Source organism: Aedes albopictus, chromosome 3 (assembly GCF_035046485.1).
Source record: "Aedes albopictus strain Foshan chromosome 3, AalbF5, whole genome shotgun sequence".
NCBI lineage: Eukaryota > Metazoa > Arthropoda > Insecta > Diptera > Culicidae > Aedes > Aedes albopictus.
This window is the reverse complement of record NC_085138.1, coordinates 422666908-423243623: the sequence shown is the minus strand read 5'-3', so window position 1 is coordinate 423243623 and position 576716 is coordinate 422666908. Positions and strand designations below refer to the sequence as shown.

At 39.8% G+C, this 576716-nt stretch overlaps 11 protein-coding genes and 1 long non-coding RNA gene across 18 annotated transcripts in view; 6 read left to right on the top strand and 6 right to left on the bottom strand.

Moving 5' to 3' along the window:
- The window catches only part of LOC109410656 (fatty-acid amide hydrolase 2-B), a 45295-nt gene extending 22777 nt beyond the window's left edge, over window positions 1-22518 (top strand). The window contains exons 2-6 of the mRNA XM_062856386.1: window positions 2063-2572; window positions 10093-10312; window positions 10382-10514; window positions 21189-21448; window positions 21508-22518. Of these exons, the coding sequence (XP_062712370.1) occupies window positions 2267-2572; window positions 10093-10312; window positions 10382-10514; window positions 21189-21448; window positions 21508-22295 (1707 nt within the window). The 5' untranslated portion in view covers window positions 2063-2266 and the 3' untranslated portion in view covers window positions 22296-22518. The remainder of the gene's footprint in view (window positions 1-2062; window positions 2573-10092; window positions 10313-10381; window positions 10515-21188; window positions 21449-21507) is intronic.
- The window catches only part of LOC109433485 (cytochrome b5 reductase 4), a 364704-nt gene extending 339358 nt beyond the window's left edge, over window positions 1-25346 (bottom strand). Inside the window, exon 1 of the mRNA XM_062856390.1 lies at window positions 25326-25346. The gene's annotated coding sequence lies outside the window, so the exon portion shown is untranslated. The remainder of the gene's footprint in view (window positions 1-25325) is intronic.
- LOC109410655 (sentrin-specific protease 8) lies at window positions 23895-25034 on the bottom strand. Its single transcript, XM_019684188.3, has one exon. It carries the CDS (start codon window positions 24852-24854, stop codon window positions 24204-24206), a length of 651 nt encoding a protein of 216 aa, XP_019539733.2. The 5' UTR covers window positions 24855-25034; the 3' UTR covers window positions 23895-24203.
- A 32691-nt stretch (window positions 25347-58037) lies between the features above and the next one.
- Window positions 58038-70917, top strand: LOC109410654 (uncharacterized). The gene is made up of 4 exons (XM_019684187.3): window positions 58038-58638; window positions 65660-65794; window positions 70331-70463; window positions 70548-70917. The coding sequence occupies exons 1-4, from the start codon at window positions 58488-58490 to the stop codon at window positions 70615-70617; spliced, it is 489 nt and encodes a 162-aa protein (XP_019539732.2). The 5' UTR covers window positions 58038-58487; the 3' UTR covers window positions 70618-70917.
- Window positions 70918-82436: 11519 nt separating this feature from the next.
- LOC109410652 (synaptogyrin) lies at window positions 82437-115090 on the top strand. The gene is made up of 4 exons (XM_019684186.3): window positions 82437-83119; window positions 105602-105833; window positions 105895-106227; window positions 106292-115090. The coding sequence occupies exons 1-4, from the start codon at window positions 83012-83014 to the stop codon at window positions 106312-106314; spliced, it is 696 nt and encodes a 231-aa protein (XP_019539731.1). The 5' UTR covers window positions 82437-83011; the 3' UTR covers window positions 106315-115090.
- A 22378-nt stretch (window positions 115091-137468) lies between these two features.
- On the bottom strand, window positions 137469-405944 carry LOC109433516 (calbindin-32). 5 transcript variants are annotated; one of them, XM_062856383.1, is made up of 15 exons: window positions 405664-405944; window positions 393065-393125; window positions 392410-392678; window positions 278531-278776; window positions 254627-254712; window positions 249895-249984; window positions 237345-237431; window positions 236978-237034; window positions 207575-207658; window positions 207424-207479; window positions 199820-199865; window positions 182288-182308; window positions 158363-158419; window positions 148741-148812; window positions 137469-148675 (listed from the first exon to the last, which is right to left on the bottom strand). In XM_062856383.1, the coding sequence occupies exons 4-15, from the start codon at window positions 278667-278669 to the stop codon at window positions 148532-148534; spliced, it is 939 nt and encodes a 312-aa protein (XP_062712367.1). In that variant the 5' UTR covers window positions 278670-278776; window positions 392410-392678; window positions 393065-393125; window positions 405664-405944; the 3' UTR covers window positions 137469-148531. The 5 variants fall into 5 exon arrangements, with proteins under 5 accessions (XP_062712367.1, XP_062712366.1, XP_062712365.1 ...); XM_062856382.1 differs by having other exon boundaries at window positions 392410-392567; XM_062856381.1 differs by having other exon boundaries at window positions 392410-392506.
- LOC134292045 (uncharacterized) lies at window positions 240395-242252 on the bottom strand. Of its 2 annotated transcripts, XM_062860710.1 has the most exons (3): window positions 240736-242252; window positions 240596-240679; window positions 240395-240516 (listed from the first exon to the last, which is right to left on the bottom strand). In XM_062860710.1, exon 1 carries the CDS (start codon window positions 242162-242164, stop codon window positions 240848-240850), a length of 1317 nt encoding a protein of 438 aa, XP_062716694.1. In that variant the 5' UTR covers window positions 242165-242252; the 3' UTR covers window positions 240395-240516; window positions 240596-240679; window positions 240736-240847. The 2 variants fall into 2 exon arrangements, with proteins under 2 accessions (XP_062716694.1, XP_062716693.1); XM_062860709.1 differs by having other exon boundaries at window positions 240596-242252.
- On the top strand, window positions 242326-242816 carry LOC134292044 (uncharacterized). The gene is made up of 3 exons (XR_009999423.1): window positions 242326-242500; window positions 242557-242640; window positions 242716-242816. It is a non-coding gene; the product is annotated as an uncharacterized LOC134292044 (long non-coding RNA).
- LOC134291048 (uncharacterized) lies at window positions 284591-293603 on the top strand. The gene is made up of 2 exons (XM_062858312.1): window positions 284591-286218; window positions 293579-293603. The coding sequence occupies exons 1-2, from the start codon at window positions 284591-284593 to the stop codon at window positions 293601-293603; spliced, it is 1653 nt and encodes a 550-aa protein (XP_062714296.1).
- A 24955-nt stretch (window positions 405945-430899) lies between the features above and the next one.
- Window positions 430900-432112, bottom strand: LOC109410708 (transmembrane protein 234 homolog). The gene is made up of 3 exons (XM_062860707.1): window positions 431870-432112; window positions 431086-431584; window positions 430900-431027 (listed from the first exon to the last, which is right to left on the bottom strand). The coding sequence occupies exons 2-3, from the start codon at window positions 431489-431491 to the stop codon at window positions 430960-430962; spliced, it is 474 nt and encodes a 157-aa protein (XP_062716691.1). The 5' UTR covers window positions 431492-431584; window positions 431870-432112; the 3' UTR covers window positions 430900-430959.
- Window positions 432113-433550: 1438 nt separating this feature from the next.
- LOC109410650 (uncharacterized) lies at window positions 433551-573086 on the bottom strand. 2 transcript variants are annotated; one of them, XM_062856379.1, is made up of 12 exons: window positions 572147-573086; window positions 531256-531276; window positions 463404-463519; window positions 454273-454622; window positions 435949-437716; window positions 435645-435885; window positions 435457-435585; window positions 435090-435394; window positions 434884-435025; window positions 434530-434822; window positions 434377-434468; window positions 433551-434312 (listed from the first exon to the last, which is right to left on the bottom strand). In XM_062856379.1, the coding sequence occupies exons 4-12, from the start codon at window positions 454430-454432 to the stop codon at window positions 433831-433833; spliced, it is 3612 nt and encodes a 1203-aa protein (XP_062712363.1). In that variant the 5' UTR covers window positions 454433-454622; window positions 463404-463519; window positions 531256-531276; window positions 572147-573086; the 3' UTR covers window positions 433551-433830. The 2 variants fall into 2 exon arrangements, with proteins under 2 accessions (XP_062712363.1, XP_062712364.1); XM_062856380.1 differs by lacking the exon at window positions 531256-531276.
- On the top strand, window positions 516088-531249 carry LOC134289816 (uncharacterized). The gene is made up of 2 exons (XM_062856378.1): window positions 516088-517727; window positions 517881-531249. The coding sequence occupies exon 2, from the start codon at window positions 521896-521898 to the stop codon at window positions 528625-528627; it is 6732 nt and encodes a 2243-aa protein (XP_062712362.1). The 5' UTR covers window positions 516088-517727; window positions 517881-521895; the 3' UTR covers window positions 528628-531249.
- Window positions 573087-576716: the final 3630 nt, after the last annotated feature.

The following is a 576716-nucleotide window of genomic DNA, read 5'->3' as shown; positions in this document are numbered from 1 at the left end:
AAGAGACCGTTACACGCGTAGACTTTAGGATCTGAACTCAAGAACAGTTTGTATGACCTAGGATATCCCGACTGATTTGATACTGCCTTTTGAACTTTTAGAAGACTTTATCGATATGATAGATTACAAATCGTAGCTTTGTGTAACGAAAGAAGTTACCGTTACACCCGTTGACATTAGGATTCAAACTCAAGAACAGTTTGGATGATCTAGGATATCTCGATTGATCTGATACTGTTTTTTAAAATTTTAGAAGACTAACTGGACATGATAGAATACAAATCCTAGCTTTGTATAATGAAAGAAGTTACCGTTACACCTTAAAACTTCAGGATCTAAACTCACGAACTGTTTGGATGACCTAGGATATCTCTACTGATCCGACACTGTCTTTTGAACTTACAGAAGACTTAATGGACGTGCTAGAATATAAATCGTAGCTTTGTATAATAAAAGAAGTTACTGTTACACGCGTAGACTTTAGGATCTAAACTCAAGAATAGTTTGGAAGACCTAGGATATCCCGACTGAACTGATACTGTCTTTTGAACTTTTAGAAGACTTACTAAACATGATAGAATACAAATCGTGGCTTTGTAGAATGAAAGAAGTTACCTTTACACCCTAAAACTTCAGGATCTTAACTCAAGAACAGTTTGGATGAGGATATCTCGACTGATCTGATACTGTCTTTTGAACTTTCTGAAGACTTTCTCGACATGATAGAATACAAATCGTAGCTTTGTATAATGAAAGAAGTTACCGTTTCACCCGAATACTTCAGGATCAAAACTCAAGAACAGTTTGGATGACCTAGAATATTTCGATTGATCTGATACTGTCATCTGAACTTACAGAAGACTTACTGGATGTGATAGAAAAGAAATCGTAGCTTTGTATAATGAAAGAAGTACACCCGTAGACTTTGGGATCTCAACTCAGTTTGGAAGCCAACAACAGTTTGGATGACCTAGGGGTATCCCGACTGATCTGATACTGTATTTTGAACTTTCAGAAGACTTTCTCGACATGAAAGATTACAAATCGTAGCTTTGTATAATGAAAGAAGTTACCGTTACATGCGTAGACTTTAGGATCTATACTCAAGAACAGTTTGGATGATCTAAGATATCTCGACTGATCTGATACTGTTATTTGAACTTTCAGAAGACGTACTGGACATGATAGAATACAAATCCTAGTTTTGTATAATGAAAGAAGTTACCGTTACACCCCAAGACTGTAGGGTCTGAACTCTAGAACAGTTTGAATGACCTTGGATATCCCGACTGATCTGATACTGTCTATTGAATTTTCAGAAGACTTTATGGATATGATAAATTACAAATCGTAGCATTGTATATGAAAGAAGTTACCGTTACACCCGTAGACGTTAGGATCTCTACTTAGTTTGGAAGTCAACAACAGTTTGGATGACCTAGGATATCCCGACTAATCTGATACTGTTTTTTGAACTTTGAGAAGATTTTTTCGACATGGTAGATTACAAATCATTGCTTTGTATAACGAAAGAAGTTATCGTTACACGCGTAGACTTTAGGATCTAAACTCAAGAACAGTTCGGATGACCAGAAAAAGTATTCTGCATCATTTTCAATCATTTCTTTGTTGTTGAGCATCAAAACTACAGAAACACGTAGAAAAAACTCTATAATAACGCTTGGAAAAATTCTGGCTTCAAAGGGTGAAACCTGTGATTAGCATTTATGATCACAACCAGATAAGGCTTGAAACAGAGAACTTTGATATTTGTAATAAAATAAATAAATTCCATCGTCCGTTAAGTTCAGTGATATAACCTGTTACAGTTGTCAACAGGTTGACAAAGCAGGTCAACGACCAAAACATCTACCAACCATGTAATAATCACTCCAGGTTCAGACCAAATTGCGAAGACGACAACTTGCGAAAACATAAAGCAGAAATGTAGACCATTCACGGTACGGTCAAAGTCCGTACATCCAACAGTTTGCGTTTATTACTCACTCATATCTCATTGTTTTATGGCATTTTTTCTGCCTTTCTTCTTTCCGATACACAGGAGGGCCACAGCACTAGTCATCATCCGTACATTGCAATCCCCGGCGCGCCAACGGTGAGAGTGCGAGCAAAAGTGAGCAAACGCGCGCGTCTTCCGCAGTAAGCGAGCGCGTGAGCGCGCCGTCGCCGTAAACTTCCCCTGGTCAACCGGTTTGCGCGTTAGCTAGTAGTTAGTCGCTGTTCGACCGGCACTGAGTCCAACTCGATGAAACTGCGCGAACGGCTGCGACACAAGGCGAAATCCGTGCTCCGAAGCTTGAATGCGTGCAGTACCAGAATGGACGAAGATCAGCAAGGCAAACAGTCCAGCGGCAGCAGCTTCGTGGACAAGCGTAAACGGCACGGTCTGGTCAAAACGATTCTGAACGTGGGTCACAAGTTCCTGGTACTGTTGGTGCGATGGTTCCTGAAGACGGTCTATGGCGAACATGGGCAGAAGATGCCCCCCATCCGGAACCTGATCCTGATGGAGTCGGCTTCGTCGCTGGCGTTGAAGATCCGTACGCGAAAGGTGAGTACCTCCACAGTTAGTGAACCTATAGACGACTTGTGATTGACGGGTTGACCAGTATCTACACTCTGGGCGGTGAGATAAGCGGAACGCTCAAGTGGTATTGGTTGATTTCATTAGAACAACGAGGCGACGCGATGCGACGCGAGCGGTAATCTAGGGAATGTAAATATTTGCGAGTGTGGTTGCGATTGCGAGCAAGTGCGATATCGACGAAACGGTGATTTCACGCCGCCGCGGCGTTGCTGCTGATGCCCTTTGGCCGCGTATATCGTAGGCCGCCGATACGGGCTAATTTATCAGTTTATTGTAGCTCAGATGGCAGGTGAGCTAATCTGCGCGTTAATTCAGTCATGAGTTGCTAAGGGGCTACCTATTTGCTAATTTATTTCGCAGAAGTGTAGGAGCGACAATTAATTGGAGAGGTTTCTATGTAAGGGAAATCGTGGAACCCAGGAATGCTACCGATAGACCTCGTGATCAATAAGTAATATACAGCTCATTGAACATGAGCATAGATTACCGTACAATTCGAACTTTATGCATTGTGATTTTGAAGAACAATCTATATTATCCTTCATCCAGCCAACGTACATTTTCCACCTTCGGAAGAGCACAAAAATGATCATAACTTGTATGTTTTTCGATGGATTTTGATGAAATTTTCACAACTTCTCGAAAAACTCTTCTAGTTTATGATGCCGGGGACATGGATGTCTGGTCCACATGGTTCCGGAGCAACTTAAAAACTAACTGGCAACGGCGACTTTAGTTCGCGATTCGGCCGCTAGGCGGACCCAGTGTCAAAAATGTTCAAACTCTTATATCTCAGAAACCTGATAAGATAGAATGATGCTGCCTTCGGCAAAATTCTTCAGCAAGCTCAGAACTATCTGATAGTAAAGTCTTTGGTATGGGATTTATTCGCTAGATGGCGCATTGTGTCTGAAAAATTCAATCACATATATCTCGATACCTTAATGAGGTACAAGCATGCCGTTTTCAGCAAAGTTGTTCAGCAGGCTAAGAACTATCTGGCAATGGCGTCTTTGGTTAGATAATCGTCTGCTAGGTAGCGCCAGGGTAAAAAATCTTCAAGCTTCTATATCTCAGAATCCTGATAAGATAGAATGATGCCGTCTTCAACAAAGTTCTTCAGCAAGCTAAAAACTGTCTGATAGTTGAGTTTTTGATTCGTGATATATTCGCTAGGTTGTTCTCTACACCGTCTTTGACCCCCTGCAGACAAATGTTGTCACCCCTCAATATTGCTCCGTTTTTTCTTCCGGGAATGTCTCCGGGAATTTATACAGGAACTCTTCCAGGATTTTTTTCAGGAATTACTCCGGGAATTTCTCTAGGGATTCCTCTGGAAATATCCCCGGGAATTCTTCCGGAAAATTTTCCACGATTTCCTCTAGAACCCACATCAGGAACTCCTGTGGAGATTCCTTCAGGAATTCCTTCGGTTATTTCCCCAGGAATTCTTCTGGGAATATCTCTGGGAGTTCTCCAGGAATTCCTCTGGATTTCCTCAGAGAATTTTCCTAGGAATTCCTCTGAGTTCCTCCGGCAAATGAATTGCTCCGGGATTTTTCTCATGAATTCTTTCAAGAATTTCTCCAGGCTGGATTTCTCCGAGAATTTTTCTAGGAGTTCCTCCAGGAATATCTCCGAGAATTTCTTCGGGAATTTCTTCAGGAAATCCGCCAGGAATTGCTTCGGAAATTTATTCAAAAAATTGTCCGGGAAAACCTTCTGAAATTCTTCCAGGAATTCCTCCGGGAATTCCCTCAGAAATTCTTCCGGGAATTTCTTCAGGAAAACTTCCTTTAAAAAAAAATCTACTGAGAATTTCTCCAGGAAGTCTTCCTTCAGGAAGTCTTCCATGACTTTTTTTTGCAGAAAACTCTCTGAGAATTTCTCCAGGAATTGCTCTGGGAATTTCTCCAGGAATTACTGTGGGAATTTCTCTAGGAATTCCTCCTTTGTTTTCTTCAGAAATTCCACCGGGAATTTCTCCGGGAGTTCTTCGGGAATGTCTCTGGAAATTCTCCCTGGAATTTCTCCAGAAATTCCACTAGGTATTTCTTTAAGAAATCCATCCAATTTTTTTCTGGAATTCCACTAGGAATTTCTTTACGACTCCCTCCAGGAATTTCTCCGGGAATTCTTCTAAGACTCCCATTATCAATTCCTCCAGTGATTCCTTCAGTAATTTCTCCAGGACTTTTTTTCGGGATTATTTCCAGGAATTCTTTCTGGTATTTCTCCAGGAATTCTCCCGGGGATTCCTCCAGGAATTCTCTCAGGGGATTCCTTCAGAGATTTTTCCAAGAATTTCCCTCGTGGAATCCCCGAGGAAGGAGGATTCCCTGAAGAATTTCTCAGAGGAAGTGCTGGAGAAATTACCGGAGGAATTTCTAGAGAAATTTCTTGTGGAATTCCTGGAGGAAATCCTAGAGAGATTCTCAGAAAAATACTTGGTGAAATACCCAGAGGATTTCCTGAAAAAACCTCAAAGGTTTGCTTTAAAAATTCCCGGAGGAATTTTAGAAGAGCCCCCGGAATAATTCCTGAAAGAGTTCCTGGAGGATTTTCTGGAAGATTTCCAGAAGAAATTCCCAAAACAATTCCTGGAGGATTTCCTGGAGAAATTCCCGGAGACATTCGTAAATGAAGTCTTAGAGATTCCGGGAGAAATTCTCGAGGGTTTTGTGAGAAAAAAAAATCACGGAAGACTTCCTGAAGAGATTCCTGGAGAAATTCCCAGAGGATTCCCAAATGGAGGATAACGTGCCTCTGGAGCCGGCCTTCTGATAGAACATCCCGGAGGAATTCCTGAAGAAATTCCCGGAGGAGTTCATGCAGGAATTCTCGGAGGAGTTCATGCAGGAATTCCCGGAGGCACTCATGGACGAATTCCTGGGGAAATTCTCAGTGAAATTTCCGGAGAAAATCTTAGAAAATAAAATCCGGAGGAATTCCTGAAAAAAATCCCAGAAGAATTCCTGCAGAAATTTCCGAAGGAATTCCTGAAGGAGTTCCTGATGGGAGTCCTAGATGAATTCCTGGGGCAATTTGCGGAGGAATACTCGGAGGATTTCCTAGAAGAATACCCGGAAGATTTCCTGAGGAAATACATGGAGGAAGTTCCTGAGGAAGTCCCAGTGGAATTCTTGGATGAATACCCGGAGAAATTCCTAAAAAAAAACCAGAAGAATTCCTGTAGAAGTTCCCGGAAGAAAAAACGGAGCACAAGAAGCAATATTGTAGGGCGACAAAATTTGCGGGGGGGTCAAAGACGGTGTTAAAGTATTGCCTCTTGTACCACCATACTCGACCGTCTACTATCCTGCCAAATGGCTCTTAGCTTGCTGAACAACTACACTGAAAATGGAATACATCTTGTTCATTAGCGATTACAGTGGCGGACTGTTCTTCCGGCTTCGATAATATCCAGGATGGGTTCGAGTGAGATACTCGAACCATTGGCGTCCTGTAAGACAAACCGTTGAGCACTAACCTTGATGAATGCATTTAGATCCAGGCTGTAGTATCTTTCATCGTCTCTAGTAACTCTCACGTCGAGAAATTGGTTCACTTCGAAATCTTCACTTGCTATTGTTCTTCGATATTACTTATCGTCGCTTATTCGTATTCGCCACAACGTAAATTAGGAGGTAGATGACACGCCCCCCTTCCCGGGTACTCAAGCCTCAACACCTCGTCGTATATGACATTGCATAACACCGGACCAAGGATGGAACGATTGCGGGACTCCTGAGGTTATGTGAAAGCACTTCCGACCCACCTCTGTGTCGTAAACTAGTACTTGATTCTGTCAGTAACTTCTGAGAATCACAGGTACAGATACTCGGGTATCCCCAGATGCAAGAGCGCATCGGCAATAGCCGGCCAACTGGCGCTATTGAACGCGTTCCTACATCCAGGGTCACTATTGCACAGTAGCGAATCCCCTTTCTCCTACGCTGGAGCGCTTTCTCGGCGATTTGTGTAGCCGACAGGAAGCCGAACTAGCTGCTCGAGAGACCATTTTCACCCTCGGTGAACCTCAACATTCTATTGAGGATGATCTTTTCGAGCACCTTTTCCCACCGCCTCGATCAAGCATATTGGTCTATATGCCGACTGCTATAGCACCTTACAACTGAATTACCTTGGTGCTAGAGAGAAATGTCATTGTTACCAACATTGTTTTTTATTATTGATTTTCGTCAAGTCAAGAGCTTGTAGAAAAACGATTTGCCTCGTGCAAGTGAACTATTCTTTTGAAACGCAAATAAAAAGTAATTATAGTTGTTCCTGTAATCCGCCGTGTTTTATTTACGGGACACAACACCGACGGATCTCCGGATGGTTTCCCCGCCTTAGGCAACAGAATCAGGCTCTGCCTCTTCCAAAACTCCCTCATCCAGGCATTTTTGCATAGCAAACCTGAACTTCTCTGCAATAGCTACTTTTAAGGCCAGGTTTGGAACTCCGTCCTATGCTATGCTTAGGGACTTTGTTATCCCTGCAAGTTCCACATCGGTGACCCTCTCGTCATTGCCAGCCCCAGTCCCCGGCTATCCTGCGAAAGGAGGCCAATAACTAGGATTGCGACGCAGAAAAAACCTCTCGATGGTCCCATTCCCATACAACATCTATGAAGATAGCTCTGTAGGAGCCGTTACACCTCTCGTCACGACCGTAACGATCCTGTTGGCATCACCCCACGGATTCGCATTGGTACTCTGACAGAGACCCTTAAAGCAGGCCTTTGAGATTTCGTTTCCACCCATGCGTAGAGTGTGGCCGACCCTCCTCCACTTTCGCTCCCGAATTTCTGTCGCTATCGGCTTTTGATGACATCGACGATAGAGCTTCACGTTGGAGATCCTATTGTGAGGCCAGCATGATAAAGCCTTGCAGCCGTTGAGTGTTCTCCACTGATACACACCAAGATTCACTGGCGTACAGCAGCACAGATGTCACGTTCGAGTTGAAAATGTTTAATTAATTTACAAAACTGCGGATAGCTTTTGATGGAAAAAAGGCATCTCTTATTTTTTGATATGTTATGTATAAATGCCTCAGCTTTCAATTGATGCAAAAATTTTGAAAATCGGTGGTTGCCCTCATGGTGAAAAAAAAGTTTTGGTATAAAAATCCAGGATGGCGGCCACAATCAATATGGCCGACCCAACTTTTTATTATTGTAAATGTAGCTCTATCTTTCCTCTTTACAACAACAATTCGTTTTGAGGTAGTTTTTAGAGAAACTTTCGAGTTATAATAGTTTGAATGAGCCACCATTTGACCAAAATCGAGGGGTCTGCAAAAATTGTTGTGGCTCTAACTAACGGGGGGTCCATCAATTTGAGTAACCAAATGCATTTTTCTTACTTTTTTAGCGAGGGCTTTCAGAAAATCGGCACCTTAAACATTTTTGAAGACAAGGTGTAAATAGTGGGCCGGTCTCAGCGAGAATTACCCAACTTGCGTGGTAGTTGATCTGCTCCAGCGGCTTTGTTGGTTTTTAACCAGCTAACCTCCTCTTCAATCTCTTGGAGCTTAGGGGCTGGAAATATTTCATCCTGCGCACGTACTCCTAGATCTGTTACCACACCACCTTCGGTGCTTGCAACGTCGCCATTGAGGTGCTCATCGTAATGCAGCCACCACCTCAAGCTCGCTCGTGAGAATATTCCCGTGATTATCTCGGCACATGTCGGCTTGTGGCACAAAGCCTTTGCGCGAGCGGTTCAGCTTCTCGCAGAACTTTTGTGTGTCCTTAGCACGGTACAGCTCTTCCATCGCTTCGCGATCTCGTTCTTCCTGCTTCATTCTTCATCCGGAAGACTGAGTTCTGCCTGTGCCGCGCCTGTCTGTAACGTGCCTCATTCGCTCTCGTACGGTGTTGCAGCATTCTCGCCCATGCTGCATTCTTCTCGTTTTTCAACTGTTCACATTCGCCATCGTACCAGTCGTTTCTGTGATTCGGAGTCGCGAAGCCTAGTGCTGTAGCTGAGGTACTACCTATGGCGGATCGGATGTACCTTCAGCCATCTTCAAGTGTGGCTGCGCCAAGCTGCTCTTCCGTTGGTAGGGCCACTGCTAACTGCTGCGCGTAGTCTTGAGACACTTCTACGTTACGCAGCTGCTCGATGTTGAGCCGCGGCGTTCGACTTCGACGCGTGGTGATAACTGTCGCATGCATACAGCGACTAAGTAGTGATCCGAATCTATATTCGCACTGCGGTATGTGCGGACGTTGGTTATATCTGAGAAGAATTTACCGTCGATTAGAACGTGGTCGATTTGGTTTTCTGTTTGATGGTCGGGTGATCTCCAGGTGGCTTTGTGGATATCTTTGCGGGGGAAGAAGGTGCTTCGGACTACCATACCACGGGAGGCTGCAAAGTTTACGCATCGCTGGCCGTTATCATTCGATCATTCGATACGGCGTGCAGGCGTGTTTCGCCCGATTACCGGTCTGTACATTTCCTCCCTTCCTACCTGCGCGTTCATGTCGCCGACAACGATTTTCACGTCACGCGGCGAACAACCATCGTATGTTTGCTCTAACTGCGCGTAGCACGCTTCTTTCTCGTCATCGGGTCTCCCTTCGTGTGGGCAGTGGACGTTGATGATGCTGTAGTTGAAGAAACGGCCCTTAACTCTCAACAGGCACATCCTTGCGTTGATCGGCTGCCACCCGATCACACGTTGTCGCATCTTGCCCAACACTATAAATCCTGTTCCCAGTTCGTTGGTGGTGTCACAGCTTTGGTAGAAGGTAGCCGCTTGATGCCCGCTTTTCCACACTTTCTGTCCAGTCCAACAAAGTTCCTGCAACGCCACGATGTCGAAGTTGCGGGGATGTAGTTCGTCGTAAATTATCCTGTCACATCCTGCGAAACCTAGTGACTTGCAATTCTATGTTCCAAGTTTCCAATCGTAGTCCTTATTTCGTCGCGTGGGTCTTTGCCGATTGTATCGAGTCGTATTTTCTCCTATGTTATTCGCAATGGGGATTTTTACGGGTGGCTTATTGGGCCTACGCCAACACTCCTGTCTCGCCGGAGGGCCATCGTGCCAGTTCTGTTTAACGTCCCAACCTACACTGCAACGACCACGCTGATGGGGCTACCATCTTGGATCTAGCTGGGCGTGGTGCAGCGTTTCTTACTCAGTCGCTGGATGCCAGGACAGACGCTGTTTGAGCCGCATCTCCTCAATCTTGCTGAAGTCAGAACCGTCAATAGGAGAACAGTTCCCAGTCTGCACTACCAGCTATGCAACTCTAAACTGGCGGTTTTTGTCATAAACTAACGTGAAAACATAGGATTGCGACCAGTATTTTTTTTTAATGAACGCGTGGGAAATAACATAAGTTGGGCTTCCACCACAAACAATAATTAGCAATTTATTTCACAGGACAACTGCAAATTGATGAACAGTTTTATGTTGCTTTCTTACTACAAACAATCGATCTTTTCCCCGTCTCCCACCAGCTCACCAGCGTCGAAGTCACGCAAGCCTTCATCGAGCGCTGCAAGGAAATCAACCCACTCCTGAACTGTGTCGTTGACCAGTGCTACGAGGCGGCCCTAAAGGAAGCCGCCATGGCGGACAAGCTGATCGCCTCCCGGACGCTCACCGAAGAGCAACTGGCCAGCGAGAAGCCCTTCCTCGGCGTTCCGATCTCGACCAAAGACTGCATTCGGGTGAAGGGTTAGAACTCGCCGCTTGTAATTAGAGGGAGTTGATTGAATTTATTATCGACAATGTTTTTTTTTCTAGACCTGCTCCACACAGCCGGTATCTGGAAGCGACGTAACATTCGCGGCGAGAAGGATGCCCGCGCCATGGAACTGATGAGGAAAGCCGGTGCCATACCGTTTGCGCTCACGAATGTTTCCGAGTGCTGCATGTGGTGAGTCGAATGGGTGGGTTAGGGGGAACATCTGTTTACAGTAAAAGATAAGTTGGTAAACAACTCGTCGTAGTAAAATAGATATGAGATGCGATGGATGATGCTTAATCGTTGAATTTGTTTGGCTATTTAACTTGGAAATGGGCAAAATTTATCTTCTTTATAAAGGGCCCCCACAACGCTGTGGCCCCGGGCCCCCACATTTGTAAATCCGGCCCTGCCCGTGATAAAACTGTACCAGGGGATAATTCTACCACATGTTTATCCTAGGAGGGCCTTTTAACAAGTGTTTAACTGCATAAAACTTGCAAAATAACATAAGCGAACAGAACTAGCTTCGTTTACAATGAAGCCAACCTGCAAGAGGTAAAATATTACGCCAAAATCCTCGATTTCAGACTTTTTGATATTTTTATTGGTTTTCTATACCAATCAACTAACGGACCAGCTTGATGGCAATTAATTATCAATATTTAGGATTTCCAATCGATCCCGCATGCAAATAGCTCTTGAATCGCTAGAAAATGAAGGGGGGCGTTTTGCCCCGGTGGGGCGTATTATACCCTTTTACCCTAGTAATGTCACGAAAGACAGGATGGTGGGGGAACTCGTCTACCTCGGATCTCTACTGACGGCTGACAACAATATCAGTCGTAAAATTCGAAGGCGTATCATCAGTAGAATTCGTGCCTACTACGGACTCCAGAAGAAGTCGCGGTCTAAAAAGAGTCACCCACGCACCAAATGCACCATGTACAAAACGCTAATAAGACCGGTGGTCCTCTATGGACACACGAGACATGAACCATGCTCGAAGAGGACACACGAGACATGGACCATGCAAGCATTCGGAGTTTTCGAGCGAGGACGAGTTTTTGCGTGCTAAGGACGATCTTTGGCGGTGAAGTATGAACCATCAGCATGCTAGACTCTACGGTGAGCCAAGTATCCAGAAGGTGGCTAAAGCCGGAAGAATACAGTGGGCAGGGCATGTTGCAAGAATGTCGGGCAACGACCCGTTAAACCTGTTGAAAACCCATGAACCTAAATCTTGTGGTATTTCAAACAATTGAATAGACACGCATTTGTAATAAAACCTCCACTTGATTAAACTCGGTGATACAGCCGAGAGGTATAGTACATGCCTCTCAATCAGCGGACCGGAGTTCGAATCCAGTTCATTATTTTACTTACATATGTTTTATCTCTCGCTTCGGATCTAGAGATTGCTAGCTCGACTTTATTTGTGATAGAAGACGTAAATTTGTGTCAAACGGACCGCACCTTTTATGTGCATCCAAGTGAACTTAAATTTACATGTTTTTTTCTAAGAGTGTACAACATGGAAAAAAAAATTAAAAAACCTAGATTAATCCACCTAGTGGTGGTAGTGCCTTTCTCGTCGAATATGTACTCAACATTTTTTCCGGCCATAAGCCGAAGTGTTCCTGAATCCTGAGAATACTCTAGAACGGAATTAATCTCATTTTCTTCTTTTGTCATTGTGCTCGTTGACTCGTCAATGTGGGGTCGAGAGTTGATAAATAATAAATGTATTTGATGAAAAAATTCTTAAAAAAAATAAGCAAAACCGCTTAAGGCGAAACTGGAAGCATTTCCTCATATTTTTAATTTTTGATTTTTTTTATAAAATAACGAAGCAATATTTTAAAAATCGGTTTCTGTGCACATGTAGAGTATGGATCAGGGTATCTTCTGATATTTTACGCGGCATAAAATGTTTTTCGATTTTGCAGAAATCATTTTTTAGTGAAATTTTGTTCAAATATGGTTTCTGCAAAAACGAAAAACATTTTATGCCGCGTAAAAAAATCAGAAGATACCCTGAGACACACTCTACATGTGCACGAAACCCGATTTTGAATATATTGCTTCGTTATTTAATAAAAAATCAAAAACCAAAAAATGAGGAAATGCTTCCAGTTTCGCCTTAACTCTTCGGTTTTGATAAAAAAAAACTTCTGGAAGACTCTAACTTAACTTTAAAATTGAAAAAAAAATATTGGTTTATTTATTTGTGCACTTCTTCAAAATGTTGAATTCCGCCAAAATTTCCAAGGGGGACTCCTCTGCACTTAAGAGAAAATCGAAATTTGTGTCAGTCTTATTCAGAAAAGCAAGAATTTTATCAAAGCCATATTTAAATTTCGAAACTTATTGATGGCTCATATTCCGACGCTATGTTAAACGTATTGGCCGAGCTGAAAAATATCAAACCTCTTGGTTGACTGCTTGACCACCTTCACTAGCACTGGATGCCGATCATTATCAAGACATTTCGGCAATTTTTTTTCTGCGCACTTTAGCCTATATTTTATTATCATTAGTTATAATATGCATGTAAAATTTGACAAAAAAAAAGTGCAAGCAAGCGAAATTTCCCATAATAAAGCCCATTCAAATTTCAACCGTGTTACAGAGCGCGAGGGCTCAACCAGTTGCATCAAAATTGTTCGCAGTAACTTTAGACGCAAAAGGGGATTGGTGCTATAAAATTTAAATTTTTCCATACAACGTTGATCAATCCTACTGCATAATGACGCCTCAAGAATCTAAAATGATGTAATTTGACAAGATCGCTTAAATTTTTATCAAGATTTTGTTCTTTAATTAATATGTCTAATTCACTTGCATCGATTTTGTTCACCTGCGTAATTCCAGCAATGGATCCAATCCTGATTCTGCAACACTGCCGGTAATCTTAAGTGTGATCAGAGACTATTTTCTTTTCTTGATGATTCGATGTTTCGCATGCATGGGTTTGGTTTAGTTTTTTAATTGGTCATTTCCGACGGGACACCTGGAACCGGTTCCGGAATCGTTGATTATCGAAAAAGCCGCTCTTTGATGTGTCGCATGCCTAGGTTTGGTACACTTTTTCCGGCAGGACATCCGGAACCGGTTCCGGAACACAACCGGTTTCGATACGGTTTGAAACTATTTTCCTGCTTACCGTTCATCTGGTTATCGAAAAAGCCGCTCTTCGATGTGTCACATGCCTGGGTTTGGTTCACCTTTTTGATTGCGGCCACTTCCGGCAGGACATCCGGAACCAGTTCCGGAATACATTTAGTTCAGATATGGTCTGAAACTATTTTCTTGCTTACCGTTCATCTGGTTAACGAAAAAGCCGCTCTTTGATATGTCGCATGTCTGGATTTGGTTCACTTTTTTAATTGGCCACTTCCGGCAGGACATCCTGAACCAGTTCCGGAACCCAACCGGTTCAAATATGGTTTGAAACTATTTTCCTGCTTACTGTTCATCTATTTATCGAAAAAGCCGCTCTTTGATGTGTCGCATGCCTAGGTTTGGTACACTTTTTTAATTCCGGCAGGACATCTGGAACCGGTTCCAGAACACTACCGGTTCAAACATGGTCTTAAACTATTTTCCTGCTTACCGTTCATCTGGTTATCGGAAAAGCCGCTCTTTGATGTGTCGCATGCCTGGGTTTGGTTCACTTTTTTAATTGGCCACTTCCGACAGGACATCCGGGACCGGTTCCGGAACACTACCGGTTCAAACATGGTCTGAAACTATTTTCCTGCTTACCATTCAACTGGTTATCGAATAAGCCGCTATTTGACGTGTCGCATGCATGGGTTATGTTCACTTTCTTATTTGGCCACTTCCGGCGGGACACCCGGAAGCGGTTCCGGAACACTACCGGTTCAGATATAGTCAGAGACTATTTTCCTACTTCCCGTTTATCAGATAATCGAAAATGCCGTAGTTTGATGGGTAGCATGCATGGGTTTGTTGCATTTTCATATCTGGCCCCTTCCTGGGGTACCTGTCCGGAACACCTAAATGGCCATAACTCCGGAACGGCTGGACCGATCTGAACCATTTTCAATAGGAAACAATGGGACAATGTACCCCGTCGAATGAACCATCGGTCGTTGAAATCGGTTCATATTTACTATCTAAAAATGAGGTGACCTTTTTGTACACATACACACACACACACATACATACACACAGACATCACCTGAATTCGTCGAGCTGAGTCGATTGGTATATAACACTTGACCCCTCCGGGGGCTCTATCAAATTTTCGTTTTTGGAGTGAACATATAGCCTTTCGGTACACCTTGGTGTACGAGAAAGGCAAAAATATAGTAACCAAATATGTTAATGGAGGTATTAATGTAGTAATGGAAGGAGAATCTACAACAATGAGCAGAACTAGGAAAAATGTCAATATCCACTGAATTATTTGTAACAGACTGGAAATTCTAGTGTGAAAGCAATGGTAAAAGAATATTATAAAAAAGGAAAAAAAACCTTTTCAAGAGTGCATTCGCCGCAGTGAACCCCAGATTTAGTCGAAATTCAAGCCAGAGTTCATAGAGAAACTGCAAGAAGAATTAATAGTCCAAATGTTCAAGAAATTTCTAGTAAAATTTGTAGTGCAATCGGTGGTGTCGTTTTTACGATATCCAAAGAAAATTTATATTGGATCTATGCTGAAATCTCTGGAGAAGTTGCTGATCGATCATCATAAAGAATGAACACTAAAAATACATGTTCAAACGCGACTTTAGGGAAGGTTTTGGCGAGCTTTCAGAAGAATTTTCCACATTACTCTGGTATTGAAGAGAATATTCTAATAAATATTCCAAGGAAGTTTTAGAGGAAATTTATGATAAGATCCTGATGGAGTTTTTGACTCAATTTCCAATAAAATTTTGAGCGGAGAACCCGAACAAGTTTTTAGCCATTTTTTTCATAAAATTGTACTGAAATTTCCTCAATCCATTTCGACAGGAATTCGCGAAGGATTCAACTTCATTTTAGTGAGCAAATCTCTCTACTCAAAAAATTCGGACTAAAACTCTTCACAATAGTCTGCCTTAAATTCATGCTAGATTTCCTCTAAAAAATGATTCAACAGATTTGGTGTTCTTCAATCAAAGTAAGTCGTAAGCTGTAAGTAAAATCAAACTAAGAATTCTAAAAATACTTCTAAATTTCGATTCTTTCAAGAGCTATGTAGGAAATTCTTAAAAATGTTTTCAGAAAAAAACCCAACAAATTTAGGAATTTATTACTGTGTTATTTATAGAGGTTTGGAGTTCCTCTAGAATTAAGTCAAATTTTTTTTTTTCAGAATGTCCGATAATTTTTCAAATGTACAACAAAAATAAATGTTGATAAATTTTGGATGCAAAATTTAAAATTTCATAAACAGATGAATAAATATTTGCATACTTACTCAATCGTATACATCGTGATAGTAGTCAGTAAATCGCATTAGGGGTAATTTCTAGCTCCATTTTTTTGCTTCACATTTTTTTTCCTGAAGTGAAATTTGTGGGGGCCCTGGCAGCATTAAAAATGGTGATCGCTCTGAAGTTCTCACATTCCAAATGCTCGCCTTTCTTGTGAATAGAGCAGATTACCCCTTCCTTCCACTCTTCTGATAGCTGTTCGGTTACTCAGACCCTAACTACCAACCGGTGCAGACAGGTGGCCAACTTTTCTGGGCCAATCTTGATGAGTTTAGCTGCGATACAATCCCTACCAGCTGCTTTGTTGTGGGAAAATAGTGTCTTTAACTTCCCTCAGCGAGTATTCCAGCATTCCTCTAAAGAGGACACATCAAGCTTGCATCGTCTGGCAAAGCTACCTCGAGATTCTGTGCGAATGCCGATGCGATAGATTGCTCAAGAAATTCCTCCAGGGAATTCTTTAAAAAAGTTCCTTCAGGACAGCTTTCAGATTGATTCTTAGAGATTTGTTCATAAATTAGTCGAAGGATTCCTCCAGAAAGATCCCTAAATAGTAAACCTTCCAGGTTTTTCGCAAGAATTTCAACAATGATACCTACCTTGATACCTTGTTGGCTACAAAGTAACTTTATTCCAATGCCGAGCGTATAGTAGAGCACCATCTTCGTCGATCTTGGGCGATGTTCCTCCAGTTTCCCCGAACGTGTAGGGATCGTAGATCTTCTTCAACCGCGTGCAGCCAGCGAGTTCGCGCCGCCCACGAAGTCGCCTACCTCTACCGGGTTCTCTGCTGAATATTGTTTTCGCTATTCTTTCTTCCGACATTCGCACTACGTGTCCAGCCCACTGAAGTCTGCCGTATTTTATACGTTTCACAATATTCGCATCTTCGTACACTTGGTACAACTCGTGATTCATGCGTCTGCGCCACACTGAACTATTTCTAAAAATGTACCAGACAATCCTTCACAAATTCCACAGAAAATCTTATGTAAATTCCTTCAATTTTCTTCCATGGGTTTCTCTGAATATTTTTCCATAGGTTTCTCTGAAAATTTTTCCATGGATACCTTTATAAATTCCTCCAAATCTTCCTTCATAAATTCTTCCGGGGATTCTTTACGAAACTAAAATAAAAATCCTCCAAGATTTCTTTCAGAAAATTTACTAGAAATTTCTGTAGAAATTCCTGCATGGATTCCTTCACACATTCCAATAATTCGTTTAGAAAATCTCCCATTTATTTCCGAAATTGCTGGATATATGCATTTGGGTTTTAGAAAATCTTTCAGGATTCCACATGCAGAATGTCCACGAATTTCTGCAGTTTTGTTTTTGAAATTCTTCCATAGTTTGCTTAAGAAACGCCACCATGAATTTCTTCGAAATTCCTCCGGATTCTTTCAGAAATCCTCTGGGGATTCTTTCGGGATATCTTCAAGATTTTTTTTAGTAAATGAGGAAATTTTTCTAAGTTTCTTTCAGAAGTTTTTTTTATGAATGTTTTTCCAGAGATTCACTAAGAATATCTTCATAAGTTTTCTCTATGAATACTTCCAAAGATTCTTCAAGAAAATCCACCAGGGTTTGATTAGGAAATTTTTTTCAAAAGTTTCTCCGAAGATTTTTTCAGAAAAAACTTTCTTGGATTCCTTTCAACATTATTTCCTGGATTCCTTTGGACATTCTTTAAGGAGTTCCGAGGGTTCTGTGAAAAATTCATCCAGTGCCAGCGGTTCTATCAGAAAATTGATCCAGGAAGTTTTTATAGGGGGATTTATCTAGAAATTTTAGAAAATTATTTCAAGGATTCTTTTAGTAATTCTTCCAACAGTTTCTACAGAAAATCTACCAGTAATTTTTCAAGAATTTATACAGGCCTTTCTTAACGAAGCTTTTTAAGGAATCAATCTCTAATGATTTCATTAGAAATGCATTCTGAAACTTTTTCGCAGATGGTCCTACAGAGATTACGTCGGCAATTCCTCCGGGTATTCCTTTATACATTTTCTCAGAAATTCCTCCTGGATTTGCCTCAAGGATACCTCTAGAAATGTCTCCTAGAGGTATTCTGAAAACTTATGAGATTCTAATGAAAGGCTGGGACGTTCCAAAGGGAATTCTGGCTGACATTTTGGTTTTCGGGAGGCTTTCAAAGGAATTTTATTAACAGTAACTATGGTAGAATCAAAGGCTGATCGAATTTACGGTTAAATCGACGGTAGAAGTACTTTTGCTGGGGTTACCACGAAAATCCTGTGGAAACCTTGAGAAATTCCAAAAGATATACTAAGGACGAACGTTGATGTAACTTTGAGGAAAATTTGGTAGAAATTTAATGGAAATTTTGATGAGCTGGAAAATTTATGGTGGGATTCTTAAGCAGATTCTGCAGTTAGGGCCTTGGATTTGATGGAATTGGGGTTTGTTTGGAGAAACTTCTTTAATAATTCGGTTATAATTATTGCAGGAGACAGTTAAATGGAGTTCATTTGAAATACTGCAATGGATATGTTGAGATATTTTGGTGTGTTTTTTTGGAATAATCTTAGAAGGATTTTTTCTTCCAAATACCTCCGAAAACCCCATCAAAATCATTATTATTATTATTTCTTTATTATACAGATTTTCAGCCCTAGGAGACCCATCAAAATCGTTTCAGAAAATTCCCCAGAGCATCCCAGTAATTGTGATTCCGGAATAACTCAAGATTATTCCAGATTTTATTCTAGAGCTCCAACAGAAGCTCTGGTATTTCTACAAGAGTTCTCTCTGGAATTCCTCCAGTTAATCCTTTCGGCATTCCTTCAGAGATTCCCAGGACTTCCTTCTGAGATTTCTCTAATAGTTCCTGCAGAAATCCCATTAGGATGTTCTTCAAAAATTCTTCTATTTGGAATACCCTCAAAATGATGATGAACCTGGGCTTGTTAGGGAAATATCTGTAAGTAAAAAGAAAATCGTGTTAAGTACCCTGTTCCTTTGAATTTCACTAATCATTTGCATCCATTGATAGATCCGTATTTCGACCTCAACTGTAAGGTCGTCTTCAGTGTCTTGTACTTGACTCAAGTCAAGTTGAGTCAAGTACAAGACACTGAATACGACCTTACAGTTGAGGTCGAAATACGTATTTGTCAAAGGATGCAAATGCTTAGTGGAATTCAAAGGAACAGTACTTAACACGATTTTTTTTACTTACCCTCAAAAGTTTTTCTGGGATTCCGAGCTTGATTCCGAGATGGAATTCGCAGATGGAACTTATGGCAGAATAGTGCGCTGGAAGCCCAGAGAGATCTTCTGGGCGATTCCTTACGAAGCTTATGGAGAAATTCCTTGAGAATTTGTCGGAGGAATTTTCCAAGAAAGTCCTGTAGATTATTATAAGAAACGATGAATTAAGATGAATTCCATACGAAACTCTTGGAATAATTCTATTTAATAATATCCAGGGCACATGTGAGAGAATTCCAGGGTGAACTTCCAGAGAAACTCAAAAATCCTGGAGGAGTTCCAGGAATATTCTCGGAAAAAGTTCCTGAAGGGATACCGGAATGAATTCCCGAAGGAACCCTTGAAAAAATTCCTGAAGGAGTCCTGAAAAGAATTCGTGAAGAAACCCTAAAGTACTTTAGGATGGATTTCAGAAAGAATTTCAAAAAAAAAAACTAGGAGTATACACAGAAGGGCTCCTGCATAAATCTTAGAAGAAACTCCTCTAGAAATCACTGAAGAAACTCCTTTACGAATCTTAGAAAGAATTTCAGAAAAAAAAATCTGGTAGAAGCCCACGAAGAATTCCTGATAAATCCCAGTAGTAGCAACACCTGGAATTTTGAAAATAATTCCCGGGGGAATCCTGGAAGGAGTTTCTGGATGAATCTGGAAGCAAATATCAGAAGAAACTCATAGAGAAAACTTTGAAAAAAATCATGCAGAAATTACAGTAGTAACTCCTGGAAGAATTACAGAATGAGTTCTTGCTGGATGAATCTAAGAAAAAACTCTTGTAGGAATTTCAGATGGCACTCCTAGAGGAGTTCTCAAGTTGATTAATTTTAAAATAAACTCCTTAACCTTCCGTAACTCGCGCGGTTGACTACCTGCGTCAGCACCACGCTAATGCTGAGTACAAAAAGCGAGATTTTTTCAACGTGTTGTACAAAATATAACAGCGCGATCGCTCAAGGGTTAAGAATTCCTAGAATAGTTTCTTTTTTGAAGAATACCAGATTTCCGACAGGTTTTTTTTTCTGAGATTCTTTTAGAAGTACCGTCTGAAATACCAAATACCTTTCGAGATCCCTTCAGGAATTCCTTTCTGGATTTTTTCAAGTATTTCATCCAAAATTTGTCCGGTTTTTTTTTCTGTAATGTTTTCCGGAATTTCGTCTTTTGAGTATTTTTTCTTTTAGGATTACTCCGGAAGTTTTTCCTGAGATTCTTTCACAAGTTGTCTACCAAATTTCTCTAGAAGCTCATTGGCCGGTTCTTCTCGCAGTTCCTTCCGGGATTAACTCCAGGACTTTCTTCTAGAATTGTTCCAGGACTTCTTTCTGGGATTTCTCCAGGAATCCTATCTACGTTTTATCTCAGAGTTCTCTCAGTAATTCCTCCAGGATTTACATCTTTGGTTCATCCTGAAGTTTCTTCTGGGATTCCTCCAGGAGTCCTTTTTGGGATTCCTTCTTTAATTTCTCTTTCCAAAGATTCTCCAGGACCTCTTTCTCTTCGCAAATTATTTCTGGAATCCCTAACTATTGAACCATTGTTTTTTTTCCGGAATTCCTTCAGACGTTCTTTTATAGATTACTTTAAGAAATGATTCCGGAACTCCTTTAGGAATTTCTTTCCAGATTTCCTTCACGATCTCTTCATGAATTTCTTGCAAGAGAACTTCTTCAGGATTTGCCCAAGAATGCTATCTGAAATTTCTCGAGCAGTTCCTTGTGATATTTCTCCAGGAGTTCATCCTAGAAATTCTTACGGGATTTCTCCAAGAACTTCTTCTGAGATTCCTCCAGAAACACCTTCCGAGATTCTTGCAGGAGTTGCTTCTGTAATTTCCACAGGAAGTAAGAAAATCCTCCAGGAGTTACTAATGTGAACTCTGGTCATCTCGGATGACTTTATACTTTGTATTTCACTTTTCTTTGTTGAACTTCACATCGGTTGTAACTTGTCCAAGTACTTTTCATCTTTGATCATGATTTATTTTATTTCGAGATATTTAGTGAAGCGATCTCGCAACTATATTTTAGAATTTTGAATTAGAATTTCCTGCAGGGGTTTCCGTGTGTTGAACTACATAGTTCTTATGATTGTTTGAAAATGAAGGTACATTTATTTGCTGTCAACCACTATTTACACATTATAAATAACCCACAATCATTCTATTTTTTTTCTATCTCCCTAGGTGGGAAAGTACCAACACCATCCATGGCCGCTCCTGCAATCCGTACGACACGAATCGCATTGTTGGTGGATCAAGTGGCGGCGAAGGTGCCATCCAAGCTGCAGCAGGTTCACCCTTTGGATTGGGCTCAGACATCGGTGGTTCCATCCGGATGCCGGCGTTCTTCAATGGTATATTTGGCCACAAACCGTCCCGGAATGTGGTGTCCAACGATGGGCAGTACCCGCAGGCGATCAGCGACGAGCAGGATATGTTCCTTGGTTGGTTGAAGCGGTGAGATTTGCTTCTGGTTACATTCTAACTAGATTCTTTTCCTCAGGAATTGGACCGATGTGTCGCTACGCCACGGATCTCAAACCTATGCTGCGGATAATCGCCGACCAGAATGCCGCCAAGCTACGGCTGGATGAACCCGTCGACTTGAAGCAGATCCGATTCTTCTACCAGCAGAACGATGGAGGCGGTTTGCTAGTGTCCCCAGTGGATCTGGATATCCGGGACGCCATGGAGAAGGTGATGGCTCACTTCCGAAGCACGGTGAAGGCCGATGTCCGGAAGGTGTACTTGGACAAGCTCCGGAAGTCGGCTCCCATCTGGTTCGGGAACATGAAGCACAAGGAGAACGTTTCGTTCGACGCACAGTTGGACAATCTGGAAGGGAAGATCAATCCGTATGCGGAGGCCTTGAAGTGGCTCATCGGGCAGTCGAATCACACGTTCGTGGGTATCATGACGGCGATCACCGAGCGGAAGGGAATCCAGTACGGAACGGACCAGTACCATTACATGGTGCGGCAGCGGGATGAACTGCTGCAGGAGATGAAGACCATGCTCGGCGAGAACGGAGTGTTCATCTATCCGACCCATCCGACAGTGGCACCGTATCACAACGAACCGATCGTGAGGGCGTTGAACTTCAGCTATACGGGGATCATCAACGTGTTGGGTTTCCCGGCGACGTCGATTCCGCTGGGATTGGGTCGAGAAGGACTGCCCGTTGGGCTGCAGGTCGTGGCCAACGTGAACCAAGACAGGCTATGTCTGGCTGTGGCGTGCGAGTTGGAACGTGCCTTCGGCGGATGGGTTGCCCCGGAAGTGTTGGCTTAGGGCCGTTTCTGGGGATACGAAGGGACCAGTGATTAACGAAACGTAACTGAACGAAAACTTATGTGAACTTACTGTATGTGTTCGTTACGGACATACAGAGAGAGCTTTAGAGGTATTTGTGTGCGTTTGTGAACGCAGTCGAGCATTTCGGCACCGGCCTTTTACTATTTAGCATAAAAGATATATTTTGATGGAGAAAATATACATGGTTTAAAATGGTTGATATGTTCGCTGCATTGAATCTGATGACCGAGTTTCCCCAATAAACTTTTCTTGAAATGCCAGCAAAGGTTTCCCTATGAGTTTCTCCCCGCATTTATCCTTGAAGTTCTTCTGAAATTTCTCCTGGGAATCATTTTCTAACTACTCTGGGGTTTCTTCAGATATTTTTCATTCTTTCATTCATTCATTCAACAGCTTTTAATGAAATTTACACAGGGATTCTACAACAAATTATTTCTGCGATCATTTTAGGAATTTCTTCTTGGGTTTCTTCTGAAATTACTTCAGAGATACCATCAAAACTATCCTTAGAGCCTCTATAAATTATAAGGTTTTTTAAAGAATTTAAGCAAGGGATTACTTTAAATGGTTGATATATTCGCTGCATTTAATTTGATGACAAAGTTTCCTCAATAAACCAAGGGTATTCTTATGAGTTTCTCCAGGAATTTCTTCAGAAAGTTCTTCAGAAATCCTTCTTGGGATACCTTCACGAATTTCCGTGACATTTCTTTAGATATTCCTCTAAGGATTCATTTAAGGACAGACTTGTTAGAATCCCAAAATGGCCGACTTTGACACGTACTCACGATTTCCAGCGCACAAATATCTTCGTTAACAAAACCAGCGCACCTTATACTCTTATTTCAAGCTTTTTACAAGTGAGCAAAAACGAAATAATGTTGTTCGTAGCTTGCTTCTTGAGATTTGTGCGTCTGAAGTTCTGATGCAATGTTGAAGCGGGATTTCAAGACGTTTGTTGTGAAGTAGTCTGACTAAAATTTCCACAGGGATTCTACCAGAAATTTCTTCAGCGTTAATTTTAGAAATTTCTTCTTGAATTCCTTCCGAAATTCTTCCAGAGATACCCTCAAAAATATCTCAAGAGCCTCTTTAAAGTTTAGGTGTTCTTTCTTAGGAATTTAAACATGGGTCTATCTCTAATAATTTCTTCAGAATCATACATTGATTTCTTCTGAAATTCTTCCAAGGGTTTCTCCATGGAGAAAATCCTTCAGGATTTAGATATTTCTTCATGGTTTTTTTTTTTCAGAAGTTCTTTCAGAAATTGCATGAAAAATGACATTCAGAATTCTTGAAAGATTTCCTGAATTTTGTACAGAAATCTCTAGAGGATTTCTAGAGAAATCCCTTAAAACCTCCTATAAAGCCACATTCAGTAGTGTTTGATAAACATCGCAACATATATTAGACTGGTCCAAATATTTCAACATAATCGCTACAGAAGTCGCTGCAGAAATATAATTATGAAATGATTATTTTATATGTTATGAAAATAATGATTAGGAAACACTGTAACAAATATTCTTAAAGATGTTTACGAAGATGCGTGTGATATCTAAAAATAATCCTCTCTTTTCAAGTTTGTGCCATTGCATTAAATATAATCTACATTTTCGTTCGCATGTTCGAGGATTGATAAATTACTACAATCTAAAATCACATAACATAAATCATGAATTTGAGTGCATAGTTAATAAATTTCTAAAAAATAAATTGCAGCTACACATATCAGGAAGTTCTTCGCTACAGTACAATCTAACATCAGATTTGTTATTCTAAATCCGCGGGTATTGGAAATCCCTCCAGAGCTGGTACCAACTGGACACTGATCACTAAAAAAGCACTTCCGGTGGAGAAAATTCGTGGCTAACCAGTCTTCTTCTAGTTGATTCTCCCGCCAAGGTCTATGATGATGTTGAGGATTTCCTCCCGTTTGGCTCGAATCACGTCGTACCGTGCACTTTTAACGCCTTCGATTTTCCCGGTCTTCCGAATCTGTTGCGTCACCTTGTCCACGGTGCACAGAACGTGAACCCCACAGTCATATCCGTTGCTCTGCTGCAGACAATCCCCGGTCCGTAGTTGCGCCTTCGGACACTTCAGTGCCCGCTTCAACGCCGTCACAAACTGCCGACAGATGTCCGAATTGCTGTTGTGCGACGAATCAAAGTGGTAAAACACCATTTCCGGTCGGGAGAACACCAGCAAACTCCAGTGCGAGCCTCCGGCCTGATCCGCTATCTGGTTGTCGTTCAAGGCGAAAAAGATGAACGACCGCTCGGAAGCTCGCAGCGGTTCCAGAAAAATGCCCACCTCCTCCTCGGAAACCATCCGGATGCACTGGGTCACCTCCGGACTAACAAACAGCAGATCCTCCTCGTCCCTGAAGATCATCTTCTCCAGGTACTCGAAGTAAAAGGAAATTATCTGATCATTCAGCCAGAACGGTCCTTTCAGCAGCTCCACGTCCGACAACCGTAGACACGACTCGTGGAAGCTCAAAGCCACCTGATCCCCACGGAACGAGGACATCCTGAATCAGTTTACGCCGGAAGTTCACAAACACCGAAACAGCTGGTTTTGTCGTCCAGCAAAACCACAACAAATCGGAACTCAATCAAACCCGATGATCAACGAAAGCAAAACAAAGTTTGACAGACAGCTGTACGTACAGCTGCGTTGTTGCACGACTTCCACGTGCAACAAACATATGTACATCAAGAGAGCATTCCAACGCATTTTATGACTTTAGGAGTGAGATTCGCGACTACGAAGTTGCAGAATGTGCGTGAAGGTTTACGTGAGAAAAAACGAGAGGGAAATATTTTTTGCTTTTTTTTCACGCACATTCTGACAGTTCCTTACGAGGTTTTTCATTAGAGCGACAAAGAGTTGGAATCTCTTTTACCTTCGTAGTCGCGAATTGCTTTGATTTTCTTTCGAGGAGAGAGACCGCGTGGACCGCGGACGGAAAATGCATCTTTCGAGCGACGTGGTACTCACCACTTCACGCAAATCCCTCGTTGAGTCGTGTGGAAGCAATGAGAGTATATTACAGGTGGGGAAGAAGAAGAGATGGCTATGTATTAGTAAGCAAAGAAAAATGTAAACACAAATAGTGACGTCACTATTTGACACGCGTTCTTATGGGAGCTCGCTTTGCTTGTAGTAGTGACATGGTTTGCACCAAACACGGATCTCACGCACACGAAGTGTCTCTTCCACACCTTCATTAGACTCTCATTGGTGTGGAAGTACACGACTGGCACCGTGTCAACGATTGGATGTTTTACCAACACTGCACAAACGAAAGCTTTATAAGTAATAACACATCGATAATAGAGCTTGCTGACGTTTATTCGCATCTCTCTTTCAAGCATGCAGGCGGGATAGGATTTGTTTTCATCGAGAAACCTTTCCTGATGACAACAAATCCTATTTCGCCTGCATGTTTGAAAGAGAAAGGTGAATAAACGTCAGCAAGCTCTATGGCTATCAGGTATCAGGTATCAGAAGGCCGGCTCCAGAGGCACGTTATCCTCCATTTGGGACATTTGTGCCATCGCCAAAATAACAGCCTATTTCATCATCTACCTGAGGGAAGAGGAAGGAAAAAGGATTTGGATGGGGATAGGGACAGGTAGGGAAATAGGAAAAATACCCTGGAAGAGGGTACTAACGCACAAGCGTACCACAATGGGTTCAAACAGCGCCCTGAAAAGGGCACTGTAATAACGCATAAAGCGAAAGAGAGCCTATAGCTCTTTACCACAGCGGGTTAAGAACAACAGAATATCCTGAAGATTCAGGTTTCTGAAGTCAGTTTCACTTAATAAGTGTTTACCGAATACTCGGAAACGCAGTTGCGCGAAAACTGGACAGTTACATATCAAATGATACGAAGTTCCATAATCGGATTCACAGCTATCACAGGCAAATGAATCAGCTTGCTGAATATTCGCCATGTGATAGCTGAGTCGGCAGTGGCCAGTCAATGCTTTGACCAGCATGCTGCAATTCTGCTTAGACAGATTAGTTAGATACTTCGCCACCCGTAGAGATGGCTCAGCACTATACAATTTGGTTTGACGACATGACTCCAAACTATTCCAATATTGTCTGTGTTGAGTGACAGCCCAGGTGTGAATCTGAAGCTTAATCCAACACTTCGATATCGGAATAGCTGGCTCAGGGCCAATGAAGTCATGTGATGCTCCAGAGCGAGCTAGCTCATCAGCCAATTCATTTCCAGCGATGGAAGAATGACCAGGTACCCATAGAAGGTGAACAGCGTTTGCTGAATTCAGCTCCTCGATTTGAGTTCGACAAGCGATAACTATCTTCGACCTGGAGTTGGCCGAAGCAAGTGCTTTAATAGCAGCCTGGCTATCTGAACAGAAGTATATTACTTTGCCCATTACGTGCTGCTGAAGTGCTGATTGCACTCCGCACATAAGAGCAAAGATTTCGGCCTGAAAAACGGTGCAGTGTCTACCAAGTGAGTAAGACTGATACAGCCTTAGCTCACGAGAATAAACACCAGCACCTGCTCGACCTTCGAGAAGGGAGCCATCAGTGTAACATACGAAGCCGTCTGAAATAAGTCTTTCCAGATAACCAGATGTCCACTCTTCCCGGGAAGGGAATTTCGTGGAAAATGTCCTATATGGAAAATTACAAGCAATTGTAAGATCACTTGGAGCAAGGACAATTTTGTCCCAATTCACCAAAAGTGGAAACAACGAGGTGTGTGTTGATGTGCGGTTCACAGGAGTTTCCTCTAGTAGACCGAGTACCCGTAACCGGTAAGTGCAAGAAAGGGCTTCTTGTTTGAGATGAATGTGTAGTGGGGCAACGTCAAAGAGAACTTCGAGCGCTGCCGTAGGAGTTGAAGAGAACGCTCCAGACATCGCCATTAAGCACATCCTTTGAAGATGGCCTAATTTTGATTGGACCGTTCTCACTTCACCCTTTTGCCACCACACAAGACATCCATAAGCCAATATTGGCCGAACCACAGTTGTGTAGATCCATTTGATATACTTGGGTTTTAGACCCCAAGTTGTACCAAAAGTACGCCGGCATTGCCCGAAGGCCATACAAGCTTTCTTGATTCTGAACTCAATATGAGGTGTCCAGGAAAGCTTGGAATCAAGAATGACTCCAACGTACTTTACCTGTTCAGTCACATCGATTTCAGAATCAAAGAGACGCAAAGGTCGAACGCCATTACGGTTTCGCCTTTCCGTGAAAAGAACAATAGATGTTTTACTCGGATTAACCGAAAGGCCATATTGGCGACACCAACCCTCAACTACCTGAAGGGCGTTTTGCATCAGATCGAAAAGGGTGCTGATGCACATACCAACTAACAATGTTAGGTAGTCGTCGGCAAAACCATAAGTAGGAAAACCGCTATTATTGAGTTGCCTCAATAGCGTATCTGCTACGAGATTCCACAAAAGTGGTGATAAGACTCCCCCTTGGGGGCATCCACAAACACTCAATTTCCTAATCCCTGCTAGACGCAATGTCGAGAAGAGATATCGGTTTTTGAGCATTTGATGAATCCAATTGGAAATCATTGGAGATATACCATGACTCCGTGCGGCTTCCAATATGGCATCGAAAGGCACGTTGTCAAAGGCACCCTCGATATCTAAGAAAACACCCAAACAAGATTGCTTTTGAGCGAATGCTTTCTCGATATCGTAAACAACCTTGTGTAAAAGAGTCACAGTGGACTTACCAGATTGGTAGGCATGTTGGTTCACATGAAGAGGCACGTTGGCCAGATGAACATCACGGATGTGATGATCCACAATGCGTTCTAAGCATTTCAGAAGAAAAGAGGTCAAACTGATAGGTCTGAAACTCTTTGCTTCTTCATACGACGCACGACCCACTTTCGGAATAAACTTTACAGTAATATCCCTCCAGGATTTGGGAATATACCCTGTAGCAAAACTGCAAACAAGTAGTTTTTTCAAAACATGTTTGAAATAATAAAATCCCTTCTGAAGCAAAATAGGATAAATCCCATCTGCCCCAGGAGATTTGAAAGGAGCAAAGCTATTAAGAGCCCACTCAATCGATTCTATAGTTACAATACTCCGAGCCGAAGCTAAAGAATCATAACTACAAGAAAAGACATCAGGTTCATCCGAAGATGTAATATCCACACATCCAGGGAAGTGTGTGCTGAATAAGCATTCCAGAACTTCCTCATCAGAGGAAGTCAGATCGCCATTTGGTAAACGAAGTTCGTTCACCCGGAAATCCTTAGATTTCGCAAGGATTTTGTTTAACCGACTGACTTCACTCAAGCTGGAAACATTTGAACAAAGGTTTTTCCAGCCGGATCGTTCAGCAGACCGGAGAGCTTTCCTGTAGGCCTTGCGAGCCGACCTGAAAGCCTCCGAACCAGCCGAACGTCGTCTGTTCCAACTCTTTCTACATTGTTTCCTGAGTTTCGCCAGATCAGAGTTCCACCAAGGGGTTCCTCTTGTGATCTTCACAGATCGTAGAGGGCATGCTTCTTCAAAAGCTTCCATAATGAAGGTCGTTGTAGTATCAACGGCATCATCTAAATCACTTGGAGTGTCAATGGATGGTGAGTATCCATGAAATTTGGCTGCAACCAAATCAGTATAAAGATCCCAGTTTGTTGACCGTGGATTCCTGAAACGCAATGTTTGCGAAGTAACATTTAAATGTTCAAAAAAGATGTAGCGATGGTCAGATAAAGATTCTTCATCTGACACATGCCAATTGGTCAGCTCGTGACTAATTCTGCTAGAGCAAAGCGTTATGTCTAACACTTCCTCTCTAGCAGATACCATGAAGGTTGGGCGGTTGCCTATGTTAAGTAATGCAAGATCTGTACTACTTAAGTGCTCCATCAAACTGGAGCCTCTCAAGTTAATGTCTGAGCTGCCCCAGATGATATGGTGAGCATTAGCATCACTGCCAACAATTAGCGGAAGGCCTTTTGAAGTGCAGTATGCGATGACTTGTTTGAAAGCATCCGTAGGGGATGGTTCATCATGCGGTAAATACACAGAACAATAGACGTATTTCCTATTGAGGTTTCCAACAGATACATCAATTGTGATAGCACATACATCTCTGGTGGTTAGTTCAGAGATGAGTGTAGCAACTATTGCGTTGTTGACAAGCACACAGGCTCGAGGCATGACACGCGAGTTTGCCATTTCATGTTTACTGAAAGTGGCAAACACCGGGTTCACAAGGTTTCCTAGATAGAAATTTCCCTTACGAAAGTAAGGTTCTTGTACCAAGGCCACTTGGGCTGTACCATTTTGCATAAGTCTGCAAAGATTGATCGTTGCTGTTCTTTTATGCTGAAGATTGATCTGAGCTATCTTAACCGTAGCCACTACCCAAACTAGGTAAGATTAAACTCTTCGCAACAACAGCACAACAAAGAACAGCAACAATAAAACCAAATCGGTATCGATTGGAAAACGCCAAAGGCGAGGATACACAGAATACACTGTGTAAATCGCATAATGCGAAACCATATAGGTGAAAATTTAAACTAATTAACAACATCTTCATAATCCCGCCCTTATTTAGCCTCAAGTGAGACTAAAGAAGGGCAGCTGATTGTCTCGGAGAAACACAAGGTCCACTGCACCATTGCTCCGGTTAGCGCAGTAAGGGCTACATACTGTGGAGGGCGCCCTGGTACTCCACAGGCTCCGTTAGCGGTTAGGTTTTTATTAGACCCCCCTAGCCATTCATTCCTAGGCACGGTAAGCATAAAGCCGCATCACACCATGAATTAGGGGTCACCTGTTGGTGGATTCTTACCACCGGAACAGGTGGTCCGTAGTGTTATTCTTAGCCAATTGAGACAATCGCTACCGACACTACACAGCTATCTAGGCTGATCGAGAAAAGAAGTTAATATTGATGATCAACTTCATACGGACTCGAACAGCCGACATGTTTGAAAGAGAAAGGTGAATAAACGTCAGCAAGCTCTATGGCTAGGTATATCGGAAACTGCAGCCCTACGGGAGAAGTAAGAGATGCAAGAGAATACCGCGATTGTTTTGCACACAAGAAAAGCCGGAGCACGCAAACTGGACTGCACTGCACTGACGTGAGAGAGAAATAAGGTGAGCTCCGTCGCAGAACCTGTTTTAAAGCATACATGCAACACTGTTTAGTAATGGGTGATGCTCATTTAGGAGATACTTTTGATTTCTTATGATTTTTTTTTTCATTTTTAGCACAAACTTGAAAATTTAGGTCCTTCACCTAAACCAGGATGTTGATTGGAATTGATCCAAGTAACGTATAAAATCGTGAACATCGTCGGATATCTTATGTGTAGATGGCAAAAATATGTGCTTAGCGGTCCTTTACTTTCTTAGACATTTCCGTTTTGATATGTTGCCTGCTAATTAAAACCAATTTTACAGCATCTCTTTTTCGATTTTAGATAGTCTTAATGCAAAGAAAAAATGAGAGAGATACCAATTGTTGCGTGATGTAGCAGTGTATCTAATAATCATTACACAATGAGAGTCTAATGAAGGTGTGGAAGAGACACTTCGTGTGCGTGAGATCCGTGTTTGGTGCAAACCATGTCACTACTACAAGCAAAGCGAGCTCCCATAAGAACGCGTGTCAAATAGTGACGTCACTATTTGTGTTTACATTTTTCTTTGCTTACTAATACATAGCCATCTCTTCTTCTTCCCCACCTGTAATATACTCTCATTGATCATTACATATTTCAGCCATGCTTGCAACATTTTTCAAGTTGCATGTAGAAGACGAGTGATGAAAATAGGTTCGAACAACGAGAAACGAACCACACAATTTCCAAACGATTTTTTAACAGTAGAATTCTGCCGTGAATCGCAAGTCAGTCCCATATGTAAAAAGTAGGCATTGAGAAAATGGACTTTAAATTTTCAAAATCGATTTCTATCTAAAACTTCAAAAAATCACCATGAAACGAAAACATCTGCGATCATTATGAAACATTCACAAACTTTTTGAAATGTGAGAACATAACTGTAAAAAATAAAAAACTGACTAAAACCTTGTTTGGTTTTGTACTGGAGGGTACAAAAGTTCGTGATGGGAGTGCCTTGCGATTACTTTTCATTATGGGACAATCTAACTTGGTGTTGTTTTTCAATTTTACTGAACCAACAATATATTTTTATTCACGTAGCTGAAAGATCATCCGAAGAAAGGTCGAAAACAATCATTAACTCAATTTTGACCAAATTGCATATGGGACTGACTTGCGATTCACGGCAGAATTCTACTTATAAAAATTAGTTTGGTTCGTTTCTCGTTGTTCGAACCTATTTTCATCACTCGTCTTCTATGCAACTTAAAAAGTGTTGCAAGCATGGCTGAACTATGTTATAACAATGTAATTTTAACGTGTTTTTGACTCATAAACCTCCCTTTGGTAAAAAACCAACAGAACAAAACATTGCCAACTCAAATCGGATGATCCATTCGCGAGTTATGCGCGGTTTATATATGTATTACGGTCGTATATGCCACTGCATTTATATATTTATTTGGATTATCCCTATAATAATGATAATTTCGAATAATACCTTTTTCGGGACATTTTTACAACCATAATCACTTTTTGTCCTATTTTCAAATTTGTTTTAAATCGAAAAGTAAACGGAGGCGCACACAGCATAATCGTGGTGCTGACAGTGGTGACCAACCGCACGACAAGCGGAAGGATAAAATTTTGACATTTTCTTGACTCTTATTTTCCCACACTTGATACATGCCTTGTTACACTATCAAAAAACCCCTTCACCACACCATCACCATCCCCTTCCCACCGAAAAAGTCCTCGCAGGAATCCCTGGGAGTACCCAAGCAACCAAAAGTTCGGATAAAGTTGCATGTTTAGGATTATCAGCTATTCGAAGGAAGCTGAATAATATTCTAAACAGCTCACTTTTTAAGTAATTAACCGAACTTTAGTTCATAAAAAGTACACTTGTGCCGCTGAAAGGAACGCTTTTCAGCTTAAAAATAAGTTTAGACAACTTGAAAAAAGCCGCTTAGTCCTCAAAAGTAATTTATTATAAAATGTGGAATCCAAGTTAACTAATACCTTGAAATAATTTTTGATGTTCTTTACTTACTGACACTTGAACTCGAGTTCTCCTCGTTGATGGCCGGCCGGTTGAAGGCCCAACCACTACTCCATGTACAGGGGATACTCAAAATAACTGGGACAGGTAAAATTTTCACTTTACAAAAAAATGTTCAACTCGCTGTAACTTTTCGAAAAGGGCATCAAATATTCTCAAATTTTTACTGTAAGTTTACCAACTAGTTATGTATCAGTGGTCAAAATTTGGAAAATGTCGGGCCATTCTACAAGAAGTTATAAAGGTTCTAGAAAAAGGTATAATTATTCGATAGCCAACTTTGAGCTGTTATATCTCCGGATTCAATGAACCGAATGCAAAGAAATTTTAATTATTTACGACTTATATAATGAGCTATTAAAAACTTTTGACTTAACTTAAAATTCTTTACACGAAAGAAAATTATAACGATTATATTATTTTTCTAATATATCATCAAATTATCCAAAACTTCATCATCGTTTCACAATTCGAGATAGTAATTATAGTTCATTTAAATTCCCTCTAATTGTCTTGAATTTATTTATGTTTCAAAGGAAAGCTACCCAATAGCCGGTAATAAATTTAAAAAGTAATGGCATGCATTCGAGAAATAGATAAATTTACTAAAAAAACATAGAATAAATGAAATCGCTATAACTTTTATTCTTATTAATAATTTCAAATTAAGTCAACTTTTTTTCAAAGTTCATTATATAAGTCATAAATGATCAAAATTTCATTGAATTCGGTTCATTGTATCCGAAGATATAACAGCTAAAAGCTGGCTATCGGTTAATTATACCTTTTTCTAGAATATTTATAACTTCGTGTAGAATAGCCCGAACTTTCCCAAATTTGAACCACACATACACAACTAGTTGATGAACTTATAATAAAAATTTGAGAAAAAAAACCTTTTCGAAAAGTTACAGCGAGTTGAACATTTTTTGAAAAGTGAAAATTTTACCTGTCCCAGTTATTTTGAGTATCCTCTCTATAAGTTGTTAAGCACTGCGTGATTATACTCAATGTGATGATATCATTTATTAGAGCTCAATCAGGCTCGCGTGTGAACTTTCTCTGAAGTTAAAATACTCTGTGAGGCAAACTTTTTGAAGCCGAAGGTTCAAAAGAAGTTTACGTACAAACCTATACAGTTTGTAAACCTACACAGTTTGGCATTTTCAGTTTGTTATGGTTCGTAAATTAAACAAGTGGAATCCGAACTTTTGGTTGCTTGGGTATTATCTGGAAGAATCTGCACTGAGAATAAATTCCGGGAGAAATCCCTGTAGAAATTTCAGGAGGAATCCCGGAATGAATCCAGGCTGGAATCTCGGGACTATTCTCGGAAAGCAACCCCGGAGAAATCTTCAAAAAACCCAGGAAAAATTGCAGCAGTAACCCCTGAAGCAATCTGAAGCGGAGTCTCCTAGAGACTCCTGGGGGAACTCTTACTGAATTCCGGAATAAATGCCAGGATAATCCTAGAAAGAAATCCATGAATGAAACACGAAAGCATTCCTGAAGAAACCATCACAAAAATCTCAGAAGAATTCCCTGAAAGAAGCCCGAGAGAAATAATTGAAACAAATCCATGCAGAATGATTAGAGAAACCGTGGGTAAAAACTCTGAAGAAATCCCTGAATAAATATCGGGAGCAATATCTGAGGGAATGGTAGAAGGGACTCTGTGAAAAATTCCCAAAAGAATCTCGGGAAGATTCCTTTAACTTTTTGGAGCCGTTTTTTTTCGCCGCTGTCGACGCAACCTCGCTGGTGTCGAACACGTTTGTTATGCTCGGTTTCATCGCCGGGGTCATATATGACTCCTCCGGCTCCAAAGGGTTAAAGAACGTCAGAAAGTATCTCGAGAGGAACCTATATACCTGAGAAAAATAAACGAAAAAATCCCGGGATGATTCAATGAAAGAAGCTTGAGAGAAATTCGGCAAAATGTTCGGAAAGAATCCTTAAAAGCTAGAAGTAATTATTGAAAGAAACACAAAGGAATCCTTTTTTCAATATCCTAGAGCAATGTTTCCCAAACTTTTAGGAGGTATCGCCCCCTTAGAGCTTCAAAAAAATATTTTCGCCCCCCTAGGTGAGGTTTAATATTTCTGCAGTAGAAGGCTGAAACTGTGCTTAGCTAAACCCTTTAAAATCAATACTGTGGTAAAGCTAGTATGTAGTGCCATTGAGTGTATCTAAATCTGTGTCATTTTCCCCAAATTGTTTTGAAAATGTGTAGATTTTCAGAATTAAAAAAAAAATATTCTGCATTTTAATCGTGCCTACATAAATATGGAAATCGTGTTTGTGCCTATTTCTCAAATCGTTGTTGATTGAGCATTAATTAATTGAAATAAAACAGACTGCGAACAGAACGCCTATGAACACTCGATATTCCTAACCAATCATTGTTCGTAAAGGGAGTTTTTCAACAACAGAGTCAATGTTTGGTCATAAGTAGTCAAATAAGACTAGTGGGGAATTTTGAAACAATTACAAAAATAAGTTATGTGGAAAAAGCGATACTCAGAAAAATATCGGTGTATTTTCAAATGTAGTTACTTTTCTCCAAATCCACATCCGGATCCACATCACCAACTTCGTATAAATTTGAATGCGTCCTGTGTTTTAAATAAATTATCAAATAAGTAAAAATGTAGCATTCATGACTAGAATTGAAACGAACTTTACGCAGAATTTTTGGAATGTTTGAAATTAACTTTCAATAAAGTTTTTAATTCCTCCGAGAAGCTTCTTTAAAATATTTTCAAACACTGTGTGTGAAGTTGCTCGTAAACACTGTGTTACAAATTTCATCAGAAATGTGTTCTGAATTTCGTCTAAACGTCATATTTTTGCTTGAAAATGTTTAGATTTCCAGAATCACACAAATCCTTCAAAAATACGTGAAGCAGTCTTTTTTTTCTAGAAATATTGACAAAGAGTGCACATAAATACCGATAGTTCTGTAAAATTAGGTCGATGTTTAAGTTTAATAGAAACAGCATTTTAATAATAATCCTAGAAAAAAACTTGAACTGTAAGCTTGAATGTCAAGGAGTTTTTATGATTCAGTTGACATTCTCGACTTGTAATTCAACACTATTGATGTTTTCCAATCATTGAAAAAATCGCCCCCTTTTTAGTATTTTCGCCCCGCAGTTTTGATTTCTCAAATTTTCGCCCTCCTGGGCCTGATTTTCGCCCCCAGGGGGGCGATTTCGCCCACTTTGGGAATCACTGTCCTAGAGGAATCCTTGAACGAATACTGGAGAAGATATCTTTTTAATACTGGAGGAACCCTAAATGATTAGAGAAAATCAAAAAAAAAAAAAATAATGCCGAAATCCAGGGAGAAATCCCGGCAGGAGTCTCTGAAGAAATCTCTGAAAGAATCCTGGTAGAAATTTATTAAAGAAACTCTGAAGAAATAATTTAAAGCATCTGAGGAGAAATCCCGAAAGAATACTAAAATAAATTACTAAAGGAAACTCAGGTAGAAATAATGAAGTCGAATCATTGTAGAACTTTCTGAATGAATTTCAGAAGGGATTCCGGAAGACATTCCGAAAAGAATCCTTGTAGGAAACTCTAAATGAATCGTGGGAGAAAGTCACATATACCAATCAACTCAGCTCGACGAGTTGAGGTGATGTCTGTGTGTGTGTGTGTGTGTGTGTGTGTGTGTGTGTGTGTGTGTGTGTGTGTGTGTGTGTGTGTGTGTGTGTGTGTGTGTGTGTGTGTGTGTGTGTGTGTGTGTGTGTGTGTATGTGTGTGTACAAAAAAACTCACATCACTTTTAGGCAGTAAACCTCAACCGATTTTTAATGACTGACGGTTCATTCGACGCGGAATCTGGTCCCATTGTTTCCTATTGAAAATGGTTCGGATCGGTCCAGCCGTTCCGGAGTTATGGCCATTTAGGTGTTCCGGAACGGTACCCCAGGAAGGGACCAGATATGAAAATGCATCAAACCTATGCATGCGACACATCAAACCACGGCATTTTCGATAACCTGATGAGCGGTAAGCAGGAAAATCATCTCAGTTTGATTGCTTGTGTTGCGAATGTCGGAGTCGAAGGAGGCCGAATATTGACGAAAAGGTTCAAATGACTGTGATCTCTAACAAGACTGATCACGACTTATCGACAACCTAATGGAAAAATAGGGTCAGACGACAATAGATTTCCGGTAGTGATGCGGGTTCAGCTGTGGCTTCGAAAGTAGTTAGAAGTAAAAGTAATGCAAACCCATTCATGCGATATATCAAATCGCGGTGATTAGGTAAAGGAGAATAAATAGCAATAAAATATTCTCAGACCATAATTGGGACAACCGGTAGTGTCATGGTCCATGACTCATGGAATCAGATCCGGCTATCCCACCGGAAATTACCAAATATAAAAATGAACCAAACCCATACATACGACATATCAGATCGCAGATTTTTTGATAATCTAATGAACGGTTAGCAAGAAAATAGCCTTTGATCACATTAGAGACTAGCTGTTGTGTAGCAGAACCAACGTTTATGTGAAAAATTAAATCGTGGCTTTGTTTAATGGCCTGATAAACATTAGGTATGAACAACAGTGACGAATAGGTCTAAGTTCTCATATATAAGAACAAAATATAGACAAGGCGATCTCATCAAATCGTACCATTTCAGATTCCTAAGGTGTAAATTTATAGCAGGATGGGTCAACGTTGAATGGAAAAATAAGAATTTGATCGCGTCAACAGAAGATGGTGGCTGTTTTAAGGAATTTTGAGCTCTAAAACAATGTAAAATAAGTGTATTTGGTATGGGAAATATGTTCGGAGTCCACCAGAGTATCCAAGATAGCGGTCCAAAGTCCAAGATAATGGCCCAGTATTCAAGTTAGTGCCTATTTTATAGGATTTTTAATTCTTGCATTATGGGCATACACCAAAACCTCCATTTAGGTAATGGGTCGGGACTGCCTAAATAGAATTTTTACCTAAATGGATTCATTACCTAAATGGATTCAGTTTATTACCTAAATGGATTACAAGGTTGGAAAGAAGTTAAACTAGGGAGAGTGACTCGAATAGGAGATTTAAAAAGGGTCATGAAGAGTTTCAGAGAACTTTCAAGAGAGTTTCAGGAGGGGAGGGACTTCAGGGGCGTTTTCGGGGTTTTTGGAGGGTCTCAGGTGAGAATTGTCATGCAAATGACTAACTGGGCACGGAACACCAAAAAACCCTGCAAAATTCCGCCAGACTGAAAAAAATATTGAATGTCGGGTTAATTTTTATCGTATGTTGGACCACTGTTGGACCAACATCGAACAACTGTTGGGTCTATGTTGGGTTTGGTGGCCAAAATAAAAACAGGTGAATGATAGGTATGACGTCATCAATCTTAAGTACTCCAACTGTTCCGAACACAACCAAATTCTAATTAGGTAACGTTACCTAAATGGAGGGACCTAAATAGATTTTACCTAAATGGATCCTACCTAAATGGAGGTTTGAGTGTATTTTGTATGAAAATATGTCCAGAATTCAAAATTTGTAATCAAAAAACCCAAGCTGTGAGCTGTTTCACAAGGTCTGCAATATGACTATAGTTTGAATGGGGAAGAATGCCGGTCTTCGTCCAAAACTGGTAACCAGAAAATCATAAACACCATGCCAAAATTCAATACGGCGACTATTTTATGTAATTTTAGTCTCTATATTCAAGATGGTGCTTAGTTTAGTTGGGGTAGATAGCCAGAGTCAAAAAATGATGACCGGAAAATCTATAATGACGTTTCGAAATTTTGCGGCTTCACAACACTTGTTTGGTTTGAATTTTGGATCGTTGTCTTTGGATGTTATGCTTATATAAAAAGTATCCATATTGAGTAGATTTAGCAAGCAGTTTTCATTTTGTATTTATGTCAATGTCATCAACACGTCGCTTGAGTTTTGTTGAAAGGATATTTTAAAGCACGAGAAAGGTACCATCACCGCTAGCCTAGCGGCGCTAGGTGGATTAATCAGGGTTTTTACTATTCAATAAGCTAACATGCATAGGGTAGGTAATCAAAATTTGAACCAAATTGCAGCTTTCTGAAGCAGTGCGAATTTTAAATGATTTTTTCTCTCACATGGAAATAATTTACTACGGCAAAATCGTTTGTACATGAAAGCCACGGGTATAAGCTTTCTGTTAAAAGGTAATAAGTTTGTATTTGCACCGAATTTCATTGAAATATTCGATTTTCATCAACAATAATTTTAATCTTAATTTGAACCATCGTAATCATAATTTGAACCAATTTTATTCCTAATTTGAACTACTGGCGGCAGCAGCTCGAGCAACTCACAAAACAGCCAATTACATGCTAAACAATGAAAAATCACATGAATCAGCTGATTCTCATACCTATTTTTCATTAGGCAGTGGAATCTCAACTCAGAATGTTCGAAATTCTTTAGGAAATTGGAAACTAAATTTGGATTTTTCCATCCCCCAAGAGTAAACAAAGCAACCACTAGCGCAATCTACAGGCCAACATTAGAAGCTCACCCCCGTTTACTAGTTCAAATTTAGATTACAAATGGTTCAACTTAAGATAACATTGTCCAAGTAAGAAACACTTAAATTTGATAATTTTATGAGAAATAATGCGGAATATTATTCGGTTGGTCGATTCTACGATAAATAAGCTTGCATTTGACGTGTTCACATATTGCGTGTGATACAATGCATGAGCTGTACGAGTGCACCGAAAATGTGCTTTCTCTTGGGGGAAATGGGTGAAATCACAGTGATTTTTCAATTGCCTGTTTTCCATGACAAAAACGCTTTTTCAATGCTTTTAAAGTCCATGTTATCAGGTTATATTACGGAAAGCTGTTTAACATCTTTTTCGGGACAATATTTGCCTGAAAATTACGTCGTTTTAATGAATTTTGAAATGGTTCAAATTAAGATTACAATTTGACTAGTTCAAAGTTTGATTTCTTACCCTATTCACTTTTCTCCGTGTGCGACTCAAAACTCTTTGCGTGCCGCACACACTGCTACGAGACAGCACAACAAACTAGAAGGAGACGAGTACGCGCAATCGGTTGTGTGTTGCTCGCTTGCTTTGCCGCGTGCTGGAGCTCTCCTGTCTCTCACGCTTTGTCGTATGCACTCTCTCGGTGCTTGTCTCCGTGCTTTGCACTTGGCTTGATACTACGCATGATTGGAAAAATTTCGAATCAAACGACCCATCCCTTGTCAACCCTTGACAAGCTTAACAACTTTGCCGAAAACACAAACTCTATAATTAATTTATTAAGCGATTTTTTCTGTTTGGAGACAAGCAGAGTCCCAAGCACCGTGCATTACTCCCTGCGCCGTAGAGCTGGTGCTGCGATTGTCTCTCGCACAATTACGAAAGCTCTCTCACTCATACACGTCTCTGTCTCTCGGCAAAACGGGAAACAAGCACTTGAGATTATGTGAAGCACACGCTTTTTTTCGCACCGCACGGTGCATGCCGCCAATCCTTGGCCAGAACAGACGCTGTTTGAACCGCACCTCCTTGGTGAACAGACGCACGGGTCGTATCTCCTCAATCTAACTGTGCCCAAGTTGCACTGTCAACTTAGCACTCAACTCTTAGCTGACGGTCTTTGCCATCGATTTCTTTTTGGATTCGACTGTGATGGATTTTAGCTTGAAAATGGTTGACAAAATTCAAATACAGCTATTTAATCTTGTCCGACGTTTCGGTCTCATTTAGGACCTTCTTCAGGGAATCAATTATTGCCGATTTTTCGTCCAGTGTTGTTTTATCGAACAATGATTGTCGGACGGATCGACGGATGGAGTTCTCCCGCACAGCAGTTTGCCATCGATTGACCCGTGGAAGCATGTGGTAGGAAACTGTGAGGACCAGAGTTATATTGAACGCTCACCATTTTGCAGACCCAAAATAATTCTTAATTAGGCACAACATTGAAGTCATTTCCATGAGGTGTACCTTGCGTACGTAAGAAAATTTATTAAGAAACTATCATCACGAGATCGACAGCACCCTGTTTGTAACTTATTGTTCAGATTACAACGAACCTTGGACCCACTAACGCCCGACACATGTCACGATCATTATCATGCGTTGTCCCTAATCACACGGACGCTGTTTGTAATCAAAATCCAAGCCATATAGGTCAAAACACTACTATGCTACAGTTCTAAATCTTACTGCTAGTTTTCTTACCCCGACTGCCATTCATCTATTTCCCCAGTCATTGTCCACTATCAATGCTAGATGATTAGCCTTTGCCATTTTATTCTATTATCAACTGTATACAATGTAAATAATTGGACGGCTAAGCAAAAATCCGATGCCTTTGCTAAAGTTAGTCGCCTGAATAAGTACCGCACACGCGTAATCTCAATTTTAATGTTTCGCATGAACCGCTTTCTTTGGGCGAAAAGTGGCGTACGTGCAAAATTTGAACCAGAAAAATGGCAAAAAATCCGTTCTGCTGGTTATCAACCTTGTCCATGTGCAACGGTGTCCGATAACCCCTCGGTTCGGTTGAAACGCCAAATCGTATTGAGCTGTATTGCGGTACACAACATTTTGTATATATGACATTATCGGTGCTCGTTGACATTCGTAAATAATATATGTATGTACATTAACTGCCTGGAACCGACAAAAGGTGCTGTATGGAATTCTGGGATGCATCAAAAACATATTTTCGTTTGCGACTGATTAAGGATTTGAAAAGGGTGAAAACAAAGTTTAAAAAAATACATAAGAAGATCATAACAACTTCAAATTCATATAGCCCATAATAACACAGCGGTAAACAAACGGGTATTCAGCACAACCATTCAGAGGGTGATGGGTTCGATTCTTGGTCCGTCCATGATCTTTTCTTAATGGAAAATTCCTGGACTTCCTTGGGCATAGGGTATCTTCGTGCTTCTCACACGGTGTCCACATGCATAATAGTCATGGGTAGACGAAGCTGTCAATTGGAAACTGTAGATTTGAAGCAGGCTTGTCCCAGTTGGGACGTGATACCAACAGGAAGAACAATTAAAATTCAAATAATAAGCATTTGATAGATACGTCCTGTTGGAAAATTGCCAGTAAATACAATCTGTGTCAGCTAGTGAAAGCGTGCAGAATTTATTGCTTTGCTGATTGCTGTTCGTTATTGAAACACGTTCTCAAAAAAAAAAAAAATGTAAATCAAATTTTCAAATAATCTTATTAACCTATTCAAGAGGCCTTAAGATGTTGTCATTGAAACATTGAAGATTATTTGTACAGAGCAAGTTCCATAGACATCCTTCCGATTATTTCGTTTGAAATTTACATCATGGTTTATCTAATGCTCCTCTTGCGTTTGGATCAACTGTTTCTATAGTGGTTCCCATTCAGAATTTATCGAAATCATTTTGGGAAAATATCTAAAAGTTAACTCTTGGCCTCTTCGAGAGTTTTTTCGTACTTGGGACACAAGTCTGTAACAAATCTGCCAGAAAAAATTGCACCTCCGTTAAAAAAAAAGAAATATGAGTCAGTTACGCCACAATTGGTAATATTCTCCCGTCATCTCTACCTTTTACCCGGTTCACCCCCCTTCCACGATGATCCCACTTTCTGATCCAGCCTTCGAAATACATAACCGAAAAAAGCATCACACAGATGCCGTCCATCCAAGGCCAACCCCGAGATGATAACCTTCACCGATTCGTGAAGGATGTTGTTTTTGCAAAAACAAAAACGTTATCAACGCTGGAAGCTTGCAAAACAAACCAGGGCCAATGAAACGCGCGAAAAAATAATCCACAAGAAGCAAGAACAAAAAAAAAACAAAAAAAATGATCTATTTCAGTGGAAAATTACAAACGCGATGATCGTTCCATTGCGCTCCGACGATAATCGATGGTTCTAAAAATAATGCAGGAGCGAACCAAAGGTTACAAAGTCGCTGTATTTGATAGCTCGGTTTCGGAAAACCGGAGCAGAACTTACGCACGGTGCGCCCGCCGCGTTGACCCGCAGGCACGGGTTGAACTTCAACGCACTGCCGGGCAGTGTAGACTGTAGACGAAAGCTAAGAACAAATGTAATCATCTGTAAGAAAAATGATAACATTGGACATGTGTTCAGTGAGTTTCTTTGAACCCTTTTTATGGTTCTAATAGCTGCCGCAGCAAACGTCGCGTCGTACTGCCTGCCTACTGAGTTTTTGTCATACTGCTCCCAAGAGAAGTCCCCCGCAACTTCATCCCTATGGGAGCCACTACTTTCCTGAGATCGGAGGAGTTTCATACTATGCTAAGTATCTTCCTCGGCCCCAAAAGTACCCACATACAAAGTTTCACGCCGATCGGTACAGTAGTTTCCGAATCCATAAGGGTCAGACAGTTAGGGGTCGCCAACAGCTATGGATCGCAGATCCGGAGACGACGGGTTCGATTCCTGTTCCAGTCGGGAAAATTTTCTCGGTTCCCTTGGCATAGAATATCAATATACAAATTCATGCAATGACAGGCAAAGAAAGTACTTCAATTAATAACTGTGGAAGTGCTCAAAGAACACTAAGTTGAAACGAGGCAGGCCAAGTTCCAGTGGGGACGTAGAGCCATAAAGAAGAAGGAGAAGAAGGAATCTCTGTGGAAAGTCCTGAAGGGATTGGAAAATTTAAGAAACATTCTCTAAAAGAACCATTTGAAGAATTTCTTAAGTAATCCCTCATGAAGTTTCAGAAGGAAAACATAGAAAGCTACATACTTCAAAGAATTTTTGGAGAAATTTCTGTAGACATTCAACTGGGGATATCTGAAGAAAGCTCCGAACAAATTTCTTAAGGAATTCTTTGAGTTTCTGAAGGTAGCTTTGGAAGAATTTCTGAAGCAGTAAGCGGAAGATTTTTTTGTTTTTAAATCATTGAAAACATTTTTGGCGAAATCATAAATTTTTGATTTTCTACTATTTCAACTATTTAAAATATTTATAGAGCAATTTTTAAAGAAGCTTTACTATAGGAATTCCTAGAAAAAATACTTGAGGGTCATCTAAATAAATTTCTGAACCAATCCATGAAAGATGTTCTATACGAACTGTCAAAAGAAATTCATGGAAGAATTTCTGAAAAGGAGTTCTTAGAGGGTTTCCTTAAGGAGCTCATGGAGCAATTTTGTAAAGGAATCCAGAAAAGATTTTGTAAAGGGGTTCTTAAATTAACTCCAAGGTAAACTCTTGGAATATTTGAAGAAAATACTAAAGGAAACTATAGACTGTTTCAGGAATTATTGATACAATAACGATTGACTGTCATTTCAATTTTAGAGCGATATCCAGTAAAGTTCCTTCTTGGACATGCAGTTTACATTCTAACGATTTAATTAATACTAAACTTTGTTGCTGGCTCGTGCAAAAATAGAAAATCGGGTTCTATGAACCAAAGCTTAAGAAGTGGAAGTCTCACAAAACGGTCATGAAATATATGACAGTTGGATATAAAAAAAATCTCATAAATAAAATATTTCGATACAAATAATTATGAAAACTACTGTATCGATAAGTAAGAAAAGTTGTTTTCTAATAGGTGTAAGTGTTGTATAATTCGTGTCGTAAGTACTACCGAGAATTTTGTGAAAACCGTGAATGTTTAAAAAAAGCAGGTAGTATTCGTCATTAATGTAGGTTTTCCCAGCTTAACTCCCGACAGCGATAGGCTTAGTCAGGTTCAGGCTCCACCACCCTACGAAAAAATCGTCATCATCCACCCCCCGAAGTACCAAAACCCACCGCCAGATGGATAGTTACCATTCTTGGGCGGCCATGAGGGGTGGCGTAATGGGGCCATTAATAGATCACAACACGGGATGTGGGGGCAATGACCGAGGTACGAGGTCATGGACCTCCAAGCGAACTCCATATTACAGACTCACTTGCATATAGTTCGTCAATTAAGACAGTCGACAACTACAGAAAGTTTAAGAAGTGAATACAATAGAAGCAGTGAGAAATTATAGAGAGATTTTGAATAGGTGGAAAGGAGGTGAGGAGGACATCAGGTAACCTTGAGATTCTTCGGCTTAGGCCTGAGAAGTAATACATTCCTCCCTTCCCAGAACATCGCCGTTTTTTGGTTCAAGAACGCCGTGAACGCCCTACGAAATCCGAGTGTCCAAAGTCCTTCCGGCAAAAACCGAAGACCGATCCCCTACGACATCGGTAAGGACCCGGACAAGTAGCCTGCCGGAATACGGAGCAGCGCGAGTCCCAAGCCACCCCCGGGAACCGTGGAGAGCGAGTCGAGGATTCACGCCCGCCCGTGAGTCGCCGTTGGTGACGAGGAAGGAGAGGTGGTGGAGCAGAAGAAGAAGGGGCCCCGCAACAGAAAAGGTCAGATAGTTTGTAAGAAAGTGGAACTGTGTTCGTACACAGGGCTAATTACAGGACATTGCCCTGTTAGATATCATATGAAATTAATGGGCAAAGCTGAAAACGATATTTGTCGCTTTTGTAAGGAGGATAGTTAAACCTCCTAGCATTTATTATGCAGTTGTCCTGCTCTTTTCAACAGAAGAGCGATTTTCTTTGATAAGGGACTTTTACAGCCCTTTGAAGTATGGTTTTTAAATCCAAGTAAGGTAGTGCGTTTCATACGGCACATTATACCTAGCTGGGATGATACCTAGGTCTTGCGTTGATGATTTCTGACATATAGAAATTAATCACCTTGACAAGGTACAATTAGTAAAATGGGTTGTGTATCACAAAAGATCAAATATAGTCGCAGTGATAATATACCCGACAAAAAAAAAAAAAAAAAGTGGGAGTGAGAGGGCCAGGAATAAGCCAAGAAAGTTGTAGTACGAATAAACTGTTGTAACGTGTAAATCAAGCCTAGCTTTACCAAATACCGTATCTAACAAAATCCACTAACGGAGAAAATCGAAGGGGAAGTTCGCTGTTCCCATAGCAACTAATACATTGAGCATTTCGGAAACGTGACTGTGGTACGACTGACCTATCCAATAGGTCAAAGTTATTTTAGCCTGAGAAAAATGTTCAGAACCTTCTTGACATTGGCCTTTACCTTCATAATGCAAACATTTCAATTCCACTACTATTTGAACAACACTAGTTGCAACAAATTCAAAATATACGAAGATCTTAACGAAACTGTGATGAACTTCTTACATTGCATATATAAGACTCAACGTGCTCCAGGTAACTCCCATTGCTTCTTGCGCTCGTCGATGTCGCTCATCAGCGTCCGTGCGTTTTAATTATTTCAGCTGCCCGCGGGCCGGTTTGAATGCGCCGTTACAGTTGAACTAATTTACAATAATTTTCCCTACCGTCTCGCACCCATTATTTCGCAAGATGTTACCTGTCGGTAACACATAGCAGAACCTCTTCAAAATGAAATGGAGAATGTCTTATGAATTTTTTCTAGGATTTAATGAAGGCATATCATAGACGAGTTATTGGGACAGCGAATTAGTAAAGAATTACATATTTTTTTGGGATTTAGTAAGAAATTATGTTGTGCAAATGAAAATTTTGAGCATGAAGTAACTTATTGAAGAACTTGACTGTTTCCTAAAGTATCATGGTAGCACATAGCATAAGTGGAACTCTGACTCAAAAAGTTGATGCCTTTTCGATTTCGTACGCTAGTATAAAGGGCATCGAAATGTCAAATACGTTATAACATTATTGCCATACCAGTTTTCAGCATGTATACCATTTTTCATTGTTGTGAAGTAGAACAAACACCACAGATCTAGACTGGCTGCTAAGCTGACCCACACTTCTATGAAAAACAAAGAATTTGAAAAATGTCAAGTCTTACCTCCTGAATAGGTTGTTTTGGACTCCCAGAAGCTACGTTCAAAATTTGAGCAAAAACCATTAAGTCTAAGGGGACGCTCAAAGTGCTTGAAGTTTGTATGCGAAAACGTGGCCAAATCTTCTTCTTCTTCTTCTTTATGGCTCGACATCCCCACTGGGACTTGGCCTGCTTCGCTTCAACTTAGTGTTCTTTGAGCACTTCCACAGTTATTAATTGAAGGGCTTTCTTTGCCTGCCATCGCATGAATTTGTATATTGTGAGGCAAGTACAATGATACACTATGCCCAGGGAGTCGAGAAAATTTTCCCGACCGGAACGGGAATCGAACCCGCCATCTCCGGATTGGCGATCCATAGCCTTAACCACTAGGCTAAATGGAGACGTGGCCAAATGTATGCAGAAATTTTAGGTTTTCGATTTTTGCCGCTAGGTGGCGCTGTAAGTATTCAATGACAAAACCCTTTGATATTATTGTAGGTGATTATATTCCAAACAACTTTGTCGAAGACCGCAAGGTAAAACGCTTGGTAATACCTAGGTTAAAGTGAGGCTAAACTGTATTGTTGTTTATCCAGCACATGTAAAGGGAATATCAACATGTAATGAAATCTCAATAGTTCGCCTTACTTTGCCTAGGATATAACTTTTCTCACAGGCGTTGGATCACTTCCCGGCCTTCGACAAAGTTGTTTGGAATATAGTCGCCTACCATAACACCAAAGGTTTTTATCACATACAAACAGACGTAACACTCTTCAAAACGGCTTGGCACATGCATTTAACGATCGATTCAAATTTTATTTGATTTGCGCGATCGTTTCACCAGATGCGCTAGTGTTGGATCGCTTTGGCGTTTGCCTGTGTACACGTTGCTGTATGATGCAAACGAAAATTACAGGCAATTTGTGTAGTAGTGTGCATGTCAGCAAAACGTCAAATCAAAATCCATCATGGTCAACTGTGTCACGCGCGGTTCTACCAACAGCTCATGAAAATGACACAGGGCAAACGTTTTTTAAGAATTTCCTCTAAGAGTTACGTCTGTTTGTCTGTGGTTTTATCATTACAAGCTTACAGCCCCACCTAGCGGCAGAAATCGAAAACTTTAAATTTCTGCATACATTTTGCCACGTTTTCCCATACAAACTTCAAGCACTTTGAGCGCCCCCTTAGACTTAATGGATTTTGATCAAATTTTGAACGTTGCTTCTGGGAGTCCAGAACAACCGATCCAGGAAGTAAGACTTGACATTTTTCAAAATTTTTGTTTTTTATATAAGTGTGGGCCACCCTACTGGCAGCACGTGGAGATCTAAAATAGGACATACATAGGTCAAAAAACGTTTTCTAACCTTAAATACAAAGGGAGATCGATATGTGAAACGTGGATGTGTTATTTCAATGATTTTAATGAATTTATGACAAAATGAATTCCAGCAGCTAGTGTTGCACATATCTGAGATGTCAATCTTCGTTCTTGTATTCTTTGCCAAAACTGGATCAGATGTTTTTTGTTTACCAAAATAAACGATAGTTCGACGCCTTTTATAAAAGATATAACAGTTTCGCGTCCTAGAGAAAAGGATACAACTTTTTTCTTCACTCTGACTATGGAGTTCCACTTATGTTATGTGATGGTGGTTTACATAAAATGTGAAAATATGGAGTACAATAGACCGTAATTCGAAAAAAATGGTTAAAATTATCAAAATATTTTCTTTAGTTAAAACAAAACAAAGTGTATTTATAATTTCTGAAACAGTCTATATGTTCAAAAAATCGGGTTTTCTCCACACCGCTTATTCGATTCGTAACCAGATTCTAAGCCTTCTCTCAAAAATTGAGCTGATTCGGTTAAAAATTGAGAGTGCACAAGCCCTTCAAAGTTTGTATGGGAATTACTAGGGAAAAACGACGTTTTTCTTTCAATTGACCATAGCATTTTCCCAAGAACTCAAGAGTGTTAGTTGACCTTTGATACTCCTAGGCTGCTTTATCAGCTACAACTTTTCCGGAAACCATATTCAAATCGGACGCCTCATGAATTAGTTATCGATTTCTATCCAACTGGAGAAACTTCTACAGTGATCGTTCAGCTTCCCAGCAGGCAACATTACCGCACATGGCGCTAAAGATAGCACACAGAAATCATGGCTACTATGTTTCAAGGCAAATTGCAGTGATGCCCGTTGAATAGTGGAACCATCATGATCAAAGATTTTCATTCTGGATATAAATCGATAACTAATTTATGAGGTAAAGTTGTAACTGATATAGTAGCCTAGAAATACCAAAGGTGAACTTTCACTCTACGGCACTTGGGAAAATGCTACGGTCAATTGAATGAAAACCGTCTATTTCCCATAGTAATTCCCATACAAACTTTGAAGGGCTAGTGCACTCTCAAATTCCAACTAGCTCAGCTGAAATTTTGGGAGAAGGCATAGAATCTGGTTATGAATTGAATAAGCGATGTGGAGCAAAAACGATTTTTTTGAATCACGCTTCTGTATGTATATATTCCACAGAAATCCCTGAAAGTATTCCTGAAAAAGAAACATCCGAATGCATTTTTGGCAAATTGGTTTAAAAATCCCTGGAAGATTTTCTGAAGGAATCGTTGGAGGAATTTCTGAAGAAACACTTTGAGGATTCCATAGGATGGTTTTCTTAATTAATCCTACGATGAGTTTCTGAATGAATCTTCTTCTTCTTCTTTTTGGCGTGACGTCCTCACTGGGACAAAGCCTGCTTCTCAGCTTAGTGTTCTATGAGCACTTCCACAGTTATTAACTGAGAGCTTCCTCTGCCAATGACCATTTTGCATGTGTATATCGTGTGGCAGGCACGAATATACTCTATGCCCAAGGAAGTCAAGGAAATTTCCTTTACGAAAAGATCCTGGACCGACCGGGAATCGAACCCGTTACCCTCAGCTCAGGTCATGCTGAATACCCGTGCGTTTACCGCCTCGGCTATATGGGCCCGAGTTTCTGAATAAATATTTCTTCAAAAAAAAAAAAAAATTAAAAAAATTAAAAAAAAAATTCTGAATGAATCCTTCTCTCAACGAATTTCTGAGGGAATCACTCAAGGGTTTCTGAAGAAATTCAAGAAAGAATTTCAGAAGCAATCTATTCAAAATTTTCTTAAATAATGTTTTGAATAATTTCGTTTCAATAGCTAGTGAAACATCAGAACTAACTAGTTTCTTACAACTAAAGTAATCTCTTGAGACAATTTCTGAATGAATATTTGATAAATTTTGTTTTGTTTAAAGAGCCCGTAGAGGAATTTTAGGGGAAATTTGTGAACAGATTTCTAAAAATTACCCAGGATGTATTCCTTAAAGAATCTCAGGAGCGCGCGCGCATGCTTAAAATTTTCTGGCTGTCATGTTTTTGCTCCTTCAATTTTTGATTCGGCCAATCGTTTTCAAAGAAATTTTATAGTGATTTAGTGAATTTAGTTATTTTAGCACGTGACCACAGGTTTGATCCGGAGTTCCCATACAACTAACAAAAGTTCGGTCTCGCGCATTAAAAAAAATCGTTCCGTCGAGCACCAAAGTTATCGTCACCCGCGCAGTGGGAAATTGTGTGTGAATGTGTTTTTTTTTCTAACCCGAAAAGATACCGTTTGACGGTAACAAGTGACCACAAATTTATTTTCGCTTTTCATGTTTTGTCGTGCGTTTTGCGAAAAAGGAGTAGAAGTTGTAGTTACATTTCTGTTATTGGAAAATATGAGATAGCGGCAGTACGATTGCGAGTTTTCGAATGTAGGATGACCAAGCAACATAGATGGTCGATCGGTCGGTTTTACCGTCAAGCTACTAAAGTCTGCGAAGTGCGAAAGGGTCTACGACAAAATACAACGAAGAGTGAAAAAATGAAAGCGGAAACTCAAGGACAATGAATCGGATAATCGACGTTGGACTACGAAAACAGGCTAAAATTTGGTGAGATCTTTCCAATATTACCTACTTGTTTATACATAACTCTATTATATACATTGTCATATTTTTCAAACATATTCATCAACATCTGGAGCGTTTGGTACGGTATGTCCACGCATCCTTCCTCCCCTGTAGATTCGAAAAGTACCTTGACGAAAGAAAAAATGTTCTGAACTCCAGGTACTTTGAAGAATCATCTTTGCGGTAAATACAACGCAGTAGGCCTGGCCGCTTTGACGCTTGTGTCATATCTCTGATATGCTGCAATCATCAATATTGACAAGAAAAGTAATTGGGCCTAATCTAGCCCGATTACTTTCCAGGATGCTTTCTCGTACTGGCTGCGTCTGTATTAGATTAGATTAGATTAGATTAGGATGTATTCCTTAAAGAATCTCACAAATTTCATTTTTTCGGAGGCATTTGCTAGAAGTCAGTATGAAAAGAGAGAATAAACGATAGATTTTGATAAAAATATAGGATTCTCTACAATAATGACGATAACTATGGCAACGGCGGCCACAGGGCGTTTATAGTGGAGAGCAAAGGATGGTTGCAGCAGCCTTTCCGGGGGGTTGGTGGGTTCAAGCGCGCATAAAGCGGTCTCATACGGTTCGAGGGAAGTCCCAGAGGATCTGAAGGGGTTCCAGGGAGTGCACAGGAGATCTCCGGGGCGTTTTAAGGGAGTATCAGGAGGTCACATGTGGTTACAGGATGCTTTGGGGGATTTCAGGATTCTCTAAAGTACTTCAAGATTATCTCAGGAGCGTTCTAAAGGATTTCAGGAGCTTTTCAGACGAATTCAGGGCCGTTTCATGGGGTCTCAGATTCAGGTGGCTTCAGGGGGTTTCAGGGGCCTTCAGAAGTGTATTTCGCCCTTAAAGGCATGAAACCCCCTGAAATACCCTTTGAAGCTCCTTAGAGCTCCCTCTGAGGATCTCTAGAAGCTTGTTAACAACCGGGAGCCTAGTGACTCGATGAGAGCAAAAGGACGCGTATGGAAATTGGAACAGAACCAAGAGAACCATCTTCCATTTTCCACACACTGGAGAGGAGTCTGAGATGATCAGTAATGAATCTACGTAGTTTATGGACAGCGCCTACTGCAAGTTTAGTGCGTATTCAGGAATGAGGAGGGCGAAAGGTTGTTATTATTTATGGTTCTCTTAAAATTTTCGTGAGCATAAGTCAACGGATCTACATGCTTAACTTGTATGTTTGAATGAAATTCATGTTTATATGGCTTATGCACTTATGTGTTGGCAAGTGGTGAGTTCAATGTTTCTGTAAATTCTCGAAACTCCATGACGCCCCGTCGAACCCCCTGCAACGGACGTGATACCCTTAAAAACCTCCTGAAAACACCCCTGTAACGTTTTCGTATCAGGAAAGAAATCATCTAAAACTACCTAAAATGCCTCCAAAACCCCCTGAAACCCCTTTAATCCCTCTGAAACGGCCCTGAAACCTGCATACACCTCAAGAACGCTCATGTAATGCTTCCAAAACCACCTCGAATGCCTCCGAAAATTCATTGAAGCCCCCTCAGACCATCTACAAGGGATGGCCAAAATGTTTGGGATAGGCAACTTGTTTTCTCTCACAAAAAAGTTCAACATGCTATAACTTTGCATAGAGCTCATCAAAAAATCTCAAATTTTGACTATTTGTCAACCTATTATATGTGCATCATTGGTACAAATTTGGGCTTGATTGATTAATTTTTCGCAAAGTTTTCAACGTTTAAAAAGTACCTATGTTTTAATAGTTTGTGAAGCATTTACATATTGTTAGTGTACGTTCAAAATTTCATTCAATTCGGTTCACTGGTTTCCGAGATATGACAGTTCAAAAATGAGTTGTCTAAAAAATAGTGTTTTACCTGAACGGTTCTAACTTCGCGAAATAATAATCAATCGAGCCCAAATTTGTACCAATGATGCACATATAATAGGTTGATAAACAGTCAAAATTTGAGATTTTTTGATGCACACTGTGAAAAGTTACAGCATGTTGATTTTTTTTGTAGGAGAAAAAATTTGCCTATCCCAAACATTTTGGCCATCCATAATGCCATCCATAATGCACTTTAAGCCTTTCGAAACTCCAAAAAAAAGAAACGGTAATTCCACAGAAACCCGTAGAAAAACCTCTAAATCTTCTTTAAATGCTTTCGTAAACCCCCTGAAACTCCCTTTAACTCCCTGTAACGCACCTGAGACCTCCCAAAGCCGTTGAAACGCTGCTGTAACGCCTCAGAAAATCCTCTAAAACTTCGAATGGGGGAAGTCCGACGGGGTTATAGGAGACTGGGACAAATTACCCAACTAACAATTGCAAGTCACAAACAAGAAAGCTTGCTGAATTGTTGCTTAATAATGGTTATGATAGCTGAACTAATATTATGCTCTACACATTACTGTTTAAATGATTTTCCAAATGAGAAAATAGTCAATGTTTGACTTTCCTCAACGGTATCAACAATAATAAATTAAAACACTTTTCAAAAGTTCAACAAGAAATTTATTCGATAAGCATTGATTCCTTAACAAAAGAGTTCAACAAAACATTTGTCTGCATCTTATTAAGCTGATGTACCGATAAGCATATGCTCCTGAACAATGTGCTTTTCACTTGTCAAATAAACGTCTTCAGCCCGTCATAATTTGACTCGGAACTTTGTTCGGATTATGAGATAAATCATGGCCAAAAGTGTTTAGACAACCAAGTTATTAAAGAATCAAAATTTTATACGAATCGCATAAAATAGAACAGAATAGAATTATGTAGTTTAACATTGAGTGCCAAGAGACGTAATCAACGTAAAAATGAGGCATTTATTTATTATTATTAGTCTGTAACAAGATATCTTGTACCTTGATTATTATATTTTTTTATCTTACGCAGCAGTTAGATTGTACGAGTCGCTTAGATCGATGCATTTGACATTGCAGTGCTGTCGTGTATACTGAATATTGTTCCCACAGTCACCTAGACAACCAAACAGCATTCAGAAATCGACACATTTCAAGTATCCTCAAACATCCTTGCGCATAATATCAGGATTCCATGACAAAAGCATAAATAAAAAAAATCCTTTACGGATCTTCGACTGAGCATGAGTAGATTACCTGAACATATGTTGTGAATGCACCATGTCCAAGACCATACCGCACCACATATTGTCATACATTTTCAAAGATCGATATTTAATAATAAAAATAAAAACATATTCATATCGCAATTAGTTCGTCTGGATACAATATCTTCAATAAGGACCAACACTTTTTGGCCGCATTCGATAAAAGTTTTCTCACCGTGCGATAAAAATACTGACAGCGAAATCAGAATGGAAAACACGTGCTTTGAGCTGAACAGCTGTTGAAGTATAAGGTGTTGTTCAGTTGATTACCACGTGCTGTGCTAATTCACCACTGCTGGACACAATTTCAGGAGTGATCATTATTGAGTCATGGGAAGATTATGTTTTGCTTTGGGTGCTGCATCTCACCATCTCTAGGATGGTGCAGATAGGAAGGCATGCGGCTGGCAATCGACAGGTCTCGAGTTCTAATCCGGATTTAGGTAATTTTATATATATAATTATTGTTTCATAAAAGGTGTTCTCAGCATGAGAGCAAATAATTACTCTCGTGAGAGTTCAACTTTTTTGCATTTTATTTATTTTCAGTCATGTTTGCCAAAGCTTAATAACAACTTTCTTGTACATTTGTAAAACGCTTTGAACAAAAAATAAGGTTGGTGCACAACATGAAGCAAATTTGCGTGAACAAACCCCGAACATAGGTTGTACGTGAAAATAACTCAAATGTTATTCAACATTATGCTGAATTAATTCGTCATAATGGTGCCTGTGAAATGAGTGCTTGTTAGTTGGGTACTCCATTCTTCCGCTTCGTCGCACACTGGAGTAACAGGGTCCAATTCATGGCCAAAAAGTTTTAACACGTTTTTATGGTGTATTATGTATGTACTAGCGATAAAATTGTGAATTTAGATATTGAGGAAGCATTTTGGATTATAAATAGCCATATTAATCCACTTAAAGGCTAGAAATGATTTCTTATAACCTTTCCAAGAACCACGTTTATCCCAAGTAACAATCAGCATGCCTTGAAGGTTTATTCATGTTTTATCCTGGTTTTATACGAGCATGTCAAAAAGCTAGTTGTTCTAAATTAGTTTTATGTTTTTTTTTTTTTTTTTTTTACTTTGAACCTTTGACGTTCCATAAAACCATCATATAACTTCTGCTATAAACATCTTCAGTTAAAGATTTGCAAGTAGACATGAACTGGTTTTATCACTTATTATATAACATTTCAATAAAACTTGCATTTGCGGTTGTTGTCGGAGAGATTTTTTTTTGTAAACAAATACACAAAACTGTGAGGCAATGCATAAAACCAACAAAAGATTTCGTGGCCGTAACATAAACCAAAAAAGTGCTGTGATAAAACTGCTAGTTCTATCATGAGCTCAGTTATGACTACCTTAGGAGGGTTAGCCCTATTGGAGGAATCATCAGGAACACAGAGTTTTTATCAGAAAAATATGTCGCCTAGCCGGGATAATTTATGTAAATACAGACAAATTATCACTCATTTTTATGATTTCACGTACAGCTTAAGATCAAATTAAACCATACAACACGTTCCCATCATTTTATTTTGTCAGAAAAATTACATAATGCCTTTTAAACTCCGCTGTGTTGAAAAAACCTTTTCTGCACCCAATTCCACCGAGTAAATTAAATGCATTTAACATCCAAATTATGCATAGTTTGTGTGGCGCACTTAGTTTTTGTCATTATCACTGTCACATTTACCACAAATTTTCCGTGGCATGTCTCCTGACACGTATGAAATAGGAAAACAAATCTTAATTCCATATCTGCATCTTTCCAATTGATGGGTGGATAAACAACCAAGCATAACTTATTCTGACGATCGAACATTGAGAGTGAAAAATAATCAAAACAATTATTTGACAAGTCAGAAGGTGATTTTATTTAGAAGATTGATAAAACTATGATACAACCCGAAATCCTAAGCCGGTTTGCATACGAAGTCCTGTAGACCCTAATAAGACTGGGCCAACTAGCCAGAACGTGGGCTTATTGAGGCATACAAGAACTCGAGAGCATTTTCAAGTCGGCATCAATGGTTTTATGTTTAGGATTTTTGAATCACTAAAAATCTTTGATAAAATTAAAATTGTTACTTGGGATTTTCACCCCCAAAAATCGCTTGAAGCGTCGAACATTTTTTTTTGACAACAGAGAACTGAAAAATAATTATATTTCCATGAAAAATATTGTTTGGAAACAAGGGCCATCTTGTTTCATAGAAATTCTCCTAGAAGTGTGAGAGAATTCTTTTATAAGTTTTAGATAACGTGTTTATGTCTTCAGCAAAGTTGTAAGGAGTGTCATAATTGGGAAACTTGTTGAACAATTGTTCTATCTTCACAATTTTTGGGAATATGGGCCGTTATTTTTGAACGGTCCCTTAAACTCAGTTTAAATGTTGTACCTTTTTCTAGATATTTTGGGAATCACATTTTCATTTTGGGGTAACTTTTATAGTGCCCTGGAAAACACATCAAAACTCAATCATGGATTGAAATTTTAGGAGTTTGAACATGATGATAGAAGCCGTGTGGAATATATCAGTTTGAATTTTTCTATTAAAACATGGCATTTTAACACAACTTTATACATAAAAGTAAGTTCGTGGAGTACTGAGTGAAAAACTCAATGAGAAAAAAAAAAAAAAAAACAATATTTAACTGAAAATATTTTCTTAACGGTGCATCAACATATGATTACATGCTACAAATAGTGAGCTCTTTATTTGAGTTGTTTTTGATTCTTTTTTATAACAAATTTTGAACACAACAGTTCTAGCTACATTAGATTACAACTGCATTGCATACATTTAGGCGTTTATCGGTGTATGGAGATTTCTGCCCAAATTTACTAAATTAATTCCATTTGAAACATTTTGTTAAGAGATAGAAGACCAGATTTGTATTCTTCTATGGGAATAAGTGGCCGTTCATTGAAATAGTAGTCGAAGCGAAGTTGTTATATCAAAATTAAACATAAATTGTAACTAAAAACTAGTCAAAAAGGTATAAATTTCAAAATGATTTATTTTTTCGTCGGGTACTTTCTGGTACCCGTTCTCTTGCGATTCACAAAGGATATGCCTTATATTTTATTGTAATTTTATCCAGATCGCGGAATGCTGCAGAATCTGAAAACTTTTTGAATGCTGAAAATGGTTCAAAATTGACAAAAAACATGATTTTGAAAACTCTTCTGTAAGAGAGCAAAATAAATTAAACCAGGTGAAGTTTTTTTTTGTTTAAATGATACACTCTTATCAGGAAAACTGTGTTACATACTCAGTTATTTTTTTTTTTTTTTTTTTTTCAAATTGTCAATATTTCGATAATTGAAGTTCTTTCGATGAGTTATGATGCAAATGAAAAAAACAGTAGAGAAAATCGTCAAATTTCGGCATTTATTCTTAAAAAAAATATGCATCCCAAAATATTTTATTGATTGCCACATGATGAAGCATTACTTCATTTATCTTTAAAAAATATTAGACACTGGAAAACCCTAAAAAAAATTTCGACTTATGGCCAGGAATTTGGCCCATTTACGCCTGTGTGCGTCGGTAGCTGTTTGCCAGATCCTGATTGCCAATCGGCTAACTTTTCTTTGATGAGTTCAGCTGCAATGCTGTCCTTTCTAGCTGCTTTGTTGGTTTTGAGCTGGTGAATGGCATCCTTACCTTTTCTCCGCGTGGGAGTTGGCTCATATCCGTCCTTTTCTACATTGGCTTAGTCGTTAGGAAATGGTTGGAGTCGATTTCTATGAGGAAGGCACTCCATTTCATTTCAAGATATTCAGGTGCCATAACTCATTGCTGATTACAGTTCAACAGAATATATTTTTCAACTTACATCAACCACAACATTCCCGTAGACTACGTCACGTTTCACGAAGCGTAGATTGAAGATCCCGATTTGTCCCGTACATGTAAACACCGTTTACAGTTCTAGATTGAGTTTAAATAAGGGCGAAAGTAACATGAGAGAGTTCTCTTCATCGACTCTCTCTTCTTCAAATTACAGTGACAAGATGCAAGTATGGTTGCACTTTTTGTTCATAAATCGCTAGGTTGCAATGCAATCTAGCGTCAAAGTGTAAAAAAGTTCGATTGAATTAGCATCTTGTCACTTTAATTTGCAGAAGAGAGAGTCGATGAAGAGAACTCTCTCATGTTACTTTCGCCCTTATTTAAACTCAATCTAGAGTTCCACACTGTTGTGGGTGACCCCATCGTATGGATCCAGCGTTAGTTCAACAAACAACCAATAAAAAGATATTTTCCAACGACCACTGGCCGCCGGGGCTATCGCCACTGTCATCGGAAACTATGTGTGAAACCGTTCCGTCTGGTGTCTGGTGTGCTGCATGTTCACTGATAATTGCACTGATAAGCGGCGCCAATCGCAGAGCTTCTACACTCTAACCACGACATGATGCAATTCGCAGCATCCATCCGTCCGACGAATTGATAACCGCTTGAACTTCGGGATGCGATCGGTTAACTAACACAACTGAAGAAGAACGATCGGAGGATCGCGATCGGCGATCGGCTCGCCGGGATCGGAGGCATAAAAGCCGGCCCCGATCGCGGCTAGCCTTTCAGTTTATTCCGAACCACCAGAAGCAGTTGCGGTGAGTGCTCAGCTGAGTTGAAAGCGCGATCGTCGTCCTCGTCTACGCCAAGAAGAAGAAGACCGGTAGTGGTCTGTACGACAGGGAGCCAAAAGCAGGACAGTAAGCTACGTATATGTTGTACAGTGTGATTCGCGGGAGATAAGGAAGTCCCCCGTCCTACGTTCGAGTGTATTCGTGTGTGTGATAAGAAGCCATCTTGGGATTGTTTGGACTGATTATTTGAACTGTGATCAACATTCTCGATCTGTGAGGATCAAGTTGACTGAGTGGACAGGAGAGTGATAACGAACAGCTGTGATTAGATATTGGTTGTGATCGACATTCCGAGTATTTGGCAGTGTTTTTTTTCAAGTAAAGTATCGATTTGTGTTGAGAGAGCAAGCAGATCGGCATTCGGTGAATTGGATGGTGAAATTGGAACGGTACCAGAGGAGCGGTATCTGCAGAGACGTGCCACAGGAAGGACATTCACTGGTAGCGGAGCTGCGGAAAAGGCAGCTTGTTAGCCGGCAAGATTCGTGCAAACTAGCGAACTTACTATTCGATCAGTGTGGAGGTAATTGACGGAAGAAGTTGGAATGTTCATTTAGCGTATAGTAAAATTGAAATCGAATGGGAAGTGATCTATTGGTGAGAGATAACGGCAACGTAGTAACCTAATTATGGCTGACGTAAACATTGTACTGTATTGACCCTTTTTGAGGCTGATAGCGATTAGAAGAAGCTTCTAGACGTACTTTTCTTGATATGGAAACAGCTGATTTTTTTTAGATCGTCTGGGAATGAGTAAACACAGATTCGTGTACCATCATGAATCATTCTTTAGAAATATGGAGTTGTTGAAAAATTAGATGTGTATGTTAGATGGTAGATCCATTTTGCTAAGCAGAAGTTAATGCAAATAAAAAACTTCTCCCGAAAAAAAGGTAGCAGACGCGAAGCGTAAAACGACCATACTGTTCTTTACCAAATGTTTCATGCTGTAGAATCCTATTTTATGATTTTTGATTTTATCTTGATGTAAGATATGTACTGAAGGACTGTAAAGATCAATCAGTTTTTTTTATTTATATATATTTTTATTTTCAAATTTCTTACAGTTTACCGTAAAAAAGTATGATTTTTCAGCACTTTGTTTTGAAAATGTTTTACCATAAATGCCCAACTTATTGTCATACATACATACGTGACCCATGGTACTCCGTGGTACTAAATTATATTTTATGGAGATTTATGGTATTTCTTAAGGTATTCGACCACAGTGCATCATTGTTTCTCGTAGTACATACTCCATGGTATTCTGTTGTCGTACATGACATTTCGTGGTAGTTCCCGAAGGCGTTTACATCGGAGAGCAAAAGAAGGCCTCAGGAAGATCTAAGGAAAGGAGATGCAAACAGAAGTACAACTACGAGGTTTAAAGAGCAAAAACGAGCTCCAGGGAGAATTTAAAATTGGTTTCGAGCTTGTTTCAAGGGGATTTCAGTGCGTTTCACAGGGTTCCAAGGTATTCCAAGAAAGGCATTTTATCAACATCTCTTTTGCTATAAAGGCGTGAAGTTTTAAAAGACTTACAGAGGTGTTTCAAGGAGTTTTAGAGGTCTAAGGGAGTTTCTACAAGGTAGAGGATTCCAAGCTGGATTTAAAGAGTTTTAGAGAGTTTATTAGTAGTTGAAGGGTCCTTACAGGAGGTTCCAGCAGGGTTTTAGTCACATTTTAGCATTTCAGGGGATTCAAATAGTTTCAGATAGACTCAGAGATTCAGAGGTATTCCGATGGTATAATTCAAGGGAGTTTTACATGGTCTCAGATGCCGTCAGAAGGTCTTAGGTTGTGGCGTTGAAGTTACCTAAAGCCCGCTGAAATATCTGCTTCTTCTTCTTCTTTTTCTTCTTCTTCTTTTTTTTTCTTCTTCTTCTTCTTCTTCTTCTTGATTGAGCGATGATGAGCTCTTAAGGGCCAGTATCAAAGACTATAAGCCTTAAATGTCCTCTTGAAATACCTCCGAAACCTCATGAAGCCCTCTGAAGTCCTCTAAGATGCACCTGGAATTTGTCTCTCCCTCCCTTGGACTCCCCTGGAGCTCCCACAGTAGTCTTGGGTTCACCAAAAATCTCCCAGACCCTATAAATTTCCCTAAGTCCGCTGGAAACGTTCTTGAATACTCCCTGAATCACTTTGAAATCCAGCGCTTTGGCCTTGTTACGTCACAAGATGAAACTAGCATTCGCGAGCTTCATCATGTTATGTCGCAATGACCAAACGTCATGATGGAAACTTCCATATTTTCATGATTTAAAGGATTAAAACAATGACAAAGTTCATCAGTTTGTTAGTAATTACCTTGTTTACTACCATGTCACGTTCCGTCATGATTGAAAAATGAGCGAGTATTTCTAAACTGTCTCTGTCATACTCTCCCGATCCGATGACATTGAGAGAAGCGCTTCTGTGAAAATCCACGGCATGCAAGAAGACAAGGCTGGCCATTTACCCACGTGGACATCAATTTTGGACGTAATTTGATCATCCTCCACGTTGGTCTAATAGATGTTGAGCACTAGATCATTTCGTTCGATTTGATTAACGTCATCAAAAAATAGTCAGTTTCTCGGAATATATCACCTTCTAAATGTTGTACACCGTGGTGAAAATCGCGTGACAACTTGTGTTGAAACGGACGCATTCCAAGCCTGCACAACTCATCAAGATACCCCCTTAAGGACAGACTTGTTAGAATCCCAAAATGGCCGCCACATTGGCCGAATTTGTCACCTATTCACGATTTCGAGCGCACAAATCTCTTCGTAAACAAAACCAGTATACCAGATCTTCTTATTTTAAACTTATTACAAGTGAGCAAAAACAGAATTATGAAATGTACTGTTGTTTGATGCTTGCTTCTTGAGATTTGTGCGTCTGAAGTTTTGATGCATTGTTGAAGCGGGATTTCAAGACGTTTGTCCTTAAAGCAGATGGAGCACCCCTAAAAATCCCCTCAAACGCACTGCAACGTCGCTGAAATCCTCATGGAACTCCCTCGAATCTCCCGAGACTCCCTGAGACCCTCTGAAATGCCACCAAAAGCCCCCAGAATCCCCTTTATCCTCCTGCCCTCATTGAGTCACCTTGAAATGCTTCTAAAGATCCCTTGAAACTGCTTTAGGACCTACCGCCCTCATAACCTTCACAAATACTTTGGAATTCTCTGAAAGGATCTAAAACCTATCTGAAACATCCCTGACCGACGCACCGTTCCTGAAGCCCATTGAAACGTCCTTTTTTCCGAACGGACATGGTGGCAATCGGAGTCAACCAAATCCGCCGGCCAAAATACAGTGAGCTCAGAGGGGATTTGAAGGGATTTTAAAGGGCTTTAGCGGTTTACAGAGGCGTTTTAGAGGGTTTCCAGAAGCTTTTCAGGGGCTCCCAGGCAGTTTCAGGGGGATCCAATGGCGTTTCAGGGGATGTCAGAAGCATTTCAGAGGGTTTCAAAAAATTGCAGAGGTGTTCCATGGGGTCCCAGGGAATGTTCGGGAGGTCTCAGGGATGTTTTAGCGGTCTTAGATGAATTTCGGGTGGTCCCAGAGGATTTAAGGAGATCTTAGGGGCTCTTATGGGGTTTCAGAAGCGTTTCGAGAAGCCTCAGGGAATTATTTGGGTTACAGGGGCATTGAAGGAATTTCCAGAGGCGTTTAGTTTCATGGACGTTTAGGAGGTTCTCAGGTGGTTGCAGGGGCGTTTCAGAGAGCTTCGGTAGCTCAGAAGCGTAGTTTTGTGCCCATTGGGCTAGTGGCGCGGCTCCAGCCGTTTTTTAAGCCACGGAGTGTGGGCTCGATGCTAACTCCAGTCGGAGAAAACTGTTCGTTGAGCGAAAAATATTTCATTGAGCCAATGGGTGAATCCCGTGGATCTCTGGGGGCTTCAGGGGTGTTTCGTGGGATTTAAGGAGTGTTCCAGTGTACTATTGGGGGTTGCAGATGGGTTTTTAGAGGTATTCGAGTTCGTTTAGGAGATTATCAGGTGTGGCCCGGAGCTCTGAATCCTTCTAAAACAGTCCTTAAACTCCTTGAAACTCCCCTGAAAGGAGACTATGCGCCTCCTAAAATAAATCCGAAACCCTTTTGAGCCCCCTTGGAAACCCTGAAACCTGCCCTTAACCTTATCAAACGCCCCTGATATTTGCCTTTCTGATACCACCTTAAACCGCTGTGAAAAACTAGCATAACGCTAAAATTCACCAAAAGATTAAAGATAAAAAACCTAGATCGTCTTAAATCCGATGTCTAGTGTCGTGCTTCCTTCAAAGAGCGAAGAGTTCACTGGAAGCATTGGAAGTGTACGTGTCTTTAAAAAAAACTCTCCCTGAAACCCCACATAAACACGGCTTGAAACATACTTGAACCTTTCTTTTTGGAAAACCTGTTCTCACGAACGAAGTACTTTCATTAAGGTGAATATATAACGAAGCCACACCTTAGACACTATTCTAATTTATGCATCCCCAGTCCATGACATTAAAAGAGGTTCTAATGTTCCTAATTTAGTCTTAACTCCAGAATATTTTGCATGGCCTAGAGTATCGTTGAAGACCTTAAATATGAATTAATAACTTTCTGTAATCTTTTCCTGGTGTAGGCTATACAATCAGGACTTCAGAGTGTTCTAGGAAGTCTAGAACATCACCGCAATAAGTTCTTCAACTCAATAAGTCTCATAATAGGTTTTTAAGAGTTTTAAATTGAACTCTAGTCATAAATCTTAATGATCAAACCAAATAAATCCCTGAGGGTTAAGCTCAAATCTTAAGGACGTTCAGGATGATCTTGGCATGTTTGAAACAATCGGCACGGTACTAAAATCATTGTCATTGATAATAAAAATGATCTAAATATAAAATTCTGAGTATCTTCCATTCAGAAATATCAATCTTTTTATTTCCGTATCCAAACACAACTAATCCTTTTGATAATACTGATTTAAATTGAACATCTGCGCACTGGTTCCAAAGGTATACACTATGACCTCTTTTAATGCAGGTAATTTTTATGCATTTTTAATTTATGCACCTTTTATATGACCTGTCCGAGGGCGTTTTTGGGGAGTTCCAACAAGTCTAAGGGGCGTTTCAGAAGCATTTTAAGGGATACCAGGAGGTCTAAAGAACGTTTAAGGGGGCTCTCATGGCATTCCAGAAGGCTTCAGGAAGTTCAGGGGCATTTTAGATTATCTTAGGAGCGTTTCGGCGGCCTTCCTGGAATACCTCCGAAACTCCTGTGAAAAGCCTCTGAATTTCACAGGAGTTTCGGAGGTATTCCAGGAAGTTTCAGGGCATTTTCGGCGGATTTCAGGGGCGTAACGATGGCGTTGTCGTGGGGTTCGGAGAGTTTCAGGTGTGTTACATGGGGTCCGTGGAGGTTTTTGAGGGGAATTTCGGAAGCATTTTAGGAAGTTTCATAGAATTTTCTATAAGTTTCAGAGGCGTTACGCCGGCCTTTTTCTGGGGTTTTGGAGGATCTCAGTTGCGTAACATGGGCTTTGTGGAGGTTTTATGGAGATTTCGGAGGTTTCAGAAGTTTCAGAGAATTTTCAGAGATTCAGATTTTCACAAAAACTATTAAATGCATCTGAAACCTCCATAATCACATTGAAACACTCTTGAAATCTCAATAATGCATTTGAAACGCTTTTGAAACCCCTTGGTACGACCCTGACCTGAGGTACCTCGAAACTTCCCGCAAACCTCCGTATTCCAATTCAAATGCCCTTGAAATCATCAAAATCAATTTGAAATGTCCATGAAACCCTTAGGAATGTTTTTTAAAGGCTCCATAAACCCCTTGATACGTATATGAAAACCCCTTGAAACACCCCTGATACGCTCTTCAAACCTTTTGTAACGCCCTTGAAACGTTCCTGAATGTCTCTGAAAGTCTCTGAAATGCCTTGAAACACCTCTGGTACTTCTTCTAACGCCCATTAAAAGCTCCTGAGACACCGCACCCCTGATCTAGCATAAAGTTCACCAAAATAAAAAAAACCTTAATTGCCCTAAACTGCTTGCAACGTCCCTAAAACTCTTCTTCTTTATGGCTCTACGTCCCCACTGAGACTTGGCCTGCCTCGCTAAAACTTAGTGTTCTTTGAGCACTTCCACAGTTATTAATTGAAGGGCTTTCTTTGCCTGCATTGCATGAATTTGTATTTTGTGAGGCAAGTACAATGATACGCTATGCCCAGGGAGTCGAGAAAGTTGTCCCGACCGGAACGGGAATCGAACTTGCCGTCTCCGGATTGGCGATCCATAGCCCTAACCACTAGGCTAAATGGAGACCCTGGAGGTCCCTGAAACCCCTTGAATACTATTGATGTTCTGGAGCAAGACCTATTCTTGCGAGCTAGAATACCTCATCACACTCTGACTTAATTCATGCACAAAATTTCCTCTTTCTATGCCCTTTTTAATTTATGTACCCCCAGTCAGTGGCATAAAAAGAGGTTCTAGTGCACACTGGATGATGAGTTTGGGCTGCCTAAATGGATTAACTATATTATCAACAATAATTTCAGGGTTGCTAAGAAGTATAAAAAGGGCGGATGGCTAGGAGATTTGAAGGGGGTGAGTCATGCGGGGTTTCAGAAGACTTTTAAGGAAGTTTCCGGAACGGAGAGGGTAGATGCGTTCCAAGGCGTTTCAGGGCATTCAAATGGCGTCACAGTTACAGGGGCATTTTGGAGGGTCTTAGGTGTATTACAGGGAGTCTGAAGGAGCTTCATACGGTCTTCAGAGGTGTTTCCGGTTAATTCGGAGGAATTTCAGCGGGTTTCAGAGGCGGTTTTTTTTATGGAAATTTAAGAAGATATCAGGTGCGTTACAGGACGTCCGAGAAGATTTCAGGGGGCTTTTGGAGGTATTTTAAGTGAATTTTACGCTTGATTTAGAGGCATTACAGGGGTGTTTTTTATGGTTTCGGAGGGGCTCAAGTTATCGGGGGTGCCAGAGAGTTTTAGGTGATTTTCATAGGCATTGCAGCAGAATTCAGAGGCTTTTTAACGAGCTCCGTAGGTGTTTCAGGGGCGTTTTCGGAGTTTTGGAGTACCTCGGAATTCCGAAGGAGTTTCAGGGGTGTTCGAAGCATTCGATTCACAGGACATTCTGATGGATTCAGAGGTGTTACAGGAGCATTTATGGATGTTCAGGAGGATTTCAGGTGCATTACAGGCAGTCCAAGGATGTTTCAGGGGGTTTTCCCAGGATTTTCAGCGGATTCCGGATGCGTTACAGGGACGTTTTCGGAGATTTCTAAGGGTCTCATATGCGTTAAAGGGGGTTGGAGTTTTTGTAGGCATCTCAGGAAGTTTCTTAGTATTTTCAGTAGATTTTAGAGGTGTTTTGGGATCATTTGAAGGATCTCAAGAGTTTTTGGGGTTTCGAGAGGCTTCAGCAAGCCCGTTCTCTCTCGCCATGAAATCTACAGAAATCACCACATTCATACATATCCCTTTATCTTGACAGTTGACGAAGCCGATTTCATTATTCTAAAATTTTGCATTTTCATTATCTAACCATTTTTCAGAGTGCAACAGAATGGCTTGCCTTCCACAGTCCGCCTTCGCAGTGCACAAACTGCGCAAACCCCAGAACGAGAAGGACCTCGCTGTGGCACGCCTCAGCACCGACAAGCAGGACGCACCACGCTACACGAACAACAGTAAGTACATACCTATGTATTACTGATCACCTGACTTCTTATCATCTCCCTGACTGAGAGGAAATGCGTCAAAAGCCCCGAAATTGCCCTATCATCGGCGCGTTTCTGCGCTCAGCAACAAACGTTCATTTTCTTGCTGGTGGAACAATTTCTGTACAATCGACACATTGTTGTTCTGATCATTTTTTTTTTGTTTCAATCATCCAAGTTGATTATGAGATGGAAAAAAGTTTTTGCAATAATTGTTTGTTTTTTTTTTTTGAGAAATGATCTACCAACATAAATGCAAGAATTCTTTTCGTATACGCGACCTTTTTCAATTCCAATGAAACTTTGCTCAAGTATCAACCTCTATCTGAAAATGTTTTCCATAATATATGTTTTGCAATATTTTTCGTCTAACTTTTGAAGAGGATGTATGAAAAAAAAATAGTTATCTTCTTCAAAAAATAATAACACAAAAAATGTTTGTTGGATTAAAATTATGGCTTCCAAGATGTTTCAGGATGTTTGAATGGCTTTTAGAAGAAAAAAAAACAAAAACACACTGAGAGTAATATTTATCGTAGATCTATGTTAGATGTCATTAAATTTTAGTTTTCCAAAAATCTTACCCTTACATTTTTTTCTGTAAAAAGCTGACTTTCAACCTCAATTTTTTTCCAAGTAGCAGGATGCTCGAATGCTTGTGCAGTATCCAATAAAAGAAAACCAACTATTTTTTTATTTCTACACGAAACCATTCTTAAATACCGACGAATTCAAAACAAAAAAGAAATTAGTGAAATTTATATATAAATTTATACATTCATATATTTCAGAAATAATTTGTCCTTCTTTGATAAAACGGCAAAATAGTAAAAAAAACACGAATAACATTTTATAATGTTCCATACATTTTTCTTTTTTTTTTCTTTTCGACTTTCGGAATTTTATGTAGGTAATTTAACCCTAAAAGGGATACCTTCATTGCCTCAGTTTCGTCACCTCGCTGAGTGTGTTCCATCAAAGACGAGCTCTGAAAGGCGCCTGGGGTCCAATGGACCCCAGGTATCCCTTTTAGGGTTAAGTATGGTTGGATGTAGAAATAAATTATGTTTTTGCCTTTCTCGTACACTAAGTGTACTGGAAAGGCTATATGTTCACTCCAAAAACGACTTTTTAATGGAAGGCCCGGAGGGTCAAGTCACATATACCAATCAACTCAGCTCGACGAATTGAGGTGATGTCTGTGTGTGTGTATGTGTGTGTGTGTGTATGTGTGTATGTGTACAAAAAAAACTCACATCACTTTTTGGCAGTAAACCTCAACCGATTTTAATGACCGACGGATCATTCGACGCGGAATCTGGTCCCATTGTTTCCTATTGAAAATGGTTCGGATCGGTCCAGCCGTTCCGGAGTTATGGCCATTTACGTGTTCCGGACCAGTACCCTTGGAAGGGGCCATACATAAAAATGTAACAAAAACATACATGCGACACATCAAACTGCGGCATTTTGGATAACCTGATGAACAAATAGCAAGAAAACAGTCTCGGACCATTTTTTTTTTTTCCTCCCTTGTTGGGGAAATTAAGCCACTGCGTCCAATAGGCTGAACTATTGTGGCATCGGACCATATCTGAACCGGTTGTGTTCCGGAACCGGTTCCGGATGTCCCGCCGGAAGTGGCCAAATATAAAAGTGAACCAAATCCATGCATGCGACACATCAAATTGCGGCAATTTCGATAACCTGATGGACAGTAAGCAAGAAAACAGTCTCAGACCATATCTGCACCGGTAGTGCTTCGGAACCGGTTCCGGGTGTTCCGCCGGAAGTGGCCGTATATAAAAGTTGACAAAACTTTTGAATACGGCACATCAAATCACGGCTTTTTCGACAACTTGGTGACCGGTTATTGAGGAAGTAGGCTAAGGCCACATTATGGACTGTCAGTAGTGCTGAAACTAGTTCCGGGTTTCCCTCCGAAAGCAGCTAAATATAAAATTGAACCAAACCCATAGCTTTTTTGATAACCTAATGAACTTTAGCAAGCAAATAGGCTCAGACTATTTAAGAGACTATCGGTAGTGTTCCGCAACCTGTTCCGGGCCGGAAGTGACACCAAACCCATGCATGCGATAGCTCAAATCACGGCTTTTTAGGTAACATATTGAACAGTTGCCAGAAAATAGACGCAAGCCATATCAGTGTGTTACGGAACCGATTACGGGTGTCCCACCAGAAATGGTCAAATGTAAAAGAGAACCAATACATGCGATATATTAATGACTTATTCAATAACAAGATAAACGGTTAATCAACAAATAATCTCAGACCATATTTGGGAGAACCGGTAGTGTTCCAGATCTGGTGACAAGACGAGTAACGCGTCGGAAGTGGTAAAATATAGAAGGAAACTAAACCATAGCGGCGTTTTTGATAATCTGATGAACGGTCAACAAGAAAATAGTCTCAGGCCACATGTAGAGCTTGTAATAATATTCCGGAATCGGTTGCGGGTGTTCCATCGGAAGTGATTTAATAGAAGTGAACCAAAATCACGCATGCGATACATAAAATCGTGGCTTTTTCAAAAATTTGCCGAACGGTTAGCAAGAAAATAGCCTCAGAACACATTGAATTTCGGCTTTTCAGGTAACCCGATAAACAGTTGACAAAAACATAGTCTCAGACCATATTTGAGACAACCGGAATTGGTTGCAGGTGTCCCGCCGGAAGTGGTCAAACGCAAAATTTAACAAAACCCATGCAAGCTGCACATCAAATAGCGGAATTATAAAGGTGAACAAAATAAAAGTCAAAGCGATAAATCAAATTGAGGCTTTTTTGATAGCATGTAAACGTTGGGTAAGATTATATATGCAAAAGAACAAAATCGTGACCAAAGCGATCTCTTCAAATCACATCATTTCAGTTTCCTGTGGTGTAAATGTATAGTAGGATGGATCAACGTTTTATGGAAAAAATATAATTTAATCGCATCAACACCTTATACAGTTTTTCAATCTCTAATGCTGCAATCTCCATATGCTTCTAAAATTACTGCTCACAATTTGGATGCGACTGGTTGAGCCCTCACTTTTCTTATTGCGATATAAATTTGAATGGCAATGTAGTTCAAGAATTTGAATGCATTTTTCTCGAAGGAAGGTCAAATTTTACATGAATCATGTTACCAATGATAATAAAATATAGCCTAAAGTGTGCTGAAATAAACATTGGCGAAGATCACAAAGTGATCTGTGATTGTAAATAAAGTTAACCTTCTTCGTGCATTAGCTGACGCTCACCCCGTTACCGTAGTGGATAGAATGGGGTCATAATGACCCCAATACACGACTAGGGTTAAGGTGGTCAAGCAGTCAACTGAGAGTTCTGATATTTTTCAGCTCTGTTTTGCTGTTGAACATAACATCGGAATATGTATCATCAATAAGTTTCGAAAATCGATGATGGCTTTGTTAAAATTGTCGATTTTCTATATGAAGTGTTTTCAGGATTCAGGAACATTTTGCCTAACGTTCATGAGTACATATTCGACGAGAAAGGCACTATCACCACTAGGTGGATTAATCTGGGTTTTTTTTCATTGCAATTTGTGTTTTAAATACAAAATATCTAAAAGGATGATTCCTTTTGCTTGATATAATAATCGATGAAAAATTAAATTTGGAGTAAAAAAAGTTTAAAGCATATGACCATCCTATGCCACTTAGCAAATTTTGAGGCTAGAGGTCAACTTTATACAGAAAAATAATAAAAAAATTGGAAGGGTAAGGTTTTTGAAAAATTACAATAAGGGTGCCTGTACCAGTTATCGCACTTCCTAAGAAGAACTATTTCTACAAAAATAAGAAGAAGACTGTCGAATGCCATCGATATGTCAAATGATTGATTAGTTTTTATACTTTGGGTTCCACTTTGCACTATTTACATGCATTCCTTATGGGATTAGCCATAACTGGTACACTATGGCGAAATAGGGTGCAAGGAAGCCGAAAAATTAGGGAAAATGATTTATTTCTGTCGTATTTTGAGCAAATTGCGAAGTTTAAATGATTGCAATCATCTTTTGTGAACGTGATCTGTTGTTCACAATTTTTTTCTTGTTGATTTGCATCATTAAAGGTTAAAAATCGACTATGGTGAATTTGAGTTACTATAGCCATAACTGGTACACTGAGCCTATATGACATCTAACATAGATCTGCGATGGATGATACTTTCGGTATTTTTTTTTCTCGAAAAGTCCTTCAAATATCCTCTCAAACATCTTCGAAGACACCATTACAATCCAACAAACCGTTTCTATGTTATATTTTTTTGCAGAAGAAAATCAAGTTTTTTTTTCATATGCCCTTATTAAAAGATAGGTGATGAAAAATGGTTATGTGATGATACACAAGTAAACGATTCACGAAATTCAACTCTATTTAAACTAATTTAGTCTGTAATGTATTCTATGCGTGCTTCCCCGAAAGCTTCTAACAGACACAACCAACTCTCCCTCTCGCATTCTACTTGCAGCGCTTGACCTCACACCGGTCAAGTACAGCGATAAGCTGATGAACAGCATCTGGGGCCTGTACAATCGCTACTCGCCGCACAACTTCAAGAAGAACAACGGCTCCAACGAGCAGTACTTTGGCATGCAGCAGCCGTAAGTCACAGGGCGTCTTCCGCTCCCCACGCGCAAAATTTGTTCACCGAAATAATCATAATCTTTTCTTTTTTTATAATTCAGATTCGCTGTTGCATGCGCCGCTTCGGAGATAGCCAACTCCGAGGCCAAGTACCGCCCGAACAAGAAGTGAAGTGTGATCGATCTCCATACCGCGGTTGGGTGGAGCTACGTCAGGGAGATCCATGAACTGGTTGTGGAGTAGTAGTCACACTGGACGAGCTGTTTCGGGCCGTTAGTTCTAGCTGTGTAGATTGTAGTGATATACTTAGCATGTGGTACGATGATATTAGATTTTCGGCAAATAGGGATTCAAAATTTATTAATTTACAAATTATTATTAATTGGGATTAATAGGCATCTACTTTGACTGAATAAAATTGTTCGAATTTATGATTATATTCAATTAGGATAACAATTGGAAAACTTTAAACTGTGCGTATTTTATTTCTATTGAATTTGATTGAAGATATTAGTTGATTAAAAGATTTCTTCCTATTTTCATAAACGAATTCTGTCATTTTAGTTCCATATACTAGCATGTGCTATGTCGTCCACAAAGCACACAAATTGACCGGATTTTGTGAAAATTGTGCCCCGACTGTTGAGCCCGGCTCGTCGCGCATTACAACTTTTAGAGCGATGTTGAAGAGTAGGCATGAGAGCCCATCACCATGTCGCAGTCCCCGGCGAGATTCGAATGAACTGGATAGTTCACCCGAAACCCTTACGCAGTTTTGCACACCGTCCATCGTTGCTTTAATCAGTCTAGTTAGCTTCCCAGGAAAGCCGTTTTCGTCCATGATTCTCCATAGCTCTGCGCGGTCGATACTGTCGTATGCCGCTTTGAAGTCGATGAACAGGTGATGCGTTTGGACTTGGTATTCACGGCATTTCTGGAGGATTTGCCGTACGGTAAAGATCTGGTCCGTTGTCGACCGGCCGTCGATGAAGCCGGCTTGATAACTTCCCACGAACTCATTCGTTTTAGGTGACAGACAACGGAAGATGATCTGGGATAGCATTTTGTAGGCAGCATTCAAAATAGTGATCGCCCTGAAGTTCTCACATTGGAAATGGTCGCCTTTCTTGTGAATGGGGCAGATTACCCCTTCCTTCCACTCCTTCGGTAGTTGGATCCCCAGATCCTCAGGTAGTTGGTAGTTCCCAGATCCTGACTATCATCCGATGCAGACAGGTAGCCAACTTTTTGGGCCCATCTTGATGAGTTCAGCTGCGATACCATCCTTACCAGCTGCTTTGTTGGTTTTGAGCTGGTGAATGGCATTGGCAATGTGCTGCTTCCACCTTTCGATCATCTCACGTCCATCCGTCCAGAGGCCTCCGTACCTGCATATTTCGGCTCGCGGCACGAAGCCGTTGCGGGATGCGTTGAGCTTCAGATAGAACTTCCGTGTTTCTTGGGAACGGCACAGCAGTTCCATTTCTTCACACTTCGGTTCTTCCAGGCGGCACTTTTTCTCCCAAAAGAAGCGGGTCTGCTGTTTCCGCTTCTGTTTGTAACGTTCCACGTTCTGCCGAGTCCTTTGCTGCAGCATTACCGCCCTCGCTGCATTCTTCTCCTCCAAAACCGTTCTGCACTCTTCGTTGAACCATTCGTTTCATCGATTCCGTTCCACGTAGGGTAACCTGGGGTAATACGCACCCCCGGGGCAAAACGCCCTCACTCTATTTCATTATATAAGTTAAGTTCCATTCGATGCAAGCAAACTAGATGTAAAACTGAGCGGGACAAGCCCACGAATGCAAAGAATATTTGAATGAAAAGCGTGGAAAACGATGATTTTCCACATTTGGAAAGATTGCCTAATTTGTAGCGCACGCAATTTAAGCAATTGCGCGCTGATTATATGGAATCAACCTATTAATTACCATCCGCCTCCTACTCCTTCCATTTGCTGCCTTAAATAGTAAGATGGAGACGCCTGGTATCTCATTAGAATTCAAAGCGGATATTGCCAGAGGTCGTATTGCCCCACCTCAAGGTGCGTTTTGCCCCCAACAGTTTTTCAGCACCCGAAACGTAACACTTTTTTAAATTGTTAATTTGATTCGGTAAAATTGATATCACGCGGACCAAACGTTGGCGTCTCTTAGTCAAATAAGTAAACTAACTTTCAAAACGCGAGACACCCATAAAGTCATCTTAATCTTTGCTATGGGGCCACGTTTGCTTAAGGGGTGCATATTACCCCAGTTTCCCCTACCAGATGGTGCTCTCGGCTGTGTCGTTGATGGCTGCTCTCACTGTACTCCAGCAGTCCTCTCTCCTCATCGAGCTCGCCCTCGTCTGGCAACGCGGTCTTCAGATTCTGCGCGTATGCTGAGGCGACATCCGGTTGCTTCAGTCGCTCTAGGTTGTACCGTGGCGGTCGCCGGTACCGTACATTGTTAATAACGGAAAGTTTTGAGTCGATAATGTCGGAGAAGTGCCGTCCGTCAATCAGAACGTGGTCGATTTGAGATTCCGTCTGCTGTGGTGATCTCCAGGTGTAACGATAAGGGAGGCTGTGTTGGGAAAAGGTGCTACGTATGGCCATATTTTTGGAGGCGGCGAAATCAATGAGTCGTAGGCCGTTCGTTCGTCTGCTGGTGGGCGCTGAACTTACCAATCGTCGGTCTGAATTCCTCCTCCTAGCTTACCTGAGCGTTTAAATCTCCTATGATGATCTTGACGTCGTGGCTTGGGTAGCGATCGTACTCGCGTTCGAGCTGCGCGTAAAATGCGTCCTTGTCATCATGATTACTTCCGGAGTGTGGGCTGTGCACGTTTATTATGCTGAAGTTGAAGATTCGGCCCTTGATCCTCAACCTGCACATTCTTTCGTTGATCGGCCACCAACCGATCACGCGCACGATCACGATCTGCATATCACCCATCACGATGAAAGTCCCCCAGATATTCCTGCTGAAAATGCTTGAGAAATCTTAGCCAATATTCCTAAAGAAATTAAAGGGAATTCGGAAAGAGTTCTTGCAGTAGGGAATCGCGCTAGTTGGGCGGTGGCTTCTATATTCGTCTGTTTTCCACTATAACTCAGTCAAATTTTAACCAATTGACACAACTTTTGGAATGTGGTGAGATAGGTATAGTATCTACCCGTGTACAACATTTCAAGTCAATTGGTTCAAAATTGACTGAGTTATAGTGGAAAATAGACGAATATAGAAGCCACCCCCAAGTGGCGCGATACCCTGACTACACGTTGAAGTAGTCAGAACCTACGCTCGATCTTCATATCTTCGGTCGGTCGATGACACTATACCGGGTTCAGTAACCCTGCGCGTGTGATAAACATTCTCGGTTGTACGAAATCGGCAAAGTCCCGAGGGACTGAGAAAATTTCTGTGCTTGGGTGCGTTGATCGCGGACTTAGTGCGTTTCGGTGCTAGCTAATTGCTAGCGAAGAAAGTCCTTCGAGATACGGCAAGGCGAGTATCGCCAACATTTGTCTGTCTGTCTGTCTGTCTGTCTGTCTGTCTGTCTGTCTGTCTGTCTGTCTGTCTGTCTGTCTGTCTGTCTGTCTGTCTGTCTGTCTGTCTGTCTGTCTGTCTGTCTGTCTGTCTGTCTGTCTGTCTGTCTGTCTGTCTGTCTGTCTGTCTGTCTGTCTGTCTGTCTGTCTGTCTGTCTGTCTGTCTGTCTGTCTGTCTGTCTGTCTGTCTGTCTGTCTGTCTGTCTGTCTGTCTGTCTGTCTGTCTGTCTGTCTGTCTGTCTGTCTGTCTGTCTGTCTGTCTGTCTGTCTGTCTGTCTGTCTGTCTGTCTGTCTGTCTGTCTGTCTGTCTGTCTGTCTGTCTGTCTGTCTGTCTGTCTGTCTGTCTGTCTGTCTGTCTGTCTGTCTGTCTGTCTGTCTGTCTGTCTGTCTGTCTGTCTGTCTGTCTGTCTGTCTGTCTGTCTGTCTGTCTGTCTGTCTGTCTGTCTGTCTGTCTGTCTGTCTGTCTGTCTGTCTGTCTGTCTGTCTGTCTGTCTGTCTGTCTGTCTGTCTGTCTGTCTGTCTGTCTGTCTGTCTGTCTGTCTGTCTGTCTGTCTGTCTGTCTGTCTGTCTGTCTGTCTGTCTGTCTGTCTGTCTGTCTGTCTGTCTGTCTGTCTGTCTGTCTGTCTGTCTGTCTGTCTGTCTGTCTGTCTGTCTGTCTGTCTGTCTGTCTGTCTGTCTGTCTGTCTGTCTGTCTGTCTGTCTGTCTGTCTGTCTGTCTGTCTGTCTGTCTGTCTGTCTGTCTGTCTGTCTGTCTGTCTGTCTGTCTGTCTGTCTGTCTGTCTGTCTGTCTGTCTGTCTGTCTGTCTGTCTGTCTGTCTGTCTGTCTGGTTTTGATGTCAATTAAAATTATTTCTTTCGAGTTTCAAGGTTGTTCGAAACCTTTTAAAATGAAAGTCCTTCACTCCAAGATAGGGTAAATGTACCATTCCTTGGCCTAATTTGCAAGCCGCCTTGACAATTTTGACCATAACTCATGAATTAATAGCACCAGAAATAAATTGTTGACCCTATTACACACTAGAGGCATTGCATGTTTCACCAATTGGAAGTAAACTAACGTAAATATTCAAGAATTTACTTAACTAAGTTAAAAAGATTCGATGCGATGTTATGCAACGTTGGTCTATGGTACAAAAATTGGCCTATTAGTGTATACAACGTTGGCCTATTGCTTTCCATGCACTAGAACCACTAATATCTCATTTTTTCAATATTTCTGATGAAGTATTATCTCTGTTTGTTCACCAATCTTACTTTTAAATTACTTTTTCGGAGCCAAATTTTCTAAAAACTCTAAATAAATCATTTAAACTAAAGTTCTTCCTTAATTTAGTAACGAAAACAACGCAACCCTATTATTGTGTTATATTTTTACAGTCACCGCACACAATCTTTTTTCCTATTCGTTCTTTCTGGTTCTTACGCAAGAAATGTTGTTGACGTATTTTTATCGGTGTTTTGACGTCACTTTACTGATGGCCCAAGATTTGGGTACATAGTAAAAAAAATGTCCTCAATATTCGGCCCACATTCAATTTGTAAAATAGTTATTAGGCGGTTACAAATATTTATTTCACTTTTTGTCCCACCACTCTTTGACGGGTCGAGGGGGGGGGGATAAAAATAATAAAGCATTTAATTTGAAAAATATTTTAAACTCATCGGATTTGTTAAAGAATTTTCAGCAAAGTCCGATATTTTGATAAATATTTTTTCATCTGCCCCCTCAAAATGCAAAATCCAGCCAAAAAATTTTGAAGGGGGGGGGGAGACAAAAAGTCAAAATTAAATTTGTATCAGCCTTATTCGTTGAAAACAAATACACAAGTTCAAAATAGCGTCTTTGACCGTCGCATTAAATGTTCAGTTATTGAAAAGTCAATTCGAAATGTTCCAGAATCATGCCATTTATTATCATGTGTATAGACTACCCACTAAGCCGAAGAATCATGGCGTCTACAAAAGCTAAACAAAGTGACATTTTCATTCAATTTTAATGCTCCAAATGGCTAAAATTGAAACGAAATGTTACTGTTGTTTGGCGCATAGCTTTTCCGATATCCAGTTATGCGTGTTTGTTTGAGTTTTTGGTTTATTTTGAGATAGGCCGAACGAGAGGACTAAGGAGTGTATCGAAAATTAACTATATATGTTCAAAACATCCAAAAAAATAATTTATTCGAGTTATAAATAATTTTTTTTGGAGGTACTATATAAATCCTCAGAAAATGGAATGGCACTTTTGCTTTTGTAAAAATAATTATTTTACATGGACATCAATCTCAAAGTTTAAACGCATGATCTTGAAATTTTAGACACCTCTTAAAAATTTAAAATTGCGGAAAAAATCGAAATTTTTTTGATTTTTTTAAATATTTTAGCACAAATATATTCTTTCCCAGATTGCTCATAATATAGATAAAAAAATATTTTCAAGAAAAAATTTGACTCCATTTTAGCGCAATTTATAAAAATGAAAAAAGGTCATTTTTCAGGGACCCCATTTTTTTATGCTGATTCAAAGCACGATTACGCAAATAAAAAATACATCAAATTGATAATTCAATTTTTTTTAATTGGAAATGTTTTTAAACTTAATGACGAGGTAGCTTTAGTAGAGAACGGAATTGTATAACCTTTGAAGATATTTAAAACAGACTTTCAAAGTTCTACAAAAAATTATTGTTTTTTTAGGATAGGCCATTTTTTAAATGCTGAGGGTTTTTCGATCATAAATATTTTTTTTTAGGTTGGTGTTCGGTGATATGTTATGTGTACATAACTGCTAACAATATTTAATATATTTTGGATTTTTCGCTGTACAAGTTTTATTCGCTACAGGTTATTGAAACGCTGAAAAATCTTTAAAAAACAGCAATTTGTCCAAAACTTTAATTTGTGAGATGTATTCATTCTACAATATTTTCAATAATGCTAAACATTTTTCAAATTTTTCCAGGCTAATCTAAACTTGGCTGTATTGTGAAGATTTGATAGAAGAACTGAAATGATAAGACCAAACATGCTTCGAGATAGAGCATCCTGAATGTTTATAGTTAATTTCCGATACACTCCTTATGCCAACGAAGCATCCCGATACCCTATATAAAAATTGAATAATACTCCGAAAACTTATGACTAAATGTTGTTTTTGTTAAAAAAAATGTAATTTGCAATGGTACTTCGACGCATGGAATGGAATAGTGATGAAGTCGAATTCGGTCTTTTATTTTGGGGTGTAATTAGATATAATTTGAAGATGCTTTGGCATGTATAACATATTTTACATAGGGTAAAAGCACTAGACTTCGCCACTGCTCCAGTCTTCGTGCTCTCCATACAAATCCCATTCTTGGCGAAGATTAGTACATAATTTTACGGGGGGGGGGGGGGGGGGGGCGAAGTCTAGTGTTTATACACTACAGTGGGGCAAAAGTTCGATTGGTTTGGTTGGTTTGTCTTTATTTAAGAAACTTTCAGCCCTTGGCTGGTTCGTCTCTATTACCAAAAGTTTGATCCATGTGGCAATAGGGTGCGGCTTATTTAAAAAAAATCTCTCCGGGATATGATTTCCCGAGTGAAAAGTGATCTACTAGTCGAAATAAGTGAGAAAAATGAGCGATTTCGGTTGATATTTAGGCGCAAAGGGTTTAAGTTAAATTTTTAATAGAACAAACCTTCAAAAACATTTCAAATTTAATTTTCAAACCTATTTTTTTAGAATGAATCGGTGTTTCAAAAATCCAACTGGGCCAAATTTGGGCTCAAAATTGCGGTACTCCACTGGTTTTCGAGATATTTGAAAAAAAATGTAAAATTTTGGTAAAAAACTCAAAAAATGCTAAAATATGACATTTTTTCGAATATCTCAGAAACCAGTAGAGGTATCGCAATTTTGAGCCCAAAGGGTTCTAGAATCACCGATTTGGTCTAGAAAAAATATGCTTGAAAATTAAATTTGAAATGTTTTTTGAAGGTTTGTTCTAGCAAAAAATTAACTTAAAACCCTTGCGCCACCCCTTAAAATCAACCGAAATCGCTCATTTTTGTACAATTCACTTATTTCGACTAGTAGATCTTTTTCTACTTGAGAAGTCATATCCCGGAGAGATTTTGTAAAATTAGCCCCACCCTAATGTACAGTTACCCCACAATTTATGAATCGGCAAAAATGACCACAGTTTATGGATCACTCCATTTGATCAACATGGTGATTCATAAATAGTGTACAAAAATTAAAGTGATTCATCGGTGTGGGGTCACTGTATAGCAACTTCAGGTAAAAACTTTAAGTTCTTCAAAATGTACATATTATCGCTGAAAATAAAGAAACTAGTGAAATAATTCGATCGAAGTTATAGAAAAATACCGTTTTATCTGAGTTTGGCAAGAAAAAACTATAAAGTTTTGATGTTATAAATTTAACCCCAATTGGGTAAAACCCAGATTAAACTTTAGAGTATATTGCACAACAAACATCAAGTGTTAATAAGTTTCAGGTATTCCTATTGCTAAAGTGTCGAAATATTTTGTAATGGTTAGTTAAACTTAACAAACACTAGATTCGAACTTTTGCCCCAGCTGTAGGGCAAGAGATCGAGTTGAACACATAGTTACAAAACGTGTTGTAACTTATAATTAAAAAGACATTTGACGTAACTTTGTTCAGCAAAGTTTGAGCTCATGGCAATAATTTATTTTTATCTGCTTTGGTTTTTTTTGAAAAATATTGAATTTCCAACTAAGATCGAACTTTTGCTCCACCTTACTCTAACAAATTTTTTCTAGGATACCATGCCGCTAAAACCAAATACTAGAGGTCTCAAAAATAGAATATAAATGTTCACGTTCTTCCGGAGATTATGTTCAGTGGCCACACCGGGCAGTTTCTAAACGGTCCAGTACTGTTTTATAAACAAAGTTCGATGGAAGAGGCGTATGTTTTGATAGAAATAGTGTGAATTGAATTACGAATCATAAATGAAAACACGCTATGTACCGAAAAACATCCCTTTTCATAAGAAACAGAACCAGTGACCCACCGAAATATATATAGTCATATGGAGCATTACGTCGTTCTCTATTCACTTTTACAAACTAGACATGGGCCCATATAGCCGAGGCGGTAAACGCACGGGTATTCAGCATGACCATGCTGAGGGTGACGGGTTCGATTCCCGGTCGGTCCAGGATCTTTTCGTAAAGGAAATTTCCTTGACTTCCTTGGGCATAGAGTATCTTCGTGCCTGCCACACGATATACACATGCAAAATGGTCATTGGCAGAGGAAGCTCTCAGTTAATAACTGTGGAAGTGCTCATAGAACACTAAGCTGAGAAGCAGGCTTTGTCCCAGTGAGGACGTTACGCCAAGAAGAGAGAGAGAGAGAGAGACATGTTCACAAGTATACTGTTAGTACTGTAAGAAAAAAAAATGAATCCGCTTAGTACCTATTTGCTGAACGGATGATTTGTAGTTAGTTTGCGCTGACTGAGGTTGATACGGGTTAATTGATAGAATGAACAAAATGGATTAGAATGATAAAGAACAAAAGAAATGTTATTACCTTAGATTTGTAATAATAAAGGGGTGGCCAAAATGTTTGGTATAGGCAACTTTTTTTTTCTCACAAAAAAGTTCAACATGCTGTAACTTTTCATAGAGCGCATCAAACATTTTCAAATTTTAACTGTTTAACCTATTATATGTGCATCATTGGTACAAATTTGGGCTCGATTGGTTTATTTTTCGCGAATCTAGAACTGTTCTCGTAAAACACTATTTTTTAGACAACTAATTTTTGAGCTGTCATATCTCGAAGACCAGTGAAACCTGAAGGAATTCCTGGACGAATAGATGGAATGTATGTAAAACCCTGGGAGAATTCCGAAATAGTCTGCTCTGGGTGAATTTCTGAAGGATTTCCTGGAGAATTGTCCTAATGTGATTCCAGCGTTACTTATATGTTTAAAGTATGACACAGTGCTTGTGAAAGAATCACAGGATATGTTCCCGAAATAATCGCAGGATGAATTTCTGAAGAAACTTCTTTGCAGGAGCTGCAGGGGTATTTTTGAAGGAATCTGATGGAAAAACAAAATCTTTCAGGTAGGAAACAAGATTCCGTTCATAAATCTGACGAAATTTCCTTCAGAAATATCACGAGCTCTACTTCAGGAATCCGATGAGATTTTTCTTTAATTGCTAACTTTTCTAGAAATTCTGTAGTTCTACTCAGAAGTAGACTTCATAATTACGCCTTAGAACCGCCAAATATTTATTGCTGAGTCCCAACAATTTTATTATCAGATGATATTCTGGGCCCATATAGCCGAGGCGGTAAACGCACGGGTATTCAGCATGACCATGCTGAGGGTGACGGGTTCGATTCCCGGTCGGTCCAGGATCTTTTCGTAAAGGAAATTTCCTTGACTTCCTTGGGCATAGAGTATCTTCGTGCCTGCCACACGATATACGCATGCAAAATGGTCATTGGCAGAGGAAGCTCTCAGTTAATAACTGTGGAAGTGCTCATAGAACACTAAGCTGAGAAGCAGGCTTTGTCCCAATGAGGACGTTACGCCAAGAAGAGAGAGAGAGAGAGAGAGAGATTCTGGGCACAAATTTGTACAGAAACCCAAACACAGGGTCTATCGTAGGGGTAGGACCGACCAGAAATTACGACAGATATTGATCGTTATACTGACTTTTCTGATGATTTTTGCTCAGCCAGGTGTGGTCCCGTAACGTGGGTAGATCACCTTATAATGGTGCGTTACGGCGTAAGATCTACCATAACAAATTTTGATCTTGTATTTTTTTTAGCTTTGTTAATTTAAATGCAGAAAAAAATCCAAGATCACAATTTGCTTTACTTTTTTTTTTCTTTTACATGTTATGTTTTTCATTGTTAATAAACCATCTCTTTCAGAAGGATTCAGATTTGGAATCGAACAAGGAATTAGGAAAGGAACCAGACATCAACCAAAAATATTGCGTGCACCTGAACGTTGACCAAACGTTTCCTTTGAACTTTACCCTTCCACTAACATCCAAATTCCCGTGACGCCTAGGCCTGAAAGAATGTAGAGGTATCTATGTACTTTCATAGGTGTCCAACTAATCTTCCTTTCCCATCCCTCAGCTGTCGCAAGGACGTGGCCAGGACAGCACTCGACCGTTGGAGGATTGCGTCAATCTTGTCTAAGAGTCAGAGATTAGTCCCAAATCTTTGTGCTTTGATAACGGACAGGAAAGATGCAACTCTCATAACAGCGATCCAGGGCTATACCACCTACGAATTTGTGCGACTTGCTTAATGCTAATGCTAATGCTAATGTCATATCTCGAAGACCAGTGAACTGAATTGAATGAAATTATGAACGTTTATCAACAACATATTATGGCTTGAAAATTCTTCAAAGCATAGATACTTTTCAAACGTTGAAAAAAGGTATGATGGATTGACACTTTTAGGATCTTTCTCGGAAAAATGTAATTTTTTCACATTTATGTCATTAAATTTTAGTTTTAATATCCAAAGATTTCCTACTTCTGTTCTTAAGATATCTATAATGAGATATATTAGAGCCCAATTAGATTAAAGGAAGAACACATTTAATATTTTTTGTGCGGTATTGTAAATTCGACTCATTTTCCTCTATATGGGTGAAAATGTCAATTCATCATAACTTCTTCCAACGTTTAAAAAGTACCAATGTTTTGAGTAATTTTCAAGCAGTAATATATTGTTGATAATCGCTCAAAATTTCATTCCATTCGGTTCACTGGTCTCCGAGATATGACAGCTCAAAAATTAGTTGTCTATTATATAGTGTTATAAACGGTTCTAGCTTCGCGAAAGATTAACCAATCGAGCTCAAATTTGTACCAATGATGCACATATAATAGGTTGACAAACAGTCAAAATTTTAGATTTTTAAACACTTTTTGAAAAATTACCGCATGTTGAACATTTTTGTGAGAGAAAAAAAGTTGCCTATCCCAAACATTTTGGTCATCCCCTGTAGTTAGGTTCTATTTCGCCCTGCCATCCAATTTGTGGGATCCGTAATTTCTATCTTTCTAATATCGTCGGAATTTATTGGTGACTTTGGATTTAACCGATCAATCAAACATTATTGTCATGGAACAAATTTTGTTCTTAACGATGTTTTATCCCGGATGTCATTCTCGTGCAAAACATCATTCATCTATACTTCAATCCACCCCTGCAAAAAGGAGCAACGAGTTCCCATGAAAACGATTTGTTTGGATTCCCGTAAGTTTCTCCCAAGAATTTCCTAGCAGCCCCAACAAACACAAACCTTGACTCAATGTCACCCGCGTAGTGCACTCGTACTCGTGGGAGCGCGCGCGAATTTGCTCTCTTGCATTCTCATCACCCAGTAAACCACCCTCACTCAAAGCAAAGGGTCAGCACGCGTCATGGATGATGGAGGTGGCGAGGGAGTTCTCACTATCCCCCCATGGTGGAGGCAGGTATCGATTCTGATCCATCCAGGATGGGAGAGCCCAGAGAACACTGACTTGGGCTGGATCTCGCGTGGGATAACTCTCCCGACGACGACAAGTGGACTTCCTAGTAGTCACTGTGTCATCAGCAGTCAGTTCCCTTTTGCAAACCGTGGTGCGTGGAAAAACATTCCGAAGGCCAGCCATCTACAACAGACAGTACTTATCATATCTGCAAGTGGGTCCAAGTTAGTCCAGTCAATCGAGTGTCGTCGGGTCGTGTCAAAAGTGCGTTCGCGAACGTCTTTTCTGGATTGTGTGATTGGGTGCAAATCAGTCATATTCAACAGAAGTGTGAAGTGTCGAATCGCAATTTACAAGTGTGGTCATAAGTGTGAACTGGGGCGAATACCGTTTGCCTCTTTCGGACAAACCCAAGTCCGCTCGGAATAACCTGCGGTGGTCGACCGTGTGTGGAAGTGAACACTTCTGAGGTTCTTTTTTCTTCGCGTGGACCAGGGTTCAGCAAACGGCCTCAAAACGGAGCACATAACGAAAATGATGGATTTCAGCGGCGGCGCCTACGGAGGTGGCAAAGCTGGCGGTGCGTTCGACCCGATCGGGTTCGTGATGCGGCCAACGGTGATCCTGCGAGCAGTCTGTTGGGTGATTATCCAAGAAAAAAAAATTGATTTTTCTTTCCAGCATGTCGTCATGGTTTTATAACCACACAGGTCGTTCCTGTTACGGATTCGATTTTTCCTCGTCACACACCCCCACCACCACCTTCGCTCGTTCGCTCGTTTGCTCGCTTGCGTTTAGGGGAAAAATCGATTTTCTGATAGTTCAGCTTTTGGGATATGGCATGCACGATGGTACGGCGGAGATCCTGAGGTTCTCTTTCTCCGCCAGCAGTGTGTTTGCGTCGGAATGTTTGGGTGTGGGTGTTTGAGAGTGTTGCTCTGTTGTTGGTATCCCACCCAAGCAAAAGGCGTTCTCGTTCTCAGTCGGTGTGTTTGATAATACGGAGTAGAGCTGTTGTTGTTTTCATCGTTCGTCGTTGCTTTTGTGGATATATGAAGAGAGAGTGGTTCTCTTGCGTTTTTCTTTTTGTCACTATGTCACCTTTTGCTATTGATAGTGATAGATGAGTTTAGCACTTGCATTGTCATGGTGTGAAAAAAAAGAGATTGATCTCGGGTTGTAATTGAAGTTGAAACACATTCCGATGGTACTTTGCACGTTGATTGTGGTTTTGCACACTTCAGAGACTTTTGACAGTCACAATATTTTGGGAATATACACGTAATGTCTATGGAATTCAGTATTATCGATTGAGAAAAAATGGTGCCACTAAGAATTGGAATCGTCAATCATTTGCTTATTTTCATACAACAAACTTTACTTATAGTACTTATAGTTAAATTTCTCTTTCCTCATAACCATTTGGGGCTTAAAATTTTCTAAGCATTATTATACAGTTTTGTAAACGTACGTATTTCTATAATTATGATGAAAGAGAGATATTTTTTCCGGATGTGCTACGTTATCCAAACTGCCCTTGAGTTTACATCATAAAGTCTACGGGTGTAATAGTATCTTTTTACCTCATACTGAGCTGCGATATGTAATCTACTATGTCCAGGAAATCTTATGGCAGTTTAGCAAACATTAAAATATCAGTTGCGATGTTCTAGGTCATCCAAACTATTATTAATTTCTACATCAGCGTTTCTCAAACTAGCAACCTTAGCTAATTTGTAGAGTAAGATGGGGCAAAAGTTAGACCCTAGTTGAAATATTTTTCAAAAAACCAGAGCAGATAAAAATAAATGTATTCCGTTTGGTGATTCTACCATCCACAAGCTAAAACTTTGCTGAACAAAATTACGCCAAAAGTCTTTTCGATTTTTAGTTATTATACGTTTTATTAGTGCGTCCACCGCTGGAGCAAAAGTTCGAATCTTGTGTTTGTCGACTTTAGCTAACCATAACACAATATTTTGACACTTTAGTTATACACAAATAAAAATAATGAGATTTACACGTCATGTTAACTTCATTTCAGTCGTGTAAACTTAATGTTATGATGGTTTACATGATATATCATGTAAATATGTGTTATATGTCATGTAAACACTCAGAGTCATGCTGAATTACATTACATATAATGGAAGTTTACATGATATTTTATGACTTTTACATGATATGTCATGTAAAGTTCTGTGATTTCCCACGCTCCAATTATGTGCATCATATTTCACAGAACTTTACACTCTTCTTTCGATCTGTGTAGGAATATCTGAAACCAATTGACATTTGATGTGGAATACACTATAACAGCCATTCCATAGAAAAACGATTAGTGCGACTCCGATTATCGTGGAAATTGGTGAGTTTGTAGTTCATCGAAAATAATTAGACTAGTATTTTCTTACTTCGTCATTAGGGTGACCAATTTTCAGATAGGATGGTCTTAAAAATCAGGGTTTTTAAAAACCAAAAATTTTCAAAAAATCATAACTTTTGAACCAATTATATCCTTAAAACTAAAAAACATACATCTCTGATTTTTTTACATGTTACGCCAAATTTCCTGATTTTTTTGATAAAAATATAAATCCAGGGAACCTTTTTGGTCCCGAGACCTTAAAAACGTGAAAAAACAAATATGTTTGCATATTTTTGCATAAAAACACAATTTGGCCCATTCAACTAATTTTTCCTAAAAACTAGAATTCAATAGCTTTCAAACGAAAAAAGAAGAAGTTTAAAATCGGTGATTTATTGAACATTTTTAGTTTTTATAAACCTTGACTTTTAGTACCACCCTATCTGAAAATTGGTCACCCCACCCTAATGACGAAATAATAAAATGCGGGTCTAATTATTTTCGATGAACAACAAACCCATCAAGTTTTTTCTATGGAATGGCTGATAAAGTTTGATCGGGATTTTACCATAATTAGGGTTTAACGTCTTTGGTTTAATTAATCATACCATAAATTAGTAGTTTTTTGTCACATCCAGATAAAACGGCAAATTTACTTGATGTTTTACCTGAAGTTGCCACATGACTCGAACTTTTGCCCCGCTATGTGTGATATGTGATTTTTAAACCTTTTAAGCAACAAATTCAACTTGCTAAAGCATCTTCAAAGTACACCTAGTTATGCCCCAAAATAAAATACCGAATTCAAATTCATTACAATTCCAATCCACGTGATGGAAATATCATTGCCAATTGCAAATTTTTGATCAAAAATGAACATTTAGTCATAATAATTTGAAATATTAATCAATGTTCATAATTTTTGGAGTGAAAGACTCTAATTCTGAAAGGTTTCGCACAACCTTCACACCCGAAAAATAAAACAAGTTGGATTGAGCTCAAAAATTTCAAAAGAAATTCTTGCCCCGCTCGAACTTTTGCCCCAACATGATAACATTGTAAATGATAGCACTACCTTCTGAAAGTATTATTTAAACCTTCAGTAGCCACGTTATTGTAACTCTGAAATAATGGAATCCTTGGAAACATCCTAGAATTCACCTGAAGGAATTCTTGAATGAGTGGCTGGAAATATTTTCTAAAAGAAATTCCTGATGGAATTCATGGAGGAATTCCAAGAGCAAATGCTGGTGCATTTCCTAGAGAAATTTTGGGAGGAATTCTAAGGAGAATCTCGGAAGAGTCTTGACTGGGTGAATTTCTGAAGGATCCCCTGCTGGAATATCTGAAAGAATTATTGAAAAAAAAATCTTGATGGAATCCCCTAAAGGAACCTTGGATAATTGTCGGACTTCAATGGCAAATATTTGTCATAATGACAAACAGTCTAATGGCCCCTTAAGGAATCTCTCGAAAATTTTTAGGCAATTTCTTGGAGAAATTTCATATGATTTTTTTTGGAGAAATGGCAACAAAAATTTCGGAATGAAATCCCTAGGATAAGTCCCAAAACAATCGTTGGGGGAAACCCTCGAGACATATCCGGGAGAAATTTTGAAGGAATCTGCTGACATTTATTATTATTTTTTTTATATCTGTATTAACGAGATTTTTAGCCCTGGGCTAGTTCATCTCGGGACCCACGCTTTACTTCCCTTCCGAAGGAAGAACTCACATTTTATGAGTTTGTCGGGAGTGGGATTCAATCCCAGGTCCTCTGCGTGATAGTCACGTGTTCTAACCATCCAACCAGGTCCTCTCCACTTGACATTTATTTTGGAAGAATCCCTGAAGGAATTTGTATCGGGTCACTGTCAAAACATCACTGGAAAAAAAAACTCCTAGAAGAAACCGTGGAGAAGTTCCTGACGAAATCCATGAATAACATCTAGAAGCATTGTTTTGGAGAAAAATAGCAAGAATTTTTCCTGAAAGAATCACAGGACGAATTTCTAAAGGAATTCCTTGCCAGAAATATTGTAGAAGAAATTCATGGATGAACTTCTGAACCAATCCGTGGATGAACTCCTAAAAGATTTCTTGAAGAAACTTGTGAAATGTCTACTTGGAGAATTGCCTGGCTCATGTGTACCTGTAATATTATTTTAAAGAATTGCAATACAAATCGCTGGAAGAATTTCTCTAGAAATCCTTGAATAATTTCTAGAAAATCTGCAGGTATTCCTGGAGGCATCCCTAAATGGATTCAGTTCATTACCTATATGGAGTACAAGGTTGCAAAGAAGTTAAAGAAGGTAAAGTGAATAGCAGATTTAAAGGGGTCATGCGGAGATTCAGAGGACTTTCACTCCCCTCAGGAGGGGAGGGATTTTTCCGGGGGTTTTGGAGGGTGTCAACTCAGAATTGTCATTCAAACGACTAGCTGGACACGAAACACGAAAAACCCCTGCAAAGTTCAGCCAGACTGAACAATTATTGAATGTTGGGTCAAAGTCAGGTATATTTTTATCGTATGTTGGGCTATTGTTGGACCAACATCGAGCAACTGTTGGGTTTTGTGGCCAAAATAATAACAGATGTATGATAGGTTGATGTCGGGTTTAACGTCAGAAGTGATGCTGAACTCAATCAAATTCTAATTAGGTAACGTTACCTAAATGGAGGGACCTAAATAGATTTTACCTAAATGAAGCCTACCTAAATGAAAAATTGAGAGTAGTAATTTTTGGACGCATCCCTGAAAAGATGGTGGGTTTCGTGGCCGTGCGGTTAGGGACGTCAATCGTCTGGTCGTTTCGTAAGCCTCGGAGTGTGGGTTCGATTACCGCTTCAGTCGGTGAAAGCTTTTCATCAAACGGAAAATTCTCCATCGAATCACTGCGTGTTTCGTGTGCTGTCCGTTGTCTCATGTTTGTGATTGTTCAGTCTGTGGAATTTCTGAAGGAACCACTGATTAAATTTTTGAAGTGATTCCGAGAGGATTTTTTTAAAAGAAATTACAACAGGAATTCCTGGAGCAATGCATGGAAATATTCTCGAATCAATCGCTGGTAGGAGTCCTGAAAAACCCGTGAAGGAGTTCTTGGATTAATCCCTGGAGGAATTCCTGGAAGAATTCCTAGAAGAATACCTTGAGGAATTTCTGAAAGAATGCATGAAGGATTTCCTGAAAAATATCTGTGGTAATTCTTAAAGGAATCCCCGAAGAAATATTTGGAGGAACGCCTAAAGGAATAAATTATTGGATAAATTACTGGATGAATTCCTGAAGGAATCCTTGGAAGAATTCCTGGAGGGAACCCTGGAGGGTTTCTGGGAGAAATTCCTGGATGGATTCTTGGAGGAATCCCTAGAGGCATTCTGAGAGGAATCTCTAGAGGAATCCCTCGAGAAATTTCTGCAGAAACCTCTTGAGAAATCCTTGAAGGGTTCCTTAAGGGAATTTCTGGAGCAATTCCTAGACAAATCCATGAAGCAATTCCTGGAGAAATCTCTGGAAGAATTCCTGGAGGAACCCTTGGAGGAATTCCTAAAGGAATTCCTGTAAGAATTCCTGAAGGAATTTCTGGTGGTACCCCCGAAAGAATCCCTGGACACATCACTGATAAATCCCTGAATGAAAGTCTAGAGGAATCGCTTGAGGAATTCCGGGAGAAGTCCCAGAAGAAATTTCAGAAGAAATCCCTTGATGAAGAATTCCTGCAGCAATTCCGGGTGAAATCCCTGAAGCAGTGTAGGGAGGCCTTAAGGAATGTCTGGAGGAACTCCTGGAGGAATGCCTGGAGTTAGTCCAGAAAAATGCCTTGAGGGACTCCGGCAGGAATGCCTGATTGAATCTTAAGAAGAATGCCTGGAAAAAATCTTGAAGAATTCCCGGGGAAAATCCTGGAGAAATTCTAGGAGAAATTCGTGGAAAATTTTCAGGAGAAATTCCTGGAGGAATTCCAGGAGAAATTCCTGAAAAAATTCCCGGAAGAATTTCTGGTAAAACTCCTGGAGGAATTCCAGGAGCAATTTCTGGATGCCATAATGTAGAACAACTCCTGGAGGAATGCCTGGAGCAATGCCAGTAGGAATTCCTAGTGGAATTTCAAGGGGAATGCCTGGAAGATTACTGGGAAGAATTCCTAGAGAAATCCCAGGAGGAATGCCTGGATGAAAATTGTAGAGGAATCTCTGGAGGGGAAATCCCTGGAAAAGTTCCTGGAAGAATTCATAGAGGAACTTATTAAGGAATTCCTAGAGGGTTTCTTGGAGAAAGTCCTGGAGGATTTCTGGAGAAATTTAATGAAGAGTTTTTTTTTTTAATTCTCTGAAACTTCCTAAAATGCCTTCGAAATCCCCCTAAAACTTCCTTGGAGCCCATGCTACGCACCAGAGACCCTCCAAAACCCCTGAGAACAAGCCTGAGAACGCCCTCTACTTAGCGCATCTGAAACCCGTTAAAACGCGTTTGAAACCCGCCAAAAATCTTCTGAATCTTCCAGAAATGCCTCCAAATTTCCTCTTAAGTCCCCACGGACTCCATGTCACGCATCTAAGACCCTCGAAAATGACCGAAAACTCCTGCGTAACGCTTCTGGAACCCGCACTCGGAGTCAGTTTGACTTTCTATTGCGCAGAATCGTTACTTGTTCTGTGGCTTAGTTGGTTTAAGCATCGGTCTAACGAATACGGAGTCATGGGTTCGAATCTTACTAAAACGTGTTATTTTTTTCACAAATTTTATCTCTCAATTCCCCAAGAACATCACTAGCTGAATAACAGTTTCTTAAGAAATTCAAATAACTCAACGTACATATGTACAGATGGGTAAATTATTGGTTAAATTGGGAAAAAATCCACAGCTCAGGTGAGATTTGAACTCACGACCCTTATTCGCTAGACAAGTGCTTTACCAACTAAGCTACCGAGCCAATTAATGACCCGGCAACTTAGTTGTCATAAGGTTCAATTCTAATCTCATCGATCTATATCATCTTCCCCTAAACCGCAAATATAACCATCTCTATTGTACATATGTACGAAGAGCGAAAGCGATTTGTTTATTGTTTGAAACTGTTTGCCTATCGTACAGGCAACGCTTCCTCAACCACTTGTAGAGGAAGAACAATGCTACCTGGAAGGCGATCAAACGCGTCGTTCGCATTCTATTTGATACGACGGGTAACTACGTAGAGGTAGATGCTCGAAAACGACTCACTTGAAGTGCAAATTTTCGGTAATACCAATCCGTGTGGTCAAATTATGAAATTCAAATAACTCAACGTACATATGTACAGATGGGTTTCTTAAGCTAAAGTTTGTTTAAGAGTAGTAGTAGTAGTATAGAAGCAAAAATGTCTGTTGGGCTGTCAGTTAGCAACATTCTGTGCCATCTTATTAATTATAAGTTTTTCCTGTACATCTCTGGAGTTGCAAAAAACGGGTGTTGCCAGGTCAAACAGTAAGAAACTGTGAATGTAAAAATGTGTGTGTCAAACGGCGAAGTTTTACTCGCAAGAGATCAACAATACTTCATAATCATCAAATCAAAGTGATCAAATAATTGATTATAAAATGATTCCGTACTTTAGAAAATGAAGTTTTCCGTGCTTTAGAAATAGAAGTTATACTGAGAATCACTCCAAAAGCTTCACCAGGAATTTCTCCAGAAGATGCACTGGAAATTTCTGTAGGAGTCAAACCGGGTATCTCTCCTTGAGGGATTCACCGATAAATCATTTAAAATTTCCGCGGAAAACTTATCTAAGAGTTTCCCGGAGAATCTATTGAAGGAATTGTCAGGTCGATCTCCTTCGGAACTTATGAAAATTTCTGGCAAAAATTCCGAAGGAACTCTTGAAGGAATTTTCGGACGACCACCCGAAGAAATATCCTGAGAGAATACTGAACGAAATTCTAGAGATCTACTGAAGAACTTTCTGCTAGAAAGATTCTTAGTAGAAACCCTAGAAGAATTAGAGATGGAAGACAATTCCTGTGGAAGTCCTTGAGGAATTCCCAACTAACATTTTTGCTGTATAAGAGCTTAAAGAGCATTCGTCCAAAGTCGTTTGTTCTATAAACTGCTATGCAGCTACGTTTGTTAGTGTTTTTTTTTTCAAATTAATAAAATAATAAAATTCTCTTCTGGTAGAATTACTGGTGTAACGCCTGGTAATTTTTTTCACAGAATTTCCCGGTAAAGCTCATTGATGATTTTCAATAGGAAATCTTAGAGGGATTCCCGATGAAAATCCCAAAAAAAAAAATTCGAATAAAAGTCTTTGAAGAATTCCATGTAGAGCATCCATAGAAACTATAAACCAGAAACATTGAGCATTTAGTGGCACTCCTAGAGGATTTCTCGGTGAAACTCCTCTGAGTGTGCCTACTATAAATTATAGAGGAATATCCGGTGTAACTATTGAAAATTCAAGTGGAATTTCAGGAGGAGCTAGAGGAATTCACGAAGCATATGTGTTGCAAAGCTCCTACAGTTATTCACAGCAAAACTCTTGGAAGCTGATGGATCTCTCAGATCTCTCAGAAAAACACATAGAGAATGGGAAATTCTCTTTGGAACGTTAAGAACGATTTCTGAAGAGATTTTCGGTGGAACTTCGAGAAAAAATATCAGAAGAATTCCCGATAAAACTCTTGCCAGACTTCCCGATGGAGCTTCGAGAAATAAATCGATGCAACTCCTAGAGAAATTCTCTTTGGAACTCCTTGACGAATCCCTAGTGGATTTCCTAGAGGGATTCTTGTTGTAACTCCCAGAAGAATTTCTGCTCGAAGTCTTAGAGGAGTTCCAGTGAATGCACTGAAGGAATTCACAGTGTATTTGCTGGATAGATTCAAGGTGGATTAACTACTACTAATTCATAAAATTGGCGGGGTTCCCACAAGTATTCACAGAGGATCTTCGAGTGAAACTTCCTCTGTAACTGGAAGTACTTCCGTTGAAACTTTGAGCAGAATTGCCAGTGAAATTCCGACAGGAACTCCTAGAGGAATTCTCAGTGGATTTACTAAAGAAATAATTAATGGAAGTAGAAAAAAAAAACAATCAGTGGAACTTCTACAGAAAATCTATTTGGAACTCCTAAGAGAATTCGTAACGGAACTCCTAGAGGATTTTCCTGAGAAACTCCTAGAGGCATTTCCGTTGTAACTTCGGAAACAGTTCTTAGTTCAAAAAATTACTACTGGCGAGAGAATTTGCGTGGCAGCCTCTAGACGTTGTGAAGAAAATCCTTAGTTATATTTTCAATCTTTGGAGATATCCTCGATTGAGTAAAACAATAGCACTCATATTTGCCAAAGTTCGTCAAATTACGAAAAGTTACAAAACTAAGTGTAGTAACCTTGTACAGTGGTTTTTCGATTTTGTCACGGTTCTATTTAATCACGCTCCATTATATCACGCTCGATTCAAGCACGGTATTTTTTTCGATTTTATCACGCTATGATATTTGATAGAAATATTTTCGAGTACATATTTCAAACTAAGTAGGACATATAAATTGTCATAAGTATGCTACTTTTGCACATTAGTAGCGTTCGTTCACCAGTTTTGATCAGTCTAAGGGAAACCACTCCTAAAAAAATACAAATTACCCATTTAAAACTACCAATATGCCAATTGATTATCTAGAATCGCATTCTAAAACATCTCAAATATTTACCTAACAAACGGAAAGCTATATAAAACTGCAATTTTTACTCATTTCAATCAAAGTTGGTTTGTCAAAATTCAAGCTTTAGAATGCCGTTCGCAACTTCATATAAGCTTAGAAAGATTCCTAGCATAAGAGAATTTAAAGATGTTCGTCAGAATAGACCATTAAAATCACTTAAACGGCTGTTATGAAATGATCAATTGCTACCATGCATGGATGTCATAACTTAAATAATACTCAAGACTGAAAATGCTACTTATTGCTTGCTTACTCGAGGAAACTATTAAGTGCCATTTCAGACTTAATGCATTCCATTTCATGTGGCTCCATTTCGTCTTCACTAGTTAGTTGAGGCGTTGAAGGGATATCTTCATATTGCTCTACAATGCAGCATAAATACAGTCTAGGATGACTCCTTGATATTTATTGACGGTCGGTTAATTTTTTTTTTCAAAATGCTGCTTGAAATTTTCAATTTCTATTGCGTGGTTTGATGTTTCGTTCGGTTTTTATTTGCTTTTTTGTATTTAGGTGTATTTAAAGTAATAAAAACACTCGCAAAATATATGTTTTAATTTTATCACGCTCCAGTATATCACGCGATTATTTTTTTTTATTCGTGATATAATCGAAAAAGTACTATACTACAAAATAACTTCGATACTTAGCTTCAGTTTGAATACAAATTTGCTTGTTATTGAAATGGTTTTCGATAAGTACTAAGCAATTTTGTTGATGAAATGCGTAAAGTGTTGAGCACCATTGATCTAGAGGAATTCCTGCAGGAGCTCCTGCGGGCACTTCTAGACGAATAATAGGTGGGACTTCGTGAGAGATTCTTGTTTGAACTCTGTGAGAGAAATTCTGCCGCAATGCCAAGTGAAACTCCTATAGCAATAATCGTGGGAGCTTCCGATGGATTTTTTCAATTTTCACCAGAGATGAAAAAGGCCGCTGGAATAGAGCAATTTTCAACAATCCTTCCTCCAACAGGTATGAAACCTCCTCATTTCTTCATCTTTGTATTTTATAATTTGCAATAACTATTTTTGAGTTCATTTCCAGTGAGAGTGCACTCATTGATAGTAAGATTGCTGCATCTACAATAATTGTTGTTGTGAGAATACTAACAAAAAATTACAAATCTATACATTTGTTGGTAAAGAAACGTGATCATACTTGCAACACCATAAGTAATTCCTAGAGGAAGTCCTGGAAAAATTCTAGGTGGAACTGCCTCATGAATTTCCGGTATTTTTATTTTGGAATCTCCATTTTTTATGGAATCTCTCGAATACTATCATACACCCGGAACTGTAATGTTATGCTATGTTGTTGTTATTCTGCAGAATGACGTAAGTGACTATACAATTTTGGCTCCTTTTTAGTTATTCACCTAACAATCTATCGGTCATTATTTTACTTTTCTTTCGTAGATGCAACCGAATGCGTGATAATGTTAGCACCATCGTGCAAATTAGGTTCCCGTATCCCGTATCACACACAATAATGTCTTGGATTTCTTTGCATGCACGTAAGCTCTAACTCACATCATAGTCAGTGCTGAGATGTCATTTCGACATATCTAAATTCAACCACCTACAGCACATTTTAGATGATGATCCCGAGAATATCGTATATTCTAACATGTGTGGCTAGACCAGTCCAGTGTGTTTGCAGATGATACGGGAAACCTATTTGTACGATGGTGCAAACATTATCACGCATCGGTAGATAATGACAAAATCTTGCATCATAATCTGGCAGAAATATTACAGTTTTATTATTTCACGAGACATACACAAGAAAGTCAGAATTAAAAAAAAACGCTCACAACAGTATGGTGAGCTTCCGAATGCCTACTTTTGTTGCAGAAAATTGAAGTAACACAATTGGGGTTACTCCGGTGGTCACTCTAGTGGCCTAAAAAGATCGAGATCTTCATTTGTTCATTTATATATTAGAACATTACAGTTACGATAAATAATAAAAATTGAGCCGTCAAAAGCCTACATTTATTGTAATAATCTGAGAGTAATACAATATGGATTGCTCCGGTGGCCACTCCGGTGACCACGTGGAACCAATATGACTATTCATTTGGGCCCCCTATAACCATAGCTGGCCCCAAAGGCATTTAGCATGACCATGCAGAGGATGACGGGCTCGATTTATGGTTTGCCTAGGAACGTTTCGTAAGGGAAATTACTCTTACTCCCATGCGCATATAGTATCTTCGTGCCTGCCACACGATATACATATGTAAACTAATGATTGGCAGAGAAAAATTTCAGTATATACTAGTAGAAGTGCACATAAAACACTTATGCTGAGAAGCAGGATTTTTTCCAGTAGGGATGTTACGCCAAGAAGAAGAAGAAGATGACTATCGATCTCTTTGTGTATCACAAGAACAACAGATATGAATATCCACGAAGGTTGCACCATGAGGCGCCGGGTTTTGGAGCGAAAACTATACGAAGTTTATTGTCGTTACCCAATTGACCACCTTCCGGAGTCCCTGTAACCCGTTCCGCATTGACCAGACCTGCCCAGAACCCTTCAAAATTGGTCTTAAACAATATGTGTCTCATTTCAGTGAAGCGTGTAGAGAAGTAATGCAATAAAATGTATAAAGGGAATACATTTGTGGATTTTCATGCACATAGCAATGATGAAAACTAATATTTCGGATGTTCCGGATTTTCGGAACCGGTTCTCAATAATTAGTGAATATTAATGTCTATAATCAAAGTCCACGTAAATACCTTTCCAACGACCCTTGGACGGTCCGGATTACTTGTTTGGTTGCAAAGTTATAGCTTGCCAAAGTTAGGGTCTCAAAAGCGGCATTTTTCAGTTGAAGCAGGTTCCCGGTGGCCACAGTGGCCGAATCCGGATTTCTCCGGTGGTTTTGAAAACTAGACTTGTGCCCCTTTCATTTGGGCCAAAGAGATCCAAAATCGGTCAAGCCACTGATTTTTGCGAGCTGTCCAAAGTTTGGGGTCAAAAATGACCCCAGGGTCTTATTTGTACCTTTTTTTATGGACTAAGGAAGGTTAATTTAACCTTCACGTACCCGACCCCTAGCATCTCATTTTCAAAATGCTGGCATTTCGTCAATTTTCATCCAACTTTTTTGAAATCGCCCTCAATTGATCATAAATTGGGGCTAGTTTATTACACCCAAGTGGCCATGCAATATCCGGAACCATTTAGGAGATATTCCGGATTGCACAGGGGTCAGGGAGGGTGTCGAAGTGGCAAAAAATGATTATTTCGTGTATTATTGTGTTTGAACCATCGATTTTCAGTGGAATTTTCATTGCAAACAATAAAACACATCTGCGATAATCAGATTTGAATAAGTTGACACATCCGGATAACCGTAACAGGTTCCGCGAAGGCCTCATTGGGGACACTTCTGGTATTCATCCAAAACATGTCGTGCGACATATCAAGCTTCATGATTTCGAATGACTGAGTCAGAAATGATACCCTGAAGTTCGCATTAACTAATATGACCACCCCGGAGCATCTAGCATAGGTTCCACGGGGGTGACATCGGGGACATTTTTGGTTTGCAACCTAAACATGCCGTGCGACTTATCAAACTTCATGAATCCTGAAGTATGAAGCAACTGATATAGTCTCTCCTGAACACCTGGAACAGGTTCCGCGGGGGCCTCTCAAACACAATAACACACGAAATAACCACTTTAGATCATTTGGCTAAACAGAGACCTTCCCCACCCCCTGACCCCAGTACAATCCGGAATATATCCGGAATGGTTCCGGATGTTACATGACCACTTGAGTATAATAAACTAGCATCAATTTATGATCGATTAAGGGCGACTTCAAAAAAATCGGATGAAAATTGACGAAATGCCACCATTTTCAAAATGAGTTGTCGGGTGTCGGGTATGTGAAGGTTAATTTAATAAGAAATGTGACTACAGCGCCATTGGTGTTCTAGTGTATTTCTATTAGTGTACTCGATGGTGCTTTCGGCTACGTCATTGATGGCTGCTTTTACTGTACTCCAGCTGTCCTCTAGTGGGGCCACATCGAGCTCGCCCTCGTCTGGCAACGCAACCTCGAGATTCTGTACGTATGCTGAAACAACATCCGGTTCCTTCAGTCGCTCTTGGGTGTACCGTGGCGGTCGCCGGTACCGTATATTGTTGATGACGTTAAATTTTGGACGCAGCTTGACCTAACAAAATTTAAAATTTTCCTCTAGAATGTCTGTAGCAGTAAATTCCTCCTTCTGAAGAAGGGCAGCATAATTTGTAAGATGCGACGTATACCACAACACAAGTGCTTCTCACGTACGTCGTCCATACGCTACGAGAGCAAGTTGGCAGCCACCGTCTGGCCAACTTCCTTGGCAAAATCGATGATCCCACGCAATTCATACCTCTTCAAGTGGAATTGAATGCATGCCAGCGGTCTGACAACCTAATCCAGAATCAGCTAGTGCTATTTATCATATCGATTTTCTTGCTCGTTCTCGGATGCCTACTATTCCATCTCATATTGAGTGGCAATGGAATGGACCGGACAGGTATAGCAGGATTAATGCCTACAAACGCCACGAAATGAGGAATGTATTAAGGGAACTGCAAGAAGTTAGGACCAACTACCGCCAGAACTCGCAGAAGCACGTTGTCAAAGTCGTGAAAAGTGGTGGTTCCGTAAATGTTCCGCGCTCTGCAATCAACCGAGAAACCGACCGTTTCGGACGGCGGAGACGACCGGGTGAAAGAGCTCTTCAGAAATCAACGATCCGTTTCATCCGGGGCAGGAATTATTCGGCGCACGTATGTGGAAGTGTGTATGTGTGTTCGTTCACGTTTGTGTGCTACCAGCTACTACATATCACATGACGACGATGTTCAATAAAACGTTCCACCTGATAACAACCACGACGACGCCGTCGTTGCCTCTCGTCGTCGCAGATCAACGATGAAGACAGAATTGATAATAAAAGTTGGAGGACTTACTTGCCTGCCATCGGCATCAGAAGAGCACCGATAGGATAAAGGAAAATGCAAAATGCATCCCACCAGCAGCAGCAGTGTTTAACCTTGTTGAGCTGCTTAGGTATCATTCTAGGTTCTCTGGAAAATGCAAAAAATACTAGGCACGCGTGAGTAAATGTGGTTAGGTCACACATCGCCAGTTGCAGGGAAGTGGCGACATTCTTTCTATCATCCACCCACTCACTTGAGATCAGTAGTTCTCAATCTAATTAACTGAACAAATGCGTGTCAAATAAGAGGCTGTATAGATTCAACATGTAAAAATGACTAAAAACTAATGTTTTCTATCAACTTGGAATAGATAGGAGAGGTTATTTGCAGCTGCAACTCTCCAACGGCGATCACGCAATAAGATATCCAAATCTCGTCCACCTGGTCTAGCCATCGTGCTCTCTACGCTCCACGCCTTCTTGTGCCAACCGGACGATTAGTAAACACAAACTTTGCAGAGTTGTTATCCGGCATTCTCGCAACATGCCCTGCCCACCTTAACCATTTAGTTTTAACCACTTTCAGAAAGTTGGGATGATCGTAGAGTGCAACGAGCTCGTGGTTCACCACCCTTCGCCAAAGATTGTCCTTAGCACGCGTCGTCGCTCGAACGCTCCTAGTGCTTGCAGGTCCTCCTCAAGCATGGTCCAAGTCTCATGTTCATACTACATACAGCACCATCAGTCTTATTTATTAGCATGGTTGTGGTACATATGGTGCATTCTGTCGGTATATCTTCTGTGAATTCAGCAATTATTTTGCTAAAGATTCCTTCAAAAACTTTTTTTGAATTCAGTACAGCTTCTAGAATTTTCTTCATGATTACCTGTAGGGATTTCTTTAGGGATTTCTTTAAGATTATATTTTTTTCCGGAATCTTGCAGGTTTTCCTAGAATAATTCAAGCAAGGCTCGTTAAGAAATTATTCCTGCGGTTCTGTTAGCAATTCTTTCGGAAATTCCTTCAATGATTGCTAGGGAAGTTCGTTGCATGTATTCTTTCATATATTTCTTCAAACATTTCTGTAAGAATTTCCCATCAGAATTTGTATGGAAATTTCTCCAATGTTTCTCAAGGAGTTCCTCCAAAGAGTTCTTCAAAATATGCAATTCCAGGAAAAAAAAACTGACAGAGATTCGGAGATTATTACAGAGAGCCATTCAAAAATACCTCTAGAGAGTTTCTTAAGAAATGCTAATTTTTATCCTGGACCTTTTAAGTAATTCTTGTTGAAATTTCTCCAGAGTTTCCTTAAGTCTTACTTCATATATTCAGAGATTCCCTCAGTTATTTTTAGAATTGTCACTAAATGCTAAAGAAGTTCCTCCAAATATTCCTCCTTGATTAGGGTTCATTCAGACCTTACTTCAGGTATTCTTTCATATTTTTTTCCGTTGTTAGATATTTCTCTGAAAATTCTCTCAGCAGAAATTGCTTCAGAAACTATTCCTAGGGATTTTTCAAAGAATATTTCAAAAAAGTTTTCTATGATTACTAACGGGGGGTTCTCCTGTTTTTCCAGAAGTTCTTTCAAAGATTAAAAAAAAACATTTTTTTTCTCAAAAAACCATTCTGAAGTTCTCAATTTTTTTACAGGATGTTTTTTGTTTCTACAGGGTTTTCTACAGCAATTTTTCTTTAGAGATGTTTTTGTAATCATCTCTGAAGAAATTGTATAAGAAATTTTTCAATGAGTTCCACCTGAGATATTTCCAGGAGTTCTTCTAAGGTTTCCTTCAGAAATACCCCCAGGAATCCTTCTGAAATTTATTATGGATATTTGCAAGAATTTTGCAATTTGTGTATGAATTTTAGCAGACATTTATAATTGATTCCTTTGAAAATTTCTCTACGGATATCTGCTGTACTTCTCTTGGAAATTTCTTTTGCAATTTTTTCTTGAAATGACTTTTTGAGTTCCTCAAGTTTCTCATGATTTTTTTTTCTAAGAATTTCGGAGGTTTCATCGGGGACCGTAATCCGGGGTCAAATTGATCAGTTTTAAACAACTTTAGTGGATAATATTAGTGGCAATTGAAATATTGTCCAACGGCCATTCCATAGAAAAACGATAAAGTGCATCTCCGATTGTCGTAAAACTTGGTGGGCTTGTAGTTCTTCGGAAATAATTAGACGTATTTTTTATATTTCGTCATTAGGGTGGCCAATTTTCATATAGGGTGGTCCAAAAAATCAAGGTTTTTCAAAACTAAAAATTTTCAAAAAAAAATCGTAACTTTTGAACCATTTGACCGATTTTAAACTTCTTTTTTTGTTTGAAAGCTATTGAATTGTAGTTTTCAGGAAAAATACGTTAAAGGGGCTAAAATGTAAAGAGCACTATAAAATATGCCAATATTTAGTTTTTTTCACGTTTTCATGGTCTCGGGACCAAAGAGATACCCTGGTTTTATATTTTTATCGGAAAATTCAGCAATGCATGTTGTTTTGTTTTTGAGATATGATTTTTTTGAATATAGAGAGTCATATATTTTAGAACTAGCTACTCTAAAATTGCTTGAAATTGCAAATTCTCATAAAACTATGCGTAGTATTGCTTTTTAAAGTGATTCCTGGTGGTTTTGGTATCCATAATATTATAAGGAATCAAAATATAATCAAATTTAAAAAAGTGTCTTGTATGGGAAAATTTCCCCTTTTATTTCCAAAAAATCATATCTCAAAAATTAAAAATGCAAAAATGCTAAATTAAATTTCAGTCAGGTCCATACATAAAAAAATTCCATCGTCTTATTTGTGCATGATTCGTCGAGATATGATGAGACCTTTTTAACGCGGTTTTTTAAATTTTTAACTGAGATTTTTTACGCGGTACGTATCCCCTACGGTAAGTCCTAGTGGCAATTGATTGTTGAGTAGCAATGATTTCAGCTAATTGAGAAATATATTTCAAATTCCTAAAAAAAAGGCAAAACTAACTTCTTTCTAAAAAAAAAAGTCTACACTCATCTCTAGACATCTTTGAATTACAGGGGATGGCCAAAATGTTTGGGATAGGCAACTTTTTTTCTTTCACAAAAAAGTTCAACATGCTGTAACTTTTCATAGAGCGCATCAAATATTCTCAAATTTTGAACATTTGTCAACGTATTATATGTGCATCAGTGGTACAATTTTGAGCTCGATTGGTTAATCTTTCGCAAAGTTATAACCGTTCTGATAAAACACTATGTTTAAGACTATCAATTTTTGAACTTTCATATCTCGGAGACCAGTGAACCGAATTGAATGAAATTTTGAGCGATTATCAACAATATAATAATGCTTAAAAATGCATCAAAACATGGGTACTTATTAAACGTTAAAAAAAGTTATGATGGTTTGACATTTTCACCCATATAGAGGAAAATGAGTAAAATTTACAATACTGCACAAAAATTACTAAACATGTTCTTCCTTTAATCCAAATAGGCTCTAATATATCTTATTATGAATATCTTCTGAACAGAAGTAGAAAATCTTTGGATATCAAAAATAAAATTTAATGACATTGATGTAAAAAAATACGTTTTTTTCGAAAAAGATTCAAAATTGTCAATCCATCATAACTTTTTTCAACGTTTAAAAAGTACCCATGTTTTGATGAATTTTTAAGCATTATTATATTGTTGATAATCGCTCAAAATTTCATTCAATTCGGTTTACTGGTCTCCGAGATATGAGAGTTCAAAAATTGATAGTCTCAAAAATAGTGTTTTACTAGAACGATTATAACTTTGCGAAAGATTAACCAATCGAGCTCAAATTTGTACCACTGATGCACATATAGTAGGTTGACAAATGTTCAAAATTTGAAAATATTTGATGCGCTCTATGAAAAGTTACAGCATGTTGAACTTTTTTGTGAAAGAAAAAAAGTTGCCTATCCCAAACATTTTGGCCATCCCCTGTAGATGAGGTAAGAAGTTAAATATCATTACGACGCTTAGAAGTTCCTAATATGGCATTAGAATGTAGTACCCGAATGATCAATTTGACCCCGGTTTACGATGCTTTCCCAGAAATTTTAGTCCAAGAATCGCTACAGAAAATTTTCAAAAATTTCTTCTAGGAATCACCAAAACTATAACAATTTCATTCAGAGATTTAAGAATTCTTCCAGGCATATTGTGTAATTTCTGGAAAAAATTTTGAAAAAAAAAGAGAGACGAACCAGCCAAGGGCTGAAAGTCTCTCTAATAAAGACAAATCAATCAATCAATGAAAAAAAAAAAATCCCTGGAGGAATATTTGGAACAATCCCTACATAAATTTCGGACGGAGGGAGCCTCAGGAGGAATTTCCAAAATAAAATCGTTTAGGAATTTCTGCAGGAATCCCAGAAGGAATTTCTCATGGAATTCTTGGAGGAACCCATACATAAATTTTCAAAAGAATTTCAGAAGGATTTATTTAAAGAATTGTTTCAATGAATTTCTGTAAAACTTCATCGAATTGAAATTCTTGAAGAAATCCCAGAAGGAGTCTCTGAAGATATTTTTGGATGATTCTCTGACAAAATATCCGAAGAAATACAAGCGGGAATTTCTAAAGGAATTTTTGAAGAAATCCACAGTAAAATTTCTGTAAACATCTCCAGAAGAACGCTCAACAGAATCTCCATAGGAATAAAAAAAACCTGAGAAATTCTTGAAGAAATTCCAACAGGAAGTTTTTGGAAAACTTCTTAGGGAGATACCTGCAGAAGTTCTCTGAAAAAGCCTTTGATAAAATTTCTTAACGAGTCTGTGGAAGATTTTCTAAGAAATCTATGGCGAAATTTCCGGCGTTATTTTGAACTTCATAAAGGAATCGCTGAAAGCATTTCTGAAAATATTCCTGAAGCAATTTGTGGACATATTTTTGAAGAAATTCTTGTAGAAATGCTTGAAAAAATGCCTTGATAAGCTTCTGTAAAGATCACTTGAAAAGAAATCGAGATATTTCTAAAGGAAATCCTGTAGAAATTCTTGGGAAGCATTTCTGAATAAATGTCTCAAAGATCTCAGGATGAATCGCTGTAGCAGTTTCTGGACACATTCTGGCGAGATTTTTTTATGGAATTCTTAGAGAAATTCCTGAATTAATATCCGTTGGGCTTCCTGAAGTATCTGAACGAATTTCCAAATGAATCTCTGGAATATTTTTCGAAGAAACCAACGGAAGAATTTACGAAAGAATTATTGAAAGAATTTCTGAAATAATCCCTGTAGAAATTCGTAAAGCAATCCCTGGAAGGGTTTCCTAAACAAATCCCTTGTAAAATTTCTGAAGCAGTCCATGGCAGAGTTTCAGGAGGAATGCCTGGGAACCTACACAAAAGAATTCCTGAATAAATTTCCGGAGAAATTCTCAAGGGAATTTCTGAAGTAAGCCTTCTGAAAAAAAAAAAATCCTTGCAACATTTTTGAATGCAATCCATAGAAGATTACTTGGTGGAATCTATGGACAAGTTTATGGAGGTAAAGAATTTCTGAAGTTATCTTGAGTAAAATATCTGAAGGAATCTTTGGAAGAATTTCTGACGAAAACTTTAAAAAAAAATTAAAGGAGTCTCTAAAAGATTTTGAAAATCCGTGAGGCAATTTCTGGAGGAATACTGAACTTTCAATTTCCTGAAGGAATTGCTGAAACCATTTTTAAAACTGCTCCTGAGGCAATTAGTGGGCATATCCCTTAAAAAGTCACTGTACAAATACTTGAAAAAACACCTAGATAAGCATTTATAAAGATATTTTGGAAATAAAACTCGAGATATCCTTTGTTGTGAAATTGTTAGGAGACATTTTTGAATAAATTCCTCAATGATCTCTGGATGAATCGCTGTAGAAGTTCTTGGACACATTCTGGAGGAAATTTTCAATACAATTCTTAGAGAAATACCTGAACAAATATTTAGTGGACTTCTTGAAATACCTGAACAAATTTCTGAATGAATCTGTTGAAGATTTTTTCCAAGAATTCACTGGCAGAAATTACGAAAGAATTTTCGAAAGAGTTTCTGAAGTAAACCTGTAGAACTTTGTAAAGGAATTCCAGAAACGGTTTGCTCCTAAACGAATCCCTAGAAGAATTTCTGTAGTAATCCATGGCAGAGTTTCGGGAAAAATTCGTGGGAATCTACATAAAAGATTTCCTGAATATATTTCTGGAGACATTTTCAAGGGAATTTCTGGAGTGAACATTCTAAAAAAATCCATTTCTTGATGGAATCCTTGGACAAATTTATGGAGGTATCTCATAAAGAGCATCTGAAGAAATCTCCAGGGGAATGTCTTGAAGAACCCCTGCAAGAATTTCTGACGAAAACGTTGGAAAAAAATCCTAAGGGAGTCTGTGAAAGATTTTGAAAATCCATAAAGAAATTTCTGGAGGAATACTGATCTTTCGATTTTCTGAAGAAATCCGAGGATGATTTCCTGAAATAAGTCTGGTACGGAATTTTGAATGTATTGATGTTGAAATTTCTTAGGAAATTTTTGAAAGGTTTTTTCTTGGGTTTTCTAGAGGAGTTCTTGCAGAAATTTTTAGAGGATTTTCAAGAGATAATTCTGAAGGATTTTACCACAGGAATCTTTCAAAGAATTTCTGAATGTATCACTAATGAATTTCTGAAGAAATTCATGGTTAAATTCCTGAAGCAATTCTAGAAAAAATTTCTAAAATATTCTTTTGAGAAATTTCAAAGAAATAGTTAATGAAACGTCTGAATATATTCCTGTAAGAAACTCTATCAATCACCCATGGAACACTCTGATATTCCCAGAGGCCTTCCGAAAACATCTCTGAAATCACCTGATACTGGCTCTGAGTCTGCTTGACCTTCTGAAATTGCTTTTGAAATACCCGTGAGATTCCCAGAAACCCTGAAACACTCTAAAACATTCCTAAAAACTCATCTGAAACCTTCTGAAATCTCCAGAATTGTACCTGAAACCCTCTTGAAATGTACTTGAACGCCTTGAAAATCCACGTAGCCCTTTGAAACTCCTTGTACCCCAAAGCCCCTAAAATACCCTCGGTACCCGCATAAAGTCCTCCATGGGACCCCCTTTTTGCCCCCACTTTAAGACAACTAACCATGGGCATGGTGAAACCTATTGTTACTTGGGTTTGTTACCCTCTGCACCATACAGTTTGCCTTAGTAAGAACGAAGGCGCCTCTGTGCTTCGCACATGACAGCACCAGCTACGAAAAAACGGCGCGTGGTATAATGTGCGGGGTCGGTCGGTCAGACGAGTCATGTGAGTAAGAAAAGGACTCGGTTATGGTGGGTGCCATCATCATCGCGAGCCACCATTACCACCAGCCACATATGATGCCCTAACGCTGTGTTATGTAAACATCCATTCCGCAAGTGTGCCAGAAGTAGGTACGAAATGACATGACAGGCATCGAAGCTCTTTACTGGCTGGAACAAGGGGAAGTACGTGTGCTCCAGTCCGTCGAGGAGTGTGGAGTGGGTGGTGTTCAGAATCAATTCCAGATATTTATAGGAAGGGGTTGACAAAGTTGATATGAATAATAATTTTACTGCATTTGAGTTCATGAGTTGAACTTATTCACGGTTTTTGGGAAAATGAGAATCAAGTGTGCTAAAATGTATGCTGGGAATGACGGAAACAGTACGTACGGAAACGGATGGACATGGGATTCAATATGACGGAACCTTCAAGTGTGTTTCGGTCGCTCTTTGGGTGCTGTTTTGCATGAAAACAGAGAACCAGAGAGTCACGGAGAGAGTGCCAGTATGGGAGTATGGGAGAGTCGGGAGAACAATACGTATTGAGATTGAGAAAAGAAAGGGAGAACAGGAAAGGGAGGTGAAAACATTGAGCGAAATGAGACAAAAATACAAACAGATAAGGCGCTGTACCGTGCGCCCCCCGTTGGTTTGAACGACACCTCGGGCAAACCGACGAGGGTTATTTTCAATTTGGAGACTAAGTGATCCTCAATAAGATCCTCGTTTACAACAAACACGAAATCTCACAATCTTTGTTTTCCTGTCTCGATTTTCCCATCTAGCTGTTCGCCATCATCGTGTTCGGGTGCGTGTCGTCCGAGGGCTGGCGGGAGGAGAACGGCAAAGAGTACTGCATCATCAACCGGGACGCCAATGCGTGCAACTACGCCGTCGGAATCGGCGTGATTGCCTTCCTGGCCTCGATGGGTTTCATCGCCGGCGAGTACCTATTCGAGCAGATGTCCTCGGTCAAAACCCGGAAACACTACGTCCTGGGAGATTTGGGATTTTCCGGTAAGTTTGAGGTCTGCGGGATGCGTTCGTGAAGGTCGCTAATCACTAACTGTATTTGCAGCCCTGTGGACGTTCCTGTACTTTGTCGGGTTCTGCTATCTGACCAACGCGTGGGGTAAGGCGGAAGATCCGCCAAACGGCGAAGGGGTGAACAACGTGCAGGCTTCCATCGTGTTCTCGTTCTTCTCGATCTTCACCTGGGCCGGTTGCGCTTACTTTGCGTATCTCCGCTTCAAGGCCGGCGTGGATCCGTCGTTCCAGTCGACGTACGAATCGGACCCGAACGCCACCACCCAGTACTCGGCGTACCCGGTGGGTGGCGCTGGAGGAGAAAGCGATCAGTTCCAGCAGCAGCCGTTTGGCGGCGGTCAGCAGCAACAACAGCAGCCTGGCGGTAAGTTGGTGGGGATGCTGAAGGTCATGAACAGTTGATGATGAGATTTTTGTTTTGCTTTCAGGTGACTTCAATCCAGCTTACTAAATTTTTGTGAACCCTTGGATGATCCGTTAGTTGTAAAACGGAGCAGTTGGACATTGGAGACGCGTACTAAGCAGAGCGTACGGTGGGCTCTGGTATTGACCAACGCCTAATCAAAGTAGGTATCCCCTTTCAGCGTGGTTACCCAGCAACCCAAAGAAAGCGTGCTCAGCGAGAGACTCAAAATATTAGTAGAACCCACACTCATTCAGAATGAACACGTCTAGCGCGTTGGAAGACGTATTTTGAAACATTGCCATCACATTGTTTAGGCGACAGCAGCAGAAACAGGCACGGCAGTAGTAACTCAGCAGTGACAGAAGAAACAAAAACAAATAACACAACAAAAAAGCAGTGAATAATTCTCCCAGATCCTATTTAGTACGTACATTGCTATATTATACTACACTCACATATACAAGAGAAAAGAAAAACGCGAGGGCGCGAACACTCAGCGAAACACACTCACATACACACAAACATACAAACATAACCGGAACAATGAAGCAAATAGCAAAACCAAAAAAATAAGAAACACGTCTAAATCGAAAACGACAAAATACCAAAAACAATACAAATACCCGCAGATATAAACAAACAAAAAACATCACAAACAACACAGAAACAAAACATAAGATATTGTTAGTTTATGACAAAAGAAAAAGAAGAGAAGTAATCCTATAAGAGAACAAAATCACAGAAGAATATCTTACCGTATAAGTAACATTGGTATATTATTTATTGATGATAATAAAATTGAAAAAAAACGGGAAGAGCAAGAACGAGACAAGCAAGCATCAAACGTGTAGATGTAAGTCAGGAACCGAGAAATGAAAGACGCGTAGGACGAGGTACTATCTGGAATAAGTGGAAACATCGTCGTCATATATGAGTGTATTGACAACATTCAGCAGTAGCGAGAAACTTGAGTTATTCGGAAAAGGTATCGCAATGGTCGGGAAGATGTTCGATGGAGAATGTTCGAGTTGAGAAGAGTTGAACAAGCACTCACGATTTGTCTGAGCGAAAATCTGAATAATGTAGCCACGAGGTATCAAGAGAGAAGTATCTGGAAGCTCACTGAACAGGTCAATCAAATTGATGTGAAAACATACATCAGCAAGGCTTTTTAGTGTCAGCAATGTTGGCCGAATTCCATGAACTTGCCGTGAACCAGGAATTTTACCTAGATACCTTCGATCCTTCGATATTCGTATTGCATATGATACCTAAGGTAGTAAAGTGAATGTCAACTAAGAAATATATCTGGGCCGATCGGAAATCCAACGCAGTCAACCTCAGCATGATCTTAACGGGTTTTGGTCAATACCGGCGCGATATACGCTTCAGCTGTATGCCACCTCCCAAGAGTGATTTATAATACATACTTGGGATGTTCATGAATTCTATTAATGGACCACCAGGCATACTAAGGCATACTAAGCAATAAACTAAATAAAGTATGTAGCTAACAAGATCCCTGAAGGACGGGCTACTGGACAAGATTCCTGGTATAGAAGAAGCAAAAAAAGACTGGTCATGATATGCTAAGTAGATTCCTCGGTCTTCTGAGCCTTCTGATAATGTTTACGGTCCCATGCTGTCAAGATCAAGAGGCTAAAGTATGCTCACAAGCAACATCAGGCTACATAATGCAGTGATGAGTATTTATAGCTTTTAAGCACTTTAAGCTATTAGACAAACTAACAGGGAACTAGATCAAAAACTTGCAGGTCAGGAACTTGCACTGAAGGAGATTGAGGAAGATTCTGAAGACCTCGAAAGTCTACCTCTAGGACATTTTACAAACTTCACAATGTCTGACAACCATAAAAAAGACTTCTTCCAGAATACCCTGACTAAGAGCAGTTGTAAACGACAAGCGCAAATTGAATGGCAATTTTGATAGATTCTGTAGACCTTGATAGTCCTGAACATTTTGCATACCACACAAAGTCGTACAACCTTCAAAAGGATTTTCTCGTAGCATTACGGAGTATTTGGTGGAATTGATTATGTTTGGCTACGCAGTCATTTATTGAACAAACGACGTTCTTTATTTGCCCGACGTTTCGACACCCTGAGGAAGACACAAACCCCGTGTCGAAACATCGGGCAAATAAATAACATCGTTTGTTCAATAAATGACTGCGTAGCCAAACATAATCAACTACGGAGTATTATGGACAGCGATGACCTTAAATCGCAAGCGTAGATTTAATGGTGATTCTGGAAGACTTTGTAGAACTTGAGTCTTGAACTTCAGGAAATTGAGCGAATTTTACTATATACAACAATCGTAAAAAGGTCTTCTCTTTGGATTGTGGAGCATCATGGATCAGAGGACAATAATTGCAAACGAAGATTGAATGACGTTTGAGGTAGATTCTGTAGAACTTGAGAGTCCTGAACTCTAGATCGTTATGCATTCCTTACAATGTCGTACAACCTTCAAAAAGATTTTCTAGGACTCGAAAGTCCTGAGCTTTAGGACATTTTGAAAACTTAACAATGTCCGGAAACCGTGAAAAGATCTTTCCGTGCAATTACAAAGCAACTCGGATAATAACGGGCAAAAATCGCAAAGTTATATTGAATTGCGGCTGTGGTAGATCTTGTTGACCATGTAAGTCTTAACTGCAGGATAGTTTGGATATACTAGAACATCCAAACAGCTATCCGCTTATTTCTGAGAGTATTCTGACATAACTGTGCCATAAATTTATTACATTGATTACACTCAGGCGCTTAAAGTGCATATGACTTGAATTCCATAGCGTATTGGAGGCCTTAAGGTGATTTAGTTGTTCACCGAAGTAAGTCAGACATCAAGGATCTCCGAAACCTAGTGCTGTCATGGTAAAAGCAGAGCTGGTTACTCAAGGTTTCAGACTTTCAAACGCCTCTTATACTGGTACGCCCTCATGGAAATGACTTCAATATTGCGCCTCATTAAAAATTGTTCCGGGAAAATCCCCTTCATGAATTATTTCTTTACTACTATTTTTTTTATTCCTTGCCGGGTATATAAGTCACTGCGACCAGTTGATAGATCTATTGTGACTTTAGGGATTCCTTCAGGATTTAGCAAATCTTTTCCAGAATGTTTATACTAAGATGATTTTCGCAGAATTTCCTAAAATTATTTCAGCAAGAATTCCTCGAAAGATTACTCCGGGTATCCCTTTGAAATCCATTCCTGTCGTTCATGAATTTCTTTGAAATATTTCTCCAGGAGTTTCTTCAGAGATTGTTTCAGAAATTCATTAAGAAATTTTGCTTCGGTTTTCTGAGGGAGTTTCTCAAAAAAGTTCTCAAATGATTAATCTAGAAACTAGTCCATGGGTTTCTTCAAAAGTTTCTCCTGAGGTTTTCTTCAGGGATTCTTTAGAAAACTTGTTCATGAATTGCTGCAGAAGTTCATTCATGTATCTCTTCAAACATGTGTGAAGGTATTCTTCTAAGAATATTAACATAATTTCTCCAGATTTTTTTTTCGGAATTTCCTTAAAGGTTTTTTTTGGAAGATGTAATTCCAGGATTTTTTTTCACAAACATACGTAGATCCTTTTAGAAATTCTTTTTAAAAACAATTGTCAGAATTTCTCAATTGGTTACTTCAGGTATTACGTTATATAATCTCTCAGGCTTTTATTTGGAATTGCATCTAGAAGATTCTCGAGAGATTCTTCTGGAAATTTCTTTGGGGGTTTCTTCAGAAGTAGCTCCATGAATTGCTTAGGATTCATTGTCACCTTTTTTAGGGATTCTATCGTTCAATTTTGCGGTGACAGTTCAGGAATTTTTCAAAGATATCCTTGTCCTTCTAGTCCTTATTTCGTTTTCTTTTTGCTACAGGATTTACTTCAAAAAATTTCTCAAGACAGTACTTCGTTCATTGTTTTGTACGCATTTCTTCAGAGTTTCTTAAACTTTCTTTTAAGAATGAATTTCTACAGAAGTATCTCCCGGAGTTCTTCCAGGGATTCCTTCAGAAAACCCTCCTGTGATCCCTGAGGAATTCATTGAGTGGTTTCTTCAAGAAAACTCTCCAGTTCCTTGGTCTGCAGGTTGGTTCCTTGGACTACAGGCATTTTAAAGATATTTCTTCAGAAATTCTTTCCTGGATTTTTTACAGGAATCCATCCAGAAATTTCTCAAGCTAGTTTTATCTGGAATTACTTTCAGAGTCCCTAGAGAACTTCCTCATGTTTTTTTTCTAGAAATTTAGGAATTAAATGGTACGTAACTGACTACATTCATTCAAAAAAGGTATTTTGCTTAGAGGGTTTCGAAAAGTCAGTACAATCCAAAGATAACTACAGAAATTGCTTCAAGGTTTTTTTCGTCCTGGAAACCTTCTAGAATTTTTTTTGGAAAACCATTCTAGGAATCTTCAAAGGTATCTCCAGGAGTTTTTAAGGGAATATTATAGACAATCTCTTAGGTATTTCTTTAGAAATTCCTCCAGTCATCAGTTCTTTCAGTTATTTCTGAGGAAAAAACTTGTGAAATCCCTAGAGAAATATCTGAATTCTGAAGGAATTTTTCAAGGAATTTTTGGAGGAATCCTTCAAAGACTTTCTATTCTCTGTAGGGTTTTTGAATAAATTTCAAGGAAAATTTCTGAAAAACTCCACGGAAGAACTTTTGCAGTTATTCCTTGCTGAAATTCCTGAAGAAATCTCTCGAGTTCTTAGGAATTCTCTAGAGATATATTTGAAGTTATCCTTAAAAAATAATCAGAAGTAGTACAAGAAGGAATTTCTGAGAGAAGCTTTAAAGAAATTTAGAAGAAATTTCCTGTACAATCCCTGTAGAAATTTCAGGAAGTTATCTTCAATGGATCTCCAGATAAACATCTGAAGAAATACCAAGGAAATTCATTAAAGAATTCCAGGAGAAATGTTTAAATAAGTTTCTGAAGAAATATCTTCTGAGACTATTAGGGAAAGTCTTAGTGGAGTTTACAGAAAAGTTTATTTAAGAATTTTTACGAAAAAACTGGCGAAATATTTTTTTCTAAAATTCTTGAAGTATTTTCTCTGAAAGTAATCCTGGAGCAATCTGTGGACGTATTTTTTTTCAAAAAATTCCTATAGAAATACTTGAATAAACGTTCTTTCTGAACGTTCTTCCTAATTTCTGCAAAAATGCATCTAAGAATGTCTGGGGGAAAGACGGAAGAAACTTCTGCAGAAATCTCTGGAGGAATTCTCGCCTGAACCAATGAGAGTAAAAATGTAAGAATCTCTGGAGAATTTTCGTATGATATTCTGGATGAATTCCTGAAGAAATTTTTTACCATATTCCTGTGGGAATTTTCAATGGAATACCTAGAACAATTATTGCACAAATTTCTGGTGGGCTTCTTGAAGAAATACCTGTTCAAATTTCTGAAGATATTTCTGGAAAGCTTTCTGATGCGTTATTTGGAATTTATTAATATATCTTCAGAAGAATTTCTGAAGAAAGCCCTGCTCTCAAAGGAATTTTGAAGGATTCGGTGTTTCAAAAGGAACCCATGAAAATCTTCCTCAAAGAATTCTTGAATACATTTCTGGGGAAACTCTTGAGGGAATATCTGGAGGAAGCCCTAGATTGAGCTGCTGTACAGTTAGTTTGATTCATCAATATATCAGCTGAACAAAATGATACAATTTAGCAGGATTCAGCTTGGTTTTTTTAAATGAAATTTACCAGGAATTTTCTCGGAATACCTCGAGCAATCCTCCCAGGATTTCTTCCGAAATTTATTCCCGGATATCTCTTGGAATTTCAGGAGAGTTTTTGAGGAATTTGTTGGAAGATGTTGAATACGATGTTAAAGTGGAGGCGATATACGTACATTTTACATGCGCCTAAATGAAGGCATGCACGCATACGGCCTCCACTTTATCATCTAATGCAACATCTTTTACGATTACTGGTTGTCTGGGTACAGGCATACATACTATTTTTGTTATATGATGAGCGCAATTTTCCCATCTAGTATGTATTAACACTTTTTTTTGTGGCGTCACCTAGCGGTGAAATCACAAACTAATTCTTGAATCACCAGATAGATCTTGACTTCCTGAAGAACTTTGCCGAAGACGGCCCTCTTCTATATGATTTGGATCCCGAGCTAGAGAAGTTTAAAATTTTACTGCACAACTAGCGCCACCTAGCGGCGAAATTACCAACTAATTGTTGAATCGTTAGATAGCTCTTGACTTCCTGAAGAATTTTGCCGAAGACGAAACGTTTCTATCTGCTCTGAATCTCCAGATAGAGAAGTTTGAAACTTTACTTGACGACTAGCGCCACCTAGCGGCGAAATCACCAACTAGTTGTTGAAAACCAGATGGCTCTGGACTTCCTGAAGAACTTTGCCGAAGACGGCACTTTTCTATCTGCTCTGGATCCCGAGATAGCGGAGTTTGAAGCTTTACTTGACAACTAGCGCCACCTAGCGGCGAAATCACAAACTAATGGTTGAATCACCAGATTGTTTTTGACCTACTGAACAACTTTGCCGAAGACAGCATTGTTCCAAATAAAGTAGATCTCGAGATATCTGCATGTAATAACTTATGAGTGCTTCTGCTGGCAAGTGTACGTAGCAACTACTTCTACATAGCGTCTCTATCGGCCAAATTGCCAACTAATTGGATGATAGCTGGTATTGTGTCGTAGATCTATTCTAGTATTTTGCCAAAGAAAGTGTGGTGCTATCTTGTAATTGGGCGAAATCCCATAAGCTCTGTGATTCCCACAACACGGATTCCTCCTGTACCCCCGAACCAACCGTGTAGTAGGAGTCTAGACTGTGTTTACACCGTTTACCTCAAGGTTTACCTTCTCATTTTATCTCTCTCCCCTCACATACTCACGACAGCTATGCTCAGCTGACGGTTCATCCATCAACCGAGGTTGTCTCGTCCTGTGTGGACCGCATATTGCGCTCTGGTTGCGCTGTCGCAGGGTGGAACGGAGCTGTGCTAACAGTAGAGGTGATAGGAAAAAAGAGTTAGTGAGTGGTTTCCACAATCAGAAAGATAGAACATGGTATTCCACCCAAAATTTCTGTCGGGGTTTCTTCAGGGCTTTCTTCCAAGATCTCTTCAGGCATTTCTAATGGGATGCACATTCCTCTTTGGATTGTCCCATTGATATTTTTAAACTCCCTGTTATAGAAATGTGTCTCTGGATTGCTTCAAGGATTTCTGCAGAGAAAATTCCCGGGATTTCCCTTGGAATTCCTTCCAGGATTATTTCAGGATCTTTGCAATAAAACCGGTTCTTATTTTCATAGGAGTCTCCTTCGAATTCCTGGAGAGCGTAGTAGAGATGATAGGGTAAGGGTGAATATAGAGTTGAAGTCATACGCTTTCTGATGTCAGTCATAGGTTAGCCAATGTATGTTTGGATGAAGGTGTGTTCATCGCCACTGAACATTGTGGACATAACCGCTCGTGAAATGCTGCACAGATCGAATCGTGAGTGCGTTACGAAGAAATATCGATTCAGAAACGGAGTTTCCAACGCAGTTTGGGTGCAGGAAAAGGCAGTGTATTGCAGAAAAAGAAAATCAATAAAAGTGAACCGTATTTATACCACCTAGTAAAAAAACAGTTTCCATTCAGTTCCATCGCACTGGTTGAAGCTAACTTTGTTGAATTCTATTCATATACATATTTAAGAAAAAAAGGAAACGCTAAATAAACGGATATTCTCGTAAAACAAAAAAAAAATGAAAGAATAATCAGAAAACAAAAGCATTATCGTTAAGTGAAATTAGTGAAAGTATTATCTAGCAGTTTTTGGCAAAGCAAAGTGTTGTTAAGTACATCCTCGTGCTAATGGAAGTATAAATACAAAAAAAAAACCTAGATGTTGTAAATAGTGACCTGATCTTAGTTTAAACCCAGCGTAGCCAGTTTGTTCAGTCAACCCAAAATCGAGTTAGTTTAAGGCATTTCAGTTACACACCGGTTGCAATGAACTAAATGTTAAGCGACAGTATTCATCTTCGTTAGTGATGATTTCGTTCCGATTTAGAACAATTAAAAAAAAAGAGATAATCAGTTGAAGCTTGGTCAATCCCCATCTCACAATTTCGTAGGCGATAATAAATGTGATTTTTGGAACAAAAAACAAAGCAGAACTAACCAACTACACTTATCCGAAGAATACAAAAAAATAAATCCTCTTCTTAGGAGAAGTTACATCCTCAAACAACCATACCCACATTAAAATTTGTGCAAACAAAAGTAAAACAAAAGAAAAAAAAAACATTAAAATGTATATTTATATAGCGACAGAGACAAAAGCCCAACGCTGTTGAATCGATTTAACGCCCCCTCAATAGTTTGAAACCTCCCTCGAAGCGGATTTCTGGACCGAAAGTAGCCGGCTTCACCATTACGGAACACTCAGTAGAAGCATAATCCTAAAGGAAAGATGACGATCCGATGCTGTTGTGGAAGGAAGCTTCGATGAAGAAATCCAGCAAATAAAATTGAACAAAAGAAGGCTGGAACACGACATAAAGTTTTATCTCAGTTGTTAGCCAGCAGCCAGCAAAACTAGTTAAGTTCGAATTCGAAAGCTCTGGTATTGGTCGACGTAAGGGTATTTCATGAAATACTAAATAAAAACACAGAATAAATATATATCGGGGAAATACGACGGGACACGCTGCGCGAATAAGAAGACAGAAAACAAAAGACAGAGACGGAAACCAAAAACCAAATAAATTATGTTAATAATAAAAGTACTTTAGGAAAAATGTAAATGATGTTCTTTTTTCTGTGGTTAAGCAGTCCTTGTCCATATCTCGTGATTCTATTACTTTTGATTACATATTGCTGACAAATGAGTGACGGGGTTTTGTCTAGTGGCTATCGCTTCTGATTCGTATGCATATGGTTCTGGATTCAATCCCTGGACCGTCCCTGACCTTCTACTCTGTATCTTTCTATCTACTTTCTCTAATTTTCTTCTCTACATATGGTATTGATGAATATTCATAAGTTCATTGCCATTGCTAGAACAGAAACGGGTTGAAAAAGCTATTTTCCTTCCTTCCAATTTTCACAGCACAGTGTCAATCTATCATGTAATGCCTACAAGTTATGCAACCAAGTGAACTGTGCCGCTTCTACTTCACACTTGTTAGTACAGTGTATCAAACAATTGTCCGTACAGCAATTTTTTTGTCAAAATATTTTTCCCATCAAATGTTTATAACTTTTTTATACGTCAATCAAAACTGCTGAAATTTTGACCAATCATGAATCATATATTACTGCTCTATTGGTAAAATTTTGAGCGAGATCGAATAAGTTTTCTGAAAGTTATAGAACTTTTAGTAAAACTTATAAGATTTTTGAACACATTTTTAAAACATTATATCTCAATATGTAGTAGATGAAACTTTTTCAATCTTTTTTGTGTTACAGCTTATACCTAAGGCTTTCATATGCAGCTTCATTTGAGGTTTTATATTCACTACAAAAAATATGAAAAATTTGCTTATGCAGTTGACGATATTTAAAAAATCACCATATTTTGAACATATAATTTGCCAAACGTTTTCTACCAATAAAAGTGCATTAACTGAACGAAAAATGCAAAGGACCTACTCTTCATATGTTGTTTAGTAGGTCCTGTATAAACATATTACATTAAGAGAGTTTAAAAATGTTGAAAACACTTGGCACTTTTATTGATCAAAATATGATAAATTTCCAAATAATACTCTGAATATATACAGATTTTTCATATTTTTTGTAGTGAATATGAATCCTCAAACGAAGCTGCATATGAAAGCCTTAGGTATGAGCTGTAACACAAAAAATATTGAAAAAGTTTCATCGACTACATATTGAGATATAATGTTTTAAAAATGTGTTCAAAAATCCTAAAAGTTTTACTAAAAGTTCTATAACTTTCTGAAAATTTATTCGATCTCGCTCAAAATTTTACCAATGGAGCTGCAATATATGGTTTATGATTGGTCAAAATTTCAGCGTTTTTGATTGACGTATAAAAAAGTTATAAACATTTGAATGAAAAATTATTATGACCAAAAAATTTCTGTACGGACAATTGTTTGATACACTGTAGGAGCGGCCATAACGCAAAATGGGGGGCAAAATGCGCCACCCTTGTTTTAGGCAAACCACGTTATTTTCATTGTCTTTTTCAACTGGAATCGTTTAAATAATAATAAATATGCTTCTTGGTTACTTTTATCTCGACTGGACTTCCCAGCTTCTCACACGCCTCAAGCGTCAATCTTTGGCATATCAAGTGTTCATTATAACCCTAATTTAGCTTAAACGGATTCATTTTCAGTGCTTCAATCACAGTCCTTCTTCTTGTGATCAGGTTCACCGCACTTGTGACATCTTCCGGTAAACCTCTGAAACTTGTGGATCTGGTGATCATTCCTTTTTGACTCCTCCGCAAGTAGTCTCTGCTTCCCCAGTTCCAACGTAAGATCCACTTCTCCAACATTTTCCAGCGCAGTCCAGCGAGTGGGTCAAAGGAATCAGGCACGTTTAGGGACATTTAAAGGTATTGCAGAGTCATTTCAGATAGTTTCAGGGTGTTTCAGGAAGATTTAAAGGACATTCCTAGAGGTTTTGAGGGCGTAGGAAAGCATTTTGGGCATAGAGATCAGACATCCAGGCTAGAACAAATTTCATTCAGAATGTTGTGTAAGGATTTGAATCTTCACTTGAGTAAGATTGCAAACCAATACATGATGAAAACCCTAACGCCACCAAACACCATATTGCCACAGTCAGTCAGAATTAAAACATTTCAAGTGATGAATTGGGTTTTTAAATTTTTTGATGTCATACGGAAGAGCACCTTTTTCTGAACCACTATGATTTTATTCAGATTTTTAGAACTTCATGTTGGTACCTGAAATCAATTTCAAAAAGATTTTTTGAAATCACCTTTTGACAGCTGGGCAACTGTTTGATAGCTCCGCCCAGTGCAAACTGCGACGAGGGGTGTTTCAACAAATTGCTCCCATACAAACGTCAAATTCAACCTATTTAAAGTTCCCGGGCACCAAAATTCATGAAAATTTAGATTTCGGCTCAGTTTGACATGAAGATTCTGTAGTATGAAGTACTTAGTGTTTGTGCATGTACTAAAGTCGGATACTAATGTCGAATTCGTTTTTGATTCAGTTCCAACCTGGGTTGGAACTGGATGAGATCACAGTTTCAACCCCAACCCGACTTCGGTTTCGTTTGTACTAAAGTTTGTTTGAGTTTGTTTGACGTTTGTTTGTTTACACATTTTCCGCCAATCCAGTTCCAACCCAGGTTCAAAAACGAATTCGACATAAGCTACTCCCAATCAGTAGGCCTTGACTTAGATAGACTGACATCTAACACTTACACTGATCATTCTCAAATAAACGTTGATACTGAAAGCACGTATTTCACTAAAGATTCAGAATTTCGAATTATCTCAACACCGTTAAGGACAGACTTGTTAGAATCCCAAAATGGCCGCCACAATGCACAATGGTCCACGAAACAGATTTACCAGGAAAGATGCATTCAGCGCCTTCAAATGATTTTCTAGATTAATATGGTCTTCTACAAAGTTGTTCCTAAAAATAAGGCCCTCTTTTCAATGTGCAAGACAATTAGGGTGGTCCATATTTTCAAAGAAATTGGAAACCAAACTTTTTTAGTGGGAAGAATAACTATATACATTCTTGGGGAAAGTTGTAGATCTATCAATTTTGAGCAAGTTTGCTGAAGACACTTTTTATGTAGCTTTAAAATTGACCGACCTAGGGGTATTTTTCTGAATAAGCTTAGGGTGGTTCAAGAAAAACCGGTTTTCTGGCGTTAACTTTTTCAGTTTCGATTTTTCATTAAAGTCGCCCAAGAAACACTTGTAGAGCATTTCAAGATGCGTCATTTCGTGCGCTGTGATGGTCGTTATCTTTTTTGGTTCAAAAGTTACAGGAATTTTTCTTAAAAAATCAATTTCTTTTGAACGGGAAGATGCAGCATGCAGCAACATTCTCAGCGCACGAAAATGTGCGTTTTTTAAAGCTCAAAAAATGGTTCTCAGACAACTTTGATGAGAAATTTGAAACAAAAATGATAAAGCGTATAAACTATTTGACCAAATTTCCAACATTTTCCCATAGTTCTCATAAGGTGACGCTAGAACAAATCGTTTTATTGCTTTATTTTTTTTGTTTCAAATTTCTCGTAAAAGTCGCCTTAGAACCACTTTTAGAGCTTCCAAAAAAGCGCATTTTTGTGCGCTGAGAATGTTGCTACGTCATTCCGTTCAAAAAATATTGCTGATTTTCTAGAAAAAAATAGGCACTTTTCAAGTATTTTTCACTTGAGTTACAAAAATAACACCCCTCTAATTTTTTTACATGTTTTATAACAACATTTCTTCTTTTGAATGCGGGCAAAAGATGTTTTTTATGTTTGCACCTTTTTAAAAACCAATGATTTTTTAAGAAAAACGCCAGTAACTTTTGAACCAAAAGAGATAACGACCATCTCAGCGCACGAAACAACGCGTCTTCAAATGCTCTACAAGTGTTTCTTGAGCAATTTTGATAAAAAAAAACCGAAACTGGAAAAGTTAACGCCAGAAAACCGGTTTTTCTTGAGCCACCCTAAGCTTATTCAGAAAATACCTTAGATAGGTCAATTTTAAAGCAACATAAAAAGTGTCTTCAGCAAACTTGCTCAAAATTGATAGATCTACAACTTTCCCGAAGAATGCATATAGTTATTTTTGCAAATAAAAAAGTTTGATTACCAATTACTTTGAAATTATGGACCACCCTAATTGTCTTGCACATTGGAAACAGGGCCTTATTATAAGGGACAACTTTGTAGAAGACCATATTTGCCTAAAAAGTCAATTGAAGGCGTTGAATGCATCTGGTTCGTGGACCACTGTGCAATGGCCGACTTTGGGACCTACTCACGATTTCAAGGTCACAAATCTCTTCATTAACAAAACCAGTGCACCTGATCTTTCTATTTCAGGCTTATTACAAGTGAGCAAGAACAGAATAGTGAAATTCACTGTTGTTTGAAGCTTGCTTCTTGAGGTTTGTGCGTCTGAAGTTCTTATGCACTTTTGAAACGGGATCTCAAGACGTTTGTCCTTAAAGAAGCCAATTAACTTAGTATGGGGAAATTATCCGATTGCAGCGCCACTTGTGTTGCCGCTTTCAAATAGCCGTTAACCTTCTTCGTGCATTAGCCTTGTGCGCACCTCGCTGACCTAGTGCACGTTTAGGGGTCATTATGACCCTAATGCACGAAGAGGGTTAAATTCCTTACACAGCTCCGGAACTGGACTTGGATGTCAGTTCTCTGCGTTTTGGGGGCGTTTCAAGGGATTCTTCATTACACCAACAAAGCTAGCCATGACAATGTTTGATATAGGGCACTGCACGAAATTATCTCCTTCTCTTTCACTCTTACAGAAATTTTGTAAACAACAAGGCCAAGAAGCGTCAAAATCCCATACAAAATCAAAACAGTGCAGCGCCCTATTTCACAGGTCATTTTGACACACCACACACATGCACGAAAAGGACGGACCATATAGTCTACTTTATCGACCTTATTGCCGTCCTTTTCATGCTCATGTTACATCTGTCAAAATGACCTGAGAGTTGTGAGTCATTTTGAGGTTAGGTTCGTTGGTGAAATGAAGAATGGCTGTCAGCATGAATAATGTGTGGATAGGGTGGCCCACACTTATGAAAAACAAATATTTCGAAAAATAGTCAGTTTTACCTTCAGCTGTTTTTGACTCCCAAAAGCTACGTTCAAAATTTCAGTAAAATCGGTCAAGCTTAAGGGGGCGCTCAACAGGCTTGATGTTTGTATGGGATGACGTGGTCACATGCATGCAGAAATCTTAAGTTTTTGATTTTTGCGTGGCGAAGGTGGCGCTTAATAATCAAACCCTTTAGTATTCTTGTAGATTATTTTATGCTAAATTACTTTGTCGAAGACCGCATAATGATCCGACGGCTTTGAAAAAAGTTATACTCTAGACAAAATCAGGTGGAGTATTGAGATTTCATTATTGATATTATTCCTTGCATTGGAAAAACAACAATAAAGTTTCGCCTCACTTTACCTAGGGTATAACTTTATTACCAGGCGTCGGACCACTTTGTGGTTTTTGGCAGAGTTATTTGGCATACAGTCACCTACCAAAGGGTTTAATTTTTGAACGCTTACAGTGCCACCTAGCGGCAAAAATCGAAATCTTAATATTTCTGCATACATTTGGCCACGTTTTCCCCTATAATCTTCAAGCTTGTTGAGGGCCCCTTAAGCTTGACCGATTTTGCTGAAATTTTGAACATAACTTCTGGAAGTCCAAAATAACTGATTTGTTAGAGGCAGTTATCTCAAGTTCGGCGAAACCCATATTGAAAGCAGCGTTTACTTCACGTCAGCTCCAATGCTGCAATATATTTATATTTTTATACAAAATGTGCTTATAACATACAGTAAAGATCTTACATGATAGTTTCACTGCCGATACTCTTAAAGACACAAACACTCCAACCGATTGTAATTAACCAACTGCCTACTGCCTATCACAATGGGGATGAAATCTAATACAAAACAATCACTACCAAATATGTGTAGCCAGTTTCACTAAAATATTTCACGAGCCGCCGCAACATTCTCCCACCCGTGAAACTTGTAAAACACATAATTTAACATTCTGTACCACTGTGCACCTACAACCTTACCGAAACTATAGATAGTAGAGTAAACATAGATCTGCGGACATCACTGAGTGAAATGTTTCAAGCGTGCGAATAGTATTTTTCAGGAGTGCGATTGTTGAATATGACGTCATGCGCTCCATTGTTGTTTTTGGAATCGTGACGTCATGCTCGTTTGGATACAAATTTTGACAGTTCGTTTGGATACAACGGATTCATCATCGACGGATCTATGTTTACTCTACTATCTATAACCGAAACCATCACCGAAAACAATGAATCAGCCAGTATTCTCTCTCTACGATCGATGTTTATCTTTCTAGATTAGCTCACAGCGGCATTCTAAACGCTATCCGTATGTATATCCACCGGGATCGAATACAAATAGTTTTATTCAGCAACGTTCTGGCCATTGTTTGGTATCAGCTGCTTCATCGTTGCCGTTGTATTTTGGAACGTCGTCGCATTCACCTTGATATTGAAGCACGTAGATGAGAACCTTTTTCTGCTTGTAAATGTTCGGGTTCGTACCAACGAAGGTACGATGCTGCCATCTTCGTAGTCGCGTATTATTCACTGTTACTTTTTGAATAACTTCACGAGTTACATGCTTCCTAGCTGCTACATGATCTCGTGAGTCAGTTGAAATTCCCGGCAGTTTTTTTTATTTGATGAGCTACTATATACTTCGTGGAAACCGATGTATTGAAACCTGGTCCATTAGTACATGCGACTTGTTGAGCACTTCCATTACACGAAACGGGAGGTGCAACTGCAACCGTTTTACCGTGTCCATCTTTTGCACTATGTAGATTGAGAAGTGCCTTTTTCTTTTCGCTAAATTCAAGTTCTAGGCGTTCCACAGCTACCGCGAAATCTTCCTCAATTTGAGCTATTTGGCGTTCGAAATCCTCCTTTGCACGCCTTTCTTTATCCCGCTGCTGCTCTCGCCAAATCTGCTCCCGCTTCTCAAGTTCCTCGAGCCTTTTTTTAAGGCTTTCAACTTGACTATCCATGACGAGTTCCTTGTATCGATGAATATCATCATCGACGAGCAGAACGCACGATGGCTACGTGCATTCGCATGACGTGGAAGAGAGTAGGAGTTTGAGTCCACCTAGGAGGGAGAGGAAGCCCTGCCGGATTTGTGGCAGAGTGGATCACCGCATCCGGAACTGCGAGAAGTTTCGGAGACTCCAGCTCGGAGAGCGATGGGAAGCGGTACGCAGATGGAAGCTATGCCAACTGTGCCTAAATGAGCACGGCACCACCGGCTGCAAGCTAGGCTTCCGCTGTAACATCGAAGGCTGCGAGGAGCGTCACAACCCGTTGCTTCATTTCGTCAGGTCAGCCGCAGGACTGAACTGCACCGTTCACGCTGCGCAGCCAGAGCCCTTGCCAAAGCCAACCGTGATTTTCCGGATGATGCCCGTCACTCTTCACTGCGGCAGATATTCCGTGAACACTATCGCGTTTCTGGATGAAGGATCGTCGTATACGCTGGTCGAAAAGGCGCTGGTGAATCGACTAGGAGTTCGAGGCGTAACACAGCCGCTGCGCGTGACTTGGACTGCCGGAGTGTCCAGAACGGAGAAAGATTCACAGTGCGTGAGTCTGTTCATCTCGGCGAGAGGATCCACGCAACGCTTCCAGATCCAGAGCGCTCACACAGTGGAGAGCTTGAAACTGCCGCAGCACACGGTAGCTATTTCGGGAGTGGTAAGAAAGTACGCACATCTCCAAGGCCTACCGATCATCGACGTCCAGCATACCGCTCCGCAAATTCTGATCGGGTTGAAGGACATTCACCTTTACGCGCCGTTGGAGTCGCGAATTGGCCAACCGGAGGAGCCGATAGCAGTGAGGTCGAATCTAGGTTGGACCGTATACGGACCAACGGGACCTGGAAACGTGATCAACGGAATGGTCGCTCATCATTCGTGCAGCCTGGTGTCTCATCAGGAGCTGCATGATCTCCCGAAGAGCCACTACATGCCGGAGGAGTCTGGCATTTCCACCGCCTTGCTTCCGGAGATGGAAGAAGACAGAAGAGCGATGGAGATGTTGAAGAAGTCGACGAGGAGCATCAGCGATCGTTTCGTGGCAGGTCTGCCTGGGAAGAACGATAACACCGAAGCTACCTATAGCGGTGAAGAGGTCGACGCTGGAAAAGCGACAGAGGAAGGATCCCGAGATCGATGCCAAAGTCAACTGCGTGATCGCTGACAACCTCGGCGAAGACTACGTGTACGAAGCGACGGTGTTGGAGCGGCTAGCGTTAGAGTGCAGCAAGGTGTTGCACGTTCCGCTGAACATCGTCAGCAGTCCGTGCGAGAAGAAGAGCAACTGTATCCAAAAGCTTCCGGAAGAGGAATGTGTCCGCGTTCCCCGCTACTGTTCCCGTAGCACACAACTGAAAGTTTTCGTCGACGCAAGCCGTGGCGCATACGATTCCGTGGCGTACTTCCGCTTCGAGACAGCCACCGGACCGGTGAAGGCGAGGTCGAAACTTTCACCGTTGCAGTACGTGCCCATAGTACGACTGGAGCCGCAAGCTACAGTGCTAGGAGCGAGGTTGGCGAACTCCGTCGGCGAGAAGATTTCGTTGGAAGTGGAGAAGCATTTTATGTGGTCCGTCTTGAAGACCGTGGCGTGGATCCACACCGACCACCGTCGGTATAATCAGTTCGTGGCTTTCCGGATCGGCAAGATCCGCAGCATAACGAGGCTTGCAGAAAGGATATTGGTGCCGTCGAAGTGCAACGTGACCGACGCGTTGACGAAGTGGGAGAAAGTGCATAGCCTGCGTTCAGGTTTCGTGGTTTAGGGTTCCAGTACCAGCCGGAGGAATGTTGGCCGAAGCACGAAAGAGAAGTACCAAACAATATCAAGGAGATCCGTGCGCATTTGCAGCTTCACGAGATTTCAATCACCGAGTCGATGGTGGACCCACTGCGGTATTCGAAGGGGTATGCTGCAGTTCGGGCGGTAGCGTGCGTCTACCGGCTTGCATCGAATGGTAGAAGGAAGCTAGATGGGGTGAAGATCGAGGTCATGCCAGCAGCTGCAAATGTACGAAGCGTAGTGAGGAAGATTGGGCAAACGAAGCTAGTGCTACTGAAGCGGGACGAGTATCGGGAAGCGGATGCGTATATCTGCAGGTCGGTCCAAACCGAATGCTCCGGACACCAGCAGCTGTCGTTCCAGCAGCAACAGTCAACGAAATTGCCGATAACTGTCACGGTCGGCTGCAGGTCGAAGAAGGTAGCACCGACGGTGCTGAACGACGGGTGGACGTTTACCGACGAAGTACGGAAGAAGCTAACGTACGTTGACCTGGAATCAGAAGCGGAGGTAGCGTTGACGCCGAACCGTTTTGTTCGCGGCGTTGGCGCGATCAGCGAAGAGCGTTCCGTTCCACCACCGAGCGAGGCCGAAGCACTGCGGGACCGCTACAAGCGGTCACAGCGACTGGCGGAGAAGCTGTGGACTCGGTGGGTGTCCGAGTATCTGCCATCCATCAACCAGCAGACGAAGTGGCTTTCCGAGTCGCCGCCACTAGCGTGTGGCGACCTAAACAATATCATTGATGACGGAGTGCAGAAGAACTGGGTGCGGGGCATCGTAACGGACGTCTACCCGGGTGCGAACGGCAGAATCCGACCGGACATGGTGAAGGGTAAGTTTAGCAGGTTGGTGACCAGACTGGCTGTGCTAGAGGTGCAGGGAGGTAGATCCGGTGCAGCCGAGGAGCCCCACCAGAGTTACGGGAGGGGGTGTGTTAGCACAGCTGCGTACTATAGATAGTAGAGTAAACATAGATCTGCGGACATCACTGAGTGAAATGTTTCAAGCGTGCGAATAGTATATTTCAGGAGTGCGATTGTTGAATATGACGTCATGCGCTCCATTGTTGTTTTTGGAATCGTGACGTCATGCTCGTTTGGATACAAATTTTGACAGTTCGTTTGGATACAACGGATTCATCATCGACGGATCTATGTTTACTCTACTATCTATACTGCGTACCACCCTTCGACAGCGCAACCAGAGCGCAGCATGCGATCCACACAGGACAACCCCGGTTGATGGACGAACCGTGCGCTCAGCATATCTGTGAGTGAGTATGTTGGGCCAGAGAGAGTGGGAAGGTAAATAAAAACATAAGCAAGATAACAGTGAAGAGCAACAAAATGGATTTGTAGAAAACAGAAAAGCGTAAGGAAGAAAGTTAGAGTTCAAGCTAGGGAAAAGTTGAAATTGATTTTCTAGTTGAAGTTAGTGCGATTTTAGATCGTGAAAATAGTGAGAATAGTTGTTGCTGTGCTGAATTGTTTGTGGTACTTTTTGTGATTTCTCGAGGTGAGAAAAACTAAGCAAATTCGTTTGTATGTCCTGGAGTTTATAAAAGTATTTTTTGAATCAATCTATAATCTTCCAAGATTTTTTTTTAGAAATTTCTCCAGGAAGACAATATTGGAGAAAATTTGTGTAGAATATCCGACGCAATCCCTGAAGGGTTTGTAAAGTAATTTTCAGAAAAATGTCTGATAAATTTAATAGAAGAACTTTTTGAAACAAAACCCAATATAGTGAAAAGTTCTTTGATGATAGAAATATCTCATCAAAGGTATTTCAGAAACAATTCTAGCATGTATTTTTGAAAGTAACTCTGTAAAGTTTCATAGAGGTTCTTTCAGGGTTTATCATTTTCAGAAATTTTGTAGATTTTTTTTGGATTTTATAGAATGATTACAGTAAGAATTCCTCCAAAACTTCCTCCAAGTATCCATATAGAATGCATTCCTGCCCACTTTTTTTTTAATTTCTTCAGGGATTTCTCCAGAGATTCTTGCAGCAATTTCCCCAGACACGTTCCTTATTAAGCCATGAGACGGGCTTATATATTTATCATCGCAGTCCGACATTTATCCAAGGTTGCAATGATTCACGTTGTGTTGGTTTTTTGTTGGGCTTGTTTGGCCAAATATTTATCAGCAAACAGTATAATTGCACCTTTAAACCTTCTTCAATTTTTTTCAAGAAATTTCTCGAAACATTCATCTTGAATCTTTTTGGGATTCTTTTAGAGATTCTTAAGAAAATTGCTTCAAGGATTGCCACTTAAGTTTGTGTATGAATTCTTTCATATGTTTCTTCAAATATGTTTTTAAGGAATTGCTGCAGGATTATTTTTTTTGGAATTTCTCTGGAAATTTCTCAAGAAATTCTTCAGTGAATAATTTCAGAAATTCTCCAGGACTTTTCTCTAAAATTCAAACATTTTCCCAGCAGCTCATTCATAAATTGTTGTTATATTTTCTCCAAAGGTTCCTTCAGGTTCCTTTCAAAGGCATCCATTACGAAACGCCTCTTAAGAGATTCTTCTTAAACTTTTTTCATGGGTTTCTCTAGAAGACCCTCCTAGTATTCCTCCAGGGTTTGTTTACACAGATATAAGGAGGATTACACGTCATGCAAATTTCATTGTAGTCATGTAAAAATTATGTCATGATGGTTTACATCAGTGATTCCCAAAGTGGGCGAAATCGTCCCCTGGGGGACGAAAATGACATCAAAGGGGACGAAAATTTTAAAATTTAAAATTGGGGGGCGAAAAATTAATCAAGAGGGCGATTTTACAAAAACAATGTTTGACATTAGAATTGTCTGAAACTTGGTCGAATAATTCAGCTTGATTGGAAAAGTTTTGACGTCAATTTGGGATTCAACAAGCTTAGAATAGAACACAGTTACAAAAAATAGAATAAGTTCTCCTTCAAGGGGTTTTATTTATTTTCAGAAAGATTCATTTAGAAAACCAAATCTCAACTCAACTGTAACTGTTTCGGAAAAATATTTATTATTTGATCATGTGATTTTTCTGAGACATCAGCCATTAAGGCGAAACTGGAAGCATTTCCTCACTTTTTGGTTTTTGATTTTTTTATTAAATAACGAAGCAATATTTTCAAAATCGGGATTCGTGCACATGTAGAGTATGGATCAAGGTATCTTCAGAATTTTTTTCGTAGTGGAAAATCTTTTTCGTTTTAGCAGAAACCACTTTTGAACAAAATTTCACAAAAAAATGGTTTCTGCAAAAATGGAAAACATTTTCCACCTCAAAAAATTCAGAAGATAAGTAAAAGCTCTTCAGTCTCTTCTAAAATAAAAATTCGAAATGGTTATGGTTGAAAATTGCTGAACTATCAACATGTGATTTAAAATAATATATCTACTTAATGCACTTAATACTCAAATACATGTTTGAAATTTTAACATTTTTGTACTGAGAAAACATTTTACACTTTTTGTTATCTTATTAAAATATTTTACAATTACTTTATAGAAAGTATACTTGTTATGATGTTATGATTGCTCCAACAAGTTTGGGAACCATTGGTTTACATGATGTATCATGTAAATTTAGGCTATATGTTACAGAATTTTACACTCTTTTTTCGATCGAATGGATTCGTGGAGCCCATATAGCCGAGGCGGTAAACGCACGGGTATTCAGCATGACCATGCTGAGGGTGACGGGTTCGATTCCCGGTCGGTCCACGATCTTTTCGTAAAGGAAATTTCCTTGACTTCCTTGGGCATAGAGTATCTTCGTGCCTGCCACACGATATACACATGCAAAATGGTCATTGGCAGAGGAAGCTCTCAGTTAATAACTGTGGAAGTGCTCATAGAACACTAAGCTGAGAAGCAGGCTTTGTCCCAGTGAGGACGTTACGCCAAGAAGAGGAGAGGAGGAGGATTCGTAAAAACCTTTTTTCAGGGTTTCTATCAGATGTCCGGTGATGCCTCAGGAACTTCTCTAAATATTCTCCCAGTAATTTCTGCAAAAAGTTACTCTTTTCATCCTTGAATACCTTCACAAATTGTATGCGAAATTCTTCTATGAATTCCTCCAAAGATATTTATCTCCTGTAGTTTTTCCTTCAGATTCCTTCAGAAATTACTCATGGGATCCCTCAGAACTACAGGGGATACTCAAAATAACTGGGACAGGTAAAATTTTCACTTTTCAAAAAATGTTCAACTCGCTGTAACTTTTTGAAAAGGGCATCAAATATTCTCAAATTTTTACTGTAAGTTCACCAACTAGTTGTGTATCAGTGTTTCAATTTTGAAAAAGATCGGGCCATTCTAGACGAAGTTAAAAATATTCTAGAAAAAGGTATAATTATCCGATAGCCAACTTTGAGCTGTTATATCTCCGGATTCAATGAACCGAATGCAATGAAATTTTATTCATTTATGACTTATATAATGAACTTTGAAAAACAGTTGACTTAATTTGAAATTATTAATAAGAATAAAAGTTATAGCGATTTTATTTATTCTATGTTTTTTTTTTTTTGGTAAATTTATCTATTTTTCATATGCATCCCATTACTTTTTCAATTTATTGCCGGCTATTTGGTTGCTTTCCTTTGAAACATAAATATATTCAAGTCAATTAGAGGGAATTTAAATGAACTATAATTATTATCTCGAATTTTGAAACGATGATGAAGTTTTGGATAAATTGGTGTTATATTAGAAAAATTATCTAATCGTTATAATTTTCTTTCGTGTAAAGAATTTTAAGTTTAGTCAAATGTTTTCAATAGCTCATTATATAAGTCATAAATGATCAAAATTCCATTGCATTCGGTTCATTGAATCCAAAGATATAACAGCTCAAAGTTGGCTATCGAATAATTATACCTTTTTCTAGAACCTTTATATCTTCGTGTAGAATAGCCTGATCTTTTCCAAATTTTGACCACTGATACACAACTAGTTGATGAACTTACAGCAAAAATTTGAGAATATTTGAAGCCCTCTTCGAAAAGTTACAGCGAGTTGAACATTTTTTCAAAAGTGAAAATTTTACCTGTCCCAGTTATTTTGAGTATCCCCTATACATCAGTATCTTTATCTTTAATTTCTGCAGAGATTTGTGCATACATTTTTCACAGATTGCTTCAGAACACCATTAAAAATTTCTCCAGGAATCTCTGCTGAAATTTCTAAAGCTATATTTACATAAAACTATTTTTTCTAGGAATTAAAGAGGTATGAGATTTTTCTTGTTGGCATTCTTTGCAGGCATTCTAGGCATTCATGCAGAAACTTCCTAAAGATAACTTCAGAAATTTTGTCCATGCACTCCCCAGAAAGTGCTAAAGAATTTCTTCGTAGAATCTCCAAAGGTATCCTCAGAAGCATTTTTAAGATATTCCTCCAGATGTTCTTCCAGAGATTTCGTTAGAAATTACTACAGAGATTTTTTCAAGAATACCTCCAATTATTTTATGCAATTTCTGAAAGAACTTCTGAAAAATCCTGGAGGATTATCTGAAACAATTCCAGCAGGAATCTCTGAAGATACCCCAGGATATATTTATGACGGAACCACAAATTCTAGAACGGAATTTCTGAAAGATTTTTTGAAGATACCATTGGAAGAATTTCCGAAGGAATCTTTACGATTTTTAATGAAGGAGCTTCTGAAAAACTCCATAAAAGAACTTTCAAAGGAATTCCTTGCAGAAATTCTTGTAGAAATCCCCAAAACTCTGAAGAAGTCTGTAGATTTTTTTTGAAGGAATACCTGAAGGAATTTCTGAGGAAACCTTCGGTAGAATCCCTGTGGAATCTTAGGAAGTACTCTTGCACACTCTAGAGATTCAGAAGATGATCTGTAGAAATTCTTAAAAGAATCTCAGGAGGAATTTCTTTAGAACTTGTTGAATAAATAGCTGTTAAAACTCGTAGGGAACACCTTTGTGTAATTCCAAGAAAAAATCATTTTGGAATTTAAAAAAATCTTGGAGAAATACTCCAATAATTTTTTTGAGGATTTTTGAAAGTATTCCTGATGCAATCTGTGGACGTATTTTCGATGAAATAACTGATTAAATATCGTCTAATACACGGAAACTGGTTTTCTGCCAGAGGCTGTTCAGACTGAACGAAATTGAACACTAGACAACGGATACACAGATCATGCATGCACTAATGGATACGGAGAAGAAACTACTAACGCAAAAAAGTTTAAACGCCCGGAACGGGAATCGAACCCTCAACCCCATAGCATGGTGCGATTAGCAGCTTAGTAACCCTAACCGCACGACTACGACGCTGCATTTGATGCTTTTGGGATGATCTACAGGACGTTCGGATCAGTCAAAACCAGGAAAAAGTGCATCGCGTCATATATATTTCATCTGTCTTCACCAGTTAACATTTTGTTATTTTCCTCACATTCACATCCATATGTTTTTACAGAAACAAAGTGCATTGACAATACTTATTGTAGGGGGATTGAAAATAGTTGAAAAATATGTGTTGTACTATAGTCCTGAAAAAAGTGTCGAAGTTAATGGTTGAATTTAGATTTGTGTGTTGAAAATTAGTTACCACCAACCCACATATCAGCTCTAATGTAGTTCTATGCCATCATTTGATTGCGATATATGACTTGTTTCTTAGCAGATGTGTTTAAATGTGCAAACTGATTATTTATGAAATATAAACATCAATTAGACTTATATTTCAGTTAATTTTCTTGTTCAAAATGGCCGGATTTGTTTTAAAAATAACTTCATCAACATTTCTTTTGATGATTCTTTCGTTCACCTTTTTGTTTGGAGTCATAGTTGATAAAGTGAAATAATGTACTCAGAGAACAGACTGTAAAGAAGTTGAATTCAAGTTTTCCTGTGATTTTCCATAGTACTCACTATCCTAGTCTTAATAGAGGTGAAATTGCATCAAGAACGTTATTTCTACTTATTTATTTGTAATATTGTAAAAAGAACGCTCTTAAATGGCAATGAAATTCGCACCCCGCGTTCACGCATGTACTGATCGGAGCAAGTGAAAAGGTACAAAAACTCTCTGTAATAACCACTCTTCTTAATCCATTCATCATCCTAGCCTAAACGGTTCCTTTTGTTGTTCAATCTTAAACGTTATAGGGAGATATAGAAAAGTGTTAGTGGATAGTAGTAGCTAGAGCAACGGTACATATATCATCGGTTCGCTTTGGAGAACGAGTAACAGTTAATACAGTTTCGGTAAATGTGTGTTTGTGTTATGCTTCTTTTATAGAGAGAGATAGAATTTCAGAATTGATCAACAGTTTCTTTTTAAGTTTATGTTACAAATAGAGAAAGAGTTTTGTAGTTTCCTTAGACACGAGTTAACATCAACATTATCATATGTTTGTGGGTTTTGTAGGAAAATGGGATTTTTTTTATATTCTCTTTTCGCTTTTAAAAATATTTCAGTTTTATGCAGTTTTGACATTACTTCTCACCCGTGGGAAGATTAAAACGGGCTTTTTTATATAATGTGTTTCTTTTTTTGGCACGGGGCTCTCACGAGAGCTTGAGTTTCGTAAGTTTTGAATTGAATTTCCTAGTTATTGTTTCGTCAAGTTGTCAGCTGAACTAAGGTGAACATGAAACGCCTCTGTTTGTTTTTTTTTTTCCTGAAGATGTAGCCATAATGTAGTTTTTTTTTTGCGTAGGCCATCTCAAACATATAAGGTTGCTTTTGATAACTTATTTTATTACTTTATTGGTCTAATCTAACATTTGTTCTTTTATCAATTTTGTTTTCATTACTTATCTGGTTTCAATGTGTGAAGCACATTTTTATCTGTTTTTTTTTTCTAGTTTTGTTTTGCTCTATCGTTCGACTCTGTGTTCGCTAGCTGATGGGCCTGAGAATGTGTTTATTGTATCATTGAGTTCTGACGCTTTTTTGTTTGTTTGAATTGATAGATTCATGATTCGAAGATTAGAGAAGAAATTTGAAAAGAGTCTATCTACAGAAGAGGAGTTTAAAGGGGAAGGTAAGCGCCCTTGACAGAAACTGCAACACACAATAATAAAAACTAATCGTTTTCAACGCGGCAAAATCAGTGAAATTGATACTAAGGAAAATTGAAACCATTTGATCACATTGAAGCTATCAAAACAATCACAAAAACTGTGTTTCTGGAGAAATGTTAGGAAATATTTCAACAGGAATTCCCTTTATAACTTCCGTAGAAATTTGGAAAATGTTTGAGTTTGAGTTTTTTTTTTGAAGATGTCCTGGAAAAGTTTATCATAAAATTTCTGAAGAAATTTTTAAGAATTCAAGGGAAAATGACTGGTCTATTTTAGAAGAATTTTGAAGGAGAGTTTTTAGCAGAATTCCTGGATAAACTCAAGACCAAAACCAATAAGGAATTCATGATACAATTTTGTTCAGAATTCAACGAAACATTTATGGAAAAACTCTTGGTACAATGTGTGTGACAATTTTCAAAGAAACTCTCAGGAAAAGACTTCCTGGAAAAAAATCCTGAAGGAATTCTTGGAATTTCCAGGTGGAATTCCAAGTACTAGTCTCGCTGGATCTCCGGGAAAAGTTCTGAATGAACTTTCGGAAGTAGTTACGGAATGGTACTTTTAAAATATTCTGGAGAGAATTACTGGAGAAATATTGTTACATTTTTGTAGGAATTCCAGCATCGACATTAAAAAATCTTTTTGGGGAAGATCTTGGAAGACTTCATTGAAGAATTTGCTGCAATGAATTGCTAGAGAAATTCTTGTAAGAATTCCCTTACGAGTTCCTGAAAGAATCCTTTCTCCTGGAGTTTATTGGAACGAAATGTATGAGGACCGACGTAAATCAGTTCAGAATTCAAGAAAACTTTTCCGGAAAAGCTCGTTTTATCAATTTTTAAACGAATGCCTGATATGATTTAATTAGGTTTTTTCTTAAGAGAATTTCTGTAAAAATCTACAACTCATGGATGAATTTTGAAGAAATTCACGGAAGAACTGCTGGAGGCATTTCTGTAAGAACTATTGTAAAGCGCATTTGAATTCTTAGAAAATATCCTGTTGGAGATCCTAGAAGAATTTCTGGGTCGTCTCTGTTTTAGTTTTTATAAGAATTTAATTTCTGGAAAAAATCTGAAAGGGGATTCCGAAAGAGTCATTGGAGGAAATAAGAGTTCTCGGGGAATCTCCGGGAAAAATGGTTGATGATCTTTTGGAAGTAATTTTGGAAGGATCATTTAAAGTATTCCTGTGAAATTCACTGGAGAAATACTGTAGAAATTTAAGGTAGAGATTCTGTAGGTATTTCAGAAGCGATTTTAATCATATTTTTTTCGGAAGCCCTTGGAAGGCTTCGTGGATGAGTTCCTGGGAAAATTCCTTGAGAAATTCTTGAAAGAATTCCTAGAAGCATCTAAGGATTCTTAGAAAAAATACTGGTAAACTTGCTATTGGAATTTCCAGAACAGTGGAGCAGGAATTATTGAAAAGGTTTCTGATGACAGTATTGGCAGAATTTCTGGAGGTTTTAAGAATAAAAAGAATTCTAAAGGGTTTACATAAACAAGTTCCTGGATGTATTCCCAAAAGAATATGTGAGGAAACTCCTAAAACAGTTTCTGGAGTTGTCTTATCCTCCGGGGCACGTCAGTTAGAAAGTGGAAATGTGTTGAGGGTTAGCATCACTCATCTCACTTAGCAGTTTTATGGCAATTAAGTAGCAGATATGCTGCTTATTGACCAAAACACACACTGCATCTGAAATGCTTCATAACTGCTGTTAGATTTTAAGTAGCATTTCAATTGCTAATATAGGGTAGTATAGCAGTCACACAAAATTATTGGCAGTGATATAATTAGATTCACAAACACATCCTCCTACATACTCTTTGTTTATCTCTTAGAAGTTTTTCATGGCAATTTACGAATTACATTCTTGAAGGGATATATTCTATGCAATCTTCAGAAATTCCTATAGGGGACCCTTCAGAAATTTCACCATGAATCCTTCTAAAAAAACTGCATGCCTTAGATTATTTCAAGTTTCTCCGGGGATTCTTTCAGAAATCCATCTATGGATTCTTGACATTCTAACAGAGTTTTATTTTAGAAAATGAAAAGTCCAGAATTCTTTCAGAAATTTCTCCAAGGAATCTTCAAAATAAATTCGAATGTTCCTTCAGAAATATTTTTTAGAGGTGTTTTAGGGTCCTTCATAAATATACCAAGAAATTTCTATGGAGAACCTCCTGAAATGACTCCATTGGTTTATTGGAAGTTTCCCTAAATAAGGTCACGCAAAAATAACCATTTTCAAACCCCTCCGTCCCTTCTTTGGCACACTTTTTATGTAGGACTCTTCCGAAGTTATCACTTTCTTCGGAATCCCTCGCTCCTCAAAATGTGGCGTAACTTATGGACATCCTTCGGAAATAGCTCCAGGAGTTATAATTACAGAGTTATCCCAGGGCTCTTTCAGAAATTCCTCTATTGGATACTCCGAAAATTCTTTTAAAGCTTCTTCAATAAATTTCTTCATGGAGTGTCTCTAGGACATTCTTCAGAAATTCTTCTATGATTGTGTTTTGTAATTCCAAATGATATTCTTTCAGTGATTTCTGAAAAAAAAATCATATAGTTCATGAGTTCCTCCGGGTATTCCTTCACGTATTTCACCAGTAGTTCCTCCTGAAGTTCTTCCAAAGATACCCTTAAGAATTTTTCTTCAGATTCTAGGGCTGAAAGTCTCTCAAATAAAGATAAATCAATCAATCAATTCTTCAGATTCTTTAAGAAATTTAGAAGCGTATTTCTTCAGACATTCTTGCAGGAATTTTTTCAAAACTATGTCCATGAATTCCTTCTGGAACTCTTTCCGAGCATCCTCCATGAATTTTGTTAAAAGATTTGTTTTGATTTTTTTTCCAAATGTTTGATAATAAATTCTTGTGGGAATTCCACCAAAGGTTTCTGAGGAAGTGTTTCTAGACATTTCTTTAGCAACTCTTTCTAGAATTATTTTAGAAAATTTCTTGCGATTCTTTCACATAATCATCAGGAATTAGATAAACAATTTATAAAAAAAAATTCTCCAAGGATTTTTTCAGATATTTCTCTATGGATTCCATCTGAAGCCTACTAAACAATTTCATCTGAAATGTCACTAAAGACTCCTTCACTAGTTAAAGGATTATGCGTTCAAATCTCACCTGAGCTGTGGATTTTCCCAATTTAAACAATAATTTACCCATCTGTACATATGTACGTTGAGTTATTTGAATATGAATATGATTGACCACACGGATTAGTGTTTTTGCACTTTGAGTGAGTCGTTCTGATAAGATTTAATTTCATTGAGACAATTTCAGAAATAATCGTTGGAGGAGCTCCTGAGATTCACTACAAAAGTTCAGTTAATTGGACGCAGAGGTTAAATTTCCGCAACAGGGTAAGGGTGGATTTGAAGGAGTTTCTAGAAGAATTTTATGAGAAATTTTTGGAAAAATTTAACGAAAAAAAATCTGGATTAGTTTCTGATAAAATCGCTGAAGGCATTTTCAAAGAACATCCTTGAGGAATTTCTGAATTCAATCATGAAGAAGTTGCTGAAGGAATCCTCGAAAACAATTCATCGGGAATCGTGCAGAAATTGTAGACAAAGATACTAAATGAATTCTTGAATAAATCTCCTAATGAATTGTTGAAGGATGATTTGGAACAAACCCTCGAAGAACTCCAGGACATACTTCTAGATTCTTGAAAGAATTTCTTGCACAATGTCTGCATGTATTAGTGGATAAAACTCCCTGATACAGTTTCTTTAGAATAACCTGTGAAGTATTCATAAAGGAATCGCAAAAAGAAATATCCTGTAAAACTGGAAAATGCTGTGCAGTAATTCCAAGAAGAGATATTCTTGAAATATATCTGCAGACATGTCAAGAAAAAAGCCCTTAACTCATGGATGAATCTTTGGAGAGATTTTTTAAGGATTGCCGGAAAAAAATCTGAAAGAATATTCTGAGAAGAGACGTGCGACATTGTGAATTTCTCTCGAGAGGAATCCTTTATAAATTTCCTGGTAAACGTCCTCAACAATAAATGACTGCGTAGCCAAACATAATCAAGTCCTCAAGAATTCTATCTTGAATTTATAGCACAATTCTTGCAAGGAGAGTTTTTATTGAAATCTTTGATTCGAATTCTTTAATACCTTACACACAAAATAGATGAAAATTGTATTTAAATACAGGGAACAAATAATTCTGTATTAACGTTTTCTAGCATTTCACAAAAAAAAATAAGGTCACGCCGATTACTATAAACGTCGCCGTCGGTGAAAACTATTTAAAGTATTTTTCGTAGGCATGTATTTATTTTAGCTGTAATTTTATGTACTGATGAAAGTAAGTTGGTAATTCTGCCGCATCGGTGACAGCGCGATACAGTAGACGTTCGGTCGGTGCAAACGGTTTAACTGCAATGCTTTTTAACTGCAAGTCCGGTAAGTGCAACAAATTTGCAGTTATCGCACCGCCAAACTTCAAAATCGTGCGCCATGAATGAACAGTCGAATGCATTTTTCGTTCATTTTACGTCAATTGATGGGTTGTTGACACTGTCAGGCGTTGCAGTTATCGGATTTTCGTTCGCTAAGTGAAACGTAAACATGTTGCAGTTATTGAACGTCTACTGTACCAACTTTTTTTGAATTACGTCCTAGAGGACTCCCGTATTCTGCAAAATTGTAGAGCATGCAAAAATTAGTAAAGTCGCCAAAGACACTAAAGTTGTGTGTCTTCATATAACAAAGTTATACTAAAAATAGTAAAAAATAGCTGAAATTCACGTTTTTATTACTATTTTGAAGATTTTTTGCAAATTTATCAATTTTTACACCTCACACGTGTTAATCAAAGTAACATGCGTCTGACGATTCCAACTTTACAATTTTTGGGTACATATAATATGATATTCTGGGCAAAATAGTAAAAATTACTATGATTTTTACCAGCAGTTTTTTTTCAAAAATTTGCAAATTTCGGCAAAATTTGATGCTTGCTTTTAAAAATACCATTCAAGATGTATTGGATCTGAAAATTTGCCGGAGGTTTAATTTGGTGTTTTTAAGATATCTTGTTTTAAAAAAATGATGTTTTCATACCTTAATTACTTTGAAAGAGAAGCAATTCTTTATTCCGGTGTTGTGTTATCATGTCAATAGCTCCTCACGGATCACTTTTTAATTAAGAGTTTTATGTTCAATCAACGTCCCGATTACTTAAAATGGACGTTTTGCGTCTAACATCCTCATGTGGCAAACCTTTTTTTTTCTTCTTTCGAACCCTCCGTGCTTTTTGATTGTTAGGTGCGTTCAATGTGTATAACCCTGAAACGCATTTAAAACGCCTCGAAATGCCTCTGAAATAAAATGAAATAAAATACATCAGAACGTAAAGGTTAATAATGTGTTAAAACTAAGGAAAGAAATCTTAATTTTGATGCTTTCGTGATCGACAGGACGTTCGGATTAGGTAAAGCAGAGAAAGTGCATCGCGTCATATATATTTCATCTGTCTTCACCAGTTAACAATTTGTTATTTTCTTCACATTCACACCCATATATTTTTACAGAAACAAAGTGCATTGACAATACTTATTGTTATGGGATTGAAAATATATGAAACATTAGTTATGTACTATAGTCCTGAAATATAGTGACGAAGTTAATGATTGAATTTAGATTTGTTCGTTGAAAATTAGTTAACACTTAGCCACATATCAGCGCTAATGCAGAGCTTTTGAAATGTGCAAACTGATTATTTATGAAATATAAACATCTACTTAGACTTATACCGAATGCAGTTAATTTTCTTAATCAATATGGCCGGATTTCTTGTTAAAACAGTTTCAACAACATTCCTTCGTTCAGTTTTTCTTTTGGAGTCATAGTTTTTAAAAAAATGAAATAGTTGGATTCAAATTTTTCAGTGGTTTTCCATAGTACTCACTTGTAGTAATCTAACTACTAGTTGAGGTGGAATTTCAAACTGCATCAAGAACGCCAATAGGTGGAAACCTGTTTGAAATTCGCTGTTCGATCGCAATGAAATTCTCACCCTGCGTTCGCGCATGACCTGATCGGAAGAAGTGAAAAGGTACAAAAACTCTCTGTAATAACCACTCTTCTTAATCCATTCATCATCCTAGCCTAAACGGTTCCTTTTGTTGTTGTTTTTCGACCTTAAACGTTATAGGGAGATATAGAAAAGTGTTAGTGGATAGTAGTAGCTAGAGCAACGGTACATATATTATCGGTTCGCTTTGGAGAACGAGTAACAGTTAATACAGTTTCGGTAAATGTGTGTTTGTGTTTTGCTTCTTTTATAGAGAGAGATAGAATTTGAAAATTGATCAACAGTTTCTTTTTAAGTTTATGTTACAAATAGAGAAAGAGTTTTGTAGTTTCCTTAGACACGAGTTAACATCAACATTATCATATGTTTGTGGGTTTTGTAGGAAAATGGGATTTTATTTATATTCTCTTTTCGCTTTTAAAAATATTTCAGGTTTATGCAGTTTTGACATTACTTCTCACCCGTGGGAAGATTAAAACAGGCTCTTTTTATAATGTGTTTCTTTTTTTGGCACGGGGTTCTCACGAGAGCTTGAGTTTCGTAAGTTTTGAATTGAATTTCCTAGTTATTGTTTCACCGAGTTGTATTCAGCTGAACTAAGGTTAACATGAAACGCCTCTGTTTGTTTTTTTTTTTCCTGAAGATGTAGCCATAATTCAGTATTTTTTTGCGTAGGCCACCTCAAACATATAAGGTTGCATTTGGTAATTTATTTTATTACTTTATTGGTCTAATCTAACATTTGTTCTTTTATCAATTTTGTTTTTATGACTTATCATAACTTCATCAACGTTTCAACTTATCTGGTAATTGCAACATCGTTCCTATCTGGTTTCAATGTGTGAAGCACATTTTTATCTAGTTTTGTTTTGCTCTATCGTTCGACTCTGTGTTCGCTAGCTGATGGGCCTGAGAATGTGTTTATTGTATCATTGAGTTCTGACGTTTTTTTTTTGTTTGTTTGAATTGATAGATTCATGATTCGAAGATTAGAGAACAAATTTGAAAAGAGTCTATCTACAGAAGAGGAGTTTTAAGGGGAAGGTAAGCGCCCTTGACAGAAACTGCAATATATACAATAATAAAAACGAATCGTTTTCAACTTTTTAAAACACGGCAAAATCAGTGAAATTGGTACTAAGGAAAATTGAAACCATTTGATCATATTGAAGTCATCAAAACAATTACAAAAACTTTGTTTCTGGAGAAATGTTGGAAAATATTTCAACAGGAATTCACTTTATAACTTCCGTAGAAATTTGGAGAATGTTTGCGTTTGAGTTTTTTTTTTTTGAGCATGTCCTGGAAAAGTTTATCATAGCATTTCTGAATTTTTTTTAAGGATTAAAAAAAAAGAAATGGTCTATTTTAGAAGAATGTTGAAGGAGAGTTTTAGAAGAATTTCTGGATAAACTCACGACCAAAACAAATAAGAAATTCATGATACAATTCTGTTCAGAATTCAACGAAACATTCATGGAAAAACTCTTGGTAGAATGTGTGTGACAATTTTCAAAGAAACTCTCAGGAAAATTCCTTGAGAAATGCCTGAGATACAGTTCTTTTTCTAGAGTTTTTATTTTAGGAAAATTCTTAAAAAAAAACGATAATTCTTGGATGCGTTTTTGAAGGAATTCATGGAATAACTCCTGGATGAATTTCTGCAATAACTATCCTCGAACGCCTGAGAATTATTGTGGAATTTCTGGAGAATTCCGGAAAGACTTCCTGGAACAATTTCTGAAAGAATTCTTGGAATTTCCAGGTGGAATCACAAGTATTATTCTCGCAGGCTCTCCGGGGAAAAATCTGAATAACCTTTCGGAAGTAGTTTTGGGATGGTACCTTTAAAATATTCTTGAGAGAATCACTGGAGAAATAAAGTTAAAATTTTGTAGGAATTCCAGCATCGATATTAAAAAATTTGTTGGATTGAATTGCTAGATAATTTTTTGAAAGAATTCCCTTAGGAATTCCTGAAACAATCCTTAGAGGAATTTCTGGAATTTGTTGGAACGAAATGTGTATGGGGAGCGACGTAATTCCGTTCAGAATTCAAGAAAACTTTTTCGGAAAAGCTTCTTTTAGAAATCCTGTTACAATTTTTAAAGAAATTCGAAGGAAAATTTCTAAATGAATACCTGATATTAGGTTTTTTTCTTAGGAGAATTTTTGTAAAAAATCTACAACTCCTGGATGAATTTTGAAAAAAAAATCACGGAAGAACTGCTGGAAGCATTTCATTTAGAACTATTGTAAACCGCATCTGAATTCTTTTAAAATATCCTGTTGGAGATCCTTGAAGAATTTCTGGAGCGTCCCTGAATGAGTTTTTGTAAGAATTTAATTTACCTGGAAAAAATCTGAAAGGGGATTCCGAAAGAATTATTAGAGGAAATCGTGTAAGATTTCTCGGGGAACTTCCGGAAAAAAATGGTTGATGATCTTTTGGAAGTGATTTTGGAAGGAACATTTAAAGTATTTCTGTGAAATTCACTGGAGAAGTACTGTAGAAATTTAAGGTAGAGACTCTGTAGGTATTTCAGAATCGATTTTAATCATATTTTTTTCGGAAGCCCTTGGAAGGCTTCGTGGATGAATTCCTGGAAAAAATCCTTGAGAAATTCTGAAAAGAATTCCTAGAAGCATCTAAGGATTCTTAGAGAAATAACTCGTAAACTTTCTATTGGAATATTCAGAACAATTAAGCGGGAATTATTGAAAAGGTTTCTGATGGCAGAATTTCTGGAGATTTTAAGAATAAAAAGAATTCTAAAGGGTTTACATAAACAAGCTCCTGGATGTATTTCCAAAAGAATTTATGAAGAAACTCCCAAAACAGTTTCTGGAAGAATTCCTGAAGAAATGTTTGAGGAGTTTTCGGAAGAAGTTCGGTTCGGTAGAAATCAATGGAAGAAGTCCTGATGGAAGTATGCCTAGAAAAATGATTTAAGGATTTCCTGAAGAATTTTAACATTTTTGTTGGAATTTAAAAAAAAATGTTATAGAAATTCGTTGTTAATTTTGGAAGAACTCCTGGCGGAATTTATACAATATTTCCTGAAAAAAATCTGAAAGAAATCCGGAAAACCTACTTGATGAAGTTGGAAGAGGTTTTAGAAATGATCTTCAAAATAATCCTGGAAGCATCACTGGAGAAATATTGTGGAAATTAAAGGTAAAAGTTTTGGAGGATTTTTTTTAAAGAACCCTTAGAAGGTTTTTTTTTGGAAACCTGGTACAGAAAATTTCAGGAAACTTCGCAGGATATTTTGGAAAGATTCTTGGTGGAAGTGTTTGCAGAATTTCTGGAGAATTTGATAGAAAAATTCATGGAAGAATTCTTGAAAGTATGCATGAAAAAGTTCTCGGAGATGCCTAGAAAAGTCCTGAAGAAGTTATTGAAAAATTTAACTGAAGAAAACTTTGAAAGAATTTCGGGTTACATACTGGATGAATTTTTGGAAGAAGTTTTGGGAGGAACCTTCAAAATATATTGGATAAACATTGAAGAAATTTCAGGTAAAAATTCTGTGATTATTTCAAAAGCGATTTGAAAATATGTTTTATTGAGGTTCTTGGAAGACTTCGTGGAGCAACTCCTGGAATTATTGAAATCATTTCTAGAAAAAAAACTTAAAAGAACCTTTGAGGAATTTTTAGAAAAAAAAAACGATGAAGAAATTTCCGGGAAATTTAGGCAGGAATTATTGGAGAGATTCCTGGTAGAAGTCATGGCAGATTTCTTGGAGAAATTTTCGGAAGAACGCTTGAGGGTATGACTAAAAAAGCTCCTGAAGGAATTTGTGGAAACACTTTAGAAGAAATTCTAAGAAGAGTTTTCTACAGGAATTCCTGGTGAAAATTTGGTGGAATTTTCGGAAGAAGTCCTGCAGAAATAAATGGAAAAAGTCCTGCAAGCAATCTTGAAAGTATTTCTTGAGAAATTGCAGTAGTAGTTTGAGTTGAAATTTCTGTTGGAATTCCAAAAGTAATTCTTGGAAAAAATGCTGGAGGAATTCATAGAACATTTCTAGATGAAGATCGTGAAAGAATTCCTGAAAGAAACCATAAGGGAGTTTCTTCTTAGATATTTTGAGCAATTCTCGGAAGAATTCATGGAATTGTGTACTCCAGGAAGATTTTAAATATGAAATCCTGCAAGATATTAAGCCTTATTTCTGTAGAATTTCCTGAAGCAATTTCTGTAATAAATTCGTGGAATTCCACGATTACTTCCTTAATAAATTCTTGGAACAATTCCTGTATAATTTCCCAGAAAGATTTGTGGTTAAATTTTTTAATCAACTAGAGGAATTACTCGAAAAATGCTTGTAAAATTTCTAGGAAAATTATTGGACAAATTCGTAGAATCATTCCAGGTAAAACAAGTGATAAAATCTAAGAATTGCTGGGTGAATATTTGGAATAGTTTCAGCAGTAACTCCATAGAGAAATGTTTTTAGGATGCGAAATTTCTTGAAGAATTGTAAGGTGGAGTTTTGGAAAAAGAGTAAGATTGTAGAGATTTAAGGTAAGAACAGTACTGTAAGAATTACAAAAGCGATTTTAAAAATATTTTTTCTGTAATTTCTGGGAAAAAAATTAGCGAAATTCTTTAAAGAATTCCAGGAAGTATGACTGCAAAAAACTCTGGAGGAACTCAAGCAAAAATTGCTAAAGAAATTTCTAGGAATTTAAAAAGATTTCTTTTGAAAGTATAAGTGAAGTCTTTGCAAAAAAAAAATCTTAGCAAAATTCATGGAGGAATTTTTAGGAGTATGCCTTAAAAACATGTAAGATTTTCTTGAAAAAAAATATTGGAAAAAATCCTGAAAGAGCTTCTGGGAGGAATTTCTGGAGAAATTTTCAAAGAATTCTCCGAAGGGTCCTGTAGAAATTAATGGAGGATGTCCTGGAGGAAATCTTGAAAGTATTCTTAGAGAAATGATAAAGATTTATTGCAGGAGAATGGAGTGAATTTTTGAAGAAATTCCAGTGGTAGTTTTTGCAAACATTTCTTGAGAAATTGCCGGAAGAAGCCCTGAGAATTCTTGAATGATTTCTTTGATACATTTTTGGAAGAATTCCTTGAACGATATTTGATGAAATTCTCAAAACAACTCGAAAACTGTCTGCTAAAATTTTGGGAAAAAATTAAGAAATTTCCAGAGAACTGACGTCTGAATTATTGGAAAGATTCTTGGCAAAATTACTTGAGAAATTCTTACGAAAATTTAGGAAAGAAATCTTGGGAGTGCTTAAAGAAGTTGCTATAGGTGTTTCTGAAAAACAAAACCTGGAAGAGTTTGAGAAGGAATTCTTGAAGGAATTTTAGTGGAATTCATGGAAGAAGTTCAGTAATGTTCAATCGAAGAAAGCCTGAAGAAAATTTTGGGGTATTCCTAGAAGTATAACCAGAAAATTTTCTCTCGGAGTTCAAGGTGAATTTTTAGTAAGAAATTCAGAAGAAATTCTTGGAAAGAATCTATGACATTTGGTCGAAAGACATTTAGTCGAATGACGTTTGGTCGAATGACATTTGGTCGAAAGTACATTTGGTCGAACGGACATTTGGTCGAATGGACATTTGGTCGAAAGCCATTTTTTCGGAAAAGAAGCATATGACATTTAGTCGAATGAACGATTCGTCGAATGGACATTTGGTCGAAAAGCACTAACTGATGAAAAGAGATGTGAGTGGAAAATAATATTATGGATTTCGGTATCATAACTATTTATATGTTATTGAACAAGCAAGCCTCGTTGAATAAATGTACGACTCGTGCTGAAAAAAAAATTATCATTTTGCAACTTGTTGCATAAATACCATTTTGGCTCGCGTTCAGTTCATATGCAACACTGCGTCAAAGAATAGCCTATGTTTAAGGACAAACGTCTTGAAATCCCACTTCAACAGTGCATCAGAACTTCAGACGCACAATTCTCAAGAAGCAAACTGTAGTTTGGCAGTGCATTTTATAATGCTGTTTTCGCTCACTTATAATAAGCTTGAAACAAGAAGATCAGGTGCACTGGTTTTGTTTACGAAGAGATGTGTACGCTCGAAGTCGCGAGTTTTGGATTCTAACCAATCTGTCCTTAAAAGAAGGAAAAATATCCGATGAAAAAGTCTGCAGCTATAACATCCAAATATCAAACGGAAGAACAGCTTGTATTCAAAAGGAGAAATTGCTTCTGAAACATTCAGTAGTTGGTACAAAAAAACGCAATGAAATAAATAAACGTGAAAGAATAGTCTATGTTTCAAAGAAGGAAAAATTCATGATAAAATGACAGCAGCCATAACATTCAAACATAGTACAAATACGAATTTTGAAAGAATAGCCTATGTTCAAAAGAAGGAAAAATCATAGATGAAAAAATCACAACCATAATGTCCACTCTTCACTCTCAGCACAAATAATACACTTGAAAGAACAGCGTATGTTGAAAAGAAGGAAAAATATTTGATGGAAAAGCCAGTATGTTATACACAAAAACGCAATGAAATGGTGAAACTGGAAAGAAGAGCCGAAACCTACACTGCACTACAATGTTTGCTTTTTATGTTTGATATAATTAAATACGATCAAATTGCTATACGACTTAGCGTCCATTCGACCAAACGTACTTTCAACCGAATAAGTTCAGTAACATATAAATTATTATACCGAAATCTATAAAATTATTTTCCATTCAAAACTCTTCATCAGTTAGTGCCTTTCGACCAAATGTCCATTCGACGAATTGTCCATTCGACTAAATGTCACATGCTTCTTCTTCCAAAAAATGGGTTTCGACCAAATGTCCATTCGACCAAATGTCCGTTCGACCAAATGTACTTTCGACCAAATGTCATTCGACCAAACGTCATTCGACCAAATGTCATTCGACCAAATGTCCTAAAGCCATTATAACAGTCCAAGAATCTGGACGCAGTGATCTTCAACCGATAAATGAAAGAAACCCGAAACATGTCTGTAAATATTCTAGGAAAATTCGTGATCGATTCCATGGTGGAATTTTTCGAAAAAAATAAGAAAGTATTGTTGGAGAACCTCCACGAAGAAATATTTTGTAGAAGATGCATTTCTGATCAAATCGCAAAATCCAAGAAATTCCTTTAAAAAAGTTGGAAAAACTCGCGGAGTTTTCTATCTCGTAAGATATTACTCAAGCAGTTCATGATTGAAAACGAAAATTTGTTATTATTTCTAGTGAAATTTTATGAAATTCATGAAGCAGTTTCTGAAGTATCCTTCTGTGGAGTACCATCAGAATTTCTGGGAGAATCTTTGTAAAAGCTCAGGAATTAGTCTGCCTATAGAAGCTATTGGATTTATTTTCGATACCTTTAGAGATTTCCAAAAAAAAAAAAAGAAAGAAATAATGAGCCTAATCTTTTTACTATTTTTGATATCGTTTTAAGAATTATTTCATAACTCTTATTCAAACTAGAAGCATTTTATCATTTTTTGGTTTTCCGAAAAAAAAATATTTATAGAAGGTCTTATGTTGCATTTTTAGAGCATTTCTAGGATCAGTGCTGAAAAATTCATTTCGTCATATCTAAATTCAATCACCCACAGCTCATTTTAGAAGCTGAACCTGAGAATATGGTATATGAAAAACTTGTGCGGCTAGACCAGTTCTACAAGAAAGTTACGGAAAAACTGCTATTTTTCGAATATTCAAGGTAAATGTTATGAACTACCTTCGAAAAATGCCAATGATATTCACGATGAATATCATTTGGCATTTTTCAAAGGTAGTCCGTGACATTTACCTTAAATATTCTAAAAATGGCGGTTTTTTCGTGACTTTTTTGCAGAACTGGTCTAGCCGCACAAGTTTTTCATATACCATATTCTCAGGTTCAGCTTCTAAAATGAGCTGTAGGTATTTGAATTTGGATATGACGAAATGAAATTTTCAGCACTGTCTAGGATAATCCATGGAAAAGTTTATGAAAGAATCTTTGGAATAATACTAGGACAATCTTAGTAGAATCCTTGGACAAGTATTCGGCAAGCTTTCACAAGGATTCTTTTAAAAATCTGGAGAAATTTTATCAGATTTTGTGAAACAAACGTTGAAAAAGCAAAAGATACAGTTAAGAAATTTTCTGGCAAATCATTTGGAAATATCTGCTGCTATTTTCTAATTAGTATTCAGATGATTCTACGGATGTTTTTTTTTTTTTAAATACGTGTTAACATTTGCGAAGAATTCTTAAAATTAATCCAACAATTCAAGAGACATCCTCTGTGCATTTTCTTGAGCAAACCTTAGAAAACTTTGTAATGATTTGCTTAAAGGAATTTTAGGAAATAAATAAGGATGAGTCCTTAGAAGAATTCTCAAAGAATTGAAAAAAGAAGTTCGAGTAAATTTTTAAAGTAAAATTGTTATCAAAGCTTTTTAGAAAGAATTTCCTGAAGTAATTAGTGGAAAATGTGAAGAAGCCCTTTTAAGAATTTCCAAAGAAAAGCTTCGTTGAAATTTTTTAAACAGATTCCATATTTTTTCAGAAAAATTTCAGAAAACTAATATTGATCAATTAGTTTAGAATTAGACAAATTCCCAGGAAAAAAAACCTCTGCTGAAACTTGAGAATTCCTCATTCTGGCATTCCGCTAGAAGTTCCTACTGGTATTCCTGGTCCGGCCATAATCACATTACAGTATTATAGCAACACTATGATAACTGTTAGCAATAACCGAAGTTGATATTTTTTTGTGGTAAGGATTTTTCATCGAGAAATATGATAACAAAAAAAAGTTTTGTTATTTCAATAACAAAATTATAACAAAACTTGTTACATTATGCATGTTGATATATCATAATTTAGTTACACGTTTTAGTAATGCATGTTTGCTATTTTTCTGTAGCAAAGCGATATTGAAATTTGTTAGATAATAATATTTGTTAATTCGATCAATCGAGTCAAGAGATTTATAAAAAAGCTTATAACAATTTTGTTCTGTAATAGGTAGCTGAACTCAATGATGTCATATGTGCAGATTAATCTGTATAAAAAAACTTTTGTACATTCATACAGATTATGTTTTGAATTGTTGTTATTTGCTATCTGTTTTATAACAACCGTTGTTACTGAAAAATATTGTAGCAAAATAACAAAATCTGTAATAGTTTTGTTATTTGCATCTGGTCCGAAATTCATTTTGAGATTCTTCAAGAAATTGCTTCTAAGATTCTCCAAGGATGTCTTTTTGCGATACTCTTTCAAGAATTTCCCATTCTGAGCTTCTTCCTGAAGCTCTTTCCGGGAGTACTTTATGAATTCCTTCCGGTATTCGAAACTATTTATACATCTGTCGTAACAGCGTCGAGAACGATTTGTGTATAAGAAAATAAATGAAGGTATTTCTAATGCAGATATACACCATTAATAACAAAGTATTACAGATCAACAGTATAGACAAGCAGGGCTACAGTTCCATCTAAAAGCATAAGAAAGGTTATGATATGAGGACTAGTTCCTTCGAGTCTTCTAGTTTAGAGGATTGTTAGTTTAGTTTCATAAATTGATCGAAGTTAGAAATTGAGAAGTGTGACTTAGTAGCTCCTTTCGCCTTATTCCATCGACTACACCATTTGGATCCCCGAAAAGAAGACCATTTTCATAAGACGGATTAAAATTGTGCTTATTTTTTGCATATAAGAACCGGGTTGCTGTGATCTCAAACCGGTCTACCTTCTTCTTCGTTTTCATAACTGTCACAGTAGGCGCGCTAGAATTCGTTCTTTTTTCGTTTGTTTGTCTTAAACCCTAGAATTTTGTTACCCTTCTCGATCGTTTCGCCAATGTTTTCAAACCCCGCTGGTTTTGGTCTGCACAACGCAAGTTCGCTTCTTCAATTTCCGCTGCTTCCGGATGGCTTTGAGTAGTAGTCAATTTCAAACTTGAAACTTTTCTTAGCTATTACATTTGAATGCGCGTGCTTGGTGTTGGCTGTGTGTGTGTGTGTGTGCAGTGCATTTGCTCTAGGAATGCTTGTGTTTGTTCGATGGATCTACTCCTTCTTGCCGCCGCGACGCATGATCCGTCGATAGAAATCTCGGACCCTATCGTGCACTACGACTACCGGGAGCAGTTGCTGCGGATGCTCCTGCTGTTGTGGATGTTCTGAACTACTTGCGGTTTCTTCTGCGACCTCTTCTACGGGTGGTTCTTCTACATTGGAAAGTGGTGACGCCGCCGTTGACGTCGATGGTTGCGACGCCGGATGACCGTTACCTTGGACACCACCGTTGCCATGCTGATGCTGATGGCCCAAACCGAGCATCGTTCGCAGCTTGGCGATTGGGTGCACTGCCAGGGCCGATGTTAGCGAGCCGGCTCTGGACAAGCGCCGATGGTGGTGACCACTGGATGACGATCGACGCAGCGAAGACGACGACGAGGACGGTGGCGGCGGGTGCGAAACGAGAGAAGTGCATTCCCCATATTACTGTTCGTCCTCTGGGGGCTGTTTGGCGAGGGCTAACAGGATCATGGTCAGCTCTTTGCGGGAGATCTTGCCTTCCTTGTCGTAGCCGACCCCTCGCAGGATGGTTTCTTCGAACTCGATCAGGTCCTGTGCGTCGTAGTCCTGGATGTGGAGGAATAAGTTAAGATCCTCCATCAATTTTGCGGGAAAACGTGGTGAAGTCTTACCTTTTTGACTAGTTCCAGCAGGTCTTTTAGGAAGCCTCGAAGTTCTTCGTTCTCGATTGATCCATTATTGTCCTGCAGAATGAAAAATATTTACAATCAGTAGCAAGTTTTTGGAAAATCTAGCAGAATTAAATATCGTCCCGTTTCCAGTTCCACAACTTCTGAAATGCAATTCGTCCTGATGACCATTTGGCCTAATCACCATGGCCAAATTAAGATCCTGCAATAGTTTCAAAAACGTGTCGTTGGAATTTTGTTGAAGGAATACTCAACAGTTGAATCTTTGTCGTTTTTGCTTGATTCCTTAGTATGAGTGTCCGGCCATTTGGCCGAACGCCAGTTGGCCGAATGCTGGTTCTTGCCGAATGGGTCGTTTAACCGAATCAAGATCAAAATAATTCAGAGGAAGTTTTTGACATTCTAACTGTCAATATGATCATCGTAAATATTTCCTTCATTTAAGCGCTGTTTGCAGATCAGAAGTAATTTCTTAGCTTATCTTGATGCATGGGAAATTCCTTGCCTGAATTGCTCAAGAAACCGGTTTTTCTTTGATCGCAGTACGCAGTTGCGAAGAAATGACAGTTCAAATGGCAGTCACCGAACAAAGTTTCTGTCAGGAATCACTCAAGATGTTTCTTGAGCGATTCCTTTCGAACTCAAAACTGCGCTTTAAGGTGAAACATCAAGAAATCCCATTGCAATTTTGTATGCAAACTTTAATGAAACAAATCTGACGAACGAACACTGAAATAAATTTTGGTAAAATTAAGAACTGCACCAACAATTTTCAACCGAATGCAAAATTCTGTTAATTGTACTGAAACATTGTCAATATTGCCATGCGTGCGGTACCATTGACTGCAAACATTATTGATGCTACTATTTTGACGTTGTATTTTTAACCATATTTATCCAAGACGCGCAACATTCAAATCGACATGGTCGAAATTACAACGGATTCGGTAGAGCGCATTTGTTCACGAATTATCAATATTTGTGCTCTTGAAATCGTAAGTAGGGGTCTAAGTCGGCCATTGTGGCAGTCATATTTGTATGCTCTGATGTTTCTCCTTAATCATAAACGGCATCATCCAGGAGATGCAGAAGGATTAAAATTCAACTCAAAAGTATTGGAAGGCATACAACGGAATGTAACGGAAACATTGTTCGGCCGGTCGCAAATTGCAGCACATGCAACATCCGTCGTTTTAGATAGGATGGCTTTGGGTACACGCTAAAAAATCCGTTCCTATATACGTGCACTCCCAATCACGGCAACGGGAACAAACGGGAACTATGCATAGCAACGATAACAACAATAAGAAATGTACACCGTGAACTAGTTCCAGTTCACGGTGTATATTTGCTTGTTCTCATATTTGCGTTTGTTTGTTCACGTTTATCAGAACGGTTTTCTGAGCATGTATTATCGACAGGATTGTTCTATTCGTCTTGAGGGTTTTATCTGCCAAATTGCCTGAAACATCCCGGTTAACCAGTGAGATATTTTCGATATCGATGGATATCGATTTGTATTGAAGCGATGGCGAACACTATCGTCAGATAAGGCAGTATAAAGGAAATCCGAATCTGGTTGATAAGGATGCTCACGCAGAAATGACGCTTGAACGCATGATTGATTTACAAATTGAGAATTCACTTATTCCAAAGTTGTATTTCTTCGTTCTTACTTAAAGTTTATCGATAAAAACAACCCATTATCATCATTTCACGTTAGAAATTTCAATCGTTTCTACAAAATAAAGTTCACAATCTTCCAACAACTTTCGAACTGTTCGTCCAATCAAGAGAGTGATTGTTTTGGGGATATACAAATGTGTTGGAAATAACATAATGTTGTTGAGGAAGCATCGAATAACTTATGAAAATAGCGCATCTTCTTACATATTGAGAGACTCATGAAGTTAAATTCCGAATATCTCGGAAACGGTTACTTTCAGAAAGGTTATTACAGTAGACGTTCGGTCAGTGCAAGCGGTTTAACTGCAATGCTTTTTAACTGCAAACACCTCCAAATGTCAAAATGGTGCGCCATGTTAGCCCAAATGAACAGACGGATGAAGTTCACGTTCATTTAACGTCAGTTGATGGTTTGTTGATACTGTCAGGCGTTCCAGTTATCGGATTTTTGTTCGCTAAGTGAAACGTAAACATGTTGCAGTTATCGAACGTGTACTGTATCTTTAATATTCTACTTAAATTTGAAAACGGTCTGATAAAAAGTTCCAAACCTTTTTTCACGTTGTTTACCCGACTACCTATCGCGTAAGGATACAAAACTAAGGTTAACAGAGAAGAAAGAAAAGCCAATGATCTGATGAAGGGGAAGATTGTCAATATATTCTTGATTTGTTTCACACCGGACAAGACTTAACAATTGTACCGCAAAACTAACCCAACATCATCTAGATTCTAGAAAATGCTGTGCTGTTATCCCATGCAACACACATGGTTACAAAACAGTGACGGCAGCGTATGTAAGGGTTACACAGAAGGCATTACGACTTATTACGCAACCCTTGCATACGCTGCCGTCACTGTTTTGTAACCATGTGTGTTGCTTGGGATGTCAACAGGTTCTTCCCCACCGCTTTCAGCAGAAAGTATGTTCTTTAAAACGCTACAAAGCACTGGTGGTTTGTGAAGAATTTGGCAGATTATAACTAAATGATAACGCTGTTGCATTTTTTTTTAACAAATATGACGCCGTCCCCAAATTACGCGTCGCTCAAGGGAGAGGGAAAAGTACAACCGAACGTTACGGTCCATACAAAAATTGTAGGACTTTCATACAAAAACGAGTAACGGAAAAGGGGGGGGGGTCTTAAAACATGACGATTTTAGCGTTGCGTTCTAAATGAATGCTATAAGTTTTGTTTTATGGCTTTTGACTCGAGTGGTCAGTATTACAAAAATGATCAAACTATTTCGCGTCAATATAAAAAACCAAACACATTTTGAAATTATTTTGTTACAAAAAATGTAGCAAATACTACAATAAATGTGTTACGATATTTTGTTATCGGCAATTATTTTGATATGCATAATGTAACAAATGCTGTTATTTATCTGTTTGAATATATATTACAAGTTTTGTTATAGTTTTGTTTTTAAAATAATAACAAATTTTGTTACAATGTTGTTATGGTTATTCACATATACGAATCCTTCCAACAATATTATATCAACTTGTGTTATTTCTAACAACGGTTGTAATAATTTTGTTATGATCTTGTTAGCAGCTTCTGGTCGGGTAATCACCGAACAAAATAACATTATTAATGTATTAATACATTAATGTATTATACGTGTTAGGCGCAATCGATTGTTTCCAAGTAGGATGCCTCTGAGAACGTTGTGTCCTCGCCTAAAATACTGATTTCCCGTATTGTGCGTATTTTTGTGATGAAATTGTAGTTCTAATTAGTCAACGTTCTCACAACCATTTTGGGAAACAATTCTCATGTACACTTGATCGCCTCCAAGCAATAAAACACAGGGGTTGCCGCGATGAATGTGAAGTTCAAACAGAAACTGAAAATTCCCACTACACTGCAACCTCCATTTAGGTAGAATCCCCTGAAACGAAACCACTCTGAAACGCCCTGAAACGCATTGAAACGCTTTGAAACGCCTTCAAAAAACCCATGAGCCTCTGACGCCCCCTTAACCTTTTTAAACGTTTTCAAACGCCTCTAAAACCCCTACAAAACCTCCATGAAATTCACCGGAGAGCCTCTGAAGCCCCCTTAAACCCCTGTGAAACGCCTCTGAAATCCTCATGAAACCTCTGAAGCCTCTGAAGCCCACTTAAGCCCATCCTAAACCTCCTGAAAAGCCCTGAAATGCATTGAAACGCGTTGAAATGTCATGAAACGCTTTGAAACGTCTCTAAAACCCCTATTAAACCTTCGTCAAATTCACCTGCGACCCTCTGAAGGCACCCTTAAACCTCCTGAAACCTCCTGAAAGGTCATGCAACGCTCAGAAACGCATTGAAACACCTTGAAACGCTTTGAAATTACCTGAGAGTTTCTGAAGCCCCACAAAAACTCTCTGAAACCTCCTGAAACGCCTTGAAACACATCTGAAACACAAACGAAATCCATGTAAAACGCACCTGAAAGTCTCTTTACCCCCCGAAAATACCTCTGAAACCTCTTGAAACACCCTGAAACGCCTTGAAACGCTTTGGAACACCTCTAAAACTCCCGTGAACCTTACCCAACTAACAATCGCCAGCCGCAAACAATCATGCATGCTGAATTGTTGCTTTATAACAGTAATTATAGCTGAACTAAAATTATGCTGTACACATTACTGTATAAATGCTATTTCAATTGAAAAAGTAGCCAATGCACACTGGGCCACGAGCGGGATCTAGCAAGTATTTAAAAACCTCTAGCGTTTTGGGAGTACATTTTTTAGAGTTGGTGTCTTCGGAAACTTGTATTTATTTTAACTGTTCTTTTATGTGGTGATGAAAGTTAGTTGGTAATTTTGCCGCATAGGTGGCGCTGCGATACTAACTTTTTTGCTTTACGTCCTAGAGGTTTCTCGTTTTCTGCAAAGTTGTAGAGCGTGCAAAAATAAGGAAAGTCGCGGAAGACACCAAAGCTGTGTGACTTCAAATAACAAAGTTATACTAAAAATAGTAAAATTGACGTGAAAATCACGTTTTCGATACTATTTTGAATGTTATTTGCAATATTATCAATTTTAACACTTCACAAGTGTAGATCAAAGTAGCCTGCGTCTAATGATAACAACTTTACAATTTTTCGGGACATTTCGGCACCAATATTTCAAAAGGGCGTAACTGCATTTTGAAACAAACCCCTCTTTCACATCTGTAGATCGTATTTCAATACCGCCATGCAAATCACCGCCAGTATAGGAAAGAAGAGCAATTTCTCTGTCTAGTAATGTTTGTGAATTTCGTGGGAAACTTAAAATATGACCCACAGATGTGAAAGAGTGGTTTGTTTCAAAATGCAATTACGCCCTTTTGAAATGTTGGTGCCGATTTAAAATGGGTTTTTTGGTCAAAATAGTAAAAACTACTAGGATTTTTACTAGCAGTCATTTTCAAAAAGTTGCAAATTTCGGCATAATTTGATGCTGGCTTCAAAATATACTACTCATGATCTATCAAATCTGAAAATTTGCCGGAGGTATAATTTGGTGTATTTGAGATATCTTGTTTTTAAATATTGATGTTTTTATACCTTAATTATTTTGAAAGAGAAGCAGCCCCGTAATGTGGGTAGATCACCTTAGAATGGTGCGTTGCGGCGTAAGATCTACCAACCACATTACATTTCGATCTTGTTCATGTTTTTTATGCCTTAAGTGGCCGATCAGTGGTGAGCAGACATTCCAGGATCGAGATTTGATGTGATTTTTTAATGTTTTGTTGCTAATCCACATTTTTTTCTGGAGTAATCAGGTAAATGTTTTGTTTATAAATGCTTATTAATCATGTTTATGATTGTTTTTTCAAACAAATGTATAACAAAATATATACAACACACACTGACATACATTACATATACATATCTCATCATATATTGGGAAAGGGAGGGACCATCAGGGCACCCGATTGAAATGATTTGGACAGGAGCTTGGAACTGCCTCCTCCTTGTTGTTAACATTTCGTGGATTGAGGGCGGGCTCTTCGACCCCATCTATTGGGAGTATTCTGTCATTCGAGGGCTTGATTTTGCAGTCGTTCATGAGAACTTTCTTCTGGAAGGAGATTCTTTTCTCCTGACGCGGGTTTCGCGCAAGTGTCTGCTTGCGGGTCCGCACAACCCTTTTTGGCCCTTCATACAGGAGAATGACTGACCACTAACAACAGCACAATCTTGATCAAATCGCTTTTCAGATTATTCCAGTGCTATAGGCAGCTTAATTATTTTGAAAGAGAAGCAATTCTTTATTCCGGAGTTGTCCTGTCATTAGATCCTCACGGATCACTTTTGCATTAAGAGTTTTATGTTTACCCAACGCCTTAATTACTTAAAATTCACGTTTTGTGTTCAATTGTCTTGCGTATTGACGTATTGAATCAACAGTGCACATATATTTATTGGCCTATTGAAAGAAAAAAAATATAATGGTTTTTTACCCTGTCTGAGCGAATTACGTTAGTGCAAAGCTCCGATATACCAACACGTGGAATCAATAATGATTTTTAGTTAACTCAACGTACATATGTTTCGATTGATATTGATTAAATTATGAAAAAAAAACCTAGCTCATCAATGCCGTGTCAATATTTGTCACAGTGACCTTATTAGTAGAGCACTTGCCTATTGTATAAGAGTCGTGAATTCAAATCTCATCTTGAGCTGAGGGTTTTTTATAATTTAATCAATAACTTATTCACTTTTACGTTTGTACGTTGAGTTAACTGAAAATCATAATTGACCAAACGGATTGGTATAACGAAGATTTGCACTTGCGTGAGTCGCTCACACAGGGCGAAAAACCATTTTAATTTCTTTCTTTCAATAGACCAATGAATATATGAGCACTGTTGATTCAATAAATTAATGCACAAAACAATTGTAAGTAAACAGGGCGTTGGGTAAACATAAAACTCTTAATTGAAAAGTGATCCATTAGTATCTACTGGCAGGACAACTTTGGAATAAAGAATTGCTTCTCTTTCAAAATAATTTAGGTACAGTGACCCCACACCGATGAATCACATTATTTTTTTACACTATTTATTAATCACGATGTTGATCAAATGAGTGATCCATAAACTGTGGTCATTTTTTCCGATTCATAAATTGTGGGGTCACTGTATAAAAACATCAATATTTAAAAAGAAGATATCTCAAAAACACCAAATTATACCTCCGGCAAACTTTCAGATTTAATAGATCATGAGTAGTATATTTTGAAGCAAGCATCAAATGTTGCCGAAATTTGCAACTCTTTGAAAAAAAACTGGTAGTAAAAATCATAGTAGTTTTTTACTATTTTGACTAAAAACCCATTTTCAAATGACCCAAAAAATTGTAAAGTTGTTATTATTAGACGCAGGCTACTTTGATCTACACTTGTGAAGTGTTAAAATTGATAAATTTGCAAATAACATTCAAAATAGTAATGAAAACGTGATTTTCACGTAAATTTTACTATTTTTAGTATAACTTTGTTATTTGAAGCTTTGGTGTCTTCGGCGACTTTTCTTATTTTTTCTGCTCTACAACTTTGCAGAAGACGGGAAACCTCTAGGACGTAAAACAAAAAAGTTAGTATCGCAGCGCCACCTATGCGGTAAAATTATCAACTAAATTTCTTCACCACATAAAAGTACAGGTAAAATAAATACAAGTCTCCGAAGACACCAACTCAAAAAAATGCACTCCCAAAACGCTAGAGGTTTTTACTTGCTAGATCCCGCTCGTGGCCCAGTGTGCAATGTTCAACTTTTCGTATTGGTATTAACAATGGTAATTTAAAACACTTTTCAAGCGTTTAATAAGATTTTTATTCAACTCGCTGTAATTCCTTTACAACATAGTTTGACAAAACTTTTTTCTGCTTCTTGTTAAGTTCATGTAAAAATTAGGACATGTATTTGTATAATGTGTTTTTCACAAGTCAAATAAGCGCTTTCGTTTCATCATACTTCGACACAGAGTACATGATGAAAAACACGTGTTTTTTCACTGAGCAACAGCTGAATTAATCTGTTGTTCAGTCGTTAACCAGAATGTTGTGATAATTCACCACTGCTGAATAGGAATCGAAGTCTGATCATTGTTGAATTACGGGAAGTTTATGTTTTGATTTTAGCGCTACAATTCATCATCTCTAGGATGGCGCAGATAGGAAGGCATGCGGCTGGCAATCAACGGGCCTCGAGTTCGAATCTGGATTTAGGTAAATTTATGTGTAGTTATTATTTCACAATATTTGTTCACGGCATCATTAACTCTCGTGGAAATGGAAAAAAGTGCATTTTTTCAATCATTTTTGCTAAAGCTGAATAACAGCTTTACTATATTGTTGTAAAACGATTTTACAACAAATCGTTCAGTTTGTACACAACACTATGCTTTATAATTTCTCCAAATTTGTGTGAACAAAACCCGAACCTTTGACCCCCTCCCTAAAAACTCCCTTGAAATCTCTCTGACCATCCCGCCTTTACATCTGAAGCCTTGACTCCCTCCCCTTTGCATCTGCGAGCCACTTGCTCTTCTCAAACTTCTTTGTAACCTAGAAATAAATTTAGGTAATGAACTGAATCCATATAGGTGAAAATTCTATTTAGGTAGTCCCGACTCGTTACCTAAATGGAGGTTCGGGTGTGCTCCATAAGAACTCTTATGTGCGCGTGATTGATTAGCAATTAATCACAGAGGTTGTCGCGATGTAAATTAATTTCAAACTAAAATGCTGAGCAAATTTATTGGTTCTAAAATTTTTCAAATCGGATGAAAAATTGCCGAGTTATAGCAAGTTGAAATTATCGTTCCCAGCCTTTGGAAGGCATGGCAGTGGGAGTGCTAAGAAAGAAATGGGGGCGCTTGGTTGTTCATTCCCACGCCACGCCACATGACATCATGCATCATAATCAGAACATCAATTCTTTGACATCCAGGCACGCACAGAAAACGTGTTTGATGAACAAATTCAAATCTCAATTTGTTGTCAAAACTGCGAAAAAAAATCCTCGTGCTCTGGTGGGAATCGAACCTACGACTCCCAATTCGCTAGACGGGCGCTTCATGCCTCCAAGCTACGGAGCCATTTGACCATTATCGTCCCCTGATAGCTTAGAGCAGGGGTTCCCAACCTTTTTGAGCTGGCTACCCCCTTTAAGAATTTTCATAACATCGGGGCCCAATGAAATTTTTAAGAAAAAAATATGAATTCAATGAACGAAACGAGTTTTTTGGGTACAGTGACGTAGCCTGGGAGGGATTTTCGACGATCAATGATACATTTTGTTTATTCGATATTCACATTTCGTAAACAAACAATGATGTCATGTTCATTCAATTTGAGTCGTAGCTAAAAAATAGCGGCGCAGCCGAAATTTTTTTCTTCTGAAGGCGTTTTATACTGAAGATTTGTTCCTCAAGTTGCGGCTTTTGGGGGTGGCGGTATACAAAATTAAAAATTGGTATAATTTACATAAAATAGAATGAAAATTTAACAATTTTTTGGTAACATCGCGGCCCCCCTGGACTAGCTTTACGGCCCCCCAGGGGGCCGCGGACCACTGGTTGGGAATCCGTGGCTTAGAGGAACGAATTGTCCGTTAGTGAATTTGGAGTTGTGAGTTCGATTTCCACCAGCGCAGTTTAAATCTCAATTTGTTCATCAAACACGTTTTCAGTGGCGTGCATGGATGTCAAAGAATTTAACGTTGTTATTTTAACTTAAAAATTTAGTTGCCTTTTTTGACTGTTTCTCGTTGAAAACTAGCCAATTCAGTCATATTACTTAACGTAGCCCTCAGAGCATAATTTTCTGGGTTATCTCGAAAGGAATTAGTTCCTGCCTACTCAGCTAAAGGATTTATTTTTTGCTAAATTGAAAGCCGTTCATTCATTCTTGCTATACATACCCTATCGTACAGCGAAAACACCTTCTCGATGTCGTCCTTCGTCAGTCTGGCAGCTCCCTGCAATCCATCCAGATAGAGAAGAAGGCATGAAAATAAAATAAACAGGATTAGCTCAATCTCACAATATACATCCTCTTCCCGTTCCGCATTTTTCTGCCAAGAAAAAAAAAAGAATCAACAATAAAACAAAGAAATAGAACGGCAATAACTCCAGCAATGTAAAACAGTTTGCCCCAGTAAAGCGAACACTTTGAGAAGAGAGATTACCCAACAATACTCATTACCGGAAACAGCATCTATAATCGACTGCAGCAGCAGTCAGCTGTTTAACTCGCCATCAACCTACCGAAAAAAAAGTTGAACTTGATCCAACAATAATCGAACGAACGCAATTCTGAACAAACGCCAACAAATGTGAATACCTAAACATATGTACACAAATATACACAGAAAAGATCTGCAAAGAGTGGAAATTGAAGTGAGAGCAGGAAGAACATATAAACAACATCAAGACAGCATATAGCGCAGATAGCATCATCATAGCACAAGCAAACATAACACAGAACACGGAAATGAGATTGGAGATAGCAAACCAACGACGACGACCCAAACCCAACGGAAAGCGGAGCGGCGTGCGGAGGGAAAACAATTTTCCCTCGGTTTCGGAAAATGATGACAATCAGGCGACGAGTTTAGCATTGGCGCGCGCGCGCGAGCAGTTTGTTTGGAAAGCTTTCCCAATTAGGAGGAGTGCAGCAGGACAACGCGCTTACAGTCAAAAGCAAACGACGATGTCGACGACGACGACGGAGATGAAATGATACGGCAAATGAAATCACAATAAATGCAAACTGCTGGCAGCAGGCTAGGGACTATGGAATTTGCGATACAAATGGTTATGTGAGGGGAAACATTGAAGCAAGTTCCGGTGCAAGCTTTTGTTTTAACGAAACAAGAAGCGGAAGCTGCTGGACTGTTGAAATGTGGGAAGAAATTGGGAAAATAGGGTGTACTAAATGGAGTAAAAAAATCAAACATGCTGTATTTGGTAAACATACACTACCCGTCTTAACCCTTTGAAGCCGGATTTTTTTTCAAGCGTTATTATGGAGTTTTTTCTACGCATTTCTGTAGTTTTGGTGCTCAACAGCATGAAAAAGGTAGAATATTCCGCAGAATATTTTTACCGGACATCCCAGGTCATCCAAACTGTTCTTGAGTTTAGATCCTAAAGTTTACAGGTGAAACGATAACTTCTCTCACAATTACAATGCTACGATTTGTAATCTGTCATGCCCAGTAAGTTTTCTGAAAGTTCAATAGAAAGTATAAGATCAGTCGGAATATCGTAGGCCATCCAGAATGTTCCTGAGTTCAGATCCTAAAGTCTACGGGTGTAACGGTAACTTCTATCATTAAAAAAAAGCTTCAATTTGTAATCAATCAAGATCAGTCGGGTTATCCTAGGTCATCCAAGCTGTTCTTGAGTTTAGATCCTAAAGTCTACGGGTGTAACGGTAACTTCTTTCAGTATACAAAGCTACGATTTGTAATCTATCATGTCCAGTAAGTCTTCTGAAAGTTCAATAGGCAGTATCAGATCAGTCGGGACGGGATATCCTAGGTCATCCAAACTGCTCTTGAGTTTGGATCCTAAAGTCTATGGTGTAACGATAACTTCTTCCAGTATACAAAGCTACGATTTGTAATCTATCATGCCTAGTAAGTGTTCTGAAAGTTCAATGGACATCACAAGATCAGCTGGGGTCATTCAAATTTTTCTTGTGCTTAATATCTAAGTGTGTTCCAGAAGTTATGGTCTCCGGAGTAGTGTTGTTGATCTGGAATATCTCAAAACTATTTTGGAATTACTTATGATATGGCAGGGGGATTGCAGAGTATAGTTTAATGTTCATTGTGAGAATAAGGAGTAGGAGTCAATAGTGTCAAGAGCTTAAGTTCAGGATGTTTGAATGATTTTCAATGTCCCAGAGGTACATAATAATGTATAGTGTACCTCAGGTTGGTCCAGTCAGAGCAATTGCCTAAAGATCTGAACTGCAATGTAGGTTGGCTAACCTGGAATATTGCCATAGTATAAAGAGACGAATCAGCCAAGGGCTGAAAGTCTCTTAAATAAAGACAAATCAATCAATCAATCCCATAGTATCTCTAAATAAGTTTTGAGATTTCAAGAGCTTCACGGATCTCAGCAGAATATGTCATGCTATTATTTGTGGCGAAAACACAAGGTTTTTCTTGTAGATTTGAAAGACTTTATTTTAGAACAGTTTGCACGACCCTGAATGTCCCAAAGGTTAATAATAATCAAGTAGCCTTCTGATTGGTCCAGTAATCACAGATAAATATACAACGTTACTCAGTATTGTAGATATGGCAGTTGATACGAATGTAGACCTGATGTTCTGAACTACAAGGCGGTTTGGCTGACCTGAAATATCCCTATATTGTCTCTAAATGACATTTGAGATTTCCAGAGCTTCAGGGATCCCATCAGATCATGCTATATCATTATTTATGGCGAAAACACATAAAGTTATTCTTGTAGGTATGAAGGACTGCATTATAGAACAGTTTGGACGACACTGAATGTCCCAAAGGGTTTTTATAAACTGGTAGACTTCTTATTGCTCCAGTAACCGCGGTAGATTATGCAGCGTTACTGAGCTTAACAGATATAGCTACTGTTACGAGTGTAGACCTGAAGTTCTGAACTCCAAGATAGTTTGGCTGACCTAGAACATCCCTATAGTGTCTCTAAGTGACATTTGAGGTGTCAAGAGCTTCACGGATCCCAGCAGATTATGCAATACTATTATTTATAATGAAAACACATGAAGTTATTCTTGTAGATTTAAAGGATTTCATCATAAAACAGTTTGGGCGACCCTGAATGTCCCAAAGAGTTATAAACAAGCTAGTAGACTTCAGGTTGCTCCAGTAACCACGGTTGATTATGCAGCGTTACTCAGTATAACAGATATGGCTACTGTTACGAGTGTAGACCTGAAGTTCTGAACTCCAAGGTAGTTTGGCTGACCTAGAACATCCCTATAGTGTCTTCAAATGTCATTGTAAATGTCAAGAGCTTCACGGATCCCAGACGGTTATGCAATGCTATTTTTTGTGGCGAAAATACATAAAATTATTCTTGTAGATTCGAAGGACTTCACTATAGGACAGTTTGGAACACCTTGAACATCCCAAAATATAAAACACATTTTGATATTCTTGACAAAGGCGAAATGAATGCATATAAACGTAACCCCCATCCAAATTCAGCTTATAGAACAACTGGTACGTCAATTATTTCGTTTTTCCAAATTTCATGGTATTCAGGATGTTCTAGGTTATCAATGAAGGCCTAAAAACACATATTCCGATTTTTCCCAAATAGAGGATTCAATTTGCAACAACTTTGCCGAAGACAGTATTCTTTTTTATCGAATGGATGAATTTATACAGCCATTTCTATGTTAGAGTCATATATGACACCTCCGGCTCCAAAGGGTTAAGGCGAAACTGGAAGCATTTCCTCATTTTTTTTGGTTTTTGATTTTTTATAAAATAACGAAGTAACATTTTCAAAATCGGTTTTCGTACACATGTAGAGTATGGATCAAGGTGTATCCTGATTTTTTTCCAGGTGGAAAATGTTTTTCGTTTTTGCAAAAACCATTTTTTTGTGAAATTTTGTTTGAAAATGCTTTCCTGCAAAAACGAAAAACATTTTCCACCTGGAAAAAAAAATGGGAGATACCTTGATCCATTCTCTACATGTGTACGAAAACCGATTTTAAAAATGTTGCTTCGTTATTGTATAAAAAATCAAAAACCAAAAAGTGAGGAAATGGATCCAGTTTCGCCTTAAGTACGGACTTACTTGAAAAAGTATTGCAAAACTCAGTTGAATATTGCATCACCTAGAAAAGTTTAGCATAACCTCAAATCAACTTTCGCGCCATATATAACATTTCAGTGTAGGAATTAATTTGTTTTTTTCTGGATATTTTTCTAAAAAACTTCATGGAATTTCACGATAGTCCGCCATACAACACTTTTTTGTAGGTCTTGTCATTTTTGAGTTACATCGATTTGAAAAAAATTAGGCCCTCTTCAAATGTTACTCTTGAAAAATTTCGAAAAACAAAATATGCAAAGTTGCTTAGAAAGACCTATTATTTATGCCCACAAAGTTTCGTTCGATTCTGAGAGGGTGCTGATATCCGTTGGTCGAGTTGGCGCGAAATTCGTCATATGTGCTGCTATATTTCAAAATGCTGAAAATATACAGAGGTACAGTGGCAAGCAGTTTGATTCGCAATTCTACCGCTAGAGCATGGAAAAATAAGCATGTTCAATAAGTTCTATCTCGTGATCCTGAAGAGATAGAAAACACAAGTCTTCGGTAAAGTTGTTTGGAAGGTCATGGGCATCATAATAACAAGCAGTTTGGTTCGCAATTTTGCCGCTAGGTGACGCTAGTGAGTATGGAAAATGAGCATTGTAAACTAGTTCTAGCTCGTGATCCTGATGAGATAGAAAGTTCAAGTAATTCAGGTCTAAGCCATTTTAATCCGAGTGATACAGGTCTGATTCACTTCATATTTAAGTGATTCTGGTTTGATTCACTTCATATTCAAGAGATTCAGGTCTGATTAACTTCATGTGAGTCAGGTCTGATTCACTTGATTTTCAAGTGATTCAGATTCCATTCACTTCATAATCAAGTCATTCAGGTCTGATTCACTTCATATTCAATAGATTCAGGTTTGATTCACTTGATATTCAAGTGATTCAGGTACGATTCACTTCATGTTCAAGTGCCTCAGGGCTCATTCACTTCATAATCAAGTAATTCATGTCTGAGTCTTTTTAATCCAACTAATTCAGGACTGATTCGCTTCGTATTCAAGTGATTCAGGTCTGATTCACCTCATAATTAAGTGATTCAGATCTGATTCAAGTGATTAAGATTTCATTTACTTGATATCTAAGTGATTCAGGTCAAATTCACTTGATATTAAAGTGCTTCAGGTCAGGTTCACTTTATAATCAAGGGATTCATGTCTGATTGACTTGATATTCAAGTGTTTCACGTCTGTTTCACTTCATGTTCAAGTGATTCAGGGCTCATTCATTCCACATTCATTTCATCAAGGTCTTAGTGATAGCGGTTTAGGTCTGATTTACTTGATATTCAAATGATTCAGGTCCGATTCATTTTAAAATCAAGTGATTCAGGTCTGATTGACTTAAACCTTCTTTGGCATTTGGGTCATTTCTGACCCAAACCGTACACTACGTCAGCGAGCTACTGTCAACGTAATGCAAAAGGAAGGTTAATGTTCAAGTGATTCAAGGCTCATTCACTTCACATTCATTTCATTGAGATTTGAATCATTTCAATCCGAGTGATTCAGATTTGATTCACTTCATATTCGAAAGTGAATTAAGGTCTGATTCACTTAATACACAAGTGATTCAGGTCTGATTGACTTCATGTTCAAGTGATTCAAGGATCGTTCACTTCATATTCAAGTGATTCATGCCTGAGTCATTTCAATCCAAGTGATTCAGGTCTGATTCACTTCATAAACTACTTGTCATTATGATGTTCATGACCTTCCGAAAAACTTTGTCGAAGACTTGAGCTTTCTATCTACCCAAGCAACACACATGTTATAATAGAGTTACGACAGCGCAAGTTTTGGTTGTATAGAAGTTTATTTTCCGTAATTCTAGCATTGTGTTGAAATAACGTAAAATAAACTTCTATACAACCAAAACTTGCGCTGGCGTAACTTTTATATAACATGTCTGTTACTTGGGTAATCAGGATAACGAAATAGAACTAGTTAAATATATTCTAAGTTTTCACTGTCAAGTGGTGAGTTTTTAGTCAGCTTGAGGATCTCCAAGAATAGGTCATCGGATTTACTAACGTAATTGGTTGTCTCTAAAAGATTAATGCAATACAGAAAATGTTTAAGGGGCTTCTATATTCCCCTGAACAGCTCTGAAGACCATTTAGATGCCTTGAAACACTCACTAGCGTCCCCTAGCAGCAAAATTACGAACCAAACCGCTTGTCATTATGATGTCCAAGACCTTCTTTAAAACTTTGCCAAAGGCTTGAACTTTCTATCTCATCACTAGGGATGCCAGGTGAAATTTCCAAATGTCTTCTCAAGGCACGCTAAAATGGCTTCACATGTCTTCACATCGGGTGTTTAGTATAAAATTAATGTTAAAAGTGAAAAGTTTATAGGGGAAATTGCCTATTCTCGGCCGTTTTGTTCTCTTCGTCTTTGGGGGTTTTTTGAAACCTTTTGAACTCAGATTTGGTCTCTAATCCTTCCCCACTAAGCTGAATTATGTGGCCAACTTTCAGGCAATTTGGCTGACAAAAACCTCCCATGACGAAGAGAACAAACCTGCCGAAAATACCCATTGTCACCCTGTTATGTTCTCACTAAGCTTTCTTACATCCTCGGAGATCCTCCAGGAAGCCTTCGGCAATTCTTACAGAAGTTCCTTGAGATTTTTTCCGGAAGTTTATTGGGAGTTCCTCCAGAATCTCATCGGGAATCCCTTCATGAATTCCTTGAAAAGTTTGTCGGGAAATCCTCCTGTAGATCCTCGGTAATTCCTCCAAGAGTTCCTCGGGATTTCCTCTATAAGTTTGACAAAAAATCCTTCAGAAGTTTCCCGAGCTTCCGAGAGTTTCTTTCAGGAGCTCCTCGGCATTTTTTCCAGAAGCTCCTCGGAAAACCCTCCAAGAATTCCTTGGGAATTCTTCCACGGATTCCTTGGAAATTCCTACAGGAGTTTCTCGCAAATTCCTCCAGGACTTCATCGGGAATTCCTTTGGGAGATCGTCAGGAATTCCTGCAGGAATTCCTCAGAAATTCTTCCAGAAGTTTCGGGAATTCCTGCAGCAGAACCTCGGGAGTTCCTCCAGGAAATTCTCGTAAATTCCTCCACGACTTGCTCGAGAATTACTCCAGGAGAGCACTCCTTCAGTTGATCATCGAAAAACTCTACAGGAGTTTCTCGGAAATTCCCTCAGGAGATCCATGGGGATCCTTCAGGAAATCGATGAGAATTTCTTAAAAGATCCTTAAAAATTCCTCCAGGAGTACTTTAAGAATTCATCCAAGGATCCTCAGGATTTTTTTCAAGAGATCTTCCGGAATTTCTACAGGTGATCATCGGTAAATTTCTTCCAGAAGTTCTCCGGGAATCCTTGCAGGAGTTTCGGGAATTCCTGCAGGAGAACCTCGTCATTTATTCCAGGAAATACTCGTAAATTCCTTCAGGAGTTGCTCGAGAATTACTGCAGGAGTTCCTCGGGAAATCATTCCGGAGCTCCCCAGTAATTCTTCCGGGTGTTTCACGAGAATTACTTCAGTTGATCATCGAGAACCCCTACTGGAGTTTCTCAGAAATCCCCTCATGAGATTTCCCCCGACGAGATTTAATTAAAAGACCCTCAACAATTCCTCCAGGAGTTCTTTAAGAATTCCAGGAATCCCCGGGAATTCCTCCATAAGTTCATCGAGAATTATTTCAGGCATTCCTTAAAAAGTGTCTCGGGAAAATCTCCATGAATTCCTTGGGAATTCCTCGGGAATTACATGTTTCTCAAGAATCCCTCCAAGAATTCCACGAGAAGTTTTTCATAGTTTCTCGATGTTCTTTTCGGGTTTCCTGGGAATTCTCAACGATTTCCTGGAGCTATTAATAGGTATATCCAAATAAATTTCTGATAAACTCCTGAAGCATTTCCCGAGAATCTTCTGGAAGAATTCCCAAGAAAATGCTAGAAGGATTCTCGAAGAGAAATTCCCGAGGAACTCTGGAAGAGTTCCCGAGTAACTCTAAAAAACTCCTGGAAAAAATCCGATGAACTTCAGAAGGAATTCCCGAGGAACTCCTAGAAGAATTCCGAGTAATACGAGGCACAATTTTCCAAGAAATTTTCTAGCAACTCCTATGGGAATTCTAGAGGATCTCACAGAGGAATACTCAAGGAATTCCTGAGTAACTCCTGAAAAAAAATGTTGGTAAACTCCTGGAGGAATTTCCAAGGAACTTCCGGGGAAAATTCCGACGAAATCATGTAGAATTTCCCGAGAAACTTCTGGAAGAATTTTCGAGGAACTTCTAAAGTAATTTCCGAGGAACTCCCGGAGAAATTACGTTGGAACTCCAGAATGAATTCCCGAGGAACTCCTAGCGGAATTCGTGAAGAATTTCTGGTGGAATTCCTGAGGAACTTCTGGGAGAATTTCCGAGGAACTCTTAGAGGAGAGGAATTCCCGAGGAACTCCTTGAAGGAATGCTCGAGGAACTTCTGGAGGAATTCCCGAGGAACTCTAGAATGGACTCCCGAGAAACTCCTGGAGGAAATTCCGAGGAACTCCTAAATGAATTCCCGAGACACTCCTGGTGGAATTCCTGAGAAACTTCTGGGAGAATTTCTGAGGAACTCTTGGAGGATTAACTGAGGAACCCTTAAAGACATTCCTGGGGAACTTGTAGAGGAATTTTCAAGAAGCTCCAGAGAAATTCCCGAGGAACTCCTTTAGAAAATTCTCGAGGTATTTTTAAAGGTACATATATATTCTCTGGGAGCTACTGGAGGGATTCACGAGGATCGCCTGGAAGAATTTTCGAGGGACTGTCGAGGAACTCTTGGAGGAATTTCAATGGGAATTTCCGGCGAACTCCTAAAACTCCTAAATAAATTCACGAGGGAATTCTGAAGGAATTCCCGAGAAACTACCGGAGAAATTCCCTTGGATCTCATGGATGAATTCCCGAGGAACTACGGCAGGAATTTCCGAGAAAAGATTTCTCGAGGAAATCATGGAAGAATTCCCGAACAACTCCTGGAGGAATTCCCGAGGAACTACTCGTGGAATTCCCGAGGAAATCCTAAAGGAATTCTCGAGGAACACCTAATTCTCGAGGAACTCCAGGATGAATTCCCGAGGAACTCCGGTAGGACTTTCCAAGGCTCTCCTGAAAGAAAAAATCTGCAAACTTCTGGAGGAATTCCCGAGGAACTGGAAGAATTCCTGAGGTACTCCAGGGGGATTATCCGAGGAACACCTGGAAGAATTCCTGGGAGTTCTTCTGAGAAACTTTTGAAGGAATTCCTGATGAAATCCTGAAGAAATTCCCGTGGAACTGAGATTCTCGAGGGACTACTGGAGAATTCTTAACAGGCTTGTACAAATTTTCGGACAAGTCTGCGGAAAATTCTGGATGAAGCTCTGTTTAAAATTCAAACGAAGTTCTGGGGAGAATTTCCGAAAAAAAACCTTGGTAAAATTCTAGAAACAACCTCTGGAGATTTTTGAAAAATTAGAGACTTCCAAGTTGAATTCCCGGAGGAATTTTGTTGATGGAAATTTTATTTTCTATAAACAATTGCAGATGAAAAATTAATTCAATAGCTCAGCGGTTCATATTTCGTGAAAGGAGACTGGGCAAAAATGTATGGAGTCTGGGCCCGGAATGTACACCAATGACCCATATCTCTTTCGAAAGGTCTAATTGAGACAAGAAAATGTAGCTATAGGGTCAAAAATATTCATCATGGGAGAAAAAAGTTATTTGGCATTTTTTGGGACGGATTTCAGTTGTTTTTGTTGTAATTTTTTGCATTTTTTTTCACAAGCAACCAATCTCAAATAACCCAAATGTCTCATCTGTCAGCGTTATACTCAATAATAAGTCATTCTATTACAAAAAGATGATAATAATGATTTCAGGGACAGGCCAATGCACATAAAAGGTTGGGGTTTCTGCAAGTTTTTAAGAAAAAATGGAGGGTCGCGTAGTGTATAAATCTAGGTATTAATATAATATTAATATAGTATAATGAAGCTTATGACCGTGTTATGCGTACTTTTATGCAGGTAAGTTACACTGCATACAATGCAGCAAAAGTGCCTTGTGCGTGCAAAAGTGGAGGCAATTCACGTGCATTGGCGGGACAACAATAACGCCATAAGACTTGAAGCTACATCTTATGTGATGTACGGTGTACCTTATTGCGACGTAACATAGCACCTTATGCTACCTAATAATTCGAAAAAAAAAACAATTATTGTCATCTCAGTGTCGAACTAATTACCTTTGGATTATCGAGCCCCACTTTACGTGCGTGTTCACCAGACTATCTGGAGATAAATCCGACTAAGCGTGATTTCCCGCACTGTTTCCACTACCTCTCTCTGGCTAGCGTCATCCATTGTTGATTATCAGAGCCACAACACAAAACTAATGAGTTTATAACCATAACGATGACTATTCACTGTTTTGTAGTTATCTGGCACTGCATGGACAGTCCAACAGCACCTCTTCCAATATTTTCACATATTAAATCGCATTATGTCAACGTAGCTTATGCGAGTTTTTATGCACCCTTTAACGAGTTTATTTTTTCATTCATGCGATTTCATTCGTACACCAATGCGAGTTAAACTGGCATAATATGACAAGTTCCAAGAGAAGTCGTATAATCATCGTGGTATGCAATTAAACGAATTCATTTGATACGTTGCGAGTTCGTTCGCACACTTTTGCGAATAATAAAAAATATAAAAGTTGATTTGTTTTCTTATGCGACTTTTCCCGATAAATCACAATAAGTACAAAAATAACATCACGCGATGAAATTATTCCTCCGTCGTACATTTATGCGATAGAAGTTAAAAATAGTACTCTTTTCGATGTACTACATGCATCCTTATGAGACTCCTGGTTGTCTGGGGTTCATTCTCTTCGCAAGAAGCGGGTAAGCTAGGTAATTCTTTAACCCTTTAGGACGCGTGCTGTTGTAATAAGTACAACACTGCCAAAAAACCTCGCTTGTCATAATATACAGAGCGGGTGCGATGCAGTTTTAAGCTCGAACAGGCGCGCGTCCTGAAAAGTTAGGCAGAGTAGTATGAGGTAGCTGTGCGCGAAGTGCCAGTATAGAGAACCCCATTTTCTTCCTGACTAGCATGGCGGGAGAGGATGTATCATGATTGATGAAGGCCATACAAAATAGGGATGAGTAGATTGCAGAAAAATGGAGGTGGCTGCGCAGCCGACAGGAGAGGTGCTACCAGGCGGCGTTCGTATGGCCGGTTGTTATCCCGGATAGTGAAGGGCAGTAATACCTGCCAGCTTGGAAGAGCAGGTATCGAAGATAGAAGGGAGCAGAGGCTTGCGACCATGTGTAGGCCCTCAGCGACCACAGATTGGAGCGGGTAAGGGAGAGAACGCTTTCTGGACCTCGTGGACAGGCATAAGAAGAAAAGAATGAAGAATGAGGAACATGAGCTAAGCCAAGAAGCAGTATAAAAGCAAATACCAAGGGCAAGAAAGAAGACACCCTCGTCAACCAGATAGACGAGTCTAAGCACTCAAAGATTTTGAAGGCGATGATAAGCAATGCCAAGCTCACGGATTCTGAAGCCGCCGTACTCGAAAAAAAAAATATCCTCGAGCTAAAGCACGACAAAACCTGCAAAGGCGCCGCCTACAACTGCTCATCAACACGGATGAATCTTTATCTATCTATATATATAAAAATGAGTTTGAAGATTCTTTGAGGCAACAAAACTCACGAACGGCTGAACCGATCGGGATGACTCTTGCATGGTTTGTTTCGTATTCGTGGTGGCTGTGTTTATATGTACAAAAAGTTACGTAAATCAACTAGAAAAGTAAGAAAATTGTTAAAGTACTGATTTTTCATGAGCTGGGAAGGAAAGCAACACGATCGAAATAAAACCAATCTAGACTGCTTTGATGTTATGAGCTCAATAGTTGTCAAACCACCACAGCTTGGCAAGACAACGTTTGCCGGGACAGCTAGTAGTAAATAATCGACTCCTTTCCGGCTAAAGGCATTTCAGTATCGACATTAACCAGTGCGAAACCTAGCATGTTCAGAGCCTTTAGCAGAGTCTGACCAAGCAGGTTCGTGAAACGGCGTCCTCTTTCCACGGTTCAGACATTGAAGTCACCCGGTATTTGCCCTATCAGCTCAGGAGTCATACAGTCCAGTATCTGAGTTAACTGTTCCAACACCTACTCCTGGACGGGATATTTTCCCGTTGTTCATATCGCCGACCCAGTTGCAGTTATCGGTAGCTATTCGGTATGGGTGGCCCGTTATGATGGCGATATCCATCTCCCACTCAGAGACTGTCAGAATCAACGGTCTGCGACTGGCAATGGTCTGCGTCACAGTAGTTCAGGTTTGTACTGTGACTTAAGTGGCTTAAGCTGGGTTATCAACAAAGGCTCTTTTGAAGGCCTGGACCGCTGTACATGCTGTTCGCGTATTTCCCTTCCTTTAACAAATGAAGCACTTGGGATGATTTGTCTTGCCTTGCACCTAATGGCATTCGTCTCCACATCGCCTACAGAGCTTGATATTGTGCTTCTCGATATCACAAATAATCGCCAGTTTATTCAAACACACAGCTATCTCTGAAGCCCCAGCTTCTTGTTCTCTCCAGTCTTAGCCAATCCTAGCTAGAATCGAAAGCTTCTATCTTTAAACTCCATTATTTTTTCTAGTTCCCTTGAAATCACCACTTCCTCCTCAGAACCACCAGCATGTTTCTAGAGCCCTCGGTAGTTTTCCAGTTTTTTTTAAGTTCCTGGAGGTTTTTCTCGACTTCTCTAGGATTCATCTGCTTCTTCCCAGAATCTTCAACTTCCTACTCTACTATGAGGTTTTTGCTCAATTCGTCAGCTTATTTCACTAACTCTTTGCTTTTTACTAGCATCTTGCCCCATGAATCGCCAGCTTTTACTTGAATCCCGTTTTATTTTTTGAAATAGCTCTAGGTGTTCCTCTCGATATCCGAATATTCTTTAATCTATTATATGTTTATTGAATTCACTTACTATTTCCAAGGTTACAATGTTTTTGTTGAGATCAAACATTCCAAGTAACCGAGCTTCTTATTGAAAGCATTGTCGTCTACCTAGAGTCACAATATTTCTGGTATCCTCACGGTACAGCAATGAATATTATTCATAGAACCTTGTGCATCACATACATTATTAAAACACCTTGATTTTTAAGTTTCACTTGACTCAAAGTGTTTTTTTTATTCTTCCCTTATATGTTGATGTTTCACTGTGCTTCAACATTGCAATCTTCACATTGCATAAGTACATGCTCAAGAGAAGGTTTTTTAGGTATAATACTTTGGGTTATACTTCTCCCACTAATAATATTAATACCTAGATTAATACACTACACGCCCTTCATTTTTTCCTAAAAAACCACAACTTTTTCTTAGAAACCATAGCTTTTTCTATGCATTGGTCTGTCCCTGAAATGATTATCATCTTCTTATAATAGAATGACTTATCATTGAGTATAACACTGACAGATGAGACATTTGGTTTATTTGAGATTGGTTGCTTGTGAAAAATAATGCAAATAATTACAACAAAAACAACTAAAATCCGTCCCAAAAAATGTTAAATAACTTTTTTCTCCCATGATGAATATTTTTGACCCCATAGCAACTTTTTCTTGTCCCAATTAGACCTTTCGAAAGAGATATGGGTCATTGGTGTACATTCCGGGCCCAGATTCGCCCAATCTCCTTTAACTGTTTTGAGGAGATGCTAAATTTTTTGGGGGGTATAATTCAATATTCATCTGAGTGTTGCAATACTTTTTGAAGTGAGTCCGTACTTATGACGGGTAGTGTAAATTTAGAGTACTTCCAGCTCAACACACGAATCGCGTAGACGAGACCATTTTTAATTCTTTTATCTGAATTTTTTTTCCATGATATTTATTTTACAGTGTTCTCCACCTTTTTTTTTCAAAATAGCGTATGAAATCCTAACTTAAACGCTTTACAAGTTCTTTCCGAAACTTCTCTGAAAATTTCATTCGGAAATTATTTTTAAGATTTTACTAAATTTGTTTCAATCCTGAAGTTTTTCAAACCCTATCTGGGTCACCCTGCCGCCATATCACATGCGAATGAGTTCTACAAAAGTTGCACGCGTACGTGGCAGGATACTCGTGCATGCTGGTAAGACGGTAGCTACGGTTTCTGCGGAAACTATCGTAAAGTAAGTCAAACTTTCGCAAAAAAAAGTACGGATTGTTACCATAAGCAGCAACGTACCTACATACATATGTGCTGGTTGTTGAAACTGCTTGCAATGGGGTGGAAAATTGATACCAAGTACTAGAGCTAGAGCTGCTTGGAAAGTAAGTTTTTCGCAAGTGGAGGCAAACGATGCTGGTAGGATTCTTGAACTGAAGAGCACTAGTGCAATTTTGTTCGGAGTAAGATCACGACATGGAGTTAGTAATTTCCATCTGGTATACCATTCTAGGAAGTAATTTTGAGGTATCACTCGGTTAAATTGAGTTGAATTTGTCGTTCGAAGTGAATCTCAGTCTTGATCCAAGTCCGAGAATGACTTGATCCAATACTTTTAAGAATGAATTCATTTAAAAATAATAAACTATGTTTAAAACCGATGAGTATGAAGATTGTATCATATCAAAGATTGTAATAGTAAACTCCAAACAAAACTCTGAGACACATCAGCATATATACAAAAACTGCCATCTCTCAATGCCACTGCAACAATATTGTATGCTAAATAAATACCTTCTGAATAAGTTCAAGCACAAAAGATACACACTGGTATTGTTCCTGGCAAGACCCTGTACAGCGGTACCTATGCCACAGCGGAAGAGCACATCCTCCAGATTCAGGTCAAACGATAACCGACATTCACTGTCAACTAGAATGTCGTTCTACGTTTACAGTCTTCAGTTCTTTGGATACGTGGTGAAATACTCCGGTTGGTACGGAACTCCGGTAGGTACGGTCACACTGAGGAGGAGATACTTACATATTAAAGTACTTAGTGTATGGTTGCTATCCCGATTACATTTGCTGGGTTGGTTGGTTGATCAGGATTTGGAAATTATTGTTATTTGGTAACAGACACAGCAAAACAGGAAAAAATATCAGACCACCGGCTTTAGTGAGCAAACTTTGTGAGTTACCAATGTCTTAAATTGAAGCTGTAACCCTGTACTAAGTAGGAAAAATTAAGGAAGCGGACCAATAGACAGTTTTTTGAAACTGGCAAAAATAGAAGCACATCGATAGTTTTGGCCGCGACGTGTAGAATTAGCATAAGCTAAAATACACAATAATTAAAATTTAAAAAAAAACTGACAGAATTGACAATTTTTTATCACTTCAAAAACGCGAGGCAAACAATCATTGAAAAACAAAAGGTCAATGATTCGTTTGAACACTTAGTGATGCAGCAAGACACCTTAATATTGAATTTTATTTTCGCCAACCGCGTGTCTTTCTTATGGGGGTGGGTAAATTAGAATCACTCTGTCCAAAAAAGATGGAGGGGAAAAATCTACTTCGTCGTATGGGCTAATTATCGTCATATCAGACGGAAACTTATCAATAATCACTGATGTTTTACTTATCTTCGCCAATGATAAAAAAGATGAAAGCATGAAGATGTAGACTGTCAAAAACCAGGCACTATAGCACTGGAAATCTAATGAATCTCTCAAATTTTACTTTAAAATTTCACTCCACTTACGAGTTGTCGTTTCCCTCCCGATTTGCATAAGCCAAAGAAAACCGCACCAAACCAGCAGTTAGCGAAATGGTTTTTCATCACCGTTCTATTTTCAGTCCGCATGATTCACTGATTTATCTGATCATCAATTCACTCCCCACAAAAGGACTGTGGTACTCCCAACGCTGCAGAGAGCTGCAAAAGCTGCTCAATTGATAAAAAAAATAACATTTTATCATCGGTGAAATGTAAACACACTTTTTTTTCTTCGTCGTGCAAGCAAATGTGTGCGTGATTTTTATGCGTTTGCATGAATATTATTTCACAACTACAGATGAAGAATTCTACGGTGCCCAATGATGGCACGCTATCATCTGGTGGGTAAAATTATTGCATGTTTAAATTTGTAATAATATAGGTACAATTATTATAACTTCGAAAATTATTGCTTCTTAGTAGTAACAAAAGTTTAATTTACTTGGATTGCAAAGGGTTGGTTTGGCCGTTTTGAATACATAAGGGTTGTTTATAATAGTTGACCATCCTATGCACCATAGGGTTGTTGGACAAAAGGTCGAAGGTCAAAAGGTCGAAATTAAAAAGTAGGACAAAAGGTCGAAAAATAGAATGGAAAAAACGGTTCTATGACAAATGGTCGAAGGTCAAAAGGTCGAAGGCCAAAAGGTCGACGTTCAAAACGTCTAAGGGTCAAAAGGCCGAAATAAAAAAACAATAAGTAGGTCGCAATTATAATTATTATATTTTATTAAAGACACTTTACCAAATAAGTAGGCAATCGTGTCCAAGGTCGAAATGATCACGTTCCTACTTTACGTTAATAATCCAAAATCCTTTTTAACGCCTTTTTTCTTACTTTACGTTACCATTGCAACCTACTTATTTTTTTTTACCTTTTGACCCTTCGACCTTTTGTTGTACAACCAGAACAACGACAGTTCTTTGTGGTTACAATTCATGATTATATGCGTAATTCCCATTACTGTTTCCAAAATAATTTTGCCTTCTTTTTAACATATGATGTTCTTCCTAGCAATGCTAAATGAAAATTTGTGGCGTACTAACTAATGATAGAAATGTTAATACTATTTTACGTTCCTTAAAAAAGGTCGTTCATCACAGCAATTATTTTTAATTTTACTCTAGATATTTTCAAAGAGATCTACTTCAAAGATCTACTAAAATATCAAAAGATTTAGATACCAACATTCCGTTTTGTTTTTTTTTTTGGTTCAGTTTACTTATTATGTACACTGCGGTTTTGATACTTTATACGCAATGTTTCTATTTGTTTTGCTATTTATTTTTATTCCATCCAAACCATATTGATTATGAGTGACGGAATACGGAAAAAATATGGCGTACATCATCGCGCTGCTGCCACTTCAATGAATTTGAAATCCGCTTCTCGAAACTAACGATTCCTAGTTCTTTCAGTTGTATTACTAACTACAGCCTCCGAGTGTTAAATCTTTCAATCTACTTCTTTAATACATTTTTTCTTGTCATTTTTTTATTTCGACTTTTCGACCACGAACATACAGACCTTTTGTCCTAGTTATTTTTTTTCAATTTTGACCTTTCGACTTTTTGACCACTCGTATTTTAGGGTTCTACGACAAAAGGTTGAAGGTCAAAAGTCGAAGGTCATAAGGTCGACGACCAAAAGGTCGACGACCAAAAGGTCGAAAGGACAAATGGTCGAAGGGTCAAAAGGTCGAAGGGTCAAAAAGTCGAAAGGTCCGAAGGTCGAAATAAAAAAATACTTGAACAAATTGTCGAAAACACAAGTGGTCAAAAGGTCGTAATGAAAATATAACTAGGACAAAAGTTCAAAAAATCGATGGTTCAAAAGGTCGAAAGTTTGTAATTAAAAATAACTGGGACTAAATGTCGAAAGAAGAAGATTGAAAGGTCAGAAGCTGGAAGGCTGTAGTTAGTAATACAACTGAAAGAAGGATTCGTTAGGATCGAGAAGCGGGTTCAAAATTTATTCAAGTACATGCAGCGCGATGATGTATGCCATAATATACTTTGCACAACGTCACTCATAATCTGTTTGAATATTTGGATGGAATAAAAAAAAAGGTCAAAATGAATTGCAACATTACGTATAAAGTATCAAAAATGCAATGTCTATATAAATACATTGAACAAGAGGTCAAATTCAAAATAACCGTTGTGATAGTATAACTCAAAAGAACGACCTATTTTAAAAAAGGTTTCATTAGTTAAAATTAAAATTGTATCAGCCTTATTAGTAGGTATACTAAAAATAGTCAAAAACCATTAATAGTCGATAAAAAGACATTAAGATTCTTTTCGGTTGTTTTTTTTTCTATTCGACCATTCGACCTTTTGACCACTTGTCATTTCAACCTTTCGTCTTACTTATTTTAGGATTTCGACCTTTTGACCTTTCGACCTTTCGAGCCTTCGACCTTTTGACCGTCGACCTTTTGACTTTTGATCCTTTGTCTTTCGACCTTTTGTCCTACACCGTATTTTATACTTTTTGTCCTAGTTGATCTTTCGACCTTTTGACTCTTCGATGTTTTGACCCTTGGACCTTTTGACCTTCAACCTTTTGTCATAGAACCGCACCATAGTGTCCTCTTGAAGGTTTGACGGAAATTGAATTCATGTAGTACCGAGAACAGAGTTGGAGTAGACGGATAAAAAACTTCGAGGAATAAATATTTAATCTTATTATTTCAACAAAATTCTTATGTTTTTAAAACAAACTATTGCATTAGATGGAAGTTATTCTATGAATATGTGTTTTGATATTAAATAATACATCATTTAAGCACGGTGCAAGAAATCCCTCGACTATTATTCGTCGGTGCTTCGAATGAAGGGAATTGAATCAAAACCCTATTTGAACTATTTTTTAACGAAATTTTTTTCCGTCATTTTTGAATAATATTACAAGCGGAGGTGAACCAGCTACCGGCTGGAAGTCTCGATACACACAGCTAACGATTCTTGTATTATGAATATGCGTCGGGACCGATTAATATATTTGTGATGGACGTTGGAAGTTACGGAGCCACGTGTTCTACCTATCTTGAATGCGAAGGAACAGGAAGCGGAATTTCAATAGGTAGCGCATGCGATTACCAGGAGACATTACGTGGATGACTCAATAGCTCGACACGGAAGCAGAGCCGATGAAGGTTGTGCTGGAAGTTCAAGAGGTCCACGCTCGTAATGGATTTAAAATCTATAATTGTCTTTCAAACTGGGTTGGAGAAGCAACGCAGCAGCAACCAACGGTGATCAACCACAATGGAGAGAAGGAGGCAGATAGAGTTTTTGGTCTTCTCTGGCTGCCTGAGGAAGACCTTCTTGCACTTACCGCTGGCCTACGATTGGACGGAGTTACTCATACAAGGTGTATTACCCTACGGTGTGATATGAGCCTTCTTGACTCTTAGTGGTTTTTATTGCACATAACGGTGCAGGGGCGAATGATTATCCAGCATCAGTTGTCAAATACAACATGATCCCTAGTACTCGTTGAGTTGTATGGACAGATTCTTCGGCCACATTGGCGTGGTCACTGCACAGCATATATCATCAGTTTTTAGCATTTCGAGTAGGAGAGATCCTGGCCAAAACGGAAGCAATAGAATGGAGATGAGTCCCTACGCCACAACACCGATGAGGCCACCAAGTAGGGAATAAGTTCATTCACTGACGTCGAATCCCATTGGTTTCGAGGACCATGTTTCCTATATCTACCGGAAGCGGAATGGCTGAACAAATCGTCATTCGTAACGGACGAAGTGCTTCGGCAATGTTTGATTTTTAAAGAAAGTGTTGGTGGCTCCACAGAGGAAGCAGTTTATTTGAAAAAAATCTCCAAGTTAGAACGCCTTTTGATGGCGATTGCCTACGTACACCGCTTCATCACAAACTGTGGTCATCGGATTTAAGGCCAGGAAAAAATATTAAGTACCTACAGACGGCAGAGTTGCAAAAGGCGGAAAATAGTTTCTGGCGTATTGTACAGTTTGCAGCTTACCACGAAGAAATGGCGATTCTGTCACGGAGTAACGGAAAATCCAATAAACTCAATATCTCCTTCCATCGACGACCGGATATAAATGCGCATGGACAGACGTATAGGATCGGTTCCGTACTTAACCTCCGACTTAAAGTTCCCAATTATGTTACCTCAACGTCATCCACTGACTTTGCTACTTATTAACTGGTACCATCGTCGTTACCTGCACGCCACGCCAATCACGAGACGGTTCACAACGAAGTTCATCAACGCTTCCATGTGCTAAATCTTCGCAGCGTGGTTCGGCAAGTCTAAAAAAAACTGTCAAGTTTGCAAGCTAACTAAGGCAGTGTCCTTCAGTACCAAGGTAGATTATAAATATGAGTTAGAAGTCACTTTGAGGCCCCAAGCTCATGAACGGGTGAACCAATCAGCATGATTCTTTCACGGTTTGATTCGTATTCATGGTGGCTGTGTTTTGTGGGGGCTGTGGGAATAGTAACCAAAATCAAATAAAAAAGTAAAAAAGTACTGATTTTTATGAGCTGGGAAGAAAATCAAAACGATTGAAATGGAATCAATCTAGAGTGCGGGGCAGTAATGACCTCGAAAAATTGTGTTTTACGAGAACTTTTAGCTTTGTGAAAGACTAATCAAACGAGCACAAACGAGTACCAATGATGAACATATAATAGGTTGATAAATAGTCAAAATTTGAGAATTTGTGATGCACTCTATGAAAAGGTACAGCTTGTCGAACTTTCTTGTGAGAGAAAAAAAAGTTGCCTATTTCAGAGAGGTTGGCCACCTTTATGTCAATGTCGAACAATAACTTTCGGACCGAAGGTGGTGGCATATTAACAATACAAATCCAAGGAAAAAAAATAAAAAAAAAACCGAAAAAAAAGTGCAATTATCAAATTATAATATCCTACAAAGCGCAAAAAATAGCAACCAGAAATTTTCAGCAAATGCGCATGGATACAAAGGCAAACATTATGTCAATAATTTGGAGAGATAGCGGAACTTACGCATTCTCGGCAGTTTTGTTCTCTTCGTCATGAGGGGTTTTTTGAAACCTGTAGGCCTCAGAGTTGGCTTCAAATCCTTCCCAACCAAGCTAAGTTATATGCCCAAAGTGCAGGAAATTCGGCCCACAAAAACCCCCCACGACGAAGAGAATAAACCTGCCGATAATACCCATCGTCACCCTATGTAGTATAAGTAAGATAGTAAAGAAAATCACTAGAGGAATTCCTGAATAAATTCATGGAAGATTTTCCGAAAGCTTCTCTTGATAGATTTCTAAAGCAATCCATGAAATATTACCAAAAAAATAAAAAGAAATAAGAAATTCCCGAAAAATCTGTGGAAGGGTTTCAAATTTTCTGTTTGAAATCTCTAGTGGGGGAATTCTGAGGGAATGTCTGGAGAAATTCAGGGGGCAACACAATCCATGCAAAACTTCCGAAAAAAAATATCCCTGAAAGGTGTTTTGGGAAAATCCCCTGAAGGAATTTGTGAAGCAATCCCTGAGAATTTATGAAATAATATGTGCAGAATTCTACAGCAATTCTTTGTTTCGGGAGGAATTTCTAGTGGAATCTCCGAAGGAATTTCAGGCAAAATTGTTAAAAAAAATCCCTAAAAGGAATTTTTGCAGGGTTTTTTCGAAAATTTTCTGTGAACCTCTTTGATGAATTTAAGAAGGAATCTATTTTGGATCTTGCCAAGGAAACCTTGGAGAAATTTCCGAAGGAATATTCTTGAAAGCTTTCAGAAAAACCCTCGGTAGAATTTCTAAAGTATGCTTTATGTATTTCCAAGTAGGTATAATTTATGCACGTATTTTTGGAAATTTTTCTGTGAAAACCCCGGAAGAATTTAAGAAGGAATCTCTGAGGTACTTTGTTTAAAAACTTAACTTTGTAAAAAAAAATCTTAGGCGACAATGGCAATTGTTCCTACACATATTGAGGCACAAATACGGTTAAAATTACAATGGTTATTTTTTTATATTTTGAAGTGCACAAATACTTAACCCTAAAAGGGATACCTTCATGGCCTCAGTTTCGTCACCTCGCTGAGTGCGTTTCATCAAAGACGAGCTCTAAAAGGCGCCTGGGGTTCAATGGACCCCAGGTATCCCTTTTAGGGTAAATATCATATAGGTGATCCAATTATTTTCACGAAGACGCAATAAAAAATTACCAGTTTCTTAAAAAAGTTTCGAATAGAACACTCAGATCTTGTAGGTTTTGTTGTCTGGTGGATAGAGGAATGAATATTCAATGGTGAGCTCGTTCCATATTATTAAAAATTGTAAAGTATGATGTATTAAAATTAAAACAATATTTTTAAGTGTTGACTCAACAACTATTGAAAGATTTGTCAAGTCAAACGTCGGTACATGTTCTCAAATCAATTTTTGTTTTACATTTTCATTTATTCTGCCTATGTTAAAATGCAAAGATCCAAATAAAGATGCATTCTATCAAGCTTGTGACAGCAATGGAGATGATGAGGTGACTTTTGTTTCTAGTAGCAACAAAAATCCCTTTTATATTCATTCCTTTCACCGATGATCGCAAAAGTTTGCATTCTGAAAAACCATAACCATAAGTCTGATAAGATTCGACCCCGGTTTACGGTACCCAAGTTTATACCCAAGTTTAGCAGAGTGAAAATCACTTGTCTGGCCTCCCTCGATGAAATCTGCCTCGTCTGACCTTGATCTAAATTCGCAGCAGCAGTACAATCGATAAATCTCATTGGGCAGTTGTTCCAGCCGTTCTCGATATGAACGATGTCATCATCACAATGTTTGATTTCATATACCAACCCAGCGGACGTACCGCGAATAATGTACCTACTTAAGTAATTGCATCGATAATGTTGTTAATCAAGTGAACATAATCTCTAAATAAACATATCCTACGACAATAATTATGGCATGCACTGGGAAATTCTATTTCTACGTAAAACGGATGAACATGAACATTGAACAGTGGCTGCAGATATTAACATCGAATGGTGAAACACTACTGATTGCTAGGAAACTAATGGAGCATCATTAAATGCCCATTTATCGACACCGATTTGATGCATTTGATTTAATTTAGTTCAACGGAATTTATATGAGTGGGTGTGTCGGTGTAGTGGTGTTTGAATATGATGTGCTGGACGACGACAAATCAATCAATGCCTACTTTGATCATAGTATTACAATTCAATCAATAATCTCGCCAAAATAGAACTAACAGAGCCTACTATTGTGATAAAGCCCCACTCTGCTTAACATTTATTCAACGATTAGCATAAAATAAAAGCAATTCTCCAAAAGCACCTTCAACTGGTTGAAGGTGCAACTGAAGCACAAATAATACTCTGCTCGTGGGTAAAACTCAGCGCAACCATCATAATCGCCAACGGGAAGCGCGAAAAATGCAAATTTAAACGAAGGACGCAACTTTCGACGGAACAATTATACTGTTTAGTTTTTTCATGAACGAGAGAACTACAGGAACAGGGATGTTTACTCTTTTTCGCAAAATATATTGATCGGAAAAGGAAAAGGTTTCAATTGGGTTCTATGACCGGTATTACTTTACATTTATGTATGAAGCGCATATTACAAAACTAAACAAAATTGTGAGCTTACTCAAAAAAATATAAGCCAGAAAACAAAATAAGCAACACATTAGATCGCTAGCAATATTAAAAAAAAAATTGTGAATAAACCATTGAGTGATCTATTTTTTTTTTTTACAAACATTGATCGTGTGTAAAAATTTCATATTTCAAAAAAATTTTAAATTCAAAAATTTTTAAATTTCAAAAATTTTTAAATTTCAAAAATTTTTAAATTTCAGAAATTTTTAAATTTTAAATTTCAGAAATTTTTAAATTTCAAATTTCAGAAATTTGTAAATTTTAGAATTTTTTAATTTGAAGGAATTTTTAAATTTTAGAAAATTTTTAAATTTCAAAAATTTTTAAATTTCAGAATTTTCTGAATTTCAAAAATTTTTAAATTTCAGAAAAAGAGCAAACCATCCCTGCTATTCAAACGTTGTAACATGAAACAATTACAACCAGATGGCAGCGGGCAGAGGTACCGCCACTCTACGAGAGAACGATTATAATCAACGAGAACAAAACAGCGACAGCAAAAAACCAAACTAAAGCACTATTTCAAGGAGAAAGTACCGTTCGGTGAATTTGCCCTCCTTTCGGACAGGAGAAATACTCACTTCCTCGTCGATTCTGCCCTCCTGTGGCGGGTGGTGTCGTTTCAAAAGGCAGTTGTGTGGTGGGTGCAGTTTCACAGGTGCAGAATAGTTTGTTGATTTGTGGGATTGGTGTGTGTTTTTTTAAGGAACCATTGTTTATTCAAAACGCACAGTCAGATGCGTGGTGACGTTCATTCGGTATTGGAAACGGTGAGATGTGTTGGAAAATGGTGAGTTTACAGAGGAGTGCATTGGTGGAGGGATGCGAAGGGAAAAGCATAGATTTAGCTGTTTATTCAAGTGAAGGTTGTTGATTTATAATTTGTTGGTTAAATATAATACAGTTTCTTTTTAGCTGGAGGATTTTAAAGCAGCATTTTCGTCATCAGAACCATATTTCAAGCAACATATACTTAGGGAGGTCCGCAAAACCATCATAAAGCCAAAATAAATCTTAATTGGTTTTATGGTGGTTGTCAGAACCTCTCCAATGCTTATTGGATTTATAATTATTGCTTGAGTAGCCCCTTTTAAAATACGAGTTTCACGTTTATTTATCTAAATAGTCACATAATTCTACATTGAGTTCCCAGTTTGATAATTATGTGGGCGTAACTGCAGTGATCGATTTCTCATCGTCGATTTTCTCGATCTTGAATTAGCTCTGACCAATTTTTTTTTTCTGTTGTTGAATTATGCTTTCATCATTTTTCATTAGACTGCATTGATACCGTAATGTTAACAGAGATAACTGATATACGAACTCAATCACTACAGTTACGAGCATATGGTACTAAATGCGAGAGATACTATGACTCGCCTTCCAAATACCCAGACAGCTTTTAATTCCTTCATTCATGTGACGAAAGTGCGTATCCATAAAAATTAAATCTAAAGATTAAATTGATCTCACGAGAAGACTTGAGCTGTTTCACGCTTCACACAACACACAAGAGAACCCTCGCAAACGACACGACACTCAGCAGGCGTTGATCCGCCACACATACACGAAGTGCAGTGAGATAAAAGCAGAAGGCCCAGAAAAAGTAGCCCGGTTGGATATAGCGAAAGCCCACACTGAAAAAAAATTAAATCACAGAAAAAAGGAGTTTGATCGACAGAGTTGCCATGGAAAAAAGTAGGGAGGTAGGCAAATACTCGCTCGGAAAGTAAAAAATGTGGAAAAGAGTAAGAGAGTTCACAAGAGAAGGCACATACATGGATACTTCAAAAGAAAAATCCGGTACACATCAAGAGAGTATCACAGCCAGTAGTAGTAGAGTACAGTAAGTGCAGGCAGACAGTGGTGAAAAGTAGAACGCTGGATGCTGAGCCAGCCGACCGGAAGCCGGATGAGGAAGGGGGAAGAAGGCGGCCGGAACTTGTTAAGTATCAGCAAAGTGTGTGCGGTAACGGCGGTGATAGCGATAGGAAGAAGATACGTTCAAAGAGTGTGTGGATTTGAAATATGATGGTATGTTCGGTGGTTGGCGGGATTTTTGCTTTTCTTTGAGAGAGAATTGTACACATAGATATGTAGTAATCTTTATAGGATCAGTATGTTTGGGCAAGAATCAATGAGATTCCATAAAATGCTGGTGCCAAACGTTTAATCGTTTGTTCAATTACGTTAATTGAATGCTATTGGGATGGTTGAGCAGGCTTAACTTTTTCTATCAGAACTAGTTCTCGATTTATTTTCTTACACACAGTAGAATACTCCCTCCCGTAATTAAACGAAACCAGACGGAGAGCTTATTTTTCGTTAGATTTGGTATTGCTGTTCTGATTTCGCTCTTTACCGATATTCGGCGAAATGGGTTAAAAATATTAGCATACGTTGTTGGGCATGGAGAGTAGGCAGTCCCTTATTTTACAAAAATTGGAAATGTTATAAGTTCGTTAGTGGAAAATGATCGTTTTAGCTAAGAAATGATCGTGTCAAAATTTGAAGTCTATATCTCAAGGCTAAGTGGTCCCTCATGGGGCCTAAAGTTGTCAAAAATGGTATGGGACCAAAAAAACATTTTGTCTTTTTGTCAATAACTCAGAAACGACTAGAGATATCGCAAATCTAAGCACATTTTCGGCCCACTAGGGTCCTAAAATCACCGGTTTTAGTAGAATAATGTATTTTTTGTCGAAACAAATTTCATGTTTTTTTATTCCATACCATTTTTGACAACTTTAGGCCCCATGAGGGACCACTTAGCCTTGAGATATGGACTTCAAATTTTGACACGATCATTTCTTAGCTAAAACGATCATTTTCCACTAACGAACTTATAACATTTCTATTTTTTTCAAAATAAGGGACGGCCTAATGGAGAGTTCCAAAGAGCTCGAGTTTTACGTCCTTCTCGGTGGTAGAAATGATGTACTATCATGGTTCGTTGTGAAGGCTTGGGATGTATTGTAGGCAGTTTTTTTTTTTGATTCCCTACAAACTTTATAGGTTATCATGTTTGGTCCTTCAATTTGATCAAGTTATGAATGAAAATATGATCAAGTTATTCGTAAGTAACAATGAACGGTATCACCGGCGACCTTGTTTTCGTGTGTTTAAGGTAAAACATCAAGAAATCCCATTGCAATTTTGCATAAAAACTTTAGAGGCGCAAATCTGACAAACGAAGCATCGAACCAAGCCGCACTTGTTCATCCTGGTTTTGCTCACTTGCAAAAAGAGACAGCTTTTCCAAATCGAGAACATTTATTTACGAATTTTCAAGATTGGTGCTTTTGAAAACGTGAGTAGGGGGCCAAGTTGGCCATTGTGGCAGCCATATTTGTATTCTCTGATATTTTTCCTTTATAGTATCGCTGCTGCTTGAGAAATTGCTCGATGAGGCACACATAATTCTAAATCTCTGGAGGAATGCCTGAAGTACTTTTTGGCGGAAGGAGGAATTCTTGGAGGATTTTACAGAGGCATTTCTTGAGAAATTCTCAGAGGAAGAAATTCGCAGAAGAATTCCCAGAGGAATTTCTGGATGAATTCCTGAAGAAATTACTGAAGTTTTTCCCAGAAGAATTCATGGAGGAATTCCCAGAGGTATTCCTGGAAAAATTCCCAGTGAAATTCCTTGAGGAATCTCTGGAGGAATTCCAGAAGCAATTCCTGGAGGAATTCCTGGATAAATTCCCAGAGAAAATCTCGGAGAAATACATGCAAGAATCCATGGAGTAATTACTGGACAAATCCTTAGAATAATCCTTGTAGGAATCAATGGCGGAATCCGTGTAAGAATCCTTGGAAGAATTCCCGGAAAAAACCCCTGAAAAAATTTCTCAAGGAATTTTTGGAGGAATTCCTGGAATAATCCCTAGAGGAATCCCTGGAAGAATTCCTGGAAAAATTCCAAAAGGATTTTCTGGAGGAATTCCTGGATGAATTCCTGGATGAATTCCTGGATGAATTCCTGGAAGAATTCCTGGATGAATTCCTGGATGAATTCCTGGAGGAATCCTTGAAAGAATCCGTCGAAGAATTTGTGGAGGAATTTCTAGACAAATCCTTGGAGGAATCCCTAGGCGAATCATTGGCAGAATCCCTGGAGGAATCCGTGCAAGAATTAAATCCGTGCAGGAATTTCTAGAGGAGTTTTTGGAGGAATCCTTTGGAAAATTTTTAGAGGAATTCCTGAAAGAATTCCCAGAGCACTTCCTGGAGGAATTCACAGGGAAATTCCTGAAAAAGTAGCTAGAGGAATTCCTATAGGAATACCTGGTGGAATTCCCAGAGGAATTCCAAAAAAAAAAGCCAGATGAATTCCTGGAAGAATTCCCAGAGTAATTCCTAGAAGAATTCTCAGAAGAATCCCTGGAGGAATCCCTGGCTGAATTATGAGAGGAATCTCTGGAGAAATTCCTGGAGCAATTCTTGGGTCAATTCCTGGAGGAATTCTTGGGTCAATTCCTGGAGGAATGCCCGGAGGAATTCCTGGAGGAATTCCTGGAGGAAATCCCTGGAGGGATTTCTGGAAGAATACCCAGAGAAATTCCTGGAGGACTACCTGGAGGAATTTCTAGAGGAATTCCTGGAAAATTTTCCAGAGGAATTCCAAGAAGAATTTCCAGAGGAGTTCCAGGAGGAATTCCCGGAGAAATTCTCAGAGAAATTCCTGAAGGAATTCCCAGAGAAATTCCTGAAGGAATTCACAGAGCAATCCTTGAAGGAATTCACAGAGCAATTCTTGAAGGAATTCCCAGAGGTATTCCTGGAGGAATCCTGGAAGAATTCCCGTAAAAATTCCTGAAGGAATTCCCAGAGGAAGAAGGAGCAGGAATTCCTGGAGGAATTCCCAGAGGAATTCATAGAAGAATTGTTGAAGAAATTCCTGGAATAATTTCAGGAGGATTACCCAGAAAAATTTCTGGAGAAATACCTTCAGGAATTTCCAGAAGAATTGCTAGAAGAATTTCCAAAGGAATTCCTGGAAAAATTCCCAGATGAATTGTAGGAGAAATTCCCAGAGGAATCCCTGTAGGAATACCTAGAGGAATCCCTGGAGGATTTCCTGGTGAAATTTCTGGAGGAATCCTTGGAAGAATTCCTGGAGGAATCCCCGGAGGAAATCCCGAAGGAATCCCTGGAGGAATTTCTGGAGGAATTCCCTGAGGATTTTCTAGAGTGATTCCCGGAAGAATTCCCGGAGAAATTTCCAGAGAAATTAATGAAGGAAATCCCAGAGAAGTTCTGATGGAATTCTTGATGGAATTCTCAGAGGAGAAATCCTGGAAGAGTTCCCGGAGAGATTCCTGGAGGAATTCCCAGAGGAGGATGGAGCAGGAATTCCTGGAAGAGTTCTCAGAGGAATTCCTGGAGAAATCCTGGAAGAATTCCCGGAGAAATTCCAGGAGAAACTCACAGACGAATTCCTGGAAGAATTATCAGAGAAATTGCTGGACGCATTCCCAGAGGAATTTCTGGAGGAGTACCCAGAGAAATTGCAGGAGAAATACCTGCAAAAATTTCCAGATAAATTCCCAGAGCAATTACTAGAAGAATTACCAGAGGAATTCCAGGAAAAAATCCCAGATGAATTGTAGGAGGAATTCCCCGAGGAATCCCTGTAGGAATACCTGGAGGAATCCCTGAAGGGCTTCCTGGAGAAATATCTGCAGGAATCCCTGGAGGAATTCCTGGAGAAATTCTTGGAGAAATTCCAGGAGGAATCCCTGGAGGAATTCCTGGAGAATTTCTTGGAAGAATCCTTGGAGGAATTCCTGGAGGAATCCCTGAAGGAATTCCTGGAGGAAATCCCTCAAGTAAACTTCTGGTGGAATTCCTGGAGGAGTACCCAGAGTACTTCCTGGAGGAATACCTGGAGGAATACCTGGAGAAATTCCTGGATGACCCGGATATGTCCTGGTGGCATGCATGGAAAAATTCCTGAAAAAAATAGTTGAAAAAATTCCTGGAGAAATGTCAGAAACAATTACTGGAGGAATTCTTGGAGGAATGCCTTAAAAAAACTTTGGAGGAATCTCTGAAGGAATGCCTGGACGAGTTCTTAGGGGAATTCGAGGAGCAAGCCATGGAGCAGTTGCTAGAAGGCCACCTGAAGGAATGCATCGAAGGATCACTAGAGCAATTCCTCGTTTTTTATTCTTTTTTTGTCGAGATTTTAACCTGGGGCTAGGTCATCTCGGGACCGCCGTTTTACTTCCCTTTCGAAGGAAGAACTCATTTGGGATTCGATCCCAGGTCTTCGGCGTGATAGTCAAGCTAGAACATTACGTCCACTCCACACCTGAAGTATTTATGACCAAATTGTAAATTGTTTCAAAATTTCTACAAAAAGCCTTTTGAAGCTTTGATAATTTATTTGACAGCTGTTATCTTGGAAAATTCTTCATCAATTCTATCGAAAATTCTTTCGACAATTGTGAGGCAGTTTATTTGGGTAAACCCCCGAGAATTTACTCAGTAATGCAATTTGGCATTTTCTTAATTGATTTGTTTAGAATTTTCTTCAGTAATTGCTTTCTACTTTTTCATCTATACCATTAGGATTTCATCAGACATTCCTTAGAAAAATCTTTCATAATTTTTTTTTGTTAATTCAATTTATAATTTCTATGAGAACTATTTGAATAATTTCGTTATGAATTTTTCAGTATTACTTTCCCAGGTAAGTTTTCCTGCAATTCTGAGAAAAGTTTTAGAAAGCTCTTTGGAAAATTGCGATTTTCAATTTTTTTTAAAAAATTTCTTTGGTAATGCAATTGAGAATTACTTCATTAATTTCTGTATTAACAAGCCTTAAAGGTGTTAATGTTTTTTTTTATAAACAAACATATTTCTGTCGTTGTTGGTATATCTGGTTGGGTATATGGCACAAATGTTTTAAATAGAGGATAATGTGCCTCTGGAGCCGGCCTTCTTGGTATATCTCGATCCACCAACGTATATGCATACCCTTAACTGAAAACGTGAAGATAGATATTTCTTATATTTATAACTCTCACGTATCTTTCTATTATTTTGATATTGATACGCTTTAATGGGTAGAGACAGACTATACAGCGAAAGATACCTGTTTGATTATCAAAAAGACCCTTTCGACATATTACTATAGATTTCCTTGGAATTTCATTATACAAATTTCTACGAGATTTTTTTCGGAAATGTCTTTGGATAAAAATGAAGGAATGAACTTCTAGAGGTATTCCAGAAGGAACTGCTGTAGAATTTCAGAAGAAAGTTCCTTGAAAAACCCTGGATGGAATTCTTGAATAAAATTCGGAAATAGTTTCTGGGAGAATTCAGAAAAAGGGTTGAGAAATTCTAGAATGAATTCCCGAAAGTATCCTAGAAGAAGTTCCTAAAGGAATTCCGGGAGAGGTTCTTAGAAAAATTTCAGAGCAAGCAATGGCGATTGTGACTGGAACAGTATATAATACTTGTCTTGACTTAATGACTGAGAAAGCCAATCCCAAAATAGTTCTCAGAATAAGTTCCCGGAGCTACTTCGGAATGAAATCCCGGAAGGAGTCTAGAAGCAATCCCGAAAGTAGTTCCTAAAAGAATTCCAAAAGGAGTTCCTGAAGGATTTCTGGAAAGATTTCCTGGACGAACCTCAGAATACCTAGAGAAATTTCTGAGAAAATTTCAGAGAAACTCCTGGAGAAATCTGGCATAGAAATCATGGAGGATTTCTGAAGGAATCGCTGCAGAAATTATGGCAGAAGTTCTTGAGGGAATCCCGGAATGAATTCCCGAATCTTTTAATTTTCAAGAAACCTCAGAAGAAATCTCTGATGAAATTCTTGGAAGGATCCCCAAAGACTGCTGGTGTAATCTCAGAAGAAAACCCTTGAAAAATCCCAGGAAAAATAAACAATAGTAGGAAGGGAATCTTGAACGGAACATCTGAAGGAATCCCAGAAGGAATTCCTTAAGAAAACCGGTAGAAATCTCTGGAGAATCCCGGGACGACATCGTGGGGAAATTCGAAATTGAGAAGAGTTCCAGAGGAAACTTCTGACGGAATGTAAAGTAAATTGCCAGAAGAATCTTACAAGAAACTCTTGCAGGAGTCCTAAGAAAAGTTCGTTCAGCAACGACAGAAGTCATTCCTAGGAAAAATTCCGGATGGAATACTCAGCACATTTTCCCACGCACGCGAACCCCTCATTTTGAACTCAATCTAACCACCCATGGGGAGAGGGGGATCTGGTGTGCTGGATAAGGCACATGACTATTACGCCGAGGACCTGGGATTGAATTCTAATCCCGGGGCTACAAATCTCGTTAATACAAATTAAAAAAAAAACACCCATGGAAATCTCACTTACTATGTTTTTCTATGTCCGACAAACAACAAAGCCACGAAACGTAACTTAACAACGGTGGCGTAGTGCTCTTCTGGGATTCTTCCAGAACATCTAGATTCCTTTAGAAAATGCTTTAGAAATGCATTCCGAGAGTCTTCCAAGAATGCTTCCTGGGACTATTCCAGTATTTTATTTTCTGGTGTTAAATGCAGGATTCTTCCAGGAATTTCTTCTGTAATTCCTCAGGGAGCTTATCTGAAATTATTCTTAGGGTTCCTTCAGAAATTTCTTCTGAGATTTCTTGAAAGGCTCAATTTAGTATTCCTGCAGGAACAGCATGAATTATTTTGAGATTTCAAGGGATTGCTTCCAGGATATCTCCAGAAGTTCTAGGAATTCACTAGGAATTTCCATCAAGATTTTCCTAAAAGTATCTTTTAAAATATAAAGGAGAAACCAGAAAGAACTCCAGCAAGAATTTATTGCAAAGCTTTTGTAGGAGTTTTTTTTAAGAAATTGATCGAGGTATTATTCAAGTAACTCCAGTAGTACGGAATTATTAGAACAATTCCATAAACAAAATAAAACGGAAGTCTATTAAAAAATACTAAAGAAATTTTTTTAAAAACTCCTGAAAGAATTCCGCAAAAAACTCTTGAAGGATTTCCATTTGGAACATCTGGGAGAGCATGAAAATGGACATTCGGAGGAATACCAGAATGATCTTCAGGACAGGACTTCCTGGATACCTCCAGACGCAGTTTCCGGAGGAATTGCGGGATCCTAGAGAAAAAAAAAACATTCGAAGAAATCCTGGACGATGTTTCTGGAAGAATCCCCGAAGGAAATTCCTAAAAAAAAAAATCCCGGAAATGGTTCCCAATAAAACTCCGAAAGAAATTCCTAGATGAGCCACGAAAGAAGCTCCTGAAGAAATCGTGGAAGAAATTTCTGATAGAATCCCGCAAAATCATCCCGCATGCAGTTTCTGGAGGAATCTCGGAAGAGGTTTTTGGAGGATTCCTGAAAGGCTCGCCTAGATGAATTTGAAAAAGCATTCCAAGAAAGATCTACTAAATGAATTCCTCGCATGGGATTCCCGGTCCCTGAGTCCCTGAAGGAAAATTTGGAAGTAGTTTCTGAAGGAATCCCAGAAGAAATATCAAAGAGGAACTATGGAAGGAATCCATAAAAGAACACCTGGAGGAATCCTAGAAATCCTTTGGAAGGATGTTCATGAAAATACAATTTCCCTGTTATTTGGCAAATCAGATGGAAAAATGGCCGAGTTATAGCAAGCAAATTAAGATTTCTATTTCTTGTGTTTGGGTCTGACAATGGGGGTGTTAAAATGGTCTTTGGTCAGTTTACTCTATTAGATGGTGATAGAGATCTTGCAGCAAAGCCATCAACTAACTTCAAGTTGTAAGATTTACAATTGCGTGACTTCAAAACGAGTAGCCGATGGGGATTTCGCCAGCGTTGCGTCTGTTTGTTTGAGTCGGTGAGTCATGAATTTAAAACTGATACGATTTAATAAAATGGAAGCTTTTACATACGGAATCTTTTTCAGCCTGCCTGCCATCAGTAAACAATACATTCACTAAGCCCTATTAGCTCGGACCCGGATCGATGGCAAAGAATTCAATTACACCGACACACAGCATAAGATATATCGCCCGACACACTGCGAGTTCAGTGGCTGACTAAGTGGGGCGGGGATAGCCGATGACAATAACAAAAGACCATTCCTTGCGTCCCCTTGGCCAGCACGCTCCACCTTCTTGAAACAACGATCGAAAAGCTATCAATTCACTCGGGGGGTATTGACTGCGACCCGGGTGCTACTTCCCGTCACTCTGAAGCGTTCAACAGCACCCAGCTAACAAAAGGAGCGCCCGCCTGTGTATTGTTCAATCCTTTCACAAGCCGTCCCCGCCCTCCACAGAGAGGGGGCGCGAAAGTGGAGCCGGTAAGCTGACTCACAGCAAGGGGTCTCATAAACAAAAGAGCTCTAGAGCTGTAAATTTCAAATTTCGTCGTCCGGTTTGGACGGTCGCGTCCGAAGCAGCGGGAATGGAGAATGCGCGAGGGGTGTTGTTGGTTCCGGAAACAAATTGCACACTTTGTGCAATCAATTCATTTTGGAAACGCGTCAGCTGGGAGCCCCCATTTCCGTTTCGACGGTTTTGGCAATAACTAGCCAGCGGTAGGAGCGGCCCAGGTCGATTGTTGGCGGAGCGGTGGTGATTGAATGAAACAATTGGTGCGAGTTGGTTTGCCAATGCAATTGCAATAAACATTCGAGAGGGTTTGACTGAATGGAATCGAAATTAATTGTTTTCAATAATGTTGAAGCTGGACTTTCTGCAAATAATGTATTTTTATATGTTTGGAATATATTGTTCATTATTGGTCATTATTGCACAATATTTTGCCCTTACTGCGCTAACCGGAGCAATAGCGCGGTGGACCTTGTGTTTCTCCGAGACAATCAGCTGCCCTTCTTTAGTCTCAAATTTACGGTTGAGTAAGAGCGGGATCATGAAGATGTCATTGATTAGTTTAAATTTTCACCTGTATGTTTTCGCATTTAGCGATTTACACTGTGTATTCTGTGCATCCTCAACTTTGGCGTTTTCCAATCGATTTGACAAAATTCTTGAGAATTGCCAAGAGTACATACATACATTTATTTGCTCAACATGACATTTAAGATAAGACATAATCAACAATAGTACGCCACAACACTCGGTTTCTGGCTGCCGCTCTCCATCCTCGGTCACGCCCAACGCTCGCCCGATCACGCTCAACCTGATCCTCCCACCGTGGTCTCTGCGCCCCACGCCTTCTTGTACCAACCGGATTTGTCACAAACACCAACTTTGCAGAGTTGTGGTCCGGCATTCTTGCAACATACCCTGCCCACCGTATCCTTCCGGCTTTGGCCACCTTCTGGATGCTGGGTTCGCCGTAAAGTGCAGCGAGCTCGTGGTTCATCCTTCTCCGCCACACACCGTTCTCCTGCACACCGCCGAAGATCGTCCTTATCACGCGTCGCTCGAAAACTCCGAGTGCTTGCAGGTCCTCCTCGAGCATGGTCCATGTCTCGTGCCCGTAGAGGATCACCGGTCTTATTAGCGTTTTGTACATGGTGCATTTGGTGCGTGGGTGAATCTTTTTCGACCGCAGTTTCTTCTGGAGCCCGTAGTAAGCCCGACTTCCACTGATGATGCGCCTCCGAGTTTCACGGCTCACGTTGTTGTCAGCCGTCAGTAAGGATCCGAGGTAGACGAATTCCTCCATCACCTCGAAAGTATCCCCGTCTATCGTAACATTACTACCCAGACGGATCCGGTCGTGTTCGGTTCCGCCTACCAGCATGTACTTTGTTTTTGAGGCATGCACCAACAGTCCGACCTTTGCTGCTTCGCGTTTCAGGCGGGTGTACAGCTCTGCCACCGTTGCAAACCCGGATAAAAACTAACCATAGGGTGTATGGTGAAAACCATTCCTGCACCATACAGTGTACCAGCTACAATAAAGTGTATTGTAATGAAATGGTTCGCTATACTATACATTTACATTGGATTTTTATGTAACAATATATTATTCTGTTTTTCTTACGTTTGAACCATTCACATTTCCGAAACATTATTTTTCCGTGAATTTTTAATTATTTCTGGTGTTCGATTTGAATAGATCGTATGTTTGCTGTGATTCCTATGCAGATTCGACCTATTTAAATCGAACACCAGATTTATTCAGTTTAAGGTTTTTTCCGTGCTTTGTTTTGTTGATGTTTGTGACTTTTTTGATGCAAAGGAAAGGAAAGAAAAAAAAAGTGAATAAGTTGAAACATCAATTTACCCTTTTGGAATCGATTTTTTTCGCCGCTGTTGACGCAACCTCGCTTATGTTATGCTCGGTTTCATCGCCGGGGTCATATATGACCCCTCCGGCTCCAAAGGGTTAATGCCAATAACATGTTTAAATCAGTGGTAAACCAGATGTCCTAAGAACTGCAGGTCCAAGCAGGGGTCCAAGAGATATGGCGGGCTCGAGGGCGGGCTAGGTGTGTAGAGTGCGATGAGAGAAATACTAATGCAATGTAGGCCAACCCGGAAAGATGCAGGTCAGATTACCGTAAATCAGTAGATGAGTTCAACACTTCAACACTATTCTTTCTGTATTTGCATTTAGGGGAGTTTTCTCCTCTTCTCTCATGTGAACTTGCCTTCGACCACAATCGAATCAAATGCGGTTGACAAACTTTATCTTTGACGTAGAGCCATCTTTAACATATGGACAGGACTGAACACTGAAATGACTTAATATAGGTTCGTCTGTGGGTTCGCTTTTTAACCTAACTTATATTTGAATCGAACTTGACAGTTATCTCATGAGTTGTTATGTATTTCAAACATAAGTCAAACTGGTGCCTCAATATTGCAATAACGGTTAAGCACGCTGTAATGATGCTTATGTACCTCGTCACCCACTTCATGCAACTACATTAGTGGTCTAATAACACTTAGCGCGCTCGGCATAGTTCCATCATGCCGCTCAAAGTGTTGCCACAAATAATGCTTAGTTTGCGAAACCCGGTTATCTGGCTGGTGGGGAATGGGAGCCTAAGCTTCAACTGTTAATGCAATCAGAGACTACTCAGACTTAGACGTGGGCGATCCTATATATGAAGGGTTATCCAAAACGCTCTGGGAATTCCCAAAGCGCATTCTAATAAATCTAATAAGCCTAAGATGCCATTAACAGGAGGAAAATGGCAAGATAATATAACAATATATGGTTTATGTAATGTAAAACAATTCAACATAACAAAAGAGAACCATTCCAAAACCATTTGATTAAATGTATAACCAGTAGTGAAATTACAATTAAACACAATTTATTTACGGTACATTTTATTGTTTGAAACCATTCATGTACCATACAATGTACGGTATATTTAAACCCACGTATCAGTATTTTGAACAATTCATTAACAATAAAATGTATGGTTTTGCAAAAAAATATATATGGAGAAAAATATTTTTTTATATTGTTACGATACTTAACAACCTGTATAATATATTGTAAAAATCTTATTTACAATTCACGGTATGGTATCCAACATTACATCTTATTGTTTTTGTATTTTTATTTTCACAGTGGTGTCTATTGTAAAAATATGGTTCTAAATAGTACTGTTACAATATAACGTTCGGTTTTTCTACTGTATTTTTTATTCGGGAATGTTCTGGCGATAATGTCCATGTCGTCCGCAAAGCACACAAATTGACCGGATTTTGTGGAAATCGTTCCCCGGTTGTTGAGCCCGGCTTGTCGCATCACACCTTCCAGAGCGATGTTGAAGAGTAGGCATGAGAGTCCATCACCTTGTCGCAGTCCCCGACGAAATTTGAATGAACTGGATAGTTCACCCAAAACTCTTATGCAGTTTTGCACACCGTTCATCGTTGCTTTAATCAGTCTAGTCAGCTTCCCAGGAAAGCCATTTTCGTCGATGATATTCCATAGCTCTGCGCGGTCGATAGGTGATGCGTTGGGATCTGGTATTCACGTCATTTTTGGAGGATTTGCCGTACGGTGAAGATCTGGTCCGTTGTAGACCGTTCGTCGATGAAGCCGGCTTGATAACTTCCCACGAACTCATTCGTTTTAGGTGACAGACGGCGGAAGATGATCTGGGATAGCATTTTGTAGGCAGCATTCAAAATAGTGATCGCTCTGAAGTTCTCACATTCCAAATGGTCGCCTTTCTTGTGAATGGGGCAGATTACCCCTTCCTTAAACTCCTCCGGTAGCTATTCGGTTTCGCAGATCCTGACTATCAGCCGATGCAGACAAGTGGCCAACTTTTCTGCGCCCATCTTGATGAGTTCAGCTGCGATATCATCCTTACCAGCTGCTTTGTTGGTTTTAAGCTGGTGAATGGCATCCTTAACTTCCCTCAGCGTGGGAGTTGGTTCATTTCCGTCCTCCGCTGCACTGGCGTCGTCGTTTCCTCCGTTGCCGTGGGCTCCCGTGCCTACGTTCTCCATGCCGATCAGGTGCTGATCAAAGTGCTGTTTCCACCTTTCGATCACCTCACGTACGTCCGTCAAGAAGCCTCCGTCCTTATCCCTGCACATTTCGGCTCGCGGCACGAAGCCGTTGCGGAATGCGTTGAGCATCTGGTAGACCTTCCGTGTTTCTTGGAAACGGCACAGCAGTTCCATTTCTTCGCATTCCGCTTCTTCCAGGCGGCGCCTTTTCTCCCGAAAGAGGCGGGTTTGCTGTTTTTGCTTCTGTTTGTAGCGTTCCACGTTCTGCCGGGTCCCTTACTGCAGCATTACCGCCCTCGCTGCATTCTTCTCCTCCAAAACCGTTCTGCACTCTTCGTCGAACCATTCGTTCCGTCGATTCCGTTCCACGTACCCGATGGTGCTCTCGGCTGCATCGTTGATGGCTGCTTTCACTGTACTCCAGCAGTCCTCTAGAGGGGCCTCATCGAGCTCGCCCTCGTCTGGCGCCGCTGCCTCGAGATTCTGCGCGTATGCTGAGGCGATATCCGGTTGTTTTAGTCGCTTTAGGTTGTACCATGGCGGTCGCCGGTTCCGTTCATTGTTGATGACGGAGAGTTTTGGGCGCAGTTTGACCATCACCAGATAGTGGTCGGAGTCGATGTTGGCGCCACGATAGGTCCTGACGTCGATAATGTCGGAGAAGTGCCGTCCGTCAATCAGAACGTGGTCGATTTGAGATTCCGTCTGCTGTGGTGATCTCCAGGTGTAACGATAAGGGAGGCTGTGTTGGAAAAAGGTGCTACGTATGGCCATATTTTTGGAGGCGACGAAATCAATGAGTCGTAGGCCGTTTTCGTTCGTTTGCTGGTGGGCGCTGAATTTACCAATCGTCGGTCTGAATTCCTCCTCCTGGCCTACCTGGGCGTTCAAATCTCCTATGATGATCTTGACGTCGTGGCTTGGGCAGCGATCGTACTCGCGTTCGAGCTGCGCGTAAAATGCGTCCTTGTCATCATCAGTACTTCCGGAGTGTGGGCTGTGCACGTTTATTATGCTGAAGTTGAAGAATCGGCCCTTGATCCCCAACCTGCACATTCTCTCGTCGATCGGCCACCAACCGATCACGCGCCTCTGCATATCACCCATCACGATGAAAGCTGTTCCCAGCTCGCGTGTGTTGCCGCAGCTCTGGTAGATGGTATGATTACCTCTAAACGTTCGCACCATGGATCCTGTCCAACACACCTCCTGCAGCGCTACGATGCCGAACCCGCGGTCCTTCAGTATATCGGCGAGTATGCGGGTGCTCCCAATGAAGTTGAGAGATCGTCAGTTCCACGTACCGAGTTTCCAATCGCAAGTCCTTTTTGTTCGCTATGGTCGTTGCCGTTGGTCTCTCTCTCTCTTTTTGGCGTAACGTCCTTATTGGGACAAAGCCTGCTTCTCAGCTTAGTGTTCTATGAGCACTTCCACAGTTATTAACTGAGAGCTTCCTCTGCCAATGACCATTTTGCATGCGTATATCGTGTGGCTGGCACGATGATACTCTATGCCCAAGGAAGTCAAGGAAATTTCCTTTACGAAAAGATCCTGGACCGACCGGGAATCGAACCCGTCACCCTCAGCATGGTCATGCTGAATACCCGTGCGTTTACCGCCTCGGCTATATGGGCCCCTGCCGTTGGTCTCGGTTCGTATTATTCTGTTGCTTATTTTCCGCTACAATGGTTTTTTACGGCTGGCTCGTAGGGCCTGACACCAACCCCCTACTTTCCGGAGGACCATAGTGCACAGTTGAGCTTAGAGTCCTTCCCTGGCACTCGGACGTAGATCAGCCGCCAGTGATGGAAAACAGTGAGGAATGCAGCTGAGTAGACACAAACGCAATGCTATCCTACTCGTGAACAACAGAAGCCAGAATATATTCGCACTTCCTTCACTCGCGAGCTAACGAAGCTGGTCGCACTCGTGATTGATTCGCGAAGCAGCTCTGAACATTTTTCAATTTTGTGAAAAAATGAATTTACACGGCCGACAGATTAACTTTTCAGGAACAATAAAGCACAAAACACTACTATCTGATGGATAATTACTTGTTTTGCTATTAAAATCGCACTAAAATGCAATTCCCGCATCTCCACTTGTTCTTTGCGAATAAAAATTCATGAGTGTTTTTGTTTTTGTTTTGCTTCATACTCGTGAAGTAAGCGGGTGCGAATAAACTCACACACGGCTTACTTTCGGCACCGTGAGTAAACCGTTTGTTGCTTTTACACTCGCGAGTTGATTCACGATGAGAGTGTTTCCATCTCTGTCAGCCGCCCCTAACATGGGGACGCTGTTGTGAGCCGCTCCTCCTGAAGAACAGACGCTCAGGTTTGCCGAAGCAACCCCCCCCCCCCCCCTTCCCTGTCAGCCAACGACCAAAGCTTCCACCGGGGTTAGTTACCCGATCTTCAATAAGGTTGCTCATAGTTTCCGGCCGGTACCGCGTGGAGGTAGGGATAGGAGCTTCTGGGCAGAGGCTAGTGGATCACAATGGGATCTGAATTGCGCAGCATACCCAGCCTTTACTGTGCCGTGCGCCACTCTTGCGTTCAATGAAAATAGGCAGATATATGAATTTCAGTTTTAAAAAGTAGTCATGAAACGAGAGTTGAATATACAATTTATAAAATGATGTATGCGATAAATTATATATAGGTCTGACGATAGTAGGTTAAGAACTAACTGAGACCTTCATTTCATAGCATAGAAATCTCAGTAGTTTAAAAACATTCCAGACGTCGTGGTTTACAAATAAGATACAATCGCCTTTTATAATTTTCCTGTCTGCAGCTAATGTGCTACAAACCAACCCACCCGTCACTAATTGACGTTCGTCAATCAAACAAACTCCATTATTTGTACTAGAGTAAAAGAGAGCGAGATGCATCGCGTGTTCAGTAACCAGGAGATCGTTATCGAGTTGGAAATTTAATTTTAAATCCCGTCGACATGCCATCCATTCTGCTGGGTGACCGACTTTCCGACCACTATTGGTAGATACTACATGCTGCGCAGGAAGTCTACGGACGTAATTGGAGAGTGGTTACAACAGGTGGGAAACCGGAGCCGGAGCAGGAGGAATCACCGCCACACGCGACATGATGGTGGCTGGACTGGGGACAGGAATTCGAACGATGTACCTTCGAAATGTCGAGTGGATTATGGTCAGTCGCTTTTACGCATTGACTGTACGTACGACGACGGGATGGATTGTTGAAGGATTAAGTTTTCCGGATCATGGTTTGGGGCCGGCTGCCTGCCTGCCAGTGTGCGAATTGATCCCATTGCCCATTGAGTGAGATGGTTAATGGTAATGAAATAATTGGATGGGCAAACACGGATTCGCAGTTAGTGGGGGAAAAGTTGAGTGTGCTTAATTTAAATGAATTGATTTAAATCGGAAGCTTGGGTAACAGTGAGATGAAGAATGGGAATACAATAAACTTATAGTTAGTAGGATGGAATCATCATTTTCATTGCCACAGCCGTTTTGGCAAAACGGAACCCACATACGATTATCCAATGTTACGGTGGTCAATGTGCAAATATGATGACTTGGATAAGAAATGAGATAAATAAGATGGTCTTGCTGTGTCAATATTGGGATATCAGCACCATGTTCTGTGTGAGCTCTATATAGATGTGTGTTTAAATAAAAACATCAAAGTGCAAACAATCAAGCAAATGCTCTTACCTTAAACACTTGTCGACAGAGGAAATTTTCCTTAACTGGTAGCAACCTGCAAAAAGAGGGAGAAATTATGTTTTAGAATGTATCTTCTGTGAGACCAGTGCAGTGTATCTTAAGCAGTGATTTTTTTTCTGTTCGGATGAGCCACTGCGGCCAGTATTTAGATATTTTGTGACAACACCCGTATCCTTAGTATTGAGTGCATGAGTACTACTCTATTGTAACTGGGAGCCAATGAAGCATCGATTCGGTTCGTAGGGATATAAATCCCAGCGAAAGAGCGCCATCAATCACACACAATCAATTTTATGTCTAAGAAAAAACAAAACGGTAGTACTGATAATTATCCATGCATCGGAACTCTAGCCCCATCCAAGACTTGCTTATAGTTTAGTTCCGGGACAACATACAAAAACCCGGGCCATCAGGCTAATTGCAAAACTTGTTCGGTAGTTTTTGAATTTGAGGGCGTTCAAGGGTATTTCAAAGAAACTACTGAAACTTAAGGACACTTTCAGTTGTTTGAAGCGCCCCAGAGACCCCTTGAAACCAGTGGTGTCATCGAGGTTACTCCAAGTTACTTACTGAGTAACCAGCTTCTTCTTCTTCTTCTTGGCGTAACGTCCTCACTGGGACAAAGCCTGCTTCTCAGCTTAGTGTTCTATGAGCACTTCCACAGTTATTAACTGAGAGCTTCCTCTGCCAATGACCATTTTGCATGTGTATATTGTGTGGCAGGCACGAAAATACTCTATGCCCAAGGAAGTCAAGGAAATATCCTTTACGAAAAGATCCTGGACCGACCGGGAATCGAACCCATCACCCTCAGCATGGTCATGCTGAATACCCGTGCGTTTACTGCCTCGGCTATATGGGCCCGAGTCAAGTACAAGACACTGAAGACGACCTTACAGTTGAGGTCGAAATACGTATCTGTCAAAGGATGCAAATTCTTAGTGGAATTCAAAGGAACAGTACTTAACGCGATTTTCTTTTTATTTACAGATATTCCCCTAACAAGCCCAGGTTAATCATCATCACGCAAAACTGTTAATGCTCAACAGCACAACTGTGCTGCTTCGTCACAAAAGGGATATAAACATGAAACATGGTATGACATATAAACAAGTGATATGGAACTGGTTCTGGATGTCCCACCGGAAATGGTCAAATGTCAGACAATGCATGCGCCACACAAATTCGCGGCTTTTCAGGTAACATGATGAACAATTAACAAAAAAATATTCTCAGGCCATATTTAGTACAATTGGTAGTGTCATGGAATCGGTTCCAGGTGTCCCACCGGAAGTGTTCACACGTAAAAGTGACCAAACCCTTGCATGCAGTACATCAAATAGCGGCTTTTTTAACAACCTAATGAATGATTAATAAAAGAAAATTGTCTCAGTCCAAATTTAGGACTACCGGTAGTGATTTAGAATCGGTTCCAGGTGTTCCGCCAATAAATGCGACACAAATTATCAGAAATATGCTCAGAATTCAGGAATACTTCGGTAAACATCGACGGAAAGATCATTAGTACATATTCGACGAGAAAGGCACTATCCCCGCAAGGTGGATTAATCTGTTTTATTATTTTTATTTTTTTTTGTGCTCCCTCAATTTGTAAGAACAATCACATTTTCCATATGAGGGAATATTTATGCCGACATTCTGACTATAATTAAATCACCTTTAACATTTTTCTCAACCTTTCTGCGATCTAACAAATAAAGAGTAATAATTCATGTGAATATTGTAATTTGTATGCCTACATGCGTAATGGAAATTTCTTTTCCAGAGTATAAGAAATCGTATATGTTTTTGATGTGGCCTCATATATGAAGAAAAAGTATATTATCTTTGTGAGTACTCCAATTGATTGTGCCTTACACTGACAATAAAAAAAAATGTGATATTGTGACTCTTAAGGTATTCCTTCAGAAATTCCTACAAATAAAAGAAGTATTTTGAAGAAAACTTTCAGAAACTCATCCAGGGTTCGTCCCAGAAATTTCTGTTGAAATTCCCGTACGGGCTTTAAAAACAAGCTTTCAAAGATTTATTCGTGGGTTTTGCCAAGCAATTTCTTTATTTTTCCAATATTTTTTTTAGAAATTCGTGCAAAAATTCTTTAGGTGTTTCGTCAGAAATTTTTCAGCGACTCATTTCGAAAATTTTCGAAGGAATTTTTGAGAAATTCTGCCTTATTGCTTTCGGGGATTTCTCTGAGAAATCTTCAGGAATACTTCTATTGATTGCTTTAGAAAACTTCAGTTTTTTTTTATTTTCCCCGATGTTTTTTTGAGACTCTAGAAATTAAACTACCTACGAACTTTAATATAAAACTTTCGTTGAATTTTTGATATTTCTTCATGGAATGCATTAGAGAAACCTCCACAAATTCCCTTCAGAATGTATATCTCGGATTCCTTTCAAAAATAGTTAGGATCTCTCAAGAATTTGCTCTAGAATTTCATTCGTAATTTTCTTTTGAGAATCCTCCAGAAATTTCTTCAAAAACTTCTCTAGCTTAAATGGGTTTCCTTAAAAAATATCACGGTTTTAAGTATCTGTACAAGAATTCTTTCCGGCCTTGCTTCCAGAAATTGCTTAAGAAAATCAAAGGTTTCTCCCAATACTCCACCAAGGATTTCTTTAGAAAATTTCCACAGACTTTTTCAGAAATTCCTACAAAAATTTCTTTAGAAATCCTTCCAGGGATACTTTTAACAAAATTTTCCAAAAATTCTTTCAAAAATTCCTTGTGAGCAGGAATTTGGTCCTCAAATCTATTAAGGTTTGTTTTAGAAACTTCTCAGACGATTTTTTTTAAAGATATTCTTTTCTTCAGGAACTTCTCTAGGAATTCTTTTAGGTAGATTTCTACGGGATCATTGTGAAGCTTTACGAATATATTATTTAATTCACCCATGGATTCGTTTAAAATAAATAATCGAAAATATCTCTAGAATTTTCTACTGATTTTTTCACAGGCATTTCTTTTAAAGAATCTTTCATTATTTTTTCCAGTGGATTCTACAGACAATTTTCTAGGTACGTCATCAGAAACTCGTTCAGGTATTTTTTTTTTTCAGATCACTACAGATATGTCCAAGAATTGCTTTCAATGGGTTCCATTGAAAATTTCCACATGAACGTGTCCAGAAATTTTTCAGACTTTTTTCCGGAAAATCCCTTAAGTGTTTCTCCAGAGATCGTTGCATTACAATTTTTAGTGATTTTAGGCAAGAATTCCTGTATAGATTCCTTCAGAAATTCCTCTAGACATTGCTCCATGTATTACTCCAGATATTTATTCAGCATTTCCTCAAAGAAATTTATTATAAACATTTACAAGATATTGTTACGAAATATCCTTTCTTTAGAAATATCTCGAAAGTTTTTTTTAGGGATCTTTGTAGACGTCAATGTTTGCGTTGTCCAGGTGCATACAGGATTTTCTTCTAAAATTCATCCATTGATTTCTCCAGGAATACTTTCAAAAAATCTCACAAACATATTACTACCCCGTTGGGTCCGGAGGGATCGAAAGAACCACTTGAAAATTAAAAAAAAATTAGAATTTTCAAAGCAATTTATGAAGAAATATTGCAGCATTTGTTGAAAGAATGTTTGAAAAAAATCTGGAAAATCCCTGAAGGAAGGTCTGAATAAATTCAAAACAGTTCATGGAGGAATACCTATTGAAGAAAACTCTGAAGGAACTTCCGGAAGAATTATTTCAAAATGTCTAGAGGTATTTCCAAATACTGAGAAAATAATTGAAGAAGTGGAATTACCTAAAAGAATATCTGGAGAAGTAAGGCTATAATTTCTGATTTTTTTTTGTTGGTAACTTCTGAATGAATCTCCGAAGCTTTGTGAAGAAGTTCTCTTGGAATTACATCTTTAGAAGAAACGTTTGGACAAACCCCTTGTAAATTCGTGTAAGAAATTTCGGGGAAATCCCATGGAAAAATTTCTTGAAAAAATCTGACCGTATTTCTGGATGAATTCCTTCAGAATTTCATGCAATGGCAGGCAAACGAAGCCCTTCAATTGATAACTGTGGAAATGCTCAAAGAACACTAAGTGGAAGCAACGCAGCCCATTAAAATATTCCTGAAGGAATTGCTGTAGAACTTCCTAGGAAATATTTTTGAATGATTTTCTTAGAGAATCTGAATCACTGAAGAAATATCTGGACACATTCATTCGGATCTTTTCAATGGATTGCCTAGAGCAATTCTTGAACAAATCTCTGGTGGACGTCCAGCAAAAAAAAAAATACCCAGAACGAGTTTCTGAATGAATCCCTAAATAATTTTCTGAAGTAATCACTGGAAGAATTTGTGAAAAAATGGAAACTGTAGAAAATTCTGAAGGAATTCCTGGGAAAATTTCCGTTTTTTTGGCGAACCCCTAGAAGAATGGCCAAAGCAACTACTGGTGGAGTTTCAGAAGCAACCCATGGAAACGCATCTAAAAGAATTCTTGGATGAAGTCATGAGGAAGTATCTGAAGGATCCCCGGCAGAATTTTTGAAATCAAACCACTGAAGGAGTTTCTGAAAGATACCTTGGTTCTAAGATCGAGTTCCTGGAATAATTTCTGCAGGAATCCATGGATGAAATTTGGAAGAAATCCATTGTAATTGGTATCCTTGGACAAATTTATGGAAGAATACGATTAGGGGTTTTAAAGGAAATCTCCAGGAAATTTTTAAAAGAATCAATGGAAGAATTTCTGAATGAATCTTTGTGATAATTTTCGGAGACATCTACCATTTTCTTAAACAATCTCAAAAAGCATTTCTGGAAGAAGCCGTGGATGAGTATCTGAAATAATGCTCGTACATAGAAGCTGTCTAGAGGGTTTTTTTGGAAAATGTTCTGGCCAATTTAGAGGGAATTCTGAAGCAATCCATGGAAGATGAGAACTTAAAAAAGGAATCCATGCATGATTTTAGAAAAGAATTCATGCTCTAAAACTGGATGAACATCGGAAGAAAATCCAGGGAAGATTTTATAAAATGGTCCTAAAATAATTTCTGGAAAAATTTCGAAAAACATTAAAAGAATCTAAGAATTTTCTAAAAAAATCAGTGGAAGAATTTCTGGAAGGATTTCACAGAGAAACCTGCGAAGGAGAAATTTCTTAAAAGTCCATGGAGGATCTTAGAATGAATTTGGAAGGAAAGATATTTGAACTAGAGGATTTATGAAGAAATAAATGGAATAATTTCTGAAATAATCCATGGGAGATTTTCTTAAATAGTTCTATGAGTCATTTCGGAGGAACAGCGCAAGTTTTGTTGCGTAGTCGGCCTCCTACTCGCAGAACGCTTTGGTCGTCGATGAACGGTAAGAGGGAGATTAGCTTATGCTTCGTGTCGATCATCTTTCCTTGCTGCAGCTGGCGAACTAGTTCAGGGTAGGCCTCCCCTTGCACTAGCTTCACTAACTGTTGAACGGCTGATGTCTTCTCGTTGAGGCTCATGAAGGAAGTTTTCGGGACGTCCACCTCCTTCTTAAAGATGCTGATGAATCTCTGCACCCACACCATAACTCGAACCATTCGGCGGTAGGAGCTGATGTTATCAAAATGGGGAATGTTTCGGTTGGTTGCTCGACACACACGCTGACTGCTCCTTGGACTTCCTCGGATTCTAGGTACCCAGTACCTAGTACCAAGAACCTTGGTTCTTCAGCTTGTAGAAACTCGGGACCATTCCACCACAAATTTGCGTTTTGGAGCTCGTTCGGCATCAAGGCCCTTGATATTTATGCAGTCCGCTGGGTTGTCGTTGATACCTACGTGACGCCACTCCATCCGAATACAAACAAGCTGGTATGTCATTGAAAGAATCTATATATATAAAAATGCAGAGGCATACGTGGGACCGCGCATAACTTGCGAACGGAAGGTCCGATTTTTGTCGTGTTAGTTTTGTTCTGTTAGTTTTCACCCAAGGAAGGTTTATGAGGTAAAAAACATGCGAAAAATGAAAGTTTTTGAAAATCGATCTTCCATACAATTTGACCGGGGACTTGGTCTTGGCTAGAACCTTGAAACGTCAAAAAACGCAGTAGGCAAGACAAAGTTTGCCGGGTACAGCTAGTTTACTATAGAATCGCTTCTGAGCCCCCCCCCCCCCATTCTGAAACGCCTGGAGACCCTTTAAACCCCACTAACGATCCTAAAACCTCTGGAATGCCCACGAAACCCCTTGAAACACCTCTGAGAGCCCATGAATCACCCTGATGTGCCCCTAAGATCTTCTTTTACACTCTGAAACTCCTGAAACACCCCTGAGATCTATTGGTACTGCCTACTCTCTTGATTACCGGTTACACTGTCTTGGGATTAAAAAAAAACGAATTGTTTTATTTACTCGACGTTTCGACACGGGTATAGTGTGGTCCTCAGGGGGGAATCAGAGTCAAACATACAGTCGTATTTCAACAGCAACGGTCCTGCCTACTTGAAGTCCATAGAAACTCCCTGAAACGCCCTGAGACGTCTCTGCCTGAGTACCTCTGAGACCCCTTGAAGCGCCCTGATGCCCCCTGGTACCCCCTTGAAATCCTCTGAGTCCCCCATAAACGCCTCTTTCTCCGAGAACTGAAACCTTCTGAGACTTCCTCAACTGTTCCTGAGACCTCCATCCAACTTCTGAGGACCCCTGAAAAGCTCCTATTGTGAACATTGCTTATTATTATCAAAGCACTTCTTTTTACTAACTAACCTAGATTTATATATGCAAATCAAAAGAATTACATTAAACTGAATGTATGGCCAAGTTTCGGAAAAATCGACGCAGAAAACCTTATGACGCATAATACAAAACTGCCGAAAATATCCAGTTATCCATCCAAGGTAAAGATTAGCTGTTCTTTTCAATAATTATGGAAACCCTGACCTATGACCCTATAGTCTCCTCCCATGGAAATCCCCGGAGCAAGACTATCCGCCAGCCCATGCCACGAAGTGTCAACATCTGCTAAAATCTCGACTAATGCTGCCAATTTAGCGAACGTTAATTTAATGGACATCAATCCTGTCTGTTCTGCGTCCGGAAATCTCGTTACCCCCGACCGGAAGCTGCTTCGCATTGCAAAGGACAAAGTGCCGTAATAAAGTTTTCATAACTCACTGACTGGGGAGTCCCTTGTCGCGCGCAATGGCTGTCGGTATTTTACACTTCCTATCCAAGTGTGGGAGATGCCTTCGGCATGGGGTGTGCTGTGAGGAAGGAGGGTGTTGAAATATTTCTGGTGGTTTCGCATGAATGCTCTTCAGCGCCAAAGAGCCATATAAATTTAATCACATGTCAAATTGGGTCATATCAGTCGTCACGTCACCCACAGACGTTGGGGACTATGCACAAGTTCTATAACGGAAATCTTGTGAATGAATAAAACCCTTGTGGTAAGGACACGCTAATTGGTCATTTCGATCCAAAATGTTTGTATGGGGCGACTTCAACTCCCAGTGTTATGAATTTTGTGAATGAGCCATTGAAATTGATTACCGTTATTAAACGATAGTATGGAAAATAATCCTATTTCATTTGACATTTCAGTCAGTTTCCGGGTACTTACTTGGCCATCTCGGAAAGCTGCAACCGTCCGTCCTTGTTGGCGTCAAAAACTCGCAGCTGTGGGAGAATCCGTTAAAAATATAATGAATCAGAACTAAGTGGTTGTAAAACGAGTGAACGAGAGAAGAGGTTTCAGAACTCTTGCTAATTACCATTGTGTCGGTGTACTCGATTAATTTATCCTCTGACACGTCGTTTATCTTCTTGGCTTCCTTGAGCAGGTCGCGGAGGAAGTTCTGTTTGACGGGGGTAGAAGAAGAGGAAACAAATGAATTTAATGGGGGTGAGTATTTTCGCGATGGCTCACAAATCGCGTTGTTCTTTCATCGGAGTGAATCATCTGGATGGCAGGAGGTGATAGATGGGAAAAAGATTTCCTGTCTTGTGGTCTAGTCTCAACAAGTTATCTAAGCATTGGGTGATGATTTAATTAGCTGTAAAATATTTTGTTCACTAATATGGTTGAACTGAAGAGTGATATAAAATGTAAAGCAAATTCGTGAAAAATGTCATAACAATTCTCGGCTCGGCATAAACGTCAAAAATGGAGAAGAACGTGCCTCTGCAGCCGGATTTCTGATGCCAGGTTAGTTATGGAAAATTAATTATGTTGTAGATGAACACTACTTACTAGGGACAGTGGATTTTTTTAAATAATGACTTAAAAAAGCCAATAACATAATAGTATTCCATGACGTTTCTCATGCAATTGTTGTAAAGGAAGGGGCCCTGTATTTTCGTGGGTTTTGACCGAATCTGTTAGATATCGCTGAAAACATGAATCGATCTCCGATATTTTCCTTAAAATTGTTTGTACGCACTCAGTAACTGCGATCCCGTTTTTTGGCATTTTGGACAAGCGGTCAATGTTGATGTGCATTCTAAGAATCTAGCAATTTTTTGAATGGCGCGACTTTTAGCTTTAAAATGATGAGTTGAGATTTGATATCACCCAGACAACCAATTTACACGTATAATGAAGTTTATGTTCATGTTATACGTACTTTTATGCGGTAAAGTTACATCGCATAAGATGCAGTAAAAATGCCTTATGCATACAAAAGTGGAGGCGCTATACGTGCATTGACGGAAAAATAATAACGATATATGACTTCAGGCGATATCTTATGCGATGCACGGTGTGCACTATTGCGACGTATTATATCATCTTCTGCGACTTAATAATATTCGAAAAAAAAACAATTCTTGTCACCTCAGCATCGAACTAAGAACCTTTGGATTTTCGAGCCACGCTTCACACTGAACACCAAACACTACTTATGAATCACACTGATTAAATGTCATGACCTTCTAACTCACCTCAGTGTTGGAATGCACTTAGTTTCCGTGCGCTATCTAGAGCTCAAAATGACGAAACGTGATTTCCCGCACAGTTATCACTACCTCTCTCTTGCTAGCACCACCCGTTATAAATTATCAGGTCTTTAAAACAAAAATGATGACTTTATAACTTATTTTGTAACCATAATTATGACTGTTAATTTTCTTGTAGCTTTTTGGCATACCAACAGCACCTCTTTCATTGTTATCACATATCACATCGCAATATACCAACGTTAACTATTCTAGCTTATGCGAGTTTGCATGCACATTTTAACGAGTTTATTTTTACTTTTATGCGATTTAGTTTGTACACCAATGCGAGTTTCACCGACATAATAATAAAAGAACCAAGCAAAGTCGTATAATCATCGCAGTGCACAATTATGCGAATTCAATTGACATTTTGCGAGTCCGCTCGAACGCTTTGGCGAATGAGCAAAGTTCATCGCATTAAAACATCAGAAAATCGTCTACTACGATGTAGTCATCTATCTATCTATATCTATATATATATATAAAAATAAGTTTGAATTTCCTTTGAGGCAACAAAACTCAAGAACGGATGAACCGATCAGCATGATTCTTGCACGGTTTGGTTCGTATTCATGGTGCCTGTGTTTATATGTACAAAAAGTTACGAAAATTAATTAGAAAAGTATGAAAATAGTGAAGTTACTGTGTTTTTATGAGGTGGGAAGAAACTCAACATGATCGAATTAAAACCAATCTAGAGTGCCGTGCTGCAATGAACCCAACAGTTGTCAAACCATCACAACCACAAATGGCAACACAACGTTTGCCGGGAAAGCTAGTATATATATATATAGCTAGTATATATATATATAGCTAGTATATATATATATGTATATATATATATATATATAAATGAGTTTGAAGTTCCTTTGAAGCAACAAAACTCAAGAACGGGTGGACCGATCAGCATGACTCTTGCATGGAACGATTCGTATTCGTGGTGTCTGTGTTTATATGTACAAAAAATTACGAAAATCAACTAGAAAAGTAAGAATACTGATAAAGTACTTTTTATGAGCTGAGAAGGAAATCAACACGATCAAAAATGAAACAAATCTAGAGTGCGGTGCTTTTTTGAGCTTAACAGTTGTCAAACCACCACAAGACGGCAAGACAAAGTTTGCCGGGACAGCTAGTACATGATAAAAGTTAATTTGCACTTTTATATGATTTTACCAGATACATAGCAATAAGTTTAAAAAATAACATCACATGCGATGAAAATTGTCCCTCAGTCGTACATATATGCGATAGTGACTTGCAATAATACTTTATACGATAAACAGCGTGCATCCTTTTGCGATTCCTGGTTGTCTGGGCGGTAGTTACGAACCTAGGGAAAAAGTTTGTTTTTTTCTTCTGATAAAACCCAAGATGGCTGCCTATTAATTTTCATATAAAAAGAAGACCCATTTTCTTGGTTCTATTTCCATCTTTTATTAATTTCTAGAACAAATTTCCGAGATATACCCATTTTTGGCATTTTTCACTAGTGGTGTCATGGAGGTTACTCCAAGTTACTCACATAATGACTAGCTAATGAGATGAAACAATAATAATTCTCAATATGAACGCCCTTGCAAATACCCTACCAAAACTAGATATATAACCTACTACCTTTTTTTCTTCAATTTTGGCATTTCCGTAAAAAAATCCGTGATAAAAAAAGTTTCTCAGTAAATTCAGGAATGGTTTCCGTCCTAGCAGATATAAGAAAATCGCCTTTAAGACTTCGACATTTTTGAGTCCTCATAAACTTGAAAAATAACTAAATGTTTTTGTTCAAACTTGTATGGAAAATTACTTCTGGGATATTAAAAGTTTTTCTTATGCGTTGTCAATTATAAGGAAATCGGCTATATATTAAAATGCCCTATACTCCAACTTTTTGCGCTTATAGACGTGTCTCATTAATGATATTGCAAATTACTCTCTCGTTTCCTTAATATAAATATTTAAATCACCTATGGAAATTTTCAAGTTTTTGCTCCCTCAAATGTGTTGAAACTACTGTGATATTGCACATTTTCTTCCGCTCTCCCAATATGAAAAAAAATCTCGTTTGTAATTAATTATATTTTAACGCACTCACGAATTCAAGAAAACTGCCTTTGTGAATATTCCGATGTTTTGCGCCTCCAAAAGCGCTCTGTGATTTGGGAAGGGCTGAGCTTCTTATATTATATGTATTAACTGCTCAGTGCTCATGTGTTTTTTCACGAAATTATTTGCGCCTCATAAACATAAGAAAAGTTACCTCTATCACTATTGTACTGGGAACATGGGAAATCTTCATTTCGCCCTCATTAATATAATAAAATCATCTACATATATAATTTCTCTAATGTTTCTGCACTCCAACAAGCATTCTCAAGTAACATTTTGATGTCCTGTAGAGCTTTTGATAACCGTCATAAAACCTTGTACCTTTCATTTTAGTTTTATGGTGATTTCGAAAACTCCTTCTAGATTATTTGGCACGTTGGGATTACTTCAATTATTGCTTTAACTGGCTATAACATGAAAATGGTCAAACTTATCGCAGTTTTTATACCCTTATTCGAAAGATTATTGAATTTTCTATCTAATTTCATCATCAATTATCATCAATAATCAAAAAAAAAATAAAAAAAACTATCTAACTAATGACGTTGAAGTATAGCCAAGAATATTCCGATAAACTTTGCCGAAGACCGCAAAGTGATCCGATAGTTGTGAAAAAAGTCATAACGTACAGATTGCCCGATGGTGCTTAACATTTAACATGTAAAGGAATAACATCAATAATGAAATCTTATTTTTGGCCTAAGTTACCAGGCGAACAACTTTTTTCACAAGCGTCGGATCACTTTGCGGTCTTCGGTAAAGTTTTTCGGCATATCCTAGGCTATACTTTAACGTCATTAGTTAGTATTAGACAAGAGAATTCAACTTATGAGCAAAATGCAAAAAAGTACGTTTTCCCATACTAACTTCCATACAAATTTCAATCGCAATGCGGAATACGGGGACGCAAACAATCGCTCCCAAATTTTGCACAGTTGTTTTGGACGCTAACATAGATTGAAAAAGCTTTGTTCCGGGTTGATACGATCAAATTTAAAGTTTCTCCATACAACGTTGACCCACTCTAATAACCATGGACAGAGTCGAATGGAGACGACTCCTACGTACAGCAAAGGACACTTAGGCCTTAGTTTGACCGGTAAGGTAAGGAAAGTATTAAGACGTTTCTCCAGGTGTTCTTACAGGAATTCCTCAAGAAGTAAGTCTACAGATTTCAGCAGGAATACTTTCAGAAAATCATACAAGAATAGTACCAACACATTTCTCCAGGAGTTATCCCAAATATTTATCAGAAACTCCTCATGGAACTCATTGAGACATTTCCTTGCGGTTTCTTCCGATATTCCTCTAGAGATTCACCCAAAAGTACTTCCTGAGATTCCTACGGGGATTCTACTGGATATTTGTTCAGAAATTCCTTCAGAAATTCTTGCTTGGATTCCATAAAATTTCGTCAGGGCATTCTTAAACAAAACCCATCATCAGATTTTTAAGGATTTCTTTAGAAGTTTCAGTAATAGACACCTGAGTGGTTGTTTTTCGGCTCAACGGATCGTGTTTTCGCGTGTTTTGAAGGGAAAAGTCAGTTCCACTAGCATTTTCAGAGAAGTAAATGCAGAAATTCGCTGTTGCTATATCCGAGTAATTGTGTTTCGATTGTTCGGGTTGTGTATTTGCATATTTGTACGGTGTATCCGTCGTTGGACGACCGGAGACGCAACGAGTAGTGTGAACGAGTAAACATTCAATATGATTTGGAGGGCATTCTAAACTACTTGGATATTGACACCGAAGGCAAACACAGACCACCAGCTGAATTGGATTATCTGGTGAGTTCATTCCCTGCTATTCCCTTTTATATTTGAACATGACTAATACAGGGTGTTAGATTCCTGAGTGCAAACTCTTTAAAGGGTGATAGAGGACCATAAATGGTGAAAAAATTGTTCTACGCATATGGTCAAGTCTCAACCGTTACGTAGTTATTGAACTCCCCATGTTTTTGACTCTTATCGGTTAAACTTATCGCAGTTTCTTTACCCTAATTCGAAAGATTCTTGAGTATTCCATCAAATGGCATCTTTGAATCGATTGTTTAGTTAAAAAAACTAAGTTTTCTAGAGCAAATAGTTCAAAAGTAGTGCGTTTTAAATTGTTTTTGTCAATTATCTTTGAAAAATGCGTAGTGCTGTAAAATTTTTTCTTTGGCAAAATTGTGGCACAGCAAACTTCTATCTCTTATCGTTTTCTTGCAATTTTGATTTAAACGTCGCATTTCAGATCATAAATTTGCAATCGTCATGGTAAGCACTTTTTTGCGCACTGTGCCGCACATTTAAATCAAAATTGCAAGAAAACGATAAGAGTTTGAAGTTTGGCGTCAAAGAACGAATTGTAGAGTAGAACAGGGGCCACAACTTTGCCATAGAAAGAATTTTAATACATTACGCATGTTTCAAAGACAACAAATTTTGATGCCGATCGGATCACCCCTCGGCCCGTGGCAGCACCCCTCGTCTTTGCCAATACAAGAAAAATCCAAGTTTTCCCGTCCGTTTCTTAATTTATAGCTTTTTTTATTATAGAGGTTTTAAACCATCTGGTTCATTCGCCTCTCTCTTCAAATGTCGAATAAATCATTCGCCTATTTATAGCTTTAAAACTATAACATATACCCATTTTTGACCTTTGGCTTTTTTAAAGAAAATTGTCAGGGGAATCCAGGAAAAAAATATTACTTTTTCGATACAGGGTTTCCAAACATGTTATTTTTCAATTTTAAAATTTAAAATCGATTTTTCCTCGAATGAGTATATTTTGATTTCAAAAACTTTGATTCCAGCATGTTTATCAGACATTTTCCAGTTGAAAAAACGAGGTATTTTTGGCCGTTCTAGAGATACAGCGTTTTTAAACTTGAAAAAAAAAATTTCTCTAATATATCAAATTTCAAATCAAAAGCAAAATCAAATTCGTTAAGAAAACATTATTCGGTGCAATTGAAATGTGATTTGGGCTGATTTAGACCAAGGAGAATAGAAAACTTTGTAAAAATAATAATATGACAGTGTTGCCAGTTTATCAATTATGGATTTATTAGAATGGATAACAATAAATTGCTAAAGTTTAAAATTTATGTATCACTAGCTGTCCCGGCAAACTTTTTCTTGCCAAGCTGTGGTGGTTTGACAACTGGTGAGGTCATCGCAGCAACGCACTCTAGATTGATTTTATTTAGATCACGCTGAATTTCTTCCCGACTCATGAGAAAACCGTGATTTTTACTTTTCTAGTGGATTTTCGTAACTTTTTGTACATATAAACACAGCCACCACGAATACGAATCGAACCATGCAAGAGTCATGCCGATCGGTCCACCCGTTCTTGAGTTTTGTTGCCTCAAAGGAACTTCAAACTCATTTTATATATATACTAGCTGTCCCGGCAAACTTTGTCTTGCCGTCTTGTGGTGGTTTGACAACTCAAAATAGCACCGCACTCTAGATTGATTTCATTTTGGTCTTTTTGATTTCCTTCCCAGCTCATGGAAAATAAGAACTTTTTCAATTTTGTTACTTTTCTAGCTGATTTTCGTAACTTTTTGTACATATAAACACAGCCACAACGAATACGAACCGAACCGTGCAAGAGTCATCCTAATCAGTTCAGCCGTTCTGGAGTTTTGTTGCCTCAAAGGGACTTCGAACTCATTTTTATATATATAGATAGATAATCCTTATTCCAATTGACATTCTACCTATGTAAACATTAAAGTTGACGAAAGTGTTGCCAAACATTTTTATTTTATTGTAAAAATCTGAATTACAAAAAAACTTTTGTATCAAATCAAATTATCAAACAAGAATCATAAATTCCTTTTTTACAATTCTATTACTATTGGCAACACTGAACCTTGCCAATTTTCGTATGGTGTGCAACTTTTTATTCTTCAGATTAACCTTTAATAAGGGCAGTGGTAAACTTAAATGTTTACTGAAATTTATTCATGGTTCAGAATTACGAAAAAGCATTCTGGATGACATGTCATACCTTAGCGTGCAAGTTGCTATTCAATTTTTTTTTCTGTTTATCCATTGTTTTTAACTTGCACGGAGAAAAGAAAGTTCCCAAAAGTGAGTTCAATCCACCCAACCTTGAAGTGGGCAATTTCCATTAACCCGCATACAGACAGTACTTTGAGTAGAAGTTCTTTTTATCCAACCGCCAATTGGCTTCTTTAGCGGTGTTGAGATAATTCCATATTCTGAATCTGCATGCAAAACTGAGCCGAAATCCTAATTTTCATGAATTTTGGTTCCCGGGAACCTATTAAAAAATCAATTTGAAGTTTGTATGGGAGCGATTTGTCGAATCACCCCTCGTCGCATTTTGTACTGGGTGGAGCTGTCAAACAGTTACCCAGCTGTCAAAAGGCGATTTCAAAAAATCTCATTGAAATTGATTTTAGGTACCAAAATTAAGCTCTAAAAATCTGAAAAAAATCATAGTGGCTAAGAAAAAGGTGCTCTTTCGTATAAAATCAAAAAATCGATACATTTTTATTAATTTAAAAACCCAATTCAAATTACTCAACTATCGGTACTTTGTCACTTACTCATTTTTGGCTTCCCACATCAAACTATAAAGTTGAGTAGTTTTGTTCGTCTTTTTTTTTTTGACAACAATAAAAAAGCGAATCAGGGAGGATGCAAAAAGAGCTCAAAAGTTAGTTCAAAAGTATAATTTCACGAAAAGGATTTTGAAGTTCTCGTAGAGTTGCATTGTTTCGCATGAACCAAGCGATGGATTAGATGGCACATTTAAAAGACTAGCAACCGGGTGTGCGTACAAGGTGTAACTATTCAGGCACCCAAACAACATTAATATAGGGCATTGGACAATTGCTTGCTAAATTTAGTTTTTCTTACTGTTATGGAATCCAAGAAAGAAATGGAGATTTTGAAGGACCGTTCTGAAGCGATAATACTGCTATTCCTGGCATAAAAGATATACATGCCACAGCTCCTTCTGGTGCCGATTCAATCATAAGGAAAACATTTTCCAGGCGAACTTCGGAGTCGCTGTTCACGTACGCAAAAGGTGAAGCGGACGAAGTCTGTACACTGAAAGACGGCTTGCGGTTGAAATTGCTGTTCTGCAGGCTCAATTTAAATACACAACGCCAAACTTGTGCAGGGTGAGTTTCGTTTCAATTTAACAGATTATTGTCTCATTTGGCCACCGGATTTGAACCAAGAACCTTGAGATCACCATGCTACCACTCGGCTATCGAACTGGTTGATATGGAAGAACACAAAACACACACAAGAAGCGTTTGTGGATCGATGATCACGTTTAACCATGGTAAATTTTAAAACATCTTTATGCTGATCATTATTGCAAGCCGTCTTTCAATGTAGCAAAGTACAGAAATAAAAGAAAAATGTGTGAATATCTCAAACAATCATTTTTTCGATTAAATAAAATGAGCGACACATTCGTTTTGAATATATGCTTCAAGTGTTCATTTTATTTTATCAGAATAATTTCACGCCAATCGATTCAGTAGTTTCCGAAGCTATAGGGGTCAGACAGACTGACAGACAGACAGAAATTCATTTTTTGTATAAAAATATTGATATACCCATATTTGATGAACTGGTAACACTGTCAAATTTTCTTTTTCGTGTTTTTCATTGACTTATTCTTAATCAGTCCAAAGTAAATTGCACCTGATTTCATATGAAAAATATTTTTTTATGATTGGATTTGATACAAAAGTATCAAAAGTATGAAAATCAGTTTTTCACAAGAAGGATTGTTATATTTGGCAACACTTCCGTAAAAATAATGTTTCTTATTTTTATTCTTATTCATTACATATAATGGAAAAGCTGGCGACATTTTTCACACTATTTTCTGCTTACCTTGGCCTAAATCAGCCCAAATCACATATAAAGCGAACTTGTAAAATGGACTAATTTGATATATTAAAGAAAAACGTTGTCCAAGCTTAAAAGCGCTGTATTTCTGGAACATCCAAAAACACCTCGGGGAGTTAAACTTTTTCAATTGGAAAATGTCTTGTAAACACGATTTTTGTAATCAAGATAAACTCATTCGAGGAAAAATCGATTTTAAATTTTAAAATTGAAAAATAACATGTTTGGCAACACTGTATCGGAAAAATAATATTTTACCTGGGTTGCTCAAACAATTTTCTTCAAAAAAGCTGAAGGTGAAAAATGTGTATATGTGCAACGCCTAAATATTCCCACGCCTTCCGATATTCTAAGTCAATTCAACTGTGAAAGAAAAAGATGCATTTCCCCCCCCACACACTCCCGTTGGAGTAGCTGCTTGGGTATGTTTTTATTTCAATTTTTCACCAACAGCTACGCTCTAGGTAGGTTCTACCCACTTCACGCGCTGTAAATTGGAAGCAACGGGAAACATACCATTCGTTACTGACTTTGTTTTTATGACCCATCATCGCACCCGGTGATGGCCGGGTGCGATCGTGTTCAAACACGGGAGTCGAGCCGGTAAATCCACAATATGCTTGGTGGGTCAATGGTCGCTGGGTTTGATTGTCGGCGACCGATTCCAAGGCTCAATTGTAAACCTGTAAAGGTTTTGTTTTTGATCTAAAATGTCGTACTGGACGTTGACTAAAACAACATCCGTACGGTGTCCTGGTTTCGCGGGGCAGCGACCGCGCAGCGATGCGTTTGTTTTGTTTTCCATGATCGTATATGTTGGGTCCGGTTGGTTTGGTGCAGCTCTGATTACGCTCGGTGGGCCGTCGATAGGAATGCCATGGAACGGATACCCTATCGATCGCGCTAGAATGTTGCGAAAATCAAGGCGCCGTATTGGCCGCATATGGCTTTAGGTAGCCAAAATTGTTTTTGTTTTGAAATCAAGGCGCGGTTTCAGGTAGCCTAGATTGTTTTCACTTGGTTCGTTTTTTGAACCCAGGTGAACCATAAAAGGAATGTTGAAAATCGAAATCGTACTGGCGGCATAGGGGCGCCGGAATTGTTTTGTACTCGATTTTGTTTTGACTTCGAGTAAAAGAATGTGGGGTATAATTTCAACGAACATCCGCGGCCGAGCCCGGCTAGGGGTCATTGTGCACAAGCAAGGGTACATTTGAATAACAAGGCGGTTGCTTTGTTTTGAAGAATTGGGTGCCAAGTCCGAAAGATGATGGCGCTAAGAATGATGATGATGATGATGATGATGATGATGATGATGATGATGATGATGATGACGATGATGACGATGAGGATGATGGTGAAGATGACGATATGACACGCCCAAGTATTGAAGATGCCCAAGTGAGGCGGGGCTAGACGATGTAGGCCTTCGGGTAAAGATTCTTAGAAGGGGTTTTTGCGAACACGCCCAAGTCAGGCGTGGTTAGGAAATTAGGTTTTTTTTTATCAGAACTAGGATTTTTGGTAGGGCTTGGGATACGCCCAAGACACGGCTAGGCTTGGGATACGCCCAAGAGAAAAGAGATTTTTCAAGAAGAGAAAGATGTAAAACACGATGTGGACAAGTAGGAAAGGTAGAAGGTTTTGGGACGTTTTAGTATTTACATTTTTTTAGGTTTTTGGACACGCCCAAGATGGGTTGGGCAACGTTAGGAATTTTCGTGACTTCTTCGGGTATTGCTAGGAAATTTAGGCTATAAATACGGAGGTTTTGGCTTCAGTCGGGGGCAGTTGTTGAAGAACAGAGTAATCGAGGAGAGTTCGACGTTAGAGTTGTTGAAGAACGAAGTTGTTGAGTTCAAAGATAGTCAGTGAGACAGAGGGTCAGTTTCAACGCTAGAGTGTTCAATCTTGGTCCAGAAAAGACAGTATTTGTAAAAGTTCAGTTTTTCAACGTAAGAGTAAAAATCCAGTTCGGTTCAGTTTTTTTCAACTTCGGTGTAGAAATACAGAAAGGTGATATAAGAAAAAGTGAATCGTTGTAATTTAAGTTAAGTGATGGTTTGTTATAATTCAATATAGTTTATTAAAAAGATATCGTCGGACTGTTATGAAATAAAAGATATCACATCCCGTGTAGTGTTTAGTTGAGCCCCTGGACGGTACAGGGCGCTTCATATGGTGACAGCGAAAACTGTTCGCTAATCAGAACATTGGAACGCCAAATTTCTGACGGGAAGAAGAAATCAGTGCCGCGACTAAGTGCCACGTTGAACACTAAAAAGTTTGAACAATTGTGAAGAGATCGTGTGAACAGAGACTAATCAGTTAAGTGGAAAGCAGTGACAACATCGCAGAGAGCGGACGAAAGGGGAAATCTGACGGAATTTTCCTATCAGCAATGCTGCTACAATCGATATCAGTTATAATTGGGTGAGTAAACAATGAAAAAATTTATGTAAATGTCAATTTTGGGCGAACCGACGTCGACGACTAGAATCGATTTTGAAACACTGGAGGAAATCAAGGACTACATTTTTAAAGAATTTGAAAATTTAAATAAAAACAAAAATAGGCCAAGATCACGGCAAGGAATTTTTCTTAAAACAGAATTACTAAATGATGCATTTTTGAAATATGAAACAATCGTACAAAAATACGAAAATTTGAACGATACCAACACTTGGAATACCTTAACTGATAATTTGGAAATCGTCAGAAGAAAGTACGAAGAGTGTTTAAAAATTTTAAGCAAAACCAAACATACGGGAAAAACTACAAATAATCAACACTTGGAATCAGGAAAAGTTATTAATTTACGAAGCAGACGAGTCACAGTCTGTGAAGATTCATTTACTGAAAATTTTGATATTTCTACACTTAACGTTTCCATTTCTGAAACCGATTTATATTTTGGACCAATCAGAGATCCTAATATTTTGTCATCAACTTTATATAACGCTGACTATAGCGACGAAGAATCTAAAGTCGAATTAATTAAAAGTTTACACGAGTTTAGTACTAAATTTGATTCAACCTACAAATCCTTTTTTAACAAAATGGCATACGTTTTTCCAACCGAAAAAGCAATTCAGGTAATCCCTGAATTTCGCGGTGCAGCAGCAGAATTAGATGCTTTCATTTACCAAATTAAGCATTTTGCAGAAATAATTGAAAAGTTAGGTGAAAATGATGCAGCTAAAGAGGCAGAAACGGAACTTATCCATGTTGTACTGTCAAAATTGAAAGGTCCAGCAGCAATAAAATTCAAAAATATTCTTGCTGACACTTGGGAGGATGTCAGAGATAATCTTCGGAAGGAATTTGGAAGTAGCTTCAAATTAGAGGAATTATTTCAAAAAATCGAAACACTTGAACAAGGTCAACAGGAAACATTTCAGAGTTACAAAGATCGAGTTCTTCAATTTAAAAAGCATATTGAAGAATACGAAAAAGAGAACTTTAAAGATCAAACATTTGAATCTTATGCTCAAAGAAGTCTTAGAATTCACTTTTTAGCAGGTTTGAAAAACAGGAGTCTGAAGAATTTGGCAAAAACTAAAAAAGACGAATCATTAGAAGATTTAATCGAGTATTTGGAAGAAGAATGCATCGATGTAGAACAAATTGAACAAATCGAACGAAGGTTGCAGGATTCACATATCGCAGAATCCCAAAGATTACGAAATAAAGATCAAAATTTCCGACCTCCCCGAAGAAACTTTGATAATAGGAATAAGGATTATGATCCAAGTCCAAGGAATTATCAAAGAAGGTTCGAAAATAACAGAAATCAAGGATTTCAAGAAGATTTTAATAATGACTATCGGAGGAATTTTAATAGAGGAACACAGGGACCACAAGGCGGTTTCCGCAATGAGTATCGAAGGAACGACTACAGCAGAGGACAGAACGACTATAGAAACTTCAACAGAAATAATGACAACTATCCAAGAAATGACAGGAATCGATACGAAGATTCATACAGAGACGATAGAAATCGATTGAACAATAACACTCAATACAGATATGAGAGAGACCATTATGACAACTATCAACACAATCGAAATGACAATCAAAATACTCGAAATGAATATCAAAACACTCGTAGAGATTTCAACAGAAACGAACCCCCACGACAAGAGAACAGAGGCAGAAATGACTATTATCAAAATTCAAACCAGAACGTTGGAAGATTCGACCACCCTCGCGAAAACAACTGGAACAACCGGAACTTTGGTAACAACCAGGAACGAAAAAACTAGAGCATGGGGGTTTGGATAGGAAAAAGATAGACGAATCCCATTGTTTTTACATAAATACACATGCTGACGATAGCAATGAAAATCCACGAAAGTTTTCCAATAGCCCAATGTATGGAGGGTTTTCCACAGGATTTTATTGGAAATTATCAACATGGGAAAATGTTGATTATATTGGAAAATATTACCTTGATACTAGCATTAACGAAAACTTGATTCATAAAAGCGTAGCGTTAAAAGTTGGGGCAACAAAGATTGTTCCACAAGACAAACAAGGAAATGATAGAATAAGTATGGGTTTTCAGTCGTTAGGAACTATATGGATACACTTAGCAATAGGAGAATTAAGCTTACCAATAAAGTTTTATGTAGTGGATACATTGGAAGTTCCCGCCAAAGTTGGGTACAAATTTGTAAAGGAACATGTTGACTCGATACATAAAAACTTTGAAGAGACAGCGTTTAAATTGGAAAGAACGAGAAAATACAATGTTGCATACGATTTAGTTAGCAGAGATCTACTGGAATATTGCAACAAACACAAGTACGAAAAAGACATTGAAGTAATTTTAGATCAAATGAACGATGATTATGAGTTTGAAAGCGATACTGATTCAAACTCATCTGTTATAACAGAATCTGAGCAATCTGCAGGTTTAATATATTTGTCAAAAGACAACGAAAGGGTTACAGATGAATCTGGTAGACTTGAAATATTTGAAACACCACAAATACCTCTTTGGAACCCACATATGGATGGTCTAGAAAATATTGATTTTAGCCGAGATGAGAACGACGAATACCTAAAAGTCTACTCATTTGAAGATTTTTCTAGAAACTTTGCAAAATATGATCCAGAAAAAGTAAAATTCAGCGATAAAATACTTCAGAAACATGAGGTAGATGGGACATTCGTGATAGCTAACAGCCGGTCTGTCTATAAAGAATTGAACGATTTGGTAGATCTTCCATACGGATTGAAACAGCACTTGAATGGCAGAATATTTTCTATTCCACAAGAAAAACTGTGGGGACTGATAATGAACGGTACGAGAAAATCAGAGCACGATTCAGAAGTACTCAGAGAAGGATTAATCGATGGATTTCACAATTGCCCAGAGTTTGTTCTCTCGGCCAAAACTATTCAAATTGTCTCATACAGAAAATTAATGGATATATTGGGATTGAATATACTGAGATACATAGCTTATAAATTCAACAAAACTCTCATACTGTATGCTCCAGATGAAGAAAATAATGGTGGCTATTTTTATGATGAAAAATTAGACAAATATAACAAGGAATTAGGTATGGTATTTCTTGCACAGCCAAATTCAGAACCACCTGCAAAAGGGGATAATAGTACCGCCGATAAAGTATCAAGTCCACAAACGTTTTCAGAACAGATGATTTTTACCAATGACAAATTTTTCGTTGAACTACCAACAGCAAATAGCTGTAAGAACAAAATAAAGTTTTTGATTGACACAGGTTCGTCGATAAATTTGCTAAACTATGATCTACTAGATTATGCGGGGATAAAATCCTATGATGCATCAGAAACTATAACCCTGGTTGGAATTGAAAATGGTAGTAAAGCAACACTGGGAGCTGCGAAACTAGAATTACTAATTCAAGATGGGAAATTCCCAGCTACATTTCACTTAGTAAAGGACCTAATAGTTCCTGGAATTATTGGGATTGAATTCCTGTGTCAACATGTTGCGACAATAAATGAAGGTTTTAAGTCCATAACTTTTAACCGAAATAAAAATGACAGTTTTGCGTTAACACACAAAACATCAACGAATAAATATGTTCACACGATTAATACAGTGCGACATCGAGAAGACTCATTTAGTCGATGTGAAGAAATTTACTATGATTATGACGAAGGAAATTCGGTCAAGTCAGAAGATCTGGGAAAAGAAGATGAAAAACGAATGCTCAATTTAGATGCTGATACCGACTGTGATGTAGTCGAATATAAACAATATAAAACGTTGATGGGTTATGAACGAGAAGAAAAGCTTTTAAAAATAGTAAAGCTTGATCACTTGGAAAAAGATAATTATGATGAAATTAAAAATATCATATGCGATTTTAATGATGTATTTTTCATAGAGGGCGATAATTTGACCTATACACATGCGGCAGTCCACGAAATTGAAACTTCAACAAATGTGCCAATTTACAAACGGCAATATAGATTTCCCGAAGCTACTAAACAACATATAAATGAACAAATTGATGAAATGCTTACTCAAGGAATCATCAAACCAAGCAAAAGTCCTTGGAATGCTCCAGTATTATGTGTACCGAAGAAACCAGATGCTAACGGAAATAAGAAATATCGGATAGTGGTGGATTTCAGAGAACTCAACCTTATCACAAAACCTTTTGTTTATCCGATTCCATTAATAAACGATTTATTGGACAGTCTTGGAAACAGTAAATACTTTTCTACCTTGGATCTGAAATCTGGATTTTACCAAGTACCAATACATCCAAAGGATGCCGTAAAAACCGCATTTTCTACCCCAAAAGGACATTTTGAATTCACGCGAATGCCTATGGGACTTAAAAATAGCCCATCGACTTTTCAAAAATTGATGAACACGGTTCTTTACGAGCTTGGAGACGTGAAAATTGTAGTTTACCTCGATGACGCTATTATTTTCGGGGACACTATTGAGGAGCATAATGAAAATCTATGCAAAATACTCAGTGTGTTGAGAAAACACAATTTAAAATTGGAACCAGGAAAGTGTCACATTCTCAAAGAAAAGTTAAAATACTTAGGCCATCTTGTGGATGAACACGGAGTCAGGCCAACAGAAGAAAACGTCGAAGCGATCAAAAATATGCCACAACCAAAAACAGTAAAAGATGTTCGTTCATTTTTAGGGTCTGTAAATTTCTATGGGAAATTTATTCCAAATGTAGCAAACATCAGGAAACCTCTGAATGACTTATTGAAAAAAGATCATAAGTTTATTTGGACGAAGGAATGCGAAGATTCATTCAACAAACTGAGACTTTGTCTCACATCTGAACCACTTCTGGTCAGGCCGAATTACGCCGACACTTTTGTGATCACGACAGATGCCAGCAACTACGCTATTGGGGCGGTTTTATCGAATGAAAAAACGACAGAACATCCAATTGCATATGCAAGCAGAGCCCTCATTGGAGCTGAAATACGGTATCATACAATCGAAAAAGAATTACTGGCCATTGTATGGGCAGTAGACTATTTCAAACATTATATTTTTAATCAAAAGTTTATAGTGTACAGTGATCATAGACCACTAGTTTCACTATGGCGATTAAAGGAAACGTCATCAACCCTTACTCGATTAAGACTCAAACTGCAGGGTCTAGATTTCGAAGTTCGTTACAAAAGCGGGAAAGAAAATGTAGTCGCAGATTTCTTATCCAGACTCCCTAAACCTGAAAATCATCCAGCAGATGAAAGTAATACCGCAAGGTCGCAATTAATTGCTGTGGTCACCCGACAGCAAAAGAAAAAAGCAGAACAAGAAAACATATTCATTCATCCAAACAAACAGCTGATGGAAAAAGACACCGTTCCGTGCCGCAGTAACGGGGGCGCGATCGCTGACCGTGACCTAGAAAGCGAAGGAATCAAAACAAAAACGCAAACCATGGGCCGTATGAATGATAGCGTAAATAATAATTGCACGGTTTCCGACCTACACGGCATAAACAAGGTGTCAAATTCACCTCCAGCAAGTACGAGCGCAGTATCGGACGAGGCTGAAATTGAGGAATCCATTATGGCCGACGTTTTCGATTTATGCAATAACACGCACACTAATGACACATTTGCGGCAAGCGCATATGATGAATTTTTAGAGATGTTCAAGAATAATCCAATTGATGTAAATCGTTTAAAAATTTCTAGGAATTTGAAAAATGCAGATGCTGATTGTAACATTGTAATTTTGAATAGCAGATCAGCATTTAATGAAATTTCAAAAATTATTAATTTACCCCATGGACTGAAAGATTTTTGCGAAGATGGAGTTGTTTCTATTCCAGATAGTAATTTATTCGGAATTATTGTGGAAGGCAAAAGTAATTCAATGATTAATACCAAAACATTCTTTTACAAACTTAGCAACTGCTTCAATCAAAATAGAGCGCCGATAACAGCGTCCAAAAATATTCATTTGATTTCGTTCAGAAAGATTAAACAATTTGAAATACTTGAGATGATTCAATTTTTAGCTTTGAAAAATCAAATTACGTTAAGCCTTTATAACGCAGATTCGGAACGCACTGAAGTACGTAATGAAGATATCGAAACAATTCTTCGAGAATTTCATGATGCTCCCTTAGGCGGACATGTTGGAGCAAGGCGAATGCGGAAACGCATTGGTCTCATTTTTAATTGGAAAAACATGAGAAGGGATATCGAAAATTACGTAAAACAATGTGATTCATGCCAGAAAAATAAAATTTGTAAATCCAATAGAATTCCGTTAAAAGTAACCACAACGTCATCCGAGCCATTTGAAAAATTATATATGGATATTGTAGTTCTCCCAGAATCCGAATGGGGCAACAAATATGCGCTGGTCATGCAGGATGATCTTACAAGATTTTTGGTAGTAGCTCCAATGGACAATCAAGAAGCGGAGACTGTATCCAAAACTTTTGTCGAAAAATTCATTTGTAAATTCGGTACTCCGTTGGAACTGGTGACAGACCAAGGAGCAAATTTCATGAGCAAGTTTTTTAAACACGCATGCAAAATTTTGAAAATCAAAAAAATCAATACAAGTGCTTATCACCCACAAGCAAATCTAGTAGAACGATCAAACAGAGAATTGAAAACATATTTGCGGCAATTTGTCGGAGAAAACCCGCAACAATGGGACCAACATCTTGATTATTTTACCTTTGAATATAATACTACAAATAATAGCTCAACAAGCTATAGTCCGTTCGAACTTTTATATGGAAGAAAGGCAAGGATTCCTACCTCCATATACACTCCAACAGATTCAGATTTAACATATAATGACTATTTTTGCGAAATGAAACAAATTCTTAAAAATTTGCATGAAAACGCCAAAAGAAATTTGATTATTTCCAAAGAGAAACGTAAAATTATTTATGACAAGAAAACCGAAGAATGGCAACCTATGTGGGGCGAATTGGTTTTAGTACAAGCAATCCCAACAGGAACAGGTCAAAAACTTCAAAGTAAATGGAGAGGCCCATACGCAGTAGTTGACCTACCCAGCGAACAAACTACAATTATTAAAAATGGAAATAAATTGGAAAAAGTCCATAACAATAGATTAAAAAAATATAATGATTGATCAGCTATACGCATCAAAAAATGTATAAAATTTTGTAAATATAATATTTTCCATACTTTAGTTACTACATGTTTTGTTTGAACACAAAACAGTAAAAAAAAAATATGTAAGTCTAACGGTTAGCGTACGTCAAGCGCAGGTGTCGATTAAAATAAACTATAATTAATTAATAAACACATTCAAGTAGGCAAGGAGTACAAATGAAATCTGAACAAAGTGACAAATCTACAACAAAGTGACTGATTATCAAAGAATATATGAGGAATATGTTGAATGATTGAAAACATGAAACAAATCAATAATGACATATTGAGAAAATGGAAATACATCATAAAGGGTTAAAAAAATGCGAGGAATAAAATTTTTGATTTTTGGGGATATTTTATACAGCTAAATTATAACAAAATGCGTCCATCATTTCGGCGTTGATTTAACGCAAAAACGACTTGGATGTACCGAAGAGCTGAAAGGGTAAATTGGGATGTAACTAAGTAAAGATGGAATAATATGAAATATGTCGAATATAATGGAAGATCTATAACAAGACAAAAAAAAAACACAGAAAAAGGGAAACTCAAAGGAAAGATAATTAAACTGAAAACTAAATGACATTTTACTGAACGAATTTACATGACCTTAGGCATGACCAACGTACGAAGAATTGACGTCACAATGCACAACAATTTTGAATGGACATCCATCAAAACCTTAGCATAAGACGAATAGGTATCCTACGACGGTTAAGAAAAGGTAAATGTGAAAATTAAACGAAAGAAAAGGACTTGTGACAAAAACGCGAATTAACAAAACGGCAAACTAACAAAGAGAAACAATATGGAGTATAAGGGAAATATTATACAAACGAGAATGGCGAAAAGTGTATGAAAATGCTTGAATTAAGGTACAAATATAATACAATCTTTTAATAATTATATATATTTTTTTCTTTTTATATCATCTCGTTTTAGTTTTTTTTTAGAATAACCATAATACATAGTATTTTATTACAGAAGTAGATCCCTCATCAACCAACCGTAGCAAAGCCTTCAAAAGGGGGAAAGGAGGAGTGATTTTGTAGCAAAATCTCAACCGCAAGCTTTACCCACGGAACCGGAAGGTGCAGACAGGAGATGCGTAAAGGAAAAGCAATAATTTTTTTATAATAAAAAAGTTTATGTGTATTTGTCAATTTGTTCTATAGCTATTTACAATTTCAAAAATCCAGATCTAAATGAAAGCTTAAGGCATTAATATCAATCCTATCGTTATTTTCATTAACATGGCAGATATATTTCACCAACAACTTCAAAATCTTCACTCGGTTCACTTTTTGTATTCCTCCCAAAGATGGTTTTATGAGGTCATCGAATGTCAGCCGTCTCCATCCATTCGTTATGCCAGTCAATCTTCGCTGCAGGACCGTCCACGCCGGGCCTACACGAGCGCATTCGCAAAACTTGTGCTGGAGTGTTTCGATGTGGGTTCCGCAGTGTGAACAATTTTCGTCTGCCACTCGCTGCATTACGAAGAGCAATTTTCGGTGCTCGACCTTCTCATTGATGAGTAGATAGAGTTGTGTTCGTTCCGCCGAGGAAAGTTGTCTGTTGTGAATGTTCAGCCATGCACGTGGCCAGTCGGTCGCCGGACTGTTTCGTTCCACCTTGGGTACCTCGGTTTGCTCCACAAAAAACTGGTGAATTCGATCGGCGGAGGGGTTTTCTTGGAATTGGAGGGGAATGTGGGATAATTTAGAAAGGATTAGTTTAATATCAGGATGATCTATTGGAGTTGCCGGACGGGGATTTGCATGGAAAAGAAGGGATCTATAAAAAGGAAGGGAATCGATCTCACGAATGTGCCTGTTGATCGCCAGGGATGGGCACTTCAACGCAGGCAGGTGCAGGTTTAAACCTCCATGTTCCCTCTTGCGCGCCAGCTGCATCATCGGAACGCGAGCAGCTATTCCTCTCCAGAGAAATTTGCCCATCGTCGCTGTGATTTTTGCCGTGTGTATACCGAGGGGTGGTATCACCGACGAAAGGTACCATAGTTTGGCAGTGCCGAAAGTATTCAACATGATTACCTTCTGATGAAGTGTCAAGGAACGCATAGATTGAAGCCACATTTGTTGGGCAAACTTTCCCACCAACGCATTCCAGTTCAAAGTCGTCATGAGCCGTATCGAGTTTGCAAAGACGACGCCCAAAATTTTGACTGTATCGGCAGTCTGCAGCCACGGGGCGATGATTGCATTGCCTTCGCAAAAACCAACGTTGATCGCAACCGTTTTCTGCAAATTCAATTTTGCACCGGCGGCTGTACCGAAACGGGTGAACACGTCATTAATCTCCTCGATTTGCGCTGTCGACGTTACGATGACGCTGATGTCGTCCGCATACGCAACCAGAAGATCGTTTCCACATGCTTGCTCGAGCCGACGCACCAGGGGGTGGAGGTAGAGCACAAAGAGGTGCATGGACAACGGGTCCCCTTGTCGGACGGAGCGTTTGATTTCAAACGACCGAGAGAGGTGCCCATTGATGAGCAGTCGAGAGGTGGACCGGCTGGCGATACGAGATAGCAGAGCGACGAGTTCGTGGTTGAAGCCGAGCGAGCACATGGTCCCGAAGAGGAAAGAGTGCCGAACCCGATCGAACGCGTTTTCCAGATCGAAGCTGATCAGCTTACCAGCGCGCCGGTGATGACGGAGACTTGCGATACGATCTTTCAGAGCGAGAGTGGCCTGGAAGATATTGCGCTCTGAGTTTGAACATTTCTGTCCTTCGCTCAAAACACCGTGGGCTCTCATCACACACTCCAGTCTGGTTTTCAGAATGCGCGAGAACAGCTTGTAGTCGCTGTTGAGCAGCGAAATGGGTCGATACGATCGTGCGGTGTTATCACCACCTTTCTTCCTCACCAGCACAATAATCCCCTCCACAAACGCTGGGGGGAGGTTGCCGGCGAGTGCTTCGTTCAGCAAGAGATTCAGCTCTCGATGGATAACGTCGAACATGCGAAGGTAGAATTCTCGTGGGATACCATCACAGCCGGGGGATCGTTTTGGGGCGCTTGCTCTGATAGCAGCCAGAATTTCTGCCGTGGTGATCTCATTGGTACACGCTTCATTTACGGGGTCGTTCGGTGGTATGACGCGATCGCAGGCAAAATCGTCTCCGTTGTTTTCTGCCGCTTCTTCCGTGTATAGACTCGAAAAAAAATTCAGCAGATTAGCCTCTATCGCTTGCGGTTCGTTGATGGTTTCGTCATCTCCAGTCCTCAGCTGTGTTATGATGGTCTTTTTTCGTCGCCTTTCCCCTAGGTGGAAGATTGACATCGGCTCGCCCGCGACATGGGTTTCATTGGCGCGCATGAACGTGTACGAGAAGCGTCTCTGTAATGCCAACATCTCTCCTTTTAGCCGGTTAATTGTAGGCAGCATCTCTGGATGTTGATAATACCCATCGTATGCCATCCGTAGCTCAGCATAGAGTCGCTGGTGCTGATCGTGAAATTCATCGAAAACGGCGAGATTTCCACTTAAAAAAACTTTTAATTCTGGGTTTGGCATATGTGAGCCACCACTCGATCCAGGAGGGGTAGTACCTACGTTGGCGGGTCCAATATTGCCATTTATACTGGAACTCCGCAACGTTCTCGTCTGTTAAAAGATGAGGCCGCAGAGACCAGAAGCCGCGCCCAGGCTCGTGTCCAAGTTGGGGGAGGCAGAGACGAACGGTTAGCGCTTTGTGGTCCGTGAATGAACACACGTGAGTGTTTGCCACACGTAGATTTTGTCGCAATCCGCTGCTCACGTAAATGCGGTCCAAGCGTGATTGGGCATTGCGGCATATATACGTGAAACCGGCATCTCGAGGACACAGCTTTTCCCACACATCATGTAGCTGTAGTTGCTGCACAGCTCTTTTTAGAGCCGGGCTCGTGTTCGGGCTAGATGAATCGCATGCTCGTAGCACGCAATTAAAATCGCCAGCGAGAATGACGTGTGCCGTACGGTGACGTAGGTAGTATGGAAGAGTTCCATTGAAGAACTCTTCTCGGACTGCTCGCTGTGCAGAACCGGAGGGAGCGTAGACGTTACAGATTGTCGTGTCCTGCACTCTCAGCGCAAGTAGTCGGCTGTCCAGGCTCTTCTCAACGTGAGAGACCTGTATGTGATCTTTCACTGCAACGGCCGTTCCTCTTTTCGTGTGGTCTACATTGGTGTATACGACGAAGCCAGGCAAGGAGAGCTGGTCGTTTTCCACTTCTTGCAAACACACAATATCGAGGCTTTGGCTGCTGATGAAGTTGCGAAGCGCGTTAAGTTTCGTGGGGCTGGAGATGGTGCCGATGTTGATCGACGAGATATTATAGGACGAGAGAGCCATTGGAAAAGATGTCTTCATCCTGTTCGTCGTCTTCATCTTCCCGGCGGGGCTTTTTGCCGGGCGGTCGACCGCGCGTGCTACGTTTGCTACTCGTGGATGTAGATGACTCGTCGGTTTCGTTTCCATTGCCGCTCTTACTTTGCGATCGGGTAACGTAAGTCGGCTTTTTAAAGTGGTCAACCAGAACAACGGTGGGTTTGGGTGACTCTACACTTTGTGGTGCTCGGAGTAATGTCGTCGAAACATTCGTGCGTGTGGCTTGCGGTCGGGGAGATGCCGTTAAATCAATCCTTGTCGAAAGGCTGTCGGATTGAGAAGCCGATGTAGACGGTTCGGTCTGACTCGATGGCTTCGGCAATTCGGGAAAGGCGTCGAGCGTTGCTCGTGGTGGACCGGAGGGCTTTGAGCCATTCGGTTTTGAGATCGGTGGTTTACCAGCTGATTTTTTCGGTGGTGGTCGTGGCCCCCCTTGTTTCGCTACGTTTGCGTAGCTCTTCTGCACCAGCAGTTTCTTGTTTTGCACACAAGATATGCCAGTGTGTGCCTGTTCTTTGCAGTGTTTGCACGACTGCAGCTGCCCCTTATAGACGATGAACGCCTGCTGTCCATCGATGTTGACCCACGAGTCGATGTTTCGCTGCACCAGCATGCGGGCCGACCATATGCCGAGTGGAACACCGGCGAACTCGTAGCCCTCTCCCCACGTTAGCTCACGAATCGAAATCACGTCACCGAACGCGCACAGAAAATCGACGATCTTCTCCTCGGACACATTTTCAGGCAGGTCGTGGACCTTCACTTCTACACTACCATCTTCCATGGTTATCCGAAGCTTGTGCTTCTTCCCATTCAACTCCACTTCATGGCGTTCGTCATGTTCGTCCACTATTTTTTGTGCGAGCGCCAGGTCGCTGACCTTGACGAACGCACATTGTTCGCCTTTGTGGCACTGTAGTCGCACTACGTCTTCTTTCTTCAGCCCAAGCACTGATCGGCAGAAGCCGTGCACCTTCTCGAAAGATGGCTTCAACGGGAAGCACGAATAATCTATTCGAAAGGTGTTTTCACGCCTCATCGCGAAACACTCCAGCGTGTAACGCGGCACGGCGAGAGAAAAAAATAAACCACCGAAGCTAGACGCTTGACTTGTGATGAGCGCAAATCGAGAAAAATATACGTCCGCGCGTCTCAGAAGCTGAGCGATAACTAAGACACTTTTTATTCCGCACAGGTAAACAACAGTAAACAGAAAACAATGAATTTATTCAATTTAAGCCAGCCCCAACTTTTATTCAAAAATCTGAAGTTTGCAATTGAATTATTCGGTAATTGCATCTCAGTAAAATTCCAGAGGATCTACCTCACAATATTATAAATGCAATAAAAAAATCTATTACAAGAGTCATCATCAAATGGGTTAATTTTGTGGTCCTATGAGAAATTGAAAAAAAAAATGTAATTAAATGAGTATATTGAGCAAGAAACAAAAGAAAACAACGATGTTATTAACGATCTTTTTCGATGGAATTTAATGTCATGTTTGAATAAATTATTTTGATAAAATCTAAACATAACTTCCTCGAGAGATGACGCGGGAGGACAAGACGAGAAGGCAACATCCGGCGAGAGCAACCAGAGGAGCAGTTCAACGGTACCTCTATGAAAACGTACCACAGTCAAATTGGTACGAAGACGAGAAATAACAGATCGGATGGAAAGTTGAAGGTCAAAGGTGCTGGTATGGCGGAGGAGAGGATTCAGCGAACATAATTTTTCACCGGAGACGATTCAAGGTCAACTCGGGTGGCACATCGAGACAAATATTATTGTACATCTGCGAATCTGCTAATATGAACCAACACAATGCAGAGCATCGGGAAAAACTACAACAACAACAAAACAACAACAACAAAAACAACAACAACAACAACAATTCATACAGACATATGATGAGAGAAGGACGTCTTCAAAGTTTCCCAAATTAACCGACATAATGTAATGTTCACCAACCGCATTACATTCACCATTGAGAAAGCACTTACTCCGTGCTTCTTACAACAACAATTAACAGTAACCATAACCCGGAAAGCAACATTTCGACATCATCAAAAGGTTTGGAATTTAAGCCAACTAATTACAAACTCTTTAAAGAATGTGCAACAGTTCCACAATTTGCACCAGGTCAAAGACAACAATATTCGCATCACTATTGAGATTGATCCAATACCAACAAAATTCAGAAGGCGGGCGATAAGTAATCAACCATAACACCGTAAATGACAATGATAAACAATCCAGTTCGGAAGGCAACTTATGACACTATTTCGAGAAACAACAGAAAGCAACAGTAAAACTAATTCTTCTGTCTGCAAACGACAGCGCGGGAATTCCAAGCAGGGAAATACGATTCAACCGAGGTAATATCCGGATACCAAAGCTTCATGGTCACGTTCCCACAGGAGACGACATCAACTGAATCAACTACATCATCTTCAAGACAAACCAGTACAACAGAGAAGCAACGATACCATTCATCTGAGACCTGAAACTAACCAATTGATCTGGACATTTAACAAGAAGAGGTAGAAATCAATGGTAGACGAACAACCCCTACGACGAATCAAGAGGAGCAGCAGCAAGTACCAATGAAGTCAATCTCTTGAGGAAGAATGTAAGAAGGCTAATACAAAATTTAAAGTTTCTTTGGGATATTCAGATCAATCAACTGTAGTGGAAAAATATTGTAAGACACTTACTGGGAAGATAAAGATTAGTTTAGCAGTTTCAGTTTAGAAAATTAACGATCATCGTTAACGTCATCATCTAAATGAAGTTTTGGGGATACATTTTACCCACATCCTTACATTTGAACGTGATTTTATACACGTTCAAACTCCGCTAAGTGGGAGGGCATGCAACGCCTAAATATTCCCACGCCTTCCGATATTCTAAGTCAATTCAACTGTGAAAGAAAAAGATGCATTTCCCCCCCCACACACTCCCGTTGGAGTAGCTGCTTGGGTATGTTTTTATTTCAATTTTTCACCAACAGCTACGCTCTAGGTAGGTTCTACCCACTTCACGCGCTGTAAATTGGAAGCAACGGGAAACATACCATTCGTTACTGACTTTGTTTTTATGACCCATCATCGCACCCGGTGATGGCCGGGTGCGATCGTGTTCAAACACGGGAGTCGAGCCGGTAAATCCACAATATGCTTGGTGGGTCAATGGTCGCTGGGTTTGATTGTCGGCGACCGATTCCAAGGCTCAATTGTAAACCTGTAAAGGTTTTGTTTTTGATCTAAAATGTCGTACTGGACGTTGACTAAAACAACATCCGTACGGTGTCCTGGTTTCGCGGGGCAGCGACCGCGCAGCGATGCGTTTGTTTTGTTTTCCATGATCGTATATGTTGGGTCCGGTTGGTTTGGTGCAGCTCTGATTACGCTCGGTGGGCCGTCGATAGGAATGCCATGGAACGGATACCCTATCGATCGCGCTAGAATGTTGCGAAAATCAAGGCGCCGTATTGGCCGCATATGGCTTTAGGTAGCCAAAATTGTTTTTGTTTTGAAATCAAGGCGCGGTTTCAGGTAGCCTAGATTGTTTTCACTTGGTTCGTTTTTTGAACCCAGGTGAACCATAAAAGGAATGTTGAAAATCGAAATCGTACTGGCGGCATAGGGGCGCCGGAATTGTTTTGTACTCGATTTTGTTTTGACTTCGAGTAAAAGAATGTGGGGTATAATTTCAACGAACATCCGCGGCCGAGCCCGGCTAGGGGTCATTGTGCACAAGCAAGGGTACATTTGAATAACAAGGCGGTTGCTTTGTTTTGAAGAATTGGGTGCCAAGTCCGAAAGATGATGGCGCTAAGAATGATGATGATGATGATGATGATGATGATGATGATGATGATGATGATGATGACGATGATGACGATGAGGATGATGGTGAAGATGACGATATGACACGCCCAAGTATTGAAGATGCCCAAGTGAGGCGGGGCTAGACGATGTAGGCCTTCGGGTAAAGATTCTTAGAAGGGGTTTTTGCGAACACGCCCAAGTCAGGCGTGGTTAGGAAATTAGGTTTTTTTTTATCAGAACTAGGATTTTTGGTAGGGCTTGGGATACGCCCAAGACACGGCTAGGCTTGGGATACGCCCAAGAGAAAAGAGATTTTTCAAGAAGAGAAAGATGTAAAACACGATGTGGACAAGTAGGAAAGGTAGAAGGTTTTGGGACGTTTTAGTATTTACATTTTTTTAGGTTTTTGGACACGCCCAAGATGGGTTGGGCAACGTTAGGAATTTTCGTGACTTCTTCGGGTATTGCTAGGAAATTTAGGCTATAAATACGGAGGTTTTGGCTTCAGTCGGGGGCAGTTGTTGAAGAACAGAGTAATCGAGGAGAGTTCGACGTTAGAGTTGTTGAAGAACGAAGTTGTTGAGTTCAAAGATAGTCAGTGAGACAGAGGGTCAGTTTCAACGCTAGAGTGTTCAATCTTGGTCCAGAAAAGACAGTATTTGTAAAAGTTCAGTTTTTCAACGTAAGAGTAAAAATCCAGTTCGGTTCAGTTTTTTTCAACTTCGGTGTAGAGATACAGAAAGGTGATATAAGAAAAAGTGAATCGTTGTAATTTAAGTTAAGTGATGGTTTGTTATAATTCAATATAGTTTATTAAAAAGATATCGTCGGACTGTTATGAAATAAAAGATATCACATCCCGTGTAGTGTTTAGTTGAGCCCCTGGACGGTACAGGGCGCTTCATATGTTATACAGGGTATGACCAAAATGTTTGAGATAGGCAACTTTTTTTCTCCCACAAAAAAATTCAACATGCTGTAACTTTTCATAGAATGCATCAAAAAATCTCAAATTTTGACTGTTTGTTAACCTATTATGTGTGCATCATTGGTACAAATTTGGGCTCGATTGATTAATTTTTCGCGAAGATAGAACCGTTCGCGTAAAACACTATTTTTTAGACAACTATTTTTTGAACTGTCATATCTCGGAAACCAATAAACCGAATTGAATGATTGTTTTTTAACGTTTATCAACAATATATTGATACTTAATACGACGTTATAAAATGTAATATTTTCTCACGGCGAATTAAGTTATATCGGGTTGAATTTTTTACCCATATAGAGGAAAATAAGTAAAGTTTACAATACCACACAAAAATTATTAAATGTGTTCTTCCTTCAATCTAAATAGGCTCTAATATATCTGATTAGAGATAATTTGAGAACAGAAGTAGAAAATCTTTGGATATCAACACTTACATTTATTGACACTGATGTAAAAAAAATATTTTTTTTCGAGAAAAGTCCAAAAAGTGTCAATCCATGATAACCTTTTTCAACGTTTAAAAAGTACCTATGTTTTAAAAGCATTTACATATTGTTAGTGTACGTTCAAAATTTCACTCAATTCGGTTTACTGGTTTCCGAGATATGACAGCTCAAAAATGAGTTGTCTAAAAAAAAGGTGTTTTACCACCAGAACGGTTCTAACTTTGCGAAATATTAATCAATCGAGCACAAATTTGTACCAATGATGCACATATAATAGGTTGACAAACAGTCAAAATTTGAGATTTTTTGATTCTCTCTTTGAAAAGTTATAAGATGTTGAACTTTTTTGTGAGAGGAAAAAAAGTTGCCTATCCCAAACATTTTGGCCATCCCCTATAGTTTCAAAGCAATAAATTTAGGAAGGGACGGAAAAACTTGGATTTTTCTTGTATTTGAAAAGACGAGGGGTGCTGCCACGGGCCGAGGGGTGATCCGATCGGTATCGAACCTTGGATTTTTTCTTCCTCCATTTAAACAAACATTCCAACAAAATTTGGTCAAAATCCGTGAAGGTCGATAACACGCGATGTGTACACTTGGTGTGGAATGACCCATACCTTAATCAATAAATTAATCTAATTGGCTTTAAACTGTTGATTGAGTTGTGACTCACTTTGCCTGCTTTTATGTAATGATTTCACCTAACCCAACGATTTACGAAGTCATTGACTAGATAACTTTATCACAATCCACAAAGAAAAACTTTCGAAACGTTATCTTTTTTCCCATATCATCATCCACCATCCACCTGAAGCGAGACCCCAACCGATATTCATCGTTTTCGATCAATTACCTTCAGTTCGTCTGCCTCGATGTAGCCACTGTTGTCCGAGTCGTATTCCCTCCAGATCTAGTTTGATAGCAGAGAAGATAAATAGAAGAAAAAAAAACCCCGTAAAGTCAAGAGTCAAAGTTTTCCCACCACGGACCACGGCTTCAATCTGATATGATTGCAAGTTCGGGTTTCCATCATCCTACCCTGGAGCGGAGGTACCCAATTGGTAATCGGATGCCTTTGTGTGGAGCGCGCTCCACAGGGGGGGAGCAGGGAAATCCGAAATTGATGGCAATCGCTTTTGAGCTCGATAAAATGTCGAGAAGATGATTTCAATTCAGGCGGCGGCACTGGAACGTAGTTTCCAATCTGTGTAATTACTTACCTTCATGAATTCCACGCTCGATTCCAGCGGGTTATCGAATCGGAACAGCAGCAGGAAGTTTTCCTCCATGGGTAGAAGTTGGGCGAGCTGTATGGGTAAAGGATGTAGAGAGCAGAATGAAAACGGAAGTTAAAACAAACGATTAGTCATGGAAGAGCAAAGAGAGGAGTAAGCAGAACAATGGTTTTAATTACAGTTGCCATTGTAATTGGATTTTGGAGACACACTGGAGCAAGGGTACTTTAGTATGAAAAGATGCCTGGGATAATGTCATTTCATAACTGATTGGACATTTCATGGCTATAAGACAAATACTGGCGATCAAAACGTGGTGTTGGTATGGTTTATATTTAACCCTCTAATAGCTGTGGAAGTGCTAATAGAACACTAAGCTCCCAAGTAACAAATTGATGACTAATAAGTATTGTAGAGGCATTGAGAACAGTTAAAAAGCATTAAAACTTTTATTTGAGGTTAAAGATGGTTTTGAAAGCCTCGTGTAGCCGTTTTGAATATAAGTATTACTTGAGCTAGGAAGAAGACTGTTTCCTAGTGGGGAAGTAGTCAGAAAGCCGAAACATTAATTAGAAATTAAAACAAGAATACCAATAACGATATAAATGCAAATCACCTAACAATCATAAACCAGAACCCTAAATTGATGGGCGATTCCATTGCAAAAATTTGGATTTCAGTTCCAGGATCTGTCACTCCGTAATCGATTGCACTGAGCCCATGAATTATGTTTCCGCTCTACAACTCAAATCTACAACTAACAAAAAATGCTTCTCAAACGAATCTAAACTTTCGTGATGTGCATCCCCGATGACGGTAGTGGTGGGATTTCCGTTTTGCAAATGTTTCATTTTCGACACTTTGTTCTGCTCCGACCGAGCAACCTATCGAATCGAAGTCGAATAGCGCTATAGAGCCAAGAAAATCGGGTATCCCCATTATTCTTTGGATTATGGCTCATGCCACCAAATGGGTGAGATGCATCAGCAGCAGGCACCATTCCGGTCACGTTTCAGATGGAAATTTTCGTCTTTTTTGCACTGTGTGGAACGGCACGAGTGACGAAAATTGGAGCCCAAAATTTTCGGTACGAAAATTTGTGTGGGATTTATCGACTTTGTCTGTGCAGTGGAATTTCGCCAGAGTGCCTTGCAGGAATTCTTCCAGGACTTCCTCTTGGAATTCCTCCAAGAATTCCCCCTGAAATTACTCCTGGAATTCCTCCAGGAATTTCTCCAGAAACTTCTACAGGAACTCCTTAAGGAGTTCCTCCCAGAACTCCTCCAAGAATTCTTCCAGGACTTCTCCTGAAATCACTCCAGCAATTCTTTCAGGAATTTCTTCAAAAATTCCTTCAGAAGTTTCTCCAGGAATTCCTCGAGAAATTCATTAAGAATTTCCTCCAGCAATTCCTTTAGGAATCCCATCAGACATTCTTCCAGGAATTCCTATAGAAATTCCTCCAGAGAACTCATTCACAAATTTCACCAGGAGTTAATTCAGAAATTCATTCAGAAGTTCTCCAGGAATTTCTCCACTAATTCTTTCAGAAATTTTTCCAGGAACTCATCCAGGAATTTCACCCGGCATTCCACCAGAAATATCTCCAGGAATTCCTTACAGTATTTCTCAAGCAATTCTTCCAGGAATTCCTCAAGACATTCTTCCCGACAATTCTCCAGGTATTCCTTCAGGATTTTTTTCCAGGAATTCCTCCGGAAATTAATCCTGGAACTCCTCCGGAAATTCCTCCTGGAACTCCTCCGGAAATTCCTCCTAGAATTCCTCCGGAAATTCCTCCTGGGATTCTTCCGGAAATTCCTCCTGGAATTCCTCCAGGAATTCCTACTGGAATTCCTCCAGGAATTCCTACTGCAATTCACCAAGGAATTGCTACTGGAATTCACCAAGGAATTTCTCCAAGAATTCCTAGTGGAATTCCTCCAGGAATTCCTACTGGAATTCCTCCAGGAATTCCCATTGGAATTCCTCCAGGAAGTCCTACTGGAATTTATCCAGGAATTCCTATTGGAATTCCTCCAGGAATTTCCTTCAGAATACCTTCAGGAATTTCATCCAGAAATTTCTTCAGAAATTCCTCCAGAATTTCTACAGAAATTTTCCCAGGAGTTCATACAGAAATTCTTCTTGGATTTCATTCAGAAATTCATCCAGGAATTCCATCAGAAATTCCTCGAGGATTTTTTTTTCAGAAATTCCTACAGAAATTCATTCAAAAACTATGACGGAATTCCTGGAGATATTCCTGGAAGAACTCATGAAATGATTCCTGGAGAAATTCCTGAAAGTATTACTGGAGAAATTCCTGAAAGAATTCCTAGAGAAATTCCTGAACGGATTCCGGGAGAAATTACTGGAGCACTTTCTGGAGAAATTCCTGTAAGAATTCCTGGAGCAATTCCTGAAGAAATTCGTGGAAAAATTCCTGAAGGAATTCCTGGAGTAATTCTTACTGGTGTTCCTCCAAGAATACTAATTTATGTGGGTTGGCTCTTTTCGGTGACATAAGAAAAAAGCAGCATAATTCGCGTTACGCGTTTCGGCTTACTACTCTTCAGCCCTCTTCAGACGCAACATGCTGAATGTGACCATCAGCTCGGTCTGTCACAGATAAACAGTTTATCTGTGACAGACCGAGCTGATGGTCACATTCAGCATGTTGCGTCTGAAGAGGGCTGAAGAGTAGTAAGCCGAAACGCGTAACGCGAATTATGCTGCTTTTTTCTTATGTCACCGAAAAGAGCCAACCCACATAAATTAGTAAAATTCCACGGTGATCAATCCCGATCAGTTCCTCCAAGAATTCCTATTGGAATCCCTCCAGGAATTCCAACTGGAATTCCTCCAGGAATTTCCTTCAGAATACCTTCAATAATTCTTTCAGAAATTCCAACAGGAATTCTTTCCTGAAATTACTTCAGGAATTTCTCCAGGAATTCCTTCAGGAATTTCTCCAGAAATTCATTCGGGAGTTACTAAAGGAATTTTCCGAAGAACTCTATAAAGAATTTCTTACGGGGACTGACTGGATCTATGGAAACTTGGTAGGTTTTCGGCTTTCAGTCACAGAAAAAGCGTTGATTATTCTAAATCATTGCCTACGTTTCGATCCTATGGTTGGGATCTTCATCAGGGCCTGTTTATTGTGTAAAATAGGGGAGGGGGGGGGGGCTCTTAATTTTTATAGTTCGTTTTTGATTAGTTTAATTACTCACTCGATATGAATCAACTTGTGAAGATCGTGTTGATCACACGGTGGAATGCCGTTTGCATTGGGTTCGGGCACCGCACTTGTAACACTGTGATTAGGAAATTATTGATTAAAGGAGATTTGAGAAGCAAATTTCGATCATACTTAGACCAACCAGCACCCTGGTTGAGATGGTGGGTGGGTGGTACGTTTAACCGTTCGAGTCGCAACACTTGGCACTTTGGGAACACTTCTGTTCTTGTTCGCCAGATTGGGGTTACTGTGGGGTGTTTATAGTTGGTGGTGTTTGGTTGGTCGGATTTGTTTGTGTTAGTGGGGTGGTTAGAATTCTTGTATTTTGTCGATTTTGGTTAGTAGTTGACGACGCATTTCTCGCTCCTCTTTGGGTTTTGATCGTTGAGAGCAGATTTGCGTACGCACAGCTTAAATTATCGGTGTCTGTCCGATGGTTGACCGTGTTGGAAGTCGTCGCAATATGGCACATTTCCAACACTTGCAGAGCTTGTCTCTTGTAGGTTGAATCGACGAGGGATGGTTGTTGGATGTTGAAACGGTGTTGGTGATTGATGCAGTGGCTCATCAGTGCCGATTTCTCTTGTAACAGCTGTATTTCGGGATCGGTGTATTGGTAACCTTCTGCCAGTTTGTTTTCAAGAGTGTTGATGTGGGTTTGATGGCCATACATGCGGGTCCGCAACTTGTTGGTAGTCATTCCGATGTATGCGCTGGGACAGTCTCTACAGTCAATTCTGTATATCACGTTGTTTTTGTTAAGCACAGGTATGGGATCCTTAGCGCTTTTGTACAGGTTTCCGACTGTGTTCCTGTTGCTGTGAGATATTCCCAACTGCAGTCCGCTGTTAGTGATTATCTTTTTGATAGAAGGTGTGAGGCCATCGATATACGGGATCGACCGATAGACAGTGGGCCTGTCTGTATTTTCGATCCGTCGAGGTTGGCGCAATAGTCGGTTGATGAGAGTGTGAGGGTAATCGTTGTTGCGGAGGTGTTGGTGAATCAGCTGATCTTGCTGCTCTCTAGTTCGGATGGTGCTCAAACTGCGTACTCGGTCAATGAAGTTGTTTACCACTGCGAGCTTTTGGTCAGTCGGGTGGAACGAGAAGTAGTTCAACATTCTGCCCGATGAAATTGGTTTCGCATACCAGTCCGTTTTTATGCTATTGTCCTCTTGCCTAATCACAAGCAGATCGAGGAAGGGAAGTTGGTTGTTTACTTCCACTTCAGCTGTGAATACTATCTTTGGGTTTAGCGAGTTGAAAATCGCCAGAACCGCATCTATTTGGTCCTTGTGCAACACTAGGAACAAGTCATCCACGTATTTTCGAATGAATTGTGGAGAAAGGTTCGCCCTCCCAATTGCTTTTGATAGCAAGTTTTCCATGACAATGTCTGCTAATATTGGGGATAGTGGGCTTCCCATTGCCGTACCAGAGGTTTGGAGGTAATACTTTTGCCGGAAACTGAAGAAGCTAGCACCGATGCAAAAGTCTACTATTTCCAGGAACAGGTCCAGGTTGATAGTGGTATTGTCTCGGATCTGATCCCACATCATGATAATGTCGTGTATGACAACTTCCTTAGTGACGTTTGTGAATAGCGAAACTGCATCAAACGACACCAGTACATGGTCTGTTGGTATCGTCAATTGATTGACATACGTACAGAACGTTTTGGAATCCACGGTATTGAACTCACTCGTGAATGATTCTAACCACCCCACTAACACAAACAAATCCGACCAACCAAACACCACCAACTATAAACACCCCACAGTAACCCCAATCTGGCGAACAAGAACAGAAGTGTTCCCAAAGTGCCAAGTGTTGCGACTCGAACGGTTAAACGTACCACCCACCCACCATCTCAACCAGGGTGCTGGTTGGTCTAAGTATGATCGAAATTTGCTTCTCAAATCTCCTTTAATCAATAATTTCCTAATCACAGTGTTACAAGTGCGGTGCCCGAACCCAATGCAAACGACATTCCACCGTGTGATCAACACGATCTTCACAAGTTGATTCATATCGAGTGAGTAATTAAACTAATCAAAAACGAACTATAAAAATTAAGAGCACCCCCCCCCCTATTTTACACAATAAACAGGCCCTGATGAAGATCCCAACCATAGGATCGAAACGTAGGCAATGATTTAGAATAATCAACGCTTTTTCTGTGACTGAAAGCCGAAAACCTACCAAGTTTCTATAAAGAATTTCTCCAGGAATTCTTACAGAAATTACTCTACCAATTCATCCAGGAATTTCACCCGGCATTCCTCCAGAAATATCTCCAGGAATTCCTTACAGTGTTTCTCAAGCAATTCTTCCAGGAATTCTTCGAGACTTTCTTCCCGAAATTTTTCCAGAAATTTCTTCAGGAATTTCTCCAGGAACTTTTTCAGGAATTTCTCCAGGATTTTTTTCAGGAATTTCTCCAGGAGGTTTTTTTTTTCAAGGATTCCTCCGGAAATTCCTCCTGGAACTCCTCCGGAAATTCCTCCTGGAATTCCTCCGGAAATTCCCCCCCGAATTCCTTCAGAAATTCCTCCAGGAATTCCTCTTGGAACTCCTCCAGGAACTCGTTCTGGATTTCCTTCAGGAATTCCTTCTGGAATTTCTACTGGAATTTCTCCAGGAATTTCTTCAGAAATTCCTGCAGGAATTTCTTCAGTAATTCCACCAGAATTCCAACAAAAATTTCACCCGGAGTTCATTCAGAAGTTCCTCCAGGAATTCCATCGGAAATTTTTTTCAGAATTAATTCGGAAAATCCTTTAGAATTCCTCAAGAAATTCCATCAAAATTTCCTCTGGGAATTCTTTCAGAAATTCCTTCAGAAGTTCCTTCAAAAACTCCTACAGAATTTCCATCAGAAATTTCTCCAAGAATTTATTCAGAATCTCTTCCAGGAATTCCGTAAGAAATTCCTACAGGAATTCTTCCAGAAAATTCTACAGGAATTAATTCAGAAATTCCTACAGGAATGCTTTCAGAAATTCCTACAGAAATTCTTTCAGAAAATCCTACAGGAATTCTTTCAGAAATTCCTACAGGAATTCTTTAGAAATTCCTACAGGAATTCTTTCAGAAATTCTTTCAGCGATTCTTTTAGAAATTCCTCCAAGAATTCTTTTAGAAATTCCTACAGGAATTCTTTAGAAATTCCTACAGGAATTCTTTCAGAAATTCTTTCAGCGGTTCTTTCAGAAATTCCTCCAGGAATTCTTTCAGAAATTCCTACAGGAATCCATTCAGAAGTTTCTACAAAAAATCTTTCAGAAATTTCTACTAAATTCTTTCAGAATATTATACAGGAATTCTCTCAGAAACTTCTACAGGATTTCTCTAAGAAATTCCAACAGGAATTCTTCCAGAAATTTCTAAAGGAATTCTTTCAGTAATCCATACAGAAATTCTTTTAGAAATTCCTTCAATAATTCTTTTAGAAATTCCTAGGAATTCCTTCAGAACCCCCTCCAGAAATTCCTTTAAAAATTTCTCCAACAGTTACTTCAGAAATTTCTCCAGGAATTCCTTCAGAAATTCCACCACGACTTCCTTAAAAAATTCCTACAGGATTTCCTTTAATAATTCCTTCAGCGATGTCCTCGGAAAATCCACTAGAAATTCCCTCAGAAATTCCTACAGGAATTCCTTAAGGAATTTCTGCAGGAATTCTCTCAAGAATTTCTTTAGGGATTTCTTCAGGAGTTTCTTCAGAGGTTCGTTCATCAATTTCTACAGGAATTCTTCTAGGAATTTTCCCAGGAATTCCTTCAGGAATTTCTCCAGAAATTCCTTCAAGAATGTTTTAAGGAAGTTGCTCAGGGAATACTCCCAAGAATGCCTCCAGGATATTTTCCGGGAATTCCTTCAGGAATTTCTTAAGAAATGTCTCCAGGAACTCCTTCAGAAATGCCTCCAGAAATTCGTTCTGAAATTTCTCTAAAAATTTCTTCAAAAATTCCTCCAGGAACTCCTTCAGGAACTTCTCCAGGAATTCCTTCAGGAATTTCTCCAGGAATCAATCCATGAGTTCTTTCAGAAATTTCTCCAGGAATTCCTTCTGAAATTTCTCCAGGAATTCCTTCAGAAATTTCTCCAGGAATTCCTTCAGGAATTTCTCCAGGAATTCCTTCAGGAATTTCGCCAGGAATTCCTTCAGGAATTTCTCCAGGAATTTCTTCAGGAATTTCTCCAGGAATTCCTTCAGGAGTTTCTCCAGGAATTTCTTCAGGAATTTCTCAAGGAATTCCTTCAGGAATTTCTCCAGGAATTCCTTCAGGAATTTCTCCAGGAATTCCTTCAGAAAGATCTCCAGGATTTCTTCAGGAGTTCCTCCAGGAATTTCTCCAGGAATTCCGTCAGGAATTTCTTCAGGAATTCCTTCAGGAATTTCACCAGGAATTTCTTCAGCAATTTCATCAGGAATTTCTCCAGAAATTTTTCCAGGTGTTCCTTCAGGAATTTCTCCAGGAATTCCTTCAGAAATTTCACTAGGAATTCTTTCAGGAATTTCTTCAGGAATTCCTTCAGGAATTTCTCAAGCAATCCCTTCAGGATTTTTTCCAGGAATTCATTCAGAAATTTCTCCAGGAATCCTTTCATGAATTATTCCAGGAATTTCTCCATGAAAACCTTCACGAATTTCTCCAGGAATTCCTTCAAGAATTTCTTTAGGAATTCGTTCAGGAATTTCTCCAGGAATTCGTTCAGGAATTTCTCCAGGAATTCCTTCAGGAATTTCTCCAGGAATTCCTTCAGGAATTTCTCCACGAATTCCTTCAGGAATTTCTCCAGGAAATTCTTCAGGAATTTCTCCAGGAATTCCTTCAGGAATTTCTCCGGGAATTCCTTCAGGAATTTCTCCAGGAATTCCTTCAGGAATTTTTCCAGGAATTCCTTCAGGAATTTCTCCTGGAAGTTCTTCAGGAATTTCTTCAGCAATTCCTTCAGAAATTGCTCCAAGAAATCCTCCAGGTATTTCTCCAGGAATCCCTACAGGAATTCCGCCAAGAATTCATTCAGGAATTGCAACAGGAATCCCTTCATTAGTTCTTCCAGGAATTTCTCCAGGAATTCCTCAAATAATTTCGTCAAGAATTCCTTCAGAAATTTCGTCAGGAATTTCTTCAGAATTTCTTCAGGAATTCCTTCAGAAATTTCTTCAGAAATTCCTTCAGAAATTTCTTCAGAAATTCCTTCAGAAATTTTTTCAGGAATTCCTTCAGAAATTTCTTCAAGAATTACTTAAGGAAATTCTCCAGGAATTCTTTCAGAAATATATCCAGGAATTCCTTCAGGAATTTCTCTAGAAATTCCTTCATGAATTTCTTCAGGAATTTCTCCAGAAATTCCTTCAGAAATTTGTCCAGGATTTTTTTCAGGAAATTCTCCAGAAAATTCTCCAGGAATTACTTCAGTAATTTCACCAGAAATTTTTTCAGGAGTTCCTTCAGGAATTTCTCCAGGAGCTTCTTCAGAAATTTCTCCAGGATTTTCTTTAAGAATATCTCCAGGATTTTCTTCAGGAATTTCTCCAGGAATTCCTTAAGAAATTTCTCCAGGAATTCCTTCAGGAATTTCTCCAGGAATTCCTTCAGGAATTTCTTCAGGAATTCCTTCAGGAATTTTTCCAGGAATTCCTTCAGGAATTTCTCCAGGAATTCCTTCAGGAATTTCTCCAGGAATTCCTTCAGGAATTTCTCCAGGAATTCGTTCAGGAATTTCTCCAGGAATTCGTTCAGGAATTTCTCCAGGAATTCATTCAGGAATTTCTCCAGGAATTCCTTCAGGAATTTCTCCAGGAATTCCTTCAGGGATTTCTCCAGGAATACTTTCAGGAATTTCTCCAGGAATTCCTTCAGAAATTTCTTCAGGAATCCCTTCAATATTTTTTCCAGGATTTCATTCAGGAATTTCTCCAGGAATTCCTTCAGGAATTTCTTCAGGAATTACTCCAGGAATTCTTTCAGGAATTCCTCCAGGAATTCCTTCAGGAATTTCTCCAGGAATTCCTTCAGGAATTTCTCCAGGAATTTGTTCAGGAATTTCTCCAGGAATTCCTTCAGGTATTTCTTCAGGAATTCCTTCAGGAATTCCATCAGAAATTTCTTTAGGAATTCGTTTAGGAATTTCTCCAGGAATTATTTCAGGAATTCTTTCAGGAATTACTCCAGGAATTCCTCCAGAATTACTCCAGGAATTCCTCCAGGAATTCCTCCACGAATTTCTCCAGGAATTTCTCCAGGAATTCCTTCAGGAATTTCTCCAGGAATTCCTTCAGGAATTTCTCCAGGAATTCCTTCAGGAATTTCTCCAGGAATTCCTTCAGGAATTTCTCCAGGAATTCCTTCAGGAATTTCTCCAGGAATTCCTTCAGGAATTTCTCCAGGAATTCGTTCAGGAATTTCTCCAGGAATTCCTTCAGGAGTTTCTCCAGGAATTCCTTCAGGAATTTCTCCAGGAATTCTTTCAGGAATTTCTCCAGGAATTTCTTCAGGAATTACTCCAGGAATTCCTTCAGGAATTTCTCCAGGAATTCCTTCAGGAATTTCTCCAGGAATTCCTTCAGGAATTTCTCCAGTAATTCCTTCAGGAATTTCTCCAGGAATTCCTTCAGGAATTTCTCGAGGAATTCCTTCAGGAATTTCTCGAGGAATTCCTTCAGGAATTTCTCCTGGAATTCCTTCAGGAATTTCTCCAGGAATACTTTCAGGAATTTCTTCTGGAATTCCTTCAGAAATTTCTCCAGGAATTCCTTCAAGAATTTCTCTAGGAATTCCTTCAGGAATTTCTCCAGGAATCCCTTCAGGAATTTCTCCAGGAATTCATTTAGGATTTTCTCCAGGAATCCCTCCATGAGTTCTTCCAGGAGTTTCTCCAGGAATTCCTTCAGGAATTTCTTCAGGAATTCTCTCAGAAATTTCTTCAGGAATTCCTTCAGGAATTTCTTCCAGAACTCCTTCAGAAATTTCTCTAGGAATTGCTTTAGGAATTTCTCCAGGAGTTCCTTCAGGAATTTCTCCAGGCATTCCTTCAGGAATTTCTCCAGGAATACTTTCAGGAATTTTTTCTGGAATTCATTCAAAAATTTTTCCAAGAATTCCTTCAGGAATTTCTCTAGGATTTCCTTCAGGAATTTCTCTAGGAATTCCTTCAGAAATTTCTCCAGGAATCCCTTCAGGAATTTCTCCAAGAATCCCTTCAGGAATTTCTCCAGGAATTCATTTAGGATTTTCTCCAGGAATTTCTCCATGAGTTCTTCCAGGAATTTCTCCAGGAATTCCTTCAGGAATTTCTTCAGGAATTCTCTCAAAAAATTCTTCAGGAATTCCTTCAGGAATTTCTCCAGGAATTCCTTCAGGAATTTCTCCAGGAATTGCTTCAGGAATTTCTCCAAGAATCCCTTCAGGAATTTCTTCAGGAATTCCTTCAGGAATTTTTCCAGGAAGTCATTCAGGAATTTCTCCAGGAATTGCTGCAGGAATTTCTCCAGGAATCCCTTCCGGAATTTTTCCAGGAATTCCTCTTAAAACTTCGCCGAGAATTTCTTCTGGTATTCCCCCTATAATTCCTCCAAAGATTTCTATAGTATTTCTTCACGGATTTTCCCCCTGAAATTCTTCAACGGTTCTTTCAGGATATTTGAGATGGAGTTTATTTTTTATTTTTCGGGAGTTGCACCAGGAAATATACCTGGAATGGATTTCTGAACCTGGAATTATTCTGAGAATCAGAATAACAACATCCGGCAGGTCAACCGACTGCACTATAAACCGTTTGCAATAAACTTCACCAAAAATAGCTTTCACCGTAAAATTCCTCCAGACATAAGCTCATATATTACACCAACGTCCCTCACAGTAATACCCACACTGACTGACATATGTTCCGTAGCTGACAGCTAGCGTAGGAGGAAACTCTAAATTTAGTTTCGGTCACAATGAATGAAAGGATCACATACTGGTGCCCGTTGCATTGAATTCGTTTCCGGTGCGACACGGGAAATATCCGATTTTGCCGGATGGAAAACACGATGACGAACAAGTAGCTCTGATTTGAAAAGCACATTTTTAACGCATGCTTGAATAATATCACTCTGGAGCTTATATGATGGCATGAGTTTTTTTTTTTCACAACTGCAAAACAATTTATCTTATTGCCAGAAAAAACTAATATTTTCCAAAAAATAAAAAGTTCAAGGCTATCCCAAATGGTTTACGAGTTTAGAAAATTGGCTCACGATGCCACGGTCAAAATCTGTTGATACAAAACCGATTGATTTAGCTGGCGCCTTCGCAACGGATACCACTCGCAGCAGACTCAAAACTTACGTACGATTTCCGACATTTGTCTGCATTAGCCTCACCGCGCTGGCTAGTGCTTGTGCTCGGAAGACGAGAGAAACTTTCTCCACCCAAAAGTTTCCCAAACTCTGTCAAGATTAGAGGATATCTCCCCGCCCTCTGTTCGTTCCCTTCTCCCTGGATCATGAACAAGTGCTAAAAAGTGTTCCGTTCAAGTCAAACTGCCTGCCAAAATGGCTATTTTGATATTCATTGCCAATTTCGACTGCAATTCACAACGAACCGGAAGAAGTGGCTTAAAGTTTTGAGTGATCTCGTGATTGCGTGGGCTCAGGAAGGTTATCTTTTAACAATAGACTTTAAACAGCCCTGACCTATCCTTTTTTATATATAAAAATTTCGAAAAAATAAAAATTTAAGAAAATTTAAAAATTTTATATTTTTAAAAATTTGAAAATTTAGGAGTTCCAAAATTTTGAAATTTCAAAATATATGTATAGGCTTGAAGCAGCCTTGACCTGACTAATTCATATTTAAAAATTAAAAAATAAAAATGAAAAAAAATTAAAAAAAAAATTAAAATTTTTAAAAAAATTCAAAAATTTAAAAAAAAATTTAAAAAAATTAAAAAATTTGAAAAAAATGAAAAATTTAAAAAATTTGAAAAATTTAAAAATTTTAAAGTTTTAAAATTTATAAATTTTGATATTTTTAAATGTCTTAATTTTAGTATTTTGAAATTTAAGTATAGCTGTCCAACACAACAAGCGTAAAGTGTTTCGAAGCGACGTGACAATGGATGACTTCCACGAAACTTTTGAAAGCTTCACTTTAACAGCAGATCTTTTTCACATTTTCTCCAACCGATTAAGGGAACTGCTGCTAATTCATACATCACGAAGCAGAAGAACACCACATTGTGTAAATAAAAATCACGTCTCGCTCACGGAACCATCCCGCCATCCGGCACTTACCTCTCGGATGTCGATCTTTCCGTCCTGATTGTCGTCGTATGCCTCCATGAAGCAGGATTTGAGCTCGACCAGCATCTCGTCCGTCAGTGACTGCGATGGTTGGTTGGTTGATTGGCAAGCGAAAGAGAAACCGCGGGATGAAAAGTTGAAAAAAACGATGAGTCGATTGGAATATACGTTAAACATGAGAGGCAGGAAGGCTTCCTGCAGTCTCGGAGACTGGCGATACAGACGCGGAAGTGCCGAAAATATGGGGGGATGTTTGAAATGTGAAATTATGTTTGCAGAGGGTAAAGTCAAGCTAACGGGTGGAATGAAGCTGTAATTGGTTTGAAATTTACATAAATTTCGATAATAAACATAACCTTAACGCTAGCCGTAGCTTTTGATAAGAGGATTTCTTTTAATTATCTTACAAATTATGTCGAAGGGTCTCTGATCTTCATGAAACTTTTTCCACAGGCAGGGCTCATGGATATATGAACAAAAAAATCGAGAAAAATTCGGGGTCGCCTATTTTTCCGGAAAACTCAGGTGGATTTTTTTTTTGTTTTCCCCTGACACTACTTACTTTAAAAAATCATAACTCAAGAACGAAGCATCGTAGAAACAAAGTTTTTTTAGAAAATAAAAGAAAATTTTCTCAGAAACCCAAAAAAATATGAACTGGAAAAAGTTTTAAACAAAATTTTCTACAGTTGAGAAAATTCGCTAAGAAAAACCGGAAAAACTATGCCCGAACTCGCGGAAAGTTTTCAAAAATATATTTTTGAGAAGGTTATTTCATGAGCTTTAATCGTTGAAATTTTTGGAATGCACTTTTTTTCGTTTTTGAGTTATGGCCAATTTTGTAGAAAAATGTCCAAATGTGCCATATAAACCTTTTTTGAAAAATCATTACTCAAGAACAAAGCATCGTCGAAACAAATTATTTTTGAAAAAAAAATTTCACGAGTTCGGGCATAGCTTTTCCGGCTTTTCTATACGAATTTTCTCAACTGTGGAAAAGTTTGTGGAAAACTGTTTTCAGTTTTTTTTTATTTCTGAGAAAATTTCCTTTTTTTTGTAAAAGAAACTTTGTTTCTACGATGCTTCGTTCTTGAGTTATGATTTTTCAAAGTAAGTACATAGTATCAGGGGAAAACGGGATTGTAGCATAAGGCTGAATTTCAAAAGGCTCAATGCACAAAAGGCTGAATACGAAAGGCTTGAATCAAGAAAGTATAACATAAAGCTGAAATTACAAAAGGCTGAAAATTGTAAAGGCCTGAAATTTTAAAATGCATGTATAATAAGTTATAACACTTCTTCCTTCTCTTGGAGTAACGCCCGAATTGAGATCGAGCCTGCTTTTCAGCTGTGTCATATCGTGTAACAGGCACGAAGGTCCTCAATGCCAAAGGGAATCAAAAAAATTGTCATAATGAATAGTTCTTGGCCCGAACGCGAATCGTACGCGTAACCCTCAGCATGGGTCCAAGTTTCGAATCTGAGCTTATAGTGAAAAGGCTAATGGTGCATACCAACGAAAACAAAAAGGAACTGATAACATTCATATCGTTAATTTATCCTTCTTTAAACATGGGCTATTCTTTTGAATCTTATTGTTTTGGAGATGGTTGTCATTATGGCTACTAAACAATATCATCAGAGATGTTTTCTTCTTTGAAATATATACTATTATTTTGAAAAATACTGTCTTAGTTATGTAGGCGTTCAATAATCCATAGCATTATGGCCAGTCGTAAAAATTTCCGATTCAGAGCATAGTAACTGAATCATGTTCCCCCAAAATAGCTTAGTTTGGCCAACCATGAACTAGGGGCGCTAGGACGGTCAATCGTCAAGCTCTAGCAAAACCAATGCGAGTGTCACGGCTGGGTAATCGACCAACGAGCAAATTTTCAAATAGATCGTAAAATCAATGAATGTATGTAATCATTCCCAATTGGCGTGATCTATTTGTCTGAGTTGTTAGTGTTGAGGTTAGCCTTTTAGGCTGATGCGTTTGAAAACTAGTCGAATCACAATTTCAGCCTTATGTTTTTTCAGCATTTTAATGCATTTAGCTTTCTGCAATTTCAGCCTTCCGTGTTTCAGCCTTTTGTTATTTCAGTCTTTTGCAATTCAGCCTTTCGTACGTAACCCGGCGTACCTTATGAAATTTTGTATGGGAAAACGTACGTTTTTGGGATGGTCACATAAGGCTGAATGCACAAAAGGCTGAATACGAAAGGCTGAAATTGAAAAACTGTAACATAAGGCTGAAATAACAAAAGGCTGAAAATTGAAAAGGCTGAAAATACGAAAATGCATATATAAGTTAAAGCTCTTCTTCCATTTCTTGGAGCTACGCCCCAACTGAGATAAAGCCTGCTTCTCAGCTTGTATAACAGGCACGAAGATACTCAATGCCAAAGGCAGTCAAGAGAATTTTCATAATAAAACGTTCTTTTCCCGAACGCGTATCCCTCAGCATGGTCATTAGTTTTGAAACTAAGCTTAGTGAAGATGCTAATGATGCATACCAATGAACACAAAAAGGAACTGATAATATTTATACCTTTATTTTTCCCTTCTTTAAACTTGAAGTATTCTTTCGAGTCCTGTTGTTTTGGAGATTTTTGTGGTTATGGCTATTAACAATAACATCAGAGATTTCCCCTTCTTTGAAATATTTCGAAAAATAATGTCTTGGTAATAGGCCCCAAAATGGCTTAATTTGGCCAACCATAAACAAGAGGACAGTAGGATGGTCAAACGTCGAGCTCAAGCAAAACCAATGCGAGTGCCACGGCTGGGTAATCATCCTTTAAGCATTTTTTTTTAATTAGACCATAAGATCAGTGTATGTATGTAATTTTTCTCAATTAGTGTGGTATGTCGGTTTGTCTGACTTGTTAATGTTGATGTTAGCCTTTAGGCTGTTACGTTTGGAAACTAGTCAAATAACTATTTCAGCCTTTTGAAATTCAGCCTTTTGTACGTTACCCGGGGAAAACAAACAATTCCCACCTGAGTTTTCCGGGAAAACAGGCGACCCTGATTTTTTTTTTAATTTTTATTGTTCATATATCCATGTCGTTGGTGTGTTCGACTGTTTAACGAAACTGTTTTCGTGGTGGCTTGTCAGTCTTGATAAAAATAAAACACTATTTATGTTATTTTGTCCGACGTTTCGGTCCGTTTGGGACCTTCTTCAGGGGCTCTGGAAATTAACACTGGACGAGAACACTGTAACTATTGGTAAAAATTGAAAGTTTTCTCGAATATTAAAAATGTTACAACTGATAAATAAACATTTCCAGAGTCCCTGAAGAAGGTCCCAAACGGACCGAAACGTCGGACAAAATAACATAAATAGTGTTTTATTTTTGCCAAGATTGACAAGCCACCACGAAACATATATCCATGAGCACTGCCTGTGGAAAAAGTTTCATGAAAATCTGAGACCCTTCGGCCAAAACCCGTACGATAATAAAAAATCCCCTTGACTTATTAAGAACATCTTATTCAACTTGCATGAGCGAATCAATAATCTAATGAACAATAGTTATCATTAGCTTTAAGCTTAAAACACATAAATTGATTCCACTGCGTAACATAAATTTACTTTTGGTCTGTCTCAAGAGCAAACTTATGTGCCTCTGACAGATTTTGGGCCGCTGAATCCGAATCCGGGCTCAGATTTGCACGTCACAATTTTGAGCTATACCCCAATTTATAGGGCAAATCATTCGGTTTTGGGCTTCTTTGACTGCCGGCCATTAAGTATGGATTTTTTTAAAGCAATCGAAAGGTTAATTGGTCAAATAACCTCTAAATTAACGACTCATGCAAAATATTTTGTTTTACCAAATAAAACTTGATAGATTTAAGCATTTTATGTTAGTAAGTAAACTTGCATGCAACTTTTGGAGGGTGACATGTATGGCAAACATCGTACCCATCATAAATCGCTTAAAACTATCAAATTCGATTTGGTAAAACGAAATATTTTGCATGAGTCGTTAATTTAGATGTTAATTGATCAATTTAACTTTTGATTGGTTAAAAAAATATTTCCATGCTTAATGGCTGGCAGTCAAAAAACCCAAAATCGCATATTATTCCGTATAAATTGAAGTATAGCTCAAAATTCTGACGTGCAGGAGCAAATTTGAGCCCGGATTCTAATTCAGCGGCCTAAAATCTGTCAGAGACACATAAGTTCGCTCTTGAGATAAAAAAAAATGTTGCACTGTGTTCTTTGAATATAAATTATGGAATTTGACTACCAGAAGCTGGTTTCATACTAACCGATTTCTAAACGATGTAAAAAAATGTGATAAATAAAACCTCGGGAACAATGTGGTGATAAAACGGAATCAAACGCCCAAAACCATGGAACCAAGGAACCGAGAAGTAAAAGAAGAAAAAGTTTCAATAAAAAGAAAAGATCAAAACAAAATGATTAATAAAATCCCTCACGTCCCATCGAGAGCAAATGAAATTCGAGTATATTGGTCGTCTGTAACCTAAGCTCCCTCACTGCTCCTACTAGGTACTGTTTGCCTTCCGATCCGAGATGGATTTGGAGCTTTCTGTGTGTGGTTGAGCAAACGACCAAGCTCCGGACGATTGGACGATTGTTGTTCGTTTGCCCTGCCTGCGGGAGCATCTCTTCCTAATCCCGATCGGATATCCTTTCAATCCACTACAGCTATGCTGCACTGCAATAATGCCTTCTTACCTCGGGGCCCAGATCGGTCGCATTCGCACTGGAGACGAATTCTTTGAGGAATCCATCCAGCTCGGTGCCTTCGATGTAGCCGTTGCCTGGTGGGTGCATGGGTGGCGGAAATAGGAGAAAATAAAGAAAAGAAGGTGCGTTGTAGCAAGATGATATCAATTTGAATGAATGTGGTTTACGTTTCATGATTGTATGAACCCGACCGAAGAAAGTAGCAAAGTACTAAGTCAAGATGCTAGGTGAGGGACTAGATTTTTTAAGTGTTATTTATTATGCAGCGGATTTGACATATCCCAAAATGTTTGTGCTCAAAGATATAGGAATAGCAGATGTGACAGATCACTTAAACTGTAAAGTCTTCAGCTGTGATGTGTTGTGTACACGAAAACCTCTTTTTAAGAGCTTTTGATTCATGCTTTTCAAACCAATATTGTGCAGAAGAAAATGAAATAATGACGATAATTATGGGAACGCCTAGCAGGGGAGTGGAATGATAAGGGAGAGCAAAGAGAAGTATCAGGGGGTACTGGGAGATCTCGGGGCATTTCAAGCGGGGCTCTTGGGGTATCAGGACATGTCAGGGCTTCAGGATAGTTCCAGGGAGCCTAAGGGGCGCATCAAGCGGACTCTCGGTGGTTCAGAGACCCTTGAGGGTCCCAAGGGCACTTTAAGGTTGTTTTTCGAGGGGTTCCAGGGGAATTCTAGGGGGATTTTAGAGGCATTTCAGAAGGTTCCATGTGGCGTCTGGAGGGTTTTTAGGGAAAATCTAGAGTACCATGAGGTCTCAAGGGCGCTGGATGCGGTACCAGGGGAGTTTCAGGGGGACGCAGGAGGGTTTCAGATGTGTTTTAGGGGGTCCCATGGGGTATCCAGGAGGCAAGGATGGGAACACTCACTTGGAAAGAGTAGCACTCCCTTACTATTTTCTCATCTCAGAAGCGTGCTATCAAAAAACAGTGTATGGAGGACTTTTTCTAGCAGTTTTATCTAAAAGTTTGTCGAAAGAAATAAAGGATGCACACTAGTATGGGACACGCTTGTATGGAAAAAATAAATCCTCGCTCCAGTCGACTTTTTAGATCCCATTTAGGTCCCATATGAACTGTACAAAATTTCAGCGCAATCGGAGAAACTATAATTTAGCGCAAGCGGTTCAAAGTTTACATAGGATTTACTATGGGAAAAGTTGCACTTTCAAACAAAAAATCGTAGAGGTCGCCCCTTGTCTCCTTAATTCAAATCGATCAACGCTTCTTGTAGGAAATTCATTTATGAAACTTTCCTTCGAAGACCGCAAAACGATTGGATGCTTGTGGAAAAAGTTATTGATTTTTTACTGATTAGTGATCCAACGAACGGCTTTTTGTTTTGTTTTATCAGCAGTCACTGCTGCTGCCGTTGTTGCATGGGGTGGCGGGAGGCATCACCACCCCCAGAAACAGCAGCAGCCAAGGCAGCAGTTACAGTGCTGCTAATAAAACAAACGAAAAAGTCGTTCGTTGGATCACTAATCGGTAATAAATCAATAACTTTTTCCACAAGCATCCAATCGTTTTGCGGTCTTCGAAGGAAAGTTTCATAAATGATTTTTCTTCAAGAAGCGTTGATCGATTTGAATTAAGGAGACAAAGGGTGACCTCTGGGATTTTTTGATTGAAAGTGTAACTTTTCCCATAGTAAGTCCCATGCAAACTTTGAACCGCTTGCGCTAAATTATAGTTTAACCGATTGCGCTGAAATTTTGTACAGTTCATATGTGACCAAAATGGGTTCTAAAAAGTCGACTGGAGCGAGGATTTGATGTTTGTCCCATACTAATGCACACGCATACCAATGTCATGAGAGGGCTATGGAGCCGCCCCTCGACGACGTGAATGTAAATTACACGCACCTTGTGAAGTGTCACTTTCATAGCTCTGTCACAGCATTGGTATGCGTGTGCGTCCCTTACTTTTCTCGGCAAACTTTTAGATAAAACAACAAGGCAAAACAAGGGACTACAAGAGGAGCCTATGGAGATTCTAGGGTAGGTAATAGGGGGTCTAGGCGCTCCAACGAAAATGTCGGGGAATTGTTTATTAGGAGGTGGCAAAAGTGGATTAAGGAAGGTTCCAGGGGATTTCAGAAAGATTACAGGTGCTGGGGGGGGAGGGTTGTTGGGAGCGACTATGATAACACTATGAAAAACGAAAATTATGAACTTCTATCAACGACCACAATTGTTAATGCATTATGGTCTGATATCATGATCGTGCTTCAAAAATTTTTAAGTAGAACAGTTTTTGTGTTTTTCCTGAAAATCGAGCTCTACCGCTGAATTATGTTTCGATCATCTTTGGGATTTTTTCCACGAATCTTCTACTTCTTCTTCTGTTCTTCTGGCTCTACGTCTCAACTGAGACTTGGGCTGCCTCGCTTCAACTTAGTGTTCTTTGAGCACTTCCACAGTTATTAATTGAAGGGCTTTCTTTGCCTGCCATTGCATGCATTTGTATATTGTGATGCAAATACAATGATACACTTTGCCCAGGGAGTCTAGAAAATTTCAGAAGAAATCAATCAATAAATGCTCTTGTAATTTCTCCAAAGATTCGTTCAGAATTTATTCAAGTATTCTCTTGGAATTTCTATAATTGATTACATTCATTCATTCTTAAACTGATTTGCCCAGGTATTATACAAATAATTTTGAATATCAAATCTTTTTGGATTTTTTTCATGCAAGGATTTCTTCATTTATTTATATGATTACTCCTGCAAGATTTTTCGAAGTTTCCTACACAAATTACTCCAAGAGGTTCTATTGTAATTTCTCTAGAGGATGCTTTGAGTGTTTTTGCTAAAAAGGTTTAGGAATAAGCCTTCCATGGATTCAGGAATTTCTCCTAAGAATTACTTAAGAAAGTCAAATATATATTTAAAAATTCTTTCAATAGTTCTCACAGAAATTCCTTCAAAAAAATTCTATTGGAATTTCTTTAAACATTTTTAGGACTTTCTTTGTGAGCTTCACAATCACATCATTTTTTTGGAAATTCCTAAGGTAATTTTTTAGAGATTTTCTTCGGTCGTTCCGTTGTAACTTCTTAGAGTTTTTTTTTTTAATTCGCAAGAGTGTATGTATCTAATAGAATTTGAAAAGTAATAACTGACGAAATTCCGTCCGGATTTATCAAAAGAAATTTCCAGAGGAATTTCCAAAAGAATTTTCTGAGGAATTACCGAAGAAGTTTTCTAAAATTGTCACTCAAATTTACGAACAAATTGACAAAACCATTTTTAAAGTACCTGTCGAATGAATTTCGTAAGAAAACATTTGAAGAATTACAAAAGTAATTGTTAGATTGATTAGCAAAGGGACTGTCGGTTAAAGTTTCAAAGAGATTGCTGAAATTTTGTAGGAGTTGCCTGATAAATTTCCAAAGCAATTGCCCAAAGAATTCTAAAAGCTAATGTTGTAAATATTTTCAACAATAATAACCAAAAATGATCCAATGAAAACTTCTAAAAGAATTTCTAAAGAATTTGCCTAAAAACTCCACCAAAGGTAATACGAAAGATTTTCCCAGTAACTCACAGGAAACTCGCAAAATGAATTTCAAATGAATGAATGAATTCAGGCCAAACATTTCAATAGGTCCTATCTGCTTTTTAGAGGCTCTCTTTGTTCACTTTCTTTTTCAATTATTGCAATGTAATGGTACACTTTTCAACTATTTCTGCAGAATAAAAATCAAAAGGCGATAGTCTTGACCATCGTTCAATGGCAGGAGACAATCATAATACAAATAAACAGCTTAAATATTAACAAAAGAGAGGAAAACCAAAGAGAGCCTCTCTTCTGCAGATAGGACCTTTAGACATGTTTGGCCTGAATTGTCAAAAAAGTTTTCAAAAGGAAGAGTGTTGAAGTTATTCACAAAGTAATTACCAGTGGATTTTCCAAACAAATTTTCAAAAAAAAAAAACGGATTAAAGTTCCAAACGGAATTTTCAAACGAATTTCCGTAGTTATAAAAATCTAAAAAAAGTTCGAAAAGCCAGAAGCATTGCCGAGAATTGATTAAAGTAGTTTTCAAAGGAATTGCCTTACAGTTTGTCAAAAGAATTGCCGCAGAAATTTTTAGTGAGACCTCAAACGGAGTTCCTAAAAATCTCTCGAAAGTTTTTGACCAAAATAATCGTGGAGTCAACTTCTGATACAATAGCTGAAACAGTTTCCAAAAGAATTGCCAAAGATTTTTTCTAAGACAATGCAGAATGAATTCAGAAGAAAATTGCTTAAGGAAATCCCAAAGGAATTTTCGAAAGAAATTTTCAAAGTAATTGCCGAAGGGATTATCAAATAAACTATTAAGGATATTTCCAAACCAATTGCTGTACGGATTTCCAAAACAATCAGTGAAAAAGATCCAAATAAAAATTCCAAAGAAATACTTCGAAAATTCTTGTAAAAATTTAAATATTCTTTCATGAAATCTCACAGAAGTTCAACCAAGAAATCCTACTGGCATTTTTTCAATGACTCCTTTGGGTATTCTTCCAAGGTTTCCTCCAGGAATTTTTCTATGGATACCTTTAAAGATTTCTTTAGCGATAACACCAGTTTCGTCCGGACTACCTTCATGAAACTTCTCAGAAATATTTCTAACGACTTCATCAAGCATTTGTTCCAAGTGGGAAACTCCAAGAACTCTTTCTTGGATATTTTCTACGATTCATCTAGGAATTTCTTCAAGGACTTATTTACAAAACCCTCCAAGATTTTCTTCGAAAGTTGTTACAGTGATTCCTTCGGAAACTCCTCCAAGCGTTTCTGAAAGAATTATGTTCAGCATTGGCGTATCTAGGATTTTTTTCCTAGGGGGTGCCTAGGAGTGCCAGTTTCAGTGGCTTCCATGTTGTTTTGCTACCATTCCGTTGTGTATGAGGCTAAAATTTTGGATCACGTAAAACCAACATTGTAGTAATCAGTCAAAATTTCAGCTTCGTACATTTCGGATAATCGAGTCTGGTTTGTACGAATAATACACAAAAAAATGTGTTTTCGGCAAAACATTCTTTCGGAAATTCCTCAGGAAATATTCCCAGCAAGCTATTTGGAAATTGTTTTGCAATTCATTTCAATTAATTCGGCAATTCCATAGGTGGCCTTTTTATTTCATTGGCAAATACCTTCGGCAATTCCGATGTTGCTTGCATTGAACATTTATTTGATAATTTCATCAGCAATCCGTTTCGAAGTTTTGGAAACTTGAATTACACGGTCCGACAAATTTTTTGCCCAGCTCTAAATTTCACCTTTTCTGATTGCTCCCGACTAGAAACTCATAAATCCGAAGTTTTGACCCTCCCCCTCCTGGGAGAGGGGAGGGGCATTGATTTGAAATTTTGAAAAATCGAAAAATTTCGAGGTTTTTCGATCGCCATTTCGGCTAAATGCACGATGTCAAAAAAGGAAAAGGTTGACCACGGAGCTTTAGGGGTTGTGCAACTATCAACAAAATTTCACGAAGATCCATCAAGTCATTCTCGAGAAACGGTGTTTTTACGAAATGATGTTTTAAAGATTTCTTATATTGCACGCAAAGAATCCAACTACTATATGGCACAATTGTTGATTTAACCATGTCGTTTAGCATCATAGTGTCTTCGAGGAATTTTTTCACTACAATAACGTGCTTCTTTTGACCTGTTGGTAAAAATGATCAATCCCCCTAAAAGTGAGATAGAAAATTTACTTTTTTAATTTTTCAAGATACATGTTTGATGTCTTCACAAGAGTTGTAGAAAATGCTGTTCTGAATAACCTTGTCGAAGACGCCAAATTCGTAACTCCGTTAGTTTTCAAGATACGTTACGTTTTCATTACCGGCGGTCTCTTGAAAGTGTTTTTTCCTCAATAACTTTTTTCACTTTTGATTCCACAATTCTATTCTCACAGTCTCCAATAGGTCAATCATTTTGACTTTCTAAAGGAGACAATTACTTGTACTTTCGTATTTGTACTTGCATTAAAAGTTTTTTTACTAGAGCTACAGAAAGATCTCGATAAAATGTAGTGCTATTTTTTGAAGGTTACATGATAGGTATCAGGTATCAGAAGGCCGGCTCCAGAGGCACGTTATCCTCCATTTGGGACATTTGAGCCATCGCCAAAATAACAGCCTATTTCATCATCTACCTGAGGGAAAAGGAAGGAAAAAGGATTTGGATGGGGATAGGGACAGGTAGGGAAATAGAAAAAATACCCTGGAAGAGGGTACTAACGCACAAGCGTACGACAATGGGTTCAAACAGCGCCCTGAAAAGGGCACTGTAATAACGCATAAAGCGAAAGAGAGCCTATAGCTCTTTACCACAGCGGGTTAAGAACAACAGAATATCCTGAAGATTCAGGTTTCTGAAGTCAGTTTCACTTAATAAGTGTTTACCGAATACTCGGAAACGCAGTTGCGCGAAAACTGGACAGTTACATATCAAATGATACGAAGTTCCATAATCGGATTCACAGCTATCACAGGCAAATGAATCAGCTTGCTGAATATTCGCCATGTGATAGCTGAGTCGGCAGTGGCCAGTCAATGCTTTGACCAGCATGCTGCAATTCTGCTTAGACAGATTAGTTAGATACTTCGCCACCCGTAGAGATGGCTCAGCACTATACAATTTGGTTTGACGACATGACTCCAAACTATTCCAATATTGTCTGTGTTGAGTGACAGCCCAGGTGTGAATCTGAAGCTTAATCCAACACTTCGATATCGGAATAGCTGGCTCAGGGCCAATGAAGTCATGTGATGCTCCAGAGCGAGCTAACTCATCAGCCAATTCATTTCCAGCGATGGAAGAATGACCAGGTACCCATAGAAGGTGAACAGCGTTTGCTGAATTCAGCCCCTCGATTTGAGTTCGACAAGCGATAACTATCTTCGACCTGGAGTTGGCCGAAGCAAGTGCTTTAATAGCAGCCTGGCTATCTGAACAGAAGTATATTACTTTGCCCATTACGTGCTGCTGAAGTGCTGATTGCACTCCGCACATAAGAGCAAAGATTTCGGCCTGAAAAACGGTGCAGTGTCTACCAAGTGAGTAAAACTGATACAGCCTTAGCTCACGAGAATAAACACCAGCACCTGCTCGACCTTCGAGAAGGGAGCCATCAGTGTAACATACGATGCCGTCTGAAATACTTCTTTCCAGATAACCAGATGTCCACTCCTCCCGGGAAGGGAATTTCGTGGAAAATGTCCTATATGGAAAATTACAAGCCATTGTAAGATCACTTGGAGCAAGAACAATTTTGTCCCAATTCACCAAAAGTGAAAACAACGAGGTGTGTGTTGATGTGCGTTTCACAGGAGTTTCCTCTAGTAGACCGAGTACCCGTAACCGGTAAGTGCAAGAAAGTGCTTCTTGTTTGAGATGAATGTGTAGTGGGGCAACGTCAAAGAGAACTTCGAGCGCCGCCGTGGGTGTTGAAGAGAACGCTCCGGACATCGCCATTAAGCACATCCTTTGGAGATGGCCTAATTTTGATTGGACCGTTCTCACTTCACCCTTTTGCCACCACACAAGACATCCATAAGCCAATATTGGCCGAACCACAGTTGTGTAAATCCATTTGATATACTTGGGTTTTAGACCCCAAGTTGTACCAAAAGTACGCCGGCATTGCCCGAAGGCTATACAAGCTTTCTTGATTCTGACCTCAATGTGAGGTGTCCAGGAAAGCTTGGAATCAAGAATGACTCCAACGTACTTTACCTGTTCAGTCACATCGATTTCAGAATCAAAGAGACGTAAAGGTCGAACGCCATTACGGTTTCGCCTTTCCGTGAAAAGAACAATAGATGTTTTACTCGGATTAACCGAAAGGCCATATTGGCGACACCAACCCTCAACTACCTGAAGGGCGTTTTGCATCAGGTCGAAAAGGGTGCTGATGCACATACCAACTAACAATGTTAGGTAATCGTCGGCAAAACCATAAGTAGGAAAACCGCTATTATTGAGTTGCCTCAATAGCGTATCTGCTACGAGATTCCACAAAAGCGGTGATAAGACTCCCCCTTGGGGGCATCCACAAACACTCAATTTCCTAATCCCTGCTAAACGCAATGTCGAGAAGAGATATCGGTTTTTGAGCATTTGGTGAATCCAATTGGAAATCATCGGAGATATACCATGACTCCGTGCGGCTACCAATATGGCATCGAAAGGCACGTTGTCAAAGGGACCCTCGATATCTAAGAAAACACCCAAACAAGATTGCTTTTGAGCGAATGCTTTCTCGATATCGTAAACAACCTTGTGTAAAAGAGTCACAGTGGACTTACCAGATTGCTAGGCATGTTGGTTCACATGAAGAGGCACGTTGGCCAGATGAACATCACGGATGTGATGATCCACAATGCGTTCTAAGCATTTCAGAAGAAAAGAGGTCAAACTGATAGGTCTGAAACTCTTCGCTTCTTCATACGATGCACGACCCACTTTTGGAATAAACTTTACAGTAATATCCCGCCAGGATTTGGGAATATACCCTGTAGCAAAACTGCAAACAAGTAGTTTTTTTTTCAAATCATGTTTGAAATAATCAAATCCCTTCTGAAGCAAAATAGGATAAATCCCATCTGCCCCAGGAGATTTGAAAGGAGCAAAGCTATTAAGAGCCCACTCAATCGATTCTATAGTTACAATACTCCGAGCCGAAGCTAAAGAATCATAACTACAAGAAAAGACATCAGGATCATCCGAAGATGTAATATCCACACATCCAGGGAAGTGTGTGCTGAATAAGCATTCCAGAACTTCCTCATCAGAGCAAGTCAGATCGCCATTTGGCAAACGAAGTTCGTTCACCCGGAAATCCTTAGATTTCGCAAGGATTTTGTTTAACAGACTGACTTCACTCAAGCTGGAAACATTTGTACAAAGGTTTTTCCAGCCGGATCGTTCAGCAGACCGGAGAGCTTTCCTGTAGGCCTTGCGAGCCGACCTGAAAGCCTCCGAACCAGCCGAACGTCGTTTGTTCCAACTCTTTCTACATTGTTTCCTGAGCTTCGCCAGATCGGAGTTCCACCAAGGGGTTCCTCTTGTGGTCTTCACAGACCGCAGAGGGCAAGCTTCTTCAAAAGCTTCCATGATGAAGGCCGTTGTAGTACCAACGGCACCATCTAAATCACTTGGAGTGTCAATGGATGGTGAATATCCATGAAATTTGGCTAACTCCGTTAGTTTTCAAGATACGTTACGTTTCCATTACCGGCGGTCTCTTGAAAGTGTTTTTTCCTCAATAACTTTTTTCACTTTTGATTCCACAATTCTATTCTCACAGTCTCCAATAGGTCAATCATTTTGACTTTCTAAAGGAGACAATTACTTGTACTTTCGCATTTGTACTTGCATTAAAAGTTTTATTACTAGAGCTACGGAAAGATCTCGATAAAATGTAGTGCTATTTTTTGAAGGTTACATGATAGGGAATCGTAAAGCAATGAAATGCGAAATTATTGTCTTTCCGCTCAATAGTTATTTTGTGGAGACTGTTAGGTGCGAACTTTTGCCCCGCACTACTTTATAAGCAAATGTAAGCAAATTACCTCATACAAATGCGAAAGTACAAGTAATTGTCTCCTTTAGAAAGTCAAAATGATTGACCTATTGGAGACTGTGAGAATAGAATTGTGGAATCAAAAGTGAAAAAAGTTATTGAGGAAAAAACACTTTCAAGAGACCGCCGGTAATGAAAACGTAACGTATCTTGAAAACTAACGGAGTTACGAATTTGGCGTCTTCGACAAGGTTATTCAGAACAGCATTTTCTACAACTCTTGTGAAGACATCAACCTTGTATCTTGAAAAATTAAAAAAGTAAATTTTCTATCTCACTTTTAGGGGGATTGATCATTTTTACCAACAGGTCAAAAGAAGCACGTTATTGTAGTGAAAAAATTCCTCGAAGACACTATGATGCTAAACGACATGGTTAAATCAACAATTGTGCCATATAGTAGTTGGATTCTTTGCGTGCAATATAAGAAATCTTTAAAACATCATTTCGTAAAAACACCGTTTCTCGAGAATGACTTGATGGATCTTCGTGAAATTTTGTTGATAGTTGCACAACCCCTAAAGCTCCGTGGTCAACCTTTTCCTTTTTTGACATCGTGCATTTAGCCGAAATGGCGATCGAAAAACCTCGAAATTTTTCGATTTTTCAAAATTTCAAATCAATGCCCCTCCCCTCTCCCAGGAGGGGGAGGGTCAAAACTTCGGATTTATGAGTTTCTAGTCGGGAGCAATCAGAAAAAGTGAAATTTAAAGCTGGGCAGAACAAAAGTTGATTTTTTGTCGGACCGTGTTATTAATCTGGGAACTACTTCGGTAATTCTTTGGAAATTGATTTGTCAAATTTCTTCAAGATTTCCTTTGGGAATTTATTTAAAAAAATCTGTCACGGTGATTCTACGGCAATTACTTTTGGAATTCTTTCTATATTTTCTTCGGAAATTCCTTTGATGATTTCAGAAAATTCTTTGAGAATTTCTTTAAAAATTGTTTTGTACATGTTTGTGGAAATTTTGATAGAATATATCTCGGGAATTTATTTTCAGATTGGATTTGGCCAATTTCGTTAAAAAGTCTCAATGTTTTCTTCAGGTAATTTTGATGGAATTTTTTCCGGAAATTTCTTTGGGAATTTGTCAGGAAGTTTTTCGAGGATTTCATAGGATTTTCTTTGAGCAAGGCCAGTTTAGAATTTCTGATTTCCCAATTCAGCAATTTCTGGAAGAAATAAATATAAATAAAATTTAGTCATAAAGAACTACAAAAGTAATCATGATGAAATTGCCTGAGAAATTTGCAAAGTAATTGAAAAAGAAATTGCTGAAATAATTTCACAGGAATAGGCATTGAAATTATAGAAAAAAAAAATACAAAGAAATTGCCGATTCAATTTCAATGAAACTACCACAAGAATTTTCAAAAGAATAAAAACAACAATGCCAAAGGAACCCTAAAAAATGGCCAAACTGCGGTCTAGTGAATACGAAGACGTGTGTTCAAATCCCATCAGCACGCGATTTTTTTTTCTAAAATTCATCTCTCAATTTATCAATTAGTAACATTTTATGCCTTCTAATCAATTACAAGTTTTTCCCATACATTCCGATGCGATTTCACTAGAAATTTCTTCAATAATTACTCCTAGGAATCCTGTGGAAATTCCAACTATTCCCGAAATTTGTTTAGGGATTCACCTAGAGATTTCTGTTGGGATTCCTTGAAAAAGGGCAAGAGGAGTTCCAGGAATAATACAACGATTAATTTCTAGAGTAATCCATGAGAAAAATCTGAAGAGCAATTCCTGGAAAAGTCTTTAGAAAAATTCCAAGAATAATCAAAGGCATTTCTGGAAGTATCGTAGGAAAACTGCCTAGCAAAATCCCAGCAAAAATGCCAGAAGAAATCTCTGAAGGGATTCCTGCAGGTATTACAGTAAGAATTTCAGGAGGAGACCTAGGAGCTTTTCTGAACATTAGAAGCAGCAGGAATCGATTATGGAATTCCAAGAGGAGTTCCTGGAGGAATCCAATGAAAAATAATTGAAGAAATCCCAGGAAAAAATCTTTTAGGATTTCCAGGAGGAAACACTAGAGGTCTCCTAGAAAGATTGCCTTGAATAATCCCAGAAAGTTTTTGAAGGAATCCCTGGAGAAATTCTTTAAAGAATCCCTAGAAGAATTCCGAGAGGTATTACAGTAAGAATATCTGGAGGTATTCAATGAGGAATTGTTGGAATAACCACAGCAGGAATAGCTTAAGAAATCCAGCTAGAATTCATGGAGGAAGGCAAAGAGGAGTTTCTGGAGGAATCCCATGAGAAATTTATGAGAGAAACCTTGGATAAAAATTCTAGGAGCAATCACCGGAGAGCTTCTGAAAAAATCACAGGAAAAACCTCAGGAAGAATTCTTAGAAGGATTCTGGGATGTATCATTGTAGAAATCTCAACCGAAATCCTAGGAGGAATTGCTGGAGGAAACTATACTGGAATTTCTATTGAAACCTTATCAGGAATGCCTGGGGGAATCCAAAGAAAAAATCTTTGGAATACCTAGAGAAGTCCCTGCAAGAACCGTTAGAGGTATTCTGGATAAATGTATAGAGAAGGCCCTGAAGGAATCGCAAGAGGAATTTCTGAAGATTTCCCTGATGAATTCCAGCTATAATGCTAGGATAAATTCATTTGGAATCACCAGAAGAATTTCTGGACGTATCATAGTAAGAATTTCTGAATTAATTGATGGAAGAACTGCAGGAGAACTTGTTTGAGGTATTCTTGGAAAAAGACCAAAAGGAGTTTATGCAGGAATTCCATGAGGAATTTCTGTAGGAATCTTTGGATAAAATCTCTGGAGGAATACCTAGATGAGTCCTTGGAGACATCCCTGGAACAACAACCAAGTAGAATTCCTGAAAGTACCACAGTGAGAATTTTGGGGGAATCCCAACAGAAATTTTTAGGGGAATCTTTAGAGGAATCCCGAGAAGTATCATAGTAAGGATTTCCAAAGAAATCCTTGGAGAAATTGCTGGATCAATCTCTGCAGAAATTTCTAGTATGTAGGAGGAATCCATTACCAATATCCAAAACGCCAAAACGTACAACAAGTATTATGTAAGTAATTCCGGGTGTGCTTAAGTTTCGTTCAAAAGTGCCATTAATATATATTGGAATAATTTTGTGAAGCTTTAAAGTTTAGGTGACTGTCAATGAAACATTCTAGGGGGTGCCAAATTTGTTCTAGCGGTTGCCACGCACCCCTGGAAACCCCCAAGGTACGCCAACCCAAGCAACACACATGTTATATAAAAGTTACGACAGCGCAAGTTAATTTTACGTAATTCTAACATTGTGTTGGAATAACGTCAAATAAACTTGCATACAACCAAAACTTGCGCTGTCGTAACTAATATATAACATATGTGTTGCTTGGGCAATGATGTTCAGTATTACGTAATCCTAAGAATTCCATAAAGAGTTTCATAAAGATGTCTACTAATGATTCCTTTGGAGCTACCCCACATGATCACTTCAGCAATTTTCCAGAGGAATCTTTTATAAATTCATTCAAGATCTTTTTTAATATACATTTTTTTTGGATTCCTCGGACAATTTTATTCAAAAAAAAAAAAGTCGAAAGTCAAAAATGTGAATATGTTATAGTTTCGAAGATATAAATTAAGAAAAGGAAGGGAATAATTGTTTTTTTCTTGTATTGGCAAAGACGAGGGGTGTGAAAGTGATCCAATCGGCACCAAAATTTGAATTAAACAAACATTCCAACAAATAGTCCAAATCCACGATGATCGATAACACGTTTCCACTTTTTCTGTCCTGCTAACGTTGAGTATTTCATACAGCCCACAAGACTTTCACAAACGTAAGAATGTCAGATGTTTTTCAAATCCATGCAATATGGGTACATTTGATATAAACATGATGCTCGGTATTCATAAAACCCAAGACCACGATCCAAAATTTATTTGTTGTTCTCTGTTATCAATCTTCTCCATATACACCAATGCCAAGTTCAAGAGCTCTGGAATTTCGTTCCGCCATCTTGAATTTTAGGCAGTAGGGTAAACAGGTATAATATGCCCCCCTTAAGCAGAAATGGAAATATATCTCAGATTGGCGCCTTATTCCATCTATTGTCCACTGGAAATCGTTGTTCCTAAAGTCAGTGAAGTGTTGCATGAGAACTTTGCCTTTGGAGGCACGGCTATGGAAGCTTTGAAACGTTTTTCGAAAACGTTCCAAAATGTACCTTATCAAAACAAACGGGGCAATACGCCCCATCAAAAGAAAAACGTCTAGCCCCGTGATAAAACTGTAGGTACCAAGGATTAATTCCACCACATGCTTTTCCTTGGAGGGTCTTTCAACAAGTGTTCAACTGCATGAAAGTTGCAAAATAACACAAGCGAGCAGAACTAGCTTCGTTTACAATGAAGTCAGTTTACAAGAGGTAAAATATTACGCAAAAAGCCTCGATTTCAGACTTTTTGATATTTTTATTGCTTTTCTGTACCAATCAACTAACGGACCAGCTTGATGGCAATTATTCTTCAATATTTAAGATCTCTAATCGATCACGCATGCGAAAAGCGTTTAAATCGCTAGAAAATGAAGGGGGGCGTTTTGCCCCGGTGGGGCGTATTATACCCTTTTACCCTATGTATATTGTATGGTTTTAGAGCCTAGAACTTCCGCCACACACTTAAAAAAATCACCCACTTCGGTAATATTTTACCGAAATCTCAATCGTTAAGTTTTTAACCGGAAAACTTCGGTGACGTTTGCCGAGCTTCGTTAAAATTTAACAGATAAACGATAACATTTACCGAAATTTGGTAATTTTTACAGGATTTTGGTAAAAAACCATTACCAAACGCTCAGCAGTTGAGATTTCGGTAAAAATCGCCATGTAATAAAATAATTCCACGGTATGCAATAGTTCCATAGATATTAATTAAAGAAAGGTCCCATTGTTATCTTTGTTCATGCTCATGTCCAAGATTTTGTTAATCAGTGATATGAACTTTTAAAAAGCAAAGCCTTTCGTCTCATAAAAATTTCAAACGATTCAAAGCCTTTATGGAAATCTGCAGTGACCTTGCTATTCACTTATTTCAAATATTTGAGGTTGGGTACCTACAGGTTATGTACCAACTAGCCCTTTCATGTCCCGATTCCGAAAGCAGGGATTATTGAAAGCTCTCTCTCAGTCTTTTCATTGGTCGTCACTGAGGCAAATGTAACTTTCTACTTTACTTTTGTCCACCGCTTAGCTTAGGCGGAACATGCAATCACGATGTACGGAAGAAAGGTTTGTGCAGTGATTCCCTGGAAAGACTGATTCAGCGTTCTGTCATCCGGTTCAGATGGCCATTTCCTCATACTGAGGTCCTCAATTTACCGCACTATTTGTGGTTTCCACTGTCGGAACTTTTCTCAATTTGTTATGTTTGCAGCATGTCGTGTGCCGTGTGCTCCGTTTTCAAAGTCTTCGCTCCGGAACGATGTAACAAACCTAATATGGAATGTCGTTTGTCCGTTTACAGTCCACCAGTCCACTTGTTTATGGGTGACCTTTTTGTCGGTCTTAAACGTCCGTCCCACAACCATATACTACCATTCGTGCAGTTTCCAGTCTACTTCCTTGAGTGCACCAGATCTGATCCCGTTGCGTTGTTGGTCGGACTTTGTGTGCAACTTTTTCCATCCTCACTCGGAATTCCGCTGGGAGTTATTTTCTTTTGGCTCAACCATCAAAACCCTGGCACGATGATGACGACGATGTTGATGCTGGGGATATGAGTGAATAACCGCTGCCGTTGCAGTTCTTCGTGAGTAAGTAGAAGTAGCTGAATGAAGTTCATACGTGATTGCCGCCCACTTGGCGATTTTGCACTGCTGCTGAAGATATTCTGCGCTGCTGCTCAGATATGCCATCTACTAGTCTGAGGCTGTTCGCCGCCCGTTAAGAACGAAGCGCTTATCCGCCTCTTGGCCACCGGATCGTGACAATGAATTGAGTAGATTGACGGTTTTATGCTATGCAAGAGCAAAACCCCCACTTGGAACGTGATTGTGGTAGGGTATTTGAGTTTTACAGTGGTGCTATCGTTTCAAACGGATAACCATAAATGGAACGTTATTGCCAGTGATTTCCGCGCTAGAAGTGCTCCGGGTGACAATATCTTCGACAAACATGTCAAAAGTTCTTCTGAATGACTTTCTGATAAGATCGTTTGTAGCTGGAACATCATGTGAACAATAGAAATGATTCCGTTTCAGTTTAAAAGTATCCATTCATCATTAATCAAATATGTATGTTGCAACTAACTTTAGTTCTGTGAATGTTTGATAAGAACGCTTTTAAGGTGAATATAAACGAAGCCACACTTCATATTTTCAAGAGCACAAATCTGAGGAACCAAAAACGGATTGCGCTGAAAAGTTGATCGATTGGTGATCCGCTGGTAGTGACCAATCGATCAACTTTTCAGTGCAAACCAACTATTGGTTCTTCAGATTTGTGCTTTGGAAAATTGTAAGAGTGACTCTGATATCTATTCACCTTAAGGGCCCAAGTTGCCGTGTAGTTTCGAATAGCACTACGGACCATCTGTTCCGGGGGTAAAAGTCCCCCAAACAGGGAATTCCAATCCAAAATGTCAGTTGACCCATGCAGATTTATGATTGAGGGGGTTTAAATGATGCTCAATCTTTATGATTTTCATGGAATCACAGAAGGAACTCCAGGAGGAATCTCTGATGAGATCCTAGAGAAACCACAAAAGAAATTTCAGGTGGAATGGCTCCTAAGTAACACGCATGTCAAATAAGAGTTACGGCATCGCAGATTTTGGATGCTCTCTCTCTCTTCTTGGCATAACGTCCTCTCTGGGACAAAGCCTGCTTCTTAGCTTAGTGGTCTATGAGCACTTCCACAGTTTTTAACTGAGAGCTTCCTCTGCCAATGACCATTTTGCATGTGTATATCGTGTGGCAGGCACGCAGATACTCTATGCCCATGGAAGTCAAGGAAATTTCCTTTACGGAAAGATCCTGGACCGACCGGGAATCGAACCCGTCACCCTCAGCATGGTCATGCTGAATACCCGTGCGTTTACCGCCTCGGCTATATGGATGCATTGATGTTAATTTGACGTTATTCTAACACAATGCTAGAATTACGTTAGGTCAACTTCTACACAACCAGAATTTCTGCTGCAGTAACTCTTATATGACATGTGTGTTGCTTGAGCTGGATGAACTTCATGAGTAACCCGTGAAGAAACTCCTGGAAGAATTCTTGAAGCAATTCCTGTAATAAGTTCTTTAAGGAACTCATAAAGGAGTTCCTTGAGTATTGCTAAAGCAAATTCCAAGAGATATTTCTCGGAAGGTATTTACGTAAGAATCTCTGAAGAAACATCTAGACCTAGACTCTAGACCTAGACTTCAAATCCCTGATGGGATTCCTGAAGAAAATTCCTGGATGAACAATGAGGAAACTCTTGGAGAAATCCCTCATGAAATCGTTCAATGAACTTCAAAAGGAATCCCTCGAAAAATTCCAGCTGGCATCCATGAAGGTGTTTTTGGATGAATACTTCAACAAATTTTTCAACGAATTCCTGAAGGTGTACCTTGAGGAATTTTTGAAGAGCTCTTATAGGAGTTCCTGAAGGAATTCCTAGTGAAATCTTCCTCCGGGGTCCTGGGTAAATTCCTGGAGAAATATCTGGATTTGATTAGGCAAATTTCTGGATTAGGAAATCACTGCAATAGTTTCTGGATTTCTGGAAAAAAAACCTGAAGCAATTCCAAAAGATATCACAGAAAAAGTTCCTGGAGGAATCTCTGAAGAAATTCCTGGGAGAAACTCTTTAGTACCCAGGTAACCAATGAGCATTTAAATAAGCTGTATTTTAGCTATAAAACTGCATTATATCTGCTTGCTGCTGTATCATAGCAGTTCGACTGCTGAATTGCCCTGTATTAGCAATTCAAATGCTGCCTAAAATCTGACAGCTGTTGTGTAGCATTTCAAATGCACGATATTTTTTGGATAACAAGCATCCTAACTGCTACTTTATTGCCATAAAACTGCTAATAGAGATGAGCGATGTTAAAACTGTTACACATTTCAACATTGCCACGACTATAGGATCCATTACCTGTCCATTGGATGTCCTATCATTTACTGGTAGCAACGAAGCAAATCAATAAGAGGACAAATGTTTTTCAAATAAATCCTATGGAATAAGAAACCAATTATGCCATCGTGTATTATGTGAATGTTAGCACTTGTCCGAGTCGTTGTCCGGGCACAGCCTTTAATATATCAAAAAATCAACGCACATTATCTGATCATTTATAGCTCATCCTGTAGCGCGGTTCAGCATCATCATCAGCCAGAGGATTGTGGGATCGAATCCCAATTTCAGCGGGAACAGCAGAAAACAACTCCAAAAAACAACTGCAAAAATAAACAACAGTCCTAAAGTTGCACAGGAGAGTGTGAGTAAAAATAGAAAGGGAAGAATATAAAGCGACTGAAATGCGCAGGGGAAAATATTTTTGTTTATGTTCGATTTTTTGGGGATAGAAAAGATAAGCCTTTAATCAGCCGTATATTGGGCCAAAACCTGCTTTTAATTAGCAGTTATGGCGCATATACGGCATATTAGCATTTATTGATCTGCAGTAAAGGCGCATATAGTGCTAAATAAAAGCAATTTTAACTGCTTATTGGTTACCTGGGTAATTTCAGGAGAAAAACCTCCAGCAACTTCAGGAGAAATCTCTCAAAGAATACCAGTAACAATGTCTGAAGTTTCCAAGAGAAAGTTCTTGATAGAATCCCTGAAAAAAAAAACTGGAGGAATCACTGAAGTATTTTCTGGTGAATCCTTGAATTCCTGGAGAAATCTCCTAAAAAAATCTTGGAGGAGCCCTCAAGAAATTAAAAAAAAATCCATAAGGAGCTCAAGGCGAAATCCCTCAAAGAACTGAATGAATGGAATAAATGAAGGAATCCCAGGAGAAGCCCTGATGGAGTGTCTGCAGTCCTTAGAGAAATCTGTGACGAAAAAATTTCCAGAAAAAAATCCCTCCAGAAACTCTCAGAACTCAGAAGAAATTTCTGAAGGAAATCCTGTATAAATTTCGGGAGAAATACCAGAAGGTTGTGTTAGAGGGCGATTCTGACGAAATTCTTAGAGGAATCGCTGATAGAATTTTTGAAGAAATTTTTGGAGAAGTTTGAAAAGAAATTTCTGGAGGAAACCTTGAAAAAAAAACTCAATGGTATTCCTGCTGAATTTGCTGGAGAAACTCAAGATGAACTTTCTGGATGAATATCTTCAGCAAATGCTGGAGAAATCTCTTGAATGTACTTTAAGTAAATCCCAGATGTAACTGCTAGAGGAATATCTGAAAGAATTTCTGAAATAAAGACTGTATTCGATGGAATTTGGACACAGAAAACAATGTGTAACTTTTAATTGCGTTCACAAAAATAGCTAATTTTGCGACCATAAATAGTATGTTATGTCTGGCTTACATCATAAAAATTTCATCAAAATCAGATTTGTATCGATGCAGATATTGTCGATATCATAGAATAAGATATAAGAAAATTTGGGCAGCCATTTAAAAAAAAAGTTTAGTAGGCTACAACGTTGTTGTTAGCTTGTTAAAACGTTTAAACATTTGACTCGAAGTTCTCAGCCAAATTTAAAGCCATTTTGCTTGAAAACTTATAAAGTTATTACCGTTTGAATATCACAATTCACAAAACATGTTTTCTTATTACGACTTTATGCCACATAAAATGCTTTAACCTTTTAACGACTAGATCAAATTGAATGAATTTTTATACATTTTTACTTGTATATTTTACACTCAGAACAATTTTCATTTAAATCAGTTCTGTATTTTTGGCTCTAGAGTTGAAACGGTCTTCAACGATATCTCGCCAATGCTCAACCCATTTTAATGAAATTTTTATGGTATTATTTTTTTTATCTGTATTAACGAGATTTCTAGCCCTAGGCTAGTTCATCTCGGGACCCACGCTTTACTTCCCTTCCGAAGGAAGAACTCACATTTTTGCGAGTTTGTCGGGAGTGGGGTTCGATCCCAGGTCCTCGGCGTGATAGTCAAGTGTTCTAACCATCACACCAGGTCCGCTCCACAATATGGTATTATTTATTTATTATTATTTATTTATCATATTATAAAACAATATATTTGTCCGAGATATAAGTCAAATTTGTGAACGCGATCAGAAGATATACTGGAACCTGTCATAAAGCCAGAGCCGTAGCATGCGGTTGGCCAGGTTGGCCCCCGCCCAAGGCGTTAATCTCAGAGGGGCACCGAAAGGGCCAAAGGCTAGAAAAAATATAATGCTGCTATTATTTGCTTGACTGTTATCAAGATTTACTACTTACAGTACTTGATCAAACGTTTTCAGTATTTTCAAAAAATCAGATTTCTCTAACTTATTCCCAACAAGCATTTCTGCAAAAGTGGAACAAACAACTCTTAAGAAAACTCCAGCTTAAGAAACTGCAGATCAGCTAGTTCTGTTAATGGGGTTTTGAGTATTTCTTCGTAATTTCTTGTTGGGTTTCTTTCAGAAATTCCAAGGAAAATAATCAGAGAATTCCCGAGAAATTCACAGAATTTCCTTCAGGGATTCTTAAATAAATTCAAATCAGAGAGAGATTCCTCCAAAAATATCTTCAAAGATTACTTAGACACCCTTCGATAGAGTTCCTCAGAAATTCCTAGAGAAAATCATTCTACCAGGGATTTTTTTAGAAGGTCTTCTACTTTCTTTAGAAAATTTGATTAAAAATTCTTCTTTTAGGAAGTCCTTGACAGATGTCTCTAGAAACAAAAATTCTCTCACATTTTTTAGAAAATCTTTCATTGATTCCTTCCGAAATTGTTTCATGTCCACTAGAGACTACTTCATATATTTCTGCTGGAATTCCTCAATAAATCATGAGTTTCTTTAAAAATTCCTTCAAGATTTCTTCGTAAAACCTTACAGGGATTATTTCAAAAAAATCATCCGAGCATTCTATGAGAAATTCTTCCAGTGGCTCTTCACAAATTCTCACAGGCATTCTTTCACGAACTGTTTCAGGAATTCCTGCAAGAATTACTTCATGAATCCCGTTGGAAATTCTTGCTGAAATGTCTCCCGAATTTTCATCAGGTATTCTTGCGGATATTTCTGCAGGAACCTCGCCAGAGATTCCATTATTACTTCATTCATTGATTCCAGCAGGAATTTTTCTAGAGATTCCAAAAAAAACTCATATAGAGAATTCTTTAGGCTCGTCCAATGATTACAGAAAGTTTTCTCCAGTTTTCTGTAAAATTATTTGGCAAAGAAACTATGATGAAACCAATTGAACAATTCGTCGAAAATTGATAAAAAAAAATGGTCATTTGAGGATTCCTGAAAACACCAGAAACTTAATTAAGTATTTAAAAAACAAAATATAGCTCATCTAAAAATCCAGAAAGAAACCTATACTGTAAGATTTCTTGAAAAATTTTTTTTGCATAATTTATATGAGGAATCTGAAATGTCATTTCTAATTATTGTGATGTAATTATTGTCAATGAGATTATTGAAATGCAAAATTTGTTCGTGCTTATGCTTGTATAAAAGAAATGAATTTTGGAAAATGTTTGGGCGACTCTCATTGAAATTCCTAAAGAAATACACGGATGAAAAACACTGTAAGAAAAACACTGTAAGGAACACCAAAATCAAACTTTCAATGAAACTTTGTAAATAAAAAATTAATAATTACAAATATTGAAAATTATCAATATTTAATTGTTGGGGAGCGCCAATCTCGATGCTTGCCAAGGGCACCATGGGACCACGCTACGGCTCTGCGTACAGCACATGACTGAGGTGCATAAATTAGAAATGTGCATAAATTAAGAACTGCATATAAATAAAGAAGGAAATTTGTGCATTAATTATTTTTGGGATTTGATGATGGAATGTAGTTTGCGAGAGTAGGTCCTGCTCTTGCGCATTGGAGGTGGGGCTAAGGGGGCTTCCAGAAAGTTCCCAGAGAGCCCAAATAAAGGGGTTCCAAGGGGCATCAGGGGGTTATTTCAGGGATATCAGGAGCCTTTTGAGGGCGTCCAAAGGGGTTTCAGGGACATTTAAAATTGATAATGTTGACTTCAAGGGCGTTTCAATGTCATAAGTGGCCACTCCGTAGGTTTCAGTGGCATTTGAAGGCATTTCAGGTCAGGAGTTTCAAGAATCAAAGAGCATCTCAGGGACGTTTCAAAACGTAGTGTGATGCGGTCTCTAAAAATCCTCTGAAACTTCCTGGAATGCCTACGAAATCCCCCCTGAAACCCACATGAGCCCCATGTAACGCATCTAAAACTTTCCGAAGGCCTCGAAAACGTCTGAGTAGCGCCACAAAATCCCACTAGACATGTCTCCAAAATCCCCTTGGCCTTATGTAACCCACCTGAAACCTTCCGAAGCCTCTTCAAAACGCCTCCGTAACGTCTTCAAAACCAGCTCTGAGATTTCCTCAAATGCCTCCGAAACCCACGTACAGTATGACCCATAAAAAAAATGCGACAATCCATTTTTTTGCGGTATTTGATGATTTGTAATGAAATAATCCTAATAAATTAAACTTTTTTGGATTAGGATACAAAAAGGAGGTCATTGTCATACAGGATCTCTAAAATTTTTGTCAAAATATTCATTGGTTACGTATATGGGATACCTTATAATTGTTAACAATTTCTAATCAATCAAGTTTTCCTCTAATTTTCAGAGCAAAATGAACTAAGATTAAAACTTTTAAACATATGGAAACCATGAAGAAATATGTACTCTTTAATACGCCCATGTTTGAAAAATATTTTAAAAATAATTTCAAATGTTTAGGAAGTAAAAACTAAAAAAAGGTGCTACATATTAAAAATCGTATTTAAGATAAATTAATAAAAAACTTAACACTGTTTGAACATTTTTCAAAACAATTTTTTGTCGATGAAGGTATATAAACCTACCTTTATGATAAGTACAAATACTAAGTACTTAAAAACAATTTCATGCTTAAAACATAATATTTTCTAAAAATTATCATTTGTCAAATAATTCAATTTTCAGAAAATGTCTCTTAATTTATAAGGTAATATTTTTTTCGTTCTTGTCCGACGAACAAACGAACTCCTGAAGACTTTATCCAGCTATAAAAGTACTATTATGAAAATAAAATTTGATTGAATGTGATTGAAAGCAATTGAAAGAAAATTATATCCTTAAAAAACGGCCTCTGGCGCGTTGACGATTTCAACATCCATATGTTCAACGTTATATTTCCAAAGGTATGTGCATGAAATCAGTCTATGTTCCTTTGCCATTATCAGATTAGTGGCCCTACTATACTATCCAATAGATACATGCAAGGTTAATCAGTTCGAAGTAGTTGCAATAGTTTCCGTCATTATTAAATTTTTTTTATGCAAAATATTGGCTCTGAGTAGCTTTCCATCTTTTTATGCAGGGCATAAAAAGGTAGGGAAGTGGAACCATCTCGGCAGGGGTCCTATTTTGGGCACTTTTCTGCTATAACTCAGCCAATTTTGAATCAATTGACACAATTTTTGGAACGCGATAAGATACGTATAATATTTAGCCGTGTACAAAATTTCAAGTCAATTGGTTTGGAATTGACTGAGTTCTAGCGAAGAGTGCCCAAAATACCGGCCGCTGCCCAAGTGGTTCGCTACCCTACATAAATTATAAGTGCATAAAAATAACATACATAAAAACAGCTTTTAGTGTATGCAATATTTTCTGAGTCCGAATTCAAACCAACTTGGTCTTTAATCCCTTAATTAATTCATAGAGAAATTTCCCTGAGAGAGCTTCTGGAAGAATCCTTCAAGAAATTTCAGAAAATAAAACCATCAACGAACTCTAGTCTAAATACTTCTAAGAATTCCAAGAGAACTTCCTGAAATAATTCCTGAGAAATCCTGCAAAAAATGTTTGAAGGAATTGCTGAAGGAGTTCAAAGAGGAGTCCCTCAAGAAGTTCATGTTGAAATCCATGAAAGAGTTCCTGGTGGAATCAAGGAGTTCCGGCTTTGACACCATCATTGTCTCGGACAACCGAATGGGACAAACGCAGGTCGGAATAATGTACGACCAAATATGTAAAAATCTAAATTTTGCAACTCGTTACATAAACAACTTATAATGTCTTCCACCTCCATCATCTTCCAAGAATAAATACTCACCATCCCGATCGTAGTGGCTCCAAACGTCCATAAACTGGTTGGCGGACAATTTTTTCAGCTCCCGTGACTCCGGATCCCGGTACTGGCGCATGAAGTTCTGTGCCTTTTCGATGTGCACTTTTTGCTGCTGAAGATCCATGGCTGGCTGGCTGGCTGGTGGTGCGGTGTAAGGGTTGGGCGGGGTTGGTCGCTACTTTGTCGCGGTTAGGCCTTCGGCTGGACAGGGTTGGCCTGGGGGAGACGGGGCTGAAAGGAAGAAAAAAGAGAGTCGGTTGTTAGATTGGTGGAAGCTGATTAGGAATTATTTATGCGAAAGATTCTAAATGGCGGATGAGGGATATGGGTTTCCAGGAACGTGGGGTTTTGGAGTAATGGGTATTCTTCAGAAGAGATAAAATGGTCGGTATTATTTCTAGAATCTAGATTTCGTCTTCAAATTATCAATCGTGAATTTTAAGCAACAATCATGGCAGAGGTAAAGAAGTATTTTACAAACGGAACAATCAAGGAACACTCTCCAGAATTGTTTGATAAACAATACCTTTTTAATCTAGCTCTATATCAGAAAGGGAAATTCAATTGCACCTTGGCGTCATAGAATGTTAATCAGTGTCATTGAGAATTGGCTATAGATTGGATTAACAATCCCTTTTTTCTAGTTCCAAAGAAATTTCAGGCTGGATATATTATAAATATTTCATCGCTCTGCCCTTCAACGCTACAAGTTCAAACTCCGGCCGTCTCCACCCTCAAAGGTATAATACATCTCTGGTGACGTCTTCGCCGTCTTCCTCGAACCGATTTCAAGGCTATCGATTTCCGCTCGCTCGATGTGACCAGTTAGCACAGTAAATTACCGTGTGCGACAGCCAACATCGTCGCCATCGTCGTCGTCGCCGTCCATCACCACCGTTGGTTGTCCTCTGAGGGATCGATTTCGCGTGGTCTATTTTTATGCAAACGTCCTACAATTGTCCATTTCCGGAACGTACCGGGAATGCCGGATACAAAAATAACGCTCCGCTCGTCAAAGTGAAAGTTCGGACAAGTCGCGTGGGTAAGACACAGGCGCAGACGACCGGTGAGACTCATCAGGTCTCATTGGGTGAAGAAGGGGAATGAGTACTGGGTAGGCAAGGCTCATCAATCATTGATGACCGCCCCGAGGAGGGCGGTTTTACTACTTGGAAGCCTAAAAGAAAGATACCCTTTTAATGCGATTCTTTTTTTTTTATTCCGCTCACAGGTGGCTGGGTTTTTGGTCTCCACCACCGGCAGTGGCAGCTCGTAAAAACCACCTAACGATATGACAGCCCAATTAATAACTGGACCGGCAATTTTCGAACAGCGCTGACAAAGGAATTTATTGATCAGCAATTATGGGGCACGGGTTCGTTTCCGTTTGGGCGGCCGGTGCGGTAGTGGTGCGATGAAAACAGCGCAACGGTGCCATCCGGGTCCGGGCCTTTCTGTTGTGTGGGTGCTGGAATCCTTACTGTCTGTGGTTGGATTCGGTCCAAGTTTTACGCAGGCTGCATTCACATTCGGGAAATATTGCCGGGGGCTGTTGGCAATGGCTTTTGAATTGGCTTGCGCTGCTGCTGGCTGATGCCCCAGGGCTTTGGGAACAAAGTGTGTGCTGCTGGATGGAAGCAAATACTTTGGGAGGAAATTCTTGTTGGTCTTGTTTGTTGGAACATCACTACATAAAGAAGAGTTATTGCTGCAGTGTGTTGAGGATGTTGCATAACGTTTGTATAACTAAATGCATGAAATTTTTGTGAAATGTATGAAGCAAAATAGATGTTTGGCCTTTTTTATTGAAGCCATAACAGAAGCGTTTGCCATCACATTCTTAAATATGTGAGCAAATGGTAGAAGCTTCATATATTGCGAATATGTCAATTCTTCAAAAAATCTCCTTAATACAAATAAAGACATCACTGTTGCAACGATCTTTCCTGTTCTGCCACCGAAACCTAATATGAAATACGCTCCGTCGAGTTATAGTCTGCTTCCATGCAACCGGACGGACAACAGCTGTGTAGAGCGCAGTTAAGCAATTTATTGCCTTCGTTACCGCGTTGATGGATGGTTCGTGCTTAAGGAAATCTATCCCTACTTGCAGCTCTACACTATTCCCCAGTGAGCGTTTCTAGGCTATGATTTAAATTGACATTACGACGAATAGCAGCTTTATTTTGACAAATGTGGCAAATACCAGATTATGAGACATTTTGCGCGCAATCTTTTTCAGGAAAAAAAATCATGAAAAATATAGTGGGTCGCCAATTGTGTGACACAGAATGATGCCGAAAACTATCGTGGACTGAGTACCACAAACCGTTCAAGGATAAGAAAATAAATTGTATTCTTTTATGGAACCATTTTTCTATGGTATGGGCGGGTCTTAACATCACTCAACACTAATGGTTGCAATCATAATCTTGGAAGTATTTGCTGGATTGAATAATGGACACACATTAGTGAAATGTTGTGGGTGAGTATAAGTTTTGTGTTCTCTTCTGATTTGCGTATTTGACATATTTTGCGTGGTGCATATTTCTACAATAAACAGCCTTACTTACTGAAAGACATTATCATGAGTGCAAAAAGTAATCTGATGGTACCTCCAAGGGATGGATGATGGTTAAAGAGGGGCACCACCTTCAAGAGACACAAGGGCGTCTGAGAGGGATTTACGAGGAGCAGGGTTCGTCATTTTCATTTCAATGATACGGAAATGCACCATTTTCACGCCGGCGGAAGAATTTCCGCTTTCACATCCTTTCCGATATGAACAATAAGTGATAACTGAAAATCGTTTCAACCTACGAATAAATCTTTTTCGTTTCATTAAAATTTGTAGTCAACCAATTCTCACGGAAGTGTTTTCAACCTTCCTAATGCATCACGTTGGGAACAGCTCGCTGGCGTAGTGCACGTTTTAGTCTAGTCTAGTCTTCACTAACACTGCCATCACATGGAAGAATCCTGGAAAATGATAGAAAAGACTACTTCTAGAATTTTTCTTGTCATTATCAGGCATAAAATTTTTCATTCACGAGATCAAAATCCACGGATTTATCCACCTCCGCGATATTGATTTTTAACTGCATGGGATGAAAAATGAAAGTCTCTCACTCCAGCACTCACGATAGTCCTCTTTCTTTCCATCCATAACTCACGAATAAACAACAAAGCATCACATTTTTCACTCCGTCTGCGAGTCATACGTCTCCACCGAAGCACGAGATCAATTATTTTACGTTCTGTGATACCGTGAATACATAAAATGTAGGCTCAGTGTACCAGTTATGGCTATAGTACCTCAAATTGGCTATAGTTGATTTTCAACCTTTAACGATGAAAAACAACACGAAACATTGTGTGAATATAAGATTACACTCACAAAAGATGATTGCAATCATTCAAACTTCACAACTTGCTAAAATTATTATAAAAATAAATCATTTTCCTTATAATTTCGGCTTCCTTGCACCCTATTTCGCCATAGTGTACCAGTTATGGCTAATCCCATAAGGAATGCATGTAAATAGTGCGAAGTGGAACCGAAATAAGAAAATGTGTCCATAACTGGTACAGGGTTCCTATCATTGGCACACGCCGTGATAAATACTAAAAGTAGTTTTGGCTCGGTTTGTTTATTTTTCCTGTAAAGTATAGATACTACACTATCATTTGACATATTGGAAACATTCATCGGTCTACTTCTTATTTTTGTAGAAAAAGTTTTCCTTAGGTAGTGCGATAACTGGTACAGGCACCCTACTTGTTTCCATGGCCATCTCAAAAACAACGTGGATTGGTGCCAGTGATGCCAGATGTACAGATTATTCTGTGTTTTACAGATTTTTGACCTGCTATACAGACAAGATACAGCATACAGAAAAATACCGGTTTTTAAAATGTGATACAGATTTCGCCAGAAAAGCCCAGTTTCGAGTTTAAAAGGAATCGCTCAAGAAATTCTTTGACCGCTTCCTGGCAGAAACTTTCTGCAGTGACTGCCATTTGAATTGTCATTTCTTCGCAACTGCGTACTGCGATCGAAGAAAAATAATTTCTTGAAGGATTCATGAAGGAATTTCCCATGCATCAAGATAGACCGAGAAATTCCTTCCGATCTGCGAACAGCCCTAAAGCATAAAATTCAAAGTTGATTTAATAAATTCAATGAAAAATTAATAGGGTATTCGTTCCCTTATTAAGCATGTGGTTCCAATTTTCATCCTGCAAAAAAAACCCAAATTAATCCACCTAGTGGTGATAGTGCCTTTCTCATCGAATGTGTTCTCACGATCGTTCCGTCGACGTAAGCCAAAGTGTTCTGAATCCTGATACTTTATAAGAAAAGCAAGCATTTTATCAAAGCCATCATTGAATTGACTCAAACATTATTGATGGCACATAGTCCGACGTTATGATCAACGTATGAGCAGAGCTAAAATAATCAGACTTCTAAGTTGACTGCTTGAGCACCTTCACTAACACTGGAGGCTGATTAATATCAAGACGATATTTACAAGCTAAGATATAACTTTTTACAAAATCACAGATCGCTTTGCGGTCTTCGACACTTTTCTGCACACTTTAGGCTATATTTTATTATCATATCATAAGTTACAACATTCATGTAAAATTTGACAAAAAAAATACAAGCATGTGAAATTTCCCATACAAACTTTAACCACATGCAATAATTTTATTCATTAATTTTATTAATTCATTTATTATTTCGTAGTTCTGGCGAAGCACCAAACGCTGGTTCTGCAACCCTACCGGTAGTCTAAAATATGATATGAGCCTATTTTATAGCTAACCATTCCTCCGGTTATTGAAAAAGCCGTGGTTTGATTTGTCACATGGTACATTTGGTCACTTTCGGTGGGGTACCCGGAACTGGTTCCAGAGCACTACCGGGTCTCCCAAATATAGTCTAAGACTATTTCATTGCTAATGTTCATTAGGTTACCTAAAAAACACGATTTGATGTATCGCATGCATGGGTATGGATCACTTTTACATTTTATCACTTCTCTGCCGTAATTCTGCAAAGTGACGTAAGCGCCATTCAAAATGTCGATATTTTTTGGTATATTATATATAATATCTGGTGTAAAAATAACACTGTCGTATGCCTGCTGTATTAGAATGCAAGATCAAGTCGTAATCTATCAACTTTGGAAAGAAACTAAGAGGATAAGCAAGAGTGTTATGCATAATAACCAAAAAATGGGCCAAAACTATCAATGTCGCTTACGTCACTTTGCAGAATTACGGCAGTTCTAGTGGGACACCCAGAACCATTTCCGGGATTGTACCGATTGTTCCTGATGTGGTCTTAGACTAGCTCCATGCAAATTGTTAATCAGTTTTCCTCAAAAGTCGTGAATTGATGTACCGCATGCATGGGTGTGATTCATTTTTTGCATTTCGCCAGTTCCGGCGAGGCACTCGAAACTTGTTCCAGAACACTACCGGTAGTCTTAAATGTGGCCCGAGACTATTTTCTTGCTGACCGTTCTTCGCGTTATCGAAGAAGACCTTATTGAATATGTTGCGTTTGGTTCCGTTCTACATTTGACCACTTATGTTGAGGGTTTGTTCATCGACTTTTTTCGGTGAAAATGATTAAAATTCAGCATTTCCCGAACGTTTCGACCTACTACTGTTTTCGGTCATCCTCAGCGGTTCCTTAAATGTTTATTTAATCAGTAATTTATATAAAATATTATCAAAAACTTACATGCTATGGGGCAGAACTATAACCATTGCCCATTTGTTTACTTCTGTTCATTCGTTCGGTGTTGTATTGGTGCTAGTGTTTTGTGTTTTTAGTTTTTCGATCAGGCCGTTGTATGCGGACCTGAACTTAATAGAGTCTCTTTGCAAATTTACAGTGTTGTCGTCCCCTTTGATTTTTATATAAAATGTTTCAGCTATTAGACGAGTGTCTGTTCTAGATAATTCATCTAAGATATTAGTTTTATCAAAGTTAAAACAATGACCTTCATTAATTGTATGTTGTACTAACGGATGAAGGCAGCACGTCTACGGAACAGACGCCTGTTTCTGCTAAATTGTCGTAGGACTAAGATCGTTCCGAACTGTTTGAATTTCGACCTAACGTTGGATGTGGAGAACGGTGAATCGAGTGTAAAACTGGAGAAGGTCGTAAAAAAGTTCAAACTGAAGGTGGTTAGTGTGCTGATTGCCGATTGCCAACGAAGCCTACAGAAAATCAAAACATCGTCAGCTTCGCTCCGTAGGCAAATCGATCACGCTCTAGTACAGGAGGACAGTACGTTTTTTGATGCCTGTGTAAAACGAAAAGAGGAATCATTGTATCGGCAATGCAACGCAAGGGAAACGGCAAAAATGGATCGCCTAAAAACAGCGAAAGTTTGTCAGATGCACAAACAGGACTCGTGGGTTGCTAACTATTCCGGATCAGAGTTACCAGACTTTTTGGTCCGTACTCTACAGCTGGGAGGCAACTTCAACATCCCGGACAGAAAAAACGCACCGTACGTTCGGATGTTATCGGAGATCGAGAACTGCATTCAGTGGGACCCACACGCTGAAACGATACGGAACGACCTGTGCAATGCTTTCATAAACCATATAAACTTCATCAAACAACCGTTTCATGATGAAAGCGAATGGATTAGAAAAGAGATGGAGAAAAGCAGAAAGTTTCTACGAGAACGCACAGATCTGGTAATAACGAGAGCTGATAAAGGGAAGCAAGTCGTCGTTATCACTAGAGAGGAATATGATCGAAAAATGAATGAGCTAGTCAACGATGAAGAAACGTACGAGAAGGTTAGTAGGGATCCAACAATGAAGACGCTGAGGAAAATCAACTCAATGTTGGACCTATGGGGTAGAGAGGAATGGATTGATCAAGCAACTAAACATCGTCTTAAAATCTACCACTGCAACCCCCCTCGCATCTACGGTCTTCCAAAAACCCATAAAGAGGATAGGCCACTACGAATCATCTGCTCGACGATTGGCACGGTTACGTATAAGTGTGCGAAATACGTATCGTCCATACTAAACAATATAGTTGGGAAAACTGCGTGTCATATCGTAAATAGCTTCGACTTTGTAAAAGAGATGCGAAACGTTACAATAAGAAACGACACAATTTTGGTATCGCTGGATGTCGTGTCTCTTTTTACAAATGTTCCTGTCGATTTTGCCGTAGAAAGTGTCATGCTAAGGTGGGAGGAAATCCAAGAGTTTACGAGTATTCCAAAGGAAAACTTCGAAGAGATGTTGAGTCTGTTACTGTCGTCTACGTTCTTCCAACATCAAAATCAGTTCTTCAAACAAAAATTTGGAGTACCAATGGGATCACCCCTCTCACCAGTAGTAGCCAACATCACACTAGAACGAATTGAATCAAACGCCTTGGAATTGCTTAAGCAGGAGGACATCATACCGATATTCTTCAAACGATACGTAGATGACTGTTTAATGGCCATACGACGTCAGGATATCAGCAGAATTGTAGAAGTCTTCAACAGCTACCATCCGAGACTCCAATTCACGGTGGAAATTGAGGAAAATGGCCGCCTGAAATTCCTGGACACAATTATGAGACGAACCGAGAAAGGAATAACGTTAGAATGGACCCCCAAGGACGTAAATGGAAGGTATCTTGACTATCTATCTGTGAGCCCCTTCACTCACAAAAAGAATACCATTACTGCATTAGTCGATAGAGCCATTAAATTAAGTGACGCAAATGTTAGACCTAATTCACTTGACACAGTTAGACAAATTTTAAACAATAATAACTACCCAAAACTATTAGTAGAACGGACGATTAAAGAAAGAACACATTACATGTACAACTCGCTGCAAAAAGAGGAAACACTACAAGAACACAAATATATATCGACACCATATGTACCAGGACTAGGAGAAAAAATAGCTAAATATTTAAAACAATACAATATAAAACTAGCTTTCAAACCAATAGGTAAAATTAAGGATAAAGTATTTACAAAACTAAAGGATAAGGTCGAAAAATTAAAACGAACAAATGTAGTGTACGAAATACCATGTGGTGTCTGTGAAAGCAAAACATACATTGGTCAAACCAGTCAATTTTTAAGCAAAAGATTAGAACAACACAAAAATGATGTAAAAACTAAAAAAATAGGTAGCACTGGGTTAGTACAACATACAATTAATGAAGGTCATTGTTTTAACTTTGATAAAACTAATATCTTAGATGAATTATCTAGAACAGACACTCGTCTAATAGCTGAAACATTTTATATAAAAATCAAAGGGGACGACAACACTGTAAATTTGCAAAGAGACTCTATTAAGTTCAGGTCCGCATACAACGGCCTGATCGAAAAACTAAAAACACAAAACACTAGCACCAATACAACACCGAACGAATGAACAGAAGTAAACAAATGGGCAATGGTTATAGTTCTGCCCCATAGCATGTAAGTTTTTGATAATATTTTATATAAATTACTGATTAAATAAACATTTAAGGAACCGCTGAGGATGACCGAAAACAGTAGTAGGTCGAAACGTTCGGGAAATGCTGAATTTTAATCATTTTCACCGAAAAAAGTCGATGAACAAACCCTCAACATAATCAACAACGGTGATGATCCATATAGAACAATTTGACCACTTCCGGAGGTACAACTGGAACTGGTTTCGGCACACTTTTAAAGACAATTCACACCGTCTTCAGCCGGAGGCTGCACAGACTGAACACATTTCGAAATTTTTGTTTTTCATATAAGTGTGGGCCACCCTATTCACCAGGTTACGTAAAAAGTAATTTAATGTGTCGCATTCATGGGTTGGTTCTCGTTTACATTAGACCACTTGCGGTGGAACACCCGTAATCGGTTGCGGAACACTACCAGTACTCCCAAATATGGTCGGAAACTGCTAAATCAAGATACCAAAAAAACCGCGATTTGATGTGCATGAGTTTGGTTCACTTTTATATATGCTTTCTTTTGGCGAGACACCCGGAATCGATTCCGGAACAGTACCGGTAGTTTCTGATGTTGTTCGATCCTATTTTCTTGCTAACCGTTCATCAGGTTATCGAAAAAGCCGCGATTTGATGTGCCGCATGGGTTTAGTTCACTTTTATATTTGGCCACTTCCGGCGGGATACCTGGAACCGGTTCCAGATCACTACCGGTTCTGATATGTTCTGAGAATATTTCCTTGCTTACCGTTCATCATGATATAAAAAAGCCACTATTTGCTGTGTCGCATGCATGGGTTGGGTTCACTTTTATACTTGGCCTCCTCCGGCGGGACATCTGGAACCGGTTCCGGAACACTACCGGTTTCGATATAAACTGAGATTGTTTTCCTGCTTACTATTCATCAGGTTATCGATAAAGCCACGTTTTGATATGTCGCATGCATGGGTTTAGTTCATGTTTATATTTGGCCACTTCCAGCGGGACACCCGGAACCGGTTCTGCAACACAACCGGTTCAGATATAGTCTGAGACTATTTTCATGGTCATCATTCATCAAGTTATCGAAAATGCCGTGGTTTGATGTGTCGCAAGCATGGGTTTGATACATTTTCATATCTGGCCCCTTCCTGGGGTACTGGCCCGGAACTCCTAAATGGCCATAGCTCCGGAACGGCTGGACCGATCCGAACCATTTTCAATAGGAAACAATGGGACCAGATTCCGCATCGAATGAACCGCCGGTCATTAAAATCAGTTGAGGTTTACTGCCAAAAAGTGATGTGAGTTTATTTTGTACACACACATACACACATACGCACACACATACATACACACACATACACACACACAGACATCACCTCAATTCGTCGAGCTGAGTCGATTGGTATATGTGACTCGACCCTCCGGGACTTCTATCAAAAAGTCATTTTTGGAGTGAACATATAGCCTTTCCACACTTGGTGTACGAGAAAGGCAAAAACAAAGGATTGAAGCGGTGTTTGATTTGTTTCTTATGTTTGTATTTTTTGTTAGAAGTGAGCACCCATGAAAACAAAAAGAACGAAATCAATCGGTGCCGTAATAGCTTGTTTTCGAATAGGATGAATATGGGAGCGTGAGATTTCTGATGGCACACATGACTGCTTAATTTTTAAAGAATTTATGAAAGTTTGTACATTTTTTACATTTTCAGAAAAATAAATACCAGTAAATATTAAAAATCATATAAAAGTTGTTCATTTTTCAAGTTTCTGTTTAAATCTGGGACTTGATACAGATTTTTAATAAAATAGTCTGGCATCTCTGATTGGTGCAAACTAAGCAACCATTTTCTCCTGCGAGAGCAATCAATTTGTGAGTGAGCGCTAGCTGGAGAGTGCATATTTTCATCATAAAGGAATTGGAGTTAGAGCCTTTTCAATCGTTTATGGGTGCGAGGAAAATATCACAGGCTACTTTATCCGAATAACACCGCGGTGTGATAGAGCGTTACTTGCATGAGTTAGCAAAAAAAAATGATGCCTGGTCAATATAATTCATTGTCAATATTTGCAATGCATCGAAGATCTTTTACAAGTATTAGAGCGACCAGGCCTACTGCGCAGCGTTATTGAATATAATTAAACAAAACCATAGCACGGCGACATCTCGTCAGCCGATCCATAGGAATTTCCATCTAATGTCCTGGCCTTAAACACCATTACTCGCCCTCTAAAATGTTTAGAGAAAAATATGGCGATCCCTTCCCCGGCAGCAGTTTCCCAAATTATAAATAAAAACTTTTGGAGCGCAATGTCATGTTAAATAGTTTATGGACAGCACCATATAAATTTCTGTCCAAAGATGTTGTGACATGTCATGGCTTAAACCGGTTCTGACCACTGTGACCCCTAGTAAGATGTTGACCCAGACAGGTACGCTGGACGTGCACTACACCAAATGTCCCTGTAGATATTTCTGAAAGGAATCCCTGAAGAAATTCATGAAGAATTTCTAAAAGGACTTCCCGGAGAACTCTCAAATAATGCAATCCTTGGAAAATCCTTGAATTCACCTAAAGGAATTCCTGAACGAATCGCTGGAAAGAATCAAAACAAACTTTTGGAGGAATTTAAGTAGGAATTCCTAGTAGAATTAATGGTGCATCCCTAGACAAAATCCGGGATGAATCCCTGATTAAACTCCTGAAGAAACTGTTGAAGATATTCCCGAAGGAATCCCTAAAAAGTTTTAAGGCAACTTCTTGGAGAAATTCCAAGAGTAATTTCTGGAGAAATCCGTGCACACATTTCGGTCCATCCCTGGTGGAATTCCTGAAGGGATCCTAGTATAAGTTCTATTTTAAACAATCTTTAGGAGAAACCCTTGAGTCATTTCTGGCATTTCTGAAGGTAACTCTTGATTTTTTTTTTCGAGAATCTTTGATATACTGATTGAACAATGTCATAACAGAAAAACTCCTAAAGGAGTCTCTGGTGAAGTTCTTGTAGAAATCCATATGTTAATTGTTGAAGGATTTCTTGGAGTGTGAATAATTACTAAGCATGTTAAAATTCTCAAATGAAAACAATTAACAAAAAACTTGGGAAAAAAAGAATCACAGGACATTTTTCTGAAAAAAATCCTTTGCACGAGCTACAGGGTGAATTCATGAACAAAACCGTGGGTAAACTCCTAAAGGATTTCTCGGAGGAAATTTTGAGAGAATACCAGGACGCCCTCTTGGAAAATTTCCTGGCTCCTGTATGCATCCCTGTAGAATTATTTTGGAGAAATCCAATTAAAATCACTGTCGAAATTCTTTAAGAAACCCAAGTGATTCAAAAAAAAAAATCTGCGGGTATACTTGAAGGCATTCTCGGAGAAATTCTGGGTGCATCCCTGGGAAAGATGATGGAATGATTTCTGAAATTTCTGAAAGAAACCCTAAATAAATTTTTGAAAAGACCCCGAAAGGAATCCCTGATTTGCAATAGGAATATCTGGAGCAATCTTTATGGAATTTTCCGGAGCACTCTATGGAGGAATTCTTAGAAAAAGATAAGCAGGAATTTCTCTGAATCCTTTGATGAATTCCTGGCGAAATTCCTGGAAGAATCCCTGGATGAATGCCTAAAAGAATTCTTGAAGATATTTTTGGAAGAATTCCTCGGGGAATTATTGGAGGAATGCCTGAAGGAATAAATAAATAGGAATCCCTGAGGAAATTCCTGCATAAATTAGTGGGCCTCGTGGCCGTCCGGTAAGCGGCGCCAGCCTTATTGTAAGTAACGGAGTGTGGGTTCGAATCCCACTCCAGGCGCGGAAAACTTTTTGTCAAACCTAAAATTCAACACTACTAGGTGTCGTAAACGTTGTCTGTTGTCTAGTGTTAGTTATGCCCAGTCTATACAGCCTTTGGCTAAAGACGATGTGTTGTGTCATTTTTATAAATTCCTAGAGGAATCCATACTGGCATTCCTGGAAGAATGCTGGATGAATTCCTGGAGGAATTCCTAGAGGACTTCTGGAAGGAATTCCTGAAGAAATGTCTGAAGAAAGCCCTTGAGGAATTCCCAGAGAAATTTCTAGAGGAAACCTGAGAAGAATCCTTGGAGGACTTCCTCAAATAATTTCTGGAGTAATCTCTGGAGGAATAGCTACAGTAATTTTAGAAGGAATTCTTGGAAGAATTTCTGGAGGAATCCTTGGAGGAATTTCAGGAGGAAATAACTGCAGGAATGCTGGAGGAATGCCTGGAGGAATCCATAAAGAAATCCATGGAGGAAATTCTGGAGAAAAGCCCGGAGGAATCCCAGCAGGAATTTATGAAGAAATCTCAGGAGGAGATCCCATAGAAGTTCCAAGAGAAAGTACTGAAGAATGCAGAAAAAAATCTGGAAAAACTCTTGAAGGAAACCCAAAAACGGTTCGTAGAGTAACTTGTGGAGAAATCCCTGTAGCAGTTCCTAAAGGAATCCCTGGAGAAATTCCAGAAGATATTCCAGGAGAAATCCCGGAAGCAATCCCAAGAGGAATTCCATAAGAAAGCCCCAGAGAGATTTCCAAACAAATGCCTGAAAAATAAACGTAAGAATCCCTTGAAAAATTCTGAAAAGAAGCATGTCTGCAATAGCTGGTTGAATTTTTGAAAGAGTCTTTGATAAACTACTAAACGATTTTTTGAAAATTCACACCGGCAATCAAAACAAAGCTAGTAAATTTAGCTCTAGCAGAATAATGGCATTCCCTTTATGTGCATTATTAGTAATTGGCAGACATTTATATAGATTTTTAATACTGTGCACACACCTAAAAAACGTTTTAATTACTACCAAACGTTCCGGCATGACAAAATGCATTTTCAAGTTCCACGAAGTTCAGATAGAGTTCCGAATGGAACTTTCTGGCTGCTTAAGAGGCTAACAATGAGCCTTGCAGGAACTTCGCATATAAGTTCCAGCAAGGCTCATTGTTAGCCTCTTAAACAGATTGAAAGCTGCTTAAGATGCAACTCCGATCTTTATTGTAACTTTCAAGTTCTTAGAAGATCATTTCAGTAACTACATGTGCTAAGATGTGCGATGGAGTATTCAGCAGATGAAAACTGACTTGAATCAATGCTCTGCCAACAGCTAAGTTTGCACACCTGTACAGTTGCCCAGTTGACCTCATCATGTCGAGAGTGTATAGCAGCGCAGCGGTACGACAGCAGGTTAACACGCATGAGGACCCGGTTCAAATCTTCATAGGAGTGTATCATGTAAAGCAAGTTTGTCATGTTTCACGCAATAGAAGCTAACAAAAAAGGCTGTGATGAATCGGAAAAGTGCATTTTTAGTTTTAATTAATTTTGGGAAAGTTCCATCAAAAGCTGCTTAGAAGGCTATTCAACTTCCTTATGTAACCGTTCAAGTTCCGAAATTATTCCGAAAAATGAAGCTGCTTAGAAGGCCTCTAGGAAGTTGCTAGATCACTCATATCCGGTTTTTTTGGTATATGGTTTCCTGAACCTGACATATCAGGTGAAAACGCGTTACTTAACGTCCGGGGCGACTTAATTACACATAAGTTGCCAACATTTTTAGTCCTTCAAGTCTTATTTTAACAAAAAGATGTAGTTTTCAGCGTAATGCTTGTAAATTTGAATTGTCTAATGTTTATGTCTGACTAATGAAATTTACGTCTCATATAAAATTCATTTTTCATGTCTTTGTCCCAATTCTTGTCCATTATTTCGTGATAAGAGCGGCAAGAAATGAATGCCATTCCTACTTTTCGCACGTATGATACTATCAGAGAGCTAAAAAAAAATCTTGAAATGCTCAGCTTTTTTATGAGAATAGCACAATCGTCGCGTAAGTGATAGTTTTTATGTTACTAATGCTTGAACAGTTTGCCGAGTTCATGCAAGCAAACACGTTCCAAATTATTTGAATAGCTGCTGAATATAAAAGCAGAAAGAGTATATTCCCCGACATGGAAATGTAAAACAGTTCCTCGCTTCTCATTGCCAAGAGATTCAACATTTCCCACTGCAAGGCATGCATGACTGTTCCTGCACTGCACCAGCACCATGCAGTCGAAGCCCGCCCACTTCAAACGAAAATGCTTTATTTTTCTACAAAATTAAACCATTTGTTCTCACATTGCATTCGGTGATTCTCCAGTGCAGCAGTTACCATTCACATTCGCCTTCCGGAGATGATCCAGGCAGGAGGAAAGAAGACCTTGACACCGGGCGCCGGAAGCCGTAAATTAAGATTAAAAGGTGGAGCTGGATTTCGGGGAGAGCTCAACGAAGTGTGACTTGGTCGGTTTACATTATCCTTTGAAATGGCTTTTATCGCCAGCGCCATCCATCCAACACACGGTTCTGTTCATTCAAAGGCTAGCGACGACGTAAATTTAATCACATTAGGGCGTGGATTTTATCAAGATGTTCCACTCTGTTCAAGATGGTCGACTCGATTGTGTGAATCAGAGTCCATCTGATCGGAAAACATCCAAAGGAAAAGGTAATGAATTGAAACTAATTCAATCTTCTATCTTCTAGGTTCGAGGATGTGGAACAGGAATGATGTCAGCAAAAGAAGAATTCAAAGTCAGTGACAATTATCAGTCCTTTCCGAATAATAGGATTGCGGAAGAAAACATATTCCTTTCCGGAACCACTTTGGATTCTCATACTTATATCCTCTTCAATCTTCATTCCGCAATCAAACGTGATTAAATCGAAAGACAGCAGATTGGCAATGCGGTTGCGATGAAGTTGCAAGATCTGCAGTGTCTCATTTGAGCTCAAATTCTATCTTAATCCGTTATTTTTGACACAGCAAAAATAGTCCCATCAAATAATTTCAGACCAAATAATTGCTAACAGATAGCCGAGCGGGATTGTATGCAATCCCGCTCGACAGTAGACCAGGTTTCGAATCTTGTTGAAAAACATTTTTTTATTTCAACATAGTGCAAATTTAGGATGGACTTTCTCAATTCATCGAACGAAACAGAATGCAAATAAACATCGCGATTTTTTTTTCCATTATTTATTGTGTACAGGCGGACAAACATTGGCGCCACGCCAAAGATAGTTACTACCGACTGTTTGTGCAATCATTGAATCGGATGAAGGTGGTATAAATCATGCTCGGTATCGACATTCGCACCACATCCTGGAAGGATGCGCTCTTATCCGTTCGGTGCAGGGAAGGGGGAAACCACAAACTCGATGGTGTGGTGAGTGGTGACGACCACCAACAGAGTGTTAGCTGAAATAACTGCAGTCTGCAGTAGGGTACTGACAGAAGCTGTCGTTGCTTGTCAAGTTTCACCAAGTTTGTGGGTTTCAGTTATAATTTGAGATTTGATTTGAACTGACTTTAGAATTGGATTAGCGTTGATATGTTTTAAATTTCAAGTGTAATGTTGGTGGCACGACGGAGGTTGTTGTTTGTAGACATTTTTTTACATTACAGTCAAAGAAACCGTACGATGATTCTTTTAAATATTTGCCAACGTTTCGGCCCTTGCCATGAAGAAGATCCCAACAAGGACCGAAACGTTGGCAAAGGTTCAAAAGAATCATCGCAAGGTTTTTTTTACCGTAATGCCAAAAAATGTCTCCAAAGTTTTAAATATTGATGGTTTCAAAATGTGAGTTTGTTTGAGTCAAAATAGATTTAAGTTTGATTTGGAATGGCATTGAATTCTCTTGACATTTGTACTTAAACTCAACTGCTTTTGGACTTAAAATAAATTGGCATGTTTGCTAAAAACAGACTTTTTATCTGATTAGCTTTTGCTTGGCGTTGGGTACGCTTTAGAATTACTTTGGAATGCAATTTATATGGTTTGCTTTTAATTATAAAAGTATTGGTTTTGAATTGACCTAGGTTTGGCAATAAATTTGCATTGAAATTGTCTAAAGTTCAATTTGGATTACCTTTTATTTATTTATTTTTTTTTTTTTTTGAATAAGATTGACCTAAGATTTCCAATATACAGGGAATGGTCTAAATGTTTGGGATAGGCAAGTTTTTTTTTCTCTCACTAAAAAAATCAACGTGCTGTAACTTTTCATAGAGTTCATCAAAAAATCTCAAATTTTGACCGATTATCAACCTATTATATGTCCATCATTGATATAAATTTGAGCTCGATTGTTTAATCTTTCGCGAATCTAGAACCGTTCTCGTAAAACACAATTTTGAAAACAACTAATTTTTTAACTGTCATATATCGGAAACTAGTAAACCGAATTGAATGAAATTTTGGTTCAATTCGGTTCACTGGTCTACGAGATATGACAGTTCAAAAACTAGTTGTCTAAAAAATAGTGTTTTACGAGAACGCTTCTAGCTGCGCGAAAGATTAACTAATTGAGCTCAAATTTGTACCATTGATGCACATATAATAGGTTGATTTGACAATTTTTGATGCACTCTATAAAAAAATATAGCATGTTGAACTTTTTTGTGGGAGAAAAAAAAGTTGCCCATCCCAAACAGTTTGTCCACCCGCTAGGCTTAGAGAGCCTGGCGATACAATTTGGGAGAGATATTTTCTTGTTAGTAAGCATAGCGGTACTGTCCGGACACATCTTTTATCATCATCATCTCTCATTTCTTTTCTCTAACCTCTCATCATCATCATAGCCATCTCTCATTATCATCATTTATCATTGTTATCTTTTATTTCCCATCTCTTATTTTCATCTACCATCTGTCTCTCATCTTTCACCTTTTATCTCGCATCATCATTACCTCTCATCTCTCATATCTCATCTCTCATCTTTCATCTCTCATATCTCATCTCTCATCATCAGCGTATCTCTATTTCTGATTTCTCCTCTATCATAACTATCACCAAATCTCATCTCTCATCATCATCGTTTCTCATCTCAAATTTAACATCACTCATCTATATTTCTCATATCTCTTTTTTCATATCTCATCATCCTTATCATCATCCTCTTCATCATATCTCACCTCTCATTTTTCTTTTATCTCTTATCTCTTATTTCTCTTCATCATCATCACCATCTGTCATTATCATCATTTCTCATCTCTTATTTCTTATCTCTTATCTCTCATCTTTCATCTCTCATCAATCTTTCCTCATCTCTAATATCTCATTGCTCATCTTTAACTCTCACCACAGGCAGCAATTTGGTTGCTATATTGAAATTGCAAATGGATCAGCTATACATATCTAGCATTGAAAATCGTATTCAGTGCACATAACAGGTATATACATACTAAAGTGGAGGCCATATATAAACATATAACCGACTACAGCGATTTCATGCAACATAATTTACGATCTCTCGATTGTTTTACGATTTTGCCAATTTTCTCCGTTTAAGTATACGATAATGCATTATCTTATTACGATTGTGCGTAGCGATATACAACTCAAGATTTTGAAATAAAAAAAACAATTAGTGTTTAGTGGGAATCGCACCTAGGTCCTCGGATTGAGAGCTGTGCGTTATCTCTATTGGCTACAATGCCAAGTAGAAAGTAGAGAATTTAACGTGAATGGACTGAAACGAATTAAATTTAGCATGATACAGTGCAATACTTATGGTAGGCGCGTTGTGGTTGCGCATTGAGTAGCACCAATAGTGGTGACGTGGAAGAGGCTCGGAATTCACAACATTGTAAAAATCTACAAAAATGTCATCATGAGTATACGAATAGTTTTAAAACCTACATATTTGGTAGAAATTATTGCTACCAAAGTTGGTATATCACAACTAAGTAAAAAAAAACAAATTTGTGATGAATACAAACTTTTCCTATCCTCCATCACACAAAGATGCAAACAAAGTTCTTTACGATTTCAGAGATCAAGATTCTACTGCTAAAAGTGAAGTATCAATCATATGCAACTGTAAAAATGAATATACGATTCCTTCAATTTTGTTGGATTCATATACGACGCAAGTATGACTAACAATCAATATACAACATTGTTATGGTTGTATACGATTTCACCGGTAGCAAGCTCGATTTAGCAGATTCAAATACGATGTGAAGCGACGATTTCCACGATTCAAAGAAATCATATATACAATGCTAGCTACTGCAAGTTCGACACTAAGAATGTATGTTTCTTCACGATTCTTTCCGATTCTGTACGATTCTACCGATTATATTTATCACCTTTTATGGTCTGAGGCGGCTATATGAAACAAAATCCAAATTAAGATTTTATTTGGCATAAAATGTGATTTTACACAATCATTGTCAACAAAAATACATAAAATTATACAATTCTGATTCAATTTATTGAAATATACGATTTTGCCCATACAATGATTTACCATATGTGGTTGGTTGAGAACTCTCATCTTTCATTTCTTGTCTTTTATTTCTCATCTCTCATATTTAATCTCTCATCATTATCATCTTTAATTTTTTATCTCTCATATCTCTTTTCTCATCTTTCACCTCTCATCTCTCATCTGGCATCTCTTATCATAATCGTCTCTCATCTTTTATTTTTTATCTCTCAACTCTCATCATCTCTCATCATCTCTCATCTCTCATCATCTCTCATCGCTTATCTTACATCTCTCATTTATCATCTCTCCTCTCTTACTCTCATCTCTCATCTGTCATCTTTCATTTCTCATATTGTATCTCTCATCATTCATCTTTCATCTCTCTTCTTTCTTCTCTCTTCTCTCATCTCTCTTCTCTTATCTCTCTGCTCTCATATCTTCGCTCATCTTTCATATATCATCTCTTACATCTCATTTCTCATCATTATCATCTCTCATCTTTTATTTCTCATCTCTCAACACTCATTGCTCTACCTCTTGTCATCATCGTCTCTCATTGCTCACCATCATCATGATCATCATCACCATTTCTAATCTCTCATTTTATATCTCATCTCTCATCCTCCATCATTATCATCATCATTCCCGCTCCCAGGTTACTAATCATAGCAGCGTCGCCAGATTGCAAAAAAAAATAAATCCGGTGGCAAGTACACCTATCTCACTGAGCCACTCTTTTGTTGTTCATCACAAAAACATTCAAAAACATCTGTCACATCGCGAAACCACTGCGGCTGTATCTCTTGCGGGGAAAAAAAAGGGGGCTATATTTTTTCAAACTTTTTGCGCTCTCAAGTTACTTTCGCGAACATTGCGTTTTTTCTGCGCCCCACACAAGCAAATGAATCTTTGTGAGTGCAACATGTCTAGAAATCCCCTTTGATGCACATTCTTACCAAGAAGGCTGTTCTTTGTGTTATGCCAAACGGCATTATGCCAAATAGCCATTATGCCAAATGACCATTATGCCAAATGGCATTATGCCAAACGGCGTTATGCCAAATGGCATTATGCCAAATGGGGTAGAGCCGATTTTTTTATATATTCGTTCATAAATTCTTCTAGTGATTTTAAAATAAATCTTCCAAAAATCCTCAAGAAATTCGTTTCAAAATTCTTCAAAAAAAATCTTATTAAATTTTTTTTGAAAAATTTCTTTTTATGTGAACTCAAAAATTTCTTACAGGGATTTCTCTTCAATTTATCTAGTAAATCCTTCGGAAACTTATCAATGGATTCTTTTAGAAAATCTTCTACATATTGCTTCATGATGTTCAAGATTGCTTTAGCAGTTTCACCAAGAATCCTTTTAGCAAAATTTTCGTAGATTAGTTCAGCAAATCTTCCATGGTTTGCTTCACATATTCTTTCAGAAATTCTTTACTAAATTCGTCCAGAGATTACTTTAGAAATTCCTTCAAATATTCGTACAGAATTTTTTTCCAGGATATAATGACACATATTGCCCTTTTACTAGCTTTTACCAGATTTGCTGTTATGTCTGAAACATACTGGGAGAACTTGTAATTAGAAGGCACGAAATGTTGCTAATTGACAAATTGAGAGATGAAATTTGTGAAAAAAACGCGTTCTGGTGGGATTCGAACCCACGAATCCACATTCGCTAGACTGGCGCTCTAACCAACTATGCCACAGAACAAGTAATGATTCTGCGGAATTGAAAGGAAAACTGCCTCCGAAGCCACACCGTGAACACTTCTATTCCACAAACTCATCTTTCTTTCGACTTAGATGCCAATCCACAAAACACTCGCGCTTGTGCCCACTAGCTACTGAGAGCGAATTAATTTTATAAAGCCGAGACTTACTGTGGCACTCCACATACCTAGCCACCAGGCAGTTTCTTTTGCTGGTGTCTAATTAGTAGGCGTCGAGTTTGAGTTTGTGAAATAGGAGAGTTCACGGTTTGGCGTCGGAGTCAGTTAGGCTTTCTTCGGTTTCCAAACGCTGACTTACAAAAAATTCCTTTAAGGATTTTTAAAAGGAATACTTGCGAATGGATCTAGTTTTAATGATTTATTCTTTGTTAACATCAAATATAATCTGGAAAATGATGCTAAATTCTGCAACTATAGGGTGCCTGTACCGATTATAAGCAATCATAAGCATAATAGAAACAAAGTTTTTTGTTTTTGGAAAATGAAAGCAAATTTTCTCAGAAAACCAAAAAAGTGAACTGGAAAAAGTTTTCCTCAAAAATTTTCACAGTTAAGAAAATTCGTAAAAAAAACGCAAAAACAATGCCCAAACTCGTGGAAAATTTTCAAAAAAATAGTTTTGAGAATGTTATTTCATAAGCTTTAATCGCTGAAATTTTTGGAATGCACTTTTTTTTCGTTTTTGAGGTATGGCCAATTTTGTTGAAAAATGTCCAAATGTGACGTAAGAGCCTTTTCTTTGAAAAATCATAACTCAAGATCGAAGCATCGCATAAACAAAGTTTTATGATGAAAATGAAAGCATTTTTTCTCAAAAATCAAAAAAAAAATATGAAGTGGAAAAAGTTTTCCACAAAATTTTTCACCGTTAAGAAAATTTATAAAGAGAAGCCGGAGAAACTATATGCGTACATGGTCAATTTTCAGAAAATTGACCATAACTCAGGAAAGAAAAAAACATGCATTCCAAATATTTCAGCTTAAGTAATTACCTTCTCAAAAATATATTTTTTTGAAAATTTTCCGCGAGTTTGGGCATAGTTTCTCCGGCTTTTCTTTATGAATTTTCTCAACGGTGAAAAATTTTGTGGGAAGCTTTTTCCACTTCATATATTTTGAATTTCTGAGAAAATTTGCTTTCATTTTTATTAGAAAACTTTGTTTCTACGATGCTTTGTTCTTCAGTTATGATTTATCAAAGAAAAGGCTTAAGCTTAAGCTTAATTATATCACACACTTGGACATTTCTGAACAAAATTGTCTATAACTCAAAAACGAAAAAAGAGGATTCCAAAAATTTCAGCGATTAAAACTTATGAAATAACATTTTCAAAAATATTTTTTTGAAAATTTTCCATGAGTTCGGCCACTGTTTTTCCAGATTTTCTTTACAAATTTTCTCAACTGTGGAAATTTTTGCAGGAAAAATTTTCCAATTCATATTTTTTTTTATTTCTGAGAAAATTTGCTTTAATTTTCTAAAAAAAACTTTGTTTTTATGATGCTTCGTTCTTGAGTTATGATTTTTCAAAGTAAGTAGTGTCAGGGGAAAACGAAAAATTTCCACCTGAGTTTTCCGGGAAAATAGACGACCCTGACTTTTTCTCAATTTCATATATCCATGAGCCCTGCCTGTGGAAAAAGTTTCATGAAAATCTGAGACCCTCCGGTACAATTTGAACGATATTAAAAAAAAAACCCTATTGCCATAATAACAATAACTCGTGATAGATGTATGGCGTGTTTTTTTAAGGAATCTTTGTAATAACTTTTAGAGAGGCAACTTCGAAAGAAAATACTGAAGAAATATACTCTGAACAAATTCAAATGATTGGTATTATTGAAACTCTCTAAAGAAGCTCCAAAATGTATCTGCAGAATAAAACAAGCAAAAGCTCCTCTTCGTAAAGCATCCGCATCCCGACCTTCACTCCTTGCACGACACGGCTTTTCCTTCGCTCGTCACCACGCAGCACTTGTCGCACGCTTGTAATTTTCCCTTGTCTGACATGCCGATACTGCCAACAACAACAACAACAACGTCGCAGTTGCCAACTTGTTTCCGAGAAATCGAGGGGTTGGGTTTGAGTCAAAACTCGTTTTGCTAATTGAGAGCAACCGTTACCGCTGGCGCTGGCTGCCTTCCTAGCTCGTGTTGCGGCGACGACAAAAGGGGGTACAAAATCAACAACATTGATTTTCCCAAGCAGAGCAAAGACATTTTCCGAGAGTCAACGATGTAAATAGCTGCCAGCTGTTTCCCAGACTGCTCGTGTGTTTTTTTTTTCTGTTCGGATGAGCCACTGCGACCAGTATTTAGATCTTTTGTGGCAATACCCGTATCCTTAGTATTTAGTGCATGTCGTACTACTCCACTGTCATTGAGAGGCAATGAAGCATCGATTTCTGTACAGATCTTGTTTTGTTTCCTCAGAGGTTCGAGAAATCGAATGTGATGAAAAAGTACCGTTTTCACAGGGAAATAAATCCCAGCGAAAGTGCGCCCTTAATCACACATAATCGATTCTATTTGTGAGAAAAACAAAACGGTAGAACTAATATTTGTCCATGCATCGGAACTCTGGCTTCGTCCGTGTCTTGCTCCTAGTTTAGTCCCAGGACAACATTGAAAAACCCGGGGCTTTAGACTAGTTGCAAAACGCTGTCAAATTAGAGAATGTGTTCGGTAATAAGAATTCACGTGAGTCCTTGTATCACCAGTATTTATCAGTCCTTAGTAGGTTATTACGCAATTAGATACGCAAAGCATGTTTGTTTTCCTTACATCAAATGTAGTCTCGGCGAGGACAAACTGAGTCTTTAACTATCCGTAAGGCAGAATAAATGCAATTTTAGAAACTGACACTAGTAACAAGGGCTTTGTACCATGAATCCTTATTACCAAAACGCATTACCCTAGCTTAACATGCTGAATGTCACCAGGGTTCAGTTTGGTAGATCTTGCTCCGTAACGCAACCCAAAAGGGAGATCTACCCACGTTACGGGCTCCGTTAAAGATCGAGCATGTTTTAAACCCCCTCAACCATTCATCCCTCAGCACGGGTCGCCTGACACCTTGGATTGGGGTTCCCTGTTTGGTGGACTTTTACCCCCGGAACAGGACCCCCTGCTATTCTAAGCTCGTGTGTTTGTAGCCAACCAACACAATACGGACCGGGGGGTCAATTATAACACACCGTGGTAGGTGGGACACAGGCGCCGGGACTGATGCTAGGGCTGAGAGTAGGGTATAGGATCTGTTGCGTGTGATGCTTTTGTGAGGATTGTGGAGCGCCAGGAAGCGAGTAATCGATACAAATCTGGGAAGGACTAACCGTTCAAAACGTGGCGGCAGCAGTTTTCCGAGTCGATTCCATGAATTAGTAACATGCTCACCTGTTATTGAGTTTCGAAATCAGGGGAGACCCGTCGCCATCGTGGCATGGGGAAACCTCAATTAAAATTTAACCTTCCGAAGGTGCTCAAAAAAAGTTACGTTTAAGGTGTTCGGGTCATATTGACCCGGATTTGGTACAATGATTTCACAGTCATTTCTCAATAAAATAATAAAGTTTTTGTACTCAAAAATATCGTTAGAGCTTAAATTTTGTGGATCCGGCTCTAAACTAAGGTTTGGTTGGATGTGGCCACTTGGAACCGACGCCAGAGGGACCATGGTTTGGCCAATTTCGCAGGAGGGTATTTTTCGCAATAAGTTATGCGAAATACAGCTGATTTGAATGTTTGGAGTGCTAAATGCACCGGAAAAAGCAGCATCAAACTGCCCCAACCACTAAGCTAACCAGATGAGTTTTTTCTATCAGGTGGCCACGGGACTAAATCTTGAGGCCTCGGAACGGCTTCCCGGAGACCCCCGATAGGTGACCATTTTACAAATATGGTGAATCAATACCGTGCGACATATCAAAAGTTGCAGAATTTTATGAAGTATACATCAGTGACCATGTCAGAAGCCAGAAGCAAGATTGGCCACTTGGTGGTCCCGGAACTGATTCCCGGGACCCCGGAAATGTGACCAATTCTCGCAGTTTATATGAGCCTGCCGTATGGCACATCGAAATTAGCAGAATTTCATTGATAATCCACCAGTCATCAAACCAGCAACTGAAGACAACATTGTCCGCTTGGTGATCTCGGAACCGGTTCCCAGGGCCGATTCCGAGGCCCCGGAAATGTGGTCAATTCTCGATTTTATTTTACTATGCCGTGCGACATATCTAAATTTGCAGAATTTTGTTGCGAATATATCAGTGGCCACATCAGATACGAAAAGCAGGATTGACCACTTAGTGGTCCTGGAACAGGTTCCCGGTAACCGGTTCCCAGGACTCCGAAAATGTGGCCAATTCTAGTAGTTTGTATGACCTTGCCGTATGGCACATCAAAATTCTCAGAACATCATGTGTAGGTAATTCATCAGTCATCAAACAAGCAACAGGAAACAACATTGTCCACTTGGTGGTACCGGAGCCGGTTCCCAGGACCGGTTCCAAGGACCCCCAAAGTGTGATCAATTCTCGAATTTTTTTACCATGCCGTGCGAATTTTCCAGAATTGTGATGCGAATGTATCAGTGGCCACATCAGGCACGAAAAGCAGGATTGGCAACTTAGTGGTCCCAGAACAGGTTCCCGGGACCGGTTTTCAAAACCCCGGAAATGTGGTCAATTCTTGAATTTTCTATAATCATGTTGTCTGATGCATCGAAATTTGCAGAATTTTGATGCGAATCCATCAGTGCTCACATCAGATATCAGAGGCAGGATTAGCCCCTTGGTGATCCCGGAACCGGTTCCAGGACCCCGGAATTGTGGCCAATTCTCGCAGTTTGTATGACCTTGCCATATGGCACATCGAAATTTGCAGAATTTCATAGATAATTCATTAGTCATCAAACCAGCAACTGAAAACAACATTGTTCGCTAGGCGGTCCCGGAACCGGTTCCCAGGGCCGGTTCCGAGGACCCCGGAAATGAGGTGAATTTTCGTTTTTTTTTACCATGCCGTGCGATGCATCTACATTTGCAGAATTTTGTTGCGAATATATCAGTGGCCACATCAGATACGAAAAGCAGGATTGGCCACTTGGAGGTCGCGGACCTGGTTCCGGAGGCTCCGGAAATGGTGCCAACTCTCACATTTTGTACGACCATCCCATGTGGCACATCAAAATTCGCAGAATTTCATAGATAATTCATCAGTTATCAAACCAGCAACTGAAGATAAAGTTGTCCACCTGGTGGTTCCAGAACAGGTTTCCGGGACCGGTTTTCAAAATTCCGGAAATGTGATCAATTCATGCATTTTCTATGACCAGTTGTCTGATGTATCAAAATTTGCAGAATTTTGATGTTCACATCAGATATCAGAGGCAGGATTAGCCACTTGGTGGTCCCGGAACCGCTTCCCAGTACCGGTTCCCGAGGCCCCGAAAATGTGACCAATTCCCTGATTTTGTATGACCGTGCCATGTGGCGCATCAAAATTTGTTGAATTTCATGGATAATTTTCCAGTTATCAAACCAGCTACTGAAGAGAACATTGTCCCCCAAGTGGACCCTGAACCGGTTCCCTGGCCTCCTAGCATTATGCCAGTTCTCGCATTTTCAATAACCATGCCGTCCGATATACCACAATTTCCAGACTCTTTGGAGAATGCATAAGTTTTCGAGCCAGCTACGGGAAGCAACATTGTTCACTTGGTAGTCCCAGAATATGAGGACCCCGGATATGAAATAAATTATTTTATTGACTATGGTAACACCACAGACAAACAGACGTAACACCTTGAACGATTTTCATGGAAATCCATCGCCCAGTTCACACTACCATCACCTGGTGGAAAAGTTGCACGAATCACTGTGGTGTGCAATATCGTCAACAGAAGGCGCTAATGTGAAACGTCAAACGCATAGAAAAACGATGCACGCGCCTCTGGTTGTGAAAGCCACAACTATGAAAATTTGCCTATGTTCCCCTATGTTGTTTTGCCTATATGTTCCCCTCGTTCTCCACATTGGCACTGAATATCCCGAGCAGCTATCTCATTGGTTCCTTGTGTGAGTGAAGCTGATTTGGCGATACTGGTGTAGTAAATGCTGGCGATTAATCCTGTTTTTTGGCATTCAACTTGGTCACTGATGTATTCGCATCAAAATTCTGCAGCTCTTGATAGATCGGACAGCGTGATCAAAGACATTGCGGGAATTGAGCACTTTTCCGGGGTCCTGGTAATCGCTTCCGCGACTACTAGGTGGACAATATTGTTTCCCGTAGTTGGCTTGAAAACTGATGAATTCATTATAAAATCCTGAGAATTTTGATGTGCCGCACGAGATGGTCATAAAAATGCGAGAATTGGCCACATTCTCGAGGTCCTGGGAACAGGTTCCAGGACCACCAAGTGGCTAATTCTGCCTCTGATACCTGATGTGAGCATCAAAATTCTGCACATTTCGATGCATCGGACAGCATGATCATAGGAAATGCGAGAATTGACCTCATTGCCGAGGTCTTGAGAACCGGTCCCGGGAACCTGTTCCGGAACCACCAGGTAGATAATGTTGCCTTCAGTTGCTGGTTTGATAACTGATGACTTATCTATGAAATTCTGCGAATTTTGATGTGCCACATGAGATGGTCATACCGCAGACAGACGTTCTAGCTCGAACAAATTTATTCAAATTTTCTATATAAATTTTCACTAGCGACACCTAGGCAACCGATTGCCACAGTGCAGTTGACAGTTTGAGAAACCACGTGCTTCCAGCCGCTTAGTTACCACCCAATTCACCACCCACCGAGAAATAAAATCAAAACAAACAAAATTCTGCAAATTTAGATATGTCGCACGGCATAGTAAAAAAATCGAGAATTGACCACATTTCCGGGGGCCTCGAAACCGGCCCTGGGAACCGGTTCCGAGATCACCAAGCGGACAATGTTGTCTGCAGTTGCTGGTTTGATGACTGGTGGATTGTCAATGAAATTCTGCGAATTTCGATGTGCCATACGGCAAGCTCATATAAACTGCGAGAATTGGCCACATTTCCGGGGTCCCGGGAATCGGTTCCGGGACCACCAAGTGGCCAATCTTGCTTCTGGCTTCTGACATGGTCACTGATGTATTCTCCATAAAATTCTGCAACTTTTGATATGTCGCACGGTATTGATTCACCATATTTGTAAAATGGTCACCTATCGGGGGTCTCCGGGAAGCCGTTCCGAGGCCTCAAGATTTAGTCCCGTGGCCACCTGATAGAAAAAACTCATCTGGTCAGTTAGCTTAGTGGTTGGGGCAGTTTGATGCTGCTTTTTCCGGTGCATTTAGCACTCCAAACATTCAAATCAGCTGTATTTCGCATAACTTATTGCGAAAAATACCCTCCTGCGAAATTGGCCAAACCATGGTCCCTCTGGCGTCGATTCCAAGTGGCCACATCCAACCGAACCTTAGTTTTGGGCTGGATCCACAAAATTTTAGCCCTAACGATAATTTTGAGTACAAAAACTTTATTATTTTATTGAGAAATGACTGTAAAATCATTGTATCAAATCCGGGTCAATATGACCCGAACACCTTAAACGTAACTTTTTTTGTCCAGCCCTTCAGAAACGGCCAAAATTATCGGTCAAAATTTTAAAAATAATTTTTTGGCAAAAGATTTAAAGTCACAAAGTTTCAAAGCTATAGCAAATCAGGATCAAAAGATATTGCGCCTGAAAAGTGCGATTCGGGTCATATTGACCCGAACACCGTAGGAAGGTTAATGAGAAATCGAAAATTATTCAAGCCGTGGCAAACGGGGTTGTGGCGTTAAATTCAGTGGAATTGTAAAGAGTTCTTTTGTTTGATATTTAAACTTTAAGCCGTTACCGTGCCTCCATTTATCATTCTGCGATGAATAATAGTGGCGAGCATGTCATCCCTCAGAGGGCACATGTTCTCACTTGGTGGTCTTCTAGAATGTCATAAAATTTGTCGGCGAGATGCAATAAATTTTAATAACAGTAACCGGCTAATGAACGAACATCTCATAACGTATTAGTACTTTATTGCTGGGTGAGTTTTGGTTTTGTCCGAAGTTTTCTTTTCGCCATTCGTCTTCATGAGCGGTGTCTTTGGGGACAAGATGATGCACCATGATGGAGTGAAAGAATCTCAGAGAGGAAGAGAGAACCATTCAGCCACGTGTATCCTTGGAGTAAATCTTGGCACAAGATCACAAATTCTCATCAGTGCCAGAGAACGGTGCGGTAGGGTTTTATTATCTTGATTGATTGCTTCAAGAATTGTGTTGTGACCTTGACTTGTGTGCCTATCAGGATACTCAGCCTTAAAACGAATGTCAGAACCAATGACAAAATTAAACCGAGTTACTTCTTAAAGCTATTCTGATTTTTGTCACGTGCTTAAACCCTCGTCGTGCAATGAGATCATTTTGACCCAGACAGGCAGGCATACTAAGCGTCCGGGCCCGGAGTCTTGTTCACATTAAGGTATTTAATTCGCTATTGCAATGAGTTCGTCGTTCGTTACCGGGGCGACCTCGCTATGATCGGTTTGACCATAGGGGACGGGGCCCATGGTCTTGTAGCGTGGTACGGGAATAGCATTTTCACGATCTTCTGCAGCATCTCGGGGGAGCGTTCTGGGGGTGCTGATGCGCCCTTCATTTTGGGTATGACTACTCTGTAGGCATCACCCCATGGGGTCGTGTTGAATGCCTGGCAAAGATTTTCGAAACACGCCCGCTTACGTGCCTTAATCTCTTTGTCGCCCTATACTTTATTCCATTCTACCCTCATCGGTGCGAGCTCTTTACATACTGCTTCTAGCTCTTAGGCAGGATACGCGGAGTTCTGCGATTTCTGGACATCACCAGTACACCGGTTTGCGTCCATTTCTAGGCAGGGCCGTGGTCATTGGCGTAGCTAGAGGGAATCGTGGAAAGAAAGGTTTTCCATACACCTGCGCTCGATAGCTAATCCAGTATAGACGAGAACTGTTCTATTGGCCACCCTGGGGGAGTATAACAACTGCAGTAGTATATCCCTTTAATCTTCGCCATCGCGAAGCCCTCGTGTACTGTGGAAATAATTTCCTGGGCCGGAAAACGACAGATCGTGCAGATTGCAGCTAGCTTGGCCGTATCCGCCACCCTGTTCCCGTTATCGGGAGCGATATGGTAAGGATTCGTTAGTAGGGCGCTGCTGACTGACTGCCACAGTAACTGTTTGACCTCCTCGCGTGCCTGGACATTTAGGCCCGCCCGTTATGTGACCCACGTTCGCCGTAAAAATCAGGTAATTTTGGTGCCGAGTTGCACTCCCTGGCGATGTGGTCTTCCACTCCACACTTCCTGCAGAGTTTGCTCCTGTCGGAGCCTTCACACCCCCACTAATTGTGTCCTTGCTCAAAGGGAACTTTGATCTTGCCGACTGCAGTCGCCTTGTTCACCTCCCTTACAGGGAGCTTTATTTTTTTTTATAGAAAGAGGAAATCTGCTTCTACAGATACCCGAGAGGTGGGTCCTCAGGTTATGTGGGGTCGACACTAAAACCTCTTTCTCTCTTCTTCCTTACCTTCGCGGGCGTACCGTTAGGGATGACTTCGAGAAGGGGGGATGACTTCGTACAATGAGTACACTCTAATGGTAAGCGTTCCACCTGCTAACGCCTTAAGTTGTTCGCTCTTCCCCGGAGGCTCGGGCCCTGGCTAGTACATAGACTACCCGTTGGGCTTAAGCTCCTGGATGGGGAGGGGGAGCCAACTCAACTAGCTGTTGTTCGGCTCGCCATTTTCTCTGTAGTTCAAGGACGATTCGAAATACCGTGGAAGAAACGGCATCCCACATGTCCTCTTCCGTACACAATACATCCTTTCAACAATGTTGTCAGGAGTGATGTCTCTACCGCATACCTCCTGCATACTCGACCTTTGCTCCACGAAGCGTGGTCATTCAAAGAGCACATGCTCCGCGGTCTCGTCGCAGTCTGCACACTCCGGACATGTAGGAGAACCTGCATGTCCGAATCTGTGCAGATACCACCTAAAGCACCCATGGCCTGACAGAAATTGTGTCAAGTGAAAATTCACCTCGCCATGGGGCCTGCTCGTCCTCTTGGACACGCTCGGTATGAGCCTGTGTGTCCATCTGTCCTTGCTGGAGGATGACCAATCCCTCTGCCATTTCAACATCGACGGTGTTCTGGCAATCCGTCTCGTCCTCTGACACCACAAGTGCTATGGGCATCATACCCGCCAGCACGCATACCGCGTCCTTTGACACCGTACGGTATGCGCTGATGACCCTAAGGCCCATCAACCTGTGTGTACTTTCGAGCCGCTCTACGTTTCGCTTGACCTCTAGCGCGCCCGACCATGCAGCGGCACCATACCGTAGTATGGAGACCGCTACTGTCGCGAGAAGTCTACGCTTACTCGAGACAATTACCGAGCTATTCGACATTATCTTCGATAGTGCCGTAATCGCCATGCTCGCCCTCTTGCAGGCATTTTCCACATGGCTGCCAAAGTTCGCCTTATCGTCGATCATGACTCCGAGTTGCTTCAATGAGCGCTTGGAGTTGATCTCACACCCGCCTGTGGTGACCACCGCATGTTGTTCAGACTTGCGATTGTTCACCACCACCACTTCCGTCTTGTGGTGTGCGAGTGCCAGCTGACGTGACATCATCCAGTCTTCGGTTATGCCAACTGCACGCGTCGCTGTCAGTTCCACTTCCTCTATCGACTCGCCGCATACCGTGAGGGTAATGTCATCAGCAAAGCCGACCAGCTTTACGCCATCGTACGCCGCGTTCCATAGTACCGGGCCCAGGATCGACCCTTGTGGTACTCCCGCGGTGATGTTGTACCTCTTTTCGCCCTCATCCGTGTCATAGAGTAGCACCCTATCCTGGAAATAGCACTGCAGTATCCGGCGTAAACTATCCGGGACTCCTAGGTGTTGAATGGCGCATTCAATGGCCGCCCAACTGACGCTATTGAACGCATTCTTCACATCCAACGTGACTACCGCGCAGTAACGAATTCCTCTACGCTTATGCTGGAGCGCTATCTCGGCCGTTTTCGTTACGGCCTTAATAGCGTCCACCGTCGATCGACCCTTCCGGAAGCCAAACTGGTTATCTGAGAGCCCAAAGTCATTTGGTTTCTCGGTATAGACCAGTAGCCTCGACAGGATGATTCGTTCCAACAGTTTCCCGGAGGTGTCCAGTAGGCAGATAGGTCTGTATGCCGACGGGTCGCCGGGTGGCTTCCCGTGTTTGGGCAACAGAACCGATCTTTGCCTTTCCACCTCTCCGGAAATTCGCCTCTGTCCAAGCACATCTGCATAGCCATTCTGAACATATCAGGGCATGCGTCGATGGCCGACTTGATGGCTACCGTCGGGATACCGTCCGGACCCGGAGCCTTGTTCTACTTGAGCGATTTCGCAATTACGATGAGCTCATCGTTCGTCACTAGGGCTACCTCCTCCTGGTCTATTCGGCCAGGGGGGATGGCAACCCATGGTCTTGTATCGTGGCGTGGGAATAACGTTTCCACGATCCTCTGTAGCATCACGGGTGAACATTCCGGGGGCGCAGACGCTCCTTTCGTTTTGGCCATGACTACCCCGTAGGCATCACCCCAGGGAGCTTGACCGTAGCTATCTGCGTACCTGCCAAACTCTTCCGCAGACGGATCTACCTGGAATCTCGCCTCCGCCATTACGGCTCGTACCTGCACTTTTTCACCCAGTACTCCCTCAGCTAGTGCCTTGTAGGAGGTGCCCATCTTGGCCTCCTCAACGCCTTATTTTTCCTAATTGTAATCCAAGTGTTCTCCTTCCTTTGCTCTGGTTGGCCCCCGTTTTTCTTGGGGTAGGCCTCCTGGGGCGTGGTTACCCTTACTCTTGCGCGTTTCGCAAGCCTGGTTGTTCGCGCTGGCCGTCCCCTTCTTCCGCTTCGATTTAGCACCCGTCTCTGCCGGGCGCTTCTTGCTTCCCGAGGGTCGCATCTCCTCGGCAGGTTTCGGCCATGCACAGCTCGAGTCGTAGGGCGGTTCGATCTCTACGCTACGATTCCAGTGAGCTGCACGGCTTCGTGCGCCATCGTCGCTCTACCAGCAAAGAAGAAGCTGTCCGTTTTGCTGGACCGTTTTTCCCAGCTCACGTCAGCCGCACTCCACTCCGTTCCCTCTGCCTCTTCACTCTAGATCACATTGTTGTTGTTTTTTGCCTTTCTCGTACACTAAGTGTACTGGAAAGGCTATATGTTCATTCCAAAAATGACTTTTTGATAGAAGGCCCGGAGGGTCAAATCACATATACCAATCGACTCAGCTCGACGAATTGAGGTGATGTCTGTGTGTGTGTGTCTGTATGTGTGTGTACAAAAAAACTCACATCACTTTTTGGCAGTAAACCTCATCCGATTTCAATGACCGACGGTTCATTCGACGCGGAATCTGGTCCCATTATTTCCTATTGAAAATGGTTCGGATCGGTTCTGCCGTTCCGGAGATATGGCCATTTAGGTGTTCCGGAACGGTACCCCAGGAAGGGACCAGATATGAAAATGCATCAAACCTATGCATGCGACACAGCAAACCACGGCATTTTCGATAACCTGATGAGCGATAAGCAGAAAAATAGTCTAAGACCATATCTGAACCGGTAGTGTTCCGGGTGTCCCGCCGGAAGTGGCAAATATCAAAATGAACCAAACCCATGTATGAGACACATCAAACCACGGCATTTTAGATGACCTGATGGACAATGAGCAGGAAAATCATCTCAGACCATACGCGCCAACTTGTGACGTAGTTGGGGGGGGGCGAGGCCTCTCAAAACCAACCGAATTCGTAAAATTTCGACGCAGTTCATCTAGTTTTGGCATATTTACGTGAAAACTAGTGCATTGAGCTAAAAAAAGTTGAATTTTGTCCAATTTTGGAGAGCTTCGCCCCCCCAACTACGTCACAAGTTGGCGCCTATGTCTCAGACCATATCTGAACCGGTAGTGTTCCGGAACCGATTCTAGGCGTTTCCACAAAGTACAATTGAACCAAACCAATGCATGCGGCACATCAAACCACGGCATTTTCGATGACCTGATGGATAATCAGCAGGAAAATCATCTCAGACCATATCTGAACCGGTAGTGTTCCGGAACCGGTTCTAGGCGTCCCGCTGGAAGTGGTCAAATATACAATTGAACCAAACCAATGCATGCAACACATCAAACCACGGCATTTTCGATAACCTAATGAGCGGTAAGCAGGAAAATAGTCTCAAATCATATCTGAACCGGTAGTGTTCCGAAACCGGTTCTAGGCGTCCCGCTGGAAGTGGCCAAATATACAATTGAACCAAACCCATGCATGCGGCATATCAAACCACGGCATTTTCGATGACCTGATGGACAATGAGCAGGAAAACCATCTCAGACCACATCTGAACCAGTAGTGTTCCGGAACCCGTTCCGGGGTTCCCGCCGAAGTGGTTAAATCTGAAAGAGAAACAAACCCGTACATTCGTCACATCAAATAGCGGCTTTTTAGATTACCTAATGAACGGCCAGCAAGTGTTTCGGAATCGGTTTTGAGTGGCCGGAAGAGGCCAAATGTAAAAGTAAACCAAATCCAGGCATGTGACACATCAAATCGTGGCTTTTGTGATAACCTGATGAACAGTTAGCTAAAAAATAGCCTTACGTCACACTAAAGACAACTGGTAGTGTTCGGGAATTGGTTCCGAGAGTCCCGTAGAAATTGTCAAACCCTGCATGTGACATTTTCAATTTGCAGCGTTGAGCTGCAGTTAATTTTAATTGAGTTAACAAGACAATAATGTTAGACCATATTTGGTTCAGCCGGTAGTTACCCGGAATCAGATCCGGGTAGTAAAATGTAAAATTTAACCAAACCCATGGATGCGGTACATCAAATCACGACCAGTCTTGTAAACATTCGACACTTTTTACTACCTTCATTTCGTTGCCGCAGTCGGGTGTCAGTCGGTATTTTTTTTCTCTCCCTTATTGGCACAGACCTACTGGTCCATATCGATCAGTCGGCTTTGTTACATTCGTGCGCTATCATTACCTCTGACCTACACACAACACGAGCAGTAGAACGAAGATCAATACACATAAGAAAGGGACAAATCAATGTCATCTGCCACGGTGACATGTTTCTAATTCTAGCTTTACGCATTGATTTTCAGCCAATTCCGATTATGAATGTTAATATTAGTTTATTATTGCATGTTGCATTGAATACGTCACACAGATGGGCAACCCAGCTCTTATTATGGAAGAAGACAGGAATAACAAAAGCTGAACCGTCTCCCGAAGCCGCTATCGTGGTGAAGTGCATTCGTTTGACATTTTTGTTTCGAACGGTAGTTTGATTGCTTTTGTTGCGAATGTCGGAGACAAAGGAAGCCGAATATCGACGTAAAGGTTCAAATGACTGTGATCTCTAACAAGACTGATCACGACTTATCGACAACCTGATGGAAAAATAGGGTCAGACCACATTAGATTCCCGGTAGTGTTGCGGGTTCAGTTGTGGCTTCGAAAGTGATTAGAAGTAAAAGCGAAGCAAACCCATTCACGCGATATATCAAATCGCGGTGATTAGGTAAAGGTGAATAAATAGCAATAAAATATTCTCAGACCATAATTGGGACATTCGGTAGTGTCATGGAATCAGATCCGGGTATCCCACCGGAAATTACCAAATATAAAAATGAACCGGAGTCCACCAGAGCATCCAAGATATCGGTCCAAAGTCCAAGATAATGGCAACTTGAATACTAGTTGCCTATTTTATAGGATTTTTAATTCTTGCATTATGGGCATATTTTGTATGAAAATATGTCCAGAATTCAAAATTTGTAATCAGAAAACCCAAGCTGTGCGCTGTTCCACAAGGTCTGCAATATGACTATAGTTTGAATGGGGAAGAATGCCGGTCTTCGTCCAAAACTGGTAACCAAAAAATCATAAACGACATGCCAAAATTCAATACGGTGACTATTTTATGTAATTTTAGGTGCAGAGTCCAAAAATGAATACCAGAACATCCAAGATGGTGTCTCAATGTTCAAGATGGCGGTTAGTTTGGTTGGAGTAGATATTCGGAGTCATAAAATGATGACACGAAAATCTAAAATGACGTTTCAAAAGTTTGCGGCTTCATGACACTTGTTTGGTTTGAGTTTTGGATCGTTGTCTTATATTTTCTGAATATTGGATGTGTGCTAGGTGGATTAATTAGGGTTTTTTATCTGTATTAACGAGATTTTTAGCCCTGGGCTAGTTCATCTTGGGACCCACGCTTTACTCCCCTTCCGAAGGAACAACTCACATTTTGTGAGTATGTCGGGAGTGGGATTCGGTCCCAGGTCCTCGGCGTGATAGTCTTGTGCTTTAACCATCACAGCAGGTCCGCTCCATTCACATTGTTGTTGTTGTTCATGGCTTTGGTAGTAATTTTTGTAAGGTTCCCCTTAGAGCCGCTATCCCACACTGCAAATGAAGTAGTTGCCAATGATCCTGGTGGTTATCTATGCAAGCAGGGAGGTTACCGAGGGTTGGCCCAGGCCCTTATGGGGACCGGGCTCTGAGCCAGATCAGCGTTAATCAGGAGTGTTCATCTGAACCTAATTCCACCTAGTTAGGTACCTAAGCTAGGCACAGGTCTGGAACGTACTTGAAGGCCACACCACGGTTTTATGGGATGGAAGACAGCACCGCCGTTTCAAATCAGTGTCACCCGACTTTACTAAGAGGATAAAATTCCGTCGCTACTAGCTCATTTGTGCATAGGGTTATTCGCCAGTCAGTGGTCGAATGGTTAGTACTGAGATTTTAGTTTTCACTTGCTTTTCCGTCCATAATTTCACTTTATAAAAATATCCAGTGAACGTCTACACCTACTCATTTCTTATGCTGTTCATTGAATTAACATTCCCATAAATTAAATTTCCTAAGAGAAAGTAGAGCATTTGTATGGAAAGTCTGTAACCCAAATATTGAACGCTTCTTTAGGGTAGCTCATCCTAATGTTGACGTATAACCCGACATAAAGCTATCATTGACCTGTTTTTATTTTGGTCACCAAACCCAACATAGACCCAACAGTTATCTGATGTGGGTCCAACAGTGGAACAACATTCAATAAAATTTGACCCGACTTTGACGCGACATCCGATGATTTTTCTTTCTGGCGGTTTTTTCGGGTTTTTTGCGATTTACGTCGAGCCACTTATTTAAGTGACAATTCATTCAACTGCCAAGTTACCCGACTAGAAGATTCTAACAAAAATATAACATAATTATAACAAACCCTGATGTGTATAACTTATTGTGAAATAATCAATCATGTTTAATATCGTTGGTGTTTCAAAATATTATAACTCAATAGGCTTATTCAGATGACCCCCATTTGTAGAGGCGCTTGGTGGGATAAGGAGAAAATCGTTTGTTTACATAAAAAAAGTCAAAATTTTGTCGTCAAATTTCACTCATTTTTGCTCTAGAAGTTGCTATTTTCCATTTGCAATGGCTTCAATAATCATCATTCGTGATGCCCATGCCGACGGACATCGGATTGGAAGATCGTCCGTCGGAGGCCTAGCATGAGCTCCTCAAATTTATCACATAAATTGTTCGTAAGTACCTGCCGGATCTAAGCGCATCTGAAAAAGAATTAAATTTTCTTTCCAAAAAGTGCTCGTTTGTTTCTCTACGATGCGGAATTCGATATGAAAAAGTGAAAAAAGTGCACTTTGCCTATGCTGCGCCATGGCACTTTTTGGCGCAGTCACGTTTTTCGTAGGGTTCACATTCTCATTCTTGCCAAAAGATGCGGAGGGATCGTTAGCTTCCGTCAGATTCGCCTATTGTATCATATTATGATATAAATGTTGTTCATTAACTCATTGTGAAATAATTAAGTTCTGATTTTTTGACATTCAGAACATCATTTAACGCAATTGTATCAAAATATGATAGAAACTAGTTTTCTTGAAGCTAAAATTTATATCATATTGTGTTATAATTTTGTTCTGATCATAACAAAATAGGTTATTCTTTTGATTGGACCGGTGTACTTTTTGTTACAGTTTTAGTTAATTTAACATCATCCTGCATCTAGTTTATGACATAAAAAGTTATAGAAAAATTTCATATCATCATAACACAATGTGTTATAAACTTTGATATTTTTCTAGTCGGGTTTCGCTTCTCATTTGAAGAGAGCTCTGGTTGACTGAAATCGTTTCAAACATGACTGGAAGCAAAAGTGACTGAAGAAAAGGACGCCTGTGAAATCCCATTGAACGCCTTAATTTACTCCCTCAACTCCCTCGAACACCGCTGGAACGCCTCTTGAACCCTTTGAAATTCCTTGGATCGCTCCTGAACCCCCCAGAAATGCTCTGAATTACTCCTGAGACCCTGTTAACACCCCCTGGAACGCCCTCGAAACCCCTTGAAAACCCCTGGAACCATTCTGAAGCCCTCTGAAACACCCCTGTTCAGTGTTGGTAAAAACTCAAATTCTCAAATCTCATGCTTGAGATGTTTCGCGCGCGATTCTTGACTCGCCAAACTCACCGCCGAAAAAATCATGCATGAGTTGACTCGCGATTTCACTTATTGCTTTATTTCTTGGTATTCTTATTACTTACTTCGATGTTTTTAGGATTATATGATAGAACAAAAGCAAACCTATCGTACTACAACATTGGATGCCGTTCAAATTGATTTGGGTTTGTTTTACAAGCGAATGAGATTTCGGCGCTTGACTCGTGAGAGCGAGATTTTGCACGAAAATCTCGCGCGTGAGAAAATGATTCAGAATCGCGCGCGAGTTTGCTCACGCAGGAGCGGCTCTTGAGTGTACTTTGAGTGTGATTTTACCAACACTGCCCCTGTTCCTGCAGCCATGCAGAGTATTCAAACCCTTCAGTGTGGTTTCATACCTACACCTCGCAGCGTGCTTGCTTTATCGAGAATGTACCACGTTTCAAGTGTATACATGTCTTTTCGGATCTCTGAAGAATCCAATAATTAGTTAAAATTTAATATATTCCACTTTATTGCTGTATAGTCGAGCTAAGAACAGCAATCATCCGTTCTAACGAAAAAAAATGCAATTTTTGAAGTGACAAGTCCACAGGGAGCATGGCCCCAAATTGAGTCCTCGTTAAAAATGTAATTTTTTGTTTGTGTCGGATTCGCACAAAGCCGGTTACGGTTTTATCAATACTTGCGGTTATGGCAAAAGGAAGAAACTCGGTATAGCACATGCAACAGGGTGCAATTTTCTAGTCTCGAAAAGGGAAAGTCATTCTACTGCAGTAGCAGCAGGAGGACGACCCCTTGTGGTTGTGCTTGGCGGTATCCATTTTCCATGCATGGTGGCGAATTCGTAACGTCGATATAAGCTGCATTTTTTGCCAATCATTCGCCACCTGTTGAAGACTTTAAATTGAAAGTGGTCTGCTGCTGGCTGCGGTTTTCAATTTGTATGATTGATTCTTATAAAGATTGGCATTTGGCGATTTGTTTGCAATTCTTGAGTTGTATGTGAGTTTAAGTACAAGAGGTTGAAAGAGAAAAATGAACGTTCAGCTTATATATCTGAATTATTACGACAGAACAGACTTGAGCAATCCGAGATTTCAACTGATTTCAATACTGTGATCTGCTCCTTCTATTGAGATTCATATTTCTATAAGTTAAGGACTTTGGTTTGGGCAGTCAATGGGAAACTATTTTTCCACAAATTGTCAGCACAGCTTACATACAAACCCCTAAATGGAAGCTTTCAATCTCATTTTTTTTTAGAAATATTACAATACATCGGCGAAAATTGGATATATTTTGTATGGGATGAAAAATTGGTGAAAAACTAAAAACCTCATTTACTCGAAAATAGGTTTGTGTCAATAACACCCCTTTGCTTCTAACCCCCTCAATTATCGTCAAATTATGAAGACGTTTAGATTCCCTTCAACACTTTCTGACGGAGAACTTTTTTGAAATTCGAATAACTTTATTGCCACTTCCCCACTAAGTCTGGTCCAGGCAATAGATCTCCATCGCTTTTTTCGCCACATGACGTGGTGTCCACTAGTGGAATGTAAAAAGTTTTCTCACTTTAGTGCGGCTTTCCCGTTTTTTTTTAGTTCGTTCACGCTCAAAGTTCAACCCAGTAACTTCACACTTGCTGCCAGCCACACTCTACGTGACTTCAACGAAACAGTTGAACAGATAGAGGATTCCTCCGTGACAAGCAAACCGAACCACCGAGTGTGAAGATAATGAATTTAGCACAGCAATTTACACATGAAACTGAACTTATGAAGTTGGTTCTCTATGTCCTGCACCACCGCACTGCCACCACTCACTCGTGTGTGTATGTGCGAATGATGGAAGTCGACGCTTTTTTTGCTTCACGACAGGACGTGGTGGAACTAGACGACGAGAACCGGCATGACGATGAGTAGTTTCACACCAGTCAGTCAGTACCGAACGAACGAGCAAAAGGACGACCGACCGACAACGTGACGTAAGTGACAGCGATAAGTGAGTTGAGGGTGCTAAAACATTCACTGTGCTATCATCAATCAAGACCGGTTCCCGTGTGTAGTGAGTTGCCGCACAAAAAAATCCTTTTTTAGAAAGAGGCTCTTAGGCAGAATTTTGTTCTGTTCCAAAAAATCAATGCACATGACAATACTGATAGAAAGATGCCACTATAGAATTTTTCCACTTCCAGTACAATAACCAAAGTCGTCGTTCATCATAGGGCTGATCATAAACCACGTAGACTATATTGTGGCCATCGCAGACCCCTTGCAAACTTTTGTCCATATCATTTTTTTTTAATTTGTGTGGAGCGCAGACTTTGGTCAGACCCCCTCCCCACCCCCAAAAAGTTTAAGAGCCAGTTCGCGAGAACCGCAACCCCTTCTTGTATGGATGTGCTCCGATTGAGCTGAAGTTTTCAGAGTATGCTTTGCCATATAAAAGATAAAATCTGGCCGATTTTCAGATTTTTCCGTTAGGGGGAAGTGGGGTAAAATAGCTCTCAAATATTTCATGTCTAAAAATAGGTAAAATCACTAAAACCGCAATAACTTCCACAAAAGATAACGGATTCAGCTGGAATTTTGCATGGACACTCTATTCCTATGGCACTTCCATTTAAGCCAAGCGTTGGATATTCTTTGATATTTAATTTGAAGAAATAGGTTATTTTCATAATTATTTTGACGATTTTCAGGGCGCCTGGTTTTGTACCAACAGAACTAGGATGAAAAACTGAATACTACGTTTTGAAGGATTACCCAAGAGCTTTCATTTGATATGTGACCCAGATGCGCCAACTTAAAAACTTTCGAAAAAAAAAAAAATTTTCTCTGGGTGTGCATTTTACCCCATATTTTTAACTGTCTAAAAAGAAGTGTTGTCGCAAATTATGACAACGTTATTAAACTTTCAAGGGTTTTTCTTCAATTCAACAGAAAAATGATGACTAAGAAATGCAATTATTGGATTTTTTTCATTTGGGGAAAGTAGGGTACAACGGACTAACTCAACCTCCTTTCAAAATAATGTTGCTACGATGTTCTCTGATCGGACTCGAATTTTCAGAGTTCGTTATTCTATTCAAGAATAGATGCTTTATTACATATTACAAAGCATCTCATCTCATTCGTCTCATCTCTCAACTTATCTCTCATCTCATCTCTCATCTCATCTCTTATCGCATCTCTCAACTTATCTCTTATTTACCCTACCCTCTACCCTAACCCTCTATCATAGTCTCTACCCTACCCTCTATCCTAACCCTCTACCCTAACCCTCTATCCTAACCCTCTATCATAGTCTCTGCCCTACTCTCTACCCTAACCCTCTACCCTAACCTCTAACCTAACCCTCTACCCTAAACCTCTACCCTGACCCTCTACCTTACTTTCAACCCTACCTTCTACTCTACTCTCTACTTGAACTCTCTAGCCAACCCTCTACCTTAACCCTCTACCCAACCCTCTATCCTACCTTCTATCCTAACCCTCTACCCTACTCTCTACTCTACCTTTTACCCTACCCTCTACCCTACCTTCTATCCTACCATCTTACATTACCCTCTACCCTAACCATTTACCCTACCCTCTACCCTAACCCTCTATTATAGCTTCTACCCTACCCTCTACCCTAACCCTCTACTCTATCCTCTACGCTAAACATCTACCCTAACCCTCTATCCTACCCTCAACACTACCTTCTACATACCCTACCTTCTACCCTACTCGTTACCCGAACCCTCTACCCAACCCTCTATCCTACCTTCTACCCTAACCCTCTACCCTACCCTCTACCCATACCATCTAACATTACCCTCTACCCTAACCCTCAATGTATCATATGTATCACATGTTACTTGTTTCCGAATACCTAAAACCCCAATTTACGCCTAAGGAGCGTAAATTGGGGGAGCGCTATTTGGGAATTAGTGCGTAAATCGGGGGGCGCAAATTGAGTTTGGCGCAAAAGAAGTGAGCGTAAATTGGGGTTTTAGTGTACCAGGTTTGAGGAAAAAGTGTTTAAGGCACAAGTTAACGAATAAATGGAATTAATGGCGTATTTTTTATTACTGTTATTCGTGTACAGGCTAATCTGCGTAACTTTTTCAATCGAACTTATATCAATAGCATCATATCGCTTCGCAGTCACATACATCAGCATGTGCTTTGAAATGATCGTAAGCTGGTTGTGGATCAATGGCATATTTTTTTTTAATGGAACTACAGATTCGGAAAATAAAAATAGTTATGGTTTATTCAAATTCAAACGATATTGAGGATACGTTGAAGAATTGTTTTTTTTCTTTGTATGTCTTTACAAATGGTCACTGTTATACAAAACAACTGAACAGAGTAATCGATAGTCGTAGTTTTCTGGTGATTCCTTATAATTGGTTTTGCTTAAGTTAAGCGTTGTTGAATCATGCACTCTTGGGATAATTTGGATTTTCCTGCGCAGCAATATGGACAAGGATGTGAAGACATAATATAATAACGACGCTGGCCACGACCTTACAGGGTGCGGCAGGAAAAAATGCGAAAAGTTCAAGGCGTTATTACACGCTAAATATGGGATATATATGACTTTTTTTTCATGACAGTGTATCAGTCAATGTCTATATTCTAGCACTGCAAAATAAAAATGAACATATTTGATGTTTAAGGTGAAACGGGACACCGTGTTATTTTTCCTATCTTGCCTCTCTTTCTAACGATTTGCCTCGCGATTTTGAAGAAGGTAACCTCGAGTTCTATCGCACTGAAGATGCTGGAAAACAATCAGCATATGCACTGCAAGTGAGCATACACAATGATAGGTTTTTGTTCCAAAATATGAAACAGAATCTGAGATTACCATCTTAGTAGAAACAGAGCAATGGCGGGTATTTCCCCGACCGTCCCGTTCGCCCTTAACATGTGATAATAAAAGCATAATAAGCGGGTATCAATAAACTGCGCGCCCAATAGTCATGAAACAAAATGACTATAACAGTAAAAAAAATTAGCTCAAATTCGACGAACAACCAGACCACACTGATCCAGAGCCATGTAGTTTCACATACTAGATGAAATAAGTACATATATTTGATGATATTGTAGAGAAAATTAATAATATTGTTTTATCAGATACGAAATTTAGCGACCTGTGTACTTTTCTGCGGTTTGAAAATTCTGATAGTCTTCAGCTTCAGGCGCCGCCCTGTAAAGGGAAAATTTTTAATTAACTTTTCAGTAAACTAGCCTATTAGAGATCATGGAACGTTGAAACATAGATTGGTTAACGTCAAATGGACGAAAATGAGGTTTAAAGTTGAAAAACACTTTCGCATTTTTTCCTGCCGCATACTGTACCGTCAACCGGGGAAAAGAAAGGATGTTACTTCGACAAATATATTATTAATTTGATAAACTTACGTTACGTATCACCTAATCTCACAAGTTTTATAGTTTTTTTATGTGCAGTAGTCGTTTTAAAAATAAAGAAAACATAAAACTTATACAAGGTATTTCAAAATAAAATAAAAAATATGGTAGGAAATGAAATCAAGCTTTATGTATCGTGTTTTATGCAAACATTCTTTAATCCATCAGACAGATTGGGCTGGAAATGCTAGTCTGTATTTACTTTAGTAAAAGATTTATAGTACTGCTGGATGGTAGATTTTATTTACTTCTATTTAATTGATCACTTCCAGCTGATCTGATTTCTGTAAGAGTTCAGTTTTCCGAAATTCAGCAGAGTTTTACCGAAGTGAAGCTTTACTGAAGTGTGATAAAAACAAATAAATAATTTGGTGGAGATAACCAAATGTTCTGTGGTTTCTCGTTAAAATTTGGTAATTTTTCGATGATTTTTAATATTTCGGATTTTTTAACGGTTGAACTTGACATGCACATCTCATCATAAATTCAAACTGCAAACAACAACTAGAGCTCATTTTCTTCATAACTCAAGGAAATCTAAAATTTTACTAGAATCCTGAGCGTTCTGTTTGAGATCTCGTAGTTTTAGAACCGATTTCAGAACGCAAACAGTAGTTCCAATATCTTGTGTACTCCAGACTAAGCCTTATGATGCAGAAGTTTTAATAGAATTAAGCAAAAACCTAATTCCTAGAAAAAAAAACTCTTCCGATTCTCCAAGAGAGTATTTGTAAATTATAAAAGACTAACAATATTATTTGACAAGTCAATTAAGGCATATATTACAATATCGCTCAAGGCTTCGCGACCCACCAAAAATCAGCCCGCGAGCCACCAGTGGGTCGCGACCCATAGTTTGAGAAACACTGCTCTAATACCCAATCTCGAAGTATAGTTTGAGCATTTTTGTTATTTTTGTTTCATGGAAAATATTTTTTTTATATATATTTTTGGCTGATATTTAGGACTGTTCTGTATATCTCAAAATGGTTTTGATGTATTTTAAAGCGTATTTACATTTTTTAAAAATCATTGAAAAATTGATGTTTTAGTCACCTTTCGGAAGTTATTGTTTATTTTGTATTGAATCGCTACAATTAACATAATTTAAATTTTTCCAAAAACATTCTCTCCTTGTTTAATAGTTTAAGGGAATCGAATACACTCTTTAATTATTTTCCTTCAAATTACACGGAAAATATTTTTTTCTGTGAAAAAATTTAAAATAATGTTATTGTTATTGTTGAAATATTTCAACAATAATCATAAAATCTCAAAATGTTTTAATCTCAAAAAATCCGTTCCCCAAATTGGCTTCCAGGAAAAATATAAAAGTTTGGGGATGTTCAGAAATAAAAACTAGAAAAATCAAAACCTGAAATTCACGAAATCGAGAATTAAAAAGAATCATCTTCCAAAACATGTTTAAATCGATTTTGAATGACGAAAAATGATATTTAGATCAAAATCAAAAATTTGGGTATTAGAGGGTTAATGACGTTTCAACCGTTGATTTTTGCGATATAGTTTCTACATAAGACAAAGCGCATCTTTTGACATGAAGAGTTGGATGGTCAATCCACCTACAAGTGAGATGAGAAAAATATTTTTTCCAAAAATGCAGATAGACCTTTGATGTCTTCGGCAAAGTTGTCCAAAATGCAATTTTGAACAACTTAGTCAAAGACGCCATAATGCTGAATCTCGTACTTTACGAGATATATTGCATTGTATGTGTATGACCCCTAGAAATCATATATTTCTCCATAACTTTTTAACGGGATTTTTTTACATTTTTTGCGTCTTCAACAAAATTGTTAGGAATGAAAAAATACATGTTTTTGCTAAAAATAAAAAAAAACGCTTGCTGATTTTTATAGGGTAACTTTGAACTCGTCTAACTTTTTTCAGCGTAAAATGGCGCAGAGAACCAATTTGAAAAATGAAACAAATATATTTCTACTATATGAAAATGAGTTCAACTTTTGTATGCAAGTGTATTCTTTATGTGTTATGGTAAACAAACAAACAATTATCAAATATTAAAAATATTTAATAACTTCTTAATTTGATGAGATAGAATGTCGCAATGATCAGCAAAATTGTGTATTTTTATATGCTCATGATTATATGAAGCAGCTACACTCAAACCTCCATTTAAGTCGAATCCATTAAAGTAAATTCCATTAAAGTCCCTCCATTTAAGTAGCGCAACTTAAATGGAATTTGAATGTATTGACAGCAAAGTAAATGTAAATCTGCTACGGTTTCGAAAACATCTGTTCTTCGAAAGGGTCATTAGGCTGAATAGGCCGAATAGGGACCCCAAGTAACACAGAAAACATCTTTTAGAATATACATTTCAAAAGATGTATTATAAACGTCATATATGAGCATTAGAAAACATCTTGTGTTAATATTAGGCTCTATTTGTGTTTGTCAATTACAAACAACAAATACACAATTTGTTGTGCTTATCGACTTCATTATGTATGAAATATAGCAAATATACTTGTAAATAACATTACTAGAGCATCAAACTTGAACAAATTGTGCAAGCTAAACTATTTAGCGTTCTTCCAACATTCAACATAAACAACTCAGTACTCTGCTCTAACTGTAACACCAGAGCAGCAGCAAGAACCCAATCACCGATCCATCAGCATTAGTTAATGTTCTAAGCACCGCCCTGTAATGAAGATCTACGTCTATGTGGATTTTCCAGCTTCCTAATGTGGCACTTTTTCTCACCTTCGCATTTCATCAGTACTGATAATAACTGCCGATTGCCGATTGCTGCATACCGAATTGCATCATCCACCAGTGAGTAGGCAGTGCACTGCGATTCTGTCGCAAAGATCCGATCGCTATTCTGAGCGTCCCTCCGCCGCTAACCAATTTCCTTACCATTATATTCCGTTTCGTTGACATGTAGGAGCACCCGCGGATTATTCTAAACGCGTTGATCAGATTAATCGTAGACGATCAAATTCCACGGAAACTGTAAAAACTGACGAGGTTAGATTGACCATCAACAAATAAAACATTCATGAGAAAAATATTTTGACATTTGGCATTACCATAGCCTGACTAAAGAATAAGTTGTAATTAAGTTATTTTTATGTTTTAATGATTGCCCCAAAACAAACAAAACATATTTTGACATGCGGGTGTTGAATTAACTTTATCGAGACGTATTATAAAAGCTATTGAAAAATTCATCCACAATCCATTATTGTATTGCTGGAATAATGCTATTTTAACGTTGTTTCAACTTATTAATGATAATGAAGGCTTGATGAAATGTATGAGTTTTTAGTAACAGTACCTGTCAAAAACATATCTTCATACACTTTATTTAATTGAAAGCGTAAAATAAATTAGCCTTATTACTTTTCTCGTTTACATATGAAATTGTTATGAGCAGTTCTAATGTAATATGTTCATATTGCAATTTTCATAAATGAAATTTTTATAAACCATTTGAGGCATTGTCAGTGATAATTATTATGATTCGGATTGCATTTTTAATCAAAATTGTGATTGAAATTGTCTATGGCACTTTGAACGGCACTGTAAGTATTTCAGAAAGTCTGCCATATTGATTCTGCGCGTAGATGTAAAATAATCTTTACTAATCAGTTTTAATTGGTTGGGACATGTTTCGTTTTCAATCTAATTTGGTGGCTCTTAATTCATGGGCGACTAAAAACAATGGTTTCACGATAAATCTTGAACCGCAAGAAAAACATCTGTAGTTATGATTAGTTCATTAGTTCATTAGTTATGATCGTTAGTTATATCACTTAGAAATAGCCTAATATCAACGACTGCATATCGTATGTTATATAAGTGTATTCTTTAAGTTATATCATTTACAAGCAGCTCATTTACAACTACCAGCTATAATTGTATTATATTCGTATTTTCCAAGTTATTATTGTTGATAAATAACTAAACTACCACTTATAATTATTCAAGCGTTGATTTGAGCGCACTGTAGACGTCATTTTAGTACCATATGTGTATTTAAATACATATTATATAACCTGTAACATGTTTTATAAGCCGCCATTTTTTGCGCTGTTTTGATTATATAGGTGTTCGGTTTTAAGTCAATATATCAAGAAAAATACTTCCGAATAAGCAGTAAAAGTGAATTTTAAACTATTATATAACTTGTTGTGTTACTTGGGACCTTTTCGGGACAGTCAATAGGCTGAATACGTCATTGGGCCGCAAAAATCGTCAAGCCGCAAAGGGCTTGTTCACAAATGTTATAACGCCGGAGGAGGTAGGTGGGTGTCCTTCATGGTGTTACAGCCCGACCAAAAAAAATTTCTTCCCATACAAACAGTGTTACGAAGGGGTGGGTGGGTGTCAAAATAGGCCAGTTTTTGCGTTATGATATTTGTGAATGAACCCAAAGATCATTAGGCTGCGAAGGCCTTTAGGCCGAAACGGTCTTTATGCTGAAAAGGTTTTTATATCGAAAAGGTCTTTAGGCCGAAAAGGTCTTCAGGCCGAAAAGGTCTTACGGCCGAAAAGGTCTTTAGGCCGAAAAGGTCTTTAGGCCGAAAAGGTTTTTAGGCCTGTTTGATCTCAAAACTGTATCACGCCCACACTGAACGCAACGAGCAAGGTTTTTTGGTAGTATACAGTGATAGACATTCGTTTAGGTTTAGCCGAGGCCGAAAAATTTTCAAAAAAAGTGGCAGGAAATTCATACAAAAGATTTTATGATAAAACTTTTTTATCCTAGTGATAGTATATCTAGAACTGTTTTATAAAAATGTGATACATCACACTTACATGGTCGGCGTTTAGTCAGAGAGGACCATGTGTCTTTTACTTAATTTCTAGAAAAAACGACTTTAAAGTTTGCAACTCTATAAGTTTTGAGTTTTTCAACAAATGTTCTTGAATTTTTGCCACAAATCTTAATAACTATTCATCAAAGCATCGCTCTGTATTGATTGCGAAAAAACGTAAAAAAAGGTTGAAACTGAGAAATTGCTAAGTGATTGATTGTACTTAGTCCACTCTGACTGAACGGTTTTTGGAAAATCTACAACCAACTACAGTTCATACTCAAGTTTTTTCATATTTGAGGAAATATAATGCACAAGTAGTTAAAAGGAACGGTGTATAATGTGAGCAGGAAGTTTGGAATTTGATATTTCTGTTATTACACTGTTGATTACCATTTTCAATTTTTATGTCCAGTCAGAGTGGACCAAGACCAACAGTTCAATATCACATGAAGAGAAGTCAATTAATGAGCTATTTAAGAATTCTTAACTTGAACATTCAATAGCTAACAACTTTTGAATGTATTTTCATAGTTCGGTATGTTTTTGAAATATTGTAGTTACACAGTTCATAATAATTTATTCAGTGGACTGGCATTTTTTTTAAATTCGGTCAGACAGAGTGAACTAAGTACACAATTCTTAAATAATTGGTAAAATCATTTTTTTGATGAAACGGGTATTGGTACGTTTCAATATGATACTCAATAGCTACTAAACAAACATATTTTGATTTGACAAGGATTATGAAGAATAAGGTAATTTCGACTATTTTTCTTAGAGACACATGGTCCACTCTGTCTGCACGCGAAATGCCACAATATGCTTCAACACGATGATCTGTAAAATACGATATTGACCATAATAAAATGGAATTTCACGTGCTATCTTGATCAATAATCTTCAAAATGCGTTAGGGAGTCATATGATTTGGAAACGTATCACATTTTGATGATAAACTATTTTATTTGTTGGGTTTTACCCAATACATATTTTTTCAACTCTCTTGACATCAAGCATATGGTCCACTCTGACTGCACACTATTATCGATTTATGCAGTTCAATCAAAAGAAAATTGTGTTATAACTCTCGTTAATTGTAACATTAAGAAAATTGGATGAATGTTCCAAGTAGCTTAAGTAATTCTTAATCAAATGCCCTAAAAATCTAATTTTCGTCAATTTTGTAACTTGGTCCCCTCTGACTTAACGCCGACCACATGTACACTGAAACAAAAACGATGGTAAAAACCCTTCAAATGTCATTTTTTGCCTAGACATTCGTTTAGCCGAATTGTACATTTTTTAGAATTCCATAATAAAAAACTAACAAATTTTGAAAAATGTCTAACAAAATCATCTTGTATGGTGACCTGTATTATAGAATGACTTGTAAATCATGAATTAGATCGTTTTTGGAAGTGTTGCCATATTAATTTTGCATGCATCTCTTATAAATATGTCATAACATTGTAAATGTTTCCAAATTGAGATTTGATGTACCGTCAAATGGGGTAACTTGCAACACTTTTCGACTTTGAAGGAATAGCATTGAAAATCTAAACATTTGGAACATACTGTAAAGCATCGTGTACACTAATTACCACGAGTAGAATACTATGCAGGACTTCATTCATCAAAATACGTTGCCACCTAAACAGGAGGTGTAAAATACATGCTTGATGCAAGTTACCCCATCTGTGGGGTAACTTGCAACACATGAAATGGAGTTGAGTTAGCTACAATTAAACTGCACTAACATTCTTGTTCTTGGTTGTATTATAAGTTTTTGATGTAATGCATAAAAAAAAGCGTTGGAAAGATGTACACTAACCAACTGGAAAGTAATGTTTCATTAAAAAGTTTGTAGTTTTTATAAGCGAGAGTATATCGTTTCACAGCAGGTCATACGTCCCTCAAATATAAAATATATGTGGATCTCATTACTCAATACTAGTTACAAAATGCCTAAAATGCTCTATGTAGTTTATTTAAAAGGTTCATCTTCAGGTAATTTTCAGTTTGAAGAGGTGTATGGCTACTTCAGCTAAAATAACATGTTGTAAATACTCATTCAACTTTGTATATATCAAAGCCGTCAATTTGTGCATTCTTGTGAAATAATTTACTCCATCTAGGTTTAAAATAGATGTTGATGATTGTTTTAGAACGTTCATGAACTGCATTAAACTTTCATAAAGGTGAAACATGAATAAAATTTAAAAATATGTAAGTCCTTAACAATGTTTGAAAATCACGTGCAAAAAATGGTAAAGTTGAGCAGATATTTAAAAATGAGCACGTTACGTAATTATTATTTGATCCATTTTGATTATTTCTATCCTTAATATCGTAAAATAAAAATAAATTATAGAAAACTTTGTAAGTGTCAATTGTTGCAAGTTACCCCATAGTGGTTGTCCAATATGATTATGATTTTTTACATTACATAATCGATAAGTTTATCAAACTTTTATCGTTCAACTAAGCTTACTATTAGGTACCCTAACTGCAAGCAAAGTCATCAAACATATTGCGCATACCATAGGAGAGAGGTACAGCACGATTTTCATACTTGTTTTTATGGCATAAAATGAGCAAACCGTTTTAACAGTGTAACTAAACAATAAACAAAGAAACAAAACTTATTTTTCCACTTAAACGATCTTTGGTACACCTTATTTTGATAACCGAAATGGTGGGGCATACTAGCTTTCATTATTATGAGAAAAAAGTTCACATTTAATGTATGTCATCGTGTTGCAAGTTACATCGCTGTTGCAAGTAACCCCGTTTGACGGTAGTTATTTTTATTGGAAGTGTTTCAAAAGAATCTAATAAAAGTTTCATGACCAAAGCAGGTTGATAATTTACGAAAAACAATGTTTTAACAGAAATAAAATAACGCAAACCATAAAAAACACGTATTTAGGTATTGTTTTAATAAAGTATTGGTTCAGTATTCAAATTTCTAGCATGAACTACTTGTTTCATAATTTAGACATTCTTTTCAAATAAATCTGTTCTGTTTGGTAGATCTTTCGCCGCAACGCAACCCAAAAAGGTTTTTTTTTAGTTTTTATTTTTGTGTATTTTAACTTAGATGCTAATTCTACACTCAGGAACCCAAAAAGGTGATCTACCCACGCTACGGGCTCCGTTAAAGATCGAGCATTTTGAAGCCGCCTCAATCATTCATCCATCAGCACGAGTCGCCTGAAAGCATGGATTGGGGTTACCTGTTTGATGAACTTTCACCTCCGAAACAGGTGATCCATACCCGAGGAGAAAAGAATAGCAACTGAAAATCAGGGTATTCATCTTGAATACTATTATTCCTCGATATGCCCATCGTTAGGTGGACATAAGAGGCAAAATAACAAAAACAAATACCATAATTTTGTATGCATAACACCTAGAAAATAACAAGTGATGTTATTTCAATAATGAATGCATACCTTAAATTTGGATTGCTATATTTGTCATCCGAAAGGTATTGAATAGCAAAGCAATAACATGTTTTGTTATTAAATTGTGTGATTGTTCGATAACTCAATGATGTGACAGCAAAACCTGTTATTCAGTTATTTCACTGCTAAATCAACAAATACAACATCAATGTCAAACTCTGCTCAAATACCTCCAATTGATATTGTGATGTTCTCATAACGTTTTGTAGAATAATATAATAATAACCATTTTTGCTATTAGATCACAGGTTGTTCTTTGCATGATATTTGTAAGGTATTCCCTTCTGCTCGGGTAGTGCTATTCTAAGCCGGCAGTTACACGGGCAAAAAAACCCTATTTTTGATTTCAATCAATTTCTTATTACTCTTATTTTATTATTCAACTACTTAATCTAATTTACAGCTCTTTTGTCCACAGGGCACTGCTTGAGCGATTTCAATTGGCAGCTGCACTTACACTTTCTACAGCGCCTAAATGTATTCTATTCTAATTCTACTTCATCGAACTGATTGTTCCCGGGTCTGTAAGAGATGCAACATATCATTCCGATTAACTTAGTGCGTATGTATGGAGAAAGACAAAATACACATAATAAACTCGCAAATCCTTTGCGGGAAAAATCACCAATAAAGTGAGTTTTGCTGCCAGTTTTTGCGGGTGTGATTCAAAACCTATCCGTAAGTGACTTCCGACCTGCATAATTATGCGATTTTTGGTTGTCTGGGGTGGGTTCACGGACGTGTAGAAGAGGTTATCTCCGGGGGGAAACGGAAGGGTACGTTAATCACAAGTACGCACAGCATCAGGAGTATTCTGATGACCTGAAGCTAGACTTCGTGGAGAGTGGTGACTCTGTATATCATGATGGTGGCTCCATAGAGGAAAACACTAGAACGTCATACAGGTTCAAGAATGGGGAGATGTTACGATGAGCCTCCGCATCGTACGGATAATTTGGTTGATGAGGCAAACAATCATCGGGTGATACGGGAAAACTATTGCAACGATCCCGAAAACAAATAGGAGATGATTTATTTTTCGTATTTCTTAATTCTAATCACAAATGAACTGAAATTTCTTTATCATCTTACCTTACGTTTTGCTAAACTTTACCTTGGAGCGGACCTGATGTGATGGTTAGAACACTTGACTATCACACCAAGGACCTGGGATCGAATCCCACTCCCGACAAACTCACAAAATGCAAGTTCTTCCTTCGGAAGGGAAGTAAAGTGTGGGTCCCGAGATGAACTAGCTTGGGGCTAAGAATCTCGTTAATACAGATATAAAAAAAAAACTTTACCTTATTAGTAATGCTAGTTGCTAAAATTTCTGCTTAAATTTAATAGTAGTTGTGTCCATATGCAAACATACGGATGTGGATGAAATCTATACAGCCATTCCATAGAAAAAACCACAATAGATCAAATATTGATAGCAGTCCCAAGTAACACACTTGTCACCGAAGAGTCACGGCGGCGCAGGTTTTTGTTGTGCAGAAGTCACTGTGACTTACTTCTAGCAAGTAAGTGTTTATTTGTTAGATGTAAGTCACAGTAACTTCTGCGCAACAAAAACCTGCGCCGCCGTGACTCTTCGGTGACAAGTGTGTTACTTGGGGTGGTTATGTCCCGAACAGAGAAAAAAATGCTTTTAAAGTGTGAGGAAGTATATATTCAGTAAGAAATACATAATACATGCTACTCATTTATTCTAATAAAAATACATAAAATCCATCCCTATCAAAGAATTAAACCACTTTCGTTTTGACTGAAAATATAAAGCAGTGCAGTGTAATATAGTTATTTTTACGTTGCTCTCTCTCTCTATTTACTTCTATCACGGCATACAAATCACAGCGAACGCAAGCCGTTCATCAATCGAATAAGCTTCGTGCCTTCCAGCAATATCTGATTTCAAGTGCAATTTGTGGGTCACGTCCCACATCCATGTCCCAGGGTAATAAAGATCAACAATTGGGAAACTTTTCACTCCATCAATTACAGGCAAGCCCATGCGATTATAGAGGCCAGATGGGGTCTCCAGTTAGTCTAGTGGTTAAGGCTATGGATCGCCAATCCGGAGACGGCGGGTTCGATTCCCGTTCCGGTCGGGAAAATTTTCTCGACTCCCTGGGCATAGTGTATCATTGTACTTGCCTCACAATATACAAATTCGTGCAATGGCAGGCAAAAAACGCTATTCAATTAATAACTGTGGAAGTGCTTAAAGAACACTAAGTTGAAGCGAGGCAGGCCAAGTCCCAGTGGGGACGTAAAGCCATAAAGAAGAAGAAGAAGCTGCAGACGAAAGGGACCCAAAATATGCGGAAAAGCAATCCACCCACGAATTATTTAATTGTGAAGCGAATTAAAGGAATGAATATCAAAATTAATACTTCCGTTTCGGCAACAAAATTGCTGTAGGGGATCCGGATGGAGATGGACACTGGTAGGTTGGTGAGCTGCAACTGTGCAACAATGGTACGATGAAAGAAACTTTTCCCTTGCTAGCAAGCAAGCGCTACAACACAACTCCTCTCCAGTCCCTTTTGGCGAGGTGGCCTGTTGATGAGCATCATAAAAAACCGGAAAGAAATCGAAAGCAAATGTTTTTTTTTTTTTTTGTAAAGGTCTTGTCAAATTTGAAGAGACTTTCTGAATGAAATGCCAAACAATGCAAAGAGAAGGCACATTTCTTTAAAAAAAAAACACTTCTATTTTCCACAGAAAAATTCAGTTGAGTATTTTGGTTCAATCGGACCAAAACTCTATTCCGCCCTTGCAAAAATATTTCTAAGTATTCCTGAAAACAGGTTTTGATCAACTTTTCAACATTGACAAACATCTTGCCAATGTTTACAACATTTAATTTTCGCTTTTTTACTTTTGTTTACACATCAGTTTTTATAGATTATCAAAATCCTTTTATCTCCAAGTACAGAACGTGGGCTGTACGAAACGTGTTTCCAATGAAACCACAGAGGAGCCCAAAAGGAAAGGCGTGTAAGAAAATATGCAAATTTGTTGTTAAATTTTGCGTGAAATTCGCCCTTCATAGTGTATGGATATTATTATTATGTAGGAGGAGGAGGAGGAGGAGGAGAAGGAAGCACCACGCCTCGGCCGTTGTTGCGCTAGTATTTATTATTAAATTTCATTGCCGCATGATGTCCCGTCAGCGTCGTCGTCATCATCATCATCATCGGTGCGATTGTTGTAGGAATTAAGCGAGAAAGAGCTTGCCGATGTGATCTAGAAATGCAATTTTCTTTTATATACCAAGTGATGAATTTATTTGGAAATGCAATCATCTGCGGTGGGAACTGTCGCAGGAACAGAAGATTGCACTGCGACATAAAAGCTTGAGAAAATGATGCACCTGCACAGATTGAGTTTTTGGGATTGGAAAGTTGGAACAGCGCAAAAAAAAATGCAATCATACTTACGAAGACTTCGGGTTGGATATCTTTAGCAAACGTACCTGGAAAAAAAGATAGAGGAAACATATCAAAAGTTGAGTAAGGACAAAAAGAGGAGTATATGCAAGAGGGCATAAGTTCTGGTGGTACTAAAGCACTCTTCACATCTAACTCTGTCAAGCAGTTCTTAAAAAAATCATTTAATGATCTACCTTGTCAATGACCATACTTTACAGTAAATTAATCAGTACATATAACAAACTCGACGAAAGTTCATTTTCTGACACCTACAATAACCAAAACATCCCGAACAAGCACCCTCATTGTAATTGCATTACATTCTTCTCCTGGTGTCCAACGGAACCATCAGTGCCGGTGTGTTGCCACCACCAGCACCTAAATCACGTAAACACGAATAACCGCTGAGCTGTCAAAAACAAACGCATAAATTTAGTTAGGTTAGACATGGCTGTTCCGCTATATAACCGTGCTAAGTACACAGCCATACTGCAGCTTCAAAACCAGATCATGCCCATTGCCCAACCTGGGCCATGAGTAAGTCTCCATTCCATTCCGTTCTATATCTACTCGATTATTATGCCCATTAGCACCGTCATCGTTCGCTCGTTGGTCCGTTTGTCATCGAGTCAAGTAGGATTCCATTTCACACTCGGCTTTCGGACGAACGGTAGCTATATTCCTAGACCCCAAAATGCATACCAAGTGATGATAACGATGACGATGGTCGGTCGGTCCATTCAACAGCCGTAGTACCTAGGAATGTGGAGAACCACATTTTGCTAACGAGGAATCCAGTGAATAAGCCGTGGATGGCGGCGGTGGGTGGTGCTGACCCACACTGAATGGTAATCGTCTTGAATTACATCACAATGGTAATGAAATAATGGGATCCTCCGACTCCAACTAGAGTGGTCGGTCATGGAAATGAGGAAAACCCAGGGACTGCAAAAGGATGCGAAAATAATCCAACGATAGGTGATGTCTCCCGTTAGCCTAGTGGTTCAGGCTTTGGATCGCCAATCCGGAGACAGGCGAGTTCAATTCCCGTTCTAGTTGGGAAAATTTGCTCGACTCCCTGGGAATAATGTATCATTGTGCTTGCCTCAAACAATATACAAAGTCAAACAATGGCAGGCAAAAAAAATAATAACTGTGGAAGTGCTCAAAGTTGAAGCGAGGGAGGCCAAGTCCAAGGCCAAGTGGAGACGTAGAGCCATAAATAAGAAGAAGAAGAAGAACAACTTAATCTAAAATAATTAGACCCGTAATTTTTTGTTTCGCCAGTAGAGTGGAAATAGGGCGGTACAAAAAAATCGACATTTCTTTTTTTTTCGAACCGCCATAACTTTTGAACCAATTTACCGATTTGCAATCTTTTTCCACGAATGGAAAGGTTTTTGGTACTAGATTAAGGAAAAAAATAAACTTTAATATGCAAAAACGGTCAAAGTATCAGTTTTTTTATGGATTCCACAATGTTGGACCACAACGACTATACTTTTTTTGTATTTTTAACGAAAGTTTACCTATTTTTACAAAAAATATAAAAAAAGGAAATGTTCTTCAATCCAATTTTGAGCTGCTTTTTTTTAATTTCATGTTTTGTGCTCATGACACATTCTACCGTGACGTTACAACTTTTTGACGCCTTTTCTGTCAGATTTTCCACTATAACTCGTAAAATCAACCGTAAATCCTCAAATATTTTTACATATTCGGATTCCTTGTAAAATTTACAATAAGTATGATCTGGTAAACAGTTAGTTTTCATTGGAAAAAGAGGTTAAAAATGGGAATTAGTAGCGTGACGTTAAAACGTTGTAACGTCACTCTACTAATTCTCATTTTCAACATACTTTCCTAATGAAAACTAACTGTTCAACAGATCATACTAATTGGAAATTTTACAAGAAATCCGTATATGTAAAAATATTGGGAGCAGGCCGTTAGGCCGAAGGCCATTAGGCCGAATGCCGTTAGGCCGAAAGGGTCGTTAGGTCGAAAGAGCCGTTAGGCCGAAAGAGTCGTTAGGCCGAATGGGTCATTAGGCGGAAAGGGTCGTTAGGCCGAATAGGTTGTCATTATATGTGTCTACTGACTTTTATTGTTTTATATTGCACAAAACGAAATAAACATGAGAAAAGTCGACATCATTGGGGAACTGTGGGGGATATCAATTTGGGAGGCTGAGTAGAAAAGATTTATAATACAGCATCTCGGAAAAAAAAAATTATTAGTTGGAAACCAAGTGTTATGGTGATCGGGCACAACCAAAGCTATCGACAGGATAAAGATATTCAATACAGTAACATTGTCAACATAATTATACTACTTGCAAATGAATGTAATACAAATCAAAAAGGCTATTATACCTAACCTTAAAGCATCATCATCATCGTGCTTATCATTCTAGCATGAGCAGGATACAAAAAAAACAGCGCTAAGGCAACCAGTTCAATATAGTAAAATAGAATACATTTAGGCGCTGTAGAAAGTGTAAGTTCAGCTGCCAATTGGAATCGCTTACGTAGTGCCCTAGTGGACAAAAAAGTTGTACGGATAAGTGGTGAAGTATAAATACAGCATTTCAGCTATTAAATTTATCATAGAGGATTTGTCCTTCTTTTAAGCATAGGCTGTTCTTTGTGTTTTAATGTTCTACTCACTATGAGAATTACAGTCATTAAATTTTTCATCGAAGATTTTTCCTTCTTTTGAAAATAGGCTGTTCTTTCTAGTTTAACTATTCTACTCATTATAAGTATTTTAGCCATAAACTTTTTCATAAGAGTATTTCCTTCTTCTGTACATAGGATTTTCTCCTAGTCTAACAGTTATACTCATTATAAGCATTACAGCTTTTAAATCTTTCATCAGAGATTTTTCTTCTTCTAAACATAGGCTGTTCTCTAGTTTTAGTGTTCTACTCACTATGAGCATTACAGTTATTAATTTTTTCATCAGAGATTTTTCCTTCTTTTGAAAATAGGCTGTTCTTTCTAGTTTAACTATTCTGCTCATTATAAGTATTACAGCCATAATTTTTGCATAACAGTTTTTCCTTCTTCTGTACATAGGCTTTTCTTCTACACGCAGAAAAATGACGCCTGTTTGAATTAATAAAACGCATGGTTGATTTTCAAACTGAGAATTTACTTACTCCAAAGTTATATTTCTTTGTTCTTACGTAGTGTTTATAGATTAAAACAACCAATTACCATCATTCCATATAACGTTAGAAACTTCATTTGTTTTTTACAAACTGGGGACCACAAACAGAACCTGGAAGCACTCACACATCTTTGAAATTCTTACCTCAACTTCGCCACAACGAGGAAGGTGTAGCAAATCCATCACCGCAACTTCCAAGTGCAATCTTGGCCGTGATGGATAACGCGCAGGTACTCAAGACAGCGTCCACAAAACGTTGGTCGGTTTCGCCTTTTTGCCTTTTTTTATCCGGTCTACTTTCCATCCGCTTGTCGAGTGTCTAAAAATAGATTTCCGAGCTGCCGCAGGAGCTACCGTCACCAACACAATTACATTCTGGCTTTGTTAGTTGCAAAAGTGCTGTCGTTTGAAACAATCCATTATTTTATGTTGAAACTACATAATCTCAGTTTGGACTTACAAACTGTCAAAAATTTCGTCAAATGAAAATATTTGTATTATAAAGCAATGGAACAGTTTAGTTTAAACTAGAAATCAGTTTGTCGCTATAGCAAACTGAAAAATCGGTTGATTTGAACTGGATTTTAATTGTGTTTACAATTTATTTCTCTGCGTGTAACCTAACTGTTATACTCACTATAAACATAACAGCTATAAAATTCTTCATCGGAAATTTTTCCTTCTTTTGAAAATATGCTGTTTTTTTTCATTATAAAGAATACTGCCATTAACTTTTTCATCAGAGTTCCTTCTTCTTCGGAACATAGGCTGTTTTACTCATATTCGTATTATAGCAATCAACTTTTTCATCTGAAATTTTACTTCTTCTAAACTCTTTCTAGTTTAACTATTCTGTTTCACGGCGGTAGTCTCCTACTGCTCTTTCTAGTTTAAATGTTTTACTTACTATGAGGATTACAGCCCTCAACAGAGTTTTTCCTTCTTCTGAACATAGCGTGTTTTTCGTAATATAACTTTCATACTCACTATAAGCATAAAGGCTAACAACTTTTTCATCGAAGATTTTTCCGTGTTTTAAACATAGGCTGTTCTTTCTAAGTTTTAGAGAACTCGATACAGTTGCACTTAATCTTGTTAATCATGTTCGTACTGGAACTCCGAATTTGTTTTCGGTATCACTATAATTTGGACTATTAAACGCGAAAAACTATTAGTGTGTTTATTCAATTAACCATTCAAAGCCAACCAAAATTTCAAGGTCGAAGACCGTTTCCCTCAAACGACAGTTTCTTACCATCCAGTTGCCTAAGCAAAACGCCAGCGCATCGGACATTGCATCCACCGGAATATCATGGGTAAAATCGCGTAGGAATATGACAACTTGTGAAGCCTTCATCCAAAGAATTTCGTCCGAGTGAGGAAAGAAGGAGAAGTCTGTCATCGATTTCGAGAACTTTCATTGCCGTAAGAGTTTGGCAGATCGTTTTTTGTATGCTGTTCAGTCCTGGTGAGTGTGTTCCGGTTTGTGTAGCCTAATTGTTTAACCCTCAAAATTTCAATTAGAGTTTTTGAATAAGAATTTACTACCCAAGTAACGCAACAAGCTTTTAAGAATGGCCATTGTTCGGCCGTACACGGAATTTCGAATGGCGTCCTGGGCGTCCTGAAATTCAGTAACTTGCCCATAACAAACTTTTCTCTGCCCATCGTCTACGGCGACCTGCTCAAATTTTACTGCTAACGCAAATCTATTTCGACAATGTAGTCCTGCGTCGGTGATCTTTCTGACCGCTGCCAACCCAAATATGGGCCAAAAATTTTGCATTAATCTGTGTTGAATTTTGTAGTTATTTGACAAACTCGAATTAGGCGCTGTTATAAAATAACAATATTATTGTTTTCATGATTGATTTGCATGATGGTCCAGTGTTTTTATAGATTAGTAAAATTCACTCATTCAATACTTGGTGCAGATTATGATTTTTTGTGCTGTTTGTAATCGGCTCACATTACACAGCGTAACAAAAATTAACATTTGGTCTGTCTCAAGAGCAAACTTATGTGTCTCTGACAGATTTTGGGCCGCTGAGTCCGAATCCGGGCTCAGATTTGCTCCAACACGTCACAATTTTGAGCTATACCTCAATTTATGGGGCAAAATATGCGTTTTTGCGCTTTTTTGACTGCAAGCCCTTAAGAACGAACATATGTTTTTAGGCAATCAAAAGGTTTATTGGTCAATCAACATCTAAATTAACAACTCATGCAAAATATTTCGTTTTACCAAATCGAATTTGATAGTTTTAAGCGATTTATGTTAGGTACGATTTTTCCCATACAAGTCACCCTCTAAAAGTTGTATGCAAGTTTTCTGACTAACATAAAATGCTTAAATCTATCAAATTTGATTAGGTAAAACGAAATATTTTGCATGAGTCGTTAATTTAGATGTTAATTGACCAATTTACCTTTTGATTGCTTAAAAAAAATATTTCCATGCTTAATGGCTTGCAGTCAAAAAAGCCCAAAATCGCATATTTTGCCCTATAAATTGAGGTATAGCTCAAAATTGTGACGTGCTGGAGCAAATCTGAGCCCGGATTCGGATTCAGTGGCCCAAAATCCTTCGGAGACACATAAGTTTGCTCTTGAGACAAAAAAATGTTGCGCTGTGTTATTAAAGCTTAAAACCAACACAATATGTTTCCTGATACACTTATATTACAGTTATGATACTTCTTTTGAAATTTTGATTTCAAAATATGTTTTTTGTGTTACTTGGGTAGTGATATCAATTGAGATTTATCTTATTTGACTTTCCATTGTCTTTGTATTATAAGATTACAATTTTCATATTCATATGACGGGGTTTACACACACACACGGGGGGGTAGCCTAAGGGAGTTAAATGAACTGATGCCCGGACTTAAGTTCGTGGAGTAGCCAGTCTTTTGTCATGAGATAGCAACTTTATGTTGACTACCGAAGGAATTCAGGAATTTTAACTCACCCTGCTACAACAAACCATCAGGTAGATCATTCCCTCCCGGAGTGATTCTGCAGTCATAGGTAATCCTTGCGCTGATGGTGGGTACACTTCAATCATCATCATCATCATCATCCAGTTGCCTAAGCAAACCGTTTAACCTTACAACCTATTTGGCCTAGTGACTAGTTCAGCCTAACGACCCGGCCCATCCGGCCTAATGGCATGTTCGGCCTAACAACCCTTTCGGCCTAACAACTCTTTCGGCCTAACGGCATTCGGTCTAACGACATTCGGCCTAACGGCTTTCGGCCTAACGGGGTAGAACCCTTTCCTAATGATAACTAACTGTTCAACAGATCATACTAATTGGAAATTTTACAAGAAATCCGTATATGTAAAAATATTTGAGGGTTTACGGTCGAATTTACAAGTTGTAGTGGAAAATCTGACAGAAAAGACGTCAAAGCGTTCTAACGTCACGGTAGAATGTGTATCCTATAGGTACCTATGGAATGACCATGCGTCTCCATCACGCGAATCCGCCTGCTGCAGATTGACAATCCCCCATGAATTGCTTTAAACATTCCTTCAGAAGTTCCTTTTGGATTTCTGCATAAATTCCTTTGGATTTTCCTACGGAAGTTTCTTCTCAGAATCCTCCTAAAGTTCTTTCTAAGATTTATTCAGGAGCTCCGTCTGGAATTCCTCCAGGAGTGCATTCAGAAATTGATGCAACAGCTCTTTCCAAGATTTCTGCAGCGGACCATTCGAGGGACCCCCAGGAGTTTCTACTAGAATCACTTCTGCAGTTTCTTCTGGCGTTTCTCCAGGAATAAAATCTGGGAATCCACAAGAAATTTCTTCTTGGATTTATCAAGTAGTTCCTTAACATTTTCTTTTTTGAGAATACCTCCAGCAGTTCCTTCTGGAAATTCATCAAAAGTTTCTTCTATGATTTTTCAAGGAGTTCTTTCTGGAGTTACTTAGAGTCTTTCTTGGATTCTTCTAGGAACAGCTTGGAGGATTCCCTTTGGAGTTCCATAAACCTCCGGGAGTTCCTTCTGGGATTCCTTCAAAATTTTCCAAGATTGACCAGAAGTTGCTTCTGGGATTTATCCAAGAGATCCTTCAAAGATTCATCATTCTGGGAATTTCAATCGTGATTTCTTGTGGAATTCACTCCTTTCTTCGAGGATTTCTTCAAGAGTCTTCTGGTGAATTTCAAGGAGTATCTTTTGAGATTTCTCCTTTGAAAATTCCGATATTTTTCTAAGACTTTTTTCCCTGGATTCCTCGAGGAGTCTGTAAATCCTCAAGGAGATTTTTCTGAGAATTCTCAAGAAGCTCCTTATGAGGTGTTTCCATGAGTTGTTTCTGGGATTGATCCGGGATTCTTTTCTAGAATTCATTTTCTACAATTCCTTCATAAATTTCTCCCATGCTTTATTCTGGGATTCTTTCTGGATTTTCTCCGGAGACTGCCCTAAAAGTTCTTTGTGGGATTCTTTTAGTTATTCCAGGTTTCCTCCAGATGTTCTCTCCGCGATTGCTTAAAAAGTTCCTTCCAGGCATTCTATCATAAATTAAAAAAAAACTTTTTAGGGATTCTTCCAAGAACTTGTTCCGGAATCGTTTCAGGAACTCCTCCCGGAATTACTTAGAGATTGCATCCTGGCGTTCCTCTTCCATTCCCCATTTTTTATGGAATATATCCAGCAGTTTTATATCAATTCTCCAGATGTTCGTTCTCGGTTTCCTTTAAAAGCTTCTCCTAAGATTGCATTATCCCATGATTTCCTTCTGGGAATCCTGGTAAAAGTACATCTGTAGACATTCCAAAAAGAACCACATTCACTGAAGGAACCTTCATAAAAATCTGGGAAGGAATTCCTGGAGGTACCACGAAAATAATTCCTGGAAAATTGCTAGTACTCCTGGTTGCATGCTAGATGGAACCTTTTCGGAAATTTCATGTTTGTTCTACATACTCTCTTTATTTTGGAATTTTCACCTTGACGATTAATCCACCGAAAAGTGCGATAGGAATTCAGTTTTCTCAAAAATGAAGATAGAGTATTGGTGTCTTTCACAAAGTTGCAGAAAAAAGATATTGTTGGAAAATTTGCCGAACAAACCATTACATTATTTGCTTAACATTAAGAGATATGTGTTATTTTTTTTGTAGACGACCCCTTGTAATATGTTTTTTGAAATAACTTTTTCTATGGATTTTTAGGATTGTTCGAGTGTTCCACAAAGTTGTTTTTATTTTTAATGGAATACACCTCCTTCTGCTATTTTCCTTCGTACAGGAATAATGCTCCCAGTAGTACAGAGCCTGAATCTCACCTTCTTCAAAAATTCCAAGAGGACTCCCTGGAGGAGTATTTGGAGAAATTTCCTTTATTTTAGATGAATACCTCAAATGATTATAATACTCCTCCAGAAATGATTATAATACTGTAAACTCTCATGCAATTACAGCTGAGATTTACATAATAAAAATCTGCTGTGATTCCTCTAGGTATTTTTTTTTCCAAATTCCCTGCTGTGATTCCTTAAGGGATTTCTGTAAGGATTTCTACAGTAACTTTCCCTAGTATCTACTCAGTAATTCATGCCGGAAATCCACTTAAAATTCTTTCAGAAACTTTTGCTAGTATTACTCAAGGAATTCATTCAGGAATTTCGGAAAGAATCCACCAGAAAGTTCTGTTGGAATTCCTCAGCCGATTCCTGCTGGTAATCTACCAGGAATTCTTGGTGGAATCCTAAGAGCAACTACTGAAGAATGCTTAGCTGATATTGTTTGAGAAATTCCAGCAAGAATTCCTGAAAAAAATTGAGTAGGAATATCTGCAGGAATCCTAGCAAGCATTTCAGCTGATGTTGCAAGAGAAATTCTTTAAAACTTTTAAGAAATATCAAAGGGAATTTCTATAGGAACCCTTGAAAAAATAACAGGCAGTAAATGCACAGAAATCCTTGGAGAAACCTATGGGGCAATCTCAGCAAGAATTTTTAGAGAAATCCCATCATGAATTTGTGGAGGAATTCCAAGAAGATTTCGACACCAACATTTCAAAAGGGCGTAACTGCTTTTGGAATCATCACCTTCTTTTAAAGCTGTGGATCATGTGTTATGATTTCCATGTTTTTCACAACAAGTACCAGATGGGAAAAACTCTCCTCTTTCCGACAACCACGGTGGTTTGAGTGTAAGGGAGGCAGTATGACCTACAGCTTTGAAATAAGGTATTACTTCCAAATGCAGTTACGCCCTTTTGAAATGTAGGTGCCGATTTCTCAAAAGACTTTTCCTAGGATTTCATATGTCTGTGCATTTCTCCAAAAAATCCTTCGGAACCTTTGTTACGCAAAAACTCTAGGAATCCCCAGCCCGCAGGAATTTCTACAGAAGTTTTTTTCAAAACATTCCTTCACTTTAAATTTTTCCAAAAATGCATGCTGGGTTTTCTCCACGAATTAATCAAGTCGTTCCTGTAGTGAAACCTCTTGAAATTTAACCAAGAATATATCTGGGATTACCTCTACAGTATGCGGCAGGAAAAAATGCGAAAGTGTTTTTCAATTTCAAACCTCATTTTCGTCCATTTGACGTTAACCAATCTATGTTTCAACGTTCCATGATCTCTAATAGGCTAATTTTCTGAAGAGTAAATTTAAAAAAATCCCATTTTGGTCACTAACTTTTACAGGGCGGCGCCTGAAGCTGAAGACAATCAGAATTTTCAAACCGCAGAAAAGTACACAGGTCGCTAAATTTCGTATCTGGTAAAACAAAATTTTTAATTTTCTCCACAATATCATCAAATATATGTACTTATTACATCTAGTATGTGAAACTACATGGCTCTGGATCAGTTTGGTCTGGTTGTTCATCGAATTTAATCTAATTTTTATATTGTTATAGTCATTTTGTTTAATGACCATTGGGCGCGCAGTTTATTGATACCCGCTTATTAGGCTTACATTATCACATGTTAAACATCAAATATGTTTATTATTATTTTGCATTGCTAGAATATAGACATTGACTGATACACTGTCATGGAAAAATAGTCATATATATCCCATATTTAGCGCGTAATAGTGCCTTGAACTTTTCGCATTTTTTCCTGCCGCACCCTGTAGACATTCATGTTGGGATTCATCGAATAATTCTTGTTAGGATTCATCAAAAAATTTAACCTCAGATTTTTTTTTCAGGAATTTCTTCAGAATTTCTCTTGCGATTCTTCCAAGAACAAATGGGATTGTTTCAGGAATTCCGTTCCGTTATCTTATTGGGAAACCTCTTCAGATTCCTTTGAGAAATTATGTTGAAATTACTCATGATTTCTCGAGAAATTCGTGGTGGGAATCCTCAAGCAATTAATGTCGAAAATTATTCAGCAACTCCTGGTGGATCTATAAAGCAATAACAGCAAAAATACCATCCGGAAATGCTTGTGAAATCCCAGCAAGAATGCTTGGAGGAATCCTGGTAGGAGTTCCTGAAGGAACCCCAGCAAGAAGTCATGAAGATATACCGAGAGGAATTCCTAAAGGAATAATTGAACAAATCTGTAAAGGAATCATTGGAACAATTTCTGGAGGAATCCTTCGATAAACTGTAGAATGTTTCTTAAAGGGACATTCTTTTCCGAGGTAAAAAAAATACTAGCAAAATCTCATCAGGTATTCCTAATACATTCTCAAGATCCCAGTAGGAATAACTTATTCCTGGAGAAATCTATGAATAAATTACAACAGGAATTACTGGAGGAGTCCCAGCAAAAAAAATCCTCTTGGTCATGCAAAAATTGAGAGGGCTCCAGATGCAAAGGGGTGTAAGCGACCATTTTGCCGATTTCGAGCTGAGCGTACCAAAAAGTTCCAAAAAAAGCGAAAACTATACGAAGTTCATTGTCGTTACCCAATTGACCACCTTCCGGAATCCCTGTAACCCGTTCCACATTGACCAAACCTGCCCAGAACCCTTCAAAAATGGTCTTGAACAATATGTTTCTCATTTCAGTGAAGCGTGCAGAGAAGTTATGCAATAAAATGCATAAATGGTATACATTTGTGGATTTTCAAGTACATAGCAATGATGAAAACTAAAATTTCGGATGTTCCGGATTTCCGGAACCGGTTCTCAATAATTAGTCAATATTAATGTCTATAATCAAAGTCCACGTGAATACCTATCCAACGATCCTTGGACGGTCCTGATTACTTGTTTGGTTGCAAAGTTATAGCTTGCCAAAGTTAGGGTCTCTAAAGCGGCATTTTTCAGTTGAAGCAGGTTCCTGGTGGCCACAGTGACCAAATTCTCCGGTGGTTTTGAAAACTAGACTTGTGCCCCTTTCATTTGAGCTAAAGAGATTCAAAATCGGACAAGCCACTGATTTTTGCGAGCTGTCCAAAGTTTGGGGTCAAAAATGACCCCAGGGTCTTATTTGTAACTTTTTTTAGGGACTAAGGAAGGTTAAGAAGCCCATCAGGTATTCCTCTTGAAATTTCTCCAAGGATTTTTAAACATGTTTTCATACATATTCCTCCTGTGATACCTTCAAGGAATTCTCCAGAGATTTCTTCAAGGTATTCTATAGAAATTCTAAGAATACTAGCAGAAATTCCTACTAGATTTTTTCCAGGAGTTCTTGCTGGCATTTCTCAAACATTTTCACCTGGGATTGCTCTAGGAATTCCTTTTGAGAGCCCTTCTAGAATTTCTGAAGTTTTTGATCGTGCTCTTGAATTATGAATTAAGCACTATGTGACTGGATAACTGAGCTTGTGAGTGAGTGAATTTTCAAGTCAGAATTTTGGTAAGTGAAGAAGTTTAAAAGTGAGTGATTTGGCAAGTGAGAGATGTCGTAAATGAGTGCCTTGCTGTAAAGATTTGAATTTTCGGAAAATTTAAGAAAAATAAACTTCCAACATTTCCATCGAAGCCATTTGTTCACAACGAAAGGAAACAACGTGGTAAATTATCTCAGTCCCTCATCCCTAGGACAGTAAGTCATGGGAGCTGTTCGATTACGATCTCATGAAGCAAGGAGTTCTACAGTGATGCGGAATTAAGCGATAGTCACGTGTTTCTCCCCACCGGATGATGATGGTGGTTCGAGCTGCTTATCTGCATTGTGAATGGTGCGATGGTATTCACCACACGTTTCATCGAAGATAATGACACTTCTTATCTTTTTCGAGCCAGAACCCGGGAAAAACGGAGCGGAACCAAAGAGGCCCAAAACTGCAAGGTTTAGAATCCATCGTAAAACCGAGAGACGTTATCGGACGCCGGATTGCCCGGTCCTTTGTGCAGCTCACTTCCTCGAGATGATCTCCTGGGAGCTTTTCTTTTATCCAACCATTGTCATTTTGTTATTTGTATTTTCCAGGGCTTTTTTTGTGTAAGGGAATGAATGGTTCAGCCTTCTTCTGTTTCACTTTTATCTGTTTAAAGGAAAGCCGCCTTAGTCTTGGAAGAAAAGCATTGCAATGACCCAACCGATTTGGTTCTCCATCGAGGACGACGGAAACTACAAATGGTTCCTGTGGGGGAAACGAACGACAACGAACCGACACACGACGACGACGACGATGGGCTCACAGTTTTACTGCTCAGGATTGGTTGAAAAGTTTCAATTTCGGTTTGAGCTATGATGTGGTTTCGTAGGAATGGTGATGGTACTTTCGTGGGTAACGAAGCGAATCCGATGGTAATGGGTTGAGTTAATTTCCGCTTTGGGATGGAGAAATTATGCTTGACGAAGGGCTAAACCCGAAGTCTCACCTTTTCATAAAGTTTTCGAGTGGTGTTTACCACATTTTGCAGGTGGGAGTGGTAAAGCTCGTAATTTGAGGCAGGGCTCATCTTTAAGAACTTATATCTTATTTAGATTCTACAATCTGTCGCATTGTTAACATTGGTGTAGCTAGCAAATTTGTCTAGGGGGTATAAATTAGCTATTAAAATAATGTGGGGGAGCTTTTGAGCGATTACCATTTTAAATGCTTCCTGTAAAGTGCTATCCCAGATCATCTTCCGTCATCTATTACCAGTAGTATATGAGTTCGTTGGGAGTTATAAACCTGGGTTCATTGATGGTCGGTCGACAACGAACCAGATATTCCTTACTTACTTACCGATCAGGCTAAGGCCGGGGTGGCCTCTGCTGTACATAGTAGCCGTCTCCATTCCATTCGGTCCATGGCTGTTTGTCTCCAGTTCCGCAGATCGTCCTCCTCTTGGTCGACCCTCCCAACCCGCTGCGCACCACGTCTTCTTGTACCGGTCGGATGACTCTCGAGAACCATTTTGGGCGGGTTGCTATCCGACATCCTGATGACGTGACCCGCCCACCGTAGCCTCCCGATTTTCGCGGTATGGACGATGGTTGGTTCTCTCAGCAGCTGATGCAGCTCGTGGTTCATTCGCCTTCTCCTAGTCCCGTCTTCCATCTGCACTCCGCCGTAGATGGTACGCAACACCTTCCGTTCGAAAACTTCAAGGGCGCGTTGGTCCTCTGCATTTTTCGTGCCCATAAAGGACGACCGGTCTAATCAGCGTTTTGTAGATAGTTAACTTCGTGTTACTGCGAACTTTATTTGATCGTAGAGTTCTGCAGAGTCCAAAGTAAGCACGATTTCTTGCCACAATGCGCATCTGAATTTCTCTGATGGTGTCGTTAGCGGCGGTCACCAGTGAGCCCAAGTACACGAATTCTTCAACCGCCTCGATTTAATCACCATCGATATAAATTCAGGGTGGCGGGCGTGGAGATTCCTCCCTGGAGCCCTTTTCCATCATGTATTTTGTCTTCGACACATTAATGACTAATCCGAGTCGGCTGGTTACATACTTTAGTCGGATGTAAGTTTCCGCCATCGTCTCAAATTTACGAGCTATAATATCAATATCATCAGCGAAACCGAGCAGCTGAACGGACTTCGTGAAAATCGTCCAACTCGTGTTTATCCCCGCTCTCCTAATTACACCCTCTAAAGCAATGTTGAACAGCAAGCACGAAAGACCATCACCTTGCCGTAACCCTCTGCGAGATTCGAAGGGACTCGAGAGTGTCTCTGATACTCGAACTACGCACATCACTCGATCCATCGTCGCCTTGATCAACCGTGTCAGTTTATCCGGGAATCCGTATTCGTGCATAATCTGCCATAGCTGTTCTCGATCGATTGTATCATACGCCGATTTGAAATCGATGAACAAGTGATGTTTGGGCATGGGCACGTTGTATTCGCGGCATTTCTGCAACACCTGGCGGATGGCGAGCATCTGGTCCGTTGTAGCACGTTCACTTATAAATCCAGCCTGATATTGCCCCACGAACTCTCTTGCAATCGCTGATAGACGGCGGCATAAACTTTGAGAGAGTATCTTGTAAGCAGCGCTCAGTAGTGTGATCGCGCGGTAGTTCCCGCAATCCAACTTGTCGCCCTTTTTGTAGATGGGACACACGATACCTTCCATCCATTCCTCCGGTAATACTTCCTCCTTCCAAATCTTGGCAATGACCCAGTGTAGTGCTCTCACCAGTGCTTCTCCGCCGTATTTTAGAAGCTCGCTTGGTAGTTGATCTGCTCCAGCGGCTTTGTTGTTTTTCAACCGGCCAACGTCCTCCTCAATCTCTTGGTGGTAAGGGGCCGGAAGTCTTTCGTCCTGTGCACATACTCAGATCATACAACAATACAACAGATCATACAACATACAACAGATCTAGGTGTTACCACGCCACCTTTGGTACTTGCAACGTTACCATTGAAGTGCTTATCGTAATGCTGCCGTATTCCGAGGCTGACCAGATTTGTCCCGTTTAAATACGGGACACATTTCAGAAACTCAACAAAAATAAAATCAATGTCCAAAAACAGAACTGCATGTTATTATTGATGCTATTTCAGCTAGAAAGAACGAATAATTGAGTCAAAAACGTTAACTATGCTCCAATGACGAGTGTTTGAAAATTTGGTTGTCCCGTTAAATACGGGACGGATGGTCAGTCTACGTATTCCACGTACGGCAAATCATCTAAAAATGCCCAACAACATCACCTGTACATCGACCTCAAGGTGGCATATGACAGTATTGACCTATTGAGCTATTGAAAACCTTAGACGAAACGGCTTTCCTGGAAATCACGACAAATCCATGCAAATCTGCGTTACGATTTTGGATGGAAAACCCAGCTCATTCGAAGATCGATGAGGACTGCGGCAAGGTGTTCCCTGCCGTCTATTCGGCATCACCTTTGAGGCTGTTATACTACGATCTGGGTGCAACAGCCGAGGTACGATCTTCTCGAAATCAGGCCAATTTGTCTGTTTTTCAGAAGACATGGATAATATCTATTAGATATTGTATTGGCAGAATTGTAAAGCTGCCAAAAACGTTAGACACGAGACACGGACCATGATCGAGGAGTACCTGCAAGCATTCAGAGTTTTTGAGCAACGCGTGCTAGAGACGATGTTCGGCGGTATGCAGGACAACTGTTGCGGAGAAAGATAAACCGTGAACTCACTGCACTCTTCGGCGAACCCAGCATTCTGAAGGCAGTGTTGCGAATACTCACTAGTGAAAAGTTATACTCACTTGCTTCTATCTCAGTCCAGAAGCATGCTATCAAAAAATGATATATGAAGGACTTTTAGATTGTAGTTTAATCAAAAAGTTTGCTGAATAAAGTTAAGGTCACAGACGCATACCAAAACCGTGAAAGAGCTGTGAGCACAAGGTGAGTATAAATTACACAAATTTTACTCACCTCATACTCACAGCTCTCTTACAACTTTGGTATGCGTTTGCGACATTTACTTTATTCGGCAAACTTTTAGATTAAACTACAATTTAAAAGTCCTTCAAACATCACTTTTTGATAGCGTGCTTCTGGACTGAGATAGAAGCAAGTGAGTATCGCTCTTGCAAGTGAGTATTCTCAACACTGTCTGAAGGTGGCCAATTCCGAAACTGTAGGCAGGGCATGGTGTAAGAATGCCGGACAACAACCAGGCAAAGTTAGTGTTCGCTATTGATCCGTTTGGCACAAGAAAGCACGGAGAGCAGAGAGCAACAGTTCCTGCCCTGGTTTGGCCGAGATATTTTCTGAAGGATGAACTTTTGGGAAAATATATACATTCTTAAGAGTAACACTGATAATCAGCTGAATGAATCTATTGATGAAACATGCATTTCTTTGCATTAGTCGACCAAAACTCATAAAAATTGTCCAAAAAAGTGAGTCCCTGTATGTCTGCAAGCTGAATTATTATTATATTGTTGATTAATAGCATTCATTCTTGCTTACAGCTAGTTTCTGTAGTTCAGGAAAAAATTCCCATTATACTAACCATAAAACAAAAATTCGCCCCATATCTTCCTAAAACCGATAAAACGAATGTCAAAATAAACTTTATATGTCGAAAACATATTTATGGGTGAACGCGCTACAACGGACCAGATGTTCGCCATCCGCCAGGTGTTGCAGAAATGCCGCGAATACAACGTGCCCACACATCACTTGTTCATCGATTTCAAATCGGCGTATGATACAATCGATCGAGAACAGCTATGGCAGATTATGCACGAATACGGATTCCCGGATAAACTGATACGGTTGATCAAGGCGACGATGGATCGAGTGATGTGCGTAGTTCGAGTATCAGGGACACTCTCGAGTCCCTTCGAATCTCGCAGAGGGCTACGGCAAGGTGATGGTCTTTCGTGCTTGCTGTTCAACATTGCTTTGGAGGGTGTAATAAGAAGAGCGGGGATAAACACGAGTGGGACGATTTTCACGAAATCCGTTCAGCTGCTTGGTTTCGCCGATCACAGCTAGTCGCGTTCGGTAATTTTTACCGAAATCTCAACAGCTGAGCGTTCGGTAATGGTTTTTTACCGAAATCCTGTAAAAAATACCAAATTTCGGTAAAATGTTATCGTTTATCTGCCAAATTTTAACGAAGTTCGGTGAACGTCACCGAACTTTTCCGGTAAAAAACTTAATGGTTGAGATTTCGGTAAAATATTACCGAAGTCGGTGATTTTTTCTAAGTGTGATGATATTGATATTATTGCTCGTAAATTTGAGACGATGGCGGAAACGTACATCCGACTAAAGAGTGAAGCCAGGCGAATCGGACTAGTCATTAATGTGTCGAAGACAAAGTACATGCTGGCAAAGGGCTCCAGGGAGGAATCACCGCGCCCGCCACCCCGAATTCATATCGACGGTGATGAAATCGAGGCGGTTGAAGAATTCGTGTACTTGGGCTCAATGGTGACCGCCGACAACGACACCATCAGAGAAATTCAGAGGCGCATTGTGGCAGGAAATCGTTCTTACTTTGGACTCCGCAGAACTCTACGATCGAATAAAGTTCGCCGTAACACGAAGTTAACCATCTACAAAACGCTGATTAGACCGGTCGTCCTCTATGGGCACGAAACATTGACCCTACGTGCAGAGGACCAACGCGCCCTTGGAGTTTTCGAACGGAAGGTGTTGCGTACCATCTACGGCGGAGTGCAGATGGAAGACGGGACTTGGAGAAGGCGAATGAACCACGAGCTGCATCAGCTGCTGAGAGAACCAACCATCGTCCATACCGCGAAAATCGGGAGGCTACGGTGGGCGGGTCACGTCATCAGGATGTCGGATAGCAACCCGACTAAAATGGTTCTCGAGAGTCATCCGACCGGTACAAGAAGACGTGGAGCGCAGCGAGCTAGGTGGATCGACCAAGTGGAGGACGATCTGCGGACCCTACGCAGAGTGCGGAACTGGAGACAAGCAACCATGGACCGAGTGGAATGGAGGCGGCTACTATGTACAGCAGAGGCCACCCCGGCCTTAGCCTGACCGGTAAGGTAAGTAAATGTCGAAAACATCACAATATCATACACGAAGAAGCAAAACGTGTGAAAATTTAGTAAAAATTTGAAGTTTCAGAATTAATTCCTTAGTTTCTTTTTTTCTGTCATACCCAATTTTTATGCAATTTAACCAATCTTATCAGAAATCACTTTATTCTCAAAAAATCCAAATATTTTTCAACACAGATCACTAAAACAATGTAAAATGGATGTAGCGCACTCATTGAAAGGTATATTTTATCATTTATGCATGTAGTTTTCATTAGAAACTGTAACCGCTATATGGTGGATCTTTTTTTGTGCCAGTCACTGTACGTGAGTTAAAGAAAGAAAACTCACGATTAAGTTTTCAAAACGTTTCTAGTGAGTTAAAAAACATGTGTATGACTTGGTGAACTGGAGGAACATCGCCCAAGACCGACGAAGATGGTGCTCTACTATACGCTCGGCATTGGAGTAAAGTTACTTTGTAGCCAACAAGGTAAGGTAGGTATGACTTGGTGAATTAGTGAGTGGAGAAGTGAATTAAATAGTATATGAGTGAGTGAGAGAGTGAGCTAGTGAGTTGTTGTATTAGTGAGTGGGCTAGTTTGTTGATGGTTGACTCATGTGTGAGTAAATTAGTGAATTAGTGAGCAAGTGAGTGAGTGAGTGCGTGGTCCTGTTTTGAGAAGCTGAGAGCCTATTAGGGAGTAAATGAGTAAGCTAGTGAGTAAGTGAGGGAAATAGTGAGCCAGTAAGTGATGCGGTGAGTTGGTGAGTGATTTGATGAAGAAGTGAGTGTTATGTTGAGTAGATAAGTGAATACAGTCAGGTTTTTTTTACGCGGGGGACACGTACCGCGTAAAAAAAACTCAGTTCAAAATTTACAAAACCGCGTAAAAAAAATCTCACCATTTCTCGACGAATCATGCAAAAACAAGACGATGAATTTACGCGGCCGCGTAAATGAAAACCGCGTAATAAAAACCTGACTGTAATATAGTGCGAGTGAGTTTGCTGGTGATATAGTTAGTGAACCAGTCTGTTAGTAAGTAAATGTATCTGTAAAAGAGTGAGTAAGTAAGAGAGTTAGTGAGTGATGTAGTGAGTTAATAATCGAATGAGTGAGTGAGTAGGTAACAGCATGATTTAGTGTATGAGTGAGGGTGTTTGTGAGTGATGTAATGTGTTGGAGAGTGTGTGATGTAGTGAGTTAGCGAATGGTGTACTGTGTTGTTATTTTGATTAGAGAGTAATTTGATAACCGAGTGAGTTGGTGAATTAGTGAGTGAGTGAGTGATTAACCTTATCGATCAGATTAAAGCCTGAGTGTCCTCTCATATAAGTAGGAGTCGTGTACCAGTCGGATGGCTCTCAAGAACCATTTTAGGCGGGTTGTTATCCGACATCCTGATGACGTGACCCGTCCACCGTAGCCTCCCGATTTTCGCGGTGTGGACGATGGTTGGTTCTCTCAGCAGTTGATGCAGCTCGTGGTTCATGCGCCTTCTCCAAGTCCCGTCTTCCATCTGCACTCCGCCGTAGATGGTACGCAACACCTTCCGTTCGAAAGCTCTAAGGGCCGACTACTTACATATCTCACCAACCAACTCACTCGCTTTAACTCACTTAGGTATTCATCAAATGAATCAAAATTATGATTTAAGATCTCATCGAGCACCCAAAGATGCGAGAGAAAAGCTCATTTCACAGCTCCAGGATGGAGACGCATGGTTACCCACATTAAACCACAGCTCGTTCTCAGTTTGGAGCAAATTCACTGTTCCACATGCCGAGCACGCTATAATTCATAACCTCCGCTCAGCACATATCGTTGCACACAAAGAATAGATTGACGGACGGTTATACCACTGACTGTTGCAAATGGCAACTCCCAGCTGGATAGAGCCGTTCTTCGTTCTTCGTTCCAGCCTGCTGCTAACATGTCCTCCTCCTGCGGTGGGACGGTGGTGGTTGGTGGTGAAGTCAGTCGCATGAGATCATGAGCAACAAGCTGGTTGCTGAAAACCGGAACGTGATACCCTGCCTCGTTTTTTATGATATATGTCGTCCACGGTTGTATGTTTACTTTTACGTCCATGTCCCGTCCATGAAAGACCTGTCTCGATTTTCAACTCCTTTGGTGGTATGTTCATTCCGTTTTCCGAGTCAGACCAGACAGAAATGGAGAACGGTATGTTTCTGTTAATGGCACCATCTTAGATGTAGGTATAGGTATACTTCTGTGAATGAGTCCATAGATCCGTTCCACATCCGGATTTGCACAGCGTTTGAAAAGAGCAGGGTAAAAAGTGAACCGTAGAAACAGGGTTCAAAGAGCCGTTGTAGCAAGTCGAAATATTTCAAAATTTATAACAGTTGCACGGTAAAATCGCCTCAAGTCACAAATCTAAAATACCAACTCCTATTCAGCATCAAGAAAACATATGAACGGATCGTTTCACCTGTTCCCCCCTAATGGAGGAGACAACCTGCAAACGACGAGAGAAAACTGTTACTAATCCAAAGAGACAACGTCGATTGGCCTACTTTGCCTTCTCTCCGTCGTTCGTGTTGTCGGATTTTGAATCGAGTCTTCTGCATGTTGCAAAATCAAGTATACTAGGTAGGCCCCACTTCACATTCCGATTGCGGCAAACAATAGAGCGCTCAGATGCTCAATGGTTTTGTGACAGGCGAGTTTCAGGCTTCAGCTTTCATACAACACAGAATTTAATTTAAATCTTGGTTGAGCCAATTTTAAGACATCTTGCCGTCTGGGTGAGAAATGTCCTTGAATAAATCATCCTTTGTTGTGCGAAACCAAACAATTACCCGTATCTGGGCACGGAGCAGGGTAATCCAGATATGACTCAATTTACATACCAATTTCACGTTCACAAAAGCCATATGTATTGTAAACCAAATGATGGATTGTCGGTCGGATGTTCCGAGGAACAATCACACGCCACCATAGAGCATGTCGGTTCCGGTTGACCTCTAGGAGAAGCTCTGCCGGCTCGAATAAATCACTCAATTGAATAATTCCTGGGGTTTTGAACCGGGTGAAGAGCATCATATGGTGTAAAATATGGCTTGGTTTAAGATTTAGTATTCATTGCCAAAGTCATCTCCGGCAAATTGGTCACACATGTTGTAAGATGAACGTCCAGACCAGCAAGTCATCCTGCAGTTGCTATAGCTGTTCTCTGAAAGCCAGATTTTTTACAAGCCAACAAAAATCGTTTGAAAAAGAAACTCCAGAATCAATAAACTTTCGTCACTTGACGATTCCCATCGTCTGCCACTGCTGCACAATCTTGACGCGGTGGTTGATCGTTCCACAATCGAAAGTGTGAAGTAGGGAAGTCCGGGCTCAGATTGAATGATTGATAGTCAGATTTGGATTATTCGTCTGTCGCTTCGCTGCAATGGCTGTTCCGTGGGAGAGCAGTAAGCGTGCAGACGATGGTGCATTCTTATAAATAACGGAAGACCCAATGCGGTATTGTTGATTGGAAGTTCAGGAGCTTCTCAGTGAGACAAAAGTACGTTTTTTACATAACTATTTTTTTATTCAGAGCGTTTTTCGTCCGTCTTCTACAAGTTCCGTCACAAAACTAATAATTTTTCCTTCTCAAAATCATCGCCTACTAAAGTTTTGAAGCACCAGTTTTAACACTGCAATAAAATTAAACTCATTAATCTTATAATCAATTTCAAAAATTCGAAACAAAGGATAATTCTATTATTATAATACTCATTGGATTCAAAACAAATCATATATTATGAAAACTTCTAGATCGTTGACATCGTATGCTTCATTCATCAGCGTTCTGACTCTTGTACTTGTGTTTCTCGCATCCTCTATTCTTTTTTCATAAAAACTTTAGCTTCTTTTTATTTTGATTGCTTCATTATAATCTAAAAATACTCAATTGTACATTGAAATGATTATCGCATTACAATATGTACTTGATAGCATGTCTACTTTGTCCAGCAATTCAAGTTCCTATTTGTCAACATATTTTTGAAATAAATTACAAATATATTCAAAAACATTCGAATCTAATAAAATATCAGTTTCAAGAACATCAGTTAAGCATTTTCGATTTCCTCGAGCTTCTTTTTAATGATGACTCCTTTGTATTGAGGCTCAAAAATTCTCAATTTAGGTTAAACAAGTTTGAATAATTACCTTGGTATGTATACAGTGGATAAGATTTTATAATTTAAATCAATTAGTCATCGCTTTCTGCACTGAAAATAAAAAAATGTTAAAACAATTTGGAATGCAAAAAAAATATAACAGTAAAATCTTTAAAATGATGTTATACATATATTCATATATTGATCGCAATAACCACATGATTAGAAACAGCATTCTTGAAGCAAGTTTGATAGTTCCTGCGATGATTTTATGCTTCCGATTTCAACGTACGTCCAGTTCGGCCTCCGTTTCTGTTCATCTGACGATTACTTGTCCGCCGCCTTTTGGTTTGCCATACGCCAACCTAAAGAATTATGGAGTCCAAGATGCGACTTACCAACCAGAGGTTCAAATGCATCCTTCATTGAGCACAGGATTCTACTTTGTTTTACCTTAATAGTTGCTTTCCTACATTGAATTTTCTAGCATTCATTACTATCATTCTCAATCTCTCCATTGCTTCACTTGTCTACTCTTAGCCTAAATAGTTACAACACATTTCAAATATAAGCAAAAATTTGAATTTCCTAATTTTCTTTCATGTTTTGAATAATAAAAACTTTTACTTATGACATCAGCTCATACATATACTCATACTCATACTCATATATATTTGAGAAACTTCTTGAAACCTTTTCCATGGTACATTCATTATGATGTGTCCAGTCATCGGTTTCTGCACTAGAAAAAAAAATCCCATGTTAGAACAATTTGAAGTACAAAATAAAGGAAAAAAAAACTGTTGTTCATACAAGTCGTATTTATATACTTATACTGAACGTCATTAACATATGCTGAAAAAGTCTTCGGTATACAGCATTCTCGAAGCTAATCTTGATATATCCAGTTTCTGCAATGGCTTTGAGCTTCCGAATTCAATAACGTGCCATTGTCCGTACCTTAACTTGTCATCGATTGCTACTTTGTCCGTTACTATTGAACCTGTTTTTCTGTTTCGTTCCCGTTCATCAGGCGATTACCTATGCTCCACCTTTTGGTTTGCCAGATCAACCTGCAGGGTTATTGAGTCCAAGATGCAACTTACTAACCAGGTCAAATGTTTCAATGCATCCTTCATTGAGGCCAGGATTCTACAAATCAACCAACTCAGAGGTTGCGCTATGAATCCGTTTTTTAATTTTATTTATTTTTTTTTTGAGTCCAAGATGCAACTTACTAACCATCTCAGAGGTTTTCAATGCATCCTTTATTGAGGCCAGGATTCTACTAATCAACCAACTCAGAGGTCATTTTATGAATCCGTTTTTGAGTCCAAGATGCGGCTTACTAACCAACTCAGAGGTTTTCGGTGCATCCTTTATTGAGGCCAGGATTCTAACAAGCAACCAACCCAGAGGTTGCGCTATGAATCCGTTATTGAGTCCAAGATGCGACTTGCTAACCCACTCAGAGGTTTTCGCATTTCATAGATGCCAGGATCGAACTTATCAACCAACACAGAGGTTGAGTTCAAAAACTGACATACTAACCAACTCAGAGGTTATTCTATGAATCCGATATTGCGTTTAAGTTGTGACCAATACTTAGTGCAACCATATCAGAGGTTTTCGATTCATCCTTTATTGAGGCCAGAATTCTACTAATCAACCAACTCAGAGGTTTTTCTTTATGAATCTGTTGTTCAATCTATAGCTCGAGTTACCCACAGACTTAAACAAGTCACTAAAATTTCAACACAAGAATTTCAAATGTTGTACTGTTCGAATCAAACGTCCAATTCAAAAATGCAACGTTAAAAATAAGATTAAGAACATTTTGAAATATTTTCAATGCGCAACCAATTTGTTAGCAAAGGTACAAATAATAATAAATTTGCTGATTTTACCGATTCAACACCTAATCAGCTAGAAACTCCATTCGACATTGTCAGTTCCTATGTACGAATAACTTCGTTTTTGCGTTTAATATTTGTTTACACAAATATATTGAAAGATTAAATCGAACAGTGCAGCGGTAGTAGAAAATAATAGAAAAAAAGCAGCACGTTTGTGCAATTACAATCAATTTCAATAAAAGTTCACTTATTCAGAACGAACAATAGTATGAATAATCTTCTTGCATGCAAAATGAATCCACAGAACTTCTTCATAAATCTTGCACGAAAGTTCACTAAATTAATTGCTGGTTTACTCATTTGACGTACAGAATAATAGTTATTTCACAGAGCATGCGTTCGGGTCCGTTAAATCTCCCAACAGAATTCCTTGTCGTAAGTTAAGAATAAAAAAATTGAATAATAAGCTTAGGGACCAGATAATGAGCTAGCTAGATATGAAAGATTCAATATGTAACCGGATCTAAAGGCTAAGTCTCCCATCTACTAGATCTGTATGCGACTTATATTAATCGTGAATATATGCACTCGAGTTTAGTATTTCACATGTATTGGTCATATGAGGAATGGAAATTAATCAATTTAGTGTAAAAAATGTATGCCATATAGCTTCGACTGAATGCATTCATTCTTAATTTATCAGAATTCAAATACTACTCAAATGGTACATTATTAATTATTCAATGAGTCCAAAATGCTACTTATCAACCAATCCAATCATAGTTCTTTAATATTGTCTATCTGGTTAGAATCAAGATAGACATTCAATCAAAATTGCCATTTTCTTTCGACCTATCACCTTGATGATACACAGAATGGTATAATTATAAATACCATCGTCGGTGCATGAGACATTTTTGTTAGGAGTATCACAAATGCACTAATTAAAAAAAATCTCGCGAGATTAAACCATTGATCAATTGTTACTGTTACTGCACCACTGCACGGCTCAGAATACTACATCTACAATTCTTTGAAACTGTTCGCGAACATACGCTCCCAACGAGGGCAGCATCATGCTATGCTGCGCGACCAACATCAACCATCGCATCGGAACCGTCACCAAGCATCGTCACGAGGCACGCACACTCACCCGAGCCGACGGAACAGCTGCGATTAACAACGAGAGAGTGAGTGCCGTGAGATGCTGTCGTGAGTGCAGTGGCGAAACCCACCGTCGCAGCTGTCGTCATCGTCATCATCATCGACTGTCGTCGCTCTGCAGCTAGCGTGATGATGGTTCCTAAAACGTCGCGTGGGTTCTACACGCGCGTGGAACCTTCCACGTGATTCTGGAAAATTAAATGTTTGGTATAAATATGCGACCCGCTCGCAGTAGCGAGTCAGTTGAATTCGATAAGTCAATTAGTGATAAGCGTTCGCGTGGCTTAAACAACGCGAAGTGAAAATAGGCAAAGTGTAAATAGCAGCAAAGAGAAAATAAAGTAGTGAAAGTGTGAATCAGATCCCCAGTGTTATTCCTTCCAATCCGAACCCCCATTCTCTTTCTGCTGTGCCGTGCCAAGTGCAGTCCAGTGCTACTAAGCCTAACCTCTCTTGTGTTCATTGCCGAACACAATTTGGTCCTTCGAGCCGGATAAGGATCCGGTAGTGTGTCAAAGCGTGCCGCGTGGCTTGAACAACGCGGTAGTGTGTCGTTTAAAAAGCGTACCGCGTGGCTTCGACAGCGCGGTAGTGCGTAGTTTGAGAAGCGTGCACGTGGCTTAAACAGCGTGCTGTGCAGTGAATAACGTGGACGTGGCTTCGACAACGTCCGTATCCGTGTCGGTCCGCGAGTGTAAATCGCGTCGTGACTTAATCCGTCGTTCCGGAATTCGTGTGGTGTCGATTCCACCCGGTTCGACAAGCGCGTCAATTTTCGTGGTTTCGTGAGTCCGCCGTCGCGTAGTGCTACCTTCCGTCACTCCGGACATTCTGTGAAAGTGTTCCACCCGTTGTGACAAGCGCGTCGGTTCCCAGCCAATAGTATTGGGCATTGCATCCATCGCTTCGGAGTCCGTGCTACCTTCCATCGTCGCGTAGTGTTTTGTGTCCGTCGCTTCGGAATTTTCAAGTGATTTCTTCCGTCCGTGGCGACACACGCTTCGGTTCCAGTGATTGTATCCGGTAAAGCAAAATTCCCGCTTCCCGCTGTCGTGTTGAGCATTGCATCCATCGCTTCGGATCCCGTGCTACCTTTCATCCGCTGCAACAAGTGCGTTGGTATTCCTGTCTGCATTTCCGTTGCTGACCGTGAGAGACCCAATTAAGATGCCGCCCAAGAGAACACCAGTGAAGAAGGTTCCAGAAGCAGCTGTGGATGGAGAACTAAGAGCGCTGTTCCTCAACCGTGAGGCTGCTCAACGAAACGTAAGCAGAATCCAGACCATTCTGGAGCGAGCCGAAGCAGACAACGTCGAGCTAACCTCAGCCAAGATAAAAGTGTACAAACGAAGTGTTGAGAATACCCACACCGAGTACACCCGATTCCATCAAGAGATCATCGCCCTGTTCCCGCCAGATGGACTTGAGGAATAAGAAGAATGCTACCACAAGTTTTTGGACCTGTACGAGGACGTGTCTGTGCTGCTTGAGAGCTACGACGAGAAGTTAACTGCGACCCCAACCCAGCAGCCATCATGTGTCACCAACCAACAGCCAATCATCGTTCAGTCGCAGTCCTTCGGTGCTCCATTGCCAACCTTCGATGGTCACTATGAAGCATGGCCCCGCTTCAAAGCCATGTTTCAGGATCTGATGCAGCGCTCATCAGATTCGGACGCGGTGAAACTATACCATCTGGAAAACTCCTTGAAAGGAGATGCCGCTGGTGTGATCGACCTGGAGACCTTGCAGGACAACGATTACCAGCGTGCATGGGACATCCTGGAAGAAAGGTTTGGTAACAAGCGACTAATCCTAGAATCGCACATTCTGGGCCTCCTAAACATGGAGAGGATGACTAAAAAGTCGTCGAAGGACCTCCGGAGGCTCATCGATGAGTGCACCCGTCACGTGGAGAACCTCATGAAGCTTGGTCAACCGCTTTCAGGAATGTCGGAGTTGCTCGTAGTGACTGTGCTCACTCGTGCTTTAGATGATCAAACCCGTGAGTTGTGGGAAGCTTCAATCGATCAAACGGAGCTACCAGTGTACGAGCAGACGATCGAGTTCCTGAAGCAGCGATGCATCATTCTGGAGAGATGCGAGAACAGTGCACCCATCGTATCCCCGAATCCTAAAGTCTCCAACCAGAAGCCGTCGGCGTCTAAGTTAGTGCCTCCCAAGTCATCATACGCAGTGTTCGTGTCGTCGACGTATGTGTGCGACTTCTGTTCTGGACAGCACCAGAATTTCAAGTGTTCTGTGTTCCAGAAGCTGTCCATGGATCAGCGTGAAACCATGGTGAAGGAGCTAAGCATGTGTTTTAATTGTCTGCGAAAGGGCCATCGTAGCTTAGCGTGTTCCAACAGCAAGTCGTGCAGGAAATGTTCAAAGAGACATCACACGTTGCTCCATTTCGAACGCAAGAGGAATCCAGTAGAGCGCGTTGATAAGCAGAAGCCTCCTGAAGCCATCCCAGAATGTGTCAACCTGGTTCGCGTTTTACCAGGCAAGGACTACCAACCAGTGCCGGTTGGGAAGATTGCGAAGAACATCGTCGATTGTCCACGAAGCGATACACGGATAGCCAGTATCGTGCAGCAGCCGGAGCATACTTACCAGCAGTTCGTAAGGACATCACCTAAAGCTAAGCAACAGCCAATGACCAATAGAATTGAAACTGCGTTCCAACGGGCGGGAGTATGTTCGCGAACATACGCTCCCAACGAGGGCAGCATCATGCTATGCTGCGCGACCAACATCAACCATCGCATCGGAACCGTCACCAAGCATCGTCACGAGGCACGCACACTCACCCGAGCCGACGGAACAGCTGCGATTAACAACGAGAGAGTGAGTGCCGTGAGATGCTGTCGTGAGTGCAGTGGCGAAACCCACCGTCGCAGCTGTCGTCATCGTCATCATCATCGACTGTCGTCGCTCTGCAGCTAGCGTGATGATGGTTCCTAAAACGTCGCGTGGGTTCTACACGCGCGTGGAACCTTCCACGTGATTCTGGAAAATTAAATGTTTGGTATAAATATGCGACCCGCTCGCAGTAGCGAGTCAGTTGAATTCGATAAGTCAATTAGTGATAAGCGTTCGCGTGGCTTAAACAACGCGAAGTGAAAATAGGCAAAGTGTAAATAGCAGCAAAGAGAAAATAAAGTAGTGAAAGTGTGAATCAGATCCCCAGTGTTATTCCTTCCAATCCGAACCCCCATTCTCTTTCTGCTGTGCCGTGCCAAGTGCAGTCCAGTGCTACTAAGCCTAACCTCTCTTGTGTTCATTGCCGAACAGAAACTGTTCCTCAACCTTCAACTCTTCAACCTGTAGCCACTTGAAGCTATATAATAAAAACTTACATTTCAGTACAATTTATATTTCATGGTTTTTATAAGTATTAAGAGCTGATAGTTAGTATTGCTAAAATTTCATTGTATTTTTGACCTTTCACTCTTATCTTGTGTTACCTGATGTAAACTTTTAAATTTCAATTCATCCAATAGCGTTTGTTATTGTGAATAACCGCTTGAATCTTATTTTTTTTTCAAACCTGCCAAAATAGCCTCCATATATAACGTACACATTCAATAAGTACAATCAAAAACTTTAAGAATTTATAACGCAATTTTGATAATACCTCGAGTAAAACAATCCAAATATGATCTATCTTTTTTGTAAAACATAACTCATTGATTATTAGCGATTCAACACCTATTCAGCTAGGAATGTATTTGGCTTAACAATTACTGTACACGAATATTTTCGTATCTACTTCATAAAAATTATGCACAAATTAATTGAAAAGTTAGGCTACCTAAATGTCATTTAAACTTCATCATTTTAACTCTATGTTATATGTAATTGCATACCCTAATAAAAATGTATTATATACTGGCGATTAGGTGAATGATTGTACCTTTCCGTGTATGATCAAAATGATAGCCCGAAAGGGTTGTTAAGCACGTTGTATCATATTTTTCTATTAGGGTAGTAGTCATTCTCACACTAAGAAAAAAAAAGACTAGCTTTGAACCGAGCCCTGAATCATATTTCAGTTTGATTAATTGTTAAAATATTAATTCGTCATTGAATCCAAAATGCTTCTTTTCAACCAAACCACTCAACGCTTTTCAATACTTTTTAAACACACATGTGCATTTCCGAAATATCAATCAAATTTGACATCGAAAAGTATCGTAAAAACAAGTAACATGAAAAAAAAAACTTGTCGGATATATAATCACTAGATTGTAGTATCCATAGCAACAAAAAAAAACATTGAAAGAGAGCTTGTTCACAATTAAGTTTTCGTCACCCGAACTTTAAGTATTCTCAACATTTTTCAATTATTAATTCGTTATTTTGACTTACCGCTGTTTACGTGCATAACTTACGCTGATCATTTCGGACACTTTCTACCAGTTTGGTGTCACTGGTGTGGGGCGTGTCCTCACATTGAACCTAGTCCGCGATATCTTTTGCTATCGATCAATCTCGTGGCTTCCGTCTGGTTCCGTCCGCTTGATTTCCGGCAAATGACGATCGGATGGATAAAATCAGCGACCAGGCAGGACAAAGGCTTGATCCACGACTCGAGACCGACGGTTGATCATTGGAAGGATGGAAACGAACACGGGACAGGGGCAGGCTTGGCGAACAGCGACAGGACTCGAACTACTAGAAGGGACCAGGGACGGGGACAGGGACCGCACACTTGAACCTTGACTTGACAGAGCAGGACAGGGACGGGGACCAGACTTGACTTGACGACAACCGAAGGGCGAGGGAATTTTCTTGTGGGGCTTGTCCTTACATTGAATCTGTTCCGCTTGTACACCGTGAGATTCTTGATATTTTTCCATTTCTGGGAGCACATGCGCCATGTCGTGACCCAATGCGGTATTGTTGATTGGAAGTTCAGGAGCTTCTCAGTGAGACAAAAGTACGTTTTTTACATAACTATTTTTTTATTCAGAGCGTTTTTCGTCCGTCTTCTACAAGTTCAAATGAACCAATCTAAAAACCAAGATTATTGCAGCCTATCTCATTCTCTACAATGATGAAGAAGATAACTGTCGTTAAAGGACAACTCAGAAGCATCTTGATATCTGTTAATGGATTCTAGGCGATGAATTTTCGATTGTTATTGGCTAGATTTTCTTCCCTAGTTATTTCTACCTGTGCAATTTTCCTCAAAGCTGTATTGTCATTCAAATATCTGAGATTCAAGATGTCTAATAGTATTTCTCGAGTCACATTCTTCTGAAGCTCAAGCGACTTTGCTCCCAGAATTCATGTAAAGTGAGGAAGACACCATGTAAGTAAAAATTCTAAAAAAAAATTTGCAATTATGTTATTTTTACAAAAATGCAGCGTATAAAAGAAACGACTGGACTGGACGACTGGTTGAATGTTCAATCAAGTTCCAGTACAAGATGTTGTACAACTTTTGAAAAAAAAAAGAAAAGCATAATCAATACTTGATGTTTGTGTCTTTATCGATTCATGCTCTCGTTTAGGTTTCAAAAATTATGTATGCAGTGAACATGGTATGTTATTCAAGTTTTATTTCTAACTAGCTGTCCCTACAAACGTTATTTTGCAACGCAGTAGCCTGGCTATTATTGCTGAGATTTCCCCGTTTAAGTGACTTTTTGGGTTTTCACAATCTACCGGACTTATGTACGGGTGGATTTTTTGAAGTTTTTCACGGTACGAACACGTCGGATCCCTGAAAGAATGAATAAGATATATCCGTTGGACCCTTTCTCAGTCTATTCGTGACATACAAACACCATTCCATTTTTATTTATAGAGACATAAAATCTAAGACTTTATTGCTACTGAATCCCAAAAAAACTCCTGGGATTCTGATCTTTGTGGCTTAATGTAATGTCTTGGAAATATATTTGAAAAAAAGCATAAAATGCTTTATGCTCCCCATTATACTATTTTTTGGGTTTAAGATTAGAAATTCTATGAAAAACGCAATTGATAAAATTCTAGAAAAATTGTCGGTGGCTTTAGAAATGAAATATATGTTCAAGTTTCTACTCACATTTTTAGAAAAATATTCGAAAGATTTTTTATGCATGAGAAAAAAAGCTCCAATAATATCCAAAATAGAAAATAATGAGTTGCTTGGTATTCTTTGGTTTGTTTATGAGTGCACATAGGTGCACAAAGGAGAAAAGCAAAAAAGAAAAAAAGAAAATCTTTTTAAGAGTTTGAGATGAAACTCCCAGAAAAATCGGTATCAATATTTAAGGGAACGTCTTATGAAATATAAGGATATGTTAGGCGTGTTTTGTGCACTGCAAACATTTTAAGAGCATGAGCATGAGCATGAGCATAGATGACCGTACAATTCGTAGTTGCTACTCCGTGATTGACCAGAACAATCGAAATTGCACAAGGAACCAATGAATAGGACTTAGGACTAGCTTACTATTCTGAATGTACACAGGTCGAGAGCTCTCAACTTTAATAGGGTCAATAACGACGCCGGCCACGTCCTTACGGTCATCGAGGATGGGAGGGTATGTTAGTAAGACAAACGTTGATATAAAGACCGCGAATCGCTGCATCTCCACGTTTGTCTCAGGGAGATTTTTTTTTGTTAGTAGGGTAAGGTACATTGTCAGTCCGGGAGTCACCTATGGTTGGTGATATGATTTGACAATGGATCAATATACACAAACCGCCGTTAACCGACCACTTTTCGACGCAAAAACTAGCCAAAAAGAAAATTCTATCGCGCGTCTCCACACCACTAGGGAGCAGAAACCTTTAGTCTATTCCACACAGAAATACACTGAACGCGACTCACTTGTCGGCGCCCGGATTTTTTCTCGACCGGCGAACCCGAACTAACATTTTTCACTCTTTTGTGTAAATGCAAAAAATGAAAGAAAATATTTATTATCAACTAAAAGAGTATTGGAAACTAGCGCCGAAGGGAAGCGAAAAATTCGGAACCGACTCGAACCACGGCGCGCGCACACTCGTCCCGTCGTCGGAGCCCCGCAGAGAGAAGAGAAGAAAAAAAAATCGCAAAAATCTAGCAAAGCCAGCGCGCGAAGCTTTGCTGCTGCCGAACTACCGCACACTACTGACTGCTTGGCTCCGGACGAAAACCAGTAAAGAAATTCAAGAGAAATATCGGAAAGCACGGAAAACAAAAAAATCCCTGTATTTTTTGGTGATTGCTACTGCATGTTCAGGAGACGCAAGTGGAAGTTGACAATTTCGTCTCAAGAGTACTGGAACTCGTATAATTCGGTGAACTGATGCATAATTTCATGGTGACAAAATACAATGCATTGCCTCCAATTCTTATTTGTCGATTACTTTGTGTTAAAAATGTAGTATTTTCCTAGTGTTTCGAGTGAAATAAAATATGTGTGTAATAAAAACATCACTAGTATTGTTCCCTGGCCAAGTTCGCAGGGGTTGACGGTATTAAAGTGAAGGAGTTTCATTTTGATTATTGTAATGTAGTGCTCTTTAGTGAAACATATGTATCACCTTTTTTAACACTTTCTTGCGCCTCCAACGGTTCATCACGAACCGGCTGCTGCAGATGGAGTATGGCTGATCATATGCATCAGACATGCTCGATAAACACGGAGGAACCGCTGGGGCTTATTAGAGTCTATTCCCAAGCAATAGTTCCAAGTCGGTTGGATTTGAGAAGGGTTTGATGATCGTTACAAATTCTAATGAAAGTATCATAGGATTTGTGACAGGTTTCTTTAACCTTTTACAGCTAGCAGACTTCAAAATGTTGTTTGGGCTCTATTTCCCACGTTTGTCAGTTGATTTTGATTAGTAATTTATTGATGTCATAGTCGCTTTTTCGAATTTTTACAATGTTAGCTGGTCATATTTTCTTTAAATAAAGCAATTAAAATCGACCGAAGAACTAATAGTGTGAAGGAGATTTGCAGCACTTAATTGTGCTGATAGAATCGAAGCTAACGTGCGAACACTTAAACGCATTGTTGACGTCAATGCGTTCGACGTGACATTTTGGACAAAAACTGACTGCTTTTATTAACTGAACAACGCTACTTGTGTATGACTAGGTTGACATTTCTAGGCTACACTTGAGAAAATGACATGGTTTATCTAGGTAGGACCGATACGACAGTTGAACGAATTTGAATATTTTTCATAGTATTTGTAGTGGGATGAATACATAATAGACAAGCAACCTTTATTATTAAAAAAAAAATGGCAATCAACTGGCCAACTTGGCGTATTTTTGTTTATCTCTTGGTTGGTATTATGACACCAACAGAAAAATATCAGAAGTTCAGTTACATGTTTCTGTGGGTTTTGGACCGATGATAATTTAAGGACACAAGAGATGAACACAGAGAAGTAGAAAACGATTAGCGAAATCAAGAAAACAATTTGACCCAGGATCGACTATATTTTAACATACGGGGTTCGATTGATTCGATGAAAAAAAACAAACATACGACAACTGACTTAACGAGGAGAAATACATATTGAACGGAGCCATACCACAACATCAAACAAAACGACAAACACAAATTCTGTGACCATAACACTACATAGGCAAATCCTGACTGACTGACCAATTGAAAACTTTCCACCGTAACTTTTTGAGTCAGTTTGCAACAGTGTCTTAATGAATATCATTTTCCGCGTACGGCTGGCAAACTGCTTTTGAACGATTACGTACTCTTTTTTTATCTTCGGGTCTAGTGTAGAGGTTTCAACTCTATTCAGAGTGCAGCTAAAAGCTTAGCAAAAAAAACATCACTAGTATTGTTCAAATAAATCCTCTAAGCTACTTGGATAAATTCAAAGTTAAAAAACTACATGTCATTGATTTAACTATTATTGGCTTTTCGTGCAAAAATGTGGTATTTTCGTACATTTGCAATGTTAACATCAACATTTTATCAAAAGCATGTCCAGTACATTCTAACAGAAATATTAAGGCACATCCACTACTTTTTCTGGCTATGGATTCCCATTCACCGTTCGGATTACGGATATCACAGTCCGTTTGATTTGTGTTGTATGTTGTTTAATGATGTGTGTGAATCCTTTGATTTTAGTATAAGTAAATTAGTGTTTGAAAATAGAATTAAGTCTAGCTAATCAGTCTGTGCGGCATTCAGCCGAAGATGTTGTCAAATAAATAAATACATACATAAAATTTGTTTTGTTGACTGTTTTGTATGAAAATTATGATATTTTTGTAACTTTTTTAGTAAACTAAATTAAGAGAGTCAGGAAAACATCACTATTGCTCTTCAAATATCTTCAGTACTCTTTCACGGATAATTTCAATGCAAAAAACTTCAATGCATTGTAAACCATTTTTATTTGTTAACCACTTTGTGTGAAAATGTGGTACTTTTGTTGGTTTTTGAGTGAATCAAAATTTGAATGTAATAAAAACATCACTATTATTCTTCAAGTATGTCCCACAAACTGCTACGAACAATTCAAGGCTAAAAAACTACATGCTATCGTTTTAAATTTAGATTTGTTGACTACTTTGTGTAAAAAATATGGATTTTTTGTAGTTTTCCGGGTAAAACAAAATAAGAGTGTAATGAGCATATTTTCATTGTTCATCAAAAATGTCCGGTACAATTCTACAACCAATTTAAGACCAAAAAACAATATGTCATCGCTTTGAATTTTGATTTATTGCATATTTTATGTTAAAAATAGGGTATTTTAGCAGCTTTTTTCGGTAAGTGAAAATATCAGTGCACTGAATGATCACTACTCTTGCATAAACATGTTCACTCCGGTTGTACGCATGATTTAGAGTCGAAAAAACATATATCATCGCTTTAAATTTTATTTTATTGATCAAAGTATGCAAAAAATGCGATTCCATAAAAAACTAGGAAGTGGCTTTGGCTTAATAACTTTGGGAAGACGCATCTATTTTAAAATCTTTTAAATGGACGCTGTTCTTGAAACCTGCAAAAAAAGTTTTGAAATCGGTTGAAAAACTGCCGAGAAATGCCTTGCCAAAGTTGCACTTCCGACTTTTTTTGAACCCTTTGTATTTTAAGTGTTATTGAATATCCCTCTTTTATCCATTTAACAAACAACTTGTTCATGGTATAAGCAATCATTTCGATTAACTGGCTTCTGTTTTCGTGGATTTTTTTTTCACATTATCACAGGCACCTAACATTTGTCCAACAATATTAAGCTAATGCTGCTTCTGTATATTTGCAAGATTCAATTCAATTACTTTCCCAATGATCAAAACAGAGTACGTTACATCTTATAAGCTGAACAAAGCATTGGACATTGCATGTTTGAATTACCGTCATGGTGGCTTTGGTGGTCACTTATTAAATCGTGTGTGTTTTTCTGTCTATTCGACCTGCAGCCGTTGAGGTATTTTATACAGTCCACCTTTGTCCACTAAACTTTTATCCATACAAAAAAAAAATTGTATGGAGCGTAGGCTTTGTAGCTTCTATCTCGAATTATTGGCCGCCATCTTGCATTTTAGTCACCATTTTTTAACTCCAGACATATTTTTCTTTCCAAATATACACAAAATGCATGATTTTAGAGGCTAAAACTCTTTAGTACAACCACCATCTTGAGTGTTGAGCCGCCATCTTAGATATTTTGGTCAACCATATTTGGACTCCGGTTTTTGAGCTAAAAACTTTATAAAATAGCTGCCATTTGGTTTTGAGCCGCCATATTGAATATTCTGGTCACCATTTCTAGGCATCTTTTTGCCAAATAGACCCATATTGCGACCCATTGACCCATTAGAACGTAAAGCTCATTAAAACAGCTGCCATCTTGGAGTTTGGGCCGCCATCTTGAATATTCTGGTTTCCAATTTTGGACTCCGGATATCTTCCCCATACCCATCTTCTTCTTCTTCTTCTTCATGGTTCGACATTCGCATTGGAACTTGGCCTGAATGAACTTTTTTTGCGCATTGACATACATACATACACTACACAATTACAGACATTATCTTCAAACTGAGTTGATTGATATATGTGACTCGACTCTCCGAACCTTCTATCGTGTCTGGCCAAAGTCTTCGCTCCATACAAATTAGAAAGTGAAAGTGAAAGGCAACCCATTCGATAGAGTAGAATTAGAATAGAATACTTTTAGGCGTTGTAGAAAGTGTAACTGCAGTTGTCAATCGCTATCGCTAAGCGGTTAGGAATAAAAAAAACTCAGTCAATTTCAAACCAATTGTCTTGAAATTGTGTACACGGGTAGATTTTATACGTTTCTCTCCGCGTTCCAAAAATTGTGTTAGGTTAAAAATTGGCTGAGTTATACCAGAAAGGGTCCAAAATAGAAACCCTGTCGAGATAGTTCCACTTCCCTGCTCACCCACATCAAAACTGATTGATTTCAACCCGTTCATAAAAATGGCTGAAATTTTGCAAGAAAGTGTCTGCATGTGTATCATAACTGCTTACGAAATTTCGGCATTATCCCTACTGTACTTTGGACAGTACTGGAAAAAACCCCAAAATAATCCACCTAGTGGTGATGATGCCTTTCTCGTTGAATATGTTCTCACGACCTTACCGTCGACGTAAGCCAAAGTGTTCTGAATCCTGATACTTTATGAGAAATGCAAGCATTTTATCAAAGCCATCATTGAATTGACGCAAAAATTATTGATAGGACATAGTCCGGGATTGTACCGATTGTTTCTGATCTGGTCTTAGACAGCTTCTTGCAAAGTGTTAATAAGTTTTTCTAAAAAGTCGCGAATTGATGTACCGCATGCATGAATGTGGTTCATTTTTGCATTTCGCCAGTTCCGGTGAGATACTCGAAACTTGTTCCGGAACACTACCGGTAGTCTTAAATATGGCCTGAGACTATTTTCTTGCTGACCGTTCTTCGCGTTATCGAAGAAGACGTTATTCAATATGCTGCGAGCATACGTTTGGTTCCGTTCTGCATTTGGTTTTCTGAAGTATGGTCTATGATTTTTTTCTTGTTAACCGGTAATCAGATTATCTAAATAGTCATTTAATGTGTCGCATTCATGGGTTGGGTTTCCTTTACATTTTTTATGGAACATCCGTAATTGGCTGCGGAACACTACCGGTAGTCCCAAATATGATCGGAAACTATCTTTTACTAAATCAAGCCGCGATTTGATGTGTCGCATGCATGGGTTTGGTTCACTTTTATATTTGGTTACTTTCGGCGGGGCACCCGGAATGGATTCCGGAACAGTACCGGTAGTTTCTGATATTGTCTGATCCTATTTTCTTACTAATCGTTGCACGGGGTTGGTTCACTTTCATATTTGTCCACTTCCGGCTTTTATACTTGGCCACCTCCAGCAGGACATCTAGAACCGGTACCGGAACACTAGCGGTTCCGAAATGATCTGAGAATGTTTTCCTGCTTACTGTTGATCAGGTTATCGAAAAAGCCGCGGTTTGATATTCGAATGCATGGGTTTAGTTCACTTTTATGTTTGGCTACTTCAAGCGGGACACCTGGAGCCGGTTCCGGAACATAACCGGTTCAGATATGGTCTGAGACCAATTCCCTACCTACCGTTCATCAGGTTATCAAAAAAGCCGCGGTTTGATATAACGCATGCATGGGTTTAGTTCACTTATATGTTTGGCCACTTCCGGCGGGACACCCTGAACCGGCCGGGCCACTACCGGTTCAGATATGGTCTGAGACCATTTTCATGTTTACCATTCATCAAGTTATCGAAAATGCCGTAGTTAGATGTGTCGCATGGATGGTTTTGTAGCGTTTTCATATCTGGCCCCTGCCTGGGGTACCGGTCCGGATACCTAAATGGCCATACCTCCGGAACGGCTGGACTGATCCGAACCATTTTCAATAGGAAACAATGAGACCGAATTCCGCGTCGAATGACTCATTAGTCATTAAAATCGGTTGAGGTTTACTGTCAAAAAGTGATATGAGTTTATTTGTACACACACATACACACACAGACATCACATCAATTCAAGCATCAATTCGTCGAGCTGAGTTGATTGGTATATGTGACTCGACCCTCCGAAAAGTCATTTTTGGAGTGAACATATAGCCTTTCCAGTACACTTAGTGTACGAGAAAGGCAAAAACATGTGTTATGCAGATGAAAGTTGGTTGTGATTCCACAAAATTCTCGACTGAATGCGTTTTTGTTTTAGAGCTACAGCTAATACACTGATTTTTATGAAAATTAACACATATAATAAACATTCACCAAAGAGTTTTCAGTCAATTTTTGGTTAATTTTACCGATCCATTGCAAAGTTACTGTCGTATTTCTAGGTGCGGTTTATTGCAGATAGGCTTTATTCCTTGCATCTAACATGATCACAACTGAAAACAAGTGCATCTACTACAGAAATAAACATTTCATTCAATGTCTAGCTCCCAACCACAGAAACCGCCAAACCATCGGCCACATATGTTTCCATACCGCAGCACAACGTCGTCGTCGCCGTCATCGTCACGTGAGTAAAAACCGTTGTCATCGTCGCCATTACAACGGAACCGAAACAAAACACCCGCCGGAAAGAAACAGTTTCAACGCCACTTCCTTCCTGTTTTCTGCTTGACCCGGGAGGGGTGGGCGCACACTGGGTTTTTATCCCCACGAACGGCACCCTCACCAGGGGAAGGACAAAAACTCAACTGCAATAATTTTCCACATTAGTGAAAGCTGCTGGCTCGCACGAGTTCTTGTGCCGCATTCCGCAAGAGCAATCTTATTCTGTGCTGTTCGCGTCCGTCCGGGCATGAGATCCGACGTTGGGCGAGCGAGTGAGGTTTGACGTTTGAGGTTAACTTTTTTCCCCTTCAAGTCTCTCATGTATTGTCGGTTGTACGGGTTGACAATGCTTCTGACTGACCTGGTGAGAGGGGGTAGGGTGATTTCGCCGAATGCTCTAACCGGAAAACGAGAGGAATAGTTTTTTGTGCTGTCCTGCCTGGAAGCTCGTTAACTTGGTAAAAGTTTTTCCACGTGGAAGATTTTTTTTTCGTGATTTGCTTCGTGAACGGATGGAGCAGACTTTGGAAAGGTGGGTTAGGAAGCTTAGGGCTAGCCGTTTCAACGAAAAAGTTATTTTTACATATTCGAACAAATCTTGTCGGAGCTGTCAAGCTTGAAATTGAGCGTCGAAATAAACTTAGAATGAAAATAATTTTGGAGTTTCTACAGTTATCTTGTAGATAGTTCTCTCGTTCATCTTGTTTATATCAGTTTTTTCTCTAATTTGGAATTTGAAGAATTTTGGAAAGTGAATTGCTTTTCATTTAAAAAAATCATAAAATTAGACGATTTTTCACATGAGTGTCATTACCGCCAGAAATTCCATTGAGGATTCATTAAGGATTTTCGAAAGATTTCTGAAATGTTTACAGAAAAAAGACTCTCACAGGATTTCTTATAAAGATTTTTACAAGAATCCATCCTCAAATACCTCTGTCCCTTCGAAACGCATATGTACCATGTCCATGGATTGCATTGAAAATTTCTGCAGACATCCCTCCAGAGATTCTTTCAGGAATTCCCCCAGAAACTTTCCCTGGGCCTTCTTCAGGAGTTCCTCTAGGAATTTCTCAAAAGATTTATTTTGAGCCTGGTCCATGAATTTCCTCAAAAATTCCAATCGAAATTCCTTATAGGAATCCTTTAGGGATTCTATTGGAAATTTCTACAAGGAATGTCACATAAGTTCATGCTAGTATTCTTCATGTATTTTTTTTACAAACGTTCCTGAAAAAAAAATCCTCTAGAAATATTATCAGAATTTTGGCAGAAGTTTTCCATAGGGTTTTTCCTAAAGGGAGCGTCCATAAATTACGCTTTGCATTGAGGGGAGGGAGAAGGGAGTTGAAAACGGTCAATTTTTGCGTGACGTAATTTATGGACGCTCCCAAAAATCTTCCATGAATTTCTCCAGGGGTTCCTCCAGGAAATCTTTCATACGTATCTTCGAAAGATGCAATTCCAGAATTTATTTACAAAGATTCTTTCAGAAAATTGACTAAGGTTTTACTTTAGAAATTCAGATTTTTTTTTCAGAAACATCTTTTTGATAACTTAGCATTAGCATTAGCATTAGCATTAGCATTTAGCAAGTCGCACAAATTCGTAGGTGGTACAGCCCTGGATCGCTGTTATGAGGGTTGCATCTTTCCTGTCCGTTATCAAAGCACAAAGATTTGGGACTAATCTCTGACTCTTAGACAAGATTGACGCAATCCTCCAACGGTCGAGTGCTGTCCTGGCCACGTCCTTGCGACAGCTGAGGGATGGGGAAGGAAGATTAGTTGGACACCTATGAAAGTACATAGAGACCTCTACATTCTTTCAGGCCTAGGCGTCACGGGAATTTGGATGTTAGTGGAAGGGTAAAGTTCAAAGGAAACGTTCAGGTGCACGCAATATTTTTGGTTGATGCCTGGTTACTTTCCTAATTCCTTGTTGGGTGTTCGATTCCAAATCTGAAATAAAAAGTAAAATTATAGATTTTTAAATGGTGATAGGCTCACAACAGTAACATAATTACAAATTACCTGAATCCTCCTGAAAGAGATGGTTTATTAACAATGAAAAAAATAACATGTAAAAGAAAAAAAAAAGTAGAGGAAATTGTGATCTTGGATGTTTTCTGCATTTAAATTAACAAAGCTAAGAAAATACAAGATCAAAATTTGTTATGGTAGATCTTACGCCGTAACGCACCATTATAAGGTGATCTACCCACGTTACGGGACATAAACATCTTTTTGATAACTTCTCTAGAAATTCTCAAAAAATTCTTCTGCAAGTCCCTTCAGTCCTCCAATAGTTTCTTCAGGAATTCCTCCAGGCATTGCTTGGGATTCCAATAGACATTTCTTCAGCAATTTTCTTTTCTTTTTACTTATGATGCTCTCAAAAATTTATGCAGAAATTATCTAGAATCTATTATTTTTTCTAGGTGCTTTCCAAGAACTTATCTATGAATACCTGCATAGAGTTATCAAGTTCTACCAGGTATTATTTCAAATTCAAAGATTCATTTTTTTTCATTTCTGGTTCTCTAAAGAATTCCTCCAGAAAATCTCTACAAGGATTCCACAAAAAAATTTCCTGAGAATTCATTTAGAGGAATCTCCAGCATTTCTTCCAAGGATTCCTGCAGAAAATCTTTAAGGAATTCCTAAGAATTATATTATTGAAGGATACCTTCAGAAATTCCACCAGTGATCTTGCTTTCGATTTCTTCAGACGTTTTTTAAGCACATTTCTTAAAAAAAATGTTACGGATTTTCAATGAATCCATCCAAAAACTACAATACCATTTTGTCCTAGGAATTACTTGCACAGTTCCTCCAGTAGTCTCTCAAGATATTTTTCAGAGGAGTAAAAAGCTATCTTAGTATTCTCTTTGGCGTTATCCTAGACATTAATGCAGGAGTTGTAAAAGAGATAACCTCAGAAATTATTTTAGGATTTTTTGTTTTGAAATTCCTGAGAAAAAAAATCCAGGAATTTCTTCTTGGAGTTTCAAAGATAGCTTTTTTAAAACGATTTCTTGAAATTATTTAGAATTTTATAGAAATTCCTCCAAAGATTCGTTAAAGAATCCTTTAGTATTTGAGTAATTTCTAGAAGAATTTCTGAAAAAAAAATTGTACAAATTTAAAAAAATCCTTGTGGGAATTGATGCAGAAATAATCGAGGAATTTCCCAAAGAACCCTGTGTTGAAATTCTTCGAAAAATATTATAGTTTTGAAGAAATCTCTGGAGATTAAAATAACTTCTCAAAGATTTTTTTAAGGAACTCAAGCAGGAAATTCTGGAGAATGTTTTGAAAAAAAAATCTGAAGAAATCTTCAGTGGAATCTCTGTAGAAATCTTGAGAAGCACTTTTGACGGAATATCTGGAAGAATAGCAGAAGAAATCCCAAGGAAATTCTTGAAGAAATTTCTTGTGAAATTTCTTAAAAACTTCTCAGGAAACCTGTGGTGGGATTCCCAGAAAATAAAATATTGTGGGATTTATATAAATTCTTGAAAAAATCCTTTAATAAATGGTTTGCAAGTTTTTTTGAAAGTATTCCTGGTGGAATCTGTGGACGAATTTCAGAAAACATCCTATAGGAAGACATACCTGGAGAATGCAACAACCCCAACAGAGCCCAAAACTCAATCAAACAACCGCAATGAATTTTGAGACGCCATATACCCCTATTGAATGGCTTAGCGCCTAATTCTCCATTAAATAGCCGCCATCTTGAGTTTGAGACGCCATCGAGACGTCGTCATCTTGGATATTTTAATCGTAATTTTTGAACTCCAGACATCTTTTCAATACCAAATGTAGCCATAATGAATAGTTTTAGAGAGCCTAAAACTCCATTAAACAACCATCATATTAAAGGTTGTTGAGCCGCTATCTTGGATTTTAGATCGCTATCTTTGGATATGCTGGTCGCCATTTTTGAACTTCGGAAATCTTTCTCATACCAAATATATGCATAGTGATTTTAGAGTCTTAAAAATCATTGAAGAGCCGCTATCTTGAATCTGTAGTCGCCATCTTGGGTTTTGGACTACCATCTTGGATGTTGTGGTCGCCATGTTTGAACTCCGGACATCTAACGCTTTCACATATATAGCATGATTTTAGAGCCTAAAACTTTATTAAACAGTCACCATTTTGAATTTTGAACCACCATACATGGGTTTTTAGACCGCCGTCTTGGATATTCTGGACGCCATTTTTGGACTTCAGAAATCTTCTTTATAGAAAATATACCCATATTGCATGATTTTAGAGCATAAAACTCTATCAAAGAGCTGCCATCTGTAGAACCGCCATCTTGAATATTCGGCTGCCATCTTGAATTAAGAGCCGACATCGTGGAATTTCAGGTCTCCAGTGTTAATTTCTGCACAAAATTCGTCAACCATGCTAAAGGCAACAAAAATCGCCGCAGTTAGATGTGTCGCATGATAGGGTTTGGTTCAGTGTTTCCTACAGCCAGTCATTCCGGTGCTGGTCCGAATCACTGGAATGGTCATAACTCAGGAACGCTTCGACCGATCTGGACCATTTTCAACGGCAAACAATGCGGTAAAATTCTGGTTCGATTCAAGCTATAATCCAAAAAATCGGCCAATGGGAAGTGCCTTAAAAGTAAGTGAACTTTTTTTGCGCACAGACGTACATACATACACACATACAGACACCATCTCAATTAGTCGAACTGAGTTGGTTGGTATATGTAACTTGACTCGCCCTCCCTCCGGGCCTTCTATCCAAAATTCGTTTTTTGAGTGAACATATAGCGTTTCAGTACACTGCTTGCAAATATTTTGGAATACTTTTTTTTTAATTATAGGAGTTTTTCTTAGTGGAAATGCCGGATAAATTTACTTTCTTTTCTGTCTTCTTTTTTTACTATCTGAAGGAATTTTTGACGAAATACCTGTAGGAAATTCTGAAGAGATTCCTGGAGAAATTTCCGATGATTTGTTTTTAACGAGTCACTAGAAGATCTTCTAAAATAATTCCTGGTGCAGTTCCAGAAATCTACCCAAAAAAGATTCCTGAAGATATTTCTGGAGAAGTTCATCAGAAAATATCTGAAGCTCTGAAGAGTTTAGTAAGGAATTGTTGGAAGAAATTTCAGTAAAAAACATCGCCGGAGAAGTTGATTGATCTCAAGACTGAGCTCCTTTGTTCTGAAGGGTTCCATGGAAGAATTTGAGAAAAAGCCATAGAAGATTTCCTTGGACATAAAAACCATGCACAAATTTATGGAGGAATCCCCATGAAAATTTTTAATGGAATCCCTAGGAGAATTTCCGGGAATTTGTGGAGAAGCTTCTTGAGGAACCTCCAACAAAAAATCCGTAGGAAATTCCAAAGCGATCCATGAAAGATGTTCTTTAAGAACTTTCATAAAAAACCCGTGGAAGACTTTCCGAAAAAAATTCTAATGGAATCCAAAGCAAATCTTTGATTAATTTCTGGGGTAATCTCTAGAATTTTTTGAAAAAAAAAATATAAACGAAATTATGAATTTTCTGAAGGAATCAATGGAAGCATTCCTGAAGATATCTCAGATAAATCTCCAAAAACTTGGAAGAATTTCCTAAAAATTCCCTGGAAGATTTTGTGAAGGAGAAGTTTGTGAAGAAATATCTGGAGAATTTGTGGATGAATTTCTGAAGATATCCATTAGAAACTAAAGAAATCCCTAGAGAAAATTTCCGAACGTATCATTGCTGCATTTTTTTTATAAACCCGTAAAGGAATTTCAGGAGGAATTTGTGGGATAATCGTTGAATATGGTTCAAGAGAAATCCCGGGACGAAATAATTGTTTTTTTTTCTTTTTTTAGTAGGAATTTCTGAAGGAATTTATGGAAGATCTCCCAATTTCTCAAAGTGGTTTATTGTAAGGGTGAAGATGGGGATTTTTTATTACCGTGCAGGTCTGGGCCGAAGAGTCTCAGATTTTCATGAAGTTTTTTCCATGGATGTAAAAATATATGAACAAAAAATATGAGAAAATTCAGGGTCACCCATTTTCCCGGAAAACTCAGGTGGAAATTTTTTGTTTTCCCCTGACACTACTTACTTTGAAAAATCATAACTCAAGAACGAAGCATCGTAGAAACAAAGTTTTTTTGAGAAAATGAAAGCTATTTTTTCAGGAATAAAAAAAAAGAACTGGAAAAAGATTTCCATAAAAAAATTTACAGTTGAGAAAACTCGTAAAGAAAAGCCGAAAAAAGTATGCCCGAACACGTGGAAATTTTTTGAAAAAATATTTTTGTGAAGGTTATTTTATAAACTTCAATCGCTGAAATTTTTGGAATGCATTTTTTTTCTTTTTTGAGTAAATGTGCCATAAAATCCTTTTCTTTTAAAAATCATAACTCAAGAACGGAGCATCGTAGAAACAAAGTTTTTTTAAAAAATGAAAGCAAATTTTCTCAGGAATTCAAAAAAAAATATGAAGTGGAGAAAGTTTTCCACAAAATTTGCCACCGTTGAGAAAATCCATAATGAAAAGCCGAAAAAACTATGTCCGAACTCTTGGATAATTTTCTAAAAAAATGTTTTTGAGAAGTTAATTTCACAAGCTTTGATCGCTGAAATTTTTAGAATGCACTTATTGTTCGTTCCTGAGTTGTGGCAAATTTTGTGAAAAATGACCATATAATATAGGCTTAAATGGTCATTTTCATAAAATTGGTTATAACTCAGTAACTAAAAAAAGTACATTCTAAAAAAATCAGCGATCAAAGTTAATTAAATCACCTTCTCAAAAATATTATTTTGAAAATTTTTTGCAAGTTTGGGCATAATTTTTCCGGCTTTTCTTTATGAATTTTCTCAAAGGTGGAAAATTTTGTGGAAAACTTTTTCCACTTCATATTTTTTTTAATTCCTGAGAAAATTTGCTTTCGTTTTCATTAAAAACTTTGTTTCTACGATGCTTCGTTCTTGAGTTATGATTTTTGAAAAAAAAAAAAAGGCTTTTATGTACACATTTTTTAACAAAATTGGCCTTAGCTCAACAACGAAAACCAAATACATTCCAAAAATGTCAGCGATTAAAGCTTATAAAATAACCTTCTCAAAAATATTTTTTCGAAAATTTTCGGAAATAAGTTCGGACATAATTTTAATCGGCTTTTCTTTACGAATTTTGCCAACTGTGGAAAATTTTGTGGAAAACTTGTTCCAGTTCATTTTTTTTAATTGAAATAATCAAAGATTCCCTTGATGATTGCGACGTTGAATCGATTTAGTGAATCCCCTAAATATCACGATTGCTGCTAGATTTTGATAAAAAATAATGGTCGGAAAAAGAATCCCTAAAAAATCGGCTCTTAGTATATCTATTTTGGTCAGGGTGCATTGGCCAAAATAGAAACCAATGTTGAGAATATGGCCAAAACTAACGCTGTGCTTCTTGTATGGCCAGTGTCACTTTTAATTGAAATATCAAATTTTAGCTTGATTTCTGCGTTCTTCTTACAAAATATAGATTGAAACCTTGCATTTGACAGTTTGGTAGTTTTCATAGGTTTATTGGTTATTATTATTATTTTATTTTTTTTTTTTTTTTTGATAATTTTCCTAAGGCTGGCCAAAACCGGTGCTCGTACCCTGGGTGAAATCACAGTGATTTTTCAGAAGCTTGTGTTTGATGAAATATTGTTTTCAAAGACAGTTCTACACATAGGCGCCAACTTCAAAAGGGGGAGGGGGTAATCATGGTTTTGCCCTCCCAATATTTGACAATTTTTAATTTTTTTCATTCAAAAAAAAAATCTGAAAACTGAAACTGCAGGCTTTGCCCCCCAATAATTTGATCTAGTTGGCACCCCTGACTCTACAGTTGCATTTACGAAATACTGTTCCGGGACTATATTTGTAACAAACGTATATCGTTGGAATGAATTTCGAAGTGAATTAAATTCAAATTACAATCTGACTAGTTCAATGCATGATTTGTTACCCTATTTACTTATACATTTTGTTATTTCCTTATGAAGTTTTCGGCAGCAGACGCTATATTTGAATCAATACTGTAGCAGCTTTAAAATATATCTCTTTAAGATTCTCATCAGCAATCATGGATTTGTTATCTCCATTGTTTTTCCTCTGGCTACCATCTCCGAAACTCCAAGACGAGCATATCTTTCAGACTATACATATCGAATACAAGATCAAAATACGCAACCTCATAAAGAACATTTTGCGACGGCAATAGGAATTGCGAATCAACAAGCCTATAAAATTCGAATGGAAGACGATATACAGGGTGTTAGGTTCCTGAGTGCAAACTTTTTAAAGGGTGATAGAGGACCATAAATGGTGCAAAAAATTGTTCTACGCATATGGTCAAATCTCAACCGTTACGTAGTTATTGAACTCCCCATGTTTTTGACTCTTATTGCCTTAACTGGCTATAACTTTAAAACGGTCAAACTTATCGCACTTTTTTAACCCTTATTCGAAAGATTATTGAATTTTCTATCAAATGGCATCTTTGAACCGATCGGTTTAGTTAAATAACTAAGTTTTCTAGATCAAATAGCCTAAAAGTTGTGTGTTTTAATTTGTTTTTGTCAATTATCTTTGAAAAATGCGTAATAATTTAAAATTCTTTCTTTGGCAAAGTTGTGGCCCCTGTTCCACTCTACAATTCGTTCTTTGACATCAAACTTCTATCTCTTATCGTTTTCTTGCAATTTTGATTTAAACGACGCATTTCAGATCAGAAATTTGCAATCGTCATGGTAAGCACTTTTTTGCGCACTGTGCTGCACATTTAAATCAAAATTGCAAGAAAACGATAAGAGTTAGAAGTTTGGCGTCAAAGAACAAATTGTAGAGTGGAACAGGGGCCACAACTTTTCCAAAGAAAGAATTTTAATTTATTACGTATGTTTTAAAGATAATGGACATAAACAAATAAAAACACGCTATTTTTAGCTTTTTTGCTCTATAAAACTTAGTTATTTAGCTAAACCAATCGGTTCAAAGATGCCATTTGATAGAAAATTCAATAATCTTTCGAATAAGGGTAAAAAACTGCGATAAGTTTGACCATTTTAAAGTTATAGCCAGTTAAAGCAATAAGAGTCAAAAACATGGGGAGTCCAATAACTCCATAACGGTTGAGATTTGACCATATGCGTAGAACAATTTTTTTCACCATTTATGGTCCTCTATCACCCTTTAAAAAGTTTGCACTCATGAACCTAACACCCTGTATAATGGTTCCTGCATAATGTTGTTGTTGTTTTGCTTCGGCAGTCGAGACGATGAGAATATTTTCCAGCCATTCTTTCCACGGACGGCCCATAAAAATTCGCTTCGCCATAACTTGTAACAACCTGAACCGGCTCCCATAATTTGCACAAAACCCGTGCGATGTTGAGCACGTCGTTGTTCGATGAAAATAGGCCTTCGACTGTTGTACCGCAGTCGTTTTCCGTGCGTGAGTACAGAAAATTTAATAAAAGTGGAGAACAAATGTGAGAAATCCGAGATGATAAGGGAAAGTTCCTAAATAAATCAGCACAGTTTTAGGGCTTGTGCGTGAGACTGTACACATTGTTGCTTGACACGCTACAAATGTTTCTATTCTAGTAGCACTTGGCATTTGGATGTTCCGGAATTGTGAATGTGAATTGCTAAGAATGAAGTATTACAGATTATACTTTTTTTTTACGAAAACACTTGTCCTTAACTATTCGAAAAACACGCATCTGGTAAAGGCCTACTCCAGTAATGTTCCAAACTTATTGTCATAATAGAGCCGATATAAATTTCCTACCTTCTATCACCGTGAACATTCTCAACCGTCCGCTTGCACAAATAAACTCAACCGTTTTAAATCAACAATAAACACTCTTTGCTTTGCGAGTACCTTGCCACCCACCTTCAAACCCAGCTACAACTTCAATATAATCAATTGCTTCCTCCTAGGTTGGCACAAGAATAAATAATCGACAGTTTCGCCGCATTGATTCGCGTTGGAGTCTCTGTCTCTCTCTTTGGCTTGTCTACCTACCACTTTTCCGAATTCTGAATTGGTTGATTTTCCTCTCAGCCGGAGCCGGTAAACAAAACAACGCCATCCACTGCACCGTTTCTGGTTATAAACTATTCTTATTTATAATTCCGGTCAGTTGCCTGCTTTCGCTCGGAAAACGATTCAACAAAATTCGCCCATCTTAGGCACTTCAAGACGAGAAGAGTCATCTTTCGGGCACTGTGTTTGATGGTTTGGCATCTCATGCTTCCTGGAATTTTGGAAAGTTGGTCTCTTGATGTTACAGCTGTATGTACGTGGCATCACCGTTTTCGTCTTGTGTTAAGGATTAAGAACATCATTGGCAATTCCTAAACTTATAATTTTCAAGTTTATTCATTTGAATCGAATTGTTGTTCAAATTTATACAGCCCGCCATTTCAACGGCTGCCTAACATCCGATTTTGATTTTTGAGTCTAGTTAGGGTTAAAGGAACATCTGGGTGCATTTTCTCATTTGTGTGATTTTTGAATTTGCGGAGTAAGACTTGCAAAATTCCTAAAGGATTCAATACACAGCTAGAGGAAGAATTCTTAGAATCTTCTGAGTTTTTGGAAAACATATTTTAAGTTTTACATAAACTGATTTCTGGAAAATGTTTCTGCCAGAAAAAAAAATCAGGAGATACCTAGGTATCTAACAGTGCACTAAGGGTCAGAATCGCAATCAAGCGGGACAAAATTAACACCCCAAATACCGTGATTGTAAAAAATGTGAAATAAAAGTTTGAGCAACTTGTTCTCATCTGCCTTTGAACCGATTTTCAATTTTCTTTCTGGGACCTTCGACCCAACTTTTCTACTTTTATTTTATACAGTTTTATACTAGCAGTCCCGGCAAACGTGGTCCTGCCTGCCTACTCTGTTTTTTGACATTTAGTTCCATGAAGAAATGCCCCTCAAAAAGGAATTTCAGATTTTCCCGTTTTTCTTGCCTTCCCGGTCACTTTTTCCAATTATTTTTTCGGTTGTCCCCCATTTCCCGGAAAACCATTTCCCGGAAAACCGTTTCCCGGAAAGACGTTTCCCGGAAATCCATTTCCCGGAATGGATCATTTCCCGAAAATCCATTTCCTGGAATGTACCAATTCCCGGAATGCACCATTTCCCGGAAAAAAAATTTAAGATTAATTTTCCGTTTCTTTTCACGGAGAAAACAAAGTACCCAAATATGAGTTTATTTCACCCAACTTCGGAGTTGCGTGCGGGAACCCATATTTGAGTTCGTGGAAGCGATGTTGAAGTGGGTTTTTTACATTTGATCCCGTGCGGCAAAGTACCTACCGGCTAAGTTTTTTTCACCCAACTGCTAGTTCAAAATTTGAGTTAAATACTGTTTACTCAATTTTGGCTTCCTGCACCGAACTGTCAAAGTTGGGTTGGTTCGCTCTTTGCTCTCTGACAACAACAAAGAGAGTGGATGAGAGAGGAGACAAAAAAGAACTCAAAAGTGAGTTTAAAAAACTCAAATTTAGGTACTTGAGTTTCTCCGTGTTCTGTAAATAATGGCAGTGAATTATAATTGTATAATGTTTGACAGTATTGATATTCAAAGAACAGTAATCGATAAAAAGGACACAAAATCATTTACTGCAGAATGCATAAGGGACCGTAATTTTTACAATTATTGTAATTCTTACAAATAGTAAATTTCTCCTTATTTCAAAGGCTATTCATTTGAGTTTTTTGTTAAAATAGTTGTCGGCATCAAACCACTGACGAAATCAAACTGCCAAGTTTTCATCACATATTTTCCCTTCTTACAAGCATAGGCTGTTCCTTCTAGTTAAATTGCTAAAATAGTTGTTGACATTAAGCTTGGAAGCCAACTGCAAATAATTTCATAGGCTGTTTTGGGTGCATATCATTTCGCCGAACACCATTCGCAGTGTAACATTTACCGGAATGAACAATTTCGCCGAATATCATTTCGTAGAATGACTTTTCGCGGAATACCATTTCGCGGAATACTTTTTCGCGGAATACTTTTTCGCGGAATTTAATATTTTACAAACGATAGAAGAATCAACAGTGTAATTTTCGCATGGCTTGGTCAGCCAAACATTTGACAATAAAAGAATGATGATGATCAACCTGGGCTTGTTAGGGGAATATCTGTAAATAAAAAGAAAATTGCGTTAAGTACTGTTCCTTTTAATTCCACTAAGAATTTGCATCCTTTGACAGATACGTATTTCGACCTCAACTGTAAGGTCGAATTCAGTGTCTTGTACTTGACTCGACTAATAAAAGAATGACAAATTATTTTCTCTGCTTAACTTTAACTCTGCTTAACCTTAGCTCTCCGATTATACTAATTGATTGTAAATCTAATACCTTTTTGAATAAAAATTTGCCTTGTTTGATTCGTAATCTGTTCTCAAGAATTTCGAACGTAAGGCCAAAGGCCACAAGGCCAAACGTCATCAGGACGAATGGGCATTAGGCGTAATAATCAATAAGCATTCGTTGTCACATAGATTGTACTTTTAAGCGCTTATATTGGTAACTTCATCAGAGATTCTTCCTTCTTTCAAATAAGGCTGTTCTTTCCAGCAAAATATCGAATTGCTAAATGTTCCATCATTTGTCTTCTTCGTCAAAGACTGTATATGTGTTGTTAAGTTTGCGGCGATGAATTCCGGCACTCTATAGAAGATTTCACCTTCTTTTGATAATAGGCTGTTCTTTCAAGTTACACTGTTGAAAATTTTGGAAGTTTGGTCTGCTGATAAAATGAACATGTTTCCTTCTATTAAGAATGGGCTGTTCTTTAGAGTAACACTATTAATGTGTTTTTTGGTGCCTTCAGAAATGTATCCTTCTCTAAATCGAGTTTTTTTTTTCGAGTTGGACAGTTATGTTGTTTATTGGTGGTCTACTGCTCCGTCAGATGTTTGTCCTTCTTTTTAAATGTGGTCTGCTTTCAAATAACATTTGCTGATGACCAAACTGATATCTACATTTAAAAATTTTCCTTCTTTAAAGAATAAGTTGTTAACTTATATGTTGCAGTGCTACAGTATTATTTAGTAAACTAGCAACTAACTCCTTCTCATGAGATTTTTTTTCTTTTAAAAATAGGCAGATCTTTCAATCCAATTGGTCTTACATCTATTCAGCCCAGTGATTAATCGCCTCATGTCAATTGAGCCTAATCTCCCAGCATCATCATTTTCGCTCTGATCCTACTTCTCAGCTTCTACACGTCCGCCCTTATTGACTGAAAGCAATATATGTTAAACTATTGCTTTTTGTAAACCACGTGACCACGTAACCCTTAAGTCAAGGAACACTCCTTAGGGATCACTTTATCGGATTTCTCTTCTTTTTGATGTTCCAACTAGCTTGTACTGTTATAACATAAATCAAAACAAATCTCAATTTTGTATCAGAGGATTTTCTACCTATCAAACATACGCTGTTTTTTACAGATATGCTATTAATCAGATAGCAGATATCAGCCCTTCTTCTGAACAAAGGCTGTTCTTTGATGAATATTATGCGTTATGCTGGTTTTAGAAGAACAACTTTTGAATTAATATTATCGAAGAAATTTCCTTCTTTCATACATAAGCCGTTCTTTCGAAGTATACCCTTACAAAAATTTAATTGTTGAAATGAAAAATTCCATACTTCATTTGCTGTTTTGAGTTTTGAATCTTAGATCTTATCATGATGTAGTCTCTCGATCAGTTAAATTTTTGTATCATATTAACGATTTTCCGCAAAACGATTTTCCGATATGCTCCACCGCGAATAAGAATTCCGCGTAATGGTTTTTGGCGAAATGTTACACAATCGATATTTTCCCTTCTTTTACACCTAGGCTGTTCTTCCGACATATCTTTCAAAATAGTTGTCGGCATTAACCTGTCCATGTTTTCATTAAATATTGTCCCTTCTTTTAAACATAGGCTGTTCTTTCTAGTTACACAGTTAGAATAGTTGTTGGCATTAAGCTAGCAATATTTCCATATGATATATTCCCTTCTTTTACGCATATGCCGTTCTTTCGTGTTTATCGAGATCAAACTGCTAACTATTTCATCGAATATTTTCCCTTCTTTTAAACATAGGCTGTTCTTTAAAGTTATACTTCTATAACAGTAAATTGAAACAAACTTTAGTTTTCAAAGAAGAGGAACGCAATACTTTTGACAAATACTTAGGCTACCAACAAGGAGTCTTTGATATTCGTAAGATCAAAAAACTGGAAAAGTGACAATGGCAATGTTCTTGTCCCTCCGATCAGCTGTGGAGGCATACCGTAATTAAGAGCTTTCAATTATTCATAATACTCGTCATAAAAAAAATAATACAAATTGAGAGTAGTACATAATATTATTATTTTTATGCAAAGAAATATTTACAAAATAAGTAAAATAATAGAAATGTTGTTTTTTTGATATTGAATATGTTTTCCGGGAAATGGTCATTCCGAGAAATGGTTTTCCGGGAAATGGTACATTCCGGGAAATGGTTTTCCGGGAAACGGTACATTCCGGGAAATGGCTTTCCGGGAAACGGGTTTCCGGGAAATGGTTTTCCGGGAAACGACGTACAATCTATTTTTTCGTACGAACACGTCGGAGCCCTGGCGGAATGCAACAGTGATAGAATCATGTCGATCTGTTGACCCGTTCCCGAGCCTATTCGTGACATACAAACACCATTCCATTTTTATTTATACAGATAAAATTCATGTTTTTAAAGATGCTAATTTTTCTCCAAAATAGCGTGAGTGAGAAACGTTTCAAAAATTCTGATATATTTTTATTTGCATGTCAAATTTAACTCGTGACAACATAAAATGGCTGCAAAATGTGATTTCTGCTAACAAGTCATAGCACAGAGGTAATACTAAATGGTCGCAACAATCTTGAACATCCCTAGATCAATTGCGGCTCTCTACGAACAAGCGTTCCAGTGCTCTTGCCAAGCATCCTAGAGGGTTCAGATCTTCAGCAAAGTTGTATAGATTGATTTCTGCTATACTTTCATGCTTTGGTTTTGATCTAGATCTACTGAAACTGACGGGCTTGGTGGTCTAGCGGATACTGCTTCTCATTCATATGCAGAAGATCCTGGGTTCAATCCCTGGCCTGTGCCTTTCCTCCTACTATGTATCATTCTATCTCTATATCTCTTTCTCTTCTCTACATATACAACTCATGTATATTCATAAGTTCATAACCATCGCTAGAACAAAAATGGGTTGAAAAAGCCGTTTCCCTTCCTTCCAACTTTCCTAGCACAGTGTCAATCTTTCATACGAGTTATGCAATCAAGCGAGCTGTGCAATAATGTCTTCAGAGTAATAAATGCACTAATCTATCACCTTACGCCTGGCATCCACGCACCAATGTGTGAATCCATTGCCAACCATATTCCACCAACGCTCCGACATCCGCATGAACTTGTGCAGACACAGAGGTATATTCGGTCTGACGTGGATACAAATGATTGCAATCATCACTTACTTGCCCTTCCCCACATTGACCTGCAACCTGACGTGGCAGGCGCCATTATCGCCTAAAAAACAGAAGATCACCAACACTCACACACTGAAGATGCCTGCTAATTCTCCGGCAGATACAGTGACCCCACACCGATGAATCACCTTAATTTTGTACACTATTTATGAATCACCATGTTGATCAAATGAGTGATCCATAAACTGTGGGCATTTTTCTTTCTAGGTTTAATCACCGCATGACTTTATGATAATTGAATTTTATTGGCTTTTCTCGGTGAACTTAATACTACTCAAATAAGGAGGGAGTAACGAAAGTAATGAAAGAAACGGTGGATAGTATCACAAGTGTGCGACGAGAGAAATTGAATAGAAGTTGAAAATTAACAGAGGGCCATAATTGAACAACACAATCACAACGACGACCCCTTTGCCTAACGTCCTCGTGTTGAACGGCTAGGTACTAGTAGTTTGATGATGACTACTAGCCCTGCCCTACGTCAAGTGTAGATTTCAGAATTTCTTTCTGTGTAGATTTTTTTTCTTTTTGTGTGTCGGTCTAGATTTGCTACGTAGATGAGCTTTTTTCGAAATAACGTTCTTCAAGGGTGACAGTCATCGGCAAAGGATTTCAGATTAGTTGGTACTACATTCTCACATCTTTGGTTTTTTTTTTTTATCTAGATATGCTTTAACTGATCCTGACTAGTTTCTTCTTACCATGTATTTCTCTTGAGCTTTAACTATGCATTTTGGAGGGTAAACGTCTTCGGCAAAGTTCTTTTGCCTATTTGCAACTAGCACTGCCTAGTGGCAGAAACACAATCCAAATGAATGCTCTCCAAGAAATCAGGATCCTGAAACATATAGGATGAACCTTTATTTCAGTGTAAAGCTTGTTGTTGATATCCCAGAGTCTGGGAATTTTGTCAAATGATATTCACGGTGAATATCATTTGGCATTTTTCAAAGGTATTCCGTGACATTTACCTTAAATATTCGAAAAATAGCGTTTTTTCCGTGACTTTCTTGCAGAACTGGTCTAGCCGCACAAGTTTTTCATGTACCATATTCTCATGTTTAGCTTCTAAAATAAGCTGTAGGTGATTGAATTTGGATATGACTAAATGACTGGTCCCAGACAAACAGATTTAACACTAACGGCATTGCTATTTCATATATCTCAAGACTGGGGATTTTTTTTATTATCGTACAAATTGGTACGAAGGTTCTCAGAATTTAATGGATTTTTTTTCAGAGGCAGCATTCATAAATATATATATGAACAAAAACTAATTTGAAAAAAAAATCAGGGTTGCCTAATTTTCCGGACTCCAGTGGAAATCAAACATTTTCCAGACACCACCTTCTTTGAAAAATCATAACTCAAGAACGAAGCATCGTAGACACAATTTTCTTTGTGAAATCATAAGCAAATTTTCTCAGCAATTGAAAAAAAATATAAATTGGTAATCGTTATCCACAAAATTTTCCACAGTTGAAAAGTTGGAAACTATTTAGGAAGTCCGGAAAAAATCTTTTTTGGATTTTTTTTGGAAAGAAACTACAAAACTGTGAAATTTTCAAGATGTGATTTTCTCCGTTCCTGAGTTATGCCAATATTGTAGAAATTATCCAGATGTGCTGTATGAGCCGTTTGTTTAATAAATCATAATCAAACATTGCGTCTACGATGCTTCGTTCTTGAGTTATGATTTTTCAAAGTAGGTGGTGTCAGTGGAAAATGTTTGATTTCCTCTGGAGTTTTTTGGAAAATGATTTTGTTCAATTTAGTTTTTTTTTTTTGTATATATATGAACAATACCTATAAAAAAATTCCAATAAATTCAGGGAACCTTCGTACCAATTTACACGATAATAAAAAAAAATCCCCAGGACTCTGATTACTCGGAATTTTGGTGTCTTCGGTATAGTTGTTTGGCTGGTCAAGGACTTACAGATTTGGCCCAATGCCGTTTGGCCGAACCATGATCAAAAGAATTCAGAAGAAGTTTTTGACATTCTAATTGTCATAGGATGTCTTTCCAGTTTTGCTATTCAGGGTTTAGTTGGCGTTGAAGTATCCAATATTGTATCATAGATTTTTCCTTCTTTAAATCATAGGCTAATCTTTTGAGCAATACTGATGTGGAGAAGAGTGGCATAGTCACTTAGGTTCATCATTCACTTTTCGGTCAAACGGCATTCGACCAAATGACCCAGAATCGATTGAAGTACGTAGGTCACAAGTTAAAGTTGTAAGCCAACTTTTAATATGTTAAGTTATTCACTGTTTTGCAGGCCTTACTCATTCGCTTAGGGTGTACATTATGCCTCAAACCCTCCCATTCCAGTGTTAATTACTCCTAAACGAAAAATTTCAAGTCCATGGTGTCTTCGACAAAGAATTTTGTAATGATCAGAGTCATTAACTGCAAAGAATTTAGTAGGTGGCACCACCATCTTACTTTTAAGTTTTGCATTCTAAAGACTTCGCGTCTTTTGCAAAGTTGTTTATTTAAATAAAATAAATGAAAAACTCTTTCTTAGACGTCAAAATTCCACTGTTCTACAGTTATTTTGAAAATAAACTTAAATAGTCAACTATAACCGTCGGGTATGATGAATTTTGGTACATGACTTTAATTTTTTTTCACTTTTTTAACCGCACAACTTGTATGACTGTTAATGGCCTCAGTTGTGCGGTGTAAAAGTGAAAGATTTTGAAGTCAAGTACCAAAGTTCATCATACCCGACAGTAATAGTTAGATAAACATTAGATAAATAACAACACAAGTATTTACCCCCTGAGGAAGACGCCCACCGAGCGTCGAAACGTTGGTATAAAAAGTCGTCAGTATAACAAAGACTGCGATGCCGAAAAACTAGAAATTAAATCCTACAGTCGTTCAAAAGTCTTTGAGTTTTAATCGATTTTTTTTGTTTGAAAAATTGAAACGTAAATTTCTGCGTAGTAGTGTGCACTATTCAACTTCCAGTGCTATAGGGGCTGGTTATTGATAGTCTACATCTTTTTGCTTCCACCTTATGAGTCATTGGCAAAGGTAAGTTGTAATATCTTTAATTATTGGGTATTTTCCATTCGATATGACGAGAATTAGTGCATATGGTAGTAATTTCTGTAAAATATTAATGCAAGTTATCTGGTGAAATGTAAAATAATAAAAACATTCTATCAAATACGTTAACGTCACGATAACTCTCAAGGCATCGCTTCACATCACCTTCTTCCACTTGAGTGCCATCGAATTGGTTCTGTTCCTATGGCTTCTTTCGAAAAGCCCAATAAGGATAAGGTATATTTTCCATTTCGATGGTTGGTTGTTTGGCAGTGCCCACCGAGCCAATAGCAGGTAAATGGATTCCATAGAATCCGCTCTCCGTCGATCCACGTTTCTTGGATCAATGGTCCATTATGTGTGTAAACCTCTGCATCGCAATTTGGATCCCATCAACCGGACCTCACGCAGCATGAAATTGAAATGTTACTTTCGGGTGAAGGCGAAACTTTGATCATTTTTCGTGAGATAGCAATGAAAAAGCTATAACCAGGCTCTAATGCCAGCTTAAAGCCGCTTCAATTGCGTAGTAAAATTAGTTTTTTTTTTACTGCCCACACAGCATCGATTTTTTTCCGCGGGAAATCTCGAAAAGAAATAACCTGAAGCTGAACCGAGCCAATACAAACCCATAAGTCATGGATGGTTTCCTATTCTCGTGTGTTGAATCCCATGAAAATCAACTAGTAGAAAGGCCTGTCATACTGTCACGTCAAACCGGTGGAAATCCATTATCATCCTGGAGCCTCCGTTCCTCCGCGCTCAAAGAGTTCCTGTCTGGGGCTTTCCCCACACATTGTGAATCCGGAAAGTGAAGTGGGCTAGTGTGGATCGCGGTCGACGACATGGCGAAGCGATACTACTGGGTTAAGGCACGGCATGGAACGTTTCGCACGGAAGAGATGTTTCAATTTTAATCTCGGTGAAGTGACTGCCTGAAGTTGATTGTATTCATGTAGGAGCATAGAAAGATTAAAGTAGAGCTTTTCGTGTCGACAGAAAAGAGTTGAATTATGTATGGTTTTAGGAAAATTGAGACAGTCATGACACATAACGGGCGCAATGCGAAGACTTTATCTATATTCAAAATACATGTTTCATTGATTAATTAAGTTCTCTTCTTCTATAATACATTTCATAACATCGTGGAGACGCTTGGTTGTTTACACCGTCGCGGTCTCCATCAATAATCTATATTTACCGAAACTTACCTTCCTTCACTCTCCACGCTTCGTTTCGCCCACACGATTTGGGTACGCCTTGATCCACCAACAGAACACCACAAGCAAATGCACGTTTCGTCCTTGCCTAATAAATACACAAGGTGATACGGATGTCTGTTATTTTTCCAAGCCTGTGCCTTCTTATTCTTCACCGAACAGAAATTCAATACACCACCGCGTCAACCGGCGGCGACATAACCACATGTGAGCAGGGAACAGACAATGTCATGTCAAGCTACGCAACACCAAACCACGCGCTTCAAGAGCGCGAGGTGGGGCAGATCCAGAGGGAGGAAAACAAACCACACAGGTGGCTGTTGGCGCCGACTCTGGAGCCACCCCACGGCACACTCAGACACCCCAAACCCGCGAACCTACGCACGGAGGCGGATGATGACCGCAGCACCGATTGCAGCAGGATAGCTGGGTGGTGGGTTGGAATGGGTGGGTTCTCCAGAGGCAGGTAAGCAACCGTGTTTGATTTCGTTTTCCCTCTTGTAGCTCCCCACTTCCTTCCTCTCTTGCACTGGGCGAGTGTTGGGCTTAACGGCGTCCTTTTTGGTTTTTATTTTCGCTTTCAGTAAACGTTATACACCACTTGCACGCACTTTGTGAAGCTTTTCTATGAGGCACTAATACCAACCTGAGCACCGAAGTTGGTGTGATTATTAGTCTGGGAGGAGGACACTTAGGAATGCGGATTTCTGCCGGCGTTCGATGCGGACGAGTTCGGGAACAGCATGGAAAGAGAAGAAGATGAAAATTATTACTTCCAGTGTGAATAAATCGAAAAACTGTATTATGGTTTTTTATAAAACGGTGATTTAAAGCTAGGATGACGCAAACGATACACTTAAATATTACCTTACATTCCTACCCTCAAAGACAAATTTGTAATTTTACTTCAGAGGATTTTTTGAAAGCGAAACTCCGATAAAACTTGGCTGAATGTCAATAATCTGAACTTTTACGAAAATCAGAACAACTGACAAGTAATCTCAATAGAAATAGAAATGAAGTAAGTGTGTATAAAAGATATGACTACAAGTTTCAAGAGGATTTATCTCACTTAGCAGTAACTATAACCCTGTCAATATAAACCGAACTTTCATTTCAAAGAAATTATATACTTTTTATTTTGATTTTCGTTTATTTCTAGAATATGTGGTAGAATTCCTGAAACCTGAAACCACTTGGGTACCTTAATCTTTCTTAGACTTATTGAAAAAACAAAACAAAACTTGCACTATAAATTAAAAATAATCTAGTTTGAAAACTACGTAACGTTCATTTATGTCTATCAAGAGGACAAAATGTATTTGTTTGTCAGTCCAATTTTGCAAAAAAAAAAGTAAATAACGTGTGTTATGAATATACGTGTTGGTGGATCGCCGAATTATACCAAAAACAAAAGTTGGTCGCAAGATGAAGAAGTTTGATAACCCCTGCCATAGATGAGATGAGCAAACATGTACAAATTAGTACGGGCACCAAATTAAAACCAAGAGTTTCCCACGCCTACAACTTCTTAACGCGCTGATAACACATTGTTGCTTTGAATCAAGCTTATCCTGTTCTAAGAGGTGACACAATTTCAACAGTGACGATAATAATGTTTAGCTACGGGCACATAAAATCTAATACCGAGCTTATTGATAAGAAAAAAAAAACACTGAAATGTAAGATAAATATATCACTTTTTTCTAATTAACGATTTGTTACGACTCACTCAAAGTGCAAATTTTCGGTAATACCAATCCGTGTGGTCAATTATGGATTTCAAATAACTCAACGTACATATGTACATGTGGGTAAATTATTGGTTAAATTGGGAAAAAATCCACAGTTCAGGTGAGATTTGAACTCACGACCCTTATTCGCTAGACAAGTGCTTTACCAACTAAGCTACCGAGCCAATTAATGACCCGGCAACTTAGTTGTCATAAAGTTCAATTCTAATCTCATCGATCTATATCATCTTCCCCTAAACCGCAAATATAACCATCTCTGTTGTACATATGTACGAAGAGCGAAAGCGATTTGTTTATTGTTTGAAACTGTTTGCCTATCGTACAGGCACCGCTTCCCCAACCACTTGTAGAGGAAGAACAATTGATACCTGGAAGGCGATCAAACGCGTCGTTCGCATTCTATTTGATACGACGGATAACTACGTAGAGGTAGATGCTCGAAAACGAGTTGCCGGGTCATTAATTGGCTCGGTAGCTTAGCTGGTAAAGCACTTGTCTAGCGAATAAGGGTCGTGAGTTCAAATCTCACCTGAGCTTAGCTTAGCTTAGCTTAGCTTAGACTGACTGCACACATCTATGGTTGCTATTCCGTGATTGACCCGAACCAATGACAGTTGCACAATGAATCAACTGAATAATTGACTGGGAGTGGTCAACATTCTCACTGTGCACGCTTCAGAGACTCTCTTTAACGGTACAATAACGGCGCCGGCCACGTCCTTGCAGTCAGGTTGGAAGAGGGAAGGAATATTAGTAACAACCTTTGTTAAGTGAAGGACCACGTTTACCGCTGCGACTCCACCAAAGGCTGCAGGAAGGAGTGTTTGTTAGTAGGAAAGGTATCGTTGGGTCTGGATTCACTTTGATAAGTAATATGACCTTCTTGCCATGCAGGTTGCCGCGCTATTGTTTGCTTTACGCGGAAAACAAACAATCGACCACCCGCATCAGGTGGTCGCTTAATATTTACTGCAAACGACGCGACGAAATATGCAATCTAACACGCTATTATTCGCTTCACTCGGAAAGCAAACAATCGATCATCCACGTCAGGTGGTCACTTACTATTTATTACAATCGAACCGCGGAAGCTAGTCGCCAAATATTTAACTGCAAATGAAACGACCGAACATGCAAGCTGATGCATTATTGTTCACTCCATATGAGAAGCAAACAACTGATCACTCACGTCAGGTGATCGTTCAGAGTTGCTACAAAAGACGCGACATAACATAAAAAACTGACTAACTCTTGATCGCTTCACACGGGAAGCAAACAATCGATCACCCTCGTCGGGTGAATGCTACATGGCTCTAAAATATTAATGTTATAGAATAATGAAAACAGAATGCACATAAAAGAAAATAAAAAAAGAACGAACTCACTGGATAATCCTATTCAACTGGTTTTCTGTGTGTGTCACTGGCTCTCGAAATGCTGAGCCACTGAAAATCGCCAGATCTCTCGTCCGGTTCTATACTATTTCCCGGAAAAACATTTCCCGGAAATCATTTTCCGGATACCACATTTTCCGGAAAGACATTTTCCGGAATAACCCAGCAAATTTCGGTAAACTTTTATCGTTTATTTGTCAAATTTTAACGAAGTTCAGTAAACGCCGCCGAATTTTTTCGGTAAAAAACTTAACGGTTGAGATTTCGGTAAAAAATTACCGAAGTCGGTGATTTTTTCTGTGTGTATGGATATTATTGCAAGATCATTTGGAACGCTGGCAGAACTATACACCCGCCTGAAACGTGAAGCAGCAAAGGTCGGACTGGTGGTGAATGCCGCTAAGACAAAGTACATGGCTGGTAGGTGGGGCTGAGTGAGACAGGACAAGCCTTGGCAGCAATGTTACGATAGACGGGAATACTTTCGAAGTCTTAGAAGAATTCGTCTACCTCTGCTCCTTGCTAACGACTGACAATAAAGTGAGCCATGAAATACGAACGCGCATTATCAGTGGAAGTCGTGCCTAAATACTAAGGGCTCCAGAAGAAACTGCGGTCAAAAAAGATTCACCCCCGCACCAAATGTACCATGTTATTATTTATTTATTTAGTTCACATCAAATTCATGATAATACTGAATCAACAATTTGCCGCCATAATACTCGATTTGCAGCTGCAGCTCTCCATCCTCGGTCACGCCCAACACTCGCCAGATCACGCTCCACCTGGTCCGCCCATCGTGCTCTCTGCGCTCCACGCCTTCTTGTGCCAACCGGATCAGTTGCAAACACCAGCTTTGCAGGGTTGTTGTCCGGCATTCTTGCAACATGCCCTGCCCACCGTATCCTTCCGGCTTTGGCCACCTTCTGGATGCTGGGTTCGCCGTAAAGTGCAGCGAGCTCGTGGTTCATTCTTCTCCGCCACACACCGTTCTCCTGCACACCGCCGAAGATCGTCCTTAGCACCCGTCGCTCGAAAACTCCGAGTGCTTGCAGGTCCTCCTCGAGCATTGTCCATGTCTCGTGTCCGTAGAGAACCACCGGTCTTATTAACGTCTTGTACATGGTACATTTGGTGCGGGGGTGAATCTTTTTTGACCGCAGTTTCTTCTGGAGCCCATAGTAGGCACGACTTCCACTGATGATGCGCCTTCATATTTCACGGCTCACGTTATTGTCAGCCGTTAGCAAGGAACCGAGGTAGACGAATTCTTCTACCACCTCGAAAGTATCCCCGTCTATCGTAACATTGCTGCCAAGGCTTGTCCTGTCGCGCTCAGTCCCACCTACCAGCATGTACTTTGTCTTAGCCGCATTCACCACCAGTCCGACCTTTGCTGCTTCACGTTTCAGGCGGGTGTACTGTTCTGCCACCATTCCAAATGTCCTAGCAATAATATCCATGTCATCCGCAAAGCATACAAATTGGCTGGATTTCGTGAAGATCGTACCCCGGCTGTTGAGCCCGGCTCGTCGCATCACACCTTCCAGGGCGATGTTGAATAGTAGGCAGGAAAGTCCATCACCTTGTCGTAGTCCCCGTCGAGATTCAAATGAACTGGATAGCTCACCCGAAATCCTTACGCTGTTCTGCACACCGTCCATCGTTGCTCTTATCAGTCTAGTCAGCTTCCCGGGAAAGCTGTTCTCGTCCATAATTTTCCATAGCTCTGTGCGGTCGATACTGTCGTATGCCGCTTTGAAGTCGATGAACAGGTGGTGCGTTGGGACCTGGTATTCACGGCATTTCTGGAGGATTTGCCGTACGGTGAAGATCTGGTCCGTTGTCGACCGGCCGTCGATGAAACCGGCTTGGTAACTTCCCACGAACTCATTTACTTTAGGTGAAAGACGATGGAAGATGATCTGGGATAGCACTTTGTAGGCGGCATTCAAAACGGTGATCGCTCGAAAGTTCTCACACATTAACTTGTCGCCTTTCTTGTGGATGGGACAGATTATCCCTTCCTTCCACTCCTCCGGTAGCTGTTCGGTTTCCCAGATCTTGACTACTAACTGGTGCAGACAGGTGGCCAACTTTTCCGGGCCCATCTTGATGAGTTCTGCTGCGATACCGTCCTTACCAGCCGCTTTGTTGTTTTTGAGCTGGTGGATGGCATCCTTAACTTCCCTCAGCGTGGGAGTTGGTTCGTTCCCGTCCTCTGCTGCACCAACATAGTCATTTCCTCCGCTGCCTTGGTCCTCCGTGCCTACATTCTCTTCGCCATTCAGGTGCTCGTCGAAGTGCTGCTTCCACCTTTCGATCACCTCACGTTTGTCCGTCAGGAGGCTCCCTTCCTTATCCCTGCATATTTCGGCTTGCGGTACGTAGCCGTTGCGGGATGCGTTGAGCTTCTGGTAGAACTTGCGTGTTTCCTGTGAACGGCACAGCAGTTCCATTTCCTCGCACTCCGCTTCTTCCAGGCGGCGCTTTTTCTCCCGGAAGAGACGGGTCTGCTGCTTCCGCTTCTGTCTGTATCGCTCCACATTCTGTCGGGTTCCATGCTGCAGCATTACCGCCCGCGCTGCATCCTTCTCCTCCAGAACCGCTCTGCACTCCTCGTCGAACCAATCGTTTCGTCGACTCCGTTCTACGTACCCGATAGCGCTCTCGGCTGCGTTGTTGATGGCTGCTTTCACTGTACTCCAGCAGTCCTCTAGAGGGGCCACATCGAGCACACCCTCGTCCGGCAACGCTGCCTCGAGATTCTGCGCGTATGCGGTGGCGACATCCGGTTGCTTCAGTCGCTCTAGATCGTACCGGGGCGGCCGCCGGTAATGTACGTTGTTAATAACGGAGAGTTTTCGGCGCAGTTTAACCATCACCAGGTAGTGATCGGAGTCGATATTAGCGCCACGATAGGTCCTGACGTCGATAATGTCGGAGAAGTGCCGTCCATCAATCAGGATGTGGTCGATTTGCGATTCCGTTTGTTGTGGTGATCTCCAGGTGTAACGATACGGGAGGCTGTGCTGGGAGAAGGTGCTACGAATGGCCATGTTCTTGGAGGCGGCGAAATCGATGAGGCGTAGGCCATTTTCGTTCGTCAGCTGGTGGGCGCTGAACTTTCCAATCGTCGGTCTGAATTCCTCCTCCTGGCCTACCTGAGCGTTTAGATCCCCTATGATGATCTTGACGTCGTGGTTTGGGCAGCGGTCGTACTCGCGTTCGAGCTGCGAGTAAAATGCGTCTTTGTCATCATCAGTGCTTTCGGAGTGAGGGCTGTGCACGTTTATTATGCTAATGTTGAAGAATCGGCCCTTGATTCTCAACCTGCACATTCTTTCGTCGATCGGCCACCAACCGATCACGCGCCTCTGCATGTCGCCCATCACTATAAAAGCTGTTCCCAGCTCACGTGTGTTGCCGCAACTCTGGTAGATGGTATGATTATCTCTAAACGTTCGCACCATAGATCCTGTCCAACACACCTCTTGCAGCGCTACGATTCCGAACCCGCGGTCCTTCAGTATATCGGCGAGTATGCGGGTGCTCCCGATGAAGTTGAGAGATCTGCAGTTCCACGTACCGAGCTTCCAATCGCAAGTCCCTTTTCGTCGCTGTGGTCGTCGCCATTGGTATCGGTTCGCATTCTTCTCTTGTTGATTTTCCGGTGCTAGTCTTTTTTACGGCTGGCTCGCAGGGCCTGACACCAACTCACTAACCCAGGGAGCTGGGCTTACCTTCCCAGAAGCTACGGGTTCTGCATTGGCATTTCCTCCAACTACAGTGCTAAATAGCTAGGCTCGAGCGCCAGTCTTCGCCGGGGGTGGTGTTTTTAATGGGCGCCCAGGAGATAATATTTTACCTGAGCTTCCACCCCCAGAAAATGTACCATGTACAAGATGCTAATAAGACCGGTGGTTCTCTACCCGTGCAGAGATCAAGTACCGTAAACTGGGGTGTAGTTGATCAGTGGGGTGAACCTGATCACTCAATTACCCACGGATATCGACTTTCATGGAAGTTACCATTACATTTAATTGTAACGTCATTGGATTGCGAATAGTTAAAATAAAACTATCGCTTCCTTGAAAGTCGATAACCGCGGGTAATGGAGTGATCAAGTTCACCCCACTGATCAACTACACCCCAGTTTACGGTACTGACGATCAAAATGTGATATTGGTTTGTTTGAGATAAGAGGTAAAAGTACTGAAAACAATAGCGAAAATTTGTTCTTGAACCATCTAACCAATAGCAAAATTTGATATTTGAAGATCAATCAAATAGCTCACTGCTATTGATTAGATCTCACCAAGAGCTAAATGTGCTATGATGATGATATTCCAGGAGTAAAATTGAGATATTATTTTCAGTACTTTTACCTCTTATCTCAAACAAACAAATATCACTTTTTGATCTCCGTATCAAAATTTGCTATTATTGAGCTTTTTTACTCTGCTCGGGTACGGACACGAGACATGAACGATGCTCGAGGAGGACCTGCAAGCACTCGGAGTTTTCAAGCGACGCGTGCTAAGGACGATCTTCGGCGGCGTGCAGGAGAACGGTGTGTGGCGGAGAAGGTGACGGTGAACCCAACATCCTGAAAGTGGCTAAAGCTGGAAGGATTCGGTGAGCAGGGCATGTTGCAAGTATGCCGGACAACAACCCTACAAAGTTGGTGTTTGCTAACCATTCGGTTGGTACTAGAATGCGTGGAGCACAGAGAACACGATGGGCGGACAGTAGGCTTCGTGGCCGTCCGGTTAGAGACGCCGACAGCTTTGGTAGACTTTAGAAAAAGCTTATGGGTATCTAAGGGGTTTCAAGGCATCTCAAATGAATATCGGGAATTCTAATCAGCGCAAGGAGCTTCAGCAGAGTTTGAAATAAGCCTACGGGCGTTTCAGTGAATTTCTGGGGATTTGAAAGGGCTTCTTCTTCTACTTCTTCTTCTACTCTACGTCCCCACTGGGACTTGGCCTGCCTCACTTCAACTTAGTGTTCTTTGAGCGCTTCCACAGTTATTAATTGAAGGGCTTTCTTTGCCTGCCATTGCATGAATTTGTATATTGTGAGGCAAGTACAATGATACACTATGCCCAAGGAGTCGAGAAAGTTCTCCCGACCGGAACGGGAATCAAACCCGCCGTCTTCGGATTGGCGATCCATAGCCTTAACCAAGAGGCTAACAGGAGACCCACCCCCTTGAAAGGGCTTCTGTAGAGGAATCTATGGAAATTTCAGGGGATCTATACTACAGTGAACATCTACAAAAACATTCTGCCAAACAATCTCTTAGAATACATAAAAGTGTTCATAGTAGATGAGGTTGAACGACGTGAAGCTCCTAACTTCAATTAACCAGAATAAAAAGGCTTAATATGCGAAAAACAAAACACCAGCATAAATTCAAGCCCGGGCCTCAGACGAGACCTTTTTTTTTGTGTTCCATCCCACACTTTTTTCGTCCGACATTCGAAATGGTGCGTCATTATGAGGGTCAAAAGATTAACACATTATTCAACCATATACGCTCAATCATACTGTTGTACCTTTCCTACGAAAGCACACACCGGCGGCACACCCGTCTCACCGCGGATCACAAATCGAACATCAAATCGATGAGGAATTCCATCCCGAAAAAAAAAACAAAGCCGGATAAACAAAACGACGACGGCGGCGATGGACGGTGTGCTAGGCATCTATTGGGGTAGTTATCGGCGATTTTCCCTAGATTCTTTATCCTTCCATATTCATCACATTTTCACCACCCCCACAGCACAGCTGAGCCTAAGTTGCCCGGTTCGTTTCTTTGATTATATTGTTGCTCCTGGTTTTCCTCTGACACAAGCAAGCACGAACGATGATAAAAACAAACACACTCACTCTTCCATCGCCGGGTGTAGACCGGTTCAAAAATCATTTTTTGAATACGCTAAATAAGTTTGGTTGGATGTAGGAAAAAAATGTATAGTTTTTTTGTTGCAAATTGTACGTAAAATCTATTTTTGTTATCAAAAATCTCATTCTTTTCAGGGTTTTTCTTGTTTTAAAAATCAATGAAAAATTAAAAAAATCGAGCAAAATTAGTAACACAAGCATTTGACCATCCTGGGCTGCTTGCCAATGTTGATAAACGTTCAAAATTTCATTCAATTCAGTTCACTGGCTTCCGAGATATGACAGCTAAAAAAAAGTTGTCTTAAAAATTGTGATTTACGAGAACGGTTCTAACTTCGCGAAAGATTAATGAATCAAGGTCAAATTTGTACCAATGATGCACAGCACATATAATAGGTTGACAAACAGTCCAAATTTGAGAATTTTTTATGCACTTTATGAAAAGTTACAGCATGTTGAACTTTTTTTGTGAGAGAAAAAAAAGCTGCCTATCCCAAACATTTTGGCCACCCCCTGTAGATCCACGAATTGTGCTACTCTCAGTGCATTTTTTTTTCTTTCATGCAGTCCTCCAAATATCCTCAAACATCTTCGGAGACATCATTTCAACCTAACAAACCGTTTTCGAGATACAACTTTTTGAAAAAGAAATATTGTTTTTTTTTTCATACGCCCTTTTCTAAAGTTAGGAGAGGAAAAATGATCATGTGTTGATGCAAAAGTAAATAGTTCACAAAATACTGGAAATGCTCTATGGACCATTTCCAGCTCAACGCATAGCCATGATCTTTGCCCATGTATGAGCTTCTATCTAAAAGTGTTTTCAACAAAAAAAATCAACAACAATGGTAAGGAATTTTTTTCAACTAGATTTTAAAACAGTTTAATTGCTATTCTTAATATGGTTTGCAAAACCTCTCCGAGAGTGGTCCACTTAGCCGGAAGATGCACTTAAAGAGGCTATCAAGAGGTTTTGATGTATCAGTTGTAAATCAGTTTTATTGCAAGTTTTATAAAATTTGTCATGAAGAACTCTTATAGAGCCAAACAAAACTTAAAATGTTACGTGGGCAATAACTTTTCGTCAAATCCATTATCATATTTCCATAAATTCATATGAAGATCTAATAAATAATACAAATAAAAATAATTTCTCTAGCAATTACTTACAAAATTAACCTTGAATCACCTACAGGGACCCTGGCAGAAATTCCTTTGGGATTTTTTTTCTGGATTTGTCAAAAAAATACTGGAATGTTTCTAGAAGGAAAATTGTCGCAGGATTTCTTAAAATGATTTTAACAATAATTTCTCCAAAGATTCCTCTTAGTATGATTTCCTGTCCATGTTTTTCTTTGAGCATATCTCCAGGGAATCACCCACAGATTACTTCAGGATTTCCCCCAGGAATTTTCCTTGGGGCTTCTTCAGGAGTTTCTCCAGAGTTTTCTCACAAAATTCATCTTGAAACTGATCCGCGGGTTTCATCAAAAAATCCTTTCGAAACTCATCCAGGGATTCCATGAGGGATTTCACATGAAAATCCTTCAAGAATTGCTACATAGGTTCATGCTTCATGCTATAAAGGTCAAACATTCCTGATGGAATTCCATATACATACATCAGAATAGTTTTACTACGGTATTTCTCCGAAAATTCTTCAAGAAATTTCTCAAGATTTTTTTCTAGAAATTTCTAAAGGGTTAATTTCCTGCAAACGTTATTTTTTTATGAAAAGATGCAATTCCATGAAATTTTCGACGGCTTCCTCAAGGAGTTTCCTACAGAAATTCAGAATTGTTTCTTGAAACTTTTTCAGATATTATTGGTTGATTTTCCCCAGAAGTTCCGTCAGGTATAACTGTATTTGTGCAGGAATTTCAGGATTTGTTTCAGGATTTTTGTCTAGGAATTCTTCAAAAAAAAATTAAAGACTTTCTTCTAGAAGTTTCCAAGAGTGTTTAAAGGGATTTCTTGAGACAATTCTCAAGAGATTTCTTCAATCTCGATCAGGGATTGAAGAATTCTGTAATTCTTGTGCAATTTCTAGAAGAGCTTATGAAAAATTCTGCAGGGAACTATAAAGATTTCCCAGAAAATATTATGGATGAAACCACAGGAGCAATTTTTAAAAAGAAATCACCGGCAAAATCGATTGCAGCTGTCTTCTAAGCAACTTGCGCTTCCACGCTCCAGCCCGCCGGCTTCGTAATTCAAGATTGCTGTGGATTCCCACTCACCATTCGAATTACGGATAACACAGCCCGTTTGATTCGTGTTGTAAGTTGTTTAATGATGTGCGTGACTCGTTTGATTTTAGTATAAGTATTAGTGTTAAAAATAGTGTTAAAAATTAGTGTTTAAAATAGAATTTAGTCTAGTTAATCAGTCTGTGCGGCATTCAGCCGAAGATGTTGTCAAATAAATAAATAAATAAATAAATAAATAATTTCTGGGGAAATACATGGAGGAATATCTGGAGATAAACCTGACAGGAATTTGTGTATGAACTCCGGAGGAATTCCTGCCTGAATTACTGGAAATAAAAATGCATGCGTTTTTGGAAGAATTCCTGCAGGACTTTCTGTATGAATCCTTGAAGAAATTCCCGGACACGTTAATTCGGGACTTTGCAATGGATTACCTAGAGCAATTATTGAACAAATCTCTGGTGGACTTCCTGTAAAAAATACTTGATCGAAATTCTAAAGTAATTTCTGAATTTTCTTATCGATCCTGTATAATATTCTGAAGGGATTCCTGGAGAAATTTCCAAATAGCTTAGCTCCTTTCAAATCTCCTGGAGCAGATGAGATATAGCGGTTGTGTGCTAGTAGAGGACCATGTGCCTACAGTGGACCCCCTACAGAAAAACCCAAATATAAATGCCCAAATCAACTGTTTCCTGGCAACTTCCACCGGGGGAACATCAATTACATTGCTCCTCAGCAGTTCCTGGCAAACAAATTGCACAGTGGCCACAAAAATCGATTATTTGAACTATTTAATGAATGTAAACACTCAAAAGGGTCCACTATAGGCACATTCAGGAGGGTCTACTACAGGCTCCATCGGCAGCGTGACAGCTAACATGGAAATCAAATGGGGGGTCCACTATAGGTGCCAAGCTATTTGTAAACCGATGCGCATTTTCAAATGCCTATTTCACTGGAATATTTTATTAATGTTGTATATTTGACGGTCTTAACATAAAGAGGAGACATGAAACTTGTTACAAAATTCCACTTTGGAACACTTCACTGACGTAACATAGCTAAAAAGCCGCAGAAGTAAATTTCGATAGCTTAGGGGGTCCACTACTAGTACCCAAACCCTATCCTATTTTGTTTCAGAAGGGATTTGTAGTGGAATGAAATGTTAAGTGAATCTTCATTATATTATTTTTTTGAAAATTTCTAAGTAAAAACAACTAGCTTCAATTTGCACACTTTTAATAGTATTCAATTAAATTTTGTTTTTTTTTTACATTATCACTAGAAATGTGTACCGAAACTGGCGGAGATCATCTTCTTGCTCTTGGTTCATAGTCCCAGCTGAGACAGAGCCTGCTTCTCAGTCAAATTTTCCATGGGCATTTCCAAACTTGTTAACAAATAGTTTCTTTTGGCAATGACCGTTTTAACATTTGTCTTGCTTGTGGCAGGTATGTACAAAGATTTTGTATGCCCAAGACGTGACCATGATCGTTTTGGATATCCGCGTGTTTACCACTTCGGCCATACAGACCTTAATGACAAGCGACGGTAGCACACCTTTATTTTTTTTATATAATTTCTGGATCAGTCTATCTATGCTGGAAAACACTTGTTGTCAATGGCAGAAAGTATAGCATTCCTATATGCAGCTACGAACCACCATTTCCCGAGAGGGAGACTGAGAAGAAAAAACCCCTTTCGATCACTTCAAGCCAAACTCGGATTTCTGAAATCTAACATCCGCAATCCGCCACGCCTGCACGTATGCAAACAATCGGCGGAAATAAGGAAACAGACCCCAAACACATCATTCCGTTGTTGCTGGCTGCTTTCCGAAGTATGTAGTCTATGTAAATAAAAGTTGATGTTTGTTTCCATCCACTCAGCGCTCTGTTACTGTGTTGGTATGTAGGAAAACTGATATCCGGCCCGAAAGGATATTAATCTCGGGATTAACGACGATCAACTCACTTTTTCCACTGATGATCCCGAATCAACAGGATCCACTAGAGCAGCTTTCCAATTTCACCAAATTTATCACAACTGAAACATTCAAACAACTTTATTCTTCTTTGCACCAAAATTTCCACACACTATTGACTCCACAGTCAGAGATCCACGCGACGGAACGAGAAAAGCGAATTTTCCGGTCCTTGCTGCTCGATGTCAGAGCTCGGTATGTGGCGATTCGGTGGCTGTCGTCGGTTCAAATAGGTATCCAGCAGTAGTCCAGAGCCGACTGAACAATAATAAGTCTGAGCGAGCGATGCGATGATGGTCCTTTCTCACGTGTTCGCAAGTATCTCTCTGTATGTCACCGTACCAACAACGAACACGAAATGGGAAGCAGTTCAATGGCAGTTGCGGTGACACGGAGGGAAAAATTGGGTGCTTTCTGTGAGCTGTGATAGGGGAAGGTGTGTGGCTCGTACTGCGCACGGCAGCACGGGGTTTCATTCATGGTTTGGATTTGTTTGGAGGCCTGGAGGGGAATTGATTGATGGGATGCATAAATGTCCTATAGAGAAATTTGGGCTGGGATGATTTTCTTAAGTAACTCAGCTTTATAATCTTGTCTTACTTCTAGCATCGATATTGACTTATGCTACATTAATGGAGTGTGCTGCAATACGCTTCCAAGCTCAAGGATTTCTCCAGGAATTCCTACTGAAATTTCTCTAGGGTACTAGAGAAGGAGGTACTATTCAGGGGATTTTTTTTTTCAAAAATTTCTCCCAGAACTCTTCTAGAGATTCCCACAAAAATTAATCCAGTAATTGTTGCAAGAATTCCTCCGAATATTCCTCCAGGAATTCTTCCAGGAAATTCTCCAGGAATTACCCCAAGAATTTCTCCAGCAATTTATCTAGGAATTGAACCTGGAATTGCTGCTAGACATTCTTCAGAAATTATGTCAACAAATTCTCCAGCATTTTTTTCCAAAAAATGGACTGACATTTGTTTTCAAAAATTCTTCCAGGAAATTCTCAAGAAATACCCTCAGGATTCAGGGATTCCACCAGGCATTTCACCATGCATTTCTCCTGAGATTCCTTCATGAATTGCTTCAGGGATTCCTCCACGAATTTCTCCAAAGATTTTTCCAGGGTTTCCTCCAAAAAATCCTTGGAAGATTCCTCCAGGGAATTCTCCAGCAGTTACTTTAGGGATTTCTTCAGATTTTTTCCAGGAAATTCCTGGAGGAATACCTTAAGGATTTTTTCCTCCAGGTTCAGAAATTCTTACAGGGATTCCTTCGGGATTTTACAAAATACGCGAACACGAGACGGAACACAACACTTATCGTTCTTACTAATTAAAAGGAACTTTTGTTCTTTTGGTCTCAAGAACAGCGGACAACAAATTAAAGTTCGGAATCTACCGTAAACCTACTTCCACGGACCGCTACTTTACGTCTGATTCAAACCATTATACCGCTCAAAAACAAGCAGCTTTCCATTCCATGGTTCATCGCCTCTTCAGTATTCCGATGGAAAAGGACGATTTCGTAGCGGAAAGGGATAAAATCCATAATGCTGCAGTGGTGAACGGATATGGAAAGTAGTTCGTGGACAAAATCCTTCGTAAACATCAAAGAAAAAAGCACAGACTGGATGCAACAACCCTTCTTCCGGAGAAAGAAGAAGCCCAGAGGATAAGCCTTCCGTTTTACCCTAAATTGACGAACCCAGTTCAAGCTGTCCTGAAAAGCCACGGTTTTCACGTGGTATACAAAAGTGGAAACACTTTGAAGGACCACTTGTGCAACCTTAAGGACAGAGTAGCATCTGGGGAAAAATCCGGTATATACGAAATTCCATGCCAAGACTGTCCTGCGGTATATATAGGCCAAACCCGCCGAAAATTCAGAGTTCGTTTGCGTGAGCATAAGAATGCAGTGGACAATGAACGAGCTAACGATTCTAGTGTAGCGGCGCACTCCACGGCCCAAAACCACAACATCAATTGGCCAGAAGCGAAACTAATAAAAAACGTCCGAAAAGCCTCCCAATTAAACGCATGGGAATCAATGTTCATTGCTACATCCGATCGTCCTCTAATGAATGAGGATGATCCTCCAATAACCTCGCCGCTCTTCCACTTGACGGAACGGATAAAACAACAATAACAACCACCTCCCCCTGACGTATACTGTGCGCAGTATGAAAGTGTGTTTGTATGTAAATAATCAGTCGGACATCGTCCCGTAGATGGGCAACCTCGAGCCCGAAACCGGTCGACCAAAAAGGTAATTTTTAAAGTTCCTTTTAATTAGTAAGAACGTGTTGTGTTCCGTCTCGTGTTCGCGTATTTTGTGATCGTGAATGTTCTTACGTTAGCACAATCAACAAATTGTCCTTCGGGAATTCCTCTAGGGATTCTACAAGGCTTCCTCTAGGCATTCCTGTAGGGATTGCTCCAGGGATTCATCCAGGTATTTCTTCAGGGAAGTTTTCCAGGGATTGTTCCGGGAATTCCTCAAGTGGTTTCTTCAGAAATTCCTCTCAGGTTCTGTTCAAAAGTTCATTTAGGAGTTCCTTCGGAAATTTCAGATCTTTTCAGGGATATACCCAAGAACTTCTCCAGGATTACCTGATGATTTTTTTTAAATTTTTCCATGAATTTCTGGAGGAATTCCTCCTGTGAATAGTATGGGAAAATAATTTAAAAAAGACGCATACAGGAACCAGTAAATTCTAGGTTGGTCCTCAAAAGAGTTCGTAATTTTCATAGAGTTCAGCTATAATTTTTTATGAATAGTTAATGCTTACATAACAAAAAAATAGAGCAAAATAATGCCCGGGTAAATAAAAATCCTTTATCTTCCAGATATTCATCACTGCTACCAGCACCACGTTGATTTGTGTAGATCAGGCGACATTTTTTTTTTAACGTATATTACAAAATACAACAGCGTGACTGCTGAAAGCATTACTTTGCTTTTAGAACATAATAGGGGGATTCACTTAACAGCGTAAACTGATTAAACTGATTAAACGTCGCGATCACCAAGGCAATCTTTGATTATTTCATTCGCAAAATCATGAAACATTTCAAATAAGCAGAAAATCATGGCTTACGCAGCACTTTAATCTGTTTAGTGAGTACCCCTAATGTTATTATATTCAATTTCATCGTGTTGCGTTTAATTATAAAAGCTAATAAGTAGGTACAAATTTGCTAAGGGTGCTTGCCCCTCCCAGACCGAAAAGCTGGCTACGCCCTTGATATCAGCTACCAATACCCTGCAATTTCACTCCCCAGACAACCAATTCACACGTATAATGAAGTTTATGTTCATGTTATACTTATGCGATAAAGTTACATCGCATAAGATGCAGTAAAAGTGCCTTATGCATATAAAGGTGGAGGCGCTATACGTGCATTTACGGAAAAATAATAACGCTATATAACTTCAGACAATATCTTATGCGATGCACGGTGTACACTATTGCGACGTAATACATCATCTTATGCGACTTAATAATATTCGAAGAAAAAACTTTTCTTGTCACATCAGTATCGAACTAAGAACCTTTGGATTTTGGAGCCACACTTCACACTGAACACCAAACACTACTTATGAATCACACTGATTAAATGTCATGACCTTCTAACTCACCTCAGTGTTGGAATCAGAGTTGATGTACACGTGCTGTAGTTCCATGTACGGGAGGCACATTGCAAGCAAGCTCCCAGGAGCACAGTACATTTTGAGACTGAAAGTTGTGCGCCTCATTTTTCTCAAGATGTGTCTCATGAGCTTCGTCTCATGCGCTGATTAAATTAGAAAATTTCACGACAAAATCTTCCTAAACGAACGAGAATTGAAACCTTAACCTATTTACCGTACGTTCCACACTTAGAATAAATTACAGTATTCGGTGAAAAAAATTACCGAAACTGGTATGTAAACAAGCAAATTAAAGTATTACGGCGGAATCGATGAAATTGCAGGAGAAAATCGGTGAAATCTAAGAAATCACCGAAGAACCGGTGAAATCAGACAAATTTACAGGAGACCTGTGAATATTTTATCGAACAGATCGGTGATGGGACTATTTTACCGTACTACTGTAAAATGCGTTTGACAGCCACGCCGGCGGCTTCGAGCATCAGTTCTATTAGAATTTGTGCATCATCTCCAAGCAAGACTCCCTTGTACAGTGGCAGCAAGTGTGGTTCCTGATCAGAAGGTCATGTATTCAATCCCATCATCGACGTTTTTTATGAAAATATTGTTTTTTGTGCTCGCATAAAATCGCCGTAAATTTGTAAAATATACCGTACGTTCAGTGATATTGAGAATTCATTTGTGAACAAACATACCGAATGTTCTGCGATTTTTACGGTAAATTTGTAAAAAGTACCGAACGTTCCGGTAATTTTGACAGATGCATTTTCCTGAGATTCGCAGTACGTTCGGTGGTTTGAAAAATCACCGAACTTTTTACCGTACGTTCAGCTGTTAAGATTACGGTAAAATTTTACCGTAATCCTTCATTTTTTTCTAAGTGTGTACCTCTCTCTTGCTAGCACCACCCATTATAAATTATCAGGTCATCAAACAAAAATGATGGCTTTATAGCTTTTTGGCACTCCAACAGCACCTCTATCTTTGTTGTCACATATCACATCGCAATATACCAACGTTAACGATTCTAGCTTATGCGAGTTTGTATGCACATTTTAACGAGTTTATTTTTACTTTTATGCGATTTAGTTTGCACACCAATGGAGTTTCACTGACATAATAAGAAATGTACCAAGCGAAGTCGTATAATCATCGCAGTGCGCAATTATGCGAATTCAATTGACACTTTGTGAGTCCGCTCGAACTCTTTTGCGAATAAGTAAAGCTCGTCGCAATAAAACATCAGAATATCGTCTACTACGATGTAGTTATACATTATAAAAGTTAATTTGCACTATTATATGATTTTACCAGATACATCGCAAGAAGTTCAAAACATGGATTGATCGGGAAGATAAGATCGGCCATTTGCCCAAGTAAGCCCCAACAGCATAGTTGGACGTGCTCGCTGTTCTTTGAGCCGAATCTAGATAATTCAACGAATTGTCAATACAGAGTCCCGATAGCCACTGGGAAGGGTCACCTTCTGTGGCCATCTCCTCAAGCCAACGGTAGCTATGATCAAACCGTCATTAGTAACAAGACGAATTCCTGCACCACCTCGAAGGTATCCCCGCCTATCTTGTCGTCACATTACTACCCAGACGGGCCCGGTCGTGTTTGGATCCGCCTGCCAGCATGTATGTACTATGTTTTTGAGGCATTCACCACCACTCCGACCTTTGCTGCTTCGCACTTCAGGTGTAGAGTAGGGTGGCCCACACTTATATGAAAAACAAAAATTTCGAAAAATGCCAAGTCTTACCTCCTGAATCTGTTGTTTTGGACTCCCAGAAGCTACGTTCAAAATTTGAGCAAAATCAAAACGCTTGAAATTTGTATGGGAAAACTTGGACAAATGTATGCAGAAATTTTGAGTTTTCGAATTTTTCCGCTAGGTGGCGCTGCAAGCGTTCAATAATCAAACCCTTTGGTATTATTGTAGGTGACTATATGCCAAACAACTTTATCGAAGACCGCGAAGTGATCCGACGGCTGTGAAAAGAGTTATACCCTAGGCAAAGTGAGGCAAAGTATTGAGATTTCATTATTGATATTATTCCTTTACATGTATTGAAAAAACAACAATAAAGTTTATCCTCACTTTACCTAGGGTATAACTTTTTTTCGCAGACGTTGGATCACTTTGCGGTCTTCGACAAAGTTGTTTGGCATATAGTCACCTACAATAATACCAAAGGGTTTGGTTATTGAACGCTTGCAGCGCCACCTAGCGGAAAAATTCAAAAATTTAAAATTTCGGCATACATTTGGCCAAGTTTTCCCATACAAATTTCAAGCGTTTTGAGCGCCCCCTTAGGCTTAATTGATTTTGCTCAAATTTTGAACGTTGCTTCTGGGAGTCCAAAACAACTGATTTAGGAAGTAAGACTTGGCATTTTTCGAAATTTTTGTTTTTCATATAAGTGTGGGCCACCTTAGTGTAGAGTTTTGGGACCGTTCCAAATGTTCTGGGGGCAATGTCCATGTCGCCCGCAAAGCACGCAAATTGACCGGATTTTGAGGAAATCGTTCCCCGGCTGTTGAGCCCGGCTCGTCGCATCACACCTTCCAGAGATGTTGAAGACTAGGCATGAGAGTCCGTCACCTTGTCGCAGTATCCGGCGAGATTCGAATGAACTGGATATTTCACCCGAAACTCTTACGCAGTTTTGCACACCGTCCATTGTTGCTTTAATCAGTCTAGTCTGCTTCCCAGAAAAGCCGTTTTCGTCCATGATTTTCCATAGCTCTGCGCGGTCAATACTGTCGTATGCCGCTTTGAAGTGATGTATATGTTGAAAATGGTATTCACGGCATTTCTCTAGGATTTGCCGTACGGTGAAGATCTGGTCCGTTGTCAACCGGCCATCGATGAAGTCGGCTTGATTTATTCCACCGAACTCATTCGTTTTGGTTGAAAGACGACGAAAGATGATCTGGGATAGCACTTTGTAGGCAGGATTTAAAATAGTGATCGCTCTGAAGTTCTCACATTCCAAATGGACGCCTTTCTTGTGAATGGGGCAGATTACCCCTTCCTTAAACTCCTCCGGTATTCGGTTTCGCAGATCTTCATCCTGACTCTCAACCGATGCAGACAGGTGGCCAGCTTTTCTGGGCCCGTCTTGATGAGTTCAGCTGCGATACCATCCTTACCAGCTGCTTTGTTGGTTTTGAGCTGATGAATGGCATCCTTAACTTCTCTCAGCGTGGAAGTTGGTTCATTTCCGTCCTCTGCTGCATTGGCGTAGTCGTTCCCTCCGTTGCCTTGGACGAGAGGTACGTCCTCCACGCCATTCAGGTGCTCGTCGAAGTGCTGATTCCACATTTCGATCACTTCACATCCGTTCGTCAAGAGGTCTCCGTCCTTATCCCTGCATATTTCGGCTCACGACACAACGCCTTTGCGGGATGCGTTGAGCTTCTCGTAGAACATCCGTGTTTCATGGAAACGGCACAGCAGTTCCATTTCTTCCCACTCCGTTTCTTCCAGGTGGCGCTTCTTCCCCCGAAAGAGGCGTATCTGCTACATCCGCTTCTGTTTGTAACGCTCCACGTTCTGCCGGGTTCCTTGCTGCAGCATTACCGCCCGTGCAGCGTTCTTCTCCTCCAAAATCGCTCTACACTCCTTGTCGAACCATTCGTTTCGTCGACTCCGTTACACGTTCTCGATTAATGCTCTCGGCTACGTCGTTGATAAGTGCTTTAACTGCTCTCCAGCAGTCCTCTAGAGAGGCCACATCGAGCTCGCCCTCGTCTGGAAGCGCTGCCTTGAGATTCTGCGTGCATGCTTGGGTGACATCCGGTTGCTTCAGTCACTCAAGATTGAACGGTGGCGGACGCCGGTACCGTACATTATTGATGACGGTAAAAAAAAGTAACAAATCTTGAAAAGTAGCGGAATTACAAACTTGGCGCCTTGCACAAAGTTATCCAGAACAATATTTTCTATAGCTCTGGAGAAAACGTCAAGCTTGCAACTTTAAAAAAAAAACTATTTCGCTTTTAGGGAATTGACATTTTTTTCTCAATAGTTCAAAAGAGGCACGTTATCGTAGCGTAAACATCTCGAAAGCACCATTTCTCGAAAATGACTGGATGGGTGGCCTTCGTGAAATTTTGATGATTGCTACGAAGTGCACAACTTCTGAAGCTTTGTAGAACATTTTTCTTTTTTGATGTCGTGCATTAAGCCAAAGTGGTGATCGAAACACCCCGATTTTTTGATATTGCAAGAAGAATGCAGGTAAATGTGCGCGTTGATTTCCTGCATACGAGACATCGTATTTCACAACCACAGAGAAAATGGCTTTCTTCGTTGCATTGTGATTAAAATAATAATAGATACGAGTACCCTTGTTCAGGCTCTGCCCCCATGTTCATCTTATTCCAAAAACAAATCAAATAGCTATGTTAAAATGCAGCACATTGTTTAAAATAGGTTCCGGTCCCCTATGCATAATTGTAATCAATTGACTGATTTCTATTTTATATAATCATTCAGTGAGTTTTGAAACACTTTCCTCCAGCTCTCTAGCAGCATAATCCGCAAGAGGATGAGCTTTTCTATCCTGAAGAGCATAACAAACATAAACAACATGGATCTCTTCCCCCTCGCCGTTATTCCACCGCACATGGGGAGGCGTGTGCTTTATTGCTACAACGTTGTATCATTTTCAACGCATGCTTTTTGTTTAATGCTTTGCAGTCTACTAAGCACCTTCAATTAACTCAGAGGTAGATATGGGCAGCTGCATCAGCTGATGGATTTCCACGAATCCTCCATCTGCTGAGGCAATAATAACCAAAGAAAATGGTTCCTAGAAAATTAACGATTTCAACTCGAGCCCGATGCACGTGTTCCCTTGATTTTTTTTTGCTCAGTCCTCTCGTTTTGTCACTCACCAGCTTGTTCCAAGCTTCCACGCTCGGCGCTGCATGAGATTTTTCCTGGTTCCGTTCCCATTCTCTTGGCACCCAGGCATAGTACACTAGTACTGTGGCGCAAAATATTGTTTATCTGTTTTGATCTCGACAGTGGCATTGAAAAAGAGCGGTTATTTATCGACTGACGACGACGGCCTATGCGGAGTGTGGGTGGATGGGCTGGACTGGGTTGGGCCGCGTTGGATGCTGCTGTTTGTGAAGTTGTTATGCTCTTTCTGTTCTCTGTCTCTGAACGCTCGCAATGCGCATTCTGGAAAGTAGGGCAGTTCTGATCTAGTAGTGGGTGGGGAAATTTCTTTGCACGAAGCAAGTACATATAAGAAGGGTTTTGCTTGTTCGCATTTTTAAAGAAAATCAAGTCTATCATAAGAAAACTGGTGGGAAGCAAAACGCCATATCCCAAAAAAAATCATGCAGGTATCATTTGTTTCGAGAAAAATTGAAACGGAAATGTTAGGTCTGCTTTTCGAAAGCTACGAATCCTCATTTTAATTTCATTTATTTAGCATTCATCTCAACTAACATAAGGCTAAGAATGGCAAAAGGTCCAGAACTAAAATAAGACTTTTCTCAAAATGATCCACAAATCTAAAAAAATAAAAATGTCTGATTGTTAACTTAGCCAGTTATGATAATCGAACACGTTGGTTTTTTTCGCTCTTTCGCCATTCTGGAGAAAAGTGCTTTATCAGTGTTGGATAATATGCGATTCTCATTAAAACCTTAAGTGGAAATATAGATATCATTGTTTCCTTTCGGTAGAATTTCTTTAAAACTTGATTTCCTAAATGATCCTCAAAATATTTTTGCCTTTCTCGTACACCAAGGTGTACCGAAAGGCTATATGTTCACTCCAAAAACGAAAATTTGATAGAGCCTAGTACATTGTCCCATTGTTTCCTATTGAAAACGGTTCGGATCGGTCCAGCCGTTCCGGAGTTATGGCCATTTAGGTGTTCCAGATCGGTACCCCAGGAAGGGGCCAGATATGAAAATGCAACAAACCCATGCATGCGACCCATCAACCCACGGCATTTTCGATTATCTGATGAACGGGAAGTAGGAAAATAGTCTCAGACTCTATCTGAACCAGTAGTGTTCCGGAACCGGTCCCGGGTGTCCTGCCGGAAGTGGCCAAATATAAAAGTGAACATAACCCATGCATGCGACACATCAAAGAGCGGCTTTTTCGATAACCAGTTGAATGGTAAGCAGGAAAGTAGTTTCAGACCATATATGAACCAGTAGTGTTCCGGAACCGGTTCCGGGTGTCCTTCCGGAAGTGGCCAATAAAAAAAATTGAACCAAACCCATGCATGCGACGCATCAAATAGCGGCTTTTTCGATAACCAGATGAATAGTTAGCTGGAAAATAGTTTCATGCCGTATTTGAACCGGTTGTGTTCCGGAACCGGTTCCAGGTATCCCGTCGGAAGTGACCAATTAAAAAACTGAACCAAACCTATGCATGTGACACACCAAATAGCGGCTTTATCGATAACAAGATGAACGGTAAGCAGGAAAATAGTTTCAGACCATATCTGAACCGCTTATATGTATATTAAACTGACGAAGTTGAAGGGGTGAATCGAACTGAATACGTCTGATGATGACCGAAGAATAGTAGGTCGAAACGCGTAACGCTTAACAAGCTGTTTCCGATATTTGTCAACGATAATTACCAATCAATTCACAAATAACATATCTGGACCGGTTGTGTTCCGGAACCGGTTCCAGGTGTCCCGCCGGAAGTGGCCGGTTGAAAAAGTGAATCAAACCCATGCATATGAAACATCAAATCATCAAAAATGGTGGATAACCAGATAAACGGCGGCAAGAAAATAGTCTCTGACCACACCTAAGATTACCAACAGTGTTGCAGAATCAGGATTGGATGCATCGCTGAAATTACGAAGGTGAACAAAATCAATGCAAGCGATAAATATGCGTAAAAGAACAAAATATAAATAAAAATTAAAGCGATCTTGTCAAATCACACCATTTGAGATTCCTGAGACGTAATTATACAGTAGGAGGATTAATGTTGTATGGGAAAATTTTAATTTTATAGCATCAATCCCCTTTTGCGGTTGAAATTACTACGCACAATTTTGATGCAACTGGTTGAGCCCTCACTAGCTGCACTTTTTTTGTAAAATTTTACATAAATCTTATAACCAATGATAATGAAATAAAGGCTAAAGTGTGCAGAAAAAATTTACCGAAATATCTTGATAATGATCGGCATACAGTGCTAGTGAAGGTGGTCAAGCAGTCAACTGAGAGGTATAATATTTTTCAGCTCTGCTTATACGCATTTAACATAATACATAACTTCGGAATATGAGCCATCAATAAGTTTCCAAATTCAATTATGGCTTTAATATTGGGTTTCTTGTTGATGTTTAGACTACTGTGATAATTTGAGAATCCACTGAATCATTACTTCCCAGCGTCGTTTCACACTAATCAAACTGATTTTGTTTACCTGTTGTGCATCCGACGCCCCTGTGATGAACCCAGACATTCTACCTGCTGTAAATGATTGAAATACGTAGGAAGCAAACTAAAGTTGAAAACCAACTGATAATATGTTAAGGTTTTCTCTGTTATACACAAGGTTATACATACAGGCTTAACGTACTCATTTGCTTAGGGTATCCATTATGCCCCTAATCCCTCTTAACCAATAAATTTTCAAATTTTAAATTGTAATTAGAGTCCTCCAGAAAATGTATTACCAAATCCGATGAGTTAAGCGGATTTGCTCATTGTTTGGATATTTTTTTTATCAAAAGACCAAATGGCAAAAGAAGAAAATGAGATTTGTTTCGTTCTAGAGTATTCTCAGAATTCAGGAACACTTCGGCTTATGGCTCTTGAGTACATATTCGACGAGAAAGGCACTATCACCACTAGGTGGATTAATCTGGGTTTTTAATCTTTGAAATCCATCTTATAATATTATTTAAATTATTTTGATGAACTATGAAATTTGTATGGCAACTATCGCTTCCCGACAACAACAAAACAGTAACGATGATATTTGTGCATGCTGCAAGATGTAAGAGTTAAATTTTGCTCCATTTGCTTTGCAGCCCAAACTAACAAATTTACTAATAAAACCATGACAAAGAAAGTTCCGTTTCAAACTTATTACTCAAGTTTAGATAACTTTTAATCGTACCAAAAATGAACTTCATTTGAACTTCGAAGAAAACGGAGCTTAAATGAAAATATCTTTTAATCAAATCACTTCTCAATTGAGCTGAGGTTGCAATACACATAAAACGCGACGCGAGACAGGACACAATTAAATTTACCTTTTAAGTCGACCGGTTTCGGGCTCGAAGTTGCCCATCGACAGGACGATGTCCGACTGATTACATGAAGCACTAATACAATCGTACTGCACGGCGCACAGTACTCGTCGAAAAAGTTGTTGTTCCACTGAATTCTCAGTTTAGTCAAGTTGAAGAGGGGGGATTGTACTGGGGACTCGTCTTCGTTCATGAGAGGGCGATCAGCTGTGGCGATGTACATAGATTCCCAGACGTTTAGTTGTGCAGCTTTTCTAACGTCCTTCACCAACTTAGCATTCTCCCAATCCACAGCATGGTCCAAATGTGTAGTGTGTATTGAGGGATGTGCACAAAAGTGCACGCGGCCTACCGCTTCCAAAAGGTACGGCCGCGGTTTTCACTCCCTTTTTACTTCATCCTTATGGGGAGTAACATTGCGGCGTTTCCTACGGTGCGGCTGTTCCTTTCGAAAACGATAGACCGCGTGAACTTTTTTTGCAAAGCCCCTTTTTGAAACATTTCAACGACCGCGCGGTGTTTACGTTTCAAGAAATCTGACAATACTGCTACACCGGATTCGTTGGTTAGTTCATTTTCGACAGCGTGTTTATGCTCACGAAGGCGAATTTTGAACTTCCTCCGAGTTTGTCCAATGTGAACCGCAGGGCAGTTCTGACACGGTATTTGGTACATTCCGGATTTTTCCTCCGCTGGGACCTTGTCTTTCAAGTTGCATAACAGGTTTTTCAACTTGTTATTACTTTTTCATACAGCCTGAAATCCATGGTGTTCAAGGGATACCTGAACGGGGTTGGAGATTCTTGGGTAGAACTAATTCTTTTTACTTCTTTTTTTTTCGGCTTCAGTGTTGTGGCATTCTTTCTGTGTTTTTACTTCTCGTATTTACGGAGGATTTTATCCACGAATTCTTTTTCGTAGCCATTCAGCTCCCCAGCTCGGTGAATTTTATTTCTCTCCTCCGCAAAATCCTCTCTTTCCATAGGGATATTATTGCGCACCAAAGTGGTGTGAATCCGAAGTAATGTACGTGTCCGTCGATGTAGATTGCGTATTTTAATCTACCTATTAGTCTCCCGTTCCAACAACGTTCAGGCATCCCTTGAACACCATGCATTTCAGGTTGTTTGCAAAAGTAATAACACGTTGAAACCCGAGCAAAAATGAATAACTGACACATAACTGGAGCATACCAAAGTCAGGTATCATACCAAGACAAGGTATTGGTCGGTTATCTAGGTATTGAAAATAACTTATTTTGGTATTTTGTAAGGTATTGATAAAATACCTCAACAAGGTATTGGTTTGGTGTTGAGGACTGCTTGAGGTATTATTCAATTATGGAAAAATAGCTAGTTATATGGAAAAATCGCCGATTATTATTTAGGTATTGCCATACCTGAACTCGTTATTCACGCGTTATGCACAGAATACACACCAGTTATTATTTAAGGTATTGTACATCTTATGCAGGGCTACTTAATACCTCATTCAGGTTGTAGGTACTCGGTTTTCTATACCTGAGTTGGGTATTCTTCAGCTTTTTTCTCCTGCTCGGGAAGACCTGTTATGCACCTTGAAAGACAAGGTTCCAGCGAAGGAAAATCTGGGATCTGGGTGCGTGCCCTCCTCCCGCCTTGCCACCAGTTTTTTTTTTTCAATTCGAACCAACTCAAAGATTATTAATGATTTAGAATTCCAGAAAAAAATATCTCAAAAAATAAACTATATAATTTCAGTTTTTATCCATAATAATTAAACCTTTTGTACTCGAAAACCAGAAGAAATTCCGCCAAGCATTTCTCCAAGAGAACCACTTCAATCTTATCATTGAGTTCTACCAAACTACATATTCGGTTGAATGACTAAATTTTATGATGTTTTTTCATGGAGTATAAAAACAACATGCCAAATTTTCCGGACATGCCGGAAACGGTTAGGGTAGGGAAAAATAAGGATATGTAGAACTTTGTGCTGCTATAGAGGGTAGTAGCACATAATTCACAAATTTTCAATAGTATTCAATGCGAACCAACACCATGCTAAGAGCAAAGCATCTGGGATTACTTTATAAATTCTTTCAAGGAGGGCTTCGTAAATTCCATCAGGTATTTCTTCAGGATATTCTCCAGGGATTATTTCAGGAATTTCTCAAGGGACTTCTCCAGGATTTTTTTCATAGCTTTCTTCAGTGATTCCATCATGGATTGCTCCAGAGATTTTTTTCAAGAATTCCTCTAGGCCTCTAGGGGATTTACCAGACATTTCTCCGAAAATTCCTCTAGGAATTTCTCTAGAAGCTCCTCCAGGGATTGTTCCAGTGCCTTTTGAGAGGATTCCTCAGGAATTTCTGCAGGGATTCCCAAAGGAATGTCAACAGAGATCCTTTAAGGCATTTCTGCAAGTGTTCCTTCAGGGATTCCACCAATTGCTCCAACAGTTCAATCTGGAATAACTCGAAGTATTTCAACAGGAATACCTTCCATAAACCCTTCCAGAAAATTTTACCAGAGATTATCTAAAAATTAATCCTGGCATTTATTAAAACATTGTACGAAACATTCTTTCGAGAGCCCATCTAAAGATTCCAAAATAATTCGTCCAGAAAATATTGCAGACATGGATTAATCTTTTTCTAGGATTTCATACAGAAATTCTTCCAGGAACTTGTTAAGAAAGCTTACCTGGCATTTCCTAAGGAATCCTTTATGCAATTGCTAGCGGGAAATCCCTCCAGGGATTCACTCGGTAATTTCTTCTGTGTTTCTTTAAGGAACAACTCCATGGTTTTCGCCAGCAGTTCTTTTTGGAATTCTTTCAGAAACTCCTTTTGTAATAAATCCAGTACTTCCTCCAGGGACTGTTCAGGGATTCCCTTAAGAATGCCTCTTGGAATTTCTTCCGGGATTCTGGTGTATTTTTTCAGGGATTCGTCCACGAATTTCTTCAGAGATTCCTCCAGGATTTCTTTCAGGGATTCCTCTGAGAATTCCTCCAGGCATTACCTCAAGAATTTCTTCAGGGCTTCGCTTGGGAATTCTTTCTGAGATTCTTTCTGGAACAACTTATTTTTAAAATTCCTTTAAAAAATCCCTAAGGAACACTTCTCAAGACTCCTTCAGAAACTTCTCCTTGTATTCTTTAAGAAACTTCTCCATGAATTAATTCAGTACTTCTTCTAGGAACAGTTTAGAGATTCCATTAGAAATTTTCCTTAAAATTGCTTCTAAAATTGCTTCTGGAGATTCTTCAGAAATTCTTCTAGGGATTCCTCCACGAACTCTTCTACGAATTATTTCAGAATTTCTGCATGAACTTCATTTGAAATTTCTTAAAAATTCCTCCAGAAATCTTCTGGAGGATCAACTGAGGATTTTACGGTTTAAACGGCTACGCAGTCTTTTAATATGGGAAATCGAGGTTTATTATTTGCCCAACGTTTCGACGCTGGGGTTTTGTGTCATTTTCAGGGTAACAGTTATACGAAACATAAGACCAAAAACGAAAAATTCTTGTAAGTAATCCAGACGAATTGTGTATCCTCCAGAAATTCATCAATAGATTCCTCTAGAAAGTCCTCTAGTCTAGTCTTCTCAGAAATTTCAACAGGCATTCCTCTAGGATATCCTCCAATGATTCCTACAAGTATTTCTCAAGAGTTTCCTTCATGCATTCCTTCAGGACCTCTCCAGGAATTCCTCCAAAGATTTCTTTAGGGATTACTTCTGGGATTCCTCCAATAATTCCGCTAGGAGTCATTCTTCCAGGAATTTATCCAAGCATTTTTCAGGGATTCCTCCTTACATTCTTGCAGAGATTTCCCCAGGAGTTCTTTGAGCGATTCCTCTAGGAATTCTTCCAGATATTCTTCCAGAATTTTTTTCAGGGAGTCCTCCAGGAAATCCACCAGGAATTTCCCAGGTGCTCTTCCAGGAGTTTTTCCTGGGATTGCTTCAGTAATATTCTTGGGATTCCTCCAAGAATTCATGCAGGCATTCCTCCAGCATATCATTCAGGAATTTAAACAGGGTCTGCTTGAGGAATTCCTCTAATAATTACCCCAATAATTTCTTCAGGAATTTAGCCAGAAATCAGTCCAGGAATTCCTTCATAAACTCTGTCAGCAATTCATCCAAGAATTGTATCAACAAATCCTTCAGGGAGTACTTAAGAAATTCAGAAAAATGGCATAGGGTAGTGGACGTATTTTGACCCGGGGCAGGTGTTTTGGCCCACCATGGGAATTTTATTACATTTATCATATAATCTTCACAAAATCTTGGCAAATTATAAAAACTTAAAAGTAAGCTTTGCCAAGATTTGGTAGAGATAATATGATAAATGTAATAAAATTCCCAAGATTGGCCAAAATACCTGCACCGGGCCAAAATACGTCCAGTACCCTAAATCGTGACGAACAAAATTTATCGCGACTTATAACATGATCCGATAACGATAGATCCCGCGATAAAGCGTGCATCAGATGCTTTGATTTTCTCTGTGATACGAGCACAGTGCATCATGCTACCGCAAGAACAATGGATATCTTTGATTGTTCGTATCGTGTGTCATTTATCGTTAAAAGTGATTTTCTTCCATCCATGAACTTGAAACTTGTATTTTCTTCAATATTTTTGTAGTATTCTATGCTGTGTAAATGACGACATTAATAGAAAAAAAAATAGGAAACACAAACGAAACAAGTGTGAGTATAGTGTTGTATTGTTCGTCACTAGAGAAACCATACAAACCTGCTTTGAATTCGATGCAATTTCCTTCTTAGTACCTACTCAAGCTTATCAAAATGATACTGTAAATGTAAAGTCTACACTTGTCTACAAATGTGTATCCTTTATGTATTTACGGTATGGACATGCTCGCAACAGCGGGGTAGCGCGAACGTCAACCACGAATAGATGTGCCGTAGTCCACATGAATTTGACATGTTTGGGAAATTGACACTTTTGGGCACTCTGACAGATCTGGGATGTGCACGACATTTGCGAATTAGTCATTACCATAAGTTATAACTTAAGCAAAACGTGTAAAACTAGCAAAAGGTTACCAAAATTTTGGCGTGCAATCGTTCGAAATTACACGGCAACGCGGAGATAGCAAATAAATCGGTAAGAAACTGTGTAATGCATCAATTTTCAGCACAAACAATTTTGATCGTGTTTTTGTTGTGAGCTACGGGGATTTTGCCTTTTGCTGGCCCCCTGGCTCGCAAGCTTTTCTGTAAGTTCCGACTCATGCATACCAGGGGTGTAAGGTACCACCCTCTACGCCCACCCAAACATGCCCACCTGCACGCCATCTACTATTGGTTCTAATTTGTAAACATCCTTTGTTTAATGGTTTTATAAACATCAACATTAGCACAAACATCAGTGTTTTTCTCTCGATTTAGATGCTTATGATCAGTGTTATCGGTAATTATCGATATTTCTTGAGTCATAGTGTTCAATTATCCTTTCATTTGAGAAAAATAATCGCCCAGGGAGATTTCAATTTTGAGCCGCTTTTTGCTCTTCAAACAAAGCAACAACAAAAACAAGCGAGAGTAGAGGCTAATATTTCATAATGGTGAAAACAAAACACTGATTTTTTCGGAATTAATTTTTCAATCTAATATGCTGAATATATTAATCTTTATGCTCAAATCACATACTGACTTGCTTTTAGCATGATGAAACGGTATTGAATTTAGTTTTGAAACCGGAGACGGGCTTGGTGGTCTAGTGGCTACCGCTTCTGATTTATATGCAGAAGGTCCTGGGTTCAATCCCTGGCCCGTCCCTTTCCTCCTACTTTGTATCTTTCTATACACTTTCTCTCTGCTCTCTACATATACAACTCATGTATATAAACATGTTCATAGCCGTCGCTAGAACAAAAACGGGTTGAAAAAACCCAAATTAATCCACCTAGAGGTGATAGTGCCTTTCTCGTCGTATATGTTCTAACGATCTTTCCGTCGACGTAAGTCAAAGTGTTCATGAATCCTGATATTTTTTAAGAAAAGCAAGCATTTTATCAAAGCCATCATTGAATTGACTTAAAACTTATTTATGGCACATACTCCGACGTAGTGTTCAGCGTAAAAGCAGAGCTGAATAATATCAGATTTCTCAATTGACTGCTTGAGTACCTTCACTAACATTGGGAGCTGATCAATATCAAGACGATACTAACAAGCTAAGATATAACTTTTTACACATTCACAGATCACTTTGCGGTCTTCGATAAAGTTTTTTCTGCACATTCTAGGTTATATTTTATTGACCGTTAAAAACAAGAACGTAGTGAGTATAGTGAGACGTCTGTTTGTATGTGGGTTTAATATGTCAAGATTTTGTTCCCTTACACATATTTATCGCTTGCATTGATTTTATTTACTTTCGTAGTTCCGGCGAAGCATCAAACGCTGGTTGTGCAATAGTATGGGACAAACATCAAATTCTCGCTCCAGTTGAATTTTTCGATTCCATTTAGGTCTCATATGAACTGTACAAAATTTCAGCGTAATCGGTGAAACTATAATTTAGCGCAAGTGGTTCAAAGTTTTCATAGGATTTACTATGGGAAAAGTTACACTTTCAGATAAAAATTCCCGGAGGTCGCCCTTTGTCTCCTTAATTCAAATCGATCAACGCTTCGTGTAGAAAAATTATTTAGGAAACTTTCCTTCGAAGACCGCAAAACAATTGGATGCTTGTGGAAAAAGTTATTGATTTATTACCGATTAGTGATCCGACGAACGGCTTTTTGTTTTGTTTTATCAGCAGCACTGCTGCTGCCGTTGCTGCATGGAGTGGCGGGTGGCATCACCACCCCCAGAAACAGCAGCAGCCAAGGCAGTAGCTACAGTGCTGCTGATAAAACAAAACAAAAAGCCGTTCGTCGGATCACTAATCGGTGATAAATCAATAACTTTTTCCACAAGCATCCAATTGGCTTCTTTAACGGTGTTGAGATAATTCGATATTCTGAATCTGCATGTCAAACTGAGCCGAAATCCAAATTTTCATGAATTTCGGAGCCCGGGAACCTATTTAAAAATCAATTTGAAGTTTGTATGGGAGCGATTTGTCGAATCACCCCTTATCGCAGTTTGTACTGGGCGGAGCTGTCAAACAGTTACCCAGCTGTCAAAAGGTGATTTCAAAAAATTTCTTTGAAATTGATTTTAGGTACCAAAATAAGGTTCTAAAAATCTGAAAAAAATCATAGTGGCTCAGAAAAAGGTGCTCTTTCGTATAAAATCGAAAAATCAATATATTTTTCTTAATTTAAAAACCCAATTGTTTTGCGGTCTTCGAAAGAAAGTTTCACAAAGGATTTTTCTTCAAGAAGCGTTGATCGATTTGAATTAAGGAGATAAGGGGCGACCTCTGGGATTTTTTGTTTGAAAGTATAACTTTTCCCATAGTAAATCCTATGCAAACTTTGAACCGCTTGCGCTAAATTATAGTTTCACCGATTGCGCTGAAATTTTGTACAGTTCATATGGGACCTAAATGACATCTAAAAAGTCGACTGGAGCGAGGATTTATTTTTTCCATACAAGCGTGTCCCATACTATTGTGCAACCCTACCAGTAGTCTCTAATGTGGTATGAGCCTATTTTCTACACAGATCGAAAAAAGAGTGTAAAATTCTGTGACATATGATGCACATAATTGGAGCGTGAGATATCACAGAAGTTTACATGACATATCATGTAAAAGTCATAAAATATCATGTAAACTTCCATTATATGTCATGTAATTCAGCATGACTCTGAGTGTTTACATGACATATAACACAAATTTACATGATATCTCATGTAAATCATCATAACAATAAGTTTAAATGACTAAAATGAAGTTTACATGACGTGTAAATCTAATTATTTTTATCTGTGTAGTTAACCGTTCCTCAGGTTATTAAAAAAGCCGTGATGTGATGTGTCGCATGGTACATTTGGTTACTTTCCGGAACAGGTTCCGGAGCACCACCGGGTCTCCCAAATATAGTCTGAGGCAATATCATTGCTAACGTACATCAGGTTACATAAAAAAACCACGATTTGATTTATCTTATGCATGGGTACAAATCACTTTTACATTTGACCACTTCCAGTGGGACACCCAGAACTAGTTTCGGGACACTACTGGTTGTCTAAAATATGGTCTGAGGCTATGTTCTTACGAATCGATCATCGTGTTATCAAAAAAGGGTCTCCAGTTGGCCTAGTGGTTAAGGCTATGAATCGCCAATCCGGAAACGGCGGGTTTGATTCCCGTTCCGGTCGGGAACATTTTCTCGACTTCCTGAGCATAGTGTATCATTGAACTTGCCTCACAATATACAAATTCATGCAATGGCGGGCAAAGAAAACCCTTCAATTATGACCTGTGGAAGTGCTCTAAAGAACACTAAGTAGAAAAGAGGCAGGCCAAGTTCCAATGCGAACGTCGAGCTATAAAGAAGAAGAAGAAGTTATCAAAAAAGCTGCTATTTGATGTACTGTCAAACCCCGCGTATTCATCACTCTTTAATAAGACACTTTTTAACTTGTACCCCGCTCATTCGAAATTTGTTGAATTAAAAAAATGATCAAATGTCTCAGTGTAATACACTGTAAATACGAATGATACGATATTGTGATGTTACTTACACCCGCAGCGGCTCCTCGTGCAGCTGCTACTTCCGAAAGTTCTAATTTGGTGCATTCCGACACCTGATCCGTTTGGTGATCAACCGCAGTGAACCTCGGAAGCCAACAATCGTAAAATGTATTGTCTATCCGGTTGGAATCAAGACCGACATTCAATCAAAAATTGCCATTTTCTTGGTCCACAAGTGTCGCAACTGTTTCGCATCTAGTGCGCTGTGTTGCTGACAACAACGGGAAGGATGCGCACTACTTTTGACATGATTAAAATACGTCGCGAGTTGGGTCGCGTCGCGACTTGATTGTGCGAAGTCCGGTTTGGTGGCGGCCCGACAATACAAGCTATCAATTCGTACCACAACAATATCTATAAGATTTGTGTTCAAAAACAAATCATATAATCTTAACAAAACTAAAATAGAGTTAGTTTATCGAATTGAAAGTTTACACAGGTAATTTGACAGCAATCATTGTCGAATCAGCGTGGTTTTATGGTACGACACGCATGGATTTGATTCAATTTCACATTTACAACTTTCGGTTCACATTTTACCACTTACCGATTGTCCCTGATGTGTTTTTTTTTGTTTTGTTTTTATTTATGTGTATTTTAACTAGTTACTAATTCTACACTCGTCCCTGATGTGGTCTTAGACTAGTTTCATGCAAATTATTAATCAGTTCTCCTAAAAAGTCGCAAATTAATGTAATGCATGTATGGGTTTGGTTCATTCGTGCATTTCGCCAGTTCCGGCGAGGCACTCGAATCTGGATCCGGAACATTACTGACCTGAGACTATTTTCTTGCTGACCGTTCTTCGCGTTATCGAAGAAGCCGTTATTTAGTGTGCTGCGTGTATGCGTTTGGTTTTTTTTCTACATTTGACCACTTCCGTCGGGGCACCTGGAACCGGTTTCGGCACACTATTGGTTTTCCAAAGTATGGTCTATGATTTTTTTTTGTTAACCGTTCATCAGCTTACCTAAAAAGTCATTAAATGTGTCGAATTTATGGGTTTGGTTCTCCTTTACATTTGACCACTTCCGATGGGGCAACCGTAATCGGTTGCGGAACACTACCGGTTGTCCCCAATATGGCCGGAAATTTTTTTTTGTTAAATCAAGTTCCCTGAAAATCCGCGATTTGATGTGTCGCTTGCATGGGTTTGGTTCCCTTTTATATTTGGCCATTTCCGGCGGGACACCCGGAACCGGTTCTGGATCGCAACCGATTCAGATATGTTCTGAAAATATTTTCCTACTTACTGTTCATCAAGATATCAAAAAAGCCACGATTTGATGTGTCCCTTACATGGGTTTATTTAACTTTTATACTATGCCACCTCCGGCGGAACATCTGGAACCGGTTCCGATATGGTCTGAGAATGCTTTCCTGCTAACTGTTCATCAGGTTATCGAAAAAGCTGTGGTTTGATATGTCACATGCATGGTTTTATTTCCATTTTATATTTGGCCACTTCCGACGGGACACTCGGAACCGGTTCCGGGACACAACCGGTTCAGATATGGTCTGAGAATATTATCCTGCTTACTGTTCATCAGGATATCAAAAAAGACACTATTTGATATGTCGCATGCATGGGTTTGGTTAACTTTAATACTTGGCCACTTCCGGCGGGACATTTGCAACCGGTTCCGGAATACTAGCGGTTCCGATATGGTCTGAGAATGTTTTCCTGCTTACTGTTCACCACGTTATCGAAAAAGCCGCGATTTGATATGTCGCATGCATGGGTTTAGTTCACTTTTATGTTTGGTCACTTCCGGCGGGACACCCGGAACCTGTTCCGGGACACTACCGGTTCAGATATGGTCTGAGACTATTTTTCTGCTTACCATTCATCAAGTTATCGAAAATGCCGTAGTTTGATGTGCCGCATGCATGGGTTTGTAGCGTTTTAATATCTGGCCCCTTCCTGGGGTACCGGTCCGGAACACCTAAATGGCCATAACTCCGGAACGGCTGGACCGATCTGAACCATTTTCAATAGGAAACAATGGGACCAGATTCCGCGTCGAATGAACCGTCGGTCAATAAAATCGGTTGAGGTTTACTGCCAAAAAGTGATGTGAGTTTTTTTGTACACACACATACACACACACACACATACACACACACACATACACACACACAGACATCACCTCAATTCGTCGAGCTGAGTCGATTGGTATATAAGACTTGACCCCTCCGGAGGCTCTATCAAATTTTCGTTTTTGGAGTGAACATATAGCCTTTCGGTACACCTTGGTGTACGAGAAAGGCAAAAAGCCGTTTCCCTTCCTTCCAAACTTTCACAGCACAGTGTCACAATCCTATTAGAAAAAACGCCTGCTAGTTATGCAATCAAGCGAACTGTGCCGCACATCTTCAAAATAATAAAAACACACAATTCTATCACCTTCCTCTGGTATCCGCATACCAATGTGTGAACCTTCTGCCAACCAATTCCCACCAACACTCCAACATCCGCATGAATTTGTGCTGGCGCAGAGGTATATTCGGCCAGATGTGGATACAAACGATTGCAATCATCACTTCCTTACCCCTTCCCCACATTGACCTGCAACCTGACGTGGCAGGCGCCATTGTCGCCTAAAAATAGAAGATCATCAACGCTCACACACTGAAGAAGCCTGCAAGTCCCCGGCAGTTATCTCATTGGTCCTTGTGTGAGTGTAGCTGGTCTGGCGATACTGGAGTAGCATCCACGGGCGGTCAATCAAGCTCAAGCTCAAGCTCAAGCGATTTAGATGCTTATGATCAGTGTTATCGGTAATTATCGATATTTCTTGAGTCATAGTGTTCAATTATCCTTTCATTTGAGAAAAATAATCGCCCAGGGAGATTTCAATTTTGAGCCGCTTTTTGCTCTTCAAACAAAGCAACAACAAAAACAAGCGAGAGTAGAGGCTAATATTTCATAATGGTGAAAACAAAACACTGATTTTTTCGGAATTAATTTTTCAATCTAATATGCTGAATATATTAATCTTTATGCTCAAATCACATACTGACTTGCTTTTAGCATGATGAAACGGTATTGAATTTAGTTTTGAAATCGAAAATTGAAGTTTTCTTGTTTGGTAGTTACGTCTTTTTACTGGTTCTAAAACATGATAGAGGGTAGGCGAAATATGTTCCCAGTTGAAAGTCAACTTACACCCCTGATGCATACATTTTTTGTTATACTACCAACAATTCGTACAACTTTATGCCTGAAATTTCTCCAGGGCTATAACTAGTTCATGTTCATCCTAATACGAATAAAACAATACCTATGATCATTATGAGGAACAATATGACAAATATGAGGAACCAAATAACGGATCGCCCTGAGAACTTGATCGATTGGTCACCACCAGCAGTTTAGTCTCTGCTTGATCCCTCAAGGATTACACACGCATTACCTAGATATGTAAAACAATAAAATTATATTCTAGAGCTTCTATTTGCTTGGAATTCTAGTGTATTCAATGATAAAATGTGTCAGATAATTATCATTTTAATACACAACGTGAAAAGGGAGATCAAGTTCTCCATTTTCAAACTACAGCACATCCTTAAGAATTTAAGGAAATTTTACAATTTGAAACTCAACCATATTCATCAAAAATACAAGAAAACTTGAAATGAAAATGAATAGAAATCCTCTGGAGCTATTTTTCTTTTAAATAAACCATGTGCACAAGCGGGGATCAAATGTCATCTATTTTGAAAAATACATCATAAGACATGCCTGCAAAAAAACAGTCTTAAATACTTTAAAAATAATTTAAAGTTCTCCTGTTGTGCTTAAACTTGCAAAAGATGTTAATCTGCCATTATGGATCAAGTCTACCCGGTCTCCCTTACTGTTAAAATCTTCCTGCATTCAGTTTGAGCTATCTGATTGTTTATAAAGAGTGGGTACATGAGACAATATAGCGCAGCACCACGTAGAACGGCAATACTACTTTGATAACATATACAGTAGACGTTCGATAACTGCAACATGTTTACGTTTCACTTAGCGAATGAAATTCGATAACTGCAACGACTGACAGATGTCAACAAGTTATCAATCGACATAAAATAACCGTGAACGTGACCCAACTGTTCATTTGGGCTAACATGGCGCACCATTTTGACGTTTGGCGGTGCGATAATAGAGGCTTGCATCAAAAACATAACCTCATCGAATTCCCATACGATTTGTAAACATTGCCCTCAAATTTTTTTGAGGGCAAGGACGGCTTTATGGACCGACGCCGAAGGAAAGAAAGAGAAGGAGGTAATGATGACGTCAGCGTGCAAGCGCTCATTGCAAATTTGTTACACTTACCGGACTTGCAGTTAAAAAGCATTGCCGTTAAACCGTTTGCACCGACCGAACGTCTACTGTACCCGTTGTGCTCTATTTATTCCATTATTTACACCAGGGTGCCAGGCCGCCATTTTTAAGAATCCAACATCAGTATGTAAACATTTGTGTATCCACAATGGATTCCATTGTGGATACACGATAGATGTTGGCTCCTGTCAGATGCATTAGATGGGATTAGGGTTGCCACATACGTGATTATTTAAACAAATTCAACGATCATACCAGGTCGAAAATCCATTTACGAAGAGAAAACACTGATAAAATTCAATAGTGATTTATTATTATATTCTTCCTTTTAAGCAATTTATTGAACTATTATCACAAAACCTTCTCTATACTGCAGAGAACCGTCCCAGCTATAACAAGTGCCATTCCAGTGTATGTTTCTAAAATTAAATAAACATTATTACAATCGTCCGTACACCAAAAGCCATCGATACTCACTCCAACTGCCACCCTGCTCCCCCAGCAATCGCGCCGTAACGGCCGTAAACACAAACGTCAACGAATTGGCCATCGGTACCACCAGCGACAACTCCGTCCGTTGCAGGGCAAACACGTACACCACACTGCCAAGCTGATTCACAGCCAGCGGTAGCAGATACTGCCACCGCGAGATAAGGAACTGCACCTCCAACCACAACTGACCCCAGCGGGTCGGAGCTTTGAGGTTGTTGTAGCCGAGACTACCCCGCCGTATGAACGGATTGGTTGCACCCCAGAAGAGGGCCACCACGACGATCATTAGAAGTGAGAGCGGGTCAACGGCGGCCAGTGGTTGTGGCGGGAGTTGTGGTGAAGTACCGTCGGAGAGAGGGCTGGTGGCTTGTTCCGAGGACATTTCAAGCATAACTTTTCAATCCGACGTAACTCGAGAATGTAAACAAATCCGGGTTAACTGCTGCATGCATGATTCATCAAGAAAATTGAAGAACCCACATCTCTGTTTGATGATTTATTGCTTAATTTGTTTAACTAAGTATATTTTTCGAAACGACGTATCTAACTATTTTGATGTTTACAACTTTACTGATAGATACACCGGTTTTATATATGAGAAAACCAAACGACGTATCTAGCCAAAATCAAAAGTAACAGATACACCAAACTGGCACCATACAAATGCGACGTATCTGGCATGACGTATCTCTAACCAACCCGGTGTATGTGTATTTTTATCAAAATTCATTGTGAAAATGATATGGAATGAGTAGGTTTTGTTTCTTACCTAGTGCGTGCTATATCCCTGGTGATGTTAAGCACGAAAAAACTTATGAAAAGTCTTTTTATAAAAAACTATTTTAGTGAAATGGTCGTCAACATTGACCATGAATTTACTCAGATCAGTGAAAAAGTTAGATACGTCGATTTGAAAAATTATGCTTGATTTTCTTTCATTATTTTTGTGATATTATTTGTTGTTTACACTTTTGATTTAAAAATTGATTTGATTGTAAACAGAACGAATCTGAACTAGTAAACAAAACAAAACAATCAGATGGTTTTGACGTATCATTGGAAGAGAACACCATGGAAAGTGAAACTAGTTTCTAGTGGACGTTGTTTCAGTCACAGGGGTGGAATGGGTGAAAGGAATCATATTTTGTAGGTTAAGAAAAGCATACACTGAGGATACTGTTCGTATGTTTTTCATAGTTTACATCTTATGAATCAGTTATTTTTATTTTTTTCATCATTTCATAGTTCTCGTATGCTTTTCATACATTGAAAAGCGAAATCCATAAGACTAGTCGTATGAAAAATCTCATAAGAAGCATCGTATGAAAATCATAAGATGTGCTATGAAACACCATTGCTAAAAAACAACAAAACCTTTTATTCGCTTCTAACCACTTCAACTTCCGAAGCGTCGATGGGCGAATGAGTAAAGCACGCGCTTGCTAACCTTGACGTTCCCGGTTCGATTCCAGGTTGCGATTTTTTTTTTAATTTGTGCAAAATATTTCACAAAAATATGTATGATAGTCATAAGACATAGTTTCAGTTTTTATACGTTATCAGTATGATTTTCATACGTGAGTGTTATGAAATTTATACAGTAACAGTATGACAATAATAGTTGGCGCTTTGAATCCAAAATCATAGTTCGTAACTATGATTTTCGCAATAAATTCTTATGGCAAAAAATCATAGTTGATTCGTATGATTTTCAGAGTTGCAGTATCCTCAGTGTACGAATAAATTCCAAAAATTGCAAGAATAACTGCGGAAAAAATGCGACCATGACGCCACTAGTGCCACCGTAGCCTTGGGGGTCATCCATTAAGTACGTCACGGTCCTTGGGGGGAGGGGGGGGGGGTGTATGTGAAAGAGTGACAAGCAATACATTAAGTGTAAGAAAAAACCCGTACGAAGGGGGGAGGGTGGTCAAAAATACCCAATTTTTGCGTGACGTACTTTATGGATGCTCCCATGTGTCCATGTGTGTTTGGCATAACTCGAATGCGGTCACTGTGTTACCACAGACAAACAGACGTCTCACTCTACCCACTTCCCACCGTTTCCGTTTTTAACGGATTATTCAAAATTATTCTGTAGTTCGCAAATCTCTCGCTAATGGCGCTCGCATCGTTTTTGCTCCTGTTTGACGTTTGCTCACTACCGCGATCTCCTCAGTGGATTTGCGAAACACAGATTAATTAGCATTGGGCATTTATACTTTTGTGACGATGATTTCAATCGCACATTGTTCCAAGTGATACGTCTGTTTGTCTGTGTTATAACATTCCATGTACGGTGACGCATTTGTTATGATGCGGTAAGTAGCAGAAAAGTTGGCTACAATGAAATTACTTTCGCAAGCATATTATTATGGTTCAAGGAATAACACAATCTTACATGTTAATTCTTTAACTTTGTGATATTTTGAGCTTAAAGAAATCTCACATTTAGTCGTGACAAATCGAGTTCTTTATTCAAAATTTTATTCCATTTTAGTACAATTATTTCGCTCTCTAGTTAGATTTCCTCGTCCGAAACAAACGTTAATATTCATTGCGTCTAATTTTCCAGTTTTGTTACGATACAATTGTTGACTACTTTCTAATCTCCAGGACCAAAATCAAACATCACTCGAACAAATTTGCAGGCACAAATAAATATATTCAATTCATCGTGAAGCCCTGTTGCGAACTACTAGACAACGTGGCGTGTTTTAGAATGTCTCGTTAATTCCTCCGATGTTTCTGAAGGGTGTTAGTCTTCGAGCTTCCGGCGCTCGTCGCGCCATCCCGCGATCGCCTCGGTAGCGAATGCGTCGTGTGTCCGCCACCGCTCTCCTGTGTCCGGTGCGCACTGCGCGAATTGTCGAACGAAGAACTCTTGTCCGAGTCCAGATCGTCCTTGGATCCGGTATGGCTTCGGCGGGTCTTCTGCTTAGTTCGGCTCAGCGTAGACTGGCTCGAGGAGCGATTCCTCAGCGGCCGCGGTAGAGTTGAGATCGGTTTCACCACCGGCTGCTGATCGTTGTGGTAGTTGATTTCGTATCCGTCGCGGATGTGCTTCGGTTTCCACGGGGCCAGCACCGATACCGATCGCGACACCGTCCGGGTCATCGGCTGGACCTTCTTGTTGTTGGAGCTGTTCAACGACTCGCGGGAGTACGCCATTCGGTGGGCGTTGGCAATGTGCGGGTGGGGAATGTCACCAACTGTGGGTAGAAAAGGTTATAGCGATTGAAGGATACACCTGCGTAGATCACACGAAAAACTCACCGGTGGTCGCATGCAGGAACACCACACTTCGCTGACTCTGTTGACTAGATTCTCCCTCGGTTCCGGAGCTGTCTTGGATTCGATCCATTTCCCTGTTGAAGAGAAAAGTATTTATCAAGTTATGACCATTGATCAATTGATCTACCAACTCACCTGGTCAAGCTGCCTCTCCGTTCGAAGCTACGGGCTGGTTTCTGCGGACCGGACGGAGGTTTCCTGTTCTGCTGTTCGCTGCGGCTTCGGCTCGATCGCTGGTAGCGTTCGCCTTCGACACGATCGACGCTGTTCTCCCGCGAACGGCTATAGCTCTTCCTGTTGAGGGTGAGGGATCTATCCGGTGTGTAGTCCCGGTTCATGCTGTGCTGTCGCCGAACCGGATAGCTTGGTGACGGAGATTGCGTCCGGTAGCTCGTCGAATACTCCGAAATGTCGTACAGGTCTTTTCGCTGCAATGGAAGATGTTTTAAATGTTTGCAAAGTCAAGTTCACGATCGCAGATGGCTTTACTTTGGATTCATTTCGACGATCCTCCTCATCTAGGTTCTGCATTGAGGTCGAACGATTTCGCGTTTCGCGGATCTTTGGTGTCGCTTCCAAATCGTAAGCGCTCTGGTATCTCTTATCCACCTTCGACAACGAAGACTTGGAGCTGAAATAAAAGGTACAAAGTTTAAAGGCACGATCGTACGACCGCACTAGGCAACTCAACTTACCGACTAGGTCGGGAGGGAGGCATACTGGCATACTCCGTATCGGTATCGCCGAAGAACCGCAAGTTCTTCTGCTGCTTGGTTCCTCCAGCGGAGGACGACTTCATGTCGCTTCCACCAAACTGTGATTTGGCAGGCTCCTGCGGTTTCTTACGGGACAATCTGTCGAACGATTTGAACCAATCCGTACGGGATGCCTTCGAGGATTCGCCGGTTTTGGTGGTGCTTTTGAACGACAGCGAACGCTTCGTCGTCGAAGGACTAGACTTCGGGGTGGACAACCGCCGGCGGTTGGCAATGTCTGGGACCTGGAGAATGGGTATAGAAAGTTACGCTTCAATACAGTTATGAGCTGCGATCGTGGTAGAACCTTTGAATGGTACTGCTCATCGTATCGCGATCGTTCATCGCTACGAATGCTGCTCTGCCTTGAGTCCTTCTTGTCCGATTCTCCCATCCTGACCAGTTTCTTTTTCGTCGAACTCATGAACTGTTTAACCTGAAAATTGAACTTCATATGAATCTCTCAAGCAATTCAGTAAACGCCACCATTCCTACCTTCGCTAAACCTCCAGTTTTCTTCTCCTGCTTCATCGACGACTTCAGCTCCTTTTGGTAGCCCCGCCCTGAATCTGGGTAGTCGTCTAACCGTGGATCGAATCGACTGCCGTCATCGATACTCCGCTCGCGGTACGAATACGTCCGCTTCGGCTTCCGCAAGCAACCATTGGTGTGGTTCCGTTCATGGCGCAAGAAACTCTCACAAGCGTGGATGTTCTGCGCCATCGTGTACTTCCTCCTGAAACCAAAACAAGAATCTTCAAATACAACGGTTCAAACAACAAACTCCATTCGAACAAACCCCGTCGGAAACTCGCTGTTCAACGAATCCTTCCGGAAGTCGTTCTCGATCCCGGAGTCACCCTTGTCCATCACGGTCCGGGAGTGACTCTTCTCTCCCAAGTTCCGCTTGAAGTTCTTCACCTCGGTCCGCTCAACGGACCCATCTCGCTCGAACGTCGTTCTCGTCGTCCGTACGTCCTCCAAATTCCTGCTTGGATACTTGAAACGCTCCACGTATTCCTCCGAGTACGGGCGTCCGTCGCGATTCACTACCGTCTTGGTCACGAACGATTCCACGTACTGGTTGCTGGAATTTCTTCGATGCGTCAAGTCTTCCTGGTGTACCGGAGGAGGTGACAAAGTGCTACGCCGCACCGGCGAAGCACTTGCCATGCGATCCAAACTCCTTCGACCGGTCCGATGGTAATTCTCGTATCGTGAAGCACTTCCACGTCTGCCAGTGTCTCGATCGGGCGAGCCCAAGTCAAGCACTTCCCTAGAACCGATCCGGTTACGTATGCGTGATTCGAGAATCTCCCGTCGTTGACTGAGCTCGTGGAACTCCGGGAAGTACTCCTTGCCATCCGCTTGGCCACGATAGCTAGCACTGTAGTTGTGACCTACGTACGGAGGAGTGTACTTGACGGTGGGAGTGATGTGATCTTCGTCCGAGTTTGTGAACGAGTCCGCTGCCGTTGTGGTGGTCGTCTTGAGGTAGGACGTTGAGAAGCGTTTGCTGTAGTCTATGCCGAGGCCTTCGTCCTCATCGCTGTTGTAGGGCTTCAGCTTGGTCCGAGGGAAGTTGTCCGTTTCGTCCAGGGTGTACTTGGGCAACGGTGGGCTTGGACGTTTCATGGCGAGGTACTCCTTGGTTGCCATTCTGTCCAGAAGGTCCAGATCGATTGGACTAGATTTCTTCATGTCTTCGTCGCTGGTGTTGGCTAGATATTGGTTGCGTACGGTGTGCTTTTCCTTGCTGTCATTGTTGCATACGACCTGGGCGTAGACAATGGGTTCGCCTGGACGAGTGTAGGAGAAACCGTCACGAACAATCTGCGCAGGAGGTGGAGATGTATGGCGTTCGGTGGACAGACGTTTGACGATGTTCTCTACGGTGACGCCTTTGGTAAGATTGGGCTTATCTGGTGGTAGCTGAGAGCTGTGTAGACGTTCCTGGGATTTCGAATTTTGTCGCAGGAGAGCGATCGTGTCCATTACAGGCTTGGACGTGGGTCGGCTCGTGGAGATGTTCAAGTCCTGGCTATCTGCGGAAGGTTTATTTTGCTGTGCGTACGCGGTAAGAGGATCTACTGGTTTGGTGTATTCCACAGGGGAAGCTTCGATGATCGGAGTTAGTGGATCATTTTTCAGCTCCTGAGTGTTTCGTCGAGGTGTTCGGCGATCTCTCACCTGTCGAAGAGCTTGACCAACGTCACTTTTGCTGCGGCTGACGGTAATCCGTGGCTTCTCTTCAAGATTTGTAGATTTCACAGAACTGTCATGCTTGGTCTTGTTGAACAAGTGCAAAAGATTTTTCTGAGGTTTCTTGGACGAAGCGTCACTAGAACTTCGTGTAAGAGTAGTCTTCCCCCGAGATTTCCTCGATGGCAACGAGTTGAACTTGTCGTCCTTGCTGATGCTGTTGCTGCGTGATCGTGCTCGATCCAAGCGATCCGCCTGTGCTAGTACAAATTCAGCTTCTCTGCGAAGTGCTTCCGCTGATAAGTTCTGAGGTTCTTTACGGACGTTCGAATTGGTAGGAAAGGTTCGTGGCTCCGAACGAGATCCTGTGAATAGACAATAAGTTGCTTTAGCCTTGAGATAACGCATACAAGTATTCAGAAATTAGTTCTAGCTCTACAATCAGTAAGTACCACATTCCAAGCTGGTTTAGGTGACCTAATTTACGACAGCATTTGTGCGCCCAAGTACTGCAGATAATTCCCTGAAACCATAACAATTTATGCAAAGCAACCCGGACCCACGGACCATCGATCCAAGTAGGCACTTGGCCGTAATTTACGAGCTACGTGTCAGCAGCATACACGGCCTTCTTTGACCGTCGCCGTGGCAACCGCAAATCAACGCAATGCCACGAGCTAGCTGCACTCTCCTCCATCAGCAGCAGTGAGTAGTGGGTTATTATTTATGCATCTGCAAACAAGTGCCGGGGCACTTCGAAACAACAACAATAACAACCGAGAGCGATCGTTCTGGGCGCATGTAAAGTAGCACTTGTTTGTTTTGCTTTTCTACTTGAAAACCCCCGAGGAAGGAAAGCGTGCTGGTACGGAAGCATCAATAGTAGCACCAGAAACAACAACCTTGGTGCGGACCAAGGAAAGTGCACCGTTTACGGTCGAAAAGTGTGCCCTCCGTGGGTGTAGACAACCCTCAAGAAGAGGAACTCAGCTCTCTCGAAGAGCGCCTTCGCGCGCCTCGTTGCTGCGCAACATAAACGGTTGTGGCATAAATCAACCGGCAAGCCTACTGCTCCCTAAATGATTGCTTGTTCGCACCGTAACGCCGCCGCTGTGCGCGGCCTACTACCAGCGACCGCGAGCGCGAGGAGGTGCTGCTATGCTAAACGGAACATGGTTTTGAACACCACCGCCAAAAGCGACCGAACCAGTGGGAAAATCAATTTTACGGATGACGTTAATAAATTGGATTAGTGCCGGATAAATCATAGAATGCGTTCGGAACAATGTTGCGTGGGGATATCGATCACTGTCGTCTTGGCGTCTTGCATAGATTGTTTGCATTCTTGGCAGGTAGGTACCTGAATGCATAAATCTAGAATGCGGGATGAATGAGAAAACGAATTGAGTTTAACAATAGCTTTAAAGGTATAACGAACGACTATGAAAGATTGAAGTGCCTTCACGTGGTCTACTATACTTCTCCTGGAATAATTTTGCAATCATTACTTTATTCTAAATGCAACATGATTTACGAAAATCTTAGGTAGGACTTCCTTCTGAGATTCTTCCTTTTGTGGATTCTTTCTTCTGAGATTACTTCAGTAATTTATTCTGGGATTCCTTCCGGAATTTCCCTGAATTCCTTGCGAGATTCCTACAGAAATTCCTTCTGGAATTCTTCCAGAAATTCCATCGTTTGTTTATAATCGGGGATTTTAACCTTTTATGGGTCATTCATCCCGTTCATCCAAGAGTATATTCTGGGATTTCTTCAGGAATTCTCACTATAATGTGTCCACGAAATTCTCAAAGGATGCCTTATAGAGTTCCTTCAGTTATTTTGGGGATTCCTCTAGGAGTCCTTCCTTATTTTTTTTTGCGGATGTTCCTTCCGGGATTCACTCAAGCACTCATTCAGATATTTCTCTAGGAATTCTTTCAGGAATATCTTTCGGGATCCTTGCACGAATTTCGTCGAACTCCTCTAAAAATTCCTTATAGAATTTCTCCAGGAATTCTTCTAATTCCATGTGATTTTTATGCAGAAGTTCCTTTTTAGAATTGCTCCAGAAGCTATCTGATATTCTCTCAAATGTATCTAATGCAAATAGTTTATTACGTAATTGATACATTATTTGTTTATTGTTGTTACTCAGAATTCCTAAAAGGATTCCGTGTAATGCCGCGGGGAAGGCTTTAAATTATATTTAAACTCATAGAAAAGTATGGAAACACTAACTTTCAAAGAGTTGCTATTTTTCAGTTAAGAAGAATGCTATCAAAAAACAGTGTATGGAGGACTTTTGTCGTTATCTAAAAGTTTGCCGAATAAATCAAGGGTTGCACACAATGCACACGTATAGCAAAGTCACAAAAGTCGTAAGGGAGCCATGAACGCAACTCTCCGCAAGATGAAAATAACACCTGAATGTAACTCTTTTCAAGTGAGTGTTTCCATCCCTGCTCATCAGGTATCAGGTATCAGAAGGCCGGCTCCAGAGGCACGTTATCCTCCATTTGGGACATTTGTGCCATCGCCATACATATAAGCCTATTTCATCATTTACCTGAGGGAGAATGGGACAAGGGATGGAAATTAGGAAAGGGAAAGGTGATGAAATAGGAAGGGGTGCCCTAGAAAAGGGAATGGATGCATAAGCGCAACGAGAGCTCATAGTCCATACCACAACGGGTTTAATCAGTGCCCGAAAAAACAATAAGACATTGAAAGGCACGTCATCGAAAGCATCCTCAATATTCAAGAAATCACCCAAGCAAAAACTACGTTTAATCGAGTGCTTTCTTGAAAACGTATACAACTTTGTGTAAAACAGTCACTGTGGACATCCCACAGTGACAGTTCACATGAAAAGGCATGTTTGCCAGACGAACATCAAAGTGTGATAATCGACAACGCGTTTCAAGCATTTCAAAAAGAACGAGGTAACCAGATCAACCTGGAACTTATTCTTTCTTTATACAACGCACGCACCCTTTCGGGATATAACTATGGAGTAATTACACGCCATGAAAATACCCAATAGAAAACTACAAGAGTTCAAAACATGTTTGAATTACTCAAATCCCTCTGGAGAAAAACAGGACAAAACCTTGACAAAACCCCATTTTCTCCTGCAGTTTTGAAGTAAGCAGTAGCAGCCCTCTAAATCGATCGAACAGATCAGAGTTCCATTCAGGAATACCTCTTGCGGTCCGCACAGACCGCAGCAGAACAAGCTTCTTTCAAAGCAATAGTTATGGTATACCACAATGCAACTCTCTTGGAGTAGCAATAGAAGCGAGTTATCCATAAAATGTGGTCGCAACCAATTAGTACAGGTTTCCTAGTTTGTTGAGCGGGGACGCCTGAATACGCAAAGTTTGCGAATGAACACTCAAAAGTGCAAAGAAGGTCAAATGGAGACTCCTCATCTGACACGTGCCAATTAGTCAATTCATCTGTTTAGTGGACTGTTACCACTGGATCAGGCGATCCGTATAGTGTTATTCTTAGCCAATTTAGACAACCGCTACCGACACTACACAGCTATTTAGGCTGATCGGGAAAAGAAGTTAACATTGATGGTCGGCTTCCAAACGAGCCCGAACAGCCGGAAAAAACAGCACGCGAATGTAACTCTTTTCAAATGAGTGTTTCCATCCCTGCTTATAGAGAGTAAATCTAATGGGCATTTTCTCATCATTGATCTTACAAACTTGAAATGAGCAAGTCCGACAATTTTTCGTTGGGTAATATTAACTGCTATCTCTGATATCTTTCAGAAAAAAGTTGTTCAATAATATCAACAACCCGCGAATAAAAACAAGAACAAGTAAGGACGTTTAAAACATATGTATATGCCAATATAGTTGCAGAACTAAATGAAATGAGGCTAATTTATCATTATTTTCATCAAAATATGCCACGATGCTAGTGATATAGAGAGGATCTCCATTAACCTGGTGGTTAAGGCTGTGGATCGCCAATCCGGAGACGGCGGGTTCGATTCCCGTTCCGGTTGGGAAAATGTTCTCGACTCCCTGGGCATAGTGTATCATCGTACTTGCCTCACAATATACAAATTCATGCAATGGCAGGCAAAGAAAGCTCTTCAATCGATAACTGTGAAAGTGCTCAAAATTGAAGCGAGACAGGTCAAGTCCCAGTGGGGACGTATAGCCATAAAGAAGAAGAAGAAAAATAAGTAAAATTAGAGGTTAAAACTATTGGGAGGAGTAAGTTAGGAGCAAAAATATTTCTTTTCTTTATTAACGTGTATTTTAACTTAAGACCGTTCGCAATGCTGTTTTATTTTGTATGGCGAGTTTTAAAATTTTTAAAACTTGCCATACAAAATAAAACAGCATTGCGCACGGCCTAAGGCGAAACTGGATCCATTTCCTCACTTTGTAATTTTTAGTTTTTAATAAAACAACGAAGCAATATTTTCAAAACCGGTTTTCGTACACATGTAATGTGGATCTCCTGATTTTTTCCAGGAGGAAACGTTTTTCGTTTTTGCAGAAACCGTTTTTAAACAATATTTCACAAAAAAATGGTTTCTTCAAAAACGAAAAACGTTTTCCACCTGGAAAAAAAATCAGGAGATTTCTTGATCCATACTCTTCATTTGTACGAAAACCGATTTTGAAAATATTGCTTCATTATTTTATAAAAAATCAAAAACCAAAAAAAATAGGAAGTGCTTCCAGTTTTGTCTTAAGCTAATTCTACACTTCAAAGCAAAGACATGTTGAATTATGTTTATTTTTATTATTTTGATGATTCCATACGAACGGTGTGTGACGGCTAATGATGAACCTCGAGACCTGGCGTTTGAAGAGAATGCCCCTGTGGCTTGAAGAGAAATTTGTAGTTCTGTGCCAAATTTTCAGCTTAATCAGTTCATAGACTCCAAAGATATAGACCTACAAAAAAAGTTATTTTGTAAGGAAATCAGAAAATGTTTACTTTTTTCTTTTCAATGCACTAAGGGCCAGGATCGTAATCAAGCGGGATAAAATTAACTACTCCGATGCGTAGCATTTCCTGCATTTAGTAGTTCGCATCTAATCCGCATAGATGACGCCGCCACCTTGCTTTTTAGTTTTACGTCCTAGAGGCTTTGCGTCTTCGGCAAAGTTACTCAGTTTGACAAAATAAACAACTTTTTCTTGGACGTTAAAATTCCACATTGTGTCAAAATAAACAACTTTGCCGAAAACGCGAAGTTTCTAGGACATAAAACTAAAAAGTTAGATGGTTGCGCCACCTATGCGGTTAAGTTGCGAACTACTAAATTCTTGGTAACTGATGCCCCTGATCATTACAAAATATTTTATCGACGACACCATGTTAATCATTTTATGGCTTTATCGGTCATTGTCTACTCAGAGTGTAAGGGAGTAGAGATCGAAGTGGATATTGAAATGATAGATTTGATAGAATTCACCATGTTCCGGAAATGCTTCGTTTCGGAGTAATTAATTATGTCCCGCTAGATTGCGATTCTGGTCCTTGGTGGCAATGCTGTATACCGGAAAAACCTAGACTCTCTGAAAGTTTTTCCAAGGATTCCTTTAGAAAACATCCCTCAGAAATTTATTGATGGATAACTTTTTTTTATGTGAATAAACGGGATTTTTAGCCCTAGGCTAGTTCATCTCGGTGATGGATAACTTTAAGAATTCGTCCCAGTTATTTTGTCTGTGATTTCTGCAGACATTTTAAGAGAATCCTTTAGAAATCCCTTAACGGATTTTTCTAGAAAACCCTCTAGAAGTTTCTTAAACATTTTTTCCTTGGAACTACTTGCAGAGTCCTTCCATAAGAATCTCCTGAATTGTTTCTGAGAATTAAAGCCGTACCTAAAGGTGTTCCTTCTGATATTCCATGAGATAATATCCAAAGCATTAATCCAGGAATTACTCAAAATATAACGTCAAAATTTTCACGAAAATTTCTCAAAAAAACTTTTATTTATTTTATTTTTTTTTTCTAGGAGTAATTAAAGGAGTTTCTCCAGGAGTCTTTAAGGTTTTCATTGAAACATTTCTCCAGGGATTTCTTAGAAAATTCTTCAGGAATTCATGAAAGAATTCGTCGATATTTTTTGTGCAATTTCTGGAAGGACTTTTACTAAATCTGTGCAGGAATATCTGAACAAATTCTGCAGGGATCTCTAAAGATATCTCAGGAGATATTTCTGATGAAATCGCAAAAGCAATTTTTCAAAAAAATCCTGATGCAATGCCTGCAGAAATCACTGAAGAATTTTCTCAAAGAATGCTCGGGAAGAATTTCCGAAGTAATGTAGGATTTGCACAGACTATTTTGGATGAATTTCGGAAAAAAAAACTCCTTAAAAGAAGTTTTAAATTTTAAAATTCCTGAAGCAATACCTGAAATTCTGAAGAAGTCTTTTGTGATAAAAATATCTCCTCAAGAGAATTTCAGAAACAATTCCAGCCGGAATTTCTGAAAGCATTTCCAAAGAAATCTTCAGTAGAATCCCTGAAGCAATCTTAGGAAGTAGTTTTTGAATGATTCTCTGATGGCATATCCGAAGAAATCCCAGAGATATTTTTGAAGGAATTTCTTAAGAACTTCCAGGAGAAATACCTGAAGAAACATCTCGGGAAACTCTCTGTAGAATTCCTCAAAATAATAAAGATATTTTCTTAGAAAAAATACTGGAAAAATCCTTTAACCTTCACGTATCCGACCCCCGACAACTGATTTTAAAAGCGCTGGCATTTCGTCAATTTTCATCCGATTTTTTTGAAGTCGCCCTCAATCGATCATAAATTGGTGCAACCTTATTACACTCAAGTGGTCATGTTATATCAGGAACCATTACGAAGATATTCCGGATTGTACTGGGGTCAGGACGTGGGGGAAGAGTCTGTTTTGCCAAATGGCTAAAAGTAATTATTTCGTGTGTTATTGTGTTTCAGAGGCCCCCGCGGAACCTGTTTCAGGTATTACGGGGCGGCCATAACAGTTTATACATACTTCAGTCATTTTTTTTTCTGGCCCATTCTTTCGAAGTTATGAAAATTGATACGTCACACGGCATGTTTTGATTGCAAACCAGATATGTCCCCGATGACAAGTCCGTGGAACCTGTGCTAGATGTTCCAGGGTGGCCATATTAGTTGATACAGACTTCAGTCTATCGTTTCTGACTCAGTCATTCGAAATCATAAAAATTGATATGTCGCGCGGCATGTTTAGGTTGAAAACCAGAAGTGTCCCCAGTGAGGGCCTGCGGAACCTGCCACGGTGATCCGGATGTGTCAAATCTGGTTATCGCGGTTGTGTTTTACTGATTACAACAAAAATTTCACTGAAAATCTACGGTAACGCACGAAATAATTATTTTTAACCATTTTGGCAACCCCTCTAACCCCAGCACAATCCGGAATATCTCCGGAATGGTTCCAGATATAACATGACCACTTGAGTATAATAAACTTGCACCAATTTATGATTGATTGAGGGCGACTTGTGTGAAGAATTAGCATTAAGTTAAAATTCACAAATAAAAAAAAAAATGAGGGCGACTTCAAAAAAAATCGGATGAAAATTGACGAAATGGCAGCATTTTAAAAATGAGTTTTCGGGGGTCGGGTAAATACGTGAAGGTTAATGAAGTTCTCTGAAGATTTTCTGAAAGTATTCTTGGAGAAATCTGTGGACGAAATGCTGGGGAAAAATCCTGAATACCTGTTGGAACGCATACATAAGCGGCTTGGAAATATTTTTGAATTAAATTCATCTAGAATGCGTACAGAAATTATTGGGATTATCGTTAGAGGTAATGCCCAATAAGTTACTGAGGTAATACATGGAAAAGTATCTGTATGAACTCCTGCTGGAATCTCTGGAGAAATTCCTGCTTGAGTCACTGAAATTAATACTGCAAGAATCTATGGAGAAATTTCTGCAGCATTTACTAGATTAACCCCAACTGAATCCCTAGAGAAATTCCTGAACAAATCTCTGGTGGACTACCTGCAAAAATTGCTGAACAAATTTCTTGAACAATTTCTGGGAAATTTTCAGAAAAAATACTGGAACAATTTATTAAACAATCTGAAATAATTTCTAAAGGTATCCCGGTAGAAAGTTTTGAAGGAATCCCAGAAGAACATTCCGATGATTTTTTAAGAATTTCCAAAGTTATTATTGATGGAGTTTCAGCAGGAACCCACAGAAATCTATTTGTGATGGAATTTCCAGGATAATTTCTGAAAGAATCCCTGGAAGAATTTCTAAATAAATCTTTGAAGGAATTTCTTAAGAAGCCTGTGGAAGATTTGCTAAAGAAATCGATGAAGTAATTTCTGGAGAAACCTTTGATTTTCTTAAAGAATCGCAGAATTCATTTCTGAAGAAATCCGTGGCAGGGATGGGAACACTCACTTGCAAAGAGTTACACTCACTTGCTATTTTCTCAGGTCAGAAGCGTGTAATCAAGAAATGATGTATGGACGACTTTTGCTTTGTGGTTTCGTCTAGAAGTTTTCCGAATAGAGTAGGGGTCGCACACGCATGCCAAAATCGTGAATGCGACTCTCCACGAAGTGAGTGTAATTTACATTCACCTCGTGGAGAGTTGCCTTTGCAGCTCCCTCACGACTTCGGTATGCATGTGCGACCCCTACTCTATTCGGCAAACTTTTAGACGAAACCACAAGGCAAAAGTCGTACATACATCGTTTCTTGATTACACGCTTCTGAGCTGAGAAAACAGCAAGTGAGTGTAACTCTTTGCAAGTGAGTGCTCCCATCACTGATCCGTAGATGATTTGCTAAACAAATCTCTGGTGAGCTTTCTGAAAAAAATCCTGAACGAATTTCTGAAAGGATGTCTGCGAAATTTCCAGCAGAAACCAATGAAAGAATTTATTAAACAATTTGAAAGAATTTCTGAAGAAATTCCTGTAGAAAGTTCTAAAAGAGTCCCTGAAGACATTTCCGATGAATTTTTTGAACGAATCCTTTTCTCAAAAAAAAAAATTGATGGAGTTTCGGAAGAAACCCATGGAAATCTGCATAAAAGTATTCGTGGAGTAACTCATGAAAGAATATATTAACAAGTTTCGGTAATAATCCTTGGAAGATATTGTGGAAAAAAAGCGCCAGAAGAGATTCTGTAAGAAACCTTGGTAGATTTTATGACCGAATTCCTGGAGTAATTTCTGAAGAAATTCATAGATAAATATTGGAAGAAATCCATGAAAGATTTCCTGGACTCAGAATACTTGGACCAGGAATCTCCAGGGAAATTTAAAGAAAAAAAAACCTGGAAGAATTTCTGAATAAATCTTTGTAAGAATTTCTGAAGAAGTCGGTGGAAGATGTTCTTAAGAAATCGTTGAAAAAATTGATACAGGAACCATTGATTTTCTTAAAGAATTGCTGAACGCACTTCTGAAGGAATCCTTGGATAATTTTCTCAAATTCTTATACGTATTCCTATAAAAATCTATGGAGATTTTTTTAGAAAGCTCATGAAAGCTAGGGCAATTTTGTAGATATTTCCGGAAAATCCTCTATCGCAAACTCTGGAAGCTTTCCATGGTAGATTTTCTAAATAACTTTTAAAAAGAAATCCGTGTAAGTCTTTCCGAAAAGAATTTCTAGGAGATTAGCTGAAAGAATCCATGGAGCAATATCGGGAGTAATCCAACAAGGTTTCATAGAAAAGTTACTTTTTTTTTTTCTAAGGTGATCTATACAATAATTTGAGCAAAATTTTGAAGAAACAAATAATTGAATGTTTCTGATATTGAATGTCTGATATATATTTTGAAGAGTGGGTAGAGGAATTTCAGGAAGAATTGGCTTTTTTAGCGATGTTGAGATAATTCCATATTCTGAATTGGCATGCAAAACTGAGCCGAAATCCAAATTTTCATGAATTTTGGTGGCCGGGAACCTATTCTAAAACCAGTTCAAAGTTTGTATAGGAGCGATTTGTTGAATCACCCCTCGTTGCATTTTGTACTGGGAGGAGCTGTCAAACAGTTGTCCAACCAAAGTCCAAATTTGGACTTTGGTCCAGCTGTCAAAAGGTGAATTGAAAAAATCTCTTTGAAATTGATCAATCATGTCGTCAATCATCTAGCCGTTTCGTAAGCCTCGGAGTGTGGATTCGATTCCCGCTCCAGTCGGGGAAAACTTTTCGTCAACCCGAAAACTTTCCACTGGGCCTCTGGGTTCTATGTGTGTTGTCCATTGTCATATATTAGTGTTTGTTCAGTCTGTACAACTTCTGGTTGAAGACGGTGCACACTGCAGAGTGGTCCACGAACCAGATTTACGAGGAAAGATGCATTCAACGCCTTCAAATGAGTTTTTAGGCAAATATGGTCTTCTACAAAGTTGTCCCTAATAATAAAGCCCTCTTTAAAATGTGCATGAAAATTAGGGTGGTCCATATTTTCAAAGAAATGGATAACCAAACTTTTTCATTTGCAAGAATAACTGTATACATTCTTCGGTATAATTATAGATCTATCAATTTTGAGCAAGTTTGCTGAAGACACTTTTTATGTATCTTTAAAATTGACCGATCTAGAGGTATTTTTCTGAATAAGCTTAGGGTGGTTCAAGAAAAACCGGTTTTCTGGCGTTAACTTTTTCAGTTTCGGTTTTTCATCAAAGTCACCCAAGCAACACTTGTAGAGCATTTGAAGACGCGTCGTTTCGTGCGCTGAGATGGTCGTTATCTCTTTTGGTTCAAAAGTTACAGGCGTTTTTCTTAAAAAAAATCGTAGTTTTTCAAAAAGGGTTTATGATGGGTTGGGGCAAACATAAAACATATCTTTTGCTCGCTTTCAAAAGAAGAAATGTTGTTATGAAACATATCAAAAAATTAGAGGGGTGTTATTTTTGTAACTCAAGTGAAAAATACTTGAAAAGCGTCTATTTTTTTATAGAAAATCATCAATATCTTTTGAACGGAATGACGTAGCAACATTCTCAGCGCACGAAAATGCGCGTTTTTGGAAGCTCTAAAAGTGGTTCTTAGACGACTGAAGAGAAATTTGAAACAAAAAAGATAAACCGTTTAAACTGTTTTGACCAAATTTGGAGCATTTTCCCATAGTTTTCATAGGGTGACGTTAGAAAACACCCCCTGGTCGCTGATGCCATGGAAGGCCGGATCTCAACGTCCGAGACCATAATGTCCCGGTCACCGTGGCGGATATTTATGTGGAATAATATCCAAAAGATTGGATGCGTAGTAAAATATCATGTGCCGTGTCCAAAGGAACTTGCACTACATGACACAGTTGCACGTGCGGACATTATGGTGGTTTAAGGTGATTTCAGGGGGCTTTCAAAAGAGTGTTACAGAGGGTCTATCTATCTAGTTTGTTTATTTTATTGGCTCGCTTGTTTTAAATAAAACTCTACAGAGCCGAGAATCTTGCAATACAATTTGTTATTCTAAAAACTATATTGAAAACATCAATAAAGCGTTCTTCTAGGGACCTTCACTCTCGGTCCGGATCCGGAACTGGAACTAGCACCAGAACCTGAAGCCGCGAATTGGGCCCGACGTTGATTAGCTTGGGGGTTGAACATCGCTTCCTGGATGGCCTTGGCCACCTGTTCCAATTCCTTGATGCTTTGTCTTCGTCTTTGCTCCTTTTCGGAATCAGTTCCACAATTGCGCTTCTGCGTTCGTTCCGCATCCGATATTTCCGGCAGATCAATATATTCTCCGTCGTCTTCCTCCAAAACTTCAATCAGGTCATCTTCACAAGTTTGGGTATCCTTAATAACTTCCGGTACACTTTCTTTTCCAGATACAACGTCAGCGTATGAACAGGATTCCTCGTTAACTTGCCTTTTCTTATCCTGCTTGGTCCGAATCTTACGCTGAGGACAGACGTCCTTCCGATGACCAAATCCTAGACACAAAAAGCAAGTGTCCTTCAGACCTTCGTAGAAAACCCTTGCTTTTCTATCGCCAACATCTATTGATGGCGGGATGCTCTTTTCCACGTCCATGTATACTCCTCGGATCCCCGTGTACATGTGGTCAAGACCCAGATCCGAAGGAAACTTCTCTCGAATCACATGTTCTATTCTTCCGAATTCCCCGAGTGCCAACGACAAATTTGCGTCAGGGAGTTCCGGGGGCAGGTCGAATACGCGGACGTACTGCATATTAGCACCTGCAATCGTCATCCTCACTGCTACTGATTTTCCGTTTGCGTAAGCAAACTGCCGCGGCTCCGTGTTTTTCCCAAGCGATTCCATCATAGCCTCGTGGGAGATGAACTTAACATACAGCGAACGGTCTTGGGCTGCTTTATATGCTGTTTCCATTAGCATTAAATCCGTGTCCAGCTGCTTTAGGAAATTAGCTATTTCCACCCATGACGGAGGTGGACTACCCGTCGGAAATCGAAACTGTACGGTATTGATAACCATCTCACTCATTTCGATTTGGTGCTGTTTCTAGCACGGATTGCACCACGGACAAATGAAGCAAGTGTTAACGACCGACAGACAAAGCGCGCTTGAATGTTACAGAGGGTCTTTAGGAGGTGTATGCAGAGTTTCAGGGGAATTCAAATCAAGTTCATGGCGTTTCGAAGCACTTCAAAGAGTTTCAGTATTGGTCCCTGCAGGGGAGGGTGGAGGTATCTGTTCAGGGAGTTTCGAGGGGCCTTAAAAATCCCGAGATTTTTGAGGGACTTCACATGAAACAGGTGAGTTTCATGGAGAAATATGCATGTGTAAACACCTTATCTGTACCAATCAATATTAGGTATTAGTTCATTATTGGAGGTCGTGTTTTACGTATGCGTGTCTTGCCAAAGCACCATGAAAGAAGTGGCAGTGTAGTTATAATAAAGTCGATTATAAAACTGTTTACTGTAATAACTTGATAATAATCGTTCAATTTATTCACGCTACAAACACCCATCCCACATCGACCAGCTGACAAATCGGTCCTGATTTAAACCACCAGCACTAGGTTTGACCTAAACGTATTCTTCCCACGCGTCCAGAACCACCGCATCGTAGCCACACGTTCAACAGTGAGAACTTCCGCTCGTATGCAAAACGCGCGCGCGTGGTATCACGGAAGGCATTCCATCCGGGCTGCTGCTGCTGCGTGGTGCGTCGTCATCGCCGTCGAGTGCTCGAGACCAACGCACATCGCCCATCAGCAGAGAGATCAAGATCGTTCTTTGACACTGGACCGCTTCGCCGCATCCACGCCGCCAGTGCGATTAGTTTGCGTGAGGAGAGCTCTGCCAAGCCAGCACCAACAACGGAGCAGCCGCCCACGAAATCTGCCGCCTGGTTCGCTCGCATTTTAATTCCTGTTGGCCTGTACCTGGTTGGCAAACCTCCGCAGATTTTTCGTACTGTGGGGACTGGAGTTCCTACACCTTTCTCAAGGCTCTGGCATGACGTCGTCGCACCGTAGTCGTCATCGCTTACAACAGAGTCCCACTGCGCGAGTGGTGCCGCCGCGCCGTGTGAGTTAGATTCTTTTCCCCCATTTGATGACACGTGCTATTTGTTGGTTGGCGACTGTTCGGGATTGGATGCTGCTGGCTTGGCGGCAGTGGACGAGGAAGTTTTATTGCCGACTGGCGGGAATTCTTCCTCTACCAGAGGTCTAATGGTTGTGATAGGTGAATTTGCATCTTCTTTCGGATGTGTGGGCCTGACACAGTTCCACGCATTTTATCTCCCATCGCACTGGTTGCTCGCTGGACGACGACGGCGACGGCGATGCTAGGTGTCTATGTCTGGGTATGTGACGTAAGGCGGGTTTTAATTGTCAAGTGTGTCACGAATGTCCCAGTCAAATTGGGTTCTGTGGCATTTCCGGAGTCTGGGTGAGTCATAAGTACTCGATCAGATAAAGATGCCTGAATAACAATAACAGCGATAAATTTAGAAGTAAGAAAAGTTAAAATAAATATAAAAATCCAATAAAAAAAATTATGTTGAATATTTAGCGAATAGCAAATCAAGTTATGTTTGCAATAATAAATAAAAAAAAAAACAAGTAGGTTAAAAAAGACTAGACTAGACTTCGCCCCCCTAAAATTCTGCTCTAATCTTTGCCACTTTATGCATAAAAATGGAATTTGTATGGAGGGGGCGAAGACTAGAGCAGTGGCGAAGTCTAGTGCTTTTACCCTATTGTAATCCGTCGTCAAAGTGATCACTTTAAACAACTTTTGCAGATATGTATAAATGCAAAACTAACTAGTTGACTCTATCCCACTGTGGACATTACATTAAAAAACTAAAAAAGATGTTAACGCTCTTTACCTCATTCCTGGACAAGTTTTTTTTAGGCATGATTTTTTTTTACTACACCATCAGTGGAAGTTGTAATTTATGATGGAATTTTTAGTAAATTTCATAGTATGTAGTATTTCAAGCAAAATCTAAGAAAAGCAAAAAACCCTCAGAAACCTCTCTGCATAACCCCGCAGCCTCCTGAAACTCTCTGAACCACCCCTTCCCCTCCAAGGGCCACCACTGAAACTCATCTCAATACTTCGAAACGCAATGAAATTGCTTTGAAACCTCCTGAAACTCTCCTGACATTTCCTGAAGACCCTCTGAAACACCCATTTGAATGCCCCCTGAAACCATCTTAAATCATCAAAATGTCCATACATAAAACTGCGTCACGTGGTCCAAGTTCCCTTGGACATGACGCATAATATTTTATTACGCATCCAAACTTTTGGACATTATTTCACATAAATATTCGCAACTGTGACCGGGACCATAATGGTCTCGGACGTTATGGTCCGGCCTCCTATGGCATCAGCGACCAGGGGGTGTTTGTAGAGGAGAGTAAAGGAGGTTGCAGGAGCGTTTTGGGATATCACAAGAGGTTTCAGCGGGGTACCAGGAGGTTTGAGTGGCGTTTCAAGGGAGTCCCACGGGGTTTCAAAGGGTAAAAAAAGGTCTCAGGGCGTCAAGGGGTTCCAGAAAAACTTAGGAGTACTTCAGGGGGTTTCACGGGTTCCGGGGCCTTTTCCGAGAGTCCGAAAGGGTTCAACGGGGTCTCAGAGGTGTTTCAGGGAGCCTCGGAAACATTTCATAGGGTTCAAAAGGTTTTCTGAGGGTTTCAGGGTCGTTTCAAGGCCTTAGGAGCGTTTCAGAAGGTCTAATGAATTTCAGAAGATTTCAGGGGCTCTCTATAGCACTCTGGGGTTCATCACGGGCGTTTATGGATTCTCAGAGGCTTTTCAGGGTGTTCCATTGGGTCTTAGAGGCGTTAGAGGAGGTCCTGGGGGTTTGAGTTAGTACCTGGATGTTTCAGGGGGTTTCAGAGGGTACAAAGAAGTCTCAGAGGCATTTAAAGGAATTTTTACTCCGTCACAAAAACCCATGAATCCCCTTGAAACGCACTTGAAATGCCTTAATCATTTAGAGCCGCAGGAGTCATATATGACCCCAGCGAAAAAATCCAGCGAAGCCAAACGCGTTCGAGCCGCGCTGCCCTCAAACGCGTTTCAGCAGCAGCACCGAAGTCCGAAACAGTCCAGCTCCAAAACATTTACAGTTTTCACGCTCCTGAAACCTCCATCTCAAACGCATTGAAACGCCCTTGAAATCTTCATAATCAATTTAAAATGCCTCTGAATTCAGAAAAGGTTTTACGGGAGTGTCAGGGGCTTCTTGGAGGTCTCATACGCGTTTAATATTGTCTTATAAGGTCCATAAAAGTCTAAAGGGCGTTTCAGGAGATCTCAGGAGGTTTTAAAGGGCATCAGGTTGTATCAGAAGGTCTCGGGCCCGCTTCAGAGAATTTCCAGGGAGTGTCAGGGACGCTCCATAACTTCTTAGGAGCTTTTCAAGTGGTTTCGCGGTGGTTCCAGAGGGGTTTCAGGAGGGCCCAAAGGGTTCCATGGTGTCTCAGCCGCGTTTCATAATTTCCCGGGGTTTCAAGAGGTTCCAGTGGTATCAGGAGGTCTGAGGGGTAATCCAGGGGACCTCTGGGGAGTTTTAGGGGATCCCAGGGAGTGTCAGAGGGTTCCTGGATGTTTCAGGAGTGTTTTAGAGGCCCTCAGGGGGTACCATGAAGTGTCAGGGGCGTTCCAGGGAGTTCTAGGGCGTTTTATTCTTTTGAAACGCTCCCAGTAGTCCCTTCGAAATACCTTTGAACACTCTTAAAATCCAAGATCAATTTCCGATTCTCAAATATTTGTTTTACGGTCTACCCCCGTTGATTTGAACGACACCTCATGCTAACCAACGGGTTTTTTTTTAATTTGTACTTCTAGTAACCCTGTGGGCATGCTGATGGTAACCCTCTTGACTGTTTTGTTTTGATTTTGTGTTCCGTTTCACCCCGTTCCATAAGCAGAATGACGTTTGAGCCATATTTAGTTTGAACGATGTGCAGATTAACGGGGGACAAGTTAAAAAGTGTTCAGATTAGATGCCGTCAAACTAACGGGGCTAGACGGTAGTTATTGAAATTTAAGAAATTATAATTGTAAAATATTTTGTCAGAAACTTTAGTCTAGTTATTCTAAACACCGTGCCCTGCGGTCGCCTAAGTCCAGCGTTAACTAAGTACTCGGATCCATTAGTTGTAAGCTGTTCCGGGAGTGAGTTACGAATAACAATGTTAGAACATTCGCCATTAGTGTGGGGTGGGGGTGAGAGAGCAAACGAACTTTCGTGAAGAAACTCCGTGCGTTATTGCTCATTTCAGTGTAAATCTAATTATTAGACGGACATTAATCGGTTAGCAGCGTGCAGCGTGTCAAAACAAGTGATTATGGACCGAACGGACATTATTTTTTCGAACAAGCAACAAGCACAACGGACAAAATGGCGGTGAACATTGATCGGTAGGAAGTGTAAATAAATTTAGGAACATATTTTTTGAACAAACCAATTCTTTTGACATGCACGTCCCGATTGAAGGACACCGTACGCGGAGGCGGTGGTGGCCCTTGCGCGTCGTCGCCCGTGACGACGGTGGGGGTGATTTTCGACTTTGGGTCGATCGAAACTGGGGGAATCGGTGCGATCGGGTAGGCAACATCCGTCATTCTGAACCCAGAATGGCAGCAAAGCACCTGCTTCTACTCATAGCGACAAATTTTGCGCGGGAAACGGCGGTGGACTCATATTTGGCTAAAGGTTTTATAGGCCTACGACTACGGGTAAGGCTTGAGAAACTAATTCGTAACTGTACAAAATAATCTAAACTACGATAGTCAATAGCCAATATAGCGGGATCTGAAAAGTGAGGAAATGATAGCGAATAAAACTAGATAATAGTGCTTTTGTTGAATTCTAACTATACTTTTGTTAAGCTAAAAGATGTAGTTTTATCAAGATGAACTAACCGGTCCATCAGAACGCATTTCATTAAATCCTTCCATCCAATTCAATAATGTCAAATAATAAAAACTGATTTTTAGCGTCCCCACAGCCACAGCTGTAAAGACGTGGCTACAAAACTTGACCATGCTAAGGGTGAAAGGTTCTATTCCCGGTCGGTCCAGGAAGTATTTATAAAGGAACTTTCCTAGACTTCCGTGGGTATAGAGTATCTGCGTGCCTGCCACACGATATGCTGATTACTGTGAGAGATGAGAAGCAGGCAGAAGAAGAATAAAAACTCACTTCATTACTGGCACTGTCTTTGAAAAACTGTTTAGAAAATATTTTTAAATTCCTCGAGAATATTTTTTTTCAAAAATTTCTTTCGATTGCTAAAAAACTCATTAAGAAATAGATTTTGCATTTTTTTACGCAATCACTTTTTTAGTTCCTACCGAAATAAATTCCTTCAGTAACCACAAAAGAATTTGAGTTCAAGAAACATCAGAATTCAAAAACTTCCGAAGCAATGCTCAAAGAGTATTGCGGATGAATTACCAAAGGATTTAAAAAAAAAATACCGAAAGAATTCATGAAACAAATATTTGTGTGAATTTTATTTGAATTATATAAAAAAAGAATCCTCCAGAAATTCTTTCCTGAATTCATCCAGAAATTCCTCCGGGAATTCTGTAATAAAACTCTCTAATAAAATCTTTTGGGAATACCTTTAGTAAGTCATTTGGGAAATGCTCAAGACATTCTTCTGGGAGTTTATCTAGAAATTTCTCCAACAATTCCTCAAGAAATTCCTCTAGGAATTACTCCAGAAATTCCTCTGAGGATTTCTCCAGAAATTCCTGTGGGAATTCCTCCAAAGCTCCTTTGGAGATTCTTCCAGAAATTCGTCAGTGAATTCCTTTAGGCATTATTGCATAAATTTCTTCGAGAATTCATACAAAAAAATATTCCAGAAATTTCTCTAGAATTTTTTCAAGAAATCCCTCGAGAAACTCCTCCGGGAACACCTACAGAAAGTACTCTGGTAATTCTTCTAGAAATTCCTTAGAGAATTCATCCAGAAAATCCATCGAAAATTCATCAAGAACTTTCTCCGGAATTTCTTCCAAAATTTCCTCCGAGAATTCCTTAAGCAACTCCTCCACGAGATCCTCCAGAAATTTCTCCTAAAATTCTCCAGAAATTTATCGAGGAATTCCTCAGTTGATTGCGCCAGAAACTCCTAGGGGTTTTTTTTTTTCCAGAAAGTCCTCTGAATTGCTCTAGAAATTTCCCTTAAAATTCATTCAGAAATTCCTCCGCGAAATCCTCCAGAAATTCCTGCGCGAGTTCTTCAAGAAATTCCTCCGAAATTTTCCTAAAGAAATCCCCAGAGAATCCTCAAGGAATTCCCTAAGGGATTTCTCAAGAACTTTCCTTAGGCGTTCCAAAAGGAATTTCCCCAGGGATTCCTCAAGAGATTTGCTTAGAGATTACTTAACAAATCACCTCAAGGATTCCAATAGAAACATCCCCAGATAATCGTCAGAAAAAATCGTCACGGATAACTCACGAAATTTCCTCATCAAATCGAGCAATTTTTTCTCAAGGGACTACTCAAGGGGTTCTCAGGGATTATTCAATAAATTAACTCGGAGAACCCACTTTGATTTTTGTCAAATAATCTTCAAGAAACTTTCTCAATGATTACTCAAGATACTCCTCTCAGGGGTTCCTAAAGAAATTTGCTCAAGATATTTGCTCAAGGATTCCTCAAGAAATACTCCCAAATGCTCCTGAAGGAAATCCCTCATGGATAACTCCTCATGGATAAATTTCCTCAGGGACTACTCAAAATATTCTTCTCATAAAATACTCAAGACTTAGGGGATTACTCAAGGATTTAACACAGTGAATCCCCTATGAATTTTCTCAGGGAATTTTCAAAATTTTTCTCAAAGATAACTCAAGGAATGCCCTCATAATATTTAGGAAGTTTCCTTAGGGATCATTGAAGATATTTCCTCAGGTTTTAATTTCCAAAGAGAATCCTCAAGAACTTTGCTAACAAACTACTCCAAGAATGACCAGTACAAATGTTTAAATTTCCTCAAGGATTCCTCAAAATAATTCCTTAGGAATTACTCAAGAAATTTCCCCAGCGAAGGCTCAAGCAATCTCTTAAAAGATTGCGCAAGAAATTTGCTCAGGGATTCTTAAACGAATTTCTCCAGAGAATCCTAAAACATTATTTTAGATGATCCTCAAGAAATTTCCTTGACGAATGCTCAGGGATAACTAAAGAATTCTTCGAGGAATCCCCGGAGGAATCCTTGGAGGAACCTCCGGAAATAATTCCAGGAGAAATCCTGGAAGGAATTCGTGAATGCTTGGAGGAATCCCCGGAGTAATGCCTGGAGGACTCCCCGGAGGAATTGCTGGAGGAATCTCCGGAGAAATACCTGGAGGAATCCCCGAAGCAAATCCAGGATGTAGAAATCCCCGGAAGAATGCCTGAAGGAATCCCCGGAAGAATTCGTGAAGGAGTCCCCGGAGGGATTGCTGGAGGAATCCTCGGAGGAATCCTCGGAGGATTTTCTGGAGGAATCCCTGGAGGAATCCCCGCAGCAATTCCAGGATGTAGGAATCCCCGGAAGAATGCCTGAAAGAATCCCCGGAGGAATTTCTGGAGGAATTCCTGGAGGAATTCCTGGAGGAATTCCTGGAGGAATTCCTGGAGGAATTCCTGGAGTAATCCCCGGAGGGATTCCTGTTAGAATCCCCGGAGGAATTCCTGGAAGAATCCCCGGAGGAATTCCATGAGGAATCGCCGGAGGAATTCCTGGAGGAATCCCCGGAGGAGTTCCTGGAGGAATCCCCGGAGGAGTTCCTGGAGTAATCTCCGGAGGAATTCCTGGAGGAATCCCCGGAGGAATTCCTGGAGGAATCCCCGGAGGAATTCCTGGAGGAATCCCCGGAGGAATTCCTGGAGGAATCCCCGGAGGAATTCCTGGAGGAATCCCCGGAGGAATTCCTGGAGGAATCCCCGGAGGAATTCCTGGAGGAATCCCCGGAGGAATTCCTGGAGGAATCCCCGGAGGAATTCCTGGAGGAATCCCCGGAGGAATTCCTGGAGGAATCCCCGGAGGAATTCCTGGAGGAATCCCCGGAGGAATTCCTGGAGGAATCCCCGGAGGAATTCCTGGAGGAATCCCCGGAGGAATTCCTGGAGGAATCCCCGGAGGAATTCCTGGAGGAATCCCCGGAGGAATTCCTGGAGGAATCCCCGGAGGAATTCCTGGAGGAATCCCCGGAGGAATTCCTGGAGGAATCCCCGGAGGAATTCCTGGAGGAATCCCCGGAGGAATTCCTGGAGGAATCCCCGGAGGAATTCCTGGAGGAATCCCCGGAGGAATTCCTGGAGGAATCCCCGGAGGAATTCCTGGAGGAATCCCCGGAGGAATTCCTGGAGGAATCCCCGGAGGAATTCCTGGAGGAATCCCCGGAGGAATTCCTGGAGGAATCCCCGGAGGAATTCCTGGAGGAATTCCCGCAGGAATTCCTGGAGGAATTCCCGCAGGAATTCCTGGAGGAATTCCTGGAGGAATTCCTGGAGGAATTCCTGGAGGAATTCCTGGAGGAATTCCCGGAGGAATTCCCGGAGGAATTCCTGGAGGAATTCCCGGAGGAATTCCTGGAGGCATTCCCGGAGGAATTCCTGGAGGAATCCCCGGAGGAATTCCTGGAGGAATCCCCGGAGGAATTCCTGGAGGAATCCCCGGAGGAATTCCTGGAGGATTCCCCGGAGGAATTCCTGGAGGAATCCCCGGAGGAATTCCTGGAGGAATCCCCGGAGGAATTCCTGGAGGAATCCCCGGAGGAATTCCTGGAGGAATCCCCGGAGGAATTCCTGGAGGAATCCCCGGAGGAATTCCTGGAGGAATCCCCGGAGGAATTCCTGGAGGAATCCCCGGAGGAATTCCTGGAGGAATCCCCGGAGGAATTCCTGGAGGAATCCCCGTAGGAATTCCTGGAGAAACCCCTGGAGGAATTCCTGGAGGAATCCCCGGAGGAATTCCTGGAGGAATCCCCGGAGGAATTCCTGGAGGAATCCCCGGAGGAATTCCTGGAGGAATCCCCGGAGGAATTCCTGGAGGAATCCCCGGAGGAATTCCTGGAGGAATCCCCGGAGGAATTCCTGGAGGAATCCCCGGAGGAATTCCTGGAGGAATCCCCGGAGGAATTCCTGGAGGAATCCCCGGAGAAATTCCTGGAGGAATCCCCGGAGGAATTCCTGGAGGAATCCCCGGAGGAATTCCTGGAGGAATCCCCGGAGGAATTCCTGGAGGAATCCCCGGAGGAATTCCTGGAGGAATCCCCGGAGGAATTCCTGGAGGAATCCCCGGAGGAATTCCTGGAGGAATCCCCGGAGGAATTCCTGGAGGAATCCCCGGAGGAATTCCTGGAGGAATCCCCGGAGGAATTCCTGGAGGAATCCCCGGAGGAATTCCTGGAGGAATCCCCGGAGGAATTCCTGGAGGAATCCCCGGAGGAATTCCTGGAGGAATCCCCGGAGGAATTCCTGGAGGAATCCCCGGAGGAATTCCTGGAGGAATCCCCGGAGGAATTCCTGGAGGAATCCCCGGAGGAATTCCTGGAGGAATCCCCGGAGGAATTCCTGGAGGAATCCCCGGAGGAATTCCTGGAGGAATCCCCGGAGGAATTCCTGGAGGAATCCCCGGAGGAATTCCTGGAGGAATCCCCGGAGGAACTCCTGGAGGAATCCCCGGAGGAATTCCTGGAGGAATCCCCGGAGGAATTCCTGGAGGAATCCCCGGAGGAATTCCTGGAGGAATTCCTGGAGGAATTCCTGGAGGAATTCCTGGAGGAATCCCCGAAGGAATTCCTGGAGGAATTCCTGGAGGAATTCCTGGAGGAATCCCCGGAGGAATTCCTGGAGGAATTCCTGGAGGAATTCCTGGAGGAATCCCCGAAGGAATTCCTGGAGGAATTCCCGGAGAAATACCTGGAGGAATTCCCGGAGAAATTCCTGGAGGAATTCCCGGAGAAATTCCTGGAGGAATCTCCGGAGAAATTCCTGGAGGAGGAATTCCTGGAGGAATCTTCGGAGGAATTCCTGGAGGAATCTCCGGAGGAATTGCTGGAGGAATCTCCGGAGGGATTCCTGGAGGAATCTCCGGAGGGATTCCTGGAGGAATCTCCGGAGGGATTCCTGGAGGAATCTCCGGAGGGATTCCTGGAGGAATCTCCGGAGGGATTCCTGGAGGAATCTCCGGAGGGATTCCTGGAGGAATCTCCGGAGGGATTCCTGGAGGAATCTCCGGAGGGATTCCTGGAGGAATCTCCGGAGGGATTCCTGGAGGAATCTCCGGAGGGATTCCTGGAGGAATCTCCGGAGGGATTCCTGGAGGAATCTCCGGAGGGATTCCTGGAGGAATCTCCGGAGGGATTCCTGGAGGAATCTCCGGAGGGATTCCTGGAGGAATCTCCGGAGGGATTCCTGGAGGAATCTCCGGAGGGATTCCTGGAGGAATCTCCGGAGGGATTCCTGGAGGAATCTCTGGAGGGATTCCCGCAGGAATCTCCGGAGGGATTCCCGCAGGAATCTCCGGAGGGATTCCCGCAGGAATCTCCGGAGGGATTCCCGCAGGAATCTCCGGAGGGATTCCCGCAGGAATCTCCGGAGGGATTCCCGCAGGAATCTCCGGAGGGATTCCCGCAGGAATCTCCGGAGGGATTCCCGCAGGAATCTCCGGAGGGATTCCCGCAGGAATCTCCGGAGGGATTCCCGCAGGAATCTCCGGAGGGATTCCCGCAGGAATCTCCGGAGGGATTCCCGCAGGAATCTCCGGAGGGATTCCCGCAGGAATCTCCGGAGGGATTCCCGCAGGAATCTCCGGAGGGATTCCCGCAGGAATCTCCGGAGGGATTCCTGGAGGAATCTCCGGAGGGATTCCTGGAGGAATCTCCGGAGGGATTCCTGGAGGAATCTCCGGAGGGATTCCTGGAGGAATCTCCGGAGGGATTCCTGGAGGAATCTCCGGAGGGATTCCTGGAGGAATCTCCGGAGGGATTCCTGGAGGAATCTCCGGAGGGATTCCTGGAGGAATCTCCGGAGGGATTCCTGGAGGAATCTCCGGAGGGATTCCTGGAGGAATCTCCGGAGGGATTCCTGGAGGAATCTCCGGAGGGATTCCTGGAGGAATCTCCGGAGGGATTCCTGGAGGAATCTCCGGAGGGATTCCTGGAGGAATCTCCGGAGGGATTCCTGGAGGAATCTCCGGAGGGATTCCTGGAGGAATCTCCGGAGGGATTCCTGGAGGAATCTCCGGAGGGATTCCTGGAGGAATCTCCGGAGGGATTCCTGGAGGAATCTCCGGAGGGATTCCTGGAGGAATCTCCGGAGGGATTCCTGGAGGAATCTCCGGAGGGATTCCTGGAGGAATCTCCGGAAGGATTCCTGGAGGAATCTCCGGAGGGATTCCCGCAGGAATCTCCGGAAGGATTCCTGGAGGAATCTCCGGAGGGATTCCCGCAGGAATCTCCGGAGGGATTCCCGTAGGAATCTCCGGAGGGATTCCCGCAGGAATCTCCGGAGGGATTCCCGCAGGAATCTCCGGAGGGATTCCCGCAGGAATCTCCGGAGGGATTCCCGCAGGAATCTCCGGAAGGATTCCTGGAGGAATCTCCGGAGGGATTCCCGCAGGAATCTCCGGAGGGATTCCCGTAGGAATCTCCGGAGGGATTCCCGCAGGAATCTCCGGAGGGATTCCCGCAGGAATCTCCGGAGGGATTCCCGCAGGAATCTCCGGAGGGATTCCCGCAGGAATCTCCGGAGGGATTCCCGCAGGAATCTCCGGAGGGATTCCCGCAGGAATCTCCGGAGGGATTCCCGCAGGAATCTCCGGAGGGATTCCCGCAGGAATCTCCGGAGGGATTCCCGCAGGAATCTCCGGAGGGATTCCCGCAGGAATCTCCGGAGGGATTCCCGCAGGAATCTCCGGAGGGATTCCCGCAGGAATCTCCGGAGGGATTCCCGCAGGAATCTCCGGAGGGATTCCCGCAGGAATCTCCGGAGGGATTCCCGCAGGAATCTCCGGAGGGATTCCCGCAGGAATCTCCGGAGGGATTCCCGCAGGAATCTCCGGAGGGATTCCCGCAGGAATCTCCGGAGGAATTCCTGGAGGAATTCCTGGAGGAATTCCTGGAGGAATCTCCAGAGGAATTCCTGGAGGAATCCTCGGAGGAATTCCTGGAGAAATCTCCGGAGAAATTCCTGGAAGAATTTCCGGAGGAATTCCTGGAAGAATCTCCGGAGGAATCCTCAAAATAATCTGAACTACGATAGTCAATAGCCAATGTAGCGGGGTTCACAGGAATTCCTGGAGGAAACTCCAGAGGAATTCCTGGAGGAATCTCCGGTGGAATTCCTGGAAGAATCTTCGGAGGAATTGCTGGAGGAATTCCTGAAGGAATCTCCGGAGGAATTTTTGGAGGAATCTCCGGAGAAATTCCTGGAGGAATCTTCGGAGGAATTCTTGGAGGAATCTCCAGAGGTATCTGCGAAGGAATCTCCGGAGGAATCTGCGGAGGAATCTACCGAGGAATTCCTAGATGAATCTCCGGAGAAATTCCTAGAGAAAACCCCGAAGGAATCCCCTAAGGAATTCCTAAGGGATTCCCAAAGGAAGTCCGGGAGAAATCCCTAGAAAAATTCCTGGGCAACTCCGCGAATTTGCTGTAGAAATCGCCCGAAGGCATTCCAAGGGAATCCTCAAATATAATTCAGAGTAATTTCTGACATACCGGAGAAAATGCAGAAAAAAAAATCTAAAGAAATCTGCGACGGAATTCCTAGAGGAAACCCGGAAGAATTTCTTGAAGATTCCCAGATTCCCTGAACTTATTTCTGGAGGATTTCTCGAAGGAACTTTTTTTTATTTTTATTAACGTGCATTTTAACTTAAATGCTAATTCTACACTCAACCTCGAAGGAACTTTTAGAGAAAGAATTCGTTACGTACGCGAAGAAATCCCAGAAAAAAAATTATAGCATTTCTAGGAGGCACCCCAGATGGAGTTCCCGTAGGTCTTTCTGCAAAAGAAATATGACGGTAGTCATAGAGAAAAAATGCAGGAATTTTGGAAAGGAATCCTGAAAAAAAACCAAAAAAAATAGGGAAGGAACCCTTGGAGAAATCCCTGGAAATATCCTGAAGAAATCCTCGATGAAATTGAATCCTCGATGAAGAAGAAACTTAGAAAAAAATTGAGGATATTTATTGAAAGTTTGAATAAAGGTGTTAAAACTTTGTTAAAACATTTATCCATGGCATGCTATGTTAATTCAAAACCATAATTTACAAGAAGTTAATTAAAATTCAAAAAAAATGATGCGTGCAAAATGGATATTTTGTTATATTATAACAATTGAAATCCAAAATAAAGTTTTAGAAGAATATAAAATGACAAGAATTGCCAATGAACTTGGTAAATTACAGAAATAATGTCTTGTTCTGTCATTGCTCTGCGCAAAATCAGGTACCAATAACAAATTACAAACACAATAATGAAACAGCCTAAGGTGCAAATGGATGGCAAGGATAATTAGAAATGCGATCTGTGAAGTAATTGTGCCTACATTTAAAACCTAATTGATCGTTAACTACTCACCTCTGGAAAGGGAAACTTGCTTCGCTCCTAATCACTAGCTTCAATCAGACTTTTATGTTCCAGGTACTCAGTATAGTTGGTGGCGGCGGTCGTTTATGGTAGCAGGATGGGCCAATCTGCAAAAAAAGAGAACAAAATTTGAATTGAGTCATCATCGATCGGATTTTATGCGTTTCCGATTATTGTCTGTAAATGATTGATTGGGGGATGACTGCCTGAGATGACAGAAGATGGTTCCAATCTTGATCTGCTAAACGAGATGCTGTGTGCCGTAAGCAGTTCGCATTTCGCAAAAGGTAATCAGACGAAAAACGTCGTCGTCGTCGCCATTCCACCACCCAACCAAAGGAAAGCGAAAACAGACTCTCGTGACTACCGACCGTCGTCGCAACGTCTTCGGGACCGGCGGTCATTTCGGTCGATTGACCCCGGACCTGCCCCGGAGGATGCGCGTCGTCGTCGTCGTCGTGTCGTCTGCAGCCAATTTGCAGATTCATCATCGACGTCGCCATAACAGCAGCAGCGAGTGCTTACCATCCTCGTTGATGTTATTCATCAGTAGTGTTGTACCAACAACGGCCGGCGCGGTAGTACGGCATGACCATATCTGTATTTTTCGAGGTCATCCAACGAGGCACGAACGAGTGGTGTGGTCATCTTCGAAGAAGCTGGTCTCTGATGAGGGGTCGGTGTGCGGTTGGGGACGTTATCGACAGTCCTAAAGTCTACTTATGGCATGGTAGGGATGCTGTAGAGAGGAACATCGATTATCCATCCGGAGTCCATTGTAATGAGCAACAGAGTTTGGCAAACTACATTTCATGAGTCATGTCTCTTAGAGTAGTTTCCAATAATCTGCAGATTCTTATGATGGCATTCGTGTAGAAATAACTACAACATGTTGTGCTGTGAAGCCACGTAGTTGGATCTAGGATCCATAATTGAGGTTTCCCACTCAATTGAGAACCACTGCCCGCTACTTAAGGGACCGATTCCGGTCCAGCGAGTAACCGAACGGAACTAAAACAGTAACGCATGTGGCTCCGTCGAATCAAAAACAACAAGACAAAGCTCAGTAAATGGTTGGTCGGTTGTTATTGGTCATTAACTGCGCCACCAACCTAACCTCCCCTATCCTGACGCCCAAAGATATCCTCAACGCGTACCTAGACGAGTAGAGTCAGAAAAATAGCGAACGAGAGGAGGTTGACGACTCATACGCAAGAGGAAGTGGTATCTCAAGTACACCTCGCCAAATTTGTCTGCCCGCTGCGGTTTACTGAGCTGGACGGACTAGGGACTGTCTACTGCGCAGAGTGCAAAGTTCTCTTCCCGTCGTCGTCGGGCAACAATGGCTTGGCTTACTACTGCCATAGTCGTCTTCCAAGTGGGTAATTTAACCGCATCTTCAGATTCAATCAAGCAATCTTCGTGTACAAATCTGGACGACAGACGGGATGCACTTAACACAATGCAATGACTGAGTCGTTGTGGTCAATTACAGTTTTGACAATTGGGAAGCACTTGGCCGTAAATACCGTAAATGGCCGTAAAAGGCAGGATATTCGCAGGATAAACCCGAGTAAGAGTGGATTACGAACAAAGAACAAATGAAAAAAAAAGATTTTGATGAGTTGTTTAAGATCGTTCAAAAATTTCATGAAAAAAAGTCTTTAAGTCTGCATGCATATTTTTTGGCGTATTCCTTGGCTTTGCAGTCCGATTGCTTACGTTTGCTTACTTCGGCGTCTCGATATGAGTAAGAGAACATTAGGTGGTTTTGATCTCACAATCGGACAGAAAAGCCAAGAAATGATCTAAAGAATACACCAATTACAGTCGTAATTAATCATGAATACGTGCACGCATATGCATATCAGATAACTGCAGCATATTTCTTCTTTCTGCGATCTGCATACTTGAGAAGGTCCAAAAAATAAGAATAAGCTTAAATGACCGTACAAATTATTCGTAAGTAATTGAAAGTTGAGTCTGTGGGGTTATCTTAGATTCAAATGACAGGAAAAGGAAAAACTCAAACTTTAAGATGATTAAGAAGTAAAGAAATCGTCCATTCAATTTTATGGGAGTTTCAGAAGGGTTTTGAAAGAGTTTCCGAGGGTTTCAGATTCAGATTGCTAGAGAGGATTATAGGGGGCTTTCAAAAGGGCTTCAGAAGAATTTCAAGACATTTCAAGGCATTTAAGGTGGTTTCAGAGATATTAAGGAATGTTTCCGGAGGTTGTAGGATGCTACCGAAGTTCAAACATCCCTGACATCTCCTGAAACAACTTGAAACCCTCTGAACCCCCTGAAACATCCAAGAACATCCTTGAAAACCCATGAAACCCACTAGAACGCCCCTGAAATTCCTTGAAATTTGCTGGAACGCCCCTGAAACCCCTCAGAATACCCCTGTAGCTCCCTGCAATGCTCATGAATCCCCCCTAGAACGCCCCTGAAACTCACGGGAACTTCCCCAAACGCCCCCAAAACCCCATGATACCATTTGGAAAGCTCCTGAAATGCTTTGAAATACCCCAGAAATCCCTGGAAAGCTTCTGAATCCACCTAGAACGTACCTTAAATCCCCTAGACCACCCTTGAAATTTTTTGAAACTTCCTAGAACGTCGATAAACCCCCTGGAAAAGCCCTGAAACCTATCCGAACCCCTTTGAATCCCCCTTGAATCCATTAAACGTCCGAAACCCACTATAAAGATCTTGAACCCCCCTGAAGTGGACCTGAAACACCTATAAACTCCCTGAAACATCCCCGAAACCCCAATAAAACCTCCTAGAATACCCCGGAAAATGCCCCTGGAACTCTATTATGCCTTCTGGAAGGCCCCTGAAACCCTTTGAATTGCCCCAGCAATCCCCAGCAACACATAAAAAGCTTCCAAATCTGCCTAGAACGTCCCTTGAAACCCTGAAATTTTCTAGCCCCGCCCCTGAAATTCCTTTGAAACTCTTTAGAACGTTCCTGAAATCCCCCAACGACCTTGAAACCCCCTGGACCATCACTGAAACCTCCTTAAACACTTCCGAAACATCCCCGGAACGACCCAGAAATCCACTCAAACCCTCTGAATTCCCCCAGAGCGCTTCAGAAACCCTCTAAAACAGCCTGTTCATCTATACCGGCGAAGAATAAAACTTTAAGTCTATAGACTCTAAAGAGTGCAAAAAGTTTTTTTTTTGGTGAATCCAGTGATACCAAGTGGCACCAGTAGTTATAGTATCCACCCAATCCGTTCTGTGACCCCGAAATCCGCCGGAAGCCACGATGCTGCCCTAACATCTTGGTAAATGTTGCAACCTCTTGGAACACCTGAAACACCCCGATAGCCCCTATGAAGCCCCTTGAAAACCACTGGAACGTTTCGGACACCTCCTGAAACCCCTGGGATCCCCTGGAACACCCCAGAAACGCTCCATGAGACCCCGCACGCTATGTCTGAACCAGCAGATTATAAAAATTGAATGTAAATCGGTTTTTTGTTCCGCAGAACATCAGTATTCAACCTATATTTTCATTTGCAGAAGGTTTAAAAATATTCTATCGGTGAAAATTTTTCCATACATTTTGTATGGGAGAGAAATTGGCCAAAAACGGGTATTTCATGCAAATTTGTATGAAAAACAGCTAAAAAGATGAAAAAATCAAAATTTCCCCGAAGAAATATTTTTAAAGTTTCTGCATATGATAATATAGCATGAATTCTTATATTCTGTGGAAAGAAACCCGATGTACATTCATTTTTTATAATCTTCTAGTTCAGACATAGCGTGCCCCGTGGAGCACCTTTGAATGCCCTTTAAACTCAAAAAACACCATGGAACATTGATGAAACTCCCTGGAACGTCTATAAAAAAATCGAAAAATTCAGTCATGCCAACGCACATTGGGCAAAATCAAGCCCAAAGGTGGAAAAAATTAATAACTTTCTTAATACAAGACACTATGTAACCATCAATGGCTTATTCGAAAGCAAATTTTCTCAAGAATTGGTTGGTGTATGATTCATGTACGGGCAACTACTCTGAAGCGAGTTATACAGCCCATTTTACCCCAGTTCCCCCTACAATTTGTGAATTTCTGACATTTTAAGGCACTTGTTATGATTTTAATGATTTTTTTTCGCTGGGATACCATCGCCCTAATCCCATTGAGTAACGTTACATACAAAAAGTTATTAAAATGTTGGAATTTTAGGGTGTTGTGGGGTCAATTAGGAAATGGTATATTTTCAAGGTTAAAATTCATTTTTTATTTTTATTTATGATTTTTTACGAGACAATAACTGAATAAATGATCGAATACACATGGTTTATTCCTAAAGAAACCATTTTTGGCGAGTTTGATTTCAAATTATTGATAATATTTGAGTTTTCCCGCATACAAATATGAGTAGTTCCTATCCTTATACCACCGATTCCAAACATTTCCAAACGATGAGCCATTGCTTATATACTCCAAAAATATCCTAAATGTTGTTTGCGCATAGCCCCATAGACGGAAGGTGACGGCAGCATATAGTTTTAGAGCTTAGTTTACCAAAATTCCCCTATAAACTTATTTTTTTATTGTCTCTAAATTAAAACAACTTTAACTTAAAACTTCTATGCATGATATGAGTTAATATTGATGAAGAGCTAACCAGTAATATCTCTGCATCCTATGAAATTTGGAAATTTAGGGTACAATGAGGTTAAATGAAAAAAAAAACATTCAAAAAGCATGAATGACAATATAAGTTGATAAATAGCTTGTTTGGCAGATAATTTCTATACGAATGATTCTTGTACTTACTACATCGCTTCAGCGGAGTGTGAAGCCTGTTTCAGCACAATTCCCCTTAAAGTATAATTAAGTTGTTCCATTGCAGTTAATATAATATGTCATTCATATTATAACATTCTGATTCCAATGAGTATACATGAAAGATGTTATAAATATGACGTTCGGGGGATGGGGCAAAATATGCTGCTGATTATTTCTAGGAATTTTGGTATTGAAGATTAAGATATTTATAATCAATACGTGAGATAATATTTATAAACCATGTCGCACACTTCCATTATTCACCATTCCAAGCATTTCATGATGAAGAGCTGTAGCGTGAATCTTAGAACATCCAAACTGCTGCTTGCCGATAGACTTTATGGGGGTTGTAGTAACACATTGTAGTAACAAGTCTCCAAAATGCATTCATTATATTTTTGTAAACGAAATAGCAACTTAAATATCAAATAGGTATCTATTTTGTTTTGCTATACGCCAAAAAATTGTCAGTCTTATTCCACTTAGTCAAGCACACTACCCGTCATAAGTATATACTCAAAAAAAAGTATTGCAACAATATTGTATCACATTTACTCATCTTGATATGTATCTCCAATACCTTACAAAGATGCTGTCTTCATCAATGGGATTTAGAAGCCCAAAAGCAACAACTTTTCTGAAAGTTGCATTTTTGTAGGTGTTCTGGTTTTAGAGATATCGAGGTGAGTTAGGGTGATCCAGGGCTGCAAAACGGTGAGTCGATAAGGAGAGCGTCCAATATAGCTCTGGTCCTCACAAGTTCCTACCTCATGCTTCCACGGGTCAAGCGATGACAAAGACCGCCAGCTAAGAGTTGTGTGCTTAGCTGGTAGTGCAGTTTGGGCACTGTTGTCCTTCTGACTTCAGCTAGATTGAGGAGGTACGATTCGAGCGTTTGTTCACCAAGGAGGTGCGGCTCAAACAGCGTTTGTTCTGGCATCCAGCGGCTGAGTAAGAAACGCTGCACCACTAGGGTGGGGCTAATTTCAAAAAATCTCTCCGATATATGATTTCTCAAGTGGAAAGTGATCTACTAGTCGAAATAAGTCAGCTGTACAAAAATGAGCGATTTCGGTTGATATTTAGGGGTGGCGCAAAGGGTTCAAGTGAAATTTTTGTTAGAACAAACTTTCAAAAATCATTTCAAATTTAATTTTCAAACTTATTTTTTCTAGACTAAATCGGTGATTCTAGAACCCAATTGGACCAATTGTGCTCAAAATTGCGATATCTCCACTGGTTTCCGAGATATTTGAGAAAAATGTCATATTTTGGTACCAAACCCAAAAAAATTCTGAAAAACGACATTTTTTTCTCAAATATCTCAGAAACCAGTAGAGATATCGCAATTTTGAGCACAAATTTGGCCCAATTGGGTTCTAGAATCACCGATTTAGTCTAGAAAAAAATAAGTTTGAAAATTAAATTTGAAATGATTTTTGAAAGTTTGTTCTAGCAAAAATTTCACTTGAGCCCTTTGCGCCACCTCTAAATATCAACCGAAATAGCTAATTTTTATACAGCTGACTTATTTCGACTAGTAGATCATTTTCCACTTGGGACATCATATATCGGAGAGATTTTTTGAAATTAGCCCCACCCTACTGCACCACGCCCAGCTAGATCCAAGGTGGTAGCCCCATCAGCGTGGTCGTCGGTTGGGACGTTAAACAGAACTGGCACGATGGCCCTCCGGCGAGACAGGAGTGTTGGCGTAGGCCCAATAAGACACCCGTAAAAATCCCCATTGCGAATAACATAGGAGAAAATACGACTCGATACAATCGGCAAAGACCCACGCGACGAAATAAGGACTACGATTGGAAACTTGGAACATGGAATTGCAAGTCACTAGGTTTCGCAGGATGTGACAGGATAATCTACGACGAACTACATCCCCGCAACTTTGACATCGTGGCGTTGCAGGAACTTTGTTGGACTGGACAGAAAGTGTGGAAAAGCGGGCATCGAGCGGCTACCTTCTACCAAAGCTGTGGCACCACCAATGAACTGGGAACAGGGTTTATAGTGTTGGGCAAGATGCGACAACGTGTGATCGGGTGGCAGCCGATCAACGCAAAGATGTGCATGTTGAGAGTTAAGGGCCGTTTCTTCAACTACAGTGTCATCAACGCCCACTGCCCACACGAAGGGAGACCCGATGACGAGAAAGAAGCGTTCTACGCGCAGTTAGAGCAAACATACGATGCTCGCCGCGTGACGTGAAAATCGTTGTCGGCGACATGAACGCGCAGGTAGGAAGGGAGGAAATGTACAGACCGGTAATCGGGCGAAACAGCCTGCACGCCGTATCGAATGATAACGGCCAGCGATGCGTAAACTTTGCAGCCTCCCGTGGTATGGTAGTCCGAAGCACCTTCTTCCCCCGCAAAGATATCCACAAAGCCACCTGGAGATCACCCGACCATCAAACAGAAAACCAAATCGACCACGTTCTAATCGACGGTAAATTCTTCTCAGATATAACCAACGTCCGCACATACCGCAGTGCGAATATAGATTCGGATCACTACTTAGTCGCTGTATGCATGCGCTCAAAACTTTCGACAGTTATCACCACGCGTCGAAGTCGAACGCCGCGACTCAACATCGAGCAGCTGCGTAACGTAGAAGTGGCTCAAGACTACGCGCAGCAGTTAGCAGTGGCCCTACCAACGGAAGAGCAGCTTGGCTGGAGGGACATCCGATCCGCCATAGGTAGTACCTCGGCTACAGCACTAGGCTTCGCGAATCCGAATCACAGAAACGACTGGTACGACGGCGAATGTGAACAGTTGAAAAACGAGAAGAATGCAGCATGGGCGAGAATGCTGCAACACCGTACGAGAGCGAATGAGGCACGTTACAAACAGGCGCGGAACAGGCAGAACTCAGTCTTCCGGATGAAGCAGCGCCAGCAGGAAGAACGAGATCGCGAAGCGATGGAAGAGCTGTTCCGCGCTAAGGACACACGAAAGTTCTACGAGAAGCTGAACCGCTCGCGCAGAGGCTTTGTGCCACAAGCCGACATGTGCCGAGATAATCACGGGAATATTCTCACGAGCGAGCGTGAGGTAGTCGAGAGGTGGCGGCAGTATTACGATGAGCACCTCAATGGCGACGTTGCAAGTACCGAAGGTGGCGTGGTAACAGATCTAGGAGTATGTGCACAGGACGAAAGACTTCCGGCCCCTGACCTTCAAGAGATTGAGGAGGAGGTTGGCCGGTTGAAAACAACAAAGCCGCTGGAGCAGATCAACTACCAAGCGAGCTTCTAAAATATGGTGGAGAAGCACTGGTGAGAACACTACACTGGGTCATTACCAAGATTTGGGAGAATGAAGTATTACCGGAGGAATGGATGGAAGGTATCGCGTGTCCCATCGACAAGAAGGGCGACAAGTTGGATTGCGGGAACTACCGCGCGATCACACTACTGAGCGCTGCCTACAAGATACTCTCTCAAATTTTATGCCGCCGTCTATCACCGATTGCAAGAGAGTTCGTGGAGCAATATCAGGCTGGATTTATGGGTGAACGCGCTACAACGGACCAGATGTTCGCCATCCGCCAGGTGTTGCAGAAATGCCGCGAATACAACGTGCCCACACATCACTTGTTCATCGATTTCAAATCGGCGTATGATACAATCGATCGAGAAAAGCTATGGCAGATTATGCACGAATACGGATTCCCGGATAAACTGATACGATTGATCAAGGTGACGATGGATCGAGTGATGTGCGTAGTTCGAGTATCAGGGACACTCTCGAGTTCCTTCGAATCTCGCAGAGGGTTACGGCAAGGTGATGGTCTTTCGTGCTTGCTGTTCAACATTGCTTTGGAGGGTGTAATAAGAAGAGCGGGGATAAACACGAGTGGGACGATTTTCACGAAGTCCGTTCAGCTGCTTGGTTTCGCCGATGATATTGATATTATTGCTCGTAAATTTGAGACGATGGCGGAAACGTACATACGACTAAAGAGTAAAGCCAGGCGAATCGGATTAGTCATTAATGTGTCGAAGACAAAGTACATCCAGGGAGGAATCACCGCGCCCGCCACCCCGAATTCATATCGACGGTGATGAAATCGAGGCGGTTGAAGAATTCGTGTACTTGGGCTCACTGGTGACCGACGACAACGACACCAGCAGAGAAATTCAGAGGCGCATTGTGGCAGGAAATCGTGCCTACTTTGGACTCCGCAGAACTCTACGATCGAATAAAGTTCGCCGTAACACGAAGTTAACCATCTACAAAACGTTGATTAGACCGGTCGCCCTCTATGGGCACGAAACATGGACCCTACGTGCAGAGGACCAACGCGCCCTTGGAGTTTTCGAACGGAAGGTGTTGCGTACCATCTACGGCGGAGTGCAGATGGAAGACGGGACTTGGAGAAGGCGAATGAACCACGAGCTGCATCAGCTGCTAAGAGAACCAACCATCGTCCATACCGCGAAAATCGGGAGGCTACGGTGGGCGGGTCACGTCATCAGGATGTCGGATAGCAACCCGACTAAAATGGTTCTCGAGAGTCATCCGATCGGTACAAGAAGATGTGGAGCGCAGCGAGCTAGGTGGGTCGACCAAGTGGAGGACGATCTGCGGACCCTACGCAGAGTGCGGAACTGGAGACAAACAGCCATGGACCGAGTGGAATGGAGGCGGCTACTATGTACAGCAGAGGCCACCCCGGCCTTAGCCTGACCGGTAAGGTAAGTAAGGATTGATTTTTCGGAACTGCTCCTTGAGAAAGAACAAAGTTGGTAGTTCCGATGTTTGCCCTTCCTTGCACACCGCCACCAAATCATCCATATTCCATATCATTGACCCATTCCGTGTTGATTGCCGGTATCACATCAACTTGTTGGTGATGGCGGCGAGCACGAGGGCACTTTAGGAACCGCTTTGAACCGGTCTCGGTGAACAACAGAACAACACTAACTCGTTCTCGGTGCGGTGGTGGTAGGCAGACGTTGGGAGCCACTTCTGGAAAAAGGAGGTTACCTTCCCGATACCTTTTAAGGAGTCGTCAATGATTCTTTTTAGTCGGTATAGATACCTACACAGCACCCCTGGCTAGCGGTCGATCGGGTCGCTGACGCCACACGAGCTAGAATTATCGTCTGACTACGAGAACGGAAACGCGAATACATCGTCGGCGGGGAGACCGCGTTGATGTTTATCGGATGATAAGATTGGGGAGCGTGAGCGGAGCACACGACCAGCGTAGCGGTGTCTGAGCGGATGTTTGCGCTGTTAAGGACAAACGTCATGAAATCCCGCTTCAACAGTGCATCAGAACTTCAAACGCACAAATCTCACGAAGCAAGTTTCAAATAACAGTGCATTTTATTATTCTGTTGTTGCTCACTTGTAATAAGCTTAAAATAAGAAGCTCAGGTGCGCTGGTTTTGTTTACGAGGAGATTTGTGCCCTCGAAATCGTGAGTAGGTGTCAAAGTCGGCCATTGTGGCGGTTATTTTGGGATTCTAACAAGTCTGTCCTTAAACGGGTATAGAAAATGTGAGCTATGGCCCAAATTGATTGCAACGAAAATGCACATGACGAATAATTGTTTGATGACTTTGCATTGTCATTATTACTACGATAATAATTGAATTTAAGGTGGGAGTAATTTATCACTCGTTAAACTGTTTTGATCTTGATCTTCAGACGTCTGTTTTCGTCAATAAAAAATGGTCAAGCCAATTACCTACAATACAACTGCACGTTCTTCAACTTGCATTTCAAAGAATGAAATCGCAAAGAATGAAAAAATGTTGGTAATTGGTGCAGCATGTACTGCATTTGACCATTTATTTGGTAAATAACATATGTTGCTTTGTATAAAAATCATTTAGTTGTTCACACCATTCAAACTGTGTTCCAATATTTGGTAGATTTTAAATTCCTTTTTCTTTGCATTCTATGAATAGGAAATCTTGCAGCACGTATATTTATCGGATTTACTAGAAAGGTTGAAAGGTTTTCTGGTACAACAATTGGAGACATAAAACCCAAAGTAGCATCCTATTACAAGTTCCTACTTCAATAGCTGGACCTAACTAAGTTTATTTCCCTATGTGCTCTACAACATCTAGTCATATTAAATAACAATCATCTCCGCACAAGCATGAATCGTTTCAAAACGGTTCAAATTAAACAATTACGCATCGGATCACTGACTGTGCGCTAAACAGAAGTCAGTCATCACCCCCCGGGAGTCGTGTCTCACCTCAGTTCCAGTTAAAGGTCAATGCAAATTCAATTATCCACGCCGCGCCGCCGTTAATGTGGCAAACAAAAACTGAATCAGCGCAACAAGTTCCTTCCCCTATCTGCCTACCACACCACACGTTCGACGCATTTGAGTAGGAGCATCCCATATTAGGAATAAGCACGGTGTAGAATAGCAGCCGACGCCGTCGTCGCACCGCCAACTGAACCAGGAAACCAAGTCCGTTTACCAACCGGGGAACCTGAAATTATTTCATTTCAGATCCCGTGCGTTTTCCCTTTCCTCGCACCTAATCTACTAAGCAGGACGCTTGGAATCGGATCTGTTACTACCTACCTACCACCTACCTACCTAGAACGTCATCCAAGAGTGTAAAGTAACCTCTCCAGCGAAGAAACGTTACTTTACTGATGTAAACGCAAACCTAGTACATCTAATTGCACAGTGGTTCCAACTTAGGACAAGAAGCGTAATTAGTTCAAAGATAATGGTTTCCCCTGAAACATCCCTGAGGGCCTCTGGAACTTAAACAACCCTGAAAAAACCCTGAGACCCCCTGAGTCCTCCTGATACTGAAACTCCCTGAGATCCCACTGAGACCCCTGAAACGCCTCTGAGACCCTCTGGAGCCCCCTGGAACCACCTTAAACCCCATGAGACGACTCTGAGACCACATGATAACCCATGAAATCCTGTGGGACCGCGTGAAGCGTCCCTGACATCACCAGATACCTGCCTTGTACGCCTCTTGAATCCTCTAGAACTTGCTTCTCCCCCTGAGAAGTGTTTCTGAGGCCACCTGGAAGCCTCCTGAAACGAGCTGAGACCCATTGAGGCGTCTCTGAGCCCCCTGGAACCCCCTGAGATCCACCAAAACGCCCCTGAGACCCAAAAGCGGCTGTAAACCCACTTGAAATCCACAAAACCACCTGAGACGACCCTGAGACTCCCTTAAACGCCCCTCAGTTCTCGTGTGACCCCCTGAAACTCCCTGGGACTCTCTGAAATGCCCCTCCCAGTCAACCAGTGATCGTATAAGATGTTACATAAGATGATAAAGTGGAGGCGATATGCGTACATTTTACATGCGCCCAAATGGAGGCATGCACGCATATGGCCTCCACTTTATCATCTTATGCATCATCTTATACGATTACTGGTTGTCTGGGCTGTGATTTCCTGGTACCCCCTTGAAAGGCCCCTGAGATCTCCTGGTATTGCCAAAAACTCCCTTAAATACCGCTGAGGCCCTCTAGAACTTACCCTGAGACCCAAGGCCACAATAAACACCCTAAGACGCCTTCAAAGGCCCCTGAAACCCCATCGAACTACGTTGAAGCCCTCTGAAAACCCCTGAAACGTCTCTGAGCCCTCCTGGGTACTCCTTTTAAACCCACTGGGACTAGCTGGAACACCCCTGTGATCTCCAGGTGCTCCTAGAAGCCCTTGGATTCCCTTTGACATGCCCCTGACATCTCCTGATACCCCCTGAAACTCCCCCGCAAACTCCCTTCGCTTTCCCCTATAAACGTCCCCTGACTGTTGATGCCATAATCATCAAAATACCCTGATTCCCCTCTGAAGCCCCTTGGAATCTGCTTTTTTGGGAACTCCCTGGAAAGCCCCTTGGTCCCATCTCAAATGCCCAAGAGCGAGACCTGTTCTCAAACCTTATTTAATTTGGTTATGGTCAGAGCAGTTGGAGTACTAAAGATTAGGGATAAAGCTGGTTTACGATAATAAATAATAAAAAATAAAGGATTAAAAGTTTAACACTACTCGAAAACTTCCTGGAGATCTACTAGCGTACCCGAGCAGAAGAAAATAACAAGTGAATAACAAATTAAGGTATTTATCTTAAATACTGCTGTACCTTGATATGCCCTTCGTTAGGTGGTAATAAGAGGCAAAATAACAAAAATGAATACCAAAATTTTGTATAAATAACACCTAGCAAATAACAAGTCTTGTTTTTTCAATAATGAATGCATACCTAAAATTTCAAGTACTGTATTTGTTATTCCAAAGTTATTGAATAACAAACTAATAACATTTATTGTTATCAAATGTTTCATTTGTTCAATGACTTCATGGTGTAATAGCAAATCTTGTTCTTCGGTTATTTTCACTGCTGAACCAACAAATACTACATCAATACCAAATTCTGCACAAATACCTCCAACTGTTATTGTGATGTTCTCATAACATTTCGTAAAATAACGCAGCAATAACAATTTTAGGTATTAGAGCACATGTTGCTCTTCGCATGGTACTTGTAAGGTATGCCCTTCTGCTCGGGTAATCATTGGAGATCTACAAGCGTAACAATTGGAGCTTTATGAATAAAGTTCATGTTTGCAAAGCCCTATACACCTATGTGCTGTCAAGTGGTGAGCTTTTTTTCTGTTTGAGAACCTCCAAGAGCTACAGGTCATTGGGTCCGTAAAATTCACCTGCGAGCCTATGAAGACCTCTTAAGCCCACCAGTTACCTCTTGAAACGCCCTGAAACTACTTCAGGTTTGAGGCATTGAAACGCATTGGCACGTTTTGAAACGCCTTTGAAATCCTCATGAAACCTCTTTGAACTTCATCTGCAACCCTCTGAAGCCCCCTGAAACCTTCTACAGTGTCCTGAAACGCATTTAAACGCCTTGAAAAGATTTGAAACGTCTTAAAACCCCCATGAAATCTTCGTGAAATTCACCTGAGAGCCTCTGAAGCGCCTTAAACACCTATGAATGTTTCTGAGACGCCCTAAAAGCCATCTGAAACGCCTTGAAACGCTTTGGAACACCTCGGAAACCACAATTAAATGCCTCTGCGAATCTCTAAAGCCTCCTTTAACCCCCCAGACGCATCCTGAAACGCATTGAAACGCTTTGAAATGCTTTGAAACGCCTCTCAAACCCCCATGAAATCCTTGAAGCATCTGAAGTCCCAAAAACCCCTCTGAAAGCTCCTAAGACGCTCTGAAACGCCTCTGCAACCCCCATGAAACCTACATGAAATTCACATGCAAGCCTTTCAAGATCTCTCCCTTAAACCCCCTGAAACCTCCTGAAACACTCTGAAACGCGTTGAAATGCTTTGAAACGCCTTCAAATCCTCATGAAACCATAGTGAAATTCATCTGAAGCCCCTAAAGCTTCTCTGTTACCTCCTGAAACGTATTGAAACGCCTTCAATCGGTTTCAAACGGATTTGAAACCTCCACTAAACTTCCGTGAAATTCACCAGCGAGCCTCTGAAGCTCCCTTAAATCATCCTGAAATCTCCGGAAACACCTTGAAATGCCTTCTTCTTCTTCTTCTTTTTCTTCTTCTTTATGGCTCGACGTTCGCACAGGAACTCTCTACAACTTAGTGTTCTTAGAGTACTTCCACAGGTATGAATTAAAAGGCTTTCTTTGCCTGCCATTGCATGATTTTGTACTTTGTGTAGCAATACTATAATACATTATGCCCTGGGAGTCGAGAAAATTTTCCCGACCGGAACGGGAATCGAGCCAGCCGTCTCCGGATTGGCAATCCATAGCCTTAACCACTAGACTAACTGGAGACCCGTGACCTTGAAACGCCCTAAATCGCATTAAAACGCCTTTAACGTTTCGAAACGGCTCTAAAATCTCCATTAATTCTGGAGCAACATTTAAAAAGGGTTCAAGAGGTCTTGTGCATTTTTTCTAAAATGCTCCGTAAGGCTTAACAGCAGCCCGCCCACGTAAAGGAACACAGTTATCCTTAAGATCGATGTTTGCTTTTTCTGATAACGGTGTTGTATTGTGTGGATAAGTTGGTGGGGGCTCAGCAGCGGTGTGTGAAGTCATTGTTCACCAATGCTCCAAGTCTCTGTGAAATTTACCTCTCAGGCTGGTAGCACATAACATAAGTAGAACTCTGGCTCAAAAAGTTGATGCCTTTCCGAGTTCGTACGCTGGTACACAGGGCATCAAAATTTCAAATGCATTATAACATTATTGCCATACTATTTTTCAGCATGTATACCATTTTTCATTGCTGTGAAGTAAAACAAAGACCTCATAGATCTAAACTTGCAGCACGTGGAGATCTAAAAAACGACATAAATTGTAATAAAGCTTTGTAAATTCAAGTCAAAAATACGTTTTGTGGCTTTAAATATAAAGGGAGAACGATATGTGAAACGTGGATGTGTTTTTTCGAAGATTTCAATGAATAAGTGGATTTCCAGCAGCTAGTTTTGCGCATATCTTAGATGCCAATCTTCGTTCCTGTATTCTTTGCTAAAACTGGAATACTGGTTAGATCAGATGTTTTTTGTTTACCAAAATAAATGACAGTTCGGCGCCTTTTATGAAAGATATAACAGTTTCGCGTGCTGAAAAAGGATACAACTTTTTCCTTCGCTCAGACCATGGAGTTCCACTTATGTTATGTGCTGGTAGTCTATGAAGCCTATTATTTCCTCTACCGATTTGGCGGACACAGGAGCTGCTTTTGTGAATGTGTAAGTGTTACACATTTTTGGTGTAGTCTGGAAATTATGCACTTTAGTGCTGAGCGGCGTTAGCGTGTAGATAATTTTTGGTAATTTTGATTTAATAGTTCAACATCAAACTTTTCAGTGAGTGTTTCATAAAGGGCGAATACGAAATTATTGCGACACCAAAAATATCATGCCAATTATTATATAATGTTTAGAATCAAACCAAAATTTTAGGGTAGTTTATACTACATGTATTTACTGCAAAAATCAAAAGAAAGGTTATTCGATGGAGCCTTGAGTGAACGCATTTTCGCTTGTTGCCCTCCATCAAAGGCTTTACAGTGTCATCCGGTACCAGTTTCTCGTTTTTTTTTTATTTGCTTAACATGTCCTTCTCGTCTTTGATTGTTTTCTTGCTCTTCCGAAGTTTTCGCTTCATCATTGCCCAGTACTGCTTCACCGGGAGCAGCTCCTGACAGTTTGGCGGATTCATGTCCTTTGGGACAAAATGAACAGAATTGGCCTCATACCACTCCAGGACACTTTAAGAATAGTGGCACGATGCCAAATCTGGCCAAAATAGCGGAGCTTCGTCGTGCTGCTGCAAGAACGGCAAAAGGCGCTCTTGAGGCACTCCGATTTGTAGAGCTCGTTATTAACTGTGCTCTTTGTTACGAAAGGCTCACTCCTCAGTTCGCAAGAGCAGATGGCCTGCCAAATGAGATATTTGGAGGCGAACTTTCTTCTCCTTAAATTTGTCGTTCACATCAAACTTGCTTTTGCCGGTGAAAAACTCCAACCTCGGAATTTGTTTAAAATCGGCTTTTATATACGTTTCGTCGTCCATCACACAGCAGCCATATTTTGTCAGTACCTATCTTCTCGTAGAGCTTTCATGCCCGAGTTTTAGCCGTGGATTGTTGTCGCTCATCGCGGTTTGGGGAGTTCTGTATCCTGTATGTATGTAGTCCAGCTCTCTTTTTTGCATTCTGGACGTAGCTCTGCGACATGCTGATCTTTTTAGCCAAATCACGGCTTGAGACGTTGGGATCCGCTTCACCTTTCCCTCCGTCTTTTTGTTCTCCGGTCCCGGTTTTCTTCCAGCTCCTTTGCCGTAGTCCAACGTCATCCGCTCCTGGAACCGCTTCAACACTCTGGAGAAGGTTGAATGGTAAATGTTCAACATTTTTCCCAACTGCCGGTGTGACAGGTCAGGAAATTACAGGTGTTTGGAAAGAATTTGTTCACTCGACTCGCGTTGGTTCACCTCCATTTTCGTTGAATCGAAAAACACCATACTTCAAGTTTGACAGCATGTAAACAATACACATCAATGAGAAAGTGTGCAAAATTTGGTTGATTTTTACCCAATGGTAAAAAATTTATGCCCTGTTGAATGTGTCGCAATAATTTCGTGTTCGCCCTTTATTGAACTTTTCATAGAATATTTTTTGAAGAATGTTTAAAGTTATAAATCCATTAACATAGTCTTCTATATAATTTCACTAGAACGTATGGAAACGCTCCTTATGGGTAGTACGGAGATCGCAAGAAATTTGTTGGCCAATCTCGATGCGTGGAAAATTCAGGCAAGGAATCGCTCATGAAATAATAAATAAGGAGTCGCAACTCGGATTTTGACGACTACGCAGTCTTGTTGAATCAAAACGAGTTGTTATCTAACCCGACGTTTCGACACTTTGGATGGTGTCTTCTTCAGGGGAAAGATACGTATTTCATTTTTTGTTCACTGTGATTTTGTCTAATTTTAACTGTCGGATGGTGTAAATGTTGGTACATATCTTCGGTTTTTGTAAAACGCGTCGCTTTATTCCGGATCCTAGTACGGAGCTGAAACGAAATGTCAAATCAAATGGGGCTTGCTGTGTTAAATTTCTTGACCATTCCGGTCACGGAAAATTAATGCACTGAACGAAAATTACTTGAGCGATTCCGTTTGAAGTGCATACGTCGCATTAAAATTGAACGACGATCCCCAAACAGTCCAAACAAAGAATGATGAAACTTCCATGTGGAGTTTGTATTACCTAATTCCAAGTAACACCACTGTGCACCGCATCGTCGCATTCATGAAGCCATGAATCAAATCTCGCAAGGGCTGCTGCGATTTCCATCGCTTTCTGCGGTTTCGCCAGCGTGCGCTGCCGCCTGCTGCTGCGGGAGAAAATTGTGCTTGTGGTAAATAGCGCGCGCAGCTTCCTCGCGCCGCCGTGACAGCAGCAGTACCTAGTGATCTATGCCGGGGCAATGTCAATGACGCGTTGCGCAGCGCGTGTAGATTTTCAAGGCCACCACCATCAACCGGAGAGAATCGTTCGCCTTCCGCGATCATTTTGCAAGCTCGCCAGCAGCCGCAGCAGAAGGATCATAAATTTCTCCTGATGGGTGGTGGTGGACTGGTGGTGGCCGTGCTTCTGGTGGTGATCATCATCCGTCCGCGAGTGCGACAGTTGCATAAAATTTATACCACGCCGTAATGCGCTTATTACAGTCTATTAAGGTGAATTTATTGACTGATTAATGGCTGCTCGGGCCAGGTCGTAAATATTGTGCTGGTGGCAGAGCCCGTGAAAGCGATCCTGCATCATGTGATTGTTCCGAGGAGACGCCTCTTGTTGGGTCTGTGCTGTGTATCCCTGTGCGCTTCTGGTTCATGGTGACCTTGACGGGTTGTGGCTTTAATGGCAAACCGGAGTCAGCGAGAGTGCGAAGACTACGAAGGCGAAGAAAAAACGGCCGTGCTATGCCTGACTCCAACGCCAGCTAGGATGGTGGTTCCAACAAGCCACTGAATGTGTTGTAGGGAGACCGAGAGGATGTCAAACAGGAGGTTTTATAGTTCTGGTTTTATAGCAATCATGTTCCTTGGATTTGTTCGCATTTCCATAATCGGCATTTGAAAGGATTGTCCCCGCAGTTAGTTGTTTGTTTCGTTGAATTCCAATTGAAAAACCGGTTCAAAAATTGGCATCATAATAAAAGTGGTGCAGCAAAAACCTTCTCCAGAAACTTGTTTTGATAAATCAAAATATTTTGTAAGGTTCATACAGATACACACAATACAGATTTATCTGAGTTACATATAAAGATTATCAAGTGAACCTGATGAAATGGTTAGAGTGCATGCCTATCACGCCTAGCACCTAAGATCGAATCCCACTCCTGACAAACTTACAATATGGGTTTTTTCTTCGAAAGGGAAGTAAAGCCATGGATCCCGAGATGAACTAGCCTCTACCTACAGTGCTGATTCTTTCGTTGGGGGCTCGTTAGATAGGCTGTCTCGCTGACTGGTTGGATATTAACTGGTTGGGGCAAAACCCAACTAATGCGAGGTATGCACTTCTAACGGAATCGCTCAAGTAATTTTCGTTCAGTGCATTATTTTTCCGTGACCGGAATGGTCAAGAAATTTAACACAGCAAGCCCCATTTGATTTGACGTTTCGTTTCAGCTCCGTACTATAGGATCCGGAATAAAGCGGCGCTTTCTTATTTCTTGAGCGAATCCTTGGCTGAATTTCCCACGCATCGAGATAGGCCAAGAAATTTCTTGCGATATCCGTAAGGACTGTTCATTAAGGAAAGTGGACATCTGTTTACCAATAGTTTAGAGTTAAAACTAAACAAAAAATTGTGAACTTTTGCTCAGTGTGTAAAAACATTGTTCACTATGGCAACACACTCAAAGAAAACGGAAAAAAGTGAGAAATTTCGAGCGATATGTTGGATTAGCTTAGCGACTAGCAGATTAATTCTGCACAAATGGTGTTCCAAAAAGTTGTCGTTTCGAGAATTGGCATACTAGTACACTTCCGGGACCGCAATTTTTCAACGCTGAGCAGGAAACAGGTGTGCTGGATAATGTAAAGAACATCAGAACTGAAAAATTTGGGAAAAAGTTTTTGGTGTGGCAAGCCAATTGTTCATCCAGCTTAAAGAGTTCATCGTATTTCGCATTGGGAAGAATCATCGGTGAAAATATCAGAAAGGAATGCATCAAAAAACGACTTCTACCCATCTACCGAAAACATACAGATCCTCCATTGTTTTGGCCGGATCTGGCATCCGCTTATTACGCTTCTTCTACACTAGAGATGCTAAAGAAGGAAAAAGTCGATTTTGTCGAAAAATGGCAAAATCCATCAAACTTCCCTGAACTGCGTCCTGTGGAAAGATACTGAACAATAATTAAGCGACAACTCAAGAAAGATGATAGAGAAGCCAGCTCTGTTAATTGCTTCAAGAAAATTTGGTCTACGGCACACCGAAAGGTTACGGAGAAAGTTGTGCAGAATCTATTGGGAGGTATCAAGAGGAAAGTCCAAGCGTTCTTCAGAAATGCGAAGTAAATGTTCAAACTCACGTGAATTCGGCCACATATATGTTGATTGTTATGCATAAAAATAAACTTATGCATTTGTTCCAAAATAAATATTTTCTATTGAAAAACAGGTGTCCACTTTCTTTAATGAACAGTCCTTACTACCCATAAAAAGGCACTGTCAATGTCAAAATCGATGACAAACTAGTTTGACGTTTGACCGCCGTCGCATCGCAGCTCCTATATACAGAACGTTTGTGCAACTATGGGAGTGTTTCGTGACGTATTTCTCGTCACTATTCGCTAATGGGGGTGCAGGTTGTAGCTGAAAACCTCGTTGAAAGATTTCCCCGGATTTCACCAGGAGTTTCTCCAGGAATTCGTCCAGGAACTTTTTTTCCAGGAATTCGTCTAGGAACTCCAAGAACTCATCCACGATATCCGGAAACTTTCAACGGATTCTACCCAGAATTCCTCCGGTGCTCTCCAGGGATTCTTTTAGGTTTTTTTTTATTCAGGAATTCTTCCAGAATTTCGTCACCGAACTTCAGAAATATCCCAAGAATTGCGCATTCGGAAATTGCTGAAATTCTCCAGAGATCCATCACGGAGTTCTAGGATTTTTTTTCCAAGAATTTGTCCAGGATCTCTTCCAAGAACTACCCACGGATTCTGCCAGGAATTTCTCCAGGAATTCATCCTAGGATTCGTTCATAAACTCTTTCAAATATTCCTCCAGCTAGAATTTCAAAAGATTTTATTCAATGGTTGCTCCAGAAATTGGGATGATTCCAGGGATACCTTGAAAAATATCTTCAAGAATTGCTGCCGAAATCCCACCTCCAGGAACTCTTCCAAGGATTTCTCCAAGATTATTTACAGAAATACTTCCATGTTTTTCTCTAGCGCTTCACCCAGAAATTCCTCCATGGATTCCTTCCAATGCAATGTTTCTCCAGGAATTTCTTCAAATTATTTTTTTTTTCAGTCTTGGGCACCCACGGTGGTTCAGAGGGCCCAATTGAAAGATTTCCATCCTGGGCAATTGCTAGCCATCGCCTTGACCTGTGGCCAGGTCAAATTTCTGTCGACTTGCTTGATTTCGTTGTTGAAGCTGCGTCGCCATGAGCCTCTGGGTCTGCCTCTGCTGCGATGTCTTGCTGGGTTCTAATCTAGCTAACGCTTGCTTGCAGATTTCGTTTCCGCCCCTGCGTAGAGTGTGGCCGACCCACCTCCACTTTCACTCCCAAATTTCTGACACATTCGGCTTTTGGCATCGACGATGGAGCTCCACGTCGGAGATACAATTTCTCCAGAGGGTTTTCCAAAAATTACCCTGGGTGCTCTCCACTGACTAATCGGTGAAATAGGAGTGACTGGAAAGGAGATTGGCGTCATGTTCAAATTTTGGCAGGTCTCCTGGTCGTTTAGAATGAGAATTTAGACGAATTTTCGCATTTCTTATTTTGACATTGACGCCACCCTCCCTTCCAGTCACTTTAGGTAAGATTTTTTCTGTCCTATCTCTTGTGACGACGTTCACAAAGCAGAAGAATTATTTGTTACATCCCATCTCCCCGACTCTCAGAAAACCGTGTTTGGTTTCATTTCAGAGAGCTAGTAAAGGCGATTAAGCTTAGGCAAAAAGGGCCAGAACACAAAGTAAATATGTACCTGTATTCCGTCTTTTATCGACTTCCTTGGGCATAGTGTGTCATTGTACTTGTCTCACAATATACAAATTCATGGCAATGGCAGACAAAGAAAGCCCTTCAATTAATAACTGTGAAGAGCACAAAGAACACTAAGCTAAAGGGAGGCAGGCCAAACTCCAGTGAGGATGTAGAACCACAAAAAAGAAGAAGAAGAAGAAGACCTGTATTCCGTCCCAGGATCCGAGGACCAAGTAGTGACATTTGCCTTCTTAGCTACGTCACTCCCACCAATTTTTCACTTTATTCTATACAAAATTGAGCGGTTGGTACGAGATATCCCCACTCAATGGTTTTATTCATTTTATTGTAAAATCAATAACGCTGCACAGTAGGTCTTGTCGCTTTAATGCTTGCAATGCATTTCCGATGGACTACGAACATTAATAATGACAATAAAAATGATAGAAGTAATCGATTCGATCATTTTCCAGTATTCTTTCAATGAATAGCTGTGTGTGTAGACTAGACTAGACTAGACTGGAATTCCTCCAGGGTGCTCTCCAAGGGTGTGAATGATGCAATGCAAAATTTTACATAAAAAAAAGGAAAAAAAACAACACTTTATTCGTAAACACCGATTACAAATTCAACTACGGATTTACATTTCAACTTTCCGTCTCTGTGCTTTGCAAATCAACAACAACTCTGTGCCCAAAATTGATCGTGGCCGGATTCTACAGGGTGCGGCAGGAAATAATGCGAAAAACTCAAGGCACTATCACGGGCTAAATAATGGGATAATATGACTAGTTTTCCATGATATTGAATCAGTCAATGGCTATATTCTAGCACTACAAAATGAAAATGACCTTATTCGATTTTTAACTTGTGATAATGTAGGCCGGAAAAGTGAGTGTCAATTAACTGCGCGTCTAATGGCCATAAGACAAAATAACTAATTTAGTTTATGTTTCAACTGCAATGTGATGAAAAACCGGGCCGTGCTAATCCAGAGCCATGTAATATCACATACTAGATAAAATCTGAACTCATATATAATGATAATATAGAGTACATTGAATTATCAATTTTATCATATATGAAATTTAGCGACCTGTTTGCTTTTCAGTGGTTTGACAATGCAGAATGTCTTCAGTTTTAGACGACGTATTATAAAGGCTAGTGACCGAATTATAAAAAAAAAACTTTGAATAACTTGTCATAAAATTACCCTGTTAGAGATCATGAAACCTCAAAACATAGATTGGTTAATGTCAAATGGACGAAAATGAGGTTTGAAGCTGAGAAACACTTTAACATTTTTTCCTGCCGCATACTGTACTTACCAATTATCATTAACTTGAACAGCACACTTCTCACTTGTGATTAATTTTCACGACTGCTGCACCCCACGCTGTTTTAACGGTCCTGAAGAAACCCTTTTCGTTTGGTATTAAATCGCAAAACAAGAATCTGCACAATCGGGCGACAAAATATTTACCTTGCAGTTCCGAACAGTCACGCACAACCAGACGAAATATGATGATGATGAACCTGGACGTGTTTCAGACGAAATATTTAGAACAAAGTAAAAAAAAAATACAATGGACCACTAAATTACTAAAACGGCTGCTATGAAAGGAACAGATAGCGCCACCGTAGCCCTGTGTGTTTGACGTAACTCCTTTGTATACATGCGGAGAATGCTAGAAAAGTTTGCTTCGTTTATCCATTGGGTTTTGAAATTTTGAAAAATTGGATTTATACGAAAGAGCACCTTTTTCTGACCTACTATGATTTTTTTTCAGGTTCTTAGAACTTTTTTTTGTCTTTATTTTTGAGATTTTCAGTCCTAGGCTAGTCTTAGAACTTTATTTTGAAAGTTAAAATCAATTTCAAACAATTGTTTCAATATCACCTCATGATTGCTGGGCAACTGCTTGACAGTTTCGCCCAGTGCAACTTGATTTTGAAATAGGTTCCCGGACAGCAAATTTCGGAAAGTGTTTGGAGTGTGACGTCTGCTTGTCTGTGGTTCGGTCATCAAAAACACAATTAATCGGAGTGCATTATCTGATCGCGGAACCTTCCCACCTTCCCACGATTTTCATTTCAGATCCAGATCGAAGCGATACCTACCTCAGAAACTGGTTCGCTTTCTTCTACCCGGCGTAATCGGATTGCGACAAACATCTCCTCCGATGGAGGGGAGTAAGGTTCTGCTCACGCAGTTAGTGGAATGTTTTTGGGACGGAAAATGCTAATTTCTGGATCGTTAAGTGTGAAATTTTAAGAGGTGTTCATATCTCGGATCAGCCGAACAACAAAGTAGCGGAGATTCACCACCACCGTTGGCAATATCTTTCACGGTCAGGCAGAGTAGCTCATTACGTCTGATCTGTCTTGGAAGTCCGAGAGCAAGATCCAAGTAGACAGCGCTCGTCGTCCTGTCATTATCCGTATTAAATCATACACATTTCGATCGGAGGCTGCCATGATTTAGCGAGTTTCGAAATGTCAGCCACTTGTTATGCTGCGCTCCTACGCGACGATGCGATGGAGACCTGCTGCAGAATGCGTCTGTCTTATGGCGATCGGCTAGAAGCGGTGGAGAAAAAAAAAACACCTGGCACATTGGACGCCGGGAACCACTCAGAATGTGACTGGTAGTAGCACGAAATTGCAGACTCCAGCAATCTCCGCAGCCGGTTTATTCGATCGGATAGTGAACCGGTTTATGTCATTCTGAAACTCCTACACCACAGGCAACTACAGGGTAGGTATGCCAAACTGACCACCCCGCCGTAGTAAACTCCATCGAAGAAGTGCAATGCCAACCCATTCAGTCCAAATTAGCAGGCGTTGATGATCTGAACTCGGCAACCGGCCTACTTTGTAGTCAAAATGCGTCCGATGTTTTATGGTGCTGGCCGGTGGCCTTCAAGCTGATGCTCTTCAAAGATGATAACACCTACAGGAGGCGAACCCGAGAATTAGCATCATAGATGTTATGAAACCTCGGGCTTCGAGCCGTCCGCTTGCGAGCAGCGCGTTAATGAATTTCAAGCCACGTTCGCTCCACGATCGTCCATATAATTCAATTTATCGAGTAAGGCTACAAGCATACGAAAGCGTTGAGGTTGTCGCTGCCGGCAAAAAAAAGCTCGGCCAACTATGATGGTGTTGTGACTGCGATGATTGACCTTCTCTTTCGGCCACTTCTTCCAGCATTGTTCGTCCGGTGCTTATTTTGATGCTTTCCTCTCCATCAACACCGCATCGTGAATTGATCGCTGGCTGCAGATGCACAGCACTTGAGATGAAAATTCTCTTCTAAAATAAAAAAGAAACCCACTTAGTTTCATTCGATCTCGGACCGGCGGAGGCCGGTTACTGGAGGACGCGCGTGAAATGATGAAGCCGTCATTGCACATTGCCTCCGCAGGCGCTGAACGATTTCGGACTTGACGAAATCAGAATTTCGCTACCACTAGGTTGTGCCTATTGGTCGTCATCGCCTTCGGATTGGATAAATTGGCTTCTAGTTTACAAATCAGCTGCGCAAATTAACGGCTTTGGAGATGGACGATGCTTGCTCGTCCTGGGCTGTGCAATGGTTCGAATGTTTTGTGAATTGTGGAATTCTACATTGAAAGAAAGGTTACTCAATAATTAAATGCATTATAGTCATTAATAAACGACCTTTTCCGAACTGCAAGAAGGTATTTGGAAATGATGTTTTTTTTAGTTTTTCTGCAAGACGGCGCCAATTAGCCCATATATGCCCAGCATCCTGGATCTCCAAACGACAAGCATCCTCAAACAAGGAAACTTCTTTTGAGGAGAATATCTTGAAAATAACACAATATATTTACCAATTACCAAAATGGTAATAGTTTACTTAAGAATTGACTCATGAGATGACGAAAATGTAGCTGCAAAGAATTCGTATAGCTGAGAGCATGCTTGTAATAGAATCTCCTTCAAGGATTTCTTCAGGGATTTTCTACAACATCCAACAGGGATCCAGGAGTTTCTTCAGGATTTCCTAAGGATGCCTTTAAAGATGTTCCAGTAGTAGTAGTAGCTTCAGTAGTTCTACAACAATAATTACACCAAGAATTCCATCAATAGTTACTCCAAGGATTCGTATCCGGATACCACCAGGAACTCCTCCCGAGATTTTTCTCATAAATTAATACGGGGATTCTTTCAGTAAGCCTTCCAGAGGTTCCTCCAGAAGCTTTTCTGAGAAATCCACATGGAATTCCTCCAATGAATTACTCTCGAGATTGCTTCAGGAATTCCACCAGCGATTCAACGAATTCCTAGTATAAGGATTCTTCCAGAAATTCTTCCAAAGATTCCTCCAGGAGCTCATTCAGAAACTCCACTTGAAATTTCTCCCGGGATTCTTCCGGAAACTCTACCATGGATTCCTCCCGGAATTCTACCCGGAATTCTTCCTAGAATTCCTCCAGGAATTCCTCCCAAGATTCCTGTACGAATTTATCCCGGGATTCCTACAGGATTTTTTCTCGGGATTACTACAAGAATTCCTCCAGGAATTCTTGGCGGGATTTTCTCCGAGAATTCCTCCCCGCGATCCTTCCAGGAATTTCCCAGGGTTCCTTCACGAGTTCTTCCCAGGGTTCTTCCAGGAATTCCTCCCGAGATTCCTCCCAAGATCCTTGCTGTAATTTCTCTTGAGATTCCTTCAGGAATTCGTGTCGGAATTCCTCGAAGAATTGCTCTCGGGATTGCTGCCAAGGTTCCTCCAGAAACTCATCTAAGAAAATTTGCCAGGTAATCTACGTATCAACTTTGCCGATGACATCAATTCTCTCTCACATAGAAAACTAAGCTAATAAGTGACCTTTGTCCCAGTGTTGACGTTAAGTCAAGAAGAGAGAGCGAGAAGCGAACAAAAATAAGGAATCCCTATCAACTACTGATACACTTGAGTAACTTCTATCGCCAAAGATGTTAAGGTGAAACATCAAGAAATCCCATTGCAATTTTTCATACAAACTTTAGAGGCACAAATCTGACGAACAAAGCATCGAACCAAGCTGCACTTGTTTTTCCTGGCTTTGCTCACTTCCAAAAAGAGGCAGCTTTTACTAATCGAGAGCATTTGATTACAAATTTTCAAGATTGGTGCTCTTAAAAACGTGAGTAGGGGACCAAGTCGGCCATTGTGGCAGCCATGTTTGTATTCTCTGAAGTTTCTCCTTAATTAGTCTGATCCAAAATATTAAAACAAAGAGCAACAGCGTAGAGTACAGACCTTAGAGTACAGATATCCTGGATCTAAAAGAATAATATACCTACTTAAAACTTAGCTACCTCCTCCAACAATCATCATCGCACTAAGCAAGGAAACGTACCATCAAGACGTCCGCCACTGGCTGAGGTGATCGTCTTGCGTTACCTTTCCTAGGTACCTGGTTCAGAACTGAGGAGAGCAGACAGATCAATTGATTGACATTGATGTCAATTGCGTCATGTTGCTTTGCTTGCTGAATGGTCTACTGACTGAAATATTAGACTCACTCAATCGAATGCTTCTGCTCTAACCCAGCTGGAATTCGAAATCAATAATATGGGAACTGAGGATCCGATTACAATTCAATGCAGGTAGTGCTTGCTGTTCATTGGATTTAATCGTGACGACCGGCTAAATGGTCCGGTAAATAGCCATGATCGGTTGTTTGCCGTCGTCGTCAATCTTAGTTGGTCATCTGCGCGGATTCAATACCGAGCAGATCAATTGGCTGTAGGTACTTTAGAATAGGTCGGTTGTTGAAAGTGATGCTAACGGAATGCGAAGTAGGAAATTATTAGCTCTTCTTTTCAATTTTTCTTGTCGATGATCAAGATTTTTAGATTTTTTTATTCACCTACCAAAAGATGATAAGTTAAAGTTATAGTTAAATAACCATAACTAACATAATATTTTTGTAGACTACATTATGTTGGGGTCTCCAGTGAGTGTAGAAAACATAGTTTTAGATCGCTAATCCGGAGATGCCACACAATGGCAAACGAAATATGTCCTTCAAAGTCCTGAAAAATTCTGAATGTTGAAGTGCTCGAAGCACATAAGTTGAATAGAGGAAGCCCAAGCTTCAGGAAACGTAGATGAAGATAAAACTAAATATGTAGAATCGATAAAAATAAGAGTATTTACAGTTTAACACACCAATACCTTCTTCGATTCAAATGAAACTTTGTTTAAGGATCATACATTGAGTACGTCACGCTTAGAAGAAGAAGGGGGCTTGTGAAAGTGTGACAAGCAATAGTGGTAATCACGTTCAAATGTATGCGTGCCTTTTTTGTAGATGTAGTTGTGAAACTGCGAGGAAAATATTTGCACTCTTGCCCCGGACTTTAGTTTTATCATTATTTACCCGTTTTACCCAATTCGATTGGGTAATATTTGCATATGCGATCTGATTAGCCTTTCAATCGGCGTGCACTTTTGTGTGAGGAAAAATTTGCGTTCGTGTGTTGAAATGTCACTTATCTCTATAATGTTTTAAATGTAGGAAAAACCCGTACGAAGGGGAGAGGGAGTTGAAAATTCCCAATTTTAGAGTGACGTACTTAAAGTATGCTTCCTTATGTATGAGCTACTATCCGAAAATATATTTCACGTTATATTTCATAGAAGTTTTCTTCAACTAGCTTTTGAATAATGCGTATTTGTGAAGAAAAGTATTTCAAAACATTATCGAAATTGTTTTGGTACACTAAAATGATATCTTCAAACAATGTTCAAGATATGTATGTGGTTTTAGAAATAGAAAAACAACGCACTGAGAAAAATACTAATCGCGCATCTTTGTAAGCTGTTCTATATTTCCAATTCCCCAAACATCTTAGAGAAAAACTGAGCTCCTTCAAGAATACTTTTACAAACTCCTCTAGGAATCAGTTCTTCAAGTTTATCTAAGAATTTTATCAGGTGCTTCTCAAAGAAATTCTGTAAAGAATCACCAAAGATTTAATAAGATTTTATCACCACTTTTTCCGGGAAGTTTATTGGAAAACCTTCAGGAATTCACAGTGTGGTCTATAATTGATCGGACAAACGCCGATTCCCATACAAAATAGCCAACTTTGAGATTCTTTAATTTAGGTGAACGAAGTACACGATATTTTTGTTCACAGATCTGGGCGTGATATGGAATTTAAAATGTGCAAAAGTTATGATCGAACAGCGGTACTCCTTCGATTTACACGTGTGCCGCGTTATACTTCGTATACGTAAAATTTAGCATATTTGTAGATCCGTGTCGAAATTTGAACTCAACCCATCTAAGTGACCCATAGAAACAGCATTTCAAAGTGGACCATTTTGTATAAAAAACGGCGTTGTCTGATTAATAAGGCACCGTACACAAATTACGTAATAATACGTACAAGGGGGGAGTATGTCCGAGCGTTACGGTCTATACATTTTTTTTATGTTTTTTTTTTACAAAAAAGCTACCTTGTGAGCCCACAGTATATTTCCTTTTCAAAAAAAATATGGTTTTCGTAAATCCTCCGGAATTTCCTCAAAAGGGTTCCCGCGTTAAGTTCATCCAGGTTTGCTTTTTGAAAGTTTTATCAGCTGTCCCTCAAACAAGTTTTTGAATTATTCCTGCAGAGGATTGTTGAACAACCTCAAGAAGTTTTTAAAGAACTAAAAAAGTACCAAATTATTTTTTCAGGACCGCCTTCAAAGAGATCCTACAGATGCTTTTTCAAGATTTTTGAAAGTTCATTCTGAACCTATTCCAGTAATTCCTCAAGGAGCTTCTTTAAAAGCTTTTCAAAAAGTTTCATTAAGAGCTTCTTCAGGAGCTTAATGAAAAGTTGCTCTGGGAATTTCTGGTGAAATTCTTCAGACACTCTACCGGATGTTGCAAAAACTTCAATTCAAAAAGTTCCCTATTCATTTTAAAGGTTTTAAAAAAAATATGCTCGAGTTTCTCAGGATTTTCTCAATAAGTATACAAATCCTGAAAATGTTCATCTTACATTTTCTTAAGGACTTTATTCTTCAACACATCAAAGAGTTGCTGCAGGAACTCTACCAAGTATATTTTTAGAAATCACTTCAGGACTAAAGGAGTTTTTATTTACCAATATCAATGACAGTTCGATGCCTTTGATACAAGATTAGACTGGTCCAAATACATAATTGTTAAGAAGTCCCCCGGGGCACCTCCTAGAATTGTGCCTTGAGAAGAAAAATCTGTGAAAACTTCAGCTCAATCGGTTAAAAACTGAGCTAGTGCAAATAAGTTCAAGTTTATATGGGGAATTCAGGCCAAATACGGGCTGCAAAACGGTGAGTCGATAAGGAGAGCGTCCAACATAGCTCTGGTCCTCACAAGTTCCTACCTCATGCTTCCACGGGTCAAGCGATGACATAGACCGCCAACTAAGAATTGTGTGCTTAGCTGGTAGTGCAGCCTGGGTACTGTTGTCCTTCTGACTTCAGCTAGATTGAGGAGGTACGTCTCGAGCGTCTGTTCACCAAGGAGATGCGACTCAAACAGCGTCTGTTCTGGCATCCAGCGGCTGAGTAAAAAAATGCTGCATCACGCCCAGCTAGATCCAAGGTGGTGCCCCATTAGCGTGATCGTCCCAGTGTTGGTTGGGACGATAAACGGAACTGGCACGATGGCCCTCACAGTGATGCGAGGGCGGAAAAAAGTCGAAAAATCAACTTGTGTATTTTGATACAAATGTATTTTTTCATTTTTTCTAGACATTTGAATAGTCTATTTTCAAAATTTGGTGCTGATTGAACGAAAATTGATTTTTTTCCCGAACTTTAAAGTGGGTGTCAATCATACTTGAAATTTAAACTCCCATATAAAATGTATGGAAAAACAAAAACAAACTTCCTCTAAGTTTTCAAATATGAGCACACATTTGTACACATTTGACGCTATATTCATTTTGAAGATTTTTTTGTCAGCTTTCAGAAAACCTAGGGGTTATTTTGCGCAAACTTGCGCAACATATGTTTTTTTTGGCAAAGAAACAACTAGAAAGCCCTTATGTTGAATGACATTTGACCTCCTGCTTATAGTTAGCGTATTGGGTCACTTATTTTGCGAATAAAAGGAGATACATGTACATTTTCAAAATATTACGATTGTATTGCTTCCATTTCTAATCTTTTTATCATTCAACTTTTTATTTTCAAGGCTCAGTCGTCATGAAGCTTTACGGAGCCATGCAAGCAACTCATACATAGACGAGAGGTCAATGGGAAAACATCTTTATACCTAAATTATTTCCAATATTTTCTCAAATTCTACATTGAAGAAGTTTCTATTCATTTGTATCGGCTCAGCTACCGTAGCGCATAACAGAGCCGATGTTTGGTGTAGAATGTTAACATTTTGTGATAAGTGTGAAAAGTATTTTAAGACAAGACATAAATAGCTATTATGCGTGCAGGTATTCAGCAAGAGTACGTTGATGATGTCTGTGCTCGATTTATGACCGTTCCAGAATATTTTCATATTTAAAATTTCAAATGCGATGGTGTCCCTTTGCGCCCTGTTTCTTGATTTTCTCGAAGTAAAAAGGACCAATTTCGAATTAGAAAGCATAAAATAACCCTTATATTAATCAATAACTCTATGCTCTGGCTTATTTTACTGGTAGCTATTCGAAAAATATTTCTTTACACTAGGGGGATTCACTTAATAGCGTAAACTGATTAAACTGATTAAACGTCGCGATCACCAAGGCAATCTTCGATTATTTCATTCGCAAAATCATGAAACATTTCAAATAAGCAGAAAATCATGGCTTACGCAGCAATTTAATCTGTTTAGTGAGTACCCCTAATATATTTTTAGTATTGATTCACATTTTTTTGTGTTCATGAATTTTAGTAATTTTTGATTAAAAATAAATAAGTACTGGTACGAAATTGGTTTAGTTGGTTCAAAAGTGTAACGGTCAAACGAACCGGTTCTTCTGATCATTCAGGAGACCTTCAACGTTTCTCAAACTAAACAATAATTTATTTTAACCGGTTCATAACTAGGTTGGTTTTAGCCAGTCTTTTACATTGACACTGAACAGGCGGAACTTTTTTATTCTTTTCAAAAGTTTATCAGATTAGTGAACCGGCTCTCCTTATCACTAATTTTGGTCCTATGTTTAATCGTTCATCAAAATAAATTAAATGAGCAATTATGTATCAAGCTGGACAGCAACAATAATTAATCGGTTAACACTCCCACTGCCATGCTATAAATCACTTACACCAACTGCCATGCCTCAAAACAGTGGGAACGGTATTTTCAACTGCTAATATCTCAGCCGTTTTTCATCCGATTTGCAAAATTTTTGAAGCTATGAATTTTCCCAGCCTTCTAGATGAATATAAAATGTTCAAACTATGGATTTGACCAAAGTTCTATTTTTGAGTACTCAAAAACTCGGAGCAAGTACCTTAAAAAATACTGTTTTTCTGGAGCCATTCCGAATGTAAATTAGTTTCCACGCTTATTTTAATGTTGAATTGCCCATTTTAATAAAGCAAAATGATTGCAAAGAAATATATGGAGATACTCATTATTTAAGACTATAAAATCTTCACAAAATTACGTATAATACAGAAAATTTGTATATTCGGTTTGAACTTTACATTCATCGCGACAACCCCTGTGTTTTATTGCTTGAAAACAATATAATACAGGGAATTCGTATTTTCAGTTCGAACTTTACGTTCATCACGACAATCCTTTTGTTTTATTGCTTGAAAACAATCACGTGCACATAGGAAAACTTTTTCAAAGCATTTATGAGAAGTGTGAATCATCAAAACTACAAAATCTTCACAAAATTACGTACAATACAGAAATGTTGTATATTCGGTTCGAACTTTACACTCATCGTGACAATCCTTGTGTTATATTGTTTCAAAGCAATCACGTATATATAAGAATAAATTTACAGATCACTGGAAACATGGATTACTACAATTTTTTTTCTTTAGGCATTCCCACAGAAATTGTTTCAAGAATTGTTGAGAAAACTTTCCTGGGATTTCCTAAGTAATTCCTCGGACCTGGTGTGATGGTTAGTTAAAGCACAGGCATTTCACCCCGAGGACCTGGCATCAAATCCCACTCCCGAAAAAATACACAAAATGTGAGTTCTTCCTTCGGAAGGGAAGTAGAGCGTGGGTCCCGAGATGAACTAGCCAAGGGCTAAAAATCTCGTTAATACAGATAAAAAAAAAATTCCTCATGAGATTCCTTATGAGATTCCTCATTGAATTTCTTCAGAAATTCATCCTGAGATCATTTCTTCTGTGTTTATTTCAGGAACAACTGCAGGAATACTTTTGAAAATTCCCCCAAAATTCCCCAGGAACTCTTTTAAGAATTTCTTTAGGACTTCCTCTTGGAATTCTTTCAAAAATTCCTCCAGGAAATAATCCAGTACTTTCTCCAGGAACTTTTTATGGATTCCCTTAGGAATGCCTTTTGGAATTGCTTCCAGGATTCATCCTGGGGTTTCTACAGGAACGCCTGCAGGGATTCCTTCAGGAACTGCTACAGGGATTCATCCAAAAGTTCATTCACTCTTTCTAGAATTACTTCAGGATTTCTACAAGAATTCCATCTGTGATTTATTCAGGAACTTATCATGGGATTTATCAACGAATTTGTTCAGGAATTCCTCTAAGAATTCTTCCAGTGATTTCTCTGATGATTGTTTCAGGGATTCCTCTAAAAACTCCTCCAAAGAATCCTACTGAAATGCCTCTAATTTTTCATCATATTCCTATAGGAATTCCTTCAGAAATGCTTCCAGGAATTCTTGTAGAGATTCCTCCAGGAGTTTCTCCAGAGATTCCTCAGGAAATCCCTACACGCTTTCGTCTAGGGTATCTTCCAGAAACTCCTTCAGGAATTTGTCCAAGGCTTCACTCGGAAATCCCTTCTGTGATTCTTTCTGGAACAACTTATTTTAAAAATTCCCCCAGTAACTTTTCTTAGGATTCCTTCAGGAATTTCTCCTAGAATTCTTTAAGGAACTGCTCCAGGTATAAACTCAGTACTTCCATCAGGAACTGTTTAGGGATTCTCTTGGGAATTCCTTGGGATTCTTCAGGAATTCCTCTAGAGTTTTCTTCAGGAACTGCTATAGGGATTCCTCCAAGAATTCCATCAGGATTTTCCCTAGGAATTCCTACAGGATTTTTCCAGTAATTATTCAGGGGATTCCTCCAAGGGTTTTTCCAGATACTTCTACAGGAATTCCTCCAAAGATTTCTCCAGGAATTTATTCAAGGGTTCCTCCAAGAATTCCACTACGAATTCTCCTCGGCATTCTTTCAGGAATTTTTTCAGGGATTTTCCAGGGATTCCAACTTGGATTCATGAAGAAAATTTTCCAGGGTTCTTTTCAGCGATTCCTTCAGGGACCCCTCTTGATATTCCTCCAGGAATTCATGCAGGCATTCCTCAAATATAGGATAATTCTCCAGAAAATTCACCAGGAATTGATCTACAAATTCCTCCATAAATTCTGTCATAAATTCATCCAAGAATTTCTCTATGAAATTCTTCAGGGATCCCTTCAAAAATTCTTCAAGGATTATCTCTAGGAAGACCCTTTGAAATTTTTCCAGGGATTCCTTCAGGAATTCTTCCAGATTTTCCTCCAGTAATTGCTGCAGCGATTCCTTCAAGAATTCTGCAAAGAGAATTCTTCCAGAAACTTCTTCGGGGATTTCTGCACGAATTCCTCTAAGGATTTCTCCAGGGGTTTTTCAAAAATTCCCTTGAGGATTTCTTCATGAATTCCTCCAGAAATTCCTCTAGAAATTCCTACAGGAACGGGGATTTCTGCACGAATTTCTCTAAGGATTTCTCCAGGGGTTTTTCAAAAACTGCCTGGAGGATTTCTTCATGAACTCCTCCAGAAATTCCTCTAGAAATTCCTACAAGAACTTTTCAAGATTTTTACAAATTTTTACAAAAAAATCTCCCAGAGTTCCTTTAGCGATTCCTCAAAAAATTCATCCAATAACTATTTCAATGATTCCTCTAGGGGATTCCTCCAGGTAATCTTCCAGATATTCCTCCAGAAATTCTCACAGAAATATCTCCAGGAATTCCTCTAGGATTTAGTCTAGGAATTGCTCCAGGAACTCCTGCAGGAAAATCTCCAGGAAATGCCCCAGAAATTTCTTCAGGAGTTGATACAAAAATTGCTCCTGGACATTCTTCAGAAATTATGTCAGCAATTTCTCCAGAAAATCCTTTAGGAATTTCTTAAAAAATTCTTGCAGGAAATTCTCCAGGAATACCTTAAGGATTTTTTTAGGAATTCCTTCAGGCATTTCTCCAGGAATTACTCCAAATATTGTTTCAAGAATTGTTTCAATGATTCCTCCTGCGATTTCCCCATGAATTTCTCCAGGGCGTTTCTCAAGAATTCCTCCAGGAAATCCTTCGAAGATTCCTCCAAGAAATACTTCAAAGATTCATCCAGGAAATCGTTCAGAAATTCCTCTAAGAATCTTCTAGGGATTTCTTCAGAAATCCTTCCAGGATTTTTTCCAGGGATACTTTCAGGAATTCCTCTAGAAATTCCTCTAGAAGTTGCTTCAGGAATTCCTCCTGGGATTTCTCACAAATTTCTCTAAGGATTCCACTAGGCATTAGTTCAGTAATTCCTTCGTAAATTCCAAGAATCCCTTCAGAAATTCCTCTAGAAAATCCTTCAGGAATTTCTCAAGGGATTTTTTCAGAAAAAAAAACCAGATTTCCGTTAGAGATATCTCCAAAAATTCATCCAGTAATTCTTTCAAGAATTTCTCTAGTGATTCATCCAGGAATTCCTTCAAGGATTCCTCCAACACTTCTCACAGGAATACTTCTAGGAACTCCTCCAGGCATTCCTTCAGGATTTTATCAAGGAATTTCTCCAGGAGCTCCTCCGGGAATAACTCCAGGAATTTCTTCAGGAATTATTCCAGGAAATGCTCCTGGACATCTTGCAGATTTCAGATTTTTCCAGAGATTCTTCCGGGAAATTCTTCGAAAATTCATCCAGGAAATCCTCCAGAAATTCCTCTAAGGATTCTTCCAGGAAATCCTTCTGAAATTTCTCAAGGGGTTTTTCTAGAAATTTCTCCAGAAGTTCCTTCCAGAATTTCTCTGGATATTTCACCAGGAGTTGCTCCAAGAGCTCCATCAGGTATATATCCAGGAATTGCTACTGGGTCTCATCCAAGAATTCCTCAGGGGGTTACGCCAGAAATTCATTTAAAAGTTGCTCCATGCATTCCTTCAGGATTCTCTCTAGAGATTTTTTCAGGAATTGCTTCAGACATTCCTCCAGGAATTCCTTCACGGATTACTCCAAGAATTTCTTCAGAGGTTCCTTCAGTAATTCCTCCAAGACTTTCTCTAGGAATTCCTTAAGAGATTTCTTCAAAAACTTTTCTAGGGATCCCTCCCATAATTCCTTCAGGATTTTTTTAAGAAATTACTCCAAGGAACCCTCATGAAATTTATATAGGATTTCTTCTAGGAATTCCTCAAGAGATTTCTTCACAAATTTCTCGAAGGACTCCTCCCAGAGTTTATCCAATAATTCCTCTTGATATAGTTTTAGATAATACTCCAGGGATTCCTTCGGAAATTCTTACGGCATTTTTCCTGGAAGTCTTCCAGGGATTGCTCGTGGAATTCTACAAGTGATATCTTCAGAAATTCCTCTCATGAGCGATTCCAAGCAACAGCATCAAAATTATGGAAATTTTTTAATTCATGATTTTCTATTGAACTGAAACTTTGCACAGTTTTTAAGTTCCATCTAAATCGTCATTTTCCGATATCAAATTTTTATTTTGAATCACGACTAACTTTTCAAAAGGGTGTATGTGAAAATGGTTCAAAAATATTCAATCTGCACAGCCAAAATGGTTCGTTCGATTGCAATAAATTTTTCAGCAAAGTTAGATAACTAAATGGTGATTCCTAAGAAAATATACACTGTGAAAAAACATCTTTTTTAACATTAAAAAATATCATTTTTGTCACAAAAACTCAAATATCTCAAAACCCTATCTTTTTACCAACGTAATTTTTTTAGGGAAGACGGTCCATTGTATTAGCAATCTACCATAAAAATTTGGTGATGGTAAACTAATAAACAAAAAAGTTATAACATTTCAAACATTTCACAATTTTCACATTTGGTAAATATTTTTTTCTGTGTAAATTATTTCGATCAGAAATCGCAGTTAGATGCAGATTTTATTGTTCAGCAAAGTTAGATAACTAAATGGTGATTCCTAAGAAAATGTACACTGTGAAAAAAAAATCTTTTTTTAACATTAAAAAATATCATTTTTGTCACAAAAACTCAAATATCTCAAAACCCTATCTTTTTACCAATGTAATTTTTTAGGGAAAACGGTCCATTGTATTAGCAATCTACCATAAAAATTTGGTGATGATAAACTAATAAACAAAAAAGTTATGACAATTCAAACATTCCACAATTTTCACATTTAGTAATATTTTTTTTAGTGTAAATTATTTCGGCCGGAAAGCGCAGTTTGATGCTGATTTTATTGTTAATGGCCTTGCGTGAGTAAAACAATCTGTTTTTATTATGTATTATGTATATTATATGTACAGTACTGTTCCGATTTTATCACGCCCTCCGCGCATTAGTCGTTTATTGATTAATTTGCTGTTACATTTGAGGACAAGTGTTTTCCCTCTTCTTCAAGATGAATGTTGAAAGCGTGTTTTGCAACGTTAAAAATATTGAAATGGGTATAAATGTTGAAGTATATTTCAAAGCATTTTTGAAAAGAGGCGTGATTAAATTGTTTAAACAGATGTCGCTGATGGTACGGTGGCATGACTCTCTGCACTTAGCACTTCTGGCAATTTCTCAGTTGTTGTCGTTTTCGAACTTCCTGCGCCCTGCTTTACCGATGATATACAGATGGCTCGTTTGTCAAAGTCTAGACGGCAGGACGTGCAAATGCGTAAATTTGTATTCAATTTGGGCATAACCAGTCTCTTTCAGTTTATCTATGAGATTTCGTAACTCTTTTGAACATTTTTTTTTTTCACAAGCGGTCTACAAGAGAGCGTTGAGTTGAAGACCTTTGAGAAAGTGACTGTTCATGTTGTTCGTTAGATTATAATAAACAAAATCACTTATTAGTTTTAACTGACTAGTTTGGTGTTGTTTGCTTGGATGAAGAAAAAATTTACTATAAAATTTTTAATATCCATAGCGGTAGTATTTTTTTGCTTTTTCGTGAGCATTTTCATGGTATGTATACAGTAAGGTGGCCCACACTTATATGAAAAACAAAAATTTCGAAAAATGCCAAGTCTTACCTTCTAAATCAGTTGTTTTGGAGTCCCAGAAGCTACGTTCAAAATTTGAGCAAAATCGGTTGAGCCTAAGGGGGCGCTCAAAACGCTTGAAGTTTGTATGGGAAAACTTGGCCAAATGTATGCAGAAATTTTAGGTTTCGAATTTTGCCGCCAGGTGGCGCTGTAAGCGTTCAATAATCAAACCCTTTGGTCTTATTGTAGGTGACTATATGCCAAACAACTTTGTCGAAGACCGCAAAGTGATCCAACTTCTGTGAAAAAAGTTATACCCTTGGTAAAGTGAGGATAAACTTTATTGTTGTTTTTCCAATACATGTAAAAGAATAATATCAATAATGAAATCTCACTACTTTGCCTCACTTTGCCTAGGGTATAACTTTTTTCACAGGCGTCGGATCACTTTGCGGTCTTCGACAAAGTTGTTTGGCATATAGTCACCTACAATAATACCAAAGGGTTTGATTATTGAACGCTTACAGCGCCACCTAGCGGCAAAGTTTCCCATATAAACTTCAAGCGTTTTGAGCGCCCCCTTAGGCTCAACCGATTTTACTCAAATTTTGAACGTAGCTTCTGGGAGTCCAAAACAACTTATTTAGGAGGTAAGACTTAGCATTTTTCGAAATTTTTGTTTTTCATATAAGTGTGGGCCACCCTAGTATACAGACAAACAAACGTAACACTGACGAAATTTTCATTGACCACGCCTTTAACGATCATTTTGAATCTTGGTTGTGGCTTTCATAACCAGAAGAGTGCCCATCGTTTTTCTTTGCGTTTGACGTTTCACACTAGCGCCTTCTGATGACGATATTGCACAACGCAGTGTTTCGTGAAACATTTCCACCAGGTGGTGGTAGTGTGAACTGGGCGATGGATTTTCACGAAAATTGTTCTAGGCGTTTTGTCTGTTTGTCTGTGGTATGTACCTCTCATGCATTTGTTGTTGTTGAAGTTACTCGCATTTTTCCGATCATAAAGTCTGTTCTCTAAGGGCCGATTTCTTCACCTCGGCTTAACCCGTAAGCCAGGCTTACCCATATAGTTAAACCTGGCTTAACGCCTAAGCCAGGGTGAAGAAATCGACCCTAAGAGGTATTTTTTTGCAGATCAACTAGACGTATACGCGTATATATAAAACTTTTATTATGCAGCTTTCGTCTTCAAAATAAGTTTAATTCCATTTTTCTTATGATCAACAGCTTTTCAACACTATCAAGGGATTTTTTCACCAGTCACGTACAATAAAAAGTATGACAATCTCAATATTTTTGATCACAACACTGGATCGCGTGTAAGGTACAAATAGATACTATAGTAATTATAAATAATCAAACAAAAATATCATGAAAACAACTTGTTTAATTCATGCGGTAGCCTTTACAATAAAATCAGCATCAAAATATAGTTCTCGAAATAATTTACACAGAAAAAAAATTTTTTTTTGTTACTAAATGTAAAAATTGTAAAATGTTTGAAATGTCATAACTTTTTTGTTTATCAGTTTACCATCACCAAAATTTTATGGTAGATAGCTGATATAATGGGCCATTTTCCCTAAAAAATTGACGTTGGTAAAAAGATAGGGTTCTGAGATATTTGAGTTTTTGTGACAAAGATCATATTTTTTTTATAGTAAAAAAAGAAATTTTTTACAGTGTATATTTTCTAAGGAATCATCATTTAGTTATCTAACTTTGCTGAAAAATTCATAACAATCGAACAATCCGTTTTTGCTGTACAGCTTTTAGAATATTTTTGAACTATTTTCGCATACACCCTTTTGAAAAGTTAGTCGTGAGTGAATATGAAGGTTTGATAACGAAAAAAGGCGATTTAGATGAAATTGAAAAACTGTGCAAAGTTTCAGATATTTTTGAAATGGTCGCTCAGGATCGACTGACATGACTCCGTGGAATTCCTCTCATGTTCTTTTCTTAAATGTAGTTAGAAGTTCCTTCAGAAATTTCAGAAATTCTTCAGTCATCTTTTGCAGGGATGTACCCACGAATTTCTCCAGGATTATTTGATATTTTTTTTATTATTTCAACAATTTCTGGAGGAATTTATGCAGCGAATAGTATTGGAAGATAATTTAATAAAGATGCATACAAGAACCAGGAAATTATCCAAGGATTCTTTCAGTAACCCTTCCAGCAGTTTCTTCAAAAGTTTACTCAGCGATTCCATTAGTAATTCTTTCAATAAGCGAGACTATAAGTCCTCCAGGGAATCTTCCAAGCAACACACATGCCACAAAAAAGTCACGGCAGGGCAGGTTTTAGATTATGCAGAAGTCACAGTGACTTACTATAAACATCTAGATACTTACTTGCTAAAAGTGCTTTCATACATTTCTCCAGGGAATCCTTCAGGGATTCACCCAGGAAAGACTCTTTCGGAATTCTCCCATGAATTCATCCCGAAATTTCTCTCAAAAATGCAGCAGGAATTCCTCCAGGAAATTCTACTCAAATTCTTCCAAACATTTTTTTGAATAAACTCTAGGATTTTTTAAATTCTTCTAAGGATCCTTCTGGAAATACGTTCATTTACATTTCTGTAGGATTATGCTCTGACATTAGTGCATGCAGTATATGGGTATATAATACCACCTTTAGAGAGATTCCAGCAAGGATGTACTCGGAACAATTCAACTGAAGGCTATTTCAAAATAATTATACAAAGAGGATGCCGCTACGAACGTTGTGTTTTCACCAAAAATAAAACAAAATCTGTATTTTACGTAATTTTGTGAAGATATTGTAGTTCTAATAGTTCCTCATTATCACAATCATTCTGAGAATGTATTCTTATGTACTTGATTATTTTCATGCAAAAAAGCAATAAGGTTGTCTCGATCAATGCTGAGCTCGAACTTAAAATACATTTATCTTGCATTATACCAGTGGTTTTCAACCAGGGGGAGTTCCCCCATAGGGTGGAATTTCGTTCTTTCATGCGGGGAATTGCCAATTCAAGAATATTATCTTATGATTTTATCTAAAGAACGAAGAAACAATTTTCAACATTAAAAATTTTCAGTGTATCGTGAATCATCGTCGTTAAAATGTAAGTGTACACTCTCAGAAAAAAATCATGTAAATTTAAGTTCACTTGAATGCACATAAAAGGGGGGGCCTTATGACACTAATTTACGTCTTCTATCACAAATAAAATCGAGCTAGCAATCGCTAGAGCTGAAGCGAGAGATAAAACATGTGTAAGTAAAACCCTGTATTTCACGTAATTTTTTGAAGATTTTGTAGTTTTCAAGAATCATACTTATCATGCGCATGTTGAGTTCCAACCACAAATACAAACTTCCTGTATTATACGTAAAATTGTGAAAACTGTGCAGTTTTTATGATTCATACTTCTCTCTATCGCTGTGGAAATGTATTCTTATGTATGTATGTGATTGTTTTGAAGCAATGAGAGACATGGATTGTTGCGACAGACGTGAAGTGTAAAACTGAAAATACAAATTTCTAGTATTTTACGTAATTTTGTGTTTTTTTTTAGTTCCTAAGATTTACACATTTCACATTCGTTTTGAAAAAGTATTCTTATGCACATGCGATTGTTCTCAAGCAATAAAACACAGGGGTTGTTACGGCAAATGTGAAGTTCGAACCGAATATACTTATTTTCTGTATTATACGTAATTTTGTGAAGGGACGGGCTTGGTGGTCTAGTGGCTACCGCTTCTGATTCGTATGCAGAAGGTCATGGGTTCAATCCCTGGCCCGTCCCTTTTCATCTTACTTTGTATCTTTCTATCCACTTCCTCTATCTCTCTCTCTTCTCTACATATACAACTCATGTATATTCATATGCCATCGCTAGAACCAGAAACGAATTGGAAAAAAGTCGTTTCCTTCCCTTCTAATTTCCACTCACAGCACAGTGTATATAACGCCTACAAGTTATGCAACCAAAGCGTGCTGTGCCGCTTGACCTTATTCACCTCATTCACCACACAATCTATCACCTTACGAACACTATAAATAACCCACAATCCAAGAATAGCATCACCGACCCAACGGTGACTTCGAGATCTCCCATCCTTTCCATCTAACAAATACCCCAGTCCATGCTGGTTGTGGGGATGCAGAGGTGATCTCGGTCTTTAGTAGCAACAACCAGCACACTCTAACATTCCTTCCCTTCCCAACTGACTATAAGGACGTGGCACTTTGAGAATAAGTGGAGTGTCCCAGCCCTTATTCATTTGGATCTCAGTGCAATTGGTACCAGCTCAGATCAATCACGGAGTAGCAACCATTGACATGTATAGTCAGATTTGATCGTTTTTTTGATCGTATACGTAATTTTGTGAAGATTTTGTATTTTTTTACGATTCACACTTCTCACTTTCGCGTTGAAAAGTATTCCTATGTACAAGTAATTGTTTTCAAGCAATAAAACACTAGGGTTGTCGCGATGAACACAAAGTTCAAATCGAATATACAAATTTCCTGTATTATACGTGATTTTGTGAAAATCTTGCAGTTCCTAAGAAACACACTATTCACAATCGTTCGGAAAAAGTTTTCTCATGAACACGTGATTGTTTTCAAGCAATAAAACACAGGGGTTGTCGCGATGAATATAAAGTTCAAACCGAATATACAAATTTTCTGTATTGTACTTAGTTTTGTGAAGATTTTGTTGTTTTTATGATTCACACTTGTCCCCATTTATCTGTAAATGTATTCTTACGTACACGTGATTATTTTCAAGCAATATAACATGCGGATAGTCGCGATGGACGTGAAGTTCAAACTGAAAACACGAATTTCCTGTATTATACGTGATTTTATGGAAATTTTGTAGCTTCTAAGATTTACACTTTTCACAATCATTTGGAAAAAGATTTCTCGTGTGCACGTGATTGGTTTCAAGCAATTAAACACAAGGGTTGTCACGGTGAATACAAAGTTCAAACCGAATATACAAATTTTCTATATTGTACGTAATTTTGTGGAAATTTTGTAGTTTTTACGATTCACACTTGTTTCCATTGATCTGTTTATGTATTCTTATGTACACGTGATTGTTTTCAAGCAATATAACATGGGGATTGTCGCGATGAACGTAAAGTTCAAACTGAAATACGAATTTCCTGTATTATACGTGATTTTATGAAACTTTTGTAGTTTCTGAGATTCACACTTTTCACAATCGTTTGGAAAAAGATATCCCATGTGCACGTGATTGGTTTCAAGCAATAAAACACAGGGGTTGTCGCGATGAAAACAAAGTTCAAATCGAATATACAAATTTTCTGTATTATACGTAATTTTGTGAAGATTTTATAGTCTTAAATAATGAGTATCTCCATATATTTCTTTGCAATAATTTTGCTTTATTAATATGGGCATTTCAACATTGAAATATGCGTGGAAACTAATTTACATTCGGAATGGCTCCAGAAAAACAGCATTTTTAAGGTACTTGCTCCGAGTTTTTGAGTACTCAAAAATAGAACTTTGGTCAAATCCTTAGTTTGAACATTTTATATTCATCTAAAAAGCTGGGAAAATTCATAGCTTCAAAAATTTTGCAAATCGGATAAAAAACGGCTGAGTTATATCAAGTTGAAATTACCGTTCCCACTGTTTGGGAGGCATGGCAGTGGGAGTGTTAATAAATTATTGTTTTTGATTTGCCGGCTCTCAAAATTATCTTTTTTTTCGAATGGGCATCCATTTACTAGTGGGATGAATTTCTTGATTTTACCGGTTCGAAAATGAACTGGTTTTCCAAATTACTTATTTATTTCTTGTGGAAGGTTAACCATAAGAAGTAATTATAAAACAACTATCCAAAAGAGATATAATGTAATTATTTTACCGGTTAAAAATAGATCGGTTGAACAAACCGGTTCATCAAATATTGTATTCTCCACTCGTTTATCATTATAATATATAGAACATCAGCATAGTAACAGTTAGACGAAATCCTTGATTTTGACGGTTCAAAAGTGAACCGGTTGTGCAAACCGGTTCAAACAATCACACATTTCATTCATATGTTTAATTTCCCTTGAAAATAAATTATAAAAAACTAACGATTCCTAATCGGAATTATAAAATATTGTTTACCGGTTCAAAACCGGTTCGGAGAAATGAACATTTCCATTGTACTATTCGCTTCTCATTAAAAAAAATCTGTTCTTAATACAAATTGGTTCCCTTTTAAACGTTGGAGGGTAAAAAACATTTCCAAATTGTCCACTTCCCCAGGGGAACCAGGATTCCAGAACGGTCCTGAAAGTGGCCAATGTGGCCCATTGGAAGTCAGCATGACTTCTAGCTAACTTATTCTAATAAACAATAAAGTTTTTATAAGCTTTGAACGAGTATCATTCATGTTAAGACTTTTTGCCACCTTTTGTATGGAGCCGCATCACTGTGCTCCGGCGAGACAGGAGTGTTGGCGTAGGCCCAATAAGCCACCCGTAAAAATCCCCATTGCGAATAACATAGGAGAAAATACGACTCGATACAATCGGCAAAGACCCACGCGACGAAATAAGGACTACGATTGAAAATTTGGAACATGGAATTGCAAGTCACTAGGTTTCGCAGAATGTGACAGGATAATCTATGATGAACTACATTCCCGTAACTTCGACATCGTGGCGTTGCAGGAACTTTGTTGGACTGGACAGAAAGTCTGGAAAAGCGGGCATCGAGCGGCTACCTTCTACCAAAGCAGTGAAACCACCAATGAACTGGGAACAAAATTTATAGTGTTGGGCGAGATGCGACAACGTGTGATCGGGTGGCAACCGATCAACGCAAGGATGTGCATGTTAAGAGTTAAGGGCCGTTTCTTCAACTGCAGCATCATCAACATCCACTGCCCACACGAAGGGAGACCTGATGACGAGAAAGAAGCGTTCTACGTGCAGTTAGAGCAAACATACGATGGTTGCTCGCCGCATGACGTGAAAATCGTTGTCGGCGACATGAACGTGCAGGTAGGAAGGGAGAAAATGTACAGACCGGTAATCGGGCGAAACAGCCTGCACGCTGTATCGAATGATAACGGCCAGCGATGCGTAAACTTCGCAGCCTCCCGTGGTATGGTAGTCCGAAGCACCTTCTTCCCCCGCAAAGATATCCACAAAGCCACCTGGAGATCACCCGACCACCAAACAGAAAACCAAATCGACCACGTTCTAATCGACGGTAAATTCTTCTCGGATATAACCAACGTCCGCACATACCGCAGTGCGAATATAGATTCGGATCACTACTTAGTCGCTGTATGCATGCGCTCAAAACTTTCGACAGTTATCACCACGCGTCGAAGTCGAACGCCGCGGCTCAACATCGAGCAACTTCGTAACGTAGAGGTGGCTCAAGACTACGCGCAGCAGTTAGCAGTGGCCCTACCAACGGAAGAGCAGCTTGGCGCAGCTACACTTGAAGATGGCTGGAGGGACATCCGATCCGCCATAGGTAGTACCTCGGCTACAGCGCTAGGCTTCGCGACTCCGAATCACAGAAACGACTGGTACGACGGCGAATGTGAACAGTTGAAAAACGAGAAGAATGCAGCATGGGCGAGAATGCTGCAACACCACACGAGAGCGAATGAGTCACGAAGCGATGGAAGAGCTGTACCGCGCTAAGGACACACGAAAGCTCTACGAGAAGCTGAACCGCTCTCGCAGAGGCTTTGTGCCACAAGCCGACATGTGCCGAGATCATCACGGGAATATTCTCACGAGCGAGCGTGAGATGGTCGAGAGGTGGCGCTGGCGGCAGCATTACGATGTGCATCTCAATGGCGACGATGCAAGCACCGAAGGTGGCGTGGTAACAGATCTAGGAGTATGCGCACAGGACGAAAGACTTCCGGCCCCTGACCTCCAAGAGATTAAAGAGGAGGTTAGCCGGTTGATAAACAATAAAGCCGTTGGAGCAGATCAACTACCAAGCGAGTTACTAAAACACGGTGGAAAGGCACTGGTGAGAGCACTACACTGGGACATTACCAAGATTTGGGAGGAGGAAGTATTACCGGAGGAGTGGATGGAAGGTATCGTGTGTCCCATCTACAAAAAAGGGCGATAAGTTGGATTGCGGGAACTACCGCGCGATCACACTACTGAACGCTGCCTACAAGATACTCTCTCAAATTTTATGCCGCCGTCTATCCCCGATTGCAAGAGAGTTCGTGGGGCAATATCAGGCTGGATTTATGGGTGAACGCGCTATAACGCTATCCGCCAACTGTGTTGCTGAAATGCCGCGAGTGCAACGTGCCCACACTGCCGTAATTCTGCAAAGTGACGTAAGCGACATTGATAGTTTTGGCCCATTTTTTGGTTATTATGCAAAAATCTCTTGCTCATCCTCTAAGTTCCTTTCCATAGAATATAGATTACGATTAGATCCTGCATTCTAATACAGCAGACATACCATAGTGTCATTTTTACACCAGATATTATATATAATATACCAAAAAATATCGACATTTTGAATGGCGCTTACGTCACTTTGCAGAATTACGGCAGCACATCACTTGTTCATCGATTTCAAATCGGCGTATGATATAATCGATCGAGAACAACTATGACAGATTATGCACGAATACGGATTCCCGGATAAACTGATACGATTAATCAAGACGACGATGGATCGAGTGATGTGCGTAGTTCGAATATCAGGGACACTTTCGAGTTCCTTCGAATCTCGCAGAGGATTACGGCAAGGTGATGGTCTTCCCGAGCAGAGTCTAACAGCAAAATGATAGCAAATCGAAAACTCGATTTGTATTCAGCAGCAAATTAATATCACATTTTGATATCAGTTTGTCTTGATTAAATATGATTTCAAATTTAGTTTTCGTTTTGCTGTCACTTCAAACTACATATTATAAAAAATAAGTTTTTAAGTCATTTTAAAACTTCTAGGCAACCTTGTATAATAACTGTAAGAGTATATCATTAGTGTAATTATCTTATGGAATTCAGGATTTCATATCAATCCAAAAACCCCTATATTTAACGATTTTTCCATTTTTTTGTACTGATAGCAAAAGTAGTTATCAATTTGCTATCACTGATAGCAGGAATTGTTTTCAACTAGCTCTAACGGGAACATTTTTCTGCTCTCATTTTTGATGTTTTAACCGTTAAAACGACCAAAACGACAGCAACCTGAGTTATCATAATTTGCAATATCACAACATCAAAATTTGCTTTCAATTTGCTGTAAGATTTTGCTCGGGTTTCGTGCTTGCTGTTCAACATTGCGTTAGAGGGTGTAATAAGGAGAGCGGGAACACGAGTGGAACGATTTTCACGAAGTCCGTTCAGCTGCTTGGTTTCGCTGATGATATTGATATTATTGCTCGTAAATTTGAGACGATGGCGGAAACGTACATCCGACTAAAGAATGAAGCCAGGCGACTCGGATTAGTCATTAATGTGTCGAAGACAAAGTACATGATGGCGAAGAGCTCCAGGGAGGAATCACCGCGCCCGCCACCCCGAATTCATATCGACGGTGATGAAATCGAGGCGGTTGAAGAATTCGTGTACTTGGGCTCACTGGTGACCGCCGACAACGACACCAGCAGAGAAATTCAGAGGCGCATTGTGGCAGGACATCGTGCTTGCTTTGGACTCCGCAGAACTCTACGATCTAATAAAGTTCGCCGTAACATGATTTTAACCATCTACAAAACGCTGATTAGAGCGGTCGTCCTCTGTGGGCACATAACATGGACCCTACGTGCAGAGGACCAACGCGCCCTTGGAGTTTTCGAACGGAAGGTGTTGCGTACCATCTACGGCGGAGTGCAGATGGAAGACGGGACTTGGAGAAGGCGAATGAACCACGAGCTGCATCAGCTGCTGAGAGAACCAACCATCGTCCATACCGCGAAAATCGGGAGGCTACGGTGGGCGGGTCACGTCATCAGGATGTCGGATAGCAACCCGACTAAAATGGTTCTCGAAAGTCATCCGACCGGTACATGAAGACGTGATGCGCAGTGAGCTAGGTGGGTCCATCAAGTAGAGGACGATCTGCGGACCATACGCAGAGTGCGTAACTAGAGACAAACAGCTATGGTCCGAGTGGAATGGTGGCTACTATGTACAGCAGAGGCCTCCCCGGCCTTAGCCTGATCGGTAAGGTAAGTCAGCTACTGGCCATGTTACGCTCTGAGCGCAAATATGAGTGAATCATTCAAAGATTTAAGGAGAATTTGGGTCAAAGTGGCAGTATTTAGTTCTGAGAACCGTGCGGTGACCCAAACCACTCAAATTCGATTTTCCGAGCCCTTTTACTAGAAAATGACAATTTTTATCGACCATGTTGCACTCCGGACAGGTTTATGGGCGAAATATTGAAATATCTAAGGGGAATTGAGGGAAAAGGAGCAGTACTCAAGTTAAAAGAATCATGCGGCGATTTAAACCACTCTCCGAGGAATTCCACTTACGGAAAGTTCAACTGAATCGTTGCATTCCAAGCAGAATGTAATAACGCTAACATTTAAGGTTCGATTATCGGTAATGCCAATGGTGATACGTCAACTTGACATATCGAAATAAAACTGGGGCATCTGTCACAATTATTCTAAGAGCTGGTCACTGCGTTAAATACCCAACAAGGAAAAAAAGCAGAATGAGAAATATTCAACAAAAAAGCGGATATGGGGGTAATACAACTATATCTCAGTGGACCGGACCTGGTGTGATAGTTAAAGCATGTGACTATCACACAGAGGTAGCCAAGGGCTGAAAGTCTCTTGAATAAAGACAAATCAATCAATCAAACACAGAGGACCTGGGGTCGAATCCCACTCCCGACAAACCCGCAAAACATGAATTCTTCCTTCGGAAGCGTGGGTCCCGAGATGAACTAGCCTAGGGCTAGTGTAGAATTAGCATAAGTTAAAATACACAGAAATAAATATTTTTAAAAATAGCCTAGGGCTAAACATCTCGTTACAGACATAAAAAGCTATATCTTCGTTTTGTGAGCTGTGCGGTGGTTCAGAAAGCTTATATTGATGGTCAGGGCAAATTTACATAAGGCTGATCCTGCTCTTATCGATTGCGTTTCACTCCGGGCGTGAAATTTTCAAAGATATAGGGGGTGTCTGAGCTATTTGGAAATATTTCAATTTAAAAGGCCAGCTGGTTCACCGCGTTTACGGAAGTGTTTACACAAATTGGAAAGACAATCGATGGATAGTGAGAAAGCAAGATGTCTGTTATCATCTAGGTTATCATAATATTTCCCAAAAAAAGTTCTTTCAAGTAGGCTAGAAATTAGCGCTTATGCTGAAGAACTTAAAGAAAGATGGCTTTTCAACCAAAGCGTAATTCCTATTATATTATTCTTAACAGACCATTCATAATGTATGAATTTGCTAATCGCGTTTTTCGTTTCCCACCAAGTCCACCTAATTCGGAGAAATTGCTCCCATTAGTATTCCTCTCAGACGCCATTAAAATTTATGACTATATTTAGTATACGTCGTCTGTTCCAACTTCTGTCGTTTTGCAAATCCCTACACGCTCCCGTGTCGTCGCGTCATTAATTCGCACAAATATAAATCGATATTCGATCGGTCCTACCTCTACGATCATGGATCCTCAGGTGCCACCACACTCGATCGTCACGAATCTGTCGATGTCGTCTTCCCCGGTCGACCCGACCCACGCCAATTCTCTGCCTGGGGGACAATCTTGGTAGGAGTAGGCACAAATATGTTAATATGCCACCTTTTAGTGCCAACTGCCACTTGGTTCGAGAATTTTTAATTCTGTCACCCAAATCAAGCAGTTTGCGGGGCTGAGCTCAATACAGGCCAATAAAACCGCATCGCGACGATGTGGACTGGGTCTGAGTGATTTGCGTCTATACGACATGAAGCGAGTTCCGAGCTCCGAACGCATGTGAGCAGTTATGAGAGAGCTGAGAGCTTTTCAGTAGGTTAAGCAAATTATCTCGCCCAGGCCGAGTCGTCGTCATCGTTGCAAATGGACTTTTAAATTAATTAGCTATTAAATCGGAATTGGTTCAATTTTCGTATGATATGCTGTTTCTACCACTTGCTCGTAGTCGAATTCTTTGATATAGCGATCAAGCGGCGCCGATCAAAAGGATATGCTTAAAAGCGTATCAAATTGGTCTCGATCTCAAGGTTCGCCACCGAAATGGAACCTTCATGCGCAGAGTTCGGTCTTTAGGGCGCGCGTTGTTTAACGCGAGTAATCGATCGGAAAAGACCATTACGAATGCAATGATCGAGCAATTACTCTCCGACTGCATTAGGCGACTGTTGTTTGAAATCAATTTCAAAGTCCTTTTGGGCGATCGCCATATTTCGTCTGATCTCCTCAAGGTGATGATGTCATTTTCTTCCAGTGATTGACTCTACATCCCTTACCGTTTGCCATCCGAACCAATTCCGTTTGAACCTAGCTATTATATTGCCTGTTGACAAACCTTGTACCTTTTATGACGAGCGAACAACGAGCTTCAAATATCGTCATCGTCGGTACGACTTTACATATTTGCTCAAAGACTGACGCCAGTGGTTCAAGTCCGTAAAAAGCGTCCCAAAATATACGACTATGTCTTGATTATATTCCGAGCAGCATGTGTCACACCCACGATGCCCGTGAACAGTGAAACCGAATATGATTTCACGAGGTACCGAACCGAAAAAAAACGTGAGACAGAAAATTTACTGGAACCGTTTTGCTGGCGTTAAACCTAAGGTAAACGATTGTTTGGTCCGCATAAATAAATAAAAACCAAAGCTCGACGACGACGACGACGCGACGGAAACAATTAAACTGCGGTTGATTATGGCTGACACCTTGGAAGCGTGCTGAAAAGCAATTAAAATCAGGGAAACGCAGTTTTCGCAGGGCGTATCAGTTACCGATTGAATCAACTTTGAAGACATTCTTGGTAACATAGCTGGATCTACAAATCTTCCTTATTCCGGCTTAGAATTGATACTGTGGATCAAAGCTCTGTTTATGCATTGTCCATTCTGAATCGACACCTATATTTTCGTACAATCAAAAATTAGTACACATTTATGCAAAAATTTCTTCAGGGCTTTTCCTATGATAATCCTTCAGAGATTACGTCAGAAAATCTTCCAAAAATTCCTCCAGAAATTCCCACTGAAATTTCCTCACGGATTTTCTAGATAATCTTTCAAGGATTCTTTTGAAATTTTATACAGAAATTTTTCTAGAGGTTTCTTCAAAAATTTGGTGAGGGATTATCTCAAAAAATCAGATAATGCTTTAAGAATGTCTTAGAGTTTCTTGCAGAACTTTCAACAAAGATTTCTTTGAGAAATATTACATATATTTCCTCAGGAAATTCTCGAAGAATTCCTTTGAAAAATACATGCTGAACCGATTCTTTCAAAAACCTTTTCAGTAATTGTATGAGAAAATCTTCCCCAGACTATTAAGACTTTCATTGATTATTTTAGAAATTCCTTTAATGTTCCCTTTGAATGATGCAGATATTCTTTATGTGAATACTTAAGAAAATCTAACATGGATTGCTTCCGAAATTGTTGCAATCATCCAAGTTTCAGAGAATCTTCCACAGATTTCATCGAAAATATTTGTTGAGGAAACACACAATCACGTGGTTTTGTAAACGTTATTCCAAATAAATTCACACCACAATCACCCTTGTATACGTTAAAACATCGAATTACAACAAATACAACACAGAAGAACATCAACACATGATAGTACACTGAAGTTTTTTTTATGCGGTTTTTACGCGGTCCGTTCTAAAAAACCGCGTTATTTCAAAAACCGTCGTAAAAAAATCAAAGTTTTTTTTTCAAAAATACGCGTAAAATAATCAGCACCACATCTAACGTGACTTGACTTTTTTACGACGTTTTTTGAAATAACGCGGTTTTTTACGATGTTTTTTTTTTAAATAACGCGGTTTTTTATGCGGTTTTTTATGCGGGACCATTACCGTCGTAAAAAAAAACTTCAGTGTATAGTCAGTTGAATAAAAACTACCAAGCAGTGAAATGCGCGTTTTGCTAAACTCCCCCAATCGAATATTTTATTACGGTCCGAAAATACACAAGCGTCGGTTGTCGGTCGGTCAAAGTGACAAGGTGTCGAGAGTACAATCGAAAAGTGCCAGTTTTCTCCCGAAACAATATTTGCACGAGTTCTTTGAGAAAATCTTGCAAGGATTGCTTCAGAAATTTCTCCATAGCTTCCTTCCAAAATTCCCTCCAAGATTTCTCTACGGAACTTGTCATGGGCTTCCCCAGAAATTCCTCCATTGATTCTAACAGAAAACTGTCAGAAATTCCTTGAGGGATTCCTTCAGAAAATGAAAAATTTACAAATCTTTGATACATTTTTCAAAAGTTTCCTGCAGAAGCTCATCCAGGGATTTCTTCAAAAATTCCTCATGAGTCATGTCAAGATAGTTTAGAGATATCTCAAGTAACACACTTGTCAAAGAAGAGTCACGGCGGCACAGGTTTTTGTTGCGCAGAAGTCACTATGACTTACTTCTAGCAAATAAGTATTCATTTGTCTGAAGTAAGGCACAATGACTTCTGCTCTACAAAAACCTGCGCAGCCATGACTCTTCTGTGACAAGTGTGTTACTTGGGATTCCAGGTCAACAACACTACTCCGAAGACCATAGCTTCAGATCTACACTTGTGATAATAGCTTTTGCCACTACGTTAATTAGTGATTCATAATCCACTGTACATACCAAAGTAGTTGAAGGAACAATAAGCGTTGTTATATATTATTGGGATACTCTGGGCTTCTTTACTGTTATGAAGCTTAGTTGATAAAAACAACAACTGTGGCATGAGGCGATTTCGTTTTAGATAGTAATGTTACACAATATTTTTTGATAATTTAGCTATGTCGTAGTCTCTGATTGAATTCTGTGAGCTCCAGTAAGTATCATAGACTATGCAACAGAACTCTATATAGCCAAAACAGAAACCTCAATTGCTGTAGATGCTAGATATTAAACATCATAATAGTTTGGATGGCCAAGCTGATCTTATGATGCCCGTTGAACATTCAGAAGATTTTTTGAACATGATGGATTACACATCGTAGCTTTGTATAATGAAGGAAACTACCGTTACACCCGTAAACTTAATCCCATAGTGTAATCTCAAGAACAGTTTGGTTGGATGACCTAGGATATCCCAACAGATCCGATACTGTCTATTGAATTACAAATCGCAGCTTTGTATCTATACAGTTTGGATGACCTAGGATATCCCAACAGCTCTGATACTGCGTATTGAACTTTCAGAAGACTTACTGGACATGATAGATTACAAATCGTAGCTTTGTAGAATGAAAGAAGTTACCGTTACACCTGTAGACTTTAGGATCAAAGCTCAAGAACAGTTTGGATGACCTAGGATATCCCAATAGCTCTGATGCTGTCTATTAAACTTTCAGAAGACTTACTGGACATGATAGATTACAAATCGTAGCTTTGTAAACTGAAAGAAGTTTTCGTTACATCCGTAGGCTTTAGCATTTAAACTCAAGAACAGTTTAGATGACCTAGGATATCCCAACAGCTCTGATACTGCATATTGAACTTTCAGAAGACTTACTGGACATGATAGATTACAAATCGTAGCTTTGTAGAATGAAAGAAGTTACAGTTACACCCGTATACTTTAGAATCTAAACTCAAGAATAGTTTGGATGACCTAGGATATCTCAACAGCTCTGATACTATGTATTGAACTTTCAGAAGAGTCACTGGACATGATAGATTACAAATACAGTCAGGTTTTTTTTTACGCGGGGGATACGTACCGCGTAAAAATAAAACTCAGTTCAAAATTCAAAAAATCGCGTAAAAAAGTCTCACCATTTCTCGACGAATCATGCAAAAATAAGACGATGAATTTTTTTTTGTAAGTAAACCGCGTAAAAAAAGACCTGATTGTAGTATCTTTGTATAATGAAAGAAGTTACCGTTACTCCCGTAGACTTTAGGATCTAATCTCAAGAACAGTATGGATGACCTAGGATATCCCGACTGATATTATACTATCTACTGAACTTTCAGAAGATTGACTGGACATGATAAATTACAAATCATAGCTTTGTACAATGAAAGAAGTTACCGTTAGGATCTAAATTCAAGAACAATTCGGATGACCTAGCATATCTCGACTGATCTGATGCTGTCTATTGAATTTTCAGAAGACTTACTAGACATGATAGGTTACAAATCGTAGCTTTGTATATTGAAAGAAGTTTCCGTTACACCCGTAGACTTTAGGATCTAAATTCAAGAATAGTTTGGATGACCTAGGTTATCTCAACAGCTCTGATACTATGTATTGACCTTTCAGAAGACTCACTGGACATGATAGATTACAAAAAGTAGCTTTGTATAATGAAAGAAGTTACCGTTACACCCGTAGACTTAAAAGATCTAATCTCAAGAACAGTTTGGATGACCTAGGATATCCAGAAAAAATATTCTGCATGATAGTCTACCCTTTTAATGCTATTGAGCACCAAAACAATAGAAAAACGTAGAAAAAGTTTCATAATAACGCTTGGAAAAATTCCGGCTTCAATGGGTTAAATGATTCATTAAAAAATACCTCGAAAGTTTACTTCATAGAATCTCCCAGAGCTTCTTTCGAGAAATTCGTCCAAGTTTGCTTCAGAAATTCGTCTACAGATTCCTGCAGTAACTTCTCCAAGGATTTCTTCAGAAAACCTTTCTTGAGTTCTTTCCAATGTTGCTTCATAGGAATCTGAAAATCATCCAGGGATTCTTTCAGAAATTTGAGAGATTCTTTTTCAAATCCTTCCGGCAATTCTTACAGAGCTTCTTCAGAGATTGTTTCAGGAATTCCTCCGGATATTCCTCTACATATATACTTTTTCAAAAAAAAAACACGCTGTTTTCCATGTAAATCTAAAAATTTCTCCACGGATTTTTTTCAGAAATTCATTTATAAGAATTTTTTCTTGGGGGTTACTATAAGAATTCCCTTGGGAATGCTAAATTAACACAAGTTTCTTTTGAAAATCGTTTCAAGAAAAGAGATTCTTATTTGGAATTTTGCCAGGGGATTCCTTCAAAGATTTCTATAGGAATTCGACTACAGATTATGGCAAAAACTCCTCCATGAATTCCTGCTGAAATATCTCCAGAGACTTATTCTGCATTCCAAGGATTTCTCCATGAACTACAGTGGGGGCTTTTCAGAAATTCCTTATGAGATTCCCATAGAAATCCTCCAGGGATGTTTTCAGGCGTTGCTCTATAACTGCTGGAGAGACATGTTTCTCTTTTGTTTGGGAATAGGCACAGAAAATTGTCACAAAAATTTTGAAAAATGATGAGTGCAACACCGTAGGTCACCACTCTGTTATTGGAATTTTGAATTTATCATAAAATCTTTGAGTTATGATGAGTTACTTTTTTTCTTGAGAAGTTTTACAATGTTGCGATATTACGTAACGTTTTCTTCTACTTCTTCTGGTTTCTGGCCTACCGTCCCAACCGGGAGAAAGTTCACTTTTGACCACTTCTAGCGGGACACCCAGAACCGCTTCCGGAACACTACTGGTAGCCTTAAATGTGACCAGAGCCTATTTTCTTCATTATGTTACGAAAAACCCACGATTGATGTGTCGCATGCTAGATTTGGTTGATTTTTACATTTGACCAATCCCAACGGGGCATCCGGAACCGGTTCCGGAACACTACCGGTAGCCTCAAATGTGGTCTGATCCTGTTTTCTTGCTCACCGTTGCTCAGGTTATCGAAAATGCCGAAATATAGCAGATATACCAAAGTTTTATTATTTCACCAGATATATATAAAAAAATCGAAATTTGGAATGGCGCTTACGTCACTTTGCAGAAATGCGGCAGTGGAGTACCGATGTGGAACACATAAATAGCCATTACTCTGGAACAACTTGACCGATGTGACCCATTTCCAATAGGAATCAATGGGAGTAGATTTCGCGTCGAATGAACCATCGGTCGCTAAAATCGGTTGATATTTACTACCTACAAATTAGGTGACCTTTTTGTACACACACATGCACACAAATACATACAGACAGACATCATCTCAATTTGTCGAGCTGAGTCGATTGGTATAAAAAAGACACACCGTCATCAACCTTGTGGCTTCTACAGACTGAACATGACTTACATTCGACAACGGAAAACACACAACACCCAGCAGCCCAGAGGAGAACTTTTCGTTTGACGAAAAGTTTTCCCCGACTGGAGCGGGAATCGAACCCACACTCCGAGGCTTACAAGACACCTAAACGACTGACGCCACTAACCGCTCGGCCACGAAGCCCACATACAAGACATGACGCCCCCAGGGGTTCTTTCTTTTTGGAGTGAACATACAGCCTTTCGGTACACATGGATGTACGAGAAAGGCAAAAAGGTTTAAACTATACTGTAAGTTTTCTTTATGAAATGTATTTATCACTTTCGTTGAGAATCCGAAATAAAATTTCTTGTTATTATGCTAGTGTTGGATGAGTTGCATCAAATTTCCTCAGATACTTTAAAAAGATAAAACTTTGCGGAATACTTAAACCATCTTTTAAAGAAAATTTGAAAAAAAAACTTTAGCCTAATAACCACCGATCAACGGTTGTGGCACCAATCTAGATGGGCGCAATAATAAGACAACGTTACGGCTCTGGAGTGAGTAGGGTTTCTATTTTGTACACTTTCCGCTGTAGCTCAGTCAATTTCGAACCAATTTACTTAATTTTTGTACGTGATTAAATACGTAAAGTATCTAGCCATGTAGCCTACTAAAATTCAAGGCAAGTCGACTGATGATATGACAGGTAACTCTTCTTTGTGTGGTAGTAAAATCGAAAGTTTTTGGCAAGGAAGTTATCCAGAGCGTAAAACAAACATACGAAGTAGCGTAACAAAACCATTCTTGATTTCTTATTCACTAATATTTTATAATATTTTGTCGTTTTTCAACAATCAACGTTTTTCGCGATTTTTCATACGATTTGACCATTCTTAACGGCTCTACCTCATTTGGCATAATGCCATTTGCCATAACGCCGTTTGGCATAATGCCATTAGGCATCAAGGCCATTTGGCATAATACCGTTTTGCATAATACGAAGAATAGCCTTGTTGGTAAGAATGTGTATAATCCTTGTTATGTCAAATGGCCATATTCAACGTATTCCCGTAAAATGTGTTTGGTTTGACACATATGCATTAGGAAAAAAATTAAACTCACATGGTTTCTGGTAAAAATGTCAAAATTAGCTTAAAAACTGTTTTTTTCATTGATTGGTTTTTATTTTTTAAATAACTCGAAAACAGTAGGCTGTGGAATTTTGACGTGTGAGAAAGAGTTGTTTATTTTACCAAAACAAACAACTTTGCCGAAGACTCCAAGTCTCTGGGACATAAAACAAAGAAGTTAGATGGTGGCGCCACCTATGCGGACGAGTTACGAACTACTACGTTCTTAGCAATAGATGCTTCTGCTGATGTCAAACAACTTTGTCGAAGACACCATGTATAGGAAATGCTTCGTTTAGGAGTAATCAATTTAGTTCCGCTAGATTGCGATTCTGGCCCTTAGTGCAATGGGTCCAGAGCCGTATACCATTATCCTATCTCTTATGATTCTTAACTTATAATTTTTAAAATAATCATGTTAGGGTGATCCATGAAATTCAGTTTTCTTGCGATAACTTTTAATCCATTCATTTCTCGTGAAAACTTTGATCCGAGCACTTTTAGAACTATCAATGACGCATATTTTTTTCAAAGAGCTCAATGTTCTATCTCTCATAGTTAAAAAGATATTGGCATTTTTCTACGAAAAATCACTTTTTTTAAGTCATATCTTAAAAAGGAGCTGGTTTCTGAAAAAAATGGAAAACATATTCCACCACAAAAAAAAATCAGAAGATACCTTGATCCATACTCTACATGTGTTCGCGACAGTAGAAGACCCCTCGTCACCGGGTATCACACGCAGCTCTCGGTCGACCGTGATCATGACAGACAAGAATGATGTCATGTAAGCTGTCATTATCACTTTGATAGATGTTCATTATTAACGAAAAAGTCTAATCAAAAACGAAGAACAGTGAAACACGTTAAAAATTGAATTCCTTTATTATTTGCTAATTTTCCTGTAAGTATTAAATAAATATTGAAATTGAGCACAAATACTAATTAAATAAATAGTTTACAAGGACACTGATATTATACAAACTACTTGTTACACGAAGACGGATTGTAAACGAAGAAGACTAGATAATGTAAGTAAAACAAACTATTGAACTTTAAAACTAATAACCAAACAAACAATAAATATTTCAGCTTAAAGCTTACTCTGAACAAATAGACGAGTTTGCCTTTGAGACGTCCGAACGACTTCACCGTCACGGTAACAAGATCTTTAAGATTATCTACACGAATTACGAGTGCATCTAACCATGTCGAAGGATGGCTCACGTGGGAAATCTAACCCCAAATCGAATGCAGGTGCCGATTCAACATTGCATCAGTGCATGATATGCAGCCTCCCGAATGATGCTGATCGGAAGATGGTCCAGTGCGACCTGTGCGACCAATGGTTTCATTTTATGTGTGCAGGGGTCAATGATAGCATCGAAGATGAGAACCGAAGTTATGTTTGTGTAGCCTGTACTCTACCAGCTCCGTCTGTATCATCAACGTCCAGTAGTGTCCGAGAAGCGAGGATGCGACTCGAAATGCAACGTTTAGATGAGGAGAAGCGGCTTCAGGAACGGCTGCTAGAGGAACAAGAGAAGCAGGGAAGGGCTCTGCAAGAAATGACGATACGTTTGGAGAGAGAACGCGGTGAGAAAGCAATTGCGGCGATGCTTGCTCTTGAGAGGGAACACATTCAGCAAAAGTATAGTATGCTTCACACACAGCTGAACGATGATGGTGATGTAGGTAGCGTTCGGAGCCGAATGAACTATGGCACAACAAGTAAAGTTCAAGATTGGATGAACCAGAATACAGCCGTAACCCTAAGTACCAATACTGGAAACAACCCCACTGGGCTTACGTTACAACCAGCTGCATCCGTTAGTTCAACCCAGATCAACTCGTCTGTTGTCGTAGCTTCTGGTAACACAGCAACACCATCCCAAGATCAACGTGTATCCCAGCCAGAGCCAGTACACTCGCAAGAAGATTCGGTCGTCACTCGATCACACGGTCTTTCGCCGCTAGCCACCCCACAAACGAATGGTCAGCCTGTATCGATGCAGCCACAAATTGAGCAACCTGCGAGTTCCCTGTCGATGTTGTGGTGCTACAGGAATCCAATACCTACACCGTCGGCGAGCGTACAAGAGACTGCGACAGTAGTGGCTACGACGAGTGATATAAACAATGTTTTTGTTATTTCGCCCCCTGTTTGCTCAACCACTTCGTACGCACAACTGGCACCGATTCCCAATTCATTGTATTCGCACCAGTCAATTGCTTTGCCGTCTACATCGTTTCCACCGATCGCTCAGCAGCAGCCTACAGCATCGTCAGTAAGACGAGGACCACCGTACCCAGCAGTCGTGTCATCTAGCTCCACGCAGTACGCTCAAAGAGGTTCGTTACCATGGAATACTACGTTGCCGCCGCCAGCACATCAGTCAACACCAACAAGCATACCGCTTGGAAGACAGTCGATGGCTAGAACTGCGGAGAATCTACCCTTTCATCCGCACTCAGCTCAGCAACAGGTAACATCCAGCCGCCTTAGGCTACTCCCAGGGCAAAATAATATAGTAAATCCTGCTGTGGGTCAGTATATCCCCTCAACTGTGGTGGTAAGTAACCAACCCCAGTTCAGTGACACACGGAACATGTATCAAAATCATTGGGCATCCGCACCAAACCAAAATTTGTCGTATGGATCCCAAAATGCTCCAAATAACATGGGTAATGTAAGTGGTCAGGGACATCTAGGGCACATCCCAAATCAAACCAATCAGTTCTCTCACCAAATACCGATAAATATAATGCCAGCTAACAGTGTGGGGTTGAATGTATCCAGTTTTCCAACACCAAGTGGGTATGGGCTAGCTTCCTTTCCATCAACGGGGTCAGAGATGGGACCAAACGCTCAACAACTCGCTGCGCGTCACGTTGTCCCGAAAGACCTTCCACCCTTCGGCGGGAATCCCGCTGAATGGCCGTTGTTCTGGAGCAGCTATGAAACCTCGTCGCAAATGTGTGGGTACTCGTCGGCCGAAAATCTGCTGAGGCTACAGCGATGCTTAAAAGGGGATGCCAGAAAAGCGGTTAGCAGTTTCTTGCTGCATCCGTCCAATGTTGGAGAAATCATGTCAACGCTTCGCACTTTGTATGGCCGCCCGGATGCCATCATCGGCTCGCTGTTGAATGACGTCAGGAACACTCCAGCTCCGAAGCCGGAGAAGCTGGAGACTTTGGTAAACTTCGGACTAGTGGTGCGCAACCTCTGCGCACACCTGATATCGGCAGGACAGCAAACGCATTTGGCCAACCCCATCCTCCTCCAGGAACTTGTGGACAAGTTACCAGCCAATGTCAAGCTTGGGTGGGCATTGCATAAACAAACAGTGGTGGATGCAGACCTTCGAAGCTTTTCGGACTACATGAGTGTTATGATCAATGCTGCAAGTAGTGTCACTAGTGGATTTGGGGAATCTTCCAAACCGGAACGACAGAAAGGAAAGGCGTTCGTCAACGCGGTTCGTGCAGAGATCGATACCAACAGTAATCCTGGAAGCAGCAGTAAGAAGATCAGCGGTGGGAGGAATATGGACAATTCGCAGACATCGGGAGGTATCAAGGTGCGGCCGTGTGCGGTGTGCCAAGTAGATGGACATAAACCAAAAGATTGTCCCTCTTTCAAAGCGAAAACTCTCTCCGATCGTTGGCAAACCGTGCAAGAAGCGCATTTGTGCAAACGATGTCTGTATCCTCATGGCAAATGGCCCTGCAAGGCGCCTTTATGTGGAGCTGAGGGATGTCAGGAAAATCACCACAAATTTCTTCACCCAGGAAATCCAAGAGCAGTCATCAATTCGGGAAATAGCGTTTCCGCACCATGCAGTACTGGAGTTGTAACCGTTCATCAGCAATCGCATCAGAAAATTTTGTTCCGTATTATCCCCGTCTCGCTTCATGCAAATGGGAAAACAGCGAACACCTTTGCATTTTTAGACGGGGGATCTGATTCGACTTTGCTGGAGAGTTCAATTGCCAAGCAGCTGGGTCTATCTGGGCCAGCAGCTCCACTTTGTATGCAGTGGACGAATGGAGTGCGGCGAACTGAAGAGGATTCCGAGCGGGTTCAGTTAGAGATATCTGGGAATGGTCGAAAGCGCTACAATTTGAGTGACGTTCACACGGTGTCGAGTCTGGATCTGCCGCGGCAGACTATGGACTTCGAGCAACTCCAAACGAAGTTTCCGCACTTGAAGGGGTTGCCCATCACGAGCTACGAGGCAGCAGTGCCGGGGATACTCATCGGTTTGGACAACACCCAGCTGAAGACAACTCTGAAACTCCGCGAAAGTAGCAGCGATGAACCCGTAGCAGCGAAAACGCGGCTTGGCTGGACGTTATTCGGTAAAACTGGAAAATCTGAAGCGTCGTCATCGCACCGAGTTTTGCACATCTGCCAGCAATCAACGGATACAGATCTTCACGAGTTGGTGAAAAGCTTCTTCGCGATCGAAGGAACCGGAGCTGAGGCGAACACAGTGGTCGAATCGAAAATGGAGAGACGAGCTCGGGAGATTATGGAGGCCACTACAGTACGTACGAATTCGGGAAAATTCGAAACAGGACTTCTCTGGAGGTTCGACAAGATAGCATTTCCCGATAGCAGACCAATGGCTGAGAGAAGGCTGCGGTGTCTCGAGACTCGACTGTCGAAGAAGCCAGCACTCTACGAAAACGTGCGGAAACAGATGGTAGACTACGTCAACAAAGGTTATGCTCATAAAGCTACCAAAGAAGAGCTGGAGACAACTAAATCATGTCAAGCATGGTATTTACCACTGGGCGTGGTAAGCAACCCAAAAAAGCCGGAGAAAGTTCGTATTGTGTGGGACGCTGCAGCTTCAGTTAAGGGAGTTTCATTGAACTCGGTTCTCCTCAAAGGACCGGATCTTCTGCAGTCTCTACCGACAGTTTTATGCCGATTCCGACAACGGGAGGTTGCCATCAACGCGGATATCAGAGAGATGTTTCATCAGGTGTACATTCGACCGGAGGACCGCCAAGCCCAACGATTCCTTTGGCGAAACAATTCGACGGAACCGATGGAAGTATTCGTTATGGATGTTGCTATATTTGGCGCAACGTGTTCACCGTGTTCTGCGCAGTTTGCAAAGAATATCAACGCTAGCGAGCATGCGACGGAATTTCCAAGGGCTGCAACTGCAGTAGTCGAAAATCATTATGTTGACGACTACTTAGATAGTACGGATACCGTCAACCAGGCAATACAGTTGGCAACAGAGGTAAAATGGATACATCAGCGAGGAGGCTTCGAACTTCGGAACTGGCTGTCTAACCGCAAGGAAGTATTGGAGAAGCTAGGCGAGGAATCACCAGATGCGTCGAAGAACTTCGTGATGGGTAAAGGCTGTACGTCAGAGCGTGTTTTGGGCATGATTTGGCTACCGCAGGAGGACGTCTTCTCCTTCGCTATCGATTTCCGGAAAGATCTGGATCGGCTTCTAGGCGGCGACATCTACCCCACCAAAAGAGAACTGTTAAGCCTTGTGATGAGTATATTCGATCCTCTTGGGCTTGCGGCAAACTATATCATTCATGGCAAGATGTTGGTGCAAGACGTGTGGCGCACGAATACAGCATGGGATGAGAAGATACCGGATGAAATCTTCCCGACGTGGCAACGATGGGTCCAGTCGCTCCGTGAGCTGACACAGTTTCGCATTGACCGCTGCTACTTTCCGGGGTACACTCCTAAGGCACTGGAAACTTTGGAACTACATGTGTTCGTCGACGCAAGCGTATCAGCGTATGCTGCAGTGGCTTACTTCCGCATAGTGGATCGTGGGACGGTCAGGTGTAGCCTCGTGTCGTCGAAGACCAAAGTAGCGCCGATCAAACAACTCTCCGTGCCTAGACTGGAACTGCAGGCTGCAGTTCTAGGAACGAGGTTAATGAAGTCCATCATCAGTAGTCACACGCTTTCGATCAACAGAAAGGTATTTTGGAGTGATTCCAATACCGTCCTAGCTTGGCTCCGTTCAGATCAGCGTAGATTTCACCAATTCGTGGCGTTCAGGATTGGCGAGATTCAGGAGGAAACGGACGTTTCAGAGTGGAGAAAGGTGCCGTCAGGATGGAACGTAGCAGATGATGCCACGAAGTGGGGCAATGGTCCGAAAGCTTTGAACAGCAGCAGATGGGTGCAAGGACCAGAGTTTCTCCACAAGGACGAATCAGAATGGCCAGAACAAAAAAGTGACTGGATCACCGATGAGGAATTGCGAGCAACCGTGACCATCCATCGTCAGGCTGAACCAGAACGAATTATAGAGTTTGATCGTTTCTCTAAATGGGAAAGGTTGGTACGTGCAGTAGGGTACGTTCTGCGATTCCGCAGCAATCTCCAGAAAAGATTACGTAAGCAGCAGTTACCCGGCACCATCAGTCTAAGTAGCGAGGAGTTGTTGGAAGCAGAAAGGACGATAATCCGCTCTCTTCAACGAGAAGTATTTTCCGAGGAATATGCCATACTGGATTCGAAACAACAGTCTGAGAATGATGAGCCCAAGACGGTAAAGAAGACCAGTAAAATCTACAAGTTGTGCCCTTTCGTCGGAGTTGACGGCGTACTACGGAAGGACGGGCGCATCGGTGCCGCTCCATGGCTTACTATTGAGGCTAAATTTCCAGCCATCCTTCCGAAAGCTCACTACGTAACGGCATTAGTTGTCGACGAGATCCACCGAAAATTCGGACATTCTAACAACGAGACCGTCGTCAATGAGGTCAGACAAAGGTATCATGTGTCCGAACTCAGAGCTGTCGTAAGAAGAGTGGCCCAGCGCTGTCAACGATGTAAGATGCGGAAAGCAACCCCTCTACCACCCCGAATGAGTTCTTTACCAGAGGTGCGTCTAACTCCTTACGTCAAGCCGTTTACCTACACCGGTCTTGACTATTTTGGTCCACTTTCGGTGAGGATAGGACGAAGTCATGCAAAGCGATGGGTGGCATTGTTCACATGCCTTACAACAAGAGCCGTTCATTTGGAGTTAGCGTACACTCTATCCACGGAATCATGCAAGATGGCTGTACGGCGATTCGTGGCTCGCCGTGGAGCTCCAATGGAGATATACTCTGATCAAGGTACAAACTTCCAGGGAGCCCGAAAAGAGCTGAATGAACAAGTTCGACGGATAAATTGCGAGTTGTCTTCAACGTTCACCAATGCAATAACTAAGTGGAAGTTGAACCCCCCGTACGCTCCTCATATGGGGGGCATATGGGAAAGATTGGTCCGATCGGTGAAGTGTGGACTAGCGGCCATGGAGATTTCAAGGAATGCGGATGAGGAAACGCTTCTTACAGCGCTTGCTGAAGTGGAGTCTATGGTGAATACGCGTCCCCTGACCTATTTACCGTTAGATGCAGCAGAGGATGAGGCGCTCACACCGAACCACTTCCTTCTTCTCAGTTCCAACGGTGTTTGTCAGCCGGCGGCCGCCCCTCAGGACGAAAGGTCAGCGCTACGGTCTAACTGGAACCACGTTCGGGTCATGTTGGACAGGTTCTGGAAGAGGTGGATTAGAGAATACATCCCGGTAATAGCGAAGCAGTCCAAGTGGTTCGGCGAAGTGAAGCCACTAAAGGTCGGCGACCTGGTGGTTTCCGTGAATGAGAACGTGAGGAACAGCTGGGACCGAGGAGTAGTTATCAACGTATATCCAGGGAAAGATGGAAGGATCAGACGGGCAGACGTGAGAACGGCAGCCGGTGTATTTCTACGGCCTGTGACTCAGCTAGCGGTCTTGGATGTGCTGGATAAAGGTGGTATAGCTGAAGAAACTACCAGCAATACGGGGTGGGGTATGTTCGCGACAGTAGAAGACCCCTCGTCACCGGGTATCACACGCAGCTCTCGGTCGACCGTGATCATGACAGACAAGAATGATGTCATGTAAGCTGTCATTATCACTTTGATAGATGTTCATTATTAACGAAAAAGTCTAATCAAAAACGAAGAACAGTGAAACACGTTAAAAATTGAATTCCTTTATTATTTGCTAATTTTCCTGTAAGTATTAAATAAATATTGAAATTGAGCACAAATACTAATTAAATAAATAGTTTACAAGGACACTGATATTATACAAACTACTTGTTACACGAAGACGGATTGTAAACGAAGAAGACTAGATAATGTAAGTAAAACAAACTATTGAACTTTAAAACTAATAACCAAACAAACAATAAATATTTCAGCTTAAAGCTTACTCTGAACAAATAGACGAGTTTGCCTTTGAGACGTCCGAACGACTTCACCGTCACGGTAACAACATGTGTACGAAAACTGATTTTGAAAATATTGCTTCGTTATTTAATGAAAAATCAAAAACCAAAAAAAAGGAAATGCTTCCAGTTTTGCCTTAAGCATATAGTGAGTTCTTCATTTTTTCACTCTTCTATGTTTTGTCCTCTTGACGGTTAGTTCTTTGGACGATTTAATACATCCCAAAATAGGAGCCTACAACAACTGTACAACATTATTGTGATGCGTAAATACGCAATAATAAATAACCGTTCAGGACGCGCGCCATCAAGTAGCTGAGGTTTTTTGGTAGTATTGTACTTTTTAAAAACGGCGCGCGTCCTGAATGGTTTAAAAAAATGTGAAATGCTGGATTAATACTAATACTGTTTTTGTGTGAAGGTTTCCAAAATAAAATAATGAATATTGATTATTTTAAATCAAGTAAAATCGACTTACGTTTATTAAAAATTAGCTGCTCGAGCAAAGTCGAATAACAGCCCCATAACAAAATGATAACTGGTGATCACTTCAGAACTCATTTACCAATTTTGTGTTATCACCCTGATAATTCATGTAACCGCACCTGTCAAACTCTAAGGCGTCATCATCGATAACAACATCGGAAGTAAGTTATCAATGATAGAGCAATCTCACTGATAACAAAATGAGTTTTCAATCAGATCAATTCAATTGATTTAAAGAAATTGTTATCAGAATGATGATAACATAATGAGATATTTTAATGATATCGTGGGTATCATTGGTTGTTATCACGTTTGTTATGTTGTCTGCTTATTCAACCAAACTGAGAACAAATTTTGATAATTATTTTTGATATCAGATAACACAGTTTGTTATCCATTTATTATAAAACTCGGGTGTTCCGGCAAACGTTTTGTTGCCATTTTAGGTTGTGGTGGTTTGCGTGGTGGTTTGACAACTGACTAGTGCATTCTAGATTTGTTTCATTATAATCGTGTGGAATTTCTTCCCAACACAAGACAGTTTTAGTATTTTTACATTATTTGTACTTTTGTGGTTGAACTTTTTATACACTAAATACGCCCACCCTGAATACAGATCGAGCCATGCCAAATCATGCTGATAGGTTCATGAGCTATCCACTTTTCCGCGAGCAGCAATGGCGGCGGCGGATATATCAAACCGGTTCAAATTTTGACGTTTCTTGGAGGAAAGTCAAAACAGTTTCATTCCCCTCCTCACCCCTTCACCTACTGTTTGGTGGCGCCAACCGATTGCGATCCCCAAGAAACGTCAAAATTTGAATCGGTTATTTGTGAACGCCGTCGCATTTACCGCTCGCGCATAAGTGGATAATGCCTCAAAGCAAATTCAAACAGATAGTGTTTGTGGAGTAGTGTACTGAAAAATTTTAAAAACTTTTTTTAACCGTCGCGCTGTTGTATTTTGTACAACACATTGAAAAAATCTCGCTTTTGGAACTTAGCATTAGCGTGGTGCTGACGGTGGTGGCCAACCGCACGAGTTAACTCAACATACATATGTAAAGATGGATAAATTATTAGTAAAATTGCGAATTCCACAGCTCAAGTGAGATTTGAAACCACGACTCTTATTCGCTGAACAAATGCTTTGCCAACTAAGCTACTGAGCCAATTATGATACGGAATTTTAGTTGTTATACGGTAATTCAAATCTCATCGATCATGCTTCATCATTCCCTTAATACCTATGTGCCTAAGCCTCTGAGCCTGACCCAATTTCAAAACTTTAAAATTCTGATTCTCAGCCGTTTGTCAACGAAAGTTAGTAAAATTTTGACAGTTGTTTATTGAACCGGAATCATGGTTTCGGATTTTTTCGTTGTTCCGGATTCATGGCAGGGGGTACTGAGGTAACCTCCTTAACCCTCGTCGTGCATTAGGGTCATTATGACCCCAAAACGTGCACTACGTCATCGAGGTGAGCATCTGCTAATGCACGAAGAAGTTTAACAGATAAAGATGCAACCTATAATTCGCCTTCGAAAACTAGCTTGCGGCATTCCAAATTTCATGATTTTGCAAAACAAGAGTTTTGAACCATGATTCTAGAAATTTTGGATACACTGGTCACGTCTCCGGATGTTCCGGAGACTTGGTGCCCCCAGGGAAGTTACCACTTTCTGACCGGTTCTGAAACCTAGCTTGCGACATACCAAACTGCTTTATTTTGCAAAACTAGACTATTGATACATGTTTTAAGAGATTTCTGCATCACCATTGATTACGGTTTCGTGTCTATTAGTGTGACCTACCTGTTTATTAGCGATAGTATCCTGAAAAGAAAAAAAATGTGTTGTTTAAAGTGGCTGATACGAAGTACAATTTGTGAAATTTAAAGCACAGTATCTTAAATTTTGGTTAATAAACTCAATGTGGATGCATATAGATCTTCATATTGATGTTTTGAAATCTAATGGCGTCGCGTCGTGTAGGTATTTTATAGCGAGTTTGAATAGAGGATCGTTTTTAGATTTCTCCTAAGCCCATCAGATAGTAGGCCCTAATCGTTGCTGTAGGGCTCGTGCAGATTACATCTCTTCTTTTTTTTTTGAAGCTCTTAAACATTGCATTTCCCACAGCCAAACGACTACCATAGCTGCCACCCTTCGACCCAAATGCCGAATCACTTACAGAGATCGACCTCCCAAGGTTCATCTAATAATTCGAAACGCTCGCTCCCACCATTAGCATTAGCGCACCTCTCACATCCACATCGTGTAGTCTCCCGCCCTAATTGCCCTGTTTGTATTCAACCAAAAACGGCGCGCGGCATTACAATTTAGTAGCCCGCGCATCAGCCCTATTTCACGCTCCACTGACCATCCACGCCATCTACCTATCTATGTACACAGGGTCGTACGCGACACAAGCGAAACTACCTTTGGCGGCCCGCGCTGCGCACAGAACAAAGAACACCGCGCGATGTAAACAGCGCCACTCCCCGAAATCTCCCGATGAGATTAAAGTTGCAAGCGCGAATCACCCAGTAGCGACATCTACCCACCTAGGGCCGCTCCGGGAACATCGGTCAAGGTCACCATCATCATCGACATCGACGCTGGGTGGGACGCAGCAAATCCAATTACCGGCTTATTGTCATCCACCATCCACCTCAGCCAGCAGCAGTCGCCCTTTTATAATGAATCGCTTCCAGCTATCCTCCCGTTCATACGTGCGGTGCGGATAACGAGAGAAAACGTGAGCGGTCATTAGATTAGAACCTCTTCTTCTGCCTCCGTCACAACTACGCAAAACGTCGAATTAGATACCTACTGGGGAGACAGTGCAGTGATGGACGGAGATGTTTTTGGCGAGAAGCCACCACAACACCACCTACGCGCATCTTCGAGATCAACATCTGCCGGATTAAGTGCGTGGTGGATCACCGAAGTTCTCGATTAGCTGACATTGACTGTCAAGTTCAAACAGACGATACCTACCTACGTCGTCGTTTGGTTGAGGTACGTCATTTGCTTCCGTTCTAACAGTTGTCTGGCTATCGGATGGTTGATGGCGGGCGGATAGTAGCACTTTAATGATCATTAGGATTCAGACGGCGATGGTCGTTTTAATCGCACCGGAATTATTGACGCGGTAGCTGCCGCGCTGGAAACTCGATACAGGTGGCGGCTCCCGGTAAGCCGATTTCGCTGTCCAGTCTGTTTCCTAATGGGAACTCGAAATGTCAATTTAATCGCCATTAAATTGTATTTCTTGGAAGTTGGAAGTAGGAATTTCAAAAGGAATAACATTTTGTTTCGGACTAGCGGTTTTAATTCTCTCAGTGCAAGGATTTTAAGAAAAAGCTTAACGAGCTTCAGTGGAAAGGTTTCCATACATCTGGGATTTTCAGAAGATTTACAAGCTTATGATCAGATAATCCCAGCTTCTGCTGGAAGCTTCCAAGCTTGTGGAGCAAGCTTTCCACCCTTCAGGAGAAAGCTTCCCAAGCTTCTGGCCCAAGCTTCTAGAGGAAGCTTCTGGAAGATTTATCCATGCTTCTGGAGGACGCTTCTAAGCTTTTGAAGAAAGCTTCCCTCGTTACTAGAAGAAGTTTTCCCAGCTTCTGGAGGAAACATTCCGAGCTTCTGAAGGAAGCTTTCTCAGCTTTCTAGGGCAAGCTTTCCCACCTTCTGGATGAAGCTTCCCAGCTTCTTGAGTGAGCTTTTCCAGCTTCTGGAGGAAGCATTTCATACTGAAACTTTCCGAGCTTCTGAATTAAGATTTCCAAGCTTCTGGAGGAAGTTTTCCAAGCTTCTGGAGGAAGCTTTCCAAGCTTCTGGAGGAAGCTTTCCACCCATCAGCAGAAAGCTTCCCACCCTTCAGGAGAAAGCTTCCCAAGCTTCTAAAGAAAGCTTCACAAGTTTCTGGCCTGAGTTTCTAGAGGGAGCTTCTGGAAGATTTATCCATGCTTCTGGAGGACGCTTCTAAGCTTTTTAAGAAAGCTTCCCTCGTTACTAGAAGAAGCTGTCCCAGCTTCTGGAGGAAACATTCCAAGCTTTCCCACCTTCTGGATGAAGCTTCCCGGCTTCTGGAGTGAGCTTTTCCAGCTTCTGGAGGAAGCATTTCATACTGAAACTTTCCGAGCTTCCGGAGGCAGCTTTCCGAGCTTCTATTAAGCTTTCCAAGCATCTGGAGGAAGAATGGTGGAGGAAGCTTTCCACCATTCAGGAGAAAGCTTCCCAAGCTTCTGGAGAAAGCTTCACAAGCTTCTGGAGAAAGCTTCCTTCTAGAGCTTCCGGAAGACTTATTTATGATTCTGGAGGACGCCTTCGAAGAAAGCTTTCTACGTTTCTGGAGAAGCTTTCACAGCTTCTAGAACATGCATTCCCACGTTTCTGGATGAAGTTTTCTCAGTTTCTGGAGGGAGCTTTTTATACCTCTGGAGGAAACTTTCCAAGTTTCTGGAAAAAGCTTTCCCAGTCCCTAGAGGAAGCATTCCAAGATTCTGGAGCAGGCTTTCCGAGCTTCACGAAATAGCGTTCCCAGCTTCTGGAGGAAGCTTTCCAAGCTCCTAGAGAAAGCTTTCCGTGTTTCTTGAGAAAGCTTTCGAAGCTTCTGGAGAAAGCTTTTCGAGCCTCTGGAGGAAACTTTCCGAGCATCTGCAGGCAGCTTTACAAGCTTCTGGAGGAAGCGTTTCGAGCTTCTGGAGGAACAATCTCTTACAAAATCTTGCTAGGATTACCTCAGAAATTCCATGACGTGTTTCGGGGATCCTTTCATAAATGTGTCAAGAAATTCCTTCTGAAATTCATATAGATATTTTTTCTAAAAATTCACTACGTATTTCTTCATATATTATTTCGAAAGTTTTTTTTTTTTTGAGGAGAGGATTCCTCCAGAAATAAGCCCTGGTTTCTTAAAAAAATACAAAGACTTATTAGGAGCATTATAGAATAAATAAATATTTAAAAAAATATATATATATCAAGTATTGCATTAAAAAACCCACAAGGAACTCTTACAGACATTTACCAAACAATCAAAAACGTCCTGCATAGGTTACTTTAGAAATACATTCAAGGATTTTTTCCAGAAAATAATCCAGGAATTTTTTACAAAAGTTCTTCTTGATTTTTATTCAGAAATTTCCAGTGATTTCTTTATAGAATCCTTTAGAGATTCCTTCAGAAGTTCTTCCGTTTTTTATATGAAAGATTTATCAATCCCTTGGGAAACTTCTTAAACAAATTCCTTCGCAGATTTTGCTAACGATTGCTCCAGAAGTTTTCGTAGGAAATTCTTCTTGGATTCTTTCAGAAAAGTACCCATGGATTCGTTCGTTTTTTTTTTCTAAGAATTGCTGTAGAAATTCTTACAAGAATTGCTTCCGAAAATCCACTAAAGATTCCTCCAGAAATTTCACAAATGTCTCCCATGGGTTGTTTCAGAAATTCCTCCTTAAACTTCTTCACAAATTCTAAAAGAGATTCATCCAGATTTTTTTCTTGAGATTTTACTGACTGCTACACTGACATCAAAAGAAATCCAGAAAACATTCAATTGATTTCTTCAGAAATTTATCCATGAATTCCTGAAGAAAACTCTTCGCGGTTTTCCACCAAACTTCTCTAGTGCGGCTTTCAGGAAGTTTTTTAGAGGTTTCCAAAGGTTATAGATTCTTCCATTTCTAAAATTATTTCACTGGAAAAACTTCTGTGGGTTTCTGCAGAAATTCCTCTAGCGGATACTTCAAACAATATTTTAAGAAAATGTTCGTCAGAGATTCCTTCAAAAAAATGTTCTGAAAAACTTTTGGAAAATTCTCAATTCTCTTAGGAAACCTTTCATGGGTAATTTCCTGAAATTTCTTAAGAAATTCCCCCAGAGTTTACTTCAGAAATTGTTCTAGACATTTCTCCTAGTATTTTTCCATAGATTTCCTCAGTTATTCCTCCATGGAATCCTTCAAAACTTGCTCCAGCGATTCCTTCAGAAATCTCTTCTAGGATTCTTTTGGGAAATCTTCCACAGATTCCTTCAAAAATTCCTGTGGCAATTTGAAGGATTTTTTTTTTTAATTTTTTTAAACTATTCTCCAGTGACTTCCTGAGAAATTCATCTGCGATTTACTTCAACAGTTCTTGCAGGGACTTTTTATTTTATCTTCCATATAGATTCCTTTAGAATTTTTGAGGGAATAATTTTCCAAAACTTTTAGAGACCTTTAATTTTTTTAAGAAAATCTTCCACGGACTCCTCCGAAAAAAAAACTTACATCAGACAGTTGTTCAGAATTTCCTTCAGAAATTGCTCTAGAGAAATTTAAAGTTTCTCCATAAAATCAATCCTTAAGAACACCATTTTTTGGAGTTCCACGGTGTTTTTTTCCGAAAACTCTCTAGAAATTCTTTAACTAAATTTTCTCGGATTCTTTCAGAAATTTCTCCTGCGAAATCAGAAATTCAGAATTCCTCCTCCAAAGTTTCCTTCAGAAGATCTGCCAAGAAATCCAACAGAAAATCCCTCAGGGGTTCATTGATAAATTCCTTCAAAGTTTCCTTCATAAAGGAGGATTGCTTTAAAAATTGCTCTGGAGATTCCTCCAGAAATTTTTAAAATGATTCTTTTAGAATGGATTCCTTCAGGGATTCATTTGGAAATTCCTTCAGATTTTTTTTTGATGTTTTTAAAAATTCTTTATATCCATGAAATTTAACTCAGAGCTAACTCTTCACACTTTCCTGAGGTTTGTCTACATATTTTATAGAGATTCCTCCAATGACTCGATTTCTTCAGAAATTAATTTAGAGAATTTCTCCAGGTATTCTAAGTATTTCTTTAGAAATTCAATCAGAATATAAGTAAATATTTAAGAAAATTTTAAAACCTCTGATTTTAAATGGAGAAAGCTGGAGGAAGCTTTCCTAACTACTGGATGTAGCTTTTCCAGCATCTGTAGGTAACTTTTCGAGCTTCTGGAGGAAGCTTCAAGAATATCTGCAGGAAGGTTTCCCAGGATCTGAAGCAGGCTTTCCGAGTTTCTGGAGGAAGCTTTTCGAGCTTCTGGAAGAAGCTTTCTGATCTACCGCAGGAAACTTTCGAGCTTCTGGAGGAAGCTTTTCGAGCTTCTGGAGGAAGCTTTCCGAGCATCTGGAGCAAGTGTTCCGAGCTTCTGGAGAAATTCTTCCGAGCTTCTGGAGGAAGCTTTCCGAGCTTCTGGAAGAAGCTTTTCGAGCTTCTGGAAGAAGCTTTCCGATCTACCGCTCGAAACGAGCTTCTGGAGGAAGCTTTCCGAGCTTCTGAAGAAAGTTTTCCAAGCTTCTAGAGGAAGCTTTCCGAGCTTCTGGAGGAAGCGTTCCGAGCTTCTGGAGAAATTCTTCCGAGCTTCTGGAGAAGCTTTCAGAGCATCTGGAAGAAGCTTTCCGATCTACCGCAGGAAATTTTCGAGCTTCTGGAGGAAGCTTTTCGAGCTTCTAGAGGAAGTTTCCAAGCTTCTGGATGAAACTTTCCAAGCTTCTGGAGGAAACTTTCCAAGCTTCTGGAGGAAACTTTTTTAGCTTCTGGAGTAAGCTTTTTCAGCTGGTGGAAGAAGCTTTCCGATCTACCGCAGGAAACTTTCGAGCTTCTAGAGGAAGCTTTTCGAGCATCTGGAGGAAGCTTTCCGAGCTTCTGGAGGAAGAGTTCCGTGCTTCTGGAGAAATTCTTCCGAGCTTCTGAAGGAAGCTTTCCGAGCTTCTTAAAGAAACTTTTCGAGCTTCTGGAAGAAGCTTTCCGAACTACCGCAGGAAACTTTCGAGCTACTGGAGGAAGCTTTTCGAGCTTCTGAAGAAAGTTTTCCAAGCTTCTAGAGGAAGCTTTCCGAGCTTCTGAAGGAAGCGTTCCGAGCTTCTGGAGAAATCCTTCCGAGCTTCTGGAGGAAGCTTTCCGAGCTTCTAGAAGAAGCTTTCCGATCTACCGCAGGAAACTTTCGAGCTTCTGGAGGAAGCTTTTCGAGCTTCGGGAGGAAGCTTTTCGAGCTTCTGGAGGAAGCTTTCCGAGCTTCTGGAGGAAGCTTTCCGAGCTTCTGGAGGAAGCTTTCCGAGCTTCTGGAAGTAGCTTTCCTAGCTTCTAGAGGAAGCTTTCTAAGCTCCTGGAGGAAGATTTCCTTGATTCTGAAAGAAGCTTTCCAAGCTTCTGGAGGAAGCTTTCCGAGCTTCTGGAGGAAGCTTTCCGAGCTTCTGGAGGAAGCTTTCCGAGCTTCTGGAGGAAGCTTTCCGAGTTTCTGGAGGAAGCTTTCCGAGCTTCTGGAGGAAGCTTTCTAGTGTCTGCAGGTAGCTTTCCAAGCTTCCGGAGGAAGCTTTCCAAACTTCTGGAGGAAGCTTTCCGAGCTTCTGGAGGAAGCTTTCCGAGCTTCTGGAGGAAGCTTTCCGAGCTTCTGGAGGAAGCTTTCCGAGCTTCTAGAGGAAGAGTTCCGAAATTCTGGAGGAAGCTTTCCGAGCTTCTGGAGGAAGCTTTCCGAGCTTCTGGAGGAAGCTTTCCGAGCTTCTGGAGGAAGCTTTCCGAGCTTCTGGAGGAAGCTTTCCGAGCTTCTGGAGGAAGCTTTCCGAGCTTCTGGAGGAAGCTTTCCGAGCTTCTGGAGGATGCTTTCCGAGCTTCTGGAGGAAGCTTTCCGAGCTTCTGGAGGAAGCTTTCCGAGCTTCTGGAGGAAGCTTTCCGAGCTTCTGGAGGAAGCTTTCCGAGCTTCTGGAGGAAGCTTTCCGAGCTTCTGGAGGAAGCTTTCCGAGCTTCTGGAGGAAGCTTTCCGAGCTTCTGGAGGAAGCTTTCCGAGCTTCTGGAGGAAGCTTTCCGAGCTTCTGGAGGAAGCTTTCCGAGCTTCTGGAGGAAGCTTTCCGAGCTTCTGGAGGAAGCTTTCCGAGCTTCTGGAGGAAGCTTTCCGAGCTTCTGGAGGAAGCTTTCCGAGCTTCTGGAGGAAGCTTTCCGAGCTTCTGGAGGAAGCTTTCCGAGCTTCTGTAGGAAGCTTTCCGAGCTTCTAGAGGAAGCTTTCAGAGCTTCTGGAGGAAGCTTTCCGAGCTTCTCGAGGAAGCTTTCCGAGCTTCTCGAGCAACCTTTCCGAGCTTCTGGAGGAAGCTTTCCGAGCTTCTGGAGGAAGCTTTCCGAGCTTCTGGAGGAAGCTTGTCGAGCTTCTGGAGGAAGCTTTCCGAGCTTCTGGAGGAAGCTGTCCGAGTTTCTGGAGAAAGCTTTCCGAGCTTCTGGAGGAAGCTTTTCGAGAAGCCATCAAAGTTTCTGAAGGATGCTTGACAAGCTTCTGGAGGAAGTATTCCAAGTTTCTTGAGAAAGCTTTCTTGGCTCTTTCAACTCTAGGAAGAATTCCTCTTAACTTCTTTGAAACATTTCTTCTCCTTTATGAGACAAACTTCATCAGCCATATCTATTTGTAAGCAACAAACTAGTCCAGCCTCCACCAGAAAGTGATTTACGCCGCCATTGACTTCTGTAAAAAAAAATAAAACCATTCCCATCCAGGTGAGACCACAGTCAGTGAACGCCGTATTTCATCCGAAGCATGACCGCGGCGAGCAAAAGTGAAAACAATTTCGCGCGTTCAAGGTGAACGAGCACCTTGGGGTCTGTCGCTCGTGGGACATGTCGCTCCGTCTCCGATCCCCGGCCGTTCTAGCATATACCTTACCTACCCAAAGCATAGCACTTTCCACAAAAGGGAATCTCAGCTCGGCTCGGTTGGCTTTGGCTTTAGACCGCGTCGTCATCGCCAGCATATTGCATAATCGGTTTCGGTTCAAGTTGATCTACCCCAGCATTGTGGGGTGATGTGTCCGTAAAAGGAAAGAAGGCCCAAGAAATGCAGTTGATCGAGGCGCAGCATATGGGGGACAGTGACTGAGAGAGCACGTAAATCTTGTGAGAACCTTGCCCGAGGGGTCCTCTAAATGATTGTTTTGTCAAGCCTGCCATTCAAGTAATTGTTTGCGATCCACGACGGGGGGTTAAATGTTGTCGTTCGCGGTCGCCACCGCCGGCCGGACAAACAAAGAACCAAAGACAAAGTGTCGGTACCGGAGGCAAGTCGTCCATTGATGGAGGATTCTACTGCTACTCTGCTGAGGTTGCGTGTTGATCGAAATTTAGGTTAACGGTAATTGGCCGGGTGCCTTATTAGTCCGGGGCAGGTTTACGCAAAAGTCGAGCGCAGGCTGGTTGATGGAAGAACCTATCGAGGCCAGATTATGATGATTAATTGTGCGGAGCTAAATCGGATCATTTTTGCTGAGAGGGTCGAATGTCGCTGTTTTCTGCACCAATTCCGACGATAGTTGATTTGCGATACGCCTGACTGGCTGCCGTTGACGGGGAATTAATTTATTAAATAAATCAGCACCCCCTTAAGGGGGGTGATTTCACTACGACCAAGGTCCGACCAGTCATGGCCTGCAACGTAGCTACGGTTGGCGCGAAATTGGAGCTCTCGATATTTTGTGATGCTAATAACGTAGAACCAAAGCGAGCCATTGTGGAACTCTTCATTAGTTGTTCTCGTCTCCGATGGAAGCGAAACACGCCCACGATTTCCTTTGCGTGGTCGACAGTGAGAGTCCAAAGCGTGCCACTTAATTGCAAACCCACGGTGCCGCTAATATTATTATTTATTTATTACATATAGATTCTAACTCGGAGACAAAGAACCGATTGGAAGCAGGTTTATGGAGTCAATTGTTCTACCCGGACAGAAATTCTTGAGAATACAATGCTCCTCGACCCGGTGGGCAACTGATTTCCAATGCCGAGTTCGTCGCTTGTGATCGTTTGAAAGTCACGAAATTTGAATCCGCGGTACGCTACAAATCAATTACACGTTGATCATCATTGCAGCAGTCATCAGGCGGTGGCAAGATTCAATCTCGGAGCTGTTTTACATAATTTTAAACGGCTCTATCGGTGTCTTCTCATCAGCATAGGTACATAGGCTCATCGGCGGCAGCCAAGGCAGCAACTCATTGACAGAAATTATGTCACTTTATTACCCATTTGCTCTGGCCACTGGCGTAGCCACGGGGGGGGTTTAAGGGTTAAAACCCCCCCCAGAGCCAAAATTTGTGGAACAAATTTTCAGTATAAAGCGCTTTGCGACGAAAAAAATTTTCGGCTGCGCCGCTATTTTCAAACTACGAATACAATTGCTAATTACTGTCTATAAAATGTAAGTGTCAAATCAAAAAAGGTATCATTGACCGTTGAAAACCCCTCCCAGAGACAATCTCTGGCTACGCCACTGGCTCTGGCTTATGCGTCTGCTGGAAACCACCGCACCGTTCCGCGCCAACCGATCGATCCCATCATGCTCAAGCTCGATGGTTCAAGAGGGCCATCGCTTGGCGCAGATGCGCCGCATATGCATAAAATATGCAACATTTGCGCCGTTTTGCAATATCTCAATACTGTCCCCGGAGGGTGATTTCGGCTTCGTTTGCTCGTGCGGCACATTAGTATGCATGTTTTGGTTACTAGTTCCATCAGAGGCTTACACGATTTAAGATTCTTCCTACAAACATGCTCAAGAGAATGATGATTACGAGTGCAGTGAATAGAGACGAAAAGGGACACTGTTCCATGCATCTGTTCAGCAGGGTGCTCCTAATTTCGTCCTACTCAAAATAAACAATTGAAGTTCTCTTCGTATTGTTTCTAATTGACGTAATAGTTTTGTTTTTGAATATGATGAGTTTGGAAACAAAGACTTCTTCCCGAAGCTGGGAAACTTTCCTTCAAAAGCAACAATTGCTTCCTTTATTAGTTTGGATAGTTTGCCTATAACGTGCCCGTGTCTTTAAAGCTTTTCCAGATGCTTTAATACCTACTCCAGAACCTTGGTAAGCTTCCCCTATGAGCTTGGATAGCTTTTTGGGTATGCATTCCTCAAATGCTTGGGAAATTCCCTCCAGAAAGCTTTCTCTAGAACCTATGAAAACTTCTAAAAAAACTGGGAAAGCCTTCACCTAGAAATTGAGAAAACTGCTGTCGAACTTCCTCCAGTAACTCGGAAAGCTTCCATCAGAAGTTGGGAAAGCTTTCAGAAAACTGGAAAGCTCCCTCCAGAAGCTCGAAAATCTTCCTCCAGAAGCTAAAAAGTTTGTCTCAGAATCTTGGAAATCTTCAGAAGATTTGAACCCTTCCTACACACGTTTGAAAATCTTGTACAGTAACTTGGATAGTTTCTCAAGAAACCTGGAAAGAATCTTTCGAACGCTTTTAAAAATTCTATCCCCCGGAAGCTTGCCTGAGCTTCCTGCAAAAGCTTGGAAAGCTTCCTCCAAAAGCTAGGAAAGCTTCCCCCAGAAGCTAGAAAAGCTTCTACCAGAAGTTAGGAAAACATTCTCCAGAAGCTTGGAAAGTTTATCTCCTGAAGTTTGGGTTTATCTAGGCAATCTGAAGACAAGGCAGAAGTATGGTAAGTTTCCTCCCAGAAGCTTGTAAAGCATCCTCCAGAAGCTGGACAAGCTTTCACCAGAAGCTGGACAAGCTTTCTCCAGAAACTGAAAAACTTTTCTCCAGAAGGTGGAAAAGCCTCCTACAGAAGCTGGAAAGAGTTCTAAAGAAGCTGGAGAAGCTTTCCCCAGGAACTGGAAATGCTTCCTCCAGAAGCTTAGAAAGCTTCCTCCAAAAGCTGAAAAATCTTCCTCCAGAAGCCGGAAAAGCTTTCCCTAGAAGTTAGCTAAGCTTCCTGCAAAAGCTTGGGAAGCTTCCTCCAAAAGCTGGGAAAGCTTCCCACAGAAGCTAGGAAAGCTTCTACCAGAAGCTTGGAAAACTTTCTGCAGAAGCTTGAAAAGTTTATCTCCTTAAGCTTGGGTGTGTCTGGGAAACCTTGTCTTCAGAAATATGGTAAGTTTCCTCCCAGAAGCTTGTAAAGCTTCTTCCGCGAAAGCTTCCTCCAGAAGCTGGACAAGATTTCTCCAGAAAGTGGAAAAGTTTTCTACAGGTTCCTACAGAAGCTGGAAAGAATTCTATAGAAGCTGGACAAGCTTTCTCCAAAAGCTGGAAAAGCTTCCTCCAGAAGCCTGAAAAGCTTTCCCCAGAAGCTTCCTCCAAAAGCTGGGAAAGCTTCCCCCAGAAGCTAGGAAAGCTCCTACCAGAAGCATGAAAACTTTCTCCAGAAACTGGAAAAGTTTTCTCCACATGCTGGGTAAGCGTCCTCCAAGAGCTGGAAAAGCTTCCACAGTTAAAATTCAGGAATTTAATGAAATTAAAAAAAAAATCTTCAGGAAAAAAAACCAAAGGAATCTATAGAGGAATCCCTGATGGAATCCATAAAAGACTTTCTAAAGGAAACCTTGGAGAAATTTCTGAAGAAATTCACTAAGAAATATCCAAAGACATTCCTGCAGAATTTTCCAAAATAAAACCTGGAAAAAATTTGAATGAATTTCTGGAGTGATTTCTGAAAGAATTCTTGGAAGATTTTCTGAAGGGACTTCTACACGATGAGGCAATGCTGGAAGGGAATCAGGTTTTCTAAAAAAAAATACTTTGAGAAATTTCTGGAGGAATCTGCAGAGGAATATGACAAAATATGACAAAATTTTTAATAGAAGAATTTATTTTTAAAATATTTCCTAAGAAAAATATTATGAAAGAAACTTTGGAAGAGTTTCTTAATGATTTTAAGTAGGATTTTTGGCAGAACTTCTGAAGAAAAATTCGGAGGAGTTCTGAATTTCTGATTTCGCTGGAGAAATTTCTGAAAGAATTCGAGGAAGAAATTGTGAAAGAGTTTCCAGAGATATTTCTGAAAAAAAAAACCGTGGTGAAATTTCTGTGGAAGTCCATGGAAAGATTTTGTGCAAGCTTTCTTGGAAAAAAAATCAATTGCTCTAGAGAAATATCTGAAGGAAATTCTGAAGAAATGTTTGATGTAAGTTTTTTTAAGAGTCCCTTCAGAAAACTTTGAAGGAATCTGTGGAAAATTTCCTTAAAGAAATTATTGGAGGATATTCTAAAGGACTTCCTGAAAGATTAATCATTGAAGAACTGTTGAAGGAATTCTAAGATAAAATTCTCAGGAAGTCACTGAATGGTTTTAAGAAATTTCTGGCAGACTTTTTGAAGAAATCGCAAGAGGAATTTTTGTAGGAATGCGCGAAAGATTTTCTAAAAGAAAAGAAAAAAAACCCAGAAGGAAAAAGTTTTGAAATGGAATAGGCCGGAACAAATCTCATTTTCTTCTTTTGTCACTTTACTCGTTAACTCGTCAAGGGGGGGGGGCAAGATGAATAATAAATGTATTCGATGCAAAATTACCCAAACAATTAGGCAAAATTGTCAAACTCGACGACTCCAATTTCACTTAAAAAAGTTTGAATTTCTTGAATAATTTATTTGTGTCCCCCCTCAAAATGTTGGATTTTGACCAAAATTTTCCAAGGGGTGGTGACATAAGAGAAAATCGAAATTTGTGTCAGCCTAATACTGCGGAAATCTATGGAAAGAATACTTGGAGAAATGTCTGAGAAATTTCTGAAGGAAACTCTGGAGAAGTTTCTTAAAAAAAATTGAAACTTCTCGAAAAATTGCTATAGGTACTCCATAGCAATTAAAAAAAAGAATGAATGGAATTTTCTTGGAAGATTTTTCGAAATACCTCCTAGAGGAATTTCTGAAGAAGTCCACAGAAGTTTTTCCAGTGAAATACTTTTAGAAATGGAAGAATTATTAACCTTTAGAAAACTCTGATAAACTTCCTGAATGTCTCTACGGAGGAGTTTGAAGAAAGTCCGTGAAGGATTTTCTACAAGAATCCATGGAGATATTTCTGAAGAAATCAATCAATTGGATGTTTGCTGGTTTTCTTTGAAAATCCATAGAGATAAAGTAAAATTTCAAGAAGAATTTCTGAAATAATCTATCTTGGAATTTGGGAAGAAATTGATGGAGGAATTTCTGAAACAATTCATGTAAATATTTGTGAAACTTCTATTGATTTGTCTTTATTAAAGAGGCTTTCAGCCCTTGGCCGTGAAACTTCTAAAGTAATCCCTAATGGATTTCCGGAAGAAATTCTTGTAAAAAAAATTAAAAAAATCGAAAGAATTCATGGGAGTTTTTCTGAAAGAATCCATGGAAGCTTTTCTAAAAGAATCCATGAAAGATTTCTGAAACAATTCTGAGATCTGAGAAAGCCTCTTTCTGAAGCTTATAGCTCCTTCCAGAAGCTGGGAACGCTTCCTCCAGAAGCTGGGAAAGCTTTCTCCAGAAGCTGGGAAAGCTTCTTCCAGAAGCTGAGAAAGATTTTTCGTGAAGCTGGGAAAGCTCCCTCAGAAAAAAAAAGTGTCCTCCAGAAGCTTGAAAAGTTATCTGAGAAGCTTGCATAGCTTCTTCCAGATGTTTGGAAAACATCCTCCAGAAGCTGGTCAGTTTCCTCCAGAAGCTTGAAAATCTTCCTCCAGAAGCTCGAAATGCGTCCTCCAGAAGCTCGAAAAGCTTCCTCAAAAAGCTCGAAAACCTTGTTCCAGAAACTGCGAAAGCTTGTTCCAGAAGATCGAAATGCTATCTCCGGCTGCTGGGATAGCTTCCTCCCGAAGCTCAGAAAGCTTCCTCCAGAAGATGCGAAAGCTTCCTTTAGAAGTTGCGAAAGCTCCCTCCAGCAGCTGCGAAACCTTGCTCCAGAAAGCTTCTTCCAGCTGGGGTCGCTAAAACGTCAATGCTTAAATAGATGACAGCATGGGACTCCTTCAACAAGAATAGATGAACACATGGGCACATACCGAGTGTGTGCATATGGAGCTGGCTGAACTTGCACCTGACATAAGCTTATAAAAACTTAAAAGAAATCATTATTGCCATCACAGATTGCCATTCCAAATTCTTCCACTTTGAGAAATCTTCCAACGGAATTACCAGGAAAATTCGACTGGGAAGCTGACATATTTCTCGTGTGACTTTGACTTTTAGTTAAAGAAAAGCGTTGATTTTTGTATCTCATAACCAACGTTTCGATCCAGATGTTAGGATCTTCTTCAGGAATTAATTTTTCTGATCCCGTGTACATCTCACGCTTGGTTGTCGCGAGATTTTAACCTAAAGCCGAAATCCCACGAGAAACTATCAGAGAAATTTCTCCGTCATTCCCTGCCTGAAAAATGCTGACTGTCATCTTCGCACATTTCGATAAAATTTATTAGCTAATTCCAAACACCACATTTACCATAAAGTCCCAAAAAGACCCCTCTCATCGCATTCCGACGCGGCGTACATCGTAAACGGAGGTCAGCTGCGGTCAGGCCACCCCCGACTGAGATGAGCAAAATCTTGAATCTTAGTTTGCGATTGTCAAATCAAGCGAACACTTGACTATAGACTAGACAGAGCACAGAGGAGTAGACTGTAGGTATCGCTGCGCCGCCATCAGTCAGTTGGAAGGCATGTGCTGCGATCATAAGTCACTCCGCGACCAAGTCAGCAGAGCAACAAAGGTTCGTCGCTCGCTTTCGGCAGTGTCGCGGTCATTGAGCTCACCTCTGCCTGTCCATAAGGCACAATCCGCACCACATCCACATAGTGTTTGCCTCTGTCGGGTCGCACTGCAAAGCGGTTAATCAAAAAAAGGCGTTAACCGCGAATTGAATTCAATGGATGGGACTACGCGCCCCAGCAATGGAAAGCGATTGGTGGCGTAGTCCTACTAGGTAAATTTCTATTTGCGGGGTGACGGCAACGGAGATGTCGTCGGAAAGTGAAGAGAAACTTATTAAACCGTTTCTTCGATGTGTCATGCAAGCGCGCGCGCGCGTGAAAATAAATACCCAGCCAACAAAATGCTAAATATTTGCATCGCGTGGAGATTGTGCTGAGTTCACACTTTGACGAGTGTCACATATTTCGAAACGGGAGATGGTAAGGCTCGTTAGTGATCGATCCTCGACTCGTACCAAGGCGGGATCAAAAAGATGTTGAACAGTTTGTTTTCACCAAGTGGATGGGAATGGCTTAGTCGACTTACAATAGAATTCAATTAAGAGATCCAGTTATGATTTTTAGCAGATTTTCATTCATCTGCCGGGCACATTATCCAACAACTTTTTTTCGAGTAGGGGGGGGGGGGGGGGGGGGGGCAATCCAAATTGTTGACTTATGATTGCCTCCGCAATTCGAACATTTAAGTTTTCCAGCATTTCATGTCTCCAGTACATAGCACTAAGTATAATTTAGTGTGTTTAGTATCGAAATTAAAATACGAGAATTGTTTGAAATCCATACAAGAAAATTGCCAAATACAAATCACCCATCCCGGGTAACTTATCTGCATTGCTGCAACAACGCAACAAGTATAAATCCGTTTTATGTGCCAAAGTGCTCCATATTGCAGAGTGACACTTTTCGCATGTCGGAGAGAGCCGAGGCCCGAGAGAAACTGCCAGCATTCGGCCTTCAGATATATTCTTCCCCGTGCGTGGCGTCGTTGTATTCGATTCGACATCCGACGACCGACGACCGGTCCGCCCCGCCGCAAAGTGGCTGTTTTGCCGTTGCTCCTGCTGATGTCATCGTCGTAAATAGAGACTTAATCATATGCAATAAACGCGATCGACTGGGCTCGCGCGGGCGGTTGAGGTTGAGGCTCCCAGCTCGCAGCTCAGCTCAGCTCAGCTGGTTCTTGCTATGGGTGGTTGACACAAGAGCAAGCGCCTTCAATTTGGTCCACCACACGTTTGTTTTGTTTTGCGAGGGTGATACCGTGGTCGTCGTCGTCGTCGTCATCATCGTTGGGTGTATTGGATATTATACTTGTTTATTTAAATTTATACAAAGTTCTGTTCGACATTTTTAGCTGGGCGGCGAAAGGGGAATGCGAGAAGATTCACGCGAGACAGGTCATATGGTTATTTTCACCTCGGGCCGATTGTGGGACTTCTTGGAACAACGATGGCGTATGGCTGCCAGCAGACCATGGGAAATCGATGGTTGTTTAATGCGATGTCTTTTGCTGTACGATTTACTGGGGAATAGCTTCTATTGACACTTATTGATGCAAATTGATCGACTCACCGATGGCGAGTGGGGTGTGGCCAGCAATAGATGAACGGGAATCTATGAATGTACCGTGGTTTGGGCTTACCTGCAACGAAGAAGAGAAAAGATGTAAGTAAAAATCTTAAAATTAAAACTTGCGAAAATTGCGCAAGAGTTAGTGCAAGTAAGAATGTGGTTGTGGAAGCATTGATTTTTAGAGCAGGTTACAGAGGCATTTCGGGGGTCTGAGAGGAACTTCGAAGGCTTTGCAGAATGTTTCAGAAGATTTTCGACAGTTTGAAGGCGTTGGGTATGCGGGAAGTCTTAGGGAGTTTTCGGAGGCATTCATTGGCGGAACTACGGACTTTTGATAGGGGGTGCACTAAGCTTCAGAAGATTTTTGACGGGTTTTAGAGGCGTTGTAAGTGCGATTTCAATGGTTTCGGAGGAGCCTGTCCGTAAACTACGCAGATACTGACGGGAGGAGGAAGGTCTAGCCGAAGTCTACGGTCCAAACAAATTTTGAAAAATATGTATGGACGGTCGTCGAGACGGGAGGGAGGTCTGAGATTTCCAAAATTCAGTCTACGTAATTTGTGGCGAGTGTCGAGGTTTTCAGGTGCGTTACATGAATATTTTAGGGGGAATTTGGAGACATTTCAGGAAAATCTAGAGGACTTTCGGCAGGTTTCAGAGGCATTTCGTAGTTGTTTTTAGGGGTTTCCTAGGGTCTTAGGTGCGTTACATGGGGTCCGAGAGAGTTTTAGTGGAATTTCGGCGTTTCGGAAGTTTCGGAGGCATTTTCGGAAGTTTCGGAGAGTCTCAGGTTTGTTACATGGGGTCCGTAGAAGTTTCAGAGAGATTTCGGAGGCATTTTCAGGAAGTTTCAGAGGATTTTCAGTGACTTTCAGAAGCGTTCTATGAGGTGTCGGAAGCGATACATGGGGTTTCAGGGGCGTTTTCTGGGGGTGTCGGAAGGTTATTTTTCTTTTTCTTCTTCTTTTTTATGGATCTACGACCCCACTGGGACTTGGCCTGCCTCGCTTCAACTTAGTGTTATTTGAGCATTTCCACAGTTATTAATTGAAGGGCTTTCTTTGCCTGCCATTGAATGATTTTGTTTATTATGAGGCAAGTACAATGATACACTATGCCCAGCGAGTCGAGAAAATTTTCCCGATCGGAACGGGTATCGAACCCGCCGTCTCTAGATTGGCTATCCACTAGGCTAACTAAAGACCCAATTAGCCTGGTCTGATTCCGGAAGGTCTCAGGTGCGTTGTTCTCTGAAACCTCCAGTAGCGCCCTGAAACGCCCGAATGTTGTTCATACGCTAATGATTGTCATGCAAACTACAGTTTTTGAAATCATCATAATCAATTTGAAAAGCGCCTGAAAATTCATGGAATGCCTTTGAAAGGCTCCAGGAACCCCCTGAAATGCAATTGACAACCCCTCGGAACGATGATATCTAACGCTCCCAAACCTCTCGGAACATCCTTAAAACGTCTGAAATCCCCTGAAACTTTTTGAAATGCCTGTTGAAAGCGTTGAAACGCCCCTAAAACCCCTTACTACGCCCTTCAAAGGCTCCTGAGACCTCCCTCCCCTTCCAATCGTCCTCAAAATGATTCTGATACTATTTATACGCCCTTGAAATCTCCGTAATCGTAATCACATTACATCTGACCAACGAAACTTGACGGAACGCCCTTAAACAACTCCTGAAATCCCTTTAAACCATCCCCTGAAGCTTCTTGGAGACCCCTGTTTTGGGCTTTCTAAGAACTTTCTAGAAACCACTCTTAGGCCCACACTCAAATGCCTAAGAATATGACCTGTTCTCGCGAACTAAGTTTCCTCGCGAGCTCTGACATAAATCATGCACAAAATTCCCTCTTTTTATGCACCCATAGCCTTTGGCATGAAAACAAGGTCCAGGGAGAGCTATTTAAAACAAATACATATTGCAGTTTTCGCTCTAACTCAAACAAAAGTTGGGAGCACCATCTCAGATCACAATAAAACTTTCTTGGTGTGAAGACCTTGTCTAGATAAGTCACTTTGCAACCCACTTTGTTTCCTCAATTTTTTTTTCTGGATTTTCTTTTACAAAACACTATTTTTTTTTTTAATTTATTTTTTTTAATTTTTGAAAAGGGCCGATTTTTTTCAAATGTGTTTAATACAAAAATAACTACTCCTACAAAAAAGTGATGTATGAGTGATTATCACAAAATAAGTCAAGTTTTAAGAAAAAAAAAAATACAAACAAAATCAAAATTGCAACTCACACTGAGAAAAAAATTAAAAATTCAATGTTGATTAAAAAAAACACTATTTTTGATTTCGATGAAATTTTAGCTCAAGATAGGTAATAATGTCCCCTACCAATAGTTCATACACCACATAATGGACATTCTTAAGGCAAAACAGTTTTTTAACAAAAACTTTTTCGTGATCGAACGATTTTTTTCAGTGTCTTTTGTTATCAAACACTAAACAAGTGGAGGTCATAATCATCCTAGAATTCATTGAACTACTGCAAAAAGAAATATCATTTTACAAAAATTAAGAGTCGATTAAACAAAACACCATTTTTGTCAGAAAAAAAACCTTTTTTTCCTAAAAGAGCTCGTCTGATGTATCTTGTGATGTGTGGTGTTTGTTTAAAGTTTTAATCGACATTGAACTTTTAAAAGTATTTTTTTTTCGGGCTTAATTTGTTTTTTTTTTCAATTTGTTCCAGAAACTTGACTAATCTTGTAATAATCACTCATACAACACTTTTTTTTAGGAGTAGTCATTTTTTCAACACATTTGAATAACATGGTAAGTTCAGCCCTTTTTTAAAAGACAATCTAGAAAAAAAAATTAAGAAGCAAAATATGCAAAATGGCTTATTCGGACAAGGTCCACACACCAAAAAAGTTTCATTGTAATCAGAGAGGGTGTTGCTAACTCCGAATACGATTTGGGGCGAAATTCGTCATAAGCAATTATAATAAGAGTAAAATATCAACGACGGCCAGAAAGCGTTTATAAGTAAAAGCGAAGGAGATTTAGGGGATATCAGAAGTCTCCATAAGATTCCTGGGGCGCTTCAGGGGGCTCAGGATGGTTCCAGGGGGTCTCAAGTTGGTTTTAAGGGGGGGGGGGGGTTCTGAAATTCTCAGGATCACGAAACTCGAGAATCTCAGAAAAAAACCGCTAAACTGAAACATTATCGAATGTCGGGTCCAGTCTTGTTAGAGATCACAGTCATTGACACTTTTTCGTCGATATTCGGCTGTCTGTATCTTCGACACTCGCAACACAAGCAATCAAACTACCGTACGAAACAAAAATGCGAAACGAATGCACTTGACCACGATTGCGCCTTCCAGAGACGGTACGGTTTTTGTTATTGCTGCCTTCTTCCACAATGAGAGCTCTGTTGGCCATATGTATGTCGTATTAAATTCAACAAGCAAGAATAAACTATTATTAATATTCATAATCGGAATTGGCTGACACCCGACTGCGGCACTGAAATGAAAGTAATGAAAAGTGTCAAATGTTTACAAGACTAGTCGTGTCAAATTTCAACCAATGTTGAACCACTGCTGGACCCCCATCGGATAACTTGTTGGGTTTGGAGGCCAAAATTAAAATAGGTCAATGATAGGTTAATGTCGGGTTATACGTCATCAATGACAAATAAAGCATCAAACCTGCGACACCACACCTTGCTAGCTGGGGCTCATTTGAATCAGTCGTCGATGATCAGCAGCTAGTCAATTGAAATCCTGATGGTAAATAGAAAAAATGAGTGGTTGCCTGTCTCAATTTCAGATTTAAATGCAGGAGAATGGCATCCCTATCCAACCAAAACGATGTTTTCATAGCCTGCATAAATTCGATACAAGCCCACGGCTCAAGTTGACAACCTATTTTTCAACACACCAGCATAATTTCAAGGCGGGGCAAGAAAACAACAAGTCCATTTCTGTCCTCTGCCGGGGCCCGTGGCGTAGTTGGTCACACGTTCGCTTCATATGCGGATGGTCATGGGTTTGATTCCCAGCCCCGGCACTTGCAATTTTTCGTCAGTTGCTCTTCCCCCGAGAGCGGCTGACATTGACCCTCTTCTGAGCCTACGGCTCAAACGGACCCGGATACCTGGACATCGGCGAACTGCAACTCATAATGGACCCCCAATCGGACTGGAAAAGGAACAACAGCCACCCATTCACATCCTCGTGCTCTTCATTCTACCATTAACAGAGTAGAACAGTGAAAGAAGCACGCAGGCAACCAGTTCAATTTAGAAGAATAGAATAGAGTACATCTAGGCGCTGTACAAAGTCTAAGTGCAGCTGTCAATTGTTATCGCTCACGTAGTGCCCAAGTGGTCAATAGAGCTGTAAATTAGGTTAAGTGATTAAGAATAAAAATAAAAAAAAATTTCAGTCCTCTGTTGAAATGTCGGTTGGTATTGAAACTTCGCAGCACTGCTTCAATTCTTCAACAGAATAGCACTGGTCTTCCCAGAAGTCTCTAGGACGTTTCAGTGGGTCCGAGGGACTTGCAGAGGGATACCTAAAGGCCTCAGGGGCGTTTCAGGGAGATTCAAGTGGTACCAGGAGACCCCAGGGGCATTTCAGAGGATCTCAGGATCTCAACAGGAGGTCTCCGGGGCGCTTAAGGAGGCCTCTGCCGGAATGCCCTTGAAGACTCCTTAAACCCTCTGACACTCGAGTGACTCGAGTACTCCCTTGAAGCCCCTTGGAATTCCTTTCTTATGGGCTCTCTGGGAGCTTCCTGGAAACGTCCTTCCATCCTCAACTGTAGAACCTTTTAACCACTGCGCCCTGGGTTCCAACTGAAACTCCCAGGAGCGAGACCTAAATGATCGCTTGTAGAAAAGCCATACCCTAGGCAAAATGATGTGAAACATTATTGTTGTTTTTCCTACGCATATAAAAGAATACCATCAATGAAATCCCTATGTTTTCCTCACTTTGCCTTTAGTCTAGGGCACAGAGAAACAGACGTCACACTCTGCTCGCTTCCCATCGATCGTTTTTTTTTTTTACGATCAATTCAAATATTCGGTAGTTGATCGATTGACCACTCGTGGCGCTGGCATCGTTTTTGCTCCTGTTCAGGCTTGGAAAGCGTCAGTGTCAGCACGAGTCCTCACGTGATTTTTACAGAAGTGTCTCTCTCAATGTCATCGAATCGGGAGAAGATGACCAAGAGAGTCTAACAAAATTCGCTCATTTTTCGGTCATGACGGAGCGTGACATAATTGTAAACAAGGCAATTACTAGCACATCGATTGATTTTGTTATTGTTTGAATCCTTTAAATCATGAATATATGTCCTCTTTATCTATTAAATACAACGACTTGCGTAAATTTGCTTGGACCGAGTGAAATTTTCAATTTCAAAACAATATGGAAGTTTTCGTCATGACGCTTGATTTTGGACGCGTAGCCCGTCATCAACATCATTGAAATCTCGCTCAAAATTTCAAAGTTATGAAACTCAGTCACCAAAGCGCATACAGGGGGTGGCCAAAATGTTTGGGATAGGTAATTTTTTTTCTCTCACAAAAATGTTCAACATGCTGTAACTTTTCATAGAGTGTATCTCAAATTTTGACTGTTTCTCAACCTATTATATGTGCATTATTGGTACAAATTTGAGCACGATTAATTAATCTTTCGCGGAGTTGGGACCGTTCTAGTGAAACATTATTTTTTAGACAATTTATTTTTGAACTGTCATATCTCGGAAATCAGTGAACCGAACTGAATGAAATTTTGTACGTTTATAAACAATATATAAATGCTTCACAAGTTATTAAAACATGTGTACTTCTTGAACTTTGAAAAAATCATGGATTGACACTTTTTTAATCTTTTTTTAGAAAATGTATTTTTACATCAATGATATAATAGAGCCTATTTGGATTAAATAAAGAAAACATTTAGAATGTTTTGTGTGGTACTGTAAATTTAACTTATTTTCCTCTATGTGGTTAAAAATGTCACACCGGTATAACTTAAATTCGTCGTGAGAAATTATTACATTTTATAACGTTGTATCTACTATCAATACATTGTTGATAAACGTTAAAAATTTCATTCAATTCGGTTCACTGGTTTCCGAGATATGAGAGTTCAAAAATTAATTGTCTAAAAAACAGTGTTTTACCAGAACCTCGCGAAAGATTAAGCAATTAAGCTCAAATTTGCACCAATGATGAACATATAACAGGTAGACAAACAGTCAAGAGATTTTTTGATACACTCAATGAAAAGTTACAGCATGTTGGACTTTTTTGTGAGAGATTATAAAGTTGCGTATCCCAAACATTTTGGCCACCCCCTGTGTTTGCATTGCATGAAAGAAAATGTATCATCCCACGTGCTCACTCGTGGTGAGTGAGCTGATATTTTTTCTGCTGCGTGGCTGCGAAATTGCCCGTTTTTTATCACTTCAATGTTTAAGCTAAGTTTCGTGTTGCCAAGTAGAGCGCTCAAGTAAAATTCCTCCTTTTTCCGCAAGTAATTTTGACAACTGATCCAGTATGGGGAGAAACGTTACTTTTCCTTACAGAATAATGGCGCGGACAATTTTTCCGCAGGGAAAAGTGACAGCTCCATTTGATTTGCCCGGGAGGCGTTACGAGTGTTACACTGTTTTCCTTACTTGCCATCTGCGAACTGCACAAGTAATTTTGAAGCGGAATCATTACTTGACCATTAGTTGTCCAAAAGATAGGACACAGTACGTACGAAGTGGAAACTAGCCATTAACGTTTGCTCACTACCGCCACCTAATGATGGCCCGGCCAAGCACAGTACATTTAGCATTATTCTAAGTATTACGTCTGTTTCTCTGTGGCTAGGGTATAACTTTTTTCACATGGATTGGATCACTTTGCGACCTTCAACAAAGTTGTTTGTTAACCAACCTTCAATTACAGCGAGTTCTAGTGGCAAAAATCTAAAACTTGTCTTCTCCGCAATCTGCATTACATTAAATGTATGCAATCAATTGTAAGGCGATGGATAAAACAACCACATTTTGGTTGTTTTATTTCATCGCCTTACAGTTGATGGCAATAGACCAAAATTTCACTGTAGCGCATGGGTGACAAAAGACACAAATTCAGAAGGTCCTAGTTTTAGCCTAGTTTAGCCTATGTTTTTTTTTTCACATAAAGTTGAACCATCATAATGTACCATGTACAAAACGCTTATCAGACCGGTGATCCTCTATGGACACGAAGCATGGACCAGACTCGCGGTGGACCTGCAATCACTCAGAGTTTTCAAGCGATGCGTGCTAAAGACGATTCTTGGCGGTATGAAGGAGAATGGTGTGTGGCAGCCAAGGATAAACCTCGAGCTCGTTGCACTCTACGGCGAACTCAGCATCCAGAAGGTGGCCAAAGTCAGATAGATACGATGGGCACAGCCTCATCCAGATTTTGTTTTGAAAACTGTAGGAAACCCGACGATCATTTTCATACAACATTACCTGGCAATTTATTGTTCTTCTTATTGGACCTCTGCTGGGGTGCGATGACTTTCCAAAAAAAAACCGTTGATTTGTTCTGTCGCTTCGCCGAAATCAAGAAGCGCACAAATTCTAACACGAACCGAAAATATTTTGACAGCCAAGTCATTCAACACAAACATCGCACATCCAGTCGTGGCTACTAATCCCTTGATTCAAAAGCTCATAAGTCAAACCCCCCATTGATTTTGGGCAGACCGAGTGCCAATGGAACTCCAAAGAAACGGGCGAGATTCCAGAATTCCATAAGATCCCTACCCTGCCCGGACGAACAAAGGTGTCAATTCTACTCCTTCAGCTTTCGGATTTCCGCGAATCATTTTGCCCATATTTCAACGCGCTTTCGGAGCCGCAGCGACAGCGGACAGGCTTAATCAGGAATTAAGAGTCTCATTTAATTCGTCGATAATTGCTTGGCCCGCGCGTTGATCCCCCACCAGCAAGCAGGTGATGTTTGGTGGTGCGTACCTACGAGAGTGTGGTACGGGACGTGGAATTAATTCGGGACCCGAGAACAGGTCACTCTGCGTGGGTTCGCACCATCGTTTTTACCGAAATCCGCGATCAGTGTCATTTATCGTCTTTATAAGTATCATCATTCACCCGATTCAGGGGGAAGGCCGCACCGCGAAAGCAAATTAATAACTTCAATCGAACCCACAAAAAAAAATCGCACAGCTGGATGGATTACCGAGAAGCAATCACGATTTCGGACCTCATCCATCCATTATTGCGTTGCGCACCACAAGCACCAGTCGGTAGTGGGTCCTCTGGGACGACAAGTGTCCACCACGAAGAGTACCTCAAACTGCCTTACACAGTCAGTGCACGCACTCGTCAATGGGGTGGTTTAGCAACGGTTCGTGGCCCCTTCTGGCCGGCCAGTGTGTGGTCATTAAAGCGATCTGAAGATCTGACTGCATGATCGAGATCGGTCGTTGATCGGTGCGGTTTTCGGTGTGGGAGGTTACGGGACAGGTTTTTTTTTTCAGCGGTGGTCGTTGGACTCTTGTTGTGTCCCAATTGGGCAACCTGTCTGGTGGCGGCTGAACGCGAAAATTTTAGGTCTTTTTGCCGGTGGTTGCGGAGATTTTCGATGGTAGTTGCAAAAAGTGTCAATAATGAATGGGTCGTGCAATATTTCTTATGTAATTGTGCGTCCCACACACAACAGGGGAGTTCGGTGGGACTTGAACGAGAAGAGTAGCTGCTTGAATTTGGAGTGGATTTGAAGTGATTTGAGGTTACGTAGGTGACGACGATCATTTTAAAAGTGCTATACAGGAAGACAGTTCTGTGGATACTGGAGGATTGAAACTCATAAAAATGTTGAGATACTAAAGAGAATCTTTGTGAGATGCGTTCTTAAAACAGCATCTTTCCTGTATTTTGCTTCCTCATTCAGCTACCGAAATGGTTCCTTAACATTGGTAAGTTTTTTTCCTAAGAGAATAAAAAGATCTGAAAATCTGATAGTAAAAACAAAAATGATACATGCTTCCTTTTGATTCTCAAATCAACCAGTTCCATGGTGTATGGAATGATTTTGCTTTTCAATACTTTCCAAGTTCTAGTGGTTTTATGTTTGGCATACCGTTGGCATTATTAACCCTTCTGGACGCGCGCTGTTGTGAAAACTACAACCAGGGCGCAAAATTTTCGAGCAGACGAGCTGAAGTTCACCTTGCGGCAATTTTCATTTACTTGCCTGCATATTCATATTCAGCTGCTCGATACTCCTCAACTAACAATCACTCATTTCACAAGCACCTATACGACGAATTGATTCAGCATGATACTGAATAACATTTGGATAATTTTCTGACGCAATTTTTGTTCGGGTTTTGCTCACACAAATTTGAAGAAACTATAAAGCATAGTGTTGTGTACCAACTGAACTGTTTGTTGTTAAATCGTTTTACAATCATATATTAGCGCTGTTATTCAGCTTTAGCAAAAATGACTAAAAATAAATAAAATGCAAAATTTTTCAATTTCTACGAGAGTTTATGATTGGAACTTAACGCTGGGAACAAATATTGTGAAATAGAAACAACACATAAATTTACCTAAATCTAGATTCGAACTCGAGACCCGTCGATTGCCAGCCGCATGCTTTCCTATCTGCGCCATCCTAGAGATGATGAATTGCAGCGCTCAAATCAAAACATAAGCTTCCCGTGGTTTAATAATGATCAGACTTCGACTCCTATTCAGCAGTGGTGAATTAGCACAGACATTATGGTTAACGACTGAACAACAGATTAATTCAGCTGTTGTTTAGTAAAACACGTGTTTTTCATCATGTGCTCTGAGTCGAAGTATGATGAAACGAAAGCGGTTATTTGACTTATGAAAAACACATTATACAGATACATGTGCTAATTTATACATGAACTTAACAAGAAGCATAAAAGAGTTTTGTTAAACTTTGTTGTAAAGGAATTACTGCGAGTCGAATAAAAATCATATAAAACGCTTGAAAAGTGTTTTAAATTATCATTGTTAATACCAATACGAAAAGTTGAACTTTGGTTACCTTTTCAATTGAAATAGCATTTGTACAGTAATGTGTACAGCTGAATTTTAGTTCAGCTATAATTACTATTGTACATGATTTGACTGGCGACTAAACTGTTGCTTTTCTTTTAGTCAAAAAGGCTGTTCTCTAGATACAATTTACTGGCAGTACTGTATATGAGATTTGCCCTTCTTCAATTTAAGGCTGTTCTTTCAAGTTACATCTAGACCTGTGCGCCGACAATATTTTGCTCGGCGGCGGCGTGAGGGCCATTTTTGACCGGCGGCGGCGTCATCGACGTCACACCGGTGGCAGCATTCGGCGGCGGCGGCGATGGCGTGTATCAGCGTGACCAAAATTTGACCATAATGTTACATTGGCAAAGCAAAGAAGTTGTCATTACGCCCTAGAATCTATAGTCTGAGCTTTTTCATGACGATTGTTTACATAAACGGTTTCGTTTAAATGAATACCCTTTTTATTTCTTTTCGGATCCGTCACTGCGACCAGTGATTAGACCTATTGTGACATCCTTAGTGTAGTGCATGATGCATTACTCCATAGCAAATGAAAGTTATAAAATATTGATTTTGCTACAGTTTTTGTTTTGTTTTCTTAAAACATTCAGAAGCTATCAAATTTGATAATAAGATTGCACTATTTACTAAGCAATCCCCGAATGATTTCATGGAGGAATCTCAGAAGGAATTCCAGGAGGAACCTTAAAAGAAACTCTTGGAGGAATCCATGATGAACATTATGGACTAATCTGTGGAATTCAAGCAGAAATCCTAAGGGATTTTAATCAGGAATCCCCGAAGAAATTCCAGCGGGAATTTCTAAAGGAATTTGAGGAGTCCTCTAAAGATTGCTAGGAGAAACCAACGAAATATATCTAGGAGGAGTCCTTAAAGAATCTCCAGCAGGAAACCTCAACAGTATTCCAGTGAAAGTTTTCAAAAGAAATCAAAAAAGGATCCCCAAAGAATTTTTAGGAGAAATCAACGAAAAAAACCTTAGAGAAATTTCCGAAGAAGTTTCAGAAGAAATTCCTCCAGAAATCTCAGGAGGAACCACCGAAAGAATTCCGGGAGGAATCCTGCATGAATTCCATGAAGAATTTAAGGAGTTCTAGGAGGAATGTCCAAAAAACAATCAAATGAATTCGAGAAGGAATCCTCAAAAGATTTCTAGGAGGAACCATCGAAAAAAAAAATCCTAGAGGAATCCTCGAAGAAATTCCATGAGGAATCCCTGGATGAGTTTGCAGAAGAATCTTCGAAGAAATTTAATTTAAATCCCCGGAGGAATTTTAGGACGAACTCCCGAAGATATTTCAGAAGGAATCCCTGCAGAAATTTCAAGAGGAAATCCCAAAATAATTCCAGCGCGAATCCCAAAGAAATTTCAGCTATAATCCTCAAAAAAAAATCCAGCAGAACTCCAAACAGAATCCCAATGGGAATTCGAGGAAGAACTCCCAAAGGATTTCTTTCACAACAGGCATTCCAAAAGAAAACCGAAGGAAATCTAGCAGGAATCTCCGAAGTAATTCCAGGAGGAGTTCCCGTAGAAATTTCAGCAGGAGTCCCTGACGGAATATCAGGAGGAATACGTGAAGAAATTTCAGAAGGAATCCCTGAAGGAAGTTCAGCAGGAATCCACGAAGAAACTCCAGGAGGTATCCCCGAAACAATTCCAGGAGAAATCCCCAAAGGAACTCTACGGAGTCTCCAGTTACCCTAGTGGTTAAGGCTATGGATCGCCAATCCGGAGACGGCGGGTTCGATTCCCGTTCCGGTCGCGAAAATTTTTTCGACTCCCTGGGCATAGTGTATCATTGTGCTTGCCTCACAATATACAAATTCATGCAATAATGGCAGGCAAAGGAAGCCCTTCAATTAATAACTGTGGAAATGCTCAAAGAACACTAAGTTGAAGCGAGGCAGGCCAAGTCCCAGTGGGGACGTAGAGGCACAAAAGAAGAAGAAGCAGAAGAACTTTAGGAGGAATCCCCGAAGGAATTCCAAAAGAAATCTCCAAAGGAACTTAAGGAGGAATCTCCGATGGAATTCTACGAGGAATCATCAAATCAATTCCAGGAGGAATCCCTGAAGTAAGTTCAGAAAGAATACCCGATGGATTTCCAGTATGAATTCCCGATTAAATTACTGGAATTTATGCAGGAATCCCAGGAATAACCCCTGAAGGAATTCTGGGAGGAATCTCCAAAGGATTTCCAAGCGGAATAATCGACAGATTTTCAAGAGGAGACCCCGAAGAAATTCCAAGAGGAAACCCCACAGGAAGTTCAGGAGAAATCTCCGAAGGAACCCCAAGAGGAATCCCCGAAGAATCACTAGAGGAAATCTAGGAGTAATCTCCGTAGGAATTCTAAAAGCAATTATCAAAGAAATTCCAGGAGGAATTTCAGGAGAAATCCACGATAGAATATCAGGAGAAATCCCCGAATTCAGGAATCCTCGAAGTAAGTCCAGGGGAACCATTGAAGCAAGTTCAGGAGGAATCCCCGAAGAAATTGCAGGAGAAATCTCTGCAGGAATTCCAGGGGGAACTGCCGAAGGAATCCCGGTAGGAATATCCGAAGGAATTCCAGGTGGAATCCTCGAAAGATTTTCAGCGAAATCTCACGGAAGGACTATTTCCGAGTAGGGGGATGGATTAGCAGGAGGTATCCCTTAAAGAATTACTGAGGGAATTTCTGAAGAAAATCTCGAAGATAAGCCTGAAGATATGCCTGATTACAATCCTAAGGATATTGTTGACGGAACTCCTACAAGATTCCCTGAAGAAACTCCTTAAGGAATTACTGGATGAGCTTCTGGAGAAGTCTCTGATGTAACTGCTGGAGGCATCCATGAGTCCTCCTGGAAAAATCTCAATCTCAATCTACAATCTGAAAGAACCCCATGAGCGATCCATGAAAGAATCTCTGAAGGAACATCACGAGGAATCTTCTAAGGATACCTGAAGTAATCTTAGAAGAAACTCTTATATAGGAATTTCTGAATAAACTTCTGGGGAAATCCCTGAACTCTTCTAGAGGTATCCTTTGGACCTCATATAAGATTCTCTGAAGGAAATCCTGGAGAGATTTCTGAAGGAACTTTCGTATGAATTCCTAAAGAAATGCAGGAGGAATCTCTGAAGAAACATCTGCAAGAATCCCTGAAACTCCTGGAGGAATCTCTGATGGAACTCCTGGATTAATTTCTGTAAGAACTCCTGTAGGAATTTATAAAGGAACTTCAGAATGAATCACTGCAGATGGTCCTAGACTCATTTCTAAATACCTCCTGCAGAAGTTTCTGAAGAAACTTCTTACGGAATTCTCGATGGATCTCCGGAAGGCATTTATGAATCCTCCTAAAAAATCTCTGAAGGGACTACTGGGAGGATACCTGAGCGAACTTCTGTTGAAATAGCTTGGAAACTTCTGAAGAAATTTCTAATAAACACCTGGTGGCATCCCTCCTGAAGCTATTGGGGAGATCCTGAACGAACTCCTGGAGAGATTACCGAAGGAACTGCTGGAGCAATCCTTGAAAGAACTTCTAAAAGAATCTTTGCAAAATTTTCATAAGGCATCCCGAAGTAAATCTATTTTTCCTGGAGGAATCCTTGCCAGAATCCTGGAGATATCGCTAACAGAAAAAATGCCGAAAGGAATCCCTGGGCAAATCGCTTAAGGAATCCTAGAATAAAATGCCGGAAGAAATCTGTAAAAGAATCTCGGGATAAATCAATAGAAATCCCAGGTGATATCTCTGAAGAAATAAGCGGTGTGAAGCTTTGTTTTTGTGAAGCGAATTTTAATTACGCTGGCGGCTATTTACATATGACATGAGAAAGAAACATTACGTATTTCCTCGGTGACCTATATTTAAAAGTCAATTTCCATTAATATTGGTATTCGGTAGTTATTGTCCTCTGCTCGGGACACGTCCCCATCACACTGGCTCCGGCAGAGGCCAAACCACCGATCGACCCATCTCAACAAACTTATCTCGACGAATGACCGATTGTCATAAATCGCGTACTTTGCAAATTCATCGATGGGTGTTGCCATTCCCAAAAAAAATCCGCCAATAAGGTGATCAATATTCATGTGCGGCCCGCGGACAGGGCGACAAGGCATTAGCATTCACGCTTGCTTGGTGGACAACCCAAAGTGCCGATTTTGTGTGGTGCTGCTGATGACCATCATCATTGCCATCATTCGTGAGTCGATTGATCGTTTTGTGAGCGCATCCGATGAGGGGAGCATAATTTGCGGGAAAACGTGCCCTACCCAGCAGCAGCGAGCTGCTGCTATCGGAGTCCACTTGATTTGAAATTCATTGAAGACGCGCACGATCACAAATTTGCTGTCGCCGATTTTTTCACGCGCCTCGACAAGAGGAAGCTCTCGCTGCTTGGCGCAAAAACACAGTCACATTTATTATCTCGTTACCATACCATATCACCCTTCACATGGTCTACCGCGCGAGACGGAGAGCCATTTTCGAGGGGAACCACCGCCTTGCGATTGCCGTCGTCGACCAGTGAAAAAAGGGTTGGACCACTCAAAAATCACTTCAATCAATGGGATGCTTCGCTTCTTCATAAGGAAGCCAAGCAAAACGGCGCGGCGTGACAATTGCGAGACGTGACGTCAAGTCGCGCTAAAAAGAGTCACAATGTACAAAAGAGCGCTGTCAGACAAAGAAATGACAGAAATAAATCAAAAGATGGGCCAGACTGACAAAAACAAGCGACTGCCAAACGAAGGTGGATGTTGTTTCACGAAATTGATTGCGTGGAGGGGAAGGCAACTGTGAGAAGTAAGAAAGCAGGTTCAGCAAGCTCGTAATTTCCGATGTTATCAACAGGCTACACGACGCTCTCATGATATTAAATACGGTTTACAATATTTTTTATCTCCATACTGTTTGTTTTGTAGTGAAATTTTTAGTTGTAGGGTGATAGAGCATTTGGGTAGGCGCCCCTATTTCGGGAACTTTTCCGTCATAACTCAGCCAATTTTGAACCAACTCTATTGCGTTTTTGAACACGGCCAGAAGTGTACGTATCAGAAGGATTTGTCTTATGGTAAAGATCTTGTCCGTTGTCGATCGACCATCAAAAAATTGTATGCACCATGGTCTTAGACTTAAACCAACCACGGCGATCAACGGCAGATGCGCTGGCGGCGAGGGATCTGCCAACAACTCCAGAAGTGCCATCTGGAAATATCTCCAAGACTTCTAGCTTCGGATTCCTCCAGAAATGATGATCGAAAGGTGGAAGCAGCACTTCGACGAGCACCTGAATGGCGAAGAGAATGTAGGCACGGAGGACCAAGGCAGCGGAGGAAATGACTATGTTGGTGCAGCAGAGGACGGGAACGAACCAACTCCCACGCTGAGGGAAGTTAAGGATGCCATCCACCAGCTCAAAAACAACAAAGCGGCTGGTAAGGACGGTATCGCAGCAGAACTCATCAAGATGGGCCCGGAAAAGTTGGCCACCTGTCTGCACCAGTTAGTAGTCAAAATCTGGGAAACCGAACAGCTACCGGAGGAGTGGAAGGAAGGGATAATCTGTCCCATCCACAAGAAAGGCGACAAGTTAATGTGTGAGAACTTTCGAGCGATCACCGTTTTGAATGCCGCCTACAAAGTGCTATCCCAGATCATCTTCCGTCGTCTTTCACCTAAAGTAAATGAGTTCGTGGGAAGTTACCAAGCCGGTTTCATCGACGGCCGGTCAACAACGGACCAGATCTTCACCGTACGGCAAATCCTGCAGAAATGCCGTGAATACCAGGTCCCAACGTATCACCTGTTCATCGACTTCAAAGCGGCATACGACAGTATCGACCGCACAGAGCTATGGAAAATTATGGACGAGAACAGCTTTCCCGGGAAGCTGACTAGACTGATAAGAGCAACGATGGACGGTGTGCAGAACAGCGTAAGGATTTCGGGTGAACTATCCAGTTCATTTGAATCTCGACGGGGACTACGACAAGGTGATGGACTTTCCTGCCTACTATTCAACATCGCCCTGGAAGGTGTTATGCGACGAGCCGGGCTCAACAGCCGGGGTACGATTTTCACGAAATCCAGCCAATTTGTCTGTTTTGCGGATGACATGGATATTATTGCCAGAACATTTGGAACGGTGGCAGAACAGTACACCCGCCTGAAACGTGAAGCAGCAATGGTCGGACTGGTGGTGAATGCGGCTAAGACAAAGTACATGCTGGTAGGTGGGACTGAGCGAGACAGGACGACCCTTGGCAGCAATGTTACGATAGACGGGGATACTTTCGAGGTGGTAGAAGAATTCGTCTACCTCGGTTCCTTGCTAACGGCTGACAATAACGTGAGCCGTGAAATACGAAGGCGCATCATCAGTGGAAGTCGTGCCTACTATGGGCACCAGAAGAAACTGCGGTCAAAAAAGATTCACCCCCGCACCAAATGTACCATGTACAAGACGTTAATAAGACCGGTGGTTCTCTACGGACACGAGACATGGACGATGCTCGAGGAGGACCTGCAAGCACTCGGAGTTTTCGAGCGACGGGTGCTAAGGACGATCTTCGGCGGTGTGCAGGAGAACGGTGTGTGGCGGAGAAGGATGAACCACGAGCTCGCTGCACTTTACGGCGAACACAGTATCCAGAAAGTGGCCAAAGCTGGAAGAACAAACCCTGAAGATATCCTAGGGGTCAGAAACTCTTTTAGGTATCTCAACAAAAACTTTTCATCGAATTTGAAAAAAATATATCCAAGTATTATCGTATAGCAATCTCAAAATCATTCTTGTAGGAGTCCCAGAAGGAAATCCTTGGGGAAATCAATAAGAAGTTCTAGAGGAATTTCAAGAGATTGCTCAGAAAAAATGCAATGAGATTTCCTGAAGGTGTCCCAGAAAAAACTGATGGAAGAATTTCTGGTGTAATCTCAGAAGAAAACAACGGAAGAAATACAAAAAAAGAATACCTTATGAAACGTTTAATGTAAATCCCAAAGGAATTGCTGGAGAACCCCCGCAGAGGTCCTGAAGACTTTTATAGAAGAAAAATTGAAGAAACTTCAAAAGAAACTTCTACGAAAACACAATTATCTTGACGAATTTCAGAAGAGAAACTCATTGGATTGATTGATTTGTCTTTATTTAAGAGACTTTCAGCCCTTTGCTGGTTCGTCTCTATACAATCTAATTGGATTACCTAAAGCAATATTATTATTATTATTATTATTTTAATAGGACGCAATCAGTGAAGTACTAGATTTGAAGTAGTGAGCTGGATTTTTGTATGGTGAGATTCTCTATTTCCGCAATGAAATGATGCAAACAGAGTGGGTTATACGATGCCTTGCCTGATTTGATGATGTTTAAGCAAAAGTTTGAGTAACTGTGTTGCTCAAGTTGCAAGCAATAAATAATACAACAACACAGTTACCCAAACTTTTGCTCAAACAACATCAAATTAGCGAAGAAAGCATATAACCCACGCTGTTTTCACCGTTTTATTGCGGAAATGGAGAATTGATCATCTCACCATACAAATATCCAGCTCACTACTTTAGTGCTTCACTGATTGCGTCCTATTATCATAAAGCCACATTAGGACTTTAACGAGAATATAAAAAAGAATTCCTGGAGGAATTTTCAAATAAACTTATGGAAAACTTCAAGAAAGCTTATCAATTTATTTAAAGACATAACGTCAACAATTCAATAAACCTCATTCAATCAATTGTATTGTTATCAATGATAGTTTACTATTTATAAGATTGTTTTGTTATGGAAAACAATTAAAAAGGCTTTGTTAGAACATTTACAAACATTAAGATTTATTGTTTTATTTTGGATGATGATTTAATTCTTTTTACTAGACGAACTACTTTATTTCAAACGGCTACTTCTCAAAGACCATACAATCAAAAAATTTAAAATCAATTTTAAATTGAATGCGGTTAGTTGGTCTTCCAATATCTGGGTGTGGCAACCCCCCTGACTCTTCCCCCTGAAATTTTCTCCTTTTGTGATTAATCCACCTAAAACTGCAAAATCCACTTTTCTTATAAATGCAGATAGAGTATTTGCGTCTTCTGCAAAGTTAGAGAAAAATGTATTGTTGGAAAGTTTGCCGAACAAACTATTGCCTTATTTGTTCTACATTTTGAGTTACGTGTCATCTTTTGCGGACGACAAATATTGAATAGATTTTCCGTTTTTTTAATGGCACTACTCTAAAAAAATCCTGCTTTGATTCCTTCGGGAATTTATACGAGAATTATTTCAGAAATTTTCTTACAAATTTTTCAGTTGAGAATCACCTCGAAATTTATGCAGGAATTCTTGCTGGGATTGCTCCAGAAGTGATGCTGGGAAACATTCAGAAATTTCTGGTAAAATCCACCAGGAAGTTTTGCTGAGATTTCTCAGGCAATTTCTGCTGGGAATCCTCTAGGAATTCCAAAAAAGCTCCACACGTGATATCTAGAGCAATCCTAGCTGGAAATGTTTGAGGAATCCTAGCAAGTTTCCTGAAGAAAGAAAATCAAGAAAAATCAAGAGTAGGCATTTCTGCTGCTACTACAGTAATATCCCGATTTTATCACTCCTCTTTTCAAAAATGTGTTTAAACATTGCACACTGGGCCACGAGCGGGATTTAGCAAGTAAAAACCTCTAGTGTTTTTGGAGTACATTTTTTTGAGTTGGTGTCTTCGGAGACTAGTATTTATTTTACCTGTACTTTTATGTGGTGAAGAAAATTAGTTGGTAATTTTGCCGCATAGGTGGCGCTGCGATACTAACTTTTTTGTCTTACGTCCTAGAGGTTTCCCGTCTTCTGCAAAGTTGTAGAGCGTGCAAAAATAAGTAAAGTCGCCGAAGACACCAAAGTTGTGTGACTTCAAATAACAAAGTTATACTAAAAATAGTAAAATTCACGTGAAAATCACGTTTTCATGACTATTTTGGATGTTTATCGCAAATTTATCAATTTTAACACTTCACACGTGTTAATCAAAGTAGCCTGCGTCTGATGATACCAACTTTTCAATTTTTCGGGACATTTAAAATGTTTTTTTGGGCAAAATAGTAAAAAATACTAAGATTTTTACTAGCAGTTTTTTTCAAAAAGTTGCAAATTTCGGCAAAATTGGATGCTTGCTTTAAAATATACCACTCAAGATCTATTAAATCTGAAAGTTTGCCGGAGGTATAATCTGGTGTTTTTGAGATATCTTGTTTTTAAATATTGATAAATTATTTTGAAAGAGAAGCAATTCTTTATTCCGGAGTTGTCCTGCCAGTAGATACTCACGGATCACTTTTCAACGCTCAAAATTGACGTTTGTGTTCAATTGTTTTGTGCATCAATGTTGAATCAACAGTGCTCATATATTTATTGGTCTATTGAAAGAAAGAAATTATGATGGTTTTTGGCCCTGTGTGTTACTCACGCAAGTGCGAAGTTTCGTTATACCATTCCGTGTTGTCAATAATGATTTTCAGTTAACTCAACGTACATACGTAAAAATGAATAAATTATTGGTTAAATTATAACAAAATCCTCAGCTCAAGATGAGATTTGAATTCACGGCTCTTAAATAGGCAAATGCTTTACTTGCTAAGTCACTGTGCCGATTAATGACACGGCATTGATGAGCTAACTCTTTTTTTCCATAATTTCATCAATATCCATCTAAACATATGTACGTTGAGTTAACTGAGAAAATCATTATTGATTCCACGGGTTGGTATACTGGAACTTTGCAATAACGTAAGTCGCTCACACAGGATCAAAAAGCATTATATTTTTTTTCTTTCAATAGACCAATAAATATATGTGCATTGTCGATTCATTACATTGATGCACAAGACAATTGAACACAAAACGTCAAGTTCAAGTTATTGAGGCGTTGGGTAAACATAAAACTTTTAATTCAAAAGTGATCCGTGAGTATCTAATGGCAGGACAACTCCGGAATAAAGAATTGCATCTCTTTCAAAATAATGAAGGTATAAAAACATAAATATTTAAAAACAAGATGTCTCAAAAACACCAAATTATACCTCCGGCAAACTTTCAGATTTAATAGATCTTGAGTGGTATATTTTGAAGCAAGCATCAAATTTTGCCGAAATTTGCAACTTTTTGAAAAAACTGCTAGTAAAAATCATAGTAATTTTTACTATTTTACCAAAAAAAAAAAAACATTTTAAATGTCCCGAAAAATTGAAAAGTTGTTATCATCAGACGCAGGCTACTTTGATTAACACGCGTGAAGTGTTAAAATTGATAAATTTGCGATAAACATCCAAAATAGTCATGAAAACGCGATTTTCACATAAATTTTATTGTTTTTAGTATAACTTTGTTATTTGGAGTCAAACAACTTTGGTGTCTTCGGCGACTCTACTTATTTTTGCACGCTCTACAACTTTATAGAAGACGGGAAACCTCTAGGACGTCAGACAAAAAAGTTGGTATCGCAGCGCCACCTATGCGGCAAATTTACCAACTAATTTTCTTCACCACATAAAAGTACAGGTAAAATAAATACAAGTCTCCGAAGACACCAACTCAAAAAAATGTACTCCCAAAACGCTAGAGGTTTTTACTTGCTAGATCCCGCTCGTGGCCCAGTGTGCATTGTGCAAAATCTTAATACGTTTTCAATTGTGGTGGATGCGGCCCTGAGTAAGAACCCTGAGCAAGAAATGCGCAAACCAAACAACGATAATTTATAAACAAATGGATCAGCAGAAACGCGATCAGGCCACCCGGCCGATGAAAGCGCTTATGCTGATCCCAGGGTCACATAGCCACCACCGAGAACGAGGCCTCGATAGAATGAGATTTTCGTTAATAAATGAGTAGAGTTTTAACATCAGTGAGAGTAACACGTTTATAGGCAACACCAACGGAAGCTAACGATCCCTCCGCATCTGGTGGCAGGAATGAGAAACCTATGAAAAGAGGGGCTCCGCCAAAATTTGCCATTGCGCAGCATAGGCAATCTGCACTTTTTTCACTTTTTCATATCGAATTCCGCATCGTAGAGAAACAAACGAGCACTTTTTGAAAAGAAAATCTAATTCTCTTTCAGATGCGCTTAGATCCGGTAGGTACTTACGAACAACTTATGTGATTAATTTGAGGAGCTCTTGCTATGCCTCCGGCAGGCAATCTACCGGATTTTTTGTTAGCTGGTCAATCCGGTGTCTGTCGCCGTGGGCATCGGGATTGATGATAATAGAAGCCATTACCAATGCAAAATAGCAACCACCCAGGCAAAATATGAGTTAATTTTGAAAACGAAAAATTGAATTTTTGATGTAAACAAACGATTTTCACCTTATCTCACTTAGCGCCTCTGCAATTGGGGGTCATCCGAATTCACCTATCGTACGGAACGTAAATACCCTTTCAGGCTAGACAGGCTAGTCTGGGACCACAAAACCAGGACCTAAGAACGCAGTTAAGACACAATATTTCTATTTCTGTAAAGCGTGCCTTCAACATTCATCTTGTATTAGAGGGGGTGACTAAACCTCAAACGAAACAGGAAATTTAAGAAAAATGAAGTTCTGACACTTGAGAGGAGTGTTAAAATTGGAACATTAGTGTATGAGAAAAAAAAATCTAAAAATCCTTGAAGAAACCTCTGAATAAATCACAAGTGGAATTTCTATAGGAGGGAGGGGGATTGCTAAAGATAATTCTTCCAGTGATTTCTCCAAGGATACATTCAGATTTCACTCTCAAAAATCATTCGAGAATGGGATTTCTTCAATGATTCCTCAAGGAGTTCATCTCGGAATACTTCCGAGAATACTTGCTGGGCTTCTTTCGGGAACTCTTACCAGGATTTCCCCAAGCATTCTTGCTAGAATTTCACAAGAACTTCCAGATGGTATTTTTGCAGTTATTGAAATCCTTAGGAATCCTCCAGGAATTTCTAAAGAATTTCCGTCAGGAATTGCTTGAGGAAACCCAGCAAAAATGCCTAGAGAAAACTTAGAGAATCCCACCACGAATTCCTGGAGAAATCCCATTACATAGCATCCCAGGAGCAATTCCAATATAAATTCGCAAAGGGAACGAAGTGGAACACCTGGCAGAATACCTAGCGTCATTCTTGGAAAAATCCCTAGAGAAATTCTGAAGGAGTTGCTGGGAAAAAAAATCTCCAGGTGAACTTCTGGAGGAACCCTTGGAGAAGTGACAGCAGTGGTTGCAGTATGAATCCTATCAATAGTTTAAGGGATTCCAACAAGGATATCTAGAGGTAATCCCCGAAGTATTCTGGAAAAACTTGTACTAAGAAGGCACAAAATTTGCTAAAAATCGCGTTCTGGTGGTATTGGAACCCACGACTCCGTATTCGCTAGACCGGCGCGTTAACCAACTAAGCTACAGAACAGGTAATGATTCTTCGGAATAGGAAGCCACACCGTGAACACTTGTATTTCACAAACCTATCTCTCTTTCGGCTTATGTTTCAGACATACCAGCAAATCTGGTAAATTCCACTAATAGGGTAATATACTGATAAAATACTTTCGTAAAAGCTCAACGAATATGCTTCGTAAAACCAGTTTTCGTAAATTGAAAGCCATTTGCGTAAAATGTACGGTCCATTCGTACCACCATGTTGAAACAGTACAAATTGAGTTGTATCATGTACGAAATCACGAATCCGACAGACGCTAAGCTTGCTCATTCGTAGATCTTAGCTCCCGCTTTGTAGAATGTAACAAAATAAACAAATGTCAAACGTTTTTTACTAACCATGCGTAAAAAGAAAATTTTGCTTCGTAGAATGCAACAAAGCTTTGCAGTCATCACTGATGTTTGAGTGGAGCGCAGAGACAACAAAGCAACCTGTTTTCATGTGCATATGACGGTGCGTGTGTGAGAAGAGGAAAGGAAGCATGCTCTCAGTTGGAAGTAAAAGTTATTTATAAATTGAATCAGAGTAGAAAGCGTTCTGGTTGTTTCCGAACGGTTTCAACAAGCGCCTACAGATGGACGTCTAGCACTGGTAGGTATCAATCAGAAGATGCGTGTTCGGAGCCTGTGAAAACCAAGCTGATATACGCGTGCTATTTTTTTTTCAACCTGATTTATGTCGACATAAAAATCTGTGTTATTGTGTCGGAGTGATTTTTTTTACGAAACGAACTCAGCCACACTACGAATCTTTTCGTTGCAGAAAACAACGAATGGCATTCGTAAATCGGACGAGCGATTTCGTACAATGCAACAAAATATTTTTTCAGTGTATGTATCATTGTACCCAGAAGTATTCTTGGATAAATTCCTAGAGGAACGACATAAGGATTTCCTGGAGAAAACCCAGCTGGCATTTTTGGGAAAATTTGAAGTGGAATTTGTGGATTCTTTTGAAAAATCCCTGTAAAATTCACAAAAAGAACTTTTGCAGAAATCCCAGTGGGCTCTCCTAAAGAGTTCTTGGAGCAACTCTTGGAGAAATCCGCAGAGAAATGCAAAGATGAACTGTTGGAGGAATCCAAGTAAAAGTCTGTAGAGGCTGTAGGCTATTCCTATTGTCAAGATGTAGTTTTGGAAAAAAAATATGCTAGAAGAAAACTGTTTTTGATTCGGACACATGCCGGGAGCAAGTCTCCCCAGGGATTAAGTCTCCTCAGTCTCCCCTACAAAAAAATAACACATGTGAAATCGGTACCTGTGTAATCGATTATAACAACCCAAGTAACAACCTAGGAGTCATCACACATCTAAAACTACAGTTATGAAGGTTCTATGTTTTCAGAATCTGTGTTAAATTCTTGGAAGTGCATATTGCTGTTTGAATTCCATAATCCGGCATTATTAGCTAGGCTATCCCCATCTTGTCAATTGTCTAAATAAAAATGTGGGTGAAATCGTAAAAATCTTAACTAAAAATTTGGAGTTCATGTCAATTCCTGCGGATAAAAACTTTCAAAATATTGTAGAATAAATACATATAGATAGCATCTCTATTGCTGTTATTGAAATTGTAAATGATTTTTGTTTTAGACCAATAAATAACATGGAACTAGCTCACCAAATAAGGTTAACCCATACGCTCAACAAATCAACGGCATAAAGAAAACTTTCTGGTAGCTTCACTGTCGAATTCTATGAAACTTACTGGCAACTTATTTTTGTTTTATTTCCGGGATTTTACTTTGCCTAAAAACTATAATGTAAATAGAAAACCTCGAACATTCTAATATTTTGACGAAAATTTTCATATAAATCTCAAAATGGCACATACAACTACTACTGAACAACTGTTAGATTTTAATAACACAGGAAATCTATTAAAAAGTCTCAGAAAAAAAATTCAAGATTCGGAACTCATAAAATCAATGTTACCACATTTTTATTTAAAAAAAAGGCTTACATATGCAGATGCTTAACCCTGGAGGTCCATGTAAACTAAATAAATCTCGTAATTCAAAAACATCACAAATAACGTTGAAATGTTCTCCATTCCAACGAGAATAAGAATTCCCCATTCGACAATTAATGGTTAATTTGATTTTACGACATCTACTTACCAGTTCCGAAAAAATGCGAAGTCATAAAGAACCGAATCGAAATAAGATGTTGACCACAGTCCGACAGTGGTGTGGGTATTTCCAGAATGTTGTTATTGTTTATTCTCCTTTGAAGTCGGCAACGTTTGCGACACTAATGTTTTCTTCTTGATAACACGCTCCTTTTTCTTCCAGTGGCAATTTATCGCTCTGCTTATCTTGATTCGATTTGGCACTCGGACAGGCTCGTCAAAATTTTCTGTTTGTCATTCAATTTTCCACTTCAGCCTGACAAGACAACCGATTACGGGGGGTTCAAGGCACTTTTAAACTTATGGGAATTAAAATTTTCGATATCACACACAAATCAGCAAACACAACTTCTGCGCCTGTTTATTCCATCGCCACCGGCTTCAATGGCACTCGAATCCGTTCGTGCGCAAAGGTGATCTATGCGATTCGCTCCTCCAAACACAAACACACTCACTTTACTTCGGAAAGGTCGTTAATTTATTCACTGCTCACTCTCCTCCGGACACCTGTGTTTTCGTTTCGTTTCGAGGTTCGTCACTTATTCACTACGGGCGATCACTGTCACAGGTGATCGCACAGATGGTAATCGATCTAGTCCCGATCGATGAAAATTGCTCAATTGATCAGCATTCAGAATTCGAAAATCGAAAGTCGTTTCAGCATACGGTTGACAAACGGAAAAAATCCTTCGAAAAAAATCAAATGAAAATTTCAATCTTTCAACTGATCGGTCGTTTTTAATTGATCGTTTAGATCCAGGAATCGACCGATAAACACACCGCCCAACAAAGCACAAACAATCTGAAAAACAAACACCACAAACGAGAGAACCAAAGGGACAACCATACACACCGCACACCAGGTAGGTAGGTATGAGTTGGAAAACAAGTGCGCGCGACACCGCGATCGAACTGAGACTGCAAAAATTTACAAATCAAACCCAATTCGCAGCGAGCAGCAGCGGAGCGGCAGGTCGCGCGCGCGATCACATTTACCTACGTCGCGTCGTCGTCGTCGTTCTGCTGGCGCGCTGTACCAAAGCATGCAGATAGGTAGGTAGGTATCTCCATTGGTAGGCAGCGAGGTGAGAATACGATGGTCGCGCGAGAACGAGCTATCGATTTGGACTCTCCACAAAGTGCCTTGTGGGCACTATGCCTCGGAAAGTTAAATTGTATGGCATAATACTGTATTTCAGACAATTTGGCAACAATCGGCTCACAGACTGTGAATTGAAATTGTCAATTGAAATTTTCAGGCGAAGTTTGTAAACAATGTTTTCAATCGTCAATGGAAACAAGGCGCCGTCGTCGTCGCTCAGCCCGACTGTCATCGTCACCGATGAACCGACGCTGCTGCGTCGTCGCAGATGCCACTTTGTTTCGCACTCACAAGCTCACGCACGCTCGTTCGACTTCGAATGAATTTCTCTGTTATAACTCAATTAATGAGTGTAACAACCGTCAAATCTGTGTGATGTTAATGTATGCTATGCATATTTTACTGAAATAGTTTATTACCCATAAAAATATTAAGCAAACATACATTTTAGACAATTTGAAAATTTCAATTGAATCCCAGTCGGTGTGAAAATGAGCCGCCACTCGTCGTTGCGTCGAAGAAAGTGACAAGAAGGGCGGATGAAGCGAAGCGCATGCATGTTGTTTTGAATGTTCCCGTCGTTGGCGTCCATCCGATGCTGATGGGCGCTCGCTTTCAGCGTCATGTTTTGGTTTCGACGATGTAGGCCCCTGCTCACAGTACTTCGTAAGAAACATATAAATTTCTGTGATGTATTCTGAACAGCTACATCTTTTTACGTTCATTGGGAGTAGGAAACTAGTTCAGTCAAAGAATACATTTTAAATGCTAACATACCATTACCGAATTTCCAGAACAGTTCGAGAATTTTAGTCGAAGATTATACACTAGGCTGCGGCATACTTTTCAAAAGTTGTCGAAACCTGGAATTCGTAAGCTCTTTTGGGTTCAAATGACATAAAAAGAGAAACGTTTGAGTTTGAGTCAAAAATATTAAGATTTAGTGGTGGTGCAATCGCCTATAAGTTGAATTTCGGACTAATAAAAAAGTAATTCACTTCAAGCAACAACTTTTTGGAAAATAAGCCGCAGCCTACTATACACGTTTCGGGATTCTGCCCTCAGGCTCAAATAATCATCATCTTGACCATCGTTCAGTCATCAGCAATCATCAATTATTCAAAAGCAGTTTCTAAGTCCTCTAAGTCACAAAACCATCATTGAAAATTATTTCACTGTTATCCAGATGGTGGCCAGATTTTTATTAACATTGGTTGAAATTTCAGCGAGAAAACTGCTTTTGAGTTTTTTGCCAAACGATAATGGTTTATTTCCTCTTCAGATGTCAATACTGATTAAAGTATTTTTCCATAGATTCTTCATGTTAGCGTAACTTCCCACCTGGGACAAATCCTGCTTCTCAGCTTATCAGGTATCAGAAGGCCGGCTCCAGAGGCACGTTATCCTCCATTCAGGACATTTGTGCCATCGCCATACATACAAGCCAATTTCATCATTTACCTGATGAATTAGGAAAGGGAAAGGTGATGAAATAGGAAGGGGTGCCCTAGAAGAGGGAATAAACGTATAAGCGCAACGAGAGCTCATAGCCCATACCACAACGGGTTTAATAAATGCCCTGAAAAGGACACTGTAAAACGCATATGCGTAAAGAGAGCCTATAGCTCATTGGAGGTAGCTTGTGACGTCAGGCGACTTTCAATATGACATTGAAAGGCACGTCATCGAAAGCATCCTCAACATTCAAGAAATCATCCAAGCAAAACCTACGTTTGAGCGAGTACTTTCTTGAAAACATGTACAACTTTGTGTAAAAGAGTCACTGTGGACATCCCAAATTGGGAGGCATGTGAGTTCACATGAATAGGCATGTCAGCCAGACGAACATCACAGATGTGATAATCGACAATGCGTTTCAAGAATTTCATAAAGAACGAGGTAACCAGATAAATCTGGTACTCATTCTTTCTTTATACAACGCACGCACCCTTTCGGGATTAACATATCAAGTAATTTCATGAAAATACCCAATAGAAAACTACAAAGTTCAAAACATGTTTGAGAAACTCAAATCCCTCTGGAGAAAAATAGGACAAAGCCCCATTTTCTGCTGGAGATTTGAAGTAAGCAGAGCTTTTTAATGCCCACTAAATCGATTCTATAGCTACAATCCTCGGGGTAGAAGCTAAAGATTCGTAGCTATACAAAAGAATGGTTTATCCGAAGATATTTTGAACTTGAACAGGTCAGAGTTCCATTCTGGAATACCTCTTGCGGTCCGTACAGACCACAAGCTTCTTTCAAAGCAATAGCTATGGTATACCACAATGAGGGGCGTTTTAGTTTCACCTTAAATTTATTTATTTATTTCGTCAAACATACCGTAGACTACAATTTCACTAAACTATATCACTTAATAACTATATTCTATTATGTCCTCAAATATTCTCTTAAATTTGTTCTAGTCATGGTTAAACTAATAGATGCACGCTTTTTACGCTGAAAATTGATCTGAGGTTTCCTAGCCGTAGTTACTACCCAAACTAGACAGGATTACACTCTTCACAATCACAGCACAAAGGGAGCATCAATTAAGTACGTCACGCTAAAATTGGGAATTTTGGACCACCCTCCCCCCTTCGTACGGGTTTTTCCTATACCTTATACATTGCTTGTCACATTTTCACAAACCCCCTCCCCCCTAGGACCGTAACGTACTTAATGGATAACCCCAAAAGGGAAACATCAACGACGAACCAAATCGGGGTCAATTGAAAAACGCCAATGGTGAAAAAGCATTAAGCGAACCCATATAGGTACTAAAGTAAGGTAATTAACAACATTTGAATAACCCCGCCCTTATTTAGCCTCAAATTTGAGACTTAAGAAAAGCAACTGATTATCTCGGAGAAACCCAAGGTCCACTGTACCATTGCTCCGGTTAGCGCAGTAAGGGCGTAATACTGAGGAGGACGCCCTTATTCTCCACAGGCTCCGTTTGTGGTTAGGTTTTTTTTTTAAACCAACCACCTCCCCCCCCCCCCTAAACATTCATTCCTTAGCACGGTAAGCATAAATCCGCATAACACCATGAATTAGGGGTCACCTGTTTAGTGGGCTCTTACCACTGGATCAGGCGATCCATATTGTTATTCTTCTCCAATTGAGACAACCGCTACCGACACTACACAGCTATTTAGGCTGATCAGGAAAAGAAGTTAACATTGATGGTCAACTTCCAAACGAGCCCGAACAACCGACAAACGATGATGGTTTATTTTCCTCTTCAGATGCCAATGCTGATTAAAGTATTTTTCCATAGATTCTTCATGTTAGCGTAACTTCCCACCTGGGAAAAATCCTGCTTCTCAGCTTCCATGAGCACTCTTGAGCAGTTATTACACAGAGTTTCCTCTGTCAATGCAGACCATCTTGCATGTGTATATCGACGGGTAGGCACGAAGATATTCCATGCCCAAGGAAATTTCCATCACAA

Bases quoted from the DNA above. Each gene is read 5' to 3' on its own strand.
- LOC109410655 (XM_019684188.3), bottom strand. From the start codon at position 24,854: ATGTCCTCGTTCCGTGGGGATCAGGTGGCTTTGAGCTTCCACGAGTCG.
- LOC109410654 (XM_019684187.3), top strand. From the start codon at position 58,488: ATGGTGAAATTGGAACGGTACCAGAGGAGCGGTATCTGCAGAGACGTG. The intron at 58,639-65,659 runs GTAATTGACGGA...ACCATTTTTCAG, and splicing joins ACTATTCGATCAGTGTGGAG to AGTGCAACAGAATGGCTTGC. The intron at 70,464-70,547 runs GTAAGTCACAGG...TTTATAATTCAG, and splicing joins TACTTTGGCATGCAGCAGCC to ATTCGCTGTTGCATGCGCCG.
- LOC109410652 (XM_019684186.3), top strand. From the start codon at position 83,012: ATGATGGATTTCAGCGGCGGCGCCTACGGAGGTGGCAAAGCTGGCGGT. The intron at 83,120-105,601 runs GTGATTATCCAA...TTTCCCATCTAG, and splicing joins TCCTGCGAGCAGTCTGTTGG to CTGTTCGCCATCATCGTGTT. The intron at 105,834-105,894 runs GTAAGTTTGAGG...CTGTATTTGCAG, and splicing joins GGGAGATTTGGGATTTTCCG to CCCTGTGGACGTTCCTGTAC.
- LOC134292045 (XM_062860709.1), bottom strand. From the start codon at position 242,164: ATGATGTGGGATCAGATCCGAGACAATACCACTATCAACCTGGACCTG.
- LOC109433516 (XM_062856383.1), bottom strand. From the start codon at position 278,669: ATGGATCTTCAGCAGCAAAAAGTGCACATCGAAAAGGCACAGAACTTC. The intron at 249,985-254,626 runs GTAAGAAGGCAT...CAACCATCGCAG, and splicing joins CGACCGATCTGGGCCCCGAG to TCACTGACGGACGAGATGCT. The intron at 207,480-207,574 runs GTAATTAGCAAG...ATTCTCCCACAG, and splicing joins TCGAGTACACCGACACAATG to CTGCGAGTTTTTGACGCCAA.
- LOC134291048 (XM_062858312.1), top strand. From the start codon at position 284,591: ATGAAGGCAGCACGTCTACGGAACAGACGCCTGTTTCTGCTAAATTGT. The intron at 286,219-293,578 runs GTATCTTGACTA...TCTATCTTCTAG, and splicing joins CCCAAGGACGTAAATGGAAG to GTTCGAGGATGTGGAACAGG.
- LOC109410708 (XM_062860707.1), bottom strand. From the start codon at position 431,491: ATGCTTGAAATGTCCTCGGAACAAGCCACCAGCCCTCTCTCCGACGGT. The intron at 431,028-431,085 runs GTGAGTATCGAT...ATTTAATTTTAG, and splicing joins GGAGCAGGGTGGCAGTTGGA to AAACATACACTGGAATGGCA.
- LOC109410650 (XM_062856379.1), bottom strand. From the start codon at position 454,432: ATGACGGATGTTGCCTACCCGATCGCACCGATTCCCCCAGTTTCGATC. The intron at 437,717-454,272 runs GTTTGTTCAAAA...GTCTATTCACAG, and splicing joins CGTGCATGTCAAAAGAATTG to GATCTCGTTCGGAGCCACGA. The intron at 434,823-434,883 runs GTAAAGCCATCT...CTTCCATTGCAG, and splicing joins ATCGTCGAAATGAATCCAAA to CGAAAAGACCTGTACGACAT.
- LOC134289816 (XM_062856378.1), top strand. From the start codon at position 521,896: ATGTCGAAGGATGGCTCACGTGGGAAATCTAACCCCAAATCGAATGCA.